At 37.0% G+C, this 576,716-nt stretch overlaps 9 protein-coding genes across 18 annotated transcripts; 6 read left to right on the top strand and 3 right to left on the bottom strand.

Annotated features, from left to right (window-relative positions):
* Positions 1–113,042: 113,042 nt before the first annotated feature.
* LOC131438011 (myb-like protein A) lies at positions 113,043–499,281 on the bottom strand. 4 transcript variants are annotated; one of them, XM_058607758.1, is made up of 8 exons: positions 499,133–499,281; positions 473,984–475,885; positions 451,010–451,502; positions 245,447–245,506; positions 238,517–238,546; positions 179,422–179,515; positions 116,824–117,124; positions 113,043–114,709 (listed from the first exon to the last, which is right to left on the bottom strand). In XM_058607758.1, the coding sequence occupies exons 3-8, from the start codon at positions 451,149–451,151 to the stop codon at positions 114,557–114,559; spliced, it is 780 nt and encodes a 259-aa protein (XP_058463741.1). In that variant the 5' UTR covers positions 451,152–451,502; positions 473,984–475,885; positions 499,133–499,281; the 3' UTR covers positions 113,043–114,556. The 4 variants fall into 4 exon arrangements, with proteins under 4 accessions (XP_058463741.1, XP_058463752.1, XP_058463760.1 ...); XM_058607769.1 differs by lacking the exon at positions 238,517–238,546 and having other exon boundaries at positions 499,133–499,280; XM_058607777.1 differs by lacking the exons at positions 451,010–451,502; positions 473,984–475,885; positions 499,133–499,281 and adding an exon at positions 253,883–254,078.
* A 9,215-nt stretch (positions 499,282–508,496) lies between these two features.
* On the top strand, positions 508,497–510,039 carry LOC131437963 (opsin-1-like). Its single transcript, XM_058607674.1, has 2 exons — positions 508,497–509,376; positions 509,438–510,039. The coding sequence occupies exons 1-2, from the start codon at positions 508,663–508,665 to the stop codon at positions 509,849–509,851; spliced, it is 1,128 nt and encodes a 375-aa protein (XP_058463657.1). The 5' UTR covers positions 508,497–508,662; the 3' UTR covers positions 509,852–510,039.
* A 6,077-nt stretch (positions 510,040–516,116) lies between these two features.
* On the top strand, positions 516,117–544,392 carry LOC131437951 (ecdysteroid-phosphate phosphatase). Of its 3 annotated transcripts, XR_009230851.1 has the most exons (9): positions 516,117–516,469; positions 516,527–516,963; positions 517,111–517,209; positions 517,464–517,636; positions 518,516–518,861; positions 518,921–519,236; positions 519,288–519,694; positions 519,757–521,545; positions 544,245–544,392. XR_009230851.1 is itself a non-coding variant. In XM_058607650.1 (8 exons), exons 1-8 carry the CDS (start codon positions 516,363–516,365, stop codon positions 519,993–519,995), a joined length of 2,124 nt encoding a protein of 707 aa, XP_058463633.1. In that variant the 5' UTR covers positions 516,117–516,362; the 3' UTR covers positions 519,996–521,732. The 3 variants fall into 3 exon arrangements, 2 of the variants coding, with proteins under 2 accessions (XP_058463633.1, XP_058463645.1); XM_058607650.1 differs by lacking the exon at positions 544,245–544,392 and having other exon boundaries at positions 519,757–521,732; XM_058607662.1 differs by lacking the exons at positions 517,111–517,209; positions 544,245–544,392 and having other exon boundaries at positions 519,757–521,732.
* Positions 528,481–529,830, bottom strand: LOC131437980 (soma ferritin-like). 3 transcript variants are annotated; one of them, XM_058607700.1, is made up of 4 exons: positions 529,691–529,830; positions 529,406–529,604; positions 529,005–529,271; positions 528,481–528,932 (listed from the first exon to the last, which is right to left on the bottom strand). In XM_058607700.1, exons 2-4 carry the CDS (start codon positions 529,473–529,475, stop codon positions 528,604–528,606), a joined length of 666 nt encoding a protein of 221 aa, XP_058463683.1. In that variant the 5' UTR covers positions 529,476–529,604; positions 529,691–529,830; the 3' UTR covers positions 528,481–528,603. The 3 variants fall into 3 exon arrangements, with proteins under 3 accessions (XP_058463683.1, XP_058463699.1, XP_058463691.1); XM_058607716.1 differs by having other exon boundaries at positions 529,406–529,488; XM_058607708.1 differs by lacking the exon at positions 529,691–529,830 and having other exon boundaries at positions 529,406–529,684.
* On the top strand, positions 529,980–532,499 carry LOC131437990 (ferritin heavy chain). Of its 2 annotated transcripts, none has more exons than XM_058607731.1 (5): positions 529,980–530,126; positions 530,300–530,418; positions 531,494–531,765; positions 531,828–531,956; positions 532,022–532,499. In XM_058607731.1, exons 2-5 carry the CDS (start codon positions 530,328–530,330, stop codon positions 532,163–532,165), a joined length of 636 nt encoding a protein of 211 aa, XP_058463714.1. In that variant the 5' UTR covers positions 529,980–530,126; positions 530,300–530,327; the 3' UTR covers positions 532,166–532,499. The 2 variants fall into 2 exon arrangements, with proteins under 2 accessions (XP_058463714.1, XP_058463705.1); XM_058607722.1 differs by having other exon boundaries at positions 530,075–530,238.
* On the top strand, positions 538,533–540,686 carry LOC131437970 (potassium channel subfamily K member 9). The gene is made up of 4 exons (XM_058607687.1): positions 538,533–538,684; positions 538,746–539,170; positions 539,347–539,965; positions 540,034–540,686. Exons 2-4 carry the CDS (start codon positions 539,044–539,046, stop codon positions 540,302–540,304), a joined length of 1,017 nt encoding a protein of 338 aa, XP_058463670.1. The 5' UTR covers positions 538,533–538,684; positions 538,746–539,043; the 3' UTR covers positions 540,305–540,686.
* LOC131438004 (large ribosomal subunit protein uL24) lies at positions 541,302–542,085 on the bottom strand. Its single transcript, XM_058607744.1, has 2 exons — positions 541,953–542,085; positions 541,302–541,849 (listed from the first exon to the last, which is right to left on the bottom strand). The coding sequence occupies exon 2, from the start codon at positions 541,843–541,845 to the stop codon at positions 541,390–541,392; it is 456 nt and encodes a 151-aa protein (XP_058463727.1). The 5' UTR covers positions 541,846–541,849; positions 541,953–542,085; the 3' UTR covers positions 541,302–541,389.
* Positions 544,393–544,585: 193 nt separating the features above from the next.
* Positions 544,586–546,459, top strand: LOC131437942 (protein Peter pan). The gene is made up of 3 exons (XM_058607637.1): positions 544,586–545,089; positions 545,154–545,333; positions 545,405–546,459. The coding sequence occupies exons 1-3, from the start codon at positions 544,751–544,753 to the stop codon at positions 546,371–546,373; spliced, it is 1,488 nt and encodes a 495-aa protein (XP_058463620.1). The 5' UTR covers positions 544,586–544,750; the 3' UTR covers positions 546,374–546,459.
* A 5,699-nt stretch (positions 546,460–552,158) lies between these two features.
* On the top strand, positions 552,159–572,099 carry LOC131437925 (ras-related protein Rab-11B). 2 transcript variants are annotated; one of them, XM_058607619.1, is made up of 5 exons: positions 552,159–552,578; positions 553,878–553,999; positions 570,287–570,408; positions 570,469–570,817; positions 570,969–572,099. In XM_058607619.1, exons 2-5 carry the CDS (start codon positions 553,960–553,962, stop codon positions 571,103–571,105), a joined length of 648 nt encoding a protein of 215 aa, XP_058463602.1. In that variant the 5' UTR covers positions 552,159–552,578; positions 553,878–553,959; the 3' UTR covers positions 571,106–572,099. The 2 variants fall into 2 exon arrangements, with proteins under 2 accessions (XP_058463602.1, XP_058463609.1); XM_058607626.1 differs by lacking the exon at positions 552,159–552,578 and adding an exon at positions 553,524–553,797.
* Positions 572,100–576,716: the final 4,617 nt, after the last annotated feature.

Genomic DNA, 576,716 nt, shown 5'->3' with positions numbered 1-576,716 from the left:
AAAACATTAGCGAAAACAATATTTTGGAGTATGTCTACCATCTTTGCATGCGGATTTTTACTGCTTACTCGTTAAATTTTGAGCCACCAGTTACATTTTCAATTATTTTACCACCACTCGGAAACATTTTGTATGGTACTCGTAAACACTCAAATATTCCCTGGCACAGAAAATTGTAGAAACACCATTTAAAAAAAACCTTAGATTTCGACTAAAGTAAGACCCACAATTTATCCATGATTTTTTGTTTTATATAGATTTAAGTAATACATACTAAACATTGATACGCTATGATACGCGTATTTTGCCTATTGCAATAAACACATTCATGGAAAAAATGAAAACCAATTCAATCTTCAGTCTACATGAAAGTAGTAGCTTTCAATTTTCCGTGCCATTGACCCACTTGAATTGTTCGTGTGTTCTACGACAGAAATTCCCTCGTCAACTTCGTTTCGACATTGCATGCTAATGGGTCGGCCGACAGTTCCTGATGCAACGGTTGTTTATTCAGTGCAATCATTTCGATAGTGCTTTGTTTGTTTTGTTGTTTTTTTTTGCTGTCGTACATGGATGGCCTCCCCGGGAATCCAACAAATAATCACCCGCCTTCAGGTTGGATAATATTTAACGGGACTGTAGTTGTTTTCACACACTTAAAAATATTCCAACAATTTTTTTATCCAGAGAAGATCGGAACTAAATCGGATATTTTATAGGAATTGAAAAAAAAAACATCCATTGCAACAAGGTTTTTACCCAAGTTATCTATACCGTTGTGTAGGTACATATAAAGAACGTTTTGCTTAAATTTATAGTTAATCTAGTTTTAATAAGCGTTATGGAATAGAATTGCAATATTGAAATCCTTGTTCAGGAATATTTCAACAATCCGTTAGGAATTTCAAATTGTAAATTATTTGTCCGGTTTAACAACTTTGCGTACTTTGATCTAGACTGTCTTTTGAAAAGGGTTAAATTTTTTAACCGATTTTTTTTTTCAAATTGTTATTGGAAAAATGACAAAATCGACAAAAAAGTGTTGTACTGGTGATTTCCACAAAATCACACAAAGTGATTTTCACAAAATCGCACTAAGTCAATGAAAATATAAAAAAATTATTAATCGAGTCCTACTTTGAAAACAATTGATTTAAACAATTTGAAATTGATTTTCAAGAATAAACAATATTTTTGAATTTAATGGAATTTTGTCAAATTGTTCATACAAAAAACTATTAAGGCGAAACTGTCATTCCATTTTTTTTCGTAAGTTAGGCCTTAATATTCCATACCAACAAACAGAGTAACACTTCAATTGCTAGAAAGGAAGGGCGAAACTATTTCCTTCTCATTATTTTCGAAGGTTTCCAATATTTTTTCACTGGAAATTATAAATGAGACCATAAAATTCCCTGCAGATTTGTCTTGAGGTCCGAGGCCAGTGTGTTTTAGGGTGTTTTAGAGGACTATTTTCACGTTTCAAACCTGATTTTCTCAACAATGGTGACGAAGATCAAAAAACCCAACTGACAATCTCTTAGAAAATTAGTTTAGATTTTTCTGTGAAAATTTCAGAATGATTTGTTGTCTTTAGTGGTCGGGAAGGTGTTTGTTTCTGAAGAAAGAATTGCATAGCTGAAAACGGGAATTTTAATTTAGATGCGATTTCTATGTACGCGTCATTTTTTCTGCTCTAGTGCCATTTTTCCTGAGTGAAAAATAAAATAAAAAGCTCAGCAAGGCTGCCAAACAAGCAGTAGCTTTATTGGATTTTAAGTGATGTAGTCAAACTTGTAACCGAAAACACAAAACTTTCTTGGCCGCCCGGCCCATCGAGAGTCATTTTGCACATATGCGAGAGAACATGGAGAGAAATGCAATACGCAGAGCGAGACACATGGTTATACGTGACCTACTTACGGCCTCAGCCCTTAATCGCAAAAATCAGCCAATTTCACGAAAAATGCACGAGAAGTGTAACATCTGTTTTCACACAGGGAGCATAGCCTAAAAGCAAATCGAGAAAAGGCGATACTCTTTTTATGTTTATTTATTCAGTATAAGTAGAAGGAAAGTGGAAAATGTTGCATACATTATAAAGATTCAATAACAATTCATCAACTTTCAAAAATTGATATGAGAATATACTATAATTTCAGAAAAGGATTTGAAACCAAATTCGAAACAATCAGTGATGTTTCGCCCTTCTTTGATTGTTATAATTGTTATGAAGAAAAAGTATAATTCAATTCTGAAAGAGTGCAGCCAACTCTCGGTTGATTTTTCAGAAGGCCGTACCCACATTATCGAAATGACGGAATGAGCAATGAATTCTTACTCGACTGCATGATTTTTAGTGCTCGATCTGTTCAGTGCTAGAATTTTCGCCTGAGTTGGCTGCTCGATCAACCTGATTGACAGTGATACTATAAATGTCATTGAATATTCGCTCATTTTATGAATGTGTAAAAGTGAAATTTAGGCGACTTAAGCCATTTCATTACACTCCAGCGAGAGGAATGGACGATGCAGACTAAGGTAGGCCGTTTTGTTAATTTCCAGCGAATTTCAACAGTTTATATTGGGATTCTAATGGCGTTTTTCATTGAAAAGCACTGGTGGCGTGGATTGCTCTGGTTTTGCACTTGCGAGCAGAAATCGCAATGAAACACCGTCAGAATGTTGCATTTCTGCTCGAAAGTGCAAAACCAGAGCAATCCACGCCACCAGTGTTTTTCAATGAAAAACGGCATAAGAAAAACTGGTTATTTACTAGTTCTGTATATCCGAAAAACATGAAGATTTAAATTTGTATATTCAGTTATATAAAGTTTTCGTTTAAAAATAAACTAAAAATCAAAATCAAAATCGGGAAAGAAGAAGAAGAAGAAGAAGACGATATGACAATTCAGTCCGCATCTTCTCACTCAATTCCGAATGATTTCCGAATCAACCGGTTGTAGGCGAAATTCATTCGGAATCGGTTGTTGCACTGGAGTTGGAATTGATTCGGAATTCTACATGATTTCCACATGGAATTCCGAATGAAAATTTCTCGACGATTCGGAATTGATTCGGAATCCATTCGTATCTGATAATGTTGGTAAGAGTAAGTGGCGGTTTCTCTTTGTTTACTTTCTCTTCTTTTAAGGGGAGGGGAAGTCTTAAGTGATAAGTAGTTTCGGAAAATCGTTTTTTTAACATTTCGTTTAGTTTTATATTTCAAAAATATTGCGTCCAAATTTCAAATCAATCGGAACAAAACTGTCAAAATACTGCGCACCAGAATGGCGCCTCTTTAATCTCCGAAACGATGATAGTGACGAAGTCCGTGAACACGATCCTGCAAAATCTACTGAACCGATTCTTTTCAAACTTGGAACATACTTTCTTGGTATAAAATGTCTCTCCCTACGTTTTTGAAATGTTTCCTTTGTCATATGATGGTAGTTTTTCACCTCAAAATAGGCGGGAAATTCGACGTAAGATCGCGTTATTGCTTAAATATGCCATGAACTGTTGAAAAATCAAAATAATAACTTGAGAACGATGGAGAGGGGGGGGGGTCGTACTTTAAGTAAATTTCTGAATATTTTTTATTTCAGATAATTCTATACCGAGTTATCATATTCACCGCGTAACGTGATTCTTAAAAGAGGTTTTGGGAAATGCTCTGTTACCGCTCTATTTTTCAATATTATTGTACGGAAATTTAACTAAATGAGTTTTTAATTTTTTTTAAGTGAATATATTATTGACTCATCAATAAATAGTTGTTCGTGTTAAACTGCTGGTAAAACTTAGCATATCAACATGAACCGCTCAAAGACTAGTGTAGAGTCAACTTTACGTTTACATAGTAGTTTATGTTGAGCTGCCAAGTAGCCCTAGTGGTTAAATAAATAAAACTGCTATGCCCTGATGGGTCGAAGATAAAACGAAGAAAAATAAATAACCAAAAAGTATCATATACGTTTATCTCAACCGGATTACTTGTTACCAAACTCCTGATGACATTGTACTTCAGTTTGTATGAAGAGTATTAGTTAAGTTATATAATGTGAGTGCCGTACAGCTACGACCAAATTTAAATTTTCCAACACAAATACAATCATTAGTCAACCACATGTTTTTTTTCAAAACTGCCAGGATTAATTCAGAAACGTCAAGTTTATGGTGTTCGTCAACGCGCTCAATGTACAATTTACAGAGCAAGTTCCGATGAGTTATGTAGCTCTTCATCACGTTGGGTTGGTCACATTCCAACGCTCAACTTTTTACAAAATTGGGAAGGTGCAACGTCAAGCCAAACTCGTGTTGGCAATTATTTTCCTTACTGATGGACATTATAAGTTATTCCAAATTTCCATACGCTGTGGTAGTTGCTTCAGGAAAGTTCATTTCGTTTCTGCTACCAGAAATGCATGGTTCGCATGGTGTTATATTTTTGTGTGTCAGCCAATTTATCCGCATTAGAGCTCGTTTGCCTTGTTTGAGTAATAAATCAGAACGCCCAATCGAGCAGCTGAACAAGCCACCGTTGTTCGTCTTGTTTGACTTTAGTCAGCTTTTCCACCATCCACTGTTCTACTCGGTGGAAACCGTAGGACCTCACCCATGGGTACAATCAAGCTTCCGGTATTTAAATTATAACAAATATTTACCGCAGAATTTCAACAGCCAGTGGCGCAGTAAAATTGCTACTGCCAGTCGAACCGGATTCGAGGTCTATAACATAAACGCAACCATTGTGGAAGTGAGTTGCCGTAGCTGGGATTATAATCGATACCTTGTAGACTGTCTGTCTGTCGGATACTTTGATGTATCTATATTAGGTACTGGTGAAAAATTATAGTATCTATCATAACGAGGTGATTCGCTTTACGGGTTGGTAAAATTGCCTTCCAATTTTCGGTAATTATCGATATCACTTTTATATTAACACTTCCCAGCAAACCACAAACATCGTAAACTTCGATTGACTATCACTTTTCTTCACGACGTTTCGTACCTAGGCCGAACCGCCTAAAATCGCTCAGCAGCACATCGGTAAGGATCAGGACAAAATGCACAACTGCACTAGGGGGGATGTTGTTTTGTGGACTCGCACCGTGTCATTAGTGCCCATAAACCATTGCTTGGATCGGTTCAACTCCGACTATCGCATCGATTTGCCCTCCGGTGACCGGTAAGCTCGATCCCCTGCCAAAACAACACCATGTCACCGGAGTAACTTCTGGTTTTCAATCTTCTCTCCGCTCGCTCGTCTCGACTTGTGGGATACTAATTACCGACACTCGCAAATTGCATTGTGCCAACGGCTGAACATCCGACCACTGGATCACACCTGTGTCCCGGTGTGGTTCGCTGTTTCCATCGCTGTCTGTGAACTTTTCCACAAATGCAATAAGCAATATTCATTCATATCCGATAGAGTAATTTTTGTTTGTAGCTGCCACGAAATTTCTTAAAATAAAACAAAAATTGCAAAGAGATTTCACCGATTTTTTAAATTTGGAATTCCCGTCAAGTTCAAGTAGAAATTTGTTGACACTTGAAAAAGAAAAAGAAAATAATTTTCTCTTCAACATTTTTGCGAAATAAATTCATTTTTCTTTTTAAATACATTTTTCTTTTAGACTGTCATGTACCCAAAGAGGGAGCCCGAGACTCTCAGACACGTGTTACAGAAATAACAAAACAGTAAACGTAAAGAAATGTAATACAGTAATAGTTCCAGTGGAAAAGTTTAAAGTGTCTGTTAAAACACCCATAAAAGGCACACCGAAAACTTGGTACATAAGCAATCTTCAGTTCAACCTCTCCCGAAACGAAATCCTGGGTACGAACCTGCTTCCAGTAAAACTATTATAAATCCATTACGTAGGAGTAATGGAGGTATTCTTTGTGCGGCAACTATTGCAAGAAAAAATTATGCTACTTCGCCACCTTCGATTTTTTAAAGATATTGGTAATCCGTTTGAAAAACCGGACAGTAACTTAAAGGAACTAAGTCCTATGGCTAAATATTTGACAGAGGAGTTTATAAACTTGTTAGATAAATGCGAAAAGATGGAAATACTATAACAAAACCGTTCAATTTACAAGTTCTTACAACGTTGAAATACTCATCAAGTAACAGTCGGGCAAGTAATTTTTGCAATATATACCAGTATCAGTATTGGAAGTATTTGTAAATATGTTTCTGTTTTGAGCCGAATCTGTTGATTTTCCCTAAAATATATGAAATCTGTATAAAATGTTCAAAACGACGTATGTAACAATGAGAGATTCTCTTTGTTTACTTTCTCTTTCGATTATTACGGCACTCTTAGTAATCCTCCTCTCCAATTATTTACCGATAATAATAACTAAAGCTATCATCTTTTAATCTACTCTGGAGAAATTACCGAAAAAAGCAGGAAAATTTCGCAATAATCGAAAGAGAAAGTAAACAAAGAGAATCTCTTATTGTTACATACGTCGTTTTGAATATTTTATACAGAAATAATAAAAAAATATTGCGCGGAAAAATGAACGGAAAAACGTTTTTTTTTTGCCTTTTTATATACACGGTTAAATGAAAATACCCGTGAATGAGTATTATACTACCCATTTCGAACAAAATTGGGAAAACTCATTCAATAGGTAAAAGACTTTTATTCAAATATATGTCAAAATATGGGTATTTCTGCACTCAGATTTCAACAAAAGAAACGGGGTGAAAAAGTACTCAGTGCTGGAAACTCGATAAAAATGGAAAAACACTAATTAAAAACAATATAATATAATATACAAAGAGTAGGTGGTATTAAGCCAGTGGCGTACCGAGAAAATTTGGCGCCCGGGGCAAAATAAGATTGGTCGCCCCCATCCATTGTTTTGAGCAAATGTCTGTATGTGTATGTGTGTGTGTGAATGAGACAAAAATGTGCACTCACTTCTCTCGATGGCTGCGCCGATTTTCACAAACTTAGATTCAAATGAAAACTCTTACGGTCCCATAGCCTGCAATTGAATTTCATCCCGATCCGACTTCCGGCCCGGAGATACAAGGTGATATGTACCAATAAAATGGAAAAAATATGCACTCACCTTTTTAAGAGATGGCTGAACCGATTTTCACAAACTTAAATCATCCAAATGAAAGGTTTTATGATTCCATAGCCTGCTCCGATTTCCGGTTCCGGAGTTATAGACTAATATGTGAAAATTAAGTATAAAATATGCACTCAATTTTCTCGGAAATGGCTTTACCGATATTCACAAACTAAGCTTTAAACGAAAAAGCCTTGAAATTATTTACAATTCTCTAGAACATTTAGTCCAGATTTGACTTCCGATTTCAGAACTAGAGTGCAATAGGTGGTAAATTTTCAATTTTGTTTGTATTTTTTCCATAAACCATGGCAAACATATATACAAATCCCATAAAACTGACTGATAAATTGACAATTCTTCTAGTTTGTAGACATTATTAGTTTGTGGGCGTACAAACTTGATTCGGCTCTAATAGTTCCCCATTTCTTCCGGATCTAATTTCCGGTTTCGCTATTACAATGCGATGAGTATCAAAACTTTCAAACTGCCATATAAAATGATACAAAACCAGTACGCACCGGTATGAGCTGGGGTACGGAAGAAGAAAACACAACTCGCCATTACAAACAATGCACACAGTGGACTTTATTCAAATTCGTACACGCTATAAAGAAAATGAAAACCAACACCACAGCTGATTAGTTACTCACTTTCCTCAGATAGAGCGTGACCGATTTCCACAAATTTTGGTTCGAAATAAAAAACATTAGAACTTCATCCGAACACAACTTTCGGTTTCGGAATCATGGGGTGAAGAGTGTTAGAAAATGTATAGCGTCACTGCGAAGCCAAAGACGCTGAAAAAATCTAAATTCGGTTCGAAACTATTTCAACCGTTAGTCATTGTTAGTAGACGGCCTATCAAACTAATTCCCGCTATCCTGTTTCCCGATTTCCGAATCCGGATTCATCGAAAATAGTGTTTGAATATTTCAAAATTGCACTCAGACTATATTCTCAGAGATGGTTTGACCGATTTTCATGAACTTAGGTTTAAGTAGAAAGTCTAATAATCCCGAATAAAACCCCTGAATTTCATCTGGATCCGACTTCCGATTCCAGAACTACACGGATAAAAAATATATTCCCGGAACCATGATTTAAAATTATGAAATCATGAATCATGTCTATCAAGAATAATAAGTCATGATTTCATGAACAAAACGATTGATATCAATAACAATAACACATCTTTCATGATATCAATCATTTTGCTCATAAATTTCATAAGAAGACATGGTTCATGATTAAAAAATCATGGTACCGGCAATAGATTTTTACCCGTGTACTGGGTTAGGTGTTAAATATTTTATACCGCTACCTAAAGCGACGAAGCAAAAGAGGAAAAATTTATTTTCAATTAGGTTCAAAACTGTTCCAATTCGTAGGTCATATTTGTTGTTAGGGAGACGAACCAACTTCGGCTATTCCGGTCCTCGAAAACAGGTCACGGAAGTATTGAAAATAGTGATCAAAAACTGCACAAAAGGTTCAACCTTACTTTTCTTCAAGATGGAAAAATCGATTTTCACAAACTTATAGATTCAAAGGTAAAGTCTTTTGGTTTCAATCAGAATCCCTGAATTCGTTGTGGATAATACTTCCAGCTCCGGAACTATAGGGTGCAGTGTTGGGAAAATCATGATGAGAAAAAGTTCATTTAAGTATCATTCGTAAAAAATCAGTTCAAGAAATTTTCTAGAAAAAAAATCAGTGACTGTAAAAATCACTTCCGAGATTATCATTCATGGAACAAGCATCCATGAAACTCAGAACCTGGAAGTTCACAAGTAATTTTTTTTTTTGTCAGCGAAACTTAATGACGAATTTTCACTCACAGAAATATCGCCAAAGAGATAATCGAAAGGGAGAAGAGTCTCCGATGATATTTCGATTCTGAATTTCCTTTACGCTTCAGTTCGACAGCAAAGTGATTCGTGAAAGATTTAATTATTATATTTTCATTGGTAGAAATAATCTCTACTGAATAAATTCGCAATTGAATTACAACAATAATGACTGCAAAATTTTCGATGCACGTGGGGTGGTCAATATGAACAGCAATATTTTTTTTGCACATCTTGAACAGTGATTATAAAAACGGAAGGCTGTTTCAATTTCAGCTGACTGATCACACTGAACTATTTACATTAAACCCAATAAAACGCTGTTTAACAGAATTGTCAGTATGTCTGAAGCACTCAAATGCTGCACCTGCGCCTGACGCGTTTCAATTAGCGAAGCAATAACCTGCACTCCTGTTACTTCTGCGTACGATATTTAAATAATTTGGAGTAATATTTTTAATCAGTTGAGAAAATCCCGCATGTATCACTACTATTGATCCACTTTTTTTTTATTCAATAATATAATATATTTTAGACACACTGCTTAAGCTCTAAGATGCCAAGGGTGTATTGATCCACTTAAGGAGTGTATCGAAAATAAGCTATCCACATACATTTGTGTTGTACGCATGTATTTGTGATGGTTTTTTTATGCTCAGATCACAGCATGCCGTGCGTTTGGCTGTCAGCTTTCGTTTGTTTACTTGTTTGTACGTGTGAAATGCTGCGTTTTCAAAATGTCGCGTATTGAAAAGGAAGTGAAAATTAAGGTCCTGGATATATGGCTAAGTGAGAAGGGTATTACTATGCGAAAATTGGCAAAGCGGTTTGGAATTCATCACGCCAGTGTTAAAACCATCATTAATAAGTTTGGGGAACACTATTCTTTGGATGAGCTTCCAGGAAGAGGCAGAAAACACGGTTCTTCCAACCCGAGACTGGACAAGAAAGTGGTATCTTTGATCGTGAAGAACAAATCAATGTCAATACTTGATTTGGCAAAAAAAGCAGGAACTAGTGTCGGAATGATCCAGCGTATCAAGAGGCGAAATCACCTGAAGACCTACAAGAAGCAGAAAATATCGAAATTGTATTCGCGTCTTTTGCAGTGTCGAGATGCATGCGTTTTGCTGGACGATGAGACTTACGTAAAGGAGGACTCAAAAACCATTCCAGGTCCACAACACTTTACTGTCGTCGTTGGGCAGGATGTGAGCGATGCGGACAGGTCGACTCAAGTGAAGAAATTCGGTCGAAAGGTACTGGTATGGCAAGCAATATGTTCCTGTGGTTTGAAGTCAACCATATGTCAAACTAACGGAAATAAAAATGCAGAAATCTGTCGATATGAGTGTCTCCAGAAAAGTTTGCACCTTCACTGTTTTAGCCGGATTTAGCGTCGACTCACTATGCCAAAACCACTCTCAATTGATTTGCGGATAAGGGTATAAATTTCGTTGGGAAAAATATCAATCCACCAAATTGCCCTCAGCTTCGACCCATCGAACGTTACTGGGTAATCGTGAAGAGGGTCTTCAAGAAAACTGGCTAGGAACATGTAGGAGGTAAAAAAAATTTGGGCTCAAGCGTCCAAAAAATGCGATGCAACACTTGTCCGGAACTTGATGAAGAGCGTTTGACCAAAATTTCAAAAATTCGTGAAGGAATAACTTAAATTTCATCCGGTTTTCATTATGCTCAAGTTTAACCTCGTACAATAAAGGATTAATTTTTAGTTTGAATAAAATATAGTTTTGTATCATGATTTGAAAGAAAAATTTGTGAATAGCTTATTTTCGATACACTCCTTATCAACCACCCTACGCACAGTGGACATTTTCAGAAAGGTTCATTTTTTGTTCATTGACGAATTTATTCGTCATGTATTCTGCAATGGGTTCATTTCCTAAAAATATTCTATTCTAGTATCAGATATATTCAACGTTTTTCTCAAATATCATCTAGCAAAATGTTCGCTAGTGAACTTTTCAAAACTGATTTTTTGCCATATGGAATCAGTTTCAGTAAGAATCGCTTTTGCAAAAAATTAGTACTGAACTTTTCTGCAGTGAGTTTTATGATCGATGATTTTTTGTGTAAAAATCTTCTTCTGGAAAATTCTGAAAATTTCGAAATTTCGATTTTTTTCCAACACTGATTCGTAGATTTTACTAAATTTCGTTCGAACAAACTTTCCTGTTTCCATTCAATGAACAGTTTTTTTTAGAAATTCGCCATAATATTTATAATGGTATGTGAAATATGAGATAGGCATAATTGCCCCACCAGGTGTTTGAAAACAGGGTTTTTTCTTTTATTTTATCGGATAGTGTTCTAGTTTTTTTAAACACGTTTTACTTTTTTTCAATCTATATTTTTAGAGAGCTCAACTGATTTTCTATAGTTTCTTTTTTTAACGTAACGGTTCTTGAGTTACAAAGATTTGAAGAAACTGTACGCAAAAGTTTACCTACCGTTTTGAATAACGTCATGAGCCGAATTGGTTTCTTCGACCGTACAAAACTTATGGTTTACTATACTGAAGATTTGTGCCTAGTTTCGCCTAAATCGTAATACGTTGAATCTGATGACTTTCTATTCATTTACGGAATTGGCCTACTGCCAAAGTGATTACAGTCAAAATATTCTAGAATCCAACATAATGAAAGCTATGTTCAAAAGTCGACATCAGATTTTTGAACAAAATATAATTACGCAAAACGACTCTGTATGGTGAGCTTAAATGTTTCAATGCTTCATTTCAAATGATTCAAATGTAACAGGCCAACATTTCCATAAAGTGCTTTTTACTGTCATTGACTTTTTCTCTTTCAAATATTAATGCCGCCTTTTTTCCAACAAATCAGGGCGTATTGTTGAATCATGTTTGGCCAATGGAACCGTCCAAAAGGTGCCACTCTTTTTTCGCCGCGAGATCGATTTAATTCGATAAATATAAATTTATGGAAATTAAATGGATCACTCGAGTGTTCCGAGCAAGAAACGGCCAATGTAAAATGTGCGCTCACTGAAGGGTACAGAAAAGCACCAGGGGCGACGAATTGGTTGCTCCATTATTTTTGTTGCCTTAATTTATTGATCATTCTGAGTGTGTTTTGCCTAAACAGTCAATTTCATGACCTAACTCGACAACTGGTTTGAGAACAAAAAGCTCGCCGATTCGCACACTATGCCGACAACGAAATTGATCTGCTACTGTAGAAAAAAAGTCGCTATCGCCCTCGATGCAATCTGTAATATATCATTCCAAAAGCTCGTTTCCATTCAAACATTTTGTTCCATGAAACAACCATTTGGGTCGGTTGAGGCGTGTTTATTGATCGAACAGATGTGATTAATAAATATGCAAATAAACAAGTCATTAAATCACGCCACGCTCGCTCTACGCATGCATGTCAAGCGATATGTAAAGTGTACTATGAATAAAAATAACATCTTGCACCAAGAAGTACAACCTTAGTGCTAATAAATGTGAACACTTAAGGATACTATTGGAGTTGTGCGCCGAAGGAAACATAAAATCAAATAAAAAATGCTAATTAATTGCGCCCAGCACTCGATACACGTATTATGTGGTATATTTAACTGTACAAAATAATAAAGTAAGCTAGTTGGTTAATGCATTCAGCTTTGATGTAAATACTATGGGCGTTCGATAAATTTTGAAATATAAATCCTATCCTGAGAACATAATCTTCTATAAAAGCAGTTTCATCTGTCATCCAACCCGTTACTTTACAGTTGATTAATAGGGCAATAGCGTATCATAATGCAGGACCCATGACCATAGTGAATAATCAAGCTGCTCCTGCTCGACAAACCTGTGTGTCATTTCAGTGTCTATTAGTGTCTCCTGCGCTGTGCCAGCTTTCGAAAGAAGCTACACTTTCGTCTGTTGATTTATTATCCTTGTTCGGCTGGTTCCGCATATTGACGCGCGTGTGCATTGCACATGAACACTTCGGCACTGACCTAAAAAAACCGAAAAAGAAATCCAAATTTAAATTGTTCAACGAGATCGGAAAGCTTCTGTTTCCATAAATGGGTATCTTCTCAAGTCTTCCCAGTATTCGGTATTTGCATTCACTGAACGTGCCAACACCCCGTACCTATCATTCCGGTTCTCCGTTTTGTCATTATTTACTTGCTGGTGCGAAGTGAACAAGATTTATGAGCGATAATGCTAGGCTTAATAACGATAATTAATATGTGGCTTCGATGATCCGTTTTGGTCTTAGCGCAAGTCCACGTTGAAACCGAAATTGCGCAATTAAACTATGGGATTTATCAGTGACGGATGCTTTGTGCAAATATTGCTGTATGTCACAACTGTTATCAAGAAATCGTTTATCAGGCTACTGTCTAATTAACTTCACTTACTTTAGTATTAGATTTACGAAAAATGTGCGGATGTTTCATATCTATTGGATAGCAAGCATAACATAAGTAAGAAATAACTACATATTTTGCTAAGAACATGATCGCCTTAGGATCTGTATGGTACTGAATAAAGAAGAATTTGAGAAAAAAGAAAATGTAAAAAAAGTTCCATATTCGGCAAGAAATTTGTTACTACGAATGGAAATTCAAATCTGGAGCCATGTACTTTTGAAATTGATTCATCGTTGTGCTTTGAGCAGAAATTTTTGTAGTACATTTATAAAATTATTCAATGAACTAGTCACTAGTCACTATTTGTTGAGAGTGCGAAGCAGTACGAATATTCCTTATGATTGATATTCAAGCAGAAATTTGAAAAGCATTTCTGATACTGAAATGAATCGCATTAACTATATCAAATTTACTGTAGAAATACAATATGTGTAAGTTTCAACAGTGCCTTTTTATTCCAAAAATATTATGCTGAAACCAAGAATGGCTTTTATCGTATCAAAGAACGTTCACTGGCAACTCTTCAACGATTGAATCAGTGCCATCAAAGAGAGTTGGAAATCATCGCAACAACAAAAACCCGGCATGGCTCATTTAACATAGAATCGACACCAGTGCGAGAGCGAATTTCTCTCGATGACATTTCTGAGAATCAAAGGTTAGCACGCTGCTGTGGGGATCTTCTCTGAAACAACAAACGGTCACTTATTCTCGTTTCGCGATCCGATGCTATACAGGCAGTTGATAATTGCGATATAATCATTTTACTATTGCCGTTTATTCTAACTATGTGCATATAACCTTTGTATAAGTTGTGTCTATAAAAATGTATGTGAATGCTCCACACAAGTGTTTTGAAATATTGCAACCTAGTATGAGAATCATCAAGTTGAATCATCGACTCGATTTTCTGCAATAATTGTCAACTTGCGATTCTCTCTTGGGAAACTCCACACAGCAACGATCATTATCAGACTGTAATTTTTTTAAGGGCCGTGAAATACTCAGAGTATGAAGTGGAGCGAAGGAATGTAGAAAAATTCTCTCGCGGTTCATGCATTGAGAGACTCTAGTTCTTGTAGCATCTTCTACCGGATTGAAAATCTTTTATACAATATAGATAGCAATATAGAAGCTTCTGTCAAATTTTCGGCAATCACCAACACTGGCTGAAACCATATAGTTTAATCTCTCCAACATCACGATGCTCTGAATCTGAATAATGCAAAGATTAGCCTTGGCATTATTACAGTCCTTGTGTAGAATTTGACCTTTTTGTTTTACCAGACTTCGCAAAGATTCAACGTGTACAGAATCATTGCATGGCAAGTACTAAAATCCTACTGACGCTAAGAATTCTTCCGAGCTCGATCATATGACAACTGGCTTATAAGTGCAGCGCCCTATGCCTTGAACAGCAAACCCGGGCCAATCTGAATACTGCCTTGTGATAGATGATCATCAATAATGCACTACAACTGCACATTTTAAAAAATCCCTTTGGTTTTACATCTTATTAGATGCACATAAAAGAAGCGTCGCAGTTCATTCAAATTCACGTGGAAGAACATTCAAAATTGTGTCTAAAACTCCATGACATAAAATTTATTGAAATAAAAAAAAAGAATACTGATAGCAACCGCCGCACTTGAACCGAGAATCATTGGATCGCAAGTACGTCTGTTAAGCGACTGAACCACAGAAGCATACATCTGCTTGGCTGGTAAAAGGTGCATTTAAATTCATGCAGTCGCACCTGCTAGCAGAACGCAAGTTACAGTCGAAACCTGTAAAATTCAAGCTCATCTAGCATTAAGTCATTACAAATAAAATTTTCCGTCATTTGACAAATTAGGTCTTTATGAATTACATCGTATGAGGGATTAAGTCACCTGTAAAATTCAAATTTTTTTGGAGTGACTCCAAAAAAAAAATTGAATTTTACTGGTGACTTAATCCCTCATACGATGTAACAGTTCAGCTGAAAAGTTCGTATCGTTTAATAGAAACATACATTTTTTTGCCAAAATTCGTTTTTATTATTCAACATAATTGCCATCAGAGGCGATACAGCGATTATAGCGATCTTCCAACTTATCGATACCATTTTTGTAGTACGATTTGTCCTTCGCCTCAAAGTAGGCCTCAGTTTCAGCGATTACCTCTTCATTGCTTCTAAATTTTTTACCAGCGAGTATTCTCTTGAGGTCTGAGAACAGGAAAAAGTCACTGGGGGCCAAATCTGGAGAATACGGTGGATGAGGGAGCAATTCGAAGCCCAATTCGTTCAATTTCAGTATGGTTTTCATCGACTTGTGACAAGGTGCATTGTCTTGATGAAACAAAACTTTTTTCTTCTTCAAATGAGGCCGTTTTTTTGAAATTTCGTCCTTCAAACGCTCTAATAACGTTATATAATAGTCTCTGTTGATGGTTTTTCCCTTTTCAAGGTAGTCGATGAAAATTATACCATGCGAATCCCAAAATACAGACGCCATAACCTTACCGGCCGATTGTTGAGTCTTTCCACGCTTTGGGTTCGGTTCATCGCGTGCAGTCCACTCAGCTGGTTGTCGATTGGACTTCGGAGTAAAGTGATGGAGCCATGTTTCGTCCATTGTTATATATCGACGAAAAAATTCGGTTTTATTTCGATATAGCAGCTCCAAACACTGCTCAGAATCATCAATTCGTTGTTGTTTTTGATCGATTGTGAGCTCACGCGGCACCCATTTTGCACAAAGCTTTCTCATATCCAAATATTCGTAAATAATATGTCCAACACGTTCCTTTGATATCTTTAGGGTGTCAGCTATCTCGATCAATTTCACTTTACGGTCATTGAAAATCATTTTGTGGATTTTTTCACGTTTTCATCGGTAACAGCCTCTTTTGGACGTCGACTGCGTTCATCGTCTTCGGTGCTCATATGACCAGTACGAAATTTTGCAAACCACTTACGAATTGTTGCTTCGCCCGGTGCAGAGTCTGGATAACACTCATCAAGCCATTTTTTGGTATCGGCGGCACTTTTTTTCATCAAAAAGTAGTGTTTCATCAACACACGAAATTCCTTTTTTTCCATTTTTTTCACAATAACAAAAGTAGCTTCACTCAAAATGCAATATCTCACAAACTAATAATCAGACAGCTGTCAAATTAATACACGTATCTTTTGAAGGTTGGTACTAACTGAAAATGGTATGGATTTAATTCTAGTCGCGCCCTCTCATAGGAACGATACGAACTTTTCAGCCGATCTGTTAATTCATAAAGACCTAATTTGTCAAATGACGGAAAATTTTATTTGTAATTACGTAATGTTAGATTAGCTTGAATTTTACTGGTTCCGACTGTAACTTGCGTTCTGATAGCAGGTGCGACTGTATGAATTTAAAAGCACCTTTTACTAGCCAAGCAGATGCATGCTTCTGTAGTTCAGTCGATTAACAGACGTACTTGCGATCCAATGATTTTCGGCTCAAGTCGCGGCGGTTACTATCATGGTTCTTTTTTTTTTTTATTTCGATGAATTTCATGTCATGAGTTTTAGACACAATATTAAATGTTCTTCCACGTAAATTTGCGTGGATTCCCATCTGAGGGATTAAGCCACTTTTATAATAATTTTTTTATGTGCATCTAATAAGAAGTAAAAGCACAGGGTTTTTTAAAGGGTGTAGCGTAAATTTTCGTCATTAGGTGTTTATGAATTGCATCGTCTGAGGGATTAAGTCTCTTGTAAAATTATTTTTTTTTGTGTGTAACCACGAGCGCTCAAATTAGTCCAAATCGGTTCTGTTTTGTTTGAGAAAATTGTGTGGATAGAAAAAGAAGTACTGTTTGTCAGTTCCGTCACTAATACGATTATATCTCAGGAACAAGAAGGGTGCAAATTATCCCACAGCAACTTTCATACAAGTCTAAAATTTGCGGAATATAACACTTCCGAAATTGAACCATGACTATTTTCGGACAACCCTAAGTTTGTCGAAATTCTTACAGTTATCTCCGAGAAAATTGAGGAAATACTGAATAGTCGGTTACGCCTATTATACGAAAATATCTCCAAAAAAAAAAATTTCCTTTCAAAATTAAATAACGGCCTGATAGCTATTAATATTTAAATCGGTTTAGTCGAGAAAATTGATAATCAGAAACAAAGTTTAGCAGCAAACAAAGGCCATATAAAAACAAATTTTACCGTCATATGATGGCTTGATGTTTCTGTTCTGTCATAGCGATATTTGATATTTTTTGATATTTCATCCAAGGAATCAAGAAATTGTACAATATCTGTTTAGCATCAAAATTTGTTATTATATCATTTTCGTTATTGACGAGTTATTCCCATTTCATTAAGTGAACTGATCTAGTACTTCAATCTTCAAACAAAATAATTTGATTGAATAAACTGCATCAGCATCAGATTAGAGTAATACTTTTAATATTTATCTATTCTTTATGCTAGAATATAAAATAAATGGATGATTCGTCTTCTATAAATATTTTGTTCTTGGTTTGATATTGCAATGACTGAATTTTATATTTTGTTGCTTTTTTCTCATGCAGACTTTGTTCTGATATTGGATATTTTTACTCTTATTTCAAACCCAATAATGTTGATTTCTACCATTGAGATGTTTGCTTTTAATACTAGAATTTGTTATTGGTTTGCAAATCACTTCTACCCGGGTAATTTACCGGTTACGATTACCACTATATCTACAGAACCGAAAGTGTCAGCAATTTGTTTTTCTATAGTAATGACTCAATGTTGGATGAGACTGAACTTTACCGGTTACTTTCGGCTAGCAAGTGCGACTGCATGAATTTATATGGACGACTTACCAGTCAAGCTGATGTGTGCTTCTGTAATCCAGTCGATTAACGGACGTCCTTTGTTATCCAATGATTCTCGGTTCAAGTACCGATGATCGCCGTCAGTACTTTTTTTTGTTTCAACGAATTTCATGTCAGGGAATTTTACAGTCACACACAATATCACATGTTCTTGCTTGAAAATTTACGTGAACTGCGACACTCCATTTATATGCAACTGAGATGTAAAATCACAGAGTTTTTTTGAAGTGTGTAGATATTAACTGATTCGATACAATTTCACCGTTCAAGATTTTGTAGTCCTGAAAGGACCATTCGGTTACGGAAGATTGCGTTTGTGTTCAAGGAATTAGAACGGCAGCTTAAGACAGTTTTCTAAATAAGTTCTTTACGTTACTTTTGGGGTCATGAAAAGGACCATTAGTGGCTTTGAAGTCTCGGAGCGGACTTTTTGGCTACAGATGATTCGGTTGTATTCCAGGAAGTAGGGCTCTATTCCAAGTCATTTGTAAGTATGAGACTTGACCGTACAATCGCTCATATATGAGCCCTACAATCGCTCATATATTTCAATATTTCATACATTTCAATATTTGAAAGATAGAAACTATCAAAATGCTATGCGGGATCCAATTCCGGCACTCAGAAGGGCCAAATTGTGGAATTCTCTATGATATTAAACACTTTGCGAACATTTTTCTTGAACGCGAATCAGCCAAATACTAGTTTTATTTGCACTCGTTTAGTGCGAATTTCGCACTGCGAGAAGTGCACACAGCTAATCAAATTATTCTAGATTTGCACTAAACTGATGAGTTTTACCTCTGATTTCAAAGAAGTAATCTAAGGTGAAAGTCCAAAGTCGCGCTCCTGTCTGTTAAAACGCCCCCGTTTTTTCAAGCATTCAAGACTTTTTTTTAAATAAACTTTTATCACTAACACAATCTAATCTAATTGTAATATTTTGCGTTGACTAGGTAACATTTTATCCGTATAAAATGTCGAATAGTCGGTTGCTATTTAGTAACTAGCTTTTAGCAGAGCTAATGTATCTATTAATGGTTTTTATGGTTTGTTATATTTGTTATTTGTTAATCGTTGTCCATTTTTCGATTTTCTTTTTCTCCAATGCAAACGACCAGCAGCTTGATGACGCAATAGCTCTTAATTGAAGCGAAACTCACACTGCGAACGTCCAACAGCAAATATTCTCATAGAAGTACTAGTTGTTGTTTTTCTGCGTTTAGGCTTGAGGACCGGAGCCTCACATTCGCCACTGACTGAAGCACCAGTTCAATAATGCCGGGTGTAGTTCCACTGGCGTAGATGGCAGCCTGCGCACTCGATGTGTCTCCGTTCATGAATTTTCATAGACTGAAGCTAACAAACATACAACAGGGTCTATTTATAGATTCGGTTGATTTTGATGTATCGCGTTTGGAATAATGTTTTCGTAACAAAAGTGGTATTAACAACAATCTTACATCTTATTTCATTCGTTTCGTGAAGGAATTAGAGAAAATACTCAATCAGGGGAACAGTTATTAAGAAATCAAATCTGGAGTAATTTCGTTACACTTTCGTGACGTGAAATTTCTAAAATGCACCCAGGTGAGCATAGTCTTACGACCAAAAAATAGAGTGACCGTAACTACATTCATCTCAGCTCTAGTAGTCATCTCATATTCGACAACCATTAGTTAGAGTGAGATTAGTTGTCTCTGTTCGATAGATTGTCTTTCAGGGTAAGATGAAAATAGGTGCATTCGCTATAACAGTAGTGTTGAACAAGTTTCGTACTATTTTTCTGCGGTATTGCTTCTAAGAGTCGAAGCATAGATATTCATACCGATTTCATCACAGATCGTTGATTGAAAGTCAAGTAATCGGGTAAATAATATGACGACTGTACGAATGAGATAACTATTGGTACAACTGCCCTATAAAATATACTACATGGAATGAGAACTTTCGGACCTAACAACGAAAAAGTCGATTTTTTACAGTGAAAACTTGTTTATTATTCACTACAATCCATCCATCTAGAGCGATATACTTGACCCATCGGTCCTCCAACATTTTGATGGCCTTAAAAAAAAAAATTGTCAAGGCCTTCAAAATAGGCTTCCGTTTCTGCAATGACCTCAACATTCGACGAAATTTTTTTTCACTGGCGAAACCTTTCCAGATTTGGAAATAGATTATAGTCGCTAGGGGCCATGTCTGGAGAATACGGGGGATGGTGGACCAATCCGTACCTCAAATCATTCATTTTCACCGTTGCTGTTTTATCTTCTTCCATAGTTTGATGAAAATTAGAACTCGTCTGACACGATTAGCTGTTATTCAAACACTATTGAATAGATTGTCATGAAATTTGGGCTTGCTCTCCACAATTATATACACGGTTCGAAACTAATCACATCCCCTGTGTGAGCGGCCCGGGACGTATCGCGAACTGGATTTAGCATGAAAAGACTAAACAACAAACTACTTAAATGTTTTTGAAATTGGGAACGTACAACTTGTGGTAGGTAGTCCATGGTTCATCTTTGAACTCAAAGTCTTGCACAACTATAACAGATACACCAAAATACATCAAATTGTTTAAAATTATTTATGATTTGTTTTTATTACAATAACTAAAGCAACACAAGAATACTATATTTTGATTCGAATGAGAACAAATTGGCTCAGGAGACACCATTCCCGGATCCGATCGAATCGAAGTTTGAACATACGATAACTGGCTTACGAAACCAGTGCTTAATTGAATAACAGCTGACAAAACAGAACAGAACAACAATTACTGTCGAATGCCTTCTGGTGAAGACCAAACCGGCTGATATTACTGCCACTAAGAAGTAATGCTAACTTTACCATATATTTTTATTCCTCGTAAATATACTCTAACTTCGTCAAGCAAACATTGCTCTGCCGGTTGTGATGCGAGATAATGAATCTGTCAAACAGCTGTCAGTATTTGTCACAATTAGCTCAGCCTCGTACCTCAACCCCGCGACATCCTGCGAGATGGATCAATCTCGATCACAAGACCAGCACGATCCGTGCCAGTGCGGTAGTAAACACTGCATGATCCTAGAACTGCTCAGAAGTAAACCTATTGCTATGCATTCTAATCATACTAATTGGAGCTGGCGAAGCATTGTAAAGGTATTATCATTGCAATTTACTAAACCTCCACATACAGCCGATAATTGGATCGGAAACGGGCCTTTTTCGCGCGAAAGCATATGCAAATCACGACTCACGGCTGCCGTTCGAGCTCAAATTACATCGCCGCTACCGTCTAACGCCTGAGACCAGCAGTCCGATCTGCGCGGATCGTCCCGGCTGCTGGGCAGTCGAACCGCGATGCGACGGCCATAAATCGTTGCGAGGTGTGAAAGACGTATAATTATTTGCCGGTTTTTTATATGACCGATATTATTTTTATTTTCGTTCGTGGCGGCGAACCCCGCGATGTATACAAAAATGTGCACACCAAGTACCCCGGTCTTTGTGCACGGTTTACTCACTGTGCGCCCGACCGAGGCCGGTTGGCAAACTTGAGCGAATTACAGCTGTCCGATCTGACACCTCCAACTCGTGATAGGTGAGGTGTGGTGGCAGTGTGAGAGCAATTTTCTAGGTAAATATTGAATTTTTTAAACTCTTTAATTCATAAATGGTAGAGGGAACATAATGATGCAATAAACACCTGCGGAAGGCTTTTTTTGTTTCCGTCGTTAACTAGTGGATGAAGTTCCCGATTAAACTAGTACCGAATTCATAAAAAAACACTTAAACTAAAAACGAATGTTCTGTTAATTTCCTTTGCATGTAGAACGGTTAATTTTACACACACACTTGAACCCTTTTCCTCCGGGAACGCTTTCAAATCGGTACCAGGCGAATGATGCATTATCAAGGAGGCGGAACACGCATTTGTATCATCGCGGCAAAACAATAAATAATAACAAAGGCTAGCCGCCTAACCAGCCAAACACTGCATTGTGGTGTAAAAACTAAATAAAATAATTTATCAAGAATGTAATTTATTATTATATCCCTTTTGATCATAGGAAATTTGAATTCCATAAATCATCCCAACGTTAAGGGGCCCCAAACCACCCGTTCAACTCAGCCAGGGGCTCCTGCTTTCCTGGCCAAACCGAGTAAAAGGTACACGGCCAGTTATTTTCTGTTGCAGACATCAACTCGGTCGTGTTTCGCTCGGTAAAGTCGGCAACTGAAATCTACTTTTAACAAGCGAGCCTACCGAAAAACGCACCGATTGGGATCTTTCGAAATAGCATGGCAGAAAATTAACCCATTTGGATGCATGGCTGCTTTGGAGCTTCCGGCCCGGCATGCAACTGGATGTCTTGCATGGTTCCGGATGCCGCTGGATTGTGGCCAATTTTTGATATTTCTATTTTATTTTAAGTGACGAGTTAATTAGCTGCATTCGGAGGCAGCTCAGGACAAGCCAAGTTTATTCGCATGGGTATTATTAGGACTTTTGAACTATCAATCAGTGGAAGTAAAGTAACTAAAAGTAAACAGGTACGCACAAAAAGACGTGTAATTCGTGGTTTATATATTTAAATGCATAAAAAAAACAACATAATTATTTCTATAGAATATCTAAAATATTTGTTTTATTTTTCAGCAATGTTAATTAATTTTTTTTTCAATCTCTTGTAATGAAAAATTTTAAACTCATCGCGCTTACAAATTTTTTTCACACTCGAACACCGGATTTTATGGAGCCAACCAAATACGTATTAGTCCCGCTGTTGAACTGGACCATTTTAAGAGGAAAAACTATGGTCGAGATTTAGTCTTGTGCGTTGGACGGAAAAAGACCAGCTATTTTACACAATTTGTTGCTAGTCAGAATAGCAGTATATCAATTGTGATAACTAATACACGGAACCCAACAAATTCCCTCATTTTGAGTACATCATCCCACCTTAACTCGGAGTTCCATTCTATAACCTTATTTTAGTTAAAGTGGTTCTAATTAGATCCCATGAATCACTTTCAAAAATGAACTGAACAGATAACTCACTTTACTTACTTATAAGTTCTATTTACTCAACAGTCGAGTCGTATTGACTTAATTTCTGGTTAAATTCAGTTTATTTAATTTTACCTTATTGAACGAAACTCTCGCTGTACGGTGATTACACTCTTTACGGTTTGACAATAATGAAGAGAGCGAATGAGGGAAAAGTAAAATGACCGCTTTTTAAATAGTTTTTATTTTCCGTACACCGGAGCATAACTTCGGTTTGAATAGCGTATACATAGGTTCAAGACCAAGATAATAAAATCAATGTACTGCAAATCTTTGAAACGTATCACATTTGTACAGTCGGCTCAATTTTCGAAGCGATTCGCATAACAGCACTTCCTCAAACCTGAACACTGAACAGTGATGCCAAGTGGCAGAAACCCAAAAAAAAAAATTTTCCCCTACACTACATTACGTTTTTGAATTCTCAGATTAGTGAAGGGTCACAGTTTAAAGTGTGATACATTTTAAATAAGAAATAAGCTTCCATATATTTTTAGAGATAGGGTATTGTAAATTTTATTCATGAAAAAGGGTTTAATAGTTTTTGAATTTATAGCATTATTAATCTACTTTTCCAAAAATCATTATGTGATCCTGTGCATTTGTGCGCCTTGGAAGTTATTTTCAATTGTTTGTGGAATCGACAATGAAAATCACAGAAACAAGAGCTTGGCTTTTGTATGACGATAATATTTTACTATTATATGTTTTTATTTCAATATTTTATTCATTGAAACATTTTTCAATAAAATTCCGATTAAAAAAGCAGTTTTCATTGTTTTGAGCCATTTGAAAAATTAATTTTTTTCTAGAATGTACTGTTTATTCGACAACTAGGAACTTTTAAATGTTTTGATCTAGATTCTCAACCTTTTTCTTATTGTTTCTTGTTTGATCATATAATTATTTTTTTTAAATAGCTAAGTGAATCGTATAATCGAGAATTTCTATCATTTAAGTGTATCTATAAATTGTTAACTTCAAGATAGACTCGAAAAAAAATTAGATGTAGATTGTCGCGATTTATACACAATTAATTTAAATGAAAGGTTCAATTTCAATATTCATTACGATAAAATAATCCAGATCTACATTAACTAGACAATATCTTCACAAACACAGCAACAATGTCATATTTAGTTCATGCGACATGAAATTCATGAAATCGGTGTGAATGAAATTTTAATTCTAAACAGCTATAGGAAACATACATAAAGGAAGAATATTTATAAAGGAGTGTAGTTAAGTAACAGATAAATCACATACATAACACCTGTTATATGTCGTTATATAAATCTATTTACAAAATCAGGCGCTGTAATTTGTTGCGTTTTTTGTTGTTGTAAGGTTTAATAATGCATTATGAGAGTAACATTACAGAACCGTTATTCAAAGTATAGTATCATCTACTACATTCTTCCGTCTTTCGGGTAAAGCTTGGAATTTACGTTTGAAAATTTCCTTTTCTACGAATAAATCGATCCAATGCTTGGTGGTTTCGTAGTTTTTTAAACTGTTCTTACAAGCCATGCGCCATGGATCAAAGCAATGGCAATCATGTCAGTGATGGTATCAGCTGGTTTAAGCAGCTCATAATAAATAGCATCCAGTTTATCCCACTACATGCATGTTTTCGGTTGTCTGGGACATTCCTTGGCTTCCATAACTAAATTTCCATATGTGAACGGCGCAAACCACTTTCTGCATGTTTGCTCAGTGTCTTTTTTTTCCTAAGATACTTTAGCATAATAAAAGTCCACTATTATCCAAATAAACCGGTAGTATTTAACCAAATTTTGTTTGGTTCATCTTTTACTGAAAATTATGCGTTCTTTAATAAAACCGAAACAAAAACCTTTGAAAATGTAAGTTGAACAGTTTTCAAAAATCCATATAGTTGTGAAAAAAGCCAACTTTTTTGTCTACCACTCTTCCATCTTTACTCATAGTGCAATAAACTTCATCAACTGTAAGTTACAACCCGTCAGTTTAAGCAGTGTTATGGGGCTGTTGATCCTGTAGATTACACCGTGAGATAGAGGTTTCGAGAATTACATGATGGTCGAAACTCTACTGTCGATAAAGCACGCAGCGGTAGGCCCTACGAAGCAGAACATAGTCAAAACGACATAAAATGGAGAATGAACCCGGGGTAAAATAAATGACAATCATATTAATACATAAAATACAGAAAATAGTAGTTTAATTTTTGAAGCTATACAAAGTTTTTTTGGGCCTATCTGAGTCAACGCCTAAAAAGATAACTGGAAAAAAAATTGTTTGTTCCAATTATAGAGGTTCTCATCGTAAGATCATTTGCCCATTCGGGCTAGAAACTACGGGGTTGGGAATCGAACCCAAGCGGTTTACGCGAAAGGCATCGATTTACCCATCACACTATACCCGTCCCCAATTCGGAAAAATATTCCATTTGACGAAGCGTTTCACTCGATATTATCGTGAGATGGGAAGCGCTACGTTAAGTTAAAGAAGCTAGAAAGCGTTGCATACCGTTATAATGATAAGATCCTTACGGTAAACGAATTCCGATGCATTACTTTTAAAGAAGTTATAGATGTTACGAAGCGTTACATTCGTTATTTTTTGGTAAGTTATAGGCGCTACGAAGCGTGAATCATTTTTGTGAGACATAAGAGTTACGAAACATTACAAACGCTACTCTTCTGTAAGTTATAGGTGTTAGGACGCGTTACATGTGTTACTTTTTTGAAAGTCATAAGCGTCAAGCAGCGTTACTAACGTTACTATTTTGTAAGTTATAGGCGTTACAAAGTGTTACATGCGTTATTTTTTGTGAATCATAGACGAAACGTTGCATGCGTTACATTTTAATAAGTTATAGGCGCTACGAAGCGTTACATTATTACTTTTTTGTGAATCACAGGCGTTACGAATCGTTACATGTGTTACTTTTTAGTAAGTTATAGGCGTTACGAAGCGTTACATGCGTTACTTGTTAGTAAGGTACAGGCATTATGGAGCATTACGAAGCGTTACTTTTTCATAAGTTATAAGCGTTAAGAAGCGTTCCTTTTTTATAAGTTATATGCGTTACGAAGCGTTACATGCGTTACTTTCTTGGGAGGGGAGACATAAGAGTTACGAAGCCTTACATTCGTTACTTTTAGTAAGTTACGAAGCGCTGCAAACGTTATTGTTTTGTAAGTTATAGGCGTTAGGAAGCGTTACCTGCGTTACGAAGCGTTACTTTTTTCATAAGTTATAGGCGTTATGAAGCGTTACATGCGTTACTTTTTTGTGAATCACCGGCGTTACGAATCGTTACGAATGTGTTACGTTTTAGTAAGTTATAGGCATTACGGAGCGTTAAGAAGCGTTTCTTTTTTATAAGTTGTAGGCGTTACGAAGCGTTACATGCGTTACTTTTTTGTGAGACATAAGAGTTACGAAGCGTTACATTCGTTACTTTGAATAAATTACGAAGCGTTGCATACGTTACTGTTTTGTAAGTTTTTGGCGTTATGAAGCGTTACTTTTTATAAGTTGTAGTCGTTACGAAGCGTTACATGCGTTAATTTTTTGTGAGTCATAAGCATTACGAAGCGTACTTTTTTTGTAAGCTATAGGTGATACGAAGCGTTAGATGTGTTACCTTTTGTAAGTTGAAGGTGTTACGAAGCATTTCATGCTTTACTTTTTTGTGAGTCAAAAGCGTTACGAAGTGTTACATGCGTTACATTTTAGTAAGGTATAGGTGTTACGAAGCATTACATGTGTTACTTTTTTGTAAGTCATAGGCGTTATTAAGCGTTACATGCGTTACTTTTTATGACTTATGACGTTACGAAGCGTTACTCGTTTGTAAATTACAAGCGTTGCATGCGTTATTTTATAAGTGTTTGATGTTACGAAGCGTTACAAGAATTACTTTTATATGACCTTTAAGCGTTGCGAAGCGTTACTTTTTATGAGATATAGGACGACCATCAAACAGAGACAAAGTTGAATATTCTTGACCAAACACTATAACAATTGATTCAAAGCGCCAATTTAATTTCTGGGGCGTTCGATATAAACAAGTAACAACTTTCTGAAGAGTCGGTAATCACGGATCAGTCGATAGCAAAATGTGTGGGAAAATTTGAATGTCTAGTTTGCCCAGAAACGACTATTCCTGAAAGTAAATTTTAACTTGACGTGGCAAATGCATTTTGGCGTGAATACGTCTTATTTCACAATGAAATGCCTTTTCAAAACTCACTCTCTACAACTATGGGTAGAACTGAATCGTGAACATCACCAGTTGTATTTAACGAAGGAACATATTTTTTCTCCATAGCTTTAGTAATATATTTAGCAATTTATCATACAATTTTCAGTTATATGGAATTACCACAAATAACTCAAAATTAAAGTTTTCTCAAATGTTTGGCATGAACGAGCATCAAAGAGGAAAACTTTGCCTTTTTCTTTCATAGTTTTGAGCACCTATAACTCATTGACTTGTTGATGGATCTATATATTTTAACTTTGAATCGTTTATTTTCCTTTTCACTGATTTATTTTGAGCCTTGTCTGACCCTCAGCGAATCTGTCTTTGGCTTTTAGGCTCATTTGAAATCTTTGCTTTGAATTTTTAAAAACGAAGATTGTGGCTTTCGGTTCACTGATATTCATCCAAATTGCTATATAAGTTTTTTTTTGTTCCAATTATAGAGGTTTTAACCTTAAGGTCATTCGCCTCTTCGGGCCAGAAAAATTTTCTGACCCTATGTGTGGGGTTGGGAATCGAACCCAGGTGGACTGCATGAAAGGCATCGACTTACCCATCACGCTGTACCCGTCCCCGCTATATAGTTTGTATTTTCTATGAGTTTGACAAGTTCCTTAAATTAAAGTCATATTAATTCTGAGCTTTCATTTAGAGATCCTAGAAACGAATTGTTTCTTAGAGAACCACTGATTCTTAGAAAACGAATTGTTTCTTAGAGCACCACAAAATCAAAGTTGAGTCGTATAATCAATTAAAAAAAAGATAGGTTTTTTTTGTATCTGTTTTACCATTGAGAACTGATAAAAACTTCGAAAAAGTCAAGTCATTATCGCGCCTTAATAATCAAAATAAATGGTTAAAAAATTACTAAAATCTACAAACAGATTTTATGTCAAATTTTCCTCTAACTCTGATCTAATCATTAATCTTTCCGTTATTCACTCTAAAGTGAAGAACTATCATGTCCCTGCAAGCCCTTAAGCATATCAAACTTTCATCCATACGGATGCAGAATTGTGATACATTGGCAAGTACAACATTATGTAATTGCAACCTCGTTCGGCCCCAACCGGGAAGCAAAGTTACTAGCGAGCTCTGACAACAGTTAAATTGAAATCCAGAGTGATCAAACACCTCGTAATCGGATCGCCTGCGTTAACCCGCCCCGGAAAAGCTTTACCCGTTCTGTTCGCTTGTAGCTTTCCTCTATTTCATTATCTTCCCATTTGCAGAAGATTATGGCGTTATTTGTCTTGCAGCCATTTACGGACAGCCGCTGTAATTATCTCTGCGGAAAATTAATTCCACCGAGAAATGTGAGACAAGCTTTTAAAAATTAATCCGGCATCATTTCGCTGATCCTTTTTCGCAGAACGTTGGAACTCAGACCATGAGAAGCTATGCGCCAACAAGTTTGACGGGATGAGATAGGTCTTCCGCGGGAGGCGTGGTGATGATAAAGGGAGTCGAGATACTCCTACCTTGGTGAGCTTCTGGCAGAAAACGGATCGTTTGAGTTGAAACTTTTCTATTATGCTGAACATCCCAAAGGGTATTTGGAATTCCCACGAGCGCTTGAATTCAGTCTGTTTCGGTAACTACTGTCATTGTGGATAAGGTTTTACTAAAAAAAATTCACTACAGGAAACACCGTCTTTTCCTCGTTAGTCATATCCACACGCGTCTTTGCAGGTAATTTTCGCGCCCACTGCAACAGGAAAACTTGATTCTGCGCGATACTCACAGAAAATGATTGTACAAATTGCACTAATAGCACTCATTTCATTTCACACTTGACTGGCCCCAAGAAGACCTGGCGGGCGAACGAGTGATGGAACCACCGGCAATCTATCCATCCGTCCGTTCGTCTGTTCGTCCGCCCGGCCACTCCAATTTGTTCGTGTGAAGCCGGTTGCTGCCCGGACGAGGCGCGGTGGTTGATTCAATTTCAGCGAGTTTGTTTTATTGCCACTTTAGGTTTTCCTGCAAGCAGTTAGTAATTTTTATACTGACTGTCCGGCTGATTTTGTAGCGCATTTATCCATCCAGCATTGCTTTTCAATTATAAATGTTTGCCATCGGAATATTACGAGGCTTCACTTTTTACGATTTTGCCGGTCGGTCTATCTGCCGTGAACAATCATTGGCCGGCTTTGTTCCCTGCCTCGACCTCGAATTTATAATACCGTTCATAGATTGCAAAGGTGCCTGCGCTAACGAAAACTGTAGCAAACTGGGACCGAGGTGTGCGGTTTTTAATTTATTATCACTTACTGTGGATTTTTAAACCTGACCATAATCTATCGGTAGCAATCTCTCAAGACCTAGACCTGATTGTTCTTTGCTTTTAACTGAGTTTATGGATGCAATTAAATGGTTTTAGAAACACGTGGGGGATTTCTTTCGTAACGTATAGCAATCACTATATCAATCTACGTTCCGGGAGAAATGGAGAGAAGCGCACGTGTGATTGGCAGTCACATTTATACTCGGTTGGTTTAGTTCTGATTAATGGATAGGGTATGATAGGTCACCACCCTGGGGTGAACTGACCTCAGACAAATTTCTACTTCATCGACATTATTTTTTTTTTGCAAAGAACAAATTCAAACATTCGGACTGTTTTTCAGGCGAACCAGACTCATTTATACGATTCTAAATTTTTCATGGTTATTATTAATTCTAAGTGCACCTATCCATTTGAACTTGTTTGTTTTTCGCCGACTCATCTGTGCGTTAGCTGTTTATACTAAACTGTTCAACAGAAACCACTAATCAGACGTCTACTGAATGCTAGATGCTAAATACTTCTTGTTATTGCATCTGACTTCTTTAAAGAAACAAATCTTGCTGGTCATTTACCTCTGCATGACTATGTGTAATTTCTTTGCAAGAAAAGTATGTCTAACGATGTATTCTTTCCAGATAAATGATTAATGAGACCGATTTATGTAACAAATACTCTAATCACTTTTTTTTGTTGAATCTCGTCAAAATTATTACCCAGATTCGCTACGCCGAATACTCGGTAATCATTTCGGCAAAAGATAAAATTTCTAAGTTTTTACCGAAATCATCAGCAAAAAGTTCCGCATAACATGTACAAAATGTTTGGCACACGCAACGAAGAGAAATCAATGAATTACTGAGCCTTTAGCAATTGAAAGTAAACAAAGAAATTGTTTTTTTATTACAAGATACAAGCTCTAAATGCAGTTCGGGTTTACATCTCATCCAAGTCAGTCGATAAAACAAAACCGCTTACGTGCGGGACAGAAGTAACCAAGTACAGTATTGTGTAGTGAACAATAGACCTCGAAAATGAGTGAACCAAACGAACAAAAGCTACCGCCGATCAGCCATATACCATTCAACTCAGTTCGTCGAGATCACAAAATGGCTGTGTGTGTAAATGTGTATGTGTGTATGTGATAAATAATGTTACTCGATTTTCTCAGAGATGGCTGAACCGATGTTCATAAACTCAGATTCAAATGAAAGGCCTTATGGTCCCATAGACTGCTATTGAACTTTATCCAAATCCGATTTCCGGTTCCAGAATTACAAGGTGATATGCACCAAAAAAAGGAATAAAATAATCACTCACGGTTTTCAGACATGGCTGAACCGATTTTCACAAACTTAGATTCAAATTTAAAGTACTATGGCCTCATACAAATTTTCTTAATTTCATTTGGATCCGACTTCTGATTCCGGAATTACAATGAAATATGTGCAAATCTATGAGAAAATACGTTCTTAATGTTCTCGGAAATTTCTCAACCGATATGCACAAACCGAGATGAAAATAAAAGATCTTAGAATTTTTTAAAAAGTTCCCGAAAAATTGATCCAGATGCGACTTTCGGTTCCGGTATTATAGTGCGATTAGTGAAAGCGATTGCAAAACGAGGTGCACATTTTTATAAAACTTACTACTAAATTCATCTAGTTGCGGATCTTGTTTGTTAGTGAATATATAAATCTACTTTGGGACTGCTAGTCCACGGTTTCCGCTTCCGAAAACACCGTTAATAGTGAAGAAAGGCTCCGAAAACGGAATTCACTTCGATTTCTCAGCAACGGTTGAACCGATTTTCACAAATCATGATCCAAATTAAAACTTTTATTGTCTTAAAAAAATATGGTGCAATTTCATCCAAATCCGACTTCCGGTTCCGAAATTATAGGGCGCATAGTGTCAAAACAATGAAATTTTCATTCAAAATGACGATGCAAAATCGGTACGCGTCGGTACGTGCGGTACGGAAGAAGCGAACACTACCAGCTTTAACCCGTTCGCAGCGTGCTTTGTTCAATTTCGTACAGCATGCAGGGTTGCACATTTAAATCTATATTTTTCTGGTGAAAATTATGCAAATATGTAAATAGTATTATCACAAGACCATGGTAACGATGCTTTTCTATAAAAGTACACTTATTGCCTTTCTCATATAGAAAGTTTATGCAATCACTTGAAAAAATGACTAGTGAAAATTGTTCTATACCATTCGAAACAGTTTATCGAGGTGAGTAATGTGTGTGTGTGTGCGTGTGTGTGTGTGTGTGTGTGTGTGTGTGTGTGTGTGTGTGTGTGTGTGTGTGTGTGTGTGTGTGTGTGTAAGTGTCAAATAATGTCACTCATGAAATATAAAATCTTTATAAGCAAACAAACACGAACATTCAGAAAGTCGCTCGCACTCAAATACAGATGCAAGCGGTGCAAAATTTTTTGTTATGTAAATCTAGTTGCCAGATCTACGATTTTTCTCTCCATTGATCTCTGGCTTTAAAGTCACTAAATAAATTTGGTTGCGGTGAGTCATTTCTTTATGAACAAAGTAAAACTCCCAGAGAATGTTTCGCATATGTAATTATGAATGAGTGAAAACAAACCCTGATGAAGCCTATTCTCAACTTAATCCGAACAATTGGAATGCCATCAACCAACGCAATATTTTTTATTGCTGGTATTTTTCACGTTAATGTGCCAGGCCTCACTAGGAATCCATTAGATATACGTGAAAATCTCTTGTTGCAATAAAACTTACATCATTCTTGCACAAAATCATAACAAATATATTCAATGATTTGAAATACTATTTTCGGTAATATTAATTAACTAAAAGTCTTTTTTTTTTCTCTCTTCGGTATAAATGGGCTTCGAAAAGAAAACCTCACGACATGTGTTTTCTTTTTTTTTTTGTGCTCGGATGATAAACTTTGTAGTAGCTCGAGCATTCCTTCTTGTTTGTTAGACGAAACTGGACTTTGCGATCAGCGGTTTTACACAATTAGTTAGGGGAATAGGGAAATGATGGTAATCGCGAGCCATTAGTCATCTGTCGTTATGTGAAACCTCTAACATCGTATTATTTCAGCTTCATCTCATTTTTCCATTAACCGACAAACCAGAGAAACGTATTTTTGCTCCCTGCTATAATCAAGTGTCTTTTGAGATTCTAAAAGTTTGTGGGTATCTAAATCCTCAAGGTGAAGAATGCGCATTGGTACGGGTTTCAAGCGTAGATGCAACTGCAGACGGTACATAAAAAATTATTTTCCGATAGTCACAAACCAATATATTTCTTTTTACGCTCCGAATATCAAGCCGCTAATAATATCCTTGAAATAATATCGATTAAAATGAAATCATGTATGATTCTATTGATCACAGGACCGTTAACTTAGAGTGAAGCCAGAGAGAAAGCGACACGCGACGAGAAGTGAAACTTGACAGATCGCACGAAGTCGCGCGGTAGAGCTCCGTCCATTCAAGTTCAGCAGAAAAATGACATATATGTCAGAGTGAGTGCGATCCGATCGGTCGGTAGTCGCTTCGCAACGCATCGAGTTCACTCTGTCGCATCGCTTCACTTCGCGTCGCTTTCTCTCTGGCTTTACCCTTAGGGTTCCTAAAAATAAAACCAGCAAAATCAGATGTTTCCTGTGAATATGAACTTCCAATTATTATTACTATGACACATAAATAACCATACAAATGTAACGCGATTCTAATGAAAGAATCCATGATCCATTTTCCTTGGAGCAATTCTCGAATCTCTACACGGTTTTGATCAAAATAACTCACAACTACCGATTGACCACATTGTCAACATCAAGGAAATGATTGCGGATTAAACGATACTCGGCGGTATCGCAAAAGAAAGCTCAAACTCGAAATCGCAGGAAGACAAAAAACTCATGTGGTGAATTAAGCTTGTGAAAAAACACATAAAAGCTTATATAACACGAAAACCAATATTGATTTCAATAAATTCCTCCATTGACCAGACCGATGACGAGTAAATGAGAAAAAAGAGAATCTTGAAAACGCAAAAAATAAAGAGTGGACAGCCGGCATGAACAAACAAAGCAAAAATAATGGAATCGGGAAATAAAAAGTGTTGTAAAAATATAGATGACAGATGGTGGGACTCGTGCGAACGGGGGTAGCTGCCGCAAGACGACTGTGGCAGTCCAAAGCGGATCCTGCTTCGGTGATTTCTCTTTGCTGCAAGTTATTATAATCATATAATTTATATTAATAATTTTATTACACTCTAACCGGCTCCTTTTAACATTCGTTCGTATGAGACGCGCGAATTTATCGATCGCCAATCAACTGTAATCGATTTGATAGGTTATGTTCCGGAAATTGATTACATTTTGAGTGATTCATGCGAATAAAGACCGGATTGTTGTTCGGGCATCGGGCTGCTTGTTTTCTTTGTACATAAACAGCTATTCAATAACAACTATTTTGATGCAGATTACTATAGTCTTCGGATATTAGTTGGTCCCGCAATGAAAATGAGTGAAGATCGCTAAATAACACTACAATCAACAGTTTACATCAAGTTTCAATTGCTCTGTATGCGTGAGTGTAAATCTGTGTCACATTTCTTTAGGCATTTTATACAAAATGTCATAGCTTCAATTAAATACCGATGAAATGATAAATAAAAATCTACAGACATTTTTATTTTTATTATCATTAATTTTATCCCTGTTTTAACCTTTTGATCGTTCGCTTACGGGGCTTACAGACTTTTTTGTGCCGGACCAAGCAATAAATCGAAATAAAAATGAAAAATGACGGCTTTCATATCGAGACATAATGTTTGACTGTTTAAACGAAGTGATCGATAAATTGGCAGTCCTCTCATAATTGGAAAACGCTTGATTCGAATCGAATATTGCGTGTTGGGCATTGTTCTTTATTGTCAATCATTTGTAAGAAAGAGTATCACATATTCCGAAATATTGGTAAAGTTCAGCATCACCAATCAATTAATTTCGATCAAGAGATAGTTATCTAATTAACACTGAAGTGCATTCGTTATTATAGGTCGATGATTGGATATTACGAAGTGGTTTTATTAGTACACACTGCTAGAGCATGTTTAAAAATGGATACAATGTATGGATAAACATTAGAAGAAATACCATTCCATACCTTCATTGAAAACACGTCAGATACGACCTAAAGAATTCTCGAGCCATCCTGCCACAACCGAGAACAGAATTATAGGAATAAGGCGAGGAATGATTGAAATAGTAAGAGCGAGACTCGTGATACGAAATCATCAGATGACAGTGATACAGACTGAAGTTCAACTTTTCGATTTCGGAGATCTGGAAGTTTCATGTATTTCTAAGATATTGAGTATCAATATGTGTAGATTACAAATAGATTCAATAACCGCATTCTTTTTCCAAACCTGGAGCAAAATCTTCAGACTCAATCAAAGGATAAATTGGGGAAACGGTACAACATGTCGTTGAACCTATTTGTACTCTACACAATTCGAATAAATCTTGTCGTTCTACATCTTATAAGATGCACATAGATGGAGCATTGATTTCACACAAGTTTATATTTAAGAAAATGTAAAATTGAGTGATTTGAAAATTACATGGCTTGAAATCGAATGAAATAACATATAAAAATCGATAGCTACAACGCGACTTGAACCGAAAAACATTAGATCACAAAGCACACCAGTTAATCGCCTGAGCCACAGAAGCATATATCTGCTTATTGAAAAATTGATACCAGTGGCGTATCTAGGAGGGGGCGGAGGGAGCATCCACACCGGGCTCAACGTTTTTAGAGGGGTGGCATACTAATCCTTGTGACCTTTTTTTTGCTCGACCAAGTCATTTTTCCGGAGATAGAGTTCTACTATTTTTTTGCTCACTAAACCAACGATGGGGGCGGAAAATCTCTTATTTTTCCCTGGGCGCCAAATTTCCTCGGTACGCCACTGATTGATACATATAAATCCATACAGTGGTACTTGATTACCGAATGCAAATTACATTCGAAACCTGTAAAATTCTGTGCTAATGGTTATTTAACAAGTTATTGCGTTATTTAACAAGTTAAGTAGTTATGAACTGTATCGTTTGTGCAATTATGTCACCTGTAAAACTTATTTTTTTTCTATGTGCTTTTTTGAGCTTTCTTCATAATATCAATCGGTTTAAATTGACCGCAACAGCCTCCTTACAGTATGCGAAAAAAAGTTTAACCTTTGATACGATCAGACCCTGTCAGCTTGGAGCGATCTCAATCTTCAGTTCAACAACGCCATCGCACGGCGTCTCATTCAACATGTCATGTCAATTGTATGGGTGCGCAGCTCTGCTATTTTGGCGCGTACGAATTTGACATTTCTCTCCCCTACTTCTATGTATGAGATTCGAAGCGGACTCACCTGAGGGCGACATGCTCGCAAAAAAGGATGTTGCCAATTATTTGTTCGGGAAATGTGAGAGCTGGATATCTTGCTAATATGATGTCTTTGATACGATTTATGAAATAAATTGGGGTAAAACGGGTTGAAAGGCTAGTACTGTCATTCTCATTGTATTCAATTGGATCCCAGAAGCTTTGTGCGTAATATAAATTAATATTGAAAGATCGTATTGGATCTGCTTTTAGATTGTAGATCATATTTCAACTGAATATTATAACGAGAAAATAAATGAGGTAAAACGGTACAACGAGTTTGCTGCTGTCTTTGAAACTATATGAAATGTTATTATTTTTACGTTTCGTCTTTGACTCATCAGTGCAGAGCAGTTCAAATTGAACTGCTTAGTGCTAAGCTCGGCAGTTCAATTTGAACCGCTAAGCAGACGTAAAGTTTCTGCTACTTACAGAACACTTTTTGTTTTGCAACGAAGTGCAATGTCTTTTCTGACGTGCCGAACGAAAACGTGTTTTCGACTATTTCTGGCCGATGGTATGGTCATTTAGGGGTTAGCCAAATTTTGTGCTAGGGCACATAACCGTTTTTATTATTTTTACGTTTCGTGAAATGGTTTTGTTAGACTTTTGTACATTAGAAACACTCTATTCACTCTTCTACAAGTACTTCGGTTTTATGTTATATAGTTCAGCTTGAACACAATACGGTTCAAAATGGGAATTTGTGGTAAATTGAACAAAATAGTATTTCCAACTCAATACGTGGAATCGATTTTACTGATGATTTTACACCAAAAAAGTGCTTTGTGATCAGTTTTATCATGCCTCCCAAAAAATTGTCACATTTTTGAACAATTTTTCCCCACAGCACAGTGGTTCAAAAGCCCAATTTCACACTCTTTATTGATAACTCATTAAAAACGTGGTTTTTGAGGCATAGTATCTTCAGAAAAGTTGCTTAGAATGATAGACGCCATCTTCTCGAAAATTTTATTTATGTGATTAATCCCCCTAAAAGTGAAACAAGAATATCATTTTAGCTCAGGGTCATCATAAGAGCGGAGTTACTTCGACAAAGTTGTGCAGAAAGTTATTTCACACAAATTTGCAGAAGGTAATATTTCCGTAACTTGAGTGTAGTTCATAATATAATGTATTTTCTGAAAAGGGTAAAGGTGCAGATGAGACTTCAAAAGAGCTTTAATATCGTGGTTGAATTACTAGTCTGCAGGTGAGATATGTTTTTTTCAAATATCCTTGTCCTTGACATTTGCAATGGTAAGGTTCGTTGTATATCAGATCAGACTTCAGCATATATTCATTACCATGTTACTTGTCACAAAATATGTTTTTTTTGCACAATGAAGTCTATAATTTGAATTGTTTAGTAACTGTTTTTAAGTATTTGTAGTTTCGTAGTTTTTATGATGAAAAACTTTGTAAAACCTTTGTAAACCTCATATAAATTGAATATATATATATATATTTTTTTACACAAATCGGTTTTAGGACACCCTTTTCAGAGAATACATTACATAATGAATTACACTCAAGTTACCGGAATAGTACCTTCTGCAAATTTGTTTGAGATGACTTTTTGAACAACTTTGTGGAATTAACTTAGCCCCTATGTTGGCTCTGAGCTAAAATAATATTATTATCTCACGTTTAGGGGGATTAATCAGATAAATAAAATTTAACACAAGATGGCGTCTATCATTCTAAGTAACTTTGCTGAAGATACTGTACCTCGAAAACTACGTTTTTCGTAAGTTATCAATTATGAGCGTGAAATTGGACTTTTGAACCACCGTTCACTGGCGTTGTCTTATCTTCGTAATGTAATACAAGTTTCGATAAAAAATATTGCAATATCGCAACGAAGATTCCGATTTTCAAAACGAACTGCTGTCAAAGGATTACAATTCTGACAAACGAGAAACGCTACAGTAAAATAAACAGTGCGTCTAGTTATTGAATGACCAAAGCTTCATTTTTTGAAGGAGAATATTGAATAACATAACTTCAGCTTTTTTGTCCAGGAGGTCCAATGCTTCGTGAAAGTACAAACAATCATTTTATATTGCTTTTGTGGCAATAGCCATACCAAATTCGTTTTATGACCGCAAGCTTAACTAAATAAATAAACACACCGCAACCGTTGTTCTTACCATTATTTCGGTCTTCGAGATGCAGTCCTTTCTAACCGAAAGGCTCACTTTTTACTGCTTACCCAGGAACCCATTCGATGGTATTCCGTAGCCATCTCGGATCATCGACGGTTTCGACGTCTTGATGGAATCAGTCACCCGCGAAGCACCGCAAGGTCGAGGGTCTTCGGCAAGGTCAAAGTTGCAAAATTTCTTTGTTCTGCCAAATGAAGAATACCACCAACAAAGAATTTCCCCTGAACTGTCTGTGGCCATGCAAAAAAAAAAGAATGCAAAAGCTTGGCAAATAAAATATTAAAATTCCTCGTCGTAAAGCAACCATGCAGAATTGGTTGCAACCAAAACAAATCCCTTCCGGAAGCAAAGGAACGGAGATGGGGTTAAGCGGGCTGATTGGAAATGCACCAAGTCTCCGAAAGTGAGCGTGCGGGAGCCATAATTTCGTTAATTTATTCGCCAATTTAGTGTCAAAATTTTAATTAAATTATCGATATTTACGATTCAATAATTTAGTGAGTTTTATGGAGGCTGCTAGTTTGCCGATCATTTCACTGTCTCCTCGGCATAAAAAAAAACAAAACAGGAGAACACCACGAAGTCCAGCGGCATATGAACGGTTAATTCCGTGTCCTATCCAGACCGTAGAACTGACCCAAACCAGCATTCCATTATTCCGGAACGGTACAAACATAAACACAAAAACTGATAATTTTACGATGTGCTGACGATTACGCCGAATCGAGAAGGAAACTTATTGAATATTAAGTATTATGGAAGTAAAAGAAGCTTACGATCTAATCCAAAAAAAAATCGGCATAAATTCGGCTGTTGTACATCGAAATTTAATCTCTATGTAAATTTGCCTTCAAAAGATTTGGTTTTCCTCACCGACGTAATCAATAAGTAAATATTTGCATCTTTCGATTTGACCCGGTAGCACGATCACGGTTAAATGGGCAACTCTACTTCGACGGTCGCTTCCTTATAAGGCATTTCCAGGCACCTCGTTTACAACGATAGGCAAAGGAGGTGTAAAAATCCAGCACCGTGATCCTGTCTCCGTGCGTAGCTAATTAAAACCCACTCTCGGCAATTATCGACGTACTCTCAGCTCAATAGTCAGTCGCTTTGGCGGCATTTCTAATCTGTATTTACGAGCTCTCCAGTAGATAAATGGTGGCGCGGTGGTTGTTAAGTTAATCGATACGCGTCAGTAGATCTCTGCTCTCGTTGTCCGAGCGCACTTGAAGCGAACGACTGACCCGAGGAAATTAATCATAATTTATATGGTGATTCCATCGTCGAACCCTTTCAAAAAGTGAGTTCGTTTACATTTCTGGCCATTAATAAAAGGTTCGGCAAAATAAACATCTATCATCCTCGGTTCCCTTGTCGGCTTGTTTGACCAAATTAGAAATTTTTCCAACACAGAATCATCGTTTCTATTAGGCGGTGCATGGCGTGCTCTGCGCCATGAATCCCCGGAGTAGGTACTAAAACCCAATAATGGATATCAATTAAATTTTCGTTCGACACAGAATGATCCGGGGCGCGCGGGTCCATCGCTTGAAAAATATAAAATCAGCGAGAAACAAATTATAACACTAGAAACAAACAAATAAAATATTAAAAATCCAAATTATACCGTGCCGACCCTTTAATTAGCGATATTTCTCTCGTTTGTTTCAAGAATTGGATTTCTCAGAGCCTCAGCTTCGCTCAGCTCCGCAGACACCGCAGCTTAACAACGCATAGCATAAAGCATGGTGAGATTTAATTTGATTTGTTTGAATAGGAAACTCAGTCTCTTCTCCTTTGCCGCGGGCCTCCGCGCCCCAACCCCTCTCGAATTAATATTCATGACGGTCGTCTTCGAGCAGATCAGGAAAATTTAAATTAGAACTTCGGAAAGGGCCTTCAAAGCGTAGAATCAGATGATTGCAGAGTCCGGGCCGGTTTCCGTGCCTTTCACTGAACGACCAGAAGGATTACGCCGCTGACGATGGTGCCCCGGTCGGCCTTTTCTGTTACAGTTTCGAGAACCCATCTCGAACCAAAAGGCACTAATTTCGCTGTTTGGGTTCTCGTTTTTCGCGCCCCAAATCAATAGCCGCCGGGCACGAAACCACTCGGATTCGGACGGTTCCCCGGGTTCTTGATGGAAGAATGATGGGGACGTGCTAAACATGAAATTGTTTCGGACAGCCTGAAGTGTAGTTTTTCGAGCCGGCCAAAATGTAGGGTTTTAAAGTGCGGTTCCTTTGAAAAAGTGTGAAATGTTTACTCAGTCGAGTAGGCGAAATGTGTGCCTCGGTGTTTTTTTTATTATTTTCGAAAGTGTAGCCTTGCAGGCTTTTTGGCCTCGCAGTTTTGGGTTGCTGTGTTGAAATTTTTGTCAAGGAAAAAAGATTTTTTTTCGTTTATGGGTTTCTGAATCGATAAAATTTGAACTTTTAACTTGTGTGAACTTTTAACTTGTATTGACAATTGCCCAAGAACATTGAAATTTTATTGCCTTAATCTGACATGTCCAGGGATTGAAAAACTAATAAAATATATTGCAAAAAATATAGATGATAAAAATCCGGTTTGTTTACAAATGAATTATTGAAGATTAATCGAAAGAAGGTGGGACTTTATGCTATGCGGGAAAAGGTGATATTTGGTCTGACGACTTCTCGAAAGCAAAAGCAACCAAAACGAAGCAAACTGCATCCGTGAAAACGAGGATCCGGAGACTGTATGACGTTATGTCGGAGAAGCACAATCACTAACGAGGCAAAAACATAGTCATCTCTGATTTTATAAAGCGGTAGTGAATGTTGATAGCGCCTCCAGATTTATTTATTTGTACTGATGTGAAAAATTACTATCGTTACTGTTGATATTTATGCTTTGACTTTTATTACATTTGCCTTTTTCCCAATCCATTCTTTTCACGTGTTGTCTTCAACTCATCAATGCATTAGCAGTTTATGTTGTACGGCTAACGCCACCTAACCAGCGCCGTCAAGAGAAGATTCCAATTCCCTCAAATGGATCTTCGAAGTTGTTTGAAAATTTGTGAGCGTCTTGGTACCATCAAATTAGTAAATTTGTAAGTACATTAACTAAAAAAAAAGAGTTTCTTTGTAAAATTTCTTCAAGAGAAGAATAAAAACCAATGGGAGACTGGGCACGGGGGTATTTCCCCCTTTTCTCCTTCTCTCTTGGTGGTCCTGTACCTAACTATTCAATATGGGGGTTAACCTAAGTTTGTAATTATGGCACATGACCGCTTTTACTTTTCTCTACATTTCGTCTTAGACTCGTCAGTGCAAAGCAGTTCAAATTGAACTGCTTAGTGCAAACTTAAACAGTTCAACTTGAACCGCTAAGCAGACGTAAAGTTAATGCTTACTTATTTCGGTGCCAATTAAAAAGTGTTTTGCAAATAGCATTAACTTTACGTTTGCTTAGCGGTTCAAGTTGAACTGTTTCAGTTTGAACTAAACAGTTCAATTTGAACTGCTCTGCACTGACGAGTCTAAGACGAAATGTACAGAAAAGAGTTCAATATGAACCGCTAAGCAGATATAAAGCTTATGCACCGAAGTGCCATGTCCTTACTAAACGGCCAAAAGACCGAAACTTAATAACCGCTTTCTGGCTATCAACAGATAGTAGTAATGTAGGGACACTAATCGCTACCGGTTAGTGCTAGAAACGCATAACAATGTCGCATTTTTACGTCCCAGTTTTACCTTTTTTTTATAAATATAAAAAATAGGTATAGAATTCGCTCAAACTTTAGAAAAAATTTAGGAGGCCCGGAGGACCGAGTGTCATATACCAATCGATTCAGCTTGACGAACTGCGCTAATTTCCGTGTGTATGTGTTGTCAACAAAGTGGTCGAGATCTCAAAGATGACTGCAACGATTTTGATCAAACTAGTCGCAAAGTCGGATGTTTAGTTGTGTGTCAAAATTTTCAATAGAATTTTTTTGACAATATCTGTAACAGCTGACCTTGAAAACAGAATCTGTTTTCAGACTTATATTCCGCACGGTAATTGCTATCAAAGAAGCCATAGATTGTTAAAATCCATGTATTTTTAACGGAGATATCCATATTTTTGTGTAAGCGACTTTACGCCTTACTCTAGTAGTAGGATTTTTATGCGCTCGACAATAAAGCTATGTTTCGGAGCAAATCGAACCACGATTTTTAATGCTATTGTTTCTTAGCGCCTAAAATACTATGCAAGCACTCTTTTTTATGACGTTTCAATTTTAGCACGGTTCGTTTTTGGCAACATAATCGTTCGAACATGACATATGTATTCAAAAGATGACAGTATTTTCAAATTCAAAACAATTTCATATTTATATTGATTTACTGCTTACAACAATAATTGCTGGAAGATTTCAACTTCTTACACCCTTATACCATTCGAAGAAGTTCGTCGAGATAAGCAAATTTGTGTGTGAAAAACAATATATATATATGTATATGATATATGTAATGAAATTAAAATAATGTCACTCATTTTTCTAGTAGATTACTGAACTAATATCGTCCATCTAATATTGAAATGAAAGATCTTAAGGTCCCATAAAAACTACTTGTTTTTTAATCAGATCCGACTTCCGGTTCAAGAGATACAGAGTGATTGGTGTAAAAATTTCACATAAATTTATCGGGTCTATCGGGTTCACAGATTTTGAGAGTCGCCAAATAAACTTATTTCAGTTTTACCGGTATTCGAATCCAAAGAAACGGCTATCAAGCCATTAACCGAATTTAACTGACTTCGGCTAGACCGATATCCGAAGGTATCGGAAATAGAGAAGCTAAAGGAAACGGCAAAACGATTCGAATAAACAAAAATTCAAATTAAAATAAACTTATGGTCCCATACAAAATTGGTGAATTTTATGAGATATACTTATATATCTCATGGAATGCTTAGTCGATTGTCACACGTTTAGATTAAAAGGTAAATTTTAAGATTTCATACAATGTCTATATTCGTTTCGTCTTGCAATTTCAAAATTTTAAAAACAATTTATTTAAATGGCGATCATTAAAACAATTCAATGAAAACTAAACATAACGAAGAATATTCACGCAAAAAACACGTGCTGATTGCTGAAAAAAGAGTATCATCTCACTGCTAGGTGGATAAAGCACGTTTTTTTATTTCTTTTCCCGGAACTTTCCTAGGCGTTAAGAATCCTTCCAGGTCAAGGCTCGAACATACGACAACTTGCGAGAACAGTGCTTTATACTCTGAACCATCGACGGGATGTATTATAAATAAATAGCTTATGTCATTGAAATTGTGAAAAAGTATTCGCTAGAAACATTCGAAGCTGAAATCTAAATCTTTGCTGCTGTACTCAACCCTCAAAACGAAACTACATCGATCTGTTCGTTAAAACTAAAACAAATACAATTTATATTCTCAACAGCAAAGAAATTAATATTTCATGGAGTGTTCTGCTGTTCCAAAAACATTTTTCCAATAACCAATCTCTTATTCCGTGCATCCCACTTTGCCTTCCACCAATGCAACATTTTCCTTGATTGAATTTCAGTGCTCAATTATTCATCGGCCAAAAATCTATTTGCTGTAGTTGGTTGACGTAATCAATTTGTTTGCGTCCATATTTCTGTTCCCGTCTATTGCCTTCGAACCTTAGCTACCGACATCGCAGCTTATATTTAGCTTCCCAGTCATAAATAAATACTACAAAACCCGTTCCCATTTACCTACCTAGCCAACCAATATAATTCCGAACATTCCGAACTACCAGAGTTTCCACATATTTGCTAACCACAAACAAAGGAAACCGCCATCACGCTCCGGAACCGTTCTCTCGCTCTCGATTGAAATTTCTACTATCGGTACTCCAGTACCCCCGCAGTTACTGATGATGGTGAAAACAACGCATCGTATTGTGTGGGAGTGCTACATATTTGTACTTGCTTTGTTTATTCACGACACACTCACACACCTACAAACCGGTCTCCGGGCAGTTTCGAGTGCATCCCGAAGACTCCACCTTCGCAGCACGCATAGTGGGACAAAGAAGGGTTTCTTCGCTGCTACGCCATGTGTTGCTACTTGCGACTGGTTCTCCCAAAATGCACGGATCCCCTTCCCAAGAGCATGAATGAGAGCTTATGTTGCTAACTGGGATTGTGTTGGTGGCACATTATCGGCTCTGCTCTAGTAGCGATCCGGCTATGCAACGATGCAGTGTGTGGATTAATCAACTCAGCTTCGGATATGATGAAGTTGGATTTGTGATGGTGGGTTTGTGAAGTGACGCACGCTCGAGTAGAAAGCTAAACGGATCAGAACGGTAATCAGCAGAGTTCATATTCATATTCGCTGGTACTCCTCATACCATCGAAAGTGTGGTTTTGTTATATGAAATGGCTTGAGAGACGTTGAATTTAGCAACTGTTATCGAAATCCACATTTGACATTACGATGCTTTCCAAATGATAATGATCCAAATGTCATAAATAGGTAATAAGTGATCCTTACGTTTATAATTTTTTCTGTTACACGAGCAGTGGATTATTTTATCGATTGGCATTTCAGTAAAATTGTTCCCGCACACTTTCCGTTGTTTACAAAAAAAACAAAAAGTGACGCATTGGTGAATAGCACACAATTGCAATGATGTGTAAATGTCAATGTGCTATACGTTGTGACATAACCTTCCACTTCACTACTTAACCATAACAAAGTTCTCTTGTCTATTGCTAAAAAATTTCCCAATACAAGTATTGAAACACTTCTACCAAGAGTTCTACAAGTGTTGAAATACGCATTTCACTCCCATGTCGTTAGAGTCAGGTGGATTTAGTTGGAATAAAATAAAAATAAGCTTGTGAGTTCTACCGTTCATTTGCCAGTCTATATATCTGTAATTTGTGTTTAAAAGTTAAACAATCTTATTACACTGAGAAAAAACTAAGCAGACCTTATTCTACAAGCGATTGGTAACGTGCCAAATGATAAAAAAAATCGTTATAGTAATAGTAATAGTAATAATTTTAAATTGCTTTTAAATGAATTCGCAATACTTGAAATCATTTTGCATACATGAATTAGCATTGTATGCAAGTTCAAACACAAGAGCCTATAATCGATTGCTGGAATGCTCAAAGCCCCTCTATAGACGAATTACTCCAGAAAGTTTTGTCAGATACAGCAACTTATAATTAATTAAAAAAGTAAATTAAACGATGAAAAAGCATATCATTAAAGCATCGTTCTTGTAAAGGTTTTATTCTACAATAATGGCACAGATATACATAGTTACCGATGAATTTCGAAGGCTCAGATCTTTTGTTCACAAAATTTACTCCGTTGACTCGGTACCAATCTAACACGTTTCGAGCGTAGTGTCATGATGCAAAATCAGGCCAAAACAGAGCTGATCCCTAGTGCTTAATTATGAATTATGAAGAAACACTTCTTAAAGCATACTTCTATGTAAATCGTACCGTTGACTGTCCCGGAAATCATGAAGGGAGCGATTATTCCATAACCTCCTCCTGACAGACATCGTTCGGAATATCTAACTTAGACCCAACAACGAAATATGCTTGATGGAAATCGGGTGGGTTTTCGTAGTGAAGTTACGCTTTTTGTTTCGGCTTAGAGCTTTTGCACATTTTTAACAAATGTGCAGCACAAAATCGATTGACTCCGTGTTTTTTTTTGTGACATCTCGAATTGATATTATTCTGGCACCTCTGATCAACATAATGTTGCGTCATCATCATCTCACCGATGAGTTGCAGTAGCCGTCAAATGATGTGATGATGTAAAAAAGAAGAAAGAAATACGTCATTTCATGAAACACGAAAATTGTAATCAAATCTGTACTAAAAAAATTAGATGAAATCCATCTCGGGTGCTGATATGCGGTTCCTCGAGTCGACCGAATAGGAAAAAAGTCGCAGGGCCAAATCAGGTGAATTCGGTGATTACTGAATAGTATTCGTTTCGTTTTAAGCCAAATGTTCGCGGATAACGATGGCATTGTGTGGCGGTGCGTGATCGTGGAGCAATATCCACGAGATGTTTGCCCACAAATCTGGTCTTTTTCAGTAAACTATTTTACGCAAACGTCTCATAACCCCCAAATAATACTCCTTGTTGACGGTATGGCCTTGTGGAAGGAATTCACGATACACATCACCCTTGTAAACAATGAAAACTGTAAGCAGTGATGTCGATGGTCTACCGCTTCTCTCATCATCATTCACAGACTCACGGCCACTTCTGAAACGTTCGTGCCATTGATCAATGACTGTTTACTTCAGAGTATCGTTTCTTTCAACATTTGCAATGTCGTCGCACCATTGAAACTATTTTTAACGCAAAATTTAATGCAATCGAACAATATCAAATCAACATAAACTTCATATGTCTTAACATATGTTATCTTCGTAAAAAAACAGTAATCCGTGTTTCTAAACATATAGCACCAATCGTAAGAGTAATTACCATGATTTTTGTCACCCATATACGTTGAAAACGAGACTCATCACCGGAATAAATATCAAATACTGTTGTTCGCACCTTCGGTCTCATCTGTCCATCGGAATCGCCTCTGGGATTGAGCACTTAAGAAGGTAGAAAGGATCAACTAGCCAAACCGCAAATTTATTACGGCAAATTGCAACCAGAACCATCTGACAACCCTCGGGTTGTCACCACATGTGCGCCGTTACGCCGACAGTTGCGCTTGCTTTTTTTTGTACTGTAGTAGTAACTAATATGCGGCTTAAGTAGCCAGTCGATAGCCTCTTCAACGGTCATTTTTTCTTGAGAGCAAAACATCTTTTGGACAGGTTTTAACGTGACGGCAGCTTCGTTCGCTCCAAATGTTACAGTTTCGGTCGGATGCCGACGACCAGTTACAGTAAAAAAAACCGCCTTCCGTGACTTGCCCGGCTCAATTGGCTACCTTCTGATGAATCATTTAAATTAAAATAATAACAATAAATATTTATCGCTTTCCTTGCACATACTTCTCTGTATTTTGAATTGCCGTCTCACTATCCTGCTATTGACAAGAAGTGTAAAAGTTATTTATATACGCATTTAAGTATAATAATTTAATTTAGGCCTGCGGCTTACATCTCTCGGTTCGGCTCGGTTATTTTTTTTCGATTCGGAACTGGTTTAAGTTCTACAAACCACCTCCATCCCAGTCAAGTGCACCCATCCGATCCTTCCGCACCACCCGAAACGAATTTGGCGAAGGTCTGAAAGATCATTGTTCGGAGCGTTTCGGTTTACACTTCTCTGCTGGCATAAGTGTCAGAGTGATTCCATAACATGTGACAAACGAGCAAATTATGCACGATTTGCCTTGGTCGGATCCGGTGCATCTTCTCCGTGATCCACTTTTTACACTACCGCGGCAGGTAAGGTGCATTCATCTTTGCCAAGCCATTATCCGGTGGCTCATTACTGTGTCAGCAGCAGAAGTTCAACTAACAGACTCGCTGCAGGTTTTCGTCGTTTGACCGATTGAAGCAACGGTGAAATATTTCAACAGGTTATTTAGGCAACTGTTTTGTGAAACCACGACTGTCAACTGATTGTTGATCTCGATTCTTGATATCATTGAAGCACATTATCAATGACAGATCTTTTCTCATATTCCCGGTATGTGTTTGTATTCCATAAATCAATATTTAATATTTGTCATAGGAAACACGAAGAAGTTCCCTGTTCAAAGGTTCTTGAGAAATTTCTAACAATTGCTCTGGAGGATGGCAAATCGTCAAATGTGACCAAAAACCAGGAGGAATCTACGAACCCTTCTTAGGCGTTATGTATTATATATACTTATATTCTAAAAACGAATGTTCACAAGACGTTAAAACTGACACATTTCTGTAAGTAAATTACTCGTGCAGCTATTGAAGTTGTTGTCAATTGCCTATCTGTACTTACAATAAGCAATGTCCGTCGAAAAATAATCGTTGCTCTCGCTAGTTGTGAAGTAATCGGTGAAATAAGATTTTTGCGAGCAGCATATCTTCTGCTAATTTCATCGAGAATTATTCCCCGTTTATGAAGTTACGGAAAGAGGGGAAAGTTAGACAATGGTGCCCGCATCACAGTCAAGACCCAAGAGAAAAAAAATAACTTTATTTGGTAATTTTTTTACCAAAATTTTAAAGCCGCAACCTTTTACCCAGTGACGACTTATTTTTCTACATTTAAGTCCATTTCCATGGTTTTACTATTCAGAAACCGGAAAAGGCTGGAAAATTTGGAGCATATGTTGATGTATGCCTGAGGATACGAGAAACAGCCTGGTTTAAAAAAAATCAACTTCCCGTTCACACGATATCTTCTAAAGTTGTACCCAAATGATGTGCACTAAAACCTCAATTTACGCGAACTTAATTTAAGTGACTTTTTTATGCGCTTTATTTGAAATAACGCGATTTTTTATTTAATTTACGCGATCATCGCGTAAAAAAAAGGATTTTACATAATGGTGGAAATTTCAATTCATATACATATGCAAAATAATCTGGAATTGAATGTTGTGAAAAGTATATGAGTAGTATAGTATTGTTTAGTTTCGAAGAATCTGAATAAGATATTGGGCATCCAAGAATTCCCTTGAAAACAGATATTGTATATAATCACTTAACGGGTGACTTTTGTATGACTATTGAGTGTGATATGTACTCGCAGGACTAATAACAGAAAATTGACATTCTGTGATAAGGTCTATAGAAGAACTCGCTCATCCAAAACCTCCTCGGAACAAGCCCTAAAGTCTACCAATGTAACCGATGACTTTAGCGAGTTTATTGATTGTAGTCTATACTTTTTGTGTTTCGATCAATTTATGGAATCATTGCGACGAACTATTAGGAAGTGCTGGTTCATCCAAATATTACTTGGAGTTCAGGTCCTAAGATCTACCTGTGTAACACAGTGCAGTAACGAACTTATCGTTCTCGGTCCACATTCGTGATACCACATGCGATCAATAGAATAATTGTGATTGCTCTATGCTATCCAAAAACCACCTGGAGTTCAGGCTTTAAGAATAACCACAGTAACGAATTTATCGTTCTCGGTCCATATTCGTGATACCACAAAAGATCAAAACACCCAAGTAAGCAGTGTATAGTTCTACGATTATGAACAGAATTGAAAAACTGCACATAAACTGCTGAATGCTCGTGTAAATCTTAAGACCTGTTTTCACGGAAGTTCTTGAACCAGTGGGAATGTTCCAGGAACAGTCGAAAATAGACAGATGAGCAATATGTAGCTCTACGATTATGAACAGCGTTGGAAAATTATATATAAACTACTAAATTCTCCTGTAGATCTTAAGACCTATTTTCACTGTAGTTCTTGGACGTTTGAGAATGTCCCGAGAAAAGATCAAAATACTCAAGTTAGCAGTTTGTAGCTCTACGATTATGAACAGCATTGAAAAACTATACATAGACTGCCGAATGTTCGTTTTGATGTTAAGACCTGTTTTCACCGAAGTTCTTGGACGACTGGGAACCTTCTTGGAACAGCTATAAATAGACAAGTAAGCAATACGTAGCTCTAAAAGTATGAACCACAAACAAAAAAGTCAAGCCGTTGTAGTTCTTGCTGTGATACAGTGTAGTCCCTAAGGACAATACTCCAAATAGTTTTTGGATATTGGAACATCTCTTAAGCATTTCCATAGTCTCAGAACATACTCAGAGGGTCTTTAGGCGCTAAAGCATCGGACGTAGTAGAATTGTTTATGTAATTAACACTAAAATCAAATGTAATTCGAGAAACCTTTTTTTATGCGAAAATTTTGAAATAACGCGATATTTTATTTAATTTACGCACCCCCGGCTCTACGCGTAAATTGAGGTTCCAGTGTATCGAATTATCAGAATCAGAATCAGAACACTTGTCTCAAGTTTTTGCGAACCTCAGATACTGTGTGAATTTTTAATACTTACTCAGATAAAAATCAATTGCCGGTATCATGATTAAGAAACTATGAAGCTCGCACTAACTTTTCTCGGAGATGGCAGAACCGATTTTCACAAACTTAGATTCAAATGAAAGGTCTTGGGGTTCCATACAAAATTCCTGAATATTATTTGGATCCGACTTCCGGTTCCGGAATTATGGGGTCAAATGTGCAAAAAATTGTGAAAAAAGTGCACTAACTTTCCTCAGAGATAAATGAACCGATTTTCACAAACTTAGATTCAAATGAAAGGTCCTGTGGTCCCATACGTAATTCCTGAATTTCATCCGGATCCGGAATTATAGGGTAAAGTGTGTTAAATATTTTATACCATCACTGAAAAGGCCGAAAAACCGTAAAAAGTTTTCTAAATCGACCTCAAATCTTCTCCAATTGATAGTTTTTATCAGTAGATGATCAAACAAACCGATTTCGGTTATTTTTTTACGAATCGAAGAAAATTATTTTGTAGAATACCACAGTATTATATATGTTGGTATGATTGATATGAGAAAGGCATCATTACATCACTAGATGGATTAAAACAGGTTTTTCGGATGCACTTATCATAAATTAGCTAACACTTTTATCAACGGCAGCACCGGCTTTTACCAATATCACACACCAGTGGTAGACATCCATAGCCGTTTCGTTTTCTTTATGCGTGTACGAAATAGAACAAAACAGGCATCGTTCGTATTGTGTTTGGTTCTTCCGCTTTGCACGTACCGATGTCGTACATATTGTCATTCTATATGGTGATTGGAAAACTTTGACACTCATCGCCCTGTAACGGAACGCAAGATCCAAATGGAATGGCACAGTTGCTTTTGAGACAATGTAAGCTCTAATATAAATCAAGATTTGTGAAAAGCGGATAAAAAATCGCTGAGAAATCGAAGTGAGTTCTATGTTTGTATTTATTCTTCACTACTTTCGGTGCTTCCGGAATAGGAAATGGGGGGACCAGTTGTGACGAATTAAGTTTATATGCCTATAAGCTTACACATGCAGATTAGATGAATTTCATTTGAGTTTAAGTTTGTGAAAATCGGTTCAACCATCTCCGATAAAAGTGAGTGCATATTTTTGTTACATACATACACACATACATACACACACGTTTGATCAGCTCATCGAGCTGAGTCGAATTGTACATAACATTCGGTCCTTGCATAGCCTTGCTATATGAGAAAAGCAAAATACACGTAACAAATTTTCTGAACACGACTCAAAATTGTTCTTATCGATAGTCACTTTCAACAAAAGGCCACACAAAGTGAGTTCGACTTTCCTGGTTTCCGATTCTAGAAGCACCAGAAATATCTGAACTGTATCATTTTGTAGGTTGCACTAGCTCATGCAGAAACAATTGCTTCTTTCAAGAAGCCAATAAAATTGTTTCTAAGAATGTCACATTATTGTATGTGAGAATATGAGTGATATAAGAAATGCACCATTACACCACTAGAAGGATTAAAACAAGTTTTTCAATCATTATTTTCAGTTGTTTCGGAGCTTATATTCTCTGTATGCCATTATAAATCCTTTTATTTGAATGTGAGCTTATATAAAGCGGTTTTACCGTGTTTTGAGAAAACGTGAAGCGAGCTCTATTTTGAAGTTTTCACCACTTTTTTCAATGCTTTCGGCACCAAAATTCAGAGACCAGCAGTCACGTACCCAGAGGGGGCGCCCCGAAATCAAAAACAGATATATAATTATAGAAGGTCTCAGATATGTGTTACAGAGATAACAAGACAGTGAACGTAAAGAATTGTAATACAATAACAGTTCCAGTGGAAAAGTTTAAAGTGTCTGTTAAAAACACCCGTAAAAGGCACACCGAGAATTAGGTAGATAAGCAATCTTCAGTAGCATTATTTTATTATCTTTAGGCCCCTCCCGAAACGAAATCCTGAGTACGGGCCTGGAGAACGGTGTAGTCGTGATAGAATAAACAATCATCTATGGGATTGTAAGACCTTCAATTGAATTTAAAATCTATTAATATAGGTGTAACCTTCTCCTAGAAGTCAGAGTACTTTCCAATTTAATGTGCTTTAATAATTTAATGTGTTAACTTATATAAGTTTATTTGGTGATCGACTATCATGATCTGCAAGCTATTGAGATTTGAAGAAACTCGCTACTCAAAGTCATTTCTTGAAAAAATACTGAATAAAAAACTTTGGCATTTTGAGACCTTTCAGTTGAATCTATCAGGTGTACAACTTTGCTTCCGCCGTTTTCCGATATGTGGCTGTACCGGCTGAGGCTGGTTAAAATACATAGATGATAATACCTTTAAAGTGAGTGTGTACAGTACCTAACGAATTGTCATCGCCGTCTCAGTGACAGTTGTTCTTGTTTTCGTATTACTCACGCTCGAAAATGTCTGTTTATGTGCCCAATTCTCGCCATTTGCGGGAAATTTAACTTTTCTGTTACAATTCGAAAAAAAAAATGCAACTGAAGCGCATCGAATGCTTTCAGAAACTTACGGTGATGCTGTAGTAAAAGTGAGTAAAAGAACGTGTCGGGAGTGGTTTCAACGTTTTAAAAATGGTGATTTCGATGTCGAAGACAAACATGATGGTGGAAGAGAAAAAAGTACGGGTGTGTAATGTCAGAGACATAACTGGATGTCGTGAATACGAATAGAACTGACACGATTTCTTTACACTTTCAAATTCGAATTGTTGTTTCGATCAATAGTTGATCGATTGTGTGAATTGCGAAACTTTCCCCCTTTTCACTACTAAAATTTTCAACGATTTTTGACGTGATTATCTCATTTCGGTATTGCATGTTTCATTGAAAGAAACTATCAAGATGCTGTACAGGATTCATTTCTGACTTTCAGAAGGACCAAATTGTGGAATTCTCTACGATATTTAGCACAGTTCGGAACATTTATTCAGAGCGATTTTCGCACAGCGAAAAGTGCACGAAACAAATCAAATTATTTTAGATTTTAACTAAACTGATGATTTCTTCCTTCGAATTTCAAAGAAGTAATCTTAATAGTTCTTTAGATAACATTTAGAGCCATTAGAACTGCTGATTTTATATAATCTTGTCCACTTTGCGTTTCTTGTTTTCTTTCTCTCCAATGCAAAGCACTAGTAGCTGATGCAATCGTTCTTGCTTGAATTGAAACTAGCTTAGCTTTGCGTACAAACCGACACATCCGCACGCAGTGCCAAATGATGCGAAACTGGACCGGAAGGCAAATGAGAACTACGACCTGAGCGTTTGAGGTTTTTAATCACGCAGAAGGTCTGCTTTCATTGACGACTGCTCCACCTGACGATTGAAGTCCAAATGAGAGTTGCAACCTGAGCGTTTGAGGTTTTTAATGACGCAGAAGGTGCACTCTCCGAAGCTGCTGGTCCCACGACGTCTGCTTGCATCCAACGCACAAGAAGAAATGATCGAATTTCGACCGCGGTTCCCCTTTTATACGCAATCAGTTGAAGATATGTGGCTGACTACCTCAAAATCGTCGTCCTTGCGCGAAAAAGCCAAGCAAATGTAAAGAATTTTCCGCGTTGTTTTAAAATTTTCCGAAAACTTTATTTTTGATTTGTTTGTGGTTATTTCACACTGTTCAAAATATTATCCTAAATTCCTGATCATATTTTCGATGAAATGGTGAAAGAATTATGTTGCTGCCTTTAATACAAGTCGAGATATTCACGATTAAGTTCTGCCCATTCTTTCTTATGGCTAATTTTGAAAAGGCACCCCATAGTAAAGTAAGTCGTATTCACGACAAAAACCTTCAAAGATGAATATCAATTTACTACGAGCTCTTAAAACCGGGTGAAACCATCACAGGAGATCGCTACCGAACGCAACTGAAGCGTCTAGTCGCGCGCTAAAAGAAAAGCGGCCACAGTATCAAGAGCGACACGGCAAAGTCATCCTCCAACACGACAATGCTCGGCCTCACGTCGCAAAAGTGGTCAAAAAGTACCTGGAAACGCTGAAATGGGAAGTCTTGCCCCACCCGCCGTATTCCCCAGATGTCACCTCTTCTGACTTCCGCCTATTCCGTTCGATGGCACACGGCCTCGCAGATCAACATTTTCAAACCTTCGAAGAGTTGGAGTTGCTTCATGGATAGAGTCATAAGAGGGCTCCTTTTTTCGAACCGGGATCCGAAAATTGCTGGAAAGATAGGTGAAAGTTGTCGCTAGCGACGGACAATACTTTAAATAATACATCTCTAAGCACTTTTTCACAATAAAGCTTTAAATTTTGGAAAAAACGGCGGAAGCAAAGTTGTACACCTAATAAGATGGTCCAAATTGGCTCAGTAATATCCCGAGTAAAGTTAAATATCAAAGCGAGAACAAAGCGGAATCTTATTATGATGGCAACATCAAATCAAAACCTTTATTTGTTTTCGGTTCAACCCATCTCTCAATTGATCACAAATCAAGTTGTCATTTTGCTGTTTATAAATAAATCTTTTGAAAAAGAACCTTCCAAGGCACATGTTTTTCGTTATTTCGTCATCATAAGTGAAACATCTATTTTAATCTACCTAGTGGTGAAATGATACCTTCCACATTTACGCATTATCCTAAGTAATCCAAAGTTCCACAGTATCAGAAAAAATCCACTTTCTTGAGGCATCAACGCTTGACAACATGAAAATTCAAAACAAGTTGCTTGGACTTTCCTAGTTGCTTCAGGTAATACGTGTTACACCTAGGAAGTACAGAACCAGTTCCTCATAAACTTGAATAAGCTTAAGCGTTTTTGTTAACTATGAAACGAATTCCGAACTCTCGATGATTGACTGTGACTACTTCTTGCACACGAATATAAAATAATTAGTGGAGCATCAAGTTCTTCAAAAATTGTATGACGAAACAATTCTTGCTGTAATAAGCTAACAGAAGTCCACATTGGATCAATAATTCAAATTATATGACGTGTTTGGCTAAAGAAAACAAGCCTCGAAGAATGTTTCGGCGAACACTTCGACTGAATCCATAAATTAATCCGACTCACAAAAGTATTGTTTCACCTGGCTCTGTGAACCATTATGACTACGAGTATAATTTCCACGTACTGTAATCAACGAAACAGAACCTCACCACACTCGTCGTGCGTTCAAAAATGCTATCAACAACGGTACACTTCCGTAGAGAAAATAAAAAAGATATATTTTATTCAACCCCAAGAAAAACCCACTCACACAAGGAGTCAATTTGTTACCATCATCGTTGGAAAGCCAAATATTTTTTCGACCGACCCGAAGCGGCACGTACCGATTATATTGACCGAGACCAAACGCAATAGATTTGGCACCCTTCCCGAAATGGGGCAAAGTGGCAATTTTACTCCCGTAGCTCCGTTTTGCTGCAAATATTAGCTCAGCACCAAGGATTATTTCCATCGGTCACGAGAGGAATGCTGCCTGCCGTCGTCAGATCCAGGACGGCTGCGGGGTGGGACGCCTGTTCGAGCAACGTGCTCATAAATACTAATAGTGTCGAAGGAAATCGCCCGAGAAGGAGAGTTATTGGTAACATTTGACAAAGTGGTTCCTGGAGGAGGTCATGAGGAGTAGTTTAGCCGGGGATGGGAATGTATGTAACGTGATCCGTCCGATGTGTTAGAATAAAAACAAGGGAGGATCCCTTACGATAATGGAATCATCATCAGCCGCAACGGCTGTTAAGTCAATCGTGGCTGCGATGTGTTTTTAATTGACTCTGATACTGTCCGTTCTGAAATTAAAAGGTGATTAAGTTGTTGGAGTGAAATGAGTACTGATACTGTATTGCTCCAAATGCTTTAATGACCAGCTTATGCATGCATTGTATTTTGAAATGACTCGTTTCGAGAAAATTATTATTATTATCAACAATTTACAGGTTAGACTGGTAGGCTGCTTCACGACTTTCGTGTGTATACCAACACTGGTTAACAGTTGTAGAAACTGAGGAACAGGACTGTTGAAACATTATACACAAACTTCCTACGGAACAGCGCTGCCTGAGTTGTTCTAGCCGAACAAAACGGTTTACCGGAAAGGGTTGAATGGCGGTGCCCAGACACTATGGTCAGTTCAAGAAGCTGGCGATGACGGCAGCTACCACGCGGTGAATGTAATGATTGTAATTATCTTGTAAAAAACTAACTACTTACATTAGCGAGCGAGCGTGTCGGCATTTCTTTTGGCCATGGTTAATTCGTGTCTTGGCAACGATACTGATTCCATCAGCTCAGTAGCGTGACGGAGTTAATGAGCCGAAAGAGGAGGTACATTTTCGCGCACTTATCGCTGTTACCAGATGTATGTATTTGACACTTTGGCTTCAAGTGGATCCACGTATGACCTCGACTGGACCATTCACAGAATTTGTTTCAATTAGATGTGTTTACCTTACCCAGCAGCTATAACTACTAAAATAAACATGACAATTTCAAATATAAACATTTTTGAAATATATTTGAGTGATATAAAAATTTAGTTTTTTCTGTGGTAGTACTGCATTCAATCTTGCAATTGCTCAGAATCGATTATATTGAAAATTGTCATTTCATCGTGCTTCGTTCGAAACCTCTTCCCGGTAAATTCGAAAATCGGACTGGTCGTGCACGAAAGCTTATGATTGCGTTTCGAACAAGATTGATGTTTACATTGTATCGCACCGCTAGAGCAAACGAGTGAAGAGATACCAAAACAAGAAGCACGAACCTCTGGGGGCAGGTTTGGCATGAAGAGTAAGTCGGTGCCTTTCATGTATCATGACTTTAAGATTAAAACCTTTACAATCGAAACTAGAAAAAAGCCCGATGCTCTTTATCACTCTATCGAGGAGACGTCGACCCAATAATGACTTGATTTGGTATCTCTTCACTCTTTCGCACAAGCGATACATCATGTAAACGTGTGTAGAGCTTTTAGGTCAGGGGTTCCCAAAGTGATCGATACAGACCCCTTGGGGTCGATATCCTTTTTGCGGGGGTCGACGTAAACGAAAACTGACTATGGGGGTCGACGAGGTCTAGAAATCGACCCCCTATTGTTTGATATAAGTTGTTATTTGAAATATTTACGCTAAAAAAGTTGTGCTTATTTGACCATCCGCAGAAATTACAAGTATTTTACATCAATACTAAAAAAGCAGGAAATCGAATTTTCAAAAAAATTTGTTGATGAGGGTCTGAGGCCTAAGTTAATTTTAGTAAGGAGGTCCATGGCCCGAAATAGTTTGGGAACCCCTGTTTTAGGTTGACGCGGTTGATGGAAATGATGCAGAGTTACCCGATGACGGCTCGACCACAGCACTACAATCGCCCTGATATCGTGCTCAATTGGTCCGATAATCGATGATCGATGATCGATGATCGATGATCGGACCGATGCGGCTGGACAGAATTCACTGGGTTCTATTTGGATATGACGGAAAAAACGACTACACAAAAATATCGATATCTCAGCGAATATTTGACGAATTCTCACAATCTATGAGTTCCCTCTTAGAAAAAAAACGTTCAACGGTGGTCCTTCATTGGTCCAATTCGTTGGATCATTGGTCCAATGAAAGTCCAATCAATCGTTCATCGGTAGGCCAACACGGGACCTTCGTTTGCCGATTCTGAAACAGACCGTTGAACCGAATGCCATTTTTTCGTTCAACAAACCCGGCAGACAGAGGTCCATTGTTGAGCCATTTTTAACATGAGGAGTTGGAGCCCCGTTGGACTAGTTTTACTGCAGAATTTCTGAAGTTTTTTCCACTTATTTGTTTAAACTAACACTATATACCTGCACAATATTTATGCTTCACGTAGAATAACAACAAAATTTCTTTCTATGTAAAGGTAACACTTATTTTTCACACTATTTTTGCAAGAGAAAATCGTCGTTCATCAAGCGCTCAAAGACCAACAAAATAGAACGGCCTGCTGAGAGGGTTGTTTGATTGGTAAGGGAAATGAGGGCAAAGCGGGAATTTCTTGATATCTCTGATCGTCGTTACAATCGTTCGAATTTTTCAATCGCACGTGTGGTATATCAATATCTCCTTACGTTCTGAAATTTTTCCCGAATCATTGAAGAAATAGTTCATCTTTCCCGTATTTAAAAAAGACAATGAGTGTTCAATATCGAACTACCGAGGAATTGCCGCTTTGTGTGCAGTGTCTAAGCGCTTTGGATTCGTCGTTTTGGATATCATCATACACAATTGCTCTAATTATATAACCTCAACTCAACACGGTCCCATGCCACAACGATCTAAATCTACGAATCTTATGTGTTACACTTCCTATGTCATTCAGTCGTTACAGACGTGACAGCAGGCTGACGCGATATATACCGACTTCTCTGCTGCTTTTAATAAAATAAACCACCAAATAGCTATTGCTAAACTAGGAAGCCTTGGATTTAGTGGTTCTTTTATTTTTTTGATTGGCTGCAGTTTTATTTGAAAGGCAGTACAATGACAGTTGAAATCGGTGACTGCACAGTCTTTTCTAACAAACTCGGGGGTACCTCAAGGTTCACCTCGGACCCTTTTTATTTTTGCTGTATCTGAATGATTTTAGCCTTGCGCTGCAGTTTAAGAAACTATCATTCGCCGATGATTTTAAATTATACCATCTTATTAAAGATCTGGAAAACACCAGATTCCTTCAAATACATTTGGATATCTTCTTCAGTTAGTGCGACCTCAATAGAATGGTCTTGAACGCTTAAAAATGTTTCGTTATTTTTTTTTCACGTAAACGCACAGTAGTAATAAACTATACTATTTATCAAACTGTTCTCTAACGAGAATCGACTGTCAAGGACTAAGGAGTCCTGTTGGATTCAAAACATAATTTTAAGGATCATGTAGGATCCTTGGAGGGATTCCAATTACCGCCCCAGCCATCTGTAAACTTATCGATATAAACTTGTTATCCGTTCGTCGAGACATCTCTAGAGCTATTTTCGTGGCGGATTTGTTACATTTTCGTGTTGATTGCCCCGAATTGTTACATAAACTGAACCTGAACGCGCTCGCGACCTCTCTCTTTTGACTCTCTCTTTCTCTTTCAGGAACCATGAATAAATACTTTGATGAAGACCTCTAGCCTGTTATGGAAAGTAAGATTCATTTTGTGAAGTTTAACCGTTAACTTTCAACAGGTTTTGTATCCTATTCTTGGCATATAGAGCCATTACATGGCTAGTAATACGATGCTAGTGACACTAAGAATCCTTCAAGGTCGGGGTTAGAATAACGGATTTAAAAGACCTGGTTTAATGACAAAATATTCAGTGCGGTTCTGGAGTGACCAGCTTTTTCTACGAATCTGAACCCTAGCGAAATCCGGAAGTAAATACTGGGTCATCGCGGCTACAAAAATAAGTTGGGATATCGAGTATTTTTGAAGGAACAAAATACTTTTCTAAACTGATATTATCGTTGATTGCACGTCTAATTAAAGTAATTCGAAATTATGGTTATTACTCACAATTTCAAGCAGGCCCGTACCCAGGATTTCGTTTCGGGAGGGACCCTCAGATAAAAAAATAATGTTACTTAATGTTACTTATGTACCAATTTCACGGTGTGACTTTTACCGGCGTTTGTAACAGACACTTGAAACTTTTCCTTTGGAACTGTCGTTATGGGGTACGCAAATAAAATTTGTGACTGTACCCGAGAGAAGGTTGTTGTATTACATTTCTTTACGTTTACTATCATGTTGTTTCTGTAAAACATGTCTAAAGCCTTCTAATTATTTATATTGCATAACAATCCACAGATTGGTGATGATGCCATATATTCTGAGATTATTTAAATTCCTACTTTAAATGGCGACAATTCGCTGCATTCACAACCTATTCGTTGAGAACGGAAAACATCTTCTAAATTTATAGGTCATATTAGTAGATGGTCTAACAAATTTACTTTGGCTATATTGTTTTCGGATACAGGTTCCGGAAACAGTGACCTGAAATTCCAAAACGAAACTCACACAAATTTTTCAGAGATAAATTAATGTTTGAGTACAGATAATAGTACGAGGAAGCCAAATGCCAATGCTCAAATAATTGAAACCTAAACCGTTGATTTTAACTATGATAGCGATGCTCATATGCTTCATGTAAGGCCATTTCACAACGATTTCGGACTTCACTTGCGTTCGTCTTTTTAGTCCTAAATAAGTATGTGTGGGATCCAGCGGTAGGATATCTTTTTCATCTACAGAATCTTGCTTAACTAAGGCATGCTCGCGCACTTCCTTTTCCGGTCGTCCATTTTCATTTTATGTATTATTATTATTGTCATTTGTTTTATTGCGGTTTCATCCTCCATTTAATGTGGTTTTGACTCTGTTCTGCTTCGCAGGACTGCGTGCGTTATTGGCAGTGGAGTTTTGACCATCACGAAACTCTCAAAACCTACAATCTACAGGATCAACATCCTCATAATATTTCTTAAACTTTTTTTTCGTTTCTTTTTCTGATTTCGAGAGAGGCCAAGGCCTTTATCACATTGTAAAATTTAGTAACTTTTATCGAACTGGTCGGCTAAAATGCTAATAGTCCATATAATAGTTTCTAGATTTGTCATGAGTATTTTTTCTTATTCTTTTTTGTCGTGAATACGACTTACTTTACTATGGGGTGCCTTTTCAAAATAAGCCATATGGAAGAATGGGCAGAACTTAATCCTAAATATCTCGATTTGCATTAACGGTAGCAACATAATTCTTTCACTATTTCATCAAAAATATGATCAGGAATTGAGGATAATATTTTGAACAGTGTGAGATAACCACAAACAACTCAAAAATTAAGTTTTCTCAAACTTTGAAAACAACGCGGAAAACTCTTTACTTTTGCTTGGCTTTTTCGCGCAAGGACGACGATTTTGAGGTAGTCAGGCACATATCTTCAACTGACTGCGTATAAAAGGGGAACCGTGATCAAAAATCGGTCATTTCTTCTTGTGCGGACGGAAGCAGACGTCGTGGGACTAGCAGCTTTGGAGAGTGCACCTTCTGCGTGGTTAAAAACCTCAAACGCTTAGGTCGCAACTCTCATTTGGACTTCAGCCGTCAGGTGGAGCAGTCGTCAATGAAAGCAGACCTTTTGCGTGGTATAAAGCCTCAAATGCTTGGGTCGTGCTTTCATTTGGACTTCAATCGTCAGGTGAAGCAGTCGTCAATGAAAGCAGACCTTTTGCGTGGTATAAAGCCTCAAACGCTTAGGTCGTGCTTTCATTTGGACTTCAGCCGTCAGGTGGAGCAGTCGTCAATGAAAGCAGACCTTTTGCGTGGTATAAAGCCTCAAACGCTTAGGTCGTGCTTTCATTTGGACTTCAATCGTCAGGTGGAGCAGTCGTCAATGAAAGCAGACCTTTTGCGTGGTATAAAGCCTCAAACGCTTAGGTCGTGCTTTCATTTGGACTTCAGCCGTCAGGTGGAGCAGTCGTCAATGAAAGCAGACCTTTTGCGTGGTATAAAGCCTCAAACGCTTAGGTCGTGCTTTCATTTGGACTTCAGCCGTCAGGTGGAGCAGTCGTCAATGAAAGCAGACCTTTTGCGTGGTATAAAGCCTCAAACGCTTAGGTCGTGCTTTCATTTGGACTTCAGCCGTCAGGTGGAGCAGTCGTCAATGAAAGCAGACCTTTTGCGTGGTATAAAGCCTCAAACGCTTAGGTCGTGCTTTCATTTGGACTTCAGCCGTCAGGTGGAGCAGTCGTCAATGAAAGCAGACCTTTTGCGTGGTATAAAGCCTCAAACGCTTAGGTCGTGCTTTCATTTGGACTTCAATCGTCAGGTGGAGCAGTCGTCAATGAAAGCAGACCTTTTGCGTGGTATAAAGCCTCAAACGCTTAGGTCGTGCTTTCATTTGGACTTCAATCGTCAGGTGGAGCAGTCGTCAATGAAAGCAGACCTTTTGCGTGGTATAAAGCCTCAAACGCTTAGGTCGTGCTTTCATTTGGACTTCAGCCGTCAGGTGGAGCAGTCGTCAATGAAAGCAGACCTTTTGCGTGGTATAAAGCCTCAAACGCTTAGGTCGTGCTTTCATTTGGACTTCAATCGTCAGGTGGAGCAGTCGTCAATGAAAGCAGACCTGTTGTACAAAACCTCAAACGCTCAGGTCACAGAGCTAGTTTCACTTCGAAGAAGATCGATTACATAACCCTGCTGGTGGTCGTTTGAATTGAAGCAAAATACAACGGGAAATGGACAACAATGTGGATCATTATGCAAAATCAGCCTTTCTAATGGCTTTAAATGTTACCTAAAGAACTATAAAAATTGCTTCTTCGTAAATCAAAAATTAAATTTAGCAGTGCAGTGCAAATCTAAGATAATATGATCAGTTTTTTTGCAATTTTCACAGTTCTAAATTCGCAACAGTGTTCGAAATCGTTTATATCCAATCAGTGTTTAATTTCTTAGAAAATTATACAATTTGGCCCTTCACGCACGCCTTCATAAGAGGTTCTTTCCAATATTTTGTCATAAGTCTACTGGTTATTATGTAATATTTGTGTGTCAGAATGTTTGATGTAACTAATCTGTACTATAGTTTGGGTGAATCGTTTCAAATTCTAGTAGTGTAAAAGGGCAAAACTTGCACGATTAACACAATCGATCAACTAATTGATATTCGGAAGTATAAAGAAAGAGTGCCAGTTTTATTCGTATTCACGGTGTCCAATTATGTCTCTGACATTACACACCTGTACTTTTTTTAGAAGGTGCAAACCTGCAGCGTCGCTACTCCAAATCAACGCGTTATCTCGATTTTCTCTCATAAAGAAAGGTTATTTTCAATTCCATTCCATTTTAGTATAAATAACATAAAAAATCTAACTACGTTCATACGCAAAAGCCGAGTATATTCTGCGACTATGGAAATCCGTAAACGGTATTCCAAGATCCAAGAACTACTTAGAATGCTGTCCTTAGGGACTACACTGTGCCACAGCATGAACTACAATAGTGAATGTCTATTTTTTGTTTGCTGTTCATTTTCGCCTTTCTCATATAGAAAGGTTATACAATCACTGTGAAAACCGAATTTTGAACCGAGGCCCGGAGGGCCGAGTGTCATATACCATTCGACTCAATTCGTCGAGTACGCAAAATGTCTGTGTGTGTATGTGCGTATGTGTGTATGTAACATTTTTTTGTACTAACTCGGAGATGGCTGAACCGATTTTCACAAACTTAGATTCAAATGAAAGGTCTTGAGGTCCCATAAAAAATTCCTGAATATTATTTGGATCCGACTTCCAGTTCGGGAGTTATGGGGTAAAATGTGCAAAAAAAAGAAAATATGTGTTCTAACTTTTCTCATAGATGGCGCGACCGATTGTCACAAACTTAGGTTCAAGTGAAAGGTCCTGTTGTCCCATGCGTAATTCCTGAATTTCATGCGGAATCGACTTCCGGATCCGGAAATATAGGGTAAAGTGGGTTAAAAATTGTATACCATCACTCAAAATGGGGAAAAACCTGAAAAAAATTTCTAAATCGACCTCAAATTTTTTCCAATTGATAGATTTTATCAGGAGACGGTCAAACAAACCGATTTCGATTATTCTTTTAAGAATCGAAGAAAATTATTTGAAGAATACCACAGTATTATATACGATAGTATGATTGATATGAGAAAGGCATCATTACACCACTAGGTGGATTAAAACAGGTTTTTAGAGCTACACATTGCTTACTTGTTTATTTTGATCTGTTTCAGAAATGTTTCCAGTCCTCCAAGAACTTCAATGAGAACAGGTTTTAAGATTTACACGAGCAATCGACAGTTTATGAATAAATTGTCAACTGTTCTTAGTCCTGGAGCTACATACTACTTTTTCCCTATTTTGATCTGTTTCAGAGATATTTTCAGTTATCCAAGAACTTCAATGAATCATGAGTATGGAACGTGAAGATTAAGCTCATAAGTGTATTTTGCTGTGCTGGTAGATCTTGAGCTCTGAATTCCAGGTAGGTTTTGGATGAACAAGCAGTTCTTTATAATTCATCGCAATGATCACATGAATTAAATGTGATACCACGAATATGGACCACAAGAAAAAGAAACTCCCTACCCAAGTAGATGTAAATGGCTAACAAAGATCAAAATAATAATAAAATTTACCATCATATCTTGTCTTCACGTTTCTGTGCTATCATAGCGATACTTGATATTTTCTTGATATTTCATCTAGAGAATCAATAAATTGTACAATATCTGTTTAGCATCTAAATTAGGGTAACGGCTCCCTATTTCATCTGAGCTCCTATTTCCATCTCATCCCTTCACCTCATTACTTTGAACATGAATAATATTCTACAACCTACCTGAACCAAACTGTGAAATGTTTTAAAATGATTATAAAAGCTATTGTCACACTTTCCTATTGAAAGAAATGGTTTTAAGTTCTTCGTTTATCGTTTTTTTTTTTCATTTAAAATAAACTCACTTTTCAATTTAGGACATATTTTCGTCTCAAGATTTACAGTTCGTCATGTTTCTGATTATCTACTAATCAATTCGTCTCAAAACATGATCACTTTTTCGCACAATTACACTACCATTGAATACTGGATGACTTCATAATTAGTAATGTTCACTTGCCACTTGTTTAATTAACGATTTAAAACTTTAAAAACTACCCGACAAACAATAAAAGTCTTTAAATATATTAGATGAAAGTTTTTCACTTAGTTCACTTAATTGCGGTTAGTTTTCATCTCATTTGGTTTCGCAAAGTTGCCAAGTTGTCTCATAATATTACAAAAAATAAATTGTTTTTCTTCTTCAAATTATTATCAAAAAGTATGTTTTTGGTATCCGTGACATTAGTTTAATTATATTATTGATATTAATACTTCAATAAAACTGTTTTTGCTTCGAATATTACCAGAAAGAGCGTGTTAAATACTAATGAAATAACCATTATGGCAAATCTAGTAGCACTGGTTTCATTCCGCTAAACGTCAACATAACGCTGTGAAGTGTGTGTGTTTCATCGGCTGTGCACAGAGATGCCAGATATTTTCATTGAAAATATGTATTCCGTTGCATAGAAAGTCGATCTCTGCTCTATCTGTTTTCACTAATGAAATGATGTTAACAGATAGTTCTTTATATCTCCGTAAGTCATTGCCCCGCTCACGAGAATATTCAACGAGTTAATATATACAATAACAATATATTTATATATATATATATATATATATATATATATATATATATATATATATATATATATATATATATATATATATATATATATATATATATATATATATATATATATATATATATATCAGTTCAAATTGGTTCAAAATTTTAATATAAATGTTTGTCAGTGTTCATAATCAATTATCTACATAAAAGATTTCCACTTTAACATGTGATTTGTCCGTTGATTAATAAGCTTTTAAAGAATCACTGCAATCAAATACTAATAGATACTCAGAGAGAAAAGTCTAATTTTTTACTTCTCACTTTCTATGAACCAGTACAAATCTGTATTAAATTTAGGAAATCTGTATAAAATCTGCACTTTGATTTAAATCAGTATGCGAACACAAAAATCTAAACAATACAAATAAATCTGTATAAATGTCATCTCTGGCTCTACACTTTGTTTTAGTAAGGGCTAATGAATAAATAGTAACAATTACATTTTGGTTTTTATTTAAAGTTCACCAAATTAACTTTACAGTAAAGTTTTAAATTCAAAGCGAAAGGTAACGGAAACGACCGAAAAATTTTTAAACGTTTCATAGTTTGCATTAGGCCGTTTTTAAGAGGCATTCTGACATTTTGAACCTGAGAGTGTAATAGTGGAATATTTTGTTTTGATTGCTATCGCTATTGCTAATTTATAGGATGAATAAAGGATCAACGATAGGATGGATAAAAATCCATTGAGATGGAATTAGGAGCAGATTAGTGAACACATCATAAGTGTTTTTAGCTGTTTTATGAATATTAGTTAAATTTTCAATAATGTGAATCAATTCTCAACGTGGAGCAAGGCGAATGAAGCAGTAATATGAAATAGTTATAGTGATTTTAGTGGCTAAATCGGGGTTTGAAGGCGACGTCCTTACAAATGAGATGAAATAGGGAGCCCTTACCCTAGTTATTGTATCTTATTTCTTTATTGATGAGTTATTCCAATTTCAGATATAAAAATTTCACTGAAACATATTGGATTGTTTTGTATGCGTATGAATAAAAATTCTCTTCAATATGCAAAAACTGTTTTCAAGCGTTCGTTGTGTCGATTAAATAAAAAATCGCGTTTTTTTTCATAGATTCGTTTAATGCTTAAGGCATTTTACATAAGTTTTTCTTCGCCGTTGCATCTCTTTTACATAGAATTGTTATCCTAATACAATTATTTAAAAAATCGCGTTATTTCAAATGAAACACGCAGAAAAAAAGACGTGTGAACTAAATTCACATAAATTGAGGTTATAGTGTTACATTTCATGTAATATGTATAATATTTTATTGTATTAACCTTAAACCTAACCCAAAAATTCTCTCAAAATTTGTATTTACTGAAGAATTGTAAAAATACGACACGACTATTTAACCAACTATAAAATTCTAGTTCATAAATGATTACAAGGTAGAAGAAGTTTCTACAATGGAAAGAATATCAGAAAATATTTCCAAAATGTATACATACAGTCTTTTAAAAAAGGTAGATTCCGATTCCATAGACAAATAGATACAACAGAAAATAGTGTCATAACATGTATTGATTTTACCACAGCCGCCGTGAGCACAAAATGCTGCGTCTCAAGTAGTCTGTGCCCGGCAGCTACGGGGTCCAGCATGCCATCACAGGGCTCATTTTTCAGCGATTGTTTTAACATTTTAACAACGTGTCGGTTGATTTTCTTTGAACAAGAAGTAATTTAGACGATCAAACTGTTATTATTTCACACCATTCGGTATCACGCGGATGCTGAATTTTAAATGAGTTGTATGATTATATGGTTCGGTTCCTGGTAACACAACAAAACACGGCGGCGGCGGCGGCAGTGACTGCGGTCCAGTAACTGTGACGATGGCCAAGCGCAGCGGTTCGCGGCAGTTCTGTGGTCAACTCGGTGATTGCGATGAAACAAGGTACTGTCCGAAGGTGGGTTTTCATATTTTGTTATCTTTTCATGCTGGGTTGAAAGAAAGAAAAGGTATTGAGTCTCTTATTGATCGTACTAAACATTATTCGTGATCTGTTTATCCTGTATCCTAGTGAGGAACTATAACTTCAATTGTCTCACCAAACGAAAATTTACACAATCTGTTTGAAAAAAAAAAAACATTTTCGATATTCACACCATAAATTCTGCTAGTGAGATTTTCCACTCACGTTATTCATGTTTCCCTCGTTGATTCATTCTGATTTTCCGCTGTTTTCTTTTGAGTAGTTTTCGCAGCCGGTTCGTCTTTGTATCGAGAATCAGCAATCGGCAACCTTCAGAAAGCCATCATTTTTACATCATCTCAATCCCAGTTGTCCGAACTGAACGCAGCCGGGACCGAAGCAAGCAAGCGATGGTTGGTCATACCGAGACTGGCCGTCTAGCCGATACCAGTTTTTCTTTGTCCAGGGATTCTCACCACGGCTACGGCCCCAACGGATCCCAACAAACAACCGGGTTCCCGAACGAAGGATGTTTTGTATTCACCTTCTCCAGCCAGCAGCGAACCTTTAGCGCTATTAACATTCTTCGAAATTCGCCATTGCTGCGAGGGATTTTCTGCACTAGACTGCAAAGCCCTTTTCCTCCTGGTTTGATTCCCAAGTTCAGCTTCATGACCGATCGAACGCCGTACGCGAAGCGTCGTGAAAATTAAAGTAATATTTACCCAGTGCGGTTGCCTAATTACAGTTCGCTGCATACGAAATCGTTGGTTTCTTGGTTGGCTCTTACATCAACTGGTGCATAATAAGTGAATTGAAACCTGCTGCTGATGTTGAACGGTTTATGCACTGGGCGATCAGTTTACCTACGTAAGTGTGGAATAGCCAGTGGCGAACGTAGATAAACATCAGCTTCCGAATTGACTATTAAATTGATGTTATAGTGGTTGGTAAGAAAAAAAAACGAAGCTTACATAGTAACGTGAGAATATAGTTACATACTTGTTTTCATTTTAATGATTGAATAAATACCAAATTTCGTTTGAAAAATACATATTTAAAAAAATAACCATCGCACTTTAAAGCACATTTTAAAATTGTCTAAGAAAACTGAAGTGGATACAAAATGTGATTGAACAATGGCTATGTACTAAGGGGCGTGCACGGTAGTTTGAATATATTGGAAGACTCCCAAAACATCTTCGATTTTTCACACAACCAGAGTTTTTTTAAACCAATTATTTTACAAATATGAATTTCTGAATAAGATTAACAATTTTAAATGTTTCCGTATCTTTTACCTTTGGCTTTTTAACCGAAGTCCGAATTGTTACGAGGGACGAAAAAAAAAGATTTGTTTTGAGACTCAAAGCAAAAATGTGTGGCTTTCTGCAGCGATGACCGGCCCATCGAACGCCGCAAGATCAAATCGCTCTAGACGTAAGCCTCTTGTTTAGTGCGATCAGTATGTTGTGGTGTACTTCGATTTATTGAAACCTGGTGAAATGGCACTCACTAATGGGGTAAAAAGATTAATAAGCAGAAAATGGCTAGAACTATGTTAGATCCCGGAAAGCACAATCATTCGCAAGGGACAATCATCAATTTGGTCACACCTTTTTTCCCCGATCATTTTCTTCTCAGTCGAATGAGTTACGCTGATGTTGACACCATTGCAGTTTTTTTTTCAGCGCACTGAATACAATCAGTTCATGCAACGGAACGGTCGGTAGTCGCGTTTTACAACGGAAAAAATCATTCAATATATTGCAACCACGCTGGAGTAATTGCGATGATCGACTTGAGTGACTTGAGCAACAGGCTAATGAGATGTGGGCCTTGTGTGTATAATTTATCAGTCTATCCTGTCACACAACACCGTATTAAGATGCAACTCCATCATCACACGTAAACAAATATTTATACTGGTTTTCAATCAAAGCCATCCTTCACACCTCGTCGTTTCACAAAGCTGGTTGTCGTCGGGTTAGTGAAAAGCATAATTAGCGGTATTTCGAAGCGAATTCGAAGATGCAAGTCAGTTAAAAGAGACTTTAACTTGGATTTCGCTTCCTAACATGAAAGCCTGGTAAAAAGTCCTGGCATTACATTCCTTTTATGGAATTTGTCCTTTCTGTTTCAACAGACTGGAAAGCCTAATAGTTTTTTTTTAATGTTTCTTCACATAATAATTACCATTGTTTGGCTCATTAAAACTATATTATACCTTATTTTAATCAGCATTAATATAAAAATTCAATCAATCAGCGTATATTTTTCGCGTGAATATTTTTCGTTGTGATTAGTTGTCATGAAATTATTTTAATGACCGTCGTTTTAAATGAATTGCAATTAATATTTTGGAACTGCAAGACGAATCGAAGATAGAAATTGTATGAAACCTTAAAATTATTCGTGTGACAATCGATCAATAGAATGAGTTCTTCTTTAAACTTTTTGTCATTATTTATAGTAAAGGTATTCAGAGACCAGCATAACCAAAATTAGTTCCTATGTTCATGAATTAAAGACTGTCCCAGTTGTATGGACGCAACCAAAAACCGTTGCCATTTTGCAATGATTCAGACTCTGTCAATTTTTATGGCTGTGTCCTGTTGTTTACACTCTTCTCTAGCCACTTGTGCAGTTGTTTTTTCGTTTTCATTAGTTTGTTTCGAAATGCGTGGACTTTCAGCCGAACAACGGTGAAAAATTGTGTTCAAATGGTGCACAGAACGCGGACTGTCACTAAGAAAGATAGCAAAAATGGAAGGAGTAAGTGAAAAAGCCGTGCGAAATGCAATCAGGAAGTTCGGTGAGGATAACACTTTTGAAGATAAACCTAAAACGGGTCGAAAAAAGGTCCTGCTAACCCTCAGTTGGATAAACGTACACTGAAGGCGTTCGAGCAAAAAGAAGGAGGTTTCAGTTCGGGATGTGGCCAAAAAAGTGGGCACTTCGAAGTCAAATGTTCTTCGTGCTAAAGAACGTTTTTTTTATCTTCGAACCTATAAGAAGCAGAAACAACCAGAACGTAGTCCGAAACAAGAAGCATCGATCAGGCCGAGGGTTCGAAAGCAGTACAATACGATTCTTGCTGGAAATTTGAACTGCATAATCATAGACGACGAAACCACCGTGAAACTCGACTACAAATCCTTACGGGACTACAATATTATACGGTGCGAGAAGGGCAAGTGTTAAACCAGTCCGAGGCATCGATTGAAATCGAAAAATTTGATAGAAAAGCTATGGTCTGGCAATCAATTTGTAGCTGCGGTAAGATTTCGAAACCCTTCATCACCACTGCTTCAATGAACAGCGAAACATAAATCGAGGAATGTTTACAAAAACGACTTCTACCCATGATTCGAAGCCGCAAGGATCCTGTTGTCTTCTGGCCAGATCTTGCTTCTTGCCACAACTCGAAATGAACGGTAGAATGGTATACTACCAAAAATGTCACTTTCGTCCCAAAAGACATGAATCCACCAAATTGCCCACAACTTCGACCAATTGAGGAATTTTGGGCATTAACGAAGGCACATCTTAGGAAACATGTCTCGGCAGCCGAACCATTCAACAGTTCGAAAAAGATTGGAAGAAAGTGTCAAAACTTGTCGCCAAGAAGTCTGTACGGAATTTAATGAGAAACGTTCGCATGGTGCGCCAGCTAGTCTACAATGACTAAGTAGCAAATGTTGAGAATAATATTCTGTTGTTGTAGTCTAATATTATCAGTATATCGAATAAAATTTGAATATATATTTGTGAGTTATTTACAGTAAAATCAAAGTGCGTCCATACTTTCTGGGACAGTCTTCACTTTTGGTAACGGAATTCGGAAATCCGTGTAGCCGAAGTCAGTTAAATTCGCCTAATGGATTGTGAGCCATTTCATTAGATTCGAAATTTATGAAAATTAGTGTAGCCATCTTAGATAAATCGTGGTGCGTTTCACATAACATTTATGGATATCTTCCGAGATCGAAAGCCGAATACCGGTAAAACTGAAATAAGTTTTACGATAAATTTATGATTTTATGGGACCTTAAGACCTTTTATTTGAATGTTAGATGGACGAAAACGAGTAAGCAATCTACTTGTAAAATAAATGACATTATTTTAATATCATTACATGTATAATCCTGTAGTTCCGGAACCAGAAGTCGAATCCAAATGAAATTCAGAAACCTTAGCATAGGACTGTTCATATGACCCAAGTAGCAATTAAAACTTGTTATAATTGGCATGTTTAACAATTGCTTCAGATCGGTTATTTTTATTAGATATGTTAGACAATTGATTCTACACAAGGGATGTAAAATTCGGTCATATTACTGCTTGTGAGACCAGTTCAAAAACTTCAATGGATTAAGTTTTACATCCGGTTTTTCATGTGACTGTACGACAAGATCATTTGAGCAGTTTCAATACCGGTTTCCGGTTTACTATTGTGAAACATATAAAACAAGAAACTTGTTGCACATCATTCAAGAAAAATGCACTTTTTCTATCGCATAATCGTTGCGATTAGAGTTGATAAATTCAGTACTATAGAACAATGTTTGCTACTTGGGGAGTCTAAGTTTATAGAAATCACTTAAGCAATCTCCGAGAAAAATTAATGAAATCATTTTTTACACACAAATTTGCTTATCTCGACGAACTTATTCGAATGGTATAAGGGTGTAAGAAGTTGTGTTACTATTGCTGCATGCAGTATATCAATATAAATATGAAATTGTTCAGAATTTAAAAATACTGCCATCTTTCTAATACACATGCCATAGTAGGGTAAAGTGTTCGGTTACCGGCACCCTTATATTTTAAGCTCTTAACTTCTGACTTAGTGCATTATGACGGACATCTATACATCAATGAAAAGCTAACAACTAATTAAGAAACTATGTTGATTCATTTGATTGAAAAAAAAATCCACGGTCTTCCACGTTTTAATGTGGAACACATTTTTGTTTAGTATATAGGAGTGCAAATTAGAAACGTATTGATTTAAATGTTCATAGCTATGTATTTTTAATTGTATATCATTGAAATGTTGATTAATAGCTAGCAGTGTCCTATTTTGTCTACAAAAAATCTCCGGCATACCCCGGATTTCCCTGCCATAGACGACGGTTTTGAAGGAGTAAGCGATTTATCAAAGGGAAAGCATCGCTCTGATTGGTCAATCAATGCTAAAGCGAAGCTGTTGGAAGCACGCGAATCTATAAATATAAGACAAAAAGTGCCATAAAACGATTTGAAGCTTTAATTGTTATGCTCTGATCTTGTGTCATGCAAGTTCGGATGAAATTCCATGTTATGTCGAGAAATTGACAACTACCCCAGGGTAAGTTTGGAGTGCATAAGATTAATTTCCAATTTTTATAAGATGAACTCGATTGATAATGAGAAACCGAAATCGCAGAATGGTAGTAAAGGTAGAGAAACGCTATAAAAATAACTGCTTGCATACAAAACTTGAACACAAGCTTGGCAAAGAGAAGCTTATATATCGATATTCGTATCGCAAGCGTTAAAAACATAATTGCATACATTTGGGTTATTGATGTAATTTCGTCGGCTACAAAACAAATACAAATCACGACAAATAGAGTTAATATTCTGGGATCGCGTGTTCGATTTTGGTTCCTAATAAAAATCAATCTAATGTCGTTTTCGTTTTTAAATTGCACTACACCGGTGTAGCGAAAGCTGCACTGAAACCGTTCGTTTTTACCAATTGCACTACACCAGTGCTACACTTACCACTGATGTAGCACTCATCAAAAGTTTGGTGTAGCTCTGTGCAATATAATTGTTTATTGTAATCAAGGGTTACTGTTTATGTTTTCATCATTTTTTGTTCGTTTAATCATGCCATGGTGTAGCACTCCACCGGTGTAGTGCAGTTTCAAAACGAAAACGACATAAGCAGACTCTCGTGCATTTGCGAATTCAAAAGTGTAACGATTGATTGAACTATTTGATTGTAGATCATTAGAAATTTTGGTTGCCTTGTTCTACATCAATGGCTCGAACAACCCCATGGGGCTGATCCTTGTAGTTTTTTCTTGGCCGTATGAGCAGCTAGATGTTTGGCCAAAACTTTGGCTTGCTTTGTCTCGACAGTAGCCCGCATATCACTAACAATTTTTCACGATTTATCGAAAAAATGGGGTACCGGTAATCGAACACCTTGGGGTGCCGGCACCCGAACACACAGGTGCTAAGAAACAATAGCATAAAACAGTATCGATGCTCCGAAGCATCGTTTTATCATCGAGTAAGTAAAACTCATACTACTGGAATAAGGCGAAAAGTCACTTACACAAAAATATCGATAAAACTAAATAATAAGGAAAACTTTGCAAGCCTGTGTAGATGCCAGTTAAAGTTTGAATTAAGGATCAAGAATAAACCAAGTTAACTTGTGTTGGTAATTTGTGTATTACGTACATTTTATTTGGTACGTATGTCATAGATCTATGTATTCATATTTGCAGTGCAACCAGTTTATCAACGCATTTATGACTTGCACGATTGAGTTTTAAACAATCTATTTTAACAATAATTTATACTCAAACGAACGTTAAGCCAGACTTTTTGGATGAAATATCAGTTCTGATCAATTTTTCACCAACGTTTGATGGAAAATTGCTTACACTTTATGAATGTAGATTTTAATAAAACTAATAAAAAGGTTAGCAACACTGCTTCAATGCATTTGTATTACATTGCGCTACACAAAATAAACAAAACTAAATATTTTCTGTTACAACAGCAGTTTTCCGGAAAAATAAATTGTTATTACGACTACATTCCATATCCATTGCATTTCGCGTGTTAAATTAAAGGTTCCTATTTTGCGGGCTTACTTATAGAAGGTACGAAAATCTCTATATCGCAATAATTTTTGCAAGGGGAAATCCATATATAAATGTGTTTGTTGCTAATCAAATGTGTTAGTGGATGTAAGCTGAAACTGAAATATTTTTTCTCGAGAAGTTTTAAGGAAAACGGAAAAGTTTTAGACTAAGATTTTCAATTCTCTTGGATAGCAATTTTAAGCAGAATGAACTGATTGGTTTATTTTTCAACCATATGAAATATTTATTTATTGAAGAAAAAAAAGCGCCAAAATTTGATTTCTTCGAAATAAGTTAAAATTGAGAATTTACTTTGCTGGAGAAATTCTTATTTTTAGAGAATGTTTAGTTGGTGAATACCCTGGACAAAAACCAGCAATATTTCAATCCAACACGAAATTCTCATTGACAACTAATTTTGTTATTAAAATCAGAAAACTTGTTTCTATTTATCTATCACCATCATTACTCAAGGACAGCACAAATGAAATTGGTTTTATTAACAAGTTTATTAGCCAAAAACTCATGAGAAATGTCAAATCAAAATAATCCATTAAAAAACTAATAAGGACAGTCTTGTTGAAACTGCTTGCAAATTGTTTTGACATTTTTCGCATGTGTTACGATATATCCATATTTAAGTTTCTAAACCGATATATAAATTTGTGAATTTTTGCGCATTCGAAGCGATTGTGCGTAATAATGTTTTTACGCGAAACAGTGAGAGGGTTTCGAATGATGCACTTTCATTGTATATGTCAAATGATGTTTTTGTATCTTCCAACCTTCCGGGCTACGCCGTTCGGTGTACTACTTGAATTCGGTTTTTGTTTTACGAGTGTTCAAAGATTTCAGTGAGAGAGTCGATTTCGCGAAGTCGAATGAAGAAAACAGCGTTTTAGAAGAAAATTTTTTAATTAAATAATTAATTAATTTAATTTTTTTATGGCTTTTTCTCCAATACAACATCGTTATTATACCTGTCAGTATAGAAACGCCACATTTTCGGTAGTAGTGTGCCATCTAGTGGCTAGTAGTCATTACGGTGTTAACGTGTTTTCGGTGACAGTGAACCATATAGCTGCAAATTGTCGAAGCCAATTCAACCATTTATGTTGTTTAAAAAAACAATTTTTTATTTCTCTTATTCAACTATAAAATTCGTTGAATGGAAATGAAGTGTGCCTTAGCTAAGAAATGACAGCACGTTGAATTGGTGAATTCAACTAAAAAAATAGCCATTTCAACAAATATTTTATTATTATTATTAAGGAAATGAGAATTAAAAAATCTAAATTAGCAAAAGTAAGATTTTTTTAGTTGTTTAAAAAAATAACTAACTTAAATCAGAAAATCAACTATTTTTTTTTGCCAAATTGCTGATTTCGGTCTTTCCGTGCATCAAAAATAATCCCGTGGCTCACTTACATATGTATAAGGGCAACCAAGTATGTTTCTGGAGATGCCTCGTATAGTCTCCAAGCTTTTAGATTTCGTTATCGGTAGCGTTACCAGAAACTGTCAATATACACTGCCTAAAGGCATTATATTGAACTCTAGTCCGCATGTCGCTTGAATATACGACAGGAAAAAAAGAATGAAGCATCACTTGTACACTTAATAATTTAACAGATCGGCTGAAAAGTTCGTATCGTTTATATGAGAGGGCGCCACTAGAATTAAATCCATACCATTTTCAGTTAGTACCAACCTTCAAAAGATACGTGTATAAATTTGACAGCTGTCTGATTATTAGTTTGTGAGATATTGCATTTTGAGTGAAGCTACTTTTGTTATTGTGAAAAAAATGGAAAAAAAGGAATTTCGTGTGTTGATGAAACACTACTTTTTGATGAAAAAAGTGCCGCCGATACCAAAAAATGGCTTGATGAGTGTTATCCAGACTCTGCACCGGGCGAAGCAACAATTCGTAAGTGGTTTGCAAAATTTCGTACTGGTCATATGAGCACCGAAGACGATGAACGCAGTGACCGTCCAAAAGAGGCTGTTACCGATGAAAACGTGAAAAAAATCCACAAAATGATTTTCAATGACCGTGAAGTGAAGTTGAACGAGATAGCTGACACCCTAAAGATATCAAAGGAACGTGTTGGACATATTATTCACGAATATTTGGATATGAGAAAGCTTTGTGCAAAATGGGTGCCGCGTGAGCTCACAATCGATCAAAAACAACAACGAATGGATGATTCTGAGCAGTGTTTGGAGCTGTTATATCGAAATAAAACCGATTTTTTTCGTCGATATATAACAATGGACGAAACATGGCTCCATCACTTCACTCCGGAGTCCAATCGATAGTCAGCTGAGTGGACTGCACGCGATGAACCGAACCCAAAGCGTGGAAAGACTCAACAATCGGCCGGTAAGGTTATGGCGTCTGTATTTTGGGATTCGCATGGTATAATTTTCATCGACTACCTTGAAAAGGGAAAAACCATCACAGTGACTATTATATAGCGTTATTAGAGCGTTTGAAGGACGAAATTTCAAAAAAACGGCCTCATTTGAAGAAGAAAAAAGTTTTGTTTCATCAAGACAATGCACCGTGTCACAAGTCGATGAAAACCATGCTGAAATTGAACGAGTTGGGCTTCGAATTGCTCCCTCATCCACCGTATTCTCCAGATTTGGCCCCCAGTGACTTTTTCCTGTTCTCAGACCTCAAGAGAATGCTCGCTGGTAAAAAAATTTAGAAGCAATGAAGAGGTAATCGCTGAAACTGAGACCTATTTTGAGGCAAAGGACAAATCGTACTACAAAAATGGTATCGAAAAGTTGGAAGATCGCTATTATCGCTGTATCGCCTCTGATGGCAATTATGTTGAATAATAAAAACGAATTTTGGCAAAAAAATGTGTGAGGAATTCCAGAAACCCAAAGTAGCTCTGCGAAAAACTGTCATTATTTTTAAAAGAAAGGTAAATAATTTGATCAAACGAGGAATACCTGGAACCGTATACCAGTCTGGCGATTGTCATAGCATGATGGATTTTATAAGAAATTGCATACGTTTGAAAACCTATACACATTGTACGATCAATAAGAAATACAGCTCAGGTTGATATTTGAATATGTAATAAACATTGACCGGTAACAACGGAAGTACACCGAAACCGTTTTCTGCGGATGAAAAACAATTAAAATTATTCCTCAGGACTGCACTCAAAGCAAAACGAAAACATCAACATTAAACACCCCAATCGGGCCTGCAGGCTGATCAAAAGCAATAAGCTGTCATAATATCGCGCACCCCAGAGGTGAAACCCTCTCACACTGTTTTCTCTAGCGGAAAGCCTTTGAACTCGTGGATCGCTTCGTACCTATACTCTTGTTATACTAGGTAGATCGTTCGCCTGAAGGTAGGAGGGAGGGGATAGGGTGGAAGGGGGCAGCGCAAGCCCATTTTATTCGTTTATTCAGACCGCAAAGCCGAGGCCGCTGCCACATCGTTGGCCATTTTTTATTATTTCAAATTACACCCCGCAAAATTGCCGCCTCGCACTGCTTTGTGCCGATCGTAAGGATTCTCTCGCTCTCGTTAAGTTTACAAACATGATGCAGGGAAATAACTTTCAACAAGTTTTCTTCTGCGCCTATATATATATATATATATATATATATATATATAATAGTGGGTTACTATAAGCGAACAATGGGATTCGCCGTCATTTTCCGGCGATAATGTGGATTTGGTCCTTTTGATATTCGGACTCGGAATCGCGAAAATCCGCATAACGGCATGAGATGAAAACCAACATTCCTGTCATCCTAATACATCAGTTTATTATTATCTTTCAACACATTTGTCATAACCGGTTCGAAATAAAACTCACACGCTGTCCGAAAAAGCTAAACAGGATCTGGCATGTGAACACCTCTTCGCACGAAATAACCATTTCGCGGCGAAAGTCTGCGCGGCGCTGCACGGGTTGAGCTACGGTCGGGCGACGGAAGCACACGGCCCGGTCCACGAGTTATAATTTGTTCGCGTGAAAATTAATGAATAAACAGCCACGATTTACCGCCGAGTCGACCTGGAAGGATTTTCTTCTGCCGAACGTCCGTCCGTAGCAGTGCTCGTTTCGTCGACCAGTTTACTTACCCGACTATTTACAGTCTGAGGCGGCAGGCAATCCGGAGATGAAACCAAAACAGCTTTTCCTTGGTCTTCGTCCGTCTTCAGCCGACTGGTTTCATTCAATATCCGAACCGGGTGCTGAAGTATCAACGAAAGGCTGAAACCTGTCGTGTATGCGCTGGGAATTAACAAATCATCAAAAATACATCAATACCTCGACGTTTGATCAGTCTCGATAAGCCCCGTAGAAGTGTTCTGATTTTATAAGGTAAGCTTGCAATTTTTTTTTAGAGAATACAGTCCGACGGACAGTTGTTAGAATAAGGGTGTAGTTTTTGTCCCTCTAACGAATAAAAGACTGGTGCCTACATATCTGTGATTTTGGTTTTGTCAATCGGCATGATACGGTTTTAATGTTTGAAGAAATGTCATAAAAAGCGAGTAAATTGGAAATCACACATTACTAGATTAAGAATAGAAACCAAGTGCCTGTTGTAATAGAACCAAGTTGTCAGAATTGAAACAAAGGCGTTCCGAGAGATATGATGCGACAAAAAAGAACGAACGCACTGAAATCGACCCGCGCCATGCCGTCTTGTTATTAGTGCAGTAAATTGCCGACAACTTTACCAACAACGTTTCACTCCAGGATCCTTTTCTTCCCCACACCGCACCAAATGTGAAGGCTATACGCGATCGCGAAACGGTTCGCATCTGTGGGAGCCGCCTTCATTCCATACACTTTCTGTAGCTGTAGTGAAGGCACCCAAACTCATAACTTTTACTGCAGCGACGCTCCACTTCTCCGTCCAGTTGTGTAAACGAGTGTCGATCCAATACTCTCATAACCGATTTAAACGGTGATCTCTGACAGCATCCGAGTGCAGCATAAATGTGGGCCTGGCGGTTAATCCAACTGATGGTACTTTCAGCAAGCCTGTTACTACTGCAAAAATACCGCACGAGAAGAGCTTCGCTGGTTCTGGTGCTGTTGCCAGTGAGTCTCGGAACAAGCTGCAGAAAACGTTGGTCATGACCGGTCTCCGAACAGGTTTATTTTGTTTAGGTTAACCCGATCAGAAAACAACATCAAAAAAATATTTAAATTCTAGCTGGTTTTGATCTTCATCCCAAAAGGCATCATATAAGATACACATTTTTAACTGATTGACAATTATAATTAAAATGTATGTTTAAAATTTTCGTAACGATTTTTTGTCGTGAATACGACTTACTTTACTATGGAGTACCGTTTCAAAATTTACTCTCTGAAAGAGTGATAAGTTTTGGATCGCAAATATCTTTTGTTGTATCTAACGCATCAACAAAATTTTTGCTACATACCATCGAAAATATGCTCATAATTTTATGATAAAATTTTCAGTTGCGTGACATAATCTCAAATAATTTAAAATTATACTTCTCTGAAATGTTTGGTATCAACGAGGATCAAAGAGGGAAACTAATGACGCTTATTTTGAAAGCTCATAGCTCAGTGATCTGTAGAAGGATTTATAAAATATAAAGACTGTCCCAGAAAGTATGGACGCACTTTGATTTCGCTGTAAATAATTCACAAGTGTTAGATATTCAAAATTTATTTGATATACTGATAATATTGAATATTGAACAACAGAATATTATTCTCAACATTTGCTACTTAGCCATTGTAGACTAGCTGGCGCACCTTCTTGCGAACGTTTCTCATTAAATTCCGTACAGACTTCTTGGCGACTGGTTTTGACACTTTTTCCAATCTTTTTCGAACTGTTGAATGGTTTCGGCTGCCGAGACATGTTTCCTAAGATGTGCCTTCGTTAATGCCCAAAATTCCTCAATTGGTCGAAGTTGTGGGCAATTTGGTGGATTTATGTCTTTTGGGACGAAAGTGACATTTTTGGTAGTATTTCTACCATTCTACCGTTGATTTCGAGTAGTGGCAAGAAGCAAGATCTGGCCAGAAGACAACAGGATCCTTGTAGCTTTGAAACATGGGTAGAAGTCGTTTTTGTAAACATTCCTTGAGGAATATCTCGCTGTTCATTGAAGCAGTGGTGATGAAGGGTTTCGAAATCTTACCGCAGCTACAAATTACTTGCCAGATCATAGCTTTCTTACCAAATTTTTCGACTTCAATCGATGTCTCGGACTGGTTTAACACTTGCCCTTCTCGCACCGTATAATATTGTGGTCCCGGCAAGGATTTGTAATCGTGTTTCACGTAGGTTTCGTCGTCCATGATTATGCAGTTCAAATTTCCAGCAAGAATCGTATTGTACATAAGCAAGAATCGTATTGTACGCATGCTTCTTGTTTCGGAATATGTCTTGGATGTTTCTGCTTCTTATAGATTCGAAGATTCAAACGTTGTTTAGCACGAAGAACATTTGACTTCGAAGTGTCCACTTTTTTGGCCACATCCCGAACTGAAACCTTCTTCTTTTGCTCGAACGCCTTCAGTATACGTTTATCCAATTGAGTGTTAGCAGGCTTTTTCACTTACTCCTTCCATTTTTGCTATCTTTCTCAGTGACAGTCCGCGTTCTGTGCACCATTTGTACACAATTTTTCGACGTTGTTCTGCTGAAAGTCCACGCATTTCGGAACAAACTAATGAAAACGAATAAACAACTGCACAAGTGGTTAGAGAAGAGTGTAAACAACAGGACGCAGCCAGAAAAATTGACAGATTCTGCACCATTGCGAAATGACAGCGGTTTTTGGTTGCGTCCATACTTTCTGGGACAGTCTTTAATTACCAATAGATTCGAAAATTTCCAACTTGAACGTGTTTTACAACAACATTGAAGTGTTTCAACTGTTGAAAAACCTGTCTGATTTTACCCATGTTAGCACCAGCCAATCAGAACGCGTTTTGAGTACGAGAAGAGAATATATGCTGCATCGATATAAAAGATGAATATTTCACATTTTTCATCATTTGTTGAGCAACACTTGTCTAAGCGAGACATACGGCCCTACGGGAGAGCAACATCGAAGACCTCACGCTTTTGGAATGAAGCGAGCGCGGAACAACGGAATCGTGCCGCAGCCAGGAACACATCAAAAGCCTATCAGTGGAAGTTGTCAGTCGTCATGGGAGCGCTGCTCAGCTAATTTTGTCCGGAATTATCCTTTATTCTTTATTGTCTTCACCTAGAGGTGACCTATCGCACAGACTTTTACTTTATAACTACACACTTATGCTAACTTTAAAACTTTTCGATTTGAATGTGTCTTTGCTCAAATTAAAATCAAATAAATGATACACGCTGTTGAAACGATGACAACAAACATCCATTCGGTTGTTCTGGCCATACTGTGTGCGATGAAGTGAGCGACGAAGAAATTCCGTTCTTCGCAATGATCTTCCCGGAACGTTAGAATTAATTCATTCCAGTAGTATGGAGCAATCGATGTTATCATTTAGTAGGTCGAACGAAGAGATGTTGAAGGAGTACTCGTCTGTTTTGTAAAGTAGGTAGGTTGATGAGAGCACAGAGATTTTCGTAACGAGGTAGTTGAGGACGATTTATCCAAGGTAATCTTTGAAGTGCGAATCGGACGAAGCACTTCTGCACCCTTTCGATCCGATCGATGTGAACACTGTGATACGGAGCCCAAATTAAACTCCATACTCCAGAATACTGCGTACTAAAGCTTGCTTCAGATAGAATTCGAACAAAGACAATTGTCTGTATTTCAGTTATTTATTATTGAATTCAAGATCTTTTTTTATTCCAGCGTAGCGTTTTCTTCAAACTTTTAAGAGAAATACGGATAAAATTATTCGTCACGGTTTCGAAGAAATTCTCGAATTTTTCCTGTAACACGGCTCATTAGGCGGCGTATACCTTCTTCGTCTATCGTTTTAGCTATTTTATTCCACCAGGTCGTCATCTGATTGATGTCTTTGACAACCTTTCCCTTTGCATTGAGTCTCCTCTTCATGATTGCCCAGTATTTCTCGATAGGGCGGAACTGGGGGCAGTTGGGTGGGTTAAGGTTTTTCGGAACAAACTGAACCCCTTTCTCTGCATACCATTCTTGAACGACTTGATACGTTAAGTCGTTTAAGAGTTATGCAATGTTTTTGAATTTTTTGAAGGTATTTTTAAAACTAATTTTAATAAGTTTAAAAAATAACACCCTCCCAATTTTCTCTTAAATTTTTACTTATATTATGACCTTTCAGCAACCGCGTAGGATACATTTTATCGATCTGGCATCTAATGAATATAGATATTTGAAACTTGACTAGTTTTTGATGAAAAAATAATCATAACTTTTTATTGGTAGCTCATATGAAAAAGCTTAGTTGAACAAAATTGAGCGCAATGATTACTACAACAACTCTTCTGAAGACAACTTTTCCGTAGAACGATTCATAAAAAAGTTAGAAGAAAAAAAAGTGAATTTGCAGAAGCCACCCTACTTTTATTCGGAAAAATTTATGTAACTCGATCGAATGAAAAGTTAGAGGATGCTTTTTTCAGCAAAGTTGCTTAAAATAAAATTTCCTACATCTTTATTGTACAATAAAATCATTTTTGAGTTCAATTAAGAAAGTTAGATTTCAAATCTCAATCTGAATGAGGACCACCCTAACATTTTTCATCAAAAGGAGCGCCATTTGGTTACAAACAACTTTTGTGAAGTTAACAACTACAAAAAACTAATATTTAATAGCGAAAATATTTTTGTCACGCTAATTTCCCGTTTCGGACCACTGTGCATTGTTGCCAGAGACAACATTCATGAATTATATTTATAAATTGTATAAAGCGAGTTCATTAAACCCCCAGCCAAGTCTGAATGTGAAATCACATTTAATCTATGTTCACAATGACACATGAGAACTTCAAAACTATTATATCAGAAGCAGATCATTTCTCAACGACGGGAAATCTCCATGGAGCCAATTAGTACAATTAAACCGAACTACTCCAATCAATCGAGGGCCAAGAAACATCCCAACATCGAGTTCGAAATGCGGACTCATTATAGATAATATAGATCCACCGTACTTACACAAGCTGAAACCAATCTCAATCACCTCATTCGTGCCCCCTCCGCACCATTCGTGCTGTTCTTCTTCTCTAGAGAAGCAAACTTAATAAAGCAAAATCTATATAATTTACCTACCTGTCCTTTATAACCCTATCGGCGATGACCATCTCGTTTGGTTAACTACCATTCGAGCAGGTCTCCCAACCCAGAATGAGTCTCCATTTTCCCATATTCAGAGCCCGCGACGGCGAAAGGACCCGAATGCTGTAACACATACGATACAAGGGGATGGATTTGCACGGTAACAACAGGGAGTCAGAGCTGTGAAATTGAAATTAATCGATTCGACTTGCATCGATGCTCAACCAGTCCGGCAATGGTCCACAGAGTATTTGTACCTTCTTAGCCACCGTCAAAGTCACCGTCACCGTCACTCATTTTCTTTACGGAGCAGCGGCAGTTGGCTTATGCTTGGATGAACCGACCGATCATGGCCCCAAGGTGATGACAAGTGACTCCCGTTGCGTTGTGTGCTGAGAAAAACAACCAAAAAAAGAACACGGTGGAAGAAAATACTGGATTAAGCGAACGAGATAGATAGAGAGAGAGACAGAGAGTATACAACTTTAAAATGACCGTCAACTACTTGTTAGACGTAGGGGGTGTGCTCGTGAATGACATTCCACCGTGGTTGTTGTCAATATTGAAAGTTGGTAGCTTGAAGCGAATCCGGAATTCGGGGTTTGTTGTGGATTCCAATTGAACGCTGTGGGAAACTCTCAATATTGATTTAGGGTGTGAAAGAAATGAAGTAATAGGGATTGATGTAGAACATAGATTAACAAGATAATTATTTCTATTGTCAAATAGACTTTGATTAGTCATCAATGGTCAAGAGCAGAAAACTGAAGTAATTGGTTGTAGTTTCTTGGAATTAACAGTTACTAATCGTCATGAATCATTGTACTGATCAGAGTGAACCAGGTGTATCAGTTAACCCTTTCACGACCATAAGCTGTCCAGGACGAAATATTTCAGTACAACACAATATTGTGGGTGAAAAGCAAGAGAATATCGCCAGAAAAACATAGCAGAGTGCATAAGATTCCTATAATTTCATGGGAAATTTTTTTCCCTATGACCCTCAAAAATAAATAAACGAAGAGTTGGGTTTATTTTATCGTAATTTAATTTATTGCTTTAATTACTGTAATTATCAGAATAGTAAAATAAAAAGTCAGTTATGGTATTCTACGAAACGACTTCGTGTACTTGTTTAGCACGAGTGGACGTTGCACATAACACTTTTATTATGTGTTCTATTTTCCATACGTCGTTTTGCACAAACTCTTTTAGTGCAATATAGATTGACAGTTCAGAAAACCTTGGAAATAAGTTTTTTCAAGGTTCAGTAAAAAACATCGACCGGTGAGCGTTAAGGAGTTAATAATGCGGAATTTTGGCGTGAATACGTCTTACTGTACTATGGGACACCTCTGGGAGAGTGATAAGATCTTGATCATTAACATTTCTAGTTTCATCTAATGTATCAACACAATTTTTACATGCGTTACTTTTTTGTAGGTTATAAGTGTTACGAAGCGTCACATGCGCTCCTTTTATATACGTTATAGGTGTTACGAAGCGTTACATGCATTCCTTTTTGTTTGTTATAGGTGTTACATTTTTGTATGTTACAAGTGTTACGAAGTGCCACTTTCTTTAATTTATAGGTATAACGAAGCGTTACATGCGGAATTTTTTGTAAGTTATAAGTGTTACGAGGTGTTATAAGCGTTACTTTTTTGTATGTTATAAGTGTTACGAAGCGTTACATGTGTTACTTTTTTATATTTTATAGGTGTTATGAAGCGTTATATGCGTTACTTTATGTAAGTAATAGGTGTTACGAAGCGTTATATGTATTACTTTTTGTATATCATAGGTTTTTCGAGAAGTTACAAGTGTTACTTTTTTGTAAGTTATTAGTGTTACTTAGCGTTATTTGCTTTAATTTTTTGTAGGTTGTAGATGTAACGAAGCGTTATAGGCGTTACTTTTTTGTATGTAATAAGTGTCACGAAGCGTTACTTTTTTGTATGTTATAAGTGTTACGAATCGTTACATGCTTTACCTCTTTTGTATGTTATTGGTCAGATCTTTAATAGCAGTTATAAGTTCAACATTCAGTTCCAGATGTAGAATAAAGCATTTAATTCCTAATTTCAATATCATATTGAGAAGAAAAATTTTGCAGTTCCTGCGTTGTACATTCGAAGGAAATGGCCATTTTTCGCGAATAATCTTTGAAAGACTATTGGTTAATAGACTTCTCGAATTTTTAAACAAACATAGTGTCCTTTATAAATTTCAGTATGGCTTAGACAAGGTTCTAGCACACATACCGCTATCATAGAATTAGTAGACAATATAATGAGCGAGATTGACCAAAAAAAAAAACAAGATTGGTGCCTTATATTTAGATCTCAAAAAAGCCTTTGACACTTTGGATCACAGTATTCTCTTGGACAAACTTCAGTGCTACGGCATCAGGGGCATCGCGAACTCTATTATCAGTAGCTACTTGACAAACAGAAAACAGTTCGTTTCCATCGGTGGCGACTGTAGCAATCTTACTGCCATAAACATTGGAGTGCCACAGGGTAGCAATATAGGACCACTATTATTTCTTTTGTATATTAATGATATAGGTAACCTGCAACTCACAGGAACTCAGCGGTTATTTGCCGAAGATACAGCTCTATTTTATCCTAACAATGGCATCAATGCTATTATAAACTCAATGGCGAGCGATTTAAGTATTTTAGATCAATATTTTATGCTTACTTAAATGACCCTTGTCACGTCTCACTTTTCCGCACTTTATTCTTCACATCCTTGCTCTTCCTTGAGTACTATGGCTCTATGATTTCATATTCTTTCTCCTCTTGTAATCTCTAGTTAGTTTGATATCGTTAAAAAAAAACGAAAACAGAAAAAAAATAATTAACATGATACTTTCTTTCTTTGGTATTAGCAAATCGGAATTTTGCATATTGACTTCGTATTTCATTCGCAGTTCGCACTGGTGCTTATTTTGTTCTGGGAAAAATGACGGCGGGATTTATTTTGTGGCGGGATTTTATTTTGTTCTCAGTGTAAGTTTCGTTTCAAACAAAAACAATTACATCACTATTCAGCTGCTGGTCGTTTGCATTGAAGCCAAATACACCGAAAAATGAACAACGACGTAGAAAATGTTTATAAAAGAGCTATAACAACTGTTCAACTGTTGAAATATGCAAATCGAAAATGAAAATGATAAGTTCGGAGAACCGTTCGCAATGCGAACTTCGTACCAAACGCATTGTGTGTATTGGTTTAAATGCGTTTTTTTCACTTCAGGGTACGCTAGTGGTGTCAGATATTTTGTTGCCCACTACAGCTGAACCAAATCAGAGGAAATTATTCGTTTTCACATTGAATCGGTTATGTCTCTGACATTACCCACCCATCTTTTATTTTAAAGAGATGTCTCTACGAACAGGGATTAGTTAATCATCGAAACAGTTTCGTCAATCCAAAACACTGCAATTTAGTGTCATACACATTTAGTTAAGTGAACATGTCGAAATTATGGCCAAAGGAAGAGAATTAACGAGAAGTGTTGGAGTGGGGGCTTTGAAAGTGAGGATTGTAGTATGAAAAACAATCAAACAACAACCAGGTTTACTCAGAAAAATGAAATTTGAAAATGAAAGAGTTTTTGATTCAAGATTATATCTAAAATCGAAGAAAAGGAAAGGTTGAACGAAAGCGAAAAGGTTAAACGTTAGTTGTCAAACCACTTTTGATAGTCTATTCGGGAAAGATTTGGTAGGTGAGAAATTGGGTTTCTCACGAGCTGAACGGTAGACAGCATGAGCGAAAAATTTTTTTTTCGCATGAAACAAAGGGTTTTCTACACCGAATTATGACGAATTATGGGGAATGGATTTATGTTGTGGATTCCAAGCGCAAAAAATCATGAATCAATGCTGACCAACTATCAGCAACAATTGCAAAACATAATCGCCACGGAAAAAAGACGAGGGATCAAAATAGTGTCTTGTTCTACGAGTTTCTCAAACCAAAGGGACTAAAGGGGCTACTGACAGCAAATGATGGAATTGAATAAAGCATTGCTCTAAAAATGACCAGAATGCTCCCCAAGACATGAGAAAGTAATTTTTTTTGCACGACAAACCCACATGCATAGCAAAAGTGTTCAAAAACAACATTTCTGAACTCAGATGAGAACTTTTGCTCGATCCACGTTACTTACTAGACTCGGTCACGTCCTATTATTAACTGGAACACATGGTAAATCTGAAAGCAAAACCAAAATTAGAATATCTCTTGGCTATGATGACCACTAGTGATGAAATTAATAGTGATATTTTCAAGTATGCGATCAGTGATCTTGAGATCAGTGGTGGTTGTTGATCACCGATGATTTTTGATTTTTGGTGATTTACTCAGCATTGCGATATGAATTCGATGTAAAAATTTTTAATATTGTTAACATGTTCTATTGAACTCGAAATGAAGAAAATTGTGCACACTGTTCTAATAAAACATTTTTAAAGATAACATTGCTAACGAATCGCCATTCTAAAACGGCGGCAAGGGACGCGGACGAATTGAGCTCATCGTCCCCGTTGCATGTTTTATGTTCAAGTAGAGCATAAAATCAATCAATTAAATCATTCAGTGAAGTTATGCTAAATAACCATTTTCGGCATTTGCAAGCAAAAGACACTTCTGCTAGGGAAAAATCTAGCCCCAGGCAATGAGTCCGATAGCTAAACATCACTGATTCTGGTATGATTGCTGATGAAGTCAACCATCACGAAACTGTTGGATCACGTTTCACTCCGTATGCTGCCGACAGTCTAACCTTACCGGCACACGCTCCTGACATCGTCGACTCCGGGACTGGTTCATTCCGATGAGCGGCGGAGCGAATTGTTTTACCCACTTTAGACTGCATGACGCTTGTCGTGTTGAACCGTTTTCTCCTCCGTGATTCGAAGAATTACTTGTCCACATTACAGGACGGACTGATTCTCTACTGATTTGCCGCCCAAAATATCATCCTTGAGCAAAGAATGTCCGTGTCCGTGTCCGTGTCTCGTAAACAAATAGCCCTGTCAGTGCTTACCTGATTCAGAACAATGGGTCCATTTCGATTGGTCACACTTGACTTCCAGCTGCGTGAAGTGACTGAATATAAAAGTGACCCGAAGCGAAATAAAATTTGTCTTTTGCCGCCACTGTATGGACAAAGCATTCAAAGTTTACGGTCGCCCCTAAATACGATCGCCTACCGAGGACTAACCGACACTGTCGGTTGGGTTTGTATAGCATAAAGCGGAGAGCTATTGTACCGAGCGGTTGTTTACATTCCAGTGATTTAGGTGATATTATTTTATTGCGTATGTATTTTGCAGATTTTCTCTTTTCCAATTGTCGGGTTATTCCCGACAAAGTGATCTAAATTGCAATTAGTGACGGTCAGAAGCGTGTGAACAAAAAATGTTTGATCATAAAAGACGTTGGACAAAACAAACAGAAGGCATATGGTTTATTTTTCAAGTCAAACTAAAACTCGAATGAGAACATTTGAAATTTTAAGCTGCTTCTTTTAACGAACATTTCTGCATTTCTGTACTGTTTAAGATGCGAACGTGTGTTAAATATAAGTGATTTTACTGAAAATCTATGTTTAAAACAGCAGTATTTTGCTGCCGCTTTTTTTTTCGTCCATCAGTTTCGCGAAGTTGAAACGAAAAGCATTCATGAAGAACAAGGAAAAGGACCCAACCGCGAAACCTATAATTATATTAAGGTTTATTTGTAAATGCTAGCACCTAAGCCACTTTGAAGCGCTCCGAACTTCACCTAATATTATTATCCTTTTTTTATATTTCTCATCGTTTCTCATTTCACATTTCGGATGCTGCCCTAACATTACTTCTTGCAGTTCCAGCTGCCAGAGAAAATTGCAATATTTTTCATTTCAACTCCAAAATTGCCCGCTCCGCACGTCGCAGATACGCTCTTTAGCAAACATGCCAACAAGCAACTTCATTGGTATTGTTGCATCGATTCCATTTGTTGAAAAGGAATTTGCACTCGACGTTCTGCAATCCTTTGCAAATTAATTGGAATACAAGAAGCACATTGCAAGGCATTCAAAATTAAATGCCGTGTAAGTTAAGTATATGAATTTTTAAAATCTTCTACTATTTAAAAAAAAATTTATTGACTTACTCATCCAGTTCAATAAGCTTAACTTGTCTTACTTAAAAAATAAATTTTGGGTTTTGTATTTATACCGACGCTGCAGTACTGCGAGTTCACAGATCATTCGAATTCGATGAACCAAGAATCAGAACTAATTGGCTCAATTGGCACGTTCCCCTAGTTATTTGGAGATTTGTGCCTTTCCGTGGTTTCTCATCATTTTCCTCACATGGAAGGGAAATGTGAAATGGGTGAGGTGGGCATACAGCGCAAAACAATAAAATTAAATAAATTGTTCTGAACTATCTGCAGTTGACGAAATGCCCATTTAATAAAACCTCTAACGTCCGAGAGGATTTCAAGATTTTACAAAAGCGACACCATTCTGCTTTCCTGTATGTATGAGCAGAAGTAAATTCTGTACAATCTGCTAAAACCTTTTAGGGTAGAAACAGAAGGGATTCATTCACTCCTGGAAGAACGATGGATTCCTCTGACAATTTCTCATTGCCATATTGAGTGAGAAACGATAGAATATCCTTCAATTTAAATCGCCATACACAGATTCAACCATGCATGAAGAACCAAAAACCAGGATACGTAGTTGTGTCATTGCGGGACAGTTACATATCAGATGATGAATAATAAATGAAGTATGCAACCGCACTCACACATATCACAAAAATAATACTCAGAACGCTGAATAGTAGCCATGTGATGGTTGTATTTGCAATTTCCAGTCAGAGCTCTAGCCAGAATCCTGCGATGATGCTTGGAAAAATGCAATAGACATTTTAAAATTTTCAGATTCAAATCTGGTAAAAATGCTATTGTCCGAGCGCAAGTTTGCCAGTAGTTGGCCAGTAGTTTGCCAGTAGTTTGCCAGTAGTTGGCACACGGAAGAGCCAGCGATCGCAAAAAATCTAAAATATTAGTTGTTTTTCTGATTTTGATTGGTTAAAATTTGGTACAACTAATCGACTGTTGTTTTAACTGATCTGTCATTTTTGATTTATCGTGCTGGCAGCTTAGCAACGACACCCAACAAGTAATGAAACGTTTCAGTTGAGCAATGCCAAACACCCTGAGCGAACAATGAAACATTTCAATAAGATGTCACTCGTGCAATTGAGTAAAGACACAATCCCAGTAAAGTTACTTGTATGCATGAAAGCAAAAAAATGTCTCAGTTGTTTCAACCAATTATTAAGTTATTTGAACTTAAAACGCCAATTGCAATAAATATTTTTTACTGTTAGCCTCTTCGGGGGCAGCTAATCATTCACTGCTTGAACAACGAAATTTTTACCTAATTAACTGCTTATATCTTCACCACTAAACTCACAAAGAATATGGAAATGAACCAAAAGATTACAATTCTCAAAAGGGAACTCACCAGAAAAATGGTCACAGGGAATTGGGAAATTTTTCCTTCACTTGCAGAATGGCTCGCTGGTAAACCTAATGCTACAGATACACTTTCAAGAAAATACAAATAGTACCACTTCACTTTAGCAAATTTTTAAGCGTTAAGCGGTTTTAATAACATTGATATGAACTTTCCTAGAATACATTACTCTCAGATGAAATAAAATCATTTCTACTGTAAGAATATCTATTTAACATATGGAAAACTTGTTTTACAATTAACTGATATATTCTTCTGCATATTTTCACTTACATAAAACGACCACTACGTAACTAACATAAATGACGTTCATTTACCATTGAAAATTTTCAATTGAAACGCTTCTGGTGAAATGAAGAGGTTTTTTGTTCTGCGTTTTGCTGTCTTCGTTCTCCGCCAAGTGACAGCATTTGAATACAACAATTTCGGTTACCTGCATGGTTATGTCAAAATCAACAGATATGTTAGTTAAATCAACAACATTTTAGTTGAAACAACCAGGGCGTGAAACAACAATTGCAATATTGTAATTTTGTGATCTGCGGGTTCTCCGTGCATGTTCGGATACAGCCCTAGAACGAATCCTGTGCATTATTCTACTAGTTGACAGTGATAAAGCTGGATCTTTCACTCGTGGTACCAGCTCTAGCCAACTCGTCCAAGATAGTTTATGAATGACAATTTCTAGCATCCAAATTTTCAACGGAGGGTGTGAACTCAACTGCATCATCCGTCCTATGAGGTCCTGTCTCGTAGAATGAAGATGTAATACTTACATCATCCCACCTTTGAAACTCAGTTACTACAGTTACTACAGTTACTCAGAATGATTTATGTAGCCATCTCAACAACCCTTATTAAAAGCTTTTTGCTTTGTAGAACTAACAAACGACTCATAATTGACAGTGTTCAAGAGAGATAAAAAAGATTATGTAGGATACCAAACACTTCGCTTGGCAGTGTAATGAACCAACACTATAAAAAACTGAGTATTGTACGAGAGCAAATAAATAGAAATGAATTTCCTATTGATGGCCTTAGCTCCACTGAAATTCTTATAATATGAAGAATGTGAAGTCATCGCTCGGCTAAGACCGGTTATACGACAAATATGCCAAAAAATAGACATATTTTATGTTTATGCCTTCAAATAGTCAGTCTAACTGTGACACGGAATTTTAGGCTCCCCTTTTTTTAGTGAACTTACTACAGCTCTCATTCATGATAGCCGTTATGATCATCTCTAAGTAGTATAGAAAGTATCTGTGCTCTTCAAAAAGTATCGATGCCCATCTTTGGTATATGCGTCAAACTTAGTGGCGATTTGTTTAGTTGTTTCGTAGCCATGCTGCATACTTGCATACACTCGCGTTCATTTGAAAATAAAGATTATGGTCCCTTAGTTCACTGAATTCCCCGGCAAAAAATAACCAGATCTTTAGAATTTATTTAGAAAATTTTGTGTTGCAATATCATTACTATCCAGCACGACATTTACACATCTCTCTCTTGTTTTACAAAAAATATGATAGGAAAATTGATTTCCAAAATCGACAAATAAGATAAATTTTACAGAGAAAACACTCCTTTTAGAGGCACTTACTACAAACTTCTTCCATTTGATCACCTCTACAATGAACATCTAAGCTAAATTGCAAAAAGTAGCTGTGCACAAATTTGGGGATAATTTACTGAGTTATTATGGAACTTTACCGATATATACAAATAATTCGACTTCCGGCTTCGATTTTCGCGAAATTCGAAACAGCAACCTATGAGCAGCAATAATAACCTAAGTTAGATGTGGTAATCTATTAAGATCTTTCTCCTCTCAAAACTGCTCTTAGGATCATCTGAAGTGTAAATGATATCTGTACTTAGCAAAACGCATCGTTTTTTGGAAAATTCTATCAACTTCACATTAAACTTTCCTGTTGTAGAGGCACTCATTACAACCAACCCCACGAACACACTTAATACTATATTTGAGTTTTTCCAAAACCTTGTATGGTCTTCAAAAAATATCGATTTCCTGCAAATTAGATAAATTTCGTTATTGCCACCCTTGTTAAGGACACTTGCTACACATTCTCCCTGAAGAGCAAGAAGCACATGTGCCAAGTTTTATAGCGATCCGTTCAATAGTTTCGGGGTTATGCAGTTACAATCATTACACCCCCCTTTTAGAAGTCCTTACCACATCCACCCTCCACAGGTACCCTTTAAATCATATCTAAGTTGTGCAAAAATGATTTATGGTCTTCAAAAAGTATCGGTTCTTGTCAAATTAAATAAGTTATCTAATCTAATACCCTGCCCCCCTGATAAAGACACTTGCAACGCTCTCTCCCCTATAAAAATACCCTTATGACCATTTCTGAAGAGCAAGAAGTATATGTGCCAAGTTTTATAGCAATCCATTCAGTAGTTCCGGAATTATGCAGTTGCAAAGATTATACCTCCCTTTTCAAAGGCACTTACCACATCCACCCCCCGTATACTAATATCTATTGTATGCAAAATGTTTCTATGGTCTTGGAAAAGTATCTATTCTCGTCTAATTATATGAATTTTTTCATAACAAAGCAAAGCCTTGGTATAACATTCCTGTACGGGAATTTGACAGATTTTGCAGCCGATTCAGAGTGTACAGAACCATTGCATGGCTAGTGCTACGATTCTACTGACACTACGAATCCTCCCAGGTCGGGGTTTGAACATACGACTACTGGATTGTAAGACCATTGCCCTATGCATTGAACCGCCAACCCGGGACAAATTTTTTTCATGACCCCCTTGTTAAATACACTTGCTACGCTTCCTCCCCTATAAAAATACCTTAATGACAATCTCAGAAGATCAAAAAGTACCTGTGCCAAGTTTGTTGGTAATAGGTTGTGTAGTTCCGGAGTTATGTCGTTACAAACATAAAAACAGTGTTGGTGATTGCCGAAAATTTGACAGAAGCTGCTATATTGGTATCTATATTGTATACAACATTTTCAATCCGGTAGAAAATGCTACAAGACCTCGAGTCTTTCAATGCATGAACCGTGAGCGAATTTTGCTACATTTCTTCGCTCCATTTCATACTCTGAGTATTTCACGCCCTTAAATTCAACTTTTTTTTTTTCATAAATACGTTTATTTCTTAAGGCAGTTTACATAAGTTTTTCTTCGCCGTAGCATCACTTTTACATAATATTCTTATCCTAATTTAATTCTAACATAGTCACAACGTTTTGCATTTATTAAAACATATTCTCTTATTACTTAAATATCATCTTAGGTAACTCGTCATTAATTATGAAATCTACTCGGAAATATTATTTGAACCAAACGATTAACTTCTATAAATTATAAAATAAGCTGTTATTTTCAGACATTTTGTTAATAATTTCATAAACTGTTTCGAGTTTGTTTGTATCATTACATTATTTTTATTCTAATTTAGCTATTGGTTGAACTCATGGACGCAGCTGGGATCAGAACTAAGTCTTGAAAGGGGCCTTTATTAAATTGAAACTCCAGTTTTCTTTATGAAATGATAAATAAGTTTCATGTATGAAAGGTCACGACAAGCAAGAATGTCTCGAACTGGGACATTGGATAGTCTACCTTGGGTACGCAAAGAATTTATTAGTTGAGATCTGACATCACGATACTCCACGCATGTCCAAACGACATGATCAATATCCCGATAACCTTCTCCGCAAGCACAATGATTAGTCTCGGAGAGCCCAATTCGAAGGAGATGTGCATCTAACGTGTAGTGATTGGACATGAGTCTGGACATCACACGAATGAAATCTCTACTCACATCCAGTCCCCTGAACCATGCCTTTGTCGATATTTTCGGAATAATTGAGTGCATCCACCGACCCAGATCATCTTTATCCCAAGAAGCTTGCCAGCTGGCAAGTGTTCTTTGGCGAGACGAGCTATAGAATTCGTTGAAAGCAATTGGTCTCTCATAAATTTCACCCTCAATAGCACCACGTTTGGCTAAAATATCGGCTCTTTCATTGCCAGGAATGGAGCAATGAGCCGGGACCCAGACTATAGTGATTAGATAATTATTGTTCAATATGTCGTTCAGGCACTGTTTTATTTTGCCCAGGAAAAACGGTTCAGTCTTGCCAGTCATGTTTGAGCGAATGGCTTCAATTGCACTCAGACTATCTGTGAAGAGGAAATAATGGTTTGGAATTAATGTGACGATTACACTCAAACTATAATGAACTGCTGCTAGCTCTGCTATATAAACAGATGCAGGTTCTTGAAGCCTAAATGAGGCCGAAACATTATTGTTGAACATACCAAACCCTGTCGCTTCTTCAATTCGCGATCCGTCCGTGTAAAACATTTTCTCAGAGTCAATATGCCTGAACTTACTTGAAAATATTTTTGGGATTTCCGTCGAACGTAGATGATCCGGGATTCCACGCACTTCGCGCTGCATGGATGTATCGAAAAATAAAGTTGAGTCAGGGACATTTAGGAGGCTGACACGGATAGGAATATATCTTGAAGGGTTGATTTCCTGTGACATATGGTTAAAATATACTGTCATGAATTTTGTTTGAGATCGAAGCTCGACTAGTCGTTCGAAATTATTAATTACCATGGGATTCAGCACCTCACATCTTATTAGCAGGCGTGATGAAAGCTCCCAAAATCGATCTTTTAATGGAAGAACTCCCGCCAGAACTTCAAGACTCGTTGTATGTGTCGAATGCATGCACCCTAAAGCAATTCGCAAACAACGATACTGAAATCGCTCCAGTTTGATAATATGAGAGTTTGCAGCGGAACGAAAGCAAACGCATCCATATTCCATCACTGAAAGTATCGTTGTCTGATACAATTTTATTAGATCTTCCGGATGGGCACCCCACCAAGATCCTGTTATTGTTCGAAGAAAATTTACTCTTTGTTGGCATTTTGTTATCAGAAACCTAATGTGTCCTCCCCACGTGCATTTGGAATCGAACCACACCCCGAGGTATTTAAAAGTTAAAACCTGTTGGATCATTCTTCCCATCATATGGAGCTGAAGCTGCGCGGGATCATGCTTTCTTGAAAAGACGACTAACTCTGTTTTCTCCGCAGAGAATTCGATACCAAGATGAACAGCCCAATCGGACAAGTTATCTAAGGTATCTTGCAATGGTTTATGCAGATCAATAGCTTTGGGTCCAGTAACTGAAACCACGCCATCATCTGCCAATTGTCTTAGTGTACATGGGGTTACTAGACAGCTGTCAATGTCATTTACGTAAAAATTATAGAGGAGCGGACTGAGGCATGAGCCTTGCGGGAGACCCATGTAACTATTTCTGAGTGTTGCCAAATCGCCATGTGAAAAATGCATGTGTTTCTCTGACAAAAGGTTGTGCAAATAATTATTTATAACCGCTGGGAGTCCATTTTGGTGAAGCTTGTCTGAAAGAACATCAATGGAAACTGAATCAAATGCTCCTTTAATGTCTAAAAATACAGATGCCATTTGTTGCTTTTGAGCGAAGGCAATTTGGATGTCAGACGAAAGTAATGCAAGGCAATCATTCGTCCCTTTATTTCTACGGAAGCCAAACTGAGTATCTGACAACAAACCGTTCGTCTCGACCCAAGTGTCGAGACGTCGTAGAATAATTTTTTCGAACAATTTTCTGATGCAGGACAACATCGCAATGGGTCTATATGAGTTGTGATTGGAAGCTGGTTTCCCCGGTTTTTGAATGGCGATAACTTTCACTTGTCTCCAGTCAGGTGGAACAATATTTTGCTCAAGAAACTTGTTGAACAATTCCAACAAACGTCTTTTTGCGAGGTTGGGCAGATTCTTCACCAAGTTGAATTTAATTCTGTTCAACCCTGGAGCGTTATTGTTACAAGACAAGAGTGCTATAGAAAATTCCATCATTGAAAATGGGTTATTAATAAAACCATTATTTGGAGGAGATTCCCGTATAATGCTCTGCGTAGGAACAGAATCTGGGCAAACTTTCCTAGCAAAGTCAAATATCCATCGGTTCGAGTATTCATCACTCTCATTGCCCACGTTACGATTCCTCATTCGTCTGGCCGTGTTCCAAAGAGTGCTCATTGAGGTATCTCTTGACAAACCTTCGACAAAATGTCTCCAATAGCTACATTTTTTGGTTTGGCTCGAAGTATGCTCTTGTACTTGGTTTCTAAAACCATAAGTTTTTCAAAATTCTGAGGAGTTCCTCCTCCCCGTTTTAGAAACGTCTTGCAAGCTTTTTGTTTTGCGAGTTTAGCCTCTGAGCACTCTTTGTCCCACCAGGGGTTGGGAGGCCTTCTGTTAGTCGTTGGCCCAGGAAAGCGTTTAGTTTGGGATTGTTCGGCTGCCTCCAGAATCGAACAAATGAGGAAGTCATATTCTTCAAGTGGAGGGAGCTCTTCCATTGAATTCAAAATACTAGAGATACTACTTTGGTATTTAATCCAGTCGATATTTTTTGTCAAATCATATGGAATACTAGCGGAAGTAGCAATGCAATTGCTACTGCTAATTGAGATGATGATTGGTAAATGATCGCTACCGTGTAAATCAGGCAGTATTTTCCAGGTGCAATCTAGTCGAATTGATGTTGAGCAAAGAGATAGATCTAATGCACTTGGGCGTGCCGGAGGTCTTGGGATCCGTGTCATGCTACCCATATTTAATACCGTCATGCTAAAATTGTCACAAATGTTTTGTATTAAAGATGATCTGCTATCATTGTAAACGGAACCCCACATAATACCGTGCGAATTTAAATCCCCCAGAATCAATCGTGGTGCAGGAAGGGCTTCAACCATTTCATTAAGCTGTTGCTGTCCAACTTGTGCTTTTGGAGGAATATAAACCGAAGCTATGCAAATATCTTTGCCTTTAATGTTTATTTGGCAAGCAACAACTTCTATACTAGAAGTTGAAGGGATGTTTAATCTATAAAAGGAACAGCATTTCTTAATTCCCAAAAGCACTCCACCATACGGAGAGTCTCTATCGAGACGTATAATGTTAAAATCATTAAAATTTAAAGCTATGTTTGAAGTAAGCCATGTTTCGCATAAAGCAAATACATCACATTTTTGACTATGCAATAATATTTTAAATGAATCAAGTTTTGGCATGATGCTTCGACAATTCCACTGCAGGACAGTGATTGTATCATTTGCGACGGGTGATAAATTATCCATCAAAAGATACAAAACCTGAGACAATTGGCCATTGAGCTGATAACTGCTTCAAAAAGGTTCTAGCTATTGGAAGGAATGCCATTATGAGGGTCTTTAAGGGTTCAGATATATTGAATGCTGAGAAAATCCATTCAACAATTTCCGAAAACTTCAGTAATCCTGTTGGTGGCTGTGAAATGGAGCCCACAGGATTATTACCTTTTTCTGTGCTAGATCCTGGATTGGTTTGTGAATTTGACAAACCAGGAGGCACAGTCTTTGGTTTTGACTTTTTTTGTTTAACACGGGGATCTTTTTTTGAAGATGAAACTTTAGGTGTCTTTTTTGGTAATTTGGAGGAAGACTTCTTTCTCTTAACTGACCCTTGGGTAGTGATAAACGAATTACCTTCACTATTTTCGTCAGAGTCAGAGTCCTCTGGTTCCTCTAGATTTGAAAACCCGTTTTCGGTTTCCAAAGGGGGGACATCAATGACCGTTTTAAGCATTTCTGCATATGTGCGCTTAGACCGTGCTTTTAAAGAAAGCTTTATTTTGTCTTTGTGCACTTTAAATGCAGTGCATACTGAAATATCATCATGAGGACTATTCCCACAATAAATACATTTTTCAATTTCCTTGTTGCAATCATTATCTTTATGAGGCCCTTCACACTTAATACATTTTGGTTTATTACTACAGTAAGTAGCTGTGTGGCCGAATTTTTTGCAGTTCGTACAATTCATTACATTTGGAACAAAAAGCCGAACAGGGAGGCGAATTTTATCGACATAGACATGGGACGGCAACGCAGACCCGGCAAATGTCACTCGAAACGAGTCTGATGGGCGATAAACTTTTTTTTCCTCTTCATGAACTACTGAGTACAGTTGTTTGCACTCCAGTATTTTCACACCCTCAAGCATAGAGTTCTTGAAACGACCAACACCATGCTTGAGTAAATCATCTACCGAAAGACTCGCTTCGGTAACAACACCGTCAATTTCGACATCTTTGGAGGGTATGTAAACTTTATACTCTTTATTGAAATGTTCCGAAGAGACAATATCATTCGCGTGTTTCAAATTATTTACCACAACACGAATTTTATCATTATTTACTTTTATGATCTCTTTGATTGAAGAGTATCGTGATGTCAAACCTTTATTAATTTGAAAAATGTTTAATGGCTTTGATATACGTCTAAAAAAGACTAACCAAGGCCCAGAAGAGCTCTCCTGATATTTTTTCGTTCGTGGGGGTATCGGATTCATGCTAGGATTTACGTCCATGGATTCATCCATCACATTAAAATTTTTAACTAAACTTTAAAATAAAATTTGAAACCAACACTACACAGTACTCAATCAAAAGGAAAAGAAAAAACTTCTACCTTGAAATTGTTGTCTATCTCCGTTGCACTGCCGTGTAGATCCTCGTTGCTCTAGATGTTCTTGTTGGATGTATCTGGACGTTGATACAATGCTGAAGCTCACTGTAGCGATAGAATATGATGTGATGCTACTGCTACCTGACATCCAGCACCACTCGAATTCCGATTTGCTTTCGTCTTCGCCAGCTGTAACCAGCGCAGGTCACCGGTGTATACCTGCGTGTTGTATGGCAGTGGAAAGACCGAGTTGTCTTGTCTCCTTCTTCCTAGTGCTCCGCACCGATATGCTTCTGCACCGAAGTGCCTTCGCACCGGTGTGCCTTTGCACTCTCCTGCTTCTATGTGCCTTTGCACTCTTCCTCTTCGATGTGCCTTTGCACTCTCCTGCTCAGCACTTGTGGCTGTATATTGCGGCCTGGGTAGAGTTTGGGAAACGCCCTTTGTTGTTTCCTTCACCAGCTTGGCCCAGCACTAGGGCTCTCTTATGCAGCACGACTATACGTTTTAACGGCTGCTGCCAACAGGTTTCTACCTGTAATTCAACCGTTGTCGTATTTAACGCGTGTAAACCAACCAGCGTTATTAAACTGTACGCTTCTATACACAACCTTCTCGGTTGAACGGCTATTACTGAATGATTAAATTCAACTTGATGATTCTCATACTAGGTTGCAATATTTCAAAACCCTTGTGTGGAGCATTCACAGACATTTTCATTAGAGCTGTGCGCCGCCGCGCCACGCCGCCGCCGCCGATAATTTCGACACGCCGCCAATTTAAGAAAAAGATGATCAGCGCGCCGGTTATCCCATTTTAATCGTGCCGCCGATAATATTACATCAGCCGAAAAAATGATTTTATCAATGTGGAAAATTGTTTACAGTTTTCATGAAAATTCATTGAAAATTACAGTACAGTCACTTTCCTCCTACTTATACTGAAAATCAGTACTACCGTTGTCAACCGAAGCCAATGTCATTTGATTCAAAGTCTATTTTCTGTCTTTATTTAAAAGGTTTTGAGCTATTGGCACATTATCGGTCGCGACATCTGAAAATGAAAAATGGAACCAAGAAAAGGAGGGTTCTTCCGAAAAAAATAAATAATGTTAGGTTTTTTCGGATTAACATTTTTTTTAGAAACCAGTGTAGTGTTGATTTCTCGGGTACTAGAATGTTCAGCGATCCAGTACCATTTATTTTGGATACTTTATTTGTTATTTCCGGGCATTTGAAAAATGGTATTGAACAAAGTTTCATGCTCCATTCTAAATAAACGTTAGTTTTCGCACAATAAATTATGATCAACGTTACCAACTCAAAGTAAAAACATTTTCTTCTACTTCTACTATGACTTTTCAAATGAATTTACCCGTTTTTATAAGAAATCGTTACAAATGTGAAGTAATTAAAATTTGAATTTGTTAATTTGATATTATTTTTGATATCTGAATGAATTTGAGCGCCAAATCGATTTTATGTTAATTACATACGTACGAAAAAGATATACTTATTTTTTGAGTTGATAAAACGATTTTTATACATGATAATTATCAACTATGTAAAAAGCGATTTGATAAATAGTTCCGAATAAAACTTCATATTTCTTGCTCATAATAAAAAAAACCCTTTGTATATGAATGAAATATTTATTTAAACAATAGTCAACCATCTCCAAATAATCGCACTTATACTCATCTCAATTTCTCTTCTAATTCGATGCATTCGAAACCATTTACCATCTCTATTCACCACGTTGGCTTTAATGGATCACATAAACATTAGGATCTTTGATTGTAGGTCGACAAAACAATAAGATAGAGAAATTGTCCTGTGTGAATCAATATTAAAATTTTTAATATGTTTATAATCGATTACGCCGAATCGCGCCGCCTCCGCCGCCGATGTTTTCAAGAAATAGCGTCACGCCGATTCGCCGCCGCCGCTGGTCAAAAAGACGTTTCAGCCGCCGATGTTGACAATTTTGATCGGCGCACAGCTCTAATTTTCATAGACATAACTTATACAAAGGTTATATGCACATAGTTAAAATAAGCGGCAATAGTAAAATGATTCTATCGCAATTATCAACTGCCTGTATAGAATCGGATCGCGAAACGAGAATAAGGGGGTTTGTTGCTTCAGAGAGGATCCTCAAAGCAGCGTGCTAACCTTTGATTCTCAGAAATGTCATCGAGAGAAATTCGCTCTCGCACTGGTGTCGATTCTATGTTAAATGAGCCATGCCGGGATTTTGTTGTTGCGATGATACCTGTCTCTCTTTGATGGCACTGATTCAATCGTGTGAAGAGTTGCCAGTAAGCGTTCTTTGATACGATAAAAGCCATCCTTGCATACAAACTTACATCCTTCTTCATATATATATATATATATATATATATATATATATATATATATATATATATATATATATATATATATATATATATATATATATATATATATATATATATATATATATATATATATATATAGCTGAGCTCTATGAGAAAGGCATCATTACTCCACTAGGTGGATCAAAACAGTTTTTTATTGTAACATCACGTTTCAAGCCACCAAGTGTTGTGATTTTGTTCTTCTCTCGTCATTCAAACAGTTTTATTATACAATTTATTATGATCATGTTCTACAACATTCCCGGAGCCAAAAGTATCAGCAATACAACATTTAAAAAACGTGCTGATAAAAAAATACGATTTGTCAGATATTGGGGGGGGGGGGGTCGATCTTAGAATTTACTAGAAATATCTGATGATCTCCGAACGAAATTTGGCATAAAAAAAGTGCATTTTGTCGGTTAAGTCACTTATATTAAAATATCTCCAATACCGGAAGTGACAGCAATTTGATCTCTTAACATGATTATTAAACCAATAGTAGCTTTAGAACAAGCACAATCTTGTTGAAATCGGCCGCCATCTCCGAGAACATTGAGCGAAGAAAAAAATCTGTGAAAGGAACTCACATATACATATGGTATATAACAATAGGGATTTTCGAGGCTTTGATAAAGACTCGGTTTTCCAGATAATATATATCCTTTCTATAGAAAAAGACCAATAAAAATTAATTCATGTTTTGGTAACAATTTTCTCAAATCTTATTTCTAATTTGAACATTTTTTTCTGATTTCAATAGAATACGAATTTACCGAAGCACCTCAAGAATATCAAACGTCATACATGCTGTACAACTGAAAGACAATTGTCGAAATGAAATATTTACTGCGTTGTCTAATTTTCAGATCAATATTATAACTCGTGAAGCTGTAATTTGGCGGTGAAGAACTGAAGTTACGCATACCATCCCGCCATCCCGCTAATTCTGGAGCCTACAGCAGATGGAAGTAGGCTAACTGCTGCGAACGCAAACGATACGCGGATACCCCATCATTACGACGAGATCGGAGTTGTTTGTTTTTGCCGTACATCGCATCACTGACTCTTTGCAACTGAAGACACGTCGCTGCAGGAGAAACGAAATATGTACCTCTCACACTCCGAACGGGTGTAAAATTCAACACTCACCAATTTTCCTTTACCCTACACTTTTATCACGCAACGCGAGAACCTGCCGCATTTTTGTTTCTTTCGAAGTATAGATCCAACAGAACATGAAACATGGGAATAATGATCCACTAGTAGTTCTTTGAGTGAAAGACAAACCTAACTAGAGATTTTCTAACATACGAACATGTGGCTTGCGTCTGACACATAGCCATACAATAATCCTCGCTATTTCAGGATAATTGATTAATGAATAAATATTGATTATCCGCTTGATGAGAATCCACTTGAGAAACCAATGTCGGAACAAAAGAAAACCATACCTAAATCACACACAGTAAAACCATCCAAAAGTCAAGAAATTCAAACCTAAAATTAGTTTTTCCTCTCTCGAACTTTTTTGTTCCAGATCAACTTAGAAAGAAAAAAAAGCATAACAACCATCAATCCCGTTTGCTGGTGGCAACAGCTTGGCAAAGGAATAGAGCATAAAAGAGCATAATTATGATGACCATAACTACAACAGCAGTGCCGTGTTCGATTTTGGTTCTTCCTTTTTGTTCAAAATCGGAAAAAAAAACTTCAAACTACCCACTAATGTTTGATCATCCGATGAACGATCCTTTCAGGGGCTGCGGAGGCGGTTGATGTCGGTCCTAGGTGTGTGGGTCGGATAATTTTCTTGCACAAAAGTGTCAGGATTCACACAAAATCTAGGGTTCTAATAATAGCAATTTTCGGTTGTTTTTCGCAGGTTAAGGGTATTTGATTCTAATGTGGGATGTTCGGGATCATCTGAGAATTGGTTTAATTTTTTGCAGTCTTAAAATATATGTTTTTAATATCCACAGGAGTTCGCTATTGTTGATACCGAACGATCTCAGTAGTAAATGGGTTTTACATGAAGTAAGATCAGGCACGTACCCAGAGGGGGGGCCCGAGGGGCACTGGGCCCTCCCGAAATCAGAAACAAAACAAAAATTTTTGATAAATAAAATGGAGGTTAAATGCGGGGCTAGATAAACGGCAATAATAATAAGAAACTAAAATGATGACCGGAAACAGAAAAGACGCGAGCCTTCTATTAAAAGTGTGCAGATTATCCACTGGATCCCACACATACTAATTTACGACTGAAAAGACGAACGCAAGCGAACTTTTATTACATGTTTGTCTGGATCCATTTTAATACGCCAGAGAACAAAATGATTACCCGACAATGGACCGATATCATGCTTCCAAGCGGCACTGGGTCGGAAAGATCATGATGCCGGTTTTCTGGGATTGTCATAGTATACTTTTGGAGGACACCCTCAATGCAAGTATTAGAGTACATTAATGGAACGATTAAAGACCGAAATCACTAGGAAAGGGCCATGAAGCACATGAGCATCACTACCATGGTCAAAATCAACGGTTTAAAGTTCCAATTGCTAGTTCCCATCCACTTTGTTCACCTGATTTGGCCTCTTCAAACACAAGCACAATTCTCGTGAATTTTTGTGCTCTAGAAATGGACATTTAGAAGACATGCGCGACTAGTAAACGTTAAAAAATTTAATACAATAACCTTTTCTCGGTCACAGTCTCAAAGTTTATTCATGATGATAGTTCCGGGGGAAAAGATAAAAGTTTTTGTTAAAAACACCGCTAAAAGGCGCACAGAAACATTAACATTCATTTAGAGGTTTGGTACCTCATGTGTACCGTTTTGTGCTAAATAACACATGACTAGTTTTTTTTACGTTTCGCATTCAGCTCATCAAACTCATAAAAACTAGTCATCTGTTCCCAAGTAGAAAACTTCCCAACATCCGATGCGAATTGGTCTGACCACTTGGATCAATAAGTCCCGTCAATAATAAGTTTTTTTTATTCAATAATAAGTTTTTTTATTCATCAACATAATCACCTTTTAACACAATGGTTCCAACGTTTTTCCAATTTTTCAATACCATGTTTATAAAAAAAATTATCTTTCGCTTCCAAATAAGCTTCAGTTTCAGCGATGACCTCCTCATTTGAGCCAAATCATTTTTTTAAGATCAGCAAAGAGCCAGTAGTCACTGGGTGCTGAATCTGGCGAGTATGGAGGGTGGGGAAGCAGATCAAAGCCCAATTCGTTCAATTTCGCCATTGTTTTCATCGACTTGTGGCAGGCTGTTTTTGTTCCATCGAAAGCAATCGCGGCACGCACTTGGAAAAAATCTTTTTCATGCTCAATTTTTCATGAAGGATAGTAAATACACTTCCATATGATATCTGTGTCACCTCAGCAATCTCACGGAGCTTCACTTTACGATCTTTTATTATATTTTTTGTCACTTCACTCACTTTTTCCGGTGTAACGGCTTCCACAGGTCTACCCGAGCGTTTCGCGTCATTTGTGTCGGTACGACCACGTTTAAACTCGGCGAACCACCGACAAATCGTTGCTTTTGATGGACAAGAGTCCAGATAACATTTTTCAATCCATTGTTTCGATTGCACGGTGTTTTTACCCATTAAAAACAATGTTTTATCAAAACACGAAACTCGGTTTTTCCATTTTTTAAACAAACTACAAAACGACTTTACTCCAACCTCGATAACTCGGCTGTTTCTGGTCGGATCGACTTAAAACTTTGACCCGTTTCAAGCAAAGGTTAATACTCTAGAAACACGTGGTTACTGGTTTACTACGAGCGCCATCTCTCGGAAGCTTTAGTCTCGGAGCTTATTGATCCATGTGTTACTCATCGTTTAATAAATAAAGGTAACCTAATTAATGGACTTTCCCAGTTTTACTAAAATGGGTTATATGGAAAATTATTAATTTGTTTTAACCGTGTATTGTAGTCTGTGCCCCGGGCAGTATTGAATTCAATCTTATTTTTACTGTTTCGATTTTTTATCCTTTATGGGTATTTTTACATTTCGTCATTACATTGACGTTACAATATTTTCTTCGTTACAAGTTTTCCCCATATTCGCAGTTCAATGTATAACAAATGTTAGCTTTGAGTTGCTGATTTCATTCAGTGTAGGACGAGATCTGTCAAATAAGAGCAAAGTATCGGTAGGAAGCTGGAATTCCCACCTAGTACGCTAAACTGTACGGTTGACTAATGGCGTTTTTCATTGAAAAACACTGGTGGCGTGGATTGCTCTGGTTTTGCACTTTCGAGCAAAAATAGCAATGAAACACCGTCAGAATGTTGTATTTCAGCTCGAAAGTGCAAAACCAGAGCATCCCACGCCACCAGTGTTTTTCAATGAAAAACGGCATTAAATTACTTCTCCGAAGACCCGTATCTAATGGTGACCCTTTTCCGCCTGTTAGTGGTTTTATTTTTCCTGTGGTGAGTTTACTGTAATAGTAAAAGGATTCAGGCGAGACAATAATACGCACCAATCATGCTCTCACCTGCACATTTTCAAGGTTTACAGATATTAAACAGAAAAATAATATCTTGAACTTTACATCTCTTTTCATGTAACACTAAATTGAAAAAGGCTAATGAGTAATGTCAAATACTTGAGTTGGGAACGTGAACACAAACAAAACTGACATTCTTGTTTCACACTTCCGAATATAAATAATCGTTCGTATTAAATTGTTGAATGTGTGAATTGTGCAACTTTTCAAGCTTTACATGTTACTTTTTTTAAATTTCTTCGCGGGATCGTTAAATCGGTTAGCTACAAAGCAGGTGCAAATTTAATTCAATGTTGCTCGAAACTTCTAAGAGAACAGCAGTTCAGAGTTTCATGTTCGCGAAGCGTTTTGGGAATGTCTTTAGACCACACATTATGATGACTTACCCGAACGAAGAAATTAAGAGCAGCGTCAAGAAAACACGATCCATTAATAGAATAAATTCTCAGGAATACTTTGCACCGCAACACGATCAAGAGATGCTTATAAGAATCCAGACTGTAATATAATAATTCCACAAGCACAAAACCTTTACTTAGCGCAAACCATATGAGAAAACACCTGAGCAGAACAAAAAAAACATAAATATTCCCGGAAGAAACGAATTTTGCGTTCGAATAAAGCGTATCTGGTTGGGAAACAGTATCGATTTTGTTCAGTGCGTCTGTCAAACGACCGGTAAAAGTGAGTATTTCAGCGGATTTTAATAGCTTGAAGGGTCCTTCAAGAGAACAATGACTCGTCCCTCCTTTCTTGTGGAACTGACTGCAAATTCATTCAACTACCCTACCGTGGAGCAACTCTAGAAGAAGCTGAAAATCAAAATGTTTTGTTCATACTTAAAAACAGTGTTCGGGTTTCGGGAAAATAAACTATTGCATTACTCTCTTTCGAAAACTGTCCAACGTAAACTGGTTTTGATCTATTTTAAATTCGACGCACGATTTTGTATTGCTCATATTGGTAAAATGACAAATTACTTATTAGTAGGATAAAACACAGACTCACGTAAAAATGTAAAAGAATAAGAATCAAATGGATTCTTCAATCATAATGCTAAAAACAGGAACATGTACCATCGGTGCGGAAGCCGATCGACACCGGCTGGTGTCAGCTTACCTTGTCCGTTGTGTTAGACCACTGACTGTGAATAGTTTTGTTTGCATTTATCCTGTTCACTACGTTGGCAGCAGGCGGGAGGTATCGTTCCGGTCACTATTTAAGCCTGTGTCGGCTCTCTTTGGTTGGAGGTGAGGTAATTACGGTGATTTCTCATCCTAATAGTTCGAAGGTGGGAGAGAACAGATATTAGTTGACTGATTTTTTTTATAGAAACCGTTTATTTTTCACAGACACTCAACACGATAAAAGTACTACAATTTGAAAAGCAATCTGATTTGATTTTCTGATCCTGGCCTTATGTCATCAATAGCAACTTGAATTTCGTGCTTGAGGTCTTTAATTGTTTCTTGGTTGGTTGGCGTAACATTTATCTTGAACCATTCCCCAAAGAAAATAATCCAGCGGCTTTAAATCGCAGCTTCTCGGAGCGCCGTCCTATTGAAACCAAACATTTTTCATTAATTTCTTAAATTTCATAAATCAACCTTTCAAATAAATGAATCATCATTGAAATCCATCAAACCCTTTTTTTATTATCGCATTTTTAAATTCGATTTTTTTGGGACACCCTGTACATTGAAATTTAATAAATTTAGACCGATTTTGGCGCAGACGCAAGAACCATGAGCTGTACCAAGTATACAAAGATGCGGACATTGGAAGGTTTATAAAACATGGCAGACTACAGTGGGCTGGAAATGTAGCAAGAATGCCGGAAGAGAAAATGACCTACGTGATATTCAGCAGAATCGCAATCGCAATCGAAGAGGGAGTGCAGAGCGAATGGAAAACGGCGGCTCAATATCGAGTATCCTGGAAATCTACAATTCGTTCGGTCATGTTCCGAAGACGGGATGTGCACCATTAAAGTTAAAGACCGATTTCAATTCTGGGGTAGAAATGTACCCCAAAGAGTGCTTACGTACAGAAAAAGTTACGAGAGCGTTCTGGGGTTAAAAACTGGTATACGCTGCCGGTCTATCTATTTTGTGAACCAAGAGTAAAACGCTGCTGGGGTTGCCAGCTTTTTTTGCTATCATTTCCAGATTTAAATTTTAAAATCACATAAAATATGCATTTAGAACTAGAACACTCCTGAACACATCCTTAGCAATTGAAAACAGCATTATACCATATCGAAATAGAAAAAACTATTCATTTGGATATATTTAGATCTCATTATCTGTCAAGATAGGTCAAGGTCATTCCCTCACCTTCCTGAAACTAGTTCCATTCAAAACTTCAGCGGTAGTACAGCACATTCCTCGATTACTAATGGCAGCAGCAACAAAAACCTCCCTAATAGTAATTAAAATTCCATCCCTTCACAAAGTGACTTGCATGGGTGTAGCCATCAACGTTATTGATCATTTCATATTCCAAGTCAGTTCAGTTTGCTCGTTAAACATGACTAACAAGTATCCTGCATTTGATTCAATATGCATTTTCAATTGGCATTTGATCTATCACGGGAATCTCACGAACTATGCATTAATGTTCGAAGCACGTATCGAGTATGACTGTGGCAATCTTTCTCTCTTAAACTTCCGCATCGCACATACATTGTTTCCTTATAAGCTTGCGGGAAAAGTCGCATTTCATTTTCACGTTTATGAATGTTCAGTGGATTTCGGCATAACACCTAGTTCAAATTGAACGACTATCTGAATCACACACTTAAAACCGATTCTCGAGCTCGGCATAATGCAATGCCGAATTATATCGGCAACACAACATTTTACTGACTATTCAGTAATTAACATGCTTTTTCCGAAAATCGTTGAAGTAATATGCTGATATCTCGGTAAAGCGCGTCCTTTTGCTGAAGTTTGGCAAAATATTATACTGAACGTGTCAGTAAACAACAAATATACCGAAATCAGTAAAACCGTTTGCCGAGATTTCGAACAGCGACTTAGCTTTTACTAAAACTCAGTAAGGCACTTGTCATCCAATGTCTCCTTTCGATTTTTCAAAGCATCACGTCGCCATTGCTCGTGGAACTGGAAAACATATAAAGTGGATTAAGAAAAAAGATTAGTAAGTTTTGTGAAAAGATAAGTGACTTCAAAAACTATCTATTATATACTTATAAATATCCACTTATTTCCAGGTATAGGCGTTAAGAAGCACTAGAAACAATTGTCTTTAGCCGTACTGTTTTTTTTGGTGTTTGCGCTTTTTTGGTTTGCTGAATTGAAATGAACATCAATAAAGCACCCCTTTCACCAAACTTAGCTTTTGTAATATTTATTTCATGCAATAATAAAGAAAAATCCTTCTTTCTTTCGATTACTGCCGAGCTATCAGCAAAATTTCTACTGACAAGTTCGGCAATAATTGACAGTTAACAAATTTTGGATTGTCGAGGTTCTCAGTAATTATACATTTTTCCGAGGCGATTACCGAACACTCGGCGGTGCAAATCTCGGCATTTTTTTGCCGAGATTCAGCAAGAAAATTTAAGTGTGCAGTTGCAGCTGCAGTTTTAACTTTTCAAATTGATCAGCATATGGCATTTTGTAAGGGGTGTATGTTACTGACTAGAATTCTTATTACCAGAAGATCTACGAAGCGTAGGACATGTGAATTGGGTATGTCTAAATGGGTGAATTTCTGTTATTTAGTGAATACTTTTAGCTCTCGAATTATGGGATCTGATTTCCCTTTAGATCGGAAGCGTTGCACATTTTGCTACTTATTGAAATATTGATCAAATATTGTATTTCTTTTGAGAGAAACGAACAACCTAAATGGAATCAGTGGCGTACCGAAGAAATTTAGCGCCTGGGGCAAAATAAGAGATTTGCCGCCCCCATCGTTCGTTTAGTGAACAAAAAAATAAAAAAGCTGAACACCATCTTCGGAAAGATGACTTGTGCGAGCAAAACAAAAGGTCCCAAGGAGTAATTTACATTTGTGCTGTACTCATTCCCACTAGAAAATTAAGTGTTTAACACATGTAGTTCGATTCAATAGCAAAACACATCCGATCGAAAGGAAAAACACATCAAAGCTAAGTGAAAAATAATTCAATCTCGCATCTTAGTGGATTTGCACATGATATCTTAAAACAAATCGCTTTGGTTATGTATTGAAATAAAAAGGCATTAGAAACTTAGGTGATGTTTACATATGAATCGATCGTGCAAATTTTTATCAGTGTAGCTACTGGGCAAACAACATCGAAGTCCAGATAAGGTAACGAAAGTATTTTGGCATTCCGACAAAAATCGATGCAATCTTCAATTGAATCGATTCGCTCTCTGTATTAGTTAGTAAGTTAGTATATAAGTTCCTTTTCCTCATTACAGAATACAAGTAGGGTTACAATTTTCCCTACACAAAAATCACAGAATTGCGGAAGCGAATGATGTCTTAATGGTAATAAACAAATCATGTAAATAATAGGGCTGAAAAGTCACCACTTGTGGCTGAACACCCAATTTAAATTTTAATAATTTAAGTTTAACTCATATTTCAGTATATATTTATTTAAAAAAAAGGTATTTTAGCAACTCTTTTTGTGCGGCACACATATTTTTGGTAGATTATTCTTTTATTTTAATTCGTTTATTAAAACCCGGTTTTGACATAATAGGTATGACATAATAGGTATGAATATGTACTTGATTTGGATTACAATCAAAAATATAAGCGCCGGTTTAAATTATAATAGAGTGGCCAAAATACCTCCGTTACCCTACTACTGAACACTCAAGCACCAACAGCACCAAAATTCGTTACATTATTGACCTGTTATCAATTGATTTGTTTCAAATGCTAAACAAAATGGTTTGTTGACAGTAAACATACAAAAAATATGCAAGATATAGATCGACAACCAACGATTCCGTAAAACTAAATGTTCACCTTTCCACATTCATCATGGTCACGAGAAAAATTTCCATATGGTTTAGTTTAACTTCGTTAACAGTGTAAGTTGCTCATTTCACGAAAGCTTCCAAGGCGCGAACAAACTTTCAAAATAGTGCCGTTTCGAGACCATAGATGTCGCTAAATAGCCGAACTAAAAGTCGCTAAAAAGCTCCGATCGGATAATGAGCCTTTATTTGGTCTTGAGATAGCATAACCACAGGCGAAATATTTATGTTAATTTTATTTGATAATCCACAGATCTTTAGACCTAACAATTGAGCGAAAATAGCCTTATGAATCTCGCTTTTCGTTTTCTTGTTTTTAATGGATGTATTCACTTCTGTACTACATTATCCAAGCACAGGAAATCCTAAAATACAGAATAAAACCGCAAACTAGCATCTACCTTTAAAACAATGCTCTTTTTTTTCACGAAGGAACATCAAGTGTTTGATTTTTTATCAAATGACAATTGAACAGTCGTTTAATTTTTATGGTATCCACTTATACTCAAATATTTAATTTAAGCAAAATCAAAGAAAATAAAAGTTTTAGTGTGATGCCAGAACAAGAAGACGTTGATGCTTCCGAACCCGTTTGCAAAAGGTCTGAAAATAAGGTAGGCTCTTAGGTTCGAATCAGGGGTGGAAATAGGCAAATTTTTTGATTCACAGTAAATAAAACTAGTTACTATTATCTTTTCATATAACATATTTATTGTAGATATTATATTAAATTCGGAATTTAAAAAGGTCTTCAATTTCATTTTCCACAATTTAAAACATATTTTAGTTTTGTTACCCAACTTTTTAATTCACGGTGTTCGGTTTTTTGATTCACTATCGGAAATCTTAATTCACATTTTCATGCGCAAAATGGGCTTATTTCCACCTCTGGTTCAAATGGAATGTTAACAGAAATGAAGCTCAGTGGAAGGTTTGTCAGCATTTTATGGGGCAATTTACAATCTTAGAAAAACATTTTTGCAAAACATAAAAGCAATTTTCTTCGCGATCGTTGAGTTGATATCCAGGAGAGAAATATCAGAAATATCAGTTGATTTGATACTTTTTTTCTGAATAAACTAACGTTTTGGCTGTTCTTCTAAGATTGTAAGTAGAATCCAACAGCTACATAAAATGTTTGGAATGAAAGCAGTCAAGTTGTTGGGACATGTGATACAGTTGATAAACAGGAAACATATTGGTTCTGTTCGATTTTTTTCAATTCATCGCATTTATTTAAATTACAAGTTTCATACACTTTTGTTGGTCACACAAATACACCCAACCGTTCGGCGGTCAGCTATCTCTGCAGCACCGACTGCAGCTATCCGTGCGCACGTGCCTGCGTGTATGTATTTGTGCATTCGGCACTCAATGTGAGTGAACTTCCCTCCTACTGCCTATCTTTTCTCTGTGTCGATTTACTTATGTCGGTTCTTTTTTCTACTAGCCCTGTCCTCATCTCTACATAGTAACACAATTGACTTTCGCGTTTTGGCTGATTTGTTCGACTTATCCGCAAAGTTTATGAGTCTCTCTGAACGTGATATTTGTGATCGATAAGTTTGATGTCGAGTTCATCAACGTTGTGCGTTTTCTAATAAGCTTCTGCTATACCGGCTGGCACCACTGGATTATTTCTCCACCTACTGCTGTTCTGTTTTTGCAATTTATTCAACTATAGCGTAATGCAGTTTGTTCAACGGAATCTATATTAAGCTGCCTAGCACTTAAGAGGGGAGGGGGCGCTGATTGTATCTACGAATAAATATCTCCTCCTTCTTTCTACTTATAACAGAAATGATTAAGCTCTTTCAACACGGGCTACCGCCGTTGACTATTCTAGCATTCTTTTTGTAAATGTTTTTGTATTGCTTTTTGTTCTTTTTTTTCCTCAGTTTATTTTGTTCTTATTGAGTTTTTTTTTGTTGTAAATTTTAAAGTAGGTATTAAGTTAAAACTGCTTGGTTCTAGATTCTAGAAATAATCTGAAAATACTTGAAACTGAACAGAAAACAAACAGCGCTGAGAGAAAGAACATGTTAGGCACGGTTTCCAACCACTGAAGGCCACTGACCGTTCGCAACTACATAGAAAGAAGAAACCTCTCCACTACTCTCAGTTACCTAGTTTAAGGTGTAAATGAACTTTCATCCTTGCTTCCTACAGCTTGCCTTAAGAAAGGTTGATCTGTGTGTCAGTCTTCTTCTAGATTTACTAATAATAATAATTACTTCTTCTGCTTGGACTCGATTTTACAATGCATTTCGTGCTCAGTGAGCAGATTTTTCAAAATTCAAGGATTCAACTAGTACATCATCTGAATACACGTCATATCACGAACTGGAATGGCGATAAATATCAATCTATTACTATATAACTTAATTTCGAAAAATTTGCTTATCTGGGCAATTGATTTTTGGAAATCATAAAAAAACTGAATTTCTAAAACTTTTAATATCAATTTTAATTTTTGTTTTCCACGTTTGACGTATGGTCTAAACACTGTTTACTTGAACGAAAAAAAGCTCAGGACATAAAACAAACAAATAAAAAAATAAAATTCTCCTAACGCACCGCGATCTGCGCTGTCAGGCAACAGACAAACATAAATCGACTGAACACTAATCAATAGTATTAACGATTATCGATTTTGTAGCACAATTACGCCTAGTTATTATCGTCACTATCATTAAAATTATTATTATTATTATTATTAATAAACGTAGATGGTCTTCAGCTGGGGCTTCAGTTCGGGTGGTATCACCGGGGCTGGTTCGTGCGATTTTCGCGATACCAACCGCTTGAAACGGCCGGAAAGCTGTCGCTTCAGTCCCTTTAGGCCTTTCTCGTTCTGCACTAACGCGTCCTGCAATGACAAAGAAAGGAGAAACGGTTAGGTGTTGTATCGGTACAAAATTTTGGGACGGTAATGGTTTTGCGTTGAAAATGAGTGAGTCCTAACACGTGTGGCAGACGAGAGGAAATAATCGAAATGAACAAGACAGCAGGAATGAGAAAAAGTTAACTGAATATTCCAATTGGAATTACACTCGGTTGACGGTTTCCATGGGATGGTGTCTCGGCTAATAGTTTGGCTGCGCACTGCCCCCGAAATCACATGGTTTCCTTGTGCAATGACTAAGGCACGCATATGACTCAGTCCGAAATTCGTGCTACTTAAGCAAGCGTGCTACACTTTATTTGGGGACTTTCCTATGATCGTCAATTTAAAATTTAGCCACTCAGACGGCTGACGCCATCTGTACAAACGGCAATTGAAGAAAGGAAACCGTGAAGGCTTCCAATTAACGTGGAAATGATAATCAGAAAATGGCTCACCGCTAACCTCGCCAATCCATTTGCATCCGTAGCTCACTTCGAAAGATTGCCTCACGAACTTTAAAAAAAAAGAAGCATATGGCAATTTCTTATGTCGTTTTCGTTTTTAAATTGCACTACACCGGTGTAGCGAAAGCTGCACCTAAACCGTTCGTTTTTACCAATTGCACTACACCAGTGCTACACTTTTTCTGCACCGATACCACTGGTGTAGCACTCATCAAAAGTTTGGTGTAGCTCTGTGCAATGGAATCGTTCATTGTAGTCAATGGTTACTGTTTATGTTTTCGTCATTTTTGTTCGTTTATTCATGCCTCAGTGTAGCACTGCACCGGTGTAGTGCAAATTAAAAACGAAAACGCCATTAGAATATTGTTTGCACTTCCTGGACAAGCCAGTGAGTGACTCTTCGAGAAAGGAGTTGAGTTGCCTTTGTTCGCACCTTCTGTCGCCGCCTGCATAAAAGTCAAGTGAGGTAAACAAAGTGCTGTCAGGTGGTTCGATGAATAAATTTGCGCTGCAAGGCAACTCTGTCTTCTGATTGGAATTACTGAACAACGAACCGCGTGTGGATGGTAATTCCCGCTTTAAGCAGCTACGCTTGAACGAAACTAGTTTTTGGTGGATCTGTCCGCTTACGGAATACTGAGTCGATCATTCTTTCATGCTTCCTGCTATGTGTTTATCCTCTAGGAAATAGCATTTAATATTTTACCAACCCCTTCTGGCGCTATTATTCAAACTGTTCGAGCAAAATCCCTACATCATTAATGAGGGCATAAAGCAAAACGCGCCGTACCACTATCAATCGATTGGATCTACGGTGGACTGTCAGCAAGTCGGTCGGTGTGTGGCAGCAACACATGTAATTTGAAAGTTATAAAAATAGTTCAACCATCGGCAATTGAAGGTGCCTTCCCTACCGAGGAAATCGTAAGCTCTGTTGCTATGGTGTCGCAGACAATCGTCGTACGAGGTTCGCGAAGGCCTGAATCTCAGTCGCTATTGCCAAGTGCCTAATTTCGGCAAACATTGGCGCTAGATTCGGGCTACATGAGGTCGGAACGCTACTTCTTTTTTTTCGTTCGTTTTCCGTTTTATTTTCCGTTCAACCAAATACCACTTGGCGCAAAGGAAAATATGCAGACAGGCCCTCACCATGAAACGGGAGGGAAACAAAAAAAAAGCAAGAGATGAAACTGAAGGAAAAAAGGAATCCTACATGTGTATTCCCGACCGTGGCTTGAACGACGGCAGCGAAACGGTTGCAGACAGGGGTACAGAGTATAATGTGCCGATCGCAATACAGGAAAGAGTTCAGCGACCAGCAGAACACTGGCCTCGACGGACCATCGAGGGAGCAGTGAACTGCTTGTGGTTTTCTAGGGTTGGTACAGTTCTGTTTTTAAGGGATTGTTTGGAAATGTTGGATTCGTGAATGTCAGGAACCACCCTAACCTACTGTTTTAGGGATAATCATAGCCCTCGCTTTGTTCTGCTGGTTATCTGTCTGCCAATTTTGGAAAACCGATTGAGCCATAAAGTTGCATGATTCCATCGGATCAAATTTCAAAGGGACAATGACATGAATGACCAGTCTGGAGATAGATTTAGGGGAAAAGTTATGATCTTGGTACTTACTTGACTATTGGCGTTGTAGTTGTAGAGATTGGGCTGCGGTGGCAACGGTGGAAACACCCACACACTTGACGGGCTCTGTCGGAAGGCCACCGGCGTTGGCACCGAGTATCCATTCTCTAGCTGATGCTGTTGGCTGCTGTGGTTACTACTGCTATGATGATTATGGTGATGGTTGTTGCTGTTATTGTTGTTGTTATTGTTATAACTGCTACTGTTGTTGTGGTGAAGATGCGACGGTGGAGCCTCCACGTTTGTCGCCGTCACTGGACTAACGCTGGATTCTTCGCGTTTTCTCAATTTGCTACGGACGAGACGCATGGTCATTAGAGTACCGTTACTGCCGACCATTTTCTTGAGCTTATTTATTTTGGCGGTTTGCTTTACAAGCGATATCACAGGGCACTACTACTATGGTTGGGACTTTCCCACTTCAATTTATTCGAGGAACAATATTGGTTCACAGTCTACTGCGCTTTTGCTATCACAACTTCTGATGTTTTACTTCGAAGGCAAATCACTCCGAAAGTTCTTTTTTTTTGCTGACTAGATATAAAGATTTTCAATCTACCGAACAGTTCAATGTCTTTCTATCATTTTCAGACAATTTCTTTTGCCGACGCCGGTTCCACAATCTTCTCTTCGCTTGCAGGCAAGAAGTTTCTTGGAACTCACACAAAAAGTTATTCTAAGCAACTTCACAAGTTTTATTCCAATCGCAAATAAAACCTTCACACTTTGCTCTTTACTTCAAACTTGCTTTTATTGTTTGCTAGAAATGCTCTATTTGGCTTTAGTAGTTTTCGTACCTTCCCAACTTGGGCGAAAGTTTCTTTTGGCTAACGAGAGCGCGAAAACAGAAATCGATAAACGACTGTTAGCTTCAACGGCTAAAATTCAACTTGCATCGGGTTCGGTTCGTTGCGCTCGTTTTATATATTACCCGAGCAAGCAAACGAACGAACGAGGCGCCGCCGCCGCCGTGTTTGCGCCTGAGCCGAGCAGACACGAACGAATCTCGCCAGCCAAACAAACATTACAAACAAGCGCAACGGAAAACAGATGGTTGCTTCGTGGCCAGCGCGATCCCAACACAACACACAAACACACATACCCAAACCCTACACAAACGAAGGAACGGTGCCTACGGTTGTGTGACGCGGCTCAATGAGCGAGCGGTTTGTTTTGAAACGTCATCTGCAGGCGGGCGAGACGAGAATAGCGGCAAAGTGCAAGCTGATAGTACGCATGTAGTAAATGCGAAACGGATGTTCGATCGGGGGAAATTACGGGAACCGCGTGGAAACCGTTCCCGCAATCTTCGAAATCTGACTTGATACACGTCAGAGCTTCTATGGTCCCTAAGGGGTATATTATTGTTTTGCATCCAGAATAGAAAATAGTTATTCAAAGGAAATATTGTGAAACTAATGCGTATATCAGCGGATGTTTGATAACAACACAGCCAATGGGGACAGATTCTAAGATAAACAACTTTTATTGTTATGCCCAGGTGAATTTGCTGAATCAGAGCCTAGAGCATTGTCGAGTATAGTTTACAAGAAAATGTCCAAACTAGCTGGAACTAGTCTACAACGGGTTTTAGCTTGTTTAAGTCTGCGTTTGAGTAAACTCGAACATGTGAATGATGCAATTTAAGGTAACAGGGTTAAATACAGATAAAATGAAGTCATACAAGCGATATTACAAAACCACTGTTCTAATTAAGGTACGATTCTGATGAAACATCAACTTCCGTCAACATCAACGGAACGTCAACATCCTCCAAGATTGTTTTGATACTTTGTTTGAGGATGCACTTACTGTTGACGTCATACACACAGAAAAAATATTGCGAATATAAATTTTTGCAATTTTTTGTTGTTTATATATCGACAACAACAATTCTGGTATGATTCAATCAATGTTTTTGTTTCGAAACAACCAACATTTGTCTGGGCCGACTATGCTCCAATTTGAAGCAAGCATATTTTGTTTGAATCTGCGATTAAAAACAACTATTTACTTTGCTTGATGGGCAACTAATCGTTTTGTTGTTTTAAACAGCCGGGATTTTTCTGCGTGTACGAATTGAATAAATCCTAGACTGAAAATCATTTTACCTAGTTTTTGAGGAGAAATCACTCCTTGTCGAGCTCTTCCCCACTTGTACGCGGCGGGCAGATTTCCCCCCAGACGGCTATGTCTGCCAGCCATTTTTGCCAGAATTCCGGCAAAAATCTGGCAACAATGCCACAACCGTTTCCGGAAGAGAATTTCGCCTAGCGGTTATTAACGGTTATGTTTCTGTCGGATTCTTGCTATATAAGATTGCAGAACCGTTTTGAATCGGTTCTACATTTTTAGCATCTTGGTTTTATTTTTACAATAAAAAAGTACATATGAAATTCAATAAGTTATTGCCCATCATATATACTAATTATGGAAAATGTTATTGCCAATAACATTGCTTTCTCACTTACAAACATACCCATATTTCAATCTCATTTACTTCGTCTCAAGATTCGTTTTTTGTATGGACATGCGGGATTGACGAATATCAACTGAAGTCGAATAAAAAAAAAATAAGAAAGAAGGAAGAGAGAATAAACAAGACACGTGCGGCGAGATAATGACGTCATTTCGCCTGGACAAGTTTGACAGCTGCCGGAATGCAATCAGCCTTCTGACGGTTGCCAGAATTCCTCACAAACGGGTCTATGAGCTACCCAAAATTAGGTCGTTATCTACTCAAACTTTGACTTGATTGTAAAAAATGGGTAGCGTGCTTTGTTATGGAATAACACTTCGGATAAGCTTGTTTAAAATAACAAAACAGTCAGTAGATTTTAAAATATGATTTCTGTTGATTTCAAGCTAGAATATGATTCTTTTGAACCAATTTCTCCCTTCTACTTCAACAATTATATCTATTTGATTTGAAGACAAATTCTCATTCTAGCTAACGAAAAACTGGTTTTTTTCGGTAGATTTTATCGTTGAAATAAATCAGCAATTTATTACATGTCAACAAAATTTGAGTTGAAGTTTATTGTTTGAATTAACCATATCAGTTTTGTTTCTGAACATATAAATCAGAGATTTTTTCTCCCGTGGATAATCAAAAAAAATTGCACGTGTTTTAGAAGAAAAATTCAAGTGTATCATTCGTTTCCTTGTTTTTTTTTAACAGTTCAAGTGTATGTATGGATTATTAAAAATATTACTAAACTTGCATTACATTATGACACGTTTTTTTACAGAAAATATTTGATGCAGGAATTCTATCTTGACCAGATTAATGGAGCACCGAATAATTGATTGTAACATGTGGAAAATTTGATCGTCCCACAACAAAAGGAGGGCCCAACAGCTATTGAAAACAATTAACAATTTGAAAATGGATTAAAATCGAAATAAAATTAGTTTAAAAAATTACCTTGAAAATTAGTTTAAAAGAAATCTCTTTTTAAGAATAATGACAAACAAAAATGTATGATTTTAACAATCAAAAGCGTGTATTGAAATACTAATTATTTTAGGTTTGAATTTTATCGTTAATTTCAACTGCCAAGTTTATAAATTCAATGAACTAATAATATTATCTTCATCTAAAGCTAGTTCATTTTAAACTTATTTTGAGAGTTAAATTTACCATGGAATTGTTTGTCAAGAAATTGACAGGAACGCGTAAGTAAAATATTTGTTATTTTTAACAAAATATTTCTTGAAATAAACTAATGAACTGAGCAAAATCAAATATCTTGTTTTGTAGCTTCAAGCAACAATATTTGCAATTTCAAATCAGATTTTCTTTTGTCACTATTTCAACAAAATAAATCGTTGCGTGAAACCGAAATTTAGTTATTTTTACAATATTTTTCTCTACGTGTGTGTCTCAAATATAGAAAAAATAGAACGGCAGCGTATACCAGTTTTAAATTTGACAATAGAACTGTTCGAATAAGTAAAACTAAAACGGCTGGCTGGGGATACGGAAATCAACCGATTCCGACTCCTATCGGTTCGGAATCGGGTTTCGCCTCTGATTCGGAATACATCTGGAAATCATACAGAATTCCGAATCAAATTTCAGACAACTCAACTGAACACCATTGATTTGACGAATAATTCATCATAAATGTTGGAAAAACTATTGAGAATAAACACATCTTAGTTTGAACAAATCTGAACCCATTCAATCAATGTTTAATACTTCCATGCTTCAGTTTAGAACAGCTGTTCCCTGTTTTCAACATTTTACATGCTGATTCAGAAAAACTACATTCTAATTTAAATACTGACTCATAACAATTAGATTTGTTTGTGTATGCGTGTCATACGTCTGCTATCTGCTATTAATCGTTGGAAGTAGTTGGATCAGAGTGAACGAACAGAATAATTATATAAATACACTTTAATCACTCGATCGTTTAAAAACCAGTAATTGATTCATCTAATATTAACATTTGCAGTAGAGCTCTAATCGTAATAGTGTATTTTCCCCGTTTTGCCTTTCTCATATAGAAAGGTTAGGCAATCACTTGAAAAATCGACTAGCAAAAATTGGCTTGGATTTTCTAAACTAATAGACTCAGAACTACACAAATCGATTGCTACTATCAGTAAGCAGCTAAACAAATCGATTCCGGCTATCCTTGACTTTTGAGTTTTATCACAAAGAAAGTTAATGTGAAAGCGGAATTTAATCACCAGAATCGTGAATTTACTATAATTCAAATAGGTATACTTTATGTAGCTGCGCCATTTTCAGTTGCCTTTAGTCAGACCCAGTCAGCTTAGAGAAAAATCAGGCTTCAGTTTCAGATAGGGATTGAAAGTGTCGAGAGACTTTGTTTTTTCTCACGAAAATGATTCCGATTTGCAATATTCCTATAGAAAGTAGACACAGATTTTGCATCCCCGAACCAGAACCGTGCAGTTGAACTGTCACAAAACCATTTCATTTAAGAAATAAATTGTGGTGCTTATTATAACGTGCGATTACAGGAAGATAGAATTGTTTTACTGTGAATATTGAAGTTCGAGTAGATTCATAAAACCACAAGTAGAATCAATAAAACTCTTATTGGTTCAAAATGTAATTAACTGATGAGTACTTTTTATACGCAACATCTGTATGGGATAGGAAATACTTAAAATTAGGCAGCTTTTTTTAAAGATTTGATGATTCAGATCATTTTTAAAAAAGGCATCTCTGCGAAAATCGGTGTTTAAATCGTGTATGAACATTGAAAATGGAGATCGTTTTCACGAGAAAAATAAAGTTCAAGTAGCGACCATAAAATTCGTTATCGCGCTCAAGCGACAAGAAGCACTATTGGAGAAATCCATGTTTTCTAAGCACTTTTTTAGCAGTCTATGAAAATTTATTTTAATAATTTTAAACATCTGTTCACATTGAAAATCAATAAAACAAATTAATCAGTACACCAACTGGCAACTCTGGTGTGAATGTTAGAGATGGTCGGGTATAGAAATTCTTATACCCGAACCCGACCCGTACCCGAGTGATCAGCAAAAAAAATTACCCGTACCCGACCCGTACCCGATTAAAAATTTAAAAAATTACCCGTACCCGACCCGTACCCGATCAATAATAAAAAAAAATTACCCGTACCCGATAAAAAATAAAAAATTTTACCCGTACCCGACCCGTACCCGATTAAAAATTACCTGTACCCGTACCCGACCCGAATGAGTAGTAAAAAGTTTACCAAAATTCAGGATGGAAAAAATAAAGTGTTTTATATAGCGAGCTAGATAGAGCGTATCAGGCTCTAGTTTGTAAGTAAAATACATTAAAATGCTTGTTTACATTTAAACATATAAATACACTGTGAAGCATGAATAGATTTCCTATGTCTTTGGTACTTTATACTCATTTACAAATGTCAACAAAAGGGAGTAATATCTACTCAAATTTTTCGAGAAGCATATTTATCCAAAATGTCGTAATACCCGTTGTATTCAATTTTGGGTAGGTATGGTTTTTACGAAACAGTGCGACTTTTGATCCAATTCTTTAGAACCACAAGTAAGCGTGCTCATTATCTTGACACACAAATAAAAATTCACATTAGAATCACTTGAAAAATCACGAACATCCCCTAAAATTAATAGAGTGTCATCGGTTCGTTTACGTGAATTGACCAAACATCAAATAATTCACGTGTATTCCCGGTGTGAAAAATTCAATTTTGAAAATGTTGAACTGTGAGTCCTTCAAGTGTAAGTAGTTTGAACATTTGTGAGAAATTTTTTTTTGGTTACATTTTTTTTACTACAAAGCAAAATGAATTATGATTTTGATTTAAATTAATCTGTCAAATATGCCCGTTTTGTAAGCCTCACAAACCCACACCAACGATGTTAACGGGAGCTGGTGGTTTTTACAGCCATTGAACTTCTGTTCCACCTCCCTTGGAACCCTCAACGAGTGAACACGGTGAAAATTTGAGCATTTCGCGTGAAAAGATTTTCACCCGTACTTTTGCGACTGTCACGCATCGAGATTTTCAGTGAAAAGAAACGTAAATTAACTCGACGTCAACATTTCAAAAGGGCCTAAAAACAATTGACAGATTTTCTTTGTTTACTTTCTCTTTCGACTATATCTGCGTTATTATACAAAAACGTTCGTTACATATTTGGTAATGTTGGAAACATGGAGATATTATCTTTCATTCTACACGAATACTTTGTAGGTACACGTGAAAATTAAGGAGATCATTGGTTTATGTGCCCTTATGAAATGTTGACATCGAACTGGCAATATAGCTCAACTTGCTGTGCCATCAATCGGTGTCATTTCAAGTGAGGTGACACCACCCAGAAGTGAAGAATAAGAAGAGCTTCTATGCAGATTTTCTGAAATAAATGTTCATGTTTTTATGGTTAGAATCCTAATGATTTATATGTAAATTTTGAAAATCTCCAACCAATATTTAAAATAGCAGTTTTCTGGTATCTGAATGTGATATGAGTACTACACTACATTTTATATATTAATCAAGTAATTTTTACTGGATTGTGCATTAAACAGCTTTAAAATGGCAGTTCATTAAAACCTACGTGAAAAGTATGGTCTGACCGCAACATCTTAGAGCTAAGGCAGTGTGTCTTATTAAATATGCTATAAAAAAGTAGGGTGGAAAATAGTCACATAACTTTTCGCGTAACTATGATTGATCGTTTTTTTTTTAAATGAAGAAAAGAAATGTTTTTCTCTTGAAAAAGATGTCAGTTTTTAGGTCTGGTTCTAGGCGCGAATGTCAAAACCCCTTGAATCAAATTGTTTATTTTTCGGAACAACTGTTTTGCAATAAAAAATTCTCGTCAATGTGTAAACATATTTATGTGAAGTACAAATGGTCGGGTAATCGATCAGGAAAAAAAATTTACCCGTACCCGACCCGTACCCGAGTGAGTAGTACATTTTTTTACCCGACCCGACCCGTACCCGAGTAAGCAGTAAATTTTTTTTACCCGTACCCGACCCGTACCCGATTGAAAATAAAAATTTTTACCCGTACCCGACCAAAAACCCGTCGGGTACGGGTACGGGTCGGGTTTCGGGTAAAATACCCGATACCCGACCATCTCTAGTGAATGTGCATAGCCACCCAGTAGTTTTCGTCAAGCCGTATTGGTCCGATCATCAGCCTGAAAATCGGATCGATATAGGCCCAACCGTATGCATTTCGATCGGAAAGTTCTGCACTATTTGCATCAACCGGAAATCGCGCATCAACATTATCGGACGGATGTCGGCCTGCGTTCTTTACTTTCTTCTTAATCCTGTTGCACTAACGAGACACAACGTAAATGTCAAGCACATTCGAAACGCTATCCAAAGTTTCGCGTACAATTCGCTCGATGTTCGAATTTACTGTGCAGGCAAAAGAGACGATATTTTTATTCATGTGCAGTATCATTCATTCAACAACTACCCGGAAAAGTTGTTTGTAATAGAAATTGGAAGCTTGGAATTCAAAAACAAAACTTAGTTTTCCAATATTGGAAAAAATTCGTTTATTTCAAAATACCAGTGACGCATTACAGTAACCACAAATATAACGTTCTGTAGAAGAATCGAAAACATAAACATGTTTGTTTTCGAATGGTCGGGTGAATCCTGTTTTCGAGCACGTTTCCAAAACTGATTACAAAGAAAAAAAACACACATATATTGAGCTGCTCGATTCGGCTTGTGATGGATGCAATGCGCAACAAATTATATGCACTTCTTGAGCAGTAACATATTACTCATCCGATTGGTTCCAACACTTTGGCGCGAGACAGTAAAGAAGAAGTCACTTTAAAAATGCTAATATTAATTTAAAATACGTTTCATTATACGATCCAGATTATGCCGTTTACTTCACATATAAACAAAATATTATCGCACTTTTCTACTAAACCTGCTGTAACATTTTCATTTCATGCGCCGAGTCTAAGTCGGACTAGTCAATCACAAACGCTTTACAGCAAATAGAGCTAAACATTTTTTATCATGTTATTAGTCTTTTATGAACCAAACTCTGCAATCTCTAAAACCCAAACGGCATTTGGGCTTAGTGTTATGACAAAAGAGTCATCATTAACTCAGTTTTGCACATTAGGTTTTTTGTCGTGACGATACAAATGAACAAGTATTCATCCTTGACAGTTCAGCGGTACTGTTTACAAGCAAGCTTAAACAAAAATCGAAGAGCACATCTAAAACAATCATCTTTACACTTTGCAACTAGTCACTTTTATTCAATAAATATCATAAACGAACCGTATTCAATCGTGAACAAATGTTTTAAAACTTTATTTAGGCGATACGGACCGTAAATGGTCTGATCCAATTTGTCAATAAACAAACAAAAGAAATTTCTGTTTACAAACAGTACTGCTGGACTGTCAAAAAGTGTTCATCCGATTGAGGTTAGCAGTGACGGTAAAACACCTAATTAGTCAGTGAGATACAAAACGTGAACAGCGAAAATTTTCGAAAAAGTTGTTCTAGAATCTAGAATCTTTGAATTTGAATGTAGCTTAATGGTAGAGCATCTTTATCTAAGAGATGCTCTACCACTAAGCTACATTCAAATAAACATTCACGTTCGATTTACTGAGGACTGAGTAATGAATTCTTACTAGACTGCTCGTTTCTGAGTGCTCGATCAACCCGATCGGCAGTGGTATTTGGTTTTACACGATGACGACAACAAATGAGCTGCCGATGAATCAAGTGCATCTTTGACAGCTACCGTGTGTTTGCGAACTAAAAAATTGCCCTGTATGCGTTTCCAGCATCAAGGAGCGATATTTGTAACACATGGATCAATAAGTCCAGAGACTAACAATGGAAACAACATTTTTTTTGCAAAATTTTTTTTATTCATCAACATAATCACCTTTTAGGGTGATACAATGGTTCCAACGTTTTTCCAATTTTTCAATACCATGTTTATAAAAACATTTATCTTTCGTTTCAAAATAAGCTTCAGTTTCAGCGATGACCTCCTCATTTGAGCCAAATCTTTTTCCCTGGAGCATTTTTCTAGATCAGCAAAGAGCCAGTAGTCACTGGGGGCTAAATCTGGCTAGTATGTGGGGTGGGGAAGCAGATCAAAGCCCAATTCGTTCAATTTCGCCATTGTTTTCATCGACTTGTGGCAGGGTGCATTCCACCCTAACTGCTGTCAAACCATTTGTTTGAAGCTAGTTTCAAACCTAGTTTTAACGTTGTTGAACTGAAAATCGAGTCAGTTTCGAGCCTGGATTTTATATCAGGTTTGCTCAGACCTCCGTTGCTAAGTGCGAAACCAACACAGTTTCGTGAAAACTGTTTGTTTGATGAAACTGCCCTGGGTAAGTTTTCTCTAGCTAGAACGCTGCTAAGGTGGGCCTTTTTGTTGGTTTTATGTTAGTTTATGCTGGAATTCTTGAAAGAACTGGTCATTTACTAGTTCTACATATCCTACAACGTTAAAGATTTTAATTTATATATTCAGTTATATAAAGTTTTTATTCACAATTTCACTAAAAATCAGCATGAAAACGTGTAAAACCGGAGAAGATAAGGAGAACGAATTGATAATTTAACTTGCTTTTTCTCATTGAATTCCCGAACCAAACGGTTGGAGGCGAAATTCATTTGGAATCAATTAGGTTTTACACGAACATGACATAACCTCACAAAATGAACTTTTTTTTTGTCAGCCGCCGTGTGTTTGTTTACAGTTTAAAAATTCATCATTCCTTCAATAATTGGTCATATGCGGCTCGACAAAGTTCACTGGGTATCTTCGGAAAACTCCCACTCGTATTAACCATACTAATGCCCCGTTTACACTTCTGCTGGCTACCAGCATGCTGGTGTCAGAGTACTGCCCTCTTAGAAAAAAACGTTCAACGGTGGTCCTTCGTTGGTCTAATACTTTGGATCATTGGACCACAGTTGAACGTTTTTTCCTAAGAGGGCAGCACACTGACACCAGCATGCTGGCAGCCAGCAGAAGTGTAAGCGGGGCATAACGCACGCATGTGAGTATATCGTAAAAGAGCGCGAAAGTAGTAGTCCTACACACTCACAAGTGAGTAATGCATTTGACATAATATGTTAAATGTGTTGCCGTGTGATGGCGTTACTAAACGGAAGACTGGTTCTGCTTCAAGCTAACTGGGTCTTATGTATAAAGGTGTAATTATCTTCATATGGCAAGTCTATGTTTCAATGCTTTCAATCACAATGTTTCTTATCTTTGATTGTTTGAACATGTTGGAACGGGAATTTATAAATTTTAGAGTATCAGTTGACAGTTTCTTTTAAATTACTATTATGATAACTAATACTATGTTCACACTATGAGTTAAAACATGTTATAACTACGATTTCATGTTTTAAGCGAAATAACATGTTTTACTTTTGCGTTATTTCATATTCATAAACGTCACATTAAAACATGTTTTCCCGAAATAACATGATATAATTGTCAGTAAAGCACAACCCTGCTAGCATTTTCCTTCACTTTTCGACTATGTCAATTGACAAGCTGTTCAACAACAGCAGTTTTCCATCAAAGTAGCCATGTAATCATAATAAAACAAAACAGAAAACTGGTACCAACGTTGCCAGGTATACCGATTTCTTGGTATTTATACAGATTTTTGACCTCTATATCACAATACAGATATGTTCTCCCAAAATACCGATAATTCACGGATCACACAGATAAGTACCGATTTTGGTTTTTAGCTTGAATAGACATGAGAAAAGGTTGTCGTGGGACCTTTTTTTTCGCTCACCTTTTCTACTACTTATGTAGAAGAGATATTGATACCGATATGATACAGATAGATTTTTGCGCCGACTACATATTTTTGGAAAAATGACCTGGCAACGCAGATAGGTACAACCATTTTTCTTAGTGTGAACAGTGCGGTTTTAACTTTATATTACTATCGTTAAAACATGTTATTTTCAGCCAGTGTGAACATAGTATAAAGGGGTGAATACAGGCCCGTGCGCAGGGGGGGGTTTTGGGGGTTTTAACCCCCCCCATGAAGATTTTTTTTAAATTAAGTTTCATGAACAATGGAGTACTTATTATATTAAAGTGCAAATAACTTGACAATTCATATTTTTTGTCAATTTATTATCTATTTATAAACTGACATAATAAACCCCCCGCCACCCCCCCCCCCCCCCCCGCTGTTTACATTGTCAATATAGTGGATGAGGCGCCTTTTCGCATTTTGGACACCCCCCTCTCCCCTTGAAACCCCCCCCCCCCATGGATGATTCCTGCGCACGGGCCTGGGTGAATATATGTTATACTGACTAGATTGGAAACATTCAAACCCCATCTCATGCATAATTTCCCGCGAAAAACCAAATAAGTTAACTTGTTCGGCTCAATATGGAAAGGAATAATTTCCGATAGGTTATACTGTCAAAATGGGTTAGGAAATCTTCGATTTAAACATTTAAACAACGATTTGTTGATCCTAACACCAGCAATCTCAACAAACAATCATCAGATTTTTTAAATTTATTTACCCACACATCCGGAGTTTAAACAAATAAATCAAGATGACAAGAGCCTCGTAATCTATCTGATTTTGGGAACAGCTCCCATCAATCAACGAGTCGAACAACGATGGTCAGCTAACAGTTCTGTTCTTACCGGCCACGAATCTTACCTCACTTCTGGCCGTGTTTGTATTTACAACCAGTGTAAAATGAAATTACGCAAGTGATAATTGATGGAAAAGTTGAATTCGAAACCGGACGGGAAATGGTGATCTCAACCGGAAAGCAATCGAGCACATGCATGATTCATCGCACTGTCTGGATGGGTGGAAGCGTGTTCTCCAAACAATGCCGCCGGGTAAACATATCTCCGTTACTGAACTTATTGATAATGAACGTAAGTAACCACTTACTTTTTCTTTGCTACTTGAAATCATTTATTCTAAGTGCCTCTTGAAAATTTTGGCGGCTTCGTGTGATAGCTTAGTAACTATACTGTTGCAATACGGAATATAGCGCCGTAGTACAAATTTATAGATAGGATATCAATTAATTGGCTCGAAAGATGAACAGAACATTAAAATGTGCATCCTAATAAATTTAATTTGAACCAGAGGAAAGAGCGTTAAGTACGATTCAGAAGATTAGTAAACTTTCGTCAACGTCAACGAAGTGTCACCACCCGTTAAGACCCCAATTGACGTTCAGTTTTACGGACAGTCTCTTCGTCAATCTGAGTCGAAGCTGAATTGAACTCATTTGAATCGTCCGAAATTTGAGACGAAGTTTATTACAAATGCTATTTGGATTCTGATTCAAGTGCAAAAGCCGATTTCTAGTCATAATCCGGTTGTTGCACTTGAATCGGAATCCGATTAGAAACCGTAATGATTTTTTTTACTAAATTACTAATTAACTTACGACTTAGGATGACGAAAACTTGTCCGGAAAACTGAGTGTGTATGAGGACCGTTAAGATTAGTATAATACTTTTTTCAGTAGAATGCTATTCCTCCTTAAAGTTATTTAGGCAAACCTGATATAAAAACCAAGTTCGAAACTGACTCAATTTTCAGTTCAACAATGTCGAAACTTTGTGTTTGAAACTAGCTTCAAACAAACGGTTTGACAGCAGTTAGAGTGGAAACTGGGTTAGGTTTAGCATCAAGCGAAAACGACACAACTGATTGGCTGTGCAAAAATATGCTTATTTCATCATGGCGTACGGATGTTTTTTCCCGGAATTGTAGGATAAAAAAAAAACAAACAAACATGGAGTAATAACAACAAAGCACAAACCCCAATCCTTATCAGCTGTAAATCATACCAACAACGAAACGAAGTAAACGCGAAAGTCATTTCCATCTGGCCAGCTGTTGGAACTTCAACGATACTCGTTTGATATTCGTTTGTGTTGAGCATATATGACGGACTCAGTGTGTAGAGTATTTTTTTGCATAGGGGAACTTAGAGTTAGATCGACCGTGTATGATTTTTCTCGTAAGTCGTAGTTACATAAGTTATCTACAGACGAATATTAAATTAATTCGTCTTGAAATAAACACATGGAAATTATATTTAAATAAATTTAAACACAACACTTCTAGGGGTACGTTCATAAATCATGTAGACAGAAAATTTGTTACCAGCTTTTTAGACCGTAGGCTGTTATGTTATTTTATACACCATCTAAAATTTTTTTTAACTAGCGGTTATTTCGACATTGGTAACCTTAATGTCACTTTTGATTTGACAGAAACTTAGTTTTATCCTTCCGCTGAACGGAAATGGTTGTGTATACGGATATCCGATGCGTTATCGCTTCGCCCACTGGGCTTACGATCAGCTTGAAGAAGACGCACGTTATCATGGAGAAGCCGATGCATCCTCAGAGAGTGACGGTTTGGTGTGGATTTTGGTCTGGCGGCATCATTGGGCCATTTTTCTTCGAAAATGAGGCAGGAGCCGCTGCCACAGTCAATGGCAAGCGCTACCGCGCCATGATTAGCGATTGGATCTTCCCGTTACTTGAAGAGGAAGACTTGGTTCCAACAAGACGGCGCTCCGTGCCAAGCAGCCAACGCTACGATCGATCTTCTGCGCACAGTCTTCGAAGATCGATTTATCAGTCGAAATTGGGATGTCGTTCGGCCGCCTCGGAGCTGTGATTTGACGCCGTTAGACTATTACCTTTGGGGGCTGTCAAAGATAAGTGTTATGTGGACAAACCAGAGACAGTTCAAGCCTTGAAGGACAACATTCCGCCTACAAACCGGCAAAATTAGAGTTTGTTTTTGATGCCAAATATTTTAGCAATACATGAAACGTCTAAATCTGGTGTTTTCCAGAAAAAAGTTTTTTTTTAATAAATCGTCTTGGGAACTTTTGAATTTGAGACCGCATAACTTCGTAAATCCGTGTAAAAACCGCATAAAAACAGCGTAAAAAAGACCTGAGTGTATACAATGAACTTTGCAACGTAGCATTTTTTAAAACGGTAAACTTATTACAAATCTAATAGGCATTGAAATCAGGTTATTCAATCATTCTATTGACCCAATTCAGAAAGTGCACCCTGCCTGACTGCAGTATCAAGGTACAGTCAACTAAAAGTTACAGGGATTTGAAATGGGGCTAAAAAGGTTTGTAGTACACCTTAATTTCTCTAGATGTAAATGAACAGATATCAATAAAGTATATTTGAAAAAAGGATCCTTAGATTTTAATTTCTCTCACTCGATTGCGGACCGATAAATCTCTTTCGCTTATCTTTTCGCGAAAGTTCGAGATCGCTTGTTATTTTGTCGTGAATATGACTTACTTTACCCTCTGAGAAAGTAATAAGTATTTGATTGTGAATATCTCTTGTTGCATCTAACGTATCAACAAAATTTTTGCTACATGCCATCGGAAATGTGATCACTAGTTTATGAAAACATGTTCAATTGTAGGACATAATCACAAAAAATACAAAATTAAAGTTTTCTTAAATGTTTCGGAAATAAAAACCATCCTTTTAGTGCAAATCTCGAATAAAAAAAATCGCAGTGCAAAATTCGCACCAAACGAGTGCGAAAAAAGCCAGTAGTTGACTGCTTCGCGTTCGAGAAAAATGTTTCATATCGTAGAGAATGTTTCATATCGTGAAAAATGTTTCATATCGTAGAGAATTCCACAATTTGGCCCTTTTGAACGGCAGAAATGAATCTCGTACAGCATTTTGAGAGTTTATTTCACTGAAATATGCAAATTCGAAACTATTTTTGTGACCTTTGGGACCGTTAATTTGTGAGAAAGCTACAAACGAAATCACGTAAAAAAGTAGGGTGTGTAATGTACGCACAATTATCTATATTCGGAAGTGCGAAAGCAACATGTCAGTGTTATTCGTATTCACGTCCTCCAGTTCTGTCTCTGACATTACCCACCAGACTTTTTTATTTTGTTATTTACTGACACGTTCAGCAAATTATGATGCCAAACTTCAGCAAAAAGATGTCCTTTACCAAGATACCAAAATTTAATTTTAACGAGTTTCGTAAAAGAACATTTGGATTACTGATGATGTTTATGATCAACCAACAAGGACTTCAAACTGTAACACACCTTACTCTGCACTAGATGCCAAATCCTGCTAAAATTCAGTTGCAGCCGATAAAATCATGGGAGTGGATTAGTTAGGCATCTGCAAAGTTTAGCTAAAAGAACATCTCAATTCTTTTGACTTTGTAGACTTTGAATGAATTTTATAAAAAAATTCCAAACTACGTTACGTATGCTTTATGAATTCACTACTCGTCATCAAGTTTTTCATATTGGAAATTCACGTAGATTGTGTGAAGATTGATCAATTCACGTAAATTATACGGAGGATTCTACTAGTTTTAGAGGATGTTCGCATAACATTCAATTTCGCACCTATTCGACGTTTGAAACCAATTCACGCGATTTTTCAAGTAATTCGAACGAGAACTTTTATTTGAGTGTAGTTCAAAAGAACAATTGCGCAGGTTGGAAAGCATTGGTAAGTTAGAGTTATGCCTCTAAGACAGGGGTTCCCAAAGTGGTCGATATAGACCCCTTGGGGTCGATATTCTTTTTGCGGGGGTCGACGTGAACGAAAACTGATTGTGGGGGTCGACGAGGTCTAGAAATCGTCCCCCTATTGTTTGATATAAGTTGTTATTTGGAATATTTACGCAAAAAAGTTTAAGAAATTGGTAAGTATTTTACATCAATATTAAATAGCAAGAAATTGAATTTTCAAAGGAATTTGTTAATGGGGGGTCTGAGGCCTAAATTAATTTTAGTAAAGCGGTCCATGACCCAAAATAGTTTGGGAACCCCTGCTCTAGGATATAGGGTGAGGGAGAGGAGGGTTGAAGTGTGGCATAATAATTGGCTAAACTTGTCTGTAAATGACGAATATACCGAAATCAGAAAACGCGTTTAACGAGATCGCGTGCTTCTATTTTTAGCTTTTACCAAAATTCGGCAAAACACATGTCATCTAATGTCAATTGTCGACTTCGCATCGCACTAATTCTTGGAGTACGAAAACATATACTAATTGTATTAGGGAAAAGATTTCGATATTTCACGATAAGATGAACACAATTAACTATCGAATAAGTAAAACTAAATCCAAGTATTTACTTTTCATATACTCTTTTTGATAGCTATTTATTTTCAGGTAAAGGTGTTGACAAAAACTATAAACAAATGTTTCCAGATGTATTAGTTTCTGGTAATTTTATGTAACTTAATTTGAACGAAAACTATTAGAAGACTCCGCTTTCCCAACCTTAGTTTTTGTGTTCATTATTTCACCAGTAAAAAAGCAAAATCCTTTGTACGTTCAATTACCGATGACTAGACAATCGATGATACATTTCTGGGCACTTTTTCGAGCTAACAGTAAAGGTTTCGCTGACAAGATATATATTCAAACAAAAAATTTTCAAGTCAAGACTCATGATGTCACCCCTGATTTTACCCCTTGTTTCGCTACAATTGCAGTGTACAAAACGATGACGATTGAAAGTATCAGAACGTATTGGCATCGGTTTGAAAACATTGGATCTTATCAAATTCAATACTAGCTTTCAATAGATAGGGACTTTTTAATATCACCAGAATTATCTTTTAGGTTCCTCTCCTTCTACTCTTTACTTTTACTCTAGTTGTTTTATTTCGCAAAAAAACATTTTCAAATACCTGAAAGCACCAACTGGAATCTCTACGTAGACTGATCAAACACGTTGTCTGGTAAATCACATGACACAGGCAAAGTTTGATCATCTCAAGCTAAAGCCTGCGCTAGCTAGCAGTGTGTCCAACAATACAGCCACAGATAGCGATACTGTCCAAATCGACCTTCTCCATTCGCGGAAAAAGTCGTTAATGACGAGCCCGCTGCTGTACCTTCGAGGGGTGATGAAGGTAAAGCTAGCGCGAAAAAAAAACAAAACGAGCAAACCAGGCCACCGGCTGCAATTCGCGCTCGTTCCGTCGGAGACTCTGTTACTAGGCGGCTGCAAGTGGAACGAGGTTTAGCCTATTATTTGAATAGCCGCTAAGCTGCGGGATGCTTGCGGTAATGACGAATGTGCACGAACGGTTCAGCCTCGGGGATGCTCGTATATAACCAAGTGTTAAGTTTTCTCACTTTTTGAAGGAAACTTTTCATACAGCTTGAAGAACCGAGCAATTCCACTCACTTCCCAATGATATTTTAATAGTATAAAGAAAAATTTCTTCACTTTGCCATGATTGAGTGTAAGGCTGGAAACTTTTTTTTAACTATATAGCACGACAATCATGACTCAACACATATGCCAACTGGCAAAATGGCGGTTGATAACAACTTTCACCCGGTACTGCTAGAGTTACGGTTTCTAGTTGCTACCGTTAGCTGTCATTTGCTGTGCAAATCACATCCAACTCGTAAATATGTTTATCACAGCACCTGTCTCTAATCATTTGCACGAATCCATTTCATGCTGAATGCATGAAGGAACTTGTACTGGGAACTGATCGTCAGTGACATCACATTATCGCATTCGAAGAGATGACGGCTGTTGCTACGCTTGCGTGGAAACACAATTCGACTGCTGTTTTTACTTCTTTTTCATGCGACCTCAGGCTACAGTTTTCAGAAATTGGAAAATATAACTGAATTTTTCCAGTTTTTAGCTGTACCGACCGGACGTGACTGCCGGTCGAAAATGGTATCTCAACAACATTCAACATAACACACTCGAAAACAAGTTTATCAAATTAAACAAAACGATAAGCAGTCATTAGAATCACATAAAAGTTTGTCTGAAACCAGAACACAATAGACAGTCAATGGTTGTGTTGTGAGCATGACTGAATTTTTCCGTGATTTGCGTCTATTTGAGTGTTAAGTTTAAGGTTTATACAGCTGCCAACCATATGCGCTTGTTTTCGTTGTTCTGCTGTAGCATTGACGTTTTCTGTCACACGTCTTTTCCTGCAGAGTGAATAATAATACCGTCATTCAATCGATCTGCATCACACGATTGTATCGATTTCGATATTATTTCATTACATGTTGTTAACATCGTCTAAAAGGCTATCCGAATTATGCCGATCCGACCGATCCGAGCTCTCCGGCGTTCACTTTTTCTCTGCTTCGGCTATGGCTGAGCTGCACATGCACACAGCTACATGTGCAGCTCACCCATAGCCGAAGCAGAAAAAAGTAAACGCCGGAGAGCTCGGATCGATCGGATCGGCCTAATGCGGATAGCCTTTAAGGCATCGTCAACCATCTCGCGAATTATTTTAACTTCTAGCTAAAATTTGACAGTCGTTTACAGGGTGAACATGAAATTTTTGCAACACTTAAGACTTGCAGAAACTTTTTTTACCACTGCACTATGCGATTGTGGCATGTTTCTTTAAGGTGTACTGCCGGAATTCATTAGATGGAAACTCGTTGGTAAGTTCGTAAGTCGGATATTTGGTATGTCAAAATCTAAGTACATTGATGTTTGTACGTCATTATTATGAATAGATTCACTAATCTGATTCGGTATTAATATTGAAATAAATCAGTAAAAAATAACTAACTAACTAACCATTGAAAAGGTTCAAGGAAAGTTTGATTTTTGATCGCAAACACGGAATAGAAAGGAAACAAAGATCAGATCAGTAAGTAGTAGGAAAGCGGAGAGAAAGGGTTCAGTCGAAATTCCAGTACGTTATGTTACCAAAAGATCGCAAAATTTAATTCATAGTTAAATTTATTATTGTTCTAATTTCCCGAATTGCGAAAAAAGACAACAATCTTTGGATTACCCGCGCTAGGAAGCTCTAAACAATGATGTTGGTTAGATATACGAGGTCTGTTCAAAAAGTTCCCGGAATTTTTTAATTGCGCGCGTCTGGAGAGTCCGGTGGTCAAAAAATTTTTTTATTGTGTTGGTACATATGTCCCTAATGTATGATGAAATTTTCAGCTGTATTCATTGTTTACATTCTGTCTTGTAGCGGCTGGTATAGACGTGTTTTTTTTAGCTCGGCGATTTTTGTTAGTTTAAACAATGGAAGAATTTAAGAGTCAAAGAATTTGTATTAAATTTTGCGTGAAAAATGAAATAAAGTGTAACCAAGTGTGCGAAATGTCACAGAGAGCCTACGGTGAGTCTGCTATGAAAAAAACAAGTGTTTACGAGTGGTATAAGCGTTTCCAAGATGGCCGCGAAGACATTGAAGACGACGAACGCTCCGGTCGACCAAGCACGTCAATAATCGATGAAAATGTGGGAAAAGTGGAAAAAATGATTATGGATGATCGCCGAATCACTATTAGAGAAGTTGCTGATAAAGTTGGCATATCAGTTGGCTCATGCCATCATATTTTTTCAAATGTTTTGGGCATGAAACGAGTGGAAGCAAAATTCATTCCAAAACTGCTTCTGCTTATTCGTGATTTTTTGGCTAAAAACAAGACTTTAATCATGCCCAACCTCCTTATTCACCAGATATCGCTCCGTGTGATTTTTTCCTGTTCCCAAAGTTGAAGAGACCCATGGAAGGACATCGTTTTTCATCGATTGAAGAGATAAAGGCAGAATCGCTGAGAGTGCTACAGAGCATTACAAAAAGTGACTATCAGGGGTGTTTCGAAGACTGGAAAAAAACGCTGGCATAAGTGTATTATATCTAGGGGGGATTACTTTGAAGGGGACCATATAGATGTAGACGAATAAATAAATATTTTTTTAGAAAAATGAGAATTCCGGGTACTTTTTGAACAGACCTCGTACAATTGATGTTTTGTGAAAAACAAAATTGATGCCATAACAAACATCCGATAAATACTTGGACTAAATTTTTACCGGAAATAATAAGTTAATAGTGAATGATCATTGAAACGGAAAAAAAATCAAATTTCACATCGGAATAAATTATTTGGCAGGATATCTACACCTGTGGAAAGCGAAGTGCAAATTTTAGTCACAGCAAACCCAGTCAATAGAAGATCTACAAAACTAAAAAGCCATTGATTTAGTAGAATTTTGCTTCATGCCACTAATTTAAAAGCATGTCGGAATGATATATGTTTCCTTTGTACCATTTACCGAACAACTAAAAATTGATTAAGTATATGTAAGCTGAGCCTAATACATGTAAAAAAACGCGTTCTCCCTTTACTTATATCAACTTTGCAGTATTTCAACGAATTTTTAATGCGCAAAAATTGGTCCATTGATCAAGTTCGAAGATAAAATGACTGCGACTTTTGGTTCAGGTTGAGAGATATAATGGTATAAGTGACGTAACCGACAAAAATATTCTTTTATAATAGGGAATTTGATTTCTTTCAATCAGAATCAATTTATTGAAATGTCTCCGCTTGAGAATAAACCTTATTTTTTCGCATTCGGAATGGCCCACAGATTGATAATGTTGATTTTTCTTCTGTACTAAAATAATAGATCTGGTCGTTTATTCCATTTATTGTTTAGTTGTTTAAGGTCTGAGGACAGAGGGCCGCGTGTTGAGTTTTAAATCGACCACGTGGCTCGCTCAATTCCCTTTGCGCATCGTATTTCTCTTGTACTCTTTCGTATATGAGCAAACTGTACCGGGTTGCCAGCATACATTTTATTATTTTGATGAGAAGTTTCATCACATAAATCTATCGTATGGGTTGGACATTACATGGATTCCAATGAACAATGAAAAAATATTCAACTTTCACAAAGATTGAATGCGAAACAAAAATTGTGTTTATATACAATGAAACGTCTGTGTGTTTGGCAGCCTTGCCGAGCCAATTTTATTTCTCTCTCCTTTTTCAGAATGCTATCAGGAAACCAAAGCGAGAAAAATTTCGGATGCATTGAAACTGAATTTGTTTCACAGAAAAATACAAGACCGCGATACCATATATGTTTTTAAGTACTCATCGCATCTAAACTAAATTATTTAGACTTTGTCACGGTAGATCTATGATACAAGCCTTCAAAGCCGGGATAATCGATGAACAAGTAGAGGTATGCATTTCCGAGCGTTCCAATTTTCAGCAGTTCTTCAGTCCGGAAAAATATAACACGACCGCTAAACTCAACGAATCATTCTGAAAATTTCACAGCATTTTCTCAACTAAATTTCGAAGATATTGTCAGGTTCATATATTCTGCACCGTTTTAAAGAAAATTTAATTTGCAACGGGAAAATAGCAAAAAACCTTCCACTTTACGGTACTTTCCTATGTATTTTGACGGCTGCATTTGAAAACAACATCGTTTGAACTACAGCGCTATCTACTTGTTGAGCTGTCGTTAGAAGGTCAATAAATTAAATCTCGATAAACATAAGAAAATGTCTCAAAAGCAAATGACAGATTCTCTTTGTTTATTTTCTTTTTCAATTATTACGGCAAATTCCAGTAATTTTCAATGAAACCTACAGTGCATATCGAAAGTTGATAGTTTTTGTCATTATCCTATGTGAAATGTTGGATGGAAGGATTACTGATCGAACCGTAATATTCGAAAGAGAAAGTAAACAAAGAGAAACTGTCATTTGCACCTATGACCTTGTCTAATGTTCGTCTTCAAATATAAGTTCATTACCTGGGTTATTAATAGATTACTCGATTAATCGATCAACATTTCGACATCTCTATTGAGGTTTCTACGCCCGGTGAAAAATGAACGGCGACTCTAGTGAAAAATGGATGGCCAATTGAAGAATCCAACCAACTCTTTTGCGATCGCTGTGCTGCCCGAGTGGCGAGCTTTGAACTAAGCGATGGTGATAATTTTCAGATTTTGCTTGAAGATTCGAACAAAATGCAGGGCTTTTATTTTTTTTCCTATGAATCGAATACAAACATACAAAAACGTGTGAAAATTTGGTAAAAAAAATCGATCATTAATGATTCAGTAACTTTCCGTGGTACGTTTGATTGATATTTATGGAGAAATCGTAAAATGAAATACCAAATTCGAAGAAGTGAGGTTGGGTACTGTTTTCATATCTGGGATATTCTTTGTTTTTTTGGGTTGGATTTTGAGACTAATTGATATATTATGATCAAAAGTTTTATGACTAGTCTATTTACTCATGTTTTATCATCTAAATCAAATCTGTATGTGAGCTGAAAATTTCAAATTTCATCCGAGATTGTCAAGAGTATACGACAATTTGAAATCATATGTTTGATGACAACACGTGAATAATCGTTTTTCTTATCCATATTTGTAAGGTTTTGCCATCTGCATTCTTTCAAACTCAAGTAAATTGAAAAATTCGTCAAAAATACTTGGGATATGTCAAAACAATCACCATAACGCTGACCAACGGTGACCACGCTGATTGAATTGTTCAATACGTTTCATGATGAAAAAAAACAATATGTAAGAGCGATTCACACGTGGCATCAGGCGACTATCACCTGCATGGGACGGTTACGGAACAACAACATTAATAGTAAGCAAGTCATATGCAGAGACACAATGTCAAGTTGACGGAACATTTTGATATCCGGTACGCCGCTACTTGAGTACCATCCGGCTAAAAGCATTATTAAATTAATCTCGACGTCGACCGAAGTTGATTGACCGTCTGAATCGTGTTTAATGCAGGCGTTTTCTGATGTAAACAAACCAATCTCATTTGCACTTATGGTTGTAAGTGAGCTGTCAGAAAGCCTAATTCATTGTTAAAAAAAAATTCCGAACAAACAGCAAAATTTGGTGGAAAGTTTTCGGACACCGGAACTAGATACTACTCACATTTCACAGATTGTAAATGCGTAGTTTTACAAATTTGATGAGTGCAGTGCTACACTAGATTCCAATTGTTGATGACTAATGTTTTAGTTACGTTACCGCTGGAATTAAATTTCCAATTTGGCTCAAGACTTCACAACCGAAGTGAACCAGTCTCGGTTTCGGTTTACTTTGAACCAGGCAAGGTGCACACTACTGATACAAAACCAAATCAATCAAACTATGTTAAAGTTCAAAACAAATCTAGTCTAGTTAAATGTAGTATTTAGAATGCCAAACTCCGATGTGGAATTCAGTTTCAGTAGACTATACAACCATTTCGTTAGTTTACACAGCCATTGCAGGGCTACGATTCAACTAACATTAATAATCCAACCAGATCGAGACTCTAACATACCACAATTGTCATGCTAGATCAGCGCCTCGCACTCTGTCTTTCAATTCACAATACAGTCCATACTTCGCAAGTTTACACGACTTTTTGCGAATTCTGAGGACGCATGATCGAATTTCAGTAGTCACCAAGTCTAGTGACGCTGATAAACACTGCTCGCCTGTGTGGTTTGCCTCTAAGAGGTCACGAATGATGGATGAATATTGAAAACAATACCATCTATGGAAATAGTTGCCAAAAGTAATTAGCAGGCAGCACCGGTTAACACGGTTGTTTCGGTTGACTACTGGAACCCGTTCTCCAACAGCTAGTCTCGGATGCAACATTCTACTAACGGATCAGTGTTCAGTGTCAGCCAATCGAAATCGGTTGGAGGTGCAGCTGGCCTTGAACGGTAAATGGAAAAACGTATTAGTCACCTTCCCCCGGGTCCACTCCCGGGTAACTACGGACAACAATGTGACCAGCCATATCGAGTCATTGTTGGCTTACTACGATCGGAGTATGAATCACCTTAACAATCAATATCAAAAAAATTGTAGTTCGATGATATTTCTCCATATTTCAAATCGATCATTCACTGAGCGGGTGACTTAAGCCGCGTGCCGTCGCCCATTGTCAAATGGAATTGAAGCGATAGCAGGTAGTCGTGAGGTGATAATTTAGCTACACCGAAAGGTAAATCTGTACTGTGGATTATCTAGATCTACAGTGAATTTTTCCTACAAGGAAAATCTTCCGTAATGTAGAATAAACGTCAGCCTATTGAGTACATTTTTTTCCAAGAGACGGTACTGATGATAGCTGCCTGTTTAAGTTCTCAAGCCGTTTGTAATTAGCGAGCTCGAGCTAATTAAACACTGTTTAATCATCTGGCTGAGGATGTATTCGCTGTTCGTTGCCGGAATTCGCCGTTGGCACGCAATCTCTAGCTTTACCGTAGAATGATTCACATGAACACCGGAGAGCCAGAGGAGATATTCGATTGTTTCGAAGCATGCAAGGAACCTTCTAGCAAATCGTGCATCCGTTCCAGCCGTGTGACGTAGTTCGTATGCACTTGCGAATCACGCAGATAAAAACTTTGCCATGATATAATCTTATTGCATTCGGAGCACGGTGGCACCATCTGACAAACTATGATCTAATATGATGGTTTACTCAAACTGGAAACTGTTCAGTGAGTGACCCTTGGTGAAGGCCAGTCGTTCAAGAGGTGCAACACATGCCGCGACAATTGCCTCCATGATGCTACACAATCAGCCACTCTGGTCGTGACAGGATGACGATAAACAGTGAAACAGCACTTGATAAGACCAGCAATTGCTTGGCTCAAACCCGCGAGTAGTCGCTATCGGAAACGTCATCATTACGGCTCACGGTTAACTATTTATTCGGTGATGAGCATCAAGGCCACGTTTTTCGGGGTGGAGGTAACAAGCGGAATAATTCTAGGAACGTGGTTGCGTTTAAGCGTAAGGTGTGCATGTGTACGTATTTTCTATTGCAAAGAACCATTTATATCACGAAGTACTTTTAATACAAATGGTGTTCACTAACGTCTTACTGACTGTGTTCGTGATATTCTCACGAAATTTGGTATGACACTAGCATGAAAACCTTGGATCAAAATAATATGGTACTTTCGGGTGTGTCAATTTTCATAATCAAGGGTTATTGCAACAAGATAAGATTCGAAGGATAGCACATCAAAGTCAATTACCTACGATCGATCTTGCACATAGAGAAATGTGATAACCATTTCATTAGTACATCGACCATTCACATAATTGTAAACAGCTAAAGCACCTGAAAGGCGAAACACGTAATATGTTACGTTTACATAGGTTCTCATTACCAGTCGTATCCACTCCAGGAGTGACAACCTTTTGCAAGGTGAGTTGATAATGAAACGGATATCTTAAACTAACTGATATACAATTTAGTTAAATAACTCTGGCTATCCCCGTTATGACGTTTTTAAAACGACATTTCTTTGTTGATAATGAAACGGATATCTTAAACTAACTGATATACAATTTAGTTAAATAACTCTGGCTATCCCCGTTATGACGTTTTTAAAACGACATTTCTTTGTTCGTAATCCAATCGTTTTGACCCAACGGTTTTTTTAAGGATTCCGGATCCTATATTCGCACTTTAGCTAGACAGTGCGATGCACAAGAGATTGTTTTATTTTTCGGCGTCTGTTTGTGCTGAACCCCTTTTTGCCTTTCTCATATAGAAAGGCTATGCAATCGCCGTGAAAACCAACTTCACAACAGAGGACCGAGTTTCATATACCATTCGACTCAGTTCGTCGAGGTCACAAAATGTCTGTGTGTATGTGACAAATAATGTCACTCACTTTTCTCAGAGATGGCTGAACCGATTTTCACAAACTGAGATTCAATTGAAAGATCTTATGGCCTCATACATTTTTTTGAATTTCATTTGGATCTGACTTCCCGTTCCGGAATTACAAGGAAATATGTGTAAACTTATTAAAAAATACGCGATCGATTTTTAATTTCATGAGTATTTTTTCACAAGCGATGGCGAATTGTTAGTTAGTGAACATATACAAATTTCAATGAAAAAATAAGAAGAAGAACGTATATTTTCACATGCGGTTCTGGTAACTTTGACCAGAAGTATTGCCAATGGGTGGATACGGTTGTCTCATTTGAACTGTACGTCTGGCAGCGGTGAGGCAGCCAGGCACCAAAATGGCTGCCAACCATATTTTGATCGTTGGCAGTCTCTCGGCATCGGTCTGGCAGCCATGATTATGCGGGAGACCGAGATGAAATAAATTGCGACAAAATGGAGAATTTTAAACACGAACACGCAACCATCTCTACGCAGTGGAGATTATTTACTTACTACGTTTCTCTGAACAAACACATTCCAGAAGGTAACCAGATTAGTACGTAAATGATACATAGTACGGACTGGCTGACTTCGTGTCACAAATCTCGCTCTGACTGTTTCAAACATCCGTCCCATTATTCCACTTGCTCAGTACTCGCGGCCTAAGACAAAAATAAATACAACAAACTCTCAAATCATCCTTCATTAACAGGGATCGATATTCTTCGAAAATACTTTTTAGGCGGGTCCGAATACCACTTAAGTCAGTATTCTTCGAAAGATTTCTAAAAGCGAATGTTTTTGAAACAAAAAACACAGTTAATTCACGTATCATTCAAATTTCACTAGTTTTTTTTTCGTGAAAATAAATCAATAGAAGTTTCACGCGCCTCAATTGTGGATCACTAGACATTCACCGATATCTCCTCACCTGCACATTGCACTGTCAAGTGATTTTGGATCAATCGAACTGATAAACGATAAAATTGATGATAACATCAAACATCCATCCATTTCGAGAGGAGTAAGGAGTGGATCGATACGATAATAACTGCACTAGGCCGTGCCCACAAGACACTTTTATCGCCACTCGATTCGAGCACTAATCAAGATGTTATCTCTAGCAGACAACAAATCCTGACAAAGAAAGTCGGGTAGATTACCTGACTATTTACTCAATGGCTTTTACGACAGTAGAGCCATGCTGAGTGCTCGAGTATGTCTGTTGTTCGTCCTGCACGTCAAATTCTGCTATTGAAACAATATAAAGCAACCCATAACGATCCATTTGAGAACAATGTCAATCTACAATAGCCTCTTGAATACTTTAAAATAGATCGTCATACAAGAGGGCTTTTATGAAAACAATTGAGACATACAACGTAAATAAATTAAGCTTTCTGTAGAAACCCATGTTTGCACTCTACCACCGGAGTTAGTCACTGACATGTTCCAAGTACTGTATTGGTATCAGTGTCTGACTAGCTGGACTGGAAAATCATTACTATATCACATGAAACCACGCTGACCTTCAGTTGCAGCGAGAGTGTGGTTTTATTGAAAAAAAAAACAACCCTTATTAGTGGCATTTAATTGTCGCAAGAAATAATTGCATGAGTTTTCGTTCATATGAATTGACATGACACAAATGACGAGTGCCACTCCATTCTGAATCGCATCGAACTGAACAAATGCAAATGACTTCGAAGTCACCTGAGGTTTTAAAGTAATTAAAGCTGGAAGGATGTATCGAATTAGATCACAAAGTATCACTTCAAGAGCACCGGTCCCTGTGATTATTCTACACATTTGATCTCTTCAATAGAAGTAGTTCAAGACATTGACATCAAAGGGTAGAACGAAATTGGGTCGATAAAATCCGATTTTCAAACACGATACTTTACTGAATCTCAGAGAAAGAAATTCTCTTATAAGACTAAATCCATGAATAACTGTAATTAAGACTCAAGAGGCACGTTGCTCTGACGTTTCTAATGACAAAACTGTTTCTCATGGTAACCGTTCCAATGAAAAAGGTTGAACGGGATGTTTCAGATTCTCTTTTGAGAATCACAATAGAATAGTTAAAATGTTTCGGTACACCCGAAAAGTGCCAAGAGCTCTTTCCATACCTTCAAACAACAAAGAATCCGTGCTTTGAGTTCAGACTTATTTGCATGCTCTCTTCAGGTTGATTTATTCCACTAATCTCTGTTGATGCGTCGCAGTCACGTACCTGACAGTGTCACACGTACTGTTTTGTGCTGCTTCGACACACAAATATGTCAGTGTTTTTGTGCGAAATCCCGATGCTCGGTCATTGTTTGTCGTTATTTTGTCGTTAGTCATTACAACTTGTGGAAGCCAAAGAATGTACCAGCAGAGACATTTTGAAACAAAACATGACGACAGTCAATTCGAAGCTCAGAATGTCAGGTTTTCATGAAGAGTTTCTCAACAGTGGGAGTTTTTCAGAATTTGAATGCTTCGTAAGTGTATCCAATCACAACTACTAAGCATTTTAATAAATAACCGCAAAGATCAAACCAATTCCGGGTGAAAATAAATGTATGTCGTTAATACGAGAACAGCAAGGCAAAGGTCGCAAATTGCCACCTTGGTTTCTGTCACACTGATACTCTCGCATTATTCATCAGACTCATTAAGTGGTTACACGATGACTTCCTGTAATAAAATAGTAATCACTGTGAACCTGAGGAAATTCCTTCCTTATTTAACGCTTAACCAGTTCTAAGCTATAAATAATAAGGAGCTCAAGCTTTTCAGTATGGAACAATTCCCAACCTATGCAATCAAGCGAAAGGGAACTTTAAATACTGAAATAATTTCTGTTTTGCGTTTGCCACTGATTTATTTGAATAAAAAAAACCGCAAAATGACCACAGTTTGGCCCAAAATTAGACACACAACAAAAAGTATATAATACAAAAACAAAATCATGAATGTGTTCGAGCGGATTATTTGCTAGGTGTAGAAACTTTGCTCTAGATCACGATGTAAAATGTTTTGGTGACACTCTAAGCCCTTATTGTGTTTGTGAATTTCTCTCGAAATTTATAAACATAGAAATAAAATTTTGTACTCAGTAATTGCAACGTCAGATGATTTCTTTTTTTTATATTTCATGAGTGCGCTTGTCACTTTTTTTCGGAAGAACAGCAAGTTCTGCACCCAATTTTTTTTTTAAAGGCGGATTCCAGTGCAAAACCTGAATTCGAATGAAATTTTGCCAGCAATCAAAATTTAACTTCTATGACTAACCACTAAATTACGACTTTAATTTTCAAGCAAAAGTGTTAGATACGAAAGTGCGCCGGCTTAGTCATATGTAGGCGAGCATTGCAAGAAGTTTAGAATTAGTTTAGAATAATTCGTCATACTAAAGTTTAAAATAGTTCGTCATACTCAAATGTTTTTTTCTAGATGCAGATTCAGCGGTCATTAGTTGTGTGATATTGATGTTTAGTTTCTCTTGAAATCGAGGGAACATTCAATACACCACACTAAGGATGTTATTTTTACTTACTACCATCAATATTCGTAGTAAGATAACACATTTGATCTTTCCAAGATCTCAAAAGCTATTTATTTACTAATTGCTATCTGTTTTAAACTTGTTATACTAGCAAATCGGAAGTACTCAATATTAGGTAGCTCTCTTTGCGTTTCCTGTTCAGTTATGAAAGCGGAATTCTCACAAAAATAGCAATACGTCAAAATTTTGCTCGCGCATTGCAAAAATCCAACCCACTCGGCATCTTAAGTTGACGTATTGTTGAATGAGACAGTGGTTGGATCGACTGAAATCGAGAGTCAGAGCCTGATAATTGTCTAGAACAACTTCCAAACATCATCTTATAAGAAGGGGGCGACAAGCAGAACAAGTCAAGTACGAAGCAGTACACATGCATTCAATGATGAGACCTAAGCAGAGACGGACTTCTACTAGCTTCCTGAACAGGAAGGCTATACGATAACTAAAAGAGAAATGTTGTTGTTAAAAATTGGAAACAGAATAACAACACCATTTGCTGTTAGTTCTGGAATGCCTCAAGGAAGTCATTCATGACCGTATATATTTTTACTCTATCTCAACGATCTCAACTTCACCGTAAAATGTTTCAAGCTATCATTCGCGATAATTTCAAACTATATGATCTGATAAATGGTCTGCAAGCTCAATTGGATGCTTTCGCAAAATGGTGCCATGTCAACAGAATGGTACTGAATGCCTCCAAATGTTTCGTTATATACTTCTCTCAAAAGCATTCAACAATTTATGACTACAACCTCTCGCAAAACGTTCTAAACGTGAACCGTTTGTTAAAGACTTAGGAGTTATTTTAGACAGCAAACTTGATTTCAATAATTCACGTCGATTACGCAATTTCAAAAGCTTCCAAACTCTTTGGTTTCATTTTTCGAATTGCTAAAAGTTTTCGTAACATACACTGCTTAGTAGAGTAACCATGTTATTTTACGGATTACTCGACTTTCAATCATCGAATGGTGATAAAATCGGATACAATATGTTTGATTAGGCTCTAAGAAGCTGAAAAATCTGATAATGGAAGATCGTCATGTGACATACCGTGAAATGGAGGCAGCCTTGGGCATTAGTGTGAAAAGCTTCTATGTTATTTTGCATGAACATTTAGTCGTGGAAAAAATTTGTTCATGTTGGATCCCACATAATTTGACAATCGCTCAAAAACAGACTCGTATCGATTGATGAAAAGAAATGCTGGTAAAATTCAATCGCAGTGCTTCAAATTTAGTGTAAGGAGTGTATCGAAAATAAGCTATCCACATACATTTGTGTTGTACGCATGTATTTGTGATGGTTTTTTTATGCTTAGATCACAGCATGCTGTGCGCTTGGCTGTCAGCTTTCGTTTGTTTACTTGTTTGTGCTGTTAAACTCTGCGTTTTCAAAATGTCGCGTATTGGAAAGGAAGTGAAAATTAAGGTTCTGTACACATGGCTAACTACTTCTATTTGTTCCCTTCCGTTAAGAATAAACTGCGTGGAGAGCGTTTCAAAACTCCTGAAGAAGCTGTTGAAGCGTTCTAAAATCATCTTTTGGGGGTATCTCAAGAAGAGTGGAAAAAATGTAATGAAAATTGGTTCAATTGATTGGGGAATATTTTGAAAAATATATAAAATCATTTCTGATCAAATATACTGCTTTCATTTTTTGGAATAAATACATAAGTAACAACCCTCGTAATGGCATATGGTTTTTCGATTTCAGTTAATCAGAACAACCGGAATCATGGTAGAAGTGGATCAATATATAATATCTGTTCCTCTTAATCGGATTTTCGGTATTCTATCTAATAACTTGGAAATGATTGCTGATAGTCTTCAGAAATGATGTGAAATATCATTTGCTATTTTGCTTCAATGGTTTTAAAATAAGTATTCCCGAAAATAGCAAAAGTTGATGAAATCGTTGAATGTGGCCATATCAACTGTCCTCAACGTTATAAAAGTGATCGGACGGCTCTTCCTACTAGAATAGTTCTATTCGAGCTGTATGATAATTTCGTCTTAAATTTAAGACATTTCATAATTTAATCAAAACAATATATTAAAAGAAATTATCAAACTATTAGAATTTATATTAGACACATATTTTCAAAAAAAAACAATTAATTTTAGTGTCATAATTTCGTTTTATTAAAAAAAAACTATTTGAACGATTAGTTTTTCGCCTGTATTCTATCAAGCAAACGAAGAGCAACATGGACTAAACATTGAAACGTTCTAGGCATTGTAAATCCCTGGACTTCGAAGAACATGACACATGTCATTGTAAATGTGATAACTTGTTCAAGTTAATGTTAGTCGATCCCATGAAGGTACATATATTAAATTGATTCCAAACTAATTTGCTACCCTGTTACCAACACGCCAGTCAGTATATAACGGCCAAAACAATAGGCTCATTGAAATGCGTGGAGGTTACGGTACAGCAGCTTTATCCGCAAAGTTGCGCTCGGTAACCGACCGTCAACTGGTCTGACTAATGCCTTATATGTTTCGTACAACCCCTACAGCCGAGTCCTCACCGAACGATCCTGCACCTACACTCCATCGGTAGACCGCCGTCGAAGCAGTATAAATAGCTCAAGATAGTGATCGGATCGTTAACAAACAGCAATACTTGAATTGAATAGTTACCATTCCATGTAGAGATACAGGTAGACTTCCTCCATCGTGGGCGCCTTAGTATGGGTACGGGACAATCTCCTGGATGTTTCAACGCTATTTCAATCAAAAAGAGCTGGGATCACTAGTACCCTCACCTCCTGGCGCAGGCCTGATGCTCTGATACACGATCTTCCCCCTTGGAACCTGGGATCTTCGAAAGCCTCAGTCAGCAGCCTCTTGTTTAGGGCTTTCGCTATCACAGATGGTTATCGTACATGAAGATTAGAGCTACGTTCTTTTTCATCATTTCTCGGTTGCTGGTAGCAAACAACGATGAAAGCACAAACACATTAACCCGCGGTACGGTACTATGAACTACACATGCAACCGAAACAAGCAATCGAGTGCTGCCCTATTTTATCCCCCCCGTTTGCAGCGTTGAGCTTTCGAAACGAGTTCAGCTCAACTCACAAATCGATTCGAGGTGAGGTAGGGCTCGATCACGAACACGCGCGGACCGCGGATTTCGCTGGGAAGTCAGCTGATCACCTTTTCGTCGTGCGAAGCGATTGATCACTTTCTTTCACACCAGCAGACAATCGTTCGAAACCTACAACCGTGTCTGAGATCCGCCAAAGTCGAACTGGTTGCAAGTCACGTCTGGTGGTTTCGCTATGAGTCCAGTTGGCGCTGGTTGGTTCGGACTGAGATCTACCGTTGTTTGCAGCACATGCCTCACACACGAAAAAAAAATTGTACGCACTTGGGGGGCAAAAAGCTAACAACAAACGACACTATTCTGCTTTACGCGAATTTCGGTAACGTTTTTTTTTTGTTTTACTACTTCTTTGCAACACGGCCAACGGCAACGCGATTAGTCCCGAACAAAGGCTCATAAAAAGCGAGTTTTTTTGCTTCAATATGAGAAACAAGTCCGACGAAACACTTCCGTGAAATCGTTGCACCGCTGCGAAGATAGACGGCAATGGTGGACCGACAAACAGACGGACAACAGCACAGTCGGAGCTGAAGATGGCGTGAGAACCGCTGGGATCGCTGGCGTCGGTGGCAGCCAAAACTCTCCCCCAGGACACGCGACTGATGCGTGCAGCACACACAAGCGCGGCGCTCGCTGGATCGCTCCGGTACGAAACTCCTTTCAAAGGCACATTAGATCGGTGACTGGTTTCGCGTGACCGTTCGATTAATAGTTTTATTATTACAACAGCGCAAACCCCGAGCGAGATACCCACCAACAGCAGCATAAAAGATCTTGTGGCAACACCAACACAAGCGCAGCTAGGGCAGAAAAAAGGGCACTCACCCATCGAAGCAGTTGCGAACATCACGCTTGAACTGGGATTCTTCTTTTCCGTATGAAACCAAGGGGGAACCCAAGATCAGAACACGAGGCAGAAAAAAAAACTACCATCTAACAAAGCGGGGAAACGTTGCCGAGTTAGAATCAGCTGGGAAACACAGCTGTGCCAATTTGGCAGCGATTTGGAATGAGATCTACCGCCGCTGATGCTGAGAACGATTGCTGGGTTAGTCATGACTGGACTGGACTTCACGACGGAATCTTTCTGATGTGGGTTAATGGTTAATGATGTGTGAACCGGAGAAAGGCCGAAAAGATAGTGGAACTCACCAATACCAGATCACATATGAAGTTTGCTTGCTCAGTTAAACATAATGAGCGCACCGTTTGGTGCTGTGATGGGAGAAAAGTATTGCGATTGATTTAGGATTGTATAAAAGCTTCCGTTGGAACAGATTCAAATACTGTATAGGCAAACATATTGATGTCGATTATATAAATGAATTCAACAAACTTTCAGTAATTTCAACGAATTAATTTTAAAGACTACAATTTCTGGTTTCATTCCATAATTATTTTTTTAACAACCATGATTTCAAAAATTACCTTTTTCGGAGAAGCTAGTGGAATGAACTGAATCGCGTTTAAAGAAACTAAATTCCATTTAATTCCACTATATTAAAAAAATTTTCTATTATTTTGTCACCAATGTCAAAAAATAGTAACAGACAAAGATACTAGTATTTCGGTATGCTTTTTGAAACCTTTATCAATGTATCAGTTTTAAGTTTGTTGATACACTGATAAAGGTTGCAAAAAGCATATCAAAATACTAGTATCTGTGTCCATTACTATTTCTTGACATTAGCAACGAAATAGTGGAATAGTTTTGAATATAGTAGAATTAAATGAAATTTATTTTCTTTATAAGGGAACCATGAATTGAGTAGAATCAATCAGGCTCTAGATTGAAACAAAAAGTGTTTTGAGTTTTATTCACGATATCACAAACATTCAGTTATGTCTCACTCAGTACTGGCATTATCATTCTCAAAAACTAAAAACCTTTTTTAATCCACTTTTCTCATATTACTTATATTTAAAAAAAACATCACTAAAAGATTCTGTCAACTTTCTTTTTTTCAATCACGCTATGCAAAATTGATCAAAGCACGCGGTGTTCTAGGCGTCGTCGTTTTCTTCTTCCGTACCAATGTTTTGATACTCATTGCCCTATAATTTCGGAACCGAAAATCGGATTTGGATGAAATAACACACTTGAAAGATACTAAGACATTGAGAGCTTCAATTTAAATCATGATTTGTGAAAACCGGTTTAACCGTTGCTGAGAAATCAAAGTGAGTTCCGTTTTTGGAACTTTTCTTCACTATTACCGGTGCGTTCGGAAGCGGAAACTGGGCACTAGTAGTCCCAGAGTAGATTTATATATCCACCAACTAAGAAAGTCTGCCAACTAGATGAATTTACCAGTAATTTTTATAAAAATGTGCACCTCGTTTCGTCATCGCTTGTGAAAAAATACTAATGAAAATGAAAATTTTTACTAATCACATTGTAATACCGGAACCGGAAATCGGATCTGGATCAAGTTTTCGAGGACTTTTTAAAGAATTTCAAAACCTTCCAATCTGCATCTTAGTTTGTAAACATCGGTTGAAAAATTTCCGAGAAAATTGAGTGCGCATTTTCTCATAGATTTGCACATATTGCCTTGTAATTCCGGAACGGGAAGTCGGATAGACAATAAGACTTTTCGTTTGAATCTAAGTTTGTTAAAATCGGTTCAGTCATCTCTGATAGAAGTAATTGACAATGACTGTAATTTCGGAACCGGAGGTCGGATCGGGATAAAATTAAATAGCGATCTATGGGACCGTAAGACCTTTCGTTTAAGTTTGTGAAAATCGATTCACCCATCTCTGAGCAATCGAGTGACATTATTTGTCGCATACACACATACATACATACATACATACATACATACACACAGACATTTGCTCAGTTCATCGAGCTGAGTCGAATGGTGTATGACTCGGTTCAGAAGTCGGGTTTCACAGTGATTGTATAGCCTTTCTATATGAGAAAGGCAAAAATCATCGCTTTATCACTGATAATGATAGTCGGTGATTATCGTTTACACTTCACATGATCGATTGTGATAACGAAAGTCGTTCGATTTTCTGAGCATTATCACTTCTGATCAATGTCGCGCTATTATCACCTAGCCAAATATCGCCGCAGAGTATAATCTCATTCCTATCAGATGCAGAAAGCAGATGATGATATTCAGATTCCGGTAGTGCAACACGCGATAGCAATATGCATTGCGAATACAGCGAGAAAAGTACATTTAGAATATTGAGTATACAGACAACAGACTTTATTTTAATTAGAGAATTGATTTTTTCTTACGCTCTAATTCGATTAAACCCAATTAAACGCTATTTAGCATGAATTCGATTTATAGAAGTAACAGTTGGGGACGGGTTTAGCGTGATGGGTAAGTCGATGCCCTTTCACGCAGCCCACTTGGGTTCGATTCCCATCCCCGCACATAGGGTCAGACAATTTTTCTGGCCCGAAGAGGCGAATGACCTTAAGGTTAAAACCTCTATAATCGAAACAAAAAAAAAAGTAACAGGAGTGCTGGGTTTTGCGTACTGTTTGAACGTACTGCTGAGAAGCTGTGTTGGCTAGGATAGCATTTGGTAGAGCGCACTTCCACCGTCTGGTTTGAACGCTTGTTTGTGTTCACTTCAGCCAAGTTCTGCGCTCCTGTTACTTCTCTATATGAAATTCGAGTCAATAGTGTTAATATGTTTAAAACTGCAGAATAGAATATGCGTTGTAATGTCATTGTAATTGTTTTTAATGACAGCATGGAACAATAAAATTAGTTTGAAATTGATTTCATGCATCACATAAATACATTGAATATCAGTGAAAATCGATGCGTGGCTGATAATCGTGAGATTGATTTTGAATCTTTATCATTTGATTATCCCGTATGAGTTTCTGGTACATCACTATAGTGATATTGAACGGGATGAGATTTTGTCCGATCATAATTTATTTTATTTTTATATATTTTTCAATTTATATATTCAACAGATTAACTGTTGATTCTAAGAATACATATTAAATATTGTTTCTAGGAACGCTTGCAATCCATTTACAGTACCGTTGATTCCGTAGTTAGTACGACGTAGAGGCAATCGGGCATGATTTTTTTCAGCGGTGATATTTGATAATTTGATATTGTCGCAGCACTGGTCTGAAGATATGAATTGAATTTATTCATAGGGTGAGATAACCTTACGTTACAAATTCTTTAGATTAAGTGGATAGTCTTTAGTGTTCGATTTCGCGATCTATTGATTCTTATTCGAATGATACGATGATTTACGATCTCGCTGGGCACAATCTAAATATTTTTCTAAAATTCAAACATAAGTTATTTTAATGAAAATGTCATGTGCAATGTTGAAATTTCCATTATAATGGCCGTGTTGTGCAGGCTTGGGAATCGAATCCAATTAGGTTACGTGAAAGGCCGTCACACTTGAATCACTTGGTATTTAAAACCATTCACACTTGAATCACTTGTTATGTAACTAAGACAACTAGCTTTCCTGTAAATTCCATTCTGACAATCATGAATCAATATAGGAAGTAAAACACTTAACTAAAACACGACGAATGATTTTATCGGTTATTTCAAGTGGGCAAATTCAAGATTTCAGAACTAAGAGGATTTCTTTATTTGATATCAACTTCAAGTTGACTTATCCTTGGTTGAAACGTTTTCGTTGAAATGACCCGCTCAGATGGATAGCAAATACAGAAAAAATGAAAACAGTTTCTCAAAAAAGAGTAAGACCCTAGTCATATTCGGAAAAAGGTGGAACAAACCTGAAAAAGAATAACTCCTTATTTATTTCCTCTGGAAAGAATTGTGGTAAAAAAAGCTTATAAAAATTGGTGCGATAATGCTTATCTTTTGTCACAGCCTTATAATAAATAACGATTTAGATAAATCGAATAATTTCCCAATTGACTCGGCCTATTCCAAAAGTGCGCTTACGTCACTTATTGGGTAAAATTTCCTGAACTGAAACTATAAACTTTAAAATACCTAGGGTCTTGATCGTTGATCCCCATGCCACTCTCAATCAAACCCAAATACATATGCTGAAATCGGGTGCGCATTCATAAAAAAAAATTAGTGGATAGGGAGGAATGCACATTGTCGGATGCGTCACTTATACAATTATTTCTCCGAAACGGGTAATGGCCTTCATGGTGGATTATGAAAATTGGGCGGTAGGGAATGCGGTTTGTCAATTATTACAAGTATATCTCAGGACAGGCGCGTACCTAGAAAAAAATTTTGAGGTGGTTTTCACAATATAGAGAAGACCGGGGCTAAATCGGGCACTTTTTAGAAATTGAAAAAAATATCCATTAAAACTAGGTTTATACCCAAGTTATCTCTACCGCGTCATTTCTAAGAGCATTTACAAAGTCGATCCATGAATCGAATTAGTTTCGTATTTAAGCTGTCCGGTTTAAACACGTGTAGCCCCTGTCTCTCTTCGTCATTTCTTGAGTTTCGGTGGGGAGGAAGAGGTTTGAACCCCTAAACCCCTCCCCCACTTTATACGCGCCTGCCTCAAGAACTGGAAAAGTTTACCATAAGCCATCCAAATCTTATCATTGGTCTTATAGAAGTTTTAAAATGAACCTAGGATTATAGAAATCGGTTCGACCTTCTCCGAGAAAATGGAGCGGACAGAAAAAGCTATTCCGATCTCGTTGAGCTGAGCTAAAAGATCCGATTAAATATTGTGTTGTCGTGAATACGACTTACTTTACTATGGGTGTTCAAAATTTACCCTCTAAGAGAGTGATAAGTTTTTGATCGTGAATATCTATTGTTGTATCTGACGAATCAACATAATTTTTGCTACATGCCATCGGAAATTTGATCACAACTTTATGATAAAATTTTCAGTTGTGTGACATAATCTCAAATAATTCAAAATTAAACTTTTCTGAAATGTTTGGTATAAACGAGTACCAAAGAGGATAATTCATAAGGCGCGTTTGCCTTTCTCGTATTTTTAAAGCTCATATTTCAGTGATATGTGAAAGGATTTATATAATCTAATTACCAATAGAATCGAAATTTTTCAACTTAAACGTGTATAGCAAAAACATTGAAGTATTTCAATAGTACACTATTGAAAAACCTGTCTTATTTGACCCATGTCAACACCAGCCAATCAGAACGCGTTCTGAGGAAGAAAACAAAATATCTACTGCTGTACAACAAATCGTTCGGGTAAAATGTTCCGAACAGTGTTCAATATCGTAGTGAGTTCCACAATTTGGTCCTTCTGAAAGGCAGGAATGAATCCCGTACCGCACCCTGATAGTTTCTTTCAATGAAATGCAAATCCGAAATGAAATAATCGACATTAAAATTCTGTATGCGGCTATTTTTATAGCCGTTAGGACCGCCCATTAGTGAAAAAGCTACAAACGAAATCACATAAAAAGAAACCTCTTAACAAAAATTGAATCGGTTTGGATTCTATCGCCACTGCGAGCAGATGTGTTTTGTGTCGTTTGCACAGCTAGTTTCGCTTCCGACAAGAGCGATTATGTCTCAGCTGCCAGTCATTAGCTTTGGTAAAAAAACAACGGTGGAAAGCATTACACAAAATCAGCCGTTCTAATGGCTCTAAAAATTTTCTAAAGAACTATTAGAATTTGTTGTTCGCAAATCGAAGGTAAATATTCTCAGTTTAGTGCAAATCAAGAACAGTTTGATTAGATTTGTGCACTTTTCGCTGAATGAAATTCACAGTAATCGAGATCAAGTGAAGCCTTCTTTGTTTTTGCGAAAAATGTAAAAAAGGGGAATGCTTGCATAATTCATACAATTGATGTTCGGAAGTGTTAAGGAACATGTCAGTTGTTTTCGTATTCACGACATCCAGTTATGTCTCCGACATTACCCACCCGCCTTCTTTTTCTAGAAATTCTACACCTTCTCTGGAGAGAAAGTTGTAATCACAGAGCTTATACGGAAGAAAAAAACACCACCGCTTAGCACAAAACGTACTTTGTTAAATTTTGTATAACTTGCAGGGTTGCCACATTTAAATCTATATTAACTTGACATAACTGTTTACGAATTGAAAAGGTTAGTTTATACCCAAAGAAAGTTTTTGATTTCATTCAAATTGAAAGAAAAAATCTAGTGAGAATCTTCTAGTGAAAGTATAAGTAATATGAGAAAGGCATCATTACACCACTAGGTGGATTAAAAACGGGTTTTTGTTCACTTTTCAGTGATGAAGAAAGTCGAGAGACCGTGTTTTAATTCGCTATGAAGGGGACGGCAAACCATACAGTGCAAAATCTAGGCTTAATTAATTTATGATACATTTTAGGAGCTCATTTCTTATCAGAAGGTACTTTTGGTGTCATTGACAGCTCTATTAGATAACTGTAACACACGACTCATGATATCTAAGAAACCACCTATGATAGATTTGGAAGTCAATCGCATCACTCGGACCTGTCAATTCGTTACAATTAACCTGTTTTCAAAGGAGTTCATTATTCCAGACTCATCTCTTGGCTTTTCGCGAAACGTAACGCACATGGTTCTCTTATTAGAAAACCCCACCTGAAAAACCCCAAGTAGGTGAATCAATCTCGCGCTCGTCTTTTTCTGACCCGCGTTGGCTTACATGACACATTATGAATCGGCTGCGCATCGGTTGAGGTTTTCCCATTATGGAGTGAAGGCCCGTGCTCGTCAACTGAAGCTGCTCGTGGCCCCGATGGCATCACGCTGCTATTTTATCACGAATAGATACAAACCATCGAACACCGTTCCAATAGTGGTGAGTTCCCACAACGAGCCGCTGGCCATGCTAGCAAAAGGCAACCTTTAGAGACTGTTTAGCAATAGACTGGCGAAAGAACATTGAGCAAAACTTTCAACCTAAATGCAAAGATTTTTTTTTATCAATAAATCTTGTGATATACGTATGATATGAAAAACTATTCATATCAAATCATTCAATTTGAAATGCATTAATAGGGTACAGCTAAATTTTTTACAAGGGACAAGAAATGTGTTGATACCAAAGTTTCACTTCGCCGATCTATCACAACCAACGAATCTTTAATGTCGACTCTAACTTTAGCTGTTTAATAATGATAAACTGCAGGAACTCCTTTTCATCACTACTACGACCAACCCATGTGTGGCTGAGGAAGTGATATGAGTTAGTTCGCTTCGCTGTTCGTTCATACACTCAACCGAAGCGTGATAATTATCTTCGAACCTTGGGCCAATGGACTCGGACCGCTGTCGATGCCGCTGACGGAACTCAAACTGTACCTTGTATAACATGCGAAATTAGTTGAAGCTAATTGCATCCGATAGCGCAGAAACTTCAAGCTGTCATTTACCATCTTGGAATTCTTACTGGGAAAACTGGAACTAGCCGTTTATTAGAGAAAAATTGTGTAACGGTGTTGATGATCATTAAGAAATACTCGGTTTTGAGTAAATCACCTTTTCAGGGAAACCTGCAACGGGTAAAATGAAAACCACGATTCTGAGAATTATCAGTTACTTCCATTCACTGTGCGATCGGATATACCCGGCATTATAAATTCAATTCAATTTGCATATCGGCAATGACGCATCAGATCTGTACCCTTCCAGCAGTCAGCGACTTGTAGCCGTACATCAGAAGCTGTCAATTATAGCTAATCCGATAAACGACCAAGTTTTTTTTAATTCTCTATCGATTATAGGTCTTTAACCATCACTTGTCAGTCACGGATCAGATCGAATTTTTTATCTTAAGGATTGGGAATCGAACTCAGGTCGACGGCGTGATGAGTGATCGTCTTACTCACCAAGCTATGCCCGCAAACTGTTACGTTAATTTTTTTGTACAATGTTTGAGAACTTTGCAGCTTTACCTTATGATTCATCGTAGTGTCAAATAGTACAACAGTTAGAATATGTGTGAAAATGTTCAAGGTAGATCACGAATTCACAATATGGCTATAGAATTTTAGGCAGTATGATTCAGAATGAGCAATCTGGGACAATTGTAAAGGAATAAGTGTCACACTTAGCTGCGCTTGCAAATTATAAGAACGAGGTCCATGTCTAGTCAACGACATAAGCGAAACAGTTGTTTCAAAATTGTGTTCTTTCTTTCATTTGCCCTCTCAGTCATTTTCGGTTTTCAGTGAAAATCCCGTAATATGCAGTGTCTATATTCAACCGAAGCTTTGAGAATCGATAATGGCAGAAAACTATTCACAATGGCTTTTACCTGTTGTTGTTCGATTTACAACCCGCTTTTAAGATTTATTTTTGAAAATTTCCATGAAATTTGGCCTAGACCCTTCTCAAAAGTTGGGCTGAATTTAAAATTGTGAACTAATAATATTAATTGTCCTTTTCTGTTATGAAGAATGCTTAAGCAATATTCGAGTTAGATTAAAAAAAATGAAATTGCTCTGAAACAATAGCATATTTAATGATATTTCACACAAATAGCAGATGGTTATTTCCATCAGATTTTAAATAAGGCAAAACTCAAACATAGACGAAATAAATCATATGAAATAGTCGACGTGGGGAAATACAGTGTCGTAAATTTTTTCCCCCCAATGTCGATGAGAGTCTATTTTTGTTGCTAAGTCCAACTGTGCCTCCAATCTTGCGATTGTGATAACCAATCTAGATTTTTAACTGGAGCACACATTCTTTATTGCGATTAAAGTTCAAACAGTTAGACTTTCCTCAAAACATTGAAATTGGTATAATAAATCATTTTTCTTGTTTGTTGAATGTAAAGTAAAAAAAAAAACAAAACAATTCGATAACTCGACTAATGAGAAGACGAGTGTCATTCATTTCAGTTCGTTGAGATCACAAAATGTCTGTGTGTGTATGTATGTATGTATGTATGTCTATGTGTATGTGAAAAATATTATCACTCAATTTTCTCAGAGATGATTAAACCGATTTTCACAAGCTCAAATTCAAATTAATAGTCTTATGGTCCCATACACCGCTATTAAATTTTATCCCAATCCGACTTTCGGTTCCGGAATTACAGAGTGATATGCACCAAAAAAACGAAAGCAATGTCTCTCACTTTTCTCAGAGTTGGCGGGACCGATATTCACAAACTTAGATTCAAACGAAAGGACTTATGGTCTCATAGCTCGGTATTGAATTTCATCTTTATTCGATCTCCGGTTCCGAAATTACAGGGCAGTATGTGCAAATCTATGAGAAAATGCGCACTCTATTTCCTCGGAAATTTCTGAAACGATTTTTACAAACGAAGATGCAAGTGAAAGGTCTTGTAATTCTTTAGAATGTTCTCGAATTTGATCCAGATCTGACTTCCGGCTCCGGTATTACAGTGCGATAAGTGAAAAATTTTCATTTTCACGAGTATTTTTTCACAAGTGATGGCAAAACGTGGTAAAAATTGTTATAAAACTGACTGGAAAATTCATCTAACTGGCAAACTTTGTTAGTTAGTGGATATATAAATCTACTTTGGGACTACTAGTGCCGGGCTTCCACTTCCGAACGCACCGGTAATAGTGAAGAAAAGCTCGAAAAACGGAACACACTTCGATTTCTCAGCAATGGTTGAACCGATTTTCACAAATCATGATTAAAATTAAAGATCTCAATGTCTTAAAAGATACTGTGTATTTTCATCAAGACTTCCGGTTCGGAAATTATTGGGCTAAGAGTATTAAAACTTTCATACTGTCATACAAAATTATACAATATCGGTACGCATCGGTATGTGCTGGTACGGAAGATGAAAATGCCACCGTCTATCACACAGCGTGCTTTGTTCAATTTTGTATAGCGTGCAGGGTTGCCAAATTTAAATCTATATTAACTTGACATAACTGTTTACAAGGTTATGGTTATGGTAATTTAGATCCAAAGAAAATTTTTGATTTTATTCAAGTTTGAAAAAATAGATCTCGAAAGAAACTTTTAGTGAAGTTTTTGAAAATATAAGTAATTTTTCTCTTACATAGGTTCTAAAACAACTAACGAAGCAATCACAATTCTTTTGGTACAGTTTAAAGCTGAAAACTAAGAGAAAATTGCGTTCGAAAGTTAATGAAGCTAAGCACACTCAGTATAACGGAACGTATTCTAGCGCGTGTAACTTTTCAGCCGCATCAAATTTCGAAAAATCTCTTCGCCCGCGACTTCTATACATACACAGCAAAAAAATATGTAATTTACAAGTGATGCAAATCCACATATGACACAATTAATAAGAACGTAATCCAGGAAACGACTAGATTTTACAAGAATGATATAAATATATACTTTAAACATACTCCGTCTTTCAAGCAAACGTGTAAATAGCACCTAAAAATAAATCCGAATGCATTAAGTATAAGTTAGATTAGATTTGTTGATGATGTTGATCTCAGAAGACGTAAATTTACACGAATTTTTTAGGTGCGTATTTTAGACGAGATTTATGAGAAAAAAAATAAAACAATTTTTTCCCAGACGCTGTAGTTGACCTCCTAAAGATATCTTTACGTTGTCTGCTATCTCTTGTAACTTCACTTTTTTGAAATTTTCCATAACGATGAAATGAACTTTCGAGACGATTTTCGAAACCAAATCCACATTGGGACGATCAGAGAGTGGTGCATCATCGGTGTTTGCGCGTTCACGTTTAAATTTAGTATATAAGTTTCACCCAAAATTGTATTTGAAAATACCCAAATCGTTTTTCTTCATAAATTCTAAATTTCTAAAAGAAATTTACTGAAAGAACAATAACCAACATACACACCAAAAGATTTTGAATTTGCCAGGTGATTTAATTCCTCATACGATGTAATTCATAAAGATCTAATCTGTCAAATGACGGAAAATTTCATTTGTAATGACTTAATGTTAGATTTTAGCTTGAATTTTACTGCTTTCGACTGTAACTTGCGTTTTGCTAGCAGGTGTGACTGTACGAATTTAAATGTACCTTTTACCGGCCAAGCAGATGTGTGCTTCTGTGGCTCAGTTGATTAACAGACGAACTTTGTGATACAATTATTCTCGGTTCAAATCGCGGCGGTCGCTATCCGTACTCATCTTTTTTTATTTTAATGAATTTCATGTTCATTGGAATTTTAACACAATATGCAATGATCTTCCACGTAAATTTGCGTGATGTGCGAATCTCCATTTATGTGCATATGATAAGATGTAAAATCACAGGGTTTTTCCGAAATGTGCACATACTTAGAAAAAATTACAGATGCACATACGAGGGGCGTTGCGATTCATTTACATTCATAATTCAAAGCATGTAAAGATAAGTCATATCATTAACTTCACTGTTAATTCAGCTGAAGTTTACATCGATACAGACGCAACATTTATTTTTACATGTTAGTAGATGTAATATTATAGAATCGCTGAAGAAATTGCGACATGCTTGAATTTACATCAAACGTAAATTCAATTTTTACTAAAAGTGCAGTTAAAAACATTCACACCTTTTTTCATGTGGGTGCATGATATGAGCAGGAAATTAATTATGAAATTAAGTATTGTAATTTTTAGCATATTTTAACAAAAATTAACGTTTATTAAAAAACTTAGTCTTTGCTTGATGTGATCATGATTTTCAATCAAAATTATTTCCAACCAGGCTGTACATTTCAGATTTTTTTTTAGTTTCCATGTGTTTTAGTATATTCTTATCTTTGCGTTACTCAGTTTTTTTTTGCATTTTCTGTATCTTTCGTCAAAACGCAATCTATGTTTTATTTTTGTTAAAAAGAAATCATACGAATACTTAAAATATTGATGATTGCTCCCTTTCGTGTTTTCACACATTTTGAAGTTAGTCATGAAACAAAGCCAAAACAATCTCAGATGAATCCCATACCAATAGAACCGTTAAACATATTTTTTCGAGTCAACGCTATATCCAGTCCGAAATATTACACCCCTAAACAATGCCAGACTGCTAACCGCCTTGTTCAGAACCCCTCTAATTTCTACTCCTACGGAATAGAGAAAACCGATCCGCGGAAGCCTGTATTCCTGTACGGATTTTTTTTTTCTAGACAAAACAAAAACTACTTCGCGTGCAGCAACTGCTATTCGATCTGAGCTTCGTGGACATGCGCGTCTGTGATTACGACGCGCCAGTTTAAAAATACACAACCTGACCCATAGGGAAACTTTGGTGAACGTGTTGTAACGGAACTCCGCATCCGTCCCAGCTTATCTCTTGTTTAGGAAGCCTACTCAAATAAAAACCCACGAAGTTCTAAACAGTTTGGGAATCTCCTTGGCCCGTTTACACGCGTCGAGACATACGATCCGCTGTGGCTACTGTCGTCGCCACCGCACTCGTAGAGGAAGGTTTCCAATTTCTTTGGCCGCGAAGACCGTATAACCGGCGAGGATTTCCCACTGCCGTACATCGTCAAGTGCTGGTCAAGTTTCAGCCTACCTTATGTCTGGCGTGAAGCACGAATTTCACTCCGTTGGCGTCTATGCCACCGTTTTGGGGTCATACGGTTTCTTCGATCAAGTTGTTCAGGAGTGATACTTCATTGATTCGAACGGTTGAAGGCATTGAACGCCGAGGCTCTACCATTGTCAATTACAGGGCGATCGAATTTCTGTCATTCGATGGTTCTAACAATGGCGCTCTACCATTTGAATGGATACTGTTTTCGTTATGCAATTGGCGGTTCCGACCGGTGCCGCGACAGTTGATATTTGAAAAATATAAAGAATTGTCTAGACACTGACGAAGCTTGACATCGGAGCTAACAATTATGGAGGCCATTTCCCCGGGCAGTTCAACATTATTGAAGCAAAGCTTCCAGCAATTTCCAAGATATGTCTTCTACCAGGTCAAGTGAAATAAAGTAACGTAAGTAAACACTACGGAGTCAATGGAACGGTTATGTTATTATCAACCAGCCACAAGGAAATGAGATCCATTTGAACTGGTTCGATTCGGATTGTACCGACCTCCGACGGTGAAAATCATTCTCGTCCCTTCGAACACAACCGAACAGGAGGCCGTTGATGGCATTGCACAGAACTGGTTCTCGCCAAGGTTAATGGCTTCGACAAGCTGCTGTAGTTTTCTGCGGTTGCTTCGGAAACTGAGATGAGCTAACGGAATATTTCGTAAAACAGCGCTTCCTGATATGGAATCATTGTCGCGCAGTTTGCTTTATCCTTGCCAAGCAAGTATTTGTTAGGCAGATATAAGATATGGATTCCAAAGAAAACAGTAGCTTCAAAGTCATACTTAATTTAAATAAACTCGAGTCTAAAGAGCCAAGCTTCGCATTTACATAACGAAGTTGTTCAGAATGAAATCGATGCTAGACTAGTTGACGTTTGGAGAATCCAAGAATGTAACAGTGGTTGTGAATATGCACAGCATACTGTAAAATTTGATTTTTGCTTTTATATTTGTCAAAAAATAAATCCCATTTACACTAAAATATATCGTGATGACGAAATAACCTGTTTGTTTATCATTCACGCGATTTCATTATTTGGCATTGCTTGACGTTAACTGATTCCAAAACTCGACTGCTATTCTTTTTTCCTTGCTGAGAGATTTCACTTGTCTGCCGTACAGTCGGTTGCATTACGATAAATAGGGCTCCGGTGCTAGTATTTATTTTATCACCCAAGATTTCACAGCCATTCTATGACTGTCTACAATCGACGAATTACTCTGCTTTCGGTGCCACTTATCCTCACTTCTACCCTAGGTCACAAACCATTTGCAAAATCGTTTTAGTTCAATATGAGTACGATTACCCTATTCCATGTTTTCCCATTCAGTGCCAGTCAGTTAATTTTCAGTACGCTTGTGTGTTCAATTGTTTGTTCAACAAAGTACGATGCGAAATTGTTTACATGTGCCTTAACGAAAAATAAAACACAAACTTCGGAAGGCCGATCAGTGCCCATAGGACCGCACCGGCGATCGAAGTTCCAACGAACTCCACTGCAACCGGAACCGAAACAATGTTTTCTAGTGGCATCGGTCGCTACTCCACAACCAACAAACTCAACAGTTTGTAATCAACCCAATAAATATCAGCGGAACGTGTCCCTTAAATTGGCGGGCACGTGTTATTCCTGTATGATGATATGTAAAGGCTTTGGTATAGAAAAAGGAAAACAAATGATGCAATCCGATTTAAAATATACTAAGGCGAGTGCGAAATTGATTGAAAGAGAAGTTTGCATTTGGTACTTCCTAAGTTCCAATTATCAGTCGGAAACGGTTGTTGCATCGTTTCCAGACTCGTGTCAAAATTCTGCTAGATTTCTACCTGGTTATTTCTGTCAAAAATTTGTGTTCGGCATTCTGCCAGAATTTTGGCAATAGCAGAGATGCCAGGTGAAAATTTCAAATATCTGCAGGCAGGGTTTAAAAAGTCTGTAAATGTGAAAAAAAATCTGCAGTTAGCAAGCATGCCTTGCTGGCAGCAATTTCTCTATTAAGTATGACACGCAAAACTGATTTGGCAAGCAAAAAAAAGGTCGCGGCAATTTCAAAAGTCTGTAAATTTGGACGAAAGTCTGCACAACAAAAAATGTCTGCGGCACTATGTCCGAAATCTGCAGATTTACAGACAAATAGATTGTGGTTGTAGGATGGTAGATTCAATAAGTCATTGCCGCGCTCACAAGAATATTCAACGACGAAATTTCATAGTTTTTTTAAATTTATTTTAATATGTATTCCATATACAATTCCATATATTTATCTAGTTTGAAAATGTTTACTTCATAATTTGACATGGAATTTCAACGCCCAAAATGCAACGTCAAGTCGGGTCATACAACTCTCAGTTTGACAGTAAAGTTTCATGCTGTCATTACTTCCTTGAATATCAGTTCAAATTGGTTTCAAATTATAATATAAATGGATTTCACAACAGATTTTCATGTTGTGATTTGTCCGTTGATTGATAGACTTTTATCTCGTCACTGGAATCAAATACTAAAAGATTGCTCAGACAGAAAAAATATAATTTTTCCTTTTTTTCTTTTTACGATATTCACCTAACCAGAGACCGTTTTTGTAGAAACAGAAAATGAAAATTATAGAATGATAGTACTCAAGGCAGAGCAAGGATGTGAATATATAGAACGGAAAGGTGAGACGTGACAGAGGGTCGTTTACTGGTTTGGATAGTAAATGGTAAAAGACCTTTATCACTACTTTCCGACATACCAGAGACTCGAGCGATTCGCATTGTTCAGATGCCTAAGCCCAACTCCTCTGGTAGAAGGTAAAAGTTCAGTTACTAAAAAGATTTCTGCTTGCTGCAATGACCCTGTGTCACGTCTCACCTTTCCGTTCTATATATTCACATCCTTGTTCTCGCTTGAGTGCTATCATTCTATAATTTTCAATTTCTGTATCTACAAAAATGGTCTCTGGTTAGGTGAGTATCGCAAAAAGAAAAAAGAAATACTGTCGTTAATAAAGAAAAAGTAAAAAAATAATGTTTTCTTTCTTACTTTTTGTGAGAACTGTATAAATCAGTATTAAATTGAGGAAATCTGTATAAAATCTGTACTCTGTATTAAATCTGTATGAGCATTGAAAAATCTGTATAATACAGATAATTCTGTATAAATGGCATCTCTGGCTGCCAGCCATTTTTTGCGCACTGGCAGCCATTGCACTGTCATCTGACAGCCACGTCTATGCGGGCTAAATCGACGTAAACATTTCAAAAGTGTCAGGAAGCAATTGACATATTCTCCTTCTTATACACCTAGGAAAAATAGTGTAAATTTACGTCTTCAGAGACCGTCAGATATGAGCGCCAAAAATGACTCAATTCTACAGCAAATTTAATTTATATTTAATGCATTCGGGCATATTTTTAAGTGCTAAAACATGTGAATTTTCACGTTTGTTTAAAAGGTGAGGTATGTTTGACGTATATTTATATTATTCTTGTAAAATTCAGTCGTTTCACGGATTACGTTCTTCTTAATTGTGTCATAAGTGGATTTGCGTCATCTGTAAATTTCATAAATTTTTGCTGTGTACTTTCTCTTTCGACTATATCTACGTTATTATTTAAATGGTCGTTACATATCTGGTACTGTTAGAAAAATGGAAATATTGTCTTTCATTCTACACGAATAATTTGTAAGTAAAACGAAAATTGAGGAGTTATTTTTTTTTTTTTTTATTAAGGCACACTGCTTAAGCTCTAAGATGCCAAGGGTATTTACTAATCTTAATTATCGTTTAACTTAAAACTAGAGTAGTATCATTATGTAATATAGTATCTGGCGATCGGTAGTGGCCGGTGCATTGAATTTAGGATGAGATGATTCCAGATGGCGATGGTAATTTTCTATGTTGGCCGCATTCTTCGGTCCGTGAGGGTCCGCGGGAAACACCCCCAGGCTACGAAGGCCGAGGAGTTATTGATAGACGAGAAAGTAAAGAAAGGGAAACTTTCATTGGTTTATGTGACCTAATAAAAAAGTTCACGTCGAAATAGCATTTAGGTTGTTGATGAATATATTCTAACTGCAAATCTCCATGCACAATTTCGGGAAATAATGATCGTCAAGGTTAAAAATAATGTTTGATGCATATTTGCCTAATCCATTCCAGAAATATACATAAGGAGTTGCCATCCTTCGCTCGATTAAGAATATTCCCATTTTAGGAAACTGCTCGTGATATTTGATTCAAGTATGATCATATTGGAAGATATTTAGAAATATCGTCAAACTGTAAGAAATTGCTTCAAACAGTAATTTTCGAAACCTACCTAATATTCCGATCCGAAAATTTTTATATTATAAGATGTTTAAATAATATTGACAATCTGACAATCACTATCTGCAAATTAGAAATTGTATAAAAAAAACACTTGATACATTCTTATCTGAAATACCAACTTCAACAAACTGAAAGCCACTTTTCAGAATTTTAGGAAAACATAGTATTCATAAAAACCTTTTTAACTCAGAAATTAACAACAACAAAAAATTATAAAATAATGACCGATTTGAATGAAGCTTTGCGCACGTCTTCCATGTATCAAACTACTTGTTTTGTACAAATTATAATCAGGATTGATTTTAAACAAAAGAAAACCTGTTTTAATCCACCTAATGTGGTGATTTTGTCTTTCTAATTATAGATCATGATCAAGAGAGATCGGAGTACGCTTCATATATGAGTTCTTGACTGGTTCCGTAAACGAAGTCCGGAAACCATCCGAGTCTGAGTTTTACGACCATCAAGTTCAAATAGTTTTTAAATCTGTTTTTCTGGCAACTACATGATATTTTTAACTTTCGTTACTCTGTACTTTCCGAATCGGTAGTCGGACCCGAATAAAATTCCCCAATTTAATTTCTTTCTTTCGTTACTGTCATACTTACCGTAAAGTGGCTATGATTTGCCTCAACCGTGTTCAACCAAAATCGCATACCGGTTACAAACACTCGTACCGGCACCGCAGTTCTAGTTTTTTCAACACTGTTGAACAGATGTGCACATCTGTTACGCATGCTTTGTGCATTGTTTGTTAAGGGGGGGGGGCGGTCTAAACGATGAAAAAAATCATTATTTTTGCGATTTTTTTTTCAGAATTATCATTCAACAAAATAAATTCAAATGTTTCGCATGATAAAAAGCATCATTCGCACAACATTTTGTAATTTTTTGAAATATTGAGAAATAAATCGGTGAAGAGGTATTTTTGATGACACTTATTAAAAATCATGATTTGCAGTGTCCACTGTATCTCACCGCAGACTAATCAAAAGTTATCAAATCAGCATAGACAGAGTAGAAGTTTTGCTAGAACCTTGAACCTTGACTTTTTTTTAATTTTTGGTGGTTGTTCAAAGCGGAAAATAACTATTTTTCATTAAAAAAATTCACCATTTTTTTTTTTTGCTGTAAAACCTCCAAACAACAAAAAGGAAAACATTGGGGTCCGGTTTTTATAAGCAGAAAGTGTGTGTAAAATTTGAAAAGAATTATTTCAGTAGTTTTTAAATGACGATGGACACGGACTTTCAAAACCTGCTTTCGAGAAAAACGTGTTAAAAGTTTTTACTTTTTTTGTCTATAAAATTAATGGACACAATTTATTACTCAAGCCCGTAGGGTCTAACATTTTCAAAAAATCATATTTTTTCTTTTATAATTTGTTATAATGAAACAATTTAAGAATGTTTTGTCAAGTTGTTAAGTCAATCGAAGCAGAAATCTTGGGCCTGTGCGTCGAGCTCTTACTTCTTCGCAGTATGATATAAGGAATGATAAAGGTCCATAACTTGCTGAGTTTTGTTCCGATAGGCTTGAAAAATTCACATAATATTCTTGAAATAATTTACTATGAGAAAATACAAAGAAAATATTAAATGATTTTTCAAAAGTGTTAGTCCCTACCCGCCCCTTAACCAATACTATATTGAGCTATTTTGCTACTCGGGGACAAGGCCTTTCAACAGTTTGTCTTTACTTTTTACGTTTTGTCGAATCATCGAGAAATTCCGCAAAGTATTTCTCGTCACAGAAAACAAAAATCTCCGTAGACTGTTCGCGTATTGTTATTTATTATTTCTCTTTTGAAAGCCAAGAATACATGTTTCAGTTCAATTACCGTGCGGTATAGTTATACAACCATTCAAGATTTATTTGTATCAATAAATCTGTATATGTATCTGCTATAATATTTCATGAATGGGGCTTCAAACTTAACTTAGAGTCATAAATTTCTATTTTACCCTTACATAACATCTACACAATTGGCATCACTGTGACACTCATGAAAAAATCGAACCCTACTCGGAGGAATTCGAAATTTATACCATGGCCATTGGGTTGGGTTGGCCATTTGTTATCAAATCAAGTTTTCTCGAGAAATGTCAGTTTGATACTCGTAATTTGGTGTCGTAGCACTGCTACCGATGAAATTCAGTTTTGTACACATTTCTGCTGAAAGTGTACATTGCGGTACGAAAAATACATCCTAATAATTTCCATTTCATCATCGAACGACAGTTTCAATCGATTCGTGTGTAGCTCGCAGAGAGGGCCATCATCATCCATTGGCCAATTGAACGTCAAATCGATTACTGCTAACAGAGTTCAATTGTTTGAATGACAAACATTTGCCTCACTTTCCAGTTGTCGGTTGACGCCGGTCCGCTGCTGATTGGCCCTGGTTTACGATGCATTGGATAGAAAATTATGGCTGATCTGATCAATAACGAATCGGTAAAAGTACGGCCACGCGATCTCGTTTATTAACGCGAATCGTCTCTTGATTGTGTTCTGCTTGGGGTTCAGTAAACTAATATTTTCCAAAGACTCAATTTCAATTTGATTTTCTAATAGTGATTCCGGTAGTAGGCGGATTATTTACCGGTTTTTGGATGAACAACTTTTCATATCTCCCAGAAAAACAGAACCTAGTCCAAAATTAACTAAAACTATTTTAAGCATTTTTTTTCGTAAAAATGTATGACCCGTTTGTGTTTATATTTCTGGAATATTAAGACCAAGTTTCGGAATTTCAAGATTAACGACCTTCAACATTGAATTTTAATACACAGCCATAGCTAGCTCCCCTGAAACGCTTGCTTGGATCGGCTGGCAATAATTTATATCTTATCGCAAGTTAAATAGTCCAGTTCCTGCAATATAAAATGTATGCAACAATAAATCATAGTGTTCGCCCAATTTACAATTGTCTCAGACAGCACAGCGTCCGGTTATCTTTGCAGTGCCAGAAAGCACGCGCTGGAAATTCCAGAGGTTTACAAAATATTGCGGTGTTTGTCTAGCGTTATGCAGAATATCCACCGAAATCAGGATACCCAGCAAAAGTAGCGAATGCAAACTAAATCTGTATTTTTGCTGGTTTTACTAATGGTGAATAGAACTAGCAAATTACCAATAATCATCAATGTCCGGCTTGAAAAGTTTTAATTGATTTCACGAACAAAAAACGTATTATTTGAGGAAAGAAGACGTCGTAGGGAATTGAAACAAGTTGTTTCCGAGTGATGCGGAATTGACAGAATCATATTGAAATTGAGTATTGCTAATCATATTATAAGTTTCTACAGTTCAGCTGAAAGTAACTAAAAAACAGATGGATAACTTTGCGTGAGAAATACGCATTGTTTTATTTGAGTGAGTATGGCCATCGACAGAATAGCACAAGACTCTTAGCTCTGCTATTGGTTGAAATCGTTTTCTTTAATCTTAAAAATGTAAATACGGACGAATTGATTCAAGCGAAATTCATTGTATTTTAAGGGGAAAACTGGTAGCACTTGTGTACGAAAAATTGTTTTAGTGTATTCAAGAGTGTTACTGTACGAAACACTAGCAAAGATCAGGTAATATTCTACTCTTCTGCTTTTCTTATCTTCTACTCTTCTACTTCTCTACTCTTCAACTCTAGCCCTCTACTCCTCTATTCATCTACTCCTCTACTCGTCTACTCCTCTACTTTTCAACTGCTCTACTCCTCTACCACTCTACTACTCTACTACTCTACTCCTCTACTCCTCTACTCCTCTACTCCTCTACTTCTCTACTCCTCTACTCCTCTACTCCTCTACTCCTCTACCACTTTACTCCTCTACTCCTCTAGTCCTCTACCACTCTACTACTCTACTCCTCTACTCCTCTACTCCTCTACTCATCTACTCCTCTACTTCTCTACTCTTCTACTCCTCTACTCCTCTACCACTCTACTACTCTACTACTCTACTACTCTACTCCTCTACTCCTCTACTCCTCTACTCCTCTACTCCTCTACTCCTCTACCACTCTACTACTCTACTCCTCTACTCTTCTACTCCTCTACTCCTCTACTCCTCTACTCCTCTACTCCTCTACTCCTCTACTCCTCTACTCCTCTACTCCTCTACTCCTCTACTCCTCTACTCCTCTACTCCTCTACTCCTCTACTCCTCTACTCCTCTACTCCTCTACTCATCTATTCTTTTACTTTTCCACTCTTCTTTGAATTGTAGCCCAGAAAAAACTGGTATAGATTGAATCGAAAAAGTTTCAACAGAACATCGATCATCCAGCAGTCCGGCAGCTTTTTCTAGACCCAGTCCAGCTTGATGATAACCCTTTTTGATCTATACATAGCATCCAGGTTTCGGTTGAAATAACGCAAAACTATTGACATGACTTCTTTGGAAAAGAAACTTTCCACCGACTATTAGTATTATTGATACCATTGTAACCTCCCTGCCAATCCGATTATAAATAGAAATCGATGATTTCTTCATACTCTCCGTTCCCAGATAGTAGGAATAGTTAAATTGATTGCCTCTATCTATAGCGCTTATGTAGTGAAAATATATTTTTAGAGTCATCAACAACAACAACAACAATAAAACCAAACGATGCAATCATAATATTCCACTGACGCACTGATGAGTCGAAGACGAAACGTAAACTTAAGAAAATGGTTATGTGCACCTAGCATAAATTTGGGGGTAAAAACAAGCTTTTTCCCCTTCAAATTACCACAATCTGTACGGCCAGTAAGCCGAAATTTGTTTCGTTCGAGACGTCAGTTTAGACGTTACACTTCTTTGTGTAATAAAAAAGTGTCTTGCAAATAGCATTAACTTTACGTCTGCTCAGCGGATTATGTTGATCCGGGGGTTTGCGTCAGCATAATCTGCTGACGCACTGATGAGTCGAAGACGAAACGTAAACTTAAGAAAATGGTTATGTGCACCTAGCATAAATTTGGGGGTAAAAACAAGCTTTTTCCCCTTCAAATTACCACAATCTGTACGGCCAGTAAGCCGAAATTTGTTTCGTTCGAGACGTCAGTTTAGACGTTACACTTCTTTGTGTAATAAAAAAGTGTCTTGCAAATAGCATTAACTTTACGTCTGCTCAGCGGATTATGTTGATCCGGGGGTTTGCGTCAGCATAATCTGCTGACGCACTGATGAGTCGAAGACGAAACGTAAACTTAAGATAATATTCCAAGTTCATGAACGCGTTCGTATGCATCAATCGATGGAAGGTTTGCATAAATTAAGGCTAGTAACTGCTATACGTTGTGTTTCCTGTGCTGATGCAACAGTCCGCCAAGTCTCATAACACTCGTTATAAATGCGTTCAGTCACGAATTGGTGCAACGATGCAGAGCCATCGCGAAGGGACGTGAGTTATTGGGAAAATTCTGACAAGCTATCAAGCGGAAAGCAACTTCCGTATTGACGTATGTGCCATTATCGAACGATAATACAAAATTTGTATCCCGGCATTCAACGCGAGAGCCATAATATTATTCATAACTGTGATTCAACAAGCGTAATTTCTAGAAAATTGAAATTAAGAAATAATAATCTAGAATAGTTCTCGGGATTGGTCTCGAGCCACAATGTAACATTTATAGCGAGAAAGTTCAATATTTCACCCTTGCAAATATAAATAGAGCTCAAGGGCAGCCTTTTGATTATACAGAATACATCGGGAAATTTGGCACCCAACCAAAAGTAACATTCTTATCCGTTCGAACAAGATTCTTGAGCAAGTGGTGGAGCAGCGATAGCATCTTGTTCCGGACTATTTTTGAACAAACAATTTCTTACGAAATGTTGATGTTCCTGATTACACGTGGACAGAGAATAGCATGGAGCAGAAAGTTATTTATTATATTACGATCCCAACACGAACACTTGCACTGTGAGTGCAATTTCATTATGTGGAAATAATAACATGGAACCTTCGAGAAATCGTTCGTGCAGTTGCTCGTTGCAGTTGAAAATAGAAAGAAATGCCAGTCTATATTAGTCTATTTTAATGTATTTTTGCAGAATGAGACAGTAAAACAACGATTATGATAATCAAGAAAAGGTATCATCGATTCGTCTCCATTTGAGTCCCTGTTATAATAAGAGTTTTGCAAAGAGTGAAGCCAAAAAGAACCAAACGACCAATGCAAATAATCATTATATGTTTTTCGAAAATAAAAGTATTGCTTTCAAGGTTTCCAAAATTAAACTAGGAATTTATTTGAACGAAATTTGAAATAATTCATTTTGTTTGATATGGATCCAATTCATTGCATGCAATTATTAAGTGCTTAGCGGTTCAAGTTGAACTGTTTAAGTTTGCAATAAGTAGTTCAATTTGAGCTGCTCTGCACTGACGAGTCAAAGACGAAACGTAAAGAATAGTATTAATTTTATTGTTTTGATAATCGAGCATCGTGGGTTGAGTAGAGTGCATCCAGAACCCAAAAAAAAACAAACATGGATCGAAATACTCTTACAGTCGATAAACGACGAAAAACAAAGGAGTCTACCAAATGTTTGCATAACATTTAACATTAAACCTGCTACATCGGTATGAATTAAGCTACGTGCTACATACGTGATCAAAATTTGATCCGAGGGATAAAACCAAAAGAAACCTACCTTTATTATAGATAAAAAAGCACATACTGACTTAAATTATCATTACTCTTCTCGTAAAACAAACCGAAAGTAGAAACGAATCAATAGTCAATTATTTTAAAATTTGATCGTTAAAGGAATTAAAAGCTTTCGGTGATTATTCGTAGTGGACAATAAGTACTGCCAGTGCCGGATCGGGTCCCGATTGCACCAAAAATGTGTGAAATTGTACACAGATTTGCGAAAAAAATTACACTGATTAACACAGGTTTCCCAATTTTTGAATTCTGCTTGCGGGAACATAATTTTTTTTTTTACGCATAGATTTTCAGCACTGTTATTTCTACTACACGGAACTTTTTTTTAGTCACAAAAACGATCCCATCCACTGTGTTTATATGTAATTTTAATACAGATTCTACGCCTACTCATTTTAACGGCGAACACTGATTCTTGAAAAAATGACCTAGCATCCTAGTGAAAACCCTTCAACGAGTGTAAGGATAAACATGTATGTTATGTATTTTCTGATACTAGAAACGAAAATGAATAGTGATTATATCATCTTACTCGCACTTTGTTTACTAATTTGAGAACTAATTACCGGAGAACCAACGATGCGTGGGAGATGCGCATGGTTTTCTCAGAGTGGGCTGATACTGTTTTGAACAACAATTCTTCAGCCGATACTCTACCGTAACCGTACCGGCTCCCGAATCGAAGGCTTTTATTTTGCTGTGGAATTGGAAGCTTTATTTAGTTTGTAAAAAATGTTTTCGATTTCAATATTGGTGATTATGATTTCCTTATCAACATATTTTCAAACCCCTCTGGTTTGAACATCAACAGCATTAAACACAAAAGGTATGTTTTAAATTTCTACTGTTTTACTTTTATATAACTTTTATATTTAGCAGAAGTTTACACTCACATGAACGAAAGGTAATAATAATACTCTAAGGATAATGTCTTAAGAAATTTTATAATACGCAACGATTGAGTCGTTTTGCCTACTTTAGAAATTTTTTAGATGTCACATTTCATTCATTGGATTGTTGTCAGAAAACAAAGAACAAAACCTCCCAACAGCAGGAGTTCAATGTGGGACGTCATTCATCCTCAAGTTGAATAGAAAAAACTAAAACCGTACAGTAGAACCAACTTGCTGTTGAGCAGTTTTTTACATGGGACCACATGGAACAACATCGACATAATTGTACTTAATATTAGGTTTCGGCACGCAACTCCTCTATTGGGTGAAAAGTACTTAAAATTAGGAAATATTTTGGCAACATGTAGAAAACATGGCATGTGCTGCTAAATTCTAGGTCATACAGAAGTTTTTAATTTTGACAACATTGAAGTTTTTTTAAGTTTTGTATCACGATTGTGAATCACGTTATTTCAAATTTAGAAACGAAATTTGATTGTTGTGTTTGTTCTTCCGATTTCATGAGAATGGAATTTTTCAATTTGGAACTTTCGTTTGCTGATTTTGAAATAAACCATGTAAGTTTGATTTCAATCCAACTTAGCTTAGAGCATGCAACTTACCGGATCTCATCTCAGGGGCTGCCTACACTTATGATTTTTTTTTCTTTTCCCGGACGCGGGGTTACCAATTCGTAGGGTGTGATCGATTCTATCCACGTTTGACTGGTTTCGCGGATTCACTTTCGCGGTTTCCAACGGTATTTCACTTTGGCCTTCTGTGCGTCTTCCAAATTTTGGGACAACTTATTCACGTCACCGCGAGTGCCACTTATTATGTCTCGATTGGAGTTTTAGGCGATTCCACGTGCCAACGAATGGCGCCCTGTACACTATCCCAACACTGTACACTTTATATTTTCCCCTGGCGTTTGTTTAACGAATAGAACTCTCGGAGGTACAATCCTTGAAAACCGATTCCAGGCCGTCTCTAACGTCCTTTTACCAAGATCACGCTCACTGTTCTCAGGACTTCGGTCGGTATCGATCCCGTTCTATTTTCACACCGCGAATTTATCATCGACCTTACCGCTTCACAACTCAGAACCAAGAGAGCCCTCCTATCCGGCCTCGATCAGTTCCTCAAGAACTGACCGTTTTTGTTTTTATCGTGCGTATTGGAACTTCCTTCGCTACCAAGTACGAATGCGATCTTCTTGTTTGGTAACCCTCGGTGCGCCGATCGGGAAATTTAATTTGAATTTATATAAACCAATAATCTAACTCCTACATGCAAAATAATATTAACAATATTTTTGGTAGATTAATTTATAACAATAATTCTATCATTTATGTGACATGGTAACAAGTTACAACCATGGAACCAATTATCTTTTTTTTTCGTTCAACGAACTTGGCAGTCAGAGGTCCATTGTTGAGCCATTTCAAATATGAATAGTTGGATGAGTTTTACTGGAGAATTGTAGAAGTAACTAACTACCTAATTTATTAAAATAACACTAGTAGTGGTCTAGTAATACTGGTCTATTACCAAATTCGAATAGGATGCCTCACTAAAACATATTTCTGGGAAAGTTACATGCAGTGTCGGTCATTGCCGAAAATTTTACAGAAGCTGCTATATTGCTATCTATATTGCATACAACATTTTCAATCCGGTAGAATAGAGATGGGCAACTCGTTCGCGAACGGTTCAAAAGAACTAGTTCTTTTGAAAGGATGAATGATCAATAGTTCTTTTTTTGAGAACGTTAGTTCTTCAGTTCAAAGTCGTGGACCTTTTTTTTTGCTCGCCCAAACCTTGCTCAAACCTCAGTTCTAATTGAGATCTCGGTTAGTCATTCAACAGGCAAATGAACTATGAAAAGAACGAACGAACGGCTCTCGAGAACTAGTTCTTTTAATAGAACTCTGCATCACTGAACGGTTCTTTGAAATGAACTGCTTTGCCCCTGCTACAAGAACTCGAGTCTCTCAATGCATGAACCGTGAGAGAATTTTGCTACATTTCTTCGCTCCACAAAAAATTTACAGTCTGATAATGATCGCTATGTGGAATTTCTCAATAGAGAATCGCAAGTTGACAATTATCTCAAAAAATCGAATTGATGATTCAACTTGATGATTCTCATACTAGGTTGCAATATGTTAAAACCCTTGTGTGGAGCATCCACAGACATTTTCATAGACACAACTTATACAAAGGTTATATGCACATAGTTAGAATAAGCGACAATAATAAAATGATTCTATCGCAATTATCAACTGCCTGTATAGAATCGGATCGCGAAACGAGAATAAGCGACTGTTTTTTGCTTCAGAGAGGATCCCCACAGCAGCGTGCTAACCTTTGATTCTCAGAAATGTCATCGAGAGAAATTCGATCTCGCACTGGTGTCGATTCTATGTTAAATGAGCCATGCCGGGTTTTTGTTGTTACGATGATATCCGTCTCTCTTTGATGACACTGATTCAATCGTGTGAAGAGTTGCCAGAGAGCGTTTTTTGATACGATAAAAGCCATCCTTGGTTACGTGCCCACCTTTCGTAACAGATAACCTTTGAACAAAGAGTGTCTTGAAAATAGTCGTAATATATTCCTAAAATCTCGTCCTTAAACTTGTATTATTGTAACATACGAACACAAAATCTCACGGAAAAATATATTTCTTATTATGTCAAACATCTTTATAAGAAATTTGATGGAAAAACATATCATTGACTTAATAATCTTTATGGAGTCTTCCTAAGTTAATGATAGCTATATCTTACAAATAATAAAATAATAAAAATTCTTAGAAATTGTTCTGTAAGTTCGGAAACTTTTTCTTGATCGAACATCCCCGGGTTGGGCTCGAACGGCACGTTCTTCTAGTTATTTGCCATTTGAGCTAATTTATTCTAAAATTTAAGCTTCAAAAATTGATATATTTAGTAAAAGTTTTCCCAAAACATTGTGATTCTTGTGACTAAAGGCCGAAACGAAACTTATTTATATTCATGCTCCGGCTCTTACGTGAATGTGTAGGGAAAATTTTGCGTCTACTAAATTATCATTTTATCTGTATAAAACGTCGAATAGTCGGTTGCTATTTAGTAACTAGCTTCTAGCAGTGCTAATGTATCTATTCATGTTTTAAACATGCAAAGAAACTAGGCCGTATCTTCGGTAGGTCTCCGTTTTTAAAGTATTCAAGCCTTTTCTAAACAAAATTTTTATCACTAACACTATCTTTTCGTAAGATCTTTCTACTATGCAAGTTTGGCAGTTGTCGTTTGCTGGAAAATATGAAAAAACTGAAAATATCATTAGGCAGCATTTCGATGTAAGGTTTGGCTTCGACTAAGCAAGCATTTAAACCGTCTAATGGTCGATTGCTACTTAGTAATTAACATTTAGCAATGGTAATGTCACTATTTACAGTATAAAAATCCAGAGAAACAAAGCCATTTATTTGATAAACGAATTTTTTTATACATTATGCCCCACCTTCGATTCAACAGTATGTTTCGAGTTAATATATTGTTTTAAAGATTTATAACGGTTAAAACAAAATGTAGCGTTGGGAGGATAAAAATGTTGATTTCCAATTGTAATTAATTGATTATGCAATTGATTTCTGATGTAAATAATATTTGCTTTTTTCTGCTTTTCTTCTATATCGACATTTTAAGGGGCATATTAAATCATTGTTTTGGGACATAATGTCTTTTGTTATGGGGCATATTATACGGTAAGCAAAAAAACTGAGAATGTGGTCGTTTTAGTTAGCTGTTTTTCACTAATGGCTCGTGCTGTAGTAAGACTGTTGTTTTCTGAACAATATGAACACTTATTAATCAATTGGTTAGTTATACCGCAAATCTGGACAAACTCATTATTATTAATTTACTTTGTGGTAAAGAGCGAATCCTCGCCGGCTCGAGATGAGCAGTTTAAAAACATTCCGTGGCAGGACTTACATAATTAAGCCATGTACGCAATATTAGGTAACACAAGTATCGATAAAATTGGAACTTTTTTTTTTATTTAATAACATATTTTAAGGCACATTGCGTTAAGCTATAAGATGCCGAGGGCATATGTTTAAACTACTTAAACTAGATTTTTTTTATTTTCACACCATATGAGCTTTGGGAGATCTGGTCTTCAACGGTCCGCGGGAAATTGGAACTTATATACTAAGAAACTTCTAGTAACAAAAAGTATTGAACTAATATTTTCCCCTATTTCGTGAAGTTGATCTACATTATGATGTGACCGACGTCGATTTTACCCATCGTGCGGTTAGGACTAAAGTAATGTGGTAGTCCCCAGTATATTGCTTCAAAACAACATTTTGCAATCTAGTTTACTTCTGAACAATAACAATTCTAAATAGGGTAATGGTTCCCAACCGCTGCTGATATCACTTGTAAAATTCGCCAATGGAGTCCGCGAGATGTTAAAGTTCACGTTCGGTCCTGTTCGGACCGGAACTTACCTGATTGTGACTGCTACTAAAACTATGATGAGGCCCACGAGGAGCATGGCAATGACGACTCCGCAAACCATATACAGGACATCGTTCGGAGCATCTGGAGAGAGAGAGAGAGAGAGAGAGAATGAGAAAAGTAAGCGGTAGTGATTAGTGAACCGGATCATTCGCAACACTGAAACGACTACGTATACCAAAAAACAAATCGCTTAATTTGGGCACGCGTTTCTACGCTATGTGAAAACTAATTAAAAATCCCCCAAAACATTAGTCAGTTGGCTTCGAACATCATCGTAGTGTGCGTGTGTGTGTTGCATCGTTGTAGCGATCAGTCGACAATTGTAGAAATATGTGTATGTCGGCTGCTCTACTCGAACCTGAACGGGATGCATTAAAAGAGAAAGGTTTATTTGGGGATTGCCAAATGTTTGTCTAGTTGTTAATGGCCGTTCAAGATGCCAACTAACCAACCAACCATGCAACGAACTACGAACAGACTACGAACGATTGTATCTTTTATATAAGAAAGGAGGAACATGTCAATTATTTTCAGGTTCTACTGTGCGATTGCGCTGTTTATGAGTAAGTAAAAATCAGCTTCCCGTGACCAGAACGAATAGCAAGATTGACAGCTTGTTTGAAGCTTATACTGATTTGAAATGAGTAATTAAATTGTAAGATTATCATCGATCGAAATAAAAAAAACACTTTACTACTATTGTGTTATGAGCAATCTGCTTTTGTGAACATGTGAACATGTGAAAAAAACGCATTCCTCGGAACAGATCCTCATATTAAACAAAAAAACAAAAAGTGTTTCAGAAGTTTGCTAAAAATTCATCCTTTCGTTTTTGGGTAACATTTACAAATCTGAATTAATTTACAAATCGAGCAATTGTCGTTTTGACTGGATTTGAATTTTGGACCTAGACTCTCAAACTCTATTGTAAATCTGAATTTTACAAGTGAAGTCTGAACTGTGTTTTGAAATTCAGTTTTTGAGTTAAAACCTGGAGCTTTTTTATGTCGTATCTTTTAAACAAAATCTGAAACTGAATTTATAATTCTAATTCGGGAGCTAATTTCTAGAGCATGCTTTTTATATCGCCGGGTAGTATTTCTAGAACTAATGTCTTAACCTGAGTTCAAAAACTGTGTTCAAAACCTGAATACGAATACTGAATTCTGAAACTAAACCAAAATTTATTTCAGATTCAAAATTCTGGTTTCAGAATTCAGTTTCTAAATTCAGTTCTACAATCCAATTCTAGAATTCAGATACAGAACTCAGTTTGAGAATAAGGATACAAAAAATTTATAATTAAAGTCAAGAATTCAGTTATATAAATCAGGTCCAGAATTTAGTTCCAAAATCAAAGCTCAGAATTCAGGTTCAGAACTGAGTTCTAGAATCCCGGCTCAAAATGCAATTCCAAAATTCAATTCAGCATTCAAGTTCAGAATTCAGTTTTAAAACTCGATTGCAGAATCCTGGTACGAGTTCAGAATTCAGTTTCAAAATTTTTGATTTAGAATCTAATTCAAGTGATCAGTTCCGAAATTCAAATCCAGAATTCAACTCGGGAATTCACTCCCAAAATTCAGATACAGGTTCAAAATTTAGTTCCAGCATCCAGGTCCAGAGCAGAATTCAGTATCTGAAGCAGTATTCTAATCCTAAACTTATCACAATACCATATTTACGATCTTGAAACTGGACCAAAATCTGGTTTTACTATAATACCCCGGGGATATCATCTTGCGGGTCCAGTTCCTGATAAAAAAAATGTAAAATCTCAATCTGTATTAGAATCAGTATTATGATAAGATAAATTCCAGCTGATCTTTTGTATTCAAGGTAAATGCGCTCAACTGTTTTTAATTTTGGAGAACGTTAATGTTGACGCACTCACGTCATCCGTTAATCCGGTTATACCTCGGACATAAGTCATCCGCCTTTTTTCATAACTTATCTGTTTGAATGCAAATTCTGTGGTTGCCTTCAATCGTTATATTATTACTTCTAGTTGTAGTACCTTATGCCATTTAAATTAATGCAATTAGTACTATTAGTAGAGATGCTAGAGTACCAATTTCAATCGAATATTTCCTACTTCTAAAAAACCATACACGGATAAAAATCCCCTGCCGGTATAAAAAATGATAAAAAATCATGAAATCATGCGATCACGTAACCTTTCATATGAGTCTCATTTTGTGAAAAGGGATTTAGTCATATCTTAAATATCGAGTTTTATTTCGATTAGTTTGATATTCTTTTCGGTTGAAATTTACAACAATCATCACTCCGTAACTCTGGAATTTGAATCAAACTTGGTGAAAATCGATTTGGACATCTGTTAGAAATCGTGTATTATTTCGCAATCTTCTGATCATTACGTTCGGTGCTTCCCGAACCGGAAACCATGAACCGATGCAGCCAAAGTGAGTTTGTTATACCGTTTTCGTTTATTGATCAGAGCAGCCCGAGAGCTGACCCAGGGTCGCCCAAACAACTTTTGATATGTTTGTTTTAGTAACCTGGGGTCGCTCTAGATCGGACTCCAATCGCGTAGTTTCGCTCTGGAAATTTTCTGGGGTCGCACCACGCATCCATGCGAGTTCGATATTTTTGTTTTGTGAGTTGTTGTTTTGGGCGCGTACCACGTGTTCGTTTTACTCGGAGTCGCCCGCGTGTAGGTTCAAAAACGAAAACAGTATTGGATTATCAACTGAGACAGATCACAGGTTGGATTTTGTGACTTTTGTGCGTCGTGACTTATATGACGGTTTAATATTGTTAACGCTCATCACCATGTAATTACGGAATCGAATCACGATTCTGGATAAAATTCAATATTTGGCAAAGTCTCGGGCCTAACACATAGATGGCGCTAGTATTATTGCAGTCACCTTTTTTCAGTTAATACTAATCTTTAAAAGACAGCTGTTAAAATTTCATTCTCTATTGATTAGTTTGAGAGTTATTGTGCTAAGAGTGACGCTACTTTTGTTATTTTCAGAACAATGTATCGAAAACAGTTTCGTGTTAAAATTTTACACTGTTTTTAAATGGGGAAAAACCCGGAATTTTTACGTCGATGTGTGACAATGGATGAAACATGGGTTAATCACTTCACTCCGGAATCAAAACGATCGTCATCTGAGTGGACAACAATTGGTGAACTGGAAAGGTTACGGCCTCGATATTTTCGAATGTGGAAATACCATTAACAGTGAATATTATATAGAGTTATTGGAGCGTTTGAAGGCTGAAATGGCAAAGAATTGACCGAATATGGCAAAGAAAAAAAATTTTGTTTCAACAAGACAACGCAACGTATCACAAGTCAATTAAAACAATGGCAAAACTAAAGGGTGATTTTTTAAGAGCTTGAGAACTTTTTTAAACAATAAAACGCATAAAATTTGCAAAATCTCATCGGTTCTTTATTTTAAACGTTAGATTGGTACATGACATTTACTTTTTGAAGATAATTTCATTTAAATGTTGACCGCGGCTGCGTCTTAGGTGGTCCATTCGGAAAATCCGCTTTTTTATCGACAAATTTTGTTCAGCGATGAGGCTCATTTCTGGTTGAAAAAGTTCTCAAGCTCTTAAAAAATCACCCTTTACATGAATTGAACTTCGAATTGCTACCACATCCACCGTATTTGCTTGATTATATTCCCAGCGACTACTAGCAGTTCCGGAAAATTGCTCGCCGGTAATAAATTTCGCACGAATGAAGAGACTATCTCTGAAACTGTGGCCTATTTTGAGGCAAAAGATGAATCGTTCTATAAAAGTGGTATTGAAATGTTAGAGTGGCGCTGGAATGATTGCGTTGCTTTTGATGGAGATTACGTTGATGAGTAAATTTTGAACCAAAAAAATCGTGTTCTCTTCGTTAGGTCCGGCACTTTTCAGTCCATGTTTTACTTCCGGTTTTTCGCTGAACAATACTCGCTCCAATTTTGGTGTTTTCAAGACATCCAAATCTTCTCTACTTCGCAGCTGTTTTACCGTTGAAAACATAAATGCCATGGCTCTACATTTCACTAGGACCATCGAGAGAAAAATTACGCTCTAGGGGATTGCAATACCTTATGATAAAAAAAAACCGGAATTTTCATTTTAAAATTCTCGCGCTTGTCCAATCGGTAAACTTTTATTCTCTCAACGTTGGCAACACTTTTATACACATTCTGTCAAATTTTGACGCATATCGTACGATTAGTTTTTGTTTGGCGTCTATACAAAAAAGTTGAAAAATTTTCGTGTGGCGATTTTTATAATGGATGAAAATTTAGAACAACGTGCGTGCATCAAATTTTGTGTTTAAATGGATTTAAGTGTTCCGAAACGTTGAAAATATTAGAAAAGGCCTTTGGTGAATCGTGTCTAGGAAAAACACAGGCATACGAGTGGTATAAACGTTTCAAAGGTGGTCGTACAAGCTTGGATCATGATGAGATCCCTGGCCGCCCAACAACATCTGTTACTGAAGAAAACATTGAATCGGCGAAGCAAATCGTGTTGCAAAATCGTTCTGTACCGATTAGAGAGATTGCTGTGTTGTTTGGCATCTTTCATGGATCAGCCGAACACATTTTAACTGATGTTTTGGGTTTGGAACGCGTCGCTTCTCGGCTGGCGCCAAAAAGGTGAATTTCATTCAAAAACAGCGTCGTGTTTATGTGGCCAAAGAGATGACTTCCAACGCAGATAGTGACCCCACATTCATCGTACTCTCCAGATATGGCCCCGTGTGACTTTTTCCTCTTCCCCAGACTCAAATTGCCATTGCGGGGAACGCGTTTTGAGACCATAGATACCCGAAAAGAATTCGCTGCGTGAACTAAAGGCCATACCTTCGGCGGCCTATAAAACTTGTATGGAAAATTGGATCAAGCGTTTGCATGCATGTATTGCTGCAGGAGGAGAGTAATTTGAAGGCGATAATAAAGAAATTTATTAAAAATTGAAATTTTGCGTTTTTTAATAAAATTCCGGTTCGTTTTTGATCATAAGGTATTATGGCCTATACTTCACAAGTTTCTTAAAAAATTGTGGGCATAAGAATATCATCAAATTAGGAAATTTTTAAATACGTTAGTTTAAATAAATAATTCACATGACCCTCTTTTGACGACCCTGCATTTCATATAATCCAATTTAGAACTGTTTAGTTTCTCACTCTACTGGTATAATCTGGACACAGGAGAATGCTCAGCAATTTGCAGAACTTGGACAGCAATCTTTTTGGAAAAATTAATATGACACTAGCGATAAACTGTCATTGTTTCTATACGACAAATAGCTAGCGTGCACTCATAGCGCATTCTTTGGCTTACCAGTTGTGTACCGGTAAATTCCCCGGCCGTATCATTTGTGATGCCAACCTCGATCATCGGTACTACTAATAAGTGAATACATGAAAAATAGCAGCAATGCTGAACGACCTCGTGGGTCATCTAGCTGAGCAAACTAACAACGAACCACCTGTTCGAGGAGTCGAACCAGCAACAAAACAATCGATCGTTAATTTCATTCAAACACTGAATAGTTTTCCTAGACAAATGAAACCGAAATCACATGGCCTTCCGATCAATTCAGCGCTAGCAGTAGCTATTTTAAGTCAAGTCACTCGAACCGACTACCAACGAGCCAAACACTATAGCTAGTGTAATATCAGCATTTGTCTTTAAAATAGCGGGGAACCACCTGGCGGAAAAAGTTCGGTGCCATGTCATTCTTTTTCCACTGCCATTTCGCGCCTGCTGAGGCGTGAAGTGAGTGCGTGAAAATGCGAAAGCGGCCGTCGTCCTGTAGCAGACGGATGACGTCTATCCACTTCGGTTGGAACGGTTAGAACCAGTTATTCGCCTACCTAGGTGATTACTGAAATGTCGTTTAATAGTGCAGGAAGCTTGTCGGACGGGAAAGGGCACTTGATTTGCATTTTTAATAAATTTCAACTGTCTAACCGACGATCCGTACTGGCTGGTTTAGAATGCTAATAATCCCAAAATAACTCAGGTAGAACGAATAGAGCATGTTTTTTTTCATTTATACACAGTTTCGTTGAAATTAATCTACAGTTTCATGTTATACAATAAAAATCCACGTTCTAGTTCGCGCAGGAAGATCCGGTACGTCAGGGCGAAGGGCCGTTACAAAACAATACCTTGATCCGTTGTGGCCGCTACTTTCGCTTTTGTCAGACTGCCAAATGACGTCAACGATTGAGGAAAGAGCATAGAAATGACTAATTTTATCACAAACAGAATCCCTCTTGTCTGTGATGAAAATGCATCTGTTGCATTGCCCATTATACTGTAGTTGAAGGCTGATGGCGGTCTACAACAATCAAGATCCATAGGCACAACAATACGAGAACGCCGCTAGAGTTCGTGTGAGGTTACGCTTAGATTGAAGGGAAAATTCCACTGTTTCTCGGGCGCATCAGTTGTTTTGGGATATGCTAGCCCTGCATTTATGCGGAAGACCTTGGCTATTATTGCACCAGAAAATGCAGTTTAAATTTGGAATGTATTATGCAAGGTCCGAAGATGTTAAAGTAAACGTTTGCAATGAAGGGCTACTACTGCTAACCTTCTGAGATGTAAATGATTTATAAGTTCAGGAAAAACATAATAGTTAATGGGTAAAAATAATTACCCAGCACCTAAAAGATTTCCGAAATACAATCAATTTTTGGTGGATTTGGAGTACCACAGAAATAGATATTCAATCTAGAACAATAGGGCCACCATAACTCTGTGAAACAAACAACTAGAAATTGAGTTCAAATCACCGTTGCGTACGACTTTGCATACATAAAATACTATAGCATACAAGTTCAAACGCAAGTATTAATAAGCTTTCATACTGCCGAGCCTCTTTAAGTTAATTGCTACTTATTGATCACTTGTCAAAGTGTTAGTTAAATTTCAGGCACAAATTGGATACTAGACTTGTACGTCTGTTATCTGTGTTCGTACAAAAAAATACATGAAATTCTATTTTATGGATACATACCGCAAAGCAGTTTATTGAACGCTTGCATAAACATTAATGATCATTATTTTTTCTAACGCCAGAATTTTTTCCCAGAATCATAATCCAGAATATTTAACGAAAGGAAAGATTCTTTTGGCGCTTCGAAATTTTTCGGCAACCGTATTGTAAATGCAAGGCCATCTCCGAGAAAAGTGAAAGTGCGATGACAATCAATCATCCAAATTTTGCACGTTGTTTGTTCTTCCGTCAGACGGCGACGGGTAACGCATCTCGAACAAGGAAATTGAGTTTTCTGTTTACAATTACTACCTACCGTATTTTCACTCACCACAGGCGTTTGCATTTCCCGTTAAGCGTGGGTGGAACATTTTACGATCGCAGATTTTATTCCGTCCGAGACAGTAAACAGTCTCACTCGCAGTTAATAAACAGTACCGCAACCGAATTCTGTCCCGATTGAGTCCGAACCGGTACCGGGCGGATTGACGGGACCATGTCGAACGCAAATGCCAACCGTTGAAAATGTTACGGGTTTGTTGAGAAATGATAAATGGAAAGAAATGATCTGGTAGTTGGGATCTTGGGATTATTAAGTAACTAGTTTTCATGTTCACCTGGGCACATTCATATCAGAACTGAGATTTGATATTCAACACGTTGATTGAAACAGTGAGATGTGGCGCTTGATTTGGATTTTAGTTTGACTTTAAATTGTTATTCTGATTCACATTTTTTATGCTTTTTTTTGCTTCTAACAGTTGTTGGGATACTTTTGAAACCCAACTTGAACTCCATACCATAATTCTTTTGAATGACTTGAATCTATAAAAATCGACAATCTTTGACATACACAATTTGCAGACACCGCCAAATTTCTCGGATCCCGCGTGCTTTAATTCGTGCACTAGTTTTCCCGCGAGTTGCTATTTATTAGTTTATCTTGCCATGATTTCATCTGATGGCTTCTGTGTTTGAGGTCATCATCCTCTTGAAGCACCCAATCGTCAGCGATTTCAGTTGAAGCTTCTCCAAACATTGATTGCCTAAAAATAACTTCAGTCGTAGGTCACGCTGGTTATTAATGAAGGGTCCGCAGTCCACCTTCACCATAAATGATTCACCTTGCTTGCTATGCGCCTCTTCTTGAAGTATCGGTCGGTGCATTGTCGAAGATCATTTTGACCGGGTTGTTCTCCGATATTATAGGAGTATGCCCGGCCACCATAGCCGCTCTTGAGCTTGACCTCTTCCAGTGGCTTCAGTTCCCACTCCGTTCGAAAACACTGAGTTGAGGTAGTTCCTCCACGAGCATTGTCATAGAATCGTGTCAGTATCAGTGATCGCATTTCACTAGAGTGATACACCAGTGCGGAAGTTTCATTTCTATACTGCGGATGCATTCGGTGGGCTCCATACAAAAAGGAAAGCGCACTTCTTCTCAGTGTCCATTAGACAGACTTTGAGTGTGTGCTTGTCTTGAAGGAAGCTGGTGCGAGAGAACCACATTCTCTTCGCATGAATCGCTCTCACGTGCTCTCGCCTAAATACACTGGCGCGTGACGGTGACAGAACATTTCTGTGAACTTAATAGAGAGTATATCTGGCCTTGTTGTGAAAAATTTGCTAGGAAAAACGAAAATTCAACGATAAATTGTTTTATTTTGCTGATTTTGCGCGCAAACCATACACCAGAGTGCTCACCGGCACTTAGCACACTCTTTTTGGTGTTATAATAACATTTCAATATCCCAAGATGGCTATTACACTTAAAAACTCGCATACACTTTCTTTAAGCGCAGACTGCATAGGAATTTTGCGATTGGTAAATTTATTTCGGCCGTTTTGACATTTGATGATTCGAGAAGAACGCTTTGTTTTAAAGTGTCTAGTTCGGCTTCCAAAGCAAAATCTTGGTCCATTCCTTTTGTTAAATTTGAGCATTCTGTTTCAACCGACTCCATAATTGATTCTTAGCGTACAGACCATTGTATAATTTGTGATACAATCCTATATTGATGCTAAAAATTCTTCTAGATCGGGCCTTCAACATACGACAACTGACTTGTAAGACTCTAAGCATTAAACCGCCTACGAAGACATTTATCCTTCTTTAGTACAGACAACAAAAAAGCAGGGTGGGTAATGTCAGAGACATGAATACGAGTAAAACTGGCACGCTTCCTTCACACTTCCGAATATCAGTTAGTTGGTCGATTGTGTAAAATGAGCAAGCTTTCCCATTCTTCACTACTAGAATTTGTAACGATGCACCTACACTAAAGTACGGATTAGTTACATCAAAAATTCTGACTCACAACTAAATATAACGAAATAATTTGTATAGTTATTTATAATAAAATAATAGTGATTTTGTAAAGAACCTTTTACGAAGGCATAATCATTTGAATTTTCTAATTAGAATCTATAAGACTGTAAACCTTCATTTACGGATTATTATCACTTCCGATTTGTGTATTTCAACAGATGAGTAATTCTAATAGTTAGAATTCTTAGAAGGCCTGAGTTTTTAGAATGTACCCCATCGCTGTTTACATTTTTTACTTGGCTCCAATGCAAACGACCACCAGCTGGATAACGTAATTGCTCTTGTTTGAAGTGAAACTCGCCCTGCGAACGTTCCGCAGCAGAACTGCTCCCTGTGTGGATTGATTCAATGCTGAAGCAATTTTTGTGAAGGGATTTCTTTTTGTGTGATTTTGTTTGCCGCGTTTTCACAAATGGGCGATCCTAACACCTCGCGAAATAGCAACACACTGAATTTGGATGTTGATTATTTCATTTCGGATTTGCATATTGTAGTGAAAGAAAATAACAAAACGCTATACGGAATTCGTTTCTGGCTTTCCGCCGAATTGTGTAATTCTCTGGAATATTAAACATATTTCTCATGCGCGAAGTAGTCAAATGCTAGCTTTATCCACACTCGTTTGGTGCAAAGTTCGCACTGCGAAAAGTGCACAGAGCTATGCAAAGTATTCTAGATTTGCACTAAACTGATGATTTTTACATCCGATTTGCAGAGAAGTAGTCTTTACAGTTCTTTAGATAACATTGACAACCCTCAGAAGGGATGATTTGGTAGAATGTTCCCCATTGTTGTTTACTTTTCGTTGTATTTTGCTCCAATGGAAACGTCGAGCAACTGGATGTTGCAATAGCTCTTATTCGTAGCAAAACTCATGCAAACTGATGTGAACGGCGCACAAAACAAATCCGTCCCACAGCAGAACTGAATACTTGATACTGTACCTGGAATTGGAACTGAGGTCTGAATCTGAACCAACCGAAATAATACACTTGCTATACTTCCTGTTCATTCAATTGCGCAGGTTAGAATTAGAGGCGTGCAAAACAGCTCATTTTGGTGAACAGCACCGAACCGATCAGCTCACCAAAGTGAATCGATTCGATGTATTAGCTCATCAGCTCTTTTAGTTTGAACTTAAGGTTCATTTTGTGCACCGGTTTTCTTTCATATGCATGATCGAAATTAAATCATTGATTTGCAATGATGCAATTAATGCAATGCGAATTAATTTATCTTTAATTGATGTCGACTAAATTGAATCTCTTAAAGAGCCGCAGATCCGATCAGCTCGTAGCGTGTTCCCTTCGTCATAATACAGTGAACTGGGTAGCAAATGAGTGAGCTGGTGAGCTGCGGTTCTTTTGGGAAGAGCTGTGAGCTGTCAGCTCACTTCAATGATTCGATTCACTGGAACAGCTCAGGAGTGAATTGCCCATCTCTAGTTAGAATAAACGAACATATATCGCTTACTATGTCAAAACCGTCGGCTCGGGTAAGAGAAAGGTAAACACTCGTTTCTTCTTTGATACTCGCTGATACAAAATATTTTAGAAAACTTTAACTTTGATTTATTTGTGATTGTGTCATACAACCATAAATTGATGATCATATTTTCGATGGCATGTAGCAAGAATTGCGTTGGTACGTTAGATACAACAAGAGATATTCACAACCAAAAACTTATCACTCTCTCAGGGTACATTCTGAAAAGGCGCCTCACAGTAAAATAATTCGTATTCATGTAGATTTGCCCCTCGAAAGATGTACATAAAAGGAGCTTGGCAGTTTACTTGAATTCACATCCAAACGCATGTAAATATTGATCGTTTACAGTTTAATCCACTGAATTTAACAGCAAAATAGACATTTTTCCCTGAAAAAGTTTAATACTTTTTTTAGATAATTACACATGCATGAGCAGTTTTTTCTAAATGTTATATACAGTAGCTCTACCTGTAATTATAACAAAAACTTCACCAGTAGTTTTGAAAAAAAAACTGCTCAATTCAACGCAAATCTGAATATAATTATCACATACGAAGTTCCTGAATTTTGTTTCGATCCGACTTCCAGTTCCAGAATTACAGGGTGATTAGTGTAAAAATTCCTAGTTCAAATTACTTCCTCAATTGTTTCAGAGATGGCGTTACCGATTTTATCAAACTTAACTTCAAATGAAAGGTCTCATGGTCCTTTCCATGCAAAACTTCCAGTTTCATCCGGATCCGACTTCCGGTTCCAGATTTATAGGGTTAAGTGTGTCAAAAACTTGATACCGTCACTTGAAGCGGCGAAACAAAAATGTGGTCTATGCTGTTTTCCGATTGCTGATCCCGGAAGCACCGGAAATATTGGTCACTCACGTTTCTCAGCGATGGCTTGACCGATTTTCACAAACTTCAAATGAATGGTCTTGTGGTCTCATATTGAATTCCTGAATTTCATCCGTATCCGACATCCGGTTCTGGAATAACGGGGTGATAATTGTTAAAATATTTATACCGTCACGAAAAACGGCAAAGCAAAATGCGTAAAATATTTTCGTTTTTTATATAAATCATTTATTTATACCCGGCTTTAACCTACGGTCGTTCGTCGGGTAAAATAATTTCTAAACTTGCTTCAAACCTATTCCAATCGGTAGTCATTGTCTGTTGACGGCCAAACAAATAGATTTCAGCTTTCCTGGTTCCCGGTTTTCGATTAACGACCTGAGATTGTAGCCATTGACTCAAAAATGGATCCCAGTCACTTTTCTCGAATCAACTTCGATTATACCGGTTCCCGGATTCCGGTTCTGTAAGTACCTGCAATAGTGGAACTCACTTCGTTTTCTCAGAGATGACCTAACTAACGTGAGTACTGTTTCACTCTGTAGGTTTTCTAGTTTATGAACAAACCTTTATGATTTTCTATAATCAAAGAAAATTATTTATATAGGAGAATATGAGAGATATGAGAGAAGCATCATTATACTACTAGGGAGATTAAAAAAGGCTTTTTTTTAAATACTTAATCGATATCTTGCAACTTTTTCTTGAACACCATTTGTTTGTAGATGATAGTTTTCGAGTTACAAAAATTTAAAGAAAAAGGCCCAATTTTACAATAACCTGAGTTCTATAAATTTCATGTTTATATTTCTCGAGACTAGCTAAGTCATTTATATCATTTAGGGGATAATTTACGCAAAAGCAATTTCGCCTCTAGCACTGGATCACACCAAAGTGCTAGTGCAGAGCTCTCAAAATCTCTGAGGTGGACGTAGATACTTTTACCGAAATCGGTGAGCACTCTGGTGTACGGTTCGCATAAGAGAAGCGTGAGTTATGTATTTTCCTTGCTGAAAACAAGATTTTCATAGCAAGGCTAGCGCTATCTTCTATGAATAAAAAAAAAAACAAATCACAGAAGTGTTCTCTCACTAGCACGCACAAGTGACCAATTGGGTGTATTTAGCGCGTGAGAGCGATTCATGTGAAGAGAATGTGGTTTACTCGCACCAGCTTCTTCAAATACAATCACACACTCAAAGTCTGTTGATTCGACGCGGAGAAGAAGTGCATTTTTCTTTTTGTGTGGTGTTCGCTTGCGGCATCCCCAGTGTAGGAATGAAACCTACGTACTTTTTTTTCGATTATAGAGATTTTAACCTTCAGGTCATTCGCCTCTTCGGGCCAGAAAAATTTTCTGATTTTGACATCTTTTCATTGGTCGATTATCAATTTAATGTTCTAAACCGCTCATTTACAAGTTTAACATGAATGATATAAAATTCACGTGAAAATCACACAGATAATAACGTGATTGGTCCGTTTGGGCTTTCGAACCGAATCGAATTTAATTTTCTACCGCGAAATCCGAACTGGTCGTTTCATTTTCAAGGAAACATGATCCCGCTTATGTTAGCTTCTGCCTCTGGTGGTGAAAAGAACAGTCGGCCAGGTTTTGACTTTCAAATACCTTGTAATCGGATTCGATTCCAAATGCACGTGGGGAGTACACATTAGGTGTCCTATGACGAAATGCCAACAAAGAATAATTATCTTCCGAACAATACATGAATCTTGTTAGGGGGTGTTCATCAGGGAATCTTTTTAAGATTGAATCAGACGGCGATACGTAATACTTACCGATGCTTTTGTTTCCATTTCGTCTGAAAACACTTGTATTATTAGAACTAATTCTGTATCATTGTTTTCGAATTGCGATGCCTATTTCAATCTTTATACATTTTCAATACGTAATATAATCTCAACTTATTTGTGACTAGATGCCCGTCTTTGTTTACATGGTATACTTCGTATGTTCGGTATCATTTGCGTTTACAAAACGCAACTAATTCAATAATTACTACTACTTTGATCTAGCAATCAAATAAACAAGTTTTTCAGTCATAATCCTAAAACATTTAATCTACAGTAGAAAAAAAACTCCGATTTCGCAACATGTTCGCTTTTCCCGCATTATCGCTGCGCAACGGTAATGGCCGTGATAACAACAAATTTGCGTCTCGATTTCAGTGATGTCGTTTCAGTTAGATTTACCGACACGAAGCACAAAGAGTTGTGTTTGTAGATCTCATGCCTAATACGATTCGAGTGACGCTACCGTCGATGGCGTCGAGTTTGACGTCACCGAATGAACCACTCCGAATCGACGCGAAATTTGTGTTCCGTCGTCGTCTCTGAACACGTCTTCCAAAATCTAACAACCCGAGCGTGTTGTGGCCTTCGAAATTATTACCAACAGCTGGGCGCCCGTCCGATGAAGATTGTACGGCATGTGGTTTATCGCGTTGGGAACATGAAACCAGAACCGCCTAGACGAAAAATCACCACGAATTCGACTGAGAAAATTTACCGTCGCACGTCGTTAGATTTAGCATGAAAATTATCAGATGAGAGAACATGTTCGAGTCGAATACTTTTGTTTTGGCATTTGACAATCTCTACAACAAAACACACGCAACATGCATTTCATTACCCGAACAAATGCAGCCACAGTCACTCGCACGTCATCAACTCAAACGATATTAATTCTACTCTTATGATTAGCGTTTTCTATGACAAAAAAAAACACTGCTGCAGTGGTATAACAAACAAACAAAAAAAGCTAGAACCTATATTTAGTGCTCCACTTTGATTCGAACCTTCATTTTCCCTTGACTTTTCGTCTGTTTGTGGGTTGATGTTTGGCGTCTGATCTCACGCAGTTGCACAACCGCGAACTTTGATAGTCTGGCGGTTGCAACTGCTAATGTAACATGATTCAACGAAAACCCAAAGTTTATTTGTATTTCGGCAGTAGGCCATAACCGTATGTATTATGGTTGAATAAATCAAACTTCAGTCAAATTCTTGTATTCTAGTGCAAGCTGGACCTAGTAGTCTCCTTTCTAGAAATGTAATTAAGTCTTCTAGCACTGGCGACAATCAGCCGAAATCGCCCGACGGATAAACATTAGAACAGATGGTTGCACTTTTTGGCAGGCTTCCTCGTCACGGCTGTCACGAGCGCACACCGCACAATGTCGACAGCGAGAAAATTATATCAGTGCCCCGTTTGCAAGACGCCAATCCGAAACGCCCCCGGTCTGCATGTGGCCATTATACAACACAGCAGCGTCGGCAGTTGATTACCGCGTGATAGTTTATTGGTTTTTACTGTTTTACTTTTTGCTTCCTCTGTGTTTCATCTAAATTACTCGAATCGAAATATTGACCCGACGAAATAATTTTGTAGTAATAAACAATAATTGAGTGTGAGTTTTATTTGAGCAAAAGACCTTGCTTCTATAAAAAAAATCTCGATTCCTTCAGAAAATTTGAATACTTGATAAGTATTTATATACTTAATGTCTCGGAGACAGTGAAAGGTTGGTAAGAAATATTTAAAACTATGATTATTTTTGGGAAGAATGAAGAATATTTTCAAATTTTTGAGATCCATCTATTTGATTTTCGTAGATAACCAGTAAACTTCGCGATAATGAATCATCTTATCTCAATACAACATAGGAAGGAATAGGTATATCCACACATCACGAACACCAACAAAGAACCTGCTATAAATCTCTATTTTAACTTTTCTTGTAATCTTGGCGAGTTATTCGATATTTAAGCTATTAGAAATTTCGATTTGATTCTGATCGGATTATCAAATAAACTAATTTTTTTGAGAAATGTTTTAAATTTCTACCATCTGCTAAAGCTAAGGATTGCCGACAGTGATTCATTCTTACCTTTTTGGTCTATTTCTGACACAAATTAAGATGGATTCATTCGATTTCGTTCAGATCGATTAGTGTAATTCAAAAAAGGCGTACTTCAACGTTTATGTGGCCTGTTCAACAACAATTGCGGAAATTTCTGTAATAATACACTTGAATCTTATCATTGAATCTTCTCTGTGAAAATAGATTGCGAATCAGAAAAGTGCGACTTATCGATTACGATCTTCGAAGCCAGAAGTGACAGTTTTTGACAATTTGATAATCAAATTAGATCAATGACTCAGTAGTAGCTATAAGGATTTTTTTCGGTTTACGCATTTCCGAGAAAATTTAGCGTATTGAAACAACTACGATTTGTTGAGTATCTAACGGAGAAAACAGATTGAAAAACTGACATGTGAACACAATGATGCTGCTACCACCCACTAGTGGAGATCATTAAATAGATCATGTGTACCCCGAAGATAGCAAAATAGATAAAAACAAAATCTAGAATCAGTATCGTGCAGCGAAGTAGAAGGGAAAAGTTATCTACGGGTTCGAGCCCCGTCTCTGCGGTAACATTTTCGCGGTTTTCATTACATGATTGTTTTCACATGTCAGTTTTTCAATCTGTTTTCCTCGTTTGATAATGATCATATTGAAAACTAGCACAAGACGACTCTACGTCTTAACATAGACTAAAACACAAATCGTTACGATTTGTTGGTGACGTCACCTACATTACACCTTCCGAATAAAAAATGATTTAAATTTGATCAATATCTAACGAGGAAAACATATTGGAAAAATGACATGCGTATACAGCTATGTAATGAAAACCGCAAAAAAACCCATATAGGCATCGAAAGAGACAAAAACAAAATCAGCTTCTGACGGCAAAGCAGAGAGTGAAGATAGACTTGCGATACGACGTGTAAGTGATTGCTGGCGGAGGAGGTACCATATGTCGGAAAAAAACATATGTATCTGTTTTGATTGCTCGACAGCACGAAAAGTGCCGAAGCGATCAAATCACTCAACGAGTGTTTTCAGTGATAAACGACAGTAGAGACATGACTATAATTGAATGCCGTGACGGCCGAGTACAGCGAAGCACATGCTGGGAAGTTTAATTGGCAAAACAATTTCCCTGGATAGGTTCGAGCTACGGGTTCGAGTCCTGTCTCTGCGGTAGCTTTTTAGATGATTTCATAACATACTTGAATTTGCATGTCATATTGCCAATATGTTTTCCTCGTTAGATACTGATCAAATTTAAAACTGGCTCAAGGCGTCTCTACGTCCTAACAAGACTAACACAAATCGAGAAAATCATCAAGAAAATGGCCATCATCCATACGAACCTGATCACTGACCTCTTACCAGCTTTTAAATAAGCCTAAGTTTATTCGTTAATCCGATAGAAAAAGAGCGATTTGTCGGTTACGTCACTTATTCCGTTATATCTCCGCGGGAATAAGAAATGAAAGCCTTTGATCTTCAAAATCAATCAACGATCTAAGCTTTCAAACGAACCTACGATCGTTGAAATTGGTTTAGCTATCTTGAAGAGAATTGAGTGAATTGAAAAAAAAAGATATGTTGGTTTCGTCACTCATACGATTATATCTCCGGAACCGGAAGTACTAGCCTTTTGATTAACGATCTACAACCTAATAGTAGTTTTCAAACGAACAAAATATAGTTGAAATCGTTTCATTGCATGTCGAAAAAATATCCGGGTTGTCGGTTACGCCACTTGAACGATTACATCTCCAGAACCAGAAGCCAATGTATATATACCAAAATAATTTCAATCAAAAAGCAACTATTGTGTTGTGCGAACTAGCATAGAATATATGATGTTTGAACTTGATCCACAACTCAATGGGCCGTATGAATAGAACGTAGCAAGCTTAAATTTCAGTAGTAAATGCTACATGTGGATTACCTTCCTGTCAAAAGCGGAGACTTCACTACACAAAAACTTTCGAACATACTACAAACTGTAGTGTTTACTACAATTTTTCAGGAGGTATCTCCAGAGGTTACTTCTCATGTGTTTACTGATAAAGGGATGTAGAAAATTTAAACAAAGTGGCATTCTTGCAGCAGTAAGTACGTTTCTTGGTTTGTGCATACTTATTCCAGGTTTTTCGGCTCCGTGACGATACGGCATGGAATAAATGCTCAAATTCGAAAGTAGCATAACTACTCGTCGAACGTGTCTTTTTGTTCATACCAAACTGCGTTATACCCTGTGGATTTTTTTGGAGAAGATACTACAAACAACAAACTTTACTACGTTTTATTAAGGGCCAGCCGAGGCAGCCATTTGAATGAAATTATATTCCACAATTAACCGGAAGGATTGTACTTTAATATGAAAAAAGGCGGGTGGGTAATGTCAGAGACATAACTGGATGTCGTGAATACGAAAACAACTGACATGTGCCTTAATACTTCCGAATATCAATTAGTTGATCAATTGTATGAATTGTGCAAGCATTTCCCTTTTCCACAATTTTCGCAAAAACAAAGAAGGCTTCACTTGATCTCGATTACTGTGAATTTCACACAGCGAAAAGTGCACAAATCCAAACAAACATTTCTAGATTTGCACTAAAGAGAGGTTTTTACCTTCGATTTGCGAAGAAGAAATCCTAACAGTTCTTTAGAAAACTTTTAGAGCCAATAGAACAGCTGATTTTGTGTGATGCTCCCCACCGTTGTCCTCTTTTCGTTGTTTTTTTCAACAATGCAAACGACTAGCAGCTGTGACGTAATTGCTCTTGTCGGAAGCGAAACTAGCTTTGCAAACGACACACAAAACACACAAATGAGACAGGTTTTTCAATGGTGTGCTATTGAAATACTTCAATACTTTTGCTATACACGTTTAAGTAGAAAATTTCGATTCTATTGGTAGTTAGATAATATGAATCCTTTCACAGATCACTGAGCTATGGTCTTTCAAAATACGAGAAAGGCAAACGAGCCTCATGAATTATCCTCTTTGATACTAGTTTATACCAAACATTTCAGAAAAGTTTAAGTTTGAATTATTTGAGATTATGTCACACAATTCAATATTTTATCATAAAATTGTGATCATATTTCCGATGGCATGTAGCAAAAATTATGTTGATTCATTAGATACAACAAGAGATATTCACGATCAAAAACTTATCACTCTCTCAGAGGGTGAATTTTGAAAAGGCGACCCATAGTAAAGTAAGTCGTATTCATGACAAAATTAATTTTGAAATCGGATAAACCGTTTGTGTTTTATTGCATGTTTGAAAAAAAAGTTACATGGCGGACTCTGTAGTCGCTGCGGGCCAGGTCTGAAGAATACGGGGGATAGGGGACCAATCCGTGCCGCAAATCATTCAATTTCACCCTTGCTTTTATGCATGAATGCGCTGGTGCATCCTATTTCATAGCTTGATGGAAACTAGAACTCAGGCCCTTAGTACCGTTCTCACTTCCACTTTCACATTCACTTCACTTACATGTCACTTCACTTGATTTTTCCTATTACCAGTATCACGCATAGTAAAGAGATCACTGTAGTGGAAAAAACTATTTTATTCGACAAAATGTTGGTGGCGTGATGTTCATAATGACATCAAGTTCATCCAAGTAATTACTCTGAAGCGGCTTCCGTAATAAGGACGAAGTGATACCGATAATAAGGGTCTCAATGAAAACTACAACGATCAACTGTTATTCAAACACGGCTAAAAACTGAAAATCGCTTGTTGAATCCGAATTTTTCCAACTGAATTGCAGAATAGGTTTTTTTCTCAGTTTTTCTCAATTTTTTCTTCATAGTTCCTAGTTCATAGGTACTTTTGAGGGTCAAACATGAGTTTTTTGTACGCAGCCACAAATCGCTTGCCATATCTGATATTTTATTTCATGTTTTTGGTGTTGTTTCATTGTCCTCTTTGGAATGGTAATAACGATATATCTTTGACGAATTCTTTGAATGTATCGTTTTGTGAGAATTGCATTTCATGTCACTTGTTCTAAGAATACGAGATTCGTATATACGATTTGTCTCATGCTGCCAGTACCATGCCTCCTGAAATACCTACTCAGGCCAGATAAATATATACAACCATGAAACACGAATATGACGTTTCGCTTCATTACCATAGAGACCAAACTTTCACTTTTTGCTATACTTTTCCATCACATGCAGTGAATTTGCAAAACATCACACACCGGCGGGAAAACGCCAGCACCATTCGGAACGATACTCCAAGGACCGGACCCATCTCAAAAATAGATCATCTTGGCAGGTTGTTGTGGGGGCGGTTGCTTCTCATCGTTCACCTTTCATCTTTTACTACACGCCCCTTACAACCACTAAGTACAGGGTGCACAAGATTTTGTGTCGCGAATTACAAACTTCCGGTAATTTGTTTCGGATACACGGTGCGGTAACCAAATCTGTTCGGATGGAGATTTAACGAAATAGTAAAAGTGGACTTTGTGCATTTTTCGAAACATGTTCTCTAGGTATTTGTAGAAACATGTGCTTCGAAAAAGTATTCTTTTCAAAACGGAAAAAATCCTAAAAATGTTTCATATTAATTGTACTACTTAGTAGAACTTAAGAAAAACATTTTCCGAATTCTTCCTTTGAAAGCAATCAAGCAAAGAAACATTTTTTTGTATAAAATATCATCTCAAACCAAACTAAAGCAAGATGTTGCAACTCATCTAAGAGCACTTCCAATAATGTAATATTCTAAGTAAGACAATTTAAACCAAGTTGAGTAGTTCACCGGAACCAATCTATCGCTACAATTCCACTGAACCACTTTCGAATGGTTGCCGGCAATGAACAGACCAATAAACCATTTCTGACTGAGTACATCAATCTCTCAGCACATCAAAAAGCGTGGTTCGAAAAGTAGGAGCTTAGATCAAACGATGCCACCCAGACAGTATGGATCTGCTCGATGCAACAACAAAAAAAAAACACCAGAAGAAAACTTGCGTAATACTGTTCTCGTTCGCATGAAAGGCGAGCATGGTTAACATTACAGTAAACCATGTTACCGGGTTTGACGTCAATTCGACAACCGAACTCAACGCGTGCTCGCCATGGAGAACAAATTTCGGTAGCCTATAGCAAGATTCATGTTTCGACAAGAAACTATTTTCTCCGTGCGCAGCACGCGTCAATCCTCTTCACGTTTCCACAAGTTCCCGGTTGATCCCGTCTGGCTGCGGTAGCAGTTCAGTAGAGGCAATTAAACTGGAAAACTAGGTTGATCGAATCAAATGGTGAAGGTTGCCCCAAATATCTAATTTTACAATGCATGAGTTTTCCATCATGAGAGCTCCTCAGTGAAATGGGTTTAGCATTTAGCACAAAGGGTAATTTTTAACCAATTTTTTAGAAAGTTAGTTGTATATCTTGTTTTAACAAAAAAAACGTGATTAATCCACCTAGCAGTGAGATGATACCTTTTTTTATCAATCCGCATGTGTTTTTGCATGAATATTCTTCGGTGTTTAAGTTTTAATTACATTATTTTAATGACCGTCGTTTTAAGCGACAATTTGAGATTTTAATCACTCATTACTCTGTAATGTCGAAACTGCAAATACAATCGAATTTAAATCTAGAAGTGTGATAATCGATTAAACATGCCATGATATGTAAGTTCCACTTTAGAGTTTACGGTAATTAAAGGTACTTCCAGAGCCGGTATTCAGGAACCAGCATAACCCAAACCGATTCGTATGGCCATATGACGAATAAATTACAGTTTTGAGTACAACTTTGAAGCTTAATTGGATAAAATTAATTAATTTTTGTATTATGTATAAAACTAATTAATTTTGTATATAAGTTTAATTCAATTTGAATTTTTGTTTCTGAAATTTGATTAGGCTTTTTTGAGAAAACGATTGAGCTTTGAGAAACGATTTTATACTGGAACCGGAATTCTAAAATCGGTATGGCCAAAGTCAGATAAATTCACCTGAATAGCTGTATAGTTTACATTTGTTTCAAAATATTTGAAAATCAGTGAAGACATCTTTGACAAGTCATAGCACGAATTAAATTTTTAGGTGCCTTCTGAATCGACAACTGAATACCACTAAAACTGAAAAAAGTTATTTTCTTTTATCGACTATCCAAATCTGCTAACCCGATAAACCTGAATAATTTATGTGGAATAGACATTTTTATACTAATCACCCTGTATCTCCGAAACCGGAAGTTAGATCTGACTGAAAAGCAAGATGTTTTATAGAATCTTGAAACTTTTCATTTGAATCTTAGATGATTCTAAGATTTCATTTGAATCTTATATCGGTTCAGCCATCTACGAGAAGAATGAGTTACACAATTTTGATTTCGTTTCATATATCATCCTGTAGTTCCGGAACCAGAGGTCGGAACCAAACATAATTCAGGAACTTTGTTTGGGAGCATACGAATTTTCGTATGAATCTGAATTTGTAGAAAAGAAATTTTCAGAGAAAATTGAGTGAAATTATTTGTCACACACGCATTTGCTGATCTCGACGAACTGATTCGAATGGTATATGGATGTTATGTTCTTCCAGCATTTATTGCTGTAAGTAGTTTAAAACAATATAATTAAAAAAAATCTGTCATCATCTGGTTTATATATGTCATATTCGACATTATGTTGCCAAAAACGAGCCGTGCTAAAATCGGTCCGAGGCAAATTGTCATGAAAAAGGATGCTGTACACAGTCTTTTTGGTACTTAGAAACAATTGTATGTAACAGAATAAAAAATCGTGTTTTCCGTTGCTCCCAAGCATTGCTTTGTCATACAGCGCTCAAAACTCCTACTGCTGGAATAGGGGGAAAAGTCGTTTACACAAAAATTTCGATATCTCCGTTAAAAATGGACGGATTTTAACAATCTATGGCTTGTTGAATAGGTATTATCGTATGGAATCTAAGTCTGAAAACATTTTCTGTTTTCAAGGTCAATTGTGAAAGATACTGTCAAAAAACTGAAAATTTTGACATAAAACTTCGAATAACTCAAAAAGTAAACATCCGATCTCAAAACCATTCAATAGCGTTTTGGGTGACGGGGAGACCTTTCATTTGCGACTAGTGTGATCAAAATCGGTCCAGCCATCTCTGAGATCTCGACCTCTTAGTTGACAACACACATACAGACACACACACATACACACACACACACACACACAGCCATTTGCTCAGTTCGTCGAGCTGAATCGATTGGTATATGTCATTCGGCCCTCCGGGCCTCGGAAAAATTTTCGAAAGTTTGAGCGAATTCTATACCTATTTTTTATATATATAAAAAAAGGTAAAAACAGTTACTTCACGTGAATCATACGAGGAACTATAGCATGCAGGATTGCTTCTAGCCGTGCGTAAAAAAAAAGAGACAAATCGGTGATGCCTTCCCTGGCGGATGCTTCGTGATTACGAACAAGAAACGCTAGGGTGCCACTAGAACCTATTTGTCGATTTAATTAGCCGTGGTGCGAGTTCAAAAACAAGTCACAAACAGGCCAGTCGTCTATTTGTCTATGACGTCAATCCCCCCGGAGTCGCGAAACTATCAGCCGAGAGTGCTTCTTGAGATAAGACCTGACAATTTGTTGATTAGAACCGTGAACGTAGAACATAGAGCGTGGAAAATATTCAGCCTTGCGAGTGACCAAGGGCGCCAACATTTTTCCGCTTCACCAATTGCTGATGGTTTACAATGTTTACTCCGTATTTATTAGCAGCTATATTATTCAAACACATAAATTTTTTTAACGTTTACGATGTAAAGGTACTACATTATGAATAAGCTTTAAGCGTTCAGTTGGTGATGTTCTCTTTTTAAACAAATTTGATTTATGTTCCCAATTTAAAATAATGTATTACAATTTTTTAGCATCCGAAAGAAACCCAACAGTGAACATATGTTTGAATATTGCACTAAATTTTGAGGCCACGTACGTAAACATTGAATATAACGAAATGTTCGCAAATTATTCAATGGAAAACGTGATCCCACTTTCCTCCGAAGACTTACGTCAAAGTGCGGCACTATACTTTGAAAATTACCTACCAGAGTCGTGCCCCTTCCAGCTGTAGTCGTTGCTAACTGCTCCCCAAGAAAATGGAAGCAAGCCCGAGTAATGTTTTTAATTTCATCACATCTTGCGATGAAGCGCGGTGCACTCCCCGGGATTTATAAATCATCTTTTTGCCAAGCCCGGTAGGATGATCTTGACAGTGTAGAAATGGGGTGGAGAAATGATTGAAGATCGCGAGAACATTGAACCGTTGGATTGCTCGGGGCTCACGTGTTCGAGAGTCACTATGGGCGGTGTTTTATAATATGTCATGACTTGGAATTAATTTCAGTGTGTGTGTAAATATAAGCTACACTGCATTTTTATTAAATCTGTACTGAACTTACTTCTCAATGTTTGCCCTTATCGAGGTTATCGACACAGATCAACTTTAGATATTATCGTAAAAATTTAATTTCACGTCAGCCTGATCTCGTTAACAGTTGAAGAAACAAAGATTTCTAAAAATTATGGAAGATAAGGAGAACGTTTTGATAAAATTATAATATGGCCTACCAATTGGCATCGATGCATAATTACTCTTACTAACGAACGATGAAGTAAAAGTTCGTACAATCCTTACTTTAAAATCTAGTATTTATTCTTCGATTCTTTCGATAGTTACGTATTTCGTTTTCTACTCGCATGCTTCTTCAGTGTTTGAACTATGTAGAATGAAAGAGCACAGCTGCGCAATCCCTTTAAGTATACACTCAAAATAACTAAAAATTTTCTTGGATTTTATTGGGTAAAACTAATCGATTTCGATTAGATTCGATTCGATTCGATGGTTTATTTTTAAAGGTCATGTTTGATTTATCATGCTAGCAGCTTAGCAATGACATCCACACCAATCGAGCAAAGACACACACCACAAACGGGTAATGAAACGGTATAATTGAGTAATAACATACACACTTAAAACCGAGTCTCGTACGCAAACTGATTATATAGAAATGCAACGAAAGATTACCATTCTCGAAGGGAGCGGGTCATTTTGCTGAAAGCCATTTCGCCGAAAGTCGTTTCGCCGAAAGTCGTTTCGCCGAATACCATTTCGCCGAAAGGGTTATTTCTTTTCACATAATTAATAAGAAAACTGCAAGTTCTGGCGGAAGCGGCGGTCTCTTGCATACAGACCAGTAACTGCCTCATTTGCCGGTCTATTCAAAGCTAGGTTTCTTTACTTCAGTTAGGTCCGAAAGAGTGGTAGCGAGGTCGGATAGCACACGAACAAAACGATGAGGCGATTCTTTATTTCATTTGCATTCAGTTATCGAGAAATCCCATAAACCATTTCGGCGAAACAGGACATTCGAAACTGTATATGTGATGAGTCTAGACAATTCCTACACGAAATGTTTACCACAAATATTGATTTATTCTACAACAATGCCCAGAACTCTACCTCTTTTACAATTATCCATACAGTACTACTATACTAGCTACCAGCCAATTGCATGAAATAACTCACCAGGTCACTCCATCAAACGAGCGGTAGCTCAGTTTTTCATAGTATTTGTACCTTGGGAAAGTGAACACGTGACTGACATCGACTGGTGACAGTACTATAGCGAATAGGTTATGTATAATCGTTTCGCTGTATTTACATTGAAACAATTACAGAATGTATCTTTTCAGGGAAATATATGTTTGCGTATGCTAATTCGCCTATTAATGTACTACGACAAGAAGACTTCATGATATCACATATAATGGGAAAAGACTTTTTAAACAGAGAGGTTTTAAATAGTGAAATCTTAAAACAAATGTTGCTTCAATTTTGTGTGAACAAAGATATTTTGGCCCACCTAACAAACTTTATGGAGTCAATCGATGTTAAGTAACCCATGTTGCATCAATTTGAAGCTAATTACATTAAATTACCTATTGCGGATGGGGTTTTCAAAGATATTACAACATTTGGTGGATATTTTTACAAAGTGGGTCAAAATAAAACCAATCCTAAAATGGGCCAAAATACCTCTGTTACCCTATTCAACAAAGAACCTGGTTAGTCTGGTTAGATTAATCATAGCTAGGGTTACCACCTCAGATCCATCCTTCTCCCGGGCTTGGCAGCGATTTTATTTGGAGGAAAAGATCCTCAATTTGACTTTCCGGCATTTCAAATCGTGCTGTTATACCAGATGCTAGAGACCTATCTCAGTACTCGTTTTTTCTTATTTTTTCACATTGATTGGAGTGTCTATCTAACTATTGATCTAATTACCGGAAACTGAACGATGCGTGGTATTTGCGCATTGTTTTGTCTAAGTGATCTGTTTCTTTGATTAACAACAAAGTTTCAGTCAATGTGTACTTATTAGTGAGCTTTTGGCTCCCGAATTACTAATTTATACCAGTATGAAAAGTGCGCCAGCGTAACAACACACAATTTTGATGGTGCTTTTTCAGATAAAATTGACGGTGCTTTTTTAGGTGCCTGTTGAGATATATTCAATCACATCCCAGGATAGTAAAGTTGGAAGAACAGTTCCAGGAATTGAAGAAGGTGAACTAGTTCGTATCCCAACGGCAAAAAAAACTATTTTATCGTTCTGTCGTTTAGTTTTTTAGTAAGTCCGTTTTTTAGTAAGTCCGGCAGCCCGGTAGCTACTTCTAGGCCCGACACAGCAGGGCGAGGCCCGTGCGGATGGTCCCCCTAACCGTAGCCAACATTTCGGGCAATCAGTGAACTATCAGCATTCTAAGTAAAGTCAACAAACCATCGAATATGCAAGGATCAGTAAAAAAAATTTTTAGTTCATCTTTAGGAGTTCAACAAACAAGTCTGAATAAATATTTACTTAGTCTTATCGATCTTTTGTGTGGGCTACTCATCTTCGATGTTTTGATCTATGCGCACGCAAAAGCCAGCGATCGCAAAACAACTAAAATGTTAGTTGTTTTTCTGAATTTGATTGGGTTGTTTTAACTAAACTGTTATTTTTGATTTATCGTATTGGCAGTATAGCAATGACACTCAGCAAAGACACACACCACAAACTAGTAATGAAACGTTACAGTTGAGCAATGACATACACCCTAAGCGAAAAATGAAACGTTTCAATGAGGTGTCACTCGTACAACTGAGCAATGACACAATCTGTCTGTCACCCTGAATCACGGTGGTATCACGCGAGCATCATGATACAACGGTGATTCCCGTTGATTTATCGTTGTACTGTTCAAAATCACATCACTGTTTACTGCTGCCAACGCCATGCCGATGGTGAACTCATGAAACAATATTTCCTTCTTCTGAATATCAAATAATAAACAACCTTCGTTTTATTTTGAAAAAAAAATCTTGGTAAAATGCCAACAAGCAGCATAAAACTTATATACTTTGCAGCATGTTTTCAAAAAGCACTCAAACCAAGAAATATTCATACATTTGGTGAAGTTTTGAAATACAAATAAGGAAAACAATTTATTCATGGTAATTTGAAGGGGAAAAAGCTTGCTTTTACCCCCAAATTTATGCTAGGTGCACATAACCATTTTCCTAAGTTTACGTTTCGTCTTCGACTCATCAGTGCGTCAGCAGATTATGCTGACGCGAACCCCCGGATCAACATAATCCGCTGAGCAGACGTAAAGTTAATGCTATTTGCAAGACACTTTTTTATTACACATGAAGTGTAACGTCTAAACTGACGTCTCGAACGAAACAAGTTTCGGCTTACTGGCCGTACAGATTGTGGTCAGTTTAGACATTACACTTCATGTGTAATAAAAAAGTGTCTTGCAAATAGCATTAACTTTACGTCTGCTCAGCGGATTATGTTGATCCGGGGGTTCGCGTCAGCATAATCTGCTGACGCACTGATGAGTCGAAGACGAAACGTAAACTTAAGAATTTATTCATATTTGTACCGAAAATCAGCACTATTGAGTAATTGTTTTCTATTCAATAACAAGTAAATTTATTGTTCCAAATCCAAAAATATCCAATACATCAATAAACAGATTGTGTAATTATCCTGGTTATTGATGACCTATCGAAATTCCATTTATCACATTGGTCTTATCATTATCACTTTAAGTGTTTTTTATTATATTGACATGAATTGTCCGAAAATAAAAGAAAAAATTGAAACATTAATACTGTAGCAATATCTTTTTAATACATGGAAAACTTGTTTTACAATTAACTCAAATATTCTTCTGCATACTTTCTTTTACATGAAACGTGCACTAAGTAACTGACATAAATGACGTTCATTTTCCATTAAAAAATTTCAATATGAAACGTTTCTGGTGAGTTTTTGTTTTGCGTTTTGCTGTCTTCGGTCTCCGCCAAGTGACAGCATTTGAATACAGCAATTTCGTTTACCTGAATGGTTATGACAAAATCAACAGATATGCTAGTTAAATCAACAACATTTTAGTTGAAACAACCAGGGCGTAAAACAATCATTGCAATTTTGTAATTTTGTTATCTGCGGGTTTGCCGTGAGGAAAGATTCGGACCACAGTAACATGACTGTGTGCCAGGAAAGTAAGGATGATAAATGTTTGGTGCGGTTCATGAATTGTTTAGATGATGAAACATCAGCTAAACCCGTCAAGTAAATCGTAGAAACTGAACCGAGTTTAACAGCATTTGAAAACGCTATGTGCTATCGTAAAACAGTTTCTTTATACGATTCACATGGATGAACAATAACCGAAAACCACTCCTCCAAATGCTAGTCTATTTCTGCTGGGGAATCACACTCCTCCGAATAAGATAAATTTAACTCTCGACCAAATATAAACAATTGCATACGGTATCTTCACATTCAAAACCACAGCCATCTATTAAATTAGTCAGTAGTAGGAGTAGTTTGTCTTCCAGGGGTTTGAGAAGTTTTTTTTTGACGATTTATCCTCCTCCCAACATCAATCATTTATTTTGTAATGGCTGGTAACAGATCAGATTCTTTATTTTTAGATTCGAGAAGAAAGTTTGTTGGTTGCTGTGACTATTCTCGTTCTGAACTGTTTTTCTTCCTTCTAAACATAAACCAGAGTATGTAATTCTAGTTGTTAACTATATGATAAAGTTCAAATATAGATTTAGATCAGAATCTTGCAAAAATTTAAAAACACTTCATTACAAAATTGTTTGCAATGAATACCTTTAGGGCCAAACTTGTTAGACATTTATAAAGAATATTCTAAAGCTGTTTATTTGTATTATCATTGGAATCTAACATGAAAATAAGAGCAAATATCCTACATCACCACACATTCTCTAGTCGGGAGGTTCACATCTGCTCACCAGCCGGTTAAACAAAGTCTAGTTATTTCTGTTTCCCTACTCTTCCTCGTTACTTATTTATGGAATACCGTACAACATCAGAGAAAATCATGTGCTTTTATCTGGTCTGCAATGGACAAAACAATGCTTTAATAATAACGAAATAACACAAGACTGAAAAGTTTTTTGTTGCCGAGTGGATGGATATCAACCGGCCGATACTATTTTTATATGCCAATATTTTTAGTGATGTCACATTCAACCGCAAGCCTCGTAACAATCGTCGGCTTTGAAGTCACGTGATTCACGAGTTGGTTGGTTGAAGAGTTAGAAGACGTCATCATGGCTTAACGAGAAATTCGAATTGCGTCACAATCCATTTCACTGGAAGTAACGACCTAGCTTGGTTCACCGAAATTATGACGTTCGCTTCTAGACGAAATGACTTTGCTACAGAAATATTGAATAAATTATGAATAAATTGAACTGCACGGCCTCCGTGTTGATATGCACGTTAAAGCGTTTATGTGAGATTATAGTAATAGTAAAAAAAATTGTATGGTTAAACGATCACAAAAAGTAGGAAACAATTCCAATGTTTTTCAAGAGTATTTGAATCGACATAGCATGGTTCGAACGCGTGTCTCTCCAATGCATGACAGCGTGATATTCATCCTAACTGACAGCCTGAAATTCATCATTATTTTTACTCTACTCCATTGTAGTATTTAACATTACAGTCTGCAATTGTTACTTTTGTGAATTGTTACTGGAAAACGGAGCATTTGTCTTTCTATAGACAGTTATTTTACAGCAATTATAAAGATTGTTATTCTTCACGTCCCAGATTAACCATTGTATTAACGTATTAACAAATGACAGCATAACTAATTCAATTCAATGAATCGAAGAAAATCAGCCAGCATCAATCAAATTTTCCACTGTGGAATATTCCCATCGCAAATAGGGAACGGCTTCAAACCACTCGCAAGATCACAGTACAATTGGATTGAAAATTGCTCGAACAAATAGCACCTTTCCATTAGCCGGATGCCTAACAGCTGCTCCGTTGTGTGTTGAATAGACTGTGTATGTGTGTCGATTTGATTTGTGGCATTTGTGTCAACGGTAGAAAAGGAAGAATTGCAAATCTGTCCTCGGACACATGTCGGAAGCGAAGATGCGAAGATGATAACAACAACGTCGCTGCTTCGTTTATGTATCCTACCTTCGTACTACCGAGGCGCTAACACTTTTTCTGACTACGTCTGTACAAACAATTGAATAAAATTGTAAAAATAATGGATACACTTAGAAATATAATCTAGTAAAATCAAATAAAATCAAATCAATTTAGCAAATCTCGGACTTCAGCAAAACTGACGTTCTGGCGATAAAATAACTGAACGCATAATAAAAATAAAACAGTGCCAAACATTATATACATATTGATTGTCACAACTATGCCACAGAAGATTGATAACCGTTATTCCATACTACTGATAACTTGACAGTCAATTTTCTTCCATAATCGTAAGAGACGAGACACGTGATTGGTTGCTTATGAAAACGTAACGGAGCCGTGCCAGTTTTATCACAAATGCTGTTTGACGGAGACCAAACTCTACTAAATCAGAGCTCGAATCAACAATCAGTAATCATAAAACTCCAAAAAACTATTATCATAATCAACCTCAGTACGACCAACCACGTGTGTTTCCAGGACATCATCAGCTATAACCAACAATTCACTATCCAAAGATCAGTATAGTAAGTAACATAACGAAACATGGCAAGCATGCATGAGGACAAGAGTAGCGAACAAACAAACCCCCCGTCGTGTCATTATTCTCGTTCTAGCGTTCACAAGTAAAAAAGGTCTAGGTACTGAAAAAATAAAATATTTACTGATTTTTTGGTAAAGTGCATCTTTTTGCTGAAATTTTTGCTGAACTCTTCACGATTATGTTGAAATCAGCAAGTACGCTTGCCGAAGTTTCGAAATATGTGATGTGTGCAAGGGGAGAGTCGCTTAACACGAACTATATTGTGCCTCTAAAAACATCCGTGATATACTGTGAGTCTAAGTGTGCCACGCTGTGCTCCATGAAACAGCTACTTGTCAAAACTGTGCCCTTTGTGTGCCGCAACTGTGCAACTGTATGAAAACGAAAGTGCCAATATTGATAAATGCACCAACGCATTGTGTTCATGTGTGATTGGCACATTGTTCTAAGCGTCCTCCCCTTGGATGTGTGTTATTTATAGAAATCGCCTTCCATAGCTTGCTTTTAGTGCCAAGAAGTTACTATGGGATTTACTGTCAAGAAATTATTACGAGATTCCGAATTACGAGACGCCACGACTGGTAGTAATATCAGACAAATTTGGCGAAGGTGATTGCTCTCTGGTCTGGAGGAATAACGAAATCCCTATTGGATCGTATATGTTCTGAATTTACTGTTTTTTGCATGGCCATCATTGTGTTTAGCGTTTTTGCCTTTCTCATATAGAAAGGCTATGCAATCACTGTGAAAATCGACTTTCGAACGGAGCCTCGGAGACCCATAGTGTTATATACCATTCGACTCAGCTCGACGAACTGAGCAAATGTCTGTGTGTGTGTGTATGTGTCCGTGTGTGTGTGTGTATGTGTCCGTGTGTGTGTGTGTGTGTATGTGTGTGTATGTAACAAAAATATGCACTCACTTTTTTCAGAGATGGCTGAACCGATTTTCACAAACAAAGATTCAAATGAAAGGTCTCATAGTCCCATAGCCTGCTATTAAATTTCATTCCGATCCGACTTTCGGTTCCGGATATATAGGATGATATGTTCCAAAAAAGTGAAAATAATATGCACTCACTTTTTTCAGAGATGGCTGAACCGATTTTCACAAACTAAGATTCAAATAAAAGGTATTATGGTCCCATAGCTTGCTATTGAATTTCATTTGAATGTGACTTCCGGTTCCGGAGTTATATGGTAATATGTGAAAATTTGAAAAAAAGTTTACACTCAATTATCTCTGGAACAACTCAACCGATTTTTGCAAACTAAGATTCAAATGAAAGGTCTTAGATTCTCCTAAAAATTTGTGGAACATTTTATCAGGATCCGACTTCCGGTTTCGGAACTAAAACGTGATAAGTGGGAAATTACCAATTTTATAAGTATTTTTTCACGAACAATGGTTAAAAACAGGTACAAATCCCTTAAAACTGCCTGATAAATTCTTCTAGTTTGCAGAGTTTGTTAGTTTGTGAACATAAAAACTTAATTCGGCACTACTGGTCCCCTCTTTTCCTGTTCCGAGAGCACCGAAAGTGGAGAAGAAAAACTCCTTAAACTAAATTCACTTCGATTTCTTTGCGATGCCGATTTTGACAAATCTTGATTTGAATTAAAGTTCATACTGTTTTTAAAGCTATTGTGAAATTTCATCCGGATTCGACTTCCGGTTCCGCAGTTACAGGGCGATGAGTGTCAAATATTTCAAATCGCCATATAGAGTGACAATATGTGCAACACCGAAAGAAGAAGAAAACACAAAACGAACAAGGCGTACTTTATTCTATTTCGTACACGTTGTGTAGTGATGTCATTAATTTTAATATTAATAATAATAATAATAATAATAATAATAATAATAATAATAATAATAATAATAAAAATAATAATAATAATAATAATAATAATAATAATAATAATAATAATAATAATAATAATAATAATAATAATAATAATAATAATAATAAATAATAAAAATAATAATTCTATTACATGTTTTATGCTGTTTAGCTCGACTTACATATGCAGAAGTAACAAAAACGCAGATTCGTTTCGTTTGTTAGAATTCGTTTAATTGATTTAATTGAAATAGAGTATGAGATAGTAAGTATAGGTTTAACTACGTTCAAAACTGTTCCAATTTGTAGGTCATATTTGTTGGTAGTAAACGAACCAACTTTGGCTATTCCGTTTATCTGAATCCGGTCTCGGAAGAATTGGAAATAGTGATCAAAAACTGCAAAAAGGATCTCACTTACTTTTCTTGGAGATGGCCAAATCGATTTTCACAAACTTATAGGTTCAAAAGAAAAGTCTTACAGTTTCATACAGAATTCCTTAATTTGTTGTGGATACTACTTTCGGTTCCGGAACTACAGGGTAAACAGATTTTATAGAGTTTGTTAGATTAGGTTCGAACAATTTATCGTAAAATTTTCGGTTTTCCTTGCAAATTTTTCATAGCAAGGCCAGATCTACTCTCTATTAATTGAAGTTCACAGAAGTGTTCGCTCACAATCACGCGCCAGTGGTCACTTGGGTGTATTTAGACGAGAGCGCGTGTGAGCGATTCATGCGAAGAGAATGTGTTTCACTCGCGCCAGCTGCTTTAACCACAAGCACACACTCAAATGCTGTCTATTCGACACTGAGAAGAAGTGCGCTTTCCTCTTTGTGCGGTGCTTCGTTTTTTTCATCCTCGGTGTGGCAAAAATCTGACTCTAGCGTGTATAACTCTGGTGAAATGCCATCTCTGGTTGTTGATAAATAACAAAACAAAATGAAACAAATTTGAAACTAACTTTTTTTTTTCGTCTAGATGGAGACTCCCGATAAGAAAATCTGCTACTTTCGAGATTAATAAAAAGATATCGTTTTGACTCAACCTTGACCTTGAACGTCATTGATGACATGGTGATAGAATAAGAATTCTCATGAAAGTGTGTGATTTAATAAGTTATTTCGGCATTTATTGGTTCGGAAAACAAAAGCACTATAACAATTGAAATAATTCTGCATAACTTTTCAATTTCCAAAAATTAAAAATTCTCGAAAAATCATAGTGGTACATTTGAGAACTATATGAAACTCGGGACTACTATTTTAATGAGCAGTTTTACTCGACAACTTAAGAGATATCGATATCATAAACGGCTTTTCAAAATCATAAATTTTTCTTCTTTCGTCTTCAAAAGCAACATTCAAAAGTCAAAGCGTGTACTTTTAAATTAAACAATAAATCAAAATCTATAAAGTCTCCACCATATATTCCAATATATGCAAGGTATGTGTCTGAACACTAGGATCGATTAGTTCTTAAGGGGCGGGTAGGGTGTAACACTTTTTAAAAATCATTTATTATTTTCTTTATATTTTCTTATAGTAAATATTTTACGAATATTCTGTGAAATTTTCAAGCCCATTGGAACGATACTCTGGAAGTTATGTCCCTCTTTCCATGGCTATCTCATTCTTAGAAGAAGCCAGAGCTCGGCGCACAGGCCCAAGATTTCTACTTCGATTGACTTCAAATCTTGACAAAACATTCTTGAAATGTTTTATTATAACAGAATACAAAAGAAAATACATGATTTTTTGAATATGTTGGACCATACGGGCTCCCTAGAGTAATGAATTGTCTTTCAAAAACTACTGCACCAATTTTTTTCAAATTTTGCACACACTTTCTACATATAAAAAACCTGACCCCAACGTTTTCCTTTTCGGTTCCAACTACAAAATGGCGGATTTTTTCGTAAAAAATCGTAGTTTTCACTTTGAACAACCACCAAAAATTTAAAAAAATTAGAAAAAAAACAACAGAAACGTTGGGGTCTAGAAAAACTTCTCTAACTATGCTGTATTCATTTGTTCACTTCCGATTAGTCTGCGCTGAGATACAGTGGACACCGCAAATCATGATTTTTAAGAAACGTCCTCAAAAATACCACTTCACCGACTTATTTCTCAATATTGTTCCACGAAAAAATTATAAAACATTGTTCGAATGATGCTATTTATCATGCAAAACATTTGAATTTATTTTGTTGAACGATAATTCTGAAAAAAAAATTCATGCAAACGATGATTTTTTTCATCGTTTTTACTCTAACCAAATAGAAAACTTTGTTCTTGTACGTACGAAAAAAATAAAACAGAAACTCAATATATAACAGTTTCAAGAACGACCTACAAACATACGGATCGGCGCAAAACATGTTTACTGACCATTCGGTGATTAAATTTCCTTCACCAGGTGTATTATTGAATATGTGTTAATTGAATCGAAAAATAATGTAAATAACTTTAACAAATATATTATGATGTTGTGTAAATGTGGTTCATTCTGAAAATCTATTATACACATTGTAGTTAGCGGAGCAGGCATGGCGTGTTGTTTTTGATTTCTACAGCACCTTGACAACCAACTTGTACATCTGTGAACTTTCGCGGTGGCGTTGACATTTTCACAGTCTGACACCTGTTACTATTTATTTTAATTGAAAGACAGCTGCTTACACTTGGTGATGTTAGTTTTGCACTTTTGATAAAAAAGTTACCGCGGAGCATCATCAGAAAATTGCACTTTTGTTCAAAATACAAATCCCTTCATCGTTTTAGCTTGGTATCGAACCCTATTTAATACAGTTTCTACCCCACATCAGCTATTAAACTGTTCGGTCAGTTTGGTGGAAACCAGATTCGATCCTAATTTCAACGGTATGAAATTGGGGTCAGCTTCGTTCACACCCCCGTTGCTAAGTACAAATCCAACTCAACTTTGTGCAAATTGTTTCTTTGAATAAGAGAACTTGAGCAAGGCCCGTACTCAGAATTTTGTTTCCGGAGGGGCTAGTTGACTTCACCAGTTTCGTAAGCGCCGGAAAAAGCTCAACTGATTTTAATAAACTTAAGCTCGTTTGAAAGCTATTATTGGGTTATAAATCAAGTTCAAATATCAAATCGCTGTCGCTTTCGGTTCCGGAGATATGATGGTATAAATGGCGTAACCGACAAAACACGTTGTTGTTTTCGCTACTATTGAACTATTTGTCAAGTTCGAAAATCAAACGGTAGTCACTTCCTGTTCCGGAGCTATAATGGTATAAGTGACGTAACCGAGAAAAAGTCTTGTTCTTGCCTTTCTCCACAGAATGGTTTAGAATTGCTGGAAAAAAAACGACTTTCGAACGGTGCCTCGAAGACCCCTTAGTGTTGTATACCATTCGACTTAGCTCGACGAGTTCGAAAATGTATGTGAGTGTGTGTGCATTTTTCAAAGATATTTTTACCAAGCTTATGCTCGTTTAAAAGCTACTATTGGGTCTTTGATCAAATTTGAAGATAAAATGGTTGCCACTTTCGGTTCCGGAGGTAAAATGACATAATTGACGTAATCGACTAGCTTTTCAAAGTGCAACTTTGGCTCAAACTTCTCGAAAATAATCAACAAATTTAGATAAACTTCGGCTTATTTAAAATCTGGAATGATGTTTCAGATCAAGTTCGGGATATTTAATCTTATATATGACTTAACCGACAAAATGTAGTGTTTTTCAGTGCACCAACATTTCTCGACGATGCCTGAATCGAGCTCGAATGTCTTAAACACGTTTAAAAGCTACTATTAGGTTATTTGATATGCTTATAATACGACCGTTCTACACATAACTGTCCCATATTTCCATATTATATATATATATATATATATATATATATATATATATATATATATATATATATATATATATATATATATATATATATATATATATATATATATATATATATATATATATATATATATATATATATATATATATATATATATATATATATATATATAAAGGATGATGTAGTTAATTCAAAGAAATCTCTTACGAAACGAAAAATAATAAATCACCAGTTTTTATTTGTCAACGGATTCATGATAAACTAAATAACGATTTTTACATAAATCACTTTTTTTTGTTTATTGATCTTTTTAAATGGGGTTGCATAGTAACTAGTTTGCAGCAACCAAAAAATTGTTTGCTCGAGAAGAATTAATTTTATCATTAGCAAAGGAGTCACTCAGTTTTCGGTAACTGATGATGAATCGATAACGGACACTTTCAATGCCGATTTTTATTCGGAGTGGCTAGTCGTGTGATCGATTGACTCATTGAAATGAAATTCAATCGGCATCACAAATTGGCCAGAAAACAACTCCCAACCAGCTCCCATCTTCATTATGCGTGATTCTATTGGTTCCATCGATTACGAGAAATTTTTTCTAGGAACCAATTCAATAAACATAACTTTTCGTTTTCAGTCTATTGACCTCATTTAACTTCAGCACTGCCAAAACAAACATTTTTCCAGTGCAAAAACAACATGAATCGCCTTGATATTTGAACACCCGAATGTCTGCTTTCTACGATGATGACGACGACGACGACGACCTTTCCCACAAACCACTTGATTTGACTGCGGATGCGTCAGCGTCTAGTCAATTATAATCAATTCAATCCACCCAATTCGGACACTGTCAATCGAAGTCCCAAAAACATCTCAATTATGGTGTTCGGTAATTAGAATTAACTGACGGAAGGCATAGGTTAGTTATTTTTCTTTTGCTGTCACTCGGTGTTGTCGTGGACGACCGGTCCCCAGGCAAACAGTTTAGTGGGATCACGTTGATAACATATGGACTTGAGACGAGCAACAATACGACTTTAAAATTGGATTGATTGCTATCAGCAAATCTATTTTTGTTCGGCGCTATCGCTTGGAATCGATTACAGAATCGACTGCACCTGATGGCGCAAACTAAACTAAACTTTCCTACGTTCTAAAGATCACCATACGTTTCCGAGTGACGATCATTATCAAATCACGCTCGAAAGTGCCACAAATTGCCCAGCCAGACTTGAACGGCCGATTGCAAAGTTTATTATTTGGAAATCGAGTCTGACCTCCCCGATTACGGCACGGCAAACGGCTTGGCGACAGCGTTCTTTCTTCGACGAACGGAACACCTCCTTCGACACGCGCAGCAAAATGCTCATGTTCGGTAAGGTCAGTGCCTGATCGATAGGAGCTCCATGCGAGGGCTTCCAGTAAAACGACAGTAAGTGACAACAAGTGGCGACCAGCCATCAGCACTTTGCACGGTCAGATTTCACACCCAACACTTTGTCAACATCGAATTACGCAACCGAACACCTCAAGCCACCGGCCGTCGGACAATCCAAGCAAGCCGATGTTCAAACAAGGAAGGAAAGTGCCAGCTAGCAAGCAAACGAGGGAACCATTGCTCGGAATTGGGCAGCCAGGTGCTGAAGATGCAAAACTAGACCAGGCCAGGTTGGTGGAATTTGATCGACATACGTCAATCGGACAGCACGGAAGGGGAACTACATTCATTTGGTGATCAAGCGAAAAAATTTCCCATAGATACTGAAATCATGACCAGAACAATTCACGGTCAGATGAGAACCACCACGCGGGACACAGCAATTTCACGGCAGAGAGTGAATCTTCTCGCTGTTACTAAATTTGTTATCAGCAGTCGGGAATGGTGAGATGGGTCAACAGCAACGCCGGCTTAAAGTAGGCGAGTAAATTACGGATGTTAGGTTATCAGGCGTTCTCAAGTAAGATGAAATCACAAGGCATACGTTGAATAATTCCAGCGCAATGTAGTGTGATTCAGTACATTGGTTCGGATTTCGCAATTTTGAACATTGCAAAGTCCAAGTTCCCAAGGTTATCATTATGAAAAGTTTTTGTAGAACAGCATGGCAAGCAGTAAAAAAAACTGCGGGAGGCGTCAAGTTGTCAAGAAACAATCGTGATTAAAGCCATCAAAATAAGTATAGCTGTTACTATGGTGCAATTCGAACGAAAAATTATATTTCTATTCTTATGTCGTATTCGTTTGATAACGCACGTGACCCAGATACCAGCCTAACTGCTGTCAAATCGTTTGATGGAAGCCGATCAAACCAGGTTTCAATGCCATTGAACTGAAATTTGGGTTAAAAATATAGAAAGAAAACTTTTTTGTTTTCTTTAAAAACAAAATTCTCATTTTTTCGACAGTACTACCTAGTTACCGAAACCAAATAAATACTCCAATCTGATGATTCTAGCATAATTTGATTAGTTCCCATTTTAGTATTTGATTTTGTTCGGGTACACCTCGCTTGCTGCAAACTCAAAATGAAATGACACACCACTCAAATTCATAAAAAGTGCACGTACTCTAAACTTCCACCACCTATCTACTCATTTTTGAGTTAAGGGACGAAGCTGTCAAAATTTAAATATTTGTTCCTCAAAATACAGAAAAAATATTTTTTTCAAAATTTGAGTAAATTTAACATAAACCACGAGTTCCGTGCACTCAATAAAGACATTCTTGTTCGTAAATGTTCACATACAAAGTCATTCATTTTTCTTTTAAAAGGTAAGCCCAAAAAAGTGATTCAAAACCGTTTCCTTTTGACCGGTTTGGATTCGAAATTGTACGATTTTGATATCCTTATGTTGTACTACTCGCTTAGCATAATTGAAACCGCAAAATTTCTGTTGAAAACATGATTGATGATTTATGATTTCAAAACCAGATCTAAAAACGGCAATGCATTCTTAAATTCGATAGGAATATTCCGAAAACTCAACGCTTATGGCATATTCAGTAGTGTTCTAGTTCTAGATGCATAATTTATGTCAGTTTTAAAATTTAAATCTGGATATTATAACAAGAAAATCTGGTAGCCCCAGCAGTGTTGTACTCGTGTTTCAAATATAAAAAAAAGAACGGCATCACATGCCAGTTTTAAATTTAACAGAAGAACTGTTCGAATAAATTAAACTAGAACAGCTCGCTGGGGATACGTTTGTTCTAGTTTCAGTTCTATTATAGATCTTCCATATGAAACTTCTAGGAATATTCCGAAAACTCAACGCTTATGGCATATTCAGTAGTGTTCTAGTTCTAGATGCATAATTTATGTCAGTTTTAAAATTTAAATCTGGATATTATAACAAAAAAATCTGGTAGCCCCAGCAGTGTTGTACTCGTGTTTCAAATATAAAAAAAAGAACGGCATCACATGCCAGTTTTAAATTTAACAGAAGAACTGTTCGAATAAATTAAACTAGAACAGCTCGCTGGGGATACGTTTGTTCTAGTTTCAGTTCTATTATAGATCTTCCATATGAAACTTCTAGCTGCTGAATTTGCTCTTACCAAATATACTATATATCAATATGGATCACTCTTGCGGTTCACGAGGGACATCACAGTAAAGTGCTGTGGCAAAAAAGGTTACTAATACACTACAAATTTTTTAATGCACATATGACAGCTTCCCCAATCAGTACACTGAAGCCCCAAATATATGGAATATTTCTCAATATACACTGCACGAAAAAATAAGTTGTAAATACGGTTTAGAATTGCAATCTGATACTAACTCGGAAGAGAACACATTGTTATAGAAAAATTTCTGTTTATATAAATGTGTGTGAAATGTACATGCAGAACTAAACAAAGTAATCTAAATGCTAATTTCAGAATTTTACCAACATTTCCGAGTTTAGTATTACAATTTTTTGATTTGAAAAATTAATCTATTTGTATTCATGTTTTCTGTATAATGATTACGGTTCCAGTGATATAAATACACAATATCAGGTTGTTTCATAAATAAATAAATAAATGCTACAAAACAAAACAATTTAGTATATAAATAAACCGTTACCTGTAATTCGTCTCAACGAGAGCTATGAATTGAAGTAAAAGTAATAAGTAATAAGAACAAGTTGTTTCTTATGCTTGCTGTATTGCACTTATTATACTATTCATTAACATTTTTTTCAGTACTAAACCAACTTTCTATTTGTCGAATCTTTACTTTCGTCAGAAAAAAAACTCACTAAAATATAAAACAGTTTACATCTCTATGTGGGCATCATGCTCAATTATTTTTGACAATTCACTTCTAGGTGCACGCTAAACGCAAACTGTTAAACATGACTGAACTAATAACCTTTTTCGTCACGAGATTATGTTGCTGTGATGTCTTTTCCGATTTGTGTTGGATTTGTTAAAGTGATCCATATTGATATATAATATATTTGCTCTTACTCTTTTGGCACATTGTTGCAAAACCGAAATGTAGATGCGCTGCTTTTTTAGAGATGATACTTTCAGCAAGAGCTGCCAAATCGGCAGGAAAATTTTTAATTACTTCACCTTTTCAACGATTTCTTATAAAAACCGACTGTTCGTAACAGCGAAGCGTCAACCTATCATTCGTAACAAGCAAAGCGTCAACCTTTCATTCGCAACAGCGAAGCGTCAACCTTTCATTCAGCTCACTCATACATCAACGCATCAATAAGGAACGTTCGGAAATGTTCCATTCAGTGGAGGGAAATGCCGCGTCTCGCGCCCGTTAACTACGCAAAGCAACAAATAGCAATACCATCACTCCCGCTCATTCTCCCACTGCAGCCAATGCGAAGTCAGGATACATCAGACAATGCAACCGATTCAGCTATAAATACACATTTCCAATAGATGTAAAATCAGTATTTTTTAACCTTCGAATAGAAAACATTAAAAGCAAAAGCAAGTGAACTAATCATTCATCCGAACAATTCTTCTGGTGCTTTCGAACGGTCTACAGCCAGGACACAAGTGACTGCCGGTGGAAACGCTCTCGGCCAGAGCGGTGTTGTCTTCCGCTTGCTTTCGATTTCTTCCAGTGACCTTTCTCCGATCGATATTGTTTTAATGCAGATGCAAGTATTCCAGTAGGTATCAGTTGAGTACTTGCTTTCATCAAACGTTGGCGCAAGCCAACACGGACAAATCATAGTAGAAGTTGAAGAAAAAGTTTTTACTTTGAGGTTGATTCGAAAAAACCTAACCTTACCCAATTTCACACATTTCTGAAGATTTTTCATGGTTAATCGTAATTTACACTAAAAAAAGTAGAAGTAATCACTTTAAAATCGATTTTCTTCTACTACGAGTGTACTTTTATTGCTGATATCTCTTTGTACTCATTCAGTAATAGCCGTTCAACCGAGAAGGTTGTGTATAGAAGCGTACAGTTTAATAACGCTGGTTGGTTTACACGCGTTAAATACGACAACGGTTGAACTACAGGTAGAAACCTGTTGGCAGCAGCCGTTAAAACGTAAAATCGTGCTGCATAAGAGAGCCCTAGTGCTGGGCCAAGCTGGTGAAGGAAACAACAAAGGGCGTTTCCCAAACTCTACCCAGGCCGCAATATACAGCCACAAGTGCTGAGCAGGAGAGTGCAAAGGCACATCGAAGAGGAAGAGTGCAAAGGCACACCGGTGCGAAGGCACTTCGGTGCAGAAGCATATCGGTGCGGAGCACTAGGAAGAAGGAGACAAGACAACTCGGTCTTTCCATTGCCATACAACACGCAGGTATACACCGGTGACCTGCGCTGGTTACAGCTGGCGAAGACGAAAGCAAATCGGAATTCGAGTGGTGCTGGATGTCAGGTAGCAGTAGCATCACATCATATTCTATCGCTACAGTGAGCTTCAGCATTGTATCAACGTCCAGATACATCTAACAAGAACATCTAGAGCAACGAGGATCTACACGGCAGTGCAACGGAGATAGACAACAATTTCAAGGTAGAAGTTTTTTCTTTTCCTTTTGATTGAGTACTGTGTAGTGTTGGTTTCAAATTTTATTTTAAAGTTTAGTTAAAAATTTTAATGTAATGGATGAATCCATGGACGTAAATCCTAGCATGAATCCGATACCCCCACGAACGAAAAAATATCAGGAGAGCTCTTCTGGGCCTTGGATAGTCTTTTTTAGACGTATATCAAAGCCATTAAACATTTTTCAAATTAATAAAGGTTTGACATCACGATACTCTTCAATCAAAGAGATCATAAAAGTAAATAACGATAAAATTCGTGTTGTGGTAAATAATTTGAAACACGCGAATGATATTGTCTCTTCGGAACATTTCAATAAAGAGTATAAAGTTTACATACCCTCCAAAGATGTCGAAATTGACGGTGTTGTTACCGAAGCGAGTCTTTCGGTAGATGATTTACTCAAGCATGGTGTTGGTCGTTTCAAGAACTCTATGCTTGAGGGTGTGAAAATACTGGAGTGCAAACAACTGTACTCAGTAGTTCATGAAGAGGAAAAAAAAGTTTATCGCCCATCAGACTCGTTTCGAGTGACATTTGCCGGGTCTGCGTTGCCGTCCCATGTCTATGTCGATAAAATTCGCCTCCCTGTTCGGCTTTTTGTTCCAAATGTAATGAATTGTACGAACTGCAAAAAATTCGGCCACACAGCTACTTACTGTAGTAATAAACCAAAATGTATTAAGTGTGAAGGGCCTCATAAAGATAATGATTGCAACAAGGAAATTGAAAAATGTATTTATTGTGGGAATAGTCCTCATGATGATATTTCAGTATGCACTGCATTTAAAGTGCACAAAGACAAAATTAAGCTTTCTTTAAAAGCACGGTCTAAGCGCACATATGCAGAAATGCTTAAAACGGTCATTGATGTCCCCTCTTTGGAAACCGAAAACGGGTTTTCAAATCTAGAGGAACCAGAGGACTCTGACTCTGACGAAAATAGTGAAGGTAATTCGTTTATCACTACCCAAGGGTCAGTTAAGAGAAAGAAGTCTTCCTCCAAATTACCAAAAAAGACACCTAAAATTTCAGCTTCAAAAAAAGATCCCCGTGTTAAACAAAAAAAGTCAAAACCAAAGACTGTGCCTCCTGGTTTGTCAAATTCACAAACCAATCCAGGATCTAGTACAGAAAAAGATAATAATCCAGTGGGCTCCATTTCACAGCCACCAACAGGATTACTGAAGTTTTCGGAAATTGTTGAATGGATTTTCTCAGCATTCAATATATCTGAACCCTTAAAGACCCTCATGATGGCATTCCTTCCAATAGCTAGAACCTTTTTGAAGCAGTTATCAGCTCAATGGCCAATTGTCTCAGGTTTTGTATCTTTTGATGGATAATTTATCACCCGTCGCAAATGATACAATCACTGTCCTGCAGTGGAATTGTCGAAGCATCATGCCAAAACTTGATTCATTTAAAATATTAATGCATAGTCAAAAATGTGATGTATTTGCTTTATGCGAAACATGGCTTACTTTAAACATAGCTTTAAATTTTAATGATTTTAACATTATACGTCTCGATAGAGACTCTCCGTATGGTGGAGTGCTTTTGGGAATTAAGAAATGCTATTCCTTTTATAGATTAAACATCCCTTCAACTTCTAGTATAGAAGTTGTTGCTTGCCAAATAAACATTAAAGGCAAAGATATTTGCATAGCTTCGGTTTATATTCCTCCAAAAGCACAAGTTGGACAGCAACAGCTTAATGAAATGGTTGAAGCCCTTCCTGCACCACGATTGATTCTGGGGGATTTAAATTCGCACGGTATTATGTGGGGTTCCGTTTACAATGATAGCAGATCATCTTTAATACAAAACATTTGTGACAATTTTAGCATGACGGTATTAAATATGGGTAGCATGACACGGATCCCAAGACCTCCGGCACGCCCAAGTGCATTAGATCTATCTCTTTGCTCAACATCAATTCGACTAGATTGCACCTGGAAAATATTGCCTGATTTACACGGTAGCGATCATTTACCAATCATCATCTCAATTAGCAATAGCAATTGCATTGCTACTTCAGCTAGTATTCCATATGATTTGACAAAAAATATCGACTGGATTAAATACCAAAGTAGTATCTCTAGTATTTTGAATTCAATGGAAGAGCTCCCTCCACTTGAAGAATATGACTTCCTCATTTGTTCGATTCTGGAGGCAGCAGAACAATCCCAAACTAAACGCTTTCCTGGGCCAACGACTAACAGAAGGCCTCCCAACCCCTGGTGGGACAATGAGTGCTCAGAGGCTAAACTCGCAAAACAAAATGCTTGCAAGACGTTTCTAAAACGGGGAGGAGGAACTCCTCAGAATTTTGAAAAACTTATGGTTTTAGAAACCAAGTACAAGAGCATACTTCGAGCCAAAAAATGTAGCTATTGGAGACATTTTGTCGAAGGTTTGTCAAGAGATACCTCAATGAGCACTCTTTGGAACACGGCCAGACGAATGAGGAATCGTACCGTGGGCAATGAGAGTGATGAATACTCGAACCGATGGATATATGACTTTGCTAGGAAAGTTTGCCCAGATTCTGTTCCTACGCAGAGCATTATACGGGAATCTCCTCCAAATAATGGTTTTATTAATAACCCATTTTCAATGATGGAATTTTCTATAGCACTCTTGTCTTGTAACAATAACGCTCCAGGGTTGGACAGAATTAAATTCAACTTGGTGAAGAATCTGCCCAACCTCGCAAAAAGACGTTTGTTGGAATTGTTCAACAAGTTTCTTGAGCAAAATATTGTTCCACCTGACTGGAGACAAGTGAAAGTTATCGCCATTCAAAAACCGGGGAAACCAGCTTCCAATCACAACTCATATAGACCCATTGCGATGTTGTCCTGCATCAGAAAATTGTTCGAAAAAATTATTCTACGACGTCTCGACACTTGGGTCGAGACGAACGGTTTGTTGTCAGATACTCAGTTTGGCTTCCGTAGAAATAAAGGAACGAATGATTGCCTTGCATTACTTTCGTCTGACATCCAAATTGCCTTCGCTCAAAAGCAACAAATGGCATCTGTATTTTTAGACATTAAAGGAGCATTTGATTCAGTTTCCATTGATGTTCTTTCAGACAAGCTTCACCAAAATGGACTCCCAGCGGTTATAAATAATTATTTGCACAACCTTTTGTCAGAGAAACACATGCATTTTTCACATGGCGATTTGGCAACACTCAGAAATAGTTACATGGGTCTCCCGCAAGGCTCATGCCTCAGTCCGCTCCTCTATAATTTTTACGTAAATGACATTGACAGCTGTCTAGTAACCCCATGTACACTAAGACAATTGGCAGATGATGGCGTGGTTTCAGTTACTGGACCCAAAGCTATTGATCTGCATAAACCATTGCAAGATACCTTAGATAACTTGTCCGATTGGGCTGTTCATCTTGGTATCGAATTCTCTGCGGAGAAAACAGAGTTAGTCGTCTTTTCAAGAAAGCATGATCCCGCGCAGCTTCAGCTCCATATGATGGAAAGAATGATCCAACAGGTTTTAACTTTTAAATACCTCGGGGTGTGGTTCGATTACAAATGCACGTGGGGAGGGCACATTAGGTTTCTGATAACAAAATGCCAACAAAGAGTAAATTTTCTTCGAACCATAACAGGATCTTGGTGGGGTGCTCATCCGGAAGATCTAATAAAATTGTATCAGACAACGATACTTTCAGTGATGGAATATGGATGCGTTTGCTTTCGTTCCGCTGCAAACTCTCATATTATCAAACTGGAGCGAATTCAGTATCGTTGTTTGCGAATTGCTTTAGGGTGCATGCATTCGACACATACAATGAGTCTTGAAGTTCTGGCGGGAGTTCTTCCATTAAAAGATCGATTTTGGGAGCTTTCATCACGCCTGCTAATAAGATGTGAGGTGCTGAATCCCATGGTAATTAATAATTTCGAACGACTAGTCGAGCTTCGATCTCAAACAAAATTCATGACAGTATATTTTAACCATATGTCACAGGAAATCAACCCTTCAAGATATATTCCTATCCGTGTCAGCCTCCTAAATGTCCCTGACTCAACTTTATTTTTCGATACATCCATGCAGCGCGAAGTGCGTGGAATCCCGGATCATCTACGTTCGACGGAAATCCCAAAAATATTTTCAAGTAAGTTCAGGCATATTGACTCTGAGAAAATGTTTTACACGGACGGATCGCGAATTGAAGAAGCGACAGGGTTTGGTATGTTCAACAATAATGTTTCGGCCTCATTTAGGCTTCAAGAACCTGCATCTGTTTATATAGCAGAGCTAGCAGCAGTTCAATATAGTTTGAGTGTAATCGTCACATTAATTCCAAACCATTATTTCCTCTTCACAGATAGTCTGAGTGCAATTGAAGCCATTCGCTCAAACATGACTGGCAAGACTGAACCGTTTTTCCTGGGCAAAATAAAACAGTGCCTGAACGACATATTGAACAATAATTATCTAATCACTATAGTCTGGGTCCCGGCTCATTGCTCCATTCCTGGCAATGAAAGAGCCGATATTTTAGCCAAACGTGGGGCTATTGAGGGTGAAATTTATGAGAGACCAATTGCTTTCAACGAATTCTATAGCTCGTCTCGCCAAAGAACACTTGCCAGCTGGCAAGCTTCTTGGGATAAAGATGATCTGGGTCGGTGGATGCACTCAATTATTCCGAAAATATCGACAAAGGCATGGTTCAGGGGACTGGATGTGAGTAGAGATTTCATTCGTGTGATGTCTAGACTCATGTCCAATCACTACACGTTAGATGCACATCTCCTTCGAATTGGGCTCTCCGAGACTAATCATTGTGCTTGTGGCGAAGGTTATCGAGATATTGATCATGTCGTTTGGACATGCGTGGAGTATCGTGATGTCAGATCTCAACTAATAAATTCTTTGCGTACCCAAGGTAGACTATCCAATATCCCAGTTCGAGACATTCTTGCTTGTCGTGACCTTTCATACATGAAACTTATTTATCATTTCATAAAGAAAACTGGAGTTTCAATTTAATAAAGGCCCCTTTCAAGACTTAGTTCTGATCCCAGCTGCGTCCATGAGTTCAACCAATAGCTAAATTAGAATAAAAATAATGTAATGATACAAACAAACTCGAAACAGTTTATGAAATTATTAACAAAATGTCTGAAAATAACAGCTTATTTTATAATTTATAGAAGTTAATCGTTTGGTTCAAATAATATTTCCGAGTAGATTTCATAATTAATGACGAGTTACCTAAGATGATATTTAAGTAATAAGAGAATATGTTTTAATAAATGCAAAACGTTGTGACTATGTTAGAATTAAATTAGGATAAGAATATTATGTAAAAGTGATGCTACGGCGAAGAAAAACTTATGTAAACTGCCTTAAGAAATAAACGTATTTATGAAAAAAAATCTCTTTGTACTCTTGAATAAACGATAAAAATGTTGCAAATCACTACTGCCGATATGAAAATTTCCGAAAGAATCCTCCTTTTCTTGGTTCCATTTTTCATTGGCAGGTGTCGCTGCCGGTGCTACAATGTGCCAATTGTATGAATAAATGCGAGAGAATTCATGGCCTGAGCTAACTTTACCCAAATCCAGTTTATGAATTACAGTAAACGCAACTCAAACCATGAGTTATGTTCAAAGAGCGTGTAACATTGATTGATACATCAAAACGTCTGAAAACGATAGTGTTATGTGCTCTGGCTATGCAGAAAAAAGTGAAAGACTATGCAGGCGTTTTCATACATGTCATTTAAAAGCCTAAATATATGTTTCACTATTTAGTGAAACATATATTTAGACTTCAGATCAGATTCACTATTTTAGTGATAATTTTCCAATAAACGATATAACGATACGGGTTTACTCATAAGACATGTAGGAAACAGATTTGAGCTGAACATTAACAAATAACATATTCTCCCTCCCTATTATTCGCTTTGGGAAATGGTACTACATACAATTGCCTCCATTCAAAGATATCATATTAACAAGATATCCAGCTCTCATATTTCGAATAAATCATTGGCAACATCTTTTTTTTGTGAGTATGGCGCCCTCAGGCGAGTCCGCATCGAAGTATATGGGAGAGAAATGTCAAATTCGTGCGCGCCAAAATAGCAGCACCCATACAATTGACATGATATGTTGAATGTGATGCCGTGCGATGGCGTTGCTGAACTGAATATTGATTTAGCTCTCCAAGCTGACAGGGTCTGCTCCATGTCAGCTCGAAAAACCACACAACCACGGTCATGGTCAATCGATTGCCGACTAGTCTAGAATTGTCTAATGACACTAATCATGAACCGTCTCCGGCAATACTGTAACTATTTCAGTTCAAGTTGATGAACAACGCTGGAACTGTAATTGAACTAATACATATTTGATGCCTAACATTTGTATCAAATCTAGATACAACGACTACCTCAATTCAATGTCACGGCAATAACTATCGTTAGCAGTTGTCCCCCGTGACTGCACTGGGTGACTTTTAACCGTTGTGGCCTTGCTCGCTACGGCTTTTGGAATTAAACAGATCAATACATTGAATTAAATATAAATATATATGACATATCCAAGTTGTTCTAATAATCGCTGCCTGTCTAGTGTAGTTCTCTTGTATTGCCTGTAGCGTTGCACATTTTCTGTAATGGAAGATATTAATACCTTTGAATGTGAATACATGTCGAGTGATATATGTATGCTTTAAATATCACGCACGTGTATTTATATGTCATGTCCACTCCTGAGCTAGAGCAATTTCAGAGGGAAATATATTTCAATACTAATGCTATTTGTTTTCCTATGGGTCAACAAATTGTGACACGAATATTTTATTTGGCTAGCATTTTTTTCTTGATGCAAGGATTGATAAGGAATATAGTACAAGAAGAAAATGCGAAAAAGACTGACTCTTAATGTGCCAATTTTTTTCCAAATAGAATCTTGACCCTAGATTGGCATATTCATTCGGGCAATAATCCAACAACCTTTCCGGTCTACTGCGCACATCTCATATGCAGAACATTGCCATCACCAGAAAAAGTCAAAATATATTTAACAAAGCATGCCTACCCAAATGAAATGCTACAATAGATAAATATTTCAACTCACGATCGAGCTAATTAGCACAGCATAGTGTGTTGGGTGCATTCATTCGGCACGTGTGTTTCGGCGAGAAAATTCTAAAGCGCAGTACATACGGCAGATGAGCTCCTCACGGCGCGTAGCATTTTTTGATGTCACATTTTATTAAACTTCGTTAGCAGGTATGATATAATGAAACAAATGTGTCTAATCGGCACTAATATTTTTTTTAATTACTTTATTCAATACCACCACCAGCAAATCGTGACAGATAACAACAAACTTTATACTGCAAAAAGTGGAATGTCAGCCACGCGGTTTTGCAGTCAATTTGGAGCATGCTGTCGCACAAAAGTATTTTACGTCTGTTTTTCTGATAACAGCCAAAAGACCATCATTCATTTTGAAGAAGTATTCCAAATGACACGATTTGTTTTCTGTTTCATCCGGCGTTCAATATCAAACGATCATCGTTCAGCAAATCTGTCTTCAAAGGAGATGTTGACATATTGGCCGTTGTAAAAAAAAAACAATTTTAAGTCAATTATGATGTGACAACAGTATACCCATCTAATATGGCAATACAAATAAACAATGTCTGTGCATACGAATGTAGATTGGATAACAAATTGATGATAATTTGTGAAAAAGGCTACACGAATTTCACAATCGATTGGAGTGTAGAGAACAAAACCAAAACAAAACGTGGTATTCTATTTGCTTAGGTTATTCTATAGCAGCATATGATGTAAATCTGAAATCGAGAGCTGTTAAAGTTTTTTTTATTCTGATACGCATATTTCAGATTGATTCATTCCAAAAACTTAATTCTAAATTTAATTCACTTAAGCACACAAAATGCAAAAGTTCTAAATATCATCATGCGTGATTCTAATAGGTGTTTGTTGTGTATGATTTAACAATCGTAAGAATATGTAATTTTTTACGCTCTTGAATGTCTGGTTCGTAGGATATAATTTGTCACAATTATTTCGTCAAAGCAAGTGCAAAAAAGAACTTTCTAGTGTGCATTAAATCTTCGTGTTAGTGGAAGAAACCATACGTGATCAAACTGAACCAAAATTTTTTGTTTAATATCTATAAAAATATGAGTTTACGTAATAAATTTTATTACTTCAAAAAGCACTGTAATTAAACTATTATTGAGTGTCACATTCATAGTTCAAAAATTAAAAAAACATGAACATACTCATACTGGGAGAATGAAATCTACTACGAAATTAAAGTTCTTGAATTACAAAGACGATGTCAAACAATTGACTGACACACGACCAACCTAACGAACATTCCGAATCCCTTTCGTGTCATGGGAAAATTTGACAACCGCCACATCACGTGTCATTAAAATTTCCCCTGGCCCTGAATGGGATGACGGCAACCGTAAGCCGATTGACGTCATCTTCTGCTGCAAACCTAGAAACAAAACCAGCCCAACCAGGTCAACCACAGCACCGACGAACTTCGCCCCCGGTAGGTGTCTGATTTGTATATATATGTTACACGTGTGCGGCCTGGGCAAAAGAAAGCTGATGGTTTGTTTGAAAAATTATGCGAAGCGGATCCACTCGAACTACTGCGCCACGCATTAGGGCAGTTGTATCTGTATTCATTCTATTAGACGAGGAATCGAAACATTTGCATTTATCTTAGCGGATTGGCAAGGAAAGTGCAAATTTATCATGCTCAAACGAACTGGAGTTATGAGTTGAGTACCCCAAGTTTTCTATCCTAACTCTTAGAGCCAATGCGTTTGGATAAACCAATTTATTGAGCATCATGAATTGAACAGAAAAAATACTGATATAATTATAGGTCAGTCTACTGCTTGGAAGACCCTTTTATTTACGTAAAGTTGTCGCAATCTTCGGCGAGAATGACATGGACGCGTAAACACCTTTCCTCCCAGACTGGGCGACGACGGCGATGAAAAGTGAAACTGAAAATATTCTTCCTACCTAGACTGGAGGAAAAACCGCTGGCCGAGCCGTCGACAGGCCGGTCTCGTAAATCACCACCGACAGTCAACTTACTGGCTATATATTACTGTTTTCGTCTTTTTACATGATTATACTGAACTTTTTTTTTTCGTTTGATTCTACTTTATACCTACTTCATCAGAAAACGTTTCTTGGCAGTCGATGTGTCTGGTCCGATATCTTCTGGACATTACGGCACGATTATTTTTGGCACCCAGCCAACCGGTCGGTGTCAGTAACGGCCAACGGGAGCACGTAGCAATTGTGTAATATCACGAAACATTAGGTGTGTGTGTGCGAGTAGAGGTATATTTGTAGTACGTCGAAAATGATGATGCGGAGATCCGATTAGTCAAATGTCGGAACTAATCGAACATGACATAACCTAACATGACGTTTTCCACGATACTTGATTTGGCGTGCGAATCTGGATTTTGGCGGTTCATGATTTACTATTTCCGTGTTTGAACATTTTAGAACGAAAAACATTCTTTTGGGAGGTGAAATCTACACAGTTTTGTCATACTTCAATATATGTTCGAATCCGACTCGTTGAAAAAAATGACACTCGCGTCATAGGCAAAGTTACAATTTAAACGATTCCATCCATTAAACAATTTACCCGGAACAATGCCTAGTAAATACAATTCATAAAATAATGACAATCTTCAAACAGCGTATTCGGTTTCCATTTAATCACTCACACTTCGCACCGTTCCGCAATAATTGCGTAGGAAATATATCAAACTCCGCTTTTCCTATCTGCCCGGCTTTGAGAGACTGGAAAAGTACTTCGATGAAAAATTCCACTCCAGCTTGATGATGATGATGTGCTTCTGTTCATTCCCCTTTTAACTTAAACAACGAAAGCATTTTGCATCCATCGAACGCAGCTAAACAAAACGTTATAAGAATCGGTCTGGAAAATTTCGTACGCACACATATTTATCCTTGAGCAACGAAATCGGCGGGTGTAATTTGACACTATTCGATTTGTTGCGGGAATTGAGTATATATGGTTTAGTTTCATAGTTGGATAAGAAATTTTAAAATAGGAAATTACACGAAAATAAACGGGAACATGAAGGCTTTCTGCTTAGGCACTACCATGATGTAACGACCGTGACGCAATTTTGTATGGCACACCCATGCATACCCAGCGTGATCGCACAGTATTTTTCCGAAGCTGATTTGCATATTACTGTTTGCTTTTCCTCTTTAGTTAGGGTAACGAGGAGAAAGATAGACCAGCTCTTAATCGACGATTGGTTCAAACCATAATCCTGTTCACAATAAGTTTTTTCACAAGAATAAATATCAAAAAGTGTGAGAATGTTTCGGCAAATATGCGAATTTCTCAAAACTGCTCAAGTGACAGATCATCAATAAACCAAAACTTCTTATAAAATTATGCCGATTATTAACACGTCGATCAATAATTCCCCAGTCGGATAGACAGATGGCCTCTCTAATTAAAAGTCCCTCTAATGTTCAACAGGTCGTCTATCAAAATTTCACAACATTCGAATCATTAGTTATTGTGCTTACAGTGAAGCTACTCCTGGAAAATTAGAAACATTTTTGAAAAATTAAACGGTTGTATGAAAGACACGACCGAGCACGATTGCAATAAAAATGAAATAATTCTAAAGATGATGGCGGATGCAAAAAAAATTACAAACTTGCTCTACGTTTAGCGTTTAGATTTTTTGCGGATGATCACATTGACAATTAGATTCTTACAGAACAATTGATTCTACTCTATTTTGATGCCTGCACAAATTTTTACATTTTAATAGTTTTGAAAAATATCTTTTAAATGAAAGACAATTATGATGACTTCAAAGTTACTTAACAGATCAATTTTGGATACGAACAACTTCAAGATATAAATCTGGACAAATGAAATGATTTTATATAATAATAATGTTCAAGAACGTACAAACTTATTCATTTTATAAACAGTGATTAGAGAAGATTTTATATACTAAGTAAATTTCTAACTATTCAATTATGTTACACGATTATTGTTTAATTCAATAATAGGGTCAGAGGGCTTATGCTGAGAGATAGTTCATTGTGTTTAGTCACATTTAATGAAAAAGAAGTATATATCAATGTTCACCCATCTTCGATGCGAATATCCTTGTATTACTCACACCCGTCTCGAACAACGTTGAACAATTCACTGCATGAAAGAGATAAGGGTGAAAATGAATAATCAATAATCGTAGGAAACCCGAATCTACTGATACATTCTTCGCTACTGGTATATCAGGTGTACAACTTTGCTTCCGCCGTTTTCTGATAGGTGGCTGTACCGGCTGAGGCTGGTTAGAATACATAGATAATAATGCCTTTAAAGTGAGTGTGTACAGTGCCTAACGAATTGTCATCGCCGTTTCAGTGACAGTTGTTCTTGTTTTAGTATTATTCACGCTCGAAAATGTCTGTTTATGTGCTGCTGCTATGAGTAAAAGAACGTGTCGGGAGTGGTTTCAACGTTTTAAAAATGGTGATTTCGATGTCGAAGACAAACATGATGGTGGAAGAAAAAAAACCTTCAAAAATGAATAACAATTTACTACGAGCTCTTAAAACCGGGTGAAACCATCACAGGAGATCGCTACCGAACGCAACTGATGCACCTTAGTCGCGCGCTAAAAGAAAAGCGGCCACAGTATCAAGAGCGACATGACAAAGTCATCCTCCAACACGACAATGCTCGGCCTCACGTCGCAAAAGTACTCAAAAAGTACCTGGAAACGCTGAAACGGGAAGTCTTGCCCCACCCGCTGTATTCCCCAGATTTCGCACCTTCTGACTTCCACCTATTCCGTTCGATGGCACACGGCCTGGCAGATCAACATTTTCAATCCTTCGAAGAGTTGAAAAAATGAATTGCTTCATGGATAGCGTCAAAAGAGGACTCCTTTTTTCGAGCCGGGAATCGAAAATTTCCGGAAAGATGGGAGAAAGTTGTATATAGCGACGGACAATACTTTGAATAATACATCTGTAAGCACTTTTTCGCAATAAAGCTTTAAATTTTGGAAAAAAAACGGCGGAAGCAAAGTTGTACACCTAATACATCGTGCATGTTCGTTTTATACATTCGTTTGTCATTCGTTCATTTACTTTACTCTTCGAATTGCTTCGAATAGCGTCACTGCGATGATCGTTGGATTCAATTCTTCTAATAAATTCATCATATCTCGTGAAAAATCATCAAACACACATAAAACTAAGGTACTAATACAGAGGAAAACGTCTTAATTTGCTTGTTCCAAAGACAGCACGAATGATCATCGCGAATTAGAGTTCGACGATGATCGCTGCATGAATATTCGTTTCATGTTCGCGTAAAGTCATTCGGGGTTAGGTTCAATGCGAAAAACAACAGCAAGGAATAGATCTACCTGCGAGCAACGAAGCAGCGTCGGCTGCGTTCACACCCGAATATACGAACAAGTCCGAATATCAGAGCGATTATCGAACAAAGGCGAAGGGGAGCGAACGATGATCATTGGCGTTCGTTGCATTTTTGATATTCAAGCAACATTGCAAGCAACAGCAAGATTATCATTATAACACAACTTTATACTGAATCTATTTGCGCGCCACCCTGCTGTTCGTATGTAAATGAAGATTTCAGTAAGCACACTACCCGTTGACAAATTAAAACATTTCCAACTTTTTCGAATCAAGTTAAATGAGGCAAATCCATTAAAAATCACCGAGATACAAGCGCTTCTAATTAGGTCCGAAGAATCTATCGCCGATAGTTCTAAATTGGCCTGCTAGTTACCGGAGAATCAAAATAAACAGCTAACTTGTTTTCAATACCAGTGAATACGGTATCAACGAAAAAATGTAACCTTCATGCGCTTTGTCATCCACTCGCCCTCCCTGGAAGCCAGCGGTAAACTAAAGCAAAAATGTATTCGGGCATATATTTTTAAATATCCATTTTGTGCATAGTTCATACTGCGCAAATCGGGCGAAAGGATGACATCATTGGCAAGCTGTGATTGGCTCGTGAAAACATAGGTCAATTCAAACCAATTTTTCAATTGAAATACTTGAACGACGTTACTTCATAAATTTAAATTAAATGATTCCGAATCGATTGATAGTTTAATTATATAAATCCATCAACAAATGACTGAGTTATAAGCGTTCAAAAGTATGACAGAAAAAGGTTACGCGGTGAAGTGAAGAGTAAGTCATTCTAATGCCAAAACGCAGAATCAATGACTTCATGGCAAGCAAGATCGCAAAAGAAGATTACGAGGCGAAAAAACTCACATGACTTCAACACTGCTTAATGGCACAAACGTTATCACGCATATGGTACTGTTTAATCCTTCTGTTCTGGACAGATACGTATTTTGTCTACTACTTGTAAGCTTCTATATCTAGAATCTGAATGAAAGAACATAGCAGTGCAAAACTGTTAGTTAAATAGAATAGAATGGTTTCGGTTAGTAGGAACTTTTTGTTAGTAGCTAATGCGGTGAGTATTAGGTTAGGTTACATCCTCAGGAAAACATAGAAATACCAACGTTGTTTTTGTTAGTTAGAAATTCAAAAAGTTTGTAAATCGTCTCCTTTTTCTGCTTAGTCGCTTCCTACATTTCAGCAGATTTCTGATCTTTCGAACAAGTTGCAAATGATCTGTTTGTTTGATAAGATAAACTATGCTATAGTGAGTACTTGATATCTAGTAAATTCCCTATTCCTTGATGTTTTCAACTGGATCTTTTGTTGATCCCAACGTTGCTTTTTGGTTGGAAGCTCTTACTGCTGCAAACAAGATCCATCACGATCCTCTAACGCATTCGATTCCAAAGGTTGTGGCATAATTTTCTTAAATTCTATCGACATTTTCTTAAAACATTTGCTGGCCCGAACCAATGCAGTGAGAAATGGTAGATTAAACTCGATCAATTATTGATGATTGTCTGCATAGCTGGTTCGGAATAATCATTAACCGTACACAGAAAAAATTAATTTAAAGGTGACATATTATTTTGTCAAATGACGCAATATATACCATTAGTACCAAATTAGACAGACTCACAGTGTAATTTGCACAAGGCTACCATGTGACGCTGTATATGCATTATTCATTTAGCAGATATGTGCTTCAGTAGCCCAGTCGATTGACTGGCGTGCTCCATGAGCTAATGTTTCTCGGTTCAAGTCGCGCTGTTGCTATCGATTCATTCATTCATTCATTCATTCATCTCTCCCGTATTTGTCGAATTTATGTATACACCCAAGCCTCCTTTTACGAACCTTATATATGTATGTATGTATGTATGCTTACACACTCACTCGTCTGCATATATGTGTAAATATTTTTACATATAAATGATCGCTTTTACTTCACCAATATTTATATGTATTAAGGAATACAAATATTTGCACGCATGTGTACGTATATTGATACATATATACATATATAAGTTACGTAAATGGAGGTTTGGGTGTATCTTTGAAATCAATGATTTCACCTTATTAACTATAAAAATAATTTCTTGGGTATACTGAAGAACATAGATGGCATCCAACATCGTACAGGATAACGTTTGATGATACTGAAAATCTCATAAACTCAACCACCTTATGGTAACAATCTTTTAAATATCATTCCTCTTAGTTTATTAGAAAAGGTTCGAAAAATATTGTCGAAAGATGACAAAGATTAATAATCTTTTACCAGCCATATTGAAATTTTACCTTCAACTGAAATATTTTCCTTCATTTTGTTTACTGGTTTGTATATCTTGGAGCGTCGCATCTTCGTTCTCTTCTCCATCTGATTGTCATAATCATCCTTGTTCGTGATCGCTAATTTGTTTCCCCTGCCTCAGCTTCGGTGTAGAACAGCGCGGTTTTACATTCAACTGTTCCATTACTTCCGTATTTTGGCTTCTTCTATTGATTTTACTTAATTATTTCGGCCATTTTGTCTCACTTCTGTCGCATATGTTAGAGAAGGGCCTATTCCTCTAGATTTGAGTAAGCTCGAGTTAAAAGGTGTGGATTTGTGGAATTTGGACAGGATAATGATCTCATTAAAAAATCGAATTCTATTTATGTACAATATCTTGAAAAGGGAACACAAAACAATTTTGAAGGAATAAAACATAGTTTGATAATCATAAAAAACACACTTCAGTTGTACGCCTTACCCTTCATTTTCCTCCAACAACAATGTGCAACAGACAGTCAGGAGACTAAACAGAAGCCCGTGAACTGATCCATCGTCTCCCACATTGGCCAAAACAGAAAACCAAATGAATGAATCCATTCATATGAGACGAAAGACTGACTGGGCCACAGTCAGCAGCATTGGAGCTGCATGTCCTTGACGAAGAATTGCGTGGGATGCACGACCAGGAAGGGAGGACTTATTGTTGCACGATTCAAACTCGTGATCCCCGTTTGGCTCATTCCGATAAACACAATCACATTCGACGAGATAAAGACAAAGAGAGTGTGTAAGTCTCATGCAGTTCACCCTCGGTGGTCGAATTTGTGGAAAATCCTATCCTATTATACGAACTTATCAAGCAAATTTCGACTGCAGTCGACAACAAGTCACGGTATGGCTGTGAAATTCCACAAAAGATTACGAGGACCACTTAGCTAATCAACAAATTTGGAACAGCGCCGGAATTCCAGTTGGATACACCTGAATGGATTGTTGAAATCATGGTTAAGATTGCTTTATACTCACTTTCATAACAACAATCAGCGGGAGAAAATGTTTTCCATTAAATGACACAGCCTTGACTGGTATCAGAAACGAAATAATTAATTCATCACCGTGAAAACCGAAATGTAGTAATTCTACCAGCGGTAGAAATTACTATTACTAGGAAATTTCTTAAAATAGGACGGACCCGATAACGGAACCGTGAACTTGAACCACGAAGGCCCTGTCCTGCAAATGAATTCAAATGTGAATATCTCCAGTTATACGCCACAGTTTTTCATAATTCTAATCCATATGCTAGAAAGTATTTTCACTAATCTATGTTTAACTTTCGCAATATGTAAATTAAAAGTATGTAACTTGAAAGTGAACAATATTAACTTTTTTTTCCAATTGAAGAATTCTAAGGGAAAAACTTAAGTAGTAAAATACGAAAGTATACCAAGAGTCATATTTAATTACTGCAGAGATATCACAAATACATAAAGTAACGAAAAAATGATTTAGTGAAAAACTTACTACTTTAAGTGATTTAGCGCTTTACTAGAGGTACTTATTAATGATCAATGACACACTTTGTGATATAATGTCTACCTTCATTAACCAAAACGTACAGCTACAGTTACAAATTTCTTGAACGATCAGGTGACGTTATAGATATATAAATTACTAGTTAAGAAAATATAGTTGTTTCTACCGAAAGGTTTGATTTTTTTTATTTTCTGCAGCACGAATAATATTATTCACACACAGAAAACATACACAACGACAATATTCGAAGCTATATCTAGTAGAAATACATGAAATGGATTTGAACACCAAAAGCAACACTTACCAACATGCGATAGGGAGGAAAGTTCTGAATCTGAAAAGTAAACAAAAGAAGAAAAACACACAACACAAATTAGTCAGTGCTCTACACTAGGAAGCATTAGTGAATATTCAATGGATCACAGAAATAATGGTGCAGAAGTGCAAATTTAATGAAAAAATGATGAGCTTAGAAAACTTCACACTCGAAGCAAGGAAATAAATAATCAAATAAGTATTTATTAACAAAGTAAACGTTCATTTGAAATATATTTCTATATTCGATCGAGAATCATAAATCTCGGATGGTGATTTCGACTAAGAAAATAAGTCTCTTTTACTTCCTATTATTTTACCCAATATCATAAAAATTGGGAGTTCTTTACTGGATTTGGATTTAAATTTTTATTTTTTTCATTCCTCCGCATTTCACATTAAAAAAACACATAAAAATACAACAATAAACTCTAAACGACACTGAAATTTGAAGATTACTGCACTAAAGAAAATGTATGAACATGTGAATTGACTGTAAATCAAAGTAACCAAAGTCAAGTCAGGTTCGTAGTTTGAGCACAAATGAATTTCCAGACATGACAGTCACGATCTTTTTTTGGCGCACATCTTCGGTCCTCCGTGAAACTGGCACCAATGGTGATAAATTGGTTGCACTGCTGATCATACATTCATAATGCAAATGTCAAACCGTGAGAACCCTTTCGATTCGGTAGCTGATTTGTATATATTGAGATATTATGGCACACTTTGGTTGAAATGATAACAATGCAATTAATCTCGCGCTCCACCAAGCGGTGAGTGCGGTCATTTCAGAAGGTACCGGGAACGAATCACATTTTTCAAAAATATTTATAAGCACGTACATGTCTTTATTATTTATCTTTGGTTTGAGCTCGAAGTATCGAAACGTCAATTTTTTATTTCATTAGCAGAATTGTTAACAGTCTAGGGCGAAACCCAGTCAGCAAACGCACCGGCCATGAATCTTTACTTGAACCGTCAGCTCAGATCAATCGGAAACCAAGCATGCCTTTTAATCGATCTAGATCTGTCGGCATTCTCAATGCACCTTTCGGCATTCGTTCTCGCACGTGCAGTTCCGCGTGATGGACCTTGGATATGCAACTTCTTGCGTACTAGAATTACATTCATGTACTTCCTCGTGATTCTCGATATTCATCGAACGGATAAATAAGGTTGACGAAACTGAAGCGACATATCCTCTCTTATACGAGAACCACGCGGTCAGCGGCTGATACAGTCGTGTTCGATTGCAATTAGTTGTGTCCTCCTTCGATAGGTGTGTTTACCGGTGACTTTTGTTTGTAAACATTAAGCGCTAATGAATTGATTTTCACACAGTCATAGAGTTTCCGACGAAATCTGAACAAAGTTCTTCAACCAACCAAATGGTCAGCATTCCGTAGTAATTGGAAAGGTTAACAATACTCTTTATCACTAGGCGACCCAATAACAGTATAATTCGATTTTATTGGTACTTCAGACTAGCTAAATGGAAACACGGTTTATTGAAGTATTCGCAACCACACTGTCGATGGTACTTGAGACTTTTTATAATTCAATCCAATGGTCACCTAATGCAGATAAGAAGCATTAAATTAAGTGACGGATGCAACTTACTCACTGCAATTGTACAATCGAGTTCTGAAATTTTCTAAGCATCTCAACCAGCTAAAAACAATGACCCCAGATATAGGCAATAGATAAGCAACGAAAGTGCTGCTTGAAGTGGCTTGTGTACAATTTTTGCTTGCAACGATTTCAAAATATCCCCGTAGAAAATCCTCTCGGTTATACCAGCGGCATAGTATTGTATCGTCGGTAACTTTGACAGATTAAGCATGTGACTGTCGTTGGAGTCACACAGATTTAATTTGTACAAATATGTCAAGGTGGTACGACATCGATCTATGAAAAACTGTCTAATATGCTTTATTAAGAGGTGAGGACAGTACATTTAAAAGGCAAGTTCTTTTTAAATATTTCCCCGTTTCAAATGAAATTTTTGTTTAAAACAGTGATGAATTTAATTGAGAATATTCTGTGAAAATTTCAGAATAATTCATTGAGTTTACCGCTTGAGTTGTATTTTTTCAAAGAACTTCTCAGTCTGCCATTTTATCCGCTTTAGTTCCCTGGTAGCGTTCGGAAAAATGAGAAATAAATAAAATCGACTCATCAAGATTGCCAAACATACAGACGCAAAGAGAATTGAAAAAGCCACGTGGTCGATTTAAAATTTATACCCACTGTTCTCAGGCCTTATGACACGGTTTCAGTATTTCTAAAACAAAAAGGTCAGGCTAGTTTAGTGTGTTTTACCTTTTTCATATAAAAAGGCTACGCAATCACTTTGAAAAACGAGTTTTAGACGAAGGTCTATAAAGACAGGTGTCATATGTAATTCGTCTCAGCTCTTCGAGATCAGAAAATATCAGTGTGTGTCTGTATATATGTGACAAAAATTGTTCCTAATTTTCTCGGAGATAGGTTAACTGATTTTCACAAACTTAGATTCTGAGATTAGATGAAAGGTCTTCGATCCTAGTGCCAGCAATTGATTTTTTCGAGGTCCGACTTACGGTTCTTGAATTACAAAGTGATACAACAAACTTAGTTTGAAAGGGCATATAGTCCTAGAATCTGATATTGAATTATATTAGGATTCGACTTGTGGTTCTGGAAGTATAGGGTCAAAGGGACAATAAATTAAAATAATCTAAACATTTTGGGGTTTTTGGTTTGTACATAAAGTACATATTTAGTTTCGATTTCTTCGCGTTTCGCCTTCGGCTCATCAGTGCTTAAAGCAGTTCAAATTGAACCGCCATCTCCGCCTAACAGTTCAATTTGAACCGCTAAGCAGACGCAAAGTCCACACTATTTATGTGACCCTTTAAATAGTGTGGACTTTAAGTCTGCTTAGAGGTTCAAATTGAACTGTTTGGCGGAGATGGCGGTTCAATTTGAACTGCTTTAAGCACTGATGAGCCAAAGGCGAAACGCGCAGAAATCGAGTTTAAAATAATCTAGAAATAAAAATTCTTCAGAAGCGGATGGATCGATTTCACAAATTTTGAATCCCATAAAATACAATTGTATTTTGTCTGGGTCCGACTTCCCGCTGTAACAAAAATATACACTCAATTTTCTCGAAGATTGCAGGACCGTTCTTCACAAGGTCATTCGGTCTCAAACTTCCGGTTCCGTTGCAGGATAAATGGAAAAAATGTCAAAGACCAGAGAAAATTCTTTCGAAGACCTCTTGAGGTCACTGTTTCTGGGAAATGAAGAGTTTTGCCTTTCTCATATAGGAAGGTTATGCAATCACTGTGAAAACCGACTTTTGAACCAACGCAAGTACGCAAAATGACTGTGTGTGTGTGTATGTGCGTATGTGTGTATGTAACGTTTTTTTGCACTAACTTTTCTCAGAGATGGCTGAACCGATTTTCACAAACTTAGATTCAAATAAAAGGTCTTGAGGTCTCATAAAAAAATCTATTAGAATTAGAATATAATTTGGATCCGACTTCCGGTTCGGGAGTTATGGGGTAAAATGTGCAAAAAAAATGAAAATATGTGTTCTAACTTTTCTCATAGATGGCGCGACCGATTTTCACAAATGAAAGGTCCTATGGTCCCATACGTAATTCCTGAATTTCATGCGGATCCGACTTCTGGATCCGGAAATATAGGGTAAAGTTGGTTAAAAATTGTATACCATCACTGAAAATGGGGAAAAATCATAAAAAAAATTCTAAATCGACCTCAAATATTTTCCAAATGATAGTTTTTATCAGTAGACGGTCAAACAAACCGATTTCGGTTATTCTTTTAAGAATCGAAGATATGATAGATTATGATTGATATGAGAAAGGCATCATTACGCCACTAGGTGGATTAAAACAGGTTTTTAGTTTAGAACTACTATTTCCGGAACCGGGAGCTGGTATAGCTGGAATCGGATCGTTTGGCCAGCAACTAGCATAACCTATAAATTAAAACAGTTTTGAACCAAATTTAGCATTTTTACGTATTTTGCATTATCACTCTATATGACACGTTACTCTGTATTTCATGAACCTGAAACCAGAGCTGGAAACAATTTTACATCAACTAACAGTTACATAGTACTATGAATTTAAAGTGGAGTTTTTTGAGTTTCTGAGAAATTTAAGTGATTACCGATTCGGAACACACGAGCTTGTTCCCGGTATATTCGAAACCAGGAACGATAATTCGGTATACCTAAAATCAACGTATTTGTTCATAAACTAATTATACAGGGTGGTTTTTTAAGAGCTTGAGAACTTTTTTAAACAATAAAACGCATAAAATTTGCAAAATCTCATCGGTTCTTTATTTTAAACGTTAGATTGGTACATGACATTTACTTTTTGAAGATAATTTCATTTAAATGTTGACCGCGGCTGCGTCTTAGGTGGTCCATTCGGAAAGTCCGCTTTTTTATCGACAAATTTTGTTCAGCGATGAGGCTCATTTCTGGTTGAATGGCTACGTAAATAAGCAAAATTGCCGCATTTGGAGTGAAGAGCAACCAGAAGCCGTTCAAGAACTGCCCATGCATCCCGAAAAATGCACTGTTTGGTGTGGTTTGTACGCTGGTGGAATCATTGGACCGTATTTTTTCAAAGATGCTGTTGGACGCAACGTTACAGTGAATGGCGATCGCTATCGTTCGATGCTAACAAACTTTTTGTTGCCAAAAATGGAAGAACTGAACTTGGTTGACATGTGGTTTCAACAAGATGGCGCTACATGCCACACAGCTCGCGATTCTATGGCCATTTTGAGGGAAAACTTCGGAGAACAATTCATCTCAAGAAATGGACCGGTAAGTTGGCCACCAAGATCATGCGATTTGACGCCTTTAGACTATTTTTTGTGGGGCTACGTCAAGTCTAAAGTCTACAGAAATAAGCCAGTAACTATTCCAGCTTTGGAAGACAACATTTCCGAAGAAATTCGGGCTATTCCGGCCGAAATGCTCGAAAAAGTTGCCCAAAATTGGACTTTCCGAATGGACCACCTAAGACGCAGCCGCGGTCAACATTTAAATGAAATTATCTTCAAAAAGTAAATGTCATGTACCAATCTAACGTTTAAAATAAAGAACCGATGAGATTTTGCAAATTTTATGCGTTTTATTGTTTAAAAAAGTTCTCAAGCTCTTAAAAAATCACCCTGTATCTGCCTAATTGAATAATTGTGCGGCTATTCAAATGTATGGCTTGTCATGTATAAAAACACGCTTCTGAAAATAAAATTTAAAAACTTATCAGCCTATAATTCTGGAACCGAAACTCGTACCCGGATAAAATTCGGTAGGGTTATATGGGGTTGTAAGACCTTTCATTTGGACTTAAGCTTGTGAAAAGCGGTCTCTGAGGAAATCGAGTGCCCTTTTTCAGTTCATTTTGCACGGTAACTCCGTAACCGTAAGTCGGATCCAGATGAAATTCAATAGAAACCTATGGGACTATATGTCCTTTAATTTGAATCTATGCTGAAGAAAATCAGTAGAGTGGTCTCTTAGAAAAACGAGTGCACTTTTTTAGTTCGTTTTGTCCATTTTACACCGTAACTCCGTAACCGTATGTCGGATCCAGGTGAAATTCAATACGAACCTATAGGACTATATGTCCTTTAATTTGAATCTATGTTGAAGAAAATCAGTAGAGTGGTCTCTTAGAAAATCGAGTGCACTTTTTATTAATTTTTTTGCACATTTCACCTTTCATTTTTATCTAAGTTTGTGAAAATCGGGTACACATTTTTGTTGCATACACACACATATAAAAGCATTTTGCGTACTTGACGAACTGAGTCGAATGATACATGGCACTCGGTTCTCCGAACCTCAGTTCAAAAGTCGGTTTCAATAGTGATTGCATAGCCTTTCTAGTTGAGGAAGACAAAAAGAATAAAGAGCACCGAGCCTATGTTTCGATAGCAGAATTTGTTTGTTTGAAAGAAAAATTTGATATTTTTGAAGAAGATATTCAGCATACATATTACTCCGTTATCAACTACTGAAGCAATATCGCGATAAAACCAACGCAACTGTGGACACGAATCAGTTCAGCATAGTTACATAAAAATTTAATATGAACCATGTTCATAGTAAATATTCTTTACATAAATAGTAACAACATCCTCATTGAACAAATTAGAGTTGATTAGTTTATTCAAACTTCATTTATTCAACTATTGTTTATAGTTAATTAAACAATTTTTGTGGCTCTTTGAAAACTTTGAAATTTACAGTTTACAGCTCGTCTGGCTAACAGGTTGCAGACCCCGGGTTTTCTAGTAAAATTGACACCGATGACTAGATAAATTATAATAGATTCAATATTTGATAAAAAATGGTTAAAGCCGGGGTAAAATAAATGATATAAAAAAAATATTGGATATAATTAGCTTGAAATGATTCCGGATATTAGAGCGAAATGATTTCAAATTTTCTAGCCATTAGAAGAAAAATACTTTCCTTTGGACACTCAAACTTTAGAAAATAAAAAATTGTGTTACCCTATTCTAAAATAAATGAAACTCCTAATTCGCGCATATATATAATATCAGTAAGAATCGGAATCTCATATGTTACATCTAATTGCTCACTACTCAATGGATAAAAACAGGGTGTGCTACCTTGACTGTTAGAGTTCGTATTGATGCAATAACATTGCATACATTTCGGCTAATTCCTTCAGAACAGCATTGCTATGAGCAGTTAAATGACGTTGGCTAAGGCAAACGGCACGAACATCACATTTTGCGGCATTCCGCTCGCACACAAGTTTTTTAAAAGCTCGTTATATCGAACTTTAGAAGGACTTTCATTCAAGCATTGGGTACAACCCAGTAGCACACAAGCTTGCACACTTACCGGTATCGTTTAGTAAATCCTGTATGTTGTTATTGTCTACGTCACTCCCCTCTCCAACAGCTGTAAGTGAAAGAAAAAGGAAACGAATTAGTAACCTACTCGCATACAAGCTGGTTCTGACGTTAAATCGGTTTTTGAATTGAATCAACGGCGATGAAACGGTTACCGGTTGTTTAATATACATGAGGTTAAGTAAACTACACTCAGAGCACGTCAACTATCAATTCTTGGATTGAGATGCGTGTTTAGTTTGAATTATTATAATATTTCTACATACACACAGAAACACGCTGCCGCCACGCTAACCACCGTCCGCTGCTTGAGAGAGCTTGTGAACTTTAAATCCAGAGTAAATAAACGTATGAAGATGAGTCTCGTTTGCGCAGTTTTCTCTGTAAAAACGTGACAGCGATCGAGCAAGTTTCATTGCTGTGACGGTGTTGGTGGGATAACAAGTACACTGCTCACGCGTGATTGAAAACTAATGAACGATCAATTCATATTAGATTGAGTTGTTTGCGAGGTAAATGTCAAACAGTTGATGATAGACTTTATTAGGGTTTTAACAAAGCGTAAGCAGGAATGTTGATTGCAGCAGTGCTTGCATTGAATCATCGTGATACGGAATGGATAACAATTCAAATTTGAGCTGAAACATAGTAAATATTGATTGCAAACCAATCAATAGATTGTACTGTGCAAACTTTTTCTCCCTTCACCGTGACCACGAAACGGTTATCGACGGATTAGTACATAAAGCTGCACCCGGCCAAACAAGACCTTGACAGCCGACACTATTATGGAGAAGTGGCATCTTCCTGAAAGGCTAAAATACTAGCGAGTTTGGAGAGACTCGTGCGGAATCTACACGAGTCATTAATTACTTATACCGACAGCAAACCACGAACCTCGCCGACTCTCTGCCTTCGCTCTGGGCTGGTAGAGGAAACTCGGTTACTTTTTCCCATGATTTAAATGTGTAAATAATTTTCCGGAGTTATCGGTATGCTGTTGCCGGCTTGTCGGAAACGGCTCAGCATTTTACGGGAACACACAATTGCTTCGCTTGGTACGGGGTTTGTGTTCGGATGTATAGAGTTAATCCGATCAGGAAATCATAATCAAAAAGAAATAGTTGGTTTCAATGGATAAAAATACATATTGAAGTTGTAGTTACTTGTTTAGAAAATGAGAGAATAGCCGTCATTACAGTTCTTCAAACCTCACAAAAAATATATCAATATCTGACGATACGTTATAAATTTTAAAATTACTTTAATTGTGATTCATAAGATAAAGACCACAATTATTTCGACCAAAAGTCATACGATTACTGGATGCTAATAATAAAACAAGAAAAAATTGATTCAATCTTGGTATAGATCTCCACTCGGGTATCTAAGAGCGAAGTGTTTTGTTGATTTGACTGACTGATTTTGTTATGATTGCATCGCAAATGAGTAGGAAATAAGATGATTTGTTCAGAAAAGTGAAAATCTAAACAATGGAGTGTAGTGAGTCTGGAATGCCATGCATCGTAATCAATTGTCTAAGCGCATGATAGAGTAATGAATATGGTAGAGTGTAGAGTGAAACAGCAAATTCATTACATGATTCATTACAAAGTGAATTTAAATTTTGCATGGGTATTCTTTAAATGGAACCAATTTGATAACTCGAAACTGTCATATGCACGCGTCTAGGCTAGACTTTAATCGTGACACGATCGATTTTATCGTTTGCAGTTTGACAAGAAGAAAAGACAAGATGACTTAATTTCACAAACGTCGCAATTCATAAAATATACATCCGTTATGGCGGACACTTTATGAAACGTTAGATATAAAGGTAAGTTTTCTTTATTTAACTGTACAGAACAAGAAAATTCGGTATGGAAGGCCAGTAGATGTAAGGTCGGTGGTAATAAAAAAATAAGTATTTAGATTTTAAAACAATCAAAAAGGCGTACATTTTGAGCATCTCCAGAGGTCGAAGTTAAAGTTTGATAAACAAAAATTTTATGAAAAATTTATCAAGAGTCTAGTCTTATGGGCTGAGGACACTACCGTAAAGTGGTAGGTTTTTTGCTATTTTCCCGTTTCAAATTAAATTTTCTTGGAAACGGTGCAGAATATAGAAAACAATGTCTTCGAAATTTAGTTGAGAATATTCTGTGAAATTTTCAGAATGATTCATTGAGTTGAGCGGTCGTGTTGTATTTTTTTCTGACTGAAGAACTGCTGAAAATTGGAACGCTCGGAAATGCATACCTCTACTTGTTCATCGAATATCTCGGCTTTGAAGGCTTGTATCATAAATCTACTGTGACAAAGTCTAGATAATTTAGTTTAGATGCGATGAGTACTTAAAAACATATATGGTATCGCGATAAAAATAAAGTCTTGTATTTTTTGTGAAACAAAGTCAGTTTCAATGCATCCATCATTTTTTTTTCGCTTTGGTTTTCTGATAGCATTCTGAAAAAGGAGAGAGAAATAAAATTGGGTCGACAAGGCTGCCAAACACACAGACATTCAATCTTTGTGAAAGTTGAATATTTTTTCATTGTTCATTGGAATCATGTAATGTCCAACCCATACGATAGATTAATGTGATAAAACTTCTCATTAACATAATAAAATGTATGCTGGCAACCCGGCACAATTTGCTCATATACGAGAGAGTACAAGAGAAATACGATGCGCAAAGGGAATTGAGCGAGCCACGTGATCGATTTAAAACTCAACACGTGGCCCTGTGTCCTCAGACCTTAAGTGCAAAATTACGTGCTCGAGCTTCGTTTACTTTTGCGAAAACTTTCATTTATGTAGTTTATTTTTTATAAGTTTTATAATCTCAAGTTACTGGAATTATTGGAATCTTTCATTACACAGGCGCAATTTATCAAGTAAAGAATTTTTTGATTACTTTGTCAACTATTTGATCTGTTGAAACCCACGAATGTTCAGGTTCAGGTTTAAAAAACGAAGCTAAATCTATTTCCTAACATAAACTTGCAAGCTCAGTAGCACCTTTCGGGGGACAAGCTCTTACCAAACTTTGTTATTCTTAATGCAAACCTCGACATTCCGAACATCATAAAATCATCTTGCTAAATCAATTAGTTTTTAATTCAGAGCATCCTTTCGATGTTTAAAATAAGTACTAACTTCATTCGATAGAGTGATTCCGAGTTGACAAACTATGAGTTTCCTGAAAACTTTTTTAAAACCACCAATCTAAAATGGCATTAAATGATTGTAACTATAACATATTTGCGAACAACTGGTGTGGTGTTACCTGTCAAAAGAAACATGATATTTGTGCATAATCCCAATCGGTCGTAAGTTCCATCTTACCTCCACAAAAATAACTTGCTTTTCATTTTCATCACGACAACATATATGTTTTTATGCACTAATCGCATCTAAATCAAATTATCTAGACATTGACAGGATAGATTTTTGATCCATGCTTTTGAAGGCGAGATATTCAATGAACAAGTTGAAAGTTGCTGTTTTCAGCTATGCAATTCTTCCTTCAGAAAAAAAGACTTTCCCGACCGCTAAAGTCAAACACAGAATAATCTAAACTAATTTTCTAAGAGATTATCAGTTGGGTTTTTTGATATTCGTCACCGTTTCTGAGAAAATCAGATTTGAAGCGTGAAAATAGCCCTCTAAAACGACCTAAAACAAACTGGCCTCAGCCCTTCACACCTACCGGTGATCCGCATTATAGGAGACTTCACTGTACCATTTTCGTCACCAATGGCAATACGCGGTCAAACCAGAATCGCATCATCAATATTACGAACATGCCACCCCATGTTTCTCGGTTAAACATGTACGGCATCCAATTTCCAACCTTTTGGATGGATCAAAATACTGTTAAGAGTAAAGAAACGGCTTTTATGTTACACATTCTGATATAGCAAACACTTCTTATACGGATCCTCATAAATAAAACCTCCAATTCTGTATTTTCAAAAATGTTCAAGCTTCCGAAGTACCGAAGCGTACGTCAAAATCAACGCTTTTGAAACGTTTGAACTAATTACGGAACATCAAAACCGTTACTTTCCCAGAGTAATCGGTAGATCTAGAGATATAACCCAGATAATCGAGTAATATTCAATCGATTAGTTTCAGATTAAAATTTGATTTTCGAATCGAATAATTAATAACCCAGATAATCGATTAAAATTTAATCGAATGGTTTTAAAATTATACTCGATGATTGAATAATCGAGCTGTTCGAAAAATCTGACATTCCTAGCAGACCACAGCCTCCCTTTGTTCATACAAACAATAGAAGAAGCGCTTACTGAAAATGATGCTTGTTCTTCCCCAAAATTGTTACAGTTTCGTATCTTACGACACCGATAGAAATGCTCAGCGTTGTTTTCAGACGTCCAAACTTTCAAATTTCAAACTTTCAAATTCAAGAATGATTAAATTTAGACAGTCTAAAACATAACAAATCGGGTATAGGGCGAGAAGGCTAGTAGTGTTTGTTGTCTGATGAACAGAAAAGATGTTTGCAAACTGAAACTGACCCAGGGTAGTTTCATCAAACAAACACATTTCACGAAACTATGTTGGGTTCGCACTTAGCAACGGAGGGTTGAGCAAACCTGATATAAAAACCAGGTTCGAAACTGACTCGATTTTCAGTTGAACAACATTGAAAATAGCCTCAAACAAACGATTTGACAGCAGTTAGGGTGGAAACTGGGTTAGGTTTGGCATCAAGCGAAACGACATAAGTTTTTCACCGTCACTGCTAAGCTCAATTTTTTTCAATTCAACAGTACTGTTTACATGCTCAAAAAGTAGCATGGTTTAACATAAAACATACATAAGGTAAAGTCAATGGAGGCATCGCTATTGAAGTGCAAAGGATGAATATTCGTTCATTTTTGACGCCACGGCAAAAAAGTCTGATTAAGTTTAACACGAACTTGACATAACCTCACTAAATTCGCTGAATAAAGCACATTTGACAACTGACGGTGCTATGTTTACATGTTCATTCTAATTTTAATAATGGAAATGAAATGTAAATGGAATTGCGAACTAACCACTATTCATCACAAGTTCATTTGCGATGTCATCTTGTCGTTTCTAATAGCGACAAGACGTTTACTGTTTCGTTTCAACTTATAGATGACCGTAACTGACCGGCAACCGAGTTCATCGAGGGGTCCTGTTTGAATGCTAAATGAAAAATCAGAGACCACTCCATCATGAGTTTATCTTTGGTTATATTGTGTATTTCAGCGGAGCTTAGTATGCGACGAAATCGTCGTAGAATTGCGAAATAAGCAACGTCAGAACCACAAATGCCAGGTTGGAGGTTTGTATGTAAATTTGCCGATTTTTTTTGTTAACAAGTTATGAAGTTTTGCAGACTTCTTGAAGGTTTTCGAAGTCTATTTTAGGCAATCGTCCAGTTTACAGACTTTCAAAATTGCGCTGGGTTTTTTGTTTGTTTTTTCTCGTCATACTTTAACCACTTACTGAAACACTCTAGGTTTGCAGAGGCGAAAAATTCTAACTGGCATCTCTGCCAAGAGTTGAATAGTTCTCGGTTGATTTTTCAAACGGTCATATAAGCAAGTGAGAGTTTCTCTTTGTTTACTTTCTCTTTCGATTATTGTGACGTGATTTTTAATGTTTTTTTGTATTCTAAAATTCTGTTTGAAAGTCGAAGGTTTGAGGTATCATTTTATACAAACAGTTGAGTGATAAACTTGAAAATCGCTTGGTAATTAATAGAAATGGAAACAAACAAAGAGAAGCTGTCGTTTGCTCTGACGGCCTTTCGAAAAATCAACCGAGAGTTATAACCGCTTCGCAGTCTGTTGTAGTCAAGTTGATAGCGTTCTATTATCAAACATTAGAGCGAATAGAGAAATAAATGGATTGAGGGCAATTATAGATTCAACAGGTAATATTCCCTAGCGACAAGAATTATTCGTTTGTTCGTCTGTCGAAGACAACCAAATTTTTAGAGCAGACGATATACATTTTTCATAGTAGTTTAAGGAGTGTATCGAAAATAAGCTATCCACATACATTTGTGTTGTACGCATGTGTTTGCAATGGTTTTTTATGCTCAGATCACAGCATGCTGTGCGTTTGGCTGTCAGCTTTCGTTTGTTTACTTGTTTGTGCGGTTGAAATTCTGCGTTTTCAAAATTGAAAAGGAAGTGAAAATTAGGGTTCTGGACACATGGCTAAGTGCGAAGGGTATTACTATGCGAAAATTGGCGAAGCAGTTTGGAATTCATCATGCCAGTGTTAAAACCATCATTAATAAGTTTGGGGAACACTATTCTTTGGATGAACTGTCAGGAAAAGGCAGAACATCCGGTTCTTTCAACCCGAAACTGAACCAGAAAGTGGTATCTCTAATCATGAAGAACAAATCTCTGTTAATACGTGATTTGGCCAAAAAAGTAGGAACGAGTGTCGGAATGATCCAGCGTGTTAAGAGACGAAATCACCTGAAGACCTACAAGAAGCAGAAAATCTCGAAACAAGGTGTATAACGGAAGAAGAGAGCAGCAACAAAGGCCCGGAAATTGTATTCGCGTCTTTTGCAGTGTCCGGATGCATGCGTTTTGATGGACGAAAAGACTTATGTAAAGGAGAACTCAAAAACCCTTCCAGGTCAACAATACTTCAACTGTCGTCGTTGGGGAGGATGTGAGCGATGCGGACAGGTCTATTCAAGTGGAGAAATTCGGTCGAAAGGTAATGGTATAAAAAGCAACATGTTCCTGTGGTTTGAAGTCAACCATTTTTTAAACTACCGGAACTATAAATGCAGAAATCCATCGATCTGAGCGTCTCCAGAAGAGTTTGCTGCCTTTATATAAAAAACATAGTACACCTCCACTATTTTGGCTGGATTTAGCGTCGGCTCACTATGCCAAAACCACTCTCAATTGGCTTGCGGAAAAAGGTATAAATTTCGTTGAGAAAAATATCAATCCACCAAATTGCCCTCAACTTCGACCCATCGAACGTTACTAAGCTATCGTGAAGATGGTCTTCTAGAAGGCTGGTACGGCAGCTGGGAGCATGCAGAAGTACAAAAAAAATTAGGCTCAAGTGTCCAAAAAATGCGATGCAACACTTGTCCGATACTTGATGAAAAGCGTTCGATCAAAAGTTCGAAAATTCGTGAAAGAATAACTTAAATTTCATCCGGTTGTCATTATCCTCAAGTTTAACCTCGTACAATAAAGGATCAATTTTTAGTTGGAATTATGTATCGTTTTTTATCATAATTAAAAATTTCATATCTCAAATTTAACTTTCTGTAAGCAACGTTACAATATATGAAGACTAAGTTGATGTTGCTTTCGCCCACATCCATCTTTCCTTCCGTCAAGTGTCCATCAAATTTTCCCCCATGACAGGTGCTATTTCCACACGCCCTCTAATGATAGCTCACGGTGTTCAATCGGACCGTGAGGAAATATTTCGCAGGTTCCTTACCGCAATTTGCTCCGAACGAACAGTTCTTGCGCAACATCACCAATCCGAAACTTCGAACTACCAAACCTACTTTCATCGGTCGACGGAGCAAACCGGCAAAAGTTCACGAAACATTAACTTTCCACCAGTTCGTTGTCTTATCCAACGATGTACTTTCGATCGCATACTCCCGGCCGTTCGTATAAAATGGAACAAAGAATGGACCCCAAAAAGCAACCGGAATGATGATGGGTCGCACTTGTTGAAGAGTTATGCAATCTCGCGGACGGATGCACCGGTAAAGGTCCGCCACCACCGCCATCTGGCCAGCTATTGCAACAATGTGTGGCATCATAATTATAGCACAAACAAAAAAAACAGTACAGCCAGCTAACCGAATTGGATTTTGCATATGTTGGTCAGCTGGCGAGTAGGTTTCGATGATCGGTTTTAGTAGGTAACACCGAACACCGAAAACATCGCGCCGTCTAAATTATGCAACCTGCTGACCAAGTTTCCCAAAACCACAACCGGGGCCGGGCGGTGGAGTCTCGTGCACTTCACACTGGGTGAAGCACACTGTTTACTTCCGTCGTTTGCTTTGATCGATTGTTGTCTACAATGGTCTCGTGTGATGGGCTCATTACGACGTTTCAATGGAAATTTTCTTTTAACACTTTTAACTACACACCGATCAAGATTGGATGAATGTAGACAGGGCTGTGGTGTGTGGTCGAAGCAAATCGACTTACACAGCCTACAGCTGCCCAAAACCAAAAAGCTGAGCGAAAAATCCGAAAAAATGTCTAACAATGTTTGAGTGGTCACGGCGCAAAAACTTTTCTGTTCCGGTATCAGCCTGGTGTAAACATCCTCAGAGGCGAAATCAGCATTATATTTGTTGAAAAAAAACTTACTAGGCATTAACTAATCACAATTTTCTTACCTCGAAAATCATCTTGCGGTGCAGTCACATTTCCATATCCTATCCGGCGATAGAGCTGCTGATGATAGTGCTCTACAGCACCATTGAGAATCAATTTGATCGTCATGCCGTATCACGTGAACTACTCCGGAAGGGTTTTATTTTTTGTTCGTTCATGGAGTCACTCTCGTTTGAAGTACTCACTATCGCTGTATGTCAGTCAACAACGTCATAAACTAACCTGCCGATGCCACTGGTCAGAAGAGTTGCCCTACTCAAGCTGGGAATGTAAATTAAATCCGGCTTTTCCAGAAGGTAGTAAAACTATCGAAGTTGTATGGACATTAAATAAATTAAACAAACAAATCATTCTACGTGCCGTAGTTTCCGAGTGCAATTGTTCGCTGGAGCCATAAAACTTACAATCACGTGCTGCGATCAATTGAAATTGAAGTGTGAGTTGTTACAATTAGTTCTCAATTTTATGGTGGTTCGTACGAGAAGTGCCTGGAGCCAACCACTGGAAACGGTTTTTGCCTTTCACTATAGAAAGGTATTAGAATTACTGAAAAAAACGATTTTCGAGACCCATAGTGTCATATACCATTCGACTCAAAATCCCAGAAAGTCGAAATAAAAAAAAATCCGATTTGGCGCTAACTCCCAACGTTTCATTCAATTCTAAAACTTTGGGCATCAAAAAAAAAACATTTCGATTTAAGAAATTTCGTGTAAACTTTAATGCATTTATTTTACTTCTCCACATAATGAGAATGATCACCGACTTACTTATTTTCAGTTTTTAAATACTACATCTTTAAAATGTCTTATTTGCTAACTAACTTGTTAACTAGATTTCATAAAATGATAAAAAGATGCCTAGTTTCGGTTAGTTTTTAACGGCATCTATCCAGCAAATTATTTTATTCATGTACAGTACAATGTCTAGTCTATTATTCGTCACTGCTGCAACACATCAATTGGGATCATCAAATAGATGATGAGACTGATGTACCCCACAGGCAGCAAAAGAGACAAAAACAAAATCTCAAATCAGCGTCTGACGGCAAAGCAGAAAGTGAAGATATACTTGCGATGCGGTGTGAGTGTTGTTTTCTGTAGGATGAGTTTCTATAAAGATAGGAACATGATTGAATGCTGTGGGATCCAAGTAAAGCGAAGCATGCTTGGTTCTTGGCTGTCACTTCATGTGTTTTCATATGCAGCATAGTTGCATTCGCATGTTATTTTTTCAATCTTTTTTCGTTAGATACTGATCTACGTCTTAGCAAGACTAAAAACGAACCGTTAATATACTTTAATTTTACTGTATGTTAAATAAAAAAGGAGGCGGAGATTATTTTAGACGAATCTAAAATATCCCATTTATTCTATTCTTCGTGTGATTGTATAATCAATCGGCTACGAATCAGATACTTTTTTATCTCAGTGTTGCTTTTATGGATATAAGTTCTTCGTATGCCCAACGCTTCGAGGCTGTCTTTGTGTACACTATTGAAAATGGATTAAAATTCCGACACAGCTACTCGTTTAGAAATAATCCTACTTTGCGCCCGCGAGATAACAGGAGAAAACTTGCCAGAAAAAGATTTCATCTTTGCCTCAGTGCGATCAGATGCTAGAAATTTTTTTAACGAAATCGACCGAGATGATGTTTATACTTGATACCAAAAAAAGGCGGGTGGGTAATGTCCGAGACCTAACTGGATGTCGTGAATACGAAAACAACTGACATGTTCCTTAACACCTCCTGAATATCAATTAGTTGATCAATTGTATAAATTATGCAAGCATTCCTCTTTTTCACATTTTTCGCAAAAACAAAGAAGGCCTCACTTGATCTCGATAACTGTGAATTTCACACAGCGAAAAGTGCACAAATCAAATCAAACAGCTCTAGATTTGCACTAAACTGAGGATATTTACCTCCAATTTGCGAGCAAGAAATCCTAATAGTTCTTTAGAAAACATTTAGAGTCATTAGAACGACTGATTTTGTGTGATGCTCTCCATCGTTGTCCACTTTTCGTTGTTGTTAAACAAATGCAAACAACTGGCAGCTGTGACGTAATCGCTCTTGTCGGAAGCGAAACTAGCTTTGCAAACGACACTAAATACATCTGCTCGCAGTGGCAACAGAATCCAAACTGATCCAATTTTTGTTAAGAGGTTTCTTTTTACGTGATTTCGTTTGTAGCTTTTTCACTAATAGGCGGTCCTAACGGCTATAAAAATAGCCGCATATAGAATTTTAATGTCGATTATTTCATTTCGAATTTGCATAATTTATTGAAAGAAACTATCAATATGCTGTAGGGATTCGTTTCTAGCATTCAGAAGGGTCAAATTGCGTAATTCTCTACGTCGTTAAACTCTGGAACATTTTTCGCAAAAACAAAGAAGGCTTCACTTGATCTCGATTACTGTGAATTTCATACAGAGATAAGTGCACGAAACTAACCAAACTGTTCTAGATCTGCACTAAACTGAGGATATTTACCTTCAATTTGCGAACAACAAATCCTAATAGTTCTTAAGAAAACTTTTAGAGCCATTAGAACGGCTGATTTTGTGCAATGCTCTCCACCGTTGTTTTTCACCAATGCGAAGGACTGGCAGCTGTGACGTAATCGCTCTTGTTGGAAGCGAAACTAGCTTTGCAAACGACACTAAATACATCTGCTCGCAGTGGCAACAGAATCCAAACTGATCCAATTTTTGTTGAGAGGTTTCTTTTTACGTGATTTCGTTTGTAGCTTTTTCACTAATGGGCGGTCCTAACGGCTATAAAAATAGCCGCATACAGAATTTTAATGTCGATTATTTCATTTCGGATTTGCATTTCATTGAAAGAAACTATCAGGATGCTGTACGGGATTCGGAACATTTTTCTCGAACGATTTGTTGTACAGCAGCAGATATTTTGTTCTCTTCCTCAGAACGCGTTCTGATTGGCTGGTGTTGACATGGGTCAAATGGGACAAGTTTTTCAATAGTGTACTATTGAAATACTTCAATGCTTTTTCTTTAAACGCTTAAGTTGAAAAATTTCGATTCTATTGGTAGTTAGATTATATAAATCCTTTCACAGATCACAGAGCTATAAGCTTTAAGAATACGAGAAAGGCAAACGCGCCTTATGATTTTCCTCTTTGATACTCGTTTATACCAAACATTTCAGAAAATTTTAATTTTGAATTATTTGAGATTATGTCACACAACTGAAAATTTTATCATAAAATTGTGATCATATTTCGGATGGCATGTAGCAAAAATTATGTTGATTCGTTAGATACAACAAGAGATATTCACGATCAAAAACTTACAATAATAATACATGCGACGAAACCTGAAAGCTTGGAGGCCTTAGAGATCACATAATCGATATCAAGAACGATACCTAAGCCTTTAACGGTAGACTCTTGTTTCAGTACATTCTGCGAAATGTTGTAGTCGTAGCTAAATAGCGAATATTTGCGAGTAAACGACGCAACGGAACATTTCGAGGCATTTAAAACCATTCTACTGTCGTTACACCAGTTCACGAATAATTCAAGCTGTAACTGTAAAAATATAGTATCGTCAGGCGATCTTACTAGATGATATAGCTTAAAATCATCTACGAAAGATAGTTTGTGGCATTTCAATAGAAAGTTGAGATCATTGAGGTAGAGCAATCATAAAAATGGTCCCAAGTGACTGCCTGGAGGGACTTCAGAACTAACGGCAAACGGTGTTATAGTGCATTCACCTATTCTCACTAATATTTTCCGACCAATAAGATATGATTGAAGCCAGTTGAGTAAAGATCCACTGAATCCAAGTTTTTCGAGTTTAGCAACTGCAATTTGGTGATTTATCTTGTCGAAGGCTGCGGAGAAATCCATATAGATAGCGTCAACCTGAACGAATTATAGAAGATGTATTAGACAGTGAGTTCATTGTAGTTGATCGTTTTGGCATAAAACCGTGTTGTGTTTTCGAGATGTAGTTATTGCAGTTATGCTTGATGAAATCCAGAACTATATTTTCAAGTAACTTAGACACTGCGCACTATCCTACGATAATTAGATACATCAGCTTTATTTTTCTTCTTGAAAACATGGAAAATATATAATGTTTTCCAAATATCCGGAAAAGTTGCTGAGTTGAGTGAGAGATATTAAACAGCATCGACAGTGGAATCAGAAGGCTGTTCGAGCACTTAGTGCTCAAAACTTTCAAAACGGAACTCGTCTCAATTTCTCATTTAAGCCGATTATCCCAAGTTTAGACTCAAATGAAAGATCATATAATCTCATAGGTTGCTACGAAATTTTACTCGAATCCGATATCCGGTTCTGAAACTACAAGGTAAAAAGTATTCGTGATTTAAAACTGTCATTTAACGTAATGATTTGACAAGGAGCTTAAAAACTCTGAGAATGTGCTAAAAACTGTTATAATATGTAGGTCTTGTTAATTGATGGCCAACCAACTAGACTTTTACTATACCAGCCGCCACTTTTCAGTCCCGGAAGTACCGAAAATAGTGGCCGAAAGCCCCAAAATAAAGCTAATTTCATTTTTTCGTAGATCTCGTAACATATTTTCAAAAATTTTATTCGGATCCGACTTCCGATTCCGGATCTACAGGGTGAAGCGTATTTATTTATTTCACTGACCAATAAAACTTTCTTGTTTTCATGAAAGAGTTGATAAAATGTTTTTTGAAGAACCCCGCTGTTATATTTTTGAGAATATGAGATATGAGGAAGCCATAATTACGCTACTAGGTGGATTAAAACAAGTCGTTTTTTCATCGTGAACGTAATGGTAGAGCATTTGACGGAATATAATATCATACGGTTCCCTCTATACAACTCTAACACACTCATCTTTCGGGCTTTCGATATTACACACCTAGAAAAAAACGTTTACGTCTTCTGAGACCGACATAAGTCTGTCCCATTTAAAAATCGTAAAATCTTGATTGATTATATGAATGGCGGAGAAAAGATCACTGTAAATAGCGCTACCATTAGACATACCATCTGGAAATATTTTAGAAAGTAATCTCACATTGAAATGATCTATTCAAGTAGCATACCAATCGATTCAAAATGATTTTAAAAATAAAGAAAACAACAAAATTTTTCTGTTCTCTAGAGCAACAGTCATTTAAAAACCCCCAAAATAATGTGAATATTTAAAAAGATCACCAAGTAGTAATTCGCCTATAGAGGCGCTTTGAGCAGCCCAGCAATCACTTATGGGCTCTTGCGTTCGAGCTTGCATACAATGGTAAATCATGCGTGATAAATCGTACGCAACGGTGATTTCAAGCAAGTGTTTGTATGAGCTTGAATGTCCGTTCTCTGTGACTTAATAATGATACGATTATGAATGGAAATTAAGCACCTTACACAAGCAAATATTCCTTGTTCAATTCAATTATAGAAAAATATCCAATTGAAGTTGTAACCACTTATGTACTAACAACAAGCACTGTATCGTTCGCAATCAACTCAATCAGTTTCACCGATAAACACGATCTTGAACTCTATCTGCCATCGGACACTTCCTATCGACCGTCTCCTCTTCCAGATTGCCCATCTGTCAGGCAGAAACACAACAGCAACCACTACCAACAAAGGGTGCCCCATTAAGAGCCCATTGCAAGCTCGTATATTGAACCAACCGGTTGACAGACAACCACAAGGTGCAAATCGGCCCGACCAGACCAGAACCAATAAATTCGCGTCGAATCGAAATGACCCCCATCGACTATTGTATCAATTCGATGCGCCAATAATGCCCCGTTCCTACCGGGTAGGGAATTGTTAGTTCACCATTTCGGTGTGTTCAACTGGCCGTGCAGTCTGTTGCCGACAGTCATGACAGACCTTGAACTATCACCACAGCAAGCGTGGACTTTTCTTTTGGGGCATTTTTTTTTCTTTGACTCAAGGAAGTAACTCCCTAATTGATTGCAGTGATTGCTTTTTTCGCTATGAGTACCATCGGTTTTGGGTTGAAAGCAAAAACTGTGACACGGTATTGACCCACATTTAATATTGTTAAAGTGTTATGAAATGGTAGATCGAAACGAAGTGGTAAATAGATCACATTCATGGGAGCTCTTTGAAGCTGGCATTTAACGTAATTAGCAGAAGCTTGACCTCTTATGATCTAGGAACCCAGCTAACGGTGTGGTAACTATAATTACATGAGATACTGACAGTTAAGTAATTAGGTTTTGCACGGACATGACATAACCTCACAAAATGACCTGGATGAACTCCGTTTGACAGCTATCAGTGGTTTGTTTATGTGTTCATTTTAATTTGGAATACGTGTTGAACAAACTACCGGTAAATGTTGAAAAATGAATTTGAGTTCATTAGTGATGTCATCTTGAAAAACCTAATTGAGTGCATAGCGTTGTTAGTTTTAATGTTTTACTTCGAGTTTCTCTTTTATGAGTGATTGATATGTATTTCAAGACATTATGAAAAATCATCGGAACACTACAATAGTCTATTTCCTTTCTCCTATTTTATAATATTAAATCAAAATTACTTCCGTGAAAAATTGAAAGAGCAAATAATCCTAAATAAAAACCAAAAAATAGAAAAATGTTCTATTCGCTACTCAAAGCTGATTATTTATTAGGCGCAAAACATTTTGTGAATACTCGTGATAAAAGAAGGGCCACAATTTACCAAAATCTGCATGTCAAAGTATATGAAAGGTGTTGTCCGAATATTCACAGCTAATTCAGCTGGATTTAACATGGAAACATCGTTTTGTGCCGATTGAGGCCGGGTCGTCAGAAAAATCAACCTTCAAGTTCTGACTCATCTTTGAAAAGTTCTATGTTAATAAGGAAACAATGTATGAAGCTATGAAGTCTTTTTCTTCTGATTTAAAGCGCTGTCGTCTATCTTTATAGAAATTATAAAGAATTGTTAGAGAAATTCGATTTTTGATCGGAGCTCCAGATCAACACCGCTGGTGTTATACAACATTCGGCTCCTTTCAAAGTATTTGCCTTCCATTCAATAATCTCCGAGATGCACGAGCCGATTTCCACAAGTTTGAAAGCTACGTTTGATTGATCAAGTTTGAAGATCAAATGGCTGTCACTTCCGGTTCCGAAGACATAAGAGCATAAGTGACGTAACCGACAAAACGCACTATTTTCTCGAAGATGAAACGCCTAATTTTCTCAAAGATTGCTGAGTGGATTTAAAAAAAACTTAGGCTTGTTTTATAGCTACTAATGATCAAGCTCGAAGCTCGCAAGTTACCTTCCAGTTACCTAGCTATAATGGTGAAAATGACTCAATCGACAAACTGCACTTTTTCTATCCGAACGATTTTTTTCCAAGAAAGGAACAATGATGTACGTATGTAAATGATCTAATTGAAGTGTGTTAAAGCTGATACTTTCTATTCCGCAAATGTTACCGAATACGATGTTAGCGTTGAAGTAGTGCTGTTGTAAATTTCCAAAATTATTGCGAACGGATCGGAATGAATTTTTGTCCACTTTATTTATAAATTTGTGTCAATGAAACTGTATAAGTGGCAAGAGTAGGGCATGATCACAGCACTTAGTGGATTAAAAAAAGGTTCCTAACTAAACAATTCGGTTCTTTAAAAAAAAAACAAGTTCAATGACAAAAAAAACAAGTTCAATTAACAAATTAATTCATTCGGCTAATCGGTCTTTGGCGTAACAGAGAAATGACGCGAAATTCGTATTTTTAACTATTTGAACGCCTTTTCTGGCACGTCACCTTTTTCAACAGCACCGGCAGGTGATCAACTGATAGCGTTCTATCTTACAGCGGTACAGCTAAATTGTTGTCCATCTAATTCTTATCGCATGATTGTCACCGTATCGTGCTGACGAAGGTGCATCTCGATGTATTCCGCCGAGTAGTCACTCGTTTGACATCGATTAGAACTGATATACTTTGCAAAACAACCATCCAAATCAGTCAATCAGCGCTGACAATAGTTGGATATCGCAGTGAATGTTGACGTGGGAGATAAGGTCAGGTTGATTTTTGTTATTGTTTTGAATGCAATGAAGAACGTGATGTTGATTCGTCAAACATCATAACAATTTCATTACATTACATTTATATATAGCGTAACGTAGAATACATGCGAATAGGATCCGTTCTATCAGAAAAAACCTGTTTTAATCCACCTAGTGGTGTAATGATGCCTTTCTCATGTATAATATTGTGGTATTCTATTCAAAAATGTTTTCTTCGATTTTTGAAAGAAACCAAGAGATTGTTTGTGCATTAACTATTATAACATACAGAATGAAACAGTGCTTTGATTGCGTAGGTCATCCTTAAGAAAACGAAGTGGGTTCACTATTATATGCACGTCCGGCACTGGAACCCGAGAACCGGTATAATCAAAGTCGGTTCGTACGACCACCAACTAACATGACATACAAACTCTACTAATACGCACTCTAAATTACGATTTAAATGTTTGTCGCATCCGAAAATATGCAGTAATTTTTGGTAGGACACTTTACACACTTTACCCTATAACTCCGGAACCGGAAGTCTGATTCGGATGAAATTCAGGAATTCCGTATGGGACCAGAAGACCTTTCATTTGAATCTAAGTTTGTGGAAATCGGTTAAACCATCGCTGAGAAAAGTGAGTGAGATCCATTTTGGTATATATGACCACTATTTCCGGTACTTCCGGAACCGGATACCGGGAACCAGGATAGCCGGAATCGGTTTGTTTAGTTGCCTACTGATAATGACTATCGATTTGTGTAGTTTTGAGACCAGTTTAGAAATTTTTTTACGTTTTTTGTTTCGCCGGTTTAAGTGACGGTGTACAATACTGAACACACTTTACCTTATAACTCCGGAACCGGAAGTCGGATCCGGATGAAATTCAGGAATTCCGTATGGGACCACGAGACCTTTCAATCTAAGTTTGTCAAAATCGGTTCAGCCATCTCCGAGAAAACCTAGTGAGATTATTTGACACATACACACACACAGACATTGCTCAGCTCGATGAACTGAGTCGAATGGTAAATGACACTTGGTGTCATTTCCGTAGATTGGTATTTCCCGGTGAACGACCAAAAGGTTAAAGCCGGGGTAAAATAAATGATATTAATAATAATAATAACAATAATAGAATGGTATCTTTCTCGCAGTGGAGAACTTTTTTTTGCTCGTCAGACAAAACTAGTTCCCGTAGTTTTCCGTGGATAAATTCAAATTTCGTAGAATTCCGTAGAAAAAGAACCTATCTCCGTGGATTTGGTCTACGGATTCGTAGGTCCGTAGAAAATCTTCGGATCCGTCGATCTACGGAGATTTCCGTAGATCTGACATCGCTGGACTGAGCAATCCGTATGTGTTTTCGGCGTGAATATTCTTCGATGTTTTTAGTTAGCATGAAATTATTTTAATGACCGTCGTTTTAAATGACAGTTTGAAATTTCAATCACTCATTATCTTGTAATGTTGGGAACTGCAAGACGAATCGAAGATAGAAATTGTATGAAACCTTAAAATTTTTCCTTTTAATCTAAACGTGTGACAATCGATTAAGCATTCCATGAGATAATGTTGAAGTGAGTTCCTTTTTAAAGTTTTTGTCATTATTTTTGGTACTTGCAGAAACGGTATTCAGAGACCAGCCAAACTCAAAATAGTATGTTCATGAATTACTATGACGAATAAATTGAAATTGTTTTGAGCCCAACTTTGAAGATGTTTTGGTATCGTCATCTTCTATAACGGTTTGAATTTCAAAAATTCATCACCCTATAATTTCAAAATCAGAAGTCGGAACCGGTTCAAATTCACCAGTTTTGTATGGGACCTAAGTTTATTTCAATTTGAATTTTTGTTTATTAAATTCGTTTTTGGCCTGTGTAGCCGAAGTCAGTTAAATTCGCCTAATGGATTGTAAACCATTTCATTAGATCCGAAATTTTTGAAATTTTGTAGCCATCTTAGAGAAATCGTAGTACGTTCCAAATAAAACTTTTGGGTACATTCCGAGATCGAAAACCGAATACCGGTAAAACTTAAATAAGTCATCGACTCTCAAAATCTGTGAACTTGATAAACCCGATAAAATTATGTGAAATTTTTAAACTAATCACCCTGTATCTCCTGAACCGGATTAAAAAACAATCAGTTTTTATGAGACCTTGAGACCTTTCATTTGAACATTAAATGGACGCAATCGGTTTAGCCATCTACGATCAAAATGAGTGACATTCTTTTAGTTTCATTACATATGTCATTCTGTAGTTTCGGAACCAGAAGTCGGATCTAAATTAAATTTAGAAACCTTATATAGGAGCATAGGACTATTCGTACTAGTCTAAGTTTTTAGAAATCAGATAAGCCATCTCCGAGAAAAAATAATGAAATTATTTTTCACACACAAATTTGCTTATCTCGACGAACTTCTTCTTGTGTTCTTCCAACAATTATTTATGCAAGCAGTACATATCAATATAATTACGGAATTGTTTTGAATTTGAAAATACAGCCATCTTTCTAATACATATGTCATGTTCGAACGATTATGTTGCCAAAAACGAACCGTGCTAATATCGAAAGCTCATGAGAAAGGATGTTGGGCATAGTCTTTTAGATGCTAAGAAACAATTGCATAAAACACTATTGAAAATCGTGTTACACTTTGCTCCGAACGATTATTTTAATTGCTTTGTGCAGTACGTGTATGTGTAAGTCTGTTCTTTTCTATCCGTCAAAAAGGTATTATTATTAACTTTTTTCTGTTGATCAAGTTTCGGAGGGCATTATTTTTTTGCGCTTTTGTATTTCAAAATAGCTATTTTTCTCAGTGATAATTCTTACGAATCCACACGCTTGGTAGTGTGTCCCGGAGTACTTTTCTACAGTACGGCTTGTTTCTTCTAGGTGCAACACTGCCACGCCCATGCAGGTTGTAACACTACCCGGTTGTAAAAGGAGGGATCGACCATGCTCTTGAGTCTAAGTCTTAATTTCCTTTTGCGACCTCGAATCAAGATCATTAGATTGAATTCTGGCGACGCTTCAGCACATTTTACTTAAATTTAGGGGAGAGTGTTCGGTTACCGGCACCCTTTTCTTTTAAGCCTATAACTTCTGACTAAGTTCACGTCATGCGAACATATATACATAAATGGAAATTTAAAGTCCGTAGCTAACAACTGAATAAGAAACTAAGCTGATTCAATCGCTTAAAAAAATTATTATCAATTTAGTAAAGTGATAAATTTTGGCTATTTAGAAAAAAGGTGTTCGGTTACCCCAAGAAATTTCGCTAAAAATGGAAAAATATGAATAAAAACTGCAATTATTCAAAGAAAAAGCGGAATTTATTCTTTTCGGAGGCATTTTGGAAAAAGTCTTCATTGTCTGATGGTGACTTCGCCTTGGCTCTCTTGGCCAATGACTTGGATGGTAGCGCCTTTGGTGTTGATTTGGCCGGTCTTCCATCGGCTTCGCGGGATTGAATACGTTGCTGCAGTCGAATTTATTGGCTTTTTCTAGCGATTTGTTTGAAGTCGCCATGGCTAACAGAACCAGAGAACCAAAGTTATTACTTATATGACGGATGTATTGAAGCCGTCAAGTTTTCCAAGTGTTGCATATTACCCGAAATGCCCAATAACACAATAAGTTTACCTAGCCACAATGAAAAGATCGCGCCAATTTTCAAAAGTCTGTAATTTCTGACGAATGTCTGCAAACAATCAAAGTTTCAGAAGTCTGTAAAAAGTCTTTAGAAGAAGAAAGGTTTACATGTTAACTAAGAAATTTGATAATTTACAGACAAATTTGCAGACTTGGCATCTCTGCATATCACTGACAATTTTTCGCGATTTGTCGAAAATGGGCTACCGGTAATCGGAATCGGTAGACATTTTGAAAACGACGAAAAAAACTTTGGTTGCGAAAAGTTTGATAGTATCCGGTATTAAATCACGAAATAGATCGATTTCACCTCATAAATATTCAATCCACTCACCTTTTCAATTGATGCTTTTCAATTTAGGATATTATAAAAAAAAAGTCATAAGGCTGTTACACACACAAAATGACGCTATCTGCTTTCTGTCAAAAGTTACAGTGAGGTACCGGCAATTGAACACTGCCGGCAGCCAATCATCTCCCACTGCTGTGGATCATAGGATCGAAATTGAAATATTGGTCTCGGTTACAGCGTAGTACGTTGATAGTAAACCGACTAAAAACAAAACATTATAGTAGCTCGACTAATGAGATGACTAGTGTTATAATAACTCTACTATCCTCAACAAATGAAAGATTTTTACAACATGAAAGACAATTTTGCTTACAAATTGATGTTCCTCAAAGTCAGCAAATTTATTTTTTTTATTTTTTTTCTAACTTAATAAAAAAAAAGTGAGGTGAGAATTATTACAATGCTTTCAAGCTCGTTGAACTTCTTGCGTTATTTACTCAATTTCTCATCAGAGTGTATTGTTTACATCCACCCAGTTGTCAAAGAGACTTCTGTGAGATCAACATCAAAGCAGATTTTAAACAGTTGCCGGTGCTGGAATGTTCAGGACTGACGTAATTCGATTCAAAGTACCTGATTTGGCAGGCTACATGCATTTGTGATAAGCGTAAAAAGCCATCCGTCAGTAAAATAGAGATGAGATTTTTGCAGAAATTTTATCTTACTCTTTCACACTTAAATCTATCCTTCTTTATCACATGAAAAAAGACACAATTTCAGTAATCTCACAATCAACAAAGTTACAATCCGGGACACCACTTTTACAGATATTTTATGAATGTGGCACAATTGTTTGTATTCACCAGTTTTTGCTAACATGGCAATTCTAGAAATTATGCTAAACAAGATCGCAGTGCATCGCTTCAAATCGAATCAATGATTCAATTTCGTACACGTACACGGAAGGAAAAAAACTAAAGTTCAATCTAAATGAACTGATACATTGAATCGATACTCTTTGGTGAACTCACCTAAATGAACTGTTTCGCATACCTACACAATGATACGACCATAAGCAAAATTTATAAACCTAAGAACTTTCCCAAACTTTTAGCATTTTTGACACATTTCAAAATTATGTAGAAGTGTACCACTGCTAATTCTCTAGATTTTATACCGAAGGCCCAAGAACCCACCAAACTGTTCTGAGCTTTTTCTGATCGAAACCTATTAAGTCCAGAAATGTAAACTTCAGAAGATCAACGAAAAGACGTTAAACGATAACGATATGATGACGAAGAAGGTTAAAATCGAAAAAAAATCAATCGACAACTATACTGAAATGCCGTCAAATTTATTTTCATTGAAGATTCACCAATCATTCTTAAGTGTCGCAATAATAACACATGGATCAATAAGTCCTGAGACTAAAGCAGAGATGGCGCTCGTAGTAAACCAGTAACCACGTCTTTCTAGAGTACTAACCTTTGCTTGAAACGGGTCAAAATTTTAAGTCGATCCGACCAGAAACAGCTGAGTTATCGAGGTTGGAGTAAAGTCGTTTTGTAGTTTGTTTAAAAAATGGAAAAACCCGAGTTTCGTGTTTTGATAAAACATTGTTTTTAATGGGTAAAAACACCGTGCAAGCGAAACAATGGATTGAGAAATGTTATCCGGACTCTTGTCCATCAAAAGCAACGATTTGTCGGTGGTTCGCCGAGTTTAAACGTGGTCGTACCGACACAAATGACGCGGAACGCTCGGGTAGACCTGTGGAAGCCGTTACACCGGAAAATGTGAGTGAAGTGACAAAAATTATAATGAAAGATCGTAAAGTGAAGCTCCGTGAGATTGCTGAGATGACACAGATATCATATGGAAGTGTATTTACTATCCTTCATGAAAAATTGAGCATGAAAAAGGTTTTTTCCAATTTTCCAATTGCCGCGATTGCTTTCAATGGAACAACATGCACCCTGCCACAAGTCGATGAAAACAATGGTGAAATTGAACGAATTGGGCTTTGATCTGCTTCCCCACCCTCCATACTCGCCAGATTCAGCCCCCAGTGACTACTGCCTCTTTGCTGATCTTAAAAAAATTCTCCAGGGAAAAAGATTTGGCTGAAATGAGGAGGTCATCGCTGAAACTGAAGCTTATTTTGAAGCGAAAGATAATTTTTTTTATAAACATGGTATTGAAAAATTGGAAAAACGTTGGAACCATTGTATCACCCTAAAAGGTGATTATGTTGATGAATCAAAAAAAAAATTTTGCAAAAAAAATGTTGTTTCCATTGTTAGTCTCGGGACTTATTGATCTATGTGTTAATTGACTTTACCGGACCTATTATTTGGCTTATAATCGCACTCAGGATATCATAATGATCAAATATTCAACGCTATTTTTGTCAAATTCAGGGATGTTTAACAAACACACAAATTCGCCTCCATCAACCGAAACGCCACGGACGTTTTACCTACTTTTATTAGTCACATGAGAGAGCAATTGACGAAATGTGCCACTTCACTGGTACAAGCACACGGCCGACGCACCTTCCCTTATCAATTCCGAATAAGCACCAAATACGAGTAAAAAAACATCAAACGGGGTAATCTACTACACGCCCTGCAGGTTAATGGTAGTTTCGACTGGTCCGGGGTAATCACTCGGGAGAAGCTATCTCATCGAAATACACTTATGGAAGTATACGGCAACTGTACCTACATTCGTCCTATTCCATAAATATGAGTGACATCAACGGGCAGTGTTGTAGATAAATAAATGTAATTTAGAATCGAGTGCCCCGAATTTGAATCTTTTTCTCTCAAACCAATGTATTAAACCAGGAAACTGAAGTCAAGGTGAATATCGACATTGTTACCCTAAATTTCATTTGAAAGCTGTCAGCTCACAAGATATTAACTAAGCATCATACGATTGGTACAATTCCAGTTCATTCGTGCTTCGAAATGATGTCATTTGTTTTAAATTGGAAAGCTTAAATTAAATAACGCAATCAATTAAAATTTGCATTAATTATATTATTTTTACTGCTCTGTTGAAAGCATGGGTTTGTAAACTGGATGATTCAAAAGTGCTGTACGTAACTGTTTTGCCTGACTATAGCTTGAACATTTTACTCGTTAAGCACGGAATAAGCTCTAGCTATAACTTAATAAAACGTCCCACTTCATCTAAACCATCAACGGCATGACGTTTGAATAGCACTCATTATGTCACTGCATCTCGGAAAAATGTGGCCTTACAGTAAACAACGTAATTCCCATAACCCATTGCTCTAATTAGTGCAAAACGATTCGATTGCAACAGGTTTACGATCGAAAACCGCAAACCACTGCGACATAATTCATTGATTACTCGTTTTCACGGCTTCCTCATTCTTTTACCGTCAAACATTTCACGCTGGGTAACGACGCTACCGGTGTTTTGTAAACATTCGCGCCCCGGTTGTAACTTGTTTGTTTCTAAATAGACACTCAACATCAGCCACATCCACAGAATTTTCCTTCGTGCCACTTTCTTCGTCACGCAGCCGTTGTGCTTTCGAATCGGTTTATTCACCTCACGGTACCGCACGGATCAACATTCCAACCCGTTAACGAATTTGCCGCGCACACAACCCCGTGATCAATTACTCCCGAAGGTCAACACCACGGACGCGCATTCTTCCTCTACCGAGTTCTAGTCCGGTACTGAGCGTGTTAAATTCTTAGCCCGAGCCTTCACAGAAATTACTGAATTCCCAGTGCCCAAACAATACACAACCATCGGAGCGGCTCTTGCCGTGTCGTCATTCCATTAGTGACCGCCCGGCAGTGACTGGTTCGACCAAATCCACAACAAAACGCGCGGTAAATGATATACTTAGTTATAGATAGCAGGTACTTGGCCCAATCTAAATGCCGCCTGCCATTACCCCGCAAAAACCCGCACTCTCTCGTGACACAATCACACACGGGGTACTCAATCGCCAATACTCACGTCGTCCACGGTTACGCTCAGCTGATCCGCACCGTTCCAACGTGGTTCCGATGGTTGCGCGGGTGTAGGAGCAATGATGCGTCATCTCAATCTTAATGCGAATCAACGAGGGGACAATCAATGTTTGTTATTTATTGAATAATGAAATATGTGTTCTGGAACATTCTGAGTTTTAGTCTGCGAAACCGGAGAAGTGTGCCAGGGTTTAAAATCAATAAAGAGAAGAATAATATTTATTTTCTGACAGACTCAACCCAGACAAGAGGCGATTGAAGAAAATTCAGCCCAATAAATATAAAATGTAACGAAAAGTATTCGGAAAAGTTATCTTGAACGCAAACCTCGAAATCACGGTAGCAGTGAGTGGTAGCGGAGAAATTGGAGAATCCAAGAATCTACAATCTACAATCGAATGTCCTTGAATCTACAATTCATCGCGATATACGCCATTGCTGTAAAGTAAGTAATTTGCTCAACAAATAGGATTTTTTGGTCATCAGTTACTTTAAAAATTTGTATGTGACGTTACTGGCCAACGTTTCGACGGTTTATGCCGTCATCTTGAGGACAAAGCGCCTCGATCTGAGCCCAAGTAACAATTCGAATGCCTTATGGTTTTGATTATAATTTATAGGAGTTTTGTAATTGATTTTTAAATCACTACCTGTTTTATGACAACTATAATAAGTATCTCTTTTGACAAGTAATATCATAGTTTTTAAAACTTCTATAAAACCCTTTACCTAGACTAACAACTGGACTAAAAATAAAACAATAACCATGAAAACGCTCTAATTATTGCATTCAAACATTTAGTTTAAAACATTATTGTCAGTTAAATTCTTTCATAAATCTAGTTTTGTGTATGTGCGTGTTCATTGGATGACAGTTTCACGCAAATCCGCAAAAAACCCATTTATTTCAAGGCGATTAGTTATAATTCTTATTTTTATCCATACATTCATGATAAAAATAAAAGCGCATCAAGTTTTTACGTTCGGAAAAAGCCTCAAACTTGTAAACAAAATCTAATATGAACATTTAGGGGTTTTTTTGGTTTGTGCAAAAAAACAACAAGGATCAGCCCCATGGGGTTGTTCGAGCCATCGATGTGGAACAAGGCCTCCAAAATGTCTAATGATCTACAATCAAACAGTTCAATCAATCGTCACACGTTTGAATCCGCAATTGCACGAGAATCTGCTTAGAATGATCTTGATTAGGAACCAACACCGAACATTGTTTGTTTTATAACATAGTCGACGAAATACACCAACATCCCAAATGTATGCAATTATATCTTTTTACATACTTCCGATACGATTTTGATACTTAAGCTTCTCTTCGCCAAAGCTTGTGTTGAAGTTTTGTATGCAAGCAGTTATTTTTATAGCGTGAAGTTTCTCTACCATTCTGCGATTTTGGTTGAAGCGATAAACTTTTTCTCATTATCAATCGAATTCATCTTATATAAATTAGAAACTATTCTGAAGCACTCAAAATTTACCCTGGGTAGTTGTCAATTTCTCAGGCGAAACGACATAACATGGAATTTCATCCGAGCTTGCATGACACAAGATCAGATCGTTCAAAAAGTGTTAAATAAGTAGTGTAAGCTTTGCGTCTGCTTAGCGGTTCAAATCGAACTGCTAGGCGGAAATGGCAGTTCAATTTGAACTGCTTTAAGAAAGTTGAAAATCTAATATATTCTTACTGATTGCATGCAAAGCAGACATGACACACACATAGTCAAAAAAATATATTATCAAAACGAGAGTTTCTTGAATTTGGAGTTCTAACGCAGGCTTATGCTGATTCTTCACTTTGCTTTATAAATTTTATGAAGAATGGTCCACTTGGCAGGAACATGCTCTTATAGAGCTTTTCTGTAGGCTTTCGTGGTCTTTAAAGTTTTAATGAAATATTTATCAGGTAGCATTAAAGACAGCTACAAATATTTATTAATATTAAAAATTATACTTGGGAGTCGAAGTTAATAAAAAGCGTTCGTTGTACGGAATAGTCGTTTTCGTACCGGTGCTTGTGAATGTTACAACCTACACGACAAAAAATATTTGTAGTATCAGGTGTTGAAATTCAGAGAACCATTATTCAAAATTTGTCCATTGTTATCCACAACTTCCAACATCTTTCTGGTAAAGCTTGGGTACCGCTTTTAATTTTTGTATGGATTCGATGAATGAATCAATCCATTTTTGTGTCACTTCGTAATTTCCAAAGTGCTGCTCTGACAAGCCATGCACCATGGATTGGAGCCAAAGGGTAATCGGATAGAGGAATGTCCGGTGAATATGGTGGGTGGGAAGAACTTCCCATTTTATTGTTTCCAAATAAGGTTAGTATTTAGTTTCTCGCAAATGACGTATATCATTTGTGAGAAGCTATTGGTAAAAAGAAGCCGGAATTATGGGCCGACAACTCTTGTTTTTTTTGTCACAATAATACACTATCGTATATTTCATGGATTCTTCGTGATTTTTTCGCCAAAATTTCAACCAATATCGTTCGTCAACCACCGTATTCGCCTGATTTAGCTCCGTGTGACTTCTGGCTATTCAGCAAACTCAAACGACCGCTCCGGGGAAACCGTGTTGAGTCAATTTAAGACATCAAACGGGGGGTGGGGGGATTACTTGAGGGGTACGAAATAGAATTGAAAGAATAAATAAAGAATTTTGAAATTTTGAACAAAGTCTCACTACTTTTTCTCACAGTAGTAGATTCATTAGTGGTTCAGTCATGTTCGAAATTAAAATGGCTTTCTCTTTTGGTTCCGCAGAGAAAATGTAATAAGTGACATAACCGACAAATCGCACTTTTATTCGCTCAATTTTCTCGAAGGTGGCTAAACCGATTCCAGCAATCTTAGACTCATTTCAAATCAATTTTTGGGTCATTGAGGAAGTTCGAAAATCAAATGACTATCACTTCTGGTTTCTGAGATATGATAGTATGAGTGACTTAACCGACATACCCTTTTTTCTATCTGCTTAATTTTCTCGAAGGTTGCGACTATTGAGTTATTGATGAAGTTTGAGAATCAAATGGATGACACTTCCAATTTCGAAGATATTATAGCATCAGTGACGGAACCGACATACCATACTTTTTCCGCACTTTTATACTAGATAAACCGCATTCTATTTTCTCAGAGGGAACTCCCTCAGAGATGATCAAAATCAAATGTATCAAGGTTGATAGTTTTAGTTCCGCGGTAAGCATTGAAGTACACTTTTGCGAATTACTCGAATCAATTTTATCGAACCCGAATGAGTTTAAACCCACTTTGTGAACAAATTTGTGCCTTGTCCGTGGGCTGCGTGTAAGTGTACCTGATTAAGGGTCTGTCTGTCATTGAGAAAGCGTTGAAATGTGAAAGGTTCCAGATGGTTTTCTTCATGTCACCGTCCTGAGCAAGTAAATGCACTATTTTTCAGCATTCGATTTGCACCGAATAATCAAATTTTAATGAGTACCGTGAAAACTGGAGCAGAATCGAATAGAAGCAAGCGACGGTGTTATTGTGAAAATATTCCGCTAAACAAAGACTAGAACGAACTTTTTAATTTCTTTTCTTTCAATTGTTGTTTCCATTACAACCGAATATTGTCTTTATAAGAGCTGTAAAAAATAAGCAAAGAAATAAAACCAACGGAGCGAAACAGTTATATTGCAGAAATTTCAAATCGAATAAGTATCATGAGAGTTTTCAAACAACACAAATAAAATCCTTGTGAACTCAATTTTCTAGCTCCTCTACACGGATAAAATTCTAATGCCGAAACCATGATCAAAAATCATGAAATCATGAATCATGTCTATCATGAATAATAAGTCATGATTTCATGATCAAAACGATTGACTCATGAAAATGTTCATGATATCAATCATTTTGCTCATGAAATTTCATGAGAAAACATGGTTCATGATTTCATGAATCAAAAATCATGGTACCGGCAATAGATTTTTACCCGTGTAGATTTGCCAATCCCCAAAGTCATGTTCCGAACAGAAGCGTTGTACTGCGGCGTTTCGATTTCAGCGAATCGTTACAAGTATAACCAAATATCAAACTACAAATTGGGTGAACTCGAAATAGTAAAAACCATTAGAGCGACACGCAAGCTAGTGAATTCAATACCCGTTGTTCATGCATCAGACAGTTTTTGAATTAAAAAAAACATACTAAAGTATAAACGATCCACTTTACCAATTACCTAGGATCGGTAGTACAGAATAACATTAGCTTCCGACGATCAGTGGTAAACAAAGTGACATTCAAACATATTACGAATGTAATCCAAAACAGAACACGAACGTTACAGCCAACAACGGAAACATGTGTTAAATCCGCTCGGTTTCCAAAGTAAATGACAGCAACTGAAAGCTGAAAGAAACATTGTTACCGAAATTGAGAAAGACCGGGGTAGCGTGCATGACGGTCATCATTCGGAAGAGTTGTGCCTCTGATAGGGTTACCTGCTTCGGTTCGTAATTTTTATGCCAAAACTACATTTCACCAGTTTCTTTTTTCACTGAAGTTTACACGGAAGATTGAATTATGTATGAAATAGTTTTGTTTTAAAAAGTCGTATTATTTTTTTTTAAACAAACGTCACAGTACTGTAGAATGCAATTGCTGTGGCCTTAATTTTAACATAGTCGAATGTTCGACTACAAAAACAAGACTTTTCCCATCACACGGACGGAATTCCGATTCTATGAATGAGCAAAACTAGTCATGATTTCGGGAAAAGGGTGAATTTTGATGTTGTAATAATACACCATAGTTGAGAAACCTCGTGAACTATTCGGACTTATTTTACTGAAAATAGAACGCAACGCATCTTATATTCATGGATACAACTTAATGCGTTTCGTTGCTATGATGATTTTCTTTGTAGTATAAATTTAGATGTTACATTTAAAAGAAATTCGTGAAAATATGTGCGAATCGAACCTCATGAATACAATTATTGTATTGAAATCTCATAAATACTTTTATTTTGAACCGCAGTACGATTTATCTATTTTTTCCCAAAGAATCGCGATATTTTATAATGTCAATTCTCTATCAAGTGGTGAAACAATAAACACAATTTTGAAGTTTTGAATAAATGTGTCTCTAAATCAAGGACACTATCACAGAATCAATCACATTATTGCTTGATTCAGAAAGTTCAAAGTGATATCATATCATGGAAGAAAACTAAAATTAACTTAAGTTGCTTGTTGCAATCATAAAAATTTTCAAGGTAAAAGTGCTTTTCATCATAATCATAAAATTAAGAAAAGTTGTCATGATTTCATGAGAAGATAAAATGATTAGTTTCATGAATAATTCCCGTTCGACACTTGTGTTTGACATTGTGTTCATTGTATCACCTCTTGTCACGAGCAGCCTCGCACTAAAATATCAATTTGAATTTTATTCGCTATTTTCAATATAAAACCACCATACATTTAATTGCTTTCTACACATTTTTGCCAACTTTCTGGTAATTTGTGGACACCATGACAAAAAAAAATTGACTACCTTTGGTATTGGCCCCACTGTCAAATTACCATCGAATGCCATTTCGCCGGAAGCCGTTTCGCCGAATGACATTTCTTTGAATGGGTCACTTCGCCGAATGCCATTTCGCCGGAAGGGTCATTTCGCCTAATCCTGCAATTGTTCTAATATCGTAATTGGAAATTTATTAAAATAAAGACAAATGAATTATGATAGCGTTAACGCCCGTTTTGTTGACCTACAATTGTACTTCTGATATAAAGATCGATTCTTGTACTCTTGAAAAAAATTGATTCATGAACATCACAACGGAGTTCCCAAGAAAACTTGTTGATTATTAGTTACTAAGCATCAAAGCAATTGCATTGGTATATCTACCAAACAAGTGCATGTGGTATTTTCCGTTTACTGAGTGAAAATGAAAAAATATCTAATGCGGCCTCGCCACATCGTTTTGGTTCGTGCGCTATCCGACCTAGTTACCGCTCGACCTAGCTAAAGTAAAGAAATCTAGCTTTGAGTAGACCGGGCAAACGAGGCGGTTACAGGTTTGTATGCAAGAGACCGCCGCTTCCGACGGCGGGTATTCGAAAAGATCCTTTCAGCGAAACGACTTTCGGCGAAATGGCCCGCCGTTCCGTTTTGGAGTTTTTGATTACTATTTCCGGTACTTCCGGAACCGGTATAGCCGAAGTCGGTTCGTTGAGTAAATAACTAATATAGCTTACAAAACTTGTAATTTTTACCACACTTTACCCTATAGTTCCGGAACCGGAAGCCGGATCCAGATGAATTTTCAGAGCAACCTATAGGACTACAAGACCTTACATGTGAGTTTGTGGAAATCGATCAAGAAATGAGAAAAATGAGTAACATTATTCGACACATACACACCCACACACACTGCACGAAAAAGCCAGCGATCGCAAAACAACTAAAATAATAGTTGTTTTTCTGAATTTGATTGGTTAAAATTTGGCACAACCAATCAATTGTTGTTTTAACTACACTGTCATTTTTGACTTACCATGCTCGCAGTTTAGAAATGACACCCAGCAAAGACATGCATCACAAACGAATAATGAAACGCTATAGTTAAGCAATGACATGCACCCTAATCGGAAAATGGAACGTTTCAATGAGGTGTCACTCGTGCAACTGAGCAATAACACAATCCCAGCATAGTTACTTGTATGCATGAGAGCATAAAATGTCTCAGTTATTCTAACCAATTATACAGTCATTTGAACATAAGACGCCTATTGCTATAAATATTTTTTATTGCTAGTCTCTTCGGGAGACAGCTATTCGTTTACCACTTGAACAACAAAATTTTGTCTAAGTAGCTGCTTATAGCTTTATCCCTGAACTCACAAATGATATAGAAATGCAACAAAAGATTTTAAATTCCCAAAAGAATTTAAAACCAAAAAAAAACCAGCAAAATGTTCAAAAGGCATTAAGAAATTTTTCCGGCTTGCTGGAAGAGATTTTTGATTTCGTTTTCAGAAAATGTTGCTGATAAGCCTAATGCTACAGATGCACTTTCAATAAAATACAAATACTATCACTTTACTTTAGCAGTAATTTTTGAGCGCTAAGCGCTTTTAAATACGTTGACATTCACTATCCCAAAATACATTACTCACAGAACATTTATACTGTATTTAGTGCATGGAAAACTTGTTTTAAAATTCTTCTGCATACTTTCACTTACACGAAACGGCCACTACGTAACTGGCATAAATGACGTTCATTTGCCATTGAAAATATGCAATATGAAACGTTTCTGGTGAAATGAAGAGGATTAGTATGTTGCGTTTTGCCATCTTCGTTCTCCTCCAAGTGACAGCATTTGAATACAGCAATTTCGTTTACCTGAATGGCTATGACAAAAACAACAGATACGTTAGTTAAAACAACAACATTCTAGTTGAAACAGCCAGGGCGTGAAACAATAATTGCAATATTGTAATTTCATTATCTGCGGGTTCTCCGTGTGGTCGACTTTTCAAGTAATTGCGTAACCTTTCTATACGAAAAAAGCAATAATCCATTTTCCAACAAAACGCCAGTGACGTTATGTTCATAGAAACATCAAGCTCTTCCATGTAATTACTATTTTCTCAAAAGCCACTTCCGTAATTACTATATTCTCAAAAGCCACTTCCGTAAGGGAAATGTATTCACAATTTTGCGTAGGCGCTACGTAAGAATATGTAAAAAAATATATCCAAAGTAGGTGCCACGTTTTCTCATAGCTGATCAAAAACCACAACGTGCGAATTTAAGACTCGATACATTAGATACGTTACGAATTTGTGCTATACGTTGCAATGGATGGAACATGGATCCATCATTATACGCCTGAGTCATATCGACACTCATGTAAAGCAGCTGGTGAAAGCCGACCAAAGCGTGCAAAGACTCAAACATAGACAGGTGAGTTTATGGCGTCTGCATTCTGGGATGCGAATGGAATTTTCATTAATTATTCTGGGAAGTGAATATTACACAGCATTGGAACGTGGCTCAAATGGCCGAAAACAACGAAGAAATCAATACTTTTCAATCACAATAATTCACTGTGTCGTAAGTCGATCGTTATGCTTGATTTTCGGATTGCAACCGCATTTATCATATTCGTTCGACTTAGCCTCAAATTAAAAAAAAAGATTACTAGAAAGAGATATACATCGAATGAATAGGTCATCGCTGAGAGACGTCTTTCAAACCCATCATCTCTTTTATGAGAAGCAAGCTCTAAGATTTGAAGCAGGTGAAATAAAATCCAGTAAAAAAGAATCAAATTTCTCATTATGTCCTTCAAAACGACTATTTCAAATGTGTCTGCTTACGAAATAAAACACAGAACACACCGAAACTGCATCATCACTTCATTGCCAAATCATCCCGGAGGCATTCCGCAGAGTTGGTAACCCTATCCCGTACAACACTGCAAGGTCACCGGCATTCGATCAGGTTAGTCACCGGTAAATTGCGGTCTAAACTAAAAGTGTCTGGAAAGCTACTGCAAAAACTGACCTTCCGAGTTCCTCGCACATAACTCAATACCATGTACAAAAAAAAACAACGCAAATCCGTTCGCTAGGCGCAATATGCGAGATGATTAGGAGGAACAATAATAATTTGATAATCGCGTAGCTTTGGCCCACCCCGACGTACTGATGATAGGGAGGGAGCAAAAATTACTCAAAAATAGTCGTTTACACATTCAAAAACAGAAACAGAAAAAAACAACTTGTAAACAAGGGTGTTTTGAACACCAAGCAATTTAATGCAACTGAGTGCGCATTGTTCATGTCGATGTGATAATGACGCTTTAAAAGGAAACAAGTTTTTTTTTGCCAAGGCGTGGCTTCCATTCGACTAGCTGTGCGAAAACGATAGGATGACTTTCCACTATAAAGTATACCAGAGTGCGATTACTGCTTGATTTGTTGGTTTTTAGAAATTCGATGACTCATCGTCAACACCAGTGAGCATCATGAGTCATCATTTTGAAGCCATGTGTTTAGATATGTGTAAACAATATGAACAATGGAATGTTAGCCAACAATTGATCTAGGCAGTAAATAAAGTCAATTCATTTAATAACATTCCATAATAACAATTAGTGTAATAACTATATCACTGTTCTTTTGAAAATTTTGATTTCTTCTACGAAATAAAAATATTTTTCTCGATCGGATTATGTACTTCAAGTAAAATGGAACCAGAAACACGAAAAAAACAAAACATTGACTGGTTAGTTTTAATCGATCCTTTGAAACGAACACCAAAACAAGGTTTAATCGCAAACTGACCGCCAAGGTTGAAATTTGACATCTTCCGCGTTGGTATTAGGTGAAAAAAAAACACTTCATTTGTCAGTCTAATTGGCTAAATTGAACGCAAGTGACCTCACATAGCGTTATCAGCATTCGCGTCAATCCGACAAAACAAATTTAATATTTCACGGAACTACTTTGCGACCTTTCCAAGTCCGGCAAAGTTTTGTTTTGTTTAATGTTGCTGCAGCTCCAAGTATACTAACCAAACATTCAATCGTGCCGACCTAGTTAACTGTCCCACATTTTTCGTTACATTTCCCTACCTCAATTTAACAATACATTTCTTTGCTTACACAAAAAAGATGTTCCCAAATCGAATTACATTCAAACGACGCATTAAACCAAACATTTCATGATCAATATTCTCTGTGAATAACCATCCACACTTTGTGTTACGTTTGAAAGAACTCAATTATAGCTAATAACCTCAAAGCTTCGCCGCCCAAAAAACGGCTGTCAATGGCGCCCCGAGCTTTCAACTTGTTTACAACCTTGAGATGGAAAATAAGCCGATAATAAAGGAATATAATGCGTAAAAAAAGTTTGCTTTGAGAAGACGATCTCGTTTTTTTCTGCTCTCGGCCATAGTGAGGTAGGTTCAGCCGAGGGTGTTAAATTTTGTGTTCATGCCTATTTTCACCGCAAGGATGATTACGCCATCGAAACTGTATATCAACAAGTGTAAACCGAACAGGTTGCATTTGTTTTCATTTAACTTTTCGTCATTTTGGTTAGGTTTGAAGGGCTTTAATAAAAATAAACAAAAAAATGTGACTGTTCCAAGGGGAGAGTCGCTTAACACAAACTATATTGTGCCTCTAAAAAAAACACGTGATATACTGCGAGTCTAAGTGTGCTACGCTGTGCCCCATGAAACAGCTACTTGTCAAAACTGAGCCCTTTGTGTGCCGCAACTGTGCAACTGTATGAAAACGAAAGTGCCAATATTGATAAATGCACCAACGCATTGTGTTAATGTGTGATCGGCACATTGTTCTAAGCGTCCTCCCCTTGGACTGTTCTCAGTTACATTCTATAAAATAATGTATAACTTATGGAACATGATGTGGAACAGATCGCTAGGAAGAAGCTACTGGTTTACTAAAACGATTTCTCTAAGATGAAACAGTATGAAATCAATTCAGTCCTAAGAATCTTCAATATTTTTGCTTAGAGAACTAAATCCTTTGACATTATCGTTTGAGAAAAATTAAAAGCCCGTTCCATACTAAACATAGAAAATTGGATTCTATTATAATAATAGTAAGGGCATATTCAGTAGTGTTCTAGTTCTAGATGCATAATTTATGTCAGATACAAAATTTAAATCTGAATTTTATAACAAGAAAAACTGGCAGCCTCAGCAGTGTTTCACTCGTGTTTCAGATATACAAAAATAGAACGGCATCGTAGACCAGTTTTAAATTTGACAGAAGAACTGGTCGAATAAATAAAACTAGAACGGCTTGCTGGGGATACGTTTGTTTCAGTTCCTGTTCTATTATAGATCTTCCATATAGAACTTCAAGCTGCTGAATTTGCTCTAACGAACAAAAGGCAAAGCATGCTTAGAACACTACATTCCAGTGTAGAACTAAACTTCCTGTTTCAACAGACTGTTCAACTGATTCGTAAGTTTACAGGACAGTAGCACGGCTAGTGCAATGACCCTAAGCATATGAAGAATCCTTTCAGAGTGTGACATGAACATATGACAACAGAACAGAAAACTCTCTGGACTCTGGACTCTGGTCTCTGGTCTCTGGTCTCTGGTCTCTGGTCTCTGGTCTCTGGTCTCTGGTCTCCGGTCTCTGGTCTCTGGTCTCTGGTCTCTGGTCTCTGGTCTCTGGTCTCTGGTCTCTGGTCTCTGGTCTCTGGTCTCTGGTCTCCGGTGTCTGGTCTCTGGTCTCCGGTGTCTGGTCTCTGGTCTCTGGTCTCTGGTCTCTGGTCTCTGGTCTCCGGTCTCTGGTCTCTGGTCTCTGGTCTCTGGTCTCTGGTCTCTGGTCTCTGGTCTCCGGTCTCTGGTCTCTGGTCGCCGGTCTCTGGTCTCTGGTCTCTGGTCTCCGGTATCTGGTCTCTGGTCTCTGGTCTCCGGTCTCTGGTCTCTGGTCTCTGGTCTCTGGTCTCTGGTCTCTGGTCTCTGGTCTCTGGTCTCCGGTATCTGGTCTCTGGTCTCTGGTCTCCGGTCTCTGGTCTCTGGTCTCTGGTCTCTGGTCTCTGGTCTCTGGTCTCCGGTATCTGGTCTCTGGTCTCTGGTCTCCGGTATCTGGTCTCTGGTCTCTGGTCTCCGGTCTCTGGTCTCTGGTCTCTGGTCTCTGGTCTCTGGTCTCTGGTCTCCGGTCTCTGGTCTCTGGTCTCTGGTCTCCGGTGTCTGGTCTCTGGTCTCTGGTCTCTGGTCTCTGGTCTCTGGTCTCTGGTCTCTGGTCTCTGGTCTCTGGTCTCTGGTCTCTGGTCTCTGGTCTCTGGACTCTGGACTCTGGACTCTGGACTCTGGACACTGGACTCTGGACTCTGGACTCTGGACTATGGACTCTGGACTCTGGACTCTGGACTCTGGACTCTGGTCTCTGGTCTCTGGTCTCTGGTCTCTGGTCTCTGGACTCTGGACTCTGGACTCTGGACTCTGGACTCTGGTCTCTGGTCTCTGGTCTCTGGTCTCTGGACTCTGGACTCTGGACTCTGGACTCTGGACTCTGGACTCTGGACTCTGGACTCTGGACTCTGGACTATGGACTCTGGACTCTGGACTCTGGACTCTGGACTCTGGACTCTGGACTCTGGACTCTGGACTCTGGACTCTGGACGCTGGACTCTGGACTCTGGACTCTGGACTCTGGACTCTGGACTCTGGACTCTGGACTCTGGACTCTGGACTCTGGACTCTGGACTCTGGACTCTGGACTCTGGACTCTGGACGCTGGACTCTGGACTCTGGACTCTGGACTCTGGACTCTGGACTCTGGACTATGGACTCTGGACTCTGGACTCTGGACTCTGGACTCTGGTCTCTGGTCTCTGGTCTCTGGTCTCTGGTCTCTGGTCTCTGGACTCTGGACTCTGGACTCTGGACTCTGGACTCTGGTCTCTGGTCTCTGGTCTCTGGACTCTGGACTCTGGACTCTGGACTCTGGACTCTGGACTCTGGACTCTGGACTCTGGACTCTGGACTATGGACTCTGGACTCTGGACTCTGGACTCTGGACTCTGGACTCTGGACTCTGGACTCTGGTCTCTGGTCTCTGGTCTCTGGTCTCTGGTCTCTGGTCTCTGGACTCTGGACTCTGGACTCTGGACTCTGGACTCTGGACTCTGGTCTCTGGTCTCTGGTCTCTGGACTCTGGACTCTGGACTCTGGACTCTGGACTCTGGACTCTGGACTCTGGACTCTGGACTATGGACTCTGGACTCTGGACTCTGGACTCTGGACTCTGGACTCTGGACTCTGGACTCTGGACTCTGGACTCTGGACTCTGGACTCTGGACTCTGGACTCTGGACTCTGGACTCTGGACTCTGGACTCTGGACTCTGGACGCTGGACTCTGGACTCTGGACTCTGGACTCTGGACTCTGGACTCTGGACTCTGGACTCTGGACTCTGGACTCTGGACTCTGGACTCTGGACTCAATGTTTGAGGTGGTTTTGAATTTTAAGATGGCGACTTCCGGTTCATTGATATTCCTTGAAAACCCTCATAATATGGGTATTTTGTGAACAGGTTTGATGAGCAGATGTCAGAAAACGATGTTTAAGGTGGTTTTGAATTCCATGATAGCGACTTCCGATTTATTCTTATTCCTTGAAAACCATTACAATATTCCTCAACACCCCTACAATAACGGGTTTGATGAGTAGATGTCGAAAACGATGTTTGCGCTGGTTCTGAATTCCAAGATGGCATAGCCATCTGCTCCAGTTTTTTATATCCAGAATTTCACCTTATAATGGCACTTATTTAGCAGTTTCAGTTTTTTTTTCTTGATAATCTGAAACTGATTTGACTGGTATTTTAATCCGACTTCCGGTTCTGGAGTTATAGGGTAAAGTGTGTTCAATATTGTACACCGTCACTTAAACCGGCGAAACAAAACACGTAAAACATTTTCTAAACTGGTCTCAAAACTACACAAATCGATAGTAATTATCAGTAGGCAACTAAACAAACCGATTTCGGCTATCCTGGTTCCCGGTATCCAGTTCCAGAAGCACAGGAAATAGTGGTCATATATACCAAAATGTATCTCACTCACTGTTCTCAGCGATGGTTTGACCGATTTCCACAAACTTAGATGGAAGGAATCACGGTCCCATACGGAATTCCTGAATTTCATCCGGATCCGACTTCCGGTTCCGAAGTTATAGGGGTAGAGTGTGTTCAATATTGTACACCGTCACTTAAACTGGCGGAACCAAAACCGTAAAAAATGTTGTAAAATGGACTCAAAACCGTTATTCCCAATCTTAGAGTCAATCCTACCAAACATTACTGTATATTTTCGGATACAACAAACATTTAAATCGTCGTTTAGAGTGCGGCAAAATTGTATAAAATCTTCAAAATTTGAATTTGAAGAGACAAATTTTGAATAGAATACCACAATATTATACATAAGAAAGGCATCATTACACCACTACGTGGATTAAAACAGGTTTTATACTGAATCTGGCTATAATTTAGATCTGTCGCAGATATTATGCTACTGCTTTAAAAATGTAAGCTCTTACTAATCAAAGCCGTTCTGAAAATATGCATATTATGAAGGTATTCGAATATTTCTATAAATATCGACACAAATTGTAAGGGTTTTCAAGCAGGCCGGTGCCGATTGCCAGCCGAAGGCTGGATCTGCCAAAGTTATTACATTATCTAAATACACTATCCTAGTTTCAAGTTATTTGTTAATTAAAATTAGAAAAAGCCCTTGGCATCTAAGAGCTTAAGCAGTGTGCCTTAAAATATTATATAATTGAATAAAAAAAAAAGAACCGGAAGTTGCCATCTTAGATTTCAGAACAACCCCAAACATCATTTTCTGACATCTACTCATCAAACCCGTTCCGAAAATACTTATGTTCTGATGGTTTGTAGAGAATATCGATGAACCGGAGGTCGCCATCTTAAAAATTGATCCAATATATTATACATATCCAATAATACATGGTATCCATAAGGAAAACTTTTTTTACGTTGAAAATTCTAAATAACGTAAACTTTTTTTACATCGTAATTCGATTAACGAACCCTTGAGTATTATGCAAATGGAGGTTTGGGTGTACCGATGTTTCTAATTGAACTTGTATAATTAAAGTTGTTTCAAACGTATATCTAATATTGACTGATTGATTTTTTATATGAATCACAGGAACTCAGATATAGAAAATATATGTTTGAATATTTTATCTACCTTCGGGCAAGCCGAAGTAAATAAGGTCAAAATCATACCGAAAACAACGAGTTGCATTTAATTTATTCCTTTTGCGCCGCAAAAATGAAACTGACCAAACACTTCGTCGACTACCATTACCAAATGCAGATGTTTGGCCTTCGCTCGAATCCATTCATTACTCAGTCAGCATTTATCAACTTTCTATCCGCTATCGAACACCTCGATATTTGCGCATTCGTTATTGCGTCTCCTCCTGGGAGAACCACTTGAACAGCCAATTTGAACAGTTTTTTTTCCACAGGTTGGGTTGACTATGTTTATCTTTTCAAAATATGTACATAGGTAAACGTTCGAGAATCGATTGTCACGCGCATCGGAATTTTGTGTTATCTGTTGATGAAGCTCACGAATTATTCCGGAATTGTGACTACTAGGGAATGAGTGAACAGAAAGTTTAAACCATTGTCAACGGGTTGACGGAATGCAGTTCTTTCTCGATCTACAAAAAATATACGACAGACTTAAATTCGAAAATTTAAAACGGATCAAAGTGTTATAAAAATTCTGCATTGTCCACAGTAAATATTTAGTCAATTTGTGTTGGTGTACCGTACCGTATCGTAAGCATTTCTATATATTTCAATTATAAAGTTTTCAACATTGATTTATCTCCACCGTTCCCAACGTCAACACCCTCAAAGTCGTATCTAAGTTTCATTAGGCTTTAATCAAATACCCATGTAAGTAAGTTTCAACAATGTAAACTGTTCAAGAAGTGTCATTCGGTAGTCCTGCCTTGCTTCCGTGTGGTAAATGAAACTAAGGTCACTTACCAATCTCCAAACCACACAAAAAAAACCGGCAACTTGTGACCCACTTTACAAACCTAATATTTAGGAGAACTGAATTGTTTGCGTTGTCATTATCGAACAAAATTAAATTCGAACAAAAACAAAAGACAATTCAATAGCAATATGGAGATGGAAAATTGTCATCTGCATTACCGGAGTCGTTCATAACAAAGACATCATCGTCATCATCAAAGGGCGCTCAAAACAAATGTCTCACCGTCAGCCATGAAAGGATCGGGAAAATAATGACAACTCATTGTTAGCAATTATTTTTTATATAAAACGCAGTCCAAACTCGGCAATTGCGGCCGGTTGACGTGCCCTGATGGTAATCGGTATGTGCATTGTGTACATTTTTGTTTCCTGCACTCGCCGTGACACAGTTGTTGCAGTTTTACATTACCTGAAAGGAGAAAAAAAAAGAAAGAAATTGTAGTCGGATTGTGGTCACGAGATTAGGTCTTCAATGAAATTATTGTACTGCAAGGTGGTAGCAAACATAAACAAAAACGTAACTAAAATTGCGAGAATGGTAGATATTTGTTTTTAGGAAACAACACATTTATTTTTTGTTCAAATCAAAAAATGAATATATAAGAAAAAGAAGAAAAGAGAACACGATAATAAACATTTGGGAATTGTTATTAACATATGAAAAAAAAAATACTTACAAGCTGCTTCGACTTCCCCATGTATTTCGCAGCAGCTTGGGCAGTTTTCATGTAAACGTAAAAAATTTCGTTGACATTCAAGACCCACAGATTTTGATTCACTGGAGCACATAAACGCATTCACATCCTTTCATTTTACCGGAACCATTCATAAGAAACGTTAGCTTTTTGCAACAAGAATTTTGTGTAGAAAAATATTCACGAAGACAAAGATCGAAAGCACGTTTTGTTTATCATATAGAATAGTGAAGAATAGTTCTCAAACAGCACTGTTAATTGAAGACTAACGAGTAAATTATTACAACTGATGATGCATCGAAAAAGATTAGCTTTTGTTTGTCATCAGTTGTATTGAATTAGTTTTCAGACGAAATTCTTGCAGGTAGTGACTTACAAGGTTATCTTAAAGGCATCAATCAGAAGTTACTCGTTCGTTAATTATACGTACTGAGAGTGTTACCTATTCACCATTTATATGGTGATGTCAGATATTTTCGAACTCTGTTCGCAGTAAATAAATCAATCGAAGTTCGCAAAAAGCTGACAATTAGCTGTCATTATTCAGCATTTTGTAAGATTATTATCCGTAAGCATCAATTCATTGTTTGCTTGTTTATATAACAGTCATAACATGGAGAGTCATTTACTAAAATATTACATCTAATTAAAAAAGTTTTTATGCCTCTGTACATCAAAGGCTACATGACTCTAGGCTCTACTAGCTAATTTGGTAAAATCTATATTCTACATCCAGTTCAAAACATGCAAATTCAACACAAAACGTGCTGTCTCGAACGCTTCCCCGATCAGCTGACCAATCGGGGCTCTGGAATGAAAAGCGTATGTGTGAGGTGCATTCAAATGACCATTCAAGTCTGGATCGGGGACAACTTGCATAAGCCAGACTACGTGAGCAAAATTTGATAAAGTTATTTTCTCCGTTCAATTATTCTAAGCACGCTCCGGAGACGTCCAAGCACCGGGCTATCATCTCAAAGGGAATACTGCTTGTGTCACAGTGTGAGAGCTGAATGGGAATTAAATTTGAGTTGATAAAAGTTAAAATTTTAATAGAAAAAAACTAATGTTTTGGACAAAAATCTGTAGTGATAGTCTCAGAGATAGTAAAAAAAAACATTGAATGCGCTTCACGAGTTTACCACGAAACACTTAATGATTTCACAAACGACGCTACTTAATTGTTTTGAATAAAACAAAATCATTACCAACTGGATTCGAGAACAAACCGCCGGCACCATAAACTGACAATTATAATAATCAACGTAACGACCGGTCAGATGCCATGTGTGACCTCTGCGAGTTCGTTGGGTAAAGTTTACTTTTTCGAGACGCTTTACAGCATCCCATGCTCAGTGTGCGTTCGGAATCAACTCAACGCCCCGCTGAAGCAAAAGATCAAGATCAAGGTCAACCGGCTATCGAGTCTCCGAGTCTTCAACGTGGTCGCATCAATAAATTTTCCATTATCAGTATGTGGCCATTATTGCAGCTGATGATGCTATAGATCTCGAAGGATTGCTGCTGCTGCTGCTGCCGCCATCGCCCAAAGAACCCATACAGTGATTAATGGGTGATTTATGCGTTCGGGAAATGCGTTGCTCATGACAAAAGTCAAGTTCAACTGGTAACGGGGGCGTGGGATGCAAAGTGCTACAGCATTGCCTCCACCCGAAAGTCATTAACATTTTATTGATTTAGTCGAATTTGGAATTGGTCGTCGATCGCCAATGTGGGTGACGGACTAGGAACTTCACCGCTCGCTTATCCTTGTGCGGTTTGGAATGTCATTAGCACACTTTGAGCGTTTTTTGTTTTTATTATTTGAGTTTTTGGTGATTGTTCTTGAACTGCATAATAGCAAAGCAAAGTGTTGGATAGAACAGTCTGTACAATTTGACAATTTTATTTCAAAACAGACTTCGCAGTCGAGGCTTAATGTAGAGAATTATTGTAAAACTAGTACTGCGATCCTATTGAAACTAGCAATTGTCTCAGACCAAGGTTCGCACATACAACGTTAGATCAGCTTCCTTCACATTGAACCGCCAATCCATGGTCTCTTGAACTGTGAAACTGTGAATTAGAACAGAATTTTATTAACAGAATAGTTTATGATAAACAACATAATTTTGTTTTTAATCGAAGAACTTCGAAATATCACTTATTGCAGATACTGACGATGCTGCTATCAACGTTAATGTTTTGCATCAAAGCTCAAGGCTATTGAATCGAGCATCAGGCAGTGTTGGAAAAATCATGATCAGAAAAAGCTCATTTCACTATCACTCAAATCAGAACAAGAGATTTTCTAAAAAACACTCAGTGTTCACAAGTGATTTTTTGAGTCGGCGAAACTTGATGAAGATTTTGCACCCACAGAAATGTCGCTGAGGAGATAATCGAAGAGTCTCCGATGATATTTTTTGGTCAATATGAACAATAATATTTTGTCTAGATTCCAAACAGTGATTATAGCGATGAAAGGCTGCTTTAATTCCAGCTGGCTGATAACACTGCACTATTTAGATTAAACCCAATAAAACGCTATTTAGCATGAATTTGATTCATAGAAGCAAGGATGGCTTTTATCGTATCAAAGAACGCTCACTCGCAACTCTTCACAATTTCTCACGATGACCTGTCTGGGACTCAAAGGTTAGCGCGCTGCTGTGGGGATTCTCTCTGAAGCAACAACCAGTCGCTTATTCTCGTCTTATTCCGATTCTGTTTGGAGCAGTGGATAATTGCGTTACAATAATTTTTCTATTGCCGCTTATTCTAACTATGTGGATATAACCTTTGTATAAGCTGTGTCTGTGAAAATGTATGTGAATGCTTCACACAAGGGTTTTGAAATATTGCAACCTAGTATGAGAATCATCAAGTCGAATCATCGATTCGATTTTCTGCGAAAATTGTCAACTTGCAATTCTCTCTTGGTAAATTCCACACAGCACCAATCATCAGACTGTAATTTTTTTAAGGGCCGTGAAATACTCAGAGTATGAAGTGGAGCGAAGAAATGTAGAAAAATTTTCTCGCGGTTCATGCATTGAGAGACTCGAGTTTATGTAGCATCTACCGGATTGAAAATGTTATATACAATATAGATAAAAATCGAGCAGCTTCTGTCAAATTTTCGGCAATCAACAACACTGCATAGAAGTAACAGGAGCGCAGCATTGCCAGTATGTATCGAATACACATCAGGCGCAGTGTTAGAATGGCCCGTTTGAATTGGCATAGCCGCAGTCTGCGCTCCTGTTACTTCTGCAACCATTAAGAAAGGTTTAGATTTTGTTTATCTGCGAATTTATTCATCATGTACTATGCACAGATTTGAGATACAACGGCTATGAAAATTCATTTTTCAAAAATCTTCTATTCGAGAATCATATCAGATATATTCAAAGTACAAACTTCTTTCTTAAGTATCATCGAGCAGAATGTTCGCTGGAGAGCTTTTTACAACTATTTTTTTTTTTGTCATGTGCAATCAGTTTCAGTGAGAATCGCGTTGCCAACAAACATTTCTGCAGTGAGTTTTCTGATCGTTGATTTTTTATCTAAAAATTTTGACGTTTTCCTAACACTGATATCAGGTTAAATGGCCGTCAGCTTCTTACAACGGACTCGCTCACATTAACGCTGCAAATTCAACAAATTGTTTGTTTGAAACAACTAACATCAGTTCATATGATTTTTTACGTAAGACTAAGTCTACATTTTACCGATTGTTCACGGCTTTTTCAAGGGAAACTGCAAATTGACAAGTACATAAAGTTATATGGAACCACACGAATAAAACATTCATTCACTAGTATATTCAGAACTCACTTTAGTCTGTTATTGATATGCGATAGTAATCAAAAGATACTTAGTGGTATACGTCATGATCTATTTGAAAATAGTTCGGTATGTTGAGATACATAAAATAAATATCGTTGGTAAAATATAAACAGTATTTTATATTGACATGTATAAATTGGGAAAACCACCGGTCACTGCTTATTTTAAGTGATCTTAATCAAGGAATAAATTATCATTACGAAATCATAACTGATCTGATCGCTAAGAGATTTTGATTTTTGTATGATCATGATCATGTCAAGTAGAGATCAGTAAAGATCTAAATTCTAAAAAAATACTTCTGATTCGATCGGAAATGATTGATGTAGAAAAACGTTTTTAATCAGCAAAGTGCCCGGAGGGGCGATTAAATTAGCGAAATTATTAAATTTACCTAAAATGAGTATTGAAAGATGATGCCTTCAAACGGTTGAACTAAAGTTATGCACTGATAATTTTAGTCAATTTATATGAGCTTGGGTGCATCAACCGCTGGGAATTGGAATTTTGCGACGGCAATTCAAACGCGCCATTCAAACGCAGCGCGTTCTGTGTGTTTGAAATCCTTCGTTCCTGTTACTTTTATAAATTAAATTCATCTCTAAAAGCGTTTTATTGCTAATGCATGAACATCATCATCGGTATCAAACAACTGGAAGTAAATCAATGATCGAATTTGAAGCATAAAAGTTTTGCGCATACCTGAAAGATAACGAGATTAACATTTTCTAATTTGTCACCAAATCTTTTTCATCTTAAACAAGGTTAACTTTATTACAACACCGCTGTTAGATAAACACTTGTTATGGAATCATAAATTTCTCAAATCAAATGAACACAATTTCACCAAACGCTTTAATCATCGATGTTGTTTTCATTGACATTTTGAAGCGACGCGAACAGATTTCAACTAAAAAAGTTGTTGATTTCGCATTGCGATTATTGTTTTGCTTTCAACTGTCTCCGGCATTTGACAGCAATCAAAACAACATATTTTTCAACTACTTGAATATATACAAATCAAAAACCATATTGGTTGAATCAAAAAGAAATTAGTTGAATCAACTATCGTAAAAATCAAAAACTACGATATCGCAATTTTATGATCGAAAGGTTCTCCGTGCGGATTCAGAATTCAGTTATGAATTTAGTCCCAGGTTCAGAGTCCAGATCTAGGTGTATAATTATACACCTAGAACTGGACTCTGAACCTGAGAATTTTATAATTTATCATCATCAGAGTCCAGGTTCAGAATTCAGTTGCAGAATCGAGATTCAGAAAACAGTTCCAGATTCAGAATTCAGTTCTACACGGAACGAACGAAATTAGCTCTGCGCCTAATTCGTATTACTGGTTTTGAATTAGTTGATTTTAACAAAAAAATTTCCGAAATAACCATTAAATGAGTCGAAATTCAGAATTTATTTTGCTGAAAAAAACTTTTGTTATTAGAGTATGTGTTTAGTTGGCGAATATTATGGACACAAACTAGCAAAATTTCAATCCAATACGAAATTCTCATTAGTTGCTAATGTGAATTCAGTGATTCAAATCAGAAAAATTGACTTTATCTATCTGTCACCATCACTGCTGAAAGACAGCACAAAGAAAACGAAAATGAATTTGATTTTATTAACAAGTTTATTAGCCAAAAACTCATGAGAAGTGTCAAAGCAAAACAATCCATTAAAAAGCTAAAAAGGATAGACTTGATGAAACTGATTGCAAATTGTTTTGATGTTTTTCGCATGTGTTACGATATATCCATACTTCAATTTTTAAGTCGATATGTAAAAATGCCGTAAGCTCTTAATGGAAAGAATATTTATTCAGAATTTGATGCGATTGTGCGTAATAAGTAGTTTTTTAACTGAAGACTATATCGAAACAAAAAGAAAGTTAGGTTTTTATTTGTTCAAAACATAGTTTTCAATCAAGAAAACAGGATCGTTCACAGTTTGTGTAGATTACTTGTAGTAGGCGGCTGCTCCTCGGTGCAGTTTCTTGATATTTCATGGTATGTTTGGCTCAGACAAGCACGTTTAATTGGCGAATTCAACTAAAAAATAGCCATTTCAACTAATATTTCATCATTATTAAGGGAATGAGAATTGAATAATCTATATTAGCAAAAGCTAGATCTTTTCAGTAGTCTTAAAAAATAACTAACTAAAATCAAAAAATCAACTAATTTTTTCGCCAAAATGCTGATTTCGGTCTTTCCGTGTAGGTCTAGAATTTAGTTCAGATTCGAATTTCAGTTCCAGAATCCAGGTTCGGAAATCGGTTTCTGGTTCTATACCAGATTCCATGCCTAGAAATCAGTTACCTGATCCTGGATTCAGTTCTAATTTTCAGGTTTAGAATTCAATACTAGGTCCAGAACCTAGGTTCAGCAATCAATTCCAGGTCCAGAACCTAGGTTCAGAATTAAGGACTAGAATATTGTGAAACAACGGAGTGGTTTAATTAATTCGTTTCTTTTTAGAACCAGAAAACTTATTCAAAAGAACTAACGTTAACGTTCCGTTAAAGTATGACGGCATTCGCGATAAAGGGAAATGTGAGGGATTCAATTTTGTTCGTTATACAGTTATTTTTCAACTGTAAACGACACAAACAAATGATTGAACTAAACACGAATTTTAGTCATTTAAATAGTACTGCACTTTCGTATTCGTTTTATTACATGCCCCGAAGAATCGAGAAACGAAAGGAGCGAAATAGAAAAAGATTATCATTTTATTTCAAAACCTTGCAATCCTAATGTTACAGTATCAACAACTAACTGCACCGGCTAGCAGCCCGTCCTGCTAGTAGTTCAGATGCACTTTGGAAACCAGTTCGGCAGCCAGTGCAATCCTTAAATGACTACTACCCCGCACACGGCGACTAGATGCGACATGACCTGAAACGAATTCAAGGGTAACCTGCCACTATTCGATCAGCAAACGCAGCAGCAACTGTGATTGTGCATCGCAGCACACATTCACATACACACACAATCTATTCGGGCGCACCCGCGAAGTTCACGTGGTGTGTGATCCTAGACGACTATCCCCTTCAATGGTCAGACTATTCATTTTCCTACACAGTAGGGTTACAGTTTGTAAGTTTTTATCTTTCGCGGACTGAAATATCAAACGGAATCACTATCGCAATTTGACCTGTTACTATGGCTATTGTAATTCCTAGGATCTGATGCAGAGTTCAATTTTCATCATGGAACTCACACTTAGTACACAAATCGATTTTAATAAATTCAAACATTTGTATTTTTCGTGGAATTCTGTGACATTCAGGTTATTTTTAAATTCTTTATAATTAATGAGAATGGTATCATTGCACCGACAGGAGGATTTAAATTTTCGTTTTCATGTTTCCTACAATCTTTCCCCGATACCTGAACGATCGCAAACAATCAGTCGTAACAAGTAACCGATAATAGTACACGAATTATATACGGCAGTAGATAGGCGCTGCTACTAGTCACCTTCAGCGCTGCTCCTCTGGGTAAAGTCTTAATTCTAGAATGTTCCTCTAGAGAATCACGACAATACCTCCAACCATCCAATCCGACAGCTCATTTCCCAACAACTAAAATGTCAATATTGATTTAAATTTAAACACTTCCAGAGCCATGTTCAATGGGCAACTCCAGGAACTGATCTCCATCAGCGGTAGTATTCAGAGCACGTGAGTGTGAACCGAGCCCATCGATTTCCTTGCGAGCAATTGATGGGATTGTCGTACAGATATTATAGTCTTGAATTGAGTCGAATGTTCCAGACACATCGTCTAAAACTGGACCCAGCGCTACAGTTCTATCATGTTGGACAACCTTACAACCGTCACAAATCAATGAACTATATGTGCGGGGTGCGTATATGCATAGCCACAGGCATACTGCCAGACTGACTTAATATAAACGGATATCCTTGACAACCTGTTTGGGTCTCACGTCGGTGGTGATCGGTGCTTTGATTTATTTTATTTCAGTTTTTTTGCCACGAACAGCGTCCGCCGTCACAACGCCGTACAAAGAACGGAACGATCAGCGACACTTCGACGAAATGTGAGCTTTAAATGCGAGGGAAAGGAAACAAAAGTGGCTGGCCTGTATGTTATGTTGCAGCATAACCTTCTCAAAATTAACTGTTCGTGACAATGCGCATCCGAGCTAGTCAAATAGGAGAAAATTAAATCGTACAATTGATCGAGGTCACGCAATGCAAGTAAGACGTATTCAATATCTGGACGCAAAAAAAAACAAATAGATTTGACTCAAAATCGAGTTTATGAAACTAAAATGTTGCGTACTTAAACGTAAGGTCATTTATTGCACTTCGACGGGAAAATAGCTAAAAGATAATTCTGATATCGTTTAGATGAAATATCAAACTTTTCTTCGAATACCGCTCATCATTTACTGGGTACTCTGTTGACTAATCTGAGCGGCCAGTTTCACCTCGTTCTCATTCCTAGTCACTTCAACTTCTGTTTAAAAATTGCCCAATATTGGATGGATTTCATTTTCGAAGAAATGCACTCAGCAATTCTACGCTGTAGTGACAACTTGCGGCTTCGACAGTTTACAATAACAGTTCGGCTGAAAAGTTCGTATCGTTTAATAGAAACACACATTTTTTTGCCAAAATTCGTTTTTATTATTCAACATAATTGCCATCAGAAGCGATACAGCGATTATAGCAATCTTCCAACTTTTCGATACCATTTTTGTGGTACGATTTGTCCTTTGCCTCAAAATAGGCCTCAATTTCAGCGATTACCTCTTCATTGCTTCTAAATTTTTTACCAGCTAGCATTCTCTTGAGGTCTGAGAACAGGAAAAAGTCACTGGGGGCCAAATCTGGAGAATACGGTGGATGAGGGAGCAATTCGAAGCCCAATTCGTTCAATTTCAGCATGGTTTTCATCGATTTGTGACGCGGTGCATTGTCTTGATGAAACAAAACTTTTTTCTACTTCAAATGAGGCCGTTTTTTTTTTTAATTTCGTCCTTCAAACGCTCTAATAACGCTATATAATAGTCACTGTTGATGATTTTTTCCCTTTTCAAGGTAGTCGATGAAAATTTTACAATGCGAATCCCAAAATACAGACGCCATAACCTTACCGATTGTTGAGTCTTTCCACGCTTTGGGTTCGGTTCATCGCGTGCAGTCCACTCAGCTGACTGTCGATTGGACTCCGGAATGAAGTGATGGAGCCATGTTTCGGTTTTATTTCGATATAACAGCTCCAAACACTGCTCAGAATTATCAATTCGTTGTTGATTTTGATCGATTGTGAGCTCACGCGGCACCCATTTTGCACAGGAGCTTTCTCATATCCAAATATTCGTGAATAAAATGTCCAACATGTTCTTTTGATATCTTTAGGGTGTCAGCTATCTCGATCAACTTCACTTTACGGTCATTGAAAATCATTTTGTGGATTTTTTTCACGTTTTCATCGGTAACAGCCCCTTTTGGACGTCCACTGCGTTCATCGTCTTCGGTGCTCATATGACCAGTACGAAATTTTGCAAACCACTTACGAATTGTTGCTTCGCCCGGTGCAGAGTCTGGATAACACTCATCAAACCATTTTTTGGTATCGGCGGCACTTTTTTTCATCAAAAAGTAGTGTTTCATCAACACACGAAATTCCTTTTTTTCCATTTTTTTCACAATAACAAAAGTAGCTTCACTCAAAATGCAATATCTCACAAACTAATAATCAGACAGCTGTCAAATTTATACACGTATCTTTTGAATGTTGGTACTAACTGAAAATGGTATGGATTTAATTCTAGTGGCGCCCTCTCATAGAAACGATACGAACTTTTCAGCCGATCTGTTATCCTAAGATGTCAACTGCTCATAAGGAAGGTAGTGGAAGACCAGCCAAAATTATGGACGCAAAAGGACTTCGTTCTCTTTCTCGTGCCTTCAACAACAAAGATTCACTGAGTCAAAGGGATGCCGCAGAAAAGTTCAACTGTTCTCACCAGCAGATCTGCAAAACATTGAAAAGACTCGGAATAAAGTACCGAAAGAAGACACGAGCCCCGGGATATACTTGTTTTGGACGACGCAAGCTACTTCCCTCTTTCGAAGACGCAGATTCCCGCAAACGATCGATACTATTCAACGGATAGTTCTACTGTACATCCGAACATAAAATATTAGTTTAAACATAAGTTTGAACAGAAAGTGATGCTGTACATTGCCATTTCCGAGAAAGGTATTTCTAAGCCATGGTTCAAGCCCTCTGGTTTGGCAATCAATCAAGATGTTTACCAGAACGAATGTTTGTAGAAAGTTTTGATCCTGTTTTTTCAAAAACATCATGCTGATGGACAATACGTGTTTTGGCCGGATAAAGCGTCATCGCATTGCGCCAAAAAACACAATCGTTCCTGAATACCCATTCGATCCCATTTGTACCCAAAAACCACAACCCGATAAATCTACCTCAGTGTCGCCTAATCGAATATTTCTTCGGGGTTTTGAGCTCCTTGGTGTACGAAAATAACTGGAGAGCCACGAATTGCTAACAGTTGATTGGTAGAATCAAGAGATGCATTCGCAAAGTTGACATGAAGGCCGTTCAACGCTCCTGTTCCGACATCAAACGGAAGCTTTGCCGAACATCCGATTATGGACCGTTTTCAAATGTTCACTAACGTTTTTTGGACAATGTATCTTTTATTTCAATAAATCAGATCTTCTCCAAGTATGTTTGTCTTTTTTGACAGCTTGAGAAAGAAATTTCAAAATTTTAGTTGCCACCCGTTATCTTTCAAGGTTATAAATTGAATAATAAAAATAAATTTATGATTCCTTTACATAAAAATGTTAAAATAAAAAGATCCTTTTATATAAAAATGTTAATAACAGAGATAACATAGTTTGGTGTAATGAATAAGTAGTAGGGAAATATTTGTTTGTTTGATCATCCATAAATGTTTGGTCACCTAATTTATAATAAGCGACAAGTGTGATTGCATATAGCTCTCCAGATTTGAAGTAAATGAATAATTTTTTTTTTCTCGGCAGCCAGCTGCTCAGTTCTATCAGTATAACCGATTTCGTGGTAAATAGTAATAATATGATGATGCTAATGAACTAGAAGTCGATTTTTTACCGTGAAAACTTTTTTATTCTTCAGTATAATCTCTATCTAGAGCGACACACTTGACTCACTTGACTCCAACATTTTGATGTCCTTTAAAAAAAAAAGATTTGTCAAGGCCTTCAAAATAGGCTTCCATTTCTGCAATGACCTCAGCATTGGACGGAAATCCAAGTGTGTGAAAACCATTCAAACCATCGCTAGAAAAAGTGAGTGAGGTTCACTTGGGACAATATGACAACTATTTTTGGTGCCTCCGGGATCGGAAACCGGTAACCAGAAGAGCCAAAATTTTGTTTGTTTCTATTGATAATGGCTATCACATGGAGTATTTTAAAGGGCAGTTTAGAAAATTTTTCAATCATTTAGGGGTTAGCCAAATTTTGTGCTAGGGCACATAACCGTTTTTATTATTTTTACGTTTCGTCTTTGACTCATCAGTGCAGAGCAGATCAAATTGAACTGCTTAGTGCTAAACTCATTGCACTCCATTGCAAAACAAAAAGTGTTCTGTAGATAGCAGAAACTTTACGTCTGCTTAGCGGTTCAAATTGAACTGCCGAGTTTAGCATTAAGCAGCTCAATTTGAACTGCTCTGCACTGATGAGTCAAAGACGAAACGTAAAAATAATAAAAACGGTTATGTGCCCTAGCACAAAATTTGGCTAACCCCTAAATGACCAAACCTGCATCGGCCTGTAATAGTCGGAAACACGTTTTCGTTCGGCACGTCAGAAAAGACATCCACTCCATTTCAAATAGCAGAAGCTTTACGTCTGCTTAGCGGTTCAAATTGAACTGCCGAGTTTAGCACTAAGCAGTTCAATTTGAACTGCTCTGCACTGATGAGTCAAAGACGAAACGTGAAAATAATAATTTTTTTAAACTTTTTGTTTCGCCTCTTTAAGGTGAAATGTAGCGGAATGCGAAAATCGCGTTTTTGATCAATTATTCAAAAACTAGACCGATTTTCGAAAAACCAAAAACACTTAAGTTTTCGAAATCAAATTTATCATAACTAAGTATTCTTAGAATTTTGAAATTTTGCTTTGCCGAGCCGTAATTGGCTTTTGAAATGAATAAACGGTAACTTTTCCGTTCCACGGGATGATTTTAGAACTGAAAAGTAGTGTTTGTAACAGAATTTCACAAAGAATCTAAAAATGCAACTCAAAATTATAAAATTTTAGCTAAAACAACCGAAATTTGAAAAAGTTTACATAAACTTTTCCGCATTTTTTTATTGCTTGCGCGCTGCTGTTTCATATTGAGGTGGTGTGAAAAATGCACGGTGGACACGGTGGCATTATATCGTGAGCAAAAATTACATATAAAATAATGACGCGAATTTATGCAGCATTGGGTTTTGTGTTGAAATAAAAACGAGGTGAATACAATAAAATGGGTATTGTAAGAAATCGTGTATTTTCTAAGTAACTGTCATTTATAATGCTAATAATGTCCAATTCTGTTGAGTTCAATGCATTGATGTTACTGAAGCAATAATGCTTGGCTGTGTAAAATCGTAAAAAAGGTATTATTTTAGGTTGTAGCAATTTTTATAGCAAAACTAAAACTTCAACATTGCTACTGAATGAAATGAATACAAGCCAAGTATTATCGTTCATTAACCTGATATACAAACAAAGTGATAAACATTGAGGGTCAACTTCGAGCCAGTCAGCATGGAAAACTTATTGGAATTCATTGGTTTTTCAAATATTATGAATACAATGAATCAACGCTTGAATTTGCTTTCAAAATCGATTGAATAATAAGGAACTACGAAATAACTTTATATTCAATTTCGTGCCCCAATTATGGGCTTGAGAAAAGATTCATTAAATAATTTTAACTGCATGGATGAACTATTAGTTATAATTGGAATGTATTCCAATAATGTAATCTAAGAAATTATTAAACTATTGATGATTTCTGGCACCGGAGGCCAGAGGCTGTTTGGTCTTCGGTTCGTTATCGTTGAAACAGACATTTCTAGACTCATCACGCTATATAATTCCGAAAGTCACTTCCGAAAAAAAGTTAATGGTGAATACTTTTACGTAAATTCTATCTCATCGGCGAGAAGGGCCTGGTGAACGACTGGCAAAGATATTGAAAATACTTGAATGTTCTCTTGTCTTCAATCGTTCTTTTGAGGGAGAATCCATGGTTGCTACTAAACTCAGGCATATACATGGTTAGCAAGTTAGCCAATACATATACATATAACCTCATGTTAATCATTCATAATTACTCATGATTTGTAGCTCTAGTGTAAGAGTAATCACTAACAATAACGATTGAATTAGCATATATTCAAAGTGTGAAGAATTCAAAAATCCATTACGTCCAGTCTTTTTTACAAGCCAATATAACGAGAGGTAAGCCCACTGCGCTCAATCATTCAAAAAAGTTCTTGTTTCTATGTGTCCGTTTTTCTTGGTACGCTTTGTGCGACGGTTCGTTCAACTGAAGCGGATAAAATTTTGCGCGCATTTTATGACGCTACATTTCACCTTAAGTGATGGTGTGAAATTTTTAACACACGTTACCCTTTGGAACCAGAAGTCGAATCCAGATGGAATTCCGAAGTTTCGTATAGAACCATAAGACCATTTATCGAAATCTAAGTTTGTAAAAATAATTCCGGAACCGAAAGTCGAATTCAAGTGAAATGCAGAAGTTTGTAAAGGACTATAGGACCATTCATTTGAATCTAAGTTTGTAAAAATAGGTTACGCCATCTCTGAAAACAAATTAATTTCTATAAAAGATCGAAAGTCCTTTCATTTGATTCTAAGTTTCAGAAAATCGTATCAGTCGTCGCGAATAAAAGGGTGAAAGTTCTACTTTGGAATTTTCGGTCACTATTTTCCGTACTTCTGGAACCGGTCCGATGTGAGTTTATGTAGTCTGCAACTTACAAGACCTGTAAACTAGAAGAATAAATTCATTATTTAAAAAAAATTTAAAAATTTCTATGAGGCAGTATTGCTTTTCGGATCAGGGTCATTTTGCCGAAAGCCATTTCGCCGAAAGCCGTTTCGCCGAAAGGGTTATTTCGGGGAATGACATTTCGCCGAATGGGCCATTTCGCCGAACGCCATTTCACCGAATCCCATTTTGCCAAAAGAGTAATTTCGCCGAATCCTGAAATCGTAATTAGAATTGATTTAAAATAAAGACAAATGAAAGATAACAGCGTTAACGCCTGTTTTATTGACCTACAATTGTACTTCTTGAATAAAGATTCATTCATGAACCTCAGAACGGAGTTCCCAAGAAAACTTGTTGATATTAGCTACTAAGCATCAAAGCAATTGCATAGGTGTATCTACCAGGCAAATGTATGTGGTATTTTCCGTTTATCAAACTAAAGCAAAGAAACCTAGCTTTGAGTTGACCGGGCAAACGAGGCGGTTACAGGTTTGTATGCAAGAGGCCAACGCTTCCGACGGCGGGTCGGTGGCCGACTCAGCTGGCGTTTTCAAACACTCCTGCTTATACGGTTGGCAATCCATAGTCCTGTTTTTCACGAAAACATATGATTTTTCTGTTTGCAGCTGCAAATGCCTTGCCGAATTTGAAGGGAAAAACGTATTTGAGCTAGCTAGGGACTTCGCCTCGACCAACGGTTTTATGAAACTTTTGACCCAGCAAAAGCATTACGTTTATCACATACGTTTCGCGGATATTTTCATATATGTTATATTTTTCCACGAGTAGGAGAATTAATAAGAGAGTGTTGATCAGTTTCATCAGGAAACATGTATGAAAAAAGTTTCAAAAAGTTATCTGCTGAATTAAAATAGTTTTTAAACCCAGTTTCAGGGGTGCTCGATATGTTCGCCATTTTCAATAGTTTTAATAGAAAAAAATTAGGTTTTTGCAATGACTGAGTGAAAACATATATTGGAGAAGCCAAATGAATGAAAAACTTAAAAGAAAAGATGTTTTTTTGGAAAAAGATACGCTCAGAGACAGGACTCGAATCTGCGTTCTTGTGCATTCCGTGCATACGCGGTACCATTTTGTCACCCTGAACCTTGTGATAGACACAACTCTAAAACACGACTAGGCACGATAGAACGTACATCGAACATGGTCTGCATCCTGACCGTCTCACGATCGGTACCATTCATCTAAACATCTTCTGTGTTCATTAAACACTAGTCTTCTCGCTCTATAGCTATTTTCCGCTCAAGAATTGAGTAGGAGCGTGTATTCATAATCGCTTGTCACCTTCTCTATTGGTGCCTGTCGCTGGCTGGATATCGTCAGTGACAGACCCTATGAAGGTTGTATTGATAGTCTGCCATTTCCTACCAGAAGCAGATTTTTACGGAAAATCAAACCGCAATTGTTTTATCGATTTATTAATTTTAGTTGTTAGTCCTGTCTCTGAGCGCATCTTGTTCCAAACAATCATCTTTTCTGTCAAGTTTTTCATTCACTTGGCTTCTCCAATATATGTATCCACACAGTCATTGCAAAAACTGAACTTAGTTATGGCGACTTTCGACAGACCAACTAAAAATTAATAAATCAAGAAAAAAATTGTTCTTCCTATCCTCAAACGTACACCTGCAGATGTTCCAAAATGAATGTTCCTGCCTTACCTGGTTTCCGTAAAATAATGAAAATGAATCATATATAATTAGAAATTTCGAACAGTACCTCAAACTTTGACTGAGCTAAATACTATGTGTGTTTCAAAAATTAAATTAAGCTTATGAATATTTTTCTTTTCTACATTTCTCAGTTAAAAATTAAATTTGGTCTGCCGAATTAAAAAAAACGACCTATTAACGTACTCACAAAACGTAATTACATTTCGTTTAAGAAAATTCAACACGATCAGCTTTGGCTAGGGGTGGCACAAAGTGCTCACGTTACTGAAAATTGATATGTCAGTTTAGCAATAATGGGAAAACGTGTTAGCTATTCACTCGAATAACACAGTCCTCAAATTACTGTAATAATAGCCGCAATTAGAAAAGCAACAGTCGATTTTCTTTTGTTTATCTAATTCATTAGCTGGGTTACGCCTGATCGCATACTAGTCGCAACTCGAGTCCATACCATACCAATGTGATGAACAGCACTTTCAAGCACATAAATACTTACTGAATTAGTTGATCAGGAAAAAGACTATTACTGGTTAAAAATCATGAAGGTGAACGACAACAAACCGATTTGGTAAGAAAAATGACCGAAAGACTGACGTCATAAAATGTGGAAAAAAATTTCATCATGGAACACAAACAAAATACTATTTTTGTTCTGGTATGAGATGTTTGTAAGCCAGATTATTATATAATTACTCTCTAGACTTTTGATTACGACAATCTGCTTCTCACAACAAGGCTAATGAATAATTCAACCTGCAGTCGAGCTCCTGTCAACCATAGAATACTGAATCTTACCTTATAAAAAAAGCTATCAATTGAATGCAATTCAATCGTCGCAATTCGAACCGAAAGATCGAACCTTTAGAGCAAGGAAAGCCTATTGAGTACTAATTAACAACCAATATATAGCAGAAACTTCGGCATTAATCTCACGACCTGATGACGCCCTCTAGACTGACTACTGACAACTACAACCCACTCGGAACAGGTGTTTAGCCAAGGCAGTGATTGACACCAGAAATGCAACGCTCCCTCGGGCAACCGATGCTTCCAGCTAGCCACGCCCATTAGGTCAATCGAAGTGTACATGGTTCTTGTTAAATCACGAGGAAACTCGTGATCACTCAGCAGTTTACAACAAATTTTGAATACGATCGGGAATGAAAAACGCCAAAACATTCCACAATCAGACCGGGCAGCTTCAAATTCATGCTAAGATTTCTACACTTGCAATGCCAGGAATTGTGATGCGATAATGATTGGTCATTGGAAAAAAATTGTGACTGCGGGTGATCATTTTTTCATTAAGGTTCCATTTAAAGTGAACAGTAGTAATAATTAGTGTTACGTGTCTCTACGATAATATTGTTCTGTTCAGGTAACACATCGTGACGGGTATCGCATTCTGAAACGACATATCGGCAAAAAATTGGCAGTCAATTTCAATAAACTGTTTATTGAAAGCATTTGGATTCGTGCAAACCGGTAGTGTCCGTTGAATTGGAACCCTATGGGACGAATGGATACTATGGAAACATTTGCCAAAGGAGCTCTACAACACTCCACAAGCTTGTTAACAACAGATGGTCTTTTAATTGTTAAACAATTATGCCAATTGAATGTAGGTCTCAGACGGTTGTTGTGAATTCTGTGAAGACTTCCATTCTCAATTTATCCAATTAAGCACCAATACAATGTATAGGTGAACGTGGAATTGCAAAACTCGAATGATTCATCAAAGTCGCACTATCAGCAATGATAACGAGTAGGAGGATGAACTGCTGATCACTTGATTTGTTAGCATTGTTCTCTTATTTTGATTTCTCTCTGATCAGATTATTTTCATTCTACAACTCTGATGATCAAGTTTGAATTTTGCATTCTATGCCTGAAAGTGAATCGCTATGATTTTTGTTACGGTTTTTCATGAAAGCTTCAGAATATACAGCAAACCGCCAGTTCAATAGGACATTCACAGTGTTTTGCTAAAGATGGCCGAATATTGTGGTCAGATATTTAAGGTTCGTGTATAATATCGAAAGCTTGGACAACTGTCCACAACATTGCATTATCATATTTTTATTTTCATATCGGTGTCTCAAACAGTGATGGCATTTCACTAGAGTAATACACCAGTGTGTAAGTTTCATTCCTACACAGCGGAAGCATTCGGTGGGTACCACACAAAAAGGAAAGCGCACTTCTTCTCAGTGTTTTTTAGACAGACTTTGGGTGTGTGATTGTGTTAAAAGAAGCTGGTGCGAGAGAACCAAATTCTCTTCGCATGAATCGTTCTCACATCATTTAGGGGTTAGCCAAATTTTGTGCTAGGGAACATAACCGTTTTCATTATTTTTACGTTTCGTCTTTGACTCATCAGTGCAGAGCAGTTCAAATTGAACTGCTTAGTGCTAAACTCGGCAGTTCAATTTGAACCGCTAAGCAGACGTAAAGTTTCTGCTACTTACAGAACACTTTTTTTTTGTTTTGCAACGAAGTGCAATGTCTTTTCTGACGTGCCGAACGAAAACGTGTTTTCGACTATTTCTGGCCGATGCAGGTATGGTCATTTAGGGGTTAGCCAAATTTTGTGCTAGGGCACATAACCGACCGACCATACCTGCATCGGCCAGAAATAGTCGAAAACACGTTTTCGTTCGGCACGTCAGAAAAGACATTGCACTTCGTTGCAAAACAAAAAAAAAGTGTTCTGTAAGTAGCAGAAACTTTACGTCTGCTTAGCGGTTCAAATTGAACTGCCGAGTTTAGCACTAAGCAGTTCAATTTGAACTGCTCTGCACTGATGAGTCAAAGACGAAACGTAAAAATAATGAAAACGGTTATGTGCCCTAGCACAAAATTTGGCTAACCCCTAAATGACCATACCTGCATCGGTCAGAAATAGTCGAAAACACGTGTTCGTTCGGCACGTCAGAAAAGACATTGCACTTCGTTGCAAAACAAAAAAAAGTGTTCTGTAAGTAGCAGAAACTTTACGTCTGCTTAGCGGTTCAAATTGAACTGCCGAGTTTAGCACTAAGCAGTTCAATTTGAACTGCTCTGCACTGATGAGTCAAAGACGAAACGTAAAAATAACGTTCTCACATGCTCTCGCCAAAATACACCCGAGTGATCACTGGCGAGTGATCGTGAGCGAACACTTATATGAACTTCAATTAATAGAGAGTAGATCTGGCCTTGTTATGAAAATTTTGCAAGTAAAAATTCAACGAATAAATTGTTTTTGCTTTTCTCTGTAGAAAGGTATTAGGATAACTGGAAAAACCGACTTTCGAACGGAGCCTCGAAGACTCATAGTGTTATATACCATTCGACTTAGTTCGACGAGATCGAAAAATGTCTGTGTGTGTATATGTGTGCACTTTTCGAAGATATTTTTACCGCTTAATTTTCTCAGAGACGGCTGACCGATTTTAACAACAAATGGCTGTGACTTTTGGTTCCGAAGTGAAAGAAAGAAAGAGAAAGTCATTATCATACCACTAGGTGGATTAAGAAGTTTTTTTGCTAATTTTGCGTACCCCACACTTCTTCTACGCAAACCATACACCAGAGGGCTCACTGGCATGTACACCTCTGCAAAAATATCTGCGACGAATTCGAGAGCTCTGCTCTAGCACTTTGGTGCGATTCAGTGCTAGAGGTAGAAGAAAATAATCACATGCACTGATGATGCGTGCACACTTTATACAACAGTGGTGTATATATGTAAAAGAGATGAGCTCTCGTTGAAGTTTTCAGTGCTAGGGGAGAAATTTCGCTTGCTCTTCGTCACTCACAGAAGATGGACGTCTCTGATCTCAATGAAATTTGTCATTTGCAAAAAGCGTTGCCTCTATTACTTAATACGAAGTAAACTAAAGTATAGATGTTTCATTTTCTTTGGAAAATGTATAGAGAGGAAAATATCGATGACCGATTCAAACAGTTGAGAAGTGCAATACGAAGGCACAAATCCATGATATTTCATCACGTCAACGTTCGGGCATATGTTGTCCTTCCATCAAGAGACAGTTTGGGTAATACTGGAAGGAAAATTCAACCTCATCCATTTCGTAGTCCAGCTTTAGCACTATTCAACTTATATTTGTTACAATCGAAAAAAGGAAGGTCTTACTGGAATAAACTTCACTTCAATTGAAGAAACAAAAGGTTAAGACAATGACTTATGAGCGTTATTGTGAATTCACAACAAAAAGGTAAGTAAAAGTATCAAATAGTAGTAAATTGTATGAAACAAGTTCATGACATAGCTTGTATCAAGTTACAATTTAAGATTGTGTCAAGTTACAATTTGTTGATGTATTTTCCATTCAACATTTATGTTTGGGATCCGATGATCAGAACTAAACTATAGAATTCAATCTTGTTTAAACCCACTATTTCTACTCAAAATCTATGTGCTAATCGATATTTATAGTGAAGTTGATCATTGTACTTATCGAAAACCGTTCGCGCCTTCAATATTTTGGGTTTTGGAACATCGACATACATATCGACCCGTCATATGAAATTTAGAGCGAAAAAGTCGAAATGTGTACGGATAGATTCTGTTGTGATTAATATTTGTTTCTTATATACCAAAGTTTAAACAGTTAACCAAACGCAATTTTGAACATTTCATTCACTGATCAAAACATTAATAAACTGTCATGACAAAGCGTACAAATACTGGTAGAGGGAATGTACTTCCCAAAATGGAACTGGCAAAAAATGTTCGTATTGGTGCAGTATAACTAACCCAAATTTTTTAAACTGAAATTATTTTCTCTACTTATTGATTTAATATTATTGTCCGGGAAATGTACGGAAGCTTTCAACCAACACTGTATTTGTATTTCTTTGTTGAATCACAACGAATACGGTAACCGATATGAAATCATTACTTAACTTGTCACATTTTGTTGCGGTGACCAGTTGGCAACCAAAAACAGTCAATAATCAATAATAGCATCTGTTTTTTTTTATGAACAAGTTTTAGGTGCAACTTGGGATAGTATATAGTTAGTTTCGTTGCAGTGATCGAAGTATTTATTTCGCGCCGCGTAAAAAATGGTATTTCATTCGAAATCCACCTCAAAATTATTACATAACTCATTATAAAATGTTCATTTAGGTTTTTGTCACACTTCCGCATTAGAAAAAAGTTTTAAATGCTTCTGTGGTCGTTTTTTCCCATTGAAAAATAAATTCACTTTCCAATTTAGGAAACATTTTCGTCTCAAGTTTTACAGTATGTTATGTTCCTGAATATTTACTAATTGATTCGCCTCAAAACAGTATCACTATTTCACATAATTACACCACTATTCAATGTTGGATTATCAAGTCATCATGTAAGTAATGATCAATTTTCATTTGTTTAATCTCTTCATAAATATGAGATGAAAATTTACATTTAATTCACTTGACTGCATCGTGTTTTCATCTCACTTCGTTCCGCAAGTTTGCCAAGTTTTCTCATAATGCTATGAAAAAACAATTTGTTCTTTTTTAAATTACTCTCACTAAGTATCTTTTTGTTATCCGTGACATTAGTTTAATTATATGAATGATATTTACATTTGAATAAAACTGTTTCGGCTTAGAATATTACCAGAAAGTGCGTGTTAAATACACCATTATGGCAAATATAGTAGCACTGGTTTCATTCCGATATATGTCACCATAAAATTATCGTGTGTTGGCTCACAGTTGGCATTAGGATCTTTTAAGTAGAATTCTGACATTTTGAACCCGAGAGTGTAATAGTGCAATATTTTGTATTGATTGTCATCACAATTGCTAATTATATGGATGAATATAGGGCCAACGATAGGATACATTAAAATTTATTCATATGAATTTAGGAACAGAGTAATTAGTGAACATTTCTAAATATTTTAAAAAATATTCGTTACTTACTGTCCACTTTATCTTAACTTTAAGAAAAGTGCGGGATATAGATATTTTCCCATACTTTCCTCGGATGATCTCCAGACCGATTTCTGGTTCCGAAATTATAGGGTAAAGAGCAGTGCGGTAAAATTTTATTTTCAAATTATTTGATGAAAAATAAATGTATGGCCATTCACTGTCTGTATATTCCTACTCATTCATTTGACTTTTGTTGCCAAACTCAAATGAAACTCCCAGATTTATCATGACTAGTCAAATCAAACATGAACCTCTTTTGAAAGGCGCTTTCTTATTCAACTGAAAGAGATATTTTGTTATTTCAAGTGATCAACTGACGATGATTGAACTGAGATTTGATTGAAAGAAAAACTGAATGCTGCCCATTCGGCACGTCAGTGGACGTTGTGTGTGCATATGTGTGTGTGTTTTAGTGTAAAGTTTATTGCAGTAGAGTGATCGGTAGTGTGCGCTACATTCGGTTTCAATTGAATGGAATGAAATTTCACTGCACTGGTGAAGAGTGTTAAAAATTCCAAACTTTAAATTGGAAATGGCAAAGGAAAGCATTCAATCTTACTTGGTATTAGCAATACCGGAAGTTGTCAAAAACCAAAATGGAACTTGTATCCATTTCTCATATTAGCAATTAGGAGAATACGTTTTAGAGGCATTTCTGTTTATACATCTTTTCTTCGTTTCGATTGATTCAGTAGTTTTTTTGTCGATGTCTAAAACCGTGGTAAATTCAAATAAGCTTTATAACTTCGCAATGATGTTCTCAGATAATATATCAGTTGATTAAAACAATTCAAAATTCTATTTCCATTGAGTGAGAGAGAACTAAAACAGTACACTGATTCCTTCTCTAACTATCAATCTTATATCGAGTGGTTAGTGTGATCCATCAATACAAAAATATCTATCATAGCAAGACAATCTCGTCGACATTTTCCAACGGTCGTAATAAATCACGATAATCGGCAACATGTTTATCTAAATCTTGATAATCTGTTCAAAATAGCGAATTAATGTATCCACTGGAACCGTGAACACGATGATCTACGGTCGTGTTCACTGAGTCGTGCTCCGATTTAGTTCGCCTCATAAAATGCTTCAATTTAGCCACCAACTCGTCCTTCTCCTCCTCCTCCTCACAGAGTAGGCTCGAAACACTGCGGAAATTGTTTCTCTTGTCTCGTGCAATGACATCATGTTCCATGCACGAGGTCTGATAAGCTGTGTTTAGCAAGTTATTGAACGATACTAACGGTGTGAACACGATTTTGTCATTTTGATGCCTGCGATGAATAACTGTAAAATCTTCTGTTGCGTGAAATCGGTAACTTCACAAAAACATATTGTTTACTTGACGGTGACGACTCGTTCCGAGGTCCTTCGAGTACAGAAATTTTTATAACTTGCTAGCTGCTAAGCAAGTCTCGTATGCTCTCAACTCTGCCTAAATAAATCCATGACTTGAAGTCAAAGATCAAAGGCATTTACAGCTGATCACATTTATGATACAAAGTTAGAGACGACCCGTAAACGGAACCATTTACACGCACATTTCATTTATCGCAGAACAAATCAATGATCGATCTACGTACATGTTTTATAATTTAATTTTCACATCGACAAACGGTGATCTCATTACGACACTGATGCTAATAGTTCCACCACGCGCCTAGTGGCAGCTTATCTGTCCTAAAACGGAAGCTCACCGCAAAAAACGCTGCACACTAGAGGTCTACCGTAATTCTTTCGTGCGTTACCACCGTGTATAAGACTTCGGTAGCCGGTTCAATTGTATAATAATAATTGCATGAATTCGTTCGCTACTGCTGCTGGTGCTGCTACTAGTGCGGCGACTGTCGATGCATAAAAGCATCACAAACATGCACCACATGCATTCTGTCAGATCAAATAACGTTCCAATCACTATTTTCGTTCGTTCCCAGGAACCAGAAACCTGTTTCAATTCGATAACACTAATCTAGTGGGGCAATGCAGGGAAAACCCTGACAGTCGAAGTTTAAATATTATGCAATTCGTCCGACTGAACAGGTATTTTGGCTTAACAAGCCGGTTCTTGTGTACTGCAGTCTCGCCGTGACTCACTTAGCAGTCGTGGAGCCGGTATCTATTCGTACTAAAACAAAATCATGCTGAAAGTATACAGACAATCCATTCTTTGTTCTGATTTTGTTTTTTTTTTTTTTTCTAATTATCAATAATTGGTATGAATTACCTATGACCTATGAATGGATGAAGTTGACTTAGGTACGATCGATTCGAAATAAAACCCACACAAAATGCACATTCTAGAGAAGTATGTTACCCCGGAATTCAGATTTGGAAATAAATAGAATACGGTAACTACAAATCTAAAATTGGGTACAAGTAACACTGAGATAAACAAAACAACAAACTCGTTGTCACTTCATTTTCTTTACGTTCCGTCTTTGATTCGTCAGTGCATAACAGTTTAGCTTGAACTATTATGCTACCTAGCAGTTCAAAATGAACCGCCAAGCAGACGTAAAGTTTTACTGCTCATTTTTCTTAGCGATGACTGAGTCGATTTTAACACATTTATTTGAAAGCTGCTGTTGAATTGTGGATAAAGTTAGAAGACCAAATGGCTGTGATTTCTGGTTCCGGAGATGTAATGGTATAAGTGACGTAACCGACAAAACGCATTGTTTTTTACCACTTAGTTTTTTCAATGACTAGGCTAGGCTCAACTCGAAACAGTTTATGAAATTATCAACAAAATGTCTGAAAATAACAACTTATTTTATAATTTATAGAAGTTAATCGTTTGGTTCAAATAATATTTCCGAGTAGATTTCATAATTAATGACGAGTTACCTAAGATGATATTTAAGCTATAAGAGAATATGTTTTAATAAATTCAAAACGTTGTGACTATGTTAGAATTAAATTAGGATAAGAATATTATGTAAAAGTGATGCTACGGCGAAGAAAAACTTATGTAAACTGCCTTAAGAAATAAACGTATTTATGGAAAAAAAATAGGCTAGGCTCGTTTGAAAGATACTATTGGGCCATCGATCATGTTCGAATATCAAAGGCTGTCAATTCCGGTTCAGGACGTATTATAGTATAAATGACGTACGCAACCGAACGCGTAGTTTTTTATCGCTTCATTTCTAGCCGATTTTACCACGATTACACTATTCTGAATGTTACTACTGAATTGTGGATCAAGTTCGAATATCAAATGGCAATGATTTCTGGTTCCGGAGATATATATAGAGTTTTTCAAAGCAACAAAATTTCTCGAAGATGAAAGAATCGATTTCGGAAGACTTAGACTCGTTTGAATGCTAATATTTGTGTTTCTTCTTTTTTGATTGGCTTACAAATGTTGCAAATTATTTAACAGGCAAGAGAAAGGCATTTCTCGAAGACATTGCAGCACACCACTAGGTGGATTAGTAGGTTTTTTCGTTACTTGTCCACTCAGGATAGTTTTTTTTTGGGGATAGATAGAGCACAAAACCGATTTTTATTTTCTTCACGTTTCGTCTTCGACTCGTCACCCGTCGATCTCACTGTTAACTACATTCTGTTGATTGTTTTACGTTTCGCATTCAGCTTATCAGTGCATTAGCAGATTCTGTTGGACTGCTAATGCCACCTCGCGGATCAATATAATCCACTAAGCAGATGTAAAGTGTTTGCTATTTGCAAGTCACTTATTTGCACCAAAGGGTGTTGATTAGGCCGGTCTTCCACGTTTTTTCTTAGACGAAGCATCTGCTGTATGAGCAGCTACATGTTTGACCAAAACGTTGGCTTGCTTTGTCTCTCTGCATTTCTGCAGTTGCAAAATTTTGATAGCATCCGGTATTAAGGTCTGAGGACACAGGGCCACGTATTGAGTTTTAAATCGACCACGTGGCTTGCTCAATTCCCTTTGCGCATCGTATTTCTCTTGTACTCTCTCGTATATGAGCAAACTGTACCGGGTTGCCAGCATACATTTTATTATTTTGATGAGAAGTTTCATCACATTAATCTATCGTATGGGTTGGACATTAGATGATTTCAATGAACAATGAAAAAATATTCAACTTTCACAAAGATTGAATGTCTGTGTGTTTGGCAGCCTTGTCGAGCCAATTTTATTTCTCTCTCCTTTTTCAAAATGCTGTCAGGAAACCAAAGCGAAAAAAAATGATGGATGCATTGAAACTGACTTTGTTTCATAGAAAAATACAAGAGTTTATTTTTATCGCGATAACATATATGTTTTTATGTACTAATCGCATCTAAACTAAATTATCTAGACTTTGTCACGGTAGATTTATGATACAAGCCTTCAAAGCCGAGATATTCGATGAACAAGTAGAGGTATGCATTTCCGAGCGTACCAATTTTCAGCAGTTCTTCAGTCAGAAAAAAATACAACACGACCGCTCAACTCAATGAATCATTCTGAAAATTTCACAGAATATTCTCAACTAAATTTCGAAGACATTGTTTTCTATATTCTGCACCGTTTCCAAGAAAATTTAATTTGAAACGGGAAAATAGCAAAAAAAACCTACCACTTTACGGTAGTGTCCTCAGCCCTTAAATCACAAAATAGATCGATTTCACCTCAATAATATTCAATCCACTCACCTTTTCGATTGATGCTCTTCAATTTATGATACCATAAAAAAGTAAAAAAATCTTTTGTGTTGATTTTCACACAGTTAAAATTTGTTTTGAGCGCAGTAAAAAGTACAAGCGTCTGTTTGCTCTGGCATTCGGCACCAAAGGAACATGTTGCTATTACACACACATGACGCTATCTGCTTTATGTCAAAAGTTACGGTGTGGTGCCGGCAGCCGAACACCTTACCCTATATTTCTACCTTTTTTATTACGGTACTCTTGGCAATCCTTCTCTCTAGTCAATTTACAGAGAATAATATCTAAAACCATCATCTTTGAATCTACACTGAAGATATCAACGAAAATACAGAAGTATTCCGTAATTATTAAAAGAGGAGGTAAACAAAGAGAATCTGTCGTTTGCACTTAGGTCGTGATGCAAACTCCGTACAGATTTATTGCTGTATGTAATAATGCCATTCTCTTTGGACATAAGCTAACTTGATTTTTTTTAAATTGTCAAGTTTTGAATGAAATTTATATGAATTTATTCGTTTTTTTTTAGCATCGCTCAAAATAACGACTTGAAATTTTGATCACACTTCTCACCGTAGCTCCGAAACCGGAAGTCGCATCTGAATGGAAAAAAAACAGCACGTTATGGGTCTATAATACCTGTCATATGAGCTTAGAGTTGTGAAAATCGGTTGAGGCATCTCTGAGAAAAGTGAGCGAGTTCCATTTTACAGTAAGACATGAGCTGAAAAGTCCCGGGACTAACACATAGATGGTACTAGTTTTATTGCAGTCACCTGTTTCCAGTTCATACTGACCTTTAAAAGGCAGCTGTTAAAATTTCATGATGTTCTCTTCATTAGTTTGTCAGTTAGTTTACTCACTGTTGACCAAAAACGAGAACGTGTTGATGATTCTGAGCAGTGTTTGGCCATATTTAAACGTAATTAATCGGAGTTTTTGCGTCGATAAGTGACAATGGATGAACCATGGATCCATCACTTCACTCCGGAATCGAAACGATCTGAGTGGACAGTAACTGGTGAACCTCGTCCAAAGCGTCCAACAATCGGGTGGAAAGGTTGTGGCCGCAGTATTTTGGGATGTGCGTGGTGTAATATTTATCGACTATCTTGAGAAAGAAAATATCATTAACAGTGAATATTATATAGCGTTATTGGTGCGTACGAAGGCTGAAATTGCAAAGAAACAACCGCATATGGCAAAGAAAACAATTTTGTTTCATCAAGACAACGCACCATGTCACAAGCCAGTCAAAACACTGGCAAAACTACATGAATTGAACTTCTAACTGCTCTCACATCCACCGTATTCACCAGATTTGGCTCCCCGCGACTACTCGTTGTTTTCAGACCTGATAAATATGCTCGCCGGTAAGAAATTTCGCACGAATGAAGAAGTTATCGCTGAATCTGAGGCCTATTTCGAGACAAAAGATAAATCGCTCTACAAAAGTGGTATTGATATGTTAGAGCGGTGCTGGAATGATTGCGTTGCTCTTGATGGCGATTACGTTGATGAATAAAGTTAATTTTGAACCAACAAAATCGTGTTCTCTTTGCAAGGCCCGGGACTTTTCAGTCCTTGTGTTATGTGACCTTTATTTCCCGTACTTCTATAACTGGAATCCGAAGACCGGTAAATCCGAAGTCAGTTACAATTTAGATTTTTTTTTGATTTTCACACGAACCGTTTTGTCGTATGTTTGAGCTCCGACCAGAAAGAATTCTTACTGTCTGTAGGATGGTTCCGTACGCTATGAATAGGCTGTGAAGTATGTTGAAACAGATAGTCGAATTCCAAGGCATTTTAGGCTGGTTTACGTATCGTCGTTCTAACGGAACGGTTTGAAAAATTAAGCCCTTATAATTCCGGAACCGGAAGTCACATCCGAATAGAACTCAGCAGCATTATATAAGACCATAATGCGCCTTTCATTAAAATCTAAGTTTATGAAAATCGGCTTAGAGAGGGAAGGAATATTGAACTTTACGGTACTTCAGGAAATGGAAACTGGGAACCGGTATAACCAAAGTCTATTCGATTGGCCATAAACTAACAAGACCTACAAATTGGCATAGTTTTCAGCACTTTTTTTCTGTCGGTTCCGGATAAAGTTTCGAAACTTATTTATAATACTGGAAGACCTTTCTTTCGGCCGCACCATCTCAGATAAATTTACGTGAGTTCCGTTTTACTAAAATGGATTTAGAGTTTTTCCACTATTTTCGGTACTCAAATCAAATTCAAAAACTTTGTATGAAAATATATGATTTTTAATTTTAATTTCAGTTTGAGAAAATCCATCTCCGACAAAAATTGAATGTACAAAAATGAAATAGAAACAAAAAGTAGCTTAAAATTGTTGGTAAAGCAGTAAAGTGATACATGGAGAATTAGTTAAGTTATTCGAGTGAATTCGAGATGTTGGGTTAGATTCGACCTCGAAAGTCATGTCGTCTGCAACGTCAACGCGTTGTTGCAAATTGAATTCCATTTTGAAAGTTTTACAAAATCGAATACACAATCGCATATGTACTCAATACAGCAAAACTTTTACAAATGTACTGGTATCAAACTGAAAATTTGATAGAATATCAATGGCAGATGTGGCACCCTAAAAAAACAAATTTAATCGGGTGACAAAGAGAGCCACACGGTGGTTATTCCGGGAACTTATTGATCAAGGTAGCAAATACGAAAGAGTTACGTACTACTGCATTAGTCTGGTGAAAAACAACAGGATAAGGGTCGTATTCATGAAATGAAATGCAGATTTGGACAAGCTTTAAAATTAAATTAAATATCAGACCTGTTTCAGGCTATATGACTGGTGTTCTAAAAAAAAAACCAAACAGCCAACAAAGAATCGTTCTCCTGGATAGTGTCCACAAAATTCACCACATTTATAAAAAAAATCCTCTTTTTAATCACACGATAGTTCGAACCAACTAGCTTTTGGTTTGTATTCATTACAATCTGGATTCAAATTCCTATGAACTTAGATATTCTGGTATGACACAACCTTATTTTTAGGGATCGATTCGTTATTTAAAAAAAACTGGATTTTTCTGACCGCATGTAGTAAAACGACGTCAAACTCAATATTTTCTGGCAACGCTTTTGCCTGGGCACAGCAATAAGCGTGAATGACGACCGCTCATACATCCTACATATGATCTAATAGCTACTATTGTACATAGAATTCGTTTTTTTACTTTGAGGGATAGTTTACAATATTAGAAAAAAGCCATTGCTGCAAAACACGGAAGCAATTTTCTACGCTCTCGTTGAGCAGAGATTCGAACACAGAATATCAGTTTGTTCAATATATTTTTCCTAAAAAAACTGATATTTTTCTCGAGAAGATTTATCTGGCGGAGAAAGTTGCATTTGCCCTTTTCAATGATGTCTGTTTTCCTTCGATTGTAAGTAATACCTTAAATGCTAATGACCACAAGTCTTCTGGAAACAAATTTATTTAAAAAAAATATGCCGTAGGTCATAAATAAGAAACCATTGATCCAAAATTAAACGTCATACTGGTAAATAATTGAAAGCCAATTCTAAACCACCTCACACCGATCTGGTCCACGAAAAATAAGAAAGCATTTTGGCGTGCCTTTAATTAGAGCCTTTCGAATCGATCGAAACGCTAGCAGTTCGCTAGCAAAAAACGTAGCATTACTAATCGCCTGACTAACGATGTAGATGCAAACCTAATCGTGCTGGTGGTGCACACACAGTTGCTCCATAATGAAGCCCCTCGTTTGCCGTGAAAGCTGTCAATCTCGGAATGACTACCACCAGTCGGCATCGATTTGATTATGTGATAGTATTGCATTGGAAACTGGATCTAGCAGCACACGCAATTGATTAGATAAACAGTCCGACATTGTGAACTGTTGCATCTCTTCGATCTGTTGCTCGTTTCGGTTGAAATGTCGTTCGACAAGAACTGCATTACCAGTGGACAAGCTGTTAAATGATTGTAAAACTAACCTGTAAATAGACAAAAAAAAAGAAAACCAATTAGAAATTTTCGAAGTTAATTTAATATTCAAGTATTTGAAATATTTGCTCTGAAACATGACAAAATGATAGTCATGTCATGTTTCAGTTTCTATGAATAAAATGAATAGCTATCGAATGGCTATTCATTTTAGAACAATAACAGTTTAACAATTTTAGTACACATTGAAATTGTAATTCAATGTTCTAGTACTTGATTCGGAAATGTAAGATTTAGACTAAGCAAATTTTAATTAAGGTTGCCACCAGAGATGCCAGAAGGAAATTTCAAATATATTAAGACATAATAGACAAAGTCTGTGAACTCGAAAATATGAAGTCTCTATAAAGTGTAATACACGAAATCGGTTCAGTGAGCAAAAAAAAGAACGGCGACGATTTTGAAAGTCTGTAAATTTTGACTAATGTCTGTGAAAAACACGATTTTCAAAATATATCTGCTGCTTGTTTTAGAAATCTGCAGCTTTACAAGACCAAACCTGCAGTTCTTGTATCTCTGGTTGCCATCTGCACGGATCTCTCCCGATAGTGTCGAACTTAGAAGAAACTACCACGCTCACAAAAAATCGCGCCGGTAACTCCTAAAGATATGCACCATTATACTTGTGATGACGTAGATTCGCCATTAACTGAGCTAACTATTAATCAATGCCCAAGAAAAGATAGATTGGAAATCGCTAGATGAATAGATTAAAAATTTACATAAGAAGCAATTCCTTCTATGAATCAATTGATGATAATGTAATTCGAAAAATGACGGAATTTCACGAGAATAATTCGAATATGTGTGTTGAACATACCTAGCCATTCAAGTAGGCGTGTAAACTTACATATCTCAGCAATTAAAAATATTGTAGAATGTGTTAGATCAACTGTAAAAAGAGTTCCTTTTCACACTCGAATATGTCTGTCTCAGAGGACGTAAATTTACATGATTTTTTCTAGGTGTGAAGAATTGCGAGTCTTATACTCGTAGACTTATAACTTGTCCCAAGAAACTTGAATCGAAATTGCTAACCTTCTCCTGTCTCTAGAAGTGTTTTACTAATTCAACTATCCTAGAATTTGATTGAGTACATTTCAATTCAATCACCGAGTGCCGTACATTTACACTTTGCATGGTCAATTTATTATTGTTTCTACAGTTATAATTTATGTCCTTATGTCGCAAACAAGCACCCACAAGCTATGTTATACCTAATCATCGATATATTTTCTATCGGTTGCCCGATGAAGATATTTGATACGAATCAATTAAAAGCGAGGTTCGATAAATCGAACATAATTTCATTAACTTTCAACCGAGCACCTCTTGAAACTGATCTTCAAGCACCTTCGCGGTTTTGTTGAATAATAGGTCAAATTAAGATACACTGAGTTCTTTTTTTACGCGTTTTCTATTCGGTTTTTACGCGGATTTCCAAAGTTACAAGTTGTTTTTTACGCGGATTTCCGAAGTTACGCGTAATTTCAAAGTTATCCGGTTTCTTTATTTTGTCTTAGAAATTCATGAAACGTCGAGATCTGATATAATCCCGAAATTTTTTAAGACAACTCTCTGACACTAAGAATTTTGGCATCAAAAAAAAATTTACGGATTTCGGAAATCTGAAAAGTATCAAAGTCGATTTTTTACAAAAAAAAATGTTTTGAGACTGCACCTGATCTGGATGTTTTATGCATTTCTAAGACATTTGGCATCAACAAATAAATTTCTTCAGTTTTGCGGTTGTTTCTACGCGGATTTCCGAAGTCGTCTTTTTCCAGCATTTTTTTTTAGATTACACCAGATCTGGACGTAATCTGCATTTCTAAGATATTTGGTATAAACAAATTTTAGTTTTGCGGTTTTTTTTACGCGGATTTCCGAAGTTACGTGGTTTTTTCACGCGGATTTTCGAAGTGTCGCGTATCCTCCGCGTAAAAAAAGACCTCAGTGTACCGCATTCAAAAATGTTATCTTGGGCAGATGATAAATCGGATTGAATTACCGTGTGATTTAACTTCTTATATTGCATGTGGATATATCCTTGTTAAATGATTTCTATAAAATTCACATATCTCGTTTTGGTAATGATGATATTGGACATAAGTAAACAATCTTTGATAAATCTTAAACGTGTTATTTACGTACTACAATCAAATGTACTTCGTGTCACCCGTTTTGATCATTTGTTGACAAAAAAAATTTTGATGGCGTTAGTGGCCAATGTCTCGAAGGTTTATATCGGTATCTTGAAGGTAAAAATATATTTTTACAAATAAAAATAGATGATTCAAAACGACAACAAATAATACTTGAAGAAAGATCATTTTAGTCCTGGTGGGTAAACACTTCTGCTCTTTCTGCTCTTGAGTCTAGTAGTACTGTCAATTAGTGGTTTTATGCCATGGTTTAATTGAGCTCTTTTTACACTGTTATAAGTAGGTAATGCAATCTAATAGTTACTTATTTATTCGTCAAACAAATGTAGACTATAGACAAAATTGATATCACAATGATTTATATATACTATTCATTATTTCTACGATTTCCAGTTTTTTAATTTTTCTTTTATTTATTTCCTGGAAAGTTGGCATTTTCTGTTACAAAAACGCATCATTTGATTAACAGGATTATTTGCGACATAATTTGTCTTACTACCTTGGTCAAAAAGCTCCCGTAATTTATTCAGAAAATTAAAAATTCAAGATTATTAATCAAATTTGACATTGTCCCCTTCAAAGTATTTCCCATCGACTGCAACACATTCCTGCCAGCGCTTGATTCAATCCTCGAAACATTTTTTATATTCAGTTTCCGGTATAGCCATCAGAGCCATCTGGGATTTTGCCATAATCTCATCTCAGGTGTTGAAACGCGTTCCATGGAGCGGTTTCATGAGTCGACCGAATAGAAAAAAACCCTTCTTAATCCACCTAGTGGTGTGATAATGCCTTTCTCTTCTTTCGTAACTATCTCATGAAAATATATTTCATACTTTTACTAAATAATTTCGGATACTAATTTTGACACCAATTGATTCAGATTGATTCGAGTAGTTCACAAAAGCATGTTTCAGTGTTTATGTCACACAGTCAGCATCATTTTTCCAAACTAGAGCTTGACATTTGCGTTGCCTATTTGTATGAGAACAGTGATGCTAATCTAAAAAAAATCTACTCAGTCCACTTAGTGGAATTTTCATATATCTTGAAAAATCACCATAGGGGGGAGTACATGAAATTTTCGCTTATGGTGCTTTTTCAAGATCGAAAATTGTCAAACCTTTATCACCGGGCAGCACCCCTTAAGCATGTCCGATTTTTTTCGAGGTGCTTAAATTTTTGAGCACTAGAACTTAACGAAAATAGAGGTGATCCCAAAATTTTGGCACCCTTATATATAAAGGGTGATTTTTTAAGAGCTTGAGAACTTTTTTAAACAATAAAACGCATAAAATTTGCAAAATCTCATCGGTTCTTTATTTTAAACGTTAGATTGATACATGACATTTACTTTTTGAAGATAATTTCATTTAAATGTTGACCGCGGCTGCGTCTTAGGTGGTCCATTCGGAAAATCCGCTTTTTTATCGACAAATTTTGTTCAGCGATGAGGCTCATTTCTGGTTGAATGGCTACGTAAATAAGCAAAATTGCCGCATTTGGAGTGAAGAGCAACCAGAAGCCGTTCAAGAACTGCCCATGCATCCCGAAAAATGCACTGTTTGGTGTGGTTTGTACGCTGGTGGAATCATTGGACCGTATTTTTTCAAAGATGCTGTTGGACGCAACGTTACAGTGAATGGCGATCGCTATCGTTCGATGCTAACAAACTTTTTGTTGCCAAAAATGGAAGAACTGAACTTGGTTGACATGTGGTTTCAACAAGATGGCGCTACATGCCACACAGCTCGCGATTCTATGGCCATTTTGAGGGAAAACTTCGGAGAACAATTCATCTCAAGAAATGGACCGGTAAGTTGGCCACCAAGATCATGCGATTTGACGCCTTTAGACTATTTTTTGTGGGGCTACGTCAAGTCTAAAGTCTACAGAAATAAGCCAGTAACTATTCCAGCTTTGGAAGACAACATTTCCGAAGAAATTCGGGCTATTCCGGCCGAAATGCTCGAAAAAGTTGCCCAAAATTGGACTTTCCGAATGGACCACCTAAGACGCAGCCGCGGTCAACATTTAAATGAAATTATCTTCAAAAAGTAAATGTCATGTACCAATCTAACGTTTAAAATAAAGAACCGATGAGATTTTGCAAATTTTATGCGTTTTATTGTTTAAAAAAGTTCTCAAGCTCTTAAAAAATCACCCTTTATAAGAGCGGTAAAAATCAACGTGTTTTGTCGGTTACGTCACTTATACCATCATATATCTGGAACCAAAAGCCACAACCATTTGATCTTCGAACTTGATCAATGGCTCGACAATAGCTTTCAAACGAGCCCAAGTTTGTTAAAATCGGATCAGCCATCTCTGAGAAAATTGAGCGCGTTCAAATACAACGCTTTTGGTCGGTTACGTCACTTATACAATCATATCTCCGGAACCAAAAGTCACAGCCATTTGATCTTCGAACTTGATCAATGGCCCGACAGTAGCTATCAAACGAGCCCAAGTTTGTTCAAATCAGTTCAGCCATCTCTGAGAAAATTGAGCGCGTTCAAATATCTTCGAAAAGTGCACACACACACACACACACACACACACACACACACACACACACACACACACACACACACACACACACACACACACACACACACACACACACACACACACACACACACACACACACACACACACACACACACACACACACACACACACACACACACACACACACACACACACACACACACACACACACACACACACACACACACACACATTTTCCGATCTCGACGAACTGAGTCGAATGGTATATAACACTATGGGTCTCCGAGACTTCGTTCGAAAGTCGGTTTTTCCAGCAATTCTAATACCTTTCTATAGAGAAAGGCAAAAGGCGCAGGTAGTCAAATCAGGTGAATTCGTTGGTTGCTGAATGGTATTCGTTTCGTTTTTAGCCAAATATTCACGGATAACATTTTTGTATTTTAGTAGTTATTGAACTAAAAATTTACCGCTTCTATTTTTTATTCAGTATTGTTAGAGAAAATGCGTACTGCTTTTTCAAAGTCGATGTACTGTAATTCTTTGATTTTGGCGCAAAATGTAGGTACTATTTTTCATAAAGAAATAAACGAGCGTTATGTGTGGGTCCTGGAAATTAAGCCTGAAGTGTTTAATGAAACCTAACATACTATTTGCTTCACTGACAACTGTATTTAGGTCTAAAATTATGCAAGATCTTTTTTACTTGATGGTTTCCTAGATATATGTCAATAGAAGGAGATATGATTTGTTTACTAAACGATATTGAACTACATTTCTTAACGTTTACTTGGAATAAGTTTTTGTTGTACCAAATATTTAATACGTTAATTTCATGTTGGAATACTTCAGTATTTCTTATTTCCAAACAGAGCATCATGTTATCTGCATACACAAATACTTTAAGATATTTGAGTGGAAAGGAAATGTCGTTTACTTACAAGATAAAAAGAAGAGGGCCTAAATATGATCCTAGCCATTCCAAAAGTTTTTTTTTAATTTTAAGTAATAATCATGGTACATCAATTCTGTCGAAAGCTTTGCTGAAGTCAGTGTATAGGATTTATACATAACACATGGATCAATAAGTCCCGAGACTAAAGCAGAGATGGCGCTCGTAGTAAACCAGTAACCACGACTTTCTAGAGTACTAACCTTTGCTTGAAACGGGTCAAAATTTTAAGTCGATCCGACCAGAAACAGCTGAGTTATCGAAATTGGAGTAAAGTCGTTCTGTAGTTTGTTTAAAAAATGGAAAAAACCGAGTTCCGTGTTTTGATAAAGCATTGTTTTTTAATGGGTGAGATTCTTGCAAAATAATTTTTTGCAACTAATCGCAGTTGTTATTACAAATTTTGGGCGATTTTTTCACATTTCATATGGATCTGATTTCCGGTTTCTGAATTACAGGATGGCTCTTATAGAAGAGGAAGATAAGATGATATCGGATATAGTGGTCGAAATTTCCAAAACGAAAATCTTTCCCTTTTCTTCGCGTCAACTCGATTTTCTCTAACATAGATTCAAATGAAAGCTATTACAGTTTTTTTACATAAAAAAGAAATTTCTGAGTTTTGGTCGGATGCTGATTCCGGAATTACGGAATGGTGAGTGTTTGTGCGAGTTTCGAGCCGTCGTTTAGAGCGAAGCAGCAAAAGAGGGAAAATCCTTCTAAATTGATCTCAAAACTATTCCAATTTATCCAGGATTAGTGGTCAAATGCTCCAAAAAGGAACTCACTCACTTTTCTCCGTGAAGATTCAACCGATTCTATTAAACAAAGACGCAAAAGGTCTTAAGGTTCTGTAAAGGATTCCTTAATTTTCTTCGAATCGAACTTTCGATTCAGGAATCGTAGGGTGAAGCGTGTTTCAAATTTCAAACCGTCGTTTAGACCGACGCTGCAAAAGAGAGGAAAAAAATATATTTTTTTCTATTCAATGCTTTTTGCCTTCTCATGTATGTGTGTGTATGTATGTATCAAAAATATGCACTCGCTTTTCTCGGATATAGTACAACCGATTTTCACAAACTTAGATTCAAATGAAAGGTCTTACGGTAGCCTGCTATTGAATTTCATATAGATCCGACATCCGGTTCCGCAGTTACAGGCTAATTAAATTAAGTATAAAATGTGCACTCAATTTTCTCGGAAATGGTTCAGTCGATTTTCACAAACTAAGATTTAAACGAAAGGTCTTGAAATTTTTCAAAATATTCTAGAACATTTCACCCGAATTCGAATTCCGGAGTATTTTTTTCATAATCGATGGAAAAAACAAGTACAACTCCCACAAAACTGACGGATATTTATATTCAAATTTGCAGAACTTATTATTAGTGCCGAATTAAGTTTACATTATTTCGGCACTAATAGTTCCCTTATTTTCTGTACCGGAAGCTCCGAAGGCAGTGAAGAAAGTTTCGAATTCCCAACGATGCTTGAACCGATTTTTACAACTCTTGATTTAACTTGAAACCTATATTGTATCCAAAGTTACTGTGAAATTTCATCCGGATCTGACTTCCGCTTCCGCAACTGTAGAACGATTAGTGTCAAAGCTTTCAAACCGCTATATAAAATGACGATAGAAAACTAGTACGCACCTGTATGATCTGGGGCACGGAAGAAGAAAACACAACACGCCTTTACAAACAATGCACACAACCGGCTTTGTTCAATTTCGTACACGCTATAAAGAAAACGAAAACCAACATCTAAGCTGATTGCTGTCACACTTTCCTCAGCTATAGCTTGACCGATTTTCACCAACTTAGGTTCAAATTATAGGTCTTATGATCCCAGATAAAATTTATGAATTTCCCCTGGATACGGTTCCGGAACTACTGAGTTGAGCGTTAAAAATTTTACCATGTTTGTTGCTGGCCATACAAGTCAGCTTCGGCTGTTCCGGTCCTCGAAATTATGTTTCGGAAGCTTTGAAAATAGTGGTCAAAAACTGCAAAAAGGATCTACCAAACTTTTCTTCAAGAATAATCGGCATAATCGATTTTCAGAAACTTAGAGAAAAAGTCTAACGGTTTCATATAGAATCCCTGAATTCGTTGTGGGTATTACTTCCAGTTCCGGAAAACACTATAGGGTGTTTTGATACTGCTTCAATTTGAACTGCTGTGCACTGGCGCACCAAAATTAGCTGGCTGGTGTGTAATTTTTAAAACCCATAAACCATTTCTGGTCTATTGAACTGGAATGAAACATGAATGATACTTTATTTTACTGCCGATTGCACTCAATGGCTTCATTTACTTTGGTCGTAGAGGCAAATGCTTTTGCACGCACACACACGCACACTTCCTTTTTCGCCGCTAAGAATGTCATTCGATTTTGCTACGCTGCTGCCCGCCCGAAACCGGAAACAGAATTAATAGTCCGAACAAACTGGGTGTAACCATCGATGTAAAAAGATTATCAACCTCGGACCACCATCGTGGCGGAAAATTGGTTATTACACGTGCAAACAGAAATAATAATAATAATAACAATAATAACACTAATGACAACAATAACAGTGAACTACAGCAACACAGGTCTCTAGAACCTAGTGGGCAAACCGCGATAAAAGGCCGATTCAGCGTGAACAAACTTTCGGCCTTGGCCGTGAATGCGACTAATCGCGCATGGTAGTGCTAGTGAAGGGTGCCTGGGAGTGACAATCAGCGAGTGCGCCGTTGTGTTGGTTCCAGCTTTTTTTTTTAGGATCGTACCCGTTTGATCTTCAACTGGCGAGCTGGCAGAAAAAATCATTTACGTTTTTACGTCCTACTGTGAAGCCAAAGACGAATGTTGCCGGTTGACAAGAGAACGCACGTATCCTAACCAGATTGCAACTGCTTAGTGAGCACTCAATCAGGTTAATAACTGCCGGTGGGGAACCGACTAACCGCATGACATTAGATCGTTTTGCGCCAATAATTGAATTATTGACGATAATGGCAAGTGCCGGAGTCCGAATGCGGTTGTTAGTAGTGGCGGGGGCAATTACACGCTCTGTTTATTAAAAATTAAATGGCAGGAAATTAGCATATGCTCACTCAACTGGAACTAGACATACAAAGGCCAAACTGATCCTAGCTACTGCGAACCTACCAAGCACCAGAACCATCTCGGCGGGGGGTGGCGATTCCAACAACAAATCCCCATTTCTGCATCAGGTTGACAATGAGCTCCTTTATGCGTGTCACCAACGTTTGTCAAGCGAATCATCGGAGTCTGCTGCGGTTGGGATTTCACAGTTTATACATCACTGTCCCAACACAAATCACCAGGCAATGTCATTCGAATAATAAGTCACGAAAATCTAATAAAAAAATTCTCAGTTTTATGGTGTGCAGATCCCTGTGAAGTCGCAACAATTGCTTGCGAGATGATGCAGGATCTGAGACAGAAGTTTCTGTGCGACAATGAATTTAACAGCAAGAACGTGCGAGGTTATGTAGTGATGAAATAATCAACATTTCTCAACAATCTAGCTCCAGCTACCTGATGAAGTTCGAACGAATGATTTTTCACTACTCTGGTGATTTTTCATTGCCAATTCTGTTCGGAACTATAATCCACAGTAGCAGTTTGTTTTAAGATATCGGTATGATATAAGAGCATTCGTACCAGTTCGTGCTCGCATCTCATCCGACACAGTCGAAAATTGCTTACGGTCGAGACGACAGAAACAAAGACAATACAGTCAGTTAACAATAGAATGTACGAAATGGGCACGATTTTACGATTTAACATAGCCTGAAACTTGGCCTACAAGACCAAATTCAATTTGTACAGATTTCAAGCGCTGCAAAGTTAGACCAGCACAATATGAAATTGAAATCTTAAGGAGTGTATCGAAAATAAGCTATCCACAATTTTTTCTTTCAAACTATGATAAAAAACGATATTTTATTCAAACTAAAAATTGATCCTTTATTGTACGAGGTTAAACTTGAGGATAATGACAACCGGATGAAATTTAAGTTATTCCTTCACGAATTTTCGAACTTTTGGTCGAACGCTCTTCATCAAGTTCCGGACAAGTGTTGCATCGCATTTTTTGGCCGCTTGAGTCTAATTTTTTTTTTGAACTCCTGCATGTTCCCAGCTGCCTTACCAGTCTTCTTGAAGACCCTCTTCACGATTGCCCAGTAACGTTCAATGGGTCGAAGCTGAGGGCAATTTGGTGGATTGATATTATTCACACCGAAATTTATACCCTTTTTTCCGCAAGCCAATTGAGAGTGGTTTTGGCATAGTGAGCCGACGCTAAATCCGGCCAAAACAGAGGAGGTGTACTATGCTTCTTATATAAAGGCAGCAATCTCTTCTGGAGACACTCAGATCGATAGAATTCTGCATTTATAATTCCGGTAGTGTAAAAATGGTTGACTCCAAACCACAGGAACATATTACTTGCCATACCAGTACTTTTCGACCAAATTTCTCCCTTGAATCGTGCTGTCCGCATCGTTCACATCCTTCCCAACGACGACAGTAAAGTATTATAGACCTGGAAGGGGTTTTGAGTCCTCCTTTACATAAGTCTCATCGCCCATCAAAACGCATGCATCCGGACACTACAAAAGACGCAAATACTATTTCCGGGCCCTTGTTGCTGCTCCCTTCGTCTGTTCTACACTTTGTTTCGAGATTTTCTGCTTCTTGTAGGTCTTCAGGTTATTTCGCCTCTTGATACGCTGGATCATTCCGAAACTCGTATCTGCTGTTTTGGCCAAATCACGTATTGCCATTGATTTGTTCTTCATGATTAGAGATAGCACTTTCTGGTCCAGTTTCGGGTTGGAAGAACCGGGTTTACTGCCTCTTCCTGGTAGCTCATCCAAAGTATAGTGTTCCCCAAACTTATCATGATGGTTTTAACACTGACATGATGAATTCCAAACCGCTTCGCCAATTTTCGCATAGTAATACCCTTCTCACTAAGCCATGTGTCCAGAACCTTAATTTTCACTTCCTTTTCAATACGCGACATCTTGAAAACGCAAAATGTCAACCGCACAAACAAGTAAACAAACGAAAGCTGACAGCCAAATCCACAGCATGCTGTGATCTGAGTATAAAAAACCATCACAAATACATGCGTACAACACAAATGTATGTGGATAGCTTATTTTCGATACACTCCTTACTTAAAGAACGAATGCATCTAGAGGCGTCTAATTGTGTGTACAATATTTTCAAACGTAAAAGAGATGTAATTGTATTCGCTTCGGTTAACAACGAGGTGCACAGTGTGGATCATGACAATGTTAAATATATAATCCCTGTGTATATTGTGGACAATGCCATAGAAGAAGAAGTTCCAACAAGGCGCATCTACAGTAACTAGCAACGAGCTCAAGACTGCGAATAATAATGAAAACGAAAAGAAAACGGATATCAACAACAATACCACCGATGCAGCAATGGATGACGAAACGAGCCACGAACAAAGTGCCCCTCAATCCTCGCAGGGTAAAAACGAGATCCAATACAAAAAATTTAACGCGTAAAGCTCGTACGCAAATAGGCCTGAATAAAAATATCTTTTAAATAAAAAAGACCATTCGTACGTTAACATTGAGTTAACAAACCTTAACGGAATCGGTTGTTCGTTTTTCACTACACGAAACTTTTATTTTTTTACGGTTTATTTTATTCGTAAAGGTATGAGGTTGTCTGGAAATAAGTCTAACTTTGATCAGTAACCAACGTGACATTGAAAAACCTCTTGTTAACCCACCTAGTGGTTTAGTTATTCATTTTTTTTTGTTACTCAAACAGTCTCTATGAAATATTTGTTTGTCGTGAATATGACTTACTTTACTTTGGAGCGCCTTTTCAATATTTGCCCTGTGGAAGAATGGGTAGAACTTAATCGTGAATATCTCCAGTTTTATTCAAACCAACAACATAATTTTTGCTCCATGCTATTGAAAATATTATTAGGAATTTATGATGAAATTCTTAATAGTACGAAATAATCATAAATCACTCAAAATTTTAGTTTGCTGAAATGTTTGGTATCAAGTAGTACCAAAGCGACAAAATTCATGACTTTTGCTTGTCTTTCTCGTGGTCGGACGGCTTTGGTACAATAGGCGATATTGCATTCTCGCTTTACCTTTGACGTTTTACGCCGTAAAAATTGACACGTTTCATTCATTCTAGCCTGTGCAGCAGACTTTGAAATATAAGTAAATAAATTATTAAAGAATTTATTGATATTTTCTTCCATTTAAATTGTTGTAAATCGTGCCGTGTGTACACAGAAAAAAAATGAAATTTACACGACATGTAAATCAACAATAACTTGGAATAGAGATGGGTTGAATCGGAAGTTTGGTTAAAAACCATCATAAATGCAAAACTAAATTGGATTACATTGAATTTTCGATTAATAGAACTGTATCTTTCAATTAACTTAAGCTACTTGCGATTATAAGGAATAGTGAGATAGATTAGTGGGAAACTAAATATGCTATTAAGAGCTAGCCTAATCTTCAAGTCTAATATATTTATTATTCTTTATTAGAGACTGCTACAGTGTAAATTTTATGTGAAGATATCGAGTTACTACTGAGTTATAATAGCTCAAAGCTGGACATACTGTCAAACTGGTGTGCACGATAACTAAAGAACTGCTTTACTGATTCAACAATTTTTTAGATCAGGTAAGGCGTTTAAAATTTTGAAAGAAAATTGTAAAAAAATGCAGTATCCAACTTTTTTCCCAACAAATTTAACGAGTTTGTAGTGTTTGAAAAATTAACTTTTTGCCTTTCATATAAAAAGGCTATGCAATCGCAGTTTCTACTAGTTGCTAAGTCGGCTTAAAATGAGTTGTCGTTACGTTGTCATGCCATACTGATATAACTCATCGTTCCATAATACGAAAATAACTTGTTTTCAATTAAACTAGATGATACTTAGTCACCATTGATATTAAAAATAAAAAGGTAGTATAGTACTTGAAATTACAATCTTGATACAAGGTACAAATTTCACAACGATTTTAAACTGCGGAATTCAATTTCAACTAACTGTTTTTATGCGCCTTCAATCAAAATCTGTTCTAAAGATATGAAAAATAAACAACGAAATAAACCTATGTTCAGAATGTTCAAAATTAATCCAAGTAGAGTGATTTCTCATTATTTTAAATTCATATATCATGAGAACTATACTATTATCACAATCGATGTTCAATCCCTGTATTATTTCCTTCCTGTTTATGATAGTGCATAGTACAAAAATGACTTTTCTGCCTTTCATTATTTTGAGCTGAGCTGAGCTGAGCTGAACTGAAGTAGATCGCCCGTAGTTGCACTTCGTGATTGACCGTATGAGTGATCAATAACGACGCTGGCTACCGAGGGAAAGGAAGGGATGTTAGTCCGATTCTCATTGTTTCTAGAGACCGCGGGTACCACTGTATCTCCACGAGCATCACGGGATAGGAGATTTGTTAGTATGAAGGGAAAGAGATCCGGATATGTTTTGGTAAACAATATGATCTCAACAAAACCTGATTTTCGATACTCAGGAGAAATATAATAAGTAAGAAAAATATAAAATATCTCCAAGGAACGATCTCACCAGTATCCCTTTTCTCCTGTTCGCTCTGCTGTCAGCAACGCGAGATGAAGCACGACCACTGAAAGAATAAAATAAAAACACTCGCGAATGGGTCCGCTGCAGACCAACCCTAGACCTTCAGTCTGAATGACACGATCGACTTGTAAACTTTCACACATTCCATAGAAATCCGACAACACCGACAATGACATGCAGACGGCACTTCGATCGGTTAACAGGTTAACATCGTTGAATTTTGTGATGGCAAATTCACAGTATCCGCCGCTTGAGCATCTTTAGTTTTGCGGATCAATATTGTTCAATAAATAGCACTCTCACTACTCAACACACACTTGCCACACCTGCACTGTCACTCAAAATAACTATTTCAACCAAATTTTTAACTATACATATCAAACAACACATTGAAATTATACTTTTTTAATAGCAGCACCAGGACACCACATCGCACTCCCAGTGATGCCAACTCTATCACTATTCTGCCTTTCATTATTTTCGCCAAAAAGTAATTTAAAAAAAAGTAATTTTCTGATTTTATTTATGTTTCATACACCTCTTGCGACTCAATTGTGTGATCACCATGTTCAAGCCAACAAAAGTTTTTTAGGTTACATTTTCGTTATAATTACGTTGGGAAAAAACAACCGATAGCTATCTGTACCAATGCAGAAATTGTATGATATGATCTTGTAATATTTATGTTACTACTATATCAATTCACAGTTACGATTTACATATACGCTCACGTCTTTATAATGGTTCCGCAACGGAAAATAAACCTTTTTTCAACTAGTTGAAAGCATAGCTATGCTTAATGATATGTTAGAATTTGGTAAAAATATTTAATAAATGAGAGTCAGTTTAATGATTATGTTATTAAAAAACACTGCTGTCACCTTGATTTTACTAGTGTAACATAAAAAAACATGTTCGTGCTCTTGTTGCAGCAAAGTTGGGCTAAGTTTTATCATAACTAGTTACGGGTTGCTACTTTTGAAGTCAAATAAACATATTTTCAACTAGTACCTTCATTGCCGTTTCAACCTTCCGAGCGAACGGACGTGATTTGGATTTACTGCGAAAGCATTGAAAACCAGTTGTGTGTGTGTGATAAAGTGGTCGGACGATATTGTGTGATAGACAATAGTGCTTTTTCCTCTGAGAGGTTTTTTTTTCGCATTATATAATAGAACAGTGCCTTATTGCGAGCGGTCGATCGAAACGGTACCGTTAGCCGATTATTGTTTCGCCGATCAAGGCCAAGTGTGAGGATTATAAACAAGCGGCCATTGTGTGAGGATTATAAATAAGTGTGCCTTTTCCTCTCGGAGGTTTTTTGCACACCATCAAAGCGGCGATACGCCGATCGACGAAGTCCAGCTTGGTGTCCCCCGTTGGATCTTAGTTAAGTACCTTTACGTCGTTTATTTTTATTTCTTTATTTGACCATTATATTTCCCCCCGAATCATTTGTTTTTGCGCGGAAGTAGTTCCGCTATGCCTATTTTAAATCCTGCCCCCCCGCTCCCGATGTTCAAATGGAGACTTCCCTTGTCAGTAAAAAGTCCCGCATAAAGAGCTATCCTGATGGGCTCGCACTACCGGCCGGGCCTTACGCGGTCTATTTCCGGACCAAATCAAAGGAAAAAAAACTGAATATTTTAAAAATATCGCGGGACCTGAATTCGCGATATAATACCATAAAAAGTATAGATAGAATACGGCCAGACAAGCTCAGGGTCCTGTTTACCAGCTCAAAACAGGCTAATGAGCTTGTTCAAAAGGATCCTTTTACGCTGGAGTACCGCGTCTACGTGCCAGCTCGTGAAGTCGAAATCGACGGTGTGGTCACCGATTCGAGTTTGACTTGCGAGGATATTCTTAAGTACGGGGCGGGTTGTTTTAAAGACCCCTCACTTAAGAATGTCAAGATACTGGATTGCAAGCGATTGCATTCAGTATCGATCGCCGGGGATGGAACAAAGTCTTATCCCCAATCAGACTCTTATCGTGTGACCTTCGCCGGCACTGCTTTGCCCAACTACATCCTCTTGGACCGGGTTCGTTTGCCTGTTCGTTTATTTGTACCCCGGATAATGAATTGTACCAATTGCAAACAACTGGGGCATACAGCTACTCATTGCAGCAATAAGCCACGTTGTGCTAACTGTGGGGAAGCTCATGCGGACGGCTCTTGCGGTAAGGATGCTGAAAAGTGTCTCTACTGTAAGGAGGGTCCGCATGACCTCTCTGACTGTCCCGCTTACAAACTGCGAGGAGATCGGATGAAGCGTTCCCTGAAGGAACACTCCAAGCGTTCCTTTGCCGAGATGGTTAAGAGTGCCACCCCTCCTAAACATGCAACGAATCCATATGCCTGCTTGTCAACTGACGAGAGCGATTCTGACGACCCTTTGGAAGGTCCATCTTCAGCGGTCCCTCATAGCTGTAGGAAAAGAATGAATAAATCTTCTCATAAGCTACCTAGTAAGGGTTCGAAGGTGTCTTCCGAAGGGCTTCGAAAAGTTACAGCTAACGGGAATCGGGAAAAATCACCGAAGCAAAAAGCTCCTGGTCTCGGAAAACTCAATTCCGAGATGGAATTCCCACCGCTTCCAGGGACTAAAAAATCCCCAAGCGTCCCTGAAAATCCACCAGAGAACCAACTAGGTGCTGGACTTATAAAGTTCTCTGATGTTGTGGACTGGATTTTTACAACTTTCAATATTTCAGACCCTCTCAGAAGCATTTTAATTGCTTTCATGCCAACAGTAAAAACATATTTGAAGCAGTTGACTGCAAATTGGCCCCTTCTTTCAGCGATTGTATCTTTCGATGGCTAAATCATCCACCGAGGTCACGGATCTAATCACTGTTTTACAGTGGAATTGCAGAAGTATTATCCCAAAAATAGATTCATTTAAATTTCTAGTAAACAATCTGAAATGTGACGCATTTGCATTGTGCGAAACTTGGCTAACTTCTGAAATACCCTTAAACTTTCACGATTTTAACATTATTCGTCTGGATCGAGATAATCCCTATGGAGGAGTACTTTTGGGGATCAAAAAGTGCTATTCTTTCTATCGCATTAACCTCCCCTCGATACCAGGTATTGAAGTTGTCGCATGTCATGTTACAATCAAAGGTAAGGACCTTTGCATTGCTTCCATCTACATTCCCCCAAGAGCCTCGGTTGGGCATCGGTGGCTCAGTGATATCGTAGAGCTCCTTCCTGCACCGAAGTTGGTTTTAGGAGACTTTAACTCACACGGTACGGGATGGGGCTGTCTTCACGATGATAACAGATCAACTATGATCCATGATATCTGCGACAACTTCAATATGACAATCTTGAATACGGGAGAAATGACACGGATTCCTGCACCACCAGCAAGACCAAGTGCGCTGGATTTATCCCTTTGCTCGACATCGCTACGGTTGGATTGCACGTGGGAGGTAATTCCTGATCCCCACGGTAGCGATCATCTACCGATCGTAATATCAATCACCAGCGGCTCAAAACCATCGAAGACAATCAATGTTTCGTATGACCTCACACGAAATATTGATTGGAATAGCTATGCGACCTCGATATCTGAGAAACTTGAAAGAACTCAACAACTTCCTCCGGAGGAAGAGTACACGTTTTTGGCTGGCTTGATTCTCGACACCGCGACTCAAGCTCAGACGAAACGTGTACCCGGCGCGAAAACTAACATCCGTCCTCCCAACCCGTGGTGGGACAAAGAGTGCACAAATTTAAACGCGGAGAGAGCCTCCGCGTACAAAATATTCAGAAAAAATGGAACACCTGATAATTACCGGAATTACGCGGCGTTAGACGTTAAAATTAAAAACTTGATTAGAGCTAAGAAACGCGGTTACTGGCGTCGGTTTATAGACGGCTTAACGAAAGAAACATCTATGAGTACTCTTTGGAACACAGCCCGACGAATGCGCAATCATAACACCACGAATGAAAGCGAGGAATATTCCAACCGCTGGATATTCGATTTCGCTAAAAAAGTATGCCCAGACTCTGTTCCGGAACAGAAGATCACCCGCGCCGCGACACCAAATACAAACGAAACACCGTTTTCGATGGTAGAGCTCTCACTTGCACTCTTGTCATGTAACAATAAAGCCCCGGGATTAGACAGAAAAAAATTCAACTTGTTGAAAAATCTGCCAGACCCCGCCAAAAGGCGCTTGTTGAGTTTATTCAATAAGTTCCTTGAGGACAACATTGTTCCACATGACTGGAGACAAGTGAAAGTGATCGCCATTCAAAAACCAGGAAAATCAGCCTCCGATCACAATTCGTATCGGCCGATTGCTATGCTTTCCTGTATCCGGAAATTGTTCGAAAAAATGATTCTCTTCCGTCTAGACAATTGGGTCGAAACTAATGGCTTACTTTCAGATACACAATTTGGTTTCCGCAGGGGTAAAGGAACGAACGATTGTCTTGCGTTGCTCTCAACAGAAATTCAAATGGCATTTGCTCGTAAAGAACAAATGGCGTCAGTTTTCCTAGACATTAAGGGGGCTTTTGACTCAGTTTCTATAAATATCCTATCTGAGAAGCTGCATCAGCATGGTCTTTCGCCAGTTTTGAACAACTTTTTACATAATCTATTGTCTGAGAAACATATGTATTTCGCGCATGGTGATTTGTCGACAATACGATTCAGTTACATGGGTCTTCCTCAGGGCTCATGCTTAAGCCCCCTTCTATACAATTTTTACGTAAACGACATCGATAAATGTATCAACACATCTTGCACGCTAAGACAACTTGCCGACGACAGCGTTGTGTCTATTATAGGACCCAAAGCTGGCGATCTGCAAGGGCCGTTACAAGATACTCTTGTCAACTTATCCACATGGGCTCTTCAAATGGGTATCGAATTCTCTACGGAGAAAACTGAGCTGGTTGTATTTTCGAGAAAGCGAGAACCAGCACAATTACAGCTTCAACTAGGGGGTGAAACCATAGCTCAGGTCTTCACATTTAAATATCTCGGGGTCTGGTTCGACTCCAAAGGCACCTGGGGATGTCACATTAGGTATCTGAAAAGAAAATGCCAACAAAGAATCAACTTTCTTCGTACAATAACCGGGTCGTGGTGGGGTGCCCATCCAGGAGACCTGATCAGGCTGTACCAAACAACGATATTGTCCGTGATGGAGTACGGATGCTTTTGCTTCCGATCCGCGGCGAACACTCATTTCATCATGCTGGAAAGAATTCAGTATCGTTGTTTGCGTATTGCCTTGGGTTGCATGCAATCGACTCATACGATGAGCCTCGAAGTGCTGGCGGGTGTTCTCCCATTGAAAAACCGGTTCTGGGATCTCTCATATCGTTTGCTCATTCGATGCGACATTTTGAATCCTCTGGTGATTGAAAATTTCGAAAGGTTAGTTGAGCTTAATTCTCAAACCCGTTTTATGTCCTTGTATTTTGATTACATGGCTCAGAATATTAATCCTTCTTTGTTTGTTTCCAACCGTGCTCATTTCTTGGATACTTCTGATTCTACTGTGTTTTTCGACACATCCATGAGAGAAGAAATTCGTGGAATTCCGGCTCACGTGCGCCCTCAAGTGGCCCCAAATATTTTTTATAATAAATTTAGAACAGTCAACTGTGAAAAGGTGTTTTACACTGACGGATCAAACATCAACGAGTCCACAGGCTTCGGCATCTTCAATCAAAACATCACCGCTTCTTACAAACTCAGTGATCCGGCTTCAGTTTACGTCGCAGAATTAGCTGCTATTCAGTACACCCTCGAGATCATTGAAACGTTGCCCAAAGACCATTACTTCATTGTCACGGACAGTCTAAGCTCAATAGAAGCTCTCCGGGCAATGAAGCCAGGAAAGTATCCCCCATATTTCCTGGGGAAAATACGGGAATATTTGAGTACTTTATCTGAACGGTCTTATTTAATATCGTTAGTCTGGGTCCCTTCGCATTGTTCCATTCCGGGCAATGAAAAGGCAGACTCATTGGCTAAAGTGGGCGCATTAGAAGGTAATATTTATGAAAGACCAATCTGCTTCAATGAATTTTTCAGTATCTCTCGTCAGAAAACTCTCGAAAGTTGGCAAACTTCATGGAGCAATGACGAACTGGGACGATGGCTACACTCCATTATCCCTAAGGTATCGACGAAACCTTGGTTCAAGGGGATGAACGTGAGTCGTGATTTCATTCGCGTTATGTCACGACTCATGTCAAATCACTATACATTCAACGCACATCTCCGGCGTATCGGGATCGTGGAGAACGGGCTCTGCACCTGTGGCGACGGTTATCAGGACATCGAGCATGTCGTGTGGTCGTGCGTAGAGTATCGCGACGCCAGGTCGAAGCTACTGGAATCCCTCAGGGCCCGAGGTAGACCGCCTGAGGTTCCGGTTCGGGATGTGTTGGCGAGTCGGGATAGTTCATATATGCTTCTCATATACCAGTTTCTCAAACACATTAATATACAAGTGTAATCTGTTACATCTGGCTTAGAAAGTTCCTCCTATTTATCGACGTTGTTTCAACTGTGGCTAAGAATTATTTCTCAACTGCAGGTTCGACACTAACTTCCGCCGATTATTCCGATTCCTCATCTGTCCACCATCTTCATCGGAACTAACAAGATCTTTTTGCTGTCACTAACCTTCGCTTCCCCCCTCCCCGTCTCTTCACCATCTCGATGTCAACTAATTAGATCTCTGTCGTTTTAGTCATTTCATTCCCATATCCCCTTTTTACTCCGTTTTCCGCAATATTTACTTCGCTATATTTTTTTTTTTCATTTTCTTTTGTAACAACACCATCATCGCCCACGGAAACTTATCAACAGCATGCGGGCCACCCGCCGGGTATTCGTAACCTGGGGGTGTTTCCCGCGGACCCACACGGACCGAAGAATGCGGCCAACATGAATATTCACCAACGCCATATGGAAGACTCTCATGAAATATTCAATTCACCGGCCGATCACCACATGAAGGCTGGATCTGCCAAAGTCAACCACTGCGACCCAAATATGACATTACTTAATGATACAACCCTAGTTTTAAGTTAGTCGTAAATTTTAAATTAGTAAAAGCCCTTGGCATCTTAGAGCTTAAGCAGTGTGCCTTAAACATTATATTCTTGAATAAAAAAAAAAAAACTAGTACCTAGAACCATAGCATAGTAGTGATGTGAAAATATGTTTGGATTAAGTAACGATACTTTAAAATGGAAAATTTTATATGACAAAAAGATGTGATGATTGGAAAACTAAATAACTTTTTCGTAGCAAGTTATGTTATGAAGACACATTGCTGTCATCTCGTTTAACCACCGTGCTCTTGTTGCAACATAGTTTATACTTAGTCGTATCAGAACTAGTTGCGGATTGCTACATGGGATATGTGTATGTATGTGTGCATGTATCAAAAATGTGCACTCGATTTTCTCAGAGGTGGCTGGACCGATTTTCACAAACTTAGATTAAATTCACAGGTCTTTTGTTATGAATTTTAACCGGATCGACTTCCGGTTCGGGAGTAGCGGGGTAAAATGTGAAAAAAGATTTAAAAACAGTTTACTTGATTTTCTAAGGAACCGCTTAACCAATTTTCTTCAAATCAGATTCAAATTAAACGCTTTATTGTCCGCTAGCCTGCAATTTAATTACATCTGGATCTGATTTCCGGTTCCGGAGTTACGGGGTAAAATGTGCAAAATAAATTAAGAAAGGGCACTCGATTTTCTCAGAGACGCTCATCAAATTTTCAGAAGCTTAGGTTCAAGTCTTGCAATCCCATATATCCCTACCGAATTTCATACAGAAACAACTTCCGATTCCGGAATTACAGGCAGATAAGAAAAAAAATTTCTTTTTCAGAAACAGAATTTTTATACATCACACGTAAAATTCGAGCCATATACATCCGAATCGTCGAATAATTTTTCGCATCGGCAGGTATGGTTAGTTAATGACCAAATGGATCATCATTCCTGGTTCCGGAAGTACCGAAAAAGTGCCGGAGCACATGATCCAATCTTCGCAAACTCAAATTTAAATGAAAAGTATTATGTTCCCATAAGTCGATGTAGAATGTGTGTATGAAATTGCAACCTGTTATTTAGATCGATTATGCAAAAAAAGAAGATTCTTCTAAATTTAGCACAAAATAGTTTCAATTTATGGGTTACGCTAGTTGCTGACCAAACGAACCGATTTCAGTTTTATCGGTTCCCAGCTCACAGCAAACCTTTTAGTTCTTAAAGACTGTCCCAGAAAGTATGGACGCACTTTGATTTCGCTGTAAATAATTCACAAGTGTAAGATATTCAAATTTTATTCGATATACTGATAATATTAGACTACAATAACAGAATATTATTCTCAACATTTGCTACTTAGCCTTTGTAGACTAGCTGGCGCACCTTCTTGCGAATGTTCCTCATTAAATTCCGTACAGACTTCTTGGCTACAAGTTTTGACACTTTAATGGTTTCGGCTGCCGAGACATGTTTCCTAAGATGTGCCTTCGTTAATTCCCAAAATTCCTCAATTGGTTGAAGTTATGGGCAATTTGGTGGATTCATGTCTTTTGGAACGAAAGTGACATTTTTGGTAGTACACCATTCTACCGTTGATTTCGAGTAGTGGCAAGAAGCAAGATCTGGCCAGAAGACAACAGGATCCTTGTGGCTTCGAATCATGGGTAGAAGTCGTTTTTGTAAACATTCCTTGATGTATATTTTACTGTTCATTGAAGCAGTGGTGATTAAGGGTTTCGAAGTCTTACCGCAGCTACAAATTTTTTGCCAGATCATAGCTTTACCTTTTTTTCGACCCTTTTTCGGTTTATCCTCAAAGATATTATCCTCACCGAACTCCCTGATTGCATTTCGCACGGCTTTTTCAATTACTCCTTCCATTTTTGCTATCTTTCTCAGTGACAGTCCACGTTGTGTGCACCATTTGTACACAATTTTTCGACGTTGTTCTGCTGAAAGTTCACTCATTTCGAAACAAACTAATGAAAACGAATAAACAACTGCACAAGTGGTTAGAGAAGAGTTTAAACAACAGGACGCAGCCATAAAAATTGACAGATTCTGAACCATTGCGAAATGGCAGCGGTTTTTGGTTGCGTCCAAACTGTCTGCGACAGTCTTTATTCAAGTTTCCAATAACAGTTTTTTGAAGAATTCCTTAATAATATTTATGAATCCACGAGTTATATGAGAAATATTATGACACGGATTAAAACACGTTTTTTTTCATAAAAACCAAAAACGGTGTTCCATAGAAAGCTCAAAAACAAACAAGAAATATATAATATTTTTTGTTCCAGAAACAGCTCCTAAGACTTTACAATCAACACCGTTTATCTCTGCGAAAAGAACATGCCCCACTTTGTGCAATCATATAGAAACTTTTTTACTGTCGAAACCAATAGATTATCTGAATTGGTTGCATGAAGTTTTCCACACTGAGTTAGAAAACTGTAAAAAAGATCGAGATTTACAAACGAAGTTTAATAATACTGGCCAAGTCTTTTACGCAATTCTCGTACTTCTTTAAAAAATGCATTTCCTTATTTTTTAAGAGTCGAACAGAAGATTCCTTCAAAAACCATCGATTGTAAATTAAAATAATAAGTTGATTCGAGTAACGAGAAAATTCTACCCGCTCGTCAAAACTGAGCTCCAAAAAATCATAGTTAGTTACTTAGCTTGTATTGAACATTGTCTTCTGAATATAATTAATATGATTAAAAAATTTAAATGAAAATAACGATCGTTATTTTCTGCTGTTTTAGAAAAGTCTTTTGGAACTAAAAGAAACAAATTCGTTCGCCACTTTGGTGCTTCTAAGACCTAGGGATTTCTAAAATATGACAGATTATTTTGTGCAAACTTCAGTTTCGCACTGAGGAAACTACTATCGAATAGCACATTCCATCGTAAGACATACCACCGAATAAAATTGTAATAAGTAGTCTTAAAAATTACAGCATCAAATCAGTTTCGTACCGGATGGATATCATCCACTTATCATATTATGGATAATGAATGCATCATCACTCGTTTTATGACATCTGAACATCGGAAAAATCACTTGACCGACAGGCGTTTTACGACAGTCCTTAACAGACCGGCAGCCAACTTCCTCAATTACGAATCACTATAGAAAGTAAAAATGTGACATATCCCATTCGGGGATCGCCTTTTTGGGACATCTCGACTCGTTCATGCGAAATTAATGGCACTTAACTTCAGCGAAGTAATTGCAGGAATAACGTGACAATGGGTAAGCATGCTGCTTACACATGGACACCGGTCAAATCCGGTCCAAAATATTACGACTATATAACAGCAACTCAGAAATCGAGGGTGTTGATGAGACATTGCGATGGATTCAATACTGTAGATTGACAAATGTTTTTATGGTAGCATGTCGAGAAAAACGAGTATGTTAACTAGATTTTAAATCACGATTGCCAAGAAACACGCATTCGATTCAGGTTTAGCAGTCCGAGCAGTCGAGTTTCAAATATTGGCAAACGAACAAGAAAACAACATATTATTCGTTATGCTGCAGGCTGCACCACTCCCGATTACCGTCTCGAAGCTTAAATTGGCGCTGTCACTTTCGCTGACTTTGACGTTTGCAAGGTGCCGGTTTGTATTTTGTTCGTCTGTTTCATCAGTTCCTCAAGGTCGGTCGGCGAGAGGTGGTTGTGACGCAAAACTATCTCGCACCATACTGGAGCTAGGCCGTAATTACCATTCCTGGAAATGTTGCCGCCACTCACGGGCAATGGTTGTTGTTCTTTGAATATGCTATGCTGGAGTGCACGAGAAGTTGCATCGCCTAGCCGTAACCAGACTGAACAATTAGATTCGAGACGATCGACTGGCGACGTCAATCATCATCACACGAACACTCTGAACGATTTCGCAAAGGTTCCGTCTCAGGGATTTATGTTTCTCAGCACTTGCACTTGCTAATCGATTTCACGTGGACTGGTGAAAGTCTAAATTGTTACGAATTGGATAGTTTTTTTCCTGGGCAACAAAGTGAAAGTGATACTGAAAATTGCCGTCTCAGTACAGAAGAATGATTGCCATGAAATCCATTTGTATCTAATTGTTGGAGACTTCCACCTTGAAAGAAGTAAATCGTCGGAATAACTCATTAATACTGAGTTCTAGGGAAAATCCTGCGCAATTGATTTTACCACTTACACTTCATTATTTCTACCGGAATGAAAATACGACTAGAAACAAATTACAACCTTCAGCAGAATGTTAAACTTCTGATATTGCGCAGTCTAACTTCCCGAAGTCTACAGGAAAACACGAACATTTTTTTCCAATCCAACCCGTTGCGTATTAACTCGCTATAGGTCAAACGTTTCTTCGCTAATGCCAATCTATTACCAAGTTTACCGTTCCGATGTAAAGTACATATCGGTAGCTTATAAAATGAAAATCCGATCCAATGGTTAATCGCTTGTTTGTCGCATCCGATTTATCATCACCGGGATTAGCATATCGTTAGTTCTGCTATTGACTATTGCTTTGGACAAGATTTCTGATACCCCGGCAAAAATCTGGTTCGACGACCCACAGAATTGATGAACCCTTGAGAACCGAAAAGGATCCACGCAAGTATGTGCAACCTATCAATTATCTTCGGCTTTGTTTTATTTGATTGAACGATGTTAAGTTGAGAGGTAATCAAACGAGAAAAATTTTTTGTTTCTTAGAAATGTGTTCGGTCAATACGTTCAGCTTTCAAAAGATCTATTCCTTTGACAACAGATTAGCAATTCCTGCGACTACCGGCTACGGTTTGTAGTTATTAGAGTTGACTGACCGAGCCGGAAAAAGAATCAGGTTCCCCTGTGAAGCCTAATATCTTTTGTGGCGAAATTAATAAAATGACGCGTAAGCTGATGGATTGGTTGCATCGACGGAACGGAGGAGGGAAGCGGTTGGCCCGAAGGTTCGTTCTTTCTTTCGTCAATCAACCGTCTGAGGGGTTCGTCTGAGATGTTGAAAGAAAGAAAAAAACGTACATTTTTCATCGGTATCGGCATCCAAATTACAAGCTCTCATGAATGGACACTAAGTAGGGTAAAATATCGGTTTGGGAAGGGGTTATTTTCTTGAAAAGATAACACGATGACGAGTATTGCTCTCCTCGAAAAAACAATCAGACTCCATTAAAAATACTGTAAATTTTTTATGACGACATTTTTTTTTGTTTAAAGTGAGCTTCGAAACTAAGAACGATTTCAAGTATAAATCACATTACCAAATTTGGTAAGTTTACTAGTACTCTCGAATGTTGTCAACATTGCATGACCTTTCCCCTTCAAAACGAGACCAATCCGAGGTTATTGTGTTGCAAATTCTTGACGCAGTAGCATCTCTCGTGAAAAATGTCGATCGTATCTCCCACCAAGTACGAAATTCTCGCCGTCATTCGCTACTTCGTTGAGATCGAAAAAAAAAACCCGGTTGAAATTTAAAATGCGGCACGGAACGACCGAAATTAGTTCTGCGCCTAATTCGTATTACTGTTTTTGAATTAGTTAATTGTAGCAAAAAAAAAATCCAAAATAACTATTAAATTAGTTGAATTTCAGAATTTGCTTTGCTAAAAAAAAACTTTTGTTTCATTTAGGGGTTAGCCAATGTTTGTGCTTAGGGCACATAACCGTTTTTACTTTTCTTTACGTTTCGTCTTAGGCTCGTCAGTGCAGAGCAGTTCAAATTGAACTGCTTATTAAAAACTTAAACAGTTCAACTTGAACCGCTAAGCAGACGTAAAGTTAATGCTGCGTCCGTATCGTATTAGTATTTTGTCATCCTACCAACTGCTTCTGTGTCTTAAATGTCCTCGTCGATGAGACTTTGGAAAATTTCGCTTTGTATCCGCTTCGGTCTTGGCCCTGCTTTCCTATATAGTCTTTTATGTCTGAAGCGGTACAAACGATTATTACTTTAAAGTTCCTAAATAGATGTAGATATGTTTGGTCTACTAACACTATCCATTCTAATCTGCTCTGATTGTTTCTATCTTTGTCGAAGTTACGTTACATTTCCTTTTTCCCATTGCATCGCTTTTTTGACTATGCCGGAGAAGCCTGTTAATATATCAATGTGATAATTTATCAAGAATAAAGAAATAATAATAATTACTATAACAATAATAATATCAATAAGAAATAATAATAGTGACAATCACAACAATAATAATAATGATAATAATAAAAGTAATAATAAAAATATGAATATTGCGACTTACCAAAAGTTAATATGTCATCAAATGAGTTATTACATGAAAATACCAATTTTTCGTCGTTTTACTGGGGCTCTTGATTTGTTTTCAATTTCCTTTTGGTATTCCTGTGGCACCCTAGGATTTTTCCGCTCCATATCGTTTTGGTCTATAATCTTTTATTTTGATAGTTTCTCGTGAAAAAAATAAAATAAAATCAGGTGTTAGTAAGCTTGTTAAATTATATAATGTAAGGATGTGCATTTAACACATTTTAGATTGCCCATGAAAGTCACAATATGTAGACAATGGAAGGATTGCTTAAAGTTCTGTGAACTTTTCTAATTCTTTATTTAACGATATATGCACTTAGGCACACTGCACTAGCTTTTATTTATTCTGTCACAGTTCATATTATTGACTTTCTCTCTTTCAATCATTTTGACTGCTTTTGAGCAATTTAGGTCTAAACTAAGTTTTGGGCCTTCTAGTGTTGAACACGCATCCAGGAAACAAGAACTACATGTATTTCGTGAAGAAATACTAGGTGTGATTGTATGAAATGGTCCACGTGAACCGTTCTCTTCCAGAAACACACATCTCACACTCTTAGTTAGAAGGTGACATCTGTGTCCAAGTTGGAGAAATCTAAGTACATTCAAATCTTTCCCGATTTGAGAGTGTATTCACACCTGATTATTCAGTTTCGCCGTCATTGCAATTTGTAAACATTACCGATACCGAGCCGGATCGGAAAGGTTTGAAAGTTCCTAAACGGTTCATAAGATATCTATTTACTCCTATTCGTGATAACAATAGTCCTCCTTTTAGAATTAAATTCACCAAGTTCAGGACGAATATGATAAATTAATATTCATCCCAACTAGATCAAAATAATTCAAATTGGTGACCAATTCCAGGCATAAGAATGCTCGAAACCACCTAATGACCTATTGTCAATTTCAAGCATTATTAGTCCTGTCCACTCCGTGATCGATCCAGACAACATAATAATTTTCATCTTTTACATTTATAAGCGAACGATCGATCTCGGTATGGTCCGACTTTGTCAATACGCGAAGTGTAAATTGACTCCCATCCCCATCCACCAAGCTGGGGTACGTGCCCTGTAGCTCATCATCCAAAGCCCAGGGTGAAAGCAGTTTCACAATATTGTGAAATTACTACAATTAGTTCAACACAAAATCGTCAACTTTCAAACATAGATTACTAATACACATCTTTTCTACGATATGAAACATATTGTGACATAATACTAACCGTGATTGGCAACATCCTTTTTTGCTAGTATGGCGCCCTCAGGCGAGAACGCATCGAATCTCGTATATAGAAGTAGGGGAGAGAAATGTCAAATTCGTGCGCGCCAAAATAGCAGCACTGCGCACCCATACAATTGACATCAAATGTTGAATGTGATGCCGTGCGATGGTGTTGCTGAACTGAAGATTGATTTCGCTCCAAGCTGACAGGGTCTGGCTTAACATAAGTTAAATAAGTCACTTTGAAATTGACCGATAGCTATATTGTAAAGCAATTCTAGCTATCCATAGAACAATGTCATCTCTAATTCAAATTAGTTTGCTCAAAGCGCAATTTTTCAATCTGTCTACCTAACTGCAAAAAGTTATCGCTATATGATATGGCAATGTACGACGTGAAGTCAAAACAGCTGGACTCCGATGTTTGAAACGTTTTTTTAGTTACTGTTCTAAACGTGGATTCCGTTAGCCGCACAAGTAAACATAACTGTTATATTACTTTTTGCTGGACCCTGATCGAGAACTTACTACCTTTATCGAAAGAATCAAAAGATCGAGAACTTACTACCTTGATCTGAGTCATCCGATTATCTTTTTTTAGGTTGCCACATCTGTCATTGTCAATTCCATCAAATTTTCAGCTTGATACCTGGACATTTGTAAAAGTTATGCTGTATAGAATACATCTCCGATTGTACGTGTCCTCGATTTTGTACAATTTTCAAAATGAACATGAATATGCAACAACGAATTTGCATTAAATTTTGCGTTAAAAATTGTTTCCATGGTGCGACGACATTGCAAAGGTTAGAAGAGTGTTTCGGCAACGATACTCAGAAGACAAAAGTCATTATCATTATCATTATCAGTGGCACGAACGTTTCAGAACTGACCGTGAGTCTGTGAATAATGATGAGAGAGTATTCAGTTTAAAACGAAGGCAATGCTTACAGTTTTCAGTGATTACAAAGGTGTTGTGCATCATGCATTTCTTCCATTGTACAAGACCGTCAACAAGGAGTGTTATTTGGGCGTAATGAGACGTTTGCGTTTAGCAATTCGCCGAAAAAGACCAGATTTGTGGGCAAACAACTCGTGGATTTTGCACCACGATAACGCATCGTCAGATAATGCCGTCGTTACTCGTGAACATTTGACTAAAAACGAAACGAATACCATTCAACAACCACCGAATTCACCTGAATCGGCTCACTGCGACTTTTTCCTATTCGGTCGACTCAAGAAACCGCTTCGTGGAACGCGTTTCAGCACCCGATGAGACTATGGAACAATCGCAGATGGCTTCGATGGCCTACCGAAAACTGAATATAAAAAAATGTTTCGAGGATTGAATCAAGCGCTGGCATAAGTGCGTTGCAGTCGATAGGACAATATCGATTTGGATGAATATTCTTGTTTTTTTGAATTTTCTGAATGGATTCCGGGAACTTTTTAATCAAAGTAGTATACATTTTTTTTATTCTCCACGTCTAGAAATCACTTTATCGATAGCTGAATCAAGATAGAATGAGAACTCATCACCGTTCACTACACCGTTCGCGTTCATAAAGCCTTCTTCTTCTAAAATCGCTAACTCTTCCTTGAACCAATTCCGAATATCGAACTCTGCAACGTTGTTGTTGACAATCAGTTACCTTACAAATTATCAAAAGCCTTATGGCGAAAACGCATTTTTTCTCAGAATATGAAAGGTATTCTGGACATGGCATAATTGTTAAATAAACAAGGATGTTCCGCTTTTGTTGTCATAGTCCTTACTTCAAATAGCTCGTAATTATTGGCCTACTTCATTACACACATAAAACACGTCGTTCGTCTTTAGAAAAATGATTGCGAAAGTTCAACCTCTTATCAATTTTTCGTCATCCGTAGGTATCAACTGACTGCCATATTTGAATATTTTTTTTTTAAATATCTAAAAAAATGTTGTAATACCATTGAAAAATCCTTCCGCAATAGGTATTTTGCGATAAGCTTCAAATGGATGCATAATGGGTTACTTAACATCGGTTAAATCCATAAAGTTTGTTAGGTGGGCCAAAATATATGAAGTGGCCAAAATACCTCTGTTACCCTATCTGTCACCATCACTGCTGGAAAAAGCCGATATGTAAAAATGTCGTAAACTCTTAGTGGAAAGGGCATTTATTCAGAATTTGTTCGCATTTGATGCGATTGTGCGTAATAATGTTGAAAAAGTGATGTGAGTTTCGAATGCTGCACTCTAATTGTATAAGTCAAACGAAATTCGTTGTATCTTCCAAGCTATATTGCAACTGGTTTTAGTTTTTTCAGCTGAAGGCTATATCGCAACAACAAGAAAATTGAGTTCATATTTGTTCAAAACAGTTTTGGAACAAGAAAATAAGATCATGCACAATTTATGTAAAATACTCGTAGTAGGCGGTGCTCTTCTCGGTGATTTCCTGTTATTTCAAAGTATGTTTCGCTCGGGCTACGCCGTCCGGAGTACAAATTGTATTCGGTTTTTGCTTTCGAAGTGCTCAAAGTTTTCAGAGAGAAAGTCGATTTCGTCGAGTCGAATGAAGAAGACAGTAATTTAGAAGAAAAGCTCTATGAAAAAGAAGTTTGTGTTTCGTTTATGTCTTTTACCGTAAATACAACACGGAAAGTCGCTATCGTATGCAAAATTCTTTTCGGTAGTAGTGTGTCATCTAGTGGTTAGTAGTCATTGCAGTGTTAATTTTTAAGGGAATGAGAATTGAAAAATCTAAATTAACAAAAGCAAGATTTACATTCAGTAAAAACCATTCAAGCGAAGAGGTTGTGTTTCGATTGTACTGGCTCGTGAGTTAACGGCTGATACCGAGACAATTCTAAGCTTCAGGTAGTTAAACTGCCCATAGCAAACGTAATATTCGGGGCGTTTCCCGACTGGAAAGCTAGCAACGAAGGCCATCCCGTTCATACGCACAGAGGTGTAGAAACACAGAGGTGCGAGAGCATAGAAGTGACGAGTCACAGAGGTGCCATCGCATAAAGGTGCGAAGACGAAGGGGTGCAAAGGCACAAAGGTGCTAAAGCAACCCAGTGCTGATCTACCAGGTACCAGAATTTGTACGCTGCGTAGGATCAAAAGAGACGGCATATATCGCGAGGTGCTACACTGCAAGCATCGCATTTGATCGCCACCAAGAGCAAAAGCACTGTACCTGGGGTCAGGTACAGGCAGCACAGCAAGTGCAGTGGTGTTCACAACGACGGCAGAGCAACTGAGATAGCAGTAAACGACAGAAGACTGCCAATTGGAAACAGCAGAAGACTGCCAATTGGAAATCGTTGGAAGAGCTTCACGTCGTTCTTCACGATAAAGGAACAGAGACATCAGCTACAAGGTAGATTTAATTTAATTTATTTTTTATTTCTTATATCTGAAATTTTACTAAACATAAGTTTTTATTTTGGTATTATTAATTTACAAAAAAATTTAATGTAATGGATGATCTTATGGAAGATCATCCGAATCCGATTCCGGATACTAGTAAGAGTTTAAATACTCCGAGGGCTAAACATTATCCACAGGGTACCACTGGGCCATGGATAGTCTATCTTCGAAAAAAAGAAAAGATTTTAAATTTGATGCAAATTACCAAGGATTTGACATCACATTTCTCTGAAGTTAAAGAAATATGTAAAGTTAATAGAGATAAAATTCGAGTTGTTGTCAATGACTTGAAACAGGCGAACGAAATTGTAACCTGTAAATTATTTTCTGTTGAATATCGAGTTTACATTCCATCGAAGGAGGTGGAAATTGACGGTGTCGTGACTGAAGCAAGTCTGACGGCCGATGATTTACTTAAAAATGGAGTTGGTCGTTTTAAAAACTCCATGCTTGAGGGAGTTAAGATACTCGAGTGCAAGCAATTGTACTCAGCATCTATTGTCGATGGAAAAAAGTCGTATCGTCCCTCAGATTCGTTTCGTGTAACATTTGCCGGATCTGCGTTGCCTAGCCATGTCTATATCGATAAAATTCGTCTTCCTGTTCGGCTTTTCGTACCGCATGTTATGAATTGCACGAACTGTAAAAAATTCGGGCATACAGCTACTTACTGTAGTAATAAGTCCAAATGTATCAAATGTCAAGGGCCTCATAAGGATAATCTTTGCGATAAAAATGTTGAAAAATGTGTTTATTGTGGGGAGAGACCTCATGATGATCTTTCAGTATGCGCTGCATTTAAGTTGCGTAAAGACAAAATGAAGCTTTCTTTAAAAGCACGGTCTAAGCGCACATATGCAGAAATGCTTAAAACGGTCATACATGTCTCCCCCTTGGAAACCGAAAACGGTTTTTCAAATCTTATGGAGCCAGAGGAATCTGACTCCGACGGAAATAGTGAAGATACCTCGTTTGTCACTCCTCAAGGGTCTGTTAAGAGGAGATTAACAAACCACAAAATACCTAAAAAGACACCTAAAATTACATCTTCAAAAAAAGATCCCCGTGTTAAAGCTAAAAAGCCAAATTTAAAACCAAAAACTGTGCCTCCTGGTTTGTCAAATTCACAAACCAATCCAGAAACTAGCTCAAGGAAAGACAATAATCCAGTGGGCTCCGTTTCACATTCACCAACAGGATTACTTAAGTTTTCGGAAATTGTAGAATGGATTTTCGCAGCATTCAATATTTCTGAACCTCTAAAGACTATCATAACGGCATTCCTTCCAATAGCTAGAACTTTTTTGAAACAGTTATCAGCTCAATGGCCAGTTCTTTCAGGTTTTGTATCATTTGATGGATAATTTATCATCCGCCGCAAATGATTCAATCACTGTCCTGCAGTGGAATTGTCGAAGCATCATGCCAAAACTTGATTCATTTAAAGTTTTGTTGCATAGTCAAAAATGTGATGTATTTACTTTGTGCGAAACATGGCTTACATCAAACATAGCCTTAAGTTTTAATGACTTTAACATTATACGTCTCGATAGAGACTCTCCGTATGGTGGAGTGCTTTTAGGAATTAAGAAATGTTATTCCTTTTATAGATTAAATATTCCTTCGACTTCTAGTATAGAAGTTGTTGCTTGTCAAATAAACATTAAAGGAAAGGACATTTGCATTGCTTCAGTATATATTCCTCCAAGAGCTCAAGTTGGACAACGACAGCTTAATGAAATTGTCGAAGCCCTTCCTGCTCCACGTTTGATTTTAGGAGATTTCAATTCGCACGGAATGATGTGGGGTTCCGTTTACAATGATAGCAGATCATCCTTAATATATAATATTTGCGACAATTTTAGCATGACGGTACTAAATATGGGTAGCATGACACGGATCCCAAGACCTCCTGCACGTCCAAGTGCATTAGATTTATCTCTTTGCTCGACTTCAATTCGACTAGATTGCACCTGGAAAGTATTTCCTGATTTACACGGTAGCGATCATTTACCAATCATCATCTCAATTAGCAGTAACAAAGGCATTGCTAATTCAGTTAATATTCCATATGATTTGACAAAAAATATTGACTGGATTAAATACCAAAGTAATATTTCAAGTGCCTTAACTTCAATGGAAGAGCTCCCCCCACTTGAAGAATATGACTTCCTCGTTTGTTCGATTCTGGAGGCCGCAGAACAAGCCCAAACCAAACGATTTCTTGGTCCATCGTCTAACAGAAGGCCTCCAAACCCTTGGTGGGACAAAGAGTGCTCAGATGCTAAGCACGCGAAACAAAATGCCTTCAAGATGTTTTTAAAACGAGGAGGAGGAACTCCTCAGAATTTTGAAAAATTCTTGACTTTAGAAACCAAGTACAAGAGCATACTTCGGGCCAAGAAATGTAGCTATTGGAGACATTTTGTCGAAGGTTTGTCAAGAGAAACCTCAATGAGCACTCTTTGGAATACGGCCAGACGAATGAGGAATCGTAACGTAGGAAATGAGAGTGAGGAATACTCGAACCGATGGATATTTGATTTTGCGAGGAAAGTTTGTCCAGATTCTGTTCCTACGCATAGCATTATTAGGGAATCTTTTTCAAATAATGGTTCCATTGATAGCCCCTTTTCTATGATGGAATTTTCCATAGCACTCATGTCTTGTAACAATAACGCTCCTGGGTTGGACAGAATTAAATTCAACTTGGTGAAGAATCTGCCCGACCTCGCAAAAAGACGTTTGTTGGAATTGTTCAACAAGCTTCTTGAGCAAAATATTGTTCCACCTGACTGGAGGCAAGTGAAAGTTATCGCCATTCAAAAGCCGGGGAAACCAGCTTCCAATCACAACTCATATAGACCCATCGCGATGTTGTCCTGCATCAGAAAATTGTTCGAAAAAATTATTCTACGACGTCTCGACACTTGGGTCGAGACGAACGGTTTGTTGTCAGATACTCAGTTTGGCTTCCGTAGAAATAAAGGGACGAATGATTGCCTTGCATTACTTTCGTCTGACATCCAAATTGCCTTCGCTCAAAAGCAACAAATGGCATCTGTATTTTTAGACATTAAAGGAGCATTTGATTCAGTTTCCATTGATGTTCTTTCAGACAAGCTTCACCAACATGGACTCCCAGCGGTTATAAATAATTATTTGCACAACCTTTTGTCAGAGAAACGCATGCATTTTTCACATGGCGATTTGGTAACATTCAGAACTAGCTACATGGGTCTACCGCAAGGCTCTTGCCTCAGTCCGCTCCTCTATAATTTTTACGTAAATGACATTGACAGCTGTCTAGTATCCCCATGTACACTAAGACAATTGGCAGATGATGGCGTAGTTTCAGTTACTGGACCCAAAGCTATTGATCTGCATAAACCATTGCAAGATACCTTAGATAACTTGTCCGATTGGGCTGTTCATCTTGGTATCGAATTCTCTGCGGAGAAAACAGAGTTAGTCGTCTTTTCAAGAAAGCATGATCCCGCGCAGCTTCAGCTCCATATGATGGGAAGAATGATCCAACAGGTTTTGACTTTCAAATACCTCGGGGTGTGGTTTGATTCCAAATGCACGTGGGGAGGACACATTAGGTTTCTGATAACAAAATGCCAACAAAGAGTAAATTTTCTTCGAACAATAACCGGATCTTGGTGGGGTGCTCATCCGGAAGATCTAATAAAATTGTATCAGACAACGATACTTTCAGTGATGGAATATGGATGCGTTTGCTTTCGTTCCGCTGCAAACTCTCATATTATCAAATTAGAGCGAATTCAATATCGTTGTTTGCGAATTGCTTTAGGCTGCATGCATTCGACACATACAATGAGTCTTGAAGTTCTGGCGGGAGTTCTTCCATTGAAGGATCGTTTTTGGGAGCTTTCGTCGCGACTGCTAATAAGATGCGAGGTACTGAATCCCCTAGTTATTAATAACTTCGAAAGGCTAGTTGAGCTTCAATCTCAAACAAGATTCATGACTGTATATTTTAACCATATGTCACAGGAAATCAACCCTTCAAGATATATTCCTATCCGTGTCAGCCTCCTAAATGTCCCTGACTCAACTTTATTTTTCGACACATCCATGCAGCGCGAAGTGCGTGGAATTCCGGAACACCTACGCTCGTTGGAAATCCCAAAAATATTTACAAGTAAGTTCAGGCATATCGACTCTGAGAAAATGTTTTACACGGACGGATCGCGAATTGAAGAAGCGACAGGGTTTGGTATGTTCAACAATAATGTTTCGGTCTCCTTTAGGCTTCAAGAACCTGCATCTGTTTATATAGCAGAGTTAGCAGCAGTTCATTATAGTTTGAGTATAATCGTCACATTATCTCCAAACCATTATTTTCTTTTCACAGATAGTCTGAGTGCAATTGAAGCCATTCGCTCAAAGGCTGCTGGCAAAAATGAACCTTTTTTCTTGGGCAAAATAAAACAGTGCCTGAACGTCATATTGAATAATAATTATCAAATCACAATAGTTTGGGTTCCGGCTCATTGCTCCATTCCAGGCAATGAAAGAGCCGATATTTTAGCCAAACGTGGTGCTATTGAGGGTGAAATTTATGAGAGACCAATTGCTTTCAATGAATTCTATAGCGCGTCTCGCCAAAGAACACTTGCCAGCTGGCAAGCTTCTTGGGATAAAGATGATCTGGGTCGGTGGATGCACTCAATTATTCCTAAAATATCGACAAAGGCATGGTTCAGGGGACTGGATGTGAGTAGAGATTTCATTCGTGTGATGTCCAGACTCATGTCCAATCACTACACGTTAGATGCACATCTCCTTCGAATTGGACTTTCCGAGACTAATCATTGTGCTTGTGGCGAAGGTTACCGCGATATTGACCATGTTGTTTGGACATGCGTGGAGTATCGTGATGTCAGATCTCAACTAATAAATTCCTTGCGTACCCAAGGTAGACTATCCAATGTCCCAGTTCGCGACATTCTTGCTTGTCGTGACGTTCCTTACATGAAACTTCTTTATTATTTCATTAAGTCCATTGGAGTTCCAATTTAAATTTTATTTTATGTTAGATTGTTTTCTCTTCCATGAGCTCAACCAATAGCCAGCTATCTTATATTAAATAAAAGTGATGAACTGATACAAACAAACCTGAAATAGTTATAAGATCATGTACAAAATAAATGTATTTCATTTAATGTAATTTATAATAGCAACTCGCTTGATAAAAACAGTGTTTAGATTAACTAATGAATACCAACATACTAATAGGATATTCGAAATGTATTAGGTTTAAAGTACTATGTATTGTAGATGCCACGGCGAAGAAAAACTTATGTATATTGCCTATGAAATAAACGTATTTATGAAAAAAAAAAAAAAAAAAAAGCAAGATTTTTTTTTAGTTGTCTCAAAAAATAACTAACTAAAATCAGAAAATCAACTAATATTTTCGCCAAATGCCGATTTCGGTCTTTCCGTGTGCAATCTTTCACAAAATGTTCTCAAACGTTCATCCAATGTGAAGACGTAATTCTTGATCACAAACTTGATTTCGAGAATCAGATCGATTACGTATTTTCGAAGGCTTCAAAATTTTGTTTGCAACGTTGTTTTCATCTCAGATTTGATTGCCTGCTTCTATCTCCAAATCAAAAACCCCTAAACATCACGTATTTTGATTCATTTTTTCTAGGGTTTATCAGCATGTTACTTAACTAACTGCTTTGCTGGTAAATTAGCGCTTCCAGATTACTCTGTTACTCAACTCGTCAGTACATAACAGTTTATGGTGAGTGTTCTGCAAACAGTACTGACTTTACATACATCTGGACAGCGTTTTATGTTGAACTGTTTGGTGGCACAACAGTTCAACATAAACTGTTAGGCACTGAAGTGGCTAATACGAAACGTAAAGAAATTATCTAAATTGAGGGGTCTTCGTTGGAAACAATAAAAACGTCGATTTTTTAAGCAGGCACTTTTTGTTCAACAAGTTTTTTTCGCATTTCATGATTGAAACTTTTAAAAAACCACCAAACTATGAGGTATCAAAAAAGACTGAGTGTTAAATAATGTGCACTTAATTTAGGCTATCAGTATAGCATATCTAGCTCATGATAATAGTTTCAGTCACATTCTCAATTGGAGAATACTGAATATATCATCAAATTCTCTAATATCCACAGTGGCTCACATTTGTCTCTAATGATAATAAGACCGGGCAAAAATCAGAATAATCTGCTAGGTGGGTTGATAAATAAACTGACTTCCCAGTGCATTCTCACGTACGCAACGGCAACCATGAACTTCAATTTTGTTCGTTTTCACAACCAAAATTTTCCACCATCAGGATTCCTCGGGACACGTTCTGAACGTTCGATGACCTCACATTACCGCTGCCGGAAAGCGAAAACCAGCCACCCGACTGTCATTCGGTGCGGTTCAGTCTGGATAGCATTGGAACAAGGTTAAAAGAAAACAATCACCAAACGACCAATCGAATACGACGGATTGCACCCGATCTGCAAAGAAATCGCCGAGTTTTACGAAGCGCAACTGAAGATCGATGCAATCGAGAGACGTGTTCCTGCAAACAAATCGTTCAATCACGTGATGTAAAAGCGTGCCGCGGATGTACGTGCCAGAAGAATGACACTGGGTATGACGCTTCTGGCGAGCGACTAATCCGAAGCGTTATCGATTTACTTGATCGATGAAACGATTTGTTTTATTCATTTACAGCTGAATCGGTAATGATTGGTAAGTATGTTATTCAATTCAAATTAGGTTTCATATCCAAATGCAGTCGTATCTAAGACGGAAAATTGACCTTGTCCGACTTTTTTTTAATTTCTTGAGGTTCTCAGGAATGGAGCCATTGTTGAAAAACGCAAAAGCAGTTTTCTCCGCTACTGCTTGATGAATCTTCAAGAAAAAAAAATCATAAATTCATTTAGAAGAATGTATCAAACAAATTGATATTTCTCGTCTGAATCTCCCCGGCTTTTGTATCTTGCAACAATGGCCGCTTTACTAAGATTATAAATTGACCCTCGCTTAATAATGTCTACAAATGAAATTCTATTGTAGCTTGATAACCTTAATACATTAAACCGAATTATTCTACGGCAGAAATTGTTACTATTTATTTTAAAAGTAATTTTCATTGACTCAAAATAGGCGAAAATGACGAGAAATAAATGTTACGCTCAGCACCGCTTGCAAATTATGAGAATGAGATTCTTTCATTCATTTACTCTTTGAGTTATTTTCGGTTTTCAGTGCAAAACGTATACTGTGCAGTGCCGATAATCAAGCGAAACTTCGAGAATCGATAGTGACAGAAAACGATTCACAATAATTTTTTCCTGTTGATGCTAGAATCTATAGTAGTTTTGGTTTCCAAAGAGGTTTTGTTTAGTCATAGCCATGTTTGTTTCTTTTTTGGATGCGATAATTTACAAATGAGACAGTAAACAAACGAATATGAGGATGTTGGATTGAATTCTCCCTTCTCCGCTCTTTTCTAATAATTGATGTTCCGAAAAACGATACTAGTTGTGTTTGAATCTCTTTTCGAATCTATAATAATTCGAAAAAACTTACTGAAGAAATTTTTAGATTAGATAAGACTAAACTTTAATTTTTTGATTTCTTAGTCACAAATTGTAATTAGGTAATTACAGTATCGAATATTGAAACTAATAATCATATAATCGATGAATAGTATAAGGAATGTGGTTAATGATTGTGAACAGTTGTTATCGCGATGTGAGGAAGTTTCATATTTTCCGAGATCTTGTATACAAATATAAAGAGCGTCCTTAAGAGTGCCAGATTTTCGTCACAATTTGTGGTAGTATTATGAAATATGTTTTCATTTCCATGCATCGTTTTAAAAAGAAATTCGCCATATTTTTCTTATCTTATATCAACTTTTTTGAGAGTTGTTAGCATTCCTGAGAATATTTAACAGATCTAGAAAGTCTCCAGGAAGGTTGAAAATTTTGTTTAATTTTTTCCTTTTTTTTGTGAAAATTTCATTTCGTAACAGTGATTTTAAGCTTCATTTCCATATATAATTCTTTCAACGTGGTTCTTCTGGTAGCATTGATACAGGTGACAAAATATCTTAACACTAGATTGCCCAAGGAAGTCATTTTGACTGCAATTCCAATTAGAAAAACAATTGCTTATAATTTTGTGGCTTCTTGCAGAACATAACTTGTTATATGATTATAAATAATAAAAAAATGTTGGCAAATGTTGTTATTCTATCACAGTTAATTTTTTTTTGCTTTCGCTCTTCCAGTGATTTTGACTACTTTTGGACGATATATGTCCAAAATCCTGGGCTTTCTAGTGTCAGTTTAGATGACTTGTTGGTGGTTATCGTAAATAGGAGGAAACTGCTAGACATTTCGATGCAAAGAAACGTAAACAAATCCACCATACCATAACATATCAACATGAATTAATACTCAAGAAAATCGGTCCAGCCATCAGAAACGCATGGTATGCGACATTCGGCTAACTGCTATCAAACCATTTGTTTGGAGCTAGTTTCGAACCTAGTTTCAACATTGTTGAACTGAAAATCGAGTCAGTTTCGAACCTGGTTTTTATATCAGATTCGCTCAGATCCCCGTTGCTAAGTGCGAAACCTGCACAGTTCAGTTAAAAGTGTTGTTTGATGAAACTACCCTGAGTCAGTTTCCAAATTCAAAATGACGACTACCGTTTTCCAGTGGTCATGGAAAATCTCAGAATATACTTGCTTTGGGACGACTTTGCAGAGGAAACGTTAAACATCATTTCAAAATCCAAAATAGCGACTTCCAGTCTATCGATTTCGCAATGAATTTAAAATCTAGGATAGCAACAACCGATCAATAAATATTTTTAAGAACTTTAAATATATTTATTTGTGATTTTGGATCAACTTTGATGAGGTGGCACAGAAAATTGTTCCAAAATTCAAGAAGGCGACATCCGGTTTATCAACAGGTTTTTAAAGACATTATAACGCGCATTTTCTTGGAACGGAATTGAAGAATAGTTCCGGAAAACAAAGTTTGAATACTCGTCGGTGTTGAACAGTCGTTCGCACCGCACGCGTATAGCTCTTGGCTCCTGGAATTTTTTTCTGGCTATCTAGAGTTTCATTGATTCAAGGCTTCAGTCTTTTTCAAGGCTACCTGAATCACAACTAAGTGAATAAGTGATACAAAGAGTGATATTAGAGTGACTAAGTGATACAAAGAGTGATATTAGAGTGACTAAGAAATTAATCAGCCTTTTTTAAGGCTAGCTAGGAGTCTAATCGAAGACTAATTTAGCCTAGTTAATTTAATTTAAAATTTCATTAATTTCAAAAAATGCCTGCGTCCAACCGGAAAGGCAACAAGCCTAAGGCTAAAAATAATTCAATACGGAATAAATCACAATCCGTTATTCAACATTTTTCTAATAACATTCACGATCTTATAGAATCTGAATGTAAAAATAAAAGACAACGGACGGATTTCCCTTCCGTTGATCCTATGCCGTCTAACAATATTTACGAGATTCTTCCTGAATCCGATTGTAGCGACATAGAAGAAAATTCTTCAAAAATTCCCAAAATGGACGCTTGTCGTTCTGGGAAGAAACATCAATCTATGCCACCAGTGACGGTGATGATTTCCGACTTCAAAGCATTCCGTACTGAGCTTTCTACCTTTCTCCCGGAAGTAAAAGTCTCATTTCAAATCGGACGAAGAGGAGAATGTCGAGTCTTGGTGGATGGATTGGAAGATTACGAACGTCTTATTCGATATTTGTCCGAAAAACTTCATAAATTTTATTCATATGATATAAAATCAGACAGACCCTTCAAGGCTGTCTCGAAAGGATTATCAAATGAACTAAAAGAATTGCTTGGTTTTGCCCCTTCCCAAGTAATACTTATGAAAAAAAGAGCGAATGGTACTTCTAAACCACGCTCTGGAATTTCCCATGAACTTTACCTAATACACTTCAATCGAAGTGATGTAAACAATTTGAAAACTTTAGAAAAAGTACGTTTCATTTCCCACATTAAAATTCATTGGGAACATTATAAACGGCATAATCGTATTGCAAACTTAACGCAATGTCGTCGTTGCCAAGGATTCGGTCATGGAACCAAAAATTGTCATATGGATATACGGTGTTTGAATTGTGGTAAATCGCATTCGAAAGACGTTTGTCCAATGAATGAAACCACTGATAAATTTTCATGTTCAAATTGCAATGGAAATCATAAATCCAATTATTTGAAATGTCCTGTCAGGGAAAAAATTTTAAACGCTCGTTCGCTTCGACAACAAGTCAAATCAACGACCTTAAATTTACAGAACATACCTGAAAATCAAAAAACCGTTACAAATGCCACGCCTAATTTTTCTAAGGCACTGATTTCTTCGAAACAAAAAACAGGTACGCCTGTCAATTCGTCTTCTAACGAAAACAATTTATTGACAGGTAGATCGACCTCGTCATCATCTTCTTCTAATGTCAGTTATGCTGGTATATTAGGTAGAAATCTATCACCTATTTCTTCTAATGTAAATAATCAAAACACAGGACCGCCTTGCAGTTCTTCTTCTAACGAAAACAATTTATTAATAGGTAGACCGGCCAAATCATCTTCTTCTAATGGCAGTCTACCTACAAATATTCCTTCAATGCCATTCGCTTCTTTAAATGAAGTCGATTTAGGCGATATAACTGAAAATAAAATGATCTACCTACAAGATCAACTTTTTCAAATGATCATCCAAATGAATTCAACTTCATCACTTTTTGAAGCATTTCAAATCGGATGGAAATTTGCAAATAATATTATAATGAATTTAAAATTTAACAGTGATGTTAAATAATTATTTAAATATTTTAAATTGGAATGCTCGATCTTTGAAATCGAGTGAAGATGAATTTTATAATTTTCTCAAAGTTCACAAAATTCATATTGCCATTGTGACAGAAACTTTTCTTAAACCAAATGTAAAATTGAAAAGTAATCCACATTATGTGGTTCATCGATTTGACAGGTTTACTGGAATGGGTGGTGGAGTTGCCATTTTTGTCCAACGGCAAATTAAACATCGAATTTTACCTTCTTTCAATACTAAAGTTATTGAAAGCTTGGGAATCGAAGTTGAAACCATTCATGGAATTTATTTCATCGCTGGAGCATATTTGCCATTCCAATGCACCGGCGAACAATTAAATTTCTTTAAAGGCGATTTGCAAAAACTTACAAGATATCGATCGAAATTTTTCGTAATAGGGGACTTAAATGCTAAGCATGTCCAGTGGAATTGTAGGCAAAATAACAGTAATGGTAAAATACTTCATAATCAACTCTCAGCTGGTTACTTCACAGTTCTTCATCCCAGTAATCCTACTTGTTTCTCTTCCGTGAAAAACCCGTCTACAATTGATCTGGTTCTAACAGATCAAAGTCACATTTGTAGTGAACCGATTACTCATGCTGACTTTGACTCAGATCATCTTCCTGTAACATTCAGACTTTCCAACGAAGCTATAATTAATCCAATTAGTTCTATTTTCAACTATCATAGAGCTAATTGGTTGTATTACAGATCTCACATTGAAAATCATGTGGATCATGAAACTATTTTAGAAAATTCTGCGGACATCGCCACAGCAATTGATAATTTGAATCATTATATTATCGAAGCTAGAAATCTTTCAGTTCCCAAAGCTCAAACTAAATTAAATTCTCCTATCATCGATGACAATCTTCAACTGCTCATTCGGTTGAAGAATGTTCGTCGACGACAATATCAACGTTCTCGTGATCCTGCTATGAAAAACATAGTTAAGGATTTACAAAAAGAAATTAAACATAGATTTACTCTTTTGCGAAATGAAAATTTCGCTAAAGAAGTTGAACAAATTAAACCATATTCTAAACCTTTCTGGAAACTTTCTAAGGTTCTTAAGAAACCTCAGAAACCAATTCCTGCTCTCAAGGAAGGAAATCAAATACTTCTTACAAATGGTGAAAAAGCTCAAAAACTTGCTCAGCAGTTCGAGAGTGTCCACAATTTTAATTTAAACGTTGTGAGTCCTATTGAAAATGAAGTCTCACTGAAATATGAGCATATTTCAACCCAAGTGTTATCACACGATGACATTATTGAGACGAATTTTGACGAAATTAAATCAATTATTAGGAAACTCAAAAACATGAAGGCTTCTGGTAATGATGGAATTTTTAATATTCTTATTAAAAATCTTCCCGATGTTGCCTTGAGACTCCTGGTTAAAGTTTTCAACAAGTGTTTTTCATTAGCTTACTTCCCAAAAAGATGGAAAAACGCTAAAGTAATTCCTATCCTAAAACCTGATAAAAACCCAGCAGAAACATCAAGTTATCGCCCAATTAGCTTACTTTCTTCTATCAGTAAACTTTTTGAAAAAATTATCTTGTTGAGAATGATGACTCATATAAATGAGAATTCAATTTTTTTACCAGACCAGTTTGGATTTCGTCATGAACATTCAACTACTCATCAACTTGTCAGAGTAACGAACATGATAAAATCAAATAAATCTTCTGGGTTATCCACTGGAGTTGCTCTTCTAGACATAGAAAAAGCATTCGACAGTGTTTGGCACAAAGGTTTAATAGCAAAAATGTCTGATTTCCAGTTTCCTATCTATTTGATCAAAATGATTCAAAATTATTTAACTGATCGTACTCTTCAGGTTAGCTATCAGAATTGTAAATCTGAATTGCTACCCGTACGAGCCGGTGTTCCGCAGGGTTCGAGTGTAGCTCCAATCTTGTATAATATCTTCACTTCTGATCTTCCAAATCTACCCGTTGGTTGTCAGAAATCGCTATTCTGTGACGACACAAGTCTGTTAGCCACAGGTAGAAATCTAAGAGTGATCTGCAGTCGCCTACAAAGAAGTTTAAATATTTTCAGTGATTATCTGTCAAAATGGAAAATTAAACCAAATGCAGCAAAAACGCAATTAATTATCTTTCCTCACAAGCCAAGAGCTTCTTTTCTTAAACCAAACAATAATCACATTCTCAAATTGAATGGCTTGGAATTGACATGGTCTGATCAAGCTAAATACTTAGGTTTAACGTATGACAAAAAACTCACTTTCAAGGATCACATTGAAGGAATCCAGGCAAAGTGTAATAAATATATTAAATGTTTATATCCTCTTATAAACAGAAATTCTAAGCTCTGTCTAAAAAACAAATTGTTAATTTATAAACAAATTTTCAGACCAGCCATGCTTTATGCGGTACCAATTTGGTCAAGCTGTTGTTCCACCAGGAAGAAAACGCTTCAAAGGATTCAGAATAAAATTCTGAAAATGATTCTGAAGCGTCCTCCCTGGTTTAATACAAATGAGTTACACAGACTCACAAATATAGAACCATTAGATGTAATGTCACATAATATTATAAGCAAATTCCGACAAAAATCGATGCAATCTTCAATTGAATCGATTCGCTCTCTGTATTAGTTAGTAAGTTAGTATATAAGTTCCTTTTCCCCATTACACAATACAAGTAGGTTTAGAATTTTCCCTACACAAAAATTTCAGAATTGCGGAAGCAAATGATGTCTTCATGGTAATAACCAAATCATATATATATATATATATATATATATATATATATATATATATATATATATATATATATATATATATATATATATATATATATATATATATATATATATATATATATATATATATATATATATATATATATATATATATATATATATATATATATATATATATATATATATATATATATATATATATATATATAACAGGGCTGAAAAGTCACCACTTGTGGCTGAACACCCAATTTAAATCTTAATAATTTAATTTTAACTCATATTCCAATAAATAGTTATTAAAAAAAAAAAAAAAAAAGTTTGAATACTTTTCTAGCTCTACGATAGCGACTTCCCTTTCATCGTGTAGATGCAAAAAAAAACGGTGTTGAAAATGATTTAAACAACCAAGATGGCGACATCCGATCTCTCGATATTTTTTTAAACCCTTTACAATATGGTTTTTTTTCTAAATTGAGAGTATATACCCTGTGATTTTACATCTTATTAGATGCACATAAACGGAACATCGTAGTACACGCAAATTTACGTGCAACATTTTATATTGTGTTTAAAATTACATAACATAAAATTCATTCAAATAAAAGAAATAAATAATGGTTGCAGCCGCAGTGGCTTGAACCGAGATCCATTGAATCACAAAGTACGTCTATTGATCGACTGAGCCACAGAAGCACACATCTGTTCGGCTGGTAATAGGTGAATTTAAATGCATATAGTCGCAACCGCTATCTGAATGCACATTACAGTCGAAACCAATGAAACTCCTGCTAATCCAACAATTAGTAATTTAAGATGAAATTTTCCGCCATTTGACAAATTAGTAACCGGTAAAATTCAAATTTTTGATGGGTTTAATTCCATTCTATTGAGCAGTGATGGCCCAGCACACGAGCCAGCTCTCATACAGTCCGTGTGCTGTACCTTTTCAAAAACACGCCCACGAAGTCTGAAGTACACGGTCGTGTGCCGTGTTGTTACTAGATCGAGAGTCGTATGCTTCGAAGCACCAGCTCGCGATGCTGGCTCATCTGCTAGCTCATGAGCTGGAATGGGGAGCTAGCTCGTGAGCTGACTCATGTTCCTAGCTAGCCCACGTGCTGACTTGAGTGTCCGTTTTTTATTTAATAATATAATATAATTTTTAAGCACACAGTGTCCGCTCTTGTATTGTCTCTTGTTAGTAGGTGAACACACGAGCTTAATAGCCACACACTGCAGGTATAGAGCAGCTCGTGTGCTGAGCTCGAACATCACTGCTATTGAGGTCGTACCAGTTGGAGAAAATATTCAACTGTTTCTTGCTAGGATCTGGCATTTTCGTGATCTTGACAATTAGAAATAATCGGCGAAAGATAGTTTTAAGCATCGTTCAAATAAAGTAAGAATAAAAAGGGTCCAAGGTGGCTGCCTGTAGGTACCCCCGATTTAGCTCGAATAGGTGCAGCTGTGCATTATCCGATTTTAGCTATCATACTACGACCAATCAGGTACGAATGTAACCATTTCAAAAAAGATCCGTTGAGGTATCGATAGACAGGAAATCCGAGTAGAGAGTAGTCTTTCTGGATTAAACGCAAGAAACGAATTTATGCGTTACGTTAAAAATGATATCTTTCAGAAGTACGATTGTAGGTTAACAGAACGGATGAAAACTGTGTTATCTTTCATTTTAAATTAACTCTAATACGATACTAGGACAATTGTACGAATCCTTTCGGCGAAATGACCCTAATTCATTTTCGGTATGTATTTGACGTGTAGATACAAGGAAACAATGTTTGATATTTAATATTTAAATTTTTCTAAAATCCCTACAGTTTGGATATTTTTGGAATGAATTTTAGAAGTACAAGGCGAAACACGATGTTTGAAGTCACTTCAAGATCCAAGATGGCCACTTCCTGTCTATCGATACTGTTTTTAAGATCTAACATTTCTCAATCAGGCATAGTTTTCGGTTGACTTCTACAATACTTAGCGAATGGCAACGACTTCAAAAATAATTTTCAAATACCAACTCATTAAATAGCGGAAGAAGGTAAAATTCTAAGATTGACTTGTGTAACTTTGAATTCTGATTCAACAACTGCATTCATTCTACAGTTGAAGGTATCAGTTAGACGAACGTAACTATAAAATAATAATTGAATAAAATTAAATTAAATAAATCTATAATTATTTCTGTTTCGATTCGATTAATGCTCTGCTCCTACTAAAAATGTCAATCATCACGCGATGACAATTTGAACTGGGATTAAAAAAAAGTAAAAAGTCTCTACCGTTTGCGTGCGATACCGGCTTCCATCAAACAATGACAAACCGCAATTTTATGCAGTCTGATCCAGACCTCTTTCTGCTTTTGTTTGTCACAACAAAAGTTCTGTGCCGTATGCATCATGCTATCCATATGTACTATTAACCTTGATTAAATTTATCTTACTCACTTTGTATGCAAATCAGCACAATGTGACCGTTCCGCATGTAAGAACACATACACACTCACACGCACGGCAAGAATCTACATCTACGGCCCTTCCTTCCCCTAGTCCTCACTAGCTTAGTACACACTAAAATTATCATTTGATTCATGTGTTCGTTCGGGGAAGCCGCGATTAATCAACAATCACGATCGGAGCCGGGTGGCACGTTCAACGCACCGCACATATGTTGATTCCTGTTGTAGGTGACTGGCCGAAGTACTCCTTGAAACCATAATAGTAGATTCCCTTCCGCTATCGAGTCACCGATTAGCCTCTATGTGGGTAAAACAATTTTGCGTACCGAAAACGATCCAAACGTAGCAACAATAAATGTCATCAATCCAGTCGTTTGAAGCTGCCTATTGACGGCAGACGATAAAACCGGCAAGTGAATACGTTTTCACTGTATGTACTTGCCACTCCTGATGACGATAGCAAAAACGCCTGTAACTACGATATTGCACCGTCATCGGTACTTTTAATGAACGAAACGCAAACACTATCTCTGATGCGATCACTTACTGCCAGTTCTGGCAGTTAATTTTATGGCTCCAACAGGTTTCGGGGTTCAAAGTCTAATTCATCCTACTGTATCTTCCAGCTCTGGACTTTGGACCCAGTACTTTGGACCAAGTACGCTTCTGAACTTTGAACCGAGCAGTTATGACGACTTTTGATGGTCACAAGATGAGAAGAGCCGAGGATCGATTCAGCGAAAATGGATATAACAAGTACGAAAAAGCTACAATAGAGGAGGATCAAGAAGCGCGCAAAGATGAATCATTTATTCACCAAAGTTATCATTAAACATTTTATGCTATCTTCTCCAGCACATAGAGCTGTTAATAGTTCTCGCCATAGAATATATCTAACTTATATTATAGAAACCCTACGGCTGTCCTGATTCCACCGTCATGGCGTTGATTTCGATCAACAGTTGAAACCGGCCACTCGAACGTATACTCGCAGAAAGTATCGATTTCGAATTCGAAAATTTCACGGATGATCGCCAGCTTCGCCGCACACTCGGTTGGCCTAGCGACTAATGCAAAAGACTTCAATGACAGCGGCAGTGGGAAACGTTGAAGCTTTCGAAAAATTCAAACGTCGCATCCACAAATGCTAAATGGCAGCTCATGGCTGTGCACTGCTTTTGATTTGTTTTGTCTGTTTTACTGGTTATGCGCACGGTAGACGCGGGCGATTCTTAAGCCGACTAAGACCTAGAGCCAGGCCGTCGCACAGAGATGACTTGAAGGTCATCTTGAGGCCAAAAATGTCACCCATCCGAAAAGTTATACCTGCGATGAGGAGTTAAAACCACACAGTGAAAATTCAAATGATATTTTGATACTTTCAACAGAACTCAGTGAAAAAATCAGACCTAAAACAGCCGGAGTTCGAACCCGCAACGTGATAGATGTAATAAAACACAACTCAGGAAGCAAACCGATTGAGCAGTATTCCGTACATGTTTAGACTGTGCATGGCTAGTGTGGCTACATTTTCAGTCACGCCCCTGTGACAAACACTAATCAAGCCGTTCACGCCAACAATTTCATCTCCCTTATATCCTTCCACTGGACATTCTTATGTGAGATTTAAATATTTTTAAATTTTTAACATTCTTCGAAACCTTTCATTTGAACCAAAGTTTGTGAAAATCGGCCAAGCCATCGCTGAGCAAAGTGAGTGTGATCCATTTTGCGGTGCTTCCGGATTCGGAAACCAAAGTCCAGTATAGCCGAAATTGGTTTGTTTGACTGTCTACCGATAATGACTACCGTTTGGAGTAATTTTAAGACCGGGAATGAAATTTTGTTGCACATTTTGTTTCACTTCAAGTGACGGTAAAAAATTGAACACACATTACCCTATAATTCCGGAACCGGAAGACCATAGTATATACTCGATCCGAGGCAAATTCTAGCCGGAGATCTAGCTGAATCTAACCGTACACTGTTGTACATAGTACTTGTAAGCGTAGCGATCTGAAAGAGGGTCAGTCGGATTTATCATAGTACTTGGACAAATGAACGCGAATCAATGTAGAGTGCAAATAAATTAAAACAGAATGAGTTTCATCATAAGAGATCACAGTATTACCCTTAGCTGCATCGAGAAATATTAGACCTTTTTGGTGACTGCTTAACTATATTTTTATCAAAACAATCTCTAGGTAGAGTTGATTTCATGAGTCCAAATATTAGGTGAATCAAGTTTCATAAAAAATCTTTTTCAGCTCACCAAGAGGGTCACGCCATGAGAGCCCAAGTAACAATTCGAATGCCTTATGGTTTTGATTATAATTTATAGGAGTTTTGTAATTGATTTTTCAACCACTACCTGTTTTATGCCAACTATAATAAGTGTCTCTTTTAACCAGTAATATCATAGTTTTCAAAGCTTCTATAAAACCCTTTACCTGCACTAAAAATAAAATTAAAATAAAACAATTTGCACTAGAATAAAACCATGCAAACACTTTTAATATTGCTTTCAAACATTTTCTTTAAAACATTATTGCCAGTTAAATTCTGTCATAAATCTAGTTTTGTGTGTGTGCGTGTTCATTCTATGACAATTTCACTCAGAGTAAATTTGAGGGTTCTAAAGTACATTTATGACACATTAGTTGTAGGCTATTTGATTTATTGCTTCTTAGGTTAAGTGTAATTTGCATTAAAAGGAATTTCATGGCCGCCATTATGATGTTCTATACCGTAGCATTTATTGACATCAAATAAACTTCGAAATGCAAAAACGAGGAAATATGTTGGACTTTCATGATTCATTTTCAGATCGTATGCACAAGTTTTATGGCCACAGAATAGTTTTATACAAAAATGACGATGAATCACAAAAAATAATTTTCATAAATCATGGAGACTTTCGCAAAAACCGTATTTATTTCAAGGCGATTAGTTATAATTCTTATTTTTATCCTTACATTCACGATAAAAATAAAAGCGCATAAAGTTTTTACGTTCGGAAAAGGTCTCAAATTCGTAATTAAAATATAATATATTTTTACTGATTGCATTCAAAGTAGACATGACACACATAGTCAAGAAAAATATCATCAAAACGACAGTTTATTCATAGCGGAATTCATTCCATCCAAAGTAATTTAATGTTGATCGTAAAGCTGGTTTCAAAATTTTCTTGAATTTGGAGTTTTAAAACAGGTTTATGCTGATTCTTCATTTTGATTTATAAACCTTATGAAGAATGGTCCACTTTGCAGGAACATGCTCTTATAGAGGTTTTTAGTAGGTTTTCATTGAGTTTAAAGTTTTATTGCAAGATTTATTATGTAGCATTGAAGACAGCTACAAGTATTTAATAATATTAAAACTGTTACTTGGGAGGTTTTTTATGAACATAACTATAGATCAATGTGGTTTTTGTTTGACTCTTGAATTGAAGCAAGTAGATCAAAAGGTGAGATAACTATGTGCTCACAAGTTCCTACCTCATGCCTAACCGTATGTCTTTGATGACATCTGGTCAATAGAACGGCGTCGATTGGTTGCTATCGCCTTCTGCGTTAGTAGCAAAAGGAGAGGGTGCGAATTGGATTGGATATAATAATTCATATGAAACGCGAAAATTATTGAACATCCTTCAACTAGGTGAAGTATTTCGCCTTGACGTCCGAATGCTGAAGTGTATCAAAACCTTTAATGTGACTTTAAATTATCAATTTGTTTTAATGAAATTAGCATTTTTCATATAATCCTTATGAAATTTGACGTATAAATCAAAATACGTCTTATGAGTAAGAATAATTTATTGTGTATAAATAATAATTCTATTCTTAATATTAGTGTTTTATGCAGGAGTGTCTATAGACAAAATATTCAGAAGTGTGCAATATCATGCTCCAAGGACTATAATTGGCTTGTTCAGAAGACTGAACGTTGTAGTGGCATAGTCACAGACTAACAGACAGGACACTCAAATTGGATTCTTCAATCATTTTAACGATCATTTCGAATATTTCTTCAGTTGTACTCGCATATGTCATGATGGCGCCACGTTACCCTATCAAAAACATCCAGTCTGTCATCTAGACTGTATTCATTTTTTTATTTACGAACAGAGTTGCCATTCGTACAGGTGTCTGTAATGTACTGATTTGTATACGTCCATGCGGATTTTATGCAGGATACAGATTGAATAAATATTGTCAAAACTAAATACAGAACCGTGCTTCGCTAACGGGAATCGGGAAAAATCACCGAAGCAAAAAGCTCCTGGTCTCGGAAAACTCAATTCCGAGATGGAATTCCCACCGCTTCCAGGGACTAAAAAATCCCCAAGCGTCCCTGAAAATCCACCAGAGAACCAACTAGGTGCTGGACTTATAAAGTTCTCTGATGTTGTGGACTGGATTTTTACAACTTTCAATATTTCAGACCCTCTTAGAAGCATTTTAATTGCTTTCATGCCAACAGTAAAAACATATTTGAAGCAGTTGACTGCAAATTGGCCCCTTCTTTCAGCGATTGTATCTTTCGATGGCTAAATCATCCACCGAGGTCACGGATCTAATCACTGTTTTACAGTGGAATTGCAGAAGTATTATCCCAAAAATAGATTCATTTAAATTTCTAGTAAACAATCTGAAATGTGACGCATTTGCATTGTGCGAAACTTGGCTAACTTCTGAAATATTCTTAAACTTTCACGATTTTAACATTATTCGTCTGGATCGAGATAATCCCTATGGAGGAGTACTTTTGGGGATCAAAAAGTGCTATTCTTTCTATCGCATTAACCTCCCCTCGATACCAGGTATTGAAGTTGTCGCATGTCATGTTACAATCAAAGGTAAGGACCTTTGCATTGCTTCCATCTACATTCCCCCAAGAGCCTCGGTTGGGCATCGGTGGCTCAGTGATATCGTAGAGCTCCTTCCTGCACCGACGTTGGTTTTAGGAGACTTTAACTCACACGGTACGGGATGGGGCTGTCTTCACGATGATAACAGATCAACTATGATCCATGATATCTGCGACAACTTCAATATGGCAATCTTGAATACGGGAGAAATGACACGGATTCCTGCACCACCAGCAAGACCAAGTGCGCTGGATTTATCCCTTTGCTCGACATCGCTACGGTTGGATTGCACGTGGGAGGTAATTCCTGATCCCCACGGTAGCGATCATCTACCGATCGTAATATCAATCACCAGCGGCTCAAAACCATCGAAGACAATCAATGTTTCGTATGATCTCACACGAAATATTGATTGAAATAGCTATGCGACCTCGATATCTGAGAAACTTGAAAGAACTCAACAACTTCCTCCGGAGGAAGAGTACACGTTTTTGGCTGGCTTGATTCTCGACACCGCGACTCAAGCTCAGACGAAACGTGTACCCGGCGCGAAAACTAACATCCGTCCTCCCAACCCGTGGTGGGACAAAGAGTGCACAAATTTAAACGCGGAGAGAGCCTCCGCGTATAAAATATTCAGAAAAAATGGAACACCTGATAATTACCGGAATTACGCGGCGTTAGACGTTAAAACTAAGAACTTGATTAGAGCCAAGAAACGCGGTTACTGGCGTCGGTTTATAGACGGCTTAACGAAAGAAACATCTATGAGTACTCTTTGGAACACAGCCCGACGAATGCGCAATCATAACACCACGAATGAAAGCGAGGAATATTCCAACCGCTGGATATTCGATTTCGCTAAAAAAGTATGCCCAGACTCTGTTCCGGAACAGAAGATCACCCGCGCCGCGACACCAAATACAAACGAAACACCGTTTTCGATGGTAGAGCTCTCACTTGCACTCTTGTCATGTAACAATAAAGCCCCGGGATTAGACAGAATAAAATTCAACTTGTTGAAAAATCTGCCAGACCCCGCCAAAAGGCGCTTGTTGAGTTTATTCAATAAGTTCCTTGAGGACAACATTGTTCCACATGACTGGAGACAAGTGAAAGTGATCGCCATTCAAAAACCAGGAAAATCAGCCTCCGATCACAATTCGTATCGGCCGATTGCTATGCTTTCCTGTATCCGGAAATTGTTCGAAAAAATGATTCTCTTCCGTCTAGACAATTGGGTCGAAACTAATGGCTTACTTTCAGATACACAATTTGGTTTCCGCAGGGGTAAAGGAACGAACGATTGTCTTGCGTTGCTCTCAACAGAAATTCAAATGGCATTTGCTCGTAAAGAACAAATGGCGTCAGTTTTCCTAGACATTAAGGGGGCTTTTGACTCAGTTTCTATAAATATCTTATCTGAGAAGCTGCATCAGCATGGTCTTTCGCCAGTTTTGAACAACTTTTTACATAATCTATTGTCTGAGAAACACATGTATTTCGCGCATGGTGATTTGTCGACAATACGATTCAGTTACATGGGTCTTCCTCAGGGCTCATGCTTAAGCCCCCTTCTATACAATTTTTACGTAAACGACATCGATAAATGTATCAACACATCTTGCACGCTAAGACAACTTGCCGATGACAGCGTTGTGTCTATTATAGGACCCAAAGCTGGCGATCTGCAAGGGCCGTTACAAGATACTCTTGCCAACTTATCCACATGGGCTCTTCAAATGGGTATCGAGTTCTCTACGGAGAAAACTGAGCTGGTTGTATTTTCGAGAAAGCGAGAACCAGCACAATTACAGCTTCAACTAGGGGGTGAAACCATAGCTCAGGTCTTCACATTTAAATATCTCGGGGTCTGGTTCGACTCCAAAGGCACCTGGGGATGTCACATTAGGTATCTGAAAAGAAAATGCCAACAAAGAATCAACTTTCTTCGTACAATAACCGGGTCGTGGTGGGGTGCCCATCCAGGAGACCTGATCAGGCTGTACCAAACAACGATATTGTCCGTGATGGAATACGGATGCTTTTGCTTCCGATCCGCGGCGAACACTCATTTCATCATGCTGGAAAGAATTCAGTATCGTTGTTTGCGTATTGCCTTGGGTTGCATGCAATCGACTCATACGATGAGCCTCGAAGTGCTGGCGGGTGTTCTCCCATTGAAAAACCGGTTCTGGGATCTCTCATATCGTTTGCTCATTCGATGCGACATTTTGAATCCTCTGGTGATTGAAAATTTCGAAAGGTTAGTTGAGCTTAATTCTCAAACCCGTTTTATGTCCTTGTATTTTGATTACATGGCTCAGAATATTAATCCTTCTTCGTTTGTTTCCAACCGTGCTCATTTCTTGGATACTTCTGATTCTACTGTGTTTTTCGACACATCCATGAGAGAAGAAATTCGTGGAATTCCGGCTCACGTGCCCTCAAGTGGCCCCAAATATTTTTTATAATAAATTTAGAACAGTCAACTGTGAAAAGGTGTTTAACACTGACGGATCAAACATTAACAAGTCCACAGGCTTCGGCATCTTCAATCAAAACATCACCGCTTCTTACAAACTCAGTGATCCGGCTTCAGTTTACGTCGCAGAATAAGCTGCTATTCAGTACACCCTCGAGATCATTGAAACCTTGCCCAAAGACCATTACTTCATTGTCACGGACAGTCTAAGCTCAATAGAAGCTCTCCGGGCAATGAAGCCAGGAAAGTGTCCCCCATATTTCCTGGGGAAAATACGGGAACATTTGAGTACTTTATCTGAACGGTCTTATTTAATATCGTTAGTCTGGGTCCCTTCGCATTGTTCCATTCCGGGCAATGAAAAGGCAGACTCATTGGCTAAAGTGGGCGCATTAGAAGGTGATATTTATGAAAGACCAATCTGCTTCAATGAATTTTTCAGTATCTCTCGTCAGAAAACTCTCGAAAGTTGGCAAACTTCATGGAGCAATGACGAACTGGGACGATGGCTACACTCCATTATCCCTAAGGTATCGACGAAACCTTGGTTCAAGGGGATGAACGTGAGTCGTGATTTCATTCGCGTTATGTCACGACTCATGTCAAATCACTATACATTCAACGCACATCTCCGGCGTATCGGGATCGTGGAGAACGGGCTCTGCACCTGTGGCGACGGTTATCAGGACATCGAGCATGTCGTGTGGTCGTGCGTAGAGTATCGCGACGCCAGGTCGAAGCTACTGGAATCCCTCAGGGCCCGAGGTAGACCGCCTGAGGTTCCGGTTCGGGATGTGTTGGCGAGTCGAGATAGTTCATATATGCTTCTCATATACCAGTTTCTCAAACACATTAATATACAAGTGTAATCTGTTACATCTGGCTTAGAAAGTTCCTCCTATTTATCGACGTTGTTTCAACTGTGGCTAAGAATTATTTCTCAACTGCAGGTTCGACACTAACTTCCGCCGATTATCCCGATTCCTCATCTGTCCACCATCTTCATCGGAACTAACAAGATCTTTTTGCTGTCACTAACCTTCGCTTCCCCCCTCCCCGTCTTTTCACCATCTCGATGTCAACTAATTAGATCTCTGTCGTTTTAGTCATTTCATTCCCATATCCCCATTTTACTTCGTTTTCCGCAATATTTACTTCGCTATCTTTTTTTTTCATTTTCTTCTGTAACAACACCATCATCGCCCACGGAAACTTATCAACAGCATGCGGGCCACCCGCCGGGTATTCGTAACCTGGGGGTGTTTCCCGCGGACCCACACGGACCGAAGAATGCGGCCAACATGAATATTCACCAACGCCATATGGAAGACTCTCATGAAATATTCAGATCACCGGCCGATCACCACATGAAGGCTGGATCTGCCAAAGTCAACCACTGCGACCCAAATATGACATTACTTAATGATACAACCCTAGTTTTAAGTTAGTCGTAAATTTTAAATTAGTAAAAGCCCTTGGCATCTTAGAGCTTAAGCAGTGTGCCTTAAACATTATATTCTTGAATAAAAAAAAAAAAGAACCGTGCTTACTTCTCATCCTCTAACGCAATACAAAACCGAAATCATATTTTGTTACGATATTTACTTGCTTCCGTCCTGCTGCCACATGATTTCGGATGAAAATTACTATAACAATCAACAATAGCCTAGATGGCTACAAGTTCATTTTACGTCAGGCTGAAATATCAGGGATAATGAACTTTTTAAACAGCCCGTACGAAAAACTAGCTAAAAAGAATAAATATTTCACCTATGTAGAAAGCACAAACCAATAATCGGTTTCACGTATCTGAAAAATCATTTTACTAAACAATTTTAAGCAAAATAAATTTTTGCTCTCACACATCGCTAAAAAAGTTAAATATATTAACAACGTAATCCCATGATTAATTGTGACAATTCATTTTCAAATATTATACAAAGCCTAATGAAATCAGGCATCCCTGCAAGCAGCTGATCTGTGTTGACAAACTAATAAAAAAACGTTCACATAACACAAGGGGTGTACCAATAGTAAATAGTTCGCGCAGTTCAATATAGGTGGAATTAGTGTCCAACGAAAATTGTTTTTTATAAGAATTTACTCATAGTGTCATGTCTGTTAGTCTGTGGCTAAGTTCTACTTATATCATCGTCGTTTTAGATCAGTTGAATTGACAGCCACCTTTTTTGTTAGGAACAGCCAATATTCTTTGCTCTTCAACCAATTTCTTTGCCACCGATACCGTGTATTTATTTACATTAAATTACTTCATTGTTATTGGAATAGGTAGACCACGAGTTACGTTGAGAGTTTCCGTATTTTATCATCTCTTGAGCAATCTGGTTCGGTAAATTTCGCTTTTAATTCATTAACGATTTTGTCGAATGCTGCAGCCGAAGCTTTCACTGTCTAAACTTCTTTAGATTCATTTTATGGTGAATGGTCGAATAGTTGTTTCCCAATACCTTCAACGATTTTGGAATACTTTCCTTGACAATAGTTGTCAGTCCTGAGCTCTCTAACTGCTATAGGGGATACATTAATCCCAGAAATACCTTTATCAAATACCTCAATACTTGATTACTCAAATCATCCGCTAGATCACTGTGTTGGGAGGATGCTGAGACGAGTGAAGCCGCTGATGGTATTTCTTCTAAATTATATCTCGATGTAGCTAGCGATATTTCTTCTGAATTATTTTCCAATGTGGCTGGCGAAGCTGTCATATAATCTGGCATCTCGTTGTCGCTAAGAGCTGCACATTTTCAACAGACACAGGTCGATATGAATATAATCGACATGAGTCGCCAATATGCATTGTAGTATTCACAGTAATTGCGCATTGCTTTGGAAGCAAAATTTTCAAACATACCATCTTTTACTTTACGACGCTAACAAGATGTTTGTAATCACGAAAAGGTCTGGAACAATTATTCCATCATTAAATCACACTCACTGAATACTCTGAATACTAGTAGTTTTCACACTGACGCATTGTATTTAAAAAATGCGTTTTATAGTTGAGTGTAGGTAATCTCTTATACTCTAGGTAAATATTTATACCAAAGTAAAACAAGTAGAGTGCGGTAATCTGATTTGTTATACCTGATTACTTCATTGTTGAACCTGTGATTTTTATAAACCAGTGATTTTTCTTTGATTTTGTTTTCGAAATATCTCGAAAACAGCTGCTTGCATAGTCTTGATGTCATATAAAAATTTATTACAAATTTCATGAGGATTCCAAAAATAATAAATTTGGCGATGGAGAACTCCGACAAATTTATAAAAAAGGCGTATTTTCATGAAATATCCATTTTCTTGATATCGAAAATGACTACATTTAGGAAAACTCTGTCTACTGCCTTTTTCATTGAACGTAGCTTGGAGAATAATATTTCATTGCTTAAACACATTTATTTGTATCAAAACATCGTTTTTCGAAAATCTCTAGAAAAATTTTCTTCGGGAAACTGTTTTATCGATCATCTCTCCAACTTTTTAAAACATTCATTAGTTTCCTTGTAACTTGACGTTTTTTGTAGTAGAAAATAGGAATAATCGTGCGGAGGGAAAATTGAATTTAGGAAAAAAAACTTTATACTTGATTTTACAAAAAATTGTAAATTTCGAGTTGTGGCTTAAAACACATACGCCCTTTTCAAAAACTAATTATGACTGAAAAGAATCTCTAAACCAGTGACAAATACTTTATTTACTATACTGAACACACATGCAAAGTTTCATGCAAATTAAAGGGGGTCGTGCCAATAGCTAACCGATTCCGTATGGAATTGCTCTTAACAAAAAAATTTTACACTATTGTTAATTGACCGTTTTTCTCTATTATTTTTTTGGTAAATAAGGCATTGGTCTCTCACGCCATATGTCGTATGTTCGAGCCTCGAAATGTAAGGTTTGAAGCACTCGTCATGCAGTTGTCCAATACACCAAAAGTCGGTGGCGAACCTATGTCGATAATTAGCTTACGTTCCGTTTTTCTATGTAATGCAGAGATAGTATTCAAATTCATTTCGCCTTTGTCATTATCTAATACTACAAGGCATATTCGAAAAGCTGGGGAGAGCTTATGCATATCTATACGTGCACTACTCGGACAGCTACTTAAGATGTTAATTTGCTTCGGTAGTCATTTGTCTATCCGTGCGTACATTAAAAATGTCCACAATACTCTTTGCATCCGTCAGTTGTGCTGCTATAACACAAGGGTTCTCCAGGGCTTCGATGAAAAGTCGATTAAATCTGTTCAAATTTCAATCATGGTCATTTCGAAAAAAAATTTCACCGAATCGTACAACAAACTTAATTTCGTATTCGAATTGATTTAAAATAAAGTAAGTTGAGAGATGATAGTGTTCACATCCGTTTTGTCAACGTTTTGTACATCTGAAATATATCCTATTTCAAATGAAGGATAAATTCACCGTGTTCAATTCAGTTAGAATACTCTTTCATCGGTTTCGCTCGTGTGCTGTTCGCTCTGTTGGCTCGTTCATCTCTAACTTTGAGTAGACCGAGCAAATGAGGCGGTTTGTACAACTGAGTCAATCAATCATTAAAAACGCCACCTGGGCCAATTTGTTCTGAACACTACATAAATCATACTCGAAATTAAGCTATACTAATACTCTGTGCTATATTTTTAGTTGAGGAATTATTTCGGTGAAAACACCTTTATTTCCGTATAGATGAATTTATTTACTTTAATCCATTCCGAACAAATATCAGTACAGCAGAACTAGGGCAGTTCAAACTTTTGATATGTTTTAGAATTAGAATTGAACGTTTCCACCATGGTAAATGTGATGCTAGTCGTTTTGTTGTTCACAACCGTTTGCGTCATCGGAGCTTTTTCTTCGACAAAGTATTGGCGGATCGATACAGCTAAATTACTTGAAAAATCAAAGCAAAAATGATTGAAACTGGCACTCAATCAAATAGTTAGAAATAAAACACTTCACTTAATTCAAACCAACACTCGAAATGGAAAGGAATCCATGAAGTATGGACCCAAAGGACTTTTGCTGGCAAATCATGACTTTGATTTCTTCATTGCGTCAATCTCACGGTACGGTCTTTCTTCGCACAGACAGCAAAACAACTCTGGTTCAAAAGCCCCATGGTACTTCATATAGAGACCTTGAATGTGTCAGATTTACGATGTGTAACGAACAACGGTTTATCTATTTGCATTTAAATGAGTTTAACGGAGATTTTTTTTAACTGGAACTACGAGTTTGTTAATTGAATATAAAATTCAAGCGTCATAAAAAATAATTCTCAAACAGATTCTGTACAAATATATCTTAACTTCGTAGCAACATCCAAACGAGCGAAAATATATTCACAGGTGATTAATGCTCCCCCGGCCACCGGAACGAACATCGTCGGTTTTGTGCCGGACGAAGGTCGCGCACAGCTGAGATACACAAAAAGGCCGGGTTCTGTAGTTTCATCTCGTCGAACACCGTTTTCTTCCACCGAAGGTGAAAGTCACCTACTCAACCGTATCGATATACTATTATTTAAATGCAAACCGGAATTGTGTTGCTTCGCAGCGGTTGCATTTATGATAATGAGCAAGTTCATCTTGCAGTACAGAGCAACACTCTGTATTTAGAGAGTGAGTGCGAGAGAGAGAGAAAGGGAGTGATGCCAAGAGATGAACTTCCACAAGTTCAAGCTTGCTATCGTTGCCGTTAGGAAAATGCGTTTCCGTAATATTGCTTCATTAGTTGCGTAAATCATGCTACACGAGATGAGGTACCTGGAAGGGAACAAGAAAAAAAGCAATGTTTAGAAAAAAATATTCATCCATTAGTTGATTTATAGATTACAGAACCAGCAGAATATTTAATCGCAAATTGATCTCGAACAAACGCGAGCATTGTCAGCTTCGCAGAACGGATATTCAACTTAATTATTTAACGAAGGTACTCTAGTCTTGAAGCTGAACGGACCCTACCCTCCTTCAACCAAGCCCGGAGCAATCGGTCGCAGTTCATTACTACACACTCAGCGACAGATGGAACCCTCGGAGGAAATAATAAATGAGGAAATGATCGCGCACACACGCACCACTAGTATCGAGGTAAGCTTTTCGGAAACTTATGCGATTGCATTTACCGTTGCACGTTGACAGCACGGCTGCTGGAGTTCGCCAGCGACACATGGAGCTCCTTCCCCCCGCGCAGAGAGAACGGAACAGCAGCGGTTGCTGGTGTCAGGTATCGACAGCACGACACACAGACCGTCGCTCGGTGGCGCGTCACCAGCACCAATAAGTGTCAGTGTGCTGCCCCGAGTGTTGATCATTTTCAATACTGCGTCCTTCACCTTTCTTTAAGTATATTCACGCCTATACCTACTGCCGCCTAAGCTACCGGTCCAGTTAAGTTCGTATAGCCGCGTACGTACGTACGTACGTACGTACGATCAATGACTGCCAGACTTGTGCACTAAAAGACGTGAGTCGAAGGCAGAGCGCTTCATAAATGTGTTCATTTGTACGCACAACGAACTACTAATTGGAATGAACGAATCTACAGTGCCAGTCAAATCAAAACATTGAACAATGACTTTTTAAACCATACGAACATAAAGGACACGCCAATAAATGGAATAAATATTCCAATTATGCGAAAAACCTCCAAGAATATGCAAAACTTTTTTATGTATTTTTTATTGTAATATGAATTAAATTCAAATTGTTAATATTTAAACAGGGTGATCAATCGAGTGGTGAATGTTCAGGCACATTATAGATCAATGGATATTCGCTTGTGTTTTCAATACAATCACGGAACGACCGAAATTAGCTCTGCGCCTTATTCGTATTACTGTTTGTGAATTAGTTGATTTTACCAACAAAATATCCAAATTAACTATGAAATTAGTTAAAATTGAGAATTTACTTTGCTGAAAAAACTCTTATTTTTAGAGAATGTGTTTAGTTGGCGAATATCATGGACACAAACCAGTAATACTTCAATCCAGTACGAAATTCTCATTGACAACTAATTTTGTTCTTAAAATCAGAAAATTTGGTTCTATTTATCTATCAATATAATTGCTAAAGTACAGCACAAAGAAAACAAAAATTAAATTGAAACAAGTTTATGAGTCAAAAACTCATGAGAAGTGTCAAAGCGAAACAATCCATTAAAAAGCTAAAAAGGACAGTCTGATTGAAACTGCTTGCAAATTGTTTTGATGTTTTTCGCATGTGTTACGATATATCGATATATAAATTTCTAAACCCATATGTAAAAATGACGTTAACTCTTAGTGGAAAGTGTATTTATTCAGAATTGGTGCGCATTCGAGGCGATTGTGCCATTTTATACCTGCCAATATAGAACAGACAACCGCAACTGAAATTTCTTTTTCGGCAGTAGTGTGGCTAGTAGTCATTACGGTGTTAACGCTTTTTCGGTAACAGTGTGCCATATAGGTGCAAATGGCAGAAGCCAATTCAACCATTTATGTTGGTTGAAAACAACGTTGTATTTCTTCAATTCAACTAAAAAATTAGTTGAATGGAAATGAAGTGTGCCTTAGCTAAGAAATGACAGTACGTTTAATTGGTGAATTCAACTAGAAAATAACCATTTCGACAAATATTTTATTATTATTATTAGGGGAATGAGAATTAAAAAATCTCAATTAGCAAAAGTAAGATTTTTTAGTTGTCTCAAAATATAACTAACTAAATCAGAAAATCAACTAATTTTCTCGTCAAAATGCTGATTTCGGTCTTTTCGTGTATTTTTAATGTGTAACAGAGAAAAAGATCTCGTAAACTATCTTACTAACTAATACAAATAGCGAATTGATACAAATGAAGATTGCTTGGATTTTTGTCGAAATTTTCTTATAATATGTGACATTCCAACGGTAGTATATTTGTGATTCTGTGTAACTAGTTTGTTTTAACTCAAGGATAACACTACAAGATCATTTTCAGAATTTTATTCTGAATCTTTTGAAGCGTTTTTTTCGGAATCTTTTGAATCATTCCGTGCAGTACCAACTAGACCAAATTGGTTCTGCACGGAACGACCGAAACTAGCGAAACATTTCATTACATTGTATATAATACCTCGGTATTCCTCAAAATACTTGTTTTAACTCTCGAAGGACACTGAAACCCTTTGTTTGGGCATGAACGAACGTAACCTACAAATTGAAATAGTTCTCAGAACGGTTCAGCTAAGTCTGAGAAAACGAAGATAACTCCACAATTTCACGTAACTCCGGAAAATCCGAAAAATCCGAAAAATATCAGAAATTTTGTTTGGGACTACAAGACCTTCAATTTGGATTGTTGTGAACATTCGAGTCCCATATTGATGTATATTCGAAGATATAGTCAAAGTTGGTTTGTCTATCAACTAACATAACCTACAAATTGCAGTAGTTTTTTGGTACATTTTTCGAGTTTTTTTTTTCATTCAGCAACCTGTTATTCTAGAACCGAAAATCGGATCCGGTACTTTATTACATCTTTACCCTGAAAAGCAAGTTTAACGTTTATTCAAGAGTTCAAAAACTGATCGAAAAACTATAGTTGTGAAATAACGCATCTCAATTTGTTTCGCAATGTTTATTTTAAACCTGTTGTCGAAACATAGACGTTAATCCGATACGTGTTTTTTGAAAATTTAAGTAGTTACAGTTGTAACCAGTGTTGGTAATTGCCGAATATTTGACAGAAGCTGCTATATTGCTATCTATATTGTATACAACATTTTCAATCCGGTAGAAGATGCTACAAGAACTCGAGTCTCTCAATGCATGAGCCGTGAGAGAATTTTGCTACATTTCTTCGCTCCACTTCATACTCTGAGTATTTCACACCCTTAAAAAAATTACAGTCTGATAATGATCGTTGCTGTGTGGAATTACTCAAGAGAGAATCGCAAGTTGACAATTATCGCAGAAAGTCGAGTCGATGATTCAACTTGATGATTCTCATACTAGGTTGCAATATTTCAAAACCCTGTGTGGAGCATTCACAGACATTTTCATAGACACAACTTATACAAAGGTTGCAAATAGTTAGAATAAGCGGCAATAGTAAAATTATTCAATCGCAATTATCAACTGCCTGTATAGAATAGGATCGCGAAACGAGAATAAGCGACTGTTTGTCGCTTCAGAGAGGATCCCCACAGCGGCGTTTTAACCTTCTCATTCTCATTCTCAGAAATGTCATCGAGAGAAATTCACTCTCGCACTGGTGGCGATTCTATGTTAAATGAACCATGCCGGGTTTTTGTTCTTGCGATGATATCCGTCTCTCTTTGATGGCACTGATTCAATCGTGTGAAGAGTTGCCAGTGAGCGTTCTTTGATTCGATAAAAGCCATCCTTGGTTGTAACAATTCTCGTTAATTACAACAAGACACTAGAACATTTAGAGTTACAACCCTTGTACGTGTGTACTGGTAGAAACGACGTAATTCATTGAAAATTTCTTTGGATATCTTGTCCAAATATCTCGAAAACGGCTTTCTCCTGTAGGAAGGTCACTATGAGTAAACTGATTGCACAAGAGCTGTAAAGTCACTTTTTATTGTTAAAATGAATATTTTCATCAGGAACCTAAGACTAGAAAATTCCTAAATATTATTTCTACTTTTCCACTGTTTTAATTCTAACTTACTATTATCGAATTAATATTAAATGTGGTTATTTAGGAGCTTATGAGGGCACATAACCATTTTCACAATTCTTCACGTTTTGTCTTCGTCTCATTAGTGCAGAGCAATTCAAATTGAGCGTCTTAGTGCAAACTTAAACAATTGAAACTTAAACCGCTAAGCAGACGTAAAGTTAACACTATTTGTGAAACACTTCCTAATATTGCACCGTAGAGCAATATCATCGAAGAAAACGCATAGGCGGCTTATGTTTGCACAAGCAGCATATATGAATTTAAGTTAGAAATGAAATTATTTAAAAAATTTAAGAGATGTTTTTTAACTATAGTTCTTAGACTGCCCAAATATTTTCCAACGTCGTTTTCTTTGACACCAAGTTTGTACAATGAGTAGTTTCCGAGCTACAACGATATGGAAAAGTGCCTACAAACCTTTACTCGTTAAACGAATGGTTTGTCATACTCAAGACGTGCGCAAAGTTTCATTTAAATCAGAGTAGGGCATCTCGGCTCCAATAGTCATCTCAATGGGTAATGTGGCGGGTGGGTAATGTCAGAGACATAACTAGATGACGTGAATACGGACAAAACTGACATGATTTTTCCACAATTCCGAATGTCGATAATCGTATGTACTAGTTGATTAATTGAATGAATTTGAATTTTGCGAACTGCTTCAATGCTTCACTTGCACAATTATAACGGTGCAAATATAAGGTGGAACACATGAGAGAAAGTTACAGGGGACAAGAGCGATAACGATGACATTGAAAATGCAATGTTCTAATTCATTCACATAACCATTTATATTTGAAAGATACACAAGAATTTGTTCGTGGCCGTCTAAGACTTGTAAATTTAGGTTAGGGAGTAATATGACATTAATTTCAATAACTTATTGTCAAGCCCGTTTCGAAAATAAAAATTATACAGTGATTGAAGAAAATATCCACAAACCGAAAGCCACCATCTTGGATTTTTTGAATTTTTCAACTTTTTTTGCCCACTGTGCTCAATCGTAGAAAATATTTCGTATTCCTATCTGTCAATTTTGCACAATACGCTTTGTGCGATGATGCGGTTGAAATTTTGCGCGCCTTACTTTGGCACTGAATCTCACCTTATGCTTGTTCATACCAAACATTTTAGAAAACTTCAATTTTGCGTTATCTGTAATTATTCCATACTACTGAAAACTTTATCATAGATTAAATAATTAAATTTTAACCATATTTTCGATGTTTTGGAGAAAAAATTATTTTACTGCGTTAAATACAACAAGATATATTCGAGAATAAATTCTGCCCATTCTTGTAAAGAGTCAAAACTATTAATTGATGTCAGATCTACTGTATCTGTTCGATAGATTGACATCAATGGTAAGATGAAAATAGGTATATTCGCGTCACTATAACAGCAGTATTGCATAATTTTCGAACTATTTTTCGATTGTAGTATCGATTCTTAGAGTCGAAGCAAAAATATGGTACCTATGTACCCTATGTGATGTCTGGCATTCTACTACTCTTTTCTGGAATTGCTCATTGGATGCAAAAATCTATACACAAATGTATATAGTTTCAACGAAGTTGATAGATTTTACTAGTTTCTATCGGAAGCTATAAACAAATCTGTCGGTTTCATAAGACCTTCAGATGGCACTGGTCTGATGATGAGGGCGATGTACTCAAGTGTAATTTAAAAAATCGCTATCCATGTTGCATGAAGCTATTATCGACAGCTATTCCTGAGATACCATGGCATGGTACAACCAATGAGGTGTCCAGCCTTCAAAGTTATCCATCACGGTTAGGTCACACCAAATATTATTTTCATATTTATTCCTCTGTCATTATGACCATGGGTCCTCGAGCTGTTTATGATATTTCCTTCTATTGAAAAAAAAAACAAATCTACAGTGAGAAAAGAAGCGCATCAGTTTGATTCGTATCCACATCAATCTGGGTAGGTGACATTACGCACCCGCATTTATGTCTGGACACAACTTAATAACATTGATTTTTTCCTCTGACGTCATTAACAATGGTTTTCAAAACTTAACCTAATTTCGGTGTTTCCAGCAAAACCCCGTTGGTGTGCAAATACACTGTCAGACGTCAGACGTCAAAGATATATTGAATAAGATCAAAAGCAAAAATCAACAACTTTACTGAGGATCCAAACAGTTGGAGTAATTTGCAGACTGTAAGCAGATTAAAATGAGGAAAAATAATATTTGGAATTATAAGATTTCGAATTGGCCGCATTTTGCGTTGTCACCTAGAAAACTGTTCTAAAAATTTTAGTACACTATTACACTACCTGTCGTCGATGCTGTCGGCCGGAGGCTGGTGGAAGACGCATTGTTAACCACATAGTAACTGTGATACTCCAGCTTCGGGCTGGTCAGTTTCGGTTAAAGAGCCAAACTGGGGCCGCCGTCGTCTGGTCACCGTCGCCAGCTACGTTGAATCGCGGAAAGCACTATCACCCCGCCTTTGTCGATTTTCTCTGATTCTGAATAGCGGATCACTTATTATGCGTCGTTGATTTTTTTTTTCCTATTTGAAAAGTTCGTTTACGATCGGCATCGACAGTCGAATAATCTTCATCAAAAAACAGCAAGCAAACCGAAATAAATAAGTCACAGGTGTTCTAGAAACCAGTTGATTTTGTTTTCTGCGGAAAATGATATTCCAAGTGTTGTGACGTTTTCGGTGAAGAATTAAATTTGCATGAATTTCTAAAAACCATTGACACACCTTTTTCACTAAACACTTAGTAAATTCACTATTCACCACTGTTGAAATTTCTTGCTTCGAGGAAAAACAACTTCAAGCACTAAATGAAAAAAATAAAAATGAAATCTGGAAACCATTATTTTAACTACTTTTAACACCATACCAAACATGCACGTAATAAAGGAGAACAACATAAATCTCTTCAAGATTGTAGTTAACACGTAGCTGTACCTCAAGGTATCTGGGAAACACAACAAAACCCCGGACACATTTCTTCATTCACATCCCAAGCCTTGAAGGCAAACACACAAATCAAATGTTGACATAGCAAATGGCACAAGCTTGTTAACACCTTCTACCGTTTTGGGAAGTAACATATTTTTTCGGGTTGAAAACAAACAAACTGCTTGATTCAAGTTTCACAAAGATAGAATTTTTACAAGCAATCACTGGCTAGGTTAAAATTTCTATGAAATAAAATCAGCCTAATGACCCACACAGCATACTTATTTTCCACGACTCAATTGGTTTTTTTTTTTCTAACAATTCACTTCACAATCACCCGCACTGGAACGCGGCCTTGCTCGATACCAGCGTGGCAACAAGTTTAGTACCATTTATTTTCCGATACACTTGCTGCCACTCTCACGATACGCGTGCATCCATGCTGCATCGTTAGCAAGGACTGGGAAATCAGCTGCAATACTTATTTCGTACGAATAGTTCTACCGTTGCGTATGCGGAGAAAAGCAAGCCAGAAGGAACCTTCGTTTGTCGATGATGGCACTCTGCAGGCACTTCAAATGTGTGTTTCCCCCGTCAAACCCTATCAGATGAGGTGCTTCAATATGTCACTGATCAAATAAATTCCAATTATAGGTACTCAGGAAACTTGAACGGTGTCGCAAGGTTTCACAGCGAATTCCTAATAATCGTCAATATCTGCTAATGAATAGAACTGGAACTTTTAGGATGAATGCCTAGTGCAAGTGAGTTTGAAAAGTGTTTTAGACGGAAGAAGCAGGGTGAGATCGAAATTGTGCGATCGAGCGAGGATGAAGAACGCGACTGCTGTGCGGACACGATTAGATAAAGCCAGCCGTCGCGGCAGGTAGCCTGTACTAAACGTAAAAGCAGAGAAAAAAAACAAACAACAATAATGACGGTCGGATGACGACCGACCCGAGCTGAGGGCTGCATCGCGAAAACGTGATAATGGAGGAGCAAAGTGTGGGGGAGGCTCAGACTTGCACACGCTCCGTCTATGCCTGGAAGGCCTCTAGCCGGTAGCGAGAGTGAGACGTGAACAATGATATTCATCAGGTTCTGACGCTGACAGCAGCGTGAACCTGGCAGAGAGCGAATGAACCAACCGGTGGAGACGCGTGCAGCGACTGTAATAAATAAATAAATAAACAATGGCTCGACTAAATGATAAATACATGTTTCGTTTCCATATCGCACGAGCTAGCGATCGAAAGAAGGCGGCGAGGTGGATGGCGGAAGAGAAAAAGAAAGAGAGCGAATTTGCCGATCGTGAGGTTCTATTGCGAGCGGCAACGCTTCGGAACAACAGCGACGTCATCAACTGAAACTCAAGTTCTGAGGCTGAATGTTAGATTGATTTATTGAATGCATGGAAACAAACACCTGTAATGACTCAGGAATCGACACTTGTACGATGAATCAGTAAATATAAAGTGAGGCTAGTGGACGCTTGGTGGTGCTGCTATCGCCTCAAACGTTCAATATGCGACTCACTGCGGTAGACAATTATTTAACCTACACGATAAATCACTTTTACTTTGAAACGCTTAACTCTTTGCAGCTAAAATCAAAAGCTTTCGAATAGAGGAGACCGGGGCTAGTTGGCCGAATGGCTGATTGACAAATTAGCTTTTCTGAATAGGCTATTATGCGCAGTGGCGACATCTATAATGATTTTGGTGGAGCATTAGGTCACCTACGTAGCAACGTAATTTTAGGTGTTTCTGTGTTGTCGTTTGTGCAGGAGCATGATTTTTCTTTTTTCGGCACTGGTGAGTAAATCTCTGTTTTTGTAAAGTAATACGTGTAACGTGGATCAATTTATATTTGATTTCCAAAAACGTTCTACCATTGGAACGGGTATTCAAAACTTTACAAAATGGCATATCGATTGTCAGTATAACCTTACTTTTATTTTTGTTAGTCGTATTTGTTCTCGAAAACATTCATTGGGGCAGGTTGGCCAAGTTTTGTGCGGGGTTGGTTGACAGCTTAAAGTAAAGTGCACTTGGATATTCGTGAAAAGTTACCCTTTTTGGGACGGTAATGGATTGTATGTTTATACTGATGATTATAAGGAAAAATATACATGAGAAATAAGTAATGGAAATAAATTAAAATCATTTATTAATAGAAATAAGAGATTAGAATCATTAAAAGTTGGAAATTGTCGATAGAAAAGTTCATTACAATATTTTATTAATTAAATGCAATCAAAACTTTTAGCATTTAGAGTTCCTGGCCATCCTGAAAATAACAGACCTCTCCCCAAGGCGGAGGAAGGAGCGTCAAAGTCGTGAATCGCGTGAATTGATCCAAAATTTTACCAATTCTCCAATTAAAGTAGCATTGGATAAGTAAAAAATTAAACCAAGCGTAAGCGCGAACGCTGGTGGAGGAAAAGGTAGAAAGGAAGCTGGAAAAGTTCAATAATGCTGCTGAAGCTAATTCCAGAATAGCTAAAAAAAACTCAAAAACAAAGAAGGGGAGTTTTTTCACGTACTTACATAATAAAAATGATACATACTAACTTTTTAACTAATAAAAACGTTTAACGATACGATTGATGTGTTTCACATGTTTTTTAAAACTCTACCAACTTACCCCGGCTCTGGGGTTGGTTAGCCGATTTTTTTCTGCATTTAATTGTTAATAACTATTTTCCTGATTTTTATTCAGGAACGAAAAAAAAATACACATGTTCTCTAAAGGTCATGAAATATCTTCATGACAGAGCAAAGCGTTTATCAAAAAGTCTAACCAGAAAGAGAGCAGAAATTCCGAAAGCGAAACTCGGCCAACTGGCCCCGATCTCCCCTAATATTAAATATTTTGAAGAAATTTTTGCATTGGCTCCGTAACAATCAAAATACAAAGTAAACAAATAGAGGCTCTTGAAACGGTCGATGTAAGATTATTTTCACTGCTTTTTATCTTCGATAGAGATTAAGTAAACTGGCCACTACAGACATTGTCAACGGAGCTGTCGGATAAGTTTTATGTAGACACATGAATATCAGTCTCATACGCAATGACTGAGTGGAAACAAATATTGAAGAAGCCAAATGAATGAAAAACTTACAGGAAAAGATGATTTTTTGGAAGAAGATACGCTCAGAGACAGGACTCGAACCTGCGTTCTTATGCATTCCGTGCATACGCGCTACCATTTCGCCACCCTGAACCTTGTGATAGACACAGTTCTAAAACACGGTTAGGCATGATAGAACGTACATCAAAAAATCTACATCCCAGCCGTCTTCCGAAAGGTACCATACATCCATTATTTGAATAATGATCTGCAGAAAGTAACTGAAAATGAGTACGATTTTAAAAATCTCTTTCAAGCCATAAAAAATCATGATTTCCATGTAAACTCGAGTAGCGACAAAATATTAACGTACTTTTTTTTCTCAAGGGAACTGTTTTACGTGAGCGAAAATTTGTATTATCTCATTGCAGAAGTTTCTACACAGTATCTATAATGTCACTCAATTTTCTCATAGATAACAGACCCGTTTTTACAGACTCAGATTCAAATGAATGGTCTTATAGTCCCATATATTGCTATTGAGTTTTATCCCGATCTGATTTCCGGTTTCAAAATTACAGGGTGACATGCACCAAAAAAGTGTAAAACAATGTTACTAATTATTCTCAGAGATGGTTGAACCGATTTTCACAAACTTAGGTTCAAACGAAGAGTATTATAGTTCCACAGCTTGGTATTGAATTTTACTTTTATCTGACTTCCGGTTCCGAAATAACAAGGTAATATGAGCAAATCTATGAAAAAATACGCGCTCAATTTTCTCGATAATTTCTTAACCGATTTTTACAAACTAAGATGCAACTAAAAGGTCTTCTATTCTTTAAAAAATTCACGAAAAGTTGATCCAGATTCGACTTCCGCTTCCGGTATAACAGCGCGAACTTACTGGTAAATTCATCTTGTTAGCAGATCTTGTTACTCAATGGATATATAAATTTACTTTGGGACTACTAATCCCCGGTTTCCACTTCCGAAATCACCGGTAATAGTGAAGAAAACCTCCAAAAACGGAACTAGCTTCGATTTCTCAACAACGGTTGAACCGATTTTCACAAATCGTGATTCAAATTAAAGCTACCATTATCTTAAAAGGTACTGTGTAATTTCATCCAGATTCGACTTTCGGTTCCGAAATTATGATTATCAAAACTTTCAAACTGTCATACAAAATGAAGCAAAACAGGTACGCATCGGTACGTGCTGGTACGGAAGAAGAAAACGCCACCGCCTAGCATACAACGTGCTTTGTTCAATTTTGTATAGCGTGCAGGGTTGCCACATTTAAACCTTTATTAGCTTTACATAACTCTTTACAAATTGATAAGGTTATGGTAGTTTATACCCAAAAAAAGTTTTTGTTTTTGTTCAAGTTTGAAAAAAAAAGTTGACGAAATCTTCTAGTGATGGTTTTGAAAATATTAGCAATATGAGAACAGCATCATTACACCACTAGGTGGATAAAACAGGTTTTTTAACTATCGAACTGTCAAAATCAACCATGCTCTCGAGCAGGGGTTTTTTCTGTCAACGAAGGAAAGAATAATATAATTAAAATCATTTGTGAAATAATCACAACTGTAATAAAATGTACTGAAACTTCCAGAATTAGCTCCCAGCAATAAAACTGTTATCGTAGATGATTTGAACTCATCTCCCGGTACAATAAGCTCTTATCATGTCTATTTCGAACGGCCAATAAACCGTTTGCCAACCTACACATGTACAGAGGAATGCCAAACGAATGATAATCAAATGAATTCTAATTTTAGCATTGTTGAATCAGCAGCCAAGCCCAAAACAAACCAGAAGTTTTGCACGAACCCTGTTTCCTGTTTTGAGAAATTATGCCAACTCTTTATAATTCGGAAATATGTATACAGATAACTAATTTGCCGCGGATGATTGTATTCCTAACTAGCCTTGGTTGGAATGAAATTTGAATGGATTCTGACACTGTATATGTCTCTCAGATTGTATCATTCGTCCAAACATTTGAACAATACTTGCCTTGCTAGAGAAATCACTTTCGTAAAAGATCCGTTTCCGAGAAGTACAAAATACCAAAACTAGCCGCCAAAGAGTACAGTTTAAAATCATTGTTTATATGAAGGTTTGAAGACGAGTCCTGAAGTGGAAAATTTATTAAACAAGTTGCTGAAAAACCAAAAAACTGATACTGCGATAAATAATTTAACAAGCATAACAAAACCCTAATTATTCGATATTTTTTAATCATTGAAACACAATAATTTTCGCATCTTCAAGATTGATCGACATATCTCGTAATGTCCGGATTTTACTATAAAATTTTCATTAGTACTTTACCAGAACTGAAAATACTTTCAAAACACTTTGGTGCCGAAAAATCCATGAAACAATTTTTACACCCTGAATTTATCCGTTTTTTTTTCATTCCAACGTACTTCCAACGGTTTAAAAAAAACGGTTTCAAATTTTGGTAAAGATTTTTAACATCAATGCTCCTTTCCGAAAGTGATCACAGCAGAAGAAACACACGCCAATAACGCTAACATCTTAAACAGAATCTCCATACGATGTCAAATGATCCATAGTGTTTCAGTGAAAACAATGGCCGGAATTCAGCGTTCACTTTTACGCCACCAGCATGCAGTGTAATAAAAAAGCAACACACGGAATAATCGCGAAACAAACCGCAGGCAGTTCACAGATCCAGCGGATAGATTTCACTGACGGGAAGCTCACGTGATAAAACGAAATATTTGCATTTCAGTACGCCTAATAAAAAGTGATTCACCAGATCAAAATAATTATACTTCGTGTGTGGTTTTGTGCTACCGCCGCAACCGATAATTTATGATTGAAAACGAAAGTATCATAAACGTAAACAATGAAGTGCGGCCATTTCTACACGCCGTCAAATAAAGTCACTTTCTTTGTGTCATGGAGCGATCCATAATCACAAAATTTACTCTCAATGTTTTTAAGCGACTGCCACGAATGTGTGGCACATCGCAAAGTTTAGAGCACTGATAGAATGCTTACGCTCAATGAATTAAGGATCCAGAGTAGAAGAGCATTACCAATCAATAGCAGACTTTATTAATATAACAAATATCTCTATAGTAAAACGTCACGTTACATAGTTTGAAATTCAAGTTCAAATTGAAAAGTACGAGCGGGTAATGTCAGAGACATAACTGGGGAACGTGAACACGAATAAAACTAACATGATTGTTTCACACTTCCGAATATTTGTAATCGTTCGTATTAGTTGATAGAGATAGAGTGTATTTTGCAACTCTTACTGCTTCGCTTCCAGAACTGTAACGGTGTGCTCAAAAAGCTCCCGGAATTACCACCGTGTGGCGCTCTCAGTCACCCGATTACATTGTTTTAGGTTACCACATCTGTCATTGATATTCTATCAAATTTTCAGCTTGATACCTAGACATTTGTAAAAGTTACACTGTATTGAGTACATCTGCGATTGTGCGTGTCCTCGGTTTTGTACAATTTTCATAATGGAATTGAATTTGAAACAACGAGCTTGCATTGAATTTTACGTTAAAAACGGTTTCAGTTGTGCGACAACATTGCAATTTTTAGAAGAGTGAGTCGTTTATCAGTGGCACGAACGTTTCACAAGTGGCCGTTAGTCTGGGCATGATGATGAGAGAAGCAGTAGGCCATCTAAAACCGACGAAAACATTAATAAAATCAAAAAATGGATGACCGTAGATCGCAAATTGACCATTAGGCGTATTATATGGGCATTATAAGACGTTTGTGTGAAGCAATTCACCGAAAAAGGCCAGATTTGTGGGCAAACAACTGGTGAATTTTGCATCACGATAACGCATGCCATCGCATGACACAATGCCATCGTTATCCGTGCACATTTGGCTAAAAACGAAATGAATACCATTTAGCAACCTAGGAATTGGCCTGATTTGGCTCCCTGCGACTTTTTCCTATTCGGTCGACTCAAAAAACCGTTCCGTGGAACGCGTTTCAGCATCCGAGATTAGGTTATGGACAAATCGCAGATGGCTCTGATGGCCATACCGGAAACTGAATATGGAAAATGGTTCAAGGATTAGATCAAGCGCTGGCATAAGTGTGCTGCAGTCGAAGGGGTGTATTTTGAAGGAAACGATTTAGATGAGTCATCTTGTATTTTTAATTTTCTGATTAAATTCCGGGTACTTTTTGGTCAAAATAGTATAGTAAAATATGACTTATTGACGACAAACTTATTCTACTAGGCTATTTTATTGGTTCTAAAAAGAATCGAATTGTGAAATGTATCCGATGTTTACAAATGTTGAGTTCTTTTGGCCACCAGAACCTAAATTCTGGACACTCAGGAGCTGGAACTGAATTAAACAAGTAAATTCGGAACCTGGGATTGGCACTAAATTCAGCTGCAAAATTCAGGTTCGAAATCCAGATCAAGAATTCAGTTTATAAATTTTGTTATAGAATTCCGGAAAATGAACTCATTTTTAGAATCCAGGTTCTGAACCTAAATTCTGGAAATGAATTCCGTAAAAAAATTTAGAAATTAAGTTATAAAACCGAATTTAGAAATTAAATTCTGGTTCTGAAGTCAGTACCAAAATTCTGGTTCGGAGTTCAGATCGAAAAATTTGTTTCAGAATCCCGAGCTTGAGAAAAAGACTCAGATATATCTGGAAAACCAACGATTACTCTCCGGAACTCCAAATAGTCGAACTAATCCTAATGTCTCTTTCAAAAAATTTGGAATTAGCGTAATGAAATTGATGAACATTAAACCAAGTTACCTTGTCTCATTTTGTTGCAAGTAAAATGTTTTAAATATCCTGTGTAATTATCAATTAAAATGGGTACGACAATCCCAGCTTCGGAAAAAAAGACAATTGAATAAACTTCATTAAATTGTACTCTTATTTGAATATTCAATTAGGAAGAAAATTTGCATTGTTCTATTTTCAGTGCCCAAATAAACTGCTTGACGGTCTTACAAGGATGAACATGTTCAGAAAAAAATGTTCAATTCTCGACGTGTTTCGCCTTCAGAATAGTTTGATTGGCAAATCGATTTTGTTAGATAGGAAAATTTACTGGTGTGAATCCCCTTTTCGGTTGTCTTTTTTCTCAAATTTTCATTTCTGCTCTTCCCTTCATTAATCTTTTCCCAGTTTATTACCGCTTTGGGTACTTCTAAAACATGATTGTTTGTTTACTTTACTCAAGCAAAATTGGATATTGTTTTTTTATATGTTAGGCAGAGTGATTCCCAGTTTATTCGTTAGAAAATATATAAGATTAAATTTACTATTGATTTATAGTTCTCCTCTACTAGATTTGAGATTTTTTTATTTGATAATACGAACGATGGTGTCGCTATATGTTTTCCAAGAGACAATTTGTCTTCATTCTGTCAACTGAGCATTTCCAAAAATGCGTGCTATCCGTCACTGAATACTATCCGATTTGGATAAAATTTTGCGCACGTTGGCAGTAAGTGAATACATTTTTTTCAAGCCCGAATTAATACATAGGGGAAGGTGTTCGGTTGCCGGCACCCCATTGTAACTTTTGACAGAAAGCAGATAGCTTCATTTCGACAAAAGTCATGTGTGTGCACGTTCTTTTTGTGCTGAATACTAAAGCGTGAAAATCAACACAAAAGTTTTATCTGACATTTTTATAGTGTTAAATTGAATAGCATCAATTACAAATGTGAGTGGATTGTATATTTATGAGGTGAAATCGATCTATTTCGTGATTTAATACTGGATGCTATCAAAATTGTCGCAACCAAAGTTTTTTTTCGTAATTTTCAAAATGTCAACCGATTTCGGCACCCCAAGGTGTTCGGTTACCGACACCCTATTTTTTCGACAAATCGTGAAAAACTGTCAGTGACATGCAGAGATGCCAAATGCAAATTTGTCTGTAAATTATCAAATTTCGTAGTTAACCTGCAAACGATTTTTCGGCGGAAGACTTTTTACAGACTTTTGAAACTTCGTTTGTTTGCCGACGCAAAAACAGAATTGGCGCGATCTTTTTGTTTTTGCTAGCTAAACTTATTGTTTAGCTGGCATCTCTGGTGATATGCAACACGTGGACAAATTGACAGCTTAAACACATCTGTCATATAAGTAGAAACTTTGGTTCTTGGGTTCAGTTCGCAATGGCGACTCCAAACAGAAAAATGAACTTTGATGCACTGATTAATGCCATTAAACGTTGCTTAGTGGATAAGAAGCCAATAAATTCTACTGCGATAACGTATTCAATACCACAAAGCCGGTGGAAGACCGGCCAAATCAACACCAAAGGCGCAACTATCCAGATGATCAGCCAAGAGAGCCGAGGCAAAGTCACCATCAGGCAATAAAGATTTTTATCCAAAACGCCTCCGAAACGAATAAATTCCATTTTTTCTTCGAATAAATAAGTTTTTTTATTTTTAGCAAAATTTCTTGGGGGCCGGTAACCGAACACCTTTTTTGAAATGGCCAAAATTTATCGCCTTAGTAAATTGATAATAAAGTTTGTACAATCAAATAAATCAACTTAGTTTCTTAATCATTTGTTAGCTAGGGACTTTGGCTTTCCGTTGATGTATATATGTCCTCATTATGTGCACTTAGTCCGAAGTTATAGGCTTAAAATAAAAGGGTGCCGGTACCCGAGCACTCTGCCCTATAATTTTTCACTTTTACATCATTTTTATACAAATTAGAACAATTTTTAAGAATTTTTTATGCAAAAATATATTATCTTTTCCAAAAATTAGTCTTGAAACTACTTGATCCTTCTATACGTACTGAACAAATGGTTCGTCATACCGAAGGCAAGTGCTAAGTTTCCTCAAAATCGAATTATCGAAAAATTCAGCAATTAACTTTTAGGATTGGTTGGTAAAAGTTACGCAACGATTTGAAGAAAATTCTTACATGCAAATTGAAAAATGGAGGATAGGAAATTCAAAACATGTATCTATCTTTTAAAGAAAAAGAACACTTCAAAAACTACACAGCAGGTCCTTCGTAATTTATTCCCAAAACACCCCCTTTAAGTCACGAAAGTAGAGGACTTCATAAACACTTGTGTTCAAAGAAGAATAAATTTTTAATTCTACATACGATGCAATTTATATAAACTTAGAATAATTTCTATTCAAGGCAACTATTTCTATTTCTATTCATTTCAAAATAATGATATAAAATTCAATTTTACTCGAATGCACTTAAACATAATCGAAGGTCAATGACTCGAAGGTTCAGAAAGTGCGGTGCTGGGATCATAAACCAATTGTCGTAAGCTCGAGGCCCAATCTGACAGGATTCATTGAATATAATCAGCAGAATCGTTGCACAAGTCGGCAGCGTAATCTATCGAAACTATGCATGATTTCCGACTTACATGAGATAAGTCATTACATACTACATGGACCTAACGAAGAAAAAGTGGATTTTTTACTGTGAAAACTTGTTTATTCGTTAGTATAAAAAAGATTAGGCTTCCGTTTTGTGCAATGACCTCAGCATTCGACGAAAATTTATTTCCCTGGAGAAACCGTATTCAGGTTTGGAAATAGATAATAATCGCTGGGGGCCAGATCTGGAGAATATGGGGGATGGTGGACCAATCCGTACCGCAAATCATTCAATTTCACCGTTGCTTGTACGTCTTTTTCCATAGCTTGATGAAAACTAGAACTTGTCTGACACGATCAGCTGTTATTCAAACACTAGACTGTCATGAAATTTGGTATTGAGTTATCTAAAGCCTTGTTCTCAACAAAAATATACACGGTTCGAAACTATTCACGTCTTTTCTGTGAGAACCTCGGGTCTTTTCATTCCATGTAGTATTTTTAAAAGCAATCAATTTCCAGCACATCAATGTTATAAAATACACAAAGTGAGATCGAGTAAAATGTCAACCGTTCTCGAATATCAGCTTTTCTCCAATAATGGTAAATAGCTTGCGGGTGAGAGATACCTTCATACCAGTGACAACCCTATGTAAATTCAGCACTGTTGAAATCATCTACCACTATTTGTTCGGGCCACACATATGATGGATTCCGATAACATCGCAGCGACAGTTTGAGTTCTAACCAGTTAAATTTCAAGGCTAATATTGAATGCCAATGAAGTAATTATCTTTATTCAGTAAAGTGCACAATTTATCACAATAATTAATTGTTGAATAAAAATATTTACTTATGTCACACCATCGTACCCGCATAAGTGAAAAATATGTACATATCGAGCCAACTTTTCAAAGCCACCACGCGTAAATATTTGAGATAATTTAATTCATTTTTGATGAACTGAGAAACACTTTCGTTGACACTCTGAACCTACTACAAAAACTGCTGCTTTTTTCCACAGCAAAACAAGTGGAACTAATCTCTTTTTCAAATCAACTTCTCGCACGAGGGGGAGGAGAACACAACTAATTTCTACACAGCGAGTTAATTGATTACGGAAAATCAACTGACCCGTTACTGACTCTCTCCCACACACACCTGTACCCACGACAAACGAATCCTTCAGTCAATATCCTAAGCCCGCGACCAGCACTGGCCAGTACTGTTTGTATAGCTTTTTTTCCTGGTAGAATTTGTTCGGTTCCGGCATCGCGTGTGCCATTGCACTTCAACTTTGTCTCCTTATACCGGGAACTGTGTGACTTTCCTTCCGCACACACGCAGTGGTCCCGATCAATGTCAAATATCGCGACCCGATTCGCGCCGATCAGTATAACATGCACGCCACGCGACAGAAAAAAAATCGAAACCTGAAAGCGTCCTGCGTTCTTGCCGGTTCTGATTAAACTAAACAAGTTGCTGACTGGCAACTGCCGGAGCCATCGCCACTACTGGCACCACAGCCACCGTCTCCCCCACCGCCCTGCGCTGCTCCTGCTGTTGTTGCTGCCTCTACCAACCATGCTATCGATGCTAATGAGAGGAGAACCTAAGCCAACCGAAAAGCCTGTCATCGGCCAAAGGGTTCGTTCAGAGATCACGTCCGGTTCTGAACCAAGAGGAACCAGAAATTTACCCGCCGGTAGGTTGGTACAGCGTCCATTTATTCCAACGGCGATGATTGATGATGATGATGACGACGACGACGACGATGGCGGCTACGTAAAGAACCTGCAAAAGTTCGAATAAGCCCGAAAGATAATAAAACATGCGACGCACGGTAAAACGTTCGCTGAAATTCTGACCGGCGAGATGTTTGAGTGACAGAACCACCGCAAACCAACAACAAACACAGAGATGAATGTGTTTTCAGATGAGATAATGGAATTTACTGCATGTGCAAAAAAAATCCTACGATTCATGGAAGAAGGAAGATGAATGGACCGAATTTCGGGTAAACAGGTGAGTTGCATTAAATGCATACACATACTTATATCAGAGAACTTCACTGCCAGTGCAGCGTTCGATATAGGGCTATTGTACCAATAGTCATCTCATTAATAGAGTCGCCATGATATTTTGCTGATAACTCGATTTTCAATCAACAATATGTGATAAAATCGGATACAATATATTTGCTTCGGCTCTAAGAAGAAAAATTGTGCCATAATGCTGCTATAGCGACGCAAAAACTCGAAGCGAATGCTTACCCTGAGAGTAAATCTACCGAACAGAGACAGCTGATCTCACTTTAAATTATGATACAATTACTCTAACAAGAACATTTTCGAAATGTGTAGAAAATTTCTATAGTTCGGAATCAGCATAAATGTTCGTATTGTAAAGAAAAAAAATAGATTCAGGATCGAGCATACATTTATTTCATCTTACTGCAGTTCTCAGATCGGTTCAACCATCTCTGAGAAAACGAAGGGAATTATATCATTTTTAGGGGGCTCTCAGATGTTACGTAAGATTACTCTCGGTGCGCCTTTTACCGACGACACTATAGACTTTTTCACTGGAACTGTCATTATGGAGTGTTATGTAACGCTTCGCGACGTTAAAAACCAAGTAACACATGTCACGTTTCGTAACGCTTTTAACTTCCAAAAAAGTAACGCTTCGTAAAGCTCCGTAACGCCTATAACTTACTGAAAAGTAACGCATGTAACTCTTCGTAACGCCTATGACTTACAAAAAAGTAACGCATGTAACGTTGCGTAACGCCTACAACTTAAAAAACGTAACGCATGTAACGCTTATAATTAACGATAAAATAGCGTATGTAACGCTTCGTAATGCATATGACTCACAAAAAAGTAACGCATGTAACACTTCGTAACGTCTACGACTCTCGAAAAACTACAGTATGTAATGCTTCGTAATGCCTGTAATTTACTAAAACGTAATGCATGTAACGCTTCGTGACGCGTTTAACTAACAAAAAAGTAACGCATGTAACACTTCGTAACGTCTATAACTTACAAAAAAGTAACACTTCGTAACGTCTATACTTTACAAAAAAGTAACGCATGTAACGCTTAGTAGAGCCGAAGACCCACAAAAAAGTAACGCATGTAACGCTTCGTACAACTCACGAAAAAATAACGTATGTAGCGCTTCATAATGGCAAAAATTTACTAAAAAATAACGTATGTAAGACTTCGTAACGCCTTTGACTTACAAAAAAGTAACACATGTAACGCTTCGCATGTCACGCATATAACGCTTTGTAACGCCTATAACTTACTTAAAAGAAACGCATGTAACGCTTTGTAACGCCTATAACTCACGGAAAAATAACGTATTGAACGCTTCGTAACGTCTATAATTCTCTAAAAAGTATCGCATGTAACGGTTCGTAACACTTATAACTTACAGAAAAGTAACACATGTAACGCTTCGTAACGCCTAGAACTTACAAAAATGTAACGCATGTAACGCTTCGTACAACTCACGAAAAAATAACGTATGTAACGCTTTATAATGCCAAAAATTTACTACAAAAAAACGCATGTAAGACTTCGTAACGCCTTTAACTTACAAAAAAGTAACGCATTTAACACTTCGTAACGCCTACAACTTACTAAAAAGTCACGCATGTAACGCTTTATAACGCCTATAACTTACTTAAAAGAAACGCATGTAATGCTTTGTAACGCCTACAACTCACAAAAAAGTAACTCATGCAACCTTCATAACACTTATATCTAACGATAAAATAACATATGTAACGCTTCGTAACGCCTATTATTTATTAAAAAGTAACGCATGTGAGGCTTTGTAATGCTCATAACTTACCTAAAAGTAACGCATGTAACGTCTATAACTCACGAAAAAATAACGTATGTAACGCTTCGTAACGTCTGTAATTCACGAAAAAGTATCGCATGTAACGGTTCGTTACGCTTATAACTTACAAAACAGTAACGCATGTAACGTTTCATAACGCATTCAACTTACAAAAAAGTAACGTAGGTAACGCTTCGTAACGCCTTGGACTTACAAAAATGTAACGCAAGTAACGCTTCGTAACGTCTATAACATACAAAAAAGTTACACATGTTACGCTTCGTAACGTCAATAATTTACAAAAAGTAACGCATGTAACGTTTCGTAACACTTATAACTCACGAAAAAATAACGTATGTAACGCTTCGTAACGCCTATGACTTACTAAAAAGTAACGCATGTAACGCTTCGTATCGCCTATAATATACTAAAAAGTAACGTTGCGTAACGCCTGACTCACAAAAAAGAAATGCTGAAATAAATGCTTGGGAATTTCGATTACGTTGAATTTAAACTGGCCCGGGTTGGTGGTTCAATGCATAGTCGCCAGTTGTCGTATGTTCGAGCCCCGACCTGGAAGGATTCTTAGTGTCAGTAGGATCCATAGTACTAGCCATGCAATGATTCTGTACACTAAGAATCGGCTGCGAAGTCTGTTGAAACAGAAAGGTCAAATTCCACAAAAGGAATGTAGTGCCAGGACTTTGCTTTTTGAATTTAAACTGTCTTAAATAGATTCTTGTCTTCACAGTTTGAGTGATCCTAAATAATCCCTTCTAATTATTTTAAAATATTTCAACAGTACACTTTTTTCCATTACAAACTTAAAGTTTCTCTACGCAGAAAAAATCGTATAAATTTACGTCTTATGAGACCGACATATTCTGGCATAAAACACTCATCGCATTTTTGCAATTGAATTAATACAATATTCATTTATTTTGGTTTGTTTTTACTTGTTGAAACATGTAATACCTGTATGAAAGGTTGGGTACGTTTAAAACAGATTTGAATCATTCTTGTAAAATACAGTCATTCATCGATTTACGTATTCATAAATTGTATTAAACGTGGATATACGTCACTTACAGCCAGTGGCATCTCGTCCTCATTTGCATCTCGTGCACTGTACAACCGGTAAAATTCAGTGAAATTAATTTTTAGATTCTCAATTTATTCGATGAAAGCAGGTCGGATGGTACCGAATATAAAATTATGAGCGATTTTATCCACGGCAATTCCACAAAATTTCAAGTATCTCTTGTCACTGTGTTAAATGTTTTTTTTTTTCATGCACATGAGTTACTGCACAGATTCAAGAAAAGAACGAATTACTAAGCTCAACTTTAAGATTTGTTGTTCTCTCTGTCACGTTTAACTCTGTGAGAACTTGTATGCATACCTTCAGGAGGGGCTTCAGTGGCTTATGCTTATGGCAGTTGAAAACAAATTGCTGTCTCAGTTGCAACGTCAAAACGGTTTTATTGATGAAGTTATTGACAGATTTGCTTGATGTGCAGAGCGCCAAATGCTTCTATTGTGTCGATAATACGACATAAGTTTAATAAAAAAAATTCCCATCCAAAAGTATATCAATATTTCATTGTATTGAAAAACACAAACGAATATTCATTTCTCAAGCGTTATCTTTCATTTACAACGGACTGTCACAACAACTGATTTCATACCACATAAGCAGTGCACAACCCGTAAATGTCGTTACGAGACGCCTCAGCTTACAGCAATAACAACGTCACGTCTGTGTTGTTTAAGCTGATACTTTATTCAGTTTTCGAAAGGCATTGATAAAAATTGTTGGTGTTGAGTTGGAGTTTAAATTTAAATGATTGAAAAAAATATGTAGAAGATATTTTTTCTTCAATAAATTTTCTTTTCTTTGTGTTTTTAAAATTCTCAAAAAAGTATCTAGCTTTTTCTAGAGTGCCAATCGATTTCCTGCGATTTCTTCTTCTTTGACACAATGTTTGAACAATTCACAGTTTTCGAGCTACAACTAATTAAAAAAACTGTATGTAAAAATTGAACAACTCTTTTTAAAAACTATTCTTGAGTCAATGAGAAACAAATGGTTTGTCAAACTCTAACAAAGTTCCATCCAAATCGGAGTATGTGAAGTCTGCTAAGTGGTTACCATGACATAACTTTGAACGATTTTTAATAAGATTCTTTAGCTGCATCCATTACGATGAAAACTATGACAACTACGTACTCGATAAACGATAATTTGAGAATAAAAATGCACAGGAAAAATATGAAATAACAGATATAGCTTGATCGGAGAAATAGGTATAAAGCGAGAGGACTAGTGTTTGATGGACAGAGAAGATGTTTGGATGTAAGGTATCGGTCGGGTGACGGATGCCAGGATGTAGACCATGTTCGATGTACGTTGCTACTATGTCTGTTTCGCGTTTTAGAGTGACTAAAACAAGATCAGAGTGGCAAAATGGTAGCGCGTATGCACGGAATGCATAAGAACGCAGGTTCGAGTCCTGTCTCTAAGCGTATCTTTTTCCAAAAACTCATCTTTTTTGTTAGTTTTTCTTTCACTTGGCTTCTCTAATATATATTTCCGCTCAGTCATTGCAAAAACTGAACAGATATAGAAATTTCTGAAAAATGTGCTCATTCGGCAAGCAATCTGTAGGTTCAGACTAAAGAAAGCTGTATTCGTCGTACCGATAACCACGAAACAATCGTTCCTTCAGTGAAATATTCTCAAAAATAGTTCAAGTGTAATTTAATAAACCAGTAAATCGACATCTATTGAACAGGGGAACCACATTCATATATTTTTGTGTAAAACAACAGATTTGTCAATATTTTTACCACCCAGATTCAGTGTCACAGATCACAGATATTTTCTCATTCTAGAAAATATCGCGGATCAGCTTCTACCGTAAAATAGAATACTCTGGGTGTTACAACACAGGACGCCGTCGAAGTAGCTCAACAATCGAAAAGGAGGTGTGAATATACAAAGTAACCATTATTGGTGTCAAGTGCTGAGCGAAACTCAACGTCACCGTACGATCGGTACAACAGTACAGAGAGAGAGGGAGGGAAGGGGGACTACAAATCGGATGGAGGTCAAGTTTACCACTGTGAGCTTGGATTCGTGAAAACTAGTTTTCGAACGACAATACATGTAATGACATCGTCAGGGTAGTTAGCATGCGTAATTTCACATCTTATCTAAAATAATATGCAAACTTTGCCACAGAAACCTACTCCGTGACTCCGATCTACTTGTTGGTTAAGGTCAAAAACATTTATTTTATGTAATAACTAGTGTTGTCGAGATACACATTCGACAACGTGACAACAGGATTTCTAAAAATAAATGTGTTGTTCTTTGTCAGCCGAAACGGACTCTCGATAAGCGACAATGCGAAGTTTCTGTTATCATGTCCCAGCAGAACACACAATTCAAGTTTCAAAGCATCAGATGTGCCAACACGTCAGCAGCAGATGACAACCAGCTGTTGATAAGAGTTATCTTCTCGTTTCTTACCTTGAATGAGGACAAATCAGTTTCTTGATTCTGCTGTGGGATCGCAAATGAAGATCACGATTGCCCGGAGACACCATTTCATATTTTAATGAACGTACCTGAAAAAAACACAGAACAAACAAGAGAAGATTCAATTGACGTCATAATTTAATGACACATTTCTATGGAATAAGTAAATATTAGTTTATTTTGGGATCTTCATGGATGTCCATGTTGCCTACCTCATAATTCGATGTGATATATAATAGTAAGACAATCAAATTCAGCTCATTAAATTTAAAAGCAAATATTGGAAGCCTTACAACAAGTTTACCAGCTCTCAATCTGCTACAAGTGGAAATATATGTAGTATTGAGCTTTCGCAGCTCCCTTCCCGATTTTCCTTCGAAAAATTCAACCGCCGTTTGTCAAACGTTCGATATACTTTCCGGTTGTAGCGACAAAGAATATTTTCCTAAAATATCTCCAATGACAGTAGTAATCTTATATTAAATAGAAACTTATTGACGGAGAAAGTTCTTCGGAAGTGAAAGTCGGTAAATAGCGTGAAAGGTCACAAACATCATCCGCACTATTTATGAGAGAAACAATATAAATTTTATTCATATATTAGGGCAATGCACCGAAAAAGCGAATATTTCAAATTTTGTTTTCGTAATTTTTTAAATTTGGCTCACTTTTTTCATGAGCATTCTTCACGACCAAATACAGTCAATCTGCATTTTTTCTGAAAGAATAAATTAGTTCTCACTTCCATGATGGCATCAGTTTCTCAATTTTTCGATAAGTGTCTTCTCAGACTCTATCGGTGATAGATTTTATTTGTATGGAGTTGCGCATAAATAAAGAGTGATTTTTTTTGCTGGTATCTTTTTGGCAACACCTTTTTCAACAGATCACGCCTGAATTTAATCCTTTATCGTCGTTTGGCCTATAATTAAATCATGAATGAGCGATGGCAAAGTTGGAGGAAGACTTTTTTATCGAAAAATTGTGTTCAACGACAAAACTCATTTCTGGTTGAATGGATACGTCAACAAGCAAGATCTAGAGTGAAGACCAACCAGAAGCATTGCAAGAGCTGCCAGAAATGAAAATCAACGAAAACAGGCTGGTGGGTAATGTCACAGGCGTAACTGGAGGACGTGAATACGAATAAATCTGACATGCTTTTTATCACATTTCCGAATGATGATAATCGTTCGTATTAGTTGATTTAGGAAATTTACTGCTTCGCTTTCAGAATTGTAACGGTGCATCTATACTGAGATACGACTTATTGACGACAAACATATTCTACCATACTAATAAATAACACGGAACAAAAGAAAGTTAAAACTTTTTCTGATCCCCCCAGTGGTGTAATGATGCCTTTCTCATATTACTTATATTTTCAAAAATATTACTAGAAGATTCTGCGAAAAACAATTTTTTTGAAATCTTGAGTAAAATAAAAAACTTTCTTTGGGTAGAAACTAATATAATCTTTTTAATTTGTAAACAGTTGTGTAAAGTTAATAAGAAGTTTTCTTTATTTTGCATCGTCGCACTAAATGATTAAATATCCTATAGGTCTGGAACTGGAAAACAGGCCCAGATGAAATTAAACAGCAACCTACTGATACTGTAGGAACTTAGAATTTTTTACTACTATTGATTTTTTAGTTTAAAAGTGACATTATTTGACACAAACTCACATACAGACATTGCTCAGCTCGATAAACTGAGACGAATGGTATAGAACACTCAGCCCTCCGGACCGGACCAATTATCTAGTGAATTTTTCAAGTGATTGCATAAATTTTCTATATAAAAAAGGCAATGAGAAAAGCATCGTTATCATGATTTTGTAATAACACTAACAAGTAGGTACAAATTGAATAAAAGTTATACAAATTTACATATTTTTCACCGGAAAAATATAGATTTAAACCCCGCAACGCTATAAGAAATTGAGCAAAGTATGCTGCGAACGGAGCAAAGCCGCACGTACCAGTTTTGCATCGTCGTTTTCAATGACGATTTAAATGTTTTGACACTCATCACCCTATAATTTCGGAACCGGAAGTCTGATCTGGATGAAATTGCACAATATACTGACAATGAGAGCTTTAATTTGAATCATGATTTGTGAAAATCGTTGTAACCGTTGCTGAAAAATCGAAGCGAGTTCCGTTTTTGGAGCTTTTCTTCACTATTATCGGTGCTTCCGAAAGCAAAAACCGGTAGTCCTAGAGTAGTGTTATATATTCACTAACAAACAAGATTTGCCAACTAGCAGAAAGTTTTATAAAAATGTGCACCTAGTTTCACAATCGCTTGTGAAAAAATACTCATGAAAATGAAAAATTTTACTAATCGCTCTGTAATTCCGGAACTGGAAGTTGGATCTGGATCAACTTCTCGGGGACTTTTTAAAGAATTTCAAGACCTTTCATTTTCATCTCAGTTTGTGAAAATCGGTTAAGAAATTTCAGAGAGAAGTGAGTGCACTTTTTTCCTAAATTTACATTTCTTTATAATTCCGGAACCGGAAGTAGAATCCAAATGAAATTCAGGTGAATTGTATAAGACCACAAGACCTTTCATTTGCATCTAAGTTTGTGAAAATCGGTAACGCCATCTCTGAGAAAAGTGTGTGACTATTTTTTTCCTTTTTTTGGTGAATATCACTCCCGTAATTCCGAATCGGAAGTCGGATCGGCAAAAAATTTAACAGCAGTCTATGGGACCGTAAGACCGTAAGCTAACATTTTCGCGGTTGTCATTACATAATTGCATTCAGATGTCAATTTTCTCATCTTTTTTCCGCGTAAAATTTTGATCATTTTCAATGTTATAGTAGAGCAATTCCAGGAATGAGTAGACGAAAAAGTGACAAAATCAGAATCGACCTTCTCCGATTTGTATGAAACTTTACACGTGGCTTCAGTATGGCAAATCATAAGTTTTGAACCGATTGAGAGGTCAATCCGACTCACGACTGATTTTTAAAAAGGTCGTATGTATTTTTGCATTTCACAAATATTGCCTTTTTCAAATCGCTGTAACTGGCGTTCAGGAAGAAGTTGTAGAGAATCGATTGGGCACTCTAAAAAAAATACACTGAAAAAAATGTTTGATTTTTTTTCAATAATTACAAAATGATCCGAAAAAGTTAAATAAAAAAAAGCATGGTTTTAATTTTTTTTTGATAATTTTTATTTTCAAGCTGTTATTAAAACTTACAGATTGATGGCTATCCCATCCGTGCCTTTTGAAAAATGAAGAAGTTACAGCTAAAACAGTTTACGGGTCTCGTAATTCGGAAACCGTTCATCGTACAAAAATGGCGTCCAGGAAGAAGTTGTAAGGAATCAATAGGGCACTTTAAAAAAAATATACACTAAAAAAAATTGATTTTTTTTCTCAATAATTTCAAAATGAACCAAAAAATTTTTTTTAAAAATCAGGGTTTCGATTTTTTTTTGATAATTTTTATTCTAAAGCTCTTATTAAAACCTACAGATTGATGGCTATCTCATCCGTGCCTTTTTAAAAATGAAGAAGTTACAGCTAAAACAATTTACAGATATATTCGAAATTTCAAGTTCTCGTTGAAAGATAATCATTTAAACAGTAGAATTTTATTCTACAGGTTAAAGGCAATAAATTTGTTCATGATATCCTTTATTCTAAAAGTAGCTGTTCTTGAGATACTTGGACATTTAATTATAACACAATTTTTTACTGTTTTCGGTTTTTAACGATATCAAACTAACTAGAGATTATAAGAAGAGAAAGAATATGAAATTATAGAGCCATAGTACTCAAGGAAGAGCAAGGATGTGAAGAATAAAGTGCGGAAAAGTGAGACGTGACAAGGGTCATTTAAGTAAGCAGAAGGCTTCTCGTATCTAAACTTTTACCTTCCACCAGAGGAGTTGAACTTACGCATCTTAGCGATACGAGTCATCCGAGTCTCTGATATGTCAGTAAAAAAAAAGTAAAGTAAAGGCAAAGGCACAATTTTTTATATTTCCATCAATTGTTTATTTGCTTGCTATATCTACAATTATTACATGTACATGAATAATTCTTAATTATATTTAAGGTTTTTATATTTACTTGAACCAGAAACCTAAATAAATTCAGTTGAAAAATTCAGGTTCAGAATCCAGATCATGAATTCAGTTCATAATAAATTTAGTTCAAGAATTATGAAACTGGACTCATTTTCAGGATTGTATGATAAGTTCCAAAATTTAGTTCCAGAAATCAAGTTCCGAATTTAGTTTAAGCTTGCAGTTTCTGTATTTTGGAAACGAATTCAGGAACTGAATTCAGAACTTAAGGTAAAATGTAGCGGAATGCGAAAATCGCGTTTTTGATCAATTATTCAAAAACTAGACCGATTTTCGAAAAACCAAAAACACTTCAGTTTTCAAAATCAAATTTATCATAACTAAGTATTCTTAGAATTTTGAAATTTTGCTTTGCCGAGCCGTAAGTGGTTTTTGAAATGTATAAACGGTTACTGTTTCGTTCCACGGAGATAATTTTAGAACTGAAAAGTAGTGTTTGTAGCAGAATTTCACAAAGAATCTGAAAATGCAACTCAAAATTATAAAATTTTAGCTAAAACAACCGAAATTTGAAAAAGTTTAAATAAACTGTTCCGCATTATTTTTTATTGCTTGCCGCTGCTGTTTCGTATTGAGGTGGTTTGAGAAATGCACGGTGGGCACGGTGGCATTATATTATGAGCAAAAATTACGTATAAAATTTTAACGCGAATTTATGAAGCATTGGGTTTTGTGTTGAAATAAAAACGAGTTGAATACAATAAAATGGGTATTGTAAGAAATTGTTTGTTTTCTAAGTAACTGTCATTTATAATGCTAATAATGTCCAATTCAGTTGAGTTCAATGCATTGATTTTTTTTTTTTCATAAATACGTTTATTTCATAGGCAATATACATAAGTTTTTCTTCGCCGTGGCATCCACAATACATAGTAGTTTAAACCTAATACATTTCGAATATCATATTAGTATGTTGGTACTCATTAGTTAATCTAAACACTGTTTTTATCAAGCGAGTTGCTATTTTAAATTACATTAAATAAAATACATTTATTTTGTACATGATCTTATAACTATTTCAGGATTGTTTGTATCAGTTCACCACTTATATTCAATATCCTATAGTTGGCTATTGGTTGAACTCATGGAAGAGAAAACAGTTTAACATAAAATAAAATTTAAATTGGAACTCCAATGGATTTAATGAAATGATAAAGAAGTTTCATGTATGGAAGGTCACGACAAGCAAGAATGTCGCGAACTGGGACATTGGATAGCCTACCTTGGGTACGCAAGGAATTTATTAGTTGAGATCTGACATCACGAAACTCCACGCATGTCCAAACAACATGGTCAATATCGCGGTAACCTTCGCCGCAAGCACAATGATTAGTCTCGGAAAGTCCAATTCGAAGGAGATGTGCATCTAACGTGTAGTGATTGGACATGAGTCTGGACATCACACGAATGAAATCTCTACTCACATCCAGTCCCCTGAACCATGCCTTTGTCGATATTTTAGGAATAATTGAGTGCATCCACCGACCCAGATCATCTTTATCCCAAGAAGCTTGCCAGCTGGCAAGTGTTCTTTGGCGAGACGCGCTATAGAATTCGTTGAAAGCAATCGGTCTCTCATAAATTTCACCCTCAATAGCACCACGTTTGGCTAAAATATCGGCTCTTTCATTGCCTGGAATGGAGCAATGAGCCGGAACCCAAACTATTGTGATTAGATAATTATTATTCAATATGTCGTTCAGACACTGTTTTATTTTACCCAAGAAAAACGGTTCATTTTTGCCAGCAGCGTTTGAGCGAATGGCTTCAATTGCACTCAGACTATCTGTGAAGAGGAAATAATGGTTTGGAGATAATGTGACGATTACATTCAAGCTATAATGAACTGCTGCTAACTCTGCTATATAAACAGATGCAGGTTCTTGAAGCTTGAATGAGGCCGAAACATTATTGTTGAACATACCAAACCCTGTCGCTTCTTCCATTCGCGACCCGTCCGTGTAAAACATTTTCTCAGAGTTAATATGCCTGAACTTACTTGAAAATATTTTTGGGATTTCCATAGAGCGTAGGTGGTCCGGGATTCCACGCACTTCGCGCTGCATGGATGTGTCGAAAAATAAAGTTGAGTCAGGTACATTTAGGAGGCTGACACGGATAGGAATATATCTTGAAGGGTTGATTTCCTGTGACATATGGTTAAAATATACTGTCATGAATTTTGTTTGAGATCGAAGCTCGACTAGTCGTTCGAAATTATTAATTACCATGGGATTCAGCACATCACATCTTATTAGCAGGCGTGATGAAAGCTCCCAAAATCGATCTTTTAATGGAAGAACTCCCGCCAGAACTTCAAGACTCATTGTATGTGTCGAATGCATGCAGCCTAAAGCAATTCGCAAACAACGGTACTGAATTCGCTCAAGTTTGATAATATGAGAATTTGCAGCGGAACGAAAACAAACGCATCCATATTCCATCACTGAAAGTATCGTTGTCTGATACAATTTTATTAGATCTTGCGGATGAGCACCCCACCAAGACCCTGTTATTGTTCGAAGAAAATTTACTCTTTGTTGGCATTTCGTTATCAGATACCTAATGTGTCCTCCCCACGTGCATTTGGAATCAAACCACACCCCGAGGTATTTGAAAGTCAAAACCTGTTCGATTATTCTTCCCATCATATGAAGCTGAAGTTGCGCGGGATCATGCTTTTTTGAAAAGACGACCAGCTCTGTTTTCTCCGCAGAGAATTCGATACCAAGATGAACAGCCCAAACGGACAATTTATCTAAGGTATCTTGCAATGGTTTTTGCAGATCAATAGCTTTGGATCCAGTAACTGAAACCACGCCATCATCTGCCAATTGTCTTAGTGTACATGGGGTTACTAGACAGCTGTCAATGTCATTCACGTAAAAATTATAGAGGAGCGGACTGAGGCATGAGCCTTGCGGGAGACCCATGTAGCTAATTCTGATTGTTGCCAAATCGCCATGTGAAAAATGCATGCGTTTCTCTGACAAAAGGTTGTGCAAATAATTATTTATAACCGCTGGGAGTCCATGTTGGTGGAGCTTGTCTGAAAGAACATCAATGGAAACTGAATCAAATGCTCCTTTAATGTCTAAAAATACAGATGCCATTTGTTGCTTTTGAGCGAAGGCAATTTGGATGTCAGACGAAAGTAATGCAAGGCAATCATTCGTCCCTTTATTTCTACGGAAGCCAAACTGAGTATCTGACAACAAACCGTTCGTCTCGACCCAAGTGTCGAGACGTCGTAGAATAATTTTTTCGAACAATTTTCTGATGCAGGACAACATCGCAATGGGTCTATATGAGTTGTGATTGGAAGCTGGTTTCCCCGGCTTTTGAATGGCGATAACTTTCACTTGTCTCCAGTCAGGTGGAACAATATTTTGCTCAAGAAACTTGTTGAACAATTCCAACAAACGTCTTTTTGCGAGGTCGGGCAGATTCTTCACCAAGTTGAATTTAATTCTGTCCAATCCAGGAGCGTTATTGTTACAAGACATGAGTGCTATGGAAAATTCCATCATTGAAAAGGGGCTATCAATGGAATCATCATTTGAAGAAGACTCCCTAACAATGCTATGCGTAGGAACGGAATCTGGACAAACTTTCCTCGCAAAATCAAATATCCATCGATTCGAGTACTCCTCACTCTCATTTCCTACGTTACGATTCCTCATTCGTCTGGCCGTATTCCAAAGAGTGCTCATTGAGGTTTCTCTTGACAAACCTTCCACAAAATGTCTCCAATAGCTGCATTTCTTAACCCGAAGTATGTTCTTGTACTTGGTTTCTAAAACCAAGAATTTTTCAAAATTCTGAGGAGTTCCTCCTCCTCGTTTTAAAAACGTCTTGAAAGCATTTTGTTTCGCGTGTTTAGCATCTGAGCACTCTTTGTCCCACCAAGGATTTGGAGGTCTTCTGTTAGACGATGGACCAAGAAATCGTTTGGTTTGGGCTTGTTCTGCGGCCTCCAGAATCGAACAAACGAGGAAGTCATATTCTTCAAGTGGGGGAAGCTCTTCCATTGAAGTTAAGACACTTGAAATATTACTTTGGTATTTAATCCAGTCAATATTTTTTGTCAAATCATATGGAATATTAACTGAATTAGCAATGCCTTTGTTACTGCTAATTGAGATGATGATTGGTAAATGATCGCTACCATGTAAATCAGGAAATACTTTCCAGGTGCAATCTAGTCGAATTGAAGTCGAACAAAGAGATAAATCTAATGCACTTGGACGTGCAGGAGGTCTTGGGATCCGTGTCATGCTACCCATATTTAGTACCGTCATGCTAAAATTGTCGCAAATATTATATATTAGAGATGATCTGCTATCATTGTAAACGGAACCCCACATCATTCCGTGCGAATTGAAATCTCCTAAAATCAAACGTGGAGCAGGAAGGGCTTCGACAATTTCATTAAGCTGTCGTTGTCCAACTTGAGCTCTTGGAGGAATATATACCGAAGCAATGCAAATGTCCTTTCCTTTAATGTTTATTTGACAAGCAACAACTTCTATACTAGAAGTCGAAGGAATGTTTAATCTATAAAAGGAATAACATTTCTTAATTCCTAAAAGCACTCCACCATACGGGGAGTCTCTGTCGAGACGTATAATGTTAAAGTCATTAAAATTTAAGGCTATGTTTGATGTAAGCCATGTTTCGCACAAAGCAAATACATCACATTTTTGACTATGCAACAAAACTTTAAATGAATCAAGTTTTGGCATGATGCTTCGACAATTCCACTGCAGGACAGTGATTGAATCATTTGCGGCGGATGATAAATTATCCATCAAATGATACAAAACCTGTAAGAGCTGGCCATTGAGCTGATAACTGTTTCAAAAAAGTTCTAGCTATTGGAAGGAATGCTGTTATGATGGTCTTTAGAGGTTCAGAAATATTGAATGCAGCGAAAATCCATTCTACAATTTCCGAAAATTTCAGTAATCCTGTTGGTGAATGTGAAATGGAGCCCACTGGATTATTGTCTTTTCTTGAGCTAGTTCCTGGATTGGTTTGTGAATTTGACAAACCAGGAGGCACAGTTTTTGGTTTTAAATTTGGCTTTTTAGCTTTAACACGGGGATCTTTTTTTGAAGGTATAATTTTAGGTGTCTTTTTTGGTATTTTGTGGTTTGTTAATCTCCTCTTAACAGACCCTTGAGGAGTGACAAACGAGGTATCTTCACTATTTCCGTCAGAGTCAGATTCCTCTGGCTCCGCAAGATTTGAAAAACCGTTTTCGGTTTCCAAAGGGGAGACATGTATGACCGTTTTGAGCATTTCTGCATATGTGCGCTTAGACCGTGCTTTTAAAGAAAGCTTCATTTTGTCTTTACGCAGCTTAAATGCAGCGCACACTGAAAGATCATCATGAGGGCTTTCCCCACAATAAACACATTTTTCAACATCTTTATCGCAAAGATTATCCTTATGAGGCCCTTGACATTTGATACATTTGGACTTATTACTACAGTAAGTAGCTGTATGTCCGAATTTTTTACAGTTCGTGCAATTCATAACATGCGGTACGAAAAGCCGAACAGGAAGACGAATTTTATCGATATAGACATGGCTAGGCAATGCAGATCCGGCAAATGTTACGCGAAACGAATCTGAGGGACGATAAGACTTTTTTCCATCGACAATAGATGCTGAGTACAATTGTTTGCACTCGAGTATCTTAACTCCCTCAAGCATGGAGTTTTTAAAACGGCCAACTCCATTTTTAAGTAAATCATCTGCTGTCAGACTTGCTTCAGTCACAACACCGTCAATTTCTACCTCCTTCGATGGAATGTAAACTCGATATTCAATAGCAAATAATTTACAGGTTACAATATCGTTTGCCTGTTTCAAGTCGTTAACTACAACTCGAATTTTATCTCTATTAACCTTACAGATTTCTTTAACTTCAGAGAAATGTGATGTCAAATCCTTTGTAATTTGCATCAAGTTTAAAATCTTTTCTTTTTTTCGAAGATAGACTATCCATGGCCCAGTGGTACCCTGTGGATAATGTTTAGCCCTCGGAGTATTTAAACTTTTACTAGTATCCGGAATCGGATTCGGATGATCTTCCATGAGATCATCCATTACATTAAATTTTTTTTGTAAATTAATAATACCAAAATAAAAACTTATGTTTAGTAAAATTTCAGATATAAGAAATAAAAAATAAATTAAATTAAATCTACCTTGTAGCTGATGTCTCTGTTCCTTTATCGTGAAGAACGACGTGAAGCTCTTCCAACGATTTCCAATTGGCAGTCTTTTGCTGTTTCCAATTGGCAGTCTTCTGTCGTTTACTGCTATCTCAGTTGCTCTGCCGTCGTTGTGAACACCACTGCACTTGCTGTACCTGACCCCAGGTACAGTGCTTTTGCTCTTGGTGGCGATCAAATGCGATGCTTGCAGTGTAGCACCTCGCGATATATGCCGTCTCTTTTGATCCTACGCAGCGTACAAATTCTGGTACCTGGTAGATCAGCACTGGGTTGCTTTAGCACCTCTGTGCCTTTGCACCCCTTCGTCTTCGCACCTTTATGCGATGGCACCTCTGTGACTCGTCACTTCTATGCTCTCGCACCTCTGTGTCTCTACACCTCTGTGCGTATGAACGGGATGGCCTTCGTTGCTAGCTTTCCAGTCGGGAAACGCCCCGAATATTGCGTTTGCTATGGGCAGTTTAACTACCTGAAGCTTAGAATTGTCTCGGTAGCAGCCGTTAACTCACGAGCCAGTACAATCGAAACACAACCTCTTCGCTTGAATGGTTTTTACTGAATGATCAATGCATTGATGTTGCTGAAGCAATAAAGCCTGGCTGTGTGATATCGTATAACAGGTATTATTTTAGGTTGTAGCAATTATTATAGCAAAACTATAACTTCATCATTGACAAGCTACTGAATAAAATACAAACCAAGTATTATCGTGATACAAACAATGTGATAAACATTGAAAAACAACAGGCATATACATGGTTAGCAAGTTGGTCAATACATATACATATAACATCTTGTTAGTCATTCATAATTAGTCATGATTTATAGCTCTAGTGTAAGAGTAATCATTAACAATAACGATTGAATTAGCATATATTCAAAGTGTGAAGGATTCAAAAATCCATTACATCCAGTCTTTTTTACAAGCCAATATAACGAGAGGTAAGCCCACTGCGCTCAATCATTGAAAAAAGTTCTTGTTTCTATGTGTCCGTTTTTCCTGGTATGCTTTGGGCGACGGTTCGTTCAACTGTACCGGATAAAATTTTGCGCGCATTTTATGACGCTACATTTCACCTTAAGTTCTGAAGTAATTAAGGGTTGAAACTGAATTCAGCTTTGGAATTCAGTTCTAGAACCCAGTCTAAGATTCAGTTCCCAAATGCAGATCCAGTATTCCAAAGCTGAAGGCGATTACAGACAATCTGTTTTTGCTGCTACTGGTTGAAGGCGACTGCTTACCACGACGTCGGAAAAGCGAATGAGAGCGCTACCTAAGCGTTTGATGCTTTATGCCACGCAGAACCTCTGTTGTTGCTGCTGTCGGTGGAAGCTCCTCACCACGACGTACGACGTGCTTTACACGATGTAGTTCCGTGTAAACCACCAAGACCCAGTCCAGTTGAACATCGGGGCTGATAAGGAGTGTATCGAAAATAAGCTATCCACAAATTTTTCTTTTTAATTATGATAAAAACGATTTTTTATTCAAACTAAAAATTGATCCTTTATTGTACGAGGTTAAACTTGAGCATAATGAAAACCGGATGAAATTTAAGTCATTCCTTCATGAATGTTCGAACTTTTGAACGAACGCTCTTTATCAAGTTCCGGACATGTGTTGCATCGCATTTTTTAGACGCTTGAGTCCAATTTTTTTTTACTCCTGCATGTTCCCAGCTGCCTTACCAGTCTTCTTGAAGATCCTCTTCACGTAACGCCCAATAACGTTCGATGGGTCGAATTTGGTGGATTGATATTTTTCTCAACGAAATTTATACTTTTTCCGCAAGCCAGTTCAGAGTGGTTATGGCATAGTGAGCCGAGGCTAAAGCCGGCCAAAACAGTGAAGGTGTACTATGCTTCTTATATAAAGACAGCAATCTCTTCTGGAGACACTCAGATCGATAGATTTATGCAATTATAGGCCCTTATTACCGTTCTCACTTCCACTTTCACATTCACTTCACTTACATGTCACTTCACTTGATTTTACTTATCACCGGTATTACGCATAGTGAAGTGATCACTGTGGTAGAAAAAACTAATTTTTTTCAACAAAATGTTGGTGGCGTGATGTTCATAATGGCATCAAGTTTATACAAGTAATTACTTTTGTCTCTGAAGCGACTTCCGTAATGAAGACCTACATTCACTTCACTTGATTTCCACCGTGAAGTGATACCCATAATAAGGGCCACAGTCACTTTACTTGGTTGTCACCGTATAGTGACACCGGTAATGAGGGCCATAGTTATGGTAGTGTAAAAAATGGTTCACTTCAAACCACAGGAACACATTGCTTGCCATACCAGTACCTTTCGACCGAATTTCTCCACTTGAATCGACCTGTCCGCATCGTTCACATCCTCCCCAACGACGACAGTAAAGTGTTGTGGACCTGGAAGGGTTTTTTGAGTCCTCTTTTACATAAGTCTCATCGTCCATCAAAACGTATACATCCGGACACTGTAAAAGACGCCAATACAATTTCCGTGCCCTTGTTGCTGTCGCTTTTTCTGTTCTACACTTTGTTTCGAGATTTTCTGCATCTTGTAGGTCTTCAAGTAATTTAGCCTCTTAATACGCTGGATCATTCCGACACTCGTTCCTGCTTTTTTGGCCAAATCACGTATTGACATTGATTTGTTCCTCATGATTAGAGATACCACTTTCTGGTCCAGTTTCGGGTTGGAAGAACGGGGTTTTCTGCCTCTTTCTTGTAGCTCATCCAAAGAATAGTGTTCCCCAAACTTATTAATGATGGTTTTAACATAGGCATGATGAATTCCAAACCGCTTCGCCAATTTTCGCATAGTAATACCCTTCTCACTTAGCCATGTGTCCAGAACCTTAATTTTCACTTCCATTTCAATACGCGACATTTTGAAAACGCAGAATTCCAACCGCACAAACAAGTAACCAAACGAAAGCTGGCAGCCAAACGCACAGCATGCTGTGATTTGAGCATAAGCATTTGTATCACGAATACATGCGTACAACACAAATAGATGTGGATAGCTTATTTTCGATACAGTCCTTATTATCCTGTCTATTCCAAAACCGTCGTAGCGGCAAGCTTTGAGAAAACTTAATTTTTGAGATAGTTGTGGTTATCTCGCACTGTTGAAAATTTAATCATAAAGACTTATGCTGTTGTGTTTAGTACAACTCGAGATATTCACGTTTAAGTTCTACCCAATCTTCCACAGGGCGAATTTTGAAAAGACGAGGTCCCGAAACCATTTTCCTATCCGGGAGAATCGTTTTCAGCTTCGTCGCACATTTAATTTTTCAGTAATTGATCTTTTAACCTGTTTCACGTCAAGTATTAATACAAAATTAATTCAATTGCTTAAAAATAAGTTTAAGTTTCATATCTAATTTTAGGATGGCAAACTGCATGTGGAAATGCGCAATAATAATCCATTCAGAAACTCGGTGTACAAGAAATGCAGTCAACATTGTCAGCGTTGATCATCATATTCCGGTGCGGACCGATCGGATTAAAATCCCTATTAGTTTCACATACCGTTTCGAATGAAATAAATTTCCGATCACTTGGCGGTACTTGGCGTGCAGTAAACCGGCCCAGGGTATGCAATGTAACTGAGCCTGCAGGTCAGAATTAGCTCACCAGTTGCCCAGTTGGAGTCCCACCGCCAACACAAATCATTATAAATAAATGCAGGAAACTGTAAACGATGTCGTTTTGTGAAGCTTTCGGGAGAAATCAAACGTTACGCAAGAGCTCTGTTTCGTGTTTTAGTTCACGGAAATGCTTTGCATCCACCGCCGAAGCTGTTCTGTTAGCCTGTTAGCCAATCAAGTATAGAAAATGCAGACTAATTTACTGTTGAGTATGTGGATCTGTTGATAGATTTTAAAACCCCTGAAAAAAGGTATTTTTCATATAGAAGTATTAATTTTCAAATGTTAATTTTCAAATGTTAATGTTAAAATCACTGCCTTCTGTTTGTATGAGAAAAAACATCACTCTACCATTACGGGGATTGATCAACAAAGATTTTTCTACAAACGCAAAGCAAATACAAATCGGAACCCTTGGGCCATCTGCGACCTCGCTGGCGGTGAAGGTTGCAATTGACAAGGTGGCTTACGTGAACGTGTGCAATGACTGGACATTTTGTGCGGTGTCCTCCCCGCATACGTCGCTGCACGGCTATCGGCACGTCGGTGCATGCGTGCTGCTGCTGCTGACCTGTTCGAAATCATCAAACGATATGCGTTCGAAGAATTCAAGTTGAAATTTCGGTGCAGATTTGGATGCCGTGATAAGAATGACAAGTGTTCAGCTAATCATACGTGAGTGGCAAAAAATATGTGGGCCAAGGATGTCGAGACATTCCAAATGGTGCAAATTATGAACCGTTCCGCCCAATTATAGTTTCCCTCTTGGGAATGTGCTAGTAGTATTATCGATCGTTCATAAGACTATTTTTTCGCTTAGTCATAAAACCATTACTCTCAGGTGGCATTCAGTTCTACAGCAACCCCTGGTAGCTGATTAAGTAATCCCCTCTCAATCAGATCAGTCTCAGGTAAAATAGTTTTCATGATAATTTACAAAACCACCAATCGAAACGGATCCGCCGTCAGAAAAAAATTACGGCCGCGATCTAAAATATTCTTTCTATAGAGTAAAAACAATAAATCTTACCGCGGTTATCCGTCATCGTATGTCTTCAAATTTATGAAAGCAATAAAAACACTGAACGACTCTTTTAATCGCGCTCCTTGAGATCTTGTTTACAGGCTGCAATCCCGCAGCCGCTACTCACAATATTGCATCAATCTTCGCTTGTTGCACCAGACCATTCGCAGACGACAAGGTCCCAAGCAAATGTATTACTGCATTATAGTGCAGTCAGACTGTAGCTTTTGTCCGACCACCGGAACAATAAGCTGTAGTATAGAAGCCTATCCAGAGCGAATCGAAAAAAACTACTTGCGATAATACAGTAACGTTAAAATTGACAGAACGATTTATTTAACTACTACTGTGCGATCCGGTGGTGTAACAAGTATGAACTGTGTCACAGAATTGTACATATATGGGTGAAATTCGTTCATCTCAGTAATAACGTATTTCGTAACCATCAATTTATGAGAGCAGTGCAATTGTAAAAAAATCGATGCAACGCCAGAGTGAATTTCATAATTATTTCCGTACCTGAACTGTTGTTCTCTAAATCCTAATAATTATGACCACATATTTTATTATTGCTCAGTTTTCAATTGGTCATAAGAAATAATAGGCATATTCAATAAACGCGGTTTATTTTTATAGTAAATATAAAAATATCTCAATTTAGTTTTTGCTTCTGGCATCGTATAATCAGTCAGGTACGATTTAGTTTCATATTCACCACAGTGCTGCCCGAAACTTCAATGAAAGCAGCCGTTAATCGAAACACTCATGCAAAAGGACAGAAATTTTCGTATTGTTAGACATTCGAAGAACATCGTGGATGAAAAAATACAATCAAACAAAGGGTGACTTTTAAATCCACCTAGTTGTGTAATGATGCCACTCTCACATTACATATATTTTCAAAAACATCACTAGAAGACTCTGTCAAGATTTTTTTCAAACTTGAATTTAATTAAAAACTTTATTTGGTATAAACTACCATCATCTTTTCAATTTGTAAGCAGTTATGTCAAGTTAATATAGATTTAAATGTGGCAACCCTGCATGCTATACAAAATTTAACAAAGCAAGGCGGTGGCGTTTTCTTCTTCCGTACCAGCACGTGCCCATGTGTACCGGGTTTGCATCATTTCGTATGACAGTTTGTAAGTTTTGATACCTATTGCCCTTTAATTTCGGAACCTGAAGTCGGATCTGGATGAAATTGCACAGTACCTTTTAAGACACTGAGGGCTTTAATTTGAATCATGATTTGTGATAATCGGGTTAACCGTTGCTGATAAATCGAAATGAGTTTCGTTTTCGTTTTGGACCGGGTACTAGTAGCCCCAAAGTAGATTTATATATCCACTAATTAACAGGTCTACCAACTAGATGAATTTAGCAGTAAATTTTATAAAAATTGGCATCTCGTTTCGTCATCATTTTTGAAAGAATTCTCATAAAATTGATTTTTTTTTCACTTATCGCACTGTAATGCCGGAACTAAAAGTTGAATCTGGATCATTTTTCGATGACTTTTTCAAGAATTTCAAGATCTTTCATTTGCATTTTAGTTTTAAAAAATTGTTTAAGAGATTTCCGTGAAAATTGAGTGCGCATTTTCTCATAGACACGGAACGACCGAAATTAGCTCTGCGCCTAATTCGTATTACTGTTTTTGAATTAGTTGATTTTAACAACAAAATTTCCAAAATAGCTATACAATTAGGTAAAATTTAGAATTTACTTTGCTGAAAAAAACTCTTATTTTTAGAGAATTTGTTTAGTTGGCGAATATCCTGGACACAAACCAGCAATATTTCAATCCAACACGAAATTCTCATTGACAACTACTTTTGTTATTAAAATCAGCAAATTTGTTTCTATTTATCTATCACCATCATTACTGAATGACATCACAAAGAAAATAAAAATGAAATTGGTTTCATTAACAAGTTTATTAGCCAAAAACTCATGAGAAATGTCAAAGCAAAACAATCCATTAAAAAGCTAAAAAGGACAGTCTTGTTGAAACTACTCGCAAATTGTTCTGATGTTTTCCGCATGTGTTACGATATATCCATATATAAATTTCTAAACCGATATGTAAAAATGACGTAAACTCTTAGTGGAAAGTGTATTTATTCAGAATTTGTGCGCATTTGAAGCGATTGTGCGTAATAATGTTTTTTCGTGGAACAGTGAAGTGAGTTTCGAATGTTGCACTCTTATTGTATATGTCAAATGATGTTTTTTGTATCTTCCAACCTTCCGGGCTACGCCGTCCGGTGTACTACTTGTATTCGGTTTTTGTTTTCCGAGCGCTCAAAGTTTTCAGTGAGAGAGTCGATTTCGCGAAGTCGAATGAAGAAAACAGCGTTTTAGAAGAAATTTTTTTAAAAAGATGTTTATGTTTATTTTATGGCTTTTTCTCCAATACAACATCGTTATTATACCTGGCAATATAAAAAACGCGACTGAAATTTTTTTCGGTAGTAGTGTGCCATCTAGTGGTTAGTAGTCATTACGGTGTAAACGTTTTTTCGGTGACAGTGAAGCATATAGTTGCAAATTGTCGAACCCAATTCTACCATTTATGTTGGTTGAAAACAACGTTTTATTTCTCTAACTCAACTTTAAAATTAGTTGAATGGAAATTAAGTGTGCCTTAGCTAAGAAATGACAGCACGTTTAATTGGTGAATTCAACTAAAAAAATAGCCTTTTCAACAAATATTTCATTATTATTATAAGTATTAGAATTAAAAAATCTAAATTAGCAAAAGTAAGATTTTTTTAGTTGTCTCAAAAAATAACTAACTAAAATCAGAAAATCAACTAATTTTTTCGCCAAAATGCTGATTTCGATCTTTCCGTGGATTTGTACATATTGCCTCGTAATTCTGGAACCGGAAGTGGGATCGAAATAAAATTCAATAGCAATCTATGGGACCATAAGACCTTTTGTTTGAATCTAAGTTTGTGAAAATCGGTTCAGTCATCTCTGAGAAAATTATGTGACATCATTTGTCACATACATACTTACACATACACACAAACAGACATTTTCTAATCTCGACGAACTGAGTCGAATGGTATATGACACTCGGCCTTCCGGGCCTCGGTTGTAAAGTCGGTGTTCACAGCAATTGCATAGCCTTTCTATATGAGAAGGGCAAAATGGTCCAGTTGCTGATGTGCACAGCAAAAAATAGTTACAATTTGTTCATAATTTCAAATTTCTTTATTTATTCTTTATTTCGTCCCCCTCAAAGTAATCCCTCCCGGCCCCAATACACTTGTACCAACTTTTTTTTTCCAATCCTCGAAACAGTTGTTAAGGGGCGGGTAGGGTCTAATAATTTTGAGAAATCATTTATTTTTTCTTTGTATTTTCTTATAGTAAAACATTTCAAGAATATTTTGTGAAATTTTCAGGCATATTGGAACGAAACTCTAGAAGTTATGAACCTTTTTCTATATATATATCTCATTTCTAAGAAGCTTCCTCAAAAATATTTCTCCACCGCCTTATTACTCAATATTTTTCCACGAAAAAATTACTAAATGTTGTTCAAATTATGCTTTTTATTATGCAATTATTTTTTGGAGGCAATTATTTTTTGGAATGATAGCTCTATGAAAAATTTGCAAAAATAGTGTTATTTTTTATCTCAATAATGAAGTAAAACTCACATAATTCTGCGTTTATCTACGAGGGGAAAGGAGGGTTTTAACTGGAGTCTACGTAGTCTCATAATTATATTTTCAATTTAGCTTAGTTAACGAAAGTAAACAATTGCCAAAACACCTGCCAACTATTTCCACTCGTGAAATTGTTGATTTCAATCCTCTAAAAGAAAACACATTTTCTTTTTTATCGTCTACCCAGTAAAGTCGTTTAAGATTTAACAGTTCGGCAGAAAAGTTCGTATCGTTCAATAGAAACACACATTTTTTTGCCAAAATTCGTTTTTATTATTCAACATAATTGCCATCAGAGGCGATACAGCGATTATAGCGATCTTCCAACTTTTCGATACCATTTTTGTAGTACGATTTGTCCTTTGCTCAAAATTGGCCTCAGTTTCAGCGATTACCTATTCATTGCTTCTAAATTTTTTACCAGCGAGCATTCTCTTGAGGTCTGAGAACAGGAAAAAGTCACTGGGGGCCAAATCTGGAAAATACGGTGGATGAGGGAGCAATTCGAAGTCCAATTCGTTCAATTTCAGCATGGTTTTCATCGACTTGTGACAAGGTGCATTGTCTTGATGAAACAAAACTTTTTTCTTCTTCAAATGAGGCCGTTTTTTTGAAATTTCGTCCTTCAAACGCTCTAATAACGTTATATAATAGTCTCTGTTGATGGTTTTTCCCTTTTCAAGGTAGTCGATGAAAATTATACCATGCGAATCCCAAAATACAGACGCCATAACCTTACCGGCCGATTGTTGAGTCTTTCCACGCTTTGGGTTCGGTTCATCGCGTGCAGTCCACTCAGCTGACTGTCGATTGGACTCCGGAGTGAAGTGATGGAGCCATGTTTTGTCCATTGTTATATATCGACGAAAAAATCGGTTTTATTTCGATATAACAGCTCCAAACACTGCTCAGAATCATCAATTCGTTGTTGTTTTTGATCGATTGTGAGCTCACGCGGCACCCATTTTGCACAAAGCTTTCTCATATCCAAATATTCGTGAATAATATGTCCAACACGTTCCTCTGTTATCTCTAGGGTGTCAGCTATCTCGATCAACTTCACTTTACGATCATTGAAAATCATTTTGTGGATTTTTTTTCACGTTTTCATCGGTAACAGCCTCTTTTGGACGTCCACTGCGTTCATCGTTTTCGGTGCTCATATGACCAGTACGAAATTTTGCAAACCACTTACGAATTGTTGCTTCGCCCGGTGCAGAGTCTGGATAACACTCATCAAGCCATTTTTTGGTATCGGCGACACTTTTTTTCATCAAAAAGTAGTGTTTCATCAACACACGAAATACCTTTTTTCCATTTTTTTCACAATAACAAAAGTAGCTTCACTCAAAATGCAATATCTCACAAACTAATAATCAGACAGCTGTCAAATTTATACACGTATCTTTTGAAGGTTGGTACTAACTGAAAATGGTATGGATTTAATTCTAGTGGCGCCCTCTCATAGAAACGATAAGAACTTTTCAGCCGATCTGTTATTGTATATCTTTACCTCTTGCGAGCGAGATAATCATAACTTGAAAACATATGGTATGATATTAGAATTTCCCAAATTTAATTAAAATTGAAGTTCTTCAATTCAAATCCATGTAACTCTTGGTTGACTTTATTATGGGACTGCGCAGAATCATGCAGGTTACACCAACTGAATCGATTTGATGGATAAATTAAATATTCTTTTCTCAATTCTCAATAGAATAGAAAAAAAATTATTGACGTTATCAACAAACGACAAACCTTCTATACATATTTCCACTAACACAAAGTGCCCGACCACCCTCTGATCATCTCACAAAGTCTGAAAATGAACAGAATATCTCTTTTTTTGTCGTGAACGGACTATTCGGACTCTAAAAAAATTAAGTCTCGCTGATTGTATTGTCACAATACTTTCGGCGATATTCGCGATGGATCAACACTACTGACCGATTATGTTTTTTATGAAGCGACCCTACTTCGAAGGGTTTTCGGGGTGTATGTCGATACTTGGTTAAAACTTTACTGGATAAACTTTAGTTCAACCTTATAATGGAATTTCGGTTTGACAGTACCAGAGAACAAAATTTTTTGTAACGCTTGAGTACAATGCTATCAAGTTGTTACCCGGCAGGTTATTGCGGAACCGATCAACCACGATTGTATAAGCTCCAAATACTTCAAAAGCAACAGTATTTAACATTCGCCATGTTTCATTTCATAATTGCATATTCATTTGTCGCTATATTGAAACTGATGATAACTGGTCTGCCTCTGAAAAACATGGAACAGGTTCGAGACATACTTCAAACTCGATGATACGCATTTATAAACTGAAAAAATGAATATGCAACAGAAGCGTAGGTAAACTGGAGCTTGTCGGATTGATCACGCGATTTGAAAATTTCATTTGATCATATCCTATTCGTGGAATAATCTCAGTAATGCGGATATCGTTGAATACCATCGAATTGTTTTCGATTTTTTTCAACAATACTTCAAACCATGAACTCAACCGCTTTGGCAGCTCCAAATCTCGTCACGATGCTACCAAATTAAGAACAGAACCATTCAAGCAAACAAACTATAAACTAGATCCCCAGCATCATAAACAAACTATAAACTAGATCCCAGTAACAATAACCCGAAGCCTACAGCCGATAGATATTACTGATATTACGTTTGCATACGCCATTAGCGGTGATTCGCGGGTTCTTGGGCTCCACTCGCCATCGCTAGTCCACTGAAAACTACCCGTATCCGGATAATACACGGTTTTCGAGAGCGTGCTTCACCGCGAACCAGTTGGTACTGCTTCCAACCGACCAGCAAACACATTTGAATGCTGACTGAAGGAAGGGAAAACATTTTCGCATCATCAGGCAACGGGTCCGGTTGTGTTCGCCGGCGTTCAACGGACCGACTATGGAGATACGCGACAATTATCGAAAGCGCATTTTGAATTTGCGCTAGTAAGCCTTCCAAAGTTGCTTCTTTCCAAACTAAGGTAATAGCTAAATGATGCTTTGAACTGTTGTATCATTTGATTAGTTTCTGTTTGGTATTACTAGCACAAGTGAATCGTTTCCGTATTAGTCCCAATTTTAATTTGTTTTTCACTTGCAACACAGGATGTAGCTGGTACTGTTTTGATTTTCGCTTTCGTTTTTACTATCGATACTGAAGCCGAAAATGGTTGTACTTTCATCTTAATATATTTGACTATATGTTCGATTATTAGGCCGCCGGAGAGCAATTATATCTACAGATTATCATCGTTTCGATTCAAGTTTACTGCAACATGGCGAAACATGCTTGTATTCTCCAATTCGTGGAATATCTCTGACCATGCATGTGCGAGAAAAGAATGCTCAAATGGTAACACCAAGCGAAATGGAAATAGCGAATTCAGTGTGCTAAAGAATAGCAATCGGAATGTTAAAACAAAATGACGTTCGTCCTAGTTCAACACCATCAATTTGATGGGCCACACAAAACAAGGAAGTGTCCGGTTACAAAGATAAGCCTGAATACAATGTAGAATTCGAACTCAATCCCACCCGAGTGATTTAGGGTAATTTGATTTTTATAAAATCTTTTAGGCCTGACACTACCGAACAAATACTAATCAGTTGGCAATTCTAAGTACAGTGCATACTAGTTATAGATTTTGAAAACTTTATCAAAATTACTTTTCAATAGATTTTCTCTTTCGACATCCATTTAGTTACTGAAAAAAGTACGTTCAGCTGTCTTGATAAAGATTTCAGCAGTTGTTTTTCGTTGAACAATAGAAAATACTGTCAAATGACTGTCAGTTCACATTACTACACAGGCATCCTATAGGGTGTACCGTTTAAAATCCGCACAAGCCAACGTCGAATCGTCGCACAGTGATGCCAAGATTTCCGAAATCAAAAAAAAATTCCGGCACTTCATGAATTCTCAGATCACAGTTAAAAGTTTTGAACAACAAATAAGCTCTCCGTATCTTTTCGCAGTTATTGTGAACTTTCTTTTCATCCTTCCAGGTAAAATATATGGCGCAATGATAATGTTTCGTGACTACACGGATAATAAAAACTACCTATTATTTGACTTCTTTCTACTCAATTTTGAGTTCTGTTGAATCTTTTCTCACATTCGCTTCTTCAATTGTTGTCAAAATACAAAGAGCAAATCCACCCAACAGCGAGAGTTTCGATCAATAAGCTGAAATTAAGTAAACCGTACCAATTGACGTTTTTGGGATCTTTCATCGCGACTGCTAATAAGATGTGAGGTACTAGGGGATTCAGTACCTCACATCTTATTAGTACCAATTATTAATAACTTAGAAAGGCTAGTTGAGCTTCAATCTCAAACAAGATTCATGACAGTATATTTTAACCATATATCACAGGAAATCGACCCTTCAAGATATATTCCTATCCGTGACAGCCTCCTAAATGTCCCTCACTCAACTTTATTTTTCGACACATCCATGCAGTGCGAAGTGCGTGGAATCCCGGAACACCTACGCTCGATAAAAATCCCAAATATATTTACAAGTAAGTTCAGGCATATTGACTTTGAGAAAAAAAATTTACACGGACGGATCACGAATTGAAGAGGCTACTGGGTTTGGTATATTCAACAATAATATTTCGGCCTCATTTAGACTTCAAGAAACTGCATCTGTTTATATAGAAGAGTTAGCAGCAGTTCATTATAGTTTGAGTGTAATCGTCACATTATCTCCAAACCATTATTTTCTCTTCACAGATAGTCTGAGTGCAATTGAAGCCATTCGCTCAAAATAAAACAGTGCCAGAACGAGAAATTGAATAATAATTATTAAATCACAATAGTTTGGGTCCCGGTCCATTCCAGGCAATGAAAGAGCCGATAGTTTATCCAAACGTGGTGCTATTGAGGGCGAAATTTATGAGAGACCGATTGCTTTCAACGAATTCTATAGCGCGTCCCGCCAAAGAACACTTGCCAGCTGGCAAGCTCATTGGGATAAAGATGATCTGGATCGGTGCACTCAATTATTCCTAAAATATCGACAAAGGCATGGTTCAGGGGACTGGATGTGAGTAGGTACTTCATTCTTGTGATGACCAGACTCATGTCCAATCACTACACGTTAGATGCACATCTCCTTCGAATTGGACTTTTTGAGACTAATCATTGTGCTTGTGGCGAAGGTTATCGCGATATTGATCATGTCGTTTGGACATGCGTGGAGTATCGTGGTGTCAGGTCTTAACTAATAAATTCCTTGCGTACTCATGGTAAACTATTCAATGTCCCAGTTCAAGACATTCTTGCTTGTCGTGACCTTCCTTTCATGAAACTTCTTTATCATTTCATTAATTCCATTGGAGTTTCAATTTAAATTTTATTTTATGTTAGACTATTTTCTCTTCCATGAGTTCAACCAATAACCAGCTATCTTATATTAAATAAAAGTGATAAACTGATACAAACAAACTTGAAATAGTTATAAGATCATGTACAAAATGAATGTATCTTATTTAATGTAATTTATAATAGCAAATCGCTTGATAAAAACAGTGTTTAGATTTACTAATGAATACCAAAATACTAATATGATTTTCGAAATGTATCAGGTTTAAAGTACTATGTATTGTGGATGCCACGGCGAAGAAAAACTTATGCATATTGCCTATGAAATAAGCATATTTATGGAAAACAAAACAGAAACTGTAGAGTAAATATAACTCATCTTTAAATGTTTTTTTTTGCACGTGCCTTACGGAAACTACCTAGAGCCACTTTACCTAAAATTAGGTTATTGAACAGAACCCCTAAATTGGGTGGAATGTATTTAAAATTAAGTAATTTTGCGGTTCCGTGTAGAGTTTTAAACAGATTGGAAAAGGCTGTTACTGGTCAATACTATTTAATTGTAAAGCATTTTTCTTTTCTTTTCAAATATCACTATGCGATCCTGCAGCCTTGAAAATTATTTTCAATTGCTTGTGGGGTCGGCAATAAAAATCGCAGAAATAAGGGCTAGACATTTGTGTGAAAATAATAATGATTAATTAACGGAAATTTTCATCATTTTTTTGTATCTGAAAACTGTTTTTGATCATTATCTGCAGATTGTCGAGATTTATACACACTCACACACACTTCGAAAAAAAACCTGTGATTTTACATCTTATTAGATGCACATAAGTGGAGCGTCGCAGTTCACGCAAATTCACGTGCAAGAGCATTTAATGTTGTATCTGAAATTCCATGGTATGAAATTCATCGTAATAAAAAAATCCAAGATAATTGGATCACAAAGTACGTCCTTTAACCGACTGAACCACAGATGCACATATCTGCTTGGCTGATAGAAGATGCATTTGAACTCATACAATCGCACGTACTAGTCGAATACAAGTTACAGCCGAAACTCGTAAAATGGATGCTAATCTAACATTAAGGGCTGAGGACAGTACCGTAAAGTGGTAGATTTTTTGCTATTTTCCTGTTTCAAATTAAATTTTCTTGGAAACGGTACAGAATATAGAAAAACCCACCTGACAATGTCTTCGAAATTTAGTTGAGAATATTCTGTGAATTTTTCAGAATGATTCATTGAGTTTAGAGGTCGTGTTGTATTTTTTTCTGACTGAAGAACTGCTGAAAATTGGAACGCTCTGAAATGCATACCTCTACTTGTTCATCGAATATCTCGGCTTTGAAGGCTTGTATCATAAATCTACCGTGACAAAGTCTAGATAATTTAGTTTAGATGCGATTAGTACATAAAAACATATATGTTATCGCGATAAAAATAAAGTCTTGTATTTTTCTGTGAAACAAAGTCAGTTTCAATGCATCCACCATTTTTTGCGCTTTGGTTTTTTGATAGCATTCTGAAAAAGGAGAGAGAAATAAAATTGGCTCGACAAGGCTGCCAAACACACAGACATTCAATCTTTGTGTAAGTTGAATATTTTTTCATTGTTCATTGGAATTCATCTAATGTCCAACCAATACGATAGATTAATGTGATAAAGCTTCTCATCAAAATAATAAAATGTATGCTGGCAACCCGGTACAGTTTGCTCAAGAGAAATACGATGCGCAAAGGGAATTGAGCGAGCCACGTGGTCGATTTAAAACTCAACACGTGGCCCTCTGTCCTCAGACCTTAAGACATTACAAATAAAATTTTCCGTCATTTGATGAATTAGGTCTTTATGAATTCCACCGTATAAGGGATTAAGTCACCTGTAAAATTCAAATTTTTTGGGTGTACAACTAATTTCAATGAAAGATTCAATGTCAATACTCTTTACGATAAGATAATCCAGATCTACATCAACTAGATTAATATTGATGAGCCGATACTTCCGAACACAGAAACAATGTTCAGTTCATGCGGCTACTACTTTTGCCATCTTACTGGTAAAGCTCGGATACCGGATGCGATGGAAAATTCTTTTTCTTCAGATTCGATACATGAATCGATCCCATTTTTGGTGGTTTCGTAGTTTTTGAAATTGCTTGGACAAGCCATACGATGGAGTGGAGCAAATGGTAATTGGATGGAGCAATGTCTGGTAAATTTGGCGAATGGGGCAGAGCTTCTTATTGCAGTGTATACAAATAAGCTTTTACAATTTTCGAAACACGAGTTCTTACATTGTCATGAAGCAAAACATCATCTTTATATGTCACCAGTGGTAGTGTAACTCTGGTTCGAGCAGCTTAAAACAAATAGCGCCCAGTTGATCCCACCCCATGCACTTTTTCGGTTGTGCGGAACATTCCTTGTCTTTCGTGTCAAAATTTCCATTTTTGCATTGCGTAAATTACTGTCTACATGGTTTTACACAGTGTCACAGTTTTCATCATTTTTCATTCTACATAGTTTAATGAGATACTTTAACACAAAAATAATCCACTATAGTCGAAATAAGTCGGTAGTTCTGAAACCAAATTGTGTTTTGTTCTTTTTTATTAAAAATTTTGTGTTCTTTCATAAAATCGAATCGAAAAGCCTAAAAAAATGTATTCTGAACATTTTCCAAAAACCACATATTTTGCGAAAAATATGTCAACTTTTAAGTACATTACTTTCTCAGCTTTACTTATAGTGCATCAATCTTCATCAGTTGTCAGTTACAAACATATTAAAAAAAATATTAAATTGGATCATAATCAAACGGGGAAAATAGATTGAAAAAAAACGATATGCAAATACAACTATGTGATGAAAACCGCGAAAATGTTACGGGAAAGACGGGACTCGAACCCGTAGCTAAGTCCTAACCGGGGAAATCGTTTTACCGATTAAACTACCACGCATAATCCGCTAAGCAGACGTAAAGGCATTGCTATTTGCAAAGCACTTGCTTTACCCTGAAAGTTCAATGTCTATTCTGACTGACTAGGCGCCCACTTTCCGTGGTATAAATTTCAGAGAAGAAAAGGAGAGAACAAGAAAATCAACCATGTATGATGTGCTCAAACAGTTCAGGGAGCGAAAGAGCGTGGATCGAAAAGGAGATGTTTCTGCGAAGCTTAAGTTTGCTTTTACGGACAAATTTGCCAAAAAACTGAATTTTTGGCAAGGAATATGCAGCTACGGAGCAAAGACCAAAGTGCTCGTGACGAATAAGACGATGAACTCGAAGCTGTATAAGGAAGAATGCTTAACCCTTAAAAATCGCCTACTACCTTTCATTAAAGCCCGTTAAGGTTCTCTGAGTTTTGGTTAGATTTGGCGAGTTATCCCTACAGCCGGGAAGTTATCCAGTGGTACTGGGATAATAACGAAGATTTCATCGATAAAATCATAAACGGAGGTGTGCAGCGTTTGATGGGAGGAATTAGGAAGAATGTGCAAATTTTTCATTCGAAACGAATGGAGGGGATGATGGAAGGAATTTGTTATTTTTTCTGTAAAGTACAGTGAATTACCTTTGTTTTGATGTATTAGCCTTAATTTAAATGTACCTAACGGATCAAAAGCTAGAGCAATTTGAGTGTGTGCAAATTTCAAACGGTACAGCCTTTAAGTGGATGTAAACCTCTAAATTGCAAAAAAACGAATCCATATTCATACGAGTTGATTTAACCAACACTCCAATTAGAACTCATCACCGCGGATTAACACACAATACAACAAATGCGATGTTATGCGCGCCTGTAAAAGCCTGTTAAAACATAATCCAAGACCGTCGGCATCATCACGCCATTCGATAAAGAAACAGTAACATGTTCGACTCCAATTTATCAAATCGAAATTAGGTTCGATTGTATGTACTATAATTAGCTGTTACAATTTTGATGAAGTACATCGAGAATCAATCAGCACCAACCACCAAACCACCTCCACTAGGGCTTTTTACCTAGAAATTTGAAAACATTGAATCGATATTGATCACAAAGAGACTGCATCAACAAAATTGAATAATGTCGTTCCTGTACCTTCCGATAATTACCTAATTAGGGAAAGTTTCGTTAATTCTAATTCTGCGTCACAGCTGTCGATTTATAAATGATGGAACAATTTCGATCGTAATTTACATCAAATTATTTGACCAATTTGACTCTTGTTGTCACAGTAATGCCCTTCAAATTCAAATTCAAATAGTGGTGTTTTGGCGTGAAATGCCTCAACGAATGTAGAATAAATGATTCGGTAAGGTAAACTTAACAAATTTGTTATCAATGAAATGATGATCGAGTCTAAATTAGATGGCGCTACTCACAGTTCACAATCTGAGTAACCTTGAACACATTCGTGGTACTGCAGTAAACCACAAATTTATGACATAATTTTTCAGATCAAAGCGAATGTTCTTAAATAAAAAAAAAATCCCGTTCTACAAACCCCCATCCGTAGGTTGAACCAAAGTCTCGTTGCGGATTCAAAACAAAAATCGTTTCTTGGCACATTGCGAATTGTCGGCCAGGGCATGATCAACGAATCGACGCAACGCTCTTGTACGCATACAGGTTTGGCCGGTTTCGGGATTTTCCTCCCTTTGCAATTAACGCTCTCTGCTGTCATACTCAACGGATATCGCAAAGCCTCACACTCAGACACATATCCACATGCAATATATTCAACAGAAATCATCCATCTTTCCGCTGCGGACACGGCGGCCACCCCCGTGTTCGAAGCAAACCTGACTTCCGAGTAACGAGCGGTGAGCTTTCGCCACATTTCACGCGATGTCTGCTTTTATCTCGACCAGCGTTCAGCGTCGTGCCATCGCATTTGCATCACACACGACTCAGCGGTATTATGAAGCGATAACATGCTGCATAGTGCCACCCCACACACACACACATATGCTGTTTCTCTCGCTTCGTGTTTGAAACGGCAATCGTTTTTGAAATATTTCTAGTGGCCCTCGAGGGTTCGCCAACCAATCGGGCAAACCAGAACAAGGTGATAAATGATATTGGCATCGTCAGAATTGCATCGTCTGATTGGTGGAATAGTACAACCATCGAATTTTCACTACCCGACAACAGATGGCGGTACGAGCTGTCAAGAAATCTCTCAATTGGAATCGCGTATACCAAGTGATGTTTAAAAGCATAGAATTAATATCTATTTATTCTCACTGATAGTTGATTTTGCATTTTGCATTATATTTCTTTTTGCATTACATTTGAGCATATACAGTGACTAGAGTTGGAAAACGTTTATGTATTTAATTCGCAAACTTATTCAGCGCTCAGTTCCTTATTCAGATTGTGTATTAGAGAAGTTTGTGAGTTTTCTAAAAAAAACCTTGCAGAAAATACTCACAAAAGTATACCTTTTGGTTCCCGGCGCTTATTCGGCAACAGTTCCGAAAACGATAGTATTAGCAAAACATTAAAATTCATACATTAGCCTATTTGCAGTCTACAAACGAGCCCAAAATTGTCGAACTCGGTTGTTTTTTTCTGTTTTTTTTATGTTTGACGGTTACGTCAATTATACGATTATGACGCTATGAAGCGGCTACGAAGTCTGTTGAAACAGAATGTCAACGCTTTGCTTTATATCCAGATCCAGGAGTCGAATCTTTTTAAACGTGATCTGTTTCTGTGACTGCTGCTTTAAAATGAGCCCAGGTATATCCAAATCGGTTCAGCCATCGTTTAGGAAACTGTACGCATAGAAAAGTTCGGTTTCGTCATTTTTACGATGATACCTCCGAAACCGATGCTATACGGCCTAATAATTACTTTCAAACGAACCTAAGATTTTTGAAATCGGTCAAATTATCTCCGACAATATTGAACAGCTAGAAAAAAGTGCGGTTAGTTGGTTACGCCACTTATACCTTCATATATCTGAAAACGGAAGTGTCAAGCATTTGCTTTGAAACAAGTCTATGATGGATGAAATCGGGTGAACCACTTTCGAGAAAATTGAGAGACGCACAGAAACACACACACAGACATTTTTCGATTTGGTTGAGCTTAGTCGAATGCCACATAACACTAGCGTTCTTCAATGCTCCAGAAGAATCTCAGATTATTCCGCAATAATTCTACATCCTGTCTTTACCTACTGGATGAATGTTCTTATTAAAGTATGTAGTGGATAAAAACGGCAGACACTTATTTACTCTTGAACTTGCTTGAACCGATTATCGAATTTTTGTGACATTTTCAGAGAATGAAAAACTACTGACAAGTTATGACTTTAAAAACTCCCACCACAAATGCCCGCATCTTCTTTTACACTGATCCTATAAAATTTTGTGCAATTGATTTTCCCAATATTTTTTGTTATTTTCTCATATTTTTCTTTACGTCCATCTCTTTTTTAAAAGCTTCGGGATGTTTACGAAAATTCGTCTTTATAATTGTCTAGATTATTTCAACTGGGCGAATGTCCGATGAGGTTGATGGGCTCATATCTTTTCGCTCAAAATTGACTCTGTTGGATCAGTGCCAATCCAACACGTAACGAGCGTACAGGCATGATGCTAAATCAGCCCATCACCGAATTGATTCTCATGACATGGCATAGATACGATTCTTAAAGCACTCTTTCGTTCAAATGGCACCGATGATGGTTGCCCGATTCTTCCACTTTAAATGGCCTACCCTGTATAAACAGAAACAGTCTGTTCAAGGTTGAAGAAAACGGATAAAGAGTGTAGCCGGGTATGTATATAAAAACTGTTCCTAAACATAAATTAAATTGATATAACCCGTTTTAAACGATTTGTATTGGAGATGATTTTTCTAAAATTTTAACCCTTCAACTGCCATATTTGTGGTTCTTCTGATTTTCGTTTTATTTAAATTAAAATTAATCTTCTGATTTTCGTTTTATTTAAATTAAAAAAAAACACTTACTATTTTGTTACCACTCTAGATTTTACATAAAAAATGAATGATTTATGAGTACATTAAGCTGTATTATTTTTAGGTTGTTAAAAAATGTGGACGGGTATAATAACAGACTTCTAAGAAAATAAATCAATCCAAAAACCATTCGTCTCCATCAAATTATCATCAGATGGAGACGCATGGTGTTTAGTTCTGAAATCACACATGAGCAGAGGTTTGAGCTGATACATGAGAAAAGTACTCCATAAAAGACCCGAAAAGACCAGTAAGTGTCAGTGAATTCGATGAACTATGCATATTTCCAATAGCATTTGAAGTTCGATTTTTATACATAGCAATAATATTCTTAGTTAATACGTACTTCGATTATAGCAATAAAACAATACGATATTCCAAAACTGTTTAATAGAGAAGTCCTGTTGAGAAAATACCACATTGACATGATTTCTACTTGGTTTATTATATTTCGCAGGACTGCTAAAAGCTACTAGTCTTTATTAGCAAAGCCTGGCTCATATCTTCTAAAATCGACCAAAAATGTAATACATGTGATGCAGAACGTCGACGAACAGTTTGACCAAAAACTGATAGCTGAAGACTTTTTTGGATTTCGCTTGGTTTTGGATTCTTATTGACTTATTGCTTTCACTAAATATAGCAAAAATAAGTGAATAAAGCTAACTACTGTGTACTTAAGGAGCAAGACACTTTGAAGGCGTATGAGTAATGTCAACAATGTTTGCGTAAAAATAAATTCATGCGCTTATTTTTTCTGATTTTAATCAATAAATCTTCCATATGATTGAAAAATAAACCAATAAGTTTATTCTGCATAAAATTGCATTTCATGAAAAGAGAAAATCTTTGTCTAAAACTCTTCCGTTTTTCTGAAAACTGCTTAGTTTCAGCTTACTTCCACCAACACATTTGATTTGCAACAAACCCTTTTCTTGTATGGATTTTCGCTTGCAGAAATTATTGCGTACCTTCTATAAGTACACCAGCAAAATAGGAACCTTTTATTGACCACGCGAAAAACAATGGATATGGAATGTTGTCGTAAAACTATTTTTCTGGAAAACTACTTTTGTAAAAAAAATATTAAGTTTTGTTTATTTTGTGTAGTGCAATTCAATACAAATGTATTGAGGCAGTGTTGCTAACTTTTTTATTAGGGAATTAAAATCTACATTCATAAAATGTAGGCAATTTTCCATCAAACAATGGTGAGAAATTGATCAAAACTGATATTTCATCCAAAAAGTCAGGCTTAACATTCATTTGAGAATAAATTATTGTTAAAAAAATTGTTTGAAACTCAATCGTGCAAGCCACTTTGATAAACTGGTTGCATTGCATATATAAATACTTAGATCTATGGCATACGTACCAAATAAAATGTACGTAATATACAAATTACCAACTGGGTTACTCTGGATCCTTAAATTGATTTGAATACAATTAATGTTAGAAAAATTACTAATCAGTTCAGTATATTAACAACTAAATATTTGTCAATTCATTAGTTCCGATTCATGTTTCCTCACTGGTCTGTCCTTATGAATTACAACCGACGCACGCTGACATGTTCACTAGTTGCTAATGTGTAAATAACATTAGGAATGAATTTCTTTTATCATTATTAATCACTTCAATACCCAAAACCTGAACTCAAGTTGTAGATGAAAACGCATCGTATTTGGTTCTAAAGGTGAGTGGTGTACGATTTCAGAACTAAATACCATGCGTCTCCATCGGATGATAATTTGATGGAGACGCATGGTTTTTCGATAGATTTTTTTTTTTAATTTGTTATAATACCCGTCCAATTTTTTTTTTAATCTGAAAATAATACATACAGCGTAATGTACTCATAAATGATTTATTTTTTATGTAAATGTAAAACTTTCAATTTTTTTACATTAAATATATTTTGAAAAAAATCTGAATAAAAAATCAGAAAATCAGCCTAAAATATTCCAGATTTTTTTTTATAAAGATGTTTTTGAAATATTTAAATAAAATGAAAATTAGAAGAACCACTTTAACTTCACAAATATAGCAGTTGAAGGGTTAAAATTTTAGGAAAATCATCTCCAATACAAACCGTTTGAAACAGTTTATATCAATTTAAATTTTGTTTGAGGGGCAGTTTTCATATGCATATCCGGCTACATCCTTATTGGTTTAAGAGAGAGATAACAAATATTTCGGATAAAATAACTATAATGGTAAATAAATACGAGTACATCCCTTTAGCCTTCATAAAAGCATGTCTATAACCGAAGGAATTGACTTTGTTTGTGTCTGTTCATCTTTCTAAGGACAAACCCGATATACTTTATTCGTCCTAACAATTTTGTGTAAATTCTAATAAATGTCTAACCAGAGAGTCAAATTAAGCCTTACTTTGTTCTAAGCTCAAAATATGTACACAAGACAAAGAACGAAGATATTGCATTCGTTTTTTTTAAACTGCAATCATTTATAAATTCTATCATTCCATGCAAATAGATAACACAATTTTGTATTTCAATAAAGTTAAATCAGTTTATCACTTCACTGCTCATGATGAAAGTTGACATTTACTAGATACATTAAAGAACACCACAGTACTAGACTAATATGTAAGGTAAGTTATGACAGACCCTGTCAGCTTGGAGCGAAATCAATCTTCAGTTCAATAACGCCATCGCACGGCATCACATTCAACATATCATGTCAATTGTATGGGTGCACAGCCCTGCTATTTTGGCGCGCACGAATTTGACATTTCTCTTCCCTATACTTCTATGTATGAGATTCGATGCGGACTCACCTGAGGGCGACATGCTCGCAAAAAAGGATGTTGCCAATGATTTGTTCGGGAAATGTGAGAGCTGGATATCTTGTTAATATGATGTCTTTGGTTATGATGAAAGTTCGGGCAATTTTAATAAAAGCGAAGCTTTGGCAATTCTTGACTTGACATTTTATTTCTATATATTCCATCTGGTCTATGTACCAACAAGTAATATTTGGCGTAAAATCGTCAACGAAAACAACGACGAAAAACGAAATGTCGCTGATAAACGGAAAGTAAATTGCTAAACGCAAGCGCTACTATTAACAGGGACCAGTTTTTGCCAATTTTTCCATTAAATTGATACTGAATTCCCTAAAAAAAATTATAACCCGCCGTTCGGCCGGTCAACAGTTTCACTTTCATCTCGCGACTACGGCATTTCGTATTACCTTGAGTTATGCAAGAATCTCATCGCTGTAGCCTGGTTCGGTGCTCCGCCGCCATCATGGTGGTAAAATCGTGCTGGACATGAGACAACAGTGCACGAAGGTAGGATAGCGAGCTTATCCGCACGAATACCTAGCCACCCGTCCCACCATACCGTTCTCGCGAGTGTTCAGAAAACTTGAACTTATTTAAATAACACTGGTTCGCTTTGTTTTCGTCATGTGGCCTGCCACCGGCGAAATGTCCAAGATGCTGAAGGAATGGAGAAATTTATTGCCATTTTCATCAATACGTGTACATTGTTTTTTTTTTACTTCATTTTGGAGGTTCAACGTATTTACCTTTGCGAAATAGAGTTCAAGTGTATGTACCACTTCGATTCCAGTAGTGTTTACACTTTGTGTCACGAAGGAGGTTAGTAGAACCACTCAATTCCAATAAAGTAAAAGTACAGACACTCACACAATGGACGTCTGTATATTCACGGTAACGTGGCGGCAAAATGAATTGATTGTTGTGACATTCCGGCATTAGAACCCTGAGCTGAAAAATAGGATCGCTCCACCAATCATGCAATTCTCCTGCCCATCAAAAACAGTCAGCGAAAACTGTTGAAAAATAAGTTTAAGTTCCGCTTTGGAGTGTTGTATCAGGATTTTGCTTCACTTCATGTAATGATTTGTCAGGATGACGTAAAGGCTTGATTAGTGTGAGAACTGGGAACAAATTTTATTTAAAGATAAAAAAAACAGTTTACATTTTACAACCCTGTTTTATTCCACCTACTTAATATGTGAAATTATACAAAATCATTTTTAAATCATTTGACGTTTATTTCCAGTATCGGAAAAGTCGATAAAATGTGTACAGCCATCAGCTAACAAGACCAATTTATTGGATCAGTTTAAAAGAATTTTTGCGTTTTTAAATCCTAATTTTAAATGAAGGATGTAAGTTATAGACAATCTTTACCCATGATTCCGGAACCGAAGGACGAATCCGGATACAATTTCACAGCCGACTATGTGACCACAAGACTTTTCATTCTTTTACACATTTATCCCGTCAGTCCGGAATCAGACGTCGGGTCTGGATAAAATTCAATAACAGGCTTTGGGACCATAAGACTGTGCGCTTAAGAAAATTGTTCAAGCGATTTCCGAGCAAATCGAGTGCATTTATTTCCATTTTTTTTAACATTTTACATCGATACTCTGGAACCGGATGTCGGATCCAGATAGTATTTCAAAACAGACTTTGTGATGGTGGCACCATTTATTTCAATTAAACTTTATGAAAATTGATTCAACGGTTTCTGAAACGGTATATTCGTGTGCACTTCTTAAAAAAAAACTACATGGATCAGCCCCATGGAGTTGCACAGTGGGAAAAAAACTCAGGAAACCCGCAAAGAAATCGGGAACCATGGGAAAGGCAACAAATAAGAGTGTTTCTTATGTAAAAAAAATCCAAGAAATTCAATGGCATGGTTTTTAATGGCCGTACGAATCGCCATCCTGCTCGTTTTACCCCGAATGCCCAGAAGTTTTAGGATTTTCTGTAGTATTTGTTCTGTAACTTGAAAAGAAATCGAGTGCGGTCTACTGAAATAGCTTGATTTTATGTAAAAATGTCTGTAGAATCGAATGAAATAGTGTATACTGGCCGCACGAAACGTTTTGGTGGCTATTTTACCCCATTTCCCGATATCTTATTGTAAATCGTCCTTAAATCTCGGTAAAATAATCATCAAAACGTTTCGTGCGGCCAGTATAAGTTCTGGCATTCGATTCTACAGACTTTTTTACATAAGATAAGCTAGATTTAGTAAACTTCCAAAAAGTTTTACCATGATTTAAGACCGATTTACAACAAAATGTCATAAAATGGAGAAAATGGGATAAAATAGTCATCAAAACGTTCCGTGCGGCCAGTGTAGGTTCTTCCATTCGATTCTCCAGATTTTTGACACAAGATAAGCTAGATTTAGCAAACCTGCAAGAAGTTTTACCAAGATTTAAGGACGATTTACAGTAAGGATCTCATGAAATGGTGGAATTGGGGTAAAATAGCCACCAAAACGTTTCGTGCGGCCAGTGTGGGTTCTTCTAATCGATTCTACAGACTTTTGTACATGAAAGTAAGCTATTCCAGAATACCTCACTCGATTTCTTTTCAAGTTACAGAGCGAATGTTATAGGAAACACCAAAACTGCTGTACATTTGGGGTACAACGAGCAGGATTGCGATTCGTGCGGCCATTGTAAACCAATTCCATTGAATTCCATGGGCATTTTTACAGAAGAAACGCTTTAGTTTGTTGACCTATCTCAATTAGTTCATGAGTTACAGAATTCTTTGCGGGTTTTCATAGATTTTTCCCATTGTGCATTGATGTGGAACAAGGCAACCAAAGTTTCTAATGATGTACAATCAAACAGCTCAATCAATCGTCATACTTTTGAATCCGCAATTGCACGAGAGTCTGCTCTTGATTAGGAATAAACACCGAACCGATTAGGAATAAACACCGAACATTTTTGTCTTGCTGTCTAGCAACAATCTACCTCTAGCATGCTACGCGTAGGACTGAAACGCTATAATTTTGTTTCTATTTATAGATTCGCGTGCTTCCAACAGCTTCGCTTTTGCATCGATTGACCAATCAGAGCGATGCTTTCCCTTTGATATATCGCTTACTCCTTCGAAACCGTCGTCTATGGCAGGGAAATCCGGTATGCCGGAGATTTTTAGCAGACAAAAAAGGACACTGCTAGCTACAAATCAAAGTTCCAGTCATTTATAATTGAAAATACGTGGCTTGATACAATCATAATCGAATCTTAGAAATATTTCCAATCAAATAATGAAATAGTATTAATAATTGATACAAAATAAACTTAGCTGTAAGTGTTTAAAACCTGACCACATTTCTACGTGTATTTTTCCTTGAGTTTCTGATTCGCACCTCTATATAGAAAACAAAGATGTGTTCCACATCAGAATCTGATGGCTGACATTTATTGGAACCTGTTGAGCGGTCAATCAGAAAATCGATTACACTAACTATCGTGTTTTTTGCATATTTTACCCCGTCGATCTGAAGTTGGAAGTCGGATCCGGCTAACTTCAAATGCAGTTTATGAGCCAGTAAGACCTTTCAACTGAATCAAATTTTACGGAAAAGAATATTTTACTCCGTTACTCTGGAACCGGAGGTCGGATACGGGTAAATCTCAATAGCAGAATACGGTGCTAAGGTTCCTTTCATTTGAATCTAATTTCACCGAAAATAGTTGTTGAAATGAACTTTTATCGTAGTAGGCTTTGCATATTTTTTATTGTGATCAAATCGCGAGGTATATTTTTGTGAATGAGTTCTCCAAAGAAACTATGTATATCGGATCAACGGTTTAGCAGCTAGAGAATTAAGTTCACGTTTTTGTCAATTCAAACCACTGTCCAACGCACTCGCACATGCACAATCTGAAAGCGGTCAACAATACACACTTAAGTTGGATTACCGATCTCAGCTGTTCCAACCTTGGTAGTTGAGTTTTTCAGTAAAAATATCATTTCATTACAGCGGTACCTTAAGGTGCAGGAGGAATAACAGAGACCCATGGTGGCTGTCCTGTGGAATCTCAGTTGAAGCGAAAAACTTCTCTGTTATAGAACCTTTTGTTTAGAGGATAAAATTCGATGCTCAATTGTACTGAATTAGAATTAACATTATTAGTATCAGAAAATTTGTTCGGAGAGAATTCTTCACTGGATCAAATTTTAGAGAGTTTTTCAGAAAACCACTGGCTAAATCTATCAAAACCATAGCCTATACATTTTTATGTATCATCGACGAAGCAAAATCTTGTTCCACAAGAAAAAAGTTGCGAGTATTTCGAAAAAGTAAAGAGAGGCTTGCCTAAGATGATTGGGTCATTTTCTTCCTTGCAGGTACGCTATAAACGGTTCCGATGCTTCTGGCCATTGTCCTCTTTAAGGGCCCAATTTTCGTTATCAGGTCAGATCATCTTTTCTGCGAAAAGTTTGTTTTATAAATTTCGAGCATTTACACTGAATTCAAATGCTCGCTGAAAGCTCAAAGTAACTAAATTCGCGCACTGAGAAGACCCTCAAACATTAAATTTTACTGAATGTTTAAAAGCGTACTGAGTTTAATTAGTACTGTTTCCCAACCAGACCCGGTTCACTTGAACCCACGCCAACCCGTTTTTCCATACGGGTTGCGCTAAGCTTCAATGTTTGCAAACATCTAAATGAATGAATGAATAAATAAATAAATTGATCGTGAAGTGACTGACGAGTTACGCCCAAAGATCTACTCTAACACTTTTTCGTGTTTTCTGAACGTCTTGCTTGTTTTCAATGTTCGGAAAAGATACACCTTTGATATAACTCTGTTATCATCTGCAAATTGGGGATGCCTAACAAAGTTATCTAAAGGGACATTTTTCAACAAACATCTACCAATTTTCTATAATTCTATATATCTATACACAGCATAGAACCACTGATCTGTAAGGTCACTGCCTTTTTAATTAGATTTCTTCTGAAAGGAATGAAAATTCAAATGAACGACGAAACCGTTCTAACTCTTTCCACTCGACAACCATTGCATTAAACCGAGCATTCACGCTCGGAAAAGCTACAAAAATATTCATCATAAGAATGTTTGCGAATTTTAGTAAAACTCAAATAAAAAAAAATCTTAGGAATTTTCCAAAAGTTGCGATCGGATTCAACAATTGATTTCAAAATGTTCAAAAATTCAACCCCAAAACACACAAAAAGCAAAACGACTCGAGTCGCTTGCACCAATGGAGCAAGGATTTCGCAGCAACACATTTGCTACAGATGTGTGCACCACACATGACATTCACCAATGGAAAACCTGACGGAGAAGCAGGCGGAGCAAGACGATTTCAAAATACGTTGTCAATGGCAACAAAATAATTGACCGACTTGGGCTGAGGTTTCCACGATGTCTGCATCTTTCGTTTCGAAACCCGGTGCACTTCAATGTGCTGCATTTGGCTGACATTGGCGCACACTTGGGTGTGAAACAAACGTGGATGTACAGTATTAGCTCAGTTAATCAGGTAAATTCCGGATGAACTTGAAACAATACCACGTCCATTTACGGTGTGATTAGAAACGGAAGCGTAACTGCGGATATTGCTACAAGAAACAGAAAAAAAACGAAATGAAGCACAATAAGTGCCTGATTAACGAGGATATACTGTGCTGTATGTTGAATTTATCGATGATGTGAAATGTAATTGAATCTCTTGTTCCAGCTCGTTGTGGCTTCGGTCGCCTCCGACGATCGGAAACGAGGTGATGGATTCATATCCGTCCGATCGAAATCTTGCTGCGATTGCTCAAGAGTGTGTCATTATTTCTGGCTTCACTGCCGGTGTAGGAGATGTTGCGAGATGTCACGAAACCAACAGTGTCAATAACAGGAGTATCACCAATTGAGGAAGTGATATTTGATTTGATTTGATGCATTACTTTTAAAGTATACTGATGTGCTTGATGTGAGTTCAGTCATTTCATAAGTATTTTGCTTTTTATGTTTTTATGCCGCAGTCTTAGAACTCAAACGTAGGATTAATTGCACACCAAACTTGACTTTCAAAATAAAACATGGATTCACATGCAGTGTGACATGTGATATCGTCATGGAGGAAGCTGGAATCTAACACTTCCGTTCTGGACATAACCGACTGATCTAGACAAACACATTCTATGAAAAACTAAAGGTCCATAAACAGAGCATTTTCGGTAAGCTTTAGAGCCTACTAATAACTAAAAATATGGCAACCATACTTTTTTCCAAGAGCCAAGATGAAAGCCTTTTTCGGCGAGCAACTCAAGCTTGCGAAACCTTAAATCGAAAATTTACATATAAGTACATATCAGTATTCATTATATACAAGACGAAACGTGAACCAAAATACAATTGATGATGCACAAGCACAAACTTTGATTGATGTTTTAAAACAAACGCCTAAATGACCACAACCTTCGGTACAGTTAGAAAATTATAACACTCAAGTAGAGTTGTAATTTACGTTTGCTTAGTGGATTTATTATGAACTGCTAAATCGATCTAACTATTCCATATGAACTGCTAACGGACTTATGAATCGGAGGTGAAACGCAAAAAAATGTTTTAGTTCACAAAGTGATTTAATAATACGTTTCTTTTATCAAATTTTGCTCATAATTTTTTTCGCAATTATCGTCTCGTTGTAACTGCTATGGTATGGATAGTATTGATGAAGAGAGTTAAATTCCAATGAAAGGTTTTATGGTTCCATACGGAATTCCTGAATTTCACCCGGATCGAACTTCCAGTTCCTGAATCACAAGGTGATGAGTATTAAAAATTTTTCAAACAGTCAAATAAGCGACGACTTTGAAAAGTAACGAGATTTTCCAATCTGATCTTGAATCTCTTTCGAAATTCTAGTTTTGTGAGTTGTAGGATGATGGGTGTTAAAAATCCCAATCTCCATATGTTTGATGACGTAAAAACAAGGACGATATCATCAAGATTGGCATCAACATTATTCCGATTTGTTGGTCTGGTTAGTTGATGATCAAAGTCACTAATGGATTAATAATTAAGCCTTAAAATACCCAGATGAGTCGCACTTATCAACGGGGATTTGAGCAAACCTGATATAAAAACTAGGTTCAAAACTGACTCGATTTTCAGTTCAACAACGTCGAAACTGGGTTCGAAATTAGTTTCAAACAAACGGTTTGACAGCAGTTATGGTGGCAACTGAGTAAGGTTTGACATCAAGCAAAAACGACAATAAATTGAATAAAATTTATTATCACGATTCACAATATTAAAAAGGTCAAGTAGGCGTTGATGTAACACCCGGGACGACATATATAAATCGAAAAAACTTGTTAAAAGACTGAGTGAAAAAATTCGTGCTGTTTATGAGCAATTCCACCGCAAATGAAAGATTTTTTTCAAAATTTTATTTTATATTTATTCATTTGGCTCAAATTCATAAACGTTATTCATGGCCAATTTGCCCTTTTACTCTTGACTTACTTTTGAGAGGGGACTAAACAAAAATCCCTTGAAAATTTTCAATAATATATGCTTCAAAAACGGTGGGTTCGATCGATTTGGTGTCTCCCGCAATGTTTTAGATAATTATTAGGACTTTACAATAAAAAATTTAGAGCTCCTGAAAAAATTTGCTTGGTTAATTTTATTTATTTATTTTTTTTTTTTTGCAATAAAATTTTTATTCAGGCCTTTTTGCGTAAAAGCTTTACGTGGCCGATTGGCTTACATTTTTGTTACTTAAAATTTTTTTTTTTTGCTATTGGATCTCGTTGTCACCCTTTTTCCATTTCCATCCAACGAGGATCGGGGGTCACTTCGTCCGCGGCTTATCTCATCATCCATTGCTTCATCATCGGTGTTGTGTGTGATTTCCGTTTTATTTTCGTTGTCCTTGTTGATCGTAGTCTTGGGCTCGTTGATAGTTGCTGTAGATGCGCCTTGTTGTACATTGGTTGCAGTTGTTGGTTGGTTGGAGGGTAAGTTGTTAACTGCAGCTGGTGTACTTTGTTCTATAGGGGATACTGATGGTTTCGTTGAATGGGATGCTTCATTGTTGTTGGTGACTGTTACAGGTGTACTGGGGTTGCTTGGGGTTGATGTGAAGAAAGCACCGTTGTTCTTTGGTGTAGTTGTCTCCTTATCCAGTTTATCACATGGCTTACCGTAGTGAACAGCTTTTTGGCAATATTGACTTGTGGCCATCTGATTGTCATAGGTAACAAATGATTTGCACGGTATTCTTGTATCTTGACCGAAAATCACATAAGAAGGCTATCTTCAAGTGTATACGTAACAAACGTACACCATTTAGAATACCGGGGAAAAAGTTCTTCCACTTTTCTTTTTCGATAGAGAGAATCTCTCCGCATTGGGATATAGTTTTGCGAATATAAGAATTGTTGACGCTTGAGGGAAGATCATTCACACGCACTTCTATAGCACTATCTTCCATATATACTGGAATGTTGTACTTAATGTTCTCGTGCTCCACATAGTGCACATTGTTGTCTTTTGCGAATTGAATTGCATCCAACTCTTTATAAAACTAGATGTAAACAACATTATTCGTCTTATTGCATTGAAGTAAATGCACACGTTTAATGTCAAGATGCATCTGTTGCTTAAGCAAACCTTCAAGTTCACGTATCGAAGGTCGAATTTTGCACTGCCTAAAGTCAACAACAATTGTATTCTTTCGTGTCGGCGGTAGCTTTTGTTCGTTTGGTTCACTCATTTCGAGGTCGTTCTATTGTTCACTACACAATACTGTACTTGGATTCTTCCGTCCCGAACGTAAGCGGTTTTGTTATATCGACTGACTTGGATGCGATGTGAATGCGAACTGTGTGTTTAATTTTAATTTTAAGAAGAACACTTAAAATTCAAATATCTCAAAAAATGTGTTTTTGATTTTTTATTCTTTGATATGTTGTAGCTGAAGTCAAAAGTAAAATACAGTAAAATCTCAAGTATTGCCGTGACCCCAATTGATAAAACAAAAATTAGTTCTGTTAAATATATTATGGAAAAATATCACGAGATAATAAACAACTTTATAAAACATATATTTGCTTTAAACAAAGAAGTTAGTTTTGATGAAGGAAGAATCAACGAGTTGAATGAAATAATTGAGTAACTCAAAGAAAAGAAAAGGGCTGAACAATTTCACTCTTAACTGTCATGAACAACCGAGAAAATAAAGAAAACATTCAATACGACGATATAGACGGCAACGTAAGCAAAAAGATTACTGAATGAGAGCGGTGTGCATTCTACTATTGGATCGAGGGCAGCCAGTGGACTTGATGAAAATATCAAGAACACTGTTATGCAATTTTACGAGGATGACAAAACCAGTCGACCAATGACTGGTCAACGTGATTGTATAACAATAATGAAAGACGGGCAACGCCAAGCTGTTCAAAAAAAGCTACAAACCACTACGTTTCGAGAAGCATACAATCGGTTTAAGAATTTGAACACTGAAATACAAATTGGATTTTCAACCTTTGCTAAACTCCGGCCTAAGAATTCACGAAAATGTGAATCTCATTATCCACAGCTTAATATGGCTTTTGTAATGAATTGAAAGTGTATACAAATAGTTTGATGTGTGAAAGTGTAACAGTAGAATTTTTTACGTTTATGCAAAAATTGCATAAATTCAGCCTCATTGGAAAAAAGTTTATTAAAATAAATGGATGAAAAATGTGTTGATGAAATTATTTTTGAACAATGGTTCACAACTGACAGATTCAAATAAAAACGATAATGAAACAGAATCAAGAGTTCGTTTCCTATTTTGTTCAGAAGTTAGAAAAAATGACACCCCATTATAATTACATAATTTAATTAGAAGAGAGTAGTCTACTTTTTTCAAATATACAAAACATTACATGCAGGAAGGAGAATTTTTAGCTATATGGGATTTTAAAGAAATCTACACTTTTGTACTGCAAGATGAAATTCAAAGTTTCATGTCCGATGGAACTGCATCACAATATAAATATAGAACAAACTTTCCAGCCTTTGTCAATATAAATAACTATGATACAGATGTTTAAGGGCTGAGGCCAGTAGGTCGCGTATAACCACATGGCTCGCTCTGCATATTACATTTCCCTCCATGCTCTCTCGCAAATGTGCAAAATGACTCTTAATGTGGCCAAAAAGTTTTGATATTTTCGGTTACAAGTTTGACTACATCATATAAAGTCCAATAAAGTTACCGCTTGTTTGACAGCCTTGCTGAGCCGAATTTATTTCTCTCTCATGTTTCGTTACGTTACCAGGATACAGGAGCAGAAAAAATGGCACCGCCATAGAAATCGACTAACTTTCACAAAAATAACATTCACTTCATTTTTATCGCGACAACATATATGTTTTTATGCACTAATCGCATCTAAAATAAATTATCTAGACATTGTCAGGATAGATTTTTGATCCATGCTTTTGAAGGCGAGATATCCAATGAACAAGTTGAAAGTTGCCGTTTTCAGCTATGCAATTCTTCCTTCAGAAAAAAGACTTTCCCAACCGTTAAAGTCATACAATCATTCTTAAATTTTCACAGAATAGTCTAAACTAATTTTCTAAGAGATTGTTAGTTGGGTTTTTTTATATCCGTCACCGTTTCTGAGAAAATCAGATTTGAAGCGTGAAAATAGCCCTTCAAAACGCCCCAAAACACACTGGCATTTTTTCGCAACATTGCATGGTAAGGAACCATGTGATGCCACAGGAGGAACAATTAAACGCGTGGCTACAAAAGTAAGTCTTGCTAAGAAACGTGAACAACTCATTAAAAATGCGAATGATCTATTCGATTGGGCTCGAAAGCGAAAGGGGGAACAACCAATATGAATTTTCTTTTCCTATGCATCTTCATTAGAGTATGAAAATACCAAGCAACATCTTAATGAACAATATTCAAAAGTAACTACTATTTAAGAAACACACACGGAACGACCGAAATTAGCTCTGCGCCTAATTCGTATTACTGTTTTTCAATTAGTTGATTTTAACAACAGAATTTCCAAAATAACTAAAGAATTAGTTAAAATTGAGAATTTACTTTGCTGAAAAAAAAACTCTTATTTTTAGAGAATGTGTTTAGTTGGCGAATATCCTGGACACAAACCAGCAATAATTCAATCCAACACGAAATTCTCATTAACAACTAATTTTGTTATTAAAATCAGAAAATTTGTTTCTATTTATCCATTAAAAAGCTAAAAAGGACAATCCATTTGAAAGCTAAAAAGGACAGTCTTGTTGAAACTGCTTGCAAATTGTTTTGATGCTTTTCGCATGTGTTACGATATATCCATATATAAATTTCTAAACCGATATGTAAAAATGACGTAAACTCTTATTGGGAAGTGTATTTATTCAGAATTTGTACGCATTTGAAGCGATTGTGCGTAATAATGTTTTTACGCGGAACAGTGAAGTGAGTTTCGAATGTTGCACTCTAATTGTTTATGTCAAATGATGTTTTTCGTATCTTCCAACCTTCCGGGCTACGCCGTCCGGTGTACTACTTGTATTCGGTTTTCGTTCTCCACGTGTTCAAAGTTTTCAGTGAAAGAGTCGATTTCGTGAAGTCGAATGAAGAAAACAGCGATTTAGAAGAAAAATTTTCAAAAAGAAGTTTATGTTTCGTCTATGTATTTTTCTCCAATACAACATTGTAGTTATACCTGCCAATATAGAAAAGACAACCGCGACTGAAAAATTCTTTTCGGTAGTAGTGTGCCATCTAGTGGCTAGTAGTCATTACGGTGTTAACGTTTTTTCTGTGACAGAGCGCCATATAGTTGCAAATTGCAGAAACCAATTCAACCATTTATGTTGGTTGTAAACAACGTTTTATTTCTTTAATTCAACTAAAAATTAGTTGAATGGAAATGAAGTGTGCCTTAGCTAAGAAATGACAGCACATTTAATTGTTGAGTTCAACTAAAAAAATATCCATTTTAACCAACATTTTATTATTATTAAGGGAACTAGAATTAAAAAATCTAAATTAGCATAGGTAAAATTTTTTTAGTTGTCTCAAAAAATAACTAACTAAAATCAGAAAATCAACTAATTTTTTCGCCAAAATGCTGATTTTGGTCTTTCCGTGCAGAAATACCATTCATTCATTCCAGTTTCTGTAGATAAAATAGAAATTAGACAATAAGAAATCTTTATTAAATATATTTAATAAAAAGAAATCATTAATAAATGCGACTCTCAAACTAAAACTCAAAAAAAAAAACATCCGAGAATCGTGAGTAAAATAAAAATTTCCCAATTTATTTTTTCAAACCGCTGTATCTCAAGAACGGTAGCATATAGCAATACTTTGATTACCATCATTTTAATTGGAAATTTAGCGTTCTTTCATAAATTATTGTTAAAAATTACGTTAAAATTTTTTTTTTCATGATTGTCAAACATATACATTATTTTGAAAATATGTAAGTTTTTCAAATATTATTTCTCCATTCTTAAAACTTTGACAGTATTTTACTTTGGACTTCAACTACTACATATAAAAAACCAAAAATACATTTTTTAAATATTTGAATTTTAAGTGTTCTTTTTAAAATTAAAATCAAACAAAAAATATTTTCAAGAGATTGTTGCTTATTCCCTTCTCAAAAGTATGTCTAGAGTAAAAATGGCCAACTTTTGATCATAAAGAACGCAAATGCAAAATTTGAGCCAATTAAAAAATACAAAAAAAAATCGACGCGCTGACGAAGTGATCTTTTCGATGCATAGAGAATTAACCGCATTAGCAAAGCTGGGCTGTCAATACCCCTTAAAAGCAGTTGAGTAGCTAGTGTAGTTTAAGCTGTTATTTGTCATGTTTCCAATAAAAATTACAGAAATGTTACGACTCTTGCCCGGATTGGCAGTTGAATGCACCGGTTTTACAAGCCAGTTGTCGTATGTTCAACTCCTAACCTGAAAGTGTTCTTAGTGTCAATAGGATCAGTAGCACTAGCCATTCAATGATTCTGTACGCTAAGAGTCGGCTGCGAAGTCTGTTGGAACAAATTGCACACAAAGAATGTAATGCCAGTACATTGATTTGCTTAGGACTCTTAAAATCGAAACGCAGTGTATCTTGATGACAAGACATTGGTTATTAGGATTATACAGAAATGCATATAGGGCTATTGTAGTAATAGTCATCTGATAAGTAGAGTCGTTATTATTATTATTAATATTTTGCCGATTACCCGACTTTCATTCAATGAAATGTAATAAGATTTGATACAATGGCGTCGCTTCGGCTCCAAGAAGCAATACCGCAGAAAAAATAATTCGAAAATTGCTCAAAAATGCTGTTATAGCGACGCGAAACTCGAAGCGAATGCTCCTAATTTCATCTTACTCTTCACGGAAAGACCGAAACCAGCATTTTGGCGAAAAAATTATTTGATTTTCTGATTTTAGTTAGTTATTTTTTGAGACAACTAAAAAAATCTTACTTTTGCTAATTAAGATTTTTTAATTCTCATTCCCTTAATAATAATAAAATATTTGTTGAAATGACTATTTTTTTAGTTGATTTCACCAATTAAACGTGCTGTCATTCTTAGCTAAGGCACACTTCATTTCCATTCAACTAATTTTTTTAGTTGATTTTGTGAAATAGAATGTTGTTTTCAACCAACATAAATGGTTGAATTGGCTTCTACAGTTTGCAGCTATATGGCGCACTGTCACCGAAAAAACGTGATGGCACACTACTACCGAAAAAAAATTCAGTCGCAGTTGTCTTTTCAATATTGGCAGGTATAAATACAATGTTGTATTGGAGAAAAATACATAAACGAAACCTAAACTTCTTTTTGAAAATTTTTCTTCTAAATCGCTGTTTTCTTCATTCGACTTCACGAAATCGACTCTTTCACTGAAAACTTTGAACACGTGGAGAACAAAAACCGAATACAAGTAGTACACCGGACGGCGTAGCCCGGAAGGTTGGAAGATACAAAAAAAACATCATTTGATGTATACAATTAGAGTGCAACATTCGAAACTCACTTCACTGTTCCGCGTAAAATCATTATTACGTACAATCGCTTCAAATGCGCACAAATTCTGAATAAATACACTTTCCACTAAAAATTTACGTCATTTTTACATATCGGTTTAGAAATTTACATATGGATATATCGTAACACATGCGAAGAACATCAAAACAATTTGCAAGCAGTTTCAACAAGACTGTCCTTTTTAGCTTTTTAATGGATTGTTTTGCTTTGACACTTCTTATGAGTTTTTAGCTAATAAACTTGTTAATAAAAAACATTTCATTTTTGTTTTCTTTGTACTGTCCTTCAGCAATGATGGTGATAGATGAATAGAAACAAATTTTCTGATTTTAATAACAAAATTAGTTGTCAATGAGAATTTCGTGTTGGATTGAAATATTGCTGGCTTGTGGCCAGGATATTCGCCAACTAAACACATTATCAAAAAATAATAGTTTTTTTCAGCAAAGTAAATTCTCAATTTTAACTAATTTCATAGTTATTTTGGAAATTTTGTTGTTAAAATCAACTAATTCAAAAACAGTAATACGAATTAGACGCAGAGCTTATTTTGGGTCGTTCCGTGTTGAATTCAATATGTCGAACAGAGACAACAGATCTCACTCTAACTAATGGTTTACGTACATGAGATGACTACTGAAGCCCGTTCCCTGGAACATGACCGAAGAAAGAAGACGGTCTAAGAATTAAGCAATGACCTTTCCTTAAGCGGGAATGGAAATAATCAACATAACTTTGAAGATAATTTTATCAAATAAATCAAAAGGAATCAATACACATCATCACTTGGTTTCGGTACTTGAAACATATTCAGTATTCACACATTCACGCTTCACAACATCATTTATCGAACCAGTGATAAATAATGAAACACGTTTCCATTCGAAAATAGCCACAGCCAAATATAGCAACATTTGGCAATTTGTTAAGCACCGCCATTTCAGGTTCTACAACCGCCGTGCTGATATTTATTTCACCTTCTAGATTTATGATGAGCAGTGTTTGTTCGTTTACCGAATCGGTTAGAATCGCCGAGCAGATAGCCAGTGACGTTGGGTTTACATAAATGAATCAACAGTCGGAAATTTTTTTGACACGAGCTTTTGCTTCTGAAAAAATAGGTTCAAAAAACATTATGACTGTAGCGATGGTAAACAACATCTAGGGTGCAAGATACTGAACACTTATCAGATATCACAGGTATTACTGTATTACACCTTCCAGTTATCAAAAAACCAACAAATACTTGTTTATTTACTTCTCACTATCCTGCCAAAAAAAGTTCAGCAGAATATTCTGATGCTATAAAATAAACCGCCAAAGATTACCACTCACCTGAGTCATGATGATCGTGAGCCTCGTGATGACCGTGCCCATGATGGTCGTGGTCATCTTGCAGATGATGCTTCAGGTGATGTAGATGCGCGTAGAAGTGATGATGGTGCAGCACACAGGCAAGATCGGTACAATTTAACATAGCTCTGGTCTAAGGTTCGCAATCACCCGAGGTCGGTTCGCTGAGCCCTCGAAAGCTTGCCAGCCGGCGATAGTTAATAGCCCTTTCCAGTGACCTATCGATGTCTACGTCGCGCTCGGGAGTCGTTAGGGAGGTTGAAACTAAACGCGTCAACGAGCAGCCCCACTTCTTGTTCGGTAAGGTTTGGTGGTCTGTAAACCTTGTACAGTAATTGTTAGCTCACCATTGGTACGCGTAATGAGTTCCGCCGTAGGATCGAGCTATAGCCGAAATATTTGCAGATTGTTGGGTTTGTAACTCGTTTGAGGTGAGGTAAACACCGGTTTTGTTGATGAGAAACCAAGCTGACACCTGCGGAAAAAAGCAGAAAAATATGTTGTTTAGTTGCAAATAATGGCTACCGCAAACACGAGGAAGTGCGTTCTATGATTGTGTATTTTGGCAAACGAAAATAATGAAGGTATCCACAAGTTCTAAACTGGTACTTTCTGCTTTATCCAGTCATGGCAGCAATCGATTTACGAATTAAGCTTTTGACTCTAAATGTCAAGAACTACTGATTACCACTGTTATCGTCGACACTCAATATTCTCGCCGTTTCGCCAGATCGACCGGTATGCTAATCTATTACCATCAAAGCAGTATAGGTTTCCTTTTGAAATAATACTTGCCGTCAGCACACCTGGCATGAATCAGTTTCATTTGTTCTAGGGTAGTGCATTCTTAATGATAAACTAATAGAATTTCCGTTTCTTCAAATTGCCATTCAAAGATTCCGAATCGATTACAAATTGAGCCATCTACCGTAGGCAGTAGGCAAAGTGCACAAGGACGACTCATCGATCACATAACGAATATTCCATTTTCGTCCTTATCATTCACACCAGCTGGAACTGGAATTGTCTGCCTAAAACAAAGGCTGTCAAGCAGCAGAGCAGCTTCATTGCCGGTTAATTACAGAAGAATATACGAAATTATAATAAAGTAGCAAATTTTCCACACCTTAATACTAAGCAAACGAGAAAACTGGGAAACGCACGCCTCCAGCCAAGCCGTCTCCCGGTGAAAATCTCCTTATTGCAACTGTGCATGACGTAGGGAACGAAGTTCGAGAGATGACAATGAAATCAAGTCATGATGACGCTCACAGAGGAAAAAAACTATAGTTTCGCCAACTTAGATGCGAACTGAATAATTATAGGTATTGATATTGAAAAGAAAAACATGATTGGGTAGGTATGATTGAAGTGGAAAATATAATGAAACGTTCCGTACATTCAAGTGACTTTCTAGTCGATCAATCAGGCCCGTGCGCAGGGGGAGGTTTTGGGGGATTCAACCACCGCCCCCCTTCCATGGAAGATTTTGCAACTTTAAATTTCATGAACAATAGAGTACTTATTATATAAAAGTGCAAATAACTTGACTTTTCATTCAACTTTTTGTGCTTTCCCCACCTTTTGAAAACTAAACCCCCACCCTCCCTTCAATCCCCACCCCTCTTGAACACCACCTTTTGAACCCTCTCTTAAACCCTCTCTTGAATCCCCCCCTTTTAAATGAATCCTGCGTACGGCCTGCCTGCGATCAATTGTGGGGACACAGATTATAAAAAACTGCTTATCGATTTTTTTTCCTATTTCCTGAGATGGTAAAAAAAGAATGCCTAAGATAAAATAATCTACAATCTGATACAGTGATCTATCAAATGTAATCTACTAGTGAGCAATTCCAGAAATCAACAGCAAAAAAGTGACAAAATCACGATCGATTTGCTCGGATTTGAATGAATCTTTTCACACGCTTCCACGACAAAGCATTTTGTTTTGCACGGATAAAGAGATCAATTTGACTAAATTTGGCGTAATTTTTTTACGTTGCGCATTCAGCTCATCAGTGCTTTAGCAGATTTATGTTGGACTGCTAATGCCATCTCGCGTTTTCTTAAAGGATGGGAATTTATTTATTCCATATAATTTCTTCAAATCATTTTAACTCGGAAACTGTTGTTGTTAGGAAATTTGTGTCGAATAAAAGTGGTAGGAAATCGATTGGGCCCCCTAAAAAATCAACGCGGCTAATAAAATAAATTAAACACCTTTTCAAGAATTCAAAAATTGACCAAAAATATATAAGGGAAAGTGTTCGGTTACCGGCACCCTTTTCTTTTTAGCTCATAACTTCTAACTTAGTGCACATTATGCGGACATCTATACATCAATGGAAAGCTAAAGTCCCTGGCTAAAAACTGATTAAGAAACTGAGTTGATTCATTGAAAAAAAATATTATCAATTTAGTAAAGCGATAAATTTTGTTATTATTTTTTTCTTATGTGCCCTAGCACAAAATTTGGCTAACCCCTAAATGACCAAACCTGCATCGCCCAGAAATAGTCGAAACACGTTTGCGTTCGGCACGTCAGAAAAGACATTGCACTCCGTTGCAAAACAAAAAGTGTTCTGTAAGTAGCAGAAACTTTACGTCTGCTTATCGGTTCAAATTGAACTGCCGAGTTTAGCACTAAGCAGTTCAATTTGAACTGCTCTGCACTGATGAGTCAAAGACGAAACGTAAAAATAATAATAACGGTTATGTGCCCTAGCACAAAATTTGGCTAACCCCTAAATGACCAAACCTGCATCGGCCAGAAATAGTCGAAAACACGTTTTCGTTCGGCACGTCAGAAAAGACATTGCACTCCGTTGCAAAACAAAAAGTGTTCTGTCAAATTGAACTGCCGAGTTTAGCACTAAGCAGTTCAATTTGAACTGCTCTGCACTGATGAGTCAAAGACGAAACGTAAAAATAATAATAACGGTTATGTGCCCTAGCACAAAATTTGGCTAACCCCTAAATGATAAATTTTGGCCACTTTAGAAAAGGTTTTCGGTTACCGGCACCCCAAGAAATTTCGCTAAAAATGGAAAAATCTAAGTCAAGACTGCAGCTATTCAAAGAATTTATTCTATTTGGAAGCATTTTTCACGAGAGTCTTCATTGTCTGATTGTGACTTCGCCTTGGCTCTCTTGGTCGAATATTTGGATGGTGGCGCCTTTGGTATTAATTTGACCGGTCTTCAACGTTTTTTTCTTAGCCGTCGGATTGACGCTATCTGCTTTCTTTCAAAAGTTACGGTGGGGTGCCGGCAACCGAACACCTTCCCCTAATTATGAAAAAATGCATCCAAAAATTCTTTCTAGATATTCTTATATAGCAATTCCATGAGAAACTGATGTACGACCTCTCAGAACTTCGTAATATTGGGAAGAAAAATATTAGAACCGTACTCTTTTATTTTGTCATTAGGGTGACCATTTCCTTGTTAGGGTGGATCAAAAAATCGATTATTATCGATTTTCTTCAAAAAATACATTTAAAAAAAATCATAACTTTTGAACCAATCGACCGATTCCGCTAATTTTTGGATATGTTGTCAATAAATGCCTATAGCATTCACGAAAAATATGCGAAAATTATGAAGTTTAGGTTTTGTGTTTGAAAAAGTCAATTGTATAACTTCTCAACGGTTTTCGTGGTTTGCGCCCAAATTTTTCGATAACAAGAAAATGATCACCCTAACGACAATATAAAAATACGGGTCTAATATTATTCGATGGAGAGCGATTCTTTCAAATATTACGAAATTCTGAGAGATCGAATATCAGTTTCTCATGGAACTGCATGGATGTGATTTGTGTCTTTTAACAAAATTAAGTAGCTACACCAAAAACAATGTTTAGTTATTATGAAGAATTTAAGTTTTTAGTGAAAAATAACCAATTAACCACTAAAAAAATATTCCATAGGTCAAAAGAATAAATTTTCTCATAGTAATCTTTCTTCTATTAGGTGTACAACTTTGCTTCCGCCTAATTTTTCCAAAATTTAAAGCTTTATTGCGAAAAAGCGCTTACAGATGTATTATTCAAAGTATTTTCCGTCGCTAGCGACAACTTTCTCCCATCTTACCGGAAATTTTCGGATCCCGGCTCGAAGAAACCGGGAACTTGGAACCAGTATAGCAAAAGTCGGTTCGTTTAGTAAGTAACTAATATATCCCACAAATTGAATCAGTTTTAAGCCAAATCTAGAAAAATTTTACCCTTTTTTGCATCCTCGCTCTAAATGACGGTGTGAAATTCAAAAGCAACCTATGGGACTACGAGATTTTTTATTTCATGAGTGACATTATTTGACACATACTCACACACATATACGCACAAACACATACATTGCTCAGCTTGATGAACTGTGTCGAATGATATAGAACACTTAGCCCTCTGGGTCAATTTTCACTAGTCAATTTTTCAAGTGATTGCATAAAATTTCTCTATGAGAAAGGCAAAAAACTAAATTTTTTTAAGAAATTTGATTTTTAGGTCTTATTTTTGTCTCAAAATAAACCATCTGATGATGCAAATTGTTCTTTTTAGTCATAAAGAATACTTATGCAAAATTTGAGCCAAAACAAAAAATACATAGTCGAAAACACGTTTTCGCCAGAAATAGTCGAAAACACGTTTTCGTTCGGCACGTCAGAAAAGACATTGCACTTCGTTGCAAAACAAAAAGTGTTCTGTAAGTAGCAGAAACTTTACGTCTGCTTAGCGGTTCAAATTGAACTGCCGAGTTTAGCACTAAGCAGTTCAATTTGAACTGCTCTGCACTGATGAGTCAAATACAAAGCCAAGTCGACCTCTAATTTCACATAGAATTGTTCAACTGTAGAATCATATTCCATTATTCAATTGACTATTTGCTATCAGGAACAGAAAACCGGAAACTGTAACTTCTTCACTTTTTGATTGACACCATTAAAATTAACAACAAGTGTGAATTATATATATAGTATATGTATAAAATAAAACAATTTTTTCTGATTGATTTTTTCTATTCCTTTTAATTTTTCGATTTCCTACAACTTTTCCTTCAACACCATTTTTGTTCAATTAAGTGTCCGAGCTACAGTGATATGGAAAAGTATATACAGAAAATCATTTACCGATTTTTAAAGTCTAGCCTAGAATCGGATTGGCTTCTTCCATCCGTGAAAAATAAATGATTCGTACACATGTGAACAATATTGAACACGTGTGCAAACTTTCATTTAAATTGGAGTATGTGTTGTCAGATCACCTGCTACATATTTCTGGAATCGCTTCACTTGAGAACAAGTAGATTCCATTCAATTTTATCTGGTTCCGGAAAAGTAATCACGAACTCTAACCGCATAGATCTGACAGTGAATCAATTGGTTCTGCTGTGAAATCGATGTTCACGAGACGGCTTGTAACCGCCTAACGACTAGTTGTCCAATTCTAGCGCCACCAGCCAATGCTATTCCGCAATCAATACAGAATGTATTACGAACGCAAATGAGGCGACTGCTGCCTTTTGAGGTTATTAATTACCAAGGGATTCAGTACTTCACATCTTATTACCAATCGTGATGAAAGCTCCAAAAAACGATCTTTCAATGGAAGAACTCCGACCAGAACTTCAAGACTCATTGTATGTGTCGAATGCAAACATCGATACTGAATTCGCTCTAGTTTGAGAATATGAGAGTTTGCAGCGGAACGAAAGCAAACGCATCCACATTCCATCACTGAAAGTATCGTTGTCTGATACAAGTTCATTAGACCTTCTGGGTGAGCACCCCACCAAGATCCAGTTATTGTTCGAAGAAAATTTACTCTCTGTTGGCATTTTGTTATCAGATACCTAATGTGTCCTTCCCTTGTGCATTTGGAATCTAACCACACCCCAAGGTCAAACCTGCGATCATTCTTCCCATCATATTAAACTGAAGTTGCGCGGGGTCATGCTTTCTTGAAAAGACGACCAGCTCAGTTTTCTCCGCGGAGAATTCGATACCCAGATGAACAGCCCAAACGGATAAGTTATCTAACATATCTTGCTATGGTTTTTGCAGGTCAACAGCTTTGGGTCCAGTAACTAAACCGCGCCACCATCTGCCAATTGTCTTAGTGTGCATGGTGTTACTAGACAGCTGTCAATGTTATTAACGTAAAAATTATAGAGACCCATGTAGCTAATTCTGAATGTTGCCAAATCGTCATGTGAAAAATACATGCACTTCTCTGACAAAAGGTTTTACAAATAATTATTTTTAACCGCTGGAAGTCCATGTTGTTGGAGCTTGTCTCAAAGAACATCAATGGAAACTGAATCAAATGCTCCTTTAATGTCTCAAAATACAGATGCCTTTTGTTGTTTTTCAGCGAAGGCAATTTGGATTTCCGACGAAAGCAATGCAAGACAATCTTTCGTCCCTTTATTTCTACGGAAGCCAAACTGAGTATCTGATAACAAGCCGTTCGTCTCGACCCAAGTGTCGAGACGTCGAAAAATATTTTTTTCGAATAACTTTCTGATACAGGACAACATTGCAATGGGTCTATATGAGTCGTGATTGGAAGACAACTCCAACAAACATCTTTTTCTTAAGATCGGGCAGATTATTCACCAAGTTGAATTTAATTCTGTCCAACCCAGGAGCGTTATTGTTACAAGACAAGAGTGCTATAGAAAATTCCATCATTGAAAAGGGACTGTCAATGGAACCATTATTTGGAGTAGACTCCCGAATAATGCTCTGCGTAGGAACAGAATCTGGACAAACTTTCCTAGCAAAGTCAAATATCCATCGGTTCGAGTATTCCTCACTCTCATTTCCCACGTTTCGATTCCACATTCGTCTGGCCGTGTTGCAAAGAGTGCTCATTGAGGTTTCTCTTGACAAATCTTCGACAAAATGTCTCCATTAGCTACATTTCTTGGCCCGAAGTATGCTCTTGTACTTGGTTTCTAAAACCAAGAATAATTCAAAATTCTCAGGAGTTCTTCCTCCTCGTTTTGAAAACGTATTGGAAGCATTTTTTTCACGTGTTTAGCATCTAAGCACTTTTTGTCCCACCAAGGGCTTGGAAGGCTTCCGTTAGTCGTCTTCCGAAGCCAAGAAAGTTTCTGAAGAAGAAAAATTATTAACTGTATACGTATAAGACAGCTAGCAGCAGTTAGTTGTTGGGTTAGATAAAGTCAGGAAGACCGGAAGACATTCACTGTCGAGAAAAAAAATGATAAAGATGTCAAATTTTTGCTTTCCAGTTAAAATAATTCGATATTTTCAAGAATATAGACTAATTCCAGCTTTTGGATTGGATCACTTTATAGAGAACCAAATCAAGGTGGTTCTAAGAAATCTTCCATCGTACAAATCACGTTTTAAACGATTTTAAAAATTCCAAAATGAACAAAAATACACTTCGATTGACAAACGTATGATTTACATAGCTAGCCAATATTCGTTGAAACAGAAAAAAATACTTACACCTTCGGATATGGTGGATTAAAACGTGATTTGGCATTGTGCACTTCCTAGTCAGCCCGACAGTATAAGAACAATAAAAAGATTCGCACATTTTTTTATCGCTCTGTCAGTGAGGAAACCCACTTGAAAACATTCTTTCTCGTCCAGTTCACCGCCAGAACAATTATCGCCAAAAGCGGCCTGTAAGAAACAACACGGAAACTTGAACCCTAGGAGTCGCGAATGTGCTGAGTCACCGAGCAGAACCATCAAGGATGCCATATTCTACAAGAGGAAGCAATCAGATTGGAACCCGAGCGTGATTTCAGCCAATTTACGACAAGAGCATTGAAAGAAGTGCGCTTCGAGTGAACAACAACAACAACAATAACAGATCTAGATATCATTAGTATGCTGGTTTGGAAAGGAAAACCCCACTTCACGGAGTACTTCAACAACCTTGATCCAGGCTGTTGGACAGGTTGTACCGTGTAGTGCCGTCCGTTCTTCTAGCTTCTGGTAAAAGTTGTCTAATCATTTATACAAAAAAACAGGTCACTGGCACTGGCTACAGTGACTGCGGTAATCCATAAAGATTTGGGTCGAGTATTCGAATTGAGAAAAATTTAAACTTACATGTGTCATGGAACTTTAGAAAATACTCGAAAATCCGTTCGTTAAGAATTGGGAGATCAATAAAAAAAATACTACCGTACACCATCGTATAACAGAATTCATAACTGGATCATAAAACTGTGTACGCTATGTCGCTTTTTAATGTTTTGGAAGTGAATAAAAAAAAAGAACTGGTTCCAAGTCTCGCCGGGGATATTCCCCTCTGATCAGCCGATAACGATTATTCACGATATGTTTTGATCAGCGACTAAATGGATCGGAGGCCTATTGAAACCCATCTCACATCTAAACCTGTTTCTGTTTTCGTAGGTATTCACCGTCAAAATAGAGAGCAAAATGTTTTGCTTCCGCTTCATTCAATAATGATAATGAAAGATTGTCCGCCTTACTAATGAAGTGCCGTTGAATGTTAATTTTCGGTTCGGTGTCATGCAAATAATATTGAAATCGAGATCGTGTCTAGGTTCTGTCTGATGTGAGTAATGTTTCAGCAACAGTAGCAGTAGTGATATGTAATCGCACCAATAAATAATGGCCCGTCCGAGTACTACAGTGGCACTCAATAGAACTAGACTTAAACGAGGTGATAATAAATTACTGAGCGGCCGAGCAACGACGTAAACTGATTGTGCCAGTGAATACAATGTTGAATAGAATTTTAATAGAGTTTTTTTCATTGCACGGACTGGGTATGGATGAATCGCAGTGCCACTTAACAAGGCGAATTACGTGTATGTATAGATATTCAAAGTGAATTTATAAGCTTACTATGTTTTATGTAATGAAAGCATAAAGTTTCAACAATTTTACCGACGACATTTTACTCAAACGAATAGAACGAACAACATGAGGACAACATAGTTAAAAAAAATCGTGTAAATTTACGTCTCTCTAGGTACACACGAAAGGAGAATCGTAATTCACTTAAATTTACAATTCAAAACATATAAAAATGCAATATCAGAAGAAGCGAATAACCTAATGTTGAAGACTCCATAATCGAAATAACAAACAAACTATTTTTATATAATCAACAGCAAACAATATTTGTAAACAGTAATACAAATCTCAAAAACCTATTTTTAATCCATCTAGTGGTGGGATAGTGCCTTTCTTTTTTTCATTCTCATTGTAACGGAAAAAAACATAAATCTTTGACGTGTTAACGTTTGCTTCGAGCGAACTTTATTCTTGCTTCTGACATCGATAACGGTTTATATTTCACTGATTCAGAGATACCAGGAAAAATTTTCAAATGTCTTCAGACAGGGTTTCAAAAGTCAGTAAATCCGAAAAAAATGTCTGCAGGGTTCAATTTCACTAGAAAGTATAATACGCTAACCTGACTAGGCGAGTAAAAAAACGTCGCGGCAATTTCAAAAGTCTGTAAATTTTGACGAAAGTTCGCGAAAAACTCGATTTTCAAAAGTCTGCGAATAAAGTCTGCAACAAACAATGTCTGCAGCACTATACACTAAGGTCTCTACGGTTTTTGAAATTATTATGTCAAATTTTCCACGAGGTAATTTTTTTTTGCATGGTTTCCCCAATTAAAACGGTTTTATTTTACACGGATTTTTTCAACACGGTTCGTAACCCCCGTGTAAAAAAGAGTAGTGTATACGAAATCTGCAGATTTACAGACAAATCTGCAGACCTGGCATCTCTGTACTATTTCGTTTTTACTTTACTTGCATTTATTGTAATTTTTACTGACGGTTAACAAAGATTGCGATGCGACAAGATAGCGATAAAATGTCGCAAAGATAGTGAAACTGTCATTCAACATCGATTCAACCGATCGTTGTATTTATAACCAGAAAACTACAAGGATCAGCCCCATAGGGTTGTTCGAGCTATTGATGTAGAACAAGTTTGTTACGCGGTTTTTCACGAGGATTTCCGAAGCAACGCTGTTTTATTTGTGGATTCCAGAAGTTACGCGGTGCGTATCTCCCGCGTAACAAAATTAAATGTATTAAGAATCAACATCGTACACGCGAACCTAGACTCTGTTTGCCTTCATTTGTGTTTGTCTTATATCCGACGAAATTACCGAAATTGCATTAATAGCCCAAATATATGCAACTATACCTACATGCATACTAGCGTAATGGATTTAGATATTGAAGCTTCTTTTCGCCAAGCTTGTATTCAAGTTTTGCATGCATGCAGTTATTTTTATAACGTTCACTTCTCTACCATTACTACCATTCTGCGATTTCGATAATAAAACGAGTTCATCTTGTTTAAATTAGAAATTAATCTTAAGCACTTAAAATTAACCATGAGATTCTTGCAAAGCGACATAACAAATCATTTTATCCAAACTCGCATGGCACAAGAACAAAGTAAACCAATTAAAGCTTCAAATCGTTTTATGGCACTTTTTGTCTTGCTGTCTAGCAACAACCTACCTCTAGCATGCTACACGTAGAACTGAAGCGTTAGCTATAATTTCGCTTATATTTATAAATTCATAAAAGTTCAAAAAATTGTAAAAAGTCTGCAAAATTGCAGAGTTTGCTTACAAATGAAATCGGCAAATTTACTTGCAAATCTGCAACCTGGCACCTGTGATTCTGACGCTCATTAGTTCACTGTTCTGCGGCGATTCCGTCGAATTTTATGCCCCGCTGAAAACCAAATATGTAACACATGAATCAATAAGTCCCGAGACTAACAATGGAAACAACATTTTTTTCGCAAATTTTTTTTTATTCATCAATATAATAATTCATCGTTTTTCCAATTTTTCAATACCATGTTTATAAAAAAATTTATCTTTCGCTTCAAAATAAACTTCAGTTTCAGCGATGACCTCCTCATTTGAGCCAAATCTTTTTCCCTGGAGCATTTTTTTAAGATCAGCAAAGAGCCAGTAGTCACTAGGGGCTAAATCTGGCGAGTATGGGGGATGGGGAAGCAGATCAAAGCCCATTTCGTTCAATTTCGCCATTGTTTTCATCGACTTGTGGCAGGGTGCATTTTGTTCCATCGAAAGCAATCGCGGCACCCGCTTGGAAAAAACCTTTTTCATGCTCAATTTTTCATGAAGGATAGTAAATACACTTCCATATGATATCTGTGTCATCTCAGCAATCTCACGGAGCTTCACTTTACGATCTTTCATTATAATTTTTGTCACTTCACTCACATTTTCCGGTGTAACGGCTTCCACAGGTCTACCCGAACGTTCCGCGTCATTTGTGTCGGTACGACCACGTTTAAACTCGGCGAACCACCGACAAATCGTTGCTTTTGATGGACAAGAGTCCGGATAACATTTTTCAATCCATTGTTTCGCTTGCACGATGTTTTTACCCATTAAAAAACAATGTTTTATCAAAACAGGAAACTCGGTTTTTTTCCATTTTTTAAACAAACTACAAAACGACTTTACTCCAACCTCGATAACTCAGCTGTTTCTGGTCGGATCGACTTAAAATTTTGACCCGTTTCAAGCAAAGGTTAGTACTCTAGAAAGACGTGGTTACTGGTTTACTACGAGCGCCATCTCTGCTTTAGTCTCGGAACTTATTGATCCATGTGTTACATTTTCGAAACAGTGTTGCTGGATAAAGGATTCTTCTACACTTTTCTTTTCACTTACACCCTCATTGAACATAACTAAAAATTGGGTGACACACCACTCAAATTCAGAAAAAGTGCACGTACTCTAAACTTGAGTTACCACCTATCCACTCATTTTTGAGTGAAGGGACGAAGCTGTCAAAATTTGAGTATTTTCACTCAAAATAAGAAAAAAATATTCTTTTCAAAATTTGAGTGAGTTTATCTCAAAATTCGAGTTACTTGCACTCAAAATAAAGAAATTCTTCTTCGTTATATACAAAGTCATTCTTCTTTCTTCCTTTCAAATGGGAAGCGCAAAAAAGTGATTCAAAACTGTTTAATTTTGACAGGTTTGCAATAAAAATAATTGAAACCACAAAATTTCTATCGAAAAGGTCTATGATTGAAAATTCATGGTTTCAAAAACCGGATCTTGAAACGGCAATATGAAACGATGTATTCTTAAATTCGACAAAAATATTCCGAAAATGAGAACGCACTGAACATAGCTAAACCGATTTCAACTAACTTAAGCTCGTTTTCATGCTATTATGTGTTTATTGAGCAGGTTTGAAGTTCGAATGGCTGTCACTTACGGTTCCGGTGATATAATGGTATAAGTAACGTAAACGTCAAACCGCTCAATTTTCTTGGATATGGAATAACCGATATCAATAATTGTAGACTAGTTCGAGACTGAAATTGGGGTGTTGCTCTATTCCGATCATATGCCTGACACTTCAAGTTTCGGATGACGTAATCGACAAATTGATTTTTTTCTTTCCGTATAATTATTTCATATAATGACCTATGATCACGTTCAAATGTATTATCTCTGATACTCTTGGTCTGAGAAGTTGGTGTCGAAACGAGCCCAAATTAGTGTTTTGATGAGGCTGTGTCGATGGTAGAGGACGGAATTATCACAGCACTAGGTGGATTAATAATAGGTTTTTATTTAAAAATAACCCCTTATAAGAATTTGGGTTATTTAAAAAAAACTCATTTAGATTGACTCGGGTAGATAACAAAAGTATGTTCTAGCGCTTACGTCACATATTCGGCGACATTCCTCAAACCAAATGAATGAAAAATAATACATTTTCACTTGATCATTTATTATATCTGATAAAATTGTGCGGAAAAAAAGTTATATTTGTCAATTGCGTCACTTATACGGTTAGGTCACCGGAAGAGTTAGTCATATGAACATCGAACTATATAAATAATCGAATAGTTACTTTCAAATGAGCGTATACTGGTTGAAACCGGTTCGGCCATCTCCGAGAAAAGTGGGAGATAGAATAGAAAAAAGTGCAGTATATCGATCACTTCCAGACAATTTAGTGCGATTTGTCGGTCACTTCTACGATTATATCTCCGAAACCGGAAGTGTGAGCCATTTGATTTTCGAATATAAAACACAAGTGAATAGTAGTTTTCAAACGAGCGTAAGCTTGTTGAAATCGGTTCAGCCGTTTCCGAGAAAAGTGAACGTATGCAATTTGTCGGTTACGTCACTTTTACGATTATTTTTCCGGAATCGGAAGTGAAAAGCAAATCCGTATTGAAAAATTCCTAGAGGTAATTTGTAATAATGCCTTTTGTCTTGCTATTTAAAGATCCTCTTTATTAAGCTGAACAAATTTTAATAGATCCAATAATTTCCAGAATGATTCGGATAATATACAGAATTGTGCTTTGACGTCGCTTATTCGGTAACATTCCAAAAACCCAAAAGTTTCAGCAATAATATGTTTGAACCGAATCTTTTGTCTCCCTGGCAGCTTCCGAACGAGTTCAAGTTTATCGAAATCGGTTCCGATATTTCTGAGGAAAAGTTGGGTTTGTCGGTTACGTAACTTATACGATTTCATATTCAGAACCGAAAGCGTTAATCATAAATCATATGAACGTGATCTGTGACCACGCTGTAGCCCAAGTTGGTCAAAATCGGTTCCAGCCATCGCCATTTAACTACGATTATACCTCCGGAATTGGAATTGTTTATCACGAACCATTCGAGCTATCAAATAAGTTTAAGACTTTTGAAATCGGTTCAGATGTTTCCGAGAGAGTTCAGCGGATATATGAAACTATGGTTTGTCGGTTATGACACTTGTAAGCTGTAATCTGTCGATCCATGCATTAATCAAAGAATTGAATGATTATCTTAGTTTTTGACCTACCAAATAATCATGTCTCAATGTTTTTCCTATGCTCATCTATGAAAAAAAACGCAGACCATGGAAATCATCAAATTAATCATGAAGGCAGGGTTATACAATACAGAAGCGAAGGCAATTGCACTGTCTCATAAGTCATAACCAAGAGAGTGAAACTATCAGATCGACTAATTATACCTTGAAAAATTACCGGCGTGCTCCCAGTGCTGCCTAGAGGATTGCGTCTTCTACACAGTTGCCCTAAGACACCAACAAAACTGTGTTATTTCTTCAGTTTGTCCTCGCATTCGTAAAGTGGAACTTGTATTGAGTTTCAACGTTCTTATATAATTCTTTTGCAATTTTGTGTTATCATTTATGGAAAGAGTAATTACTAATTATTTCTCAACCATTCTAATATCGTTAACTGTATAATTTGTATGATATCTTCTGATGAGAGTTTATCACAATCCAATTTGCCTTCTTATGTCAATCACTTCAAATACAAACGAGAAATTGGTATATGTGGATTATTGTGACATTAGAAAAATAACTGAAGACAAATTTATTACCAAACTTAGAAAAAATTGAGGAAACAGTTTTCTATCAGATCACATGTTGTGATACGTTGATGACATTTTGACTATCATAAAATTAGTACGTTGACTAAATAGATTCGGAAATTATTCAAAATATTGACAGCAGCTGAAAAATAGTTGAAGAAGAAAAAGATAGTACTTTTCTTCTTTCCAAACACATACAATCACTTCTACCAGCGCGATCCACAACGCGATTTATTCAAAGCTTGGAAAAAAATATCTTTAAAATTAATAATCTCAATAAAATATCAAAGTGATAGTATTTACTTGTTATTGTCTACTTTGGGCCAGGGTAGACGACAGGCTACCTTGCCCACTTGAACACTGGCAGCACAGAACCGAAACCATAATCACAGTGATAGGCTCTGTTTTTATAATGTACTGGCACCAGTTCAGTAGTTTCATTGGAATGAGAATTAGAGCACGTTTTTCAATACAAAAAAAAATTCCTTCGAAAAAATGAACAAGATTGCCGATAATTTTTTTTAATTTTTTTATTGAAAGAAATATCAAGATACGCTCACGTTTGCGGTTGCATTTTGTTAGCCAATTAAAACTGTAGTTAGGGTGAGGCTACATCAAAGTTGACATACTGTTAGCAAACTTTTCGAAACTACGCGATCTAATCAAACAGGAGAACTTTAACAAAGAATTGTTTACAAAGTATATGTTAAAAGGAAGTTACTTACAAGCCCCAAACAGTTAAAGCTGTTTGGTAAATTTAAATCTTCTGGCATGCACATATTTAGAGTTTATTTCAAAACCAAAATTTCATTTGTATTGCGATTTCGTTTGAAATCAATTCTAATTGATTTACACATCTGGTAAATTCAATTATCTTCTTTTGTCGAAAGCCATTGGGTCGAAAATCATTTCGTCGAATGCCATTTCGCCGAAAACCATTTCGTTGAAAGCCATTTCGCCGAAAGCCATTTTGTCAAAAGCCATTTGGTCGAATATCTTTTCGCCGAAAACCATTTCGCCGAAAGCCATTTCGCCGAAAGCCATTTTGTCGAATGTCATTTCGGCGAAAGACATTTTGTAATATCATTTCGCCGAAAGCCATTTCGCCGAAAGTCATTTCACTGAAAGCCATTTCACAGAAAGCCATTTTGTCGAATGTCATTTCGCCAAAAGCCGTTTTGTCGAAAGCCATTTCGCCGAAAGCCATTTTGCCGAAAGCCATTTTGTCGATAGCCATTTTCTCGAAGACCATTTCGCCGAAAGCCATTTCGCCAAAAACCATTTCGCCGAAAGTCATTTTGCCGAAAGTCATTTTGCCGAAAGTCATTTCGTCGAAAGCTATTTAGTTAAAAACCATTTCGTCGAAAATCATTTCATCGAAAAGCATTTCATCGAAAGCCATTCCGTCGGAAGACATTTCGCTGAAAGCCATTTCGCCGAAAGCCATTTTGTTGAAAGCCATTTCCTCGAAGACCATTTCGCCGAAAGCCATTTCACCTAAAACCATTTCGCCGAAAGTCATTTTGCCGAAAGCCATTTCGTCGAAAGCCATTTTGCTTCGTCATTCGTCGAAAGCTATTTAGTTGAAAGCCATTTCATCGAAAGCTATTCCGTCGGAAGATATTTCAACGAAAGACGTTTAGTATTAACCGAGTTTTTATGAAATGGTCCTTATGGCCAGTGGCTTACCAAATCGATCCCTCAAGAGATGGAAATTGAGGAAACCATTATTTTTTTGTTCATTAAACCAATGATGGGGGTGGGAAATCAAGTTTTACGCCACTGCTTACAGCGAAACGGATATAAGATAGGAACTTAATCCAACTCAGCATTTGATTTTTGTCTGGTAACCTTTTCAAATAAAGGGTGATTTTTTAAGAGCTTGAGAACTTTTTTAAACAATAAAACGCATAAAATTTGCAAAATCTCATCGGTTCTTTATTTTAAACGTTAGATTGGTACATGACATTTACTTTTTGAAGATAATTTCATTTAAATGTTGACCGCGGCTGCGTCTTAGGTGGTCCATTCGGAAAATCCGCTTTTTTATCGACAAATTTTGTTCAGCGATGAGGCTCATTTCTGGTTGAATGGCTACGTAAATAAGCAAAATTGCCGCATTTGGAGTGAAGAGCAACCAGAAGCCGTTCAAGAACTGCCCATGCATCCCGAAAAATGCACTGTTTGGTGTGGTTTGTACGCTGGTGGAATCATTGGACCGTATTTTTTCAAAGATGCTGTTGGACGCAACGTTACAGTGAATGGCGATCGCTATCGTTCGATGCTAACAAACTTTTTGTTGCCAAAAATGGAAGAACTGAACTTGGTAGACATGTGGTTTCAACAAGATGGCGCTACATGCCACACAGCTCGCGATTCTATGGCCATTTTGAGGGAAAACTTCGGAGAACAATTCATCTCAAGAAATGGACCGGTAAGTTGGCCACCAAGATCATGCGATTTGACGCCTTTAGACTATTTTCTGTGGGGCTACGTCAAGTCTAAAGTCTACAGAAATAAGCCAGTAACTATTCCAGCTTTGGAAGACAACATTTCCGAAGAAATTCGGGCTATTCCGGCCGAAATGCTCGAAAAAGTTGCCCAAAATTGGACTTTCCGAATGGACCACCTAAGACGCAGCCGCGGTCAACATTTAAATGAAATTATCTTCAAAAAGTAAATGTCATGTACCAATCTAACGTTTAAAATAAAGAACCGATGAGATTTTGCAAATTTTATGCGTTTTATTGTTTAAAAAAGTTCTCAAGCTCTTAAAAAATCACCCTTTACAAGCTCAAATCACTTCTGTTAACTGACAAGATCCGACGAGAGTTCTTAACATGATTTGTAATTACTTTCAGTTTCCTATAACAAATAAGTTCTCAGTAAAACTTTCTCTTCTTCAACCACCCTCTAATTGGGTTGATTGGGTCACGAAATCACTATTTTATATATCAAAAGCAATTGTGCAGGAAAGATTGTAGTAGTATGAATTGATGTTCAATTTTAATTAACAAAGTTCAATCAAATCACAAATGCTAGATCCTAGTTTAAAATATCAGTTTCAGGTAACGAGTTCAGGTGAGATAATTCTAAATTTACATTCCATGACATGAAAGCTATACGTTGATGGATGGATACCGAAACGGATTATATGACCTTAACTCACTGTTGTGATTTTTTTCCAATTTTGGTCCACATATCACATTGACCTCGTACTAACTAACGTTTTATCGGCCATGTAAGTGATTATATGATTCTTGACCATGTAACGGAAACCTTTCTTGTGTGGTGAACTTTAAAGTTTTAATTTGTGGGACGACGACTCTGAAGCATTACTGCGTACATGCACTACCTGGTATTGCAGTCCGTACAGCACCGAACAGACAAAACGATCGAAAAACATCTTTTGCTTGGTCCGATGGTACAGTCGAAGACAAGCGGCGGAACACGCACCAACGGAAGTACCAGTGCATTAATATTATAATTCGATTTTCACTTTTGTTAGTGTAGCACGTGGTAGCCGGTGTTGCTTCGGCTATCATTAACCATGTACGGCAGTAAAATGTAGCTTTTGTTCGGTTGCTTCAGTTAGTGCATCGGCATGATATTAATGCGCATTTAGCGAAAGTGTTCGACGCCTGCAACCGAGGCTCGTGTGCCCAAACAGTTACAATTGATCGGATACCGAAGAAAAAGAAAAAGACGGTTTCGTTTCGAAACCGATTTGAATTTGAACGGCTATTTTCAGTCCTACACCCACAACCAAATAAGTAAATACTACTCCTTGTTTTCTGGATGTACCGGAGTATCCCAGACATGATCGAAGTTAATTTAATTGATTGTGCAACATTTGGAAACATATCAAGCAACTATGCATTATGAAAGCATATTTGCTTTATCGTACGGGTGAGCGTACCGCAATGGTTTTGTGATTTACAATATCAACCTGATGAACACATAGATTGACTTTATTATATCCTATCAAGAGCAAAGCTATGTAGAATTAGCAAAATTTGCTTCCTTTCCCATAACACATGGACTGAAAAGTCCCGGGTCTAACACATAGATGGCATTAGTTTTATTACAGTCACTTTTTTTCCAGTTAATATTAACCTTTGAAAAACAGCTTAAAATTTCATGATATTCTATTGATTAGTTTGTGAGTTATTGTGATAAGATTGACATTACTTTTGTTATTTTCAGAACAATGGATCAAAACCAATTGCGTGTTTTAATTTTACACTGCTTCTTGATGGGAAAATACCCCAAAACAATGGTTCGTAGAGACACCAATAATGCAAACCGTAGTGGACGTCACGTCCAAATGAGGCGGTAACACAAGAAAACATAAAAAAATCCACATAATCGTTTGAATGATCGAAAAGTGAATTTGTCGTAAAGATATCAAAAGAACGTGTTGGCTTTATATTGTACGAGCATTTGACTATGAGAAAGCTCTGTTCAAAGTGGGTGCCACGTTTTTTACACTGTCGACCAAAAACGAGAACGTTTTGATGATTCTGAGCAGTTTTTGGCCATGTTTAAAAGTAACAAACCGGAATTCTTGCGTCAATATGTGACAATGGAGGAAACATGGATTCATCACTTCGCTCCAGAATCAAAACGATTGTCATCTGAGCGAACAGCAACTAGTGAACCTCGTCCAAAGCGTCCCAAAAGCACAACAACCGGCTGGAAAGTTTATGGCCTCGGTATTTTGGGATGTTCGTGGTATGATATTTATCGGCTATCTTGAGAAAGGAAATACCATTAACAGTGAATATTATTGGAGCGTTTGAAGGCTGAAATGGCAAATAATCGACCGCATATGGCAAACAAAATTTAATTTTATCAAGACTACGCACCGTGTCACAAGTCAATCAAAACAATTGCAAAACTACAAGAACTTCGAATTGCTCTTACATCCACCGTATTCACCAGATTTGACTCCCAGCGACTATTGGCTGTTCGCAGACCTGAAAAATACGTTCACCGGTAAGAAATTTCGCACGAACGAAGAGGTTATCGCTGAAACTGAGGCCTATTTTAAGGCAACTGAGACCTATTTTAAGGCAACTGAGGCCATTTATGAGGCAAAAGATTTTAATTTCGTTCTACGGAAGTGGCATTGATATGTTAGAGCGGCGCTGGAATGATTACGTTGCTCTTGATGAAGATTACGTTATTGAATGAAGATAATTTTGAACCAAAAAAATCGTGTTCTTTTTGTTAGGCCCGGGACTTTTAGCCCATACGTTATGATCCTACCTAGTCTAGTTGATAACTGATTCTATCTATCCACCTGTGAATTTTTAGCTTTACTAGTCGTAACATGCCTAAAAATTTGCATCTAAGTTCGTGACAATCTGTCTGATCAACTCTAAATAAATTAGATGCCTCAATTCAGGTATATCTCAATAACCGGAAGTCGGGATCGAATTCAATTGAAAATCACTAACTAGCTATAAGACCATTCATTTGAAAATCGGTCACGCCATCATGGCGAAAATTGAAAAACATGACACTCAGCCCCGACAGAAAAATCGGGTTTCACAGTGATTTAATAGCGAAAATATTTCTTTTTCGTAGTTTTGGATGATTCCCGAATTTTTTACCACAGCGTTAATGAAATCTTACACAGTTGTCTATTCATTGTAAAAACAAGCCAATTTAACGAAAAAAAATAAGGGTGTAACATCGTAATTCATCGAAATCGAATAAAAGTTATAATTTCAAACTAACGATTCATTGCCTCAAATATAATAATAAGAAAATATAGAGGAAACCGGGGCTAGTCCGGAAACGGGGTTAAACCGGACAGCATAAATATCTCCTAAACCAACAATTATTTCTATCCACGGATTGACATTGTAAACGCGCTTTCATGTCGTCAATCGTGTTCGCATCGAAAAATGTACGTTTTTTACTGAAATATTTTTTTGTTTAATTCTCGAAATTTTTGGGTATTTTTGATTTTTGTGCATTGTAATGACGGTCTGGTTAGTGCTTTCAATATTGATTTCGTGCTGAATCCAGTGATTATTTCGTTTACGTGGAAAACAAAATTGTTATTGCGTCTCGAAAATGAATTGTCTGTGCGGGACTAAACCGAACAAAAAAAAAGTGGGGCTCAATCGGACGCATAATTTTCGACTTGAACTTCTTAACGGATTCTTGAAACGTACCAAAATATTGATATCTATTTTTCAATTCTACTTCACATGACTTGTTAAAACAAGATTTACTATAAATTAAATCAAAACGTTCATTATATGTAGCGAATCAATCGAATAGTCTCCAATAAAAACTCTAAAGTCAATTTCAACATCAATTATTTGGTTCTGCAGAGTGTGAAGTTTCCAGACAATACCTATACTCCCAGCGAGTAGGATTACGTCTCTCGCAAGGTTGAAACCAACAGACAATCAATATTATTAAGTTATCTTTAGATTTGGCGCCCTACTGCATTCCTTTTTTTCATTTTTGTATGAAACTCTATAGTACGGTTTAGCCCCATAGAGATCCCCCGGTTTAATCCAACTATTCCTAAATATTGGATTTTGGGTTGGTCACTTCACGGCGACTTGGTGCACAAATTGAGATTTGTAGTTGAAGCTACACAACTGTTCAGATAAATTGGTTAAAAACCTTGCAATAATAATAATTGTATTTTTTTTTTCAATTTCCAAGAAATGCCCGGTTTCTCCCCGTAGAGCCCCGGTTTAGTCCGGCAGTTTCTGAAAATTTGAATTTGATCACTTCATTGCGACTTTTTACGGAAATTAATGCATATTTTTCCTAACCACAAGTTGGGAATTGTGACTGAAAGTTGAAGCTATACAACGATAAACATAACTTGGATGAAAACCTAGTTGTAATGGATGCTTTTCTCAACACAGAAAAAAATTATGAATTTTACAGGCGACATAATTCTACAAACGATACAATTCATAACTACCTTATTTTTCAAATGACGCAATATTCCACTAGCAAAGAATTTTACACGCTCCGAGTGTAATTTGCACGCGGCTACTGAGTGCCGGTGTATGGATTTATATGGGGCATTCCACGCAAAATCAGCCATCCAAAATTTTAATTTTCATCTAACTATTTTATGATATGAGATATGATTTTTTTGAAGTCTCGCATTTACATTTACAAAAAAGAACCTTTTTTCAAGAGCCTATACTTTTAAATCTAATAAAGATACAAAAATTCGTTCAAGACATGAAATGTGCGACTTTTCCTAAGCTTTCAAATAAGTGATTCCAAAAAAAAAAATTTAAAGTAAATTTAATGAAAAAAATTAAAGGTAATTCAAACCATTCAAACTTGGGCCTATTTTTTTCTTTTTTTAGTTAAAAAAAGGAGCCTTAGGGGTTTAACTCAATCTTGGCAAAGTTTCAGAGTAGAAAGATTAATACTTTCGGAGCAATGATTTTTTCAATCACGACCCGCACGCGCGGAGCGTATCGCAGCGCAATTCGCTCGAATACGGGCTTAGCTTGCCGACACATGTTACGCCAATGATCGAATCCTAACTTTAACAGTTTAGTATTAGCAACGTTACAGTTGTATCAATTATTCAACAAGCAGATATGTGCTTCTGTGGTTCAGTCGACTAACCAATGTGCTTTGTGATCAAATGTTTCTCGGTTCAAGTCGCGCTGTTGTTATCGATCTTTTGCTTTTTATTTCGTTCGAATTCAAGTCATGTAATTTTCAAACCACACAATTTTACATGTTCTTGAATACAAATTTGTGTGAAATACGATGCTACATTTATGTGCATCTTATAAGATGTAAAACCACAAGATTTTTTCGAACTGTGCATTTCCAAAAAGTGTCCGGCTTAGCCCCGATCTCCCCTACTATTGTTTCTATATAGGATAGAATTCAAATTCAATTCAAAACATTCATCGGTATTTTTCTCCATTCGCTATCAATGTAATTTTCGTCCGTCTGATTCTGTTAATTTTTCAGCGTCAACCATCTGCTATGATTCCGAATTTGCGATTTGGAAAAATATGCATCAGCTTTCGTACCAAGTCGCGCAGATCTAATCAACCCAGAACCCAATATTTCTGAAACCGCGAGGCTAAGCCGGACTATAAAGCTTAACTCAAAAATGAAGAACGCATACAATGGGGTGCCAAAAATGAAACCATGTTCGAATGGATTCTCTGTTGGTTTCCGCCTTTAGTGAGACTAACGTCTCAACCTCCAACTAACTAAATTCCAGTCTGTCTGTCACCTAAAAACGCGTTTACAAAATTAATCAATGGATCGAAATAATTGCTAGTTTATAAGATATTTAAGCTGTTCGGTTTAACCTCGTGTCCGGTCTAGCTCCGATCTTCCCTAATAATTTCTTGAGTTTACGTGAGATTACGTGCCTGGTCGATAATAGTCGTGCAGACATGTTACTCTACTACTCGAAATAACCGACTAGTCACTGTCCAATGAACAGGAACGAATCCCAGTAACAACCTTTTTTAAAGAATCAAAATGCTAAATAGAAACAAACTGCACTTTCAATCGATAAATCACTCACCAATCGGGGAGCTGCACGCTGATTCCAACGAGGCTACCGAAAATCGAAATCCTTTCAAACTGAACAACCTGACTTCGTTTCACACTTCACAGATGACCGGAAATCACTAAACAACCATAAAATAAAAAACACTTTCTATTTAGCAGCAATATTTTACTGCTCTTTTCGACAATTTTTTTCTTGTACGGTGAACCGGCACCACTGAATCTCTTATCTAATGCACTGAACAATGATTGCCACTAATAAATACACTACTAAGCCACTCGAGTATAATTTCCGAAGCGTGCGACTATTAACGAATCATCACCAATGGCCTACCGACGTACAAAATAATACAATGCTCGGTGATGGGTAATGATAAAGCAAACCTATTTAATTAAAAAAATCTCAACATGAGCTTCTCCGCTGTAGCGTTTTCACGCGGAGTAGAACACAAAGCTGCGGGTGTTGGGTGGGGTGTATAGGAAACGCCACATTCCACGAACCGCAACGCGGATCCCAATCTGATAGTTTCCAGATTAACTTGGCGTTGCTTACTAAATTTACTATCAATCGCTCGGGATTTACTTTTACTTGACACAGCCCACAATATCCACGCTTTTTTGTAACACTCGGAAATTCTTCACCTTCCTACCGGCGGCCTACCCACTCGCGGAACTTATCGGTGAAGCGTAGCCAAACGGGGCACGGTGCATTGGATTCCCCTGGCAAGGTTTGATGTAATTTGTTTCACACCAAATGCACCACTTCTGATCGAATCGTGTATTCAACTATCGACGGAGAGATGCAGTCAAACTGCACACAACGTAGCAGGTTTCGTCACCGTCTCGCAACCAGAGGGCGACTATGTGCGTGGAATCATTATCACTGCGTTGCAAACTTATCCGGCCCGATGGCGTGTTCAAATGACTGTTTATGTAAATAGCTCGTTTGTATGCATGCGACTGCGAGAGTACAGCACAACTCGATCCCTGCAGTTTACGGATTTATGTACATAGGGCCAAGGATGACACGGCTTTTTTCCGTTAGTTGAACACTATTCAGCCCGACGACGTACGTGCACTTGAAGCTATTCGCGACTTCAGGTCGATTGGAACTCAAGACTATCACAAAGCCGGGCAACCACCAGCCAGAGCATTCACTCACTATCGACTGATTCGGCTGCTAGACACTGCACAATAATCGCTTTGATCTCCCCCCAAAACAGGCACCGAATTGAACTCGATGCTCTCGAATCGCAGAGAGCATCCCTCACTGAGCAGCGTATCTCAGCGTTTCGGTTTCTATAGATTAGCAACCAACAACTACTGCTAATGGTGATGTGATCTTTTGAAGAAGCGCGTGATTGAAGCAAAACTATTATTCTATTCCAGACGGATTGTCATTCGAACGTAACCTTTACAAGACAACGTCAACGATTCGCGCAAATATGTGCGCAAGCACTCCGCACTAACTGTCCGATATGTGCAGTCCGATAACGTCAAACGCACTCTGCGATTTTAAAATCCATTGGTATTAGTAATACACAACACGACCAGTGAACAATCATCTCTAGCTGCAGCTATTGTTTCGTAGTCCGTATGTGTGTTTATGTGATCTGGATGTTCTCACCCCAATCAGAATCCGCAGTCAGTCGTAGGTTGGAATTCGTGTTCTACTCAAACCCCATGAATCTAGCTTAGCTGGGAACCCTGCGCTGGAAGTGGATCACCTTCGTTTCGTGTTTCCTCTTCAGCACGGGCGTGTGAAATTGTACTGCTGCTGCTGCTGCTGCTCTACTCTTTTTTTCTATCGAGTGTCGATTTCGATGAGACGACGCGAGCCGATGTCGATGAATGAGCGATTGAAGTGTGTTGATCGAGGAACGGGAGTGATGCGAATTAGCAACTGCGATGAACCAGTCTGCAAGGTTGAAAGAAATGGGACAATCATTAGCATTCTGAACAGGTACAGGCTGTACTGTTGGAAAGGAAATGTCGGTTACCAGAGTAACAGCAGGCGGAATAATAAATCGTGTTTTAATCATACTGACGGAATGTGCTTCTCATTGAATACGATTTCATAACTGAAATTTCGCTGCGTTTTTCACAATGATTGTATATGCTATCATCTGTCCGTTGGAACTTTATTCACTCAAGTTTGTAAAAGTTGAATGCAACCCGATAAACACTTAAGTATTAAATTTACTCCTGTTGTCATAGACTCTACTGCGAATAATAAAGTTATTTTCACGCTTCGCCTACAAAGAGAGTATACAATTACTCTGAAGCCCGTCTGATGTATAACTCTTGGTGTGCCATATTTCATTTCAACCAGTTCTGGTTGATCATTAAATGAATACAATTTTGCCTAAAAACACGGATTCTACGAAAATCTTAGTAATACAAAGAACTATAAAGGACGAAACTGTCATTCCATTTGTTTACGTAAGTTTTGCCCGCCATGTTCCATGCCAACAGACAGGGCGATTCCTTCAATTGCTAGTAAGGAAGGGCGAAACTATTTATTTTCGTTATTTGGAATGGTTTCCGAACCCTTTTACTACTGGAAATACCCGCAGATTTGGCTTAGTCGCGAAAAACCGACCAATTTCACGAAAAATGCGCAAGGGCATTACTTCATAATTCACACAGGAAGCATAGAAGTGAACAAATCGAAAAGGAACGGAACTCTTTTTATGTTGATTTATTCGGTGGGTATAGAAGGAAAGTGGTAAAATTTGAATGCCCTTTAAACATAAACCAACAATTCATCGACTAATCCAAAATTGATCTGGGCATTACATTCCGTTTGTGGAATTTGGCCTTTCTGTTTCAACAGACTTCGCAGCCGATTCTTAGTGTACAGAATCATTGAATGGCTAGTACTATGGATCCTACTGACACTAAGAATCCTTCCAGGTCGGGGCTCGAACATACGACAACTGGCTTGTAAGACCAGCGCCCTATGTATTGAACCACCAACCCGGGCCAAAATTGAGTTACACACCACTCAAATTCATAAAATGTGCACGTACTCTAAACTCATTTTACTACTATAGGGAAACTGTCAAAATTTGTGTTTTTTATTAGTCAAAATAAGACAAAAATACCTTTGGAGTGAATTCAATTCGAAATCTGAGTTCCTTGCACTCAAAATAAAGAAATTCATTTTCGGTTATGTTTCTTTCTTTTAAATAGGAAGCGCAAAAAAGTGATTATAAACCGTTTCGTTTAGACCAGTTCGGAGTCAAAATTGAACGATTTTGATATCTTTATGTTGGATTTCTCACTTAGCAAAATTGAAACCACAAAATTTCTTTTGAAAACATCTATGATTGATGATTCATGGTTTCAAATATCGGATCTAGAAACGGCAATAAAAAAAAACGACGTATTCTTGCATTCTTAACTTCGATAAGAATATTCCGAGAATGAAAACGTACTAAACTGCAAGAAGTATTTTGTTCACTCGAATGTCTGAAAACTCAACGCTTACTCTGATGTATGAATAAATGCGAGAGAACTCATGGCCTGAGTAATTTTTACTCGAATCCATACTCAAATTTTGACATATTGTTCCAGTTTATGAGTTTCAGTAATCGTAACTCAAACCATGAGTTATGTTCAAAGAGCGTGTACGACATTTAATTCAATTTAATTCCGAACCCCCAAAAAAATTCGAGCCCGAACTTGATTGTTGTTTTTTGTTTTTATTTTGTAAACTCAAAACTGACCCGAACTCGATACGATTCAGTTCGAGTTTCGAAAATATTTCAAATAACAAAAATACGACCATCTCTAGTGTCGGAGTGTCACCACTTTAATGATCAGCAAGAAAGAGAAGCGAATAGTCACATAGTCACATAGCGGCCTATATGTACACCTTCAGTTTTCCGGACAGTGCAAATGAACCTTGGACGGAACAAAAAACTGAACGATTATCTGAACTGAGCGTGTGTAGCGTCAGATAAGTTTTGCGTTTTGTCTTTATGGCAGTTTCATCAGTTTTCATGGAGGCACATTATTCTGATTAAAAGAAAACTGACGTACTGAACGATTAACTGAAGAACTGATCAGTTAATCGGATGTAACTGAGCTCAAGAGCTTCAGTAAAAAAAACCGGCCGTTTGGACGTATGAACTCTTCAGTCACATCAGTTAATCCTTACTGCATAACGTCACACACGAGAAACTGTCCGGAAAACTGGACGTGTATGCGCCGCTTTAGAGATCTTAAGTCGTGTTCGTACCTGACCCAGGATACACACTTAGAAAAAATCGTGTAAATTTACGTCTTTATAGATGCACCTAAAAAGAGCATCGTATTTCACTTAAATTTATAATTCAAAGCATGTAAAGATAGTTAATCACAGTTAATTTAGCTGACGTTCACATCGATACAGACACAAAAATTGTTTTTACGTGTTAATAGATGTAATATTGTGTCATCACCGAAGAAATTGCCGCATGTTTGAATTTACGTCAAGCGTAAATTTCTTTTTTTCTAAGAGTGTAGTTTCTCCAAACAAATAATTTCGCAAAACTGAGCTGGGCTCCCACTTAGCAAGGGAGGTGTGAACAAACCCAATATATGAATCTGGTTTGCGTAAAAACTAGATTGAAAACTGGCATCAAACAAATAGTTTTACGGTAGTTAGAGTGAAAACTGGGAGAGATTTGGCATCAAGTGAAAACAACATGAGTACTTTGGAATCTCCTTTTGCTGAGCGGAACCAATCAATCGGATTTTAAGCTCTAATTGTATGTTACGAGTAATAACAAGTCACTTTTGTTAGTCTAACTAAGCAGTCTGCAATGGAAATTCAAATTTTACAAATGATTCAACCCAAAGAGCAAACATTATGAAACAAGCTTAATTGTAATAAAATTATGATTTTTACAGTTAACACAATTTCACAAATGATACGATTCATAACTGCTTAACTTGTCAAGTGACGCAATATTCCAATCCTACAGAATTTTACTGATTCTGAGTGTAATTTACACTCGGCTACCAAGTGTCGCTGTATGGATTTATATGTACACACCTAAAAAATGTTACATCTTTATAGATGCACATAAAAGGAGCGACGCGATTCACTTACATTCACAATACAAAGCATTTAAAGATAAGTCATATCATTAACTTCACAACTGTTTTAGCTGAAACTCACATCGATAAAAACGCAAAATTTATGCTTACATGTTAGTAGATGTAATATTGTGCCATCACAGAAGAAATTACGGCATACTTGAATTTACGTCAAGCGTAAATTTCATTTTTTCTAAGAGTGTATCCATTATTCATTAAGCAGATATGTGCTTATGTGGCTCAGTCGATAAACGGCGTGCCTGATGATCTAATGTTTCTCGATTCAAGTCGTGCTGCTGCATCGATCTTTTGTTTTTTATTTCACTCGATTTCAAGTTGAAAATTACATTCAAATCACACAATTTTACATGTTCTTGAATATAAGTTTGTGTGAAATATGACGCTCCATTTATGTGCATCATTTGAGATGAAAAATCACAAGATTTTTTGGAACTGTGTTGGGTTTGTTTGCTACAGATTTAGGCCAGTTAAATTTAGTCTTATAACGATCTAGGTTTCTATTATTTTAATTACGTCGCTGTGCATCTCAAAAATTTTTTGCCGTGTAGGCTTTGAGTACTAATTTTTCGATTAGTTTATTCAGTTTCGTGACTCAGTAAACTTTTGTTGTAGTATATTATTAAAATCCACTTGCGAAATTTAACACCACAATGTCTTTTTCACACGTTGAAAATTATAGAATTAGCATGGAAAAAAAGATTACTCGTTAAATGTTATGCCAAACATCTGTAGCTTTTTGTACTTGGAATTTCCTGAAAGTTAAAAAGCCGTGGATGTCGAACCTTGAATTTTTAATTGAACAAACTAGCACCGACTAAAAGCAACCAGACATGTAGAACGGTGCGACTTTTCTCACGATCATTCAAGTGTCTATATGTAAATGGATTTCTGAATTTTATAGTCACAGACCGAAACGACCAAACAGTGTGTAGGAAAATAATATATCCGTAATGTGGTTTCGCAGTTTTGTACAAGTCAAGGAAACTTGCAAAGTTCATGGACATGAAAAATTTTTTTTATTTTTTTTTGTTTAAATACTATATCAAACGGTCTATCCTTAATAATAGTTAATTAACTGTTTGATGAATTCAACCAACAGATGTTACATCAAAAGGACTATCACTTACATTGGCTTTTGGAATAAATTCAAGCAATGTTTTGCATTAATTAAAGTAAATCCTACGAAATTCGATATTGGGATTGGGTTGAAGTTATATAGTCGTTGTTTATTTGAATAATGTGCACAGCATATTTTAGTTTATAAGGAAATACGCTATTACATGGCCGTAAGTTCATTTCTGGTTTGACTATAAAAATCCGGTAATCTAGGTATGTAAATCGATTGATGCATTTGAATACTGCTGAGAAAAGTCGCACTGTTCCACATGGCTGGCTGTTTTATTCGGTAATTTTTTATCGTATTTTTATTGAGCTGATACCAGTGCCAATGTTAGTACAACGATTCTGAAAAAGCCGTTTAATGTTGACAACCATTTTTGCGAATATCTCCTTATCATTTGGAACACAAAATCCTACATTTAATGATGCTTTTGCACAGTACTCATTTTTTAAAGGTTTAATCAAATTTTGCCAGTTTATTTTTCAATTTTAAAACATTAAGCAGCTCTTGAGCTGTGGTGAAGACATACTGTAAATCCAAGTAATACATCAATTATCCTAGGAATGCTAATCAAAACGTGACCAGAAGTAGTGGCCACAAAAAAAATCCAACTCGCATCGCGACCCTCGTTCCACCGATCAAAAGCACGATGTTTCAGTGGAGATTCGGGCCAGCATGGGCGGGTTAAGGATCGCGTCATAAATTATTTTCCAGGCCAACGCGTGCCCCAATGCGCTAACCGGCTGACTTGCACACTCGAACTCATGTATCGTTCGTAGCTACCAACAACAACAACAACAAAAATACGAGAAACGTATAATGAATCTTGAGGCATTCCAAGCTCCACAGCATTTTTTTTTTGAGTCCGAAAACTACACCAAGGTGATAAGGTGATTTGAGGTGAGTTCGCGTACAATCGAAAAGAGAACACAACATTATGAATTTGAAATTGGCTGAGTTACACCACGTCAGCCGGGTACCGTCGCTGCTCATCGAATCGTATACCCGTAAATATCCAGCGACTGATGATGATGACGGGGCGTCATAACTTTCAGCGACCTCGTGCGAATAGCGCGAATGCACGCGATCGACCTCCGGAAATTGGATTGGGTGCAGACCGTACACACAATCGCATACATTCGCACCATTAACATCATTTCGATCCACTGCAAGCTAATTGGATCACATGAATCCCACCCGCCGTTGCCGCTAGCCCACCGCGATTAGGTAAGCGATCATCATATGCTATGCAGCCGTTCATAAGTATGTAGCTAGATAGTTTGGCAAGGTACGAGTGACTGCAGATGACGATGACACCGCGATTCGCGAGATACCTTCCTGTGTTCGAATGGCACAACAACGTTGAAGCATCTTCAAGTGCATCGTACGGATCTGTAGAAGTTTGATGCAAAGTAGCGATCAGTGGTCTTAAGTATTATTGGAACCAACGTAAATCATATTCCGGTTCCAACAAGCGTTACCTCGTGAATACACCCGCTAAGACGCTTGAAAAAAGGAGTGGAAGACTTCCACGTAAACAGTACTGTCGAATATCGTTTGATATGTGCTGTTTATTCATACAATAGTATGACATCAGCACACATCAATTTAATGTCCTATAAACTTGAACTTCACATCTCTAGCAGAGGTTCGGTTTTTGCAGCTCAAATTTCAAATACTGAAACAAGTGAAAACCAATTGCAGACAGGCAGTAGATTGTATATAAGAAAGCCTCTTACCGACGACACGACACCTTTCCGAGGTTAACCGTCTGCTAGGAATAACCTCAATAAAACTAAACCATTACGATACATTATAATCCCTAAACTAGGGTTACGATCGTGACTGAGAAGAGCCGGCAACACTGCACAGTCAGGTCAGCCAGCCGTCTGTGCCTCGGTGACTATTACATTGTCCCACAGATACAGCAGGTAATACACCGACATGATTGTCCCAAACTCAAACATCTACGATCCTCGATCTACCCGGGGCCCCGACCAGAGTCAGCCCCTCGGTTAAAACGGTGACGGTACTCGTGATGTTGTTGAGCCTGTGGATGTGCCAGCATAGAAAAAAAAAGTTGATCGAAAACAAAAATTTGCACATACACTTAGGCTACCCAACAAACCGATTGCCGGGTTGTGCAGTGTGAAAATTAGAAAGTGTTGCGTGCTGTTCACTGGGCTCGTGGATATAGTCCGGGGGTGCGGCAAGGGGTGCTCCTCTGATCGCGTCGCAGAAAGCAAGAGGAAGACAAGAGACCGCATGGTCACTGCAGGCAAAAATATTTATGTTGATTCCCGCCCAGTTATAACTACAACGGACGGGCAAAGTTATACAAACACCGCACGCAGGTTTTAACATTACGGTTCTCAGAGATGGTTGCTATTGTTCAGTTACCGTGTTGTTATGATTTGCAAGGTCTGGATTTGGTTTCAATTTCCTCAATAAGCTTTTTACGGTAGAAATATGACAAATATTTTTAAATTAGTATCAAATCATATGATAGCACAGCTATTAGAGGCTAAACTCACCCAAGGCAGAAAAGTTGCGCATAGATGGATGAGAAAGCAAACAAATTAGCTGTTTTTTTTAAAGAAAAGTTAGATTCACATAGACAGCAAATGAAGAAAAACATCAATGCTGTAAAGAAGTTTCATTATCTAAGAACCTAAGACCACATGCCAGTATCACTTTGTTTACTTTCTCTTGCAATTGTTACGGTACCGTGTTTACCAGCAATTGGTCGTTTTGCCGAAATCAGCAAATTAATGATATCAACTTACCGAAATCTCGGTAAACAATTTTTATACAATTCGGTGATTCGTCAAAGTAGCCATTTTACTTCAGTGCTGTAAATAAGTGCATGTGGAATAAGCTGCAAATAAAAACAAGAAGAAAAAAGAACAAAATTGTTCAATATTCGACGATTATTCGTAACAAGAAATCCCCCAGAGCATTCTTACGGGATAAAGATCCTCGCAACGCTAATTTACTGCATAAAATTGATTGGATTCCGGTATGATATATTTCTTTAAATATTCAATATTTTATTGAGCCATTACTTTCGTTGTAGCCGAAATCTGATTTTGTGCGGAAAATCGAATTGTGTTCTCTACTGTAAATAACATGTAAGTGCATCCATTCTACGACGTATATGTTTGGCATTATTTTCTTCATGGGACATATTTTTTCTTGTTGTACATTTCCTGGCCTATTAATTCAACAGCCAACATAATGTTGAAATATATAAATCAATGATAACGAATTTTAAGCTGGAATGTTTTTTTTTATATTTAAAATTTCATTTCAATTAATTGCTTAAAATCTTGAAATTAGCTCACATGCTTGAACACCGATAATTTCGTTACTTTGTTTCCAAAAGCGACGAATATCTCGCTAATTTGCAGTTTTCTCGAAACCGAACATCTTGATAAAAGCAAATTATCTGTCAAATAAAATTACCAAGAATTTCATTTTCAATGTTCAATTCAAAGTTTTGCCGAGATTCAGGAAGAAAATGTAAGTGTGTATCATCTTTTAATCTTCACTGCGAAAAATACAAGCCTATTCCGTAATAATTGAAAAGGAATAGGAACAAAAATAATCTGTCATTTACATTTAGGTCGTAATGGAAATTCTTTACAAAGTGATTGTTTTAAATTTGGTTTTAATCGCCTTTAGGATTTGATTCAATGAAACGAGTCAACAAATGTGTTAATGCGGTGAAAAATTCGAGTATTTTATGAGACAAAATTTTTATCCGTATTCAAGTGAGATGACGCCAACCAATAGTAGGAAGAAATTGTTCGTTAATTTTCTGAATTTTTTAACTTGATTTTCGCATTTGATTAATTGTTCGTTAATCATAAAAAACATAACCACTTTACTTTTATTAGCATTAGCATTAGTGACCGTCCATGGTCGTCAAATGGTGAGATAACTAAGTCCTCACAAGTCCCTATCTCATGCCTCCCCGAGCGTCTATGATGACATTTGGTCAATAGAACGGCGTCGACTGGGTGCTATCGCCTTCTGCGTTAGTAGCAGAATGAGAGGGTGCGAAATGGCTTGTAGGTTGAAGCCCATCCTAAAATGCAGTGTTTATCATAGTATATTACAACATATAATTCTGTTGTTTATTACATCATGTATTATTATTATTATTTTAATTATTATTATTATTATTATTATTATTATTATTATTAGAAGAGCGTAACTTACACTGCGACATTACCTGTTATATTGTATCATAGCATATTATTTCATATATTATCGTCTCACACCATTTTATGTTATTATATCCTATGTTGTATGGTATTATACTGCATTGCATTATATCACATTATATTGTATTATATTAAAATATATTTTATTATATTATATTATATTATATTATATTATATTATATTGTATTCTATTATATTATGTTATATTGTATTGCATTATGTTGTATTATATTATATTATATTATAGGGTTTATTATGAGTAGTACTACGTACCTCTGCGCAAAATATAAATTTGTTTTCCTTATAAGTTATCATTTTTAAAGTAACTTTTAACTAAATATCAAGGTCGTCACAAAGTGAGTTTGGTTCTCACTGGTTCCTGTTTCATGCCTACACGTGTGTCTGTGGTGACAAATGGTCTATGGAATGCGTTGATGGCAGAATGAGAGGATGAGAAATGACATATAAATTCAAGTAATATAATATCATAGCATATTGCAACATATCATTTTATTTATTCTATTATTTATTATATAATTCATTGTACTATATTATATTGTTTTTTATTGTTATTTTCATAATTATATTTATTGTTATTATTATTAATTTGTCATAAATAATAATAACATATATTATTTTTATAGATGTAGATATTATTATTGTTATTAGAAGAGAAATATTCTACTTCCTGCAGTATTGCGAAGATAGAAGAGCATAACTGACACTCTACATTAACTGTTATTTTATACCATGTTTTGTAATATATTATATTATATTGTATGACATTGTATTATATTATATTAAATTAAAATATATTATATTATATTATGTTATATTATATTATATTATTTTGTAATCTATTATATCATTTTATGTTATATTAATTTCATTACACTATGTTTCATTGTATTTATCAATAAAAAACATTTTGCACGGGGAGGGAGGGAGCATCAGGGCATCGGACGAATTGATGACTGGACGAGGGATTGTGGATAGCCAGCCCAAGTCACTTGAAGGAAACTTGTTTCCTTCTGAAGGTTTGACATGAGTCTGACGCGCCCTTCTCAAACAAACCATCAGGCGGGTTCAAGCATGTATAGCGATATGCTTCATCCATGCACTGGATATTATGGTTGGAAGAGCATCTTTTATTCCCGCGGAATACGAGTAAGTGACTCTACTTACGTATCCGCCCAATCCTTTTTGTTCGCTTTTCGGTAACAGCTATAGTAAGAAGGTGAATGGATGAGTCATATCGGGGCTACTGTAAGTCTACCCGCATCCACTGGCAAGTCCTTGAACTGATGGTGGCTTCATTTCACATCACATCACATCACATTAGCATTAGTGACCGTCCATGTGTTGCTACTCCGTTATTAATCAGATCCAATAAATCTTGCGAAATGTTTTTTTTTCTGAAAGAACTTGCTCGTAATTACACATTGTTTAAATTGCAATACCGATGCCGGCCACATCCGAATGCAGATCTACTTGAGTAGGCAGGATTATTAGTTCAATGCATGTTGCTATTAGAAACCCGGGGTTAACCGCCAACCTTGCATAGAGCGCTGGTCTTACAAGCCAATTGTCGCATGTTCGAGCCCCGACTTGAAAAGGATTCTTAGTGTCAGTAGAACCGTGGTACCAGCCATGCAATGGTTCTGTACGCTATGAATCGGCTGTAATGTGATGCCAATACTAGAAACCGATGAATCCTCTGCATTTCCGCATGCATTAAAGGAAGGGGTTGTTTGTTAATAAACTATCGAATAGCATTATCGTGCTTCTATTGCTCTGAGTAGCCGGCTACCGAGAATACGTTGCAGTTTTATCGCGTTTTGTATGTGCTTCCTACTAAAATACAGAATTTCTTCCAAAAATCGTATAACTCCGGACAGCCAACTGCCAATTTATTTATCCATTAAATTTATTTATCCATTAAATATTATTAAATTTATTTATTTGGGAGCAGGGAAAAGCCCCATGAAGTTGAAATTGGGCAATCTCTCTCCAGCAGGCATAAAACCTCCTCATCATTTGTATCAACAGATTACAATGATCCAACAGATATATTTTGACTTAACAATAACAAATGAAACTAAATCCATAACCCTATAACTAGTTTATGACACCAACCATTACAGGGCAGTAATGGTGCTCTTGTTTAAAAAGTTTGAAAGAAGACGGTGTTAGAATCGGCATGTATATCTGATTAGCGATCGCAAAATGGATGGTGGAAGACAGAGTAAAAGAGGAAGGAACGACCGGGTTAATTTCGACGGGCGAATCTAGTTTGTTTCCAGTGGATATGGTGGAGAGACGGAGTGGAACAGATCACAATAATCCAACAGATACATTGTCATCAGGCGCTAATCAAAAAAAAATTCGGAAGGTGTTTTCACAATATAAGGGAGACCGGGGCTAAATCGGACACTTTTTAGAAATATCCATTAATATCCAAGTCATCTCTACCGCGTCATCTCCAAGCGCGTTTACAAAGTCAATCCATGAATCGAAATAATAGCTGGTTTATATGGTATTTAAGCTGTTCAGTTTAACCACGTGTCCGGTCTAGCCTCTGTCTTCCCTAATAATTTCTTGAGTTTCGTTCGAACCCCGTGCATGCGCGCCTGAGTGTCATATACTTGTTACTGATAAATAAAACTAACCCTATTGCTAACCTTAATACTTCAGAAGTAGAGAAGTAATTCAGAAATAAGTTTTTCCGGTGTTGCGAAAATCGAACACGTGAGAACATCGATTAAATGGACGGCACATACAAGAAAACGCTTTGTTACAGCCGTAATTAGTGCGAGCAAATTGAATTCTGAGAAATGGATGAGATCGGAGATTGCGAAAGTTAATAGCTAGGTTCATTTTATGTAACAATTCGGGGCAATCAGTTCGAGATTGTCACAAACCCGCCTCGAAAATAGCTCTGCAGATGTCTCGGCGGACGGATAACAAGTCTAAATCAATAGGTTTATAGCGCTCACCAAAGCTGGGAAGGTGGTTGGGATCCCTCCAAGGAAGACTGCGAAGGGTAAACCGAATAAATTTATGCTGAATAGCTTCGATGCGTTGGATGTCGAGTTGATAATAGGGAGCCCAGACGACTGCAGCATATTCGAGAATAGGATGAATTAGTGCACAATATAGTGCTTCAAGACAATATATGTTATTAACATTCTTTGTAATGGGAAATATATATATATATATATATATATATATATATATATATATATATATATATATATATATATATATATATATATATATATATATATATATATATATATATATATATATATATATATATATATATATATATATATATCCTAGCGTTTTGGAAGCTTTAAAGATTGTATATTATACGTGATCCTTGAAATGAAGTTTTGAATCCAATAGAACTCCTAAGTCCTTGACAGTCGATTCTCGTTTGAGAATAGTTTGGGAAATAGTATAGTTGAATACAACTACTGTGCGATTACTTGAAAAGGAAATTGAAGCGAACATTTTGAAGCGTTCAAGACCATCAACTGCATCAACTGGAGAAGATATCTAACTGTTTCTGCAGGAATCTGGCATCTTCCAGGTATTCAATAGGATGAAACAATTTAAAATCTAAAATCGTTGGCGAATAATAGTTTTCGACATTGCAGCGCAAGGCTAAAATCATTCAGATACAGCAACAATAAAAAGGGTTCGAGGTGACCACCATGAGATACCCCCGAGTTAGTAGAAAGGGTGCGGCTGTGCAGTCACTGATTTTCAGTCACCGATCATAGTACGGTCAATCAAATAAGACTGCAGCCAATTCAAAAAAGGACCACTAAATCCAAGTCTTCCTAGTTTAGCAATAGCTGTTTGGTGATTTATTTTATCAAAAGCAGCGGAAAAGTCGGTATATATAGCGTTAACCTGCTGTCGCTCCTGTAACGACTGAATGACAGAGGAAGTGTAACACACAAGATTCGTAGATATAGATCGTTTTGGCATCGAATCGTGTTGAGTTGAGGTTATATAATTAAAGCAATTGTGTATGTAAAATAAAAAAAGACTAATTCAAAGAGCTTAAATACAGCAAACCATCAATCGAACAACAACGCCTTACGCCCGCAATGTTCCATGAAATATCTTGCACAGGAAGATGATAAGAGTCTGTCTTGAAGTTAGTTTCGTCATCCATTACGACACAACACGACGAGGTGAGCAACTTCGTCTAAAGTTTCCGGGTGCGGGTTATTGCAGTGACAATTTACTTTACATTTCGGTTTTGGGCATTTTGCACCTTGTGAACGTGTAACTCAGCATGTTTCATGGTTTCCTGAACAAAATCGATTGACTTGGAATTTTTAACGACATTTGAAATTGACATATTTGGATTTAAATCTTTTTAAACGAAGAATTTCTCCCTTCGACGGCATCACTGGATGAATAACCATGAAACTTGACAGATGTAAAAATACACCCTTCAGCGCAAACACACATAAAACAAATCAATTATAAACTGGGTTATAAATGTCGTTTTTGAAATTTGCATGAGTTTCAACTCATTCGGTTAGTGGTGTTTTACTTGTTTCGATTACTTATTTTTTAACTCAAAGTAAGTTTAAATAAAATATTATTTAATAAAATTACCTCGTGCTTGAAAAAAGTTTTTCTTTTTTTTACACAAAAAAATGTTGAGCTGATCGTTTCTATCAGAAAGAGTTATTTGTTGTTTAACAATGTACAAATATCTCTGCTGACTGTTTCTTACAGTCGTTGTCAGTGTCGAATTCATTATCGTAGATTGATTAGGATGTTGCTGACGGATCGTTAAGTATGATTCTTTCATTATAGGACCAATACGTCTAATACCATAAAAATATGTACATCCAACGTACATACTGATTACAAAAACAACGAGCTACTGATAACGGAACAGTTTTGTTTTGTGTCGAACAGAAACAAGTGCTTTGTCACACTTCGAATGTGTGTAATATTGTTGATAAACACGAGTACAAGCTTACGTTTGACAACAACAGTATTATGTATTGAAGTACTATAAAAATTATGTTTAAGCCATTCCTCAAAATTATAAAAGACTGTAAAATATTTATATCAATATTATGGGCATTACTAATAATTCAATTTAATGAATAGACATAAAAATCCTCAATTTTCTTCATTGTCCAACTACTTGAAATGTGAGTGTATATCATTTTCAACTATCGCTCTCCTGTCTTGTATGCACATCTATAGATTTTGAGATCTATACTAAACTCAAAAATCATTTACAGATTATCTTCACACAGTATCAATTCTGCTACTCTCTCTCTCACTCTCACTTTCGACATTCGTATAACATTCGCATCTGTTTGCTGCTATCTATGTACATGATTTTACACTAAAGAAGATATAGGTAAACGTAAAATCGTGGTGTTACATTCAATTTTAAGAAATTAGACAGAACTTTTCAGTGGTGTCTCGTGCAAAATTTACGTATTGTGTACTGATTTTATCCGATGTAACAGTTGATTATATGTGAAAACTAAGATTGGGGAATTGATATTCACTTGTGTTTTTCAATACATTGAAATAGCGAATTACTTTTGAATGGGATGCAATAGAAAAAATCCTCGCGCTGCATGTCGAGTAAATCTGTCAATAATGTCATCAATAAAACCGATTCAAAGTTGCAACTGAGACAGCTATGAATGATTTCAGAAATCCGTGAAAATCTGTGTCATTTTTTAAATCTATGCAGCATATTGAAAACCTGTTATACTCAAATTAATCTGTGAACCTGAGATGCCAGAAGACAGCAATTTGCTTTCAACTGCCGTAAGCAAAAGCCACTGAAGAGATAACAACAAATCTCAGAACTGAGCTGAGTAATTCCCTATTTTCTTGATTCTAATGTGCATGGAAAAGTACTTGAGTTCAGAGTGCCACGTATTGGCTACGGCAATGCGATATGAAAAGATCGTTCGGCTGTCATTGACCAGCAAGTGCAAGCAGCTTATAATGAAGTTCTTCAATTTACCGGTTGTGCAGTGCACGATGTGCACTAAAGGACGAGATGCCACTGGAACTTGTACACGGCTAGTGCTACGAAGATTCAATAGTTTGACGTAAGCTTCGCCATCGATCAAAGTGCGTTGTGTTTCGTCACCATACCGTCATAAGAGAGTTTTTTCGGCATCAAATATGACTCAATTTTACTTTAAATCTAACTCATATTTGATGCATTCTGACATATTTTTAAGTACAACAACATGTAAATTTACACGTTTGCTTGAAAGGCGGGGTACGTTTGACGTATATTTGTATCATTCTTGTCGAATTCAGTCATTTTACGGATTACGCTCTTACGAATTGTGTCCTATGTGGATTTGCGTCACCTGTAAATTTCATAATTTTTTAAACATTCTAATAAGAAATACAAATTACTAACAGATCAGTTTCATATACGATTACAAGTCTCATCAAAATATAAAAAAAACTCATTCACAACCGTTAAAGTAATTTAGGATTGTAGACAAAATTGATTTATATGATGATTAGACAATGAATGGGACAAAACGTACTTAAATTGGCACGTAGGTACGATTAATGACTCAAAAAACATTGAAATTGAAAGTGTTGCAAGTTTAACAATGCAATTCTCCAGTCGTCCGACATTGTTATATATGATACAATTGCAATTAACTATAATCGCTGTACAACGCGAAGGTCTCTGGCGAGACAAAACAAAACGATCCGAAAACATAATTGCTCAAAAGTGAGCCAAACTTTGCAAAGAACTCCAATTATACGTACTACCAAAACGATGTGCAATTGAACAAGCTCAAATTGTCATCTACGGTTCGGCAAGCAACGAACGAAGCCCGTCCGAGACCTTAATTAGAGCTTAAATGCTTCGTATCTTTGCACAAATCTCTTTTTTTTTTCGAGAATACGTCGCACCAGTTCGGAACCGAACATTCAATCACAATGGATTGAGCTGCAAAAGGCATTCACGCAGCAGTACGCAGAATAATGTCAAGTTGCAACCACTCGTGACGACTCTAGGCCTAGGAAACCGAGAGCAGCACACACCAGCGATTGCGGACACCGCAGCGGCTGCTGCAACCTAACGCGACCTAACATCGCGTATGCTAATTTTACGATCGTTTAGCAACATCCCTCAGACTGCCTCAGGTCGTCTGTTAGTTCGGTTTTAATGTACCTGCTGCTTTCAACGCTGGACCGAGCCGACGAATAGAGATTTGCTGTGGCCGACATTTGGGACCTAGGGTTGTCGGAGTTGATGAATTATAATAATGAAATTTTTTCGAAATATGATTTTTTTTCGATTTATCCAAAGTAGAATATTTCAGCAAACCGAGTCGCAACAGTCGAGGGCTGAATAACAGACGAATGAGAATAAACATAAATGCTAAAAATGCACATTCACTGCCTTCCATCCTGAGAGTCCGAGGCTGAATATAATTGCATCTCGGTAAGCATTTCGTTTCATGAACACGTGAGACGGACCTACCGCCTAGGGTGGTTCGAAATGTTAAGTTGTAAGTGAATATAACAGGCAATCACGCAAGGAAAACTGTACTGCCTTTCCATTAATGTTTAATTTCTGAAAGACTCTAACAGACTGGACATGTAGCACGGATGCCGCAAGAAACTACTGGTGAAATTGTTTTGTTTCGGTCTTCGCACCATGCTATTAGGAGATTATTAGACAAACTTAAAAATTTCATTACCTTAAAATAGAAGTGTAATTCGAAGACTCCATCAGAGATAGCAGACTACATAAATCAAGTATGAAAGTATATTTCGAATGACATAAATGATCAGTAGAACCACCACATACTGTAGGAAGCTAGTGAAAGGAGCCGAGCATGTCCGGAAGGACGCATTCATTGTTGACTCGCTTGAAATCTTACATCTTGTACAACCCTCAGTATAATTGTGTACTAAATGTTGCCAAGAATCTGATTCTAGAAAGCAACAACTTCGATCAATCTGTAGAAAAACCAAAATTCCCTTTGCTGAAGCATTTTGTATGTAGATTGACATTGCATGGTCAGACGGTTGCCATCAATGAGATCAAACCTTTAAGTACTTCCAACTATAGATCGCACCATAAATAGGTAATACAACACCGACTATAGTGCACCCGAAGGCTCCTACAACTGCGATGTTTCACCACATGCAATCTATTATACCGAACACGACAGTCATGGCACAGGTCATACAACTGCGACCGATTTTGAGATAGCCGGACGATTGGAATCTTTTTGTTCACCTTGATTTTATACACTTCCATACCTAACTACACCACTTCTATTCCATATCAGATTGGCTTCAAACACCATAACTCATCAACCGGTTAAGATCTGCAGCTTTTTTTTTTGGGATCCACGCGTTTAGGATGTACGTTTCTTTTTTGCCGAAATTAATCAGCCTTAATGATTACTATTGCCGGGGATTACAAAGGCAAACGTCTACCGAAACAAAATCTTGTACTGAAACGTAGTCTTTTTGCACTAAACCAAAAAAAACCTACTGCTATAGTTCTCACCGCCAGCGACAATGAAACTCGTTGGGTTATCCTTCACAGTCCACTGCCAGCGACACTCTTTGGACATCCGTACACTTTTACAGAAGATCCGCCTGAAATCAAGTCGTCCAGCACAGATGGATTCAGCAAGACGGCATCTAATCTAACCACGTACATATAAACAAACGGCCTATCGTACTGAACCGATCGACTTCGACACTATCGAAAGAACGTTGATCTCTCGTTTTCACTAGTAACTTAGTAACTTCCAGTAGCACCGTCGGTAGTACATACATGTTACAAAAACCAATCAATACTCATACAGCTTGGATCAGCTGCTGCAGTTACACTGGCATGCGATCGTGAACATTCTTTCAATTATTTTTTTTTTTTCGAACCATTCACACCGATCGCACTTATTCACTTGTACTACTGGCCGGTAACATCAATATGAAAACGCACCAATCCACACATACACACACTGAACCACCGTAGTTGGTTTTATATTGTACCAACAGCTACGAGCAGTTATCGCTAGAATTGAACTTGATGATAGATCATGCTCTTGAAATTGACATCTGTCAACGGCTATCACGCTTCTCTAACTACTAGAAAATTCCAAATATTTACCTATAAGTTATTCGTTTACCTACCTACAAATTTTCAATGTAAAATTTTCTAAACATTCTTCTTTTAAGAAGTCTCAACCATTGATTTTACTTTACAATGCAGCCTAGAAATAACGAATTACCCTATCAACGTAGATAACATCTTTTTACATCTTTTCCTAGGAGCTAAATAATTGCCTGATGAACGAATTGGTCGAAAAGGAGAACATTTACTCTACGGCACAATATTGAATGAAAAATTTGCCACACTTTTAGCACTGCATCTGATAGAACGTGATTGAATTTAAATAACAACCTGAACGTCTAACGTTCGAAGTACGTTTCAGACGGTACGTCCGGTTACCAGAAATTTTACCGAAACGTCGAGATTAGTGTAATTCTTTCTCTTTTTCTTGTGATATGTCAACACGATCAGTGCCGTTGACGTTAAGTTTGAATTTCATCAAATTTGCATGCAATGTCGCTTGACGAGCCGTGTGAATAGCGCTCATATGGGTAACAAGAACCTTCGCAATCGCTATATTCGGAGAATTAATAAGAGGAACACAAAACCGTACTAGGTTGCTCTGATTTTTCGACCGCGGTTCAGCTTATTTTGTTGTATATAGTTTAGAGAGCATGTACCTCCCCTCTAGCCAAATAATAAACACCAATTAACATAATTGATGAAAGTATTGAAGCTTCATACCCAGGCGCGTATACAAAGGGTGGTATTAGAAGTTCAAACTCCTCCGAGAACAAAAAAAAATATGTTATGAAAATTCTTCCCATAGGGGAATATGACGAATTTTGCGCCAACTCAAACAAATGTTGGCAGCACTTTCTCTGATTTGAATGAAACTTCCTGGGCATGTAGACTTTGTGTCAAAAACTCACTTTACATACATTATTTTGATTGATCCAGACTGTCTTTTGGAAAAGGCTAAGTATTTGTAATCATTTTTTTTTTCAGAGCTATTGTCGAAAATGATAAATCTCACAAAAAAGTGTAGTATTAGTGATTTTCACAAAATCAGTCAAATTTTTCAATAAAAATACTGAAAAAAGCATTACCCTAGCGTCCTACACTAAAAAAATTGTTTTAATAATTTATAATCGATTTATAAAACAAAAACGTTATTTATTTTGATAAAATGTTGTCCCAAGACGCGTGATTAATTTTCCTACCATCCGATCATACAATGCAAGATGGGCATATTCAAGAAAAAAAAGTTTTTCAAACAAAAACTATTTCTTGCCCAAACTGAGTTTTTTTTATTCAGTGTCTTTTGATTAAAACCTTTCTTGATCCATCTAGTAATGTAATGATGTCTTTTCTCATATAACTTATATTTAAAAATATCACTAGAAGATATTGTCCAGATTTTTTTTTCAATTTTGAATAAAATAAGATACCTTCTTTGGGTGTTAATTAACATAACCTTTTAAATTTGTAAACAGTTATGTCAAGTTAGTAAGAATTTTTCTTTGTTCTACATCGCCGCACTAAATGATTAACCACACTTTACTTTGTAGATCTGGAACCGTCGGAGCAAGATGAAACTAAACAGACTATTGGAACTTTTATTTGAGCCTGTTTGTAGAAATCGATCAAATCATCTCTGAGAAAATTGAGTGAATCTCGTTTTAGAGTTTGTGACTACTATTTCCGGTACTTCTGGAAACGGGAACTTGGAACCAGTATAGCCGAAGTCGGTTCGTTTAGTAAGTAACTAATATAGCCTACAAATTGAATCCGTTTTGAGCCAAATCTAGAAGAATTTTACCCTTTTTTGCATCGTCGCTCTAAATGACGGTGTGCAATTTTAAACACACTTTACTCTATGAAAGCATGAGTTTCAACTCAATAGCAACCTATGGGACTATTAGATTTTTTTATTTTATGAGTGGTATTACTTGGCACATACTCACAAACACAGACACATGCATTGCTCAGCTCGATCCATTATTTGTCACTTGAGCGTTTAGTAGAACAATTTCACTAGAATAATGTTTAAACACCATTTAATTCTACTATATTCACTATACACAACAACACTTTGAAAATTTGTAAAAAAAAAACGTTACATCACAGATTCGTATTTCGAATACTTTATGTATTCAACATCAGTGTATCAAGTTTTAAGTTTATTGAAAGAGTTGAAAAAACAATCACTTACTACTTTGATCCCATAGCTGTGATTAAAGATATGTTAGAATCAAGTAACGATAACTTACAAATTATAGTTAGTTCAATATTTATGTTATAAACAAACACTGCCGTCACCTTGTTTTAACCAGTATAACATAAAAACATGTTCGTACCCTTGTTGCAACACAGTTTGACTAAGTGGTATCAGAACTAGTTACGGGTAGCTACTATTGGAGTTAAATAAACTTGGATTGAGTAACGATAGCTTATAATTTATAATTAATTCAATATGACAAAAAGATATTCGTGCTCTTGTTGCAACATAGTTTGGACTTAGGCGTATCACAACTAGTTACGGTTTGCTACTTGGGTAATTACCAATTGAAAACTTTCCGCATCTAAAGCCACTAGCAACGATCTCAAGACTACGAACAACAAGGAAAATGAAACGAAGACGGACACCAACAACAATACAACCGATGAGGCAATGGATGACGAGACGAGCCACGAACAAAGTGCCCCTCAACCCTCGCAGGAGGGAAATGAAAGCTTTTCACCTTCTAGAAAAAGAGAGACAACGAGATCCACTTCAAAAAATTTGTTGCTTAAAAAATCGGCTAATTCGGCCACGTAAAGCTTGTACGCAAACAGGTCTGAATAAAAATACCTTTTAAATAAAAAAAAAAAGCGGATTGGAAAAGGGATTACCACACAATTTCAAGTCGAAAGTAACAGAGCGTGCCTTTTCCGAAAACCATGATTTCACTACTAATGACATAAAAATCCTTAGACCAATTTCCAAAGCATGGAATTTTAATATGGCCGAAAGTTTAGAAAAAAATCCACTTCTTTACTAAACCGAGACCAACGAAATAGGTCTTCTTAGATTTTTAGATTACAGGGTTAAAGGTTCAGGTGATAAACAAACACACAGAGCACTCTTCCTATCGTACCAAACTATTCTTCAATGTCTTCTTCCTGCTAATAGAAATCTACTTACTTCCATTTCAAATAAAAGGAATAGCATTGTCGCATTCTTTCAATAAACTTAAAACCTGATACACTGACGATGAATACATAAAGTATTCGAAATACGTATCTGTGATGTAACGTTTCTTATTCATTTTCGAAGTGTTGTTGTGTATAGTGACGTGAGTATAGTAGAATTCAATGATATTTTGGCCTGTACGTCCGAATCCGGAGGTCGAATTCTAATGAAAATAAGAAAATTGAGCGTAAAAGTATTTTTATAAAACACTCACGCACACACACATAGACATTTGGCGAACTCGACGAACTAATTCGAATCGTATTAGGCTTTCTGATAGCGCATTCGCAGCTACAAATGCTAATCGTCATTTTGTAATATATATTTTTTTAAATCAGGGGACAGTTTTAAGTAAGATTCAGACGGTCAGTCAACTTACGTCAACGTTAACGGGACTTCGCCGGTAAGTTAGATTAGTTCAAAACCTGCATGTTAGAAACTTTTACACTTCCGGACATAAAAACGTTCAATAAGGTTGACATACTATTTATGAGTGTTATAAACAGCTCTTTTTCATTGCCATTCCTTGCTGATTATGGTCATTTGATACAGTGTGTGGTGAATCGTACTTTAGCCGAATAACATATGATGTTCGTTTTCATCACGAAATATCCCAACGGTTTTGAGTTCTAGACAGTCTGCTCTTAGTTTCAATTGGTGTAGAAAGCTTAATATGACGAACGTGGCCATTTGTTTGTCTGGTAGTCTGTTTTAGAACTGTTTCAGTATCGTTTTTCCTATTCCACTTATTGCGGTTTCTATGCCCAATGAAAAATTAACGGGGCCGTTTCCTGATGAAAACAAAACAATATATAAGAACGATTCGCACGGGGAATCAGGCGACTATCACCGGCATGGAACCGTTAAGGAACAACAACATTAATTGTAAGCAATTCTTATGGAGGCACACAAGTACGTGAGTAATACCCGGTTACAAAAAAAGTAAATTAATCTTGACGTCGATCGAAGTAGATTATTCGTCTGAACATCGTTTCCTGATGAAAACAAACCAATCTCATTTGCATTTGTGATTGTAAGTGAACTGTCAGAAAACCTAATAGGCTCTTGTAAATATAATTTTCATATGACTCTTCAAACGAGACATGGATGCTTGAGAATAACGTAACAGTCGACTAAGTTCGTCGAGATCAACAAATCCTTGAATTTTATTGTAGATGGATAGAACGATTCTGACAATATTATCTTATGGTGTCATTCCCTGCTGTTGAATTTTATTTGGATTTTTCCTATCGCAGTTTGTGTATGATTTTTTTTTTTAATTTATACATTAAACATTTCCAAAATGAACAAAGATGGATAAGATAATAAACACATTCATATCGTTCCGACATTGAAGATATGTTGAAATCAATTTAGAGCCTAGCAATCGAACTAATTAGCGTTAGATTAGCATAGATAAGTGAAAAAAATGCTCAAATTTTATTCGAATTTTATGACACGCTTGTTTTGTTCACGCTATCACGTGAAGCGAATCAACTGTGCCGTTAAGTTTGATCCAAACAACTATAGATTTTCGCTCTTTCACGATAATTCAAAGCTATCTGTCAGTGTATGGACTATGGTGAAGTTAGGGTAACAGAGGTATTTTGGCCCGCTTTAGGATCGATTTTATTTTGGCCCACTTTGTAAAAATATCCACCAAATGTTTTAATATCTTCGAAAAATCCTTCCGCAATAGGTAATTTAATGTGATTAGCTTCAAACTGATGAAACATGGGTTACCTAAGAACGATTGAATCCATAAAGATTGTTAGGTGGGCCAAAATATATGAAGTGGCCAAAATACCTCTGTTACCCTACTTGTTTGTTATTCTGTTTCAATATTTACTAACATCTGTCTCAGCAACAACTAATCCATGAACCGGCCGAATGGAGTTAATCACAAACATTAAACACATTAGAAAGCAATCTCAAATACATCTGAATACTATCGCTATGATTGTCATACAACCAATACATGAAGAAATTCCGTACTATCTGTTATCGGTAAATATTGGCTCCTTCACTAATTGAACACTTTTGAGTATTCCAAACAGCTGACCAAGTTGACCAGATTTCCTCGAAGATCCAATCCAAAACAAAACTTACTCCCACACATTAGTCATTAGCACACACACACTGGCATATATGTGTAAATGGAAAACTCCAGTGTGTTTCAAATCAAAACATGTATCATTCCTCCGAAACATCAATAACAAGGCAAACAGGTACTGTTTTATGTATCCCGTTACTCAAAGTATAATCGTGTGACAACATTAATCATCCCACACATGTTTGAGTCCGTGATAGTTCCATTTGAGTTAGCATCTATGTAAAAGAGAGCCACTTACACTACTACACTCAACCGCAAACACTGAAAGTACGGCCGAATGATACCACGACCGATCGGAGGTCGTGCTGTCCTGCTGCTGGTCCTGAATGAGACGATGATGACGACGGACACCGCGAAACTGTGAACGATCGGACTGTACACTCACGAACCGAACCGCGCGAAAATTTCAACGAAAAGTGTGATTCCACTGAAGACTTGTCAAATACTGAGCAGAGCATGAAAACAAAATTATGTTTCAAGCCACGCGAAAGGCCTCTCCGGTGCGTTTCTCGGCAAAAGAATGGTCATTTGGTTGATTTGGGGTAGGTACAGAGAAGCAAATACTGGCAGGAGTGCAAACGTAAGCTGCATTCGCACCGACGAACCCACGAACACGGGCCCCGGCTAGGCAAGCTCAGTTTGGTCAAAGCACGAAAGTTCCATCACAAAAGAGAGAGAGAGGGCAAGAAAGAAACGAAAACCGAACCGAAGAGAAGAAAATAAAACAAACTGAGAAAAAAAACATCAAACAAAAAGATTTTACAACTCGTAGACTAGACCTGTACGGCATTGCAATGGAAAATGCCGAGAGACGGATGAAGTAAAAACAAAACCGACAGAGAGCGAGAGAAAGAGCTGATTGTGTCGCGCCACGTGAGCCAGTGCGGATTTTAAAAACTGCCGCGTTGCGCGAAGGAAAGCGCATGGCTAATTTGGACGCCCCGAATGGTTCGGATGAGGAACGTCGGAATGGTTTGTTGATAATGTTGAACACATCTCTCCGTTCCATCTTTGTATGTGATTTACTATTCTCGATTAATATAACAAATAGTCCTATCTGCCAATGACAGTGTCTCTTTATTTAATTTCTGTCTCAATTATTGCCTGTCAATCCATTATTTTTCAATAACTTGTTCAATACAGATAGAATGATGATGATAGTTTTAGTAATTATATTATGATAGATACACAGCAAAAAATTGTGAAATTTACTCAATTCATAAGAAAGTATATTACAAGAAAGATAAAAACACGTCAAACATACACCGCCTTTCAAGCAAACGTGTAAATTTACATGTTTTAGCACTTAAAAATATGTCACAATGCATTTAATATAAGATATATTTACTGTAAAACTGAGATATTTTTGACGCTCATATATGTCGGTCTCAGAAGACATAAATTTACATGATTTTTTCTAGGTATGTAGCGAAGGATACCGCAAAAATCGAAAGAGAAAGAAAAACTGTCATTTCAAGATGATAGCTAATTTTCTAATCCTTGTCTTCAATTAACACGTCAGCTCCTTCGCAGTAATCGATGATAATAAGTGCAGCATAATAGAAAGGATGTAAAAGAAAAATAAAGTCTCAGAGCTACAATCCATTTCAGAACTTGACTTTCCGTTTGAACAGACATCGCACCCGACAGAGCATAGTACAGTGCTATTCTATCGTCCCACGGCAACAAGGCCTAACTGCATATTAGAGCCAGTTATGTCAAGTTAATGTACATTTATATGTGACAACCCTGCACGCTATACAAAATTGAACAAAGCACACTGTGTGCTATGCGGGTGCGTTTTCTTCTATCGTACCAGCACGTACCGATTTTGCATCATTATTTTGTATGACACTTTGAAAGTTTTGATACTCATTGCCCTATAATTACGGAACTGGAATCTTTCGGATCTGGATGAAATTGCACAGTATCTTTGATGACTTTAATTTGAATAATGATTTGTGACAATCGGTTCAACCGTTGCTGAAAAATCTGAAAAAAGGTGAGTTCCGGGTTTGGAGATTTTCTTCACTATTACCGGTTCGTTTGGAAGCAGAAACCGGGCACTAATAGTCCCAAAGTAGATTTATATATCCACCACCTAACAAGGTCTGCCAACTAGATGAATTTACCCGTAAATAAAAATGTGGTACTCTCGTTTCGCCATCGCTTGTGAAAAAATGTGCCTGAAATTGAAAATTTTCACTAATCGCACTGTAATACCGGAACCGGAAGTCAGATCAGGATCAACGTTTTGGAGACTTTTATAAGAATTTCAAGACCTTTAATTTGCATCTTAGTTTGTAAAAATCGGTCAATAAATTTCCGAGAAAATTGAATGCGCATTTTCTCATAGATTTGCATATATTGCCTTGTAATTCCGGAACCGAAAATCGGATCAGAATAAAATTCAATAGCGATCTATGGGGCCATAAGACCTTTCGTTGAAATCTAAGTTTGTGAAAATCGGTCACGCCATCTCTGAGAAAAGTGAATGACAATTTTTTTCATTTTTTTGTGCATATCACCCTGTAACTCCGAAACCGGAAGTCGGATCGGAATAAAATTCCGTAAGATCTTTCATTTGAATCTGAGTTTGTGAAAATTGGTTCAGCCATCTCCTAGAAAATCGAGTGACATTATTTGTCACATATGTACACACACACATACATACATACATACAGATATACATACATACATACATACACAAATACATTTGCTCAGTTCGTCGAGCTGAGTCGAATGGTATATGACATTCGGCTCTCCGGGCCTCGGTTCGAAAGTCGGGTTTCACAATGATTGTATAGCATTTCTAAAGGGTGATTTTTTAAGAGCTTGAGAACTTTTTTAAACAATAAAACGCATAAAATTTGCAAAATCTCATCGGTTCTTTATTTTAAACGTTAGATTGGTACATGACATTTACTTTTTGAAGATAATTTCATTTAAATGTTGACCGCGGCTGCGTCTTAGGTGGTCCATTCGGAAAGTCCAATTTTGGGCAACTTTTTCGAGCATTTCGGCCGGAATAGCCCGAATTTCTTCGGAAATGTTGTCTTCCAAAGCTGGAATAGTTACTGGCTTATTTCTGTAGACTTTAGACTTGACGTAGCCCCACAAAAAATAGTCTAAAGGCGTCAAATCGCATGATCTTGGTGGCCAACTTACCGGTCCATTTCTTGAGATGAATTGTTCTCCGAAGTTTTCCCTCAAAATGGCCATAGAATCGCGAGCTGTGTGGCATGTAGCGCCATCTTGTTGAAACCACATGTCAACCAAGTTCAGTTCTTCCATTTTTGGCAACAAAAAGTTTGTTAGCATCGAACGATAGCGATCGCCATTCACTGTAACGTTGCGTCCAACAGCATCTTTGAAAAAATACGGTCCAATGATTCCACCAGCGTACAAACCACACCAAACAGTGCATTTTTCGGGATGCATGGGCAGTTCTTGAACGGCTTCTGGTTGCTCTTCACTCCAAATGCGGCAATTTTGCTTATTAACGTAGCCATTCAACCAGAAATGAGCCTCATCGCTGAACAAAATTTGTCGATAAAAAAGCGGATTTTCCGAATGGACCACCTAAGACGCAGCCGCGGTCAACATTTAAATGAAATTATCTTCAAAAAGTAAATGTCATGTACCAATCTAACGTTTAAAATAAAGAACCGATGAGATTTTGCAAATTTTATGCGTTTTATTGTTTAAAAAAGTTCTCAAGCTCTTAAAAATCACCCTTTATATGAGAAAGGCAAAAACAGTTCAATGTTAGAAAAAAATAGACTTGCTGAAATCGGTTATGCCATCTCCGATAAAAGTGAGCGAGCAAGATGCATACCCACACATACATAGATACATATAGAATTTCCAATTCCGTCGAGCTGAGTCGAATGGAATATAACACTATTTATATGACGAAATGGTATGTAACTTTGCAAAATATTACAATCTCTGATTAATTTCCACAGATAGTATTCGAAACGTTGGATGTGACGTGTTGTAAAAAAAATAAAATAAAAAATTGCGTGACTGAAATTTTTTACGAGCGATTTTCAGACAAAAAAATCATTGATCCTAAAACTCACTGAATAAAAGTTCACCACTGATTTTTTTCAAACGTGATTCTCACTCAAACTGATCTCACATGGCAAAAAATCAGTTGTAAAAAATGCACTAGCAAACATTCTCCTCGATGATATTTAAGACAAAAGTTCGCACACTGAATAGCATAAGCTAAAGTAACAGGAGCGCAGGATATCGCTACGCCAATTCAAACGCTACGCCTGATGTGTATTCGAGATACTGCGCTTCTGTTACTTCTATTAATAAAATTAATTCTAAATAGCGTTTCATTGGGTTTAATCTAAATACGGCAGTGCAATCAACCAAGGGGATAATTGTAACCAAAAAACACTTTTTTGTATTTTTTACGGAGAAACAGCTTAAGCACATTTATTCGAGCCATTGTTACATTATAAAGCCTCATTTAAAGAATATTTAGTTAAATTCCTGTATATTAATATTGAAAAATAAGGCGGTAAAGGAGCATTCTCCAAAATCTCTTTTGAGAATCACGTTGCGCGGTAAACACGTTAGCTCGACGTAGAATTATCTGAAATCAAAAATGTTCTTAAAACTTATTTTACTTAATAAATAAATAAATCTTTCACGAATCACTTTGGTTTCGAACTGAAGCCTACACACTTAAAAAAAACCCTGTGATTTTACATCTTATTAGATGCACATAAATGGAGCGTCGCAGTTCACGCAAATTTACGTCGAAGAACATTTAATATTGTGTCTAAAACTCCATGCATTAAATTCGTTGAAAAAAAAAGAATACTGATAGCAACCGCCGCGACTTGAACCGAGAATCATTGGATCGCAAGTACGTCTGTTATTCGACTGAGCCACAGAAGCATACATCTGCTTCGTTGGTAAAAGGTACATTCAAATTCATACAGTCGCACCTGCTAGCAGAATGCAAGTTACAGTCGAAACCAGTAAAATTCAAGCTCATCTAACATTAAGTCATTACAAATAAAATTTTCCGTCATTTGACAAATTAGGTCTTTATGAATTACATCGTATGAGGAATTAAGCCACCTGTAAAATTCAAAATTTTTTAGAGTGTAGTGGAAACTCAGCATCTAAATATCATCGGAGACTCTTTTCGCTTTCGTTTATCTCTTTAATGATATTTCTGTGGGTGAAAATTTGTCATCAAGTTTCGCTGACACAAAAAATCACTTGTGAACTTCGAGGCTTAGAGTTTTGTGTATGATTGTTTCATGAATGAAAATCTCGGAAGTGATTTTTTCAGTCACTGAATTTAGAAAATTTTAAGTGATATTGGAATGAACTTTTTCTGATTATGATTTTCCCAACACTGCGACATCACAAACATATTCATGGTCACCTTCTCAAATATCATATCAGTGCAAATCTGTTGCTGTTGCAATCCGTTCCTCGCTCTATATTACCAATGCCGTCACTCATTGGAGCATATGGGCCAAAGTACAGAATCCTGATTCAAAGTGAACTCTTTAATTTTGAAAATAGTATTGAAAATGCCAGATATTTAATGTTATGTTCATTGAAATCTACAAGTTGTCTACCCTGTGGCGATATATTCGAAATTGTTACCATTAAAATCACTTAAATTAGCACTCGTTCTCGCCGCGAGTTATTTACCGAACTGTCAATTAGCACTAGCTTTGAAGCATTCACAAAGTTGGACGTATGTGTCCTTGTGTAGGAAAAATGAAACAGTGATTTCATTTTAAAATGTGCTTGCTCAAGTCGTGGTTTTGTACACGGTCAACGTGATCATGAGGAAAAAGGAATATTTCGAAATGAATGATAAAAGATTTCGTTCAATTGGATCACTCGTTCGGTTTGGATATTTATAAAACAACAACCAATATTGCATAAACAGTCAATTTAAATGCTTGTTAAAGTTGCTGATTCGTTTCTTTTCCGTTTTGGCTTTAATTCGATGGATATAGATTATCTTCCGCATTCGATCCCGGTAACAGTTACTTCGAGTAGTTGAATGTGTATTTTCTCATGCATATCCGGTATTGCTCTGCAAGGATGGAATACAATCTACATTATGGATAGACCGAAGGCTATTAAATATGAAATGAGTGGCAATAAGCAGTAGGAAGCTTAAGTCACCCAAGTCAAGTGCGATGAAAAATACTCTGGTTGTAGTAACGCGAAAAGTTTGATGCGATTGCACCTATTTTCATCATATCATCTGAGCCAATGTATTTAACAGAGATGGCATAACTAATGGTTTCCCTATTTTAGATGAATGATGGAACAGAAACCACATAGAAAACTCAAATATTTACTCAAACAAGTCAGATGTGATACAAAATGTGGCCGTGACATGTTGTATACTGGTAGATAGATGACTACAAAATAGAGAAAAAAAAATATATGAAAAAGTCGTTTAAAGCGCCTCTGCCGGCTATAACGTTTCCTTCTTTCTTTAAGCGTTCAAGACTTTATTTTTTTATTTTATAGATTTTGAGGCAAAATTTAATTTATTGATTACGCAAATAATTCCCTATGCAAATAATATTTCCTTTCTGCTTTTCTTCTTTATCGACATTTCAGGGGGCATAACGTCTTTTGTTGTGCGGCATTCCGCTGATTTGTTATTTTATACCACTGATGGGGTATCATGTCTAAGGCAAGTGAAAAAACTGGAGAAAGTGGTCGTTTTGAAATGTGTGGTTTTTTCAACCATTTTACATCACTTCTACCAGAATCATTAAAAATTATGTTTCTCAGTCGTATTGCAATAAAATACACACATTATCGAGGAAAATATTTGTATATTTGTTTATTTGTTGCTGTATACTTCATCGTATCTCCGCTCGCCAGCCGCTTCGGTTTATTTATTCGAACTGTTCTACTAACAATTTAAAACTGGTATAAATATAAAAAATATCCATTTCCATCCACCTCGTGGTTTGATAATGCTATTTAAATAGTTTCACTCAAACATTCATAAAATTCTCTCTACGGTCATTAATATTGTGACCTTATCGAATAACCTAATGTAGCTTTCAAACGAATCTAGGTATTTCGAAATCGATTCTCCCATCTCCGAGAAATCTTGTTGCATTAAAAAAGACTGGGATTTGTCGGTTACGGTCACTTCTCTCACCGAAATTTTTTTCCTTAACAATTTCAAATTTGATCAACATTTTTAGCTTTCAAATAAACTTAAGTTTATTCAAAATTCTTTGAGTCATCTTTTAGAAAATTCGACCGATGCAAAATGCGCTTAGTCGATTACGTCACTTATACTATTATATTTCCGGAGCCGGAATTGACAACCATTTGATTTTCGAACTTGATCCACAATTCAATATAGTAGCTTTCAAACAAGTCTTGACCTAGAAATTAAGCGCTAAAAACAACGAGTTTTGTCGGTTACGTCACTTATACCATTATATCGCCGGAACCCGAAGTGACAGCCATTCAATCTTCGAACTTGATCCACAATTCAATAATAGCTTTCAAATGAGCCTTGATTTATGAAAATCGGCGAAGCCATCTCTAAGAAAATTGAGCAAAGTCGTTCTGTCGGATACGTCATTTATACCATTATTAAATCTTTGAATCATACAGACATTTTTCGATCTCGTCGAGATCTCCGAGGATCCGTTCGAAAGTTGCTTTTATCAGCATTTCCTCTGCGTTTCAAAACTGTTTGCTAAAGTTTCGGCAAAACTGTTTGCTAAAGTTTCAGCAACTAACAACTGACAAAATTTCACAGAAAAAATAGTTAACAAATACCATCTTGCTGAACATTTTAGCGATGTTTTAGATTTAGTAGAAATAATGACAGCATTTTACTAAAATTTCAGTAATTAATGAACGCTTTGGCATTTATTGCTTATTAGTGTATTTACAGCAAACAATGTTTTGCTGCAATAGTTACAGTAAATCATTTTGCTCAAATCAATTCCAAACCATTTCAACAAATCAAATCCAAAAAAATTCATTCAATTTGTTAGTAAAATTATCGATTATTTAATTTTAGTTGGTTTGACGTAAAATCCGAGTCCTTTTCAAATCCTGTCTCTGAGCGTATCTTTTCCAAAAAATCATATTTTCTGTTAGGTTTTTCATTCATTTGGCTTCTCCAATATATGTTTCCACTTAGTCATTGCAAAAACTGAGCAAAAATATGTCAAAAATTATACGTAAATTTGCTGATTTTTATCAGTGTACGATCGAACTCTTACACACCGAATTCCTCTTTCGATGTTCAGTAATTATTTTTACGGTTATGAATTGTAAAACATTATTCTAACTGGGGGGTCTGTAAAATTGTTCCAATTTACAGTCATCTGTCAATGAATTACTGGATTTCGGTAAATTCAACAAAAACATTGCGGAATATTCGGCTTTATTTTACTGACATGATCTGTTAACTTCGAAATGATTCCATTTTCCTAATTCAGTAAAAAAAATTGCCAAATTTCGGTGAATCAATATTGATGAAGGACTTCAGTGAACACTACTGACTACTTCGGTAAGAATCATATCTGTCAAATTGATTCACTTTCGGAAGTAAAAAAGAAGCCTAGAGAAAATTGTACGAAAAACACCCATTTCTTTATAACTCCTGTGATTTCCTGATGGTAAGCAAGAATACTTGCACTAACACATTCGAATCAATTATGACCAAAGTAATTCAATTTATAACATATTTATTGTGACAGTGCTATAAAATCCACTGTTAATAAACATTAGTGTCGATACATATTCAATTATTCCGGAATTCTCTACATTGAAAATGACACGGTTAAGAAAGCCAGTTCAACAAAACCCATCTCATTCAATAAGCTTCAAATCAATAAAATGCTTTATGGAATTATCATTTCCACGTGACGGTTTTCGTTTTCCAGAACTGACTTCCAAACAAGTTATTAGGTTACCGGTGCACATTCAGTTTGACTGTGATTATTATCCTTGAGGAAGGAACCACGAAGGTCAGCAGCCGTGACACCGTGACAGCTTATGCCGTGTCCATATCTATCTATTTCGGTTCCAAATAACACACAGCGCCATGTAAGTTGATGATGCATGTACTGAAAGGTTGACTTTGTAACTTAATAACTTCGACAGTTCGATAGTTCAATGTTAAATAAAGGTCGATGATGACGACAGAAAATTGAAAGAGAAAAATTTACTGATTTCGTCTGCGATTATTTCACAGTGAACAACTAAAGGGTAGCAACTCGTTCCATGCCAACGGCATTATGAGTATTCATTTTATTTCAATGAATAATACAAATTTCGATTTTAATGAAACATTTCGGTCAAAAAATGCTTAGTTTCTTTCGTTCTACCCTTGTCACTATTACCTAACTTGCGGGAAAGCAAATTATTATCCGCATCATCGAAGCCGATCGCATGAACGGTACTAACCTTGTTAGGTGTAAATGGTGTTATCCGTGGAAAAACTGTTTTGATATTTAATATTTCGGCAGGCGTATAGCCACTGATAATTCAATTAGCAAAACAAAACGACATAAAAACGGTCACCGTGTTTGATCTCGGGAAAAGTTCCATCCTAGACTTGCTTGTGGTAACACGGCAGGACACAAGTCCCGGTGAAAGTTTTTACATATGAAATAAACTAAGTGCCATCCAAAAATACTCAGTTGAAAGGAGCGCTGCCGTTCGAACACTCAAAAACATCCGGGGTGCTAGCTATCAACCAAGACTTGTGACACCATGGTTTACTACGGGCCAGCTCCCAATGTGTGGAGCCCAACAACGCTGATTAACAACCTGACCGTCGTCGATAGTGTACCACCGGAGATGCTACATCTGGTGGATCCTCATTGGTATCAGTTTCCACCGCTGAATCCTCTGTGGCATGGTATTATCGGGTTCGTCACTTTCATCCTCGGTGTGATCTCCGTTGTTGGCAACGGAGTCGTAATTTACATTTTCTCCACGGAAAAATCGCTGCGCACACCGTCGAATCTTTTCGTGGTGAATCTGGCAGTGTCTGACTTCACAATGATGCTAACCAATTCATTTCCAATGGTGTACAACTGCTGGTACGAGACCTGGGTGCTTGGCCCCTTGATGTGCGACCTGTACGCCTACAGTGGGTCCATTGTCGGATGCTGCTCGATTTGGACCATGACGATGATCGCACTCGATCGCTACAATGTTATTGTGAAGGGTCTCTCCGGTAAACCGTTGACGAACTCCGGTGCAGTACTGCGCATCATATTCTGTTGGATGGTCGGAATAGTCTGGGGTGCACTGCCAATGCTTGGCTGGAGTCGATACGTTCCCGAAGGAAATATGACTGCCTGCGGTACCGACTATTTATCCGACGATTGGGTCCAAAAGTCGTACATCTTGTGCTATTCTGCCTTTGTTTACTACACACCGTTGTTTACAATCATTTATTCATACTATTACATAGTGCAGGTATGTACCAAGTTGTTAAAGCTCTCGATCAAATTCTTAATATTTACTGATTTTTCTTCAGGCCGTTTCGGCACACGAGAAAAGCATGCGTGAACAGGCCAAACGCATGAATGTACAATCGTTACGCTCCGGAGATGACGGCAAGTCGGCAGAAATGAAACTAGCCAAAATAGCTCTGGTTACAATCTCACTCTGGTTCATGGCCTGGACTCCGTACACCATCATTAACTACACGGGCATTTTCAAAACAGCCACAATCTCACCCTTGGCTACCATCTGGGGATCACTGTTTGCCAAAGCGAACGCTGTGTACAACCCGATCGTCTACGGTATTAGCCATCCGAAATATCGTGCCGCGCTAAACAAACGTTTCCCGGCCTTGGCATGTGCCGATCCTCCGGCATCTGCTGATGATAAATCGGTAGTGTCAGACACTACGGCCGTCAATGAAGACATGAAAACATCGAGTGCGTAATGTGAAATACATTATCGCTCATATACAAAGACCTAATGCCAACGAATCTCTGGATATTCTGTTACGTTTAAGGACATACTAACTACTGGATCTCGACCTTGGCAATGTTAATCGGTATCCGTGCATACTCGTATTTAATACAGGTTTGTTTAAGCAAATACAAAGTTTTTGGAAAATTTCGTAGCAAACTGTGATGTGTTTTATTGTATAACAATACAACAATCTCTGACCATCATCCTTTTTTGTAAAACTAGAACTCGTCAACTCAATTAGGTTTTGCACGAACATGACATAACCTCACAAAAATGAACAGAATGAACTTTTTTTGACAGTCGACGTGTACTTGTTTACAGTTTAAAATTTCATCAGAACTTCATCGTTCGAATGTAAAAATTGCAAGTCGCCTCACACTCAACAGATTCATACATAAATCGCTCCTTGATGCTGGAAACACACACAGGGCAATCTTTTTAGTTATTTTCACTGTGGAATACGTTTTTAACAGGCACTTTTTCGTCATTTTTTCAATTTTTAACTTGCAGTCGCAAAACAAAACAAGTACACGGCAACTGTCAAAGATGAACTTGATTCATCGGCAGTTCATTTGTGTCGTCATCGTGCAAAACCTAATTCCCAAGTTAAAGACTGTACATGAATAAAATGCAACAGTTAAAAATGATCAGCTAAAATTCATTTATAGTCGAATATCTTTGAAATTCTCTTGAAATCAATAAACAAATATCAGCTGAGTTTTTGCAAAGTTGATTTATTCAAGCTCTTTTCATAAACTGAATACCCGTTACTTATGCTTAACACTACCAATCAAAACTGATCGTATTAGATTTTTTATCGTGACGTCACAAATGAACAAAAATTCATCCTTGACAGTTCAGCGGTACTGCTTACAAACAAGCTTAAACAAAATCGAGGAACATATCTCAAACAATAATTTTTACACTTCACAACTAGCCACTTTTATTTAATAAATCCTTGAAACGAACCGTATCGAATCGTTAACAAATGTTCTTTAACTCTATTTAGGCGATATGGGTCGTGAACGGTCTCATCCGTTTGTCAACAGACAAACAAAAAAGTCTGTTTACAAACAGTACTGCTGGACTGTCAAAACGTGTTCATCCGATTCAGGTTAGCAGTGACGGTAAAAAATCTAATTGTCGACCCACAACTGTTTCGTGATCCACCTATAGGACTGATCTGGACATAACTCCTTGACAGATTGTGGGGAACAGAAAAACTAATGTTGTTGTTTTGTATACGAAATAATACCGAAACTTCGCTCAAGCGATTTGAACCTGTCGGAAGAAGACTAAAATCCAATTTACGATCTTAAAGCAAAGATATTTTTTTCATCTAAATAAACAGGTGGGCATACCAGATGTTTTACATGATTTTTCGCATCATGCTCAATTTTAAAATGTCAAAGTGAAATTCCACACACTAAGATTTAATTCCTTTGTTTGGTAATATTTTGACGAGAACTTTCGGTAATCAATAGAAATATCCGATATTTCAAAACATGAGTTTTATTTTACAATAATTACGCAAATTTTTACCAGACAATTGGCACCTGCCAATGAAAAATGGAACCAAGAAAAGGAGAATTCTTTCGGAAATTTTCATATCGGCAGTAGTGATTTGCAACATTTTTATCGTTCATTCAAGAGTACAAGTAGATATCAGCGATAATAGTACACTCGGAGTAGTAGAAAATCGATTTCAAAGTGATCACTACTACTTTTTTTAGTGTAAACTACGATTAAACATGGAAAATCTTCAGAAATGTGTGAAATTTTCTGTGTTTCTCGAGTACTGTATAGCGATCGAGTACTATTTATATCGGATACTTTATTTGTTATTTCCAGGCATTTGAAAACTGGTTTCAAACCAAGTTTAATGTTCTATTCTGAATAAACGGTAGATTTCGCACAATAATCTAAGATCAACATTACCGCCTCAGAGTAAAAACTTTTTCTTCAACTTCTACTATGATTTTTCAAATGAATTTACCCGTTTTCATAAGAAATCGTTGAAAAGGTGTAGTAAAAAACTCTTGCTGAAAGTATCATCTCTAAACAAGCAGCGCCTCTACATTTCAATTTTGGGACAATATGCCAATAAGTTTAACGTAAAATTTCATTACAGAATTCTGTAATTAGATGTACAATTCATTCGGCAAATTTGAATAATCGCCGAGTACGGTAAAGACCATACTGTCCGTATGGTAAAATTATCTTCCAATAACCGAACTCCTGTGAAAACTGATTATCGTGAAACTAACTGTCAAACAGTTATTAAAATTTTCAGTAAGTGCCTTTTTATTAACAAAACGAAAATAATCTTGAAGGGTTCATTGAATATATTGAAATACAGGTGCTAAAGTTTTTAGAACATTAGAGCCACTCAAAGCTTTTTGTTTACTAATAGACAGAAAATAATTTCGTATCACTTGTCCACTTGCTGTCAACACGAATCGTTCGATGGTAATTTCTGGTAGACTCGAAGGATTGTGCAGTGTTTTGGAAGGCACTCATAATTCCGGTCAACCGGGACATTTGACACTTTTTAATTTATTTGTAGAATAAATCCATAGCCATAACAGGTTGAAGTTTTTTTCATTTGTTTCTGTGAAAAAAAAAAATCCGAAAACCTAAACGAAAATTGAAAATTCGTATTGTTTTTTTTTTAAATCCAAAAATCCAGAATTTTACCCAAAAGAAAAAACAGCAAAGTTTTATCGCAATCCGTTAGAATCATTTGTTTTACAGTTTACGGTAGATGTTTGACAGTTCATCAACTGCCGAACGATCGGTAATCAATTCAATTACTGAACCGATTACCGAAAATTCGGTAAAAAATTGGCAGTTGAAAACTTGAATAACAAAAAAATATTTCATTTTGTTTAAATAAAAGACACGATTTTCCATTTAACTTTTCAGGGAAAAAACATATTGAGCCTTCCCAATGACCTAAATGAACATGCACATGTGGTTCGAACCATTTCGTCCAATACACAGTTTAACATACACCTCAACTATATGTTCCATTTCTATTGTATCATTGTTAGAGCAAAGTGAAGAAGACAACAAAAGTAGGAGCACGATCGTACCAACGTCTGGCAAAATATGCCAATACGTTTTAAGGTTGTCGCGATTGATGTAAATAGTGAAAAACTATCCGATGACGGTCGATATCGTACTCAATCGGTTCGATCATCGGCCTAATGCGGTTTGACAATATTCACTGGAATAGCACGCTATCGGGGTAACATCAGCCCGATAATATCGATAGCTGCCTTACACGAGACAATATTATTGTCAATACAAGGAGTATTGACAATACTTTTGATCGTGTAGTGGAAACTTCATTGGATTGACGAAAATATTGTCAAAAAATCAAAACTGCTCATCAATCCGACAATACTTTCTCTCCAGAGAAGAAACTGTCTAATATGTGCAATGAACTCTTCTCTCAATGTTTCAATGTTCAGTTGCTATATTTGAAGCTTCAAACGCTTGATTTGTTCGAAAAATGCGGACTCAAGTTACCAAGTCAATTGGATTGACGGTATTGACAATACTTTGGATTGACAATAATATTGTCACGTGTAAGGGCCGCTGATGTGTTTTTAAGTCGACGCAGTTGATACAAATGCTGCTAGATTCCTCATATATATATATATATATATATATATATATATATATATATATATATATATATATATATATATATATATATATATATATATATATATATATATATATATATATATATATATATATATATATATATATATATATATATATATATATATATATATATATATATATATATATATATACACTATTCAATTAATTGTAAACAAGCTTTTTACAATAGAATGTATAGGTTGTTAAGTATCGTAACAATTCAAATCATAAAATTTGCTCATACATGTTTTCTTGGAAAACAATGAAATGTACAGTTTGCATATTATTTGAAACACCACGTGTACAATAAATTCAATTGTAGAATCGGAGAAACAATATATTGAATCGTTGGAAATGAAAAAAATCTTGTCAAGATACAATAAACTGCATTGTAACCCGTATATCTAATTGTGAATCTATTGTTTATGCTGTAAAATCAAAAATCATTTATAAATTGTTTACAACATCATTTGTTCGAACGAAAACTCAATTTTCGCATGAGTAAAATCATTTTCCACCTCTGTTACTTTTGCAGCACTCAAAAATTCTATTTGAAACAATGGAAATTTTCAGTTCCGATTTCAACGTGTGTGAGAATGTCATGCTGATAATTTTTAAATGATTTTGTTCGTCACGTACATTACGAAATGTCGTTTGAAGGACCGAACAAATCCGCAAGCCTAACCAAATATGCGATATTATGACGAGAAATACCTGTTTACCGACTATTGATTTATTCCTCTAGTATTCAAAATAACCTCACCCGAACTGAAACAAAATTCGGATCTCGATATTGATCAACATATCATCAGGAAATACATTATCTTACATTTTAAAATGAGCAGCTCTTGTAACAGATCCTACAATTCAACAAAATAATTAAAATTATATGCGTTCCCCAAAGCAGCCTGCGTAAAATTCAATAGCCATCCCAAGAATAGTTAAAATTATGAAACTTAGATGGTGGGCTAGAACAAATTCAGCAGCTAGAAGTTTTATATGGAAGATCTATAATACAGGGTGATTTTTTAAGAGCTTGAGAACTTTTTTAAACAATAAAACGCATAAAATTTGCAAAATCTCATCGGTTCTTTATTTTAAACGTTAGATTGGTACATGACATTTACTTTTTGAAGATAATTTCATTTAAATGTTGACCGCGGCTGCGTCTTAGGTGGTCCATTCGGAAAATCCGCTTTTTTATCGACAAATTTTGTTCAGCGATGAGGCTCATTTCTGGTTGAATGGCTACGTAAATAAGCAAAATTGCCGCATTTGGAGTGAAGAGCAACCAGAAGCCGTTCAAGAACTGCCCATGCATCCCGAAAAATGCACTGTTTGGTGTGGTTTGTACGCTGGTGGAATCATTGGACCGTATTTTTTCAAAGATGCTGTTGGACGCAACGTTACAGTGAATGGCGATCGCTATCGTTCGATGCTAACAAACTTTTTGTTGCCAAAAATGGAAGAACTGAACTTGGTTGACATGTGGTTTCAACAAGATGGCGCTACATGCCACACAGCTCGCGATTCTATGGCCATTTTGAGGAAAAACTTCGGAGAACAATTCATCTCAAGAAATGGACCGGTAAGTTGGCCACCAAGATCATGCGATTTGACGCCTTTAGACTATTTTTTGTGGGGCTACGTCAAGTCTAAAGTCTACAGAAATAAGCCAGTAACTATTCCAGCTTTGGAAGACAACATTTCCGAAGAAATTCGGGCTATTCCGGCCGAAATGCTCGAAAAAGTTGCCCAAAATTGGACTTTCCGAATGGACCACCTAAGACGCAGCCGCGGTCAACATTTAAATGAAATTATCTTCAAAAAGTAAATGTCATGTACCAATCTAACGTTTAAAATAAAGAACCGATGAGATTTTGCAAATTTTATGCGTTTTATTGTTTAAAAAAGTTCTCAAGCTCTTAAAAAATCACCCTGTACAACTAAAACTGGAAAAAACGTATCCCCAGCAAGCCGTTCTATTTTTGTTTATTCGAACAGTTCTCCTGGCATATGCCTCCGTTCTATTTTTTCCCTATATTTGAAACACGAGTAAAACACTGCTGGGGCTGCCAGTAAATAAAAAATTCAAATTTTAAAACTGACATAAATTATGCATCTAGAACTAGAACACTATTGAATATGCCCTTAGGTAAAACTAGTTCTTCGTTAGATTGCCGATTGATATTTGGAAATTCCGACGAGGTTAATAAAACTGTTCTTTTTCATCAATATTGAAAATTCTAAGAACACTCATAAAAACTTGCAGTAAAATCAAGCTCAATGTACTAAACATACAAATATGCACAACAATGATGCGTATATGATCCCTTAATTGATAATCTGCAAAGTTAGTATCGAAATAGTTATCAATTTTTAAGAAACATACTTTCATTTTTTTTGCCAGTGTGCTACGATACTGAAATAAACTTGTCTAGATCAAATTTCATACGATGGAACGAGCCAAATGTACACCGGCCTGAAAAAATAAATCAAAACAATGCACTCACACAACTCTGCCCATACTCTGCGTAATTTAATGCATACATTATGTATGCGTGTCAAACGTCAGAAACAAAAATAAGCAGCCACTGCTGTCTACAATTTGTTATTATAAACACGCAATAATACTTTTCCGTTCATTCACTTCGATTGCACTTGAGTTCGATGATAAATATCACAAAAGCTCAAATGTGGTAAAACATCAAGAGAAAATCGCTTCTGGCGATCATTTTGATCAGCTTGCTGTGCTTGAAATTCAACCAAATCCGTCAGTGTAGCTGGTTTACATTCGAACGGAAATGGCGGCTTTGCCACCGCGTAAAAATCCTACGCCAACCAAAATCTCGAAGCAGCACCTTACTCCGCTTCAAATACTGCTTCAGATGGGATTTCCTAAACATCGGGCGTAAGTTTGCCGTGTTGGTGATTTAAAGTATATATTTAGCACCGTGTCTCATTGTAGCGAAAAAGCTCTAGCGGCCACTGGAAATCGCGGAGTGCAACTGGCATCTGATTGGTTGTTAGCGCATGTTAACGATCCCTCGTTGGATGAATGCTCTCCCAGGGAATATATTCTATATGCATGTCCCACCGGACCGTTTCTGCAACAGCTGCAAAGCTTCTGGGCACAGACACGGGAGCTATGCGGATGGAATGGAGCGCACAACTTTACACCTCACATAACACTGGTGTCGTTCTTCAAGGCACCGGACGAATGTGCACCTCAACTGTCAAAAGCGTTAAAAGAACTAATGACCTTACCTGGTGCTCATATCAACAGGCCAATTGCATTGGAACTGTACACCAGTCCGAATTTTCTGGGGTTTTTCGTAGTTGAAGATGATGCCAACTATCTGAAACGTTTGGCGCTTCAATACGTGAAGGAAGTGTCTCATTCAAGTGAGTTGGTCCTGATAGTATAGTTTGCTGAAACAAAGTCCTCAGTCATTAACTATAGACTAACCCTTAGATTACTCCTGGGTTTACAGAAACTGTTACTATTTAGCATATCATCTCTTTTTTCTACCTTTTCTGTATTCTTCTCAGTAATTAGCGACACCTATGAGCAGTTAGACGCGCTAGTTACCTGTTTCCCATGGTGCGGGGGAGTAACATCAGCCCGTTGTATACCGCGTAGCAGCCGATGTAAGCATAAACACTACAGTTTGACCGGAAGAACCGATCAGATCACCGGTGACGGAACAATATTCGCATTTCTATGATTTAGCTCCTACTACCGCTTATCCACTGTAGCAAATTGTTGAATTCCTTTACGTTAGTATGGCGTTTTTAATTGTTTCCAAATTTCGTAGCAAAAAGTTTTATCCAATGGTGTTGGATTTCATTCATTCTTCGTTTTGAAATCAGTGAACTACGAATAATAGTACAATATATTTTAGCAATTTCGTTGGAACCACATGTAAAATCGTTACATCTGACACTCGCATACCAGTTTCCACCTAACCAGTTCAACGCGTTAAAGCAGCTGGTAGAAAGTTTCGACACATCATTCGCCAGTGCCAATTGGGAACTACGGCTGTATTCACGTGATTCCAGATTATCAACAAAGCAGGTAATACGCCAACTGCCAGAAAGGAAATACCTGCTCCCTACTTTGTACATGAGTCAGAATCTTAATCTGATCCGAATGGGGCCAGGTTAGAAGTTCTATAATTCAGAACAAAAAATATATATTGAATGGTAGAATAGATCTTGTTGAGTACGTTGTCAAAACCAATTATTCTAACATCTTTTTCCTAAGGATTTGTCCAACATAAAACGTTGAGAAGACGTAAAGTTAGTGCTATTTGCACTTATGATGTTCACCGGAACGCAATGTCTGCTAACGCATTAGCATTCGATCAGTATCCACTTTTCAGACTATTGCTTCGCCATCAATTGTTCGTTGCCAACTAGCAGTTCAATCACCCCGATTCTGTAAACAAAGCCTTGGCATTACATTCCTGTAGTGGAATATGACCTTCTGTTTCAACAGACTTCGCAGCCGATTCAGAATGTACAGAACCATTGCATGGCTAGTGCCACGATTCTACTGACACTACCCCGATTCTGTATTTCGTTCGAATCGGATTGTTTCGATCGGATACGAAATTTGGCATTCTATAGCTCTATCGAGTTCAAGTCTTCTGAAGTATTACTCGATCGAATTAGAGAATACAAATTTCTACATTCGTTCGTCAAAATCCGATTCGATCGACATACAGAATAGGGGTGAATAGCTGTGCAATAGTCTGAAAAGTGGTTACTCAAATATATTAAGCTTTCTCTCTACTCAACAAGTTTAAGTTGAACTGCTAGGTGACAAAGATAGTTCAATTTGAACGTGTAATGCACTGATGATTTGAAGCCGAAACGAGAAAGAAAAATGAATTAAATAAACATGTTCAAGTTCACAATAACGAACAATTATGTATATAACCTCACCTATCAGGTACATAAAGTTCTCTATCCGCACACTCCCCGGGAACCGGATGAGTTGGAGTTACGCATCGGAGACTACATCTATCTCAGCCCGGAAGCTATCCAGAGCTCTAGTGATGGATGGGTAGAAGGAATATCCTGGCTCACTGGTACTAATGGTTACCTACCGGAAAATTACACCGAAAGAACGGCCGAATCTGACGCGTGGACAATGCATCGTACTGTGCCGCTATGTGACGTTTCACCGGATATCGATCTAGGATCCGATATAGTCGATGGACTACGGTTCGGTCAACAAACCGCGCCGCCTAATCGAACGGAAATGACCGAACATGATATTGAATCACAAGAAACTGGTATGTTTTGCATATGCAAGATTGTTCAATTCTACTTTTGTTTATATGTACAAAATCAGTTTCAGTCGCACCGAGCGAATTACCGCAGCTCAGCGGAACGCATCAAGATGGTGTCACGCAACAAAAGGAAGATGGAGTAGCACCAGAGAAAATATATCCAATGTCAATTGTTTCGACAGGAAGCAATTCGAATCAAGCTAATGAAATTGAAGAGATTCGACCGAGTCAGGAAGATGCATCTGGACGACGTATTTATGTACTTCGTCACGGAGAACGTGTTGATTTCACCTTTGGAACTTGGATCCCTTATTGTTTCGATGATACCGGAAACTATATAAGAAAAGATTTAAATATGCCAAAGTCATTACCTCAGAGGTAGGATGTTTACTTTTTCCACAAAGCGATTTTTGAGCATTGTTTTAACAGGAAAAGTTGCCTTTGGCAACGAGACTCTCCATTGACGAATATGGGACGATACCAAGGCCGCCTAACGGGAGAAGCCATGAAGGATGCCGGAGTTCGAATCGATCATGTGTATAGTTCACCTTCGTTCCGATGTATTCAAACAACCACTTCAATCCTAGAAGGACTTGGGTTGAAGGACAGCCATCCAATCCATGTGGAACCCGGACTGTTTGAGTGGTTAGCTTGGTATCAGGATGGTGTTCCTGAGTGGATGTCAAATAAGGAACTGATCGCTGCCGACTACAACATTGCGACGAACTATGATCCACTCTCCAAAATTGAAGACCTAAAAGAGCAACTGCTGGAAAATTTAGAAGAATTTTATCACAGGAATTCGGCGGTAACTGAACATTTAATTGAAAATACAAGTAATGCAATTACCCATACTGATACGAACGGATGATGTCTAGAATGAATTCACTACTTTTAGGTGGCAACATTTTAATTGTCGGTCATGCAACCACTTTGGATACTTGCACACGCCATATCGTGGGCGAAAAACTACGTTCGACAAACGATATGAGCAGGATCATGCAAAAAGTTCCTTATTGCAGTATGGCTGTGATCGAGTCGGAAAATGGTGACGATGGCTGGAAGTTGGTTGAGCCTCCTTGCGATCCTATCACCCACACCAATAACCACCGGTTCGATTGGAAAATTTTGCTTTGAAGCCGCAAAATTCTACACGCTTCATTACGCCCATGACAACTAATCGATCAGTAAATAATAGAAAGCAGACGTAAAATATTGTTAAACTTTTCATGCCACTTTTCTCACTTTCAAATGCCTGAGCTAGGACTTGTTTCAACGAACGGTCCGGGAAACTCAAATCGCTGTTAACGTAATTATATTCATATTATTTATAGTAATGGAATACTCATAAATGACTTATACATATTATATAGACAAAGCTTTACAATGTACGTTTAATACATTTTTAGCGTATTTTGCACCATTGTCGCTTAGTAACTTAAACATTAACTCTAGCAATACCAGAACAATAAGTATATGAAATTTGGTGATATAAATGTTGAAACTCCTAAAGAGACATTATGGACACTATCTTTAGTGTTAAGGTTTTAATTCATACATAATAAATTATTCACTCAAGATAACCTAATCATTCACGCATTTTAATTTTTCATAGTTTTATGAGCTATGAAACTAATGGTTTCAATTCCAGTTCATGTTCATTATTCATTAGTTCATTATTTTCTGCTTTTAGTTTTTCGATCAATCGGTGAATTGTTTGTTAAACATCAACGTTTTCAATTTTTTGTTCGTCCCCTTAACTGACACTATACCACAGACTAACAGACAGGACACTCAAATTAGATTCTTCAATCATTTTAACAGTCATTTCGAATATTCCTTTATCTGGGACAGTACTCACATGTGTCATGATGGCGCCACGTTACCCTATCAAAAACATCCTGTCTGTCATCTAGACTGTGTTTATTTTTTCATTTACCAACAGAGTTGCCATTCATACAGAATTTCCTATAATGTATTGATTTGTTTACGTCCATGCGAATTTCATGCAGGATACAGATTTAATACATATTGCCAAAACTATATACATAATTGTGCCTACTTCTCATCCTCCAACGGAATACAAAATCGAACGCGTTTTGTTACAATATTTACTTGCTTCTGGTCTGCCGCCACTTAATTTCGGGTGAAAACTACCAACACAATAAAAAAATAGTTTTGATGAACAACGTTGAGTCAAATAAATGGTTATCTTCGCAAAAAAGTTAAATGTATGATCAACGTAATCCAATAATTTATTGTGTTGATTCATTCTCAAATATGTTGATAAAATCAGGCATCCCTGCAAGCAGCTGATCGGTGTTGACAAACGAGGGGAAACCAACTAGTAAAAAAACTTGTACATAACACAAGGGGTGTACAGATAATAAATAGTTCGCGCAGTACAATATAGGTGGAACTAGTGCATCACGAAAAATTATTTTTAAAAGAATTTACTCATACTGTCATGTCTGTTAGTCTGTGACTATACAGGGTGCGCCATCTGAATATGTCCTAATAAACGTTGAATTACTCCGCCATTTTCAACCGATTTGACAGATAAACACAATTCTGACAAGTTCAAAGTAAGTTCCCAGGACGCGATGTCTAAAAGAAGAAAGGTGATTGGGGGTGGCCTCTTTGTTCTCCGGATTTTGACGGCACCAGACATTCTGTGTGGTTAACTGGTTACATAAAAAAAAAATAATACAGGGTTGTGTACAAGGCACAAATCGCTTAGGTTTATAAGAAATAAAATTGATACGGTTCATTTAAACTATAAACTTTGTTGTATCACAAATAAGATCATAGATGAAATGAATTCAAGCAGAATCGTATCAACATAGATATTGCCAATGAAATAAACTCTACTTTTGTATATGCAATAAATGATTAATTTCAAAAAAAAAATTCAGCTTGAACTTTTTTTTTCTCTGGCCTAGTCCAGAATTTTGAATCACATCAAAAAGAGATCATTGTTGATATTGAAGGGAGAAATTGGTTTGAAACAATCATATTCTACCTTGAAATTAACATAAATCAGATTTAAAAAAAACTTCATTTCTCTGCATGTACTATATCGATTTACAACTGTCACTTCGTGACTATAATAGTATTCGATAGAGGTCTCTACCGTCATAAGATTCATTTGAAAATTCTTCGAACAGCCACTGTTCCTAAACCAATTTATAGCATTATCTATTGTCAATAGCTTACGAAGTAAAGCATACATGAGGTATCAAACTTTCTTTATTTCGCCGTTCTTGATAAGATAGTGATTAACAACTGATAGCCTGCTGGTGCGGGTGATCGAGATCATTCGTAGTTTTCGGAAATGGGTTACCGCGTTCAGAGTGTTAGAAATGTGTCATCTAGTAATTATTTTCTTCGACACTCACTGACACTATGATATACCATGCACTCATTCGTTTTAACATCGCCAATCGCGACTGCGACACTGCAAAGTACTAAAAATAATACAGTACTATCACTGTCGATAACAGATCAAGTGGTTATAGCTTTACATCAACTGATTTGGTTTGGTGGTGTTATCAGTCATCATTCACAACAACTTTTAGTAAATGCTATTTAGTTCTAGAGGATTAAATTTAACGAAATTTTGCTGTGAAAGCTAATGCAGCCTTGGGTCACATGTTCCTTGCTTTTTCTTGTATGCATTCAACACAGTACTAAACATGTACACTTGGCTGTCAAATTTTTTTGACTTTGGTCTCAACAACACAAAATAGCTGTCTACTAATAACATAGATGTAAAATCACTAAAAACAATTAAATTCAACAGCAATATGTGTTGCCAACAGACGCTAATTTATTAGTAATTAATCATCAAGAACTGCAAATCAATGTGATTTTGCGCTTCTTGTTGTACTAAATTTTGCGACTGAATCGATCATTGTATAGCTAACCACGCTCATTAACTAGTAACTCCAAAAACGGATCCAAATAAAAGAAAATCGTCCTTATTCTGTACGTCGATCGATTCGAAATATTCCGTTCGAATGTGCAATTTCCATTCTGCATTTCGTTCGAGTTGGGTATGAACTCGAATATCATTTGTTCGAGTAGTTAAATTTTCGAACATTGCTCGATCGACTTGCGTACGTATTACTTCTGTTCGGTTTAGAATCGTTCTAATTTGTTTATACAAGTGTGAAGATTTCGTTTACTAAGAAATGACTAATATAAAAAGAACGTTTAAGTAGTGTTGACAGCTTTAATGGTTAGTGTTCGAAATTTCAAGTGTTCCCGAACGAAAATCGATCGAATCATACAAGTCGAACGAAATAAAGAATGCTAAATTCGAACTTGAACGAAAGTGTAGATTCGTTCGTATCACAAATCCGTCATTTCATTTGAATCAAAGTTTGTTAAATTTTTATTTGCATCTCATCCATCACTTCAGGAGACGAATGTCGAGAATCTTTGTGGCGGATGGAACCAATGTAGCCAGTCGACCATCAAGACCCATAAATGAGGCAATTCGATGAGTAAATGTTTAAATTTTACACATTATTGTTGAACACACGATGTTACGTTCAAGTGGAATTATCCATGCACTTAAAATTTATTGTATTTCATGATACTGGTTTCCGTGTGAGATATAAATACGTGCAGACATAGACACAGACATATTTATTTGAACACGCTGATAAAAACTAACAAACGGTCGTTTGTTTAGCTAATAGTGCAAGTTGAACTGAGGACAGTACTAGGACATAATTGTTCGAATTAATTTGTTAACCAGCGGCTGAAGGATGATCATGCACACGCACTGCAATAATTAACCCAAATTGCAGTGGAATTTTTAACCGGATCCCAAAAAATCTGCCAAACCATATTTGAGAGAAGTACTAAAATATTACACGTGCAAACATTTTGTGACCTCGACGAACCGAGTCGAATTTATCCATTTCTTTGAATCGTATTGTCTCGAAACCACTCGTTCACACAATTTAAAAACTACTGAAGTAATCGACACAAATCTTTTTTTTTTTTAATATTGTAAGATGTTTAATAGAGAAATGTATGAACATCTATTGAACAATTTTACAATCATGTTTTTTTTTAACTGGACAGCTAACAATTAGCGTCCCAACTAATCAAAAGTTCGGACAAAAGAGACCGATTTGGCTTAAGCAGATTACGAAATTAAAGTAATTTACCTCACAACTTCTAAGCTACTTCTAGAATACATTGTTCAGTTTCTATTCAGCGAGAAAGTTCACACAGAACTTGTTCTGCACTTCCAAGTTGCCGGAGTCTCACTCGGAACTTGTTGTATACTTCGAATTGTAAAAAAAATAACACGTCTTTTCTTACACAATGAGAAATTTCACGCGGAACTTGTTTTGTACTCTCAAGTTCTCAAAAGTTCCAAGCAGAGATCAATTCCATAAAGAGGTAGAGTTTTTGATAAACAGTTTTATAATTTTCCTAATTAGTATCTATGAACGAATATAATTGAATGTTTCACAAATCTTAGAAAAAATTACTTAATTATTAAAACGGCGAATAAAAAAATGAGTCAGATTCAACTGCATAATAAGCGCTCGTTGGATAAGGAATATTGAATATTGGTTGCATCATTTTTCGAAACCACGAAAAACCATGAATATCGAGCAACTTTTTCTGCCTTGTAACCATTAGATAGCAGCTTTCTATGTCACCACCGCTGTCAGGTCTAGCCGGGTGTGTTTCCTGCATAAAACCACGTAGAACCACAAATACTTTCAACGTGGTATCAATGATACACACGAAACCATTTGCACAGCAGAAGAAAATACGACTGCGTCATGGAAAAAAACCAACCATCTCATGGTTTTCTGCATACAAAATCATGGTTGGGTTCGGCTGCAAAACAAATACAACCATTGCAAGTGAGTAGGCATCGATCGATCCTAAATACAACAACCATGTTTTTCTGGTTTTTGTGGGACGGCGAATGCAATCGAACGACGTCTGGCAGAAGGTAGTGGAATGGGGCGGTTGGTGATAACAGCTGATGAGACAACGCAAAAACATACAACGCACAGACAACCCGAGAGTGCCATGGTTTCCTTAGTAGAAATGTTTGGTAAACAAGGGCAACGGAGAACCGAATATAATTGTGTTTGTGAGAGAGTTTGCGATTGCGTTGCAGCACTCATTAGATCACTTTGTGAGTTCCGATAGGATATAATCGTCAATGGTTTGAAAGAAAACTGTGATTTAGTATTTTGAATTTAAACATGATGATGATTCAAGTAAAACCTTTTAACTTAGTATATTGATTATCAAAATATTCAATATACTTTGGGATTAATAACGTCGAAATTCACTCATGAGAGATATGTCATTCAGACATGCCACTTTATATTTCTATAAATGGCGCATGCATTTCATAAGGTTACAATGAAATTTCAACGTTTGCATTTACGGAAACGATTTGTGGTTATACTGGATCTATATTTTTCTAATGCTTGTTTTATTGTTTTGAGATCTTCTACTGATTTGGCTTTTTTCGCGGCATACGAATTTTGCATTTCGAAAGTTAAAAAATTTTAAATCGCAAGTGAAATTCAGAATTTTATGGATTATTTCAATTTGTTCAAGTCACAAATTCGAGGTACACGCTTATAAATAGTTACTCAAAAATGAGTAAGATCTCACTCATCTACAGAAAAAGTGGAACAACTCTAATTTAGAGTAACTCCAAAGTTACTCAAATTTGAGTTCTTCCACTGGAAACGATATTTGGATAAAATCTACTCATTTACTGAGTAATACTTAATTTGTACGTGTTCCAAAAATAGAGTAGCTATCACTCAAATTTTGAGTGAAATTTTATTTCACATATACCAAATTTGCAAAAAAATTGCTCCTTTTCTGAGTGTATTGTATTAAAATATTAAGTAATTGAACTCAATACTATATCAAGTGGTGGTCGCTTGGAGTTGTGTGTCAATCGCAAATTAACATACATGTCAGTTATGCTCAGGCACCAATCATACACTTATTCCTAATAAATGACATTTCAGCATATTCGTTTCCATTCTAAAGCACAACACGGAGTTTATCATTCCGGTTTTTGCAGACGCAACACCGTTTGTGTTAAGCGACTCACCCTCGAAACACGCGATATCACTAACAAAAAATACAACCTGTTGCTACAAATGGTTATTACAACTTTTAGACTGATCTTGCGAATAGTGACAATAAAACGAGTTCTTGCGTTAAACTCAAATTTAGAGTAGAAGTTACTCAATATCATTGATGATAACTACTCAATTTTTGACGTTTCCATGTATCATTTGAAAATGAGTAACTAGTACTCAAACTCTGAGTAACTTTTTCTAAGCGTGTAGGGTATTGCTGACATCTGATCGTTTTTAACTATTCACTATACGAACTAAAGTTGAAAGAAAAACAAAAAGCTCTAATAAATTCGAACTTTGGTTTGGGGGATTATACATTATTGTCGCTTTCGTTTGAGAAAACTGAAACTGATCCAGGGTAGTTTCATCAAACAAACACTTTTTACGAAACTGTGTTGATTTCACACTTAGCAACGAGGGTTTTAGCAAACCTGATATAACAACCAGGTTCGAAACTAACTCGATTTTCAGTTCAACAACGTTGAAAAAAGCAAAGTCTTGGTATTACATTCCTGTAGTGGAATTTGACCTTCTGTTTCAACAGACTTCGCAGCCGATTCAGTGTACAGAACCTACGATTCTACTGACACTACGAATCCTTCCAGGTCGGGGCTCGAACATACGACAACTGGTTCGTTAGACTAATGCCCTATGCATTGAACCGCCAACCCGGTACAACAACGTTGAAACTAGGTTCGAAACTGGCTTCAAATAAACGATTTGACAGCAGTTAGAGTGGAAACTGGATTAGGTTTGGCATCAAGCGAAAACGACACATGTTTCCTGCGGATTGACTAATTAGAGTTGATTAGGAACTGGTGTTATAAACATTATCTATTGAACGATATAATAGTTATGACTGCAGCCAGACCTCATTTTCATCGGTAAAACGAGGATTAACGCATATGTAATGAATTACGCTCGTATCCGTACTGTATACTACGGTAGTACTGTATTTTCGAACCAAATACTGTGTAGTTTTTCTGTCTGAAATGTTCTGAATTTTCCTATTGAAATGGGAAAATTTACCATTGAAATTGAAATGTTCTGAATTTTTTTAAATAAATACAAAATTTTACTTCTTTGATGTATCAAATTACAATTTACTACAAACAAAACATCAGGGAGAACAATGACAACATGTAGCAAAAATAAATACATACAAACAGAGCCACAACTGTTGTTCATGACAACTGGACGAATGGAGATTTCAAAGAGATTCGTCTGTTTCTCTCCGATTCATTATGGCCTTTTCGTTGTCTTCTTCAAAACGCGTCACAAAACATTTTTTGATTTTAAACAACAGAAAAATGTCTTCACCAAAAGAAAGAACACACTAAATCGAGCCAAAATTGCGTGAATGGCTCACCAAAAGAAAGAACACACTAGATCGAGCTACAAAATGCCAAAATGTCGTATTCGATCGAAACAAACCGATTTGAACGAAATACAGAATCGAGGTGATTAAAATTAGCATCTAGACCGAAATACGACGGCAAATCTTTTCAATTTTGTCAACTTAACAGATCTCAATAATATTTTTACTTAATTATTATGAAAATGTGTTAATTTTCAATACAAGAAAAATCGAGGATAAATCGACACATGGAAAAACACTACTCAAGGAACACCTAAAATCCTCGCATTCAATTCTTTCAAATATTAATTTCATTGCATTTCATGTGATGATAGTTTACTAGACTCTATAGACGTATGATTTTACCTGCCGTTTATACTATTCTGTGGGCCTTACTTATAAATAAATAATCGAAGAGCTATAGATTTGACTATATAATTGAACACAAAAAAATGGCAAAGCAAAAGTATAATGAAAACTCAATCCATACAAAATGCATTTACTCTCAAACTGATTTTATACTTACTCATTTGCAAACATAGCAGAGTATTAGTTGTATCGTTAAGATTAAATCCCATGTTAATCAAACAAGTTATCGGATTAATTGTGTGGATTAAAATTTAAGCATTTATATTGTAAAAGATGACGACGAGAGCTCTGATGCCGATCAATGAAAGATGCTATAGGACAGAACTATACAGAAATACTAAAGGACACAAACAATTGAATCAAAAATCAAAATCTCTTATCAACAATTTTTTATTCAAATGAAAATCCCTTGCAAAAAATTCTAATCCCGCATGAGACATTAATGATGTTGAATTACATTCAAATATACTTAAATCACTCATTAATATAGATAGAATATATCACACATGATTGCAATCTGGCGGGTCTTGTATTGCAGCACAGACAAACCGAATCGTAGGAGTCAGACTACTTCAATAGCATCAATTGAGATAATCGTGGTACGTATTACTGATAACTCTTGCGTGAATGGCTTATCGCGCACTCACAAAGTAAACTGATTAATACATTATTGCTGCTGTTCTCAGTTTATAGCTGTTCTCTATTAAAAAAAAATTTCTATTAATAAAATACTGCACTAAGGTTAATTTCAAAAATGATTTATTGATAGCCGTCACGAACGTACATGATATTAAACTCAATTACATATCGAAATGTTGAATTCCTACTGCGAAACAAATTACTCAAAGATCTTAAATGATTCTGTTCATTCAACCGTATCCAGATATTCATCAAACATATGGATACCCATGTCTCTAGTTTCTGGCTCGGCGATTATGCTGTGTAAATTATGGATGTATCCAGTCAACTGGCGAATCACTCCACTTTGGTATTCAATGATTTCCTCATCCAAATAGTGGGCAACATCTGGATCGTAAGCCACTCCCTTATCGTGAGCATGTGAAATCTTCTTGTGGATACGGTGGCTCTCATCAGCCAGAATTTTCTCGTAGCCCAGTGCCAGTTTGAGTGAGGACAATTCATCACTGTCGACCAAGCTAGCCTTCCCAAGTTTTCCTTCGTTTAGTTTTCCAACTATTGAAACATATCAGAATAACAATAAATTAATGCAGGGTATGATTATAATTATTGAAAAGGGAGTATTACCAACATGCTGAGCACCATCCAATGATACGGATAGACCACGTTTACTCTGATACTTAATTAGCCCGATGGTGTCCTCCCAAGCTTTATCCGAGATTTTGCGATACAATTTTTCGAAGCCAGGACGATTCAAATCGTATTTGTCGAATGTTGATGCAAGAAGCAAGAAGTCATAGGATTTCTCCAATTGCTGGTTAGTGAATATTTGAAGATCATCTTTGATATGATTAACAGCCGAAAATTGTGCGGTAAAACTGGATATATCGGTTGCTAGGAAAACATGGTCAATATTAGGTCGGTTTACCCCATGAGTACTGAGCTTCTATCGCTTGAGTTCAACTTCCTTCTCATTTACAAGGACGATCCACTCAATACTATTGTTTGAATATATTATAAAGGCTTACCATTATAGTCATCAGCTCGGACTGAAAGCAAGCCGGCCACAAAGGCAACAGTTAGCAGGATGAATTTCATGATTTTATTTTCACTAAAATTTCAAATAGGGAAAAGTTTCACTAACAATCTCAATCAATACACTGACACGTAACACTGGTTTGACACGCAATTTTGTGAATCTTCTTGATCCGACAAAATCAGTGTGAGCTGGAACACGTAGAAATTAAAAATTACTCATATGCTATTTGATTCTACAGTACCAATCTAATTTCAAGCGAACTCGGTCAACTTACGTCTCTCTTATTCGAATTTCCGATCTGTTATGAAGGCACTCGCTGTCGTTAGATAGGGTTTTGTCGACGGAATTATTATAAATACAACTTGGAACATTCTGGTTTACATGCTGGTGTTGGTGAGTGCGTCAACCATATTCTGTTTATTGCCCTATAGGCCGTGTGCATGTGGTGCACTGCAGATGGTTCGTTATCAACCACGGCAAAAATGGTTGCGAAGTTGACTCAATCAGGAACTTCGAACGGTTGAAGGTTCGTGCGCAAAACTATTTTTTTTTCTAGAAAACCATCCTCTGTGACTGGGTGAGTTATCAACACTCACACTAACACAATCGTAGATTATCAAGAGTTCCCTCGTGTGCCGATAAATGACCCATCAGAAATCTCAAATTGACTCAGACAAAAACTGGACACCATAGAAAGTGGATGTAAGGAAGTGAGTTCTAATTTATTCTATTCAGTCACAATCCCGTCGTACCTTCTGTACCAGTGTGTATAAAGGTTGACATCGCTAGTGAAGCCGCAGTATAAAAATTAAAGTCTAGCTTGTGAGTGCGTTTGCTGTGCGAATCAATTCTAAATAGTGATTATTCTGCGTTTATTTTGCAGATTATCAAATCATAAACAGTGAAAAGAAATGATGAAGTCGATATTCTTCGGAGTCGTAGCCATCGCAGTGGCATTTTTATCCTTCTACCAGGACACGGCACAAGCCCAGGAACAGACAGGTGAGCGATTAGTGTGGAATCTAGACTCAAATGAAGGTCGTACGTATTCATTTTTTCTATTTCGTCGTATATTTCTATCGGAATATTTTGTTATTGGAAATGGCATAATCATCGATCGAATGAAATGTCTCTCCCGTGAATTACTCACACTTTCGTTTGACAAAGAGTTCTTTGTCTCAGCCCTTGAGTGCATTTCACACTAGTATTGAGTGAATGGTTTGAGTGACTAAAGGGTAAAACATAACGAACGCGGTAGTTTGCTTTAGTGTGTCATAGTATGTTTGAATTGCGAATTATTCACAAAAGAAGTGCAAAAAGAGACCTACCATCGTTCGACGAACCGGTATTGCATTATGAACTAATTCTGAGACTAATTGAATGGAAGCATAATTTTAGGCACTACATGATCTATATTCCTCATTGAAGACGATTCAACGAGCGCATGGCTTTTTTTTGTGGCTAACACGTTTTGATTACGTTCGCTTTCACTTTGTTTGGTGTTGGTTCAAATGAAACATCGTTTCAATTCAAATTTTCTACTTTTTTTTTGTTATTCAGCAGCTCAATCTAAAATGTTTAGGGCAAATGATTAAAATATAAGATTATTCAATCTACCGTTTAGACAAGTTTTTCATTACACATGGTTTCCATAGATCGATATCGCAATTTGAAATCTACGTGAAATGCTTTATCATAATTTTATTTGCACTTGGAATTACAACAACTATGACATACGCTAACGTGACAAGATAAGGTTCCAACAGCTGTCGATGACATCTACAAAAGAAGCTTTTATTTCTTTATTTAGTATTGATAAGCTTAATACGAGCTTAGCGACAAGATTTGATTATTGATCATCTCAAAAACTATGTCAATGACGAGTTGATACTGTTGCATTGTTACAGTTGGAATTGTAAGTGCCTATACTACCGTTCATCGCATAAATGTCCCATATATCTAAAGGAAAGTATGCGTTGAACGGCAGTATAATACTTTGATAACTCACGGTCTCCAGAACACCGCCTTTTATATGTATGCAACGTGGTCTAATTAGCAGTTTTCTTTCTGTCTATAGGTGCGTCATCTCCCGCTGACTACAAATGGAACGGCATTGATGACCAGTGCCTTCGGGCGTTGCACGGTCAAATCAACAAGGAATTCGATGCCTCCATCGTCTACATGAAATTTGCCGCCTACTTCGCTCAGGAAAGAATAAACCTTCCAGGTTTTGAGAAATTCTTTTTCAAAGCCGCCGGCGAAGAACGTGAACATGGAATCAAACTGATCGAGTACGCACTGATGCGTGGTCAAGGACCTATCGACAAGTCCAGCTTCAAACTTGATTACGTAAGTGATCGGGATTTGCCATAGAATGGATCATTATTGTTCTTATAATCTATTGTTAACAGAGCTTCCAAGTCCCTCCCGGAACTGATGGAGAATCATCTCTGCGTGCTGCTCTGAAGAAGGAAGAAGAAGTGACACACAGTATTCGACAAGTTATCAAGGCGTGCGAAGAAGGCTCCAACGATTTCCACGTAAGCTATTCGATTTCCAAAAATTGTGCCAAAAAATCAATAAAATAACATTTTACGTTCCACAGTTGGCTGACTACCTGACCGGTGAATATCTGGATGAACAACACAAGGGACAGCGCGAACTGGCCGAGAAAATCTCCACACTCAGCAAGATGAAGAAGAGTGCACCCAAACTGGGAGAGTTCCTGTTCGACAAACAGCACATGTAAATGCAAATTGCTGCATGTTAATGACAGTGAACTTCGTTTCCAGTTCGAGTTTCAATCCAATTTGTGTTACTTGTAGTTCTAGAATTTGAACCGTGATTTACTGAAATAAAATTACTCGTACAACGGAAATCATTCTATTTCGTTCTGTTTGTACTAGAGTTATCCGCAAAATACTGATGTGCTAATGCATTTGGATGCTAGTATAGATTTAAGAACCGCATGATGTGTGCTCAAAATACTGTTAGATGCATCCATAGACTAATAGTAAGTTGCTGTAATTTTGAGTATGAGATATGAGAATAAAATTTGAGTTGCATACGGTTTTATATTTGAATCAATCATTCCTTATTTCGGAACGCTTCAATCATGACCCCTATTTCTAACATCAGTTTGAGTTGATGTAGTCACCCCAATACTACATTTCGGTGGTATGTAAAATTTTCGTTCATATATTGTACGGTTTCGGACTCGAACATTCTTCGTTAGCTACAATCATTCTATTGTCGTTTGAAATAACATAATTTTTCTCTTGTGCTTCAATCTCAGTTTGCTACTTAACACATCACTCAATGAGTCCTGTGACTGACACACAGATGGCGCTATTATTGTCAAATCCATATCTCGGTAAATTTTTCAAAAGGGCGTATAAGCAAGTGACAGTTTCTTTTTGTTTACTTTTCACTTCTATTAATTACCAAGCGATTTCCACGTTTATCACTCAACTCTTTGCATGAAATGATACCCGAAACTTTCGACTTTCAAACAGAATAGTGATATCAAAGAAAATCTTTTTAATCACATCACAATAATCGAAAGAGAGAGTGATTAAAGAGAAACTGTCACTTGCTTATACGCCCTTTTTAAAAATTAACCGAGATATGACGTTTATGAAGGAACAACTTTCAAAAGACTATTAGGCTCTCTGACAGCTCACTTACAACCACAAATGCAAATGAGATTGGTTTGTTTTCATCAGGAAACGCATGCATTAAACACGATTCAGACGATCAATCAACTTCCGTCGACGTCCAGATTATTTTTATTAATTTTTTTAGCCGAATATTGCTCACGTAACCGACGTTAAAATTTTCCGTGAACTTGACGTAGTGTCCTTTCATATGAATTGCTTACAATTAATGTTGTTGTTCCGTAATCGTTCCATGCAGGCGATAGTCGCTTCATGCTGCGTGTGAATCGCTTTTACATATTGTTTTGTTTTCATCAGGAAAAGTGTAGGCCACCCATTTTTCAGTAGGGCCGCCGTTCATTTTTCACCGAGCATAGAAACCCCAATGGCCCTTATTACAGTTCTTACTTCCACTTCCACTTTCACTTCACTCACATGTCACTTAACTTGATTTTACCTCACTAATTAACAGGGTCTGAGTGTTTAGTAGAATATATATAATAGTATAAAGATTTTTTAACACCATTGAATTCTACTATAACTTATAGTAGAATTCAATGGTGTTAAAAAATCTTTATAATTGATTTTACCTATTACACGCAGAGAAATTGGGCTTGTTTAAAATAACAAAACAGTCAGTAGATTTTAAGATATGATTTCTGTTGATTTCAAGCTAGAATAGATTGTTTTGAACTAATTTCTCTCTTCTATATTAACAATTATATCTATTTGATTTGAAGACAAATTCTCATCCTTACTATCGAAAAACTGTTTTGTTTCGACAGATTTTACCTGGCAACTAAGTTTATTGTTTGAATTAACCGTATCAGTTTTGTTTATTATAAGTCAGACAATTTTGCTCCCGTGGATGATCAAAAAAGATTGCACGTGTTATAGAAGGAAAAATTCAAGTGTTTCTTTCATTTCCTTGGGTTATTTTAACAGTTGAAGTATATGTATGGATAATAGAAAATATTACTAAACTTGCATTACATTACATAACACGTTTTTTACAGAATATTTTTGATGCAGGAATTCTATCTTGACCACATTAATGGAGCACCGAATCATTGATTGTTACATGTGAAAAATTTGATCGTCCCACGACAAAAGGGCCCAACAGCTATTGAAAGCAATTAACAATTTGAAAATTGATAAAAATCGAAATAAAATTAGTTTAAAAAATTACCATGAAAATTAGTTTGAAAGAAATCTTTATTTAAGAATAATGACAAACAAAAATGTATGATTTTAACAAACAAAAGCGTTTGTTGAAATACTAATTGTTTTAGGTTTGAATCTTATCGTTCATTTCAACTTAGTTTATAAATTCAAAGAACTAATAATATTATCGTTATCTAAAGCTAGTTCATTTTAAACTAATTTTGATAGCTAAATTTACCACGATATTGTTTGTCAAGAAATTGACAAGAATGCGCAAGTAAAATATTTGTTATTTTTAACAAAGTATTTCTTGAAACGATCAGATTTTCTTTTGTCACTATAACAACAAAATAAATCGTTGCGTGAAATCAAAATTTAGTTATTTTTACAATATTTTTCTCTGCTTGTACCAGTATCACGCTCAATAAAGTAATCACTATATTAAAAAAAAAAACCTTTTTTCCAACAAAATTTTGTTGATTTGATATTCATAATAACAACAGGCTCATCTAAATAATTACTTTTTTCTCTGAAGCAACTTTTGTGATAAAAAGCTACCTTCACCTCACTTGATTTTCACCGTGAAGTGATACCGATAATAAAGTAACAATCACTTCACTTGGTTTTCACCGTGTAGTGACACCCGTAATAAGGGCCTATGTGTGGAATTTAATGGCATTTCGATTAGTCAGTAAAAAGACAGACATTTAAGTGAAGCTACAACACAATTTCTTGAGTAAATTTACTATTACTTGTACAAACGCAAAGAAATCGAAATCATTAGAGTATTTGATTTTCATTTTTGCTCGCTAAAAAGCGATATTTTTGCCACTGTCAGTTCAACAGTTTGACTAAACTTTTTTAAATCTGCCTAAAAATTTACCCTGACATTCCTGTGAACGGCATATGGCAACTGTACTAATATTAGAGTATGAGTAAAAAGTTCCTGTCAAAATTATTAGTGTCTAAATATGTTATTATTGGTTTGCTGAATTTAAATGTGGTCCTACAGACACCGATGATGGCGAACGTTCTGGTCGTCCAATACTCTAGAAAACATCTAATCGTAAATGGAAATTGCGTGAGATAGCTGAGGCCGTAAAGTTATCAGAAGCCAGTGTGTTTACAATTACGTATGAACATTTGACCATGAAAAAACAGTGTTTGGTCATGTTTCCAAGTAATAAATCAGATTTTTGCGTCGATATGTCACAATGGACGAAACATGGATCCATTACCTCACTCCTGAATCAAAATGATCATCATCTGAGTGTACTGCAGCCGGTGAATCACGTCCGGATCGACCAAAAGCAGCAGGGAAGGTTATGGCTTCAATATTTTGGGATGCACGTGGTACAATCTTCATCGACTATTTTGAGAAAGGAAAACAATCAATAGCGAATACTACATAGCGTTGATAGATCATTCAGGAATTAACCTTATTCTGTGCTAGGGCACATAACCAATAACACACTTGTAATAAGCACCAAAGTGCTAAGTATTTCCTGATGTGCCGAACGATAACAAGTTTCGGCTAATACTGTCCGATTCAGATTAGGGCACATAACAAATTTCACTATCTTTACGTTTCGTCTTAGACTCGTCAGTGCAGAGCAGTTCAAATTGAGCTGCTTAGTGCAAACACAAACATGACCATCATAAATAACTTTGAATTTCTTCTGTGGAAATTGACCATTTTATTTCAACAGCCTCCGCAACCGATTCTTAATGTACAGAATCATTGCATGGCTAATACTGTGATCCTATCGACACTACATACAGAGAAAATGGAACTTGAAATAACAAAACGGGTAATAATGTTGTCAATTTGATTTGTGTTAACTTCAAGCTAGACTATGATTGTTTTAAACAATGATCTCTGTTTGATGTGAATCAAAATTTAGGTCTAGCCAAACGAAAAAATTAGTTTCATAGCTGATTTCATTGTTGAAATAAATTGCCTGATTATTGCTTATCAACAAAAGTTGAGTTGATTTTATCGGTAATATCTATGTTGATTTAATTTCTATCTCTATCTTTACCGGACTGCAAATGTACCGGTACCGAATCATTAGATACTATAAAAAGTAATATACCAAGACTTGATTGTTGTATGTAAATAATTGGGATTTTACAAATGTAAGGAATTGGAATTGCTTAAAAAGATATAAATCGAAGAAAAATGTTAGAAAAACAACCCTCCAAATTATTTCGAAAAAAAACAAAGTATATGATATTAACAAACAAAAACGTGAATAACCGCATTAATTTCAACTGCCATGTGTATAAATCCAAAGCACTACATTACGTTTATCTAAAGTTAGTTAATTTTAATTTGATTTTTAAATTAAATTTAACATAAAATTGTTTGCCAAGAGATTGGCAGACAAATAAAATATTTGTTATTTTTTTTCAACATATTAAAACAAACTAATCCAACTGATAAAATCAAATATCTATCATTCAGGGGTTAGCCAAATTTTGTGCTAGGGCACATAAATAATAATCAAATATCTAGTTTTGTAGTTTCAAGCAACAACATTTGCTATTACAACCCAGATTTTCTTTTGTCATCAGCTTGACTGAATACTGTATACGATTCTGATAGGAAATTATGCATCTTTTTGTGTAACACACTTCAAACAAATACAAATTTAATTTGTATTTGCTTCAAGTGCGATCGCTTGTACAATAGTAATGAAGTTAATATTAACGGTATTAAGTGTGTAAACTAGACTTCTATGCCTTAGAACAGGGTACAAATTATGTTTATGTTCAGCGATTGTTACCAACTAAATAAACAAACTAATTGAATTTCCATGGAGAAAAGAACAAATCAGTTGTTTTTCAAAGAAGGACGTATCTTACAAAAGTAAACAAATCGAGGTTCTCTCTCCTACCAATAAATGCTTCAAAATCCTACAATTTTGTCTAAAAATTCGTATTCTACAAAAATCTCAATCTTGGTAATACCAAGAACTATAAAAGGCGAAACTGTCATTCCATTTGTTTACGCAAGTTTCGCCCTCCGTGTTCCATGCCAACAAACAGGGCGATACTTCAATTGCTGGTAAGGAAGGGCGAAACTATTTATTTTCTTTATTTTAGATAGTTACCGAACCTTTTATTACTGGAAATAGTAAAAGAGACAATAAAACCACAGACTAACAGACATGACAGTATGAGTAAATTCTTATAAAAATAATTTTTCGTTATGCACTAGTTCCACCTATATTGTACTGCGCGAACTATTTACTATCTGTACACCCCTTGTGTTACGTAAATGTTTTTTTACTGGTTGATTTCCCCTCGTTTGTCAACACCGATCAGCTGCTTGCAGGGTTGCTTGATTCCATCGAAATATTTGAAAATTAATCGTCACAATAAATTTTTGGATTACGTTGATAATATATTTAACTTTTTTCGCGATGTTGGAAGGTAAACATTTATTTTACTCAACGTTGTTCATCTAGACTATTTTTGATAGTGTTGGTAATTTTCACCCGAAATTAAGTGACGGCAGACCAGAAGCAAGTAAATATTGTAACAAAACGGGTTCGATTTTGTATTGCGTTGTAGGATGAGAAGTAGGCACAATTCTGTATATAGTTTTGGCAATATGTAATTAATCTGTATCCTGCATGAAATTCGCATGGAGGTATACAAATCAATACATTACAGGTAATTCTGTATGAATGGCAACTCGGTTGGTAAATGAAAAGAATAAACACAGTCTAGATGACAGACAGAATGTTTTTGATAGGGTAACGTGGTGCCATCATGACACATGTGAGTACTGTCCCAAATAAAGAAATATTCGAAATGACCGTTTATATGGTTAAAGAATCTAATTTGAGTGTCCTGTCTGTTAGTCTGTGATAAAACTACTCACAGATTTGTCTTAGTAGCGAAAACCAGTCAATTTCATGAAAAATGCGCAAGGGCGTATCTTTATAATTCACACAGGAAGTATAAAAGTAAACAAATCGAAAAAGGGCGAAACTCTTTTTATGTTGATTTATTCAATGGATATAGAAGGAAAGTGGTAACATTTGCGTGCCTTTTGAAAATAAACTAACAATTCATCGACTAATCATAAATTAATCAGAGAATATACGATAATTTCTAAACACGATTTGAAACCGAAGTCGAAACATTCATCGATGATTTTCTCCATTTGCTGTCAATGTTAGATTCGCCGTTCTTTGAAAAACAGCTGAAATATCTCTTGTGTCTTTAATCACGTTCAAAATTGGTTACCCAATTTCTCTGCGTGTTCAAATGAGCGACGCTTTGTCAACATTCAATTGAGCGGAATGTGAAACCGTCGATGAAGCTCTCTTTGCTCTCCTTATCACGCACATAAAAGGATCATAAGGATGACAGGATGTGCAATTCAAGTCAAAACATCGGGAATTTTTGTCGATAAGTCGAACGTAAAATTAAATGTATCGCTTACGCATTTGCTCTTGTGTTAAAATTTTCAATGTTATGCTATTTTTATTCTAGTCTAAAATCGATGTATCAAGCTGTTCTTGAACAAATTGTATTGGATTGCTACTAGCGTATTCTTTGAATGTTGACAAAGAAATATTAGACCATGAATGTGATAAATCCTCAAAAGAACCAAAAACTCTAATCATGTGAAATGATATTCTACAACCATTGAAAGAAACTGATTTCATTGAGTAATCAAAAATGGTGAAATCATTAGCAGCATGCCAAGGATTTACTTGAACCTAATTCCGAATACGGAGTTGCTGAGTGAATAGTAGTTCAGCAATCAGCGAAATTTTTCGATTGCAAAATGAAACGACAAAACATTCGTACGTTATCCTTGGTGGTTTGCACCTTCACTTATTTGCTAATCGGTGCGGCCGTATTTGATGCCCTCGAGTCGGAAACAGAAGCTCGACGTTGGGAATTTCTCAAGAGTAAGTATCAACTGCTCTACAGCAATTGCCTATTAATCTAGCGTAATATTGAACCTTTCACAAAAATAAGTAATCTAGTGTTTATTCGATTTGCCTTATGACCAATGAGGTTAATTTCTTCGTAAACTTTATGCTAAAAAACTATGCTAAGCTACAACTGATGATTTTAATTCTAGGCGTAAAAGCAAACTTCGTTGCAAAGTACAACATCACACCGGAGGATTACCACATGATCGAAATAGTAATAACAGAAAACAAACCTCACAAGGCAGGACCACAATGGAAGTTTGCCGGCGCCTTTTATTTTGCCACCGTCGTACTGGCAATGATCGGGTATGGTCACTCGACACCGGTTACGATTGGTGGCAAGGCATTTTGTATGGCCTACGCAATGGTTGGTATTCCACTGGGCTTGGTCATGTTCCAGAGTATCGGTGAACGTTTGAACAAATTCGCGTCAGTGGTAATACGAAGGGCAAAAAGATATCTTCGCTGTCAACAAACGGAGGCAACCGAAATGAATCTGATGTTGGCTACCGGTTTGCTGTCCTCGGTTATCATCACAACTGGTGCAGCTGTGTTCTCTAAATATGAAGGATGGTCCTACTTCGACAGTTTTTACTATTGCTTCGTAACATTGACAACCATCGGTTTCGGTGACTACGTAGCACTGCAGAATGATCAAGCACTAATAAACAAACCAGGATATGTGGCGCTTAGCTTAGTTTTTATCTTGTTCGGACTGGCCGTTGTGGCTGCCAGCATAAATTTACTGGTACTACGGTTTATGACAATGTAAGAATTACACTTTCATACATGCTAGTATTAAGCAAAAATCTATTCATCTATCTTCCAACTTATAGGAACGCAGAAGATATCCGTCGCGAAGAGGCTGAGATGCAATCATCAGTAGACGGACTAAACTACGAATGCGAATCCACAGGAAAGCTGTTATCGTGTGCCAATCTGAACTATTGTTCTGAAATAGAGGATGAAGACACTTCTGTTTGCTCTTGTACCTGTTTGGGAGGAAACAGTTTTATGAATCATGAAAATGAATTTCTTTTGGATCAGGGTTATCATCCAGCTGATATCATTACCAGTACATTAAGTTTGAAGCGAATGTCTATATAAGAAGAGCATTTGAAATCAATGTTTGGTAGAGCACAACACTGCCAACGAGCGTATGATGTGTAAATATATATCTAGTCCCAGTGGGAAAATCAATAATCCTACTCTGTATGTGATTCTTGTCATTAACGTTTAATATAGCTAGTACTTAAAATAGAGCATTCAACTAATATCAATGGTAATTGAAAACTCTGTCATATAGAAAAAAGAAATTGATGAAAACTTATGCGAGTTCAGACGTTAATACAATGTTCGTATCGAATACCTTACATTCAATACCATACAATATGTTCCAGGATATACCATTTCGAATAGTGAATTTTATAACTCTTCATCGTTCTCAAAGAATTGCATTTCTTGAAATAAATTCATCATTCTTAAACAATTTTAAGAATTCATAATGATCACAAATCCTTTTTTTTTTTGGTACCACAGTTCATGTACATACGCGTATTGGACATTTTTCGTCTTACCCAAATCTCGAAATTCCCAACTGTTGGAAGCATATTAGTTTTCATTCTCAGGTGTGATAATAGTCGATCCACAAGAAATCTCTTAATTTAATGGTTAAGATCTATGGAAACTAAAATCAACATACACATCGAGGTTCTAATGGTGGTTTCAAATAATCGAGATTAGATTCAATTTGAGCTCATCATCGAACGTCAATGTTGTCTTCTTCTGTAGTATCGGACAGTCGAGACCCAACAACAAAAATGGTTCACTGAGATTTATATTGATGAATTCTCAAAACACGATATCGAAACGATTAATAGAGGATCAAATAAAAAAATTCAGTATTTTGATTACCAGTAGACTAGAGTTCACATAATTAAAATTCTACAAACCAGCCTCCGGCAGAAATTTTTTTATATACAGAAAACTAAACAAAACTAATAAAATTCTGAACTATAAACAAAAGACAATTATCAGCAAAAATCTATTTCCATAGCATAACAAAGAGCTTCTTCGGCCTCGGATACTAAGAACATACCAAAAATTTTAGATTTCTCTTAGTTTATTGTTTAACTTCTTAAGATGCAACAGCTCAAAAAATTCGCACCCGCTGCATAGTACACATTTCAGGATTACGAACTGGTTTCCATCGCGGAGGCGGCAGCCGATTCTTCGGTGTACTTGCCCTTGTCCTTGGCCAGAGCCGCACGACGTCCACTCGCACGGCGGTCCAATATCTTCTTCCGATCTTTGTCCATTTTCAGCTTAACGATTAGACATTTGGATGGATGTACACCGACATACACATTGGTTCCGTTGGCCTTCTCGCGTTGAATTCGTTCGATATATACGACAAATTTCTTACGGTACACCTGCACTACCTTACCAACCTGATTGCCCTTGTAGTGTCCGCGGACAACCTGCACTTCATCATCTTTGCGAATTGGCATAGAACGTACTGTGTACTTTTGTTTTAGTTCCTTGGAAAGTGGAGCCGACATCAACTTCCTTCGGATGTGCGACGGGGCCTGGAAATGGCGCTTTCGGCTCTTACGCCGCGATGAGGAAACATTTCGATTCAGTTTCATCTCGCTAAAAAAAACACGAATCTTTGTTGATATATGATAGTTCAGAGAAATGGTTTTAAATTCAACTTAGAAAGAACCTATTTTTGGCTACAATCTTCAAAACTTACAATTTAATTTCTTTACACCCGAAAAACGCGTGTTTAACGTAGTTCAAGATGTCGGAAGGAAAGAAAGCAAGAAATGTTAAAATCTGTCAATGTCAACTGTCAACCAACAAGGTGTCATAATAATACACACTCATGCTCATTACTACTCAGATAGGAGCAAAAAAATTACCAAAAAATAAGTAATGGAATAGAATATGTGAAGCAAAATTTCAATTTGATGTTCTTTATCATATAAATCATATTCCTAGCTATTTCGACGTGTAGTTCATGTACAAATTCTCGGTTGATTTTTCAGAAGGCCGTAAGAGCATTTATTATTTTTACTAGTATTAGTGCGCAAACAAAAAGTTCTTGTCAATTTTTTTAGCGCTAGAGACTAAAAATTCATAACATTGGCAATAATATCAAAAGATTTTTTTTTTATATTTTCTAATATTTATTCCAGTTGCCAAAATATTGGGAGGTCATGGCACTCCCACAAATCTTTTGGAGGGGCAAAAAGTACGCTAAGAATCGGCTGCGAAGTCTGTTGAAATAGAAAGGCCAAATTCCACAAAAGGAATGAATGTCAGGACTTTACTTTTATACATAAAAAAAACGTAAGCAAGGTTCTGGTAACTGTTATTCAAAATCAGCCGTTTTCGTCTTTCGGTTTCGATAGATTTTCAGGCAATTTCATTTTGACATCACCAATTACCAGAGGGGCTTGAATTTATGATAAAGTTTTAATAGGCGAGTGGCGTTTCGTCGGCCGAGTGTACCGAAAATATCTTGACAAATTATAAACATCCGAAATTATCGTTATTTCAAATCTAACAAATATTACACCTGTAGATAGCTGAGTATATCAGCAACCTTTTCAGCAATATACCAGCTTGGCTGTTTTTATGTCCCATATGTGATCATTTCGAAATAATTTAGTGAATCTATAATAACTCATACTCTTTCGCTTATTATTCGACCCAGAGCAATAACTACACCTGAAGAAGGCTGAGTATATCAGCAATCTTTTAAGTAGTACGTCAGTTTGGGTATTTTTGATTTCTCGAATTTTGTTTATCAAATATTTGTTAACGCTTTGATTTTGAAATGGAATAACTCGTTTTTCATGAAACATAATTTAAATATTTACGCTTGGTTATGAATTCCTTTTCTATTTCAATAAAAAATTCATTTCTATTTCAATAAAAATTTCATTTAATTGGAAAATTTTTAGTTGGACAATTTTCGTTTTAGTCGTTGAATTCCAGTTTTTACTTTGACTTTATCGTGAAAAATGTGTAACGTGCTTTATTATGGCATAAAACTACGGGTAAACTTACATTTACCTAAATTTTGAGGCCATCACTCGTTACCTAAAATTAGGGAGATGTTTTTAGTTCATTTTGGGTAGGTTTTGACCCAAAAAGAGGTAGCGGCTGGTAAGAGTGTACGGTGCGGACTTTTTTCATAGGGACTCATATCTACATGAACTTTTTCCCCGAATACTAACATACAAAAACTTGTGATACGGTTGAATTTTGAGAATAATTGATAAATTATGATCAAAATCTGTTTTACTCATCTATTTACTCATGTTTTATTATCTAAATCAAATCTGTATGTGAACTGAAAATTCGAAATTTTCAAGTGTATAGGACAATTTTAAATCATATGTTTGATGACAACACGTGAATAATCATTTTTTTACTCTTATTTGTAAGGTTTTGCCATCTGCATTTGTTCAAACTCAAGTAAATTGAAAAAATTGTCCAAAAGTTGTTCTAAATACATGGGATATGTCAAAACAATCACCATAACGCTATCTCATGGTGATCACTCTGATTGGATTCTTCAATACCGCAATACAGATATGTTCTCCAAAAATACCGATAACTGACTGATCATATACCGCCCATACAGCTTCAGTTTTCCGAATAGTTCAAATGAACCTTGGACGGAATAAAAAACTGAACGATTAGGGTAACAGAGGTATTTTGGCCACTTCATATATTTTGGCCCACCTAACTTTATCGACCAAACTTCATGGATTTAATCGATGTTAAGTAACCCATATTGCATCAATTTGAAGTTAATCACATTAAATTATCTATTGCGGAAGGGGTTTTCAAAGATATTACAGCATTTGGTGGATATTTTTACAAAGTGGGCCAAAATAAAATCAATCCTAAAGTGGGCCAAAAAACCTCTGTTACCCTATCTGAACTGAGCGTGTGTGGTGTCAGATTGTTGCGCCGGGTCAGATTTAAAAACAAACCTGGCAACGCTGGTGAGAGTTTTGATCGCTATCAGCGCTGCCAACTATACCGATTTCTCGGTATTTATACCGATTTTTGGACTCGATACAGGAATACAGATATGCTCTCTCAAAATACCGATATTTCAATTTTCATACAGATAAATACCGATTTTCAGTTTTTGTGTTGGATTCCATAGGGCGAAACCAGGTCGAGCGACCTTTTTTTTTTTTGGGCGCAAAATCAGTTTTCGCACTAAAGCGATGTTTGATTTTTAGAGAAAGATATTGTACAGATAAATTTTTCCGCCAAATACAGATTTTTGGAAAAAACAGTTGACAGCACTGATCGCTATGGCGAGCTTTGGTCGGCAAGTTCACAGAAGTATAGAACTGTCTAAAAACTAGTGAAACTTCAAAATATGATAAGAGAACGTGCTCCGTGTGTGTTTTATTTTCAACGAAACGTGTACTAGATTATTTTCTTGTATAACTTGCACATTGCATTGGAATTTCAATAAAGTATATTATCAACCATTCAGAAGCTTCACGCAGACTCAAAATGAGAAAAAAAGGACGCCGTAACCAAAAAAACAATCGTGTGAAACTCGACGCGCCGTTAACTGAGGAACCAACGGCGCTGAAAAGTGCACCGCATACGTTTGTTATTTGTCGGGGAGAAAAATGCTCTTCGGTTGTGGCATTATCCAGAGACCTCCGTAAAGTTATGGAACCGTTCACGGCTAGCTCACTACGAGAGCGTCGTGTCAACAAGATCAAGGACTTCGTGCATCTTTCGGCATTTTTTCATGTATCCCACATGTGCATGTTTTCCCTATCACCACAGACTCTTTCACTGAAGATTATTCGTATGCCAAGGGGACCGACGCTGACTTTCCGGGTAACATTTTATATTATCAACTTTCAAAGTTGAATCAATATTAAAACTACCTTTGTTTTTTCAGGTTACACAATACACTTTGGCTAAAGACGTAATTAGCCTTTCAAAAAAACAGTTTGTTGACGAAGAAAGTTTCCAGACAGCACCGCTTGTAATACTTAACAGTTTCAGCGGAGAAGGAAGACATCTTAAACTGATGGCAATAACCTTCCAAAACATGTTCCCCCCTATTAACCTTTCAACCGTAATTTCGTATTTTCGATACATTTTTTTTTGTTATTTCGATGACTAAATTATTTATTTCATTATGCATAGGTTAAACTGTCATCTCTGAAGCGTTGCGTTCTTTTGTCCTATAATCCTGTGTCTAAGTTAATCGACTTCCGCCACTACTCCATCACTGTCGTGCCAGTCAATCTAAACAAAGGAGTGAAAAAGGTAGTAACGAGAAATATTCCGAATATGTCAAAATTCGAAGATATTGCTGATTTTGTCGAAAAAGGATACTTACTCTCGGATTCGGAGTTCGATGATGAAGAAACGCATGTCGTGTTGCCCCAAAATTTACGCCGTGGTAACTTAATGGATAATAAATCTTCACTTAGGCTACATGAGATTGGTCCCCGCATAACTATGCGATTAATGAAAATCGAAGAAGACTTATTGACAGGCGAAGTTTTATATCACGATTATATAGAGAAGAATGCAGTGGAGATAGAAGAGTTACGTAAAAAGCGGGCAGCCAAGCAGCGACTCAAAGAGCAACGAAGGAAGCGACAGGAGCGAAATCAGAAAAAGAAGGAAGTTGAAAAGGCCGAGCACAAAGCGAAGACCTCCGGTGGGAAGCTCGCCGATGTTGATAGACAGTTACTTAAAGATGCTGAAGAAGCTGTCAAGGATGACTCCGATGAAGATGATAGTAAATACTATCACGAAGCGATTGGGGAAGCTCCAGAAAAGGAACTTTTCGAGGGACAGAGTGGTAACCGAAAGCGACCGTTTATTCCAAAAGGAGCGAACTATTCACTAAAACCGAAAAAAACACGATTGAACAAAGAAAAAGAGCATAAAAACGAGGAAAGGAACGAGCGTGCTCACGGTAAAACTAAGAATGACAGTGGGAGCGGTAATAAAGATAAGAAGGGTAAATTTAAAAAAGGTGGAAAATTTGCTGGAAAAAGATTTGGAGATGATTATAAAGGAAAGGCAAACTACAGTGGAAGCAAAGGGAAGAGAAACAACAGTCATGGTAAATCGAATTTCAAGAAAGGCAAGAAAAAATGACCAACGTTAGATGTTTAAGAAATTTATCTTGAACCATTATTGATTAAAACTATATCAATACGAATAAAATTGTTCACGGTTCACGATATACATTCTGTACAAATTTGTATGTTTAATCTTTCTCGTCTACTTGTCTCTTTCCACTTGTACGCGATAGGCAGATTTCTTACAGAAGCGTATTTCAATATTTTTTAAGGTATCGTAAGGCATGTTTCATAAATATCACTTGGTAATTCATCTGAGTTTACACGAAGACCTTGACTTTGTCATCACTGGCCTTACACGTCCACAAATTGGTAATAATGGCAATACTGGTTCTCGTGTAAGGTCTTCTGAACGGGTCGATAGTCCCACGACAAAAGGGCCTAACTGCAAATGAGAGCCTCTCTTTGTTTACTTTCTCTTTTGATTATTACGGAGCCATTATTGCAAATTCTCTAAAGTTTCCAATATAAACCGAAAGATTGTAGTTTTACCTTTAAAGTTTTGCGAAGAGTAAAGCGTCAAATATAAAATCAGTTCGGTAAAACGTGAAAGAAAAAGTAAACAAAGAGAAACTGTCATTTGCAGTTAGGCCCTTTTGTCGTGGGACGGTCGGGGTGTACGTTATTTGGCCGAATTTTGTTTGGCATAACTTTTCTTTGGCATATATCTATTTGGCATAATGTCGTTTGGCATAAAATAAAAAATATATACTGTTTCATTTGGCATAATTGTTGTTTGGCATAATTTTCATTTGGCATGATTTCAATTGTGCATATTTTCTTTTGATTCGTTTTATTCTGGGAGTAATTTAAAGGTTGAAATACATAACGGCCTGAAACACTTGGATTATAAGTTTTCCGATTAGTGATTGGACGACTCGGACGAGGTTGCCTTGTCAAATTTATGCCAAACAAATTTATGCCAAACAAAATTCGGCCAAATAACGTACACCCCTTCTGAACGGTTCGATAATCGAGCCGATGATTGGACCGATTCCGTTCGACAAAATTTGCTGTGATTTGTGGACCTAAACCAAAGACATCATATTGAGAAGATATCCAGCTCTAACATTTCCCGAACAAATCATTGGCAACACCCTTTTTTGCGACCATAGCGCCCTCAGGCGAGTCCGCTTCGAATCTGTAGAAGTGGGGGAGAGAAATGTAGAATTCGTGCGCGCCAAAATATCGCACCCATACAATTCACGGTTGATTTTTCATTATTTTCTCTTTGTTTATTTTCTGTTCTATTAATTACCAAGCGGTTTCCACGTTTATCACTCAACTCTTTGCATAAAATGATACCCGAAATTTTCGACTTTCAAACAGAGTAGTGAAATCAAAGAAAATCTTTTCAATCTCATCACAATAATCGAAAGGGAGAGTGATGAAAAAGAAAAAGTCACTTGCTTATACGCCCTAATGAAAAATCAACCGAGAATTGACATGATATCGGTAGTAACATGTGATTAGGTCATTTCGCACGATAGGCCCTTGCGAATGTTACAAAATATAATGCTCATTACTCGGCTCTACAACCTTCATTTACACAATAATCGATATAATCTCGTAGATAGAAGCCCAATCTACGAAATTATGCGCAATATGCTTGAATTTCATGTTTGAAACTTGAGTAATGAGCATTATTTTTCGTAACCTTCAAAAGGGTATGCCCTAATCACATGTTAGTACCGATATGTTGATGTGAATGTGAATAATACTAAGCAATGACATTCCAAATTTGTGTGGAGAATTCATCATTACTGCCCTTACAAGCTCATTATAAATGACTTTACTTGGTAATAATAACATTACCGGTCCTCGTGTAAGGTCCGTTTAAGAACAGTAATGGTGAATTCTCCAGATTTAGAGTGTCATTACTTAGTAATCATTGAAAATGGCATTAATTATTCTCGTGTAAGGGCCGCTTGAAGTTCTATTCGCACTTGGTCGATCAGACCTACACGACATTCTTTTTATTTCCTCTTCGGCTTTGGCAAATATGTTTCCTCTCCGAACATTTGCACCGTATCGCTCTAAGAAAGCGTGTCCATACGGCGCAAAAAGTCGGAGAAAAAATATTTATTTATTATTGTAATATCCATCGGATATGAAATCTACATGTATATGGATGAAAAAAAACCCTTTGAGTTGAACATTATATATGTTATTCTCAAACGGGTGCAAAAACCATAATTCTTTAGAAGAACTACAAAAAATAATTATCACAATACATCTTAAAACTAATAGTCTCATATAAAATTATTAAAAACAAAATTCACATAATTTAATAAAAAATAAAAGTAAAGACTATAAAAACATCAAAACACCGCAAATCGTTTGACTTTGCTATCGAAGCGACTGGATGGTTCTCCAAACTCAAAAAGATCTTCTACAGCAGTGACTGATTAGCGGCCCTTACAAGAGAATCATTTTTAATGATGACTAAGTAATGATGTATTTCAAATTTGATCATTACTGCATCATACACGTTCATTAAAATGATATTATTTTTTAGTAATTGAATGGCAGCGGTTATCGGTTCATTATATCCAAAACTAGTTCTATGAAATCTTTGCTGAAGTGGAGTGCCATTCCGCAGAGTTCTGTTCGGTGTTCGAAAATTAAATCCGGATCGCAATTCCGGTGCATCTATTTCTCCGTTGATCAGTTTTGCAATAACTACCTGTTGAATTCTACGGCGAAGTGGCAAGGATTCGATTCCGATTAGTTGTCATCTATGCGGATATGGTGACAGGTTCAAAGGAATGGAGTAACAGAGGTATTTTGGCCCACTTATGGATTGATTTTCTTTTGGCCCACTTTGTACAAATATCCACCAAATGTTGTAATATCTTTGAAAACCTCTTCCGCGATAGATAATTTAATTTGGTTAGCTTCAGATTGATGCAACATGGGGTACCTAACATCGATTAAACCCATAAAGTTTGTTAGGTGGGCCAAAATATATGAAGTGGCCAAAATACCTCTGTTACCCTATCTTTGCCATCGATCTGAATTGTTGGTCGGCTCCGACCTGACAATACTTGCATAGACTGGCAGCTTGATCAAAACTCGAAGAAGGAAAAACGAATATCGCGTTGGTCTGATCGGCCAAGTGCAAATAGACCTTAATGTACAATTCAGACGGTCCGCCTTCTTCCGTAACCGGAACGTCAGCGTCCGTCAAAATTAGTTCAATACTTTCTTTACCGGAACGTTCACACGTTCCGGCCATCAAGACGTTCCGCGACAGTGACATTGGGTGTGAATGCCTCCATAAGAGCAACTTCAGCAGCTGCAAGATTCATATGGGTAGTCTATAATGTAAATGAAACTGAAACAAATGTATCCCCAGCAATCCGTTTTAGTTTTAATTATTCGACCAGTTCTACTGTCAAATTTTAAACTGGTATACATTGCCGTTCTTTTTTTTCTATATTTGAAACACAGATAAAACGCTGCTGGGGCTGCCAGTTTATTTTGTTATAATTTCTAGATTTAAATTTTAAAACGGACATAAATTATGCATCTAGAACTAGAACACTCCTGAATATGCCCTAAGAGCAACTTCAGCAGCTGCAAGATTCATATGGGTAGTCCATAATGTAAATGAAACTGAAACAAACGTATCCCCAGCAATCCGTTTTAGTTTTAATTATTCGACCAGTTCTACTGTCAAATTTAAAACTGGTATACATTGCCGTTCTTTTTTTTTTTTCTATATTTGAAACACAGATAAAACGCTGCTGGGGCTGTCAGTTTATTTTGTTATAATTTCTAGATTTAAATTTTTAAACTGACATAAATTATGCATCTAGAACTAGAACACTCCTGAATATGCCCTAAGAGCAAATTCAGCAGCTGCAAGATTCATATGAGTGGTCTATAATGTAAATGAAACTGAAACAAACGTATCCCCAGCAATCCGTTTTAGTTTTATTTATTCGACCAGTTCTACTGTCAAATTTAAAACTGGTATACACTGCCGTTCTATTTTTTTTATATTTGAAACTCAGATAAAACGCTGCTGGGGCTGCCAGTTTATTTTGTTATAATTTCTAGATTTAAATTTTAAAACTGGCATAAATTATGCATCTAGAACTAGAACACTCCTGAATATGCCCTAAGGATGTATTGAACTTATTTTGATGGTGACGGTGACGGAGTTTGATCACAGGCTAACAGACATGACAGTATGAGTAAATTTTCATAAAAATTATTTTTCGTTATGCACTAGTTCCACCTATATTGTACTGCGAGAACTATTTACTATCTGTACACCCCTTGTGTTATGTAAACGTTTTTTTACTAGTTGGTTTCCCCTCGTTTGTCAACACCGATCAGCTGCTCGCAGGGATGCCTGATTTTATCAAAATATTTGAAAATGAATCGTCACATCGGCTCTCTGACAGCTCACTTACAACCACAAATGCAAATGAGATTGGTTTGTTTTCATCAGGAAACGCATGCATTAAACACGATTCAGACGATCAATCAACTTCGGTCGACGTCCAGATTAATTTATTAATTATTTTAGCCAAATATTGCTCACGTATCCGACGTTAAAATGTTCCGTGAACTTGACGTAATGTCCTTTCATATGAATTGCATACTATTAATGTTGTTGTTCCGTAATCGTTCCATGCAGGTGATAGTCGCTTGATGCTGCGTGTGAATCGCTTTTACATATTGTTTTGTTTTCATCAGGAAACGTGTTGGCCACCCATTTTTCAGTAGGGCCGCCATTCATTTTTCGCCGGGCATAGAAACCTCAATAAATTATTGGATTACATTGATAATATATTTAACTTTTTCGCGATGTTGGAAGGTAACCATTTATTCGACTCAAAGTTGTTCATCTAGACTATTTTTTATTGTGTTGGTAGTTTTCACCCGCAATTAAGTGGCGGCAGACCAGAAGCAAGTAAATATTGTAATAAAACGGGTTCGATTTTGTATTGCGTTGGAGGATGAGAAGTAGGCACAATTATGTGTATAGTTTAGGCAATATGTATTAAATCTGTATCCTGCATGAAATTCGCATGGACGTATACAAATCAATACATTACAGGTAATTCTGTATGAATGGCAACTCTGTTGGAAAATGAAAAAAATAAACACAGATGACAGACAGGATGTTTTTGATAGGGTAACGTGGCGCCATCATGACACATGTGAGTACTGTCCCAAATAAAGGAATATTCGAAATGACCGTTAAAATGATTGAAGAATCTAATTTGAGTGTCCTGTCTGTTAGTCTGTGGTTTGACTGTAACGGAAGGTGACGGACCGTCTGATTCGTACTTAACACGTCAATGCTGATTATATCAATGTGACTATTTTTCTTGCAGTGGGTAACATTATTATGAATCATTGTCAGCGTTCCCATAAAGTTTATCGTTGACGTAATTTTAAATCTGCGTTTGATATGCCGAAACCGAAATGAAATAATGACTTTTCTTTTATGTTATATTACAATTACAACAAAACTTTGTTTCCAATCCATAGTTGGGAAACATTCATTAATCCCACGACAAAAGGGCCTAACTGCAAATGAGAGCCTCTCTTTGTTTACTTTCTTTTTTGCCATAACTGCAATTCCTTGAAATATTTAAAATAAATCGAAAGCTTGTGGTTTTACCTAGAAAGTTTTGCGAAAAGTAAGTCGTCAAATATAAAATCAATCCGGTAAATCGCGACAGAAAAAGTAAACAAAGACTAACTGTCATTTAAAATAGACCCTGCCGTCGTGAGACTATCGGACTTATTGTTTGACTAATTCTGCCAGCACTGCTCTTGCCAGACTAAACCGAGAAGACAGAGGAGCGAACTGTCCAGCCGACATTTTGTTTCTCATCGCAACCAACCGCAACGTCTCTTCGTTGTCGAACTCCTGCTGGCGCTGGCTATTTCTACGGCCGGAGTGTGCATGAATATTGTGTGATCCTCATCCGTAGGAATCAGCTCCATCGGTCGTTCGGAAATTTTCAAGTGTCTCAACAGTCGGAATTGAACGCAATATAACCGTCGGTCGCTGTGGACGTGTCGGCTTGCGGAAGAAGTGAACAAATTTCTGACGGAAAAGTAGTGCTAAAAGTGCTCAATTTTTTTCTTCCTGCTGCGTTGGAAGTAGTCTCTCTGGAAAGAAGTGCTATGTAGTATCGGATCGTGGCTCAAGCTAGCACTGAAAATTTGCACTAGCGTGAACGCGAGCTCAAGTGAGTGTGGGGATAATGATTCTGAAGTGTTTTATCGCTGGAATTAACCCGAAATTGTGTCCTTGTTGAAAATTGTTTAGGAAAAAAATAATCATCTCATCATGACCACTGTCTTCGTCAGTCACTCCTTGTCCGTTTGGCATAGTAGTATATGTGCGTGTTTATCGATGGTTAAGTGTGAAGATGACAACAATAGAGTTGGGAGAATATAAAAATTGCATTCTTTTGCTTTTACCCTTTAAAAAACGTGTAATGCCAGTTACAAATGATAAGATGTTAATGCTAAGCGTGGCGATATGGATCGTAATCGGTCTTATCCGTCCCCAGGACAACAAAAATAAAATAATGCTAGTGTGTAAAAAAATAATGATGAATTTTCTTTTCTATAAGATAACATTAATTCACTTTGAACTTCGATCAATTGTCCAAGACAAGTATTTATAAAATAAATTTCAATATATTTAACTAGTAGTTTTGTGAATATGAACTTATTCACTTTTCAAACCTGCGATTCAAATTGTCTTCTACATCTAGAAAAATAGTCAATTATACATCAAAAAGATGCCCAAATTCTTTATTACAACAACAAAAGCTTAAATTAAAAATGAACTTTTGAGGTTAGATATATGTTATATAATAGCTGAACCAAAAAATTATGAACGAATTTTGAAACGTATAATTTAACTTAATCCAGGTTGTATGAATAGTTCAATTTTTTTCCGAGTCAAACCTATAGTTTTGATCGACTTTGAACAAATTTCTCTGATGCTCGCAACTTATTTTCATATCTATGAATCAAAATTCAAATGTATAATAAAAATAAGCTCCCATCCCTATTTTCCTACTAACCAGCACTCTGTGTGCATCTATCATCATATGACTTGAGAGGCGTATTTGTGTGCTACAAAAGTGTGACTGACTAACCAAATCGTCGTACTATTCATGTACAGCCAATTCCCTTTTTGTTCGCGAATGGGGAATTTAGGTATGTTGAAGAAATAACTTGCTAGACATGTAGTGGACTCATCCCTTGATTAATCAACCAAATGGGTCAAAATTCACATGATAGAAAATTATGTGTTTACGAAAAGATTTACTGATAAGAAGTGAAAAAGATTGAAATATTTCTGTCATGCCAGTAGGGTTTTATGTGTTATACGATTAATTGTTTTTTTTTTCGTGAGTGTTCCAAGGTCACAATTTCTACTGTAATTCCGGGGTAAATGTTTATTGAGTAGTGATACAAGATAAATTATTGCAATAATATCATTTGACAGAAGATACATGTTTTGTTTGCAGAGTAAAGCAACCTGATATTGGATCTATTCGGTTTCTGAACAAAGGAACAAAGAACTAGGTTAAAGTAATCTAAACATCAACGATGGGTACTCGCGATGATGAATATGATTATTTGTTTAAAGGTAAGTCCTAATTTATTTTTTTTTGTAGTAGCCTAAAATATCATATAAATACTCAGATATTTCAATTGATGATATGATGTCCAATTCTGGTGTGTTAGGGCCTTTCCCTCGATTCTACAAAATTCGATGAAGGCCAATTGTACAAAATTAACTGGAATCAAATTTGGATAAATTTACACATATTATTTTCGCGGAATCAAAAATAAAACAACAGCGTGGAAAAATCGGTTCTCTTGATCCTACAATTTATTGTTCGAATTCTATACAGATGAGTACTTTGACTAGTTCTTTAGCTTATAAACGAGAACGTGAAAGTCAACAAGTTGTAAACGAAATTCGCATTTCTCATGAATACGAGGGATGAATAATAGAATGAAAGCGAAGCATTTTTTTCGGAATGCCTGGCAAATGCAGACTCCCGGCAGATTCACCTAAGTGTAAGAGTCAAGCCAAAGTGGACGCGATGCGATGCGTAAAGCGAAAGATTTCCAATGCGAGATGGTAGCCAGAGTTAAAGTGATTGGTAGTGTAGTAACAAAACGATAGAATTTACTTTTGTTCATAATCATTGAAAAGAAAATTTTGATCAAAATCAATCGTAATAGAATAGCAACTGATTGTACACAGGATGTCTTAGCTAGCTCGAATGTTTTAATCTGTCTAGGTGCATACCCCTTCTTCGACGGTATCAATCATTATAATGACAGAAGGCTTTAAATTCCCCGAAGATCTTCGTGAGTTCATTTGATGGCGTAAAAAAAGCCTGTTGAAATGAAGCCAGCTTGAGGAGATTTTATTTCGTCTAAAAATACAAAAAAAATGTATAGACTTTTTTCATCGAGATAACTCGAAATATTCTCAAAACTCATTTAATGCACTTTCATTGACTGTACTTACCAGTAATTTCTAATGTTTTTTAAACCTTTCTCCAATACTCGTTCATAAGAATCCAATTTGCGATAGTTGCGAAATTAATGATTCCAAAGCGCATTCCGTTGATGAACTGCTAAATATTTGCTGTAATCAAGTAAATAAAATTCAGATCTTGAAATGTTCGCATCACGTGGAGTATCGAGCCCTATCTGGCTTCACCCTAATTCAAATTATTATCCGATACAGCTTCTATGTTGAACAATCTCTTGGGAAATTGATCAACAATCTATGTCTCGTCCCACTTTTTATAGGGGTTTAATAGCAGTTTTAAATCGATCAGAAAGCATCCGAGTTTTCGTAGTTAGTATCACTACCAGCGCAATGAAAGCTCATAATAAAAAATAAGGATAATTTGGATGTTTTCGCTGGATTTTTATTATATTTGAGAATATGTATACAAAAACTTGCAAAATAGTTGGTAAAAGCCTCAAGGTAATATCGGGAAAATTTCTAATAAAATTATCAAAAAATCTTTGAAGTCTTCATGTAGAGAAGTTTGCTAACGATTGCTCTGATTTCATAATAATTTATCTCAGTAATGTCATCTTGAGATAATATTCGTGTTATGATAATTTTTGTGTGAGATATTGATTTCAACAGAACTCACAAAATTGAAAAAAGTTCTTCTGTTTGCAGGGAGTATTTGATGTTCTTCTTTGAGAGCTGAAACTGGTTTCTGAGAGCTTATACAAAACTTTAAGATAGGTTTAGGATATGGTTTGACTTCTCCAGTGAATCTGTGTTCACTTTTCTTTTTGATGGTCCTCAACTTTGGATTTCATAGTAGGATCACAAGAATGTGCATATTGATGTCGGCGAAAGAGCAGTTGAAGATTGTCGATGATAGGAGAATTAAATTTAGTTTGAGCCTTTGGAACTGATAGACTCTTAACTTTAATTAGGAAATGATTTAAATAGTCTATTGCTGTATCGAAATCAGTCGAATTTCCCAAAATAATGTCATAGTTCACATTGCTTTCGGTGTGAGATCTGTATCCTAATCAATTATTTCTGACGTGATAGAATATTGAACTAATTGAATTAATTATTGTTTTGTTTGAAATCCTGAATGTTGATTCACACTTCACTGAAAAAATGTGAAATTGATCTATTAGGAACCCATCAATTGTAGATGAATTTTTCATAGTAGAGAAACAAGTTGGGTTATCCGGAAATAAAACTGGTTCACATTGTTTTCGGTATGATATCTGTATCCTAGCCGACTAGTTCTAAACTGGTAGAATATAGAACTTTTTGAATTAACGATTGCCTTATTTGAAATCATGAATTGTATTGGTAGATAATCTGAATTAAAGAATGTTTCATTTCACTACAAATGTGACATTAATCTGCAGCATAGCGGAATTGCTAAATTTTAGGTATATGACATCTACTATGCACTGATGAGCTAAAGACGAAATTGTGCTGTTCGGATGCAATGGACTGTATCGTTACAAAGTCAAAAAATCGCGTGTGCTCTCGGAGCAGTCAAACTTATAACTAACTTTTATTCAGATCGATTACAATGGTATGTGTATGAGAATGAACTGGAATCACGGTGTTTCATTTCTTTGATGGTTGTCGCGTCTTCGTGGATCGAGTTGCCAACCTAACATTCTCCCGCGCGTTGAAATGGACCATTTCAAGAAGGGATGGCTGGTTCTTCTCCTTCACCATCCAATGGAAGTAAACAGATCTTCTTGATTGCTCTCGTCGTTGTTTTGCCGTTAGGTAAACGCAGACCAACCACACGTGTGTGGCCGTCTCTTCCTGGAATCAGCTCAATGATACGGGCAAGCATCCATTGCAAAGGAGGTACGTTGTCGTCGACGACCAATACTAACGCACCAATCTTGAACGTGGTGATTTTAAAATCCTTCTGGCGTTGCTGAAGCTCGTGAAGATAGTGGGTCATCCACAGGTTCCAGAATTTTTGCTTTAAATCTTGGACGAACTGCCACTTGGACAGCCGACCAGGATGAATTTGCTGATATGAAGGCTCTGGGATCGCTTGAAACTCCCGACCGATTAGAAAATGGGCCGGAGTGATAGCACGAACATCGTTTGGATCGTCTGAAGTAGGTGTTAATGGCCGCGAGTTTAAAATCGCCTCTATCTGGGTAAGCACTGTTGAGAATTGCTCGAAGGAAAGATTATGCTCGGCCAAAATTCGCATGAGGTGCCGTTTAACGGATTTGACACCCGCTTCCCAAATCCCCCCGAAGTGTGGGCTTCGTGGCGGAATGAAGGACCACTTGATTCCTCGCTGTGTACAAAACGTATCAAGATCACGACAATGTTGCTCATCACGAAACAGTTCAGCTAGACGACGTAGTTCATTGTTAGCGCCTTCAAAATTGGTTGCATTGTCGGAGTACAAATTCTCGATCAGACCTCGACGACTGACAAACCGTTGCAGGGCCCCGAGAAAGGCTTCCGACGTCAAGTCTGAAACCGCTTCCAGATGAAGGGCACGAGTTGCCATGCACACAAATACACAGATGTAACCTTTCGTAATCTGCGCGTTTCGTAGTTTGTGGTTGCCACGAATATTGAATGGACCGGCGAAATCCAGCCCGGTGCGTGTGAACGGAAACGACGGCTGGACTCGATAGTCGGGTAGATCTCCCATGAGTTGCGTAGATGTAGTTGGTTTTAACCGATAGCATGGTATACACTGATATATAACCTTTCTGATGATGTTTTTTGCGCGTAGAGGCCAATATCGCTGTCTTACTATAGCTAGCAAGCTTCTTTGACTGGAGTGAAGATTGGTTTGATGCAAGTATCGTATCAATGTTATTGTCAAGGGATGTCTTTCCGGGAGTAACGCTTGATGCTTGTACTCATAAGGAACTTGGGCGTTCCTCAAACGGCCACCGACTCGCAGAATTGCATCATTTGGATCGATGAAAGGATGCAAGCTCCGGAAGGGAAGTTTCAAACTGGGGTTCTTCGTTCGCAATAACTTCAACTCAGTAGCAAATGCTTCAGTTTGCACTAACCGCATGATCAGTGCGTGAGATCGTGAAATCTCATCCGTCGTAGGTAAACCCTTAGTGAGTTTCTTCCTACCGCTACGCAAAAAATCACAAAAACGTACCACATATGCCATAGCACGCAGAATAATTGAAAAGCGGCTAATTCGTTCGAAAAGCAGTAGCCGTGCTTCTGTAATCGCTGTTACTAACACTGTCTTCTTCACTTCAGGAATATCTCCGTCCACAAGTGCAGGCGGCACAACAATGATTGGATCTGCAATACGGAGCATTGTTGGTCCAGTCCACCAGAGCGAATGAGACTCCATGTTCTTCGGGGCGATTCCCCGCGATAAACAATCAGCAGGGTTCTCCTTCGTTGGGATGTATTTCCATTGAAATCCCTCAGTCGTATTTTGAATTTCTCGGACTCGATTGCTAACGTACGTTTTCAGCTCACTAGGTGACTTCCGAATCCAGCACAAGACAATTTGCGAGTCACTCCACATAGTCACACAACCAAATTGTATATCGAACGCAGCTAGTATCTTCACAGTTAACCGTGATAATAGCACTGCCGCCAATAATTCGGCACGTGGTGTGGTGATTTGTTTCTGTTCCTTTGTTTTCCTGGGTAACACTCTTGACTTGCTGCATACTAACTTCATCTCCGCTGTTCCGTCAGTTCGTTTCAATCGTGTATAGATGCAGGCACCGTACGCGAGTTCTGAAGCGTCAGCAAACCCATGGAGCTCGATGTCACTGGTTTCTTCACTCAAAATCCATCGAGGAATTTTGATATTGTTTAGAGTTTGTAACTGTTGGTAGTACTCTATCCATAACTGCGCCATATCTGCAGGAACCGTTTGATCCCACTCCAAGTTCAATGACCACAGCTCACGCATAATTAATTTAGCAGCAGTTACCGCCGGACCTACAAAGCCCAACGGATCGAATATCTTTGCAATTTGACTCAAAATTGTTCGTTTTGTGTGAATAGCGTACTTGTCGACTGGATGTGTAGAGAGCACTACTGTAAACTCATCTTTGACAGGGATCCACGCCACACTCAGTGTTTTCATAATTGTGTTGATACTCGTATCCTTGATTTCAATACCACGTTCTCGTTGGACTTCTGGGATGTCCATCAGTAGTTCTTGGGAATTCGAGGCAAATTTGTGTACACAAAAACAACCCTTTGCCAGAAGAGCTACGGTCTGATTCTTCAATTCAATGATTTCCGGTAATGTATCAGCTCCAAAGAGCGCATCATCCATATAGCAAGATTTCTGGATCGCCTTCGAGGCTAATGGATCCTGTACTCCTTCATCTTCAGTCAATTGACGGAGAGACATCGTCGCAAGAAATGGCGATGAAGCTAAGCCGTACGTTACGGTTTGCAAGTCGTACGTTTTCAATGGTTCATTCTGGGTTTCCCTCCACAAGATTCTCTGATACCTTCGGTCGTCCTTGTGTACCGCGATTTGCCGGTACATTTTAGAGATGTCGGCTGTAAACACAAATCTATGGATACGGAAATTCAGAAGAATCGAGACCAAATCATTTTGTACAATTGGCCCTATCAATTGGGTTTCATTGATTGAAATCCCCGTATCTGACGCTGCTGATCCATCGAAAACCACACGTAACTTTGTAGTAGAACTAGTGGGTTTCAGGACATAGTGGTGTGGTAAATAGAAACCCTGTGAATCATCGGGCTTCGGATTCTCGATCATGTGACCAAGTGCTTCGTACTCCCGCAGGAAGTCACTATACTGTTGCTTCAGCTCAGGAACGCCGTTCAGACGTTTTTCCAATCCATAAAATCGTTTTTCGGCCATGCGCCTCGAATCTCCCAGTAGGATCTTCTTATCATTGAACGGTAAACGCACCAAATATCTGCCGTTTGCCATTCGCTGATGCGTTCTTTCGAAATGTTGCACGCATTCTTCTTCAATAGTAGAATTTAATCCTTCGATATCGCCGAACGACTCAATTTCCCAAAACTTTCTCACCAATGTATCCACGCTTTCTTCGTAGGCAGTAGCGGAAAAGGAATGAACGACTCGAGAATCTTCGTTCGGAACTGGTCCACTGAAAACCCATCCAAACTGAGTTTCTTGTAGTAAAGCACCACTTCTTGGTAGTTGAAGTCGACCTATCATCAGCATATCAAAAAATACATCTGCTCCCAACAACATGTTGATCTTGTCGGGGACATGGAATCTTGGATCTGCGAGTTCAATTCCGCTTGGGAGAGACAAGGTACTAATATCCACCTTACTACTTGGCAGAACTCCCGTGATTTTGGAAACCACAAGCAGTTCCAAGCAAACCGTGTAGTCGTTGACACGAGACGTCACTTGGGTATGGATCTTGAGACGAACTTTGGTCTGAGTATCGTTCAAACAGCTGATGTGCACATTTGTTGGAAGCTTCTTTAGCGCTAAAATAGTCGCGAACTGCTCGGTCACAAAGCTCGTATGCGACCCAGAGTCCAGTAGTACTCGACAGGGATACTGTTGACCGCCCTTTCCGTGGACAAGAACGACTGCTGTAGAAAGAAGTATCTGCTTTCCCAAGTTTTTTGGTCGCGCGCAGAAATTAGATTGTTGCTCTACATCTGTTGTAGCTACAGTCGAACCGCTCATTGGTGACTGCTCAAGAGTTTTCGTTTGCTCTGCCTTCTTCGTGGACGGTGACGACTTTTCAGACTCTTTCGCACTATCATCAGGATGGAGAATTGTGTGATGAGGTTTCCGACACTTTTTGCACGTATGTTTCGACGTGCAGTTGCTTAGTCTATGCCCTTTCTGGAGACAATTGAAGCAGGCACCAATGCGTCGCAGGATATTGTACTTGTCGGACAAGTTTACGTCCTTGAACGTATCACATCTCCACAGCTCATGATTATTAGAACATTGCGGACACTTATCGGTAACAGTAAGTAAGGTACTCGTCTTTCCCTTCGCTTCTTGTACGTTGAGTACTGGTTTTTGGTTTTTCAGTACTTGCTTCACTGCAGGTTGAATCTTTTCCAATACCTTACATCTTTCTCGTAGAAACTCAAGAGTGTCGTCATATCCTGGTAAGTCATCGTCTACGTGGTTCAATTCCCAGGCTTTGCGAGTTTCGGTGTCTAATTTGGAAACAAGGCGATTGATCATCATGCACTCCCCTAATCCTTCTACAGGAAGACCAAGGTTCTTTAAAGCTTCAACATTTTTCGTGCATGTGTCAATAAGTTTTCGGAGATCGGACGCATTTTCGCTCAGTAGTTTTGGAAGGTTGAAAAGAGCATCAATATGTTTATCAATAATGAGCCTTTTGTCTTCGTATCGCTCAATCAACATCTTTCACGCAGCATTGTAATCATTATTGTTTATGATTTCTTGGTCAATAATACCTGCGGCTTTGCCCACTAACGAGTTTCGGAGATGGTAAAGCTTAATACCGGGAGCTTCAGAATTGTACCGCTGCATAATCGTCTCGAACATAGATCGAAAGGCGAACCAATTCTCATACGTCCCATCAAACGTGGGTAACGGAACCTTCAACGGTGGTAGGTGTAGCGCAACTTCGGATGTCGTATTCTGCATACTTTGTAGCGGCTGGATGGTGCGAGCAGCATCTTCCTCCATCTTAATGTTTTCATCGATCAATTTAGAAATATAGATGAATAACTCACCGTATTGCTGCTCAAACCTAACATATGCTTCCTCAGCCTCCTCTCGTACCTCGTCTTCAACGTCCGCTTCAAAAACTCTCTGATGAAGCTGGTCGTATTCCGCAAAGGCACTCTCGATGGTTTTTAGCTGAAGCTGTAAGAACTGTTTACACTTCAGATTCGGGTTTGGGACGTCCTGGCTAGATTCCAAACTCGATCGCACTCTCATCAATTTGTTTCGCACGGAATCCATTCGGCTGTGCATCACCTTTATTGCTGCCACTGCTTTTTTCATTTCTTCTTTGGCTTTTTTCTTCACTTTTTGAGCACTCACTGATGGGGTTTGATTTTCTTCTTCGTCCTTTTCTGGTAATTCCAACTTTCGTGGATCACCTTTTTTAGCCCTCGGCATTGGCGTTTCGATCGACATTCAACATTTACTAATCCGATTCGCGGCTCCTTCACGAAATTATTACGAGCACAACGAATTTACTTGTTTCATTTCAAGTAACGCGTTAATCACAACCACAATGTAGAACCAGTATTCATATCGTGTTTACAACTACAACTGAATCGGCGTTCTAAGCCGGTAGCCGAGTAAATTCACAAATGCACACTGTCTAGTACGAAATCGCTCACTGCACAATAGAACCGGTAACACAAACGCGTTGTTCCCGCATTCAACGTCGATCACTTAGTGATAAATCTAAACTATGTTAGACTTTCCGAATTCAACCACAATCGGTGGTGTCAGCAACAAATGATTACTCAGGGACAATCACATCAATTTTCCGGATTGCGCCCTCAGGGCTTTTTCTTTGCAATCACCATGTATGAAGGCAAGCTTATTTTCTATATGTCGAACCGTCGGTGGTCCGATTTCAAAATGGCGTCGTATTCGAATGCTTCCCGCAGATAGCTTCTTCACGCAATGGCGTCACTTCGCACTGTCGTTTCCGCGATAACGAGTACACCAGTCGGTGTTCGGTTTCGAATAAAATCACTAGAATTCCAACATTTCCGCGAGAAAGTTGGTCAGAACTCCGTAACAGGATCGATCCGGTTCGAAAGAACCAAAAAATGTGCTGTTCGGATGTAATGGACTGTATCGTTACAAAATCAAAAAATCGCGTGTGCTCTCGGAGCAGTCAAACTTATAACTAACTTTTATTCAGATCGATTACAATGGTATGTGTATGAGAATGAACTGGAATCACGGTGTTTCATTTCTTTGATGGTTGTCGCGTCTTCGTGGATCGAGTTGCCAACCTAACAGAAATGTAAATACAAAAAGTCATATAAACAGTCATATGCGCTCAATACAAACTGGTTACTTGTAACCAAAATCCCTAGATGACTAAAAAAGGCTTCTTGTTCTTCTCATATGCACTTGTGATCAGTACGGTAAAACTTCATTTCAATCGGATATTTTTTCATGAAAATGAAATTTATGGCCGTTGACTGTCAGCATATCCCTTATCATTCATTTTACTTTTGTTGCCAAAGCTCCCAGAATTCATCGTCAATTGAATAACCGTACCTACACTGATAAAAATTTGCACGATCGAATCATATGTATACAGCACTTCAATTTAATATGCTTTTTCATTTCAATACATAACAAAAGCGATTTGGTTTAAGATTTAATGTCCGAATACACTAAGATGCTAGATTAGATTATTTTTCACTTAGCTTTGATGTGTTTTTCCTCTGGATGTGATGTGTTTTGCTATTGAATCGAACTACATGTGTTAAACACTACATTTTCTAGTGGGAATGAGTACAGCACAAATGTATGTGCAAAACTTTTTTTTTTCAACTGTGTTTCTATTGAAATCTTGGTGGAAAACAATGTAACATTCACATGAAATTCGTGTAGAATCTAGAAGTAACGATATATCTTATCGTTTTGATGTGCATTTCAGATAAATGTAGCATGATTTTTGCTCAATATCAACAGTTTTTACACTCGTTTCATGAGTTAAGTGCATATTTTCATAAATTGCACGTGTTCTACAAGTAGTGATAGTTCAAATGCTTTGCACATGATGCTAGCGTGCAAATTATTTTCAGTGTAGTCATTAAGTTTTGCTTACTCAGTTTGTAGTGCCATGTAGTCTACCTGTTTCATTGGCTTCCTTGTCTTCACTGTGGGTAGTGAGCAAGTGCGAATGAATAGACTAAACGTAAACTCGATAACTCAAAACTCTCTCCGACCATAATGATTAATAGAGAGTGGCGGTTTTTCATTTGAGTTTTCAATTAGCACCAGCAAGTTAAAATTGATAATTTCGACTGTTAAAAATGTATTGAGAAGTGTTTCGAAGTATTAAAAATGGAAACTGAAAGATGGAACAATTAATTTAGATTTATTTTGTAATTGATATTTGACTGGTTTCCCTTTCATTTATTATCTTGAACCGATTCGAATGTTTTCATGAACCTCCCTTGAAGGCCGTTCTTTCATTTAATTGTAAGAGATATTTTCCTACTTCAAGAGATAAGCTGACGGGGGTTAAACTGATTTTCGGTAAAGAGAGAAACTAATGAAAGGTGGGATGATACCCATTCGGTGCGACAGCGAAGGGTGTGTGTTAGAATGTAAAGTTTACTGCAGTAGAATGTAAAGTTTACTGCAGTAGTTGCTCGTCAGTGTGTCGAATGTGTGCGATTTCAATTGAATTGAATGAAGTTTTACAGCACTGCTTGTGATAATGGTTATTTCCAATTTATATATCGAGATAGCCGAAAAATATTTCAATCCTCAACTAGTGAGCCTATTATAATTTATTTATTTTTTCTAATGAGATTTCTGTTTAAAGCTCGATTTATAAGGAGTATTTGAAAAAATACTAAACAGAGGCGTCTATTGGACCTATTTAAATAACCGAGAATTTTTATTCCGCAAACCGGGCAATTGAAGTCAGCAAACAACTGTGCAACTGCAATAGACTCCGCAGCCGATCCATAGCGTATAGAACCATTGCTGGTGCTATGATCCTACTGTAACTACGAATCTTTCAAGATCGGAGCTTTAGAACAAGGAACATATCTATTTAATTGTTTCTCGTCTGTGTATGTTTGATGTCAGATATTACCCAATAAGAAAGAATACATACAAGCGACATCATCATTTAATCAGTCTCAAAGTTGTGCTAATGCTCAGATTGTATTGTCCATTTCGAAAATACTGCTATTTAGAAGAAACATGAGATAGAATTACTGTAAATCTAAAACTCAATTATCTAATATTTTTACACTTCAGTTTTAGTAAAAGTATAGAACTATACAAAATAAACCATTTCGTGAAATAAAAAAACCCTAATGATAAGACACGGAAATTTTGATTGTCATGATCTTAGCTCTATACCGAGGTCCGAGGGTCTAGGGCCGATTAGGAGATTGACAGTAACTGTTATCTTTCTCCGGACAAAGGCGAGCCGTGTGGAATCTTGTGACAAACATAAAAATAGCCTAAAATAGATCCATACTTTTGACATTTTTTTAGTCTACGCTTAGTACTTGTGAACTCACCTGGAGCCCGGAACATACTAAGTTCTACGAGAATATAATTTCAGCTGATTCTAATTAGTAACAGTGTAGCAAGCTCAAGCTTAGCTCTATACTGAGTACTAACTCATCAGCTGATTTTCTCGAAGAATCCATATTATATCAATTCTCCTGCTATGTTGTTGATGTCTTGAATTTCCCTCAAATTCTTATCAGCAAAGTATGTACAATGATTTTTTGACCAACTCCGTTTTGCGTTATCGACTTGTTGCCTATACATTACTCATAGTACGGTATGAGTAATGCTTTGATGATTGGTTTTTAGTCTGGTAACTACACACATTCCGTTTGATTACCGACTGAGTGGGCGGATACGAAATGATAACAAAAAAACGGCAGAAAATATGCTATTTTTCTTTTGGTCTAATATAAACAGGGCTCTACCTACGATTGTAAAACGAAAAACGTGTATCATCATATCAGGTGGTTTTTGTTCATCGTTTATTCTTTCTTTTTTCTATCTCTCTTCGTCTTTCTCAAGAAGTATCAGTTGCTTTGACAGTCTTTTTGTAACATAATAACGTGTGTGTTCACCGGCGAGCAGATAATCTGGAGACTCACAAATAGTTTAAATTTTTACTCTCCTGTAGTCATACTTTATGCCATTTCAATGACGAAATAAAACTAGGGATGACCTGGATATTTTTTAACTTTCAAAAATAGTTACGCTTGTGGTCATTTGCTGATCTGGGAATCGCACGCAAATAGGTTGCATGAAAGGCGTTCGTCCTGGTAGCTAACCTGTATGCTAAAAATTCGCTGCGAAAACTGTTGAGAGAGAATGGTCAAAAATATAAATATTTCTTTCAATGGTCTAGTATTTGGTAAACACAGAAAGTGTGTTTAAATATTTCTTAATCATCCAAAAAAAAATGGTCGTTTTGTGTAACAATAAATCAATTTTATTTATCAATACTTCGCATAAAATAAGCCATTATCAATAGCAAGATCCATCAAAGCCAATTCATCAATTCCCAGAACTTACGTACATAAATCTGATGGAAACGAATAAATAAATAAATCATTAAATCTTCCATATGGTTGAAAAATAAATAAATCAATTCATTCTGCTTAGAATTGCAATTGCAACGAACACATTCCTATATGGATTTTCTCTTGCCGGATATATTGCGAAATAAAGATATACGTACCTTCTATTAGTAATCCCGTAAAATAGGAACCTTTAATTTAACACGCGAAACGCAATGGATTGTCGTAAAATTATTTGTTTTTCCGGATAACTGATTTTTCAACAGAAAATATTTAGTTTTGTTTATTTTGTGTAGCGCGTTCTAATACAAATGCATTGAAGCAGTGAGGCTAACTTTTTATTAGGAAATTTAAATATACATTCATAAATTGTAAGCAATTTCTCATTGAACATTGGTGAAAAATTGATCAAAACTGGTATTTCATCCAAAAAGTCAGCCTTAACATTCGTTTGAGAATAAATTATTGCTAATAAAGATTGTTTAACAATCTGAATACCATTCAAAACGATGGAAAACCCAATATTCTACTCAAGGTTATTATAAAAAGTTCCAACTAAAGTCTGTTAAAAAAAACGAGAACGCTACCTTTGGCTGGCCATATCTCAGCTGTTAGAAGTCCGATTTTGAAAATTTGTTTACCATTAGACTGATACGTCCAAGCATAAATTATCTTCGTATTTTCGACATATCTTTAAATTCAAAGCGACGACATATGCATTTTTATATACCAATACATTTCATTTGATACCAGCTATGTTTTAGAACCTCACTGAAAATGTCTCAAAAACTTCGATGTATTCATTTCAATATGAGTTTATTTTTTTAATGTTGATAAATTTTTTAAATCGTCAAAAATAGTAGGAATACAGTCAGCCAAACTAGCAAAAAAAAGGTTCCCATTGTTTTTATCGCCCTTGGTATTCGGAGTGTGAAAACTCAATCGTTCAAGTCACTTTGATAAACTGGTTACACTGCATATATAAATACATAGATCTATGACATAAAGACTGTCCCAGAAAGTATGGACGCACTTTGATTTCGCTGTAAATAATTCACAAGTGTTAGATATTCAAATTTTATTCGATATACTGATAATATTAGACTACAACAACAGAATATTATTCTCAACATTTGCTACTAGCCATTGTAGACTAGCTGGCGCACCTTCTTGCGAACGTTCCTTATTAAATTCCGTACAGACTTCTTGGCGACAAGTTTTGACACTTTTTTCCAATCTTTTTCGAACTGTTGATTGGTTTCGGCTGCCGAGACATGTTTCCTAAGATGTGCCTTCGTTAATGCCCAAAATTCCTCAATTGATCGAAGTTGTGGGCAATTTGGTAGATTCATGTCTTTTGGGACGAAAGTGACATTTTTGGTAGTATACCATTCTACCGTTGATTTCGAGTAATGGCAAGAAGCAAGATCTTTCCAGAATGAAGGGTTTCGAAATTTTACCGCAGCTACAAATTGCTTGCCAGACCATTGCTTTCTTACCAAATTTTTCGATTTCAATCGATGTCTCGGACTGGTTTAACACTTGCCCTTCTCGCACCGTATAATATTGTGGTCCCGGCAAGGATTTGTTATCGAGTTTCACGTAGGTTTCGTCGTCCATGATTATGCAGTTCAAATTTCCAGCAAGAATCGTATTGTACAGCTTTCGAACCCTCGGCCTGATCGATGCTTCTTGTTTCGGACTACGTTTTAGTTGTTTCTGTTCTTTAGTACGAAGAACATTTGACTTCGAAGTGCCCACTTTTTTGGCCACATCCCAAACTGAAACCTCCTTCTTTTGCTCGAACGCCTTCAGTATACGTTTATCCAACTGAGGGTTAGCAGGACCTTTTTTTCGACCCGTTTTCGGTATATCCTCAAAAACACCATCCTCACCGAACTTCCTGATTGCATTTCGCACGGCTTTTTCACTTACTCCTTCCATTTTTGCTATCTTTCTCAGTGACAGGCCGCGTTCTGTGCACCATTTGTACACAATTTTTCGACGTTGTTCTGCTGAAAGTCCACGCATTTCGAAACAAACTAATGAAAACGAATAAACAACTGCACAAGTGGTTAGAGAAGAGTGTAAACAACAGGACGCAGCCATAAAAATTGACAGATTCTGAACCATGCGAAATGGCAGCGGTTTTTGGTGCGTATGTGTGTGCACACATAAAAAAAGTACACTTTTTTCTCGGAGATAGTGGCCACGATTGTGTTAAAGTGAAAGGTTGTCTTGCTTCAAAGGCTGCTGTTGATTTTTATCTGGATCTTACACGATTGTCATCTGCATATTTGGCTTGAAGCTGGCAATTTTGGTTTTTTGGTTCTAGTTTGCTGTCAAATGCTGTGTTTAAGCAGTGTTCACACGTTCACATTTTTCTCCATGCGATTGCACCAGCATAAGGAAACGATTTCGATGTAATATAATAAAACTATAATAAACCACAATTTCTTGTTCTTATTCAAAAAGAGGTCAATTTATTTTTTTTAGAGAATAGTAGACTAGAGTTATATTTATATCGGGTTTGAAGAAATTAACTTTTGACACCAGTGTTATTTGATTGTATGGTATGAACGTAGCTTAACATATTGTTAACAACAACGCCACCAAAACAAAATGCGTCGGTTTTAGGAACCAGCTGCAATAGCAGGGGGTGGGTAATAATCGCTCCTTTAGGCAAAGGTAAATTTCCTTCTGTTTTTGTTCCGTTCCCTGCCTTCCAGGCTGTTGTCAAACGTGTATCGAAAGATTTAAGAACGTTATGGACAGGTATGCAAGAAAATCAAGGTCTTTTGAAAGTTTTCTTTCCGACAGATCCGAATTTCCATTGCGACCACACTTGCTTTTTATTCGACATCACCAGTGGCGTCTCATGACAAAATTGACTAGTTGTGCACTGCTCATGGGGTATGATAGCAGATGTAACAGTTCGTTGTAAGTGATAAATAAAGATTGAGGAATGGAGATTCGCTTGTGTTCTTCAATACAAAGAGATAACGATATACTTTCGGATGAGATTTTTTATTAAACAAACAAATCTTAGAGCTGAGTTGAGTAATTCTTTCTCTTGAATCTGTGCAGTAACTCATGTGCACGGAAAAGACACTAACACAGCGACAACAGATACTTGAAATTTTATGTCTGATGTATATGAGATGTGTGTAAATACACTCAATTTCGGTGCGATCCAATCTGCTTTCATCAAATAAATAAAGATTTAAAAAATGAATGAATTTTGATGGGGTTGGGGACGCAGTACATTCTTTCCAATTATACAATAAACAGACATACGTTTATCAGTCTACGAAATATTTCACACGTTTATGAAGTATTTCCAGAGATATACGTATTTAGGGGTGTCCCGATTTTGTCGCGAACAACCCCTTATGTTTGTGATTGCAAGCTGCTGAGTTAAATCTCTTTGTATATTTATTTGCATGTATCCAGTGGACTGAGCTCTCGTAATAATTTGTGCTAACCTAGGATAGATTCTGTCTAGATACGATTGCGATGTTTCGCTAGGTAAGAACGAACCATCTTCTAAGTCTCGTTTATAACTTCGCTGTCACATGAAACAAAGCTAAACAATGGAATTCTTTCTAGTATGTGGATGAAACGTGTGGGAAAGAAGTCAAAAATCAAACCGCAAGTAATTGATATCAAGCACGATGATGAAATGAGCGTATACTGCTTGCAATGCTTAGGGCGTGTACTGTACTTTGTTCGTTTCGAGTAATTGTACTGTCGACTACGGGTTCACACTGACGAATAAAAGAAAATTTGACTGCTAATACATTCGTTGTTGATGATTTCATTCGCCCTCATATTCAGCAAGATGCGAGATGAACAATTGAAGTAAAGTCCATCTTGTGTGTGAGAGTTGTTATTCTTTAGGCTTCTGATTCTCTCGTCATTGAGTCATTAGATAGTGAAAAGTACAGAACACTAACAAAAAAAAACATAATTTATCTTATCATAAATGATACATTTTTTATCGTCGATAGCAATAATGGTGAGTCAGTTGATTCCCACACAGCGTGGAATTAATTACTGTCAGTTAAACGTTCACCATCTGTATGATTTCATTAAATAGAAATATTCTGTAACGTCTTTACTGATCGTGTTTTTTTCGCATTGTTTCAGTTGTACTGATTGGCGATTCAGGTGTAGGAAAAAGTAATCTACTATCAAGATTTACGAGGAACGAGTTCAACTTGGAATCCAAATCAACCATTGGCGTAGAATTTGCCACCAGAAGTATAGAGGTGAGTTGAGGATTCGAATAGACATTTGTAAGGTGTTACATTCCTTTTTTTTTTGTTTAGGTCGACGGTAAAACAATCAAAGCCCAGATATGGGACACAGCCGGACAGGAGCGCTATCGGGCGATTACTTCGGCATACTACCGGGGCGCGGTTGGAGCATTGCTTGTGTACGACATTGCGAAGCATCTAACGTACGAGAATGTGGAACGATGGCTGCGCGAGTTGCGTGACCATGCCGATCAGAACATTGTGATCATGCTTGTCGGCAACAAGAGCGACCTGCGGCACCTTCGCGCGGTGCCAACGGACGAGGCGAAAGGTTTTGCCGAGAGAAACGGCCTCAGCTTCATAGAAACGTCAGCGCTTGATTCGACTAATGTTGAAACTGCATTCCAGAATATACTCACAGGTAAGTCTGACGGCATTTCTTTTTTCTCCTGAAGAATGATTAAACTCTACTGAAGTTGACATCAGCAAACGGAGAAAATATGCTGTTATTCGAGCTCACAAAATGAATGCCATAAACCTGCTACAGCTAATAAATTGTCCAATTCTTGCAGAAATCTATCGGATTGTGTCGCAGAAGCAGATTCGAGATCCACCGGAAGGCAGCGTAATTAGACCGAACCTGGAGAACATCGACGTGAAGCCGACGAACCCAGCCGCCGATTCGGTGCGAAAACAGTGCTGCCAGTGACCGCTGCAAGCCGAACCAACCCGATATACTATTAGTTCACCTACTGGAGCAACAACAAAAACTAGAACTGCTGCTACAACTTCATCTATAACAACTAACACTACTGCTATTATTATTATTATTACTATTGCAGCAGCAATCTTCGTCAGTAGAATCAGTAAGGGAACATTTTACAGTAATAATAATAGTATCGGTAATGTGCTTTTGATTTGAACAAACAACCAAGATAATTCAAATGAAATGTTATAACACCTAATCTAAAACACACAAAATAAAGTAGTCAAAATGGGAAATAAATTTAAAACAAAACCAGCTAATCAAATTACGCAAACTACTATTACCCCTCCTTACGAATTGAATAATGAATAACATTTTGCGGTACTAGATGTCAATATTTCGGATGAATTGTCGAACAAATCCAACACCTTCCTAACTTGTTGTTTGAAAACCACAGAGTGCTATTTCAAGTTTGCATGTTTTCTTTCATAATTATGTATGGTCCCAACACGAATCAATCGAGAGAAAAAAGAAGGTTGAAACAAGCCATTCACGTTCTTTTCACTTCGAAGGACTGGAAAGAATTGATGTTCTTGCACTAAAACAAAGCTGTAGTACACTTACAAACACACATACACCTAGAGTTATGCTCATTACAATCCGATGGGCTATAAACAGATGGGGAAATATTTTATAATGAGCAAATGAACTGGACTAAAACACCTTTGCCGAGTGCTCCCTCAGCTAATACAGTAATAATGAAAAAAAAAAGATAAAAGAATCCGTATGAGGCCAGCTAGTAGAAAATTTCGCTTTATAGGCAAATTGCTGATTGATGAGATGATACAAGCTACGAAATCATTTTATGTTAAAAAAGATCAATGCTGACCTAGATCACGCAACATATATAGGTGATATGCTAAGAAGGAAGAACTTTATTTTGAGGAACATTATGATCAAACGATGAAAATAATAAAAGTTACTTGAAAAAAACAAATCAAGTGTTGCTGATTGGACTTATTTCATTTGATCTTAATTCCGGAGCCTATGTGTGAATTCTGTGTTCGGAAAATCCAACCATATCTGCACCGTAACTAAGGTGAGTACATGCCAGTAAATTCTCAATTCGATTGTGGTGCGCGCAGATTTGAATAACGGAACATTGAAATTTGCTTTGAGTACTACACATTCGCATATACGTCGCATACAATAAAGTGAATTTACGCCGATTTCGATTTAGGAAAAAAATGACTGATCCAATGAAGAATTCACACCTTTGGAAAGCTTTGTTTTGTTTCGAAACGCAAAAAATCGGGCAATATGAGATGTGAAGAGTGATATGGTAACACTGAGAAACTGATTGAAAAAACGGAAGATACAAGGGTATAAAATGTAAAACATGTCAGAAGTTGAATAATGTTATACTAAACACTGAAAAAAGGTATCGAAGAAGCAAAAAAAGAAATAGTAAGTAATGTGCAAAAATATGGTTTAAATTGGCAACACGATTCATCAAATTTATGTAAAATTATGGTCATTTTGGAATTTATTATTATTTACTATAACACACTATTAAACTATATATAGGTACTATATTATTATAAACAAAACATCGAAAAAGCTACAAAGACATCTTTCGAATACAACAACAGATAATATCACATCCCTGATTACTGTAAGTATGTGTGCTTATCTTATCATACTGCATTGATAGAGTTGGAAATTTAGAAAATTAGATTTCCCTGAATAGAATTAGAACTATTTCAATATGTTTGAATCCATATCTTAAAATATATGCAATCAGCAACAATAACATCGGTTATGGGGGAATGTATAAACGTTTTTCATTTTTTTAAGAATATTGTGTCAAAATTTCGAAACGATTAGAGCAAAATTGACAAAGTTACTAGTATTGTTATACCAGTTGGATTTTTATTCTTACCCTACCCGAGCGCGTTATTGTTACCTGTAAGATGTTTCGCTCTCTGTATACTGCATAACATTACTATCCTGTTCTATTTATTAATTTCATCGCAAGCACAAAAGTTCTTATACCTAAACTGTAAAGTGTCAGTGGGATAGTTGCATCAGCCATGGAATGTAATACCCAGGCTTTGCTTTGCGGTATATTTTAATTCGTAAAAAAGTTCGTAAAAGCATCTTATTTTTTTAATGTTATACTTGAATGTTAATCAAAAGATTTCGACTGTGTTAGGAACGAGCAGTTTTTCGTACGAATTTGACATCGAAGGAATAGTTTGTATCCTACCCTATGAGCGAGTGTATATCTTATGTATGAGATTTATGGTCTTTACGTATTCAAATATTCATACAAGATTAAATAGAAAATTTTTGTCTAATACTTAATCACCAAACATTTTGAAGATTTTATGATTTTCGTACACGTACTGCACGGCGTGGCTAACGAGACCAAAACTTCAACAGGCAAAATTTCTTCTCTTTTAATTCTGCTGTAGATTCGCTTTATTCTACTGTATTGCATTGGAAGAAAATATCTACTAGTTATTTGGAACCAATTTTTGGTTCTTAAAAGTACCAAATCGTTGAGTTTCTTGAATTGTGAATTTTCTGCAAAGCTTCTGCTGCTGAATATGTTGGAAAATATTTACCACTTTTTGGGACAGAACTTTGCATTAATCTATCTCCCAAAATACGCCAGATCCACTAAAAATCGATGCAAAAATTTCCACTAGTGCGATTCTCTAGTCAATGTTGCACATATTCTTCGTGTAACTAATTTATTCATCCATCTTCGGCGCGAACATTCTATTACTAACGCCTGTCTCGAGCAACGTTGAACTATTCACTGCACGAAAGAGAGAAAGGTGAAAATGAATAAGCAATAATCGTAGAGAACCCGAATCTACTAATAAACAGGGCCGTCGAGAGGAAAACCCGCGCTCGGGGGAAACAAAACAGCGTCGGATTCGTTCACAACAAAGGCGAAGGAAAGCGAACGATAATCATTGGCGTTCGTTGCATTTTTGATATTCAAGCAACATTGGCTCCAGTCGCTCAATAAGTCACAACCGCTTTTGAATACATTCAATCGCACTTTCATCTGATGAGAAGAACCAGTTCAATAACGCTGAATACAAGGATAATTTTTTTAAATATTACCATTTAATTCTGTTATTAGTATATCACGTCACTATACAAATTCACTATGTATCTCACGACACTATAAATCTTGTATAATAAACGTCACATCACATATGCGCATTTCGAATACAATTTATATTCTTCTTCAGTGTGATAGTTTTGTTTTTCCGGCTGGTGGATGACAAAACTGTTACTCCTGTTCAGGGCCGTCGAAAGGTCCGGAGGGCCTGAAGCCTCCAAGTTTTTAAAGAACTGTGAGCATGGGAATATCATCGAATTAAAAGATTTTTCAAATAAATTAATTTAACAAAATAATTTACATGCTAAATGTGTTATTATTTTTTTTTCTTATGAAGAATTAGAAACAAGGTTAAAGTTTCGAAATTCCGTACCCCTTAAAAAAGTATGGACCCGGGAGGAATCTTCCCTTTCTCCTTCTCTCTCGGCGGCCATGCTCCTGCTGATAACTGAGTACGTGTAAAAATTGGTCCTTTTCCGTCTAATGCACAAGACGAAATTATCAAATTTTGATACGCTACGTTTTACAAATGTTACCGAATAGTTACATTTGCTGGATATGTTAGATAAATAATTTCACGCGTTTCAAACTAGTTGTTTCAAAATAACTTATTCAGAACCTATTTTTGCATTTTTTTTCCCCAGGAGTGATAAATTTTGCAAGGTGCATCATATTAAAATCACCATAACGTTCCCGCGTTCTTGCTGCTAAGATACAAAATAATCTTTAAAACACTGAAGAACGAATTATGACTTTTAGGCATAAGGATATAAGTCATAAATGTATTCCATAACTTTGTCCTATGTTATAAATGGAAAATTCGCTAAGACTTATACTTTACATGTTTATAATATAAAAATGTTTGAATGAACTTCATTGGTCACGTTTTATGATGAACATTTTGTAATATTGAAAATTTTGTCCTGTAAATTAAATCAGAACTTGTTTTTGTTTTACATTTCATGAACCAACTGTTAAACAATATTTTAAATCTATTTTAAGTATAAACCAATCCATACTGAAATCTTATCACATCACATTTGCGATTTTGATGACTCGTGTTTCCTATGAGTATGGTTCATAAGTTGAATTTTCCCTCCTAATCGAAAAAAGAAATTGGTTTCCTTTTCGTTGGGATACATTTTTTATGTATGATGATTCCCCGAAAAATCCTCTCCAGAGAAAATTTCAAGTTGTTTTACGACTGGAAAAATGAAATTTGCAAGATTAATTCGTTTATAAATTTTTACTGTCTTGAAGAAACCGGCAGGTCCAGATCCGAAATTCCTTCCTCGTTCGCTTTTTTGTCTTGATGAAATCATAAGAAAAAATTATGACATTTTCACATTTCGGCTAATTGATGAGATTTTGACTGTTCATGAAATACCTCTTAATGGAACAGATTTATAATTATGAAACTCTTAATTGCTTTTTCATCAGTGTAGGTATTTTGTTAGTTTTTGAAAATTCCCACAATTTACGGGAAGAACTATCTAAATCCATTTACCCAAAAAATTAAAAATCAGTTCTAAAACGCGAAAAATCGAAGAATATAAAAAGAAGAAAACGAAACGTCAATTCAGTCTGCCTTTATACTCCATTATGACAGATTTATACCAAAAGTAAAAGAAACTACAGATTGAGAGAGAAGACAAACGAACACTGCATTGTATATGTAATCAACGTTTGAAATCATTGGAACTAAAAAATACCAACTGCGAACAATTAATCAAACATTAAAATAATAACATCTTCCAGATTTTGAAACAATCAAATCATTGAAGTAATCCGTTATTGAAGGAATCTTTAGATAAATTTTCAAGCCAATCGGAACAAAACTCTGGAAGTTATGGGCCTTTATCTTGCCTTATTTCATACTGCAAAGAAGCAAGAGTTCGGCGACAGGCCCAAGAGTTCTGCTTTGATTGACTTGAAAATTTGACAAAGTATTCTTGGAATGTTTTATTATAACAAATGCAAAGAAAAACTATGATTTTGCGAAAATGTTAGACTTTACGCTCTACCCTGATGTTCTCCTTTTGCATTGTTCGTTACTTTGGGAAGGTTTCACAGCTACAAAATGGCGGATTTTTTCTTGAAAAATCGTAATTTTGGCTTATTGTGATATTTCATTCAGCTGTTTATTTTATTTCTCAGTAAAGGTTTTCCCAGTTATACATTCTGGGAATGATTAAGTTTCATTGGTTTTGATTCCTAATATATAAATAGAAACATATGTTCCTTGCACCATATTCAACTAAATAGATAGTGTCAGAGTGATGTTGGATTTGAACATCATGTTCGGTTTATATATTTTAGCCAATTTCCGAATGGAGAGGAAAACACACCGTTTTTCATAGAGAATGTTGTAATTATCCTCGGCGAAATACGAAGCCGAGGTGGAATGCACAAATATATAAAAAAAATACCATACCTCACTTGAGATGACGCCGAATTGATGGCACAGCAACT

The sequence above is a fragment of the Malaya genurostris genome, chromosome 1, assembly GCF_030247185.1.
Source record: "Malaya genurostris strain Urasoe2022 chromosome 1, Malgen_1.1, whole genome shotgun sequence".
Taxonomy (NCBI): Eukaryota; Metazoa; Arthropoda; class Insecta; order Diptera; family Culicidae; genus Malaya; species Malaya genurostris.
Note: the sequence above shows the minus strand (reverse complement) of the source record. Positions and strands in the feature narration are given on the sequence as shown.

Excerpts from the sequence above, each read along its gene's own strand:
- LOC131438011 (XM_058607758.1), bottom strand. The coding sequence starts at position 451,151 with ATGTTAAATTGTACCGATCTTGCCTGTGTGCTGCACCATCATCACTTC. Across the intron at positions 238,547-245,446 it reads GGATTTACTAAACGATACCG|ATTCAGAACTTTCCTCCCTA; the intron begins GTAAGTGTGCAA and ends TTTACTTTTCAG. Across the intron at positions 117,125-179,421 it reads TTAGTAGCAGTCACAATCAG|CAAATTGAGAAAACGCGAAG; the intron begins GTAAGTTCCGGT and ends TCTCGTCCGTAG.
- LOC131437963 (XM_058607674.1), top strand. The coding sequence starts at position 508,663 with ATGGTTTACTACGGGCCAGCTCCCAATGTGTGGAGCCCAACAACGCTG. Across the intron at positions 509,377-509,437 it reads CATACTATTACATAGTGCAG|GCCGTTTCGGCACACGAGAA; the intron begins GTATGTACCAAG and ends ATTTTTCTTCAG.
- LOC131437951 (XM_058607650.1), top strand. The coding sequence starts at position 516,363 with ATGGCGGCTTTGCCACCGCGTAAAAATCCTACGCCAACCAAAATCTCG. Across the intron at positions 517,210-517,463 it reads TATACCGCGTAGCAGCCGAT|CAATTTCGTTGGAACCACAT; the intron begins GTAAGCATAAAC and ends AATATATTTTAG. Across the intron at positions 517,637-518,515 it reads CCAGATTATCAACAAAGCAG|GTACATAAAGTTCTCTATCC; the intron begins GTAATACGCCAA and ends CTCACCTATCAG.
- LOC131437980 (XM_058607700.1), bottom strand. The coding sequence starts at position 529,475 with ATGAAATTCATCCTGCTAACTGTTGCCTTTGTGGCCGGCTTGCTTTCA. Across the intron at positions 529,272-529,405 it reads CCGAGCTGATGACTATAATG|CAACCGATATATCCAGTTTT; the intron begins GTAAGCCTTTAT and ends ATGTTTTCCTAG. Across the intron at positions 528,933-529,004 it reads GGATGGTGCTCAGCATGTTG|TTGGAAAACTAAACGAAGGA; the intron begins GTAATACTCCCT and ends ATGTTTCAATAG.
- LOC131437990 (XM_058607731.1), top strand. The coding sequence starts at position 530,328 with ATGATGAAGTCGATATTCTTCGGAGTCGTAGCCATCGCAGTGGCATTT. Across the intron at positions 531,766-531,827 it reads CCAGCTTCAAACTTGATTAC|AGCTTCCAAGTCCCTCCCGG; the intron begins GTAAGTGATCGG and ends TATTGTTAACAG. Across the intron at positions 531,957-532,021 it reads AAGGCTCCAACGATTTCCAC|TTGGCTGACTACCTGACCGG; the intron begins GTAAGCTATTCG and ends TACGTTCCACAG.
- LOC131437970 (XM_058607687.1), top strand. The coding sequence starts at position 539,044 with ATGAAACGACAAAACATTCGTACGTTATCCTTGGTGGTTTGCACCTTC. Across the intron at positions 539,171-539,346 it reads ACGTTGGGAATTTCTCAAGA|GCGTAAAAGCAAACTTCGTT; the intron begins GTAAGTATCAAC and ends TTTTAATTCTAG. Across the intron at positions 539,966-540,033 it reads GTACTACGGTTTATGACAAT|GAACGCAGAAGATATCCGTC; the intron begins GTAAGAATTACA and ends TCCAACTTATAG.
- LOC131438004 (XM_058607744.1), bottom strand. The coding sequence starts at position 541,845 with ATGAAACTGAATCGAAATGTTTCCTCATCGCGGCGTAAGAGCCGAAAG.
- LOC131437942 (XM_058607637.1), top strand. The coding sequence starts at position 544,751 with ATGAGAAAAAAAGGACGCCGTAACCAAAAAAACAATCGTGTGAAACTC. Across the intron at positions 545,090-545,153 it reads GACCGACGCTGACTTTCCGG|GTTACACAATACACTTTGGC; the intron begins GTAACATTTTAT and ends TTGTTTTTTCAG. Across the intron at positions 545,334-545,404 it reads CCCCTATTAACCTTTCAACC|GTTAAACTGTCATCTCTGAA; the intron begins GTAATTTCGTAT and ends CATTATGCATAG.
- LOC131437925 (XM_058607619.1), top strand. The coding sequence starts at position 553,960 with ATGGGTACTCGCGATGATGAATATGATTATTTGTTTAAAG. Across the intron at positions 554,000-570,286 it reads ATATGATTATTTGTTTAAAG|TTGTACTGATTGGCGATTCA; the intron begins GTAAGTCCTAAT and ends GCATTGTTTCAG. Across the intron at positions 570,409-570,468 it reads TTGCCACCAGAAGTATAGAG|GTCGACGGTAAAACAATCAA; the intron begins GTGAGTTGAGGA and ends TTTTTTGTTTAG.